Source organism: Elephas maximus, chromosome 14 (genome assembly GCF_024166365.1).
Source record: "Elephas maximus indicus isolate mEleMax1 chromosome 14, mEleMax1 primary haplotype, whole genome shotgun sequence".
Lineage (NCBI taxonomy): Eukaryota > Metazoa > Chordata > Mammalia > Proboscidea > Elephantidae > Elephas > Elephas maximus.
The window spans coordinates 33,218,107-33,624,997 of NC_064832.1; the positions used below are offsets into that span (position 1 = coordinate 33,218,107).

Below are 406,891 nucleotides of genomic sequence, written 5' to 3' on the forward strand. Positions count from 1 at the left end.
AATTATTCCTGAAAGCCCAAAGATTTGGGCAAAGTTGGCAGAGTTCTCAGTCATTTGTGGAGACATACCTCCACCATCCCAAGTGCAAGCCTGGGTTCAGCCCAGTTGCCTGGTAACCTGGAGGCAAGTCCTCTTATTTTAGTTTTCCCCTTACTATTGCAGTTGCTACTATGTTGCTGCTTGGTTATCTTGGTGGGGGCAGTTATCAGAGAATTCCAGACAGGGCCTCTAAAGTCTCTTCAAGGCCGCTCAACACCAGGTATCTGGAAGGGCTTTTTACTCCTTTTTCTTGCTGTTTTAACTCTTGCTTTGCACTGGGTGTTACAGGGTGTTCTTCGCGCCAGGGACCTGCTTAGCCCCTCCAACTATATCTGGTCCCATTGTTGGAGGGTTTTGAGTAATGACTGGTGGGTTGTTCCCCTAGATGTCTCACTCCCACTCACCACTTCCTCGGTCTCCTTGCTGGCTCGCCAATTGTCCAGGCATGGACCAGTAATGTGAAATTTATCTCCAAAAACGGAGGGTGATGAGAGACCAAAGAAGGAGGCATGCAACTCCAATATCACGGCAAAGGAGTTTTATTAGGGGGGCTTACTTACTTACAAGTCCTGGGTTGCTGCAGGACCAAAGCAGATCTCCGTGGCCTGCAGTGGGAAGGCAGAGGTTTTATAGTGGTGATGGACAATAGTGGCTCCATGCCAGCGGCTTGCATAAGAATGCAAACTGTAGTGAACTAGCAGACCACATGGGGGCACCCATGTTTGGCCTTGAAAAGCCTGTTTCCCCTTCACCCTTAATAGCCGTTCCCACACATATTCCCCAGGTCTCTGTTGGTACATATTATAAAATTCAGGCAGTTCTTTTGGAGTGCAGCGTACCTCCTCCTGGGTCAGACTTTGTACTTCACCTTTTGGGGCTCGCTGGTACTTAAGTCTAGTTATAGGTCTAGAAGCAAAAATGTGTGGCGAGAATGTGTTCTAAGAAAGTTCAGCAATGTCTTGTAAGGCATCTGTCTCAGGCGATGCTCAAGGCAATGACCCAAACACCTCCTCAGGCGATGGCTCAGATGCCTCCCAGGTGATATCTCAAAGGCTCTTCAAACACAGCTAGGTTAATTTCATCAGATGGGGGTGAAGAGACTAGTGGTTTTACTGAGGAGGGTGGCTTAGCAGACAAAGATGGAGTAATCTCTTCAGGTGGGAGTAAAGAGGGCTGGTTCTGTCGGGAAGAGTGATTCAATAGAATTTAGGGGGCTCAGTGTCCCCAGCTCCCTGATTATCTGCAAATAGGCCCCCATCCCAAGTTTCAGGATCCCATTTCTTTCCAATCAATGCCTTCACTTTAACTTCAGACACCACTTAAAGTTGGGAATTCAGTTGGCGTTGTAATGCAGCCACACCTACAATAAGACTCTGGTTTGGTTTTTGGCAATATCAGCTCTGTTACTACAAGAAAAAAAGGCTTTTTTTCAGGGCACAAGAGGCAACTTTAAGGTTGTTTATGCAGTGCTTGCGCTTTGACTCCGAACACCTGAGCTCAACTCTTTCTTTCATCACTGTCTAGCGAAAGTAAGACTAACTAACCAGCTTCCTTATACTTCTTATTCTGACAAAATTGTAGAAAGGTGTCAAACATGTGATCACCCAGAGCCTTGCCTGTAACCACTACTTGATCTATTGGTGGTGATATTTTGCGTATTTCTATTGCCACCTCATGCCATAGCTTAGCAGTGCCTTCTTTACTACTAGGAGCAGAGTCATCAACATCTTTAAGATTAATCAGACTTGAGAACCAATTTAGAAATCCCATTCTTACAATGGGGTTTCTCTAGGACCACTCTTAGTACCAAATGTCTTAGGCTGGATTCTCTAGAGAAGCAAAGCCAGTGATATGTGTGTGTGTGTGTGTGTGTGTGTGTGTGTGGGTGTGTGTGTGTATATGTTGTTGTCAGGTGCCATCGAGTCAGTTCCAACTCACAGTGGCCGTATGTGCAACATAACGAAATACTACCTAGTCCTGTGCCATCCTCACAATCATTGTTATGCTTCAGCCCATTGTTGCAGCCACTGTGTCAATCCGTCTCACTCAGGGTTTTCCCCTTTTCCACTGACCCTCTACTTTACCAAACATGACATCCTTCTCAAGAGACATCGTGTCCAAAGTACGTGAGACCAAGTCTCACCATCCTTGCTTCTAAGGAGCATTCTGGCTATTCTTTTTCCAAGCGCTCTCTCTCTCTCTCTATCTATCTATCTAGAGGGAGAGATATTTATATCAAGGAAATGGCTCGCGAGGTTGTAGAAGCTGGAAAGTCCCAAGTCTGTGGGTCAGGCATCAGGCTGAAGACGTCTCCCAACTCATGTCCCTGCAGGAGTTGACAAACCCAAGATTAGCAGGTCAGACAGCAGGTTGGTGGCTCAAATCCCAAAAATCAGAGGTCAGATGATGATGAACCAGATCCAGGATCCAGAGCGAGCAAAAGCCTGGGAGCTTTACCGGACAGTCCATATGTATTGGATACAGGCCGTTCCTCCCCGGCCCCCAAGGAAACTCCCTTTCAACTGATTGGCTGCTCACAGGATATCTCATAATGGAGGTGATAACATCACTACATAACCGCCAAACCCCTGAGAATCACGGCCCAGCCAAGTTGACTCACAGCCTTAACTATCACACCATCATATCATAATCACCATTATATCATCACCACCATTTCATCATCATCACTATCATTTCACCATCATCACTATCATACTATCATCATCACCATCTGAGAGCTACTGTGTGTTCGGAATCTACTGTGCCAGGCACGGGTGTATGTGCTTGACATGCTAGTTCATTTAACTCTCACGATACCCCTATAAAGTATATATTTTGATAATAATAGCTACTATTTATTAGATGCATTCTGTGTACCAGACACTTGCTAAGTGCTTTACATTTATAATCTCAATTAAAACATCAATTTAAAAGGAACCTAATTTATTTGCCTGCAACCTGCCTTCATATCTCCAAACTGTCCAAATCAAAACATAGTGGTCATTTTGATAGAATCTGCTGTTTTGACTTGATGTCAACCTCAAGAAATAGGGAAATCAACCCCTCTGAAGAAAGCAGGAAAAAGCAATTCCAAAGGCCAAATGTTAACTGAGTACACAGAGAGCGAGACAGGAAGTCCTGAACCGAAAGTGCAGAGAGTCTGACTAATGAACAAACCAAGTGCTTGGAATCAATTAACTAAGGACATTGCCACATTGTTCTCTGTACAGGCAATTAGGTCACCCTAGGAAAACAAGCAGCTATTTAAGGATGGAAAAGAGTTTTGTGTAGGGCTTCCAGCTGCTTCCTCGCCTTCTTGCAGGTTCTGAAACAGCCAATGGTGGGTGCTTACAAGTAATTCTGCTTAGGACTTTGCTACTCAAAATGCATCCCTGGACCAGCAGCACTGGCATCACCTAGGAGCTTGTTGCAGCATCCAGGGCCCCACCAGAGATGTACTAAATCAGACTACCTCGGTAGTCTGTCTTACCAAGATTCCTGGTAAGTTCTGTACACATTAAAGTTTGAGAAGCACTCCCTTAAGAAATATTAAATAAGCAAGGAAGGAAAACGTAAACATTAGTAAACTCACAAACTGGTCATGTCCCCCCACTCCCAGTAATTCCCACTGCCCTCGGACTAAGGCTCCAACTTCTTACTGTGCCTTTAGACTCCTGTCTCCAGCCTCCTCTCCTCATCCTTCCCTTCTACACTCCACCCAAGCTCAACTTCAAGCAACTTCACAGGCCAATCAGACTTTCTTTTTGCTCTGTCTGGCACCTGTATTTATGCTTTCTGATATACATTTCATCACCTTAACAAATAGGAATGTTTTAAAGCCAAATAAATACAGTACTAGTTAGGGACAATGAAGAAGACAGCAGCGGTTCAGTGGTAGAACTCTCGCCTTCCATGTGGGAGACCTGGGTTCGATTTCCCACCAATGTACCTCAAGTATCCATACAGCGGAGGCTCGTATGTTGCAATGATACTGAAAAAGAATTTGTGACAATAATACCTAAGTTTCAGGAAAGCTTCCAGACTAAGACTAGGGAGAAAGACCTGGCGATCTACTTCCGAAATCAGCCAGTGAAAAATCTATGGATCACAATGATCTGATCCTGTTGTGCAAGGGTCAGTGAGTATAGCTAGGTCAATGTGCCTGCTCTGCACAAAACCCAGTGCAGGAAGCTCCTTCCCTGGAGTGTTCTTGAGTGGGCAACTTTCAGCTGATGGCGTTTTCAAGGAACCTTTTCATTTACACTTGATTTGACACTGTGGCAGTAGCTCCAGCACCAGAGAATGACAACAGGACTCTTGGGACCACTTTTTAGCTGACCAACTGTTGTAATTATTCATTGATATGCTCTACTTGTCTTTTTTCTTCAAATAGGCTTAGTGTTTAGCGTTGTACGTGATATGGGTGACAGATATGTTGACAAAACCCTCACAAGCCAGACTAGAGGGCTTCCACGTGCCTCTGAATAGAAACAAAGCTTCCCCTTGTATGAGAGACCTTACTAGTGTATGTTAAGACTAGGCATTAGTTTTTAAACTGAATCCAAACATCTTCATTATAAGGAGATAACAGAGCTGGGTATTATTATCACAAGTTCTTTTGTTTCTTGAAGTCCATTTAGTTCAGCTACCAACTTCTTTTTTTAATTGTGGTAAATATATATGTGACAAGACATTTGCCATTTCCACATTTTTTACACATACAATTCAGTGACGTTAATCACGTTTATCTTGTTATTTCACTATCATCACTATCCATTTCCAAATTTTCCCATTGCAGCTACCAACTTCTTGGTGTGAAGGATATTCATTTACAACTAGAAAGAGATGGTAAATCTTTAAAGTTTTCAGACTATCAAACACATAACAGTCACTATTCACAGACTCTATATTGTGCCAACCATCACCCATCTGTCAGTTCGTCGTGTGTTGCTATGATGCTGGAAGCTATGCCACTGGGATTTCAGTGGAGCTTCCAGACTAAGTCAGACTAGCAAGAAAGGCCTGGTGATCTACTTTCAAAAATTAACCAATGAAAACCTTATGGATCACAACCGAACATTGTCCAATATAGTGCTGGAAGAGGAGCCCCCTAGGTTGGAAGGCATTCAAAATACACAGTAGCTGCAACAATAGACTCAAACATACCAATGATGGTAAAGATGGTACAGGGCCAGGCAATGTTTCGTTCAGTTGTTCATGGGGTCACCATGGGTAGGAGCCAACTCAATGGCAACTCTAAACACTATTGTGCCAAAATTCATTTATCCAACATGTTGTAAGGAGGGACCAATCCCTGGAGAAGGACATCATGCTTTTTAAGAAGTAGAGGGTCAATGAAGAAGAGGAAGAACTTCAACGAGATGGATTGACCTAATGGCTGCAACAATGGGCTCAAACATACCTATTATTGTGAGGGTGGTACAGGACTGAATGTCTCATTCTGTTATACATCGGGTTGCTATGAGTTGGAACTGACTCAATGGCACCTAACAACAGATATTATGTTCAAAGGACTTTGAGTGATTAGAGAGAGAGAGAGAAAATGATAGTCTTTGGGAAGGTGAAGAAATCACTTGGCAGAAATATTATAGTCAAGGTCCCCAGCTTTGCAGCTCTAGAAGCTGCAATTTCTTCAGTTAACCAAAATCACTTAGTGTCTTGGGATCTGACATAATCTGATCAAGCCCACTGGAGACTGACAGACAAGCAAGAATGCCAATTTATGACAATTTACTGTGAACAACATAACTTTGGGAGAGTGGGGTGAGTGGGAATGCCCATGTAGCTGGTCCGTGCCTTTTCTTCCTATAGGCAAAATGACACAGAAAATCAATTTTTCAGTAGACGATGATTTAGTAACCATTGAACCAAGTCGAAGGGTTGGTGTCATCAATCCATGAGAGAGAATCCATGCTTGATTCCATCTCCATGACAGGGATCTAACTTCTGCTCAGACTGGAGACCAATATTCATTGGTTGGGATCAAGCCCAATTTGTACTGTGCAATAGAAATTTTGAACCTAATATGGGAGGATAAATTATTGAGAAATTCATTTGTCCTTTTGTTATTGCCGATAATTTGTTGAGAAATTCACTTTGTTCTTGTTATCGTAGAAAAATCAGAAGGAATGAGATTACTTTTCCCTCACCTCCCTGAAGAATGCCAGTAGGGCTATGAGTCCTGAAGCCCTGGAACTTCTTAATCAGTTAACACACTTATTTTTAAAGAGCTTTGTGGCCCTGTGGTATGAAAAGCGGAGAGGCAGAAGTTGCCTGAGATGTAAGGCAGCTTCTTCAAGTAGAAGATAAAGGAAAAGGGTTTTATTTTTTGGTGGGAGGGACAGAATGGTTCTATGAGAGGTGGACAGACTCTCTGAAGAGGTAGAATGTACATGCTGTGTGACTGAACCCTAAAGAGCCTGGTGAAGGGTCCCTGTGCCCATACTTGGCATGAAGAGACAAAACTGACCACCTTAACAAAGTCTTAGCAGATGAGAATCTCCACAGTGGAACAAAGACCAGAAATCTTCCCCGGGGTGTTATATAATCACCTGGGTACTCGAGAACCTCTAGGAGGGGGGAAGGGCTATCCATGACAGATTGAATATCTTGTCATTTTGTCAGGTAGGAACACCAAGTCAACTTAATTTGATTTTGAAAAATTTTAGAAAAATGAGTGTCATGATTTCCAGTGTTGATCTGTTGTCCTCCATTTTGTGATCTGATGCAATTATCCTGTGTGTTGTAAATCCTCACCTCTAGATGTTAAGGAGGCAGGATTACAGGCAGCTGTGTTAACAAGGCAGGACACAATCTACAGGATTAAGTTGTACATTGAGTCAATCTCTTTTGAAATATAAGAGACAAGTGAGCATAGAGACATGGGGGATCTCATACCACCAAGCAGGAAGAGTTAGGCGTGGGGCACATGCTTTGGGCCCAGGGTCCCTATGCTGAGAAGCACCTAGACCGGGAGAAGTTGATGACAAGGACCTTCCCCAGAGCTGACACAGAGAAAGCCTTCCCTTGGAGCTGACACCCTGAATTCGGACTTCTAGCCTCCTAAACGGTGAGAGAATAAACTTCTGTTTGCCAAAACTAACCACTTGTGGTATTCTTGTTATACCGGCACTAAGTAACTAAGACATGAGATGTTGTTGTTGTTCTTGTTGTTAGGTGCCCTCAAGTCGGTTCCGACTCATAGCGACCCTATGCACCACAGAACGAAAAACTGCCTGGTCCTGCGCCATCCTTACAATCTTTGTTATGCTTGAGCTCATTGTTGCAGCCACTGTGTCAATCCACCTCGTTGAGGGTCTTCCTCTTTTCCGCTGACCCTGTACTCTGCCAAGCATGATGTCCTTCTCCAGGGACTGATCTCTCCTGACAACATGTCCAAAGTATGTAAAACGCAGTCTCACCATCCTTGCCTCTAAGGAGCATTCTGGCTGCACTTCTTCCAAGCCAGATTTGTTCGTTCTTTTGGCAGTCCATGGTATATTCAATATTCTTCGCCAACACCACAATTCAAAGGCGTCAATTCTTCTTTGGTCTTCCTTATTCATTGTCCAGCTTTCGCATGCATATGATGTGATTGAAAATACCATGGCTTGGGTCAGGCGCACCTTAGTCTTCAGGGTGACATCTTTGCTCTTCAACACTTTGAAAAGAGGTCCTTTGCAGCAGATTTGCCCAATGCAACGCATCTTTTGATTTCTTGGCTGCTGCTTCCATGGCTGTTGATTGTGGATCCAAGTAAAATGAAATCCTTGACAACTTCAATCTTTTCTCCTTGTATCATGATGTTGGTTATTGGTCCAGTTGTGAGGATTTTTGTTTTCTTTACGCTGAGGTGTAATCCATACTGAAGGCTGTCGCCTTTGATCTTCATTAGTAAGTGCTTCAAGTCCTCTTCACTTTCATCAAGCAAGGTTGTGTCATCTGCATAACACAGGTTGTTAATGAGTCTTCCTCCAATCCTGATGCCCCATTCTTCATATAGTCCAGCTGCTCAGATTATTTGTTCAGCATACAGATTAAATAGATATGGTGAAAGAATACAACCCTGACGCACGCCTGACTTTAAACCAATCGGTATCCCCTTGTTCTGTCAGAACAACTGCCTCTTGATCTATGTAAAGGTTCCTCATGAGCACAATTAAGTGTTCTGGAATTCCCATTCTTTGCAGTGTTATCCAGAGTTTGTTATGATCCACACAGTCGAATGTCTCTGCATAATCAATAAAACACAGGTAAATATCCTTCTGGTATTCTTTGCTTTCAGCCGGGATCCATCTGACATCAGCAATGATATTCCTGGTTGCACATCCTTTTCTGAAACCAGCCTGAATTTCTGGCAGTTCCCTGTTGATATACTGCTGCAGCCGTTTTTGAATGATCTTCAGCAAAATTTTGCTTGCGTGTGATATTAATGATATTGTTCTATAATTTCCACATTCAGTTGGATCACCTTTCTTGGGAATAGGCATAAATATGGATCTCTTCCAGTTGGCCAGGAAGCTGTCTTCCATATTTCTTGGCATAGATGAGTGGGCACCTCCAGTGCTGCATCTGTTTGTTGAAATATCTCAATTGATATTCCATCAATTCCTGGAGCCTTGTTTTTCACCAATGCCTTCAGAGCAGCTTGGACTTCTTCCTTCAGTACCATTGGTTCCTGATCATATGCCACCTGTTGAAATGGTTGAATATTGACTAATTCTTTTCGGTATAATGATTCTGTGTATTCCTTCCATCTTCTTTTGATGCTTCCTGTGTCGTTTAATATTTTCCCCATGGAATCCTTCAGTATTGCAACTCGAGGCTTGAATTTTTTTTTTTTTTTCAGTTCTTTCAGCTTGAGAAATGCCGAGCGTGTTCTTCCCTTTTGGTTTTCCATCTCCAACTCTTTGCACATGTCATTATAATACTTTACTTTGTCTTCTCGAGAGGCCCTTTGAAATCTTCTGTTCAGATCTTTTACTTTATCAATTCTTCCTTTTGCTTTAGCTGCTCGACATTCGAGAGCAAGTTTCAGAGTCTCCTCTGACATCAATCTTGGTCTTTTCTTTCTTTCCTGTCTTTTCAGTGACCTCTTGCTTTCTTCGTGGATGATGTCCTTGATGTCATCCCACAACTCGTCTGGTCTTCGGTCATTAGTGTTCAATGCGTCAAATCTATTCTTGAGATGGTCTCTAAATTCAGGTGGGATATACTCAAGGTCATATGTTGGCTCTCATGGACTTGCTCTGATTTTCTTTAGTTTCAGCTTGAACTCGCATATGAGCAATTGATGGTCTGTTTCACAGTCGGCCCCTGGCCTTGTTCTGACTGATGATATTGGGCTTTTCCATCATCTCTTTCCACAGATATAGTCAATTTGATTTCAGTGTGTTCCATCTGGCAAGGTCCATGTGTATAGTCACCATTTATCTTGGTGAAAGAAGGTATTTGCAATGAAGAAGCCGTTGGTCTTGCAAAATTCTATCATTCGATCTCCGGCATTGTTTCTATCACAAAGGGCATATTTTCCAACTACTGATCCTTCTTTGTTTCTAACGTCCGCATTCCAATCGCCAGTAATTATCAATGCATCTTGATTGCATGTTCGATCAATTTCAGACTGCAGCAGCTGATAAAAATCTTCTATTTCTTCATCTTTGGGCCTAGTGGGCATGTAAATTTGAATAATAGTCGTATTAACTGGTCTTCTTTCTAGGCGTATGGATATTATTCTATCATTGACAGCGTTGTACTTCAGGATAGATCCTGAAACGTTCTTTTTGACGATGCATGCAACACCATTCCTCTTCGAGTTGTCATTTCCAGCATAGTAGACTGTATGATTGATTCAAAATGGCCAATACCAGTCCATTACAGCTCACTAATGACTAGGATATGGATGTTTATGCGTTCCATTTCATTTTTGACGATTTCCGATTTTCCTAGATTCATACTTTGTACATTCCAGGTTCCGATTATTAATGGATGTTTGCAGCTGTTTCTTCTCATTTTGAGTCGTGGCACATCAGCAAATGAAGGTCACGAAAGCTTTACTCCATCCACGTCATTAAGGTCGACTCCACTTTGAGGAGGCAGCTCTTCCTCAGTCACCTTTTGAGTGCCTTCCAACCTGGCGGGCTCATCTTCCAGCACTATATCAGACAGTGTTCTGCTGCTATGCATAAGGTTTTCACTGGCTAATGCTTTTCAGAAGTAGACTGCCGGGTCCTTCTTCCTAGTCTGTCTTAGTCTGGAAGCTCAGCTGAAACCTGTCCTCCATGGGTGACCCTGCTGGTATCTGAATACCAGTGGCATAGCTTCCAGCATCACAGCAACACACAAGCCCCCATAGTATGACAAACTGACAGACATGTGGGGGAAGACATGAGATAATATGGCTTGCTTTTTTGTAGCAGAGTTATGGAGTAATGTTCACACCAGCCACATACAATTTTATCTAAGTGTTTCAGCCACTCTTTGTCAAACAGTTCAGACTGGAAACGACTTGGCGACTTGCCCAACTGGGCTAGAAGGCTTCCACAAAAACTAATGAAATGTCAGGTATGAAACACTGAAGTAAGCATAGTGTCAGCACTGGGAAGGCAGGTGATCATCCCTGTGGACTCTGAGCTGGTTGGCCACACGCGTGGTCCTGGGTCCTGCACTTGGAGAGGGACTCGGACAAGCTGATGTAAAGAAAGAACAGCTGGGATAGTATGCTCATGGGAGGATCCTTCTGAGAAGGATTCCTTCAGGATTCACTTCAGAGAAGATGAAAACACCTGTTCAGCAAGAGACTGTGTGTTGGAGATTCTTGACAGACATTTAAAGACATGTGGTTGGAGTGACCCAATTTTTATAAGTAAAAACTGGCCCTCTCTTCCTCCTCATTTTCACACATTTTATGAGCATCAGCGGTCTGTGAAATGGTAGCGACCTGAAGAATAAAAGATGTGGGCCCTGCCTTCAATGGCTTGAACTACGAAGGTGATAAAATGTCGGTGATAGAATGTTCCCAGAGCAACTGGTGGGGCATTATGACTGGATCTTCGGGTGATAGAGGCTGGAGTGAGAGAAGAGACTGAAGATTAGGTTGAGATCACAGTAAAGAATACTTTAAATGCTAGGCAAAGCAGACTAAACTTCAGACATATTAGCTGTTTCCAAGCGCTAGGTAATCTTAGCTTAATTTCTTCCCCTTTGTGTTGTTTTTACTTGCCATGGAGTCAGCTCTGACTCAAAGCGACCTCAGGTATAACGGAACAAAACGTTGCCTGGTCCTGTGCCATCCTGATGATCGTCCGTATGTTTGAGCCCGTTGTTGTGGATATTGTGTCAATCTACCATTGACAGTTTCCCTCCCTTCTGCTTCACCAACTATGATGTCTTTTTCTAGCAATTCGTCCTTCCTGATGACAGGTCCAAAGACAGTGAGCTGAAGTCTCAACATCCTCGCTTCTAAGGATTTGTAAGGTGGCACAACTCACGCCCCACAGGGCATGTGTGCGGTTAAAAACATTTCCTGGGGGCAGGGCGGGGCACAGGTTGTCCAGGAGGTAACTCAGAAATGAAAAGCGTGCTCCTGGGGCTACAATCCAGTGAGCAAGACAGGTTATAACCAAGTTTATATTTTTAGTTCTAACAGCAGATGACTGTTCCTCACTGCACTCGTGCCAGACCCAACATTTTCGTGTTACCATATTTTTAATTCTAAAAATAGACCACACAACAGGTGCAGCACTTCTGGTTCTACCAGCCCAGCATCTTCAAAGAGGAAAAATGGAAACTATGCAACGAAGGACTAAAGGTCACTGTTTGCCTTCTTGTGTCTGTCAGACAAAGGCCACATGCCCCATACTGATCATCTCTACGGGAACAGGCTGACCCTGAGGCCTAGGGTTTGCCTGAAGCCAGGGGGTTGTTTCTGGTATTCTGGGCTGGCTGGAAGCAAACAGAACTTCCACCTGGGTCCACAATCCTTTTAACTGCCTCTATCTCTTAAAGGTAAAGCACCTCTTTCAGTGCATGATATCTGACTATCCCCCACAAGCCCCAAGCTACCTAGACCTAGCAAAAGCACACAGTGAAACGGCTGGGGGAGCACAGAAGCCCAAAAGCTGAGTTCTGGCCCCCCAATACCAATGCCAGCCGGAGTTGCGTTGACTCCGCCTTGTGGCCATGTCACGTATATCAGCGTGCAGCTGTGCTTCAGAGAGTTTTCAGGCGTTGGTTTTTTTGGAGTAGATTGCCAGGGCTTTCTTCCGAGGCACCTCTGGGTGGACTCCAACCTCCTTTCGGTTAGCAGCTGAGTGTTAACCATTTGTACCACCCAAGGACTCCTATTGTTGTTGTTAGGTGCTGTTGAGTTGATTCCAACTCATAGCAACCCCCATGTACAAAAGAATGAAACACTGCCTGGTGCTGTGCCACCCTCACAATCATTGCTATGTTTGAGTCCATTGTTGCAGCCAGTGTGTCAGTTCATATCCTTGAGGGTCTTCTTTCTCACTGACCCTCTGCTTTACGAAGCATGATGTCTAAAAATGTGTATCCACGTGGCTAGGCCATGATTCCCAGTATTGTGTGATTGTCCACCATTTTGTCATCTGGTGTGATTTTCCTGTGTGTTGTAGATCCTACCTCTATAATGTTAATGAGGTGGGATAGGCAGCAGTTGTGTTAGTGAGGCAGGACTCAATCTACAAGATTGGATTGCGTCCTTAGGCAATCTCTTTTGAGATATAAAAGAGAGAAGCAAGCAGAAAGAAATAGGGGGACCTCACACCACCAAGAAAGCAGCGCCTGGAGCAGAGCGTGTCCTTTGGACCCCAGGTTCTTGCACGGAGAAGCTCCTAGTCCGGGGGAAGGTTGATGAGAAGGACCTTCCTCCAGAGCCAAAAGAGAGAGAAAGCCTTCCCCTGGAGCCGATGCCCTGAATTTGGACTTCTAGCCTACTAGACTGTGAGAGAATAAATTTGTCTTTGTTAAAGCCATTCCCTTGTGGTATATCTGTTATAGCAGCACTAGATAACTAAAGCGCTCCTGAAATGATTGAACATTGACTTACTCTTTTTGGTACAGTGACTCTGTGTATTTCTTCCATTTTCTTTTGATGCTTCCTGTGTTGTTCAACATTTTATGCATCTAAAAAAAAAAAACCAAACCCATTGCCATCCAGTCGTTCCTGTCTCACACCAACCCTATAGGACAGAGTTGCGCCACCAGGACTCCATACACACACACATACATATATGTATGTATGTATATATTTTTATTACCCACAGACACCTTCAAATTTGCAACCTGAGGCTTGTACTTTTTCTTCAGCTCTTTCAGCTCGAGAAATGCCAAGCGTGTTCTTCCCTTTTTGCTTTCTAACTCCAGGTCTTTGCACATTTTATTATAATACTTGGTCTTCTCAAGCCACCCTTTGCAATCTTCTGTTCAGCTCTTTTACTTCATTTCTTTCATTTGTTTTAGCTACTCTATGTTCAAGAGAAGGTTTCAGAGTCTCTTCTGACATCCATTTTGGTCTTTTCTGCCGTTTTAATGACCTTTTGTTTTCTTCATGTATGATGTTCTTATGTCATGCCACAACTTGTCTGGTCTTTGGTCTTTAGCGTTCAAATCTATTCTTGAGGTGGTCTCTAATAGGTGGTGTGATTGCTAAGGTTATGTGTCAACTTGGCTGGGCTATGATTGTCAGTGGTTTGGCAGTTATGATGTAGTTTGGCAATTCTATGATGTTGTGATCACTTCCATGATGAGATTTGATATAATGTGATCACCGCCATGATGGGATCTCCTGGGAGTAGCCAATCAGTTGAAAGGGATTTTCCTTCGGGGTGTGGCCTGCATTGAATATAAGTGGACTTTCTGGCAGCACACGTGAGCTTTTGCCTGCTCTGGATCCTGCAGCTGACTCCAGTTCCTCTGACCTCCAGTTCTTGGGACTTGAGCTAGCAGCTTATCTGCCATCTTGCTTGCTGATTCTTGGGATTCATTGATCTTTGAAGCCTGTGAGCAAAAGCACTGCTGTCTGAGCTGCCAATCTTGGGCTCACCAGCCCCTGTGGCTACGTGAATCAGGAGAAGCCTCCAGCCCGGGGACATTCTAGCCTCTACAACTGCATAAGCCATTTCTTTGATATAAATCTCTCTGTATACATATTTATATGCTTTACTGGTTTTGCTTTTCTAGAGAACCCAGCCTAAGACAGGTGGGATATATTCAAGGTCGTATTTTGGCTCTCATGGGCTTGCTCTAATTTTCTTCAGTTTCAACTTGAACTTGCATATAAGCAATTGATGGTCTGTTCCACTAGTCGACCCCTGTCCTTGTTCTGGCTGATGATATCAAGCTTCTCCATCATCTCTTTCCACAGATGTAGTCGGTTTGATTCCTGTGTATTCCATCTGATGAGGCCCACGTGAATCGTCGCTGTTGATATTGTTGAAAAAACTATTTGCAATGAATAAGTCATTGAAACTTGCAAAGTTTTGTCATGGGATCTCTGGCATCACTTCTATCACAAAGGCCATATTTTATAACTATAGATCCTTCTTTGTTTCCAACTTTTGCATTTCAATCACCGGTAATTATCGATGCATCTTGACTGCATGTTTAGGGCTCCTCCAAAAACCAAAAAACTGAACACATTGCTGTCAAGTCAATTCCAATTCATAGCAACCCTATGAGTTGAACCGCTCCATAGGGTTTCCAAGGAGTGCCTCGTGGATTTGAACTATTAAGCTTTTGGTTAGCAGCCAAACTCATAACCGCTACACCCTAAAAAAAAAAAAAAAACACCCTAGAGCCCCTAAAAAAACAAAACAAAACAAAAACTAGTTGCCTTCTAGTTGATTTCGACTCATGGCACAAATGGTTAAACACCTGACCACTAACCAATAGGTTGGTGATATGAACCCACCCAGAGGTGCCTCGGAAGAAAACCCTGACGATCTACTTTCAAAAGGTCAGTCTTGATGACCCCATGGGGTTCTGCTCTGCATATATGGGGTCGCCATGAAAATAGGGCAACATTTGTTAAAATGCAAGAAAATAATTTCCAGGGGCAGGGACCCTCTCTCAGCGTATTTCTTTAACTCCAAAGAAGTATCGCGTCATGATAATGGATTTTTGAGTCAGGCAGGTGGAAAAGAAACTGAAGCAAGCCAAGCACAGCTTCCCTGAGTTCCTTCACTCCCTGACACATGTTTTGGCTTCCCACCCATGTAGGACCCTCCCTCCTTTTTCCCTGGCCTTCTGTGTGGTGATGATGCCACTTGGCTCCTTCTGGTGCCTTATTATCCAGTTTGCTTCATCTCATTTCCTTCCTTTTTTGTACAGAGACTGACTTCCCTGTTGCTGCTGCTGTCGGCTGAGTTCAAAAACAGGGTCATATCTCTGCTTAGGGCACAACTCACTTTTCGTGAAGTCTGCCTGGTCTTTGGAGGGGAGCTGCCGGACTTCTCATCTCCTGAGGCTGTCCTGACAACAGCGGAGCTGTGACAGCGGTGCTGAGCATCAGCCCCACTAGCGAAAGTGGTGAGTTGTTCCATGACAGTCTCAATTCTCTCAAGCCCTGGGTCTTGGGGCACTGTGACCTGGAAGATCACCTTCCCCATGAAAAACCAAACCCAAACCAGCCTCTTTTTCCCGCATGGTGCTTGGTTTGTAACCTTCAGCGACTTTCTCAGAATAGTCCAGTGAATTAGGCAGTTTCGGAAAGTTCACCACACAGAATGTAGCGTTTGGAAAATTCTAGATGCCCGAGGGGACAGGTCAGATTTTCAGTGACTGTTCCTAATTGAAAGCTCTATCCTTGAACTTTCTTAGTTCTGGAGACAGTCTTCCTGAATGTGGACCTCCTTTATCCTAGCTACATGCTGAAAGTAGATATTCAAATTTAACAGTATGCCCCACACAACACGGGTCAGGCCAGCCAAATGGATCTTCTGCTAAAGTTGATTTCAAATGTGGCTTCAGAGTAACGCTTTGAAGAGGTTCGAACCCCTGCTAAGAATCGGCATTTCTGACAAGCTCTCAGGAAGTTATACAGAAAAAACCATATAACTTCCTGAGAACTTGAGAGAAATGCAAATTCTCACAGTGGTTCAAAGGAGAACAAACCAGCTCGAAGCCCTGCTTTAGAGGGAGCTGACAAAAGTCACCCTTCACCTTGGTCCTAAATCTCCTAGCCTCTTGTCCAGAATGCTTTGCCTGTTTTTCTTCCCTTGCGCTATGCAGTCTGCCACCTAGCACAGTTCTTTGTGGGTAGCAGACTGACTTTGTGTGACTTTTCTCATTTTAAGATTCTCTCTGCTTCCTCCTGACACCTCTTCCCTTTTAAAAATTCCTGAAACAGACTCTTGATTCCTCTGTTTCATTACTCTTCTGTGTCTTGCTCATGACAAGATGGAAATTGGATGTAAGGTTTGATACCTATGTGCCTTAGTCATCTAGTGCTGCTATAACAGAGACAGTACAAATGGATGGCTTTAACAAAGAGAAGTTTATTTTCTCATGGTAAAGTAGGCTAAGAGTCCAAATTCAGGGTGTCAGCTCTGGGGGAAGGCTTTCTCTCTCTGTTGGGTCTGGAGGAAGGTCTTTCTTGTCAATCTTCCCCTGCACTAGGAGCTTCTCTGCACAGGAACCCTGGGTCTAAAGGATTCGCTCTGCTCCTGGTGCTTCTTTCTTGGTGGTATGAGGTCCCCAACTCTCTGCTTGCTTCTCTTTCATCTCTTAAGCGATAAAAGGTGGTGCAGTCCACGCCCCAAGGAAATTCGCTTTACATTGGATCAGGGAGGTGACCTGAGTAAGGGCGGTGTTACAATCCCACCTTAATCCTCTTAACATAAAATTACAATCACAAAATGGAGGACAAACACACAATACTGGGGCTCATGGCCTAACCAAGTCGATACATACATTTTTGGGGGGACATAATTCAATCCATGACACTATGTGACCCAGTATTTGATAGATACACCTGCCTTCAAACCCTGGCTGTGCTACTTACCAGCTGTGTGACCTTAGGCAAGTTACTTAACCTCTCTGTGACACAGTTTCCTCCTCTGGGAAACAGGTATAATGACTTATCATCTTAGGAATGTTGATAGGATCAGTTTAAGATAACTAGGAAGAGTGTCTGGATGGTGCAAACGGTTGACAAGCTCAGTTGCTAACTGAAGAGTTGGAGGTTTGAGTCCACCCAGGGGCACCTTGGAAGAAAGGCCTGGCTATCTACTTCTGAAAAATCAGCCATTGAAAACCCTATGGATACCGGTCTCACCCTGTCTGGAGCAAAGGAGAATGAAGAAAACCAGAGAAACAAGGAAAACAGTACTCCTGAGGACTAATGGGCCACATGAACCACAGCCTCCACTAGCCTGAGCCCAGAAGAACTAGATGGTACTTGGCTACCACCACCAACCATCCTGACATGGATCACAAGAGAGGGTCCCAGAGCAGGAGAAAAATGTAGAACAAAATTCAAATTCACAAAAAAAGACCAGTCTGACAGAGACTGAGGAACCAGCAAGACCATGGCCCCCGGATACCTCACAAAAAAAGACCAGTCTGACAGAGACTGAGGAACCAGCAAGAGTATGGCTCCCAGATACCCTTCTAACTCAAACTAAAGACACTCTTGAAGTTCACCTTTCAGCCAAAGATTAAAAAAAAAAATGCTGTCGAGTTGATTCTGGCTCACAGGGACCCTATAGGACAGAGTAGAACCACCCCATAGGGTTTCCAAGGAGTGGCTGGTGGATTCGAACTGCAGGCTTTTTGGTCAGCAGCCAAGCTCTTAACCACTGCACCACCAGAGCTCCAGCCAAATGTTAGACAGGCCTATAAAACAATAACACACATGATCTTAGATCAATCAAGTATATAAGACCAAAAGGGCAATACCTGCCCAAAAGCAAAGATGAGAAGGCAGGAAGGGACAGGAAAACTGGACAAATGGAAACGGGGAACCCAGGGTGGAAAGGGGAAAGTGCTGACATAGTATGGGGCTTGCAACTAATGTCATGAAATAATCTGTGTATAAATTTTTTAAAGAGAAACTAATTTGTTCTGTAAACTTTCTTTCACTTAAAACTTTCACAATAAAAAACCAAACCACCCCCCCCCCGCCCCCAAAAAAACGACTCTATGGAGCACAGTTCCACTCTGACGCACGGGGTCACCATAAGTCAGAATCAACTCCACCGCAACTGTTTTAGGGAAAGCGCCTAGCACATAGCTGATGCTCAACGAATGTCACACACCCAACACCCTTTTCTGTCTCACTTAGTTTAATGCAAGCTTCACCAGTCTGACCTTCAGCTGACCTGAACTTAGGGCAGAATCCCAAAGGTCCAGAATTCTTTCAGATCTAGACTGGTCTAGCCTCCAGTCAGGCTTCCCTCAATGGAAGTGAGATGACTGGTAACTAGTATTCACCGTGACTGTGTGATATTTCCTCATTTCTCCATCTGAAGAAGACAGTGACTGGTACATGGTGCCACCCCTAACCCTCCGTGCCAAGGAAGGGGATGTTCCTAGAGACACCAGGCAAGTAAAGCCCCAAATAACAGTGGCCTTGGTCTACAACCTGGAAAAGAAAAAGGACAAAGCCAGGGAAGCACGGGGCAGTGTGGTGGGATCTAGTTTAACCAAGCAGAAGGGACTCTTCCAAGAAAGCCAGGACCGGTTCACCTGCCTGCTGTCACTGGTGCTGGTAGCTCTAAGGTTCTTTTTTAGAGACGTTAGGGCACTGCTCAGGCGCGTAGAAGCTCGTTGTGCGCTCAGCCGTCCTAACAGAGTCTGGGTGTCTGTGAAAACCCCGTGTATCCGTGGACAGCGTCTTCCCAAGCACCCACCGGTGTGCGCAGTACTACCGGAAGCACACCCTGTGATGGAATTACAGCTCTTCGCTGCAAGAGAGCAAGGTGAAGACTGGGTCCCACGAAAAGACAGTGCTACCGGTAAGGTCCTCAGAGTCGGGCTCTGCGCACCTCAGCTCGCACTCCGAGTAAGGTGTGGGTCCTCGGTGGGCCCAAGATTTTCAGCGCAGACTTAACTAATTACCCGTCTTATTCACGAGGATCGATCTTCATTTCAGGACTGAAAGTTAAATACTGCTGTTTGAGGACGTTGGGAATTCATTTCTGCTAGGTCTCTTCTGGAGCCCTGGTGACACAAAGGTTAAGAGCTCGGCTGCTAACCAAAAGGTTGGCAGTTCGAATTCACCAGCCGCTCCTTGGAAACCCTATGGGGCAGTTCTATTCTGTCCTGTACAGTCGCTCTGAGTCGTAATTGACTCCACGGCAATGGGTTTAGTTTTTTGGTTGTCTCTTTTACCTTCTTATTTCGACCCTGAAAGTGCGGCTCGGTCAGGACCCTTGGCGAGGGCAGGGCCTGATTCTGGGAGGCAGGATGGTGAGAGGGGCGCACGCTGCTCCTCGCTGTCCCCAGCCGCGTCGCCCAGGGTCGTGCGGGGTTAAGGGACGGGGCAGCGGGGTTTGGGAACGCCCCCCACTTCCTTCCAGCTGCGGTGCTGGGCATCTCCTTCACGCAGCGGGCCAGGAGCGGCGCTTCGCTTCCCTGGTGCGCTTCAGTGAGCGCGGCGGTAGCTCTCGCTGCCTGTAGGGTAGGACCGGCGGCCTTGGTGCCGCGTCTTCTAGTTCCTTCTACCTCCCGCTGGGGGGCGCGGAGAGTGCGGGTCGCTACCCCGAGCCGCGCGGACGAAGTGGGGGACGCGCTGCCCTCACCTGGAGCAGCTCTCCACTGCCCGGGTGAGCAGGGCGCGGGAGGCGAGGGGAGCTGGACTGGGAAGAGAAAGAGGAAGAGGAAGGCGGGAGTAGGGGAAGGGGAGGTCAGAGAAGAGGAGGATGGTGGGAGGAGCGCTGGAGAGGCTTGCAGAGACTGCGCGGGCCTGGCCGGGAATCCCAGGGTAGGTCAGGGCAGTGGCTGGGGGCCTCTGGGAGCGTGTAGGAGGGGGCTCCCCGGCCGAGATGGCCGATTTTTCTGGCGCTGACTTTGCAAGGCGGGGGTGGTCCTGTGCTCGGGGTGGGCCAGGAAGGGCGCAGAAACGAGGACCTTAGGGCACTTTGCTCAGGACGACTCGCAGTGAGCAGAGCCGACGCCCAGCGTGGACCAGTGCGCTGGTTTCCGGACTCGGGTTTTTTTTGGGTTCTGCAAACGCTAGAACGCAGACTGCGAAGGCCGGATGAGGGCCTCCACCCCAACACGCCCAAGCCGGTGAATATCTGGCGGCAGGAAAACAACAGCTCCTGTTACTTAACGGAGCTAGGATGGAGGGTGAAGGCGCGGCGTGTTGTTTGCTCCGAGCGCCCTTCGTTAAGTCCACCTGCTGAGATTGCAGCGGGAAAAGCTGAATTGCTGCCTTCCACCCCCACCCCCGCTCGACAGTGATCGCGCGGTGGGGTTTGCTTCAGACCCCCTCAGAAATAGGTGCTGTCAGCTAGGGGAATTTGGAGAGCCTTCAGAAGAGCGACGATTTAGTCCTAAATGGGGTTGAGACTCAAAGGGTATATTGGAAGAGCAGCCTTTACTGTGTCGTTACAATGGAATTTGGAAGAATCTCTGAATTAAAGAAGTCATGGAAAAGCACCAGGGACTGAGAGTCAGCAAACTTGGGTTTCCTAGAACTTATGCTATAGAGTCGCTATGAGTCGGAATCGACTCCATGGCACTGGGTTTGGTTTTTTGGTTTTATCCTAACGCTAAATAACTGCCAAGCCTTGGCAAGTCATGAAACCTGGTTGAACCTTGGTTTCCTTGTCTGAGAAGAGGGAGAATAACTCCCGCCCTAACTCACTGGGTGGTCGAGAGATAAAATGAACCAGAGGGAGGGAGGTGTTTTCAAAACTATAAAATCAGGTGTTACGGCTTTGCTGCTCCACCCCTCACCCCCATGGGGGCCAACAGAAGCAGGTTTGGAGCATCGGGTTAAGGCAGCAGCTTAACAAGGGTTAAAGACATTGCTGGAGTTGTCATTATTACCTGTCCAAAGCGGCCTCTTTCTCAATCCCTGGTTGTAATTCCTCTTTACTGCACCGTTACTGAAAATGCCCGTTACCGTATGACATAGGAGACAGGAACTTTGCTTTTTCATCAGGTTTCTTAGGGCCCAGTACCAGGAGTGGGGAGGTGCCAGGACCGTTGATGAAAATTCAGGGTCATGGCTTCTGGGGAGTTAGATTTGATTAGATATTTTCCTCATGCAGCCATTTAACTTCCAAAGCACTGTCGGGCTTCTACAGGTAGAGTTCTTGTTGTTAGAAGACAGGACAGTCGGTGACAGGCAACCAAGACTTAGGAGCATTTTCATCTGAATGGCCTTTAAACAAGTTGCTCTTAGTTGATTCTGACTCATGGTGACCCCATGTGTGTCAGAGTAGAACTATGCTCCATAGGGTTTTCAGTGGTCGATTTTACAGAAGTAGATTGCCAGGCCTTTCTTTTGAGGTGCCTCTGGGTGAACTCAAACCACCAACCTTTCCTTAGCAGCTAAGTGTGTTAACGCTTTGCACCACCCAGGGACTCCCTGAACCGTCTTTAGAGGAAGACAACGAGATAAAGCAAGACTGCATTGCTTAGTAATACATTTTTGCCACCCATCTGAAGGCACTCAAATATAGCACTGATAAATATGAATAGTTTCCCTTGTTGTTAAATTTAGATTCACACTTCTAAATGGGAAGGAGAAATTCTTCACATGGTTGGTTATGTTACTGTTAAAATTTAAGCAGTTCTTGGATAAGCATGGTCAACCTTCCAGAGATGGTAAACTTCAGCGGTACTAGTGCCTTGTAAACCTATTGTATCTTTTCATAATACCCAATAAGATCTCTGACTAATGTTTCCGTTTTAATTAAAAGGAGTTGAAGGATGGTGCAGTTAAGAGCTTAGGAAATAAAATTAAAACCAAGCCCCCTGCCGTTGAGTCGACTTCTACTCATAGCATCTCTATAGGACAGAGTAGAACTTCCCCGTAGGGTTTCCAAGGCTGTAATCTTTATGAAGCAGACTGCCTCATCTTTTTACCACGGAGGGGCTGGTGGGTTCAAACCACCCACCTTTCTGTTAGCAGCCGGTTCATTAACCACACTGCATCACCAGGACTCCTTGGGAAATAAAATTTGGACTCCTTAATTGAGCTTTTTTATACTGAACTGTAAGTTGTTAGTAATAGTGATGGTGATAATAAAGCTAACTTTTACAGAATATAGTGTGTCAGGCGGAGATAACACATTACAATTCATTTAGTTCTCACGACAATCCTGTGAAGAAACTGAAGCTCAGAGGGGTTAAGTACCTTGCTTAAGGTCACACAGCCCACAGCTAGTAAGTAATTAATTTCTCCTCAGATTTGCATAAAAATTATTTGACTTGGACTCTTGTTTATTAAAAGAAATATCTGCACCATGTTTTATCCCACATATACAGGCAGCAGAAAGAGTGAGACTAGGGGCTCAAAAGCAAGGTTCTCAGGGTCCGACCCTGAGTGGGCTGCTAGTGGCTATGTGATCGTTGTTTTACTTCCTCTTTCTGGGCCTCGGTTTTCTCATCTGTAAAGCAGTGGTAATAATCTAATATTGAATGAGCTCTTTATTTTGTACTGGAACATCAAGTGTGAACTGTGAAAGTGAAATACATTCCAGGCTATAAGAGGAAGTATCAGATTCACATGTAAGAGTGGGGGCTGGAAAATGCCAGATGAGTAGAAGCTGAGACAAACTACACACCATTACAACAATTACATTGAAAAAGTGATTTTAAAAAGCTTTCGTTCTGTTATTGGATCCTTGGCTTTGCATTTACAACCAGAGATAAATACAGATGTAAATTAGACCTCAAAGTCTTCCACAGGTAATGAAAAGAACCCACTGCTGGCAGGTGGTTTTATCCAGTTGGTTTCAGGTGATGAAAATTGAAGGTGAGATTTTTCTTTTCCCTATGTACACTCTTCTGCATTCTTTTATGCCAACAAGCTATAATGAATCAGAAAACTGGGTGACTTAAAACAACTGAGTCTTGAAAATGTATGTAAGCACTTTCCTATTCCCTTTTAACTTGAAAATCATTCTTAGAAGACAGCTTTTGGGATAGTCAATTTAAACGTAGTAGGGAAGGAGTCTTGTACTTTTATATATTCATGCACATGTATTTTTTAAAAATAATTTTTATTGTGCTTTAAGTAAAAGATTACAAATCAAGTCAGTCTCTCACATAAAACCCATATACACCTTGCTACGCACTCCCAATTTCTCGCCCCCTAATTTTATTTTTTTTAATGAGACAGCCCGCTCTCTCCCTCCACTCTCTGTTTTTGTGTCTATTTCGCCAGCTTCTAACCCCCTCCACCCTCTCATATTCCCTCCAGGCAGGAGATGCCAACACAGTCTCAAGTGTCCACCTGATCCAAGAAGCTCACTCTTCACCAGCATCCCTCTCCAACCCATTGTCCAGTCCAATCCATGTCTGAAGAGCTGGCTTCAGAAATGGTTCCTATCCTGGGCCAAGAGAAGATCTGGAGCCATGACCACCAGGGTCCTTCTAGTCTCAGTCAGACCATTAAGTCTGGTCTTATGAGAATTTGGGGTCTGCATCCCACTGCTCTCCTGCTCCCTCAGGGGTTCTCTGTTGTGTTCCCTGTCAGGGCAGTCACCGGTTGTAGCCGGGCACCATCTAGTTCTTCTGGTCTCAGGATGATGTAGTCTCTGGTTCATGTGGCCCTTTCTGTCTCTTGGGCTCGTAATTGCCTTGTGTCCTTGGTGTTCTTCATTCTCCTTTGATCCAGGTGGGTTGAGACCAATTGATGCTTCTTAGATGGCTGCTTGCTAGCGTTTAAGACCCCAGACGCCACTCTTCAAAGTGGGATGCAGAATGTTTTCTTCATAGATTTTATTATGCCAGTTGACTTAGATGTCGCCTGAAACCATGGTCCCCAGACCCCTGCCCCCACTATGCTGGCCTTCGAAGCATTCATTTGTTCAGGAAACTTCTTTGCTTTTGGTTTAGTCCAATTGTGCTGACCTCCCCTGTATTGTGTGCTTTCCCTTCAACTAAAGTAGTTCTTATCTACTATCTAATTAGTGAATGCCCCTCTCCCACCCTCGCTCCCTCCCCTCTCTCATAACCACAAAAGAATGTTTTCTTCTCAGTTTAAACTATTTCTCAAGTTCTTATAATAATGGTCTTACACAATATTTGTCCTTTTGCAACTGATTTCATTCAGTATAATGCCTTCCAGTTTCCTCCATGTTATGAAATGTTTCACAGATTCCTCACTGTTCTTTATCGATGCATAGTATTCCATTGTGTGAATATACCATAATTTATTTTTCTGTTCATCTGTTGATGGGCACCTTGGTTGCTTCCATGTTTTTGCTATTGTAAACAGTGCTGCAATCAACATGGGTGTGCATATATCTGTTTGTGTAAAGGCTCTTATTTCTCTAGGATATATTCCAAGGAGTGGGATTGCTGGATTGTATGGTAGTTCTATTTCTAGCTTTTTAAGGAAGTGCCAAATTGATTTCCAAAGTGGTTGTACCATTTGACATTCCCACCAGCAGTGTAGAAGTGTTCCAGTATCTCCACAGCCTCTCCAACATTTATTTTGTGTTTTTTGGATTAATGCCAGTCTTGTTGGAGTGAGATGGAATCTCATTGTAGTTTTGATCTGCATTTCTCTAATGGCTAATGATCATGAACATTTCCTCATATATTTGTTAGGTACCTGAATGTCTTCTTTAGTGAGTGTCTATTCATATTTTTTGCCCTTTTTTTATTTGGGTTTTTTGTCTTTTTGCAACTGAGTTTTTGCAGTGTCATGTAGATTTTAGAGATCAGGCGCTGATCAGAAATGCCATAGCTAAGAACTTTTTCCCAGTCCGTAGGTAATCTTTTTACTCTTTTGGTGAAGTGTTTGGATGAGCATAGGTGTTTGATTTTTAGGAGCTCCCAGTTATCTAGTTTTTCTTCTACATTCTTTTTAATGTTTTCTATACTGTTTATGCCATGTATTAGGGCTCCTAACGTAGTTCCTATTTTTTCTTCCATGATCTTTATCATTTCAGGTTTTATATTTAGGTCTTTGATCCATTTTGAGTTAGTTTTTGTGCATGGAGTGAGGTATGGGTCTTGTTTCATTTTTTTGCAGATGGATATCCAGTTATGCCATCACCATTTGTTAAAAAGACTGTCTTTTCCCCATTTAACTGTTTTGGGGCCTTTGTCAAATATCAACTGCTCATATGTGGATGGATTTATGTCTGGATTCTCCATTCTGTTCCATTGGTCCATGCATCTGTCGTTGTACCAGTACCAGGCTGTTTTGACTACTGTGGTGGTGTAACAGGTTCTAAAATCAGGTAAAGTAAGGCCTCCCACTTTGTTCTTCTTTTTCAGTAATGCCTTATTTATCCGGGGCCTCTTTCCCTTCCGTATGAAGTTGATGATTTGTTTCTCCATCTCATTAAAGAATGTCATTGGGATTTGGATCGGAATTGCATTAAATGTATAGATGGCTTTTGGTAGAATAGACATTTTTATAATGTTAAGTCTTCCTATCCACGAGCAAGGTATGTTCTTCCACTTACGTAAGTCTCTTTTGGTTTCTTGCAGAAGTGTACTGTGGTTTTCTTTGTACAAGTCTTTTACATCTCTGGTAAGATTTATTCCTAAGTATTTTATCTTCTTGGGGGCTACTGTAAATGGCATTGACTTGGTGATTTCCTCTTTGATGTTCTCTTGTTGGTGTAGAGGAATCCAACTGATTTTTGTATGTTTATCTTGTATCCTGATACTCTGCTGAACTCTTCTATTAGTTTCAGTAGTTTTCTGGAGGATTCCTTAGGGTTTTCTGTGTATAAGGTCATGTCATCAGAAAACAGAGATACTTTTACTTCTTCCTTGTCAGTCTGGATGCGCTTTATTTCTTTATCTAGCCTAATTGCTCTGGCTAGGACTTCCAGAACAATGTTGAATAAGAGTGGTGATAAAGGGCATCCTTGTCTGGTTCCCGATCTCAGTGGGAATGTTTTCAGGCTCTCTCCATTTAGGGTGATGTTGGCTGTTGGCTTTGTATAAATGCCCTTTATTGTGTTGAGGAATTTTTCTTCTATTCCTATTTTGCTGAGAGTTTTTATCATGAATGAGTGTTGAACTTTGTCAAATGCCTTTTCTGCATCAATTGATAAAATTATGTGATTCTTGTCTTTTGTTTTATTTATGTGGTGGATTACATTAATTGTTTTTCTAATGTTGAACCATCCCTGCATACCTGGTATGAATCCCACTTGGTCATGGTGAATTATTTTTTTGATGTGTTGTTGAATTCTATTGGCTAGAATTTTGTTGAGGATTTTTGCATCTACGTTCATGAGGGAGATAGGTCTATAATTTTCTTTTCTTGTGGTGTCTTTACCTGGTTTTGGCATCTGGGATATGGTGGCTTCATGGAATGAGTTTGAGAGTATTCCGTCCTTTTCTATGCTCTGAAACACCTTTAGTAGTAGTGGTGTTAACTCTTCTCTGAAAGTTTGGCAGAGCTCTGCAGTGAAGCCATCCGGACCAGGGTTTTTTTGTGTGTGTGTGTGAGTTTTTTGATTACCTTTTCAATCTCTTCTTTTGTTATGGGTCTGTTTAGTTGTTCTACCTCTGTTTGTGTTAGTTTAGGTAGGTATTGTGTTTCTAGAAATTCATCCATTTCTTCTAGGTTTTCAAATTTGTTTGAGTATAGTTTTTCATAGTAATCTGATATGATTCTTTTAATTTCAGTTGGGTCTGTTGTAATATCGCCCCTCCCTTTTCTCATTCAGGTTATTTGCTTCCTCTTCTGTTTCTCTTTTGTTAGTTTGGCCAGTGGTTTATCAGTTTTGTTGATTTTTTCAAAAAACCAGCTTTTGGTCTTGTTAATTCTTTCAATTGTTTTTTCTGTTTCCTATTTCATTTAGTTCAGCTCTTATTTTTATTATTTGTTTTCTTCTGGTGCCTGTGGGTTTCTTTTGTTGCTCTCCTTCTATTTGTTCAAGTTGTAGGGATAATTCTTTGATTTTGGCCCTTCTTTTGGATGCGTGCATTTATTGGTATAAATTGGCCTCTGAGTACCGGTTTTGCTGTGTCCCAAAGGTTCTGACAGGAAGTGTTTTCATTCTCATTGGATTCTCTGAATTACTTTATTCCATCCTTAATGTTTTCTATAATCCAGTCATTTTTGAGCAGGGTATTGTTCAGTTTCCAGGTGTTTGATTTATTTTCCCTGCTTTTCCTGTTACTGATTTCCAGTTTTATGGCCTTATGGTTAGAGAAGATGCTTTGTAATATTTCAGTGTTTTGTATTCTTCTAAGACTTGCTTTATGACCTAATATGTGGTGTATTCTAGAGAATGCTCCATGTCACTAGAGAAGAAAGCATACTTGGTTGCTTTTGGGTGGAGTGGTCTGTATATGTCTATGAGGTCAAGTTGGTTGATTGTGGCATTTAGATCTTCCGTGTCTTTATCGAGCTTCCTTCTGGATGTCCTGTCCTTCACCGAAAGTGGTGTGTTGAAATCTCCTACTATTATTGTGGAGCTGTCTATCTCACTTTTCAATGCTGATAGAGTTTGTTTCATGTATCTTGCAGCCCTGTTATTGGGTACATAAATATTTAATATGGTTATATCTTCTTGGTGTATTGTTCCTTTAGTCATTATATAGTGTCCTTCCTTATCCTTTCTGATAGATTTAACTTTAAAGTCCATTTTGTTAGAAATTAATATTGCCACTCCTGCTCTTTTTTGATTGTTGTTTGCTTGATATATTTTTTTCCATCCTTTGAGTTTTAGTTTGTTTGTGTCTCTAAGTCTAAGGTGTGTCTCTTGTAGGCAGCATATAGACAGATCTTGTTTTTTAATCCATTCTGCCACTCCCTGTCTCTTTATTGGTGCATTTAGTCCATTTACATTCAGGGTAATTATGGGTAGGTATGAATTTTTTTTTTTTTTTTATGAATTTAGTGCTATCATTTTGATGCCTTTTTTTGTATGTTGACGGTTTCTTTTTCCTGGTTGATTTTATGTGCTGAGTAGATTTTCTCTATATATTGTCCTTTCCTCATATTTGTTGTTATTGATTTTGTTTCTGCTGAGTCTGTATTTTTCCCTTGTATTTTATTTTGATGAGTAGGATAGTTTGTCTCCTTTGTGGTTACCTTATTATTTACCCCTGTTTTTCTAAATTTAAAACTTTTATTTCTTTGTATCTCCGTATCTTCGTTTCCATATGGAAGGTATATAATTATGTTTCTTAGTCCCTCTTTATTATTTTAATGTTGTCTTCTTTTATATAATAACATCACTGTTACCCTATTTTTGGCTTTTTTTTTTTATATATAACCTTGCTTTGTTTTTTTGCATTTCCCTGTCTGGGTTGACTTCTGGTTGCTCTGCCCAGTGTTCTAGTCTTGGGTTGATACCTGATATTATTGATTTTCTAACCAAAGAACTCCCTTTAGTATTTCTTGTAGTTTTGGTTTGGTTTTTACAAATTCCCTAAACTTCTGTTTATCTGGAAATGTCTTAATTTCACCTTCGTATTCAAGAGACAGTTTTGCTGGATACATGATTCTTGGCAGGCAGTTTTTTTCCTTCAACTTTTTAAATATGTCATACAATTGCCTTCTTGCCTGCATGGTTTCTGCTGAGTAGTCCGAGCTTATTCTTACTGGCTCTCCTTTGTAGGCGACTTTTCGTTTATCCCTTGCTGGTCTTATAATTCTCTCTTTATTTTTGGTTTTGGCAAGTTTGATTATAATATGTCTTGGTGACTTTCTTGTAACATCTACCTTATGTGGACTTTGATGAGCATCCTGGATAGATGTCTTCTCATCTTTCACAATATCAGGGAAGTTTCTGCCAACAAATCTTCAAAAATTTTCTCTGTATTTTCTGTTATCCCTTCCTGTTCTGGTACTCCAATCACTCTTAGGCTATTTCTCTTGATAGAGTCCCACATGATTCTTAAGGTTTCTTTACTTTTTAAATTCTTTTATCTGATTTTTCTTCAAATACATTTGTGCCAGGTGATTTATCTTTGAGTTCAGAAATTCTAGCTTCTACTTGCTCAATTCTGCTCCTCTGACTTTCTATTGAGTTGTCTAATTCTGTAATTTTATTGTTAATCTTCTGAATTTCTGAGTGCTATCTGTCTATGGATTTTTCCAGTTTATTAAACTTTTCGTTATGTTTCTGAATAATCTTTCTAATTTCTTCAGTTGCTTTATCTGTGTGTTCCTTGGTTTGTTCTGCGTATTGCCTCATTTCCTTCCGATGTCTTGAAGGGTTCTGTATATTAAACTTTTGTATTCTGCATCTGGTAATTCCAGGAATGCACGTTCATCTAGAAGATCCCTGGATTCTTTGTTTTGAGAGCCTGTTGAGGTGATCATGGTCTGTTTCTTTGTGTGACTTGGTATTGACTGTTGTCTCTGAGCCATATATAAGTTATTGTATTAGTTTATGCTTGGTTATTGGGTAGTAGCTGCTTGCTTTGTTTTGTTTTGTTATGCCCATATGGGTTGCTTGAGTGAGCTAGCTTGATTATTTTCACCTTTGGAGCTCTGGTGTCCTGTCTCCAGTTGGCTAGAGCTGTTGTCAGGTATATCAGTCTAGGAGTCCATTCAGTTTTCTTGTATGAATTCAGCTCCGGTTTCCAGGTAGCCGATATCAAGTGTGTGTTACAGGCTCTGTCCTACAGTCTTAGAGGGGCAGGGGTGATTGGCATATATACTGGTATCTGATTGCAGCAGGGGGCCACTCTCTGAGCAAGGTAGGTGGCTGAGAACCGACCCCCAAGTGGCTCTGAGGAAAACACATCTCTGTTCCTTAGAGCATACTGGTGGGTGGGTTCTGCAGAGGGACCATAGGCACCCAAAGTTTTTGGTTGTAAGGACTGGGAGGTACCAGTTATCTTTGGACCCCAAAGATAACTTGTGGGTGGCTGGGTGACCTAAGTGGAGCTGCCAGTCCTTAGGTCCTTGATGTGGGTAGGTGAGGAACTTGTTTAATAGGCAAAGCAATGTCAAATGTCAAACACACAGCTGAAATGGTTGGAGTCTGCCAACAAGGGCCTGTTGTCTCAAAATAGGCCCACACAGGTCCATGCAGAAGGGAAAGGTGCTCAAGGTCCACGGACAGTTTATGCCTGGACAGGAGCTGCTTCTGTCCTGAGCTCCCCCTCTTAATGGAGCTAGCAAATTATCTTTTGCCACCAGTTGCAAACTTTTTCCTTCCCCAAGGCCGGGAGGACGGCTCCAGGGGCTCACCAGGGTCTATCTCAGGCCCAGGTATTCAGCCCCTGAAGCCGGCTTGGGGGTGGGGGTGGGGCAGGGTAAAATATACGGAAGTACTTTGCTTTTGCTGGGAGCGTCATTCTCCTCAGGTTCCAGAGGTGAGTGGGCTGTGTGGCTGGCTGCTTCTTCCTGCGGAAACTCTGGCCAAATGCTAGTACCAGCCTGCTGTCACCGCCGCGGCTCCAAGAATGGTGCCTGAGGGCTCCCCACGATTCAGGTCCGGTAACTCCTCTCCACTTCTGAATGGCCTCTTCCTCCCCCTGCTCCTCAGTTCGTTGTCTAAGCTTGCCTTTGATGCTGAGGGCTCCAAGCTTGTCACAAATATACTTGTTTCACTTGTTTTTTCGGGTCTTTGTTGTAAAGAGGGCTTGATGGAAGCATCTGTCTATTCCACCATCTTGGCGCCGCCTCTCTGCACATGTATTTTTTAATAGGCTTTCCCTGAGTGTGCAAACAGTTCAGTGCTTGGCTACTGACCAAAAGGTTGGCTGTTTGAATTTGCCCAGAAGTACCCTGGAAGAAAGTCCTGACGATCCACTTCCAAAAGATCACAGCCATTGAAAACCCCGTGGAGCACTTTTCTACCCCAGCACACATGAGGTCACCACAAGTCAGAATCGACACGATGGTAGCTTTTACTTTTCTTCCCAGAATAGTTTTAGGTTTACAGAAGAATTGTGCAGGAAGTACAGAGCGTTCCCTTTCACCCTCTCCTCCCTGCACACTGTTTCTCCTGTTAGCATATTGGGTTCCTGTGGTACGTTTGTTACAACTGATGAACATACGTTTGTTACAACTGATGAACAAATACTGATACATTATTACTAACTAAGGCCCATAGTTCACACGGTTCACTCTGTGTTGCACAGTTCTATAAACCCATTAGCCGTCAAGTCCCTTTTGACTCATAGCGACCCCGTAGGACAAAGTAGGGCTGCCCCATAAGGTTTCCTTAGCCTTTTGGTTAGCAGCTGTAGCTCTTAACCACTGTGCCACCAGGGCTTTGTACAGTTCTATAGATTTTGATAAATGTTTAAAATCATGTATCCACTATTATAATATCATATAGAATAGTTTCAGTGCCATAAAATGCGTATATATTTTTTAAGGGTATTAAGAATAGGGCTTAAATTGTCAAAGCATTTGAACCATCTTTTTTTTTTTATAATCTATATGAAAGGTCTGTGGTGGCACAGTGGTTAAAGCACACAGCTGCTAACCAAAAGGTTGGTGGTTTGAACTCACCAGCCACTCCATGGTAGAAAGATGCGGCAGTCTGCTTCCATAAAGATTCCAGCCTTGGAAACCCTATGGTGAATTTTTACTCTGTCTTATGGGGTTGTTATGAGTTGAAATTGACTAGATGGCAACGGTTATGACCTATATGGAGCCCCTGGGTATGCAAACAGTTAAGTGCTCAATGAGCTGAAAGTTTGGCAGTTTGAACCCACCTAGAGATGCCTAGGAAGAAACACCTAGCAATCTGCTTCTGAAATTTCGAAGCCTTAGAAACTGTAGGGAGCACAGTTCCACTCTGCAATGCATGGAGACTTGTGTTAGAGCAGAACTGCACCCCACAGAGTTTTCAATGCCTGATATTTCAGAAGTAGATTGCTGGTCCTTCTTCCAAGTCATCTCTTGGTGGACTCAACTGCCAACCTTTCAATGGAATACGTTAACCGTTTTCACTACCCAGGGGCTCCCACTCTCAGAGTGTTGGTTTCTGTGGATATCTGTGCTGAGGGTTGTAAACAGGCCACCCTCAGTGGTAGTGCCGCACCAGGCTTGGTGGATTTTGATATTCTGGGGAGATAATTGGGTCCACAAGATTTAAAAATTGCTCCTTCACTCTTGTGTTTGAGAAATTAGGGCTCAATTCGTTTAGTCTGGGCCTCTTGGGTCTTGGCGTGTTGAAAATAGCCCCTGACGTTTGTGTGTCTTAGTACCAAAGAAATGCTTCATTATTCACTTTAAGTGCCCTTCTTTTATGATACTCTGAAAATAAAGATTGTTGTTTGCTTGCTTCACCTTATTCCAAACAATGCTATTTGCTCACAGATCAACTTTCTGTTTCTTAATCAAGAATAGGTTTCTCCTCCACACCCTTTGGATGTTGCCTGGATTGCCATGGTGGCTGCAACAGTGGGCTCAGACATAGCAACAATTGTGAGACTGGCTCAGGACCAGACAGTATTTTGTTTTGTTGTACACAGGGTCACAATGAGTCGGAACCAACTTGACAGCACCTGAAAGCAATTTAGAAACCAGGAGAGTTGACGTTTGTCAGGGACTGGCAAGCATGGTAATAGATGGAACCACCTTGAAGGAGACTGACTTAGTCGAGGGCCGAGGACACTGAGCTGGAGGGGAGGAGGGTGGTACTTTGGTCTGAGTTCTTTGCCCACTGTAGTTCTCTTGGCATAGCTCCCCTAGCAGCTTCCAGAAGTCACATTTGGATGCCTTAGCTTCTTTGTGACTCTAGGAATTTCTTGTACATCTGTGTGGCACATTTGCATTGGCTCGCGTTCTTGGGCGTTCTTTCTACACCGTTTGACTCGTTTTTGGATCCCTAGAATACGGCACGTAGAAGGTTCAGTCCTTTACTTGGTAGTACTTATCGTGTACCTACTGTAGATGCTGGGATGCAGCAATGAACAGAGCTGACCCAAATTCCTGCCCTCGTGGAGTTGATATGTGAGTATAGGGAGCCGGAGGGTAAACAGAGAATACAGTGCCTAATGCAGGTGCTTACAATGCTGTGGAGACAAGGGTAGATGTAGGAGCCAGACCGCCTGGGTTTGAAACATGCCTCTGCTTCCTATCTGGGCTTCAATGTTTCATAAAATGGGGATAGTATGAAAGCTACCTCAGAGGGTTGTGTGATGGGTTGATTTGCGTGCCCCTAAAAGATGTGTTCAAGTCCTAACCCCCAGGACCTTGTTTGGAAGTAGAGTCTTTGCAGATGTAATTAGTTAAATTAACATGAGGTTATTCTAGAGTCGGGTGCATCCTAATCGAGTATGACTGGTGTCCTTATATAAAGAGAAGAGCCACAGAGATGGACAGACACACATGTGTAGACAGATGCAGAGATTGGAGTTACACCGCCACAAGCCGAGGAATGCCTGGGGTTACCAGGAGCTAGGAAAGAGGAGAAAGCGTCCTCCCCTAGAGCCTTCAGAGATAGCTTGGTCCTCTGACACCCTGAATTCAGACTTCAGCCTCCAGAACTGTGAGATCTTACGTTTCTGTGGTTTTTAGCCACATAACGAATAACCAATTGCTGTCGAGTCAATTCTGACTCACTGTGACCCCGTGTGTGTCAGAGTAGAACTGTACTCCATAGGGTTTTCAAAGACTGAATTTTCAGAAGTAGATCACCAGTCATTTCACCCAAGGCACATGTGGGTGGTCTTGAACCTTCAACCTTTTGGTTAGCAGCTGAGGGCATGAACTGTTTGCATCACTCAGGGACTCCGTAAGCCGCAAAGTTTGTGGTGATTGGTTACGGCAGTCCTAGAAAATCTCAATTACAGGTTGCTGTCAGGATTAAGTGTGCGTGTGTGTGGGGAGTGCATGTGTGTGTGTGCACATATGTGTGCAGACGTGTATAAAATTTAGAACAGTGCCAACACATAGGAAATGCCTTATAAATGTTAGTTACGAAGATGATGATGATGAGATCAGAACATGAATGCTAAGGAGAAAAATAGGGCGGTAAAGGCAGATCATGTAGGACCTATAAGGCTTTGGTTTTTGAAAGGGTCTTGGGAAAGGTCTCAGTCAGAAGGTGACATTAGAATTAAGAAATTAAAGGAGGTGGGTGATGAATCTTATAAATACTGGGAGAAGAGTGTTGTAAGTGAAGGAAGGCCCAGAGGCAGTGAAAGCCAGGTGAGCTGGATGAAGAGGGCAGCAGGGTTGCTGAGGGGGAGAGGAGGGAGGGAAAGGGGAAGGAAGCAAGAGATGAACATCTCTTACTGAAAAATTGGAGTTAACTGTAAAGAGAACAGTGTAACAATGAACTCCTGTGTACCCTTCTCCAAGCTTCAACCGTTACCAACATGTTGTTGTTGTTAGGTGCCTTTGAGTCAGTTCTGACTCATAGTGACCCTATGCACAACAGAAAACAGTGCCTGGTCCTGCGTGATCCTCACAATTATTGTTATGCTTGAGCCCATTGTTGCAGCCACTGTATCAATCCATCTCACTGAGGGTCTTCCTCTGTTTCACTGACCCTCTACTTTACCAAGCATCGTGTTCTTCTCCAGGGACTGGGCCCTCCTGATAACTTGCCCAAAGTTTGTGAGACAAAGACTCACCATCACTGCTTCTAAGAAGCATTCTGGTTGTACTTCTTCCAAATCAGATTTGTTCCTTCTTTTGGTGGTCCATGGTATATTCATTATTCTTTGCCAGCACCATAATTCAAAGGTGTCAATTCTTCTTCGGTCTTCCTTATTCATTGCCCAGCTTTCACATGCATTTGAGGCAACTGAAAACACCATGGCTTGGATCAGGCGCACCATAGCCTGACATCTTTGCTTTTTTTTTTTTTTTTAACACCTTAAAGAGGTCTTTTGTAGCAGATTTACCCAATGGAAATCAACATGGCCAATCATATTTTGTCCATACCCTCACTGGCACTTTCCACTGTATTATTTTAGGTCAAATTTAATAAATTTTATCTTAAATGCTTCTGTATGCATTCCTAAAAGATAGGAACTTAAAAAAAAAAGAAAACTATTATTACCTAGGATATTTTAAAGTAATATCAATAAATCCTTTATATCATAAAAAAATTATTCACAAATTGCATTTGACTAAAAGGACTCTGAAGTCTCTTTTATCTTTAACAGTTTCCCTTTCTTCTTTTTTTTTAAATAATACTTTTTTATGTTTTAGGTGAAAGTTTACACACCAAATTAGGTTCCTCTTTAACAAATTTTATGCAAATTGTTCTATGCCTTTGGTTACAATTTTTACAATGTGTCAGCATTCTCTTTATTTCCCTTCTGTTTGCTCTGTTTCCATTGATCTAGCTTCCCTGTGCCTCCTTGCCATCTCATCTTTGCTTTTGGGTAGCTGTTGACAATTTGGTCTTGTCTAGTTAATTGTTTAAGGGAGCACAGTACTCACTGGGGATGTTGTTTACTTTATAAACCGATCTGTTATTTGGCTGAAAGCTGACCTGCTGAAATAGCTTCAATTCCAAGTGGAAGGGCATAGCAAGGGTGGGGGGATGTTAGAGGGGGCACAAGATGAGACACTGAATGACGTTCCTAGGTGCAACAAATATGAAAGGTGCCTGATGAGGCAGCTGGACAAGAAGGGGGAAGGCGTTTCTGCTGACACATCGCCACTGTCAACGTCTATTCATCTTGAAGTTGGGAGAGGGGTCGCAATTTAGAGATTGCCCTTGGGCACTTGTTACTTTGTTTAGCCTGTATTGGTCCGTTAGTTTTGGCCTTTATTTAGGAATCTGAGTTTTGTTCTACATTTTTCTCCCATTCTATCCAGGACCTTCTATTGTGTCCCTGGTCAGAACTGTAGGTAGCGGTAGCCGTGCACCATCTAGTGCTTTTGGTCTCAGGTTAGAAGAAGCTGTGGTTCACGTGGGTTGTTAGTCCCATGGACTAGTTTTTTCTTTAAGCCTTTTATTTCCTTCATTCTCTTTTGCTCCATATGAGTACAGACCAATAGTTATATCTTAGATGACTACTTGTAAGCTTTCAGATGCTGCTCACCAAACTAGGATATAGAACATTATCTTTGTGAACTATGTTATGCCAATTGACTGAGTTGTCCCCCAAGACTATGGTCGCAAGCCTTTTGACCCAGTAAGCCAATCCTGTGAGTTGTTTGGATATGTCTACGAAGGCTCCATAACTGTGCCCCTTACGTGGTGTGTTATGTATGTGAACATACATGCAGCACACACAAACATGTATATATATATGCCTATAGGTACACCCGTACGTACACGTAGATTTACTCCCATGTGTCTTCCTATACACATATATTCATTCATATCTACTTACGTAGCCACACACATAAGTTTTGGTTGTTTTTACTGTTGTTGCAAAATTGTATATGTGATAGCATTTACTATAATTGTCCCTTTTTTCTTGTGTACTTCTTAGTGTCTTTATTTACCTTGGTCAAGTTGTGCTGTTTTCGCTCATATTTGGGATTGCCTTTTCTGTCACCAAAAGTAACAAGTGTCTACTATCTAGAAAATGATTTCCCCTCCTTCTCCCTCCCATCCCTGGTAACCATCAAAGAACTTTGTTTTCTGTGTGTATATCTATTCTTGACTTTTTGTAATAGCGGGACTATGCAATATTTGTCTTTTTGTGATTGATTTATTTCACTCAGCATAATGTGCTCCAGACTCATCATCCATGTTGTAAGATGTTCTGCAGACTCCTCATCATTCTTGATAGTTGCATAGTATTCCATCGTAGGTATGTACTATGATTTGATACATATATATGTAACAGTCCCTGGAGAAGGACATCATGCTTGGCAAAGTAGAGGACCAGCAAAAAAGAAGAAGACCCTCAGTGAGATGGATTGACACAGTGCCTGCAACAATGGGCTCAAGTGTAGCAATGACTGTGAGGATGGCACAGGACTAGGGAGCATTTCGTTTTGTTGTACATAGGGTCACTATGAATTGGAACTGACTTGATGGCACCTAACAGCAACAACAACATCACAATTTGTTTATCCATTCATCTGTTGGTGGGCACTTAGGTTGTTTGCATCTTTTTCTGTTGCGAATAATACTGCAATGAACATAGGTATGTGTGTGATGCTGTGAATTACTTAAAATGGCCCTTCTAGCCGTAGCTTCTGTGACTGCCACAGGATGATGAAAATAAGGTACATGGAAACCTAACTAGTGGATTGTCAGTTTTGTCATCCCACTAGGCTTAAAATGAGCCGTCCCAGAGGTGAGAAGAGATGATTTCACCACCACTAAGAGAGAAGAGCCAGGAGTGAAGTGTGTCCTTTGGACCTTTGGACCTGGGATCCCTGCACTGAGAAACTCCTGGAATCAGGAGAACGAGAGGGAGAGAGAGCTGTAACACCAAAGACTTTGAGAAGTGGTGGCAGAGAAATGGTGGCAGCAGAAGCAGGAGATGGTACAGTGGGCTTCCTGGCCTATGGAGTGAGAAAGCTGAGCACCTTCATGCAGGAGGCTTGCTGGAGGAGTAGGGTGCCTCTGGGCACTTGGTGGAGCTAGGTTTGCCTAGAGCTGAGTGCCTCCGGGCCAAGGCTTACTGGTGGAGTGAGGTGCCTCTGGGCACTTATTGGCAGAGCTATAAACAGCTTTGTAACACTTGCTGGAGCAAGGCAGAGGCCTAGGGGCTGAGGGCCAAAGAAAGACTCACCTGTGGCATGGCTGAGAAGTTGTTGTCCTGATCAAGGAATTGTATCTTGATCGTTCCTGAATCTGAACTGTAACATGTTACTTCCCTAATAAATCAGCTGTGAGTATGGTCTCTGAGTTCTGTGTGGCCGTTGCAACAAATTATTGAACCCAACAGATGAGTAGAGAATGCTATGGGAGGAATGGTTGGTGTTAGAATTGGTAAAGATGGTGGAGAGAGAGGCATGTCTGACCTCCACCTCATAGGAATCAGCCTTGGGCTGATCTTGATTCTCCTTCCCCCTCATGGAGTTAGAGGACATTGGACCCCCCACCTCAACACACACATCATTTTTACAGTGTACATATGTCTATTTGTGTCATTGCTCTTATATCTCTAGGATATATGCCCAGGAATGGGATTACTGGATCATAAGGTATTTGTTATTTCTAGCTTTTTGAGGAAGCACCACGCTGTTTTCCACAGTGGTTGTACCATTTTACAATGCTACCAGCAATGTAGAAGAGTTTCAGTACCCGCCCCCAATCAGCTTTTGTTGTTTTCTGTTTTTTTGATCATTGCCATTTTTGTAGGGGTGAGATGGTATCTCATTGTAGTTTTGATTTATGTCTTTCTAATGGCTAATGATCGCCAGGGTCTTTCCATGTATTTGTGGGCTGCCTGAATGACTTCTTTGGTGAAGTGTCTGTTCATATCCTTTGCCCGTTTTTTGATTGGATCCCATTCTTCTTTTTGACTTGCCATTCATTCGTTTTGTTGAAGAAACAGGGCCATAAGTTCTAGAGGATTTCCTGCATTTGGACTTCTTTATTGCAACCCATAGTGCCATGTTCCTTGGTCCATTATCTTTTGTAAACTGGTCATTGAAGCTAGAGGCTTCATCAGCCTTAGGTTGGACTTTTTAAGCAAGAATACTTCATAAGTGGTGCCCCACTTCAGGAGACAAATTATATTTGGGTTCTGCTTTGTGATGTTAAGTTTGGGGATTCAAGTGTTGTCAGTTTGGTCCATAATTATAAAGTTCTCCATTAGCCTTTCATCCTGTGGTCTTACCAGTGATTGAGGATCATGGCCTAGATCTGGCGTTAAGTGTTTTGAGCAGAGGAATTGAATGATTTGCTGCTCTGTTGATGAAAGAGCATGGAAGGTGTTGGGGGACAAGGAGAGCATGAGGGGGCTCTCGCACTAATCCAGGCAAGACACCCAGGTGAAATGGTGGGACTCTGGATATATTGTAAAGAGAGATCCAGCAAGGTTTGCTAATTGCATTAGAGATATGAGAAAGAGCATGCACTCAAAATCAAGGGTGATGTTGGTCTGGTTAACTGGAAGATGGTATTGCTATTCATTGTGATGGGGAAAGCTGTGAGAGGACTGGGCTCTGCAGGAAAGATTAGGACTTTGGTTTTGGGTCCATTAACTTTGACCTGCCTTTTAGATACTCAAGTACAGATGCTGAGTAAGAAGTTGATCAGCGGAGTCTGGTGTTCACGGAAGATAAATATTTGAGCTCTTCAATGTTGTTGTTGGGTGCCATCGTCTAGTTGATTCCAACTCATAGCGACCGAATGTGACAGAGTGGAACTTTTCCATATGGTTCCCTAGTTGTAATCTTTATGGAAGCAGATCACCAGGTCTTTCTCCTGTGGAGCTGTTAGGTGCGTTCAAACCACCAACCCTTTGGTTAGCAGCCAAATACGGAGGTGTAGAAATAGTATTTAATTTAAAGTTATGGGTCTGGATGACATCACCAGGAAGTGAGTACAGAGACAGAAAGTCTAAGGAGGGAGCCCAGAGGCACTCCAACATTGAATGCCAGGATCTAAGAACTGACCAAGGAGATGAAAAGGAGTAGTGAGCAAGGTAGGAAGAGGATCAGGAGTGTAGTGTCCTAGAAGTCAAAGGAAGAAAGTGCTTCAAGGAAGAAGGAATGGTTAAGTGCCACTGTCTGTATGAGCCCAGAGGATGGGCCTTGTTCAGAGCACTGGAAGATCTTGGCTCCCTCTTGACATGCTGGCCAATAAATAACATTGTTATGGATAGAATTGTATCCCCCCAAACATGTTGCAATCCTAACTCTTGTACCTGTAAATAAGGTTGCTATGAGTTGGAATTGACTTGATGGCAATGAGTTTTTTTGGTACCTGTAAATGTGATCCTGTTTGTAATGTTAATGAGGTCATGCAGGAGAAAGGTGAGTCCTAAACCTAATCCCTTCTGAGTGATGTCTTATAAAAAGAGGAAATAGACACGGAGAGAGGTGCACACATAGGGTGAAGATAGTCAGGTGTGAAGATCCCTCCACAAGTTATGGAATGCCAAAACACCTGGGGCTGCAGACATGGCCCTTCCCCTAGAGCTAATGCACTGATATGGACTCCTAGGCTTCAGAACTGTGAGACAATAAATCCTTCTTTAAAGCTACCCACTTGTGTATTTTTGTTATGGCAACCATAGCAAACTAAGACAGATAAGCTTTGCCAGAGGTATCCATCCAGACTGTAACAGGGCAAAATATTTTACTTTGCTAACTTCAGCCCCTTGAAATTTGGAGAAGAAAAAAGGGAAAATCTTCATCACTTTCATTCAAAATCATTAATTGTATGGTGAACAAATGTGGTTATTGTATTAGAGAAAGTCTATGCATTTAGGCAAATACAGCTTCTAAATCTCGATTATCCAATTTTAAGAGCAGGCCTGGGGGTGGGAGGATGCTTTTCAAGAATCTTGTAGGCATGCATAGGAGTATTTTGGAAAAAAAAAAAAAGTTCTATATTTTTTATTATGAAAAAAAATGGAGCAGAAATTTACTCCTTTGTAATATAAACAGAAATTAAAGCTCTTTAAATCTTGTCTGGTGGGACACAGCTTTTTTTTTTTTTTTTTCAGTTTTTAACAAATTTTTTATTTTAAAATAAGTATCGATTCACAGGCAATTGTAAAGATAGTACAGAGGGGTGCTGTGAACCCTTTATCCTGTTTCTCCAATGGTTACTTCTTATGTAAGCATAATGCAATAGCAAAACCAGGATATTGACATTGGTAAGATGTGGTGAATACCAGTTTATCCCATGTGTATATCCCTGTAACGAAGTCCACCAACCAGATACAGAACTAGTCCATCATCACAGAGATCTGTCTTGTGCTGCCCCTTTGTGGTCATATCTACCTTCATCCATCCCAACTACCACCCCTAACTCCTGGCAACCACTGGGCAGTTCTCCATCTCTGTAATTTTGTCATTTGAAGAGTGTTATATAAATGGAATCATACAGTATGTGACCTGTTGAGATTGGCTTTCTTCAGTCGGCATAATTCCTTTAAGGTCTATCTACATTGTTGCACGTATCAATCCTTTGTTTCTTTTTATTGCTGAATAGTATTCTGTAGTATGGTTACGTCAGTTTGTTTAACCCTTCACCTATTGTAGGACATTTTGTTTCCAATTTTTGGCTATTGTAAATGAAGTTGGTGGGAACAGTCATGCACAGATCCCTGTGTGAACCTCAGTTTTTATTTCTGTCTTATAAATGCCCAACAATGTGATTGCTGGGCCATGCGGTAAGTGTGTTTTTAAAACACTGAGAAATCCTGTCCTACAGAGAGAAGCTCAGTGAGAAAGGCAATCAAATGCCTGCACATGGGACCCCATCAGGCCTGTCTACCGCATGGTGCTTCTTCAGATAACCTCTGTTTATCGGGTTCAAAGCCTGGGCCTCCTTCCACACCACTGACTTTCTTCTGAGTATGTGTGTGATGGTGGAAGTGTCAATTTGATGGTTGAGGTTATGTGCCAACTTGGCTGGACCAAGTTTGGCCCACTGGTTTGGCAGTCGTGTGATGTTGTGATCACTTCCATGATGAGATGTGATATAATGTGATCACCTCCATGATAGGATCTGCTGTGAGTAGCCAATCAGTTGAAACGGAATTTCCTTGCGAGTGTGGCTTGCATTGAATATAAGTGGACATTTTGGCAAGGCTTGTGGGCTTTTGCTCGCTCTGGATCCTTGGGACTTGAGCTAGCGGTTTACCTGTGGTCTTGCCTGCCAATCTTGGGATTCATCGATCTTTGCAACCTGTGGGTAAGAGCACTGTTCTCTGACCTGCCAGTCTTGGATGTGCTAGCCCCTGCGGCCATGTGAATCAGGAGAAGCCTCTATCTTGACCCACGGACTTTTGACATTCTAGCCTCTACAACTGCATGAGCTATATTCTTGATAGAAATCTCTCTATATATTTGTATACTTTACTAGTTTTGCTTCTCTGGAGAACCCAGCCTAAGACAACCCTATTTTTAGTTTGTTTATGTAGCCTGTGTTGTCTTTCCTGCTGACCTCCTCCTCATCCTTTGATCATACTTGAGTTAAGTGTAGTTTATTTCTTTTCCAGGTGACAGGCAGAAGCAAATACAAACCTGAAAACACATTCCTGTTGCTTGCATCTCGGTATAATTCAGCTCTTTGTTCTCTCAGCTTTAGTATTCACTTGTACTTAAAAACCTAAAAGCCCATTGCCGTTCAGTCGATTCTGACTCACAGTGACCCTATAGGACAGAGTAGAACTGCCCCATAGGGTTTCCAAGGCTGCAATTTTTATGGAAGCAGAGTGATGCATCCTACTCCCAAGGAGCGGCTAATGGGTTTGAACTTTCTACATTTTGATGTTGGTATTTTTATCTACATTTTAAAGATAAAAAGTGGAGGCTTAGAGAAAACCAGTTACTGGCTCAAGGTCACACTACTTCATTATGCTTTGATTTTGGAGTTGAAAAAATTATTACATTTAGATGCGGTTTGGATAAGGCATACCAAAAAAACAAAAAACCAAATCTGTTGCCATTGAGTCAATTCCAACTCATAGCGACCTTATAGGACAGAGTAGGGTATAATCTTTATGGAAACAGATGCCACATCTTTCTCCCCTGGAGTAGCTGGTGGGTTCAAACTGCTGACCTTTTGGTTAGCAACTGAGTGCTTAACCACTGTACCACCAGGGCTTCTTGAATGAGGCATTCTGGGTGATAAAAAGAAAGTCAAGGAGAGCTGTGAAACTTGGGTCTTTGTAGAAAGTTCTAGATTTTTAAAGAAATTTGAATCTATGGTCCCCTTCATTTTTCGTAGAAATATTCATTACTGTTTTAAAGTTTTACTGTTCTGCCTCCCCTCTTTGCAACCCCCTAAATATTTCAGGCACTTTAGAACTGGAAAAGTTTACTTTGAATCCTGGATCTACTACCACCCAGCTGTGTAGGTCTGGGCAAGCCATTGATTTGTTCCCCGTCTGTCCACTGGGGCAGCAGCACAGGGTGGTGGAAGGGTAAGAAAGAGTGCCTCTACACCCCTCACTGTAGGGGAGAATAGGTGCCCAGTTACTGGTTGTCATTGTGCTGATGATGTTGGCTAACTCTTTACCAGCCCTTGATTCTTCTCTTCCTATCTCAGATTGTTCATTTGTGGCACTTTCCCTCCTCCTACTCTCTCTCTCCTCCACACCTATTTTAGGCACATTTTTTCCAGTGGTCCCTTTATCTACTCTTTACGTCTCTTTTTAACTTTTAACTTTTCTCCTCTACTTTCAGTGCCTTTGTTCACGGGATGCCTGGTAGCCTATGTTCTTTTCATTCCTGTGGCTGGCAGAAGTCCAGCTCCCTCTAGTCTTCTAGACCTAGTCTTCTCCCTATTTCATTTCTTTTAAGCAGCTTTATTGAGATTTAATCCATGTACCTTACAGTTTGCCCATTTCAAGTGTGCATACCATTTGGTGGTTTTTAGTGTATTCATAGACATGTGCAACCATTACTGCAGTCAATTTTAGGATGTTTTCGTTCATCATTTCAAAAAAAGACCCTTTAGCTATCACCCCTTTGCCCCCCAATCCCTCCGCAGCCTAAGAAACCACTAATCTACCTTCTGTCTCTATAGATTGGACTTTTCTGGACATTTGATATAAATGGGGTCATATAATATTTGTCCTTTTGCATCTGGCTTCTTTCACTCAGGTAATGATTTCAGGGTTCACCCATGTTGTAGAATATATCAGTACTTCATTCCTTTTTATGGCTGAGTAATATTCCATTGTTTGCATATGTTGTTGTTGTTAGGTGGTATAGAGTGGGTTCTGACTCATAGTGACCCTGTGTACGACAGAATGAAACACTTCATGGTCCTGTGCCATCCTCACAATTGTTATGCTTGAGCCCATTGTTGCAGCCACTGGGTCAATCCATCTTATTGAGGGTCTTCCTCTTTTTCACTGACCCTCTACTTTACTAAGCATGATGTCCTTTTCGGGAACTGGTCTGTCCTGATACCATGTCCAAAGTACCTGAAAGGAAGTCTTGCCATCCTTGCTTCTAAGGAGCATCCTGGCTGTACTTTTCACAAGATAGATTTGTTTGTTCTTCTGGCACTCCGTGGTGTATTCAGTATTCTTTGCCAACACCGTAATTCAAAAGCATCAATTCTTCTTCGGTCTCCCTTATTCATTGCCCAGCTTTCACGTGCATATGAGGCAATTGAAATACCATGGCTTGGGTCAGGTACACCCTACTTCTCAAAGTGACATCTTTTCTTTTTAACACTTTAAAGAGGCCTTTTGCATCAGATTTGCCTAATGCAATACATTGTTTGATTTCTTGACTGCTGCTTCCGTGGGCGTTGATTGTGGATCCAAGTAAAATGAAATCCTTGACAACTTCAATATTTTCTCCATTTATCACGATGTTGCTTATTGGTCTAGTTGTGAGGATTTTTGTTTTCTTTATGTTGAGGTGCAATCCATACTGAAGGCTGTAGTCTTTGATCTTCATTTCAATAAAGATCGTGTGCATATACCAATTTTATTTGTCCGCTTATCAGCTGATGGACATTTGGGTTGTTTCAACCTTATGGCTATTGTTAATGGTGCTGCTGTTACCTTTCTTTTACAAGTTTTGTGTGTGCATATGTTTTTATTTCTCTTGAGTATATACCTAGGACTGAAATTTCTGGGTCATATGGTAAGGTCAGATCCCTGGTGGTGTAGTGGTTAAGAGCTATGTCTGCTAACCAAAAGACTGGCAATTGAGTCCACCAAGTGGTCCTTGGAAACCCTATGGGGCAGCTCTACTCTGTTCTGTAGGGTTGCTATGAGTTGGAATCGACTTGATGGCAACAGGTTTGGTTTGGTTTGGTTTTTGCATGGTAAGGGCAGTGGTTCGAATCTACCAGCAGCTCTGGGGGAGAAAGATGTTGCAGTCTGCTTCCACAGAGATTTATAGCCTCGGATACCCTATGAGGTCACTATTAGTTGGAATCCACTTGACAGCAGTGAGTTTGGTTTGGTTTATGGCAACTGTGTTTAACTGCTTGAGGAACTGCCAGACTGTCTTCCAAAGTGGCTCTGCATTTCATTTTTTCACATGTGAAAATGTAGCCATCCTTCAAATGTAGGTACACTTACTTGGGTAAAAAGAAGACATTACATTTTTGTATTAACATTTTTTTCTAAGTCTTACTCAGTTATCTAAGTTATCATATATATTCACATATATATGCATATAATGGGTATATATATATAATGTATAAGGTTTTAAGTAGAACATTTCTAAAGCAGTGGTGTCCAAAGTGGAGGGGTATGCCTTTAGGGTACAAGATGATTCGTTGGGAAGCAAGAATATAGTGCTACTTTATGTATTGAGTCCCTTGGTAGTGCAAATAGTTAACGTGCTCAACTGCTAACTGAAAGCTTAGAGGTTGGAGTCTACGTGTAGGCACCTTGGAAGAAAGGCCTGGCAGTCTACTTCTGAAAAATCAGCTATTGAAAACTCTATGGAGCACAGTTCTACTCTGACACACACGAGGCCACCACAACTGTTTTTTTTTCCTTTGATTTATAATTACCTAGTGTATTAGAATAGCTGTATATGCATAACCAAAAAACCAAACCCACTGCTGTCTAGTCAATTCCAACTCGTGGCGACCCCACGTGTTAGAGAGCAGAACTTCTCCGTAGGGTTTTCCTGGCTATAATCTTCAAAGAGGCAGGTCATCAGGCCTTTCTTCTGCGGTAGCACTGGGTGAGTTTGAACTGCCAGCCTTCAGAGCCAACCACAGACCATTCACACCACTTGGGGACCTTGTAGATACACATGGTTTATAAATAAATGTCCACATATTGGAGATGCATATGTGTAGTTTTTTTGTTTTTAAACAAATATGAAGGAGTAGTAATACAATTCTGGGGACAACCCTTCCAGGGACACAGAATCAGATGTAGTGGTGTGGTTCTTAATCCTATGTTTTATGACAAATCTGATGGAAAAAGTCTTTAAATTACTTCACTAATGACATTGAAAATAATCCTGCCAGTTTCAGCCCATGTAGAACGGGGGAATATGAGTGGAAAGAGATTTGGATCAGGTGTCAGGTTTTTCTTTTTGTCCTTGTTCTGCTAAGTACTAATGGGGAAACTCTGGGCAAGTCCCTTAACACGCTACATTTCAGTTTTCAAACTGTCATCGTCACACCTGGAATACTGCAAGAAGCATTACGCAGAATGAGAATAGCAGGCCTGACACACGCAGTGACCATAGCAAGTTTGTCATTTATGTGTCTTGGGCAAGCCCCCAGCTTTTAGGTGAAACAACCAGTGTTCCCCAATCTTTGCCTTTGCTGGGTCTTCCCCTTCTCAGCCCCACCCCTGCTGTTTCTCTTATTTTGTTCTTCCTCCACGTTCTTCTGACAGCTGACTTTCAAAATGAAGAGTCATTGCTGGAGACTAAATCCATCAGAGAGGAGCCCATGTGTTGCCACCGGTCACCATTGCAATATGGCCCTACTTCCTTCCTGGTGCTTTTATTATTAGAACATAGCGTTCGGTACGGGCTGTGGTTGAGGTGCAACCCTACAAAAATCACCGTTCGCTCTAATTCCTAGCCACTGTGGCGGAAGCTGCAGAGTCATGTTATTAGGTGTCTTAATGGCTTCTCTTTGGTGTATGATAATTTTAGACATTGTTGACATCTGTGGGGATGTGAATCTTTGAGTAAAGTCAAAGCAAAAAGGGAAGTAGATCTGGAGAGAGATGGTAAGAGGCTCAGGGGGACTGTGCTAACTAAGCAGCTCACATGCTGTGCAGCAAGAGACCTAGTCTTCCCCCAAGTAAGCTGGCCTTTGTGGTTGGCTCTGGAGAAATAACCCTTGGAGTAATTGGGGTGCCTTGGTCTGGGACTTGGAGGCCATACCTGAGGTTTTGCGCTGGCAAGTAGGGCCTGGCCGGACCAGAAAAGACTTGCCTGGGAGGCTGATATCAGCTATCCTTAGCCTATCATTCAGGACTGGCCAATAAAAGCCTGGAACACTAAGGCTCAGAGAGCTTCCTGGTTGGCGAAGGGACCCTCCCAAGACACAGCAGCTCCACATTGGGAACCTTTCTAGACCTCGCCCATTCATTCTTCCTTATCCTGACTTATATCTTTTTACTATAATAAAACTGGGAGTTGTAAGTATCATATCTTCTGTGAGTTCTGTGAGTTATCCCATCAAATTAACAAACCCAAGGATGGTATCCTCCAAACTTGTCAGGTCTGACCTAGCCCCAGGTGACTGGGGACACAGAGAGAGTCCCGTGTGGGCCGCTGGTGTCAGATATGATGGAGAAGTAGGAGAGCAGGGATATGATTGATCCCTGCCTTCTGCGAATCAGCTTTTTGCCGATCCTCATCTGTCAAACTAGCATCGTACATGCCGTGGTTAATGATGTATTCCTTCCCTGTCCACTTGCATTTGTTTATTGCTGGGCACGCTTAGTGTGATGCCATAAAGTTCATAAATGTAAATCATAGCTTTCACCTTCAGCTCTTATCACTTGTGGTTTCTGTTCTCTCATATCTTTTATTTTAAGGAAGTAGTTAGCAGATGCTTTAGGTTGCGATCTCTCATTTCTTCTTTGCGATGGCATACCTTCTTGACCTTCTTTTATGGGCAGCAGAAATAACCAACATAAGCATACTTAGGGGAGCCCTGGGGGTGCAGTGGTTAAGAGCTTGGCTGCTAACCAAAAGTTCAGCAGTTCAAATCCACCAGCTGCTCCTTGGAAACCCTATGGAACAGCTCTACTGTGTCCTGTAGGGTCATTGTGAGTTGGAATGGACTCAACGGCAATGGGTTAAGCATATTTAGGTACTATGTGTTAGTTTGTTCATTCATTCCTTCATTCATACATTCAAAGAATATGTATCGAGCACCTACTATATGCTACCATTTTAGGTTCTGGGGCCAGAGCAGTGTCCAGAATAAACATATTTGCTTTCATAAGTTTATATTCTAGTGGGTGTTTAAACACTGAGATTAAATAAAATGGGGTTAAGGACCAAGGAGATAAATAGAGCTGGGAATGAGGATAAGAAATGTTAGGAGGGGGGACAGTTGCCATTTTTGATAGGGAGACCAAGAAGGGGCCCCCTGAAATGGCTTCAGTCAGATTGGACTCACTTGGGGGTGCAAATGGTTAACACACTCAACTGCTAACTGAAAGGTTGGAGGTTTGAGTCTACCCAGAAGTGCCTCAGAAGGAAGGCCTGGTAAAAATCAACCACTGAAAACCCTATGCAGGATGATTTTACTCTGGAACATGGGGTTGTCATGAGTCAGAATCCAGGTGACAAAAAAACTCAGCCAGCTTACAGATCCAGTTGGTGGGCAGTGTCAGGGCAGAGAAAATCCTATTTTACTGTCAGCTCTGACCTGCTTGTGCCTTTTCATGAAATAACTTTAAGACTGTCAGGACTTTGAGGAACCAGAACTGCTCAACTGCCATCAAGGTGCCAGCTGCTCGTGGTCTGAGACTTTTGTGAGGTCACCATAGAGGTCACGATGGCTCCTGCCCACCTGAGGCAGCCTCCCCTGTGCAGAGGCTGCGGCTTTGCAGGCGATGTCGTGGCCCTAGTGATGAGGTCGTTCCTGGTGTGGCACTGGCTCTGACAGGCAGAGTCCTGTCCAGAATGACCCGGCTGGGTCTCAGCAGCAGTGAGGGGCAGGCAGGCCCTGGAGTCTCTGCTTCGTCTCTGGTCTCTGCTGCTGTGTGTAGTGACTAGTAATCTGGCCTGTGCATAGCCCTTGGTCCCAGTGTGAAGGTCTCATTGGGAATAATGGTAAGCATGGGGATTTGATATCTCTTCCTTTAAAATGGTTTTTTGGGATTGATTTTACCTTTGTACACCACAACCCAAGGGTCTCTGATTCAAAGGACCCATTTATTGTGTAGGGAATATGTTGAGAAGATGCCAAACATCGATTGACCTGTATTGCCTTCTGCCTGTCAGTACCTGAGGGAGCCCTGGTGGCACAGTGGTTAAGAGCTTGGCTGCTAACCGAAAGGTCAGCATTTTAAATCCAGCAGCTGCTACTTGGAAACCCTACGGGGCAGTTCTACTCAGTCCTACAGGGTTGCTGTGAGTCGGAATCGAATCAACGGCAGCACGTTTGGTTTTTTGGGGGTCGGTACCTGATGTGTGTGAATGTATGTGTTTATTCCCTATCCCCCTCCACCAGATTGTATACTACTGGAGGGCAGAAAGCCTACTGTAGTCACCACTGTCATCCCAGTGCTGCTAAAACAGAAACATTGCCTAGCTTGTAGTAGATGCTCAATGAATGAATGAATGAATGTATATAGTAGTTAAGTGCTTTTTTTTTTTTTTGCTGCTAACTAAAAGGTCAGCAGTTCTAATGCACCAGCCGCTTCTTGGAAGCTCTGTGGGGCAGTTCTACTCTGTCCGGCAGTTCTACTCTGTCCTATAGGGTCACTATGAGTCGGAATCGACTCAATGGGAATGGGTTTATACATTAAAAAAAAAAAGTATATATATATATATATTTAAAGAACAGGAATTTATTTTCTCGGTTCTGGAGGCTAGAAGTCCAAATCAGAGTCTCAGTTGTTTCAGTTCCTTCCATGGGCTTCTCTTCCACTCTCTGGTGTCTGCTGGCATTCCTTGGTATCTGTCTTCCCCTGTGCGTCTCTGTCGTCTATTCTGCTCTTTTCATAACTCAGAGGTGATGAGGTTTAGGACCCACCCTACTCTGGTGTGACCTCGTTAGCATAATGGGAGAAAAACCCTGTTTCCAAATAGGATCACCTCCATAGGTACAAGTACCAGGAATTCCACGTATATATTTTTTTTTTTTGCGGGGGTGGGGGGGATACAATTCAATCTCTAACAGACATGTTTGCTTTTAGAATAGGAGGGTACAAAATTAAAGGCAGCAAGCCTTAGGTATAGATTATGTTTCACTGGATTTTTTTTTTTAAGTTGAACTTTAGATGACGGTTTACAGAACAAACTAGCTTCTTGTTGAACAGTTAGTATGTATACTGCTTTATGACATTGGTTAACAACCCCACGACATGTCGACATTCTCCCTTCTCGACCTTGGGTTCTCTACTACCAGCTCTCCTGTCCCCTCCTACCTTCTAGTTCTTGCCCTGGGCTGGTTAAATGGATATTTTTTTAATAGAATAATGAACAGACTACAAGCAATATGGCAATAAGCAGCATGCCCAGGGACTGTATGTTGCATCTCCTGCTTTAACCTGCTCCCCTAAAGAGGCAGAAATGAAGGTGGTGACCTGCTTTCACAAGGGCCTGGGCCTTACTTGTTTCACATCCTCGCTCTGTCCTGTGTGTCCTTCTGCTTCTCAGAGAAACTCATGCTCCTTAATGAGTGTCCACCCTGGGTTTCCAACCTCTCTCTGCCACTATGCAGCTGTGACCTTGAACATGGCATTAACTCTCCATGGGCCTATTGTAGCTCTAAAATCTCCTGATTTTATATCCTGGACAAGCCAGCATCTGCTGGTTATTTGTGTGAAGCAACACCTTTCTAGAAGGAAGTGGAGCAATTGCTTACTTCTGAAGATTGCCTTTTTACAAGGAAGTCTGTTTTTGCTCAACGCAGTTCGGTCAGTTCTGTATCTGGGAGGCTCATAAATAACATCATTCTCTTGGAAGTGTTGACTTTAATCCATGTATAAAAAAACATAGTGATCATATTAGTTACCATTTGTTCGAGGCTGTGTATTTTTCATATGGTTTTATATGCCATGATCATCTCCCTCACGCAAAAAAGATACATGATGTGTCAAAAATTAAGAGTAAAACATGAGTCACTTCTATAGCTTCATCCTGTTGGAAATAATGAGGTTATCATGAGCTGTGGACTCAGAACCGAGAATGGAACTAGCAAGAGAAAAGTCAACAGAAAACGACACAAAGGTGTTCACTGATGTATTTTTTATAATAGTGAACTGAACGTTTCCATCAGTGGGGGTCTGGCTAAGTAAGTGATGGTCCATTTATACTCTAGAAGGTGGTAAGACAGTTCAGAAGAATGACATATATTCTCAAGACAAACTGTTGGGAGAAAAAAAGGTAGGTTATAGGATATGTCCAGTATGACCCTATGTTGTTGAGTCAGGATCAACTCGATGGCAGTGGGTTTGGTTTTTCTGTGTCTAAAGAAGAAAACAAAAAATATGTTTTAATCTGACGTATGTATCTTAATTCATAGAAAAGGGTCTAGAGGGAAAAATATTGGTTACAGTGTTTCTGGGAATAAAGTAGCGTTGGTGGGGCTTAGCGAGTAAGAGCATGTCACGTTTTACTCTGTGTTTTTGGCATTTTGTGGAAATACACTCATGGTTTCCTATTATAATTGTTAGAGAGGAAAAGATGTATGACAAGAGAGATTGGGGGCTGAGGTGGGATTTGGGGTCAGGAAAAGGAGATGAAGCCCTTTGGGGTAGTTCTGGCAGTTCCCTTGGCTGTATCCTGCGACACTTTGTGAGTGGTGGCTTGGGGCTTGTACAGTATTTTCAGGATGCATTTATGTATTTAAAAAAAAAATCAGAAACTTCATCTTGACCCTGCTTAGAACTTTTTTTATTTGAACTAGATTTAAGATGAAACGAGCATTGAAAATCAAGTAGAAATTAAGCAAATGACATAATTCGCTGTATAATAGCTCTCTGGATGAACAGCTTGGAAGGAGATTTTCAAGACAGGAAGTTGAACTAGACTATTGGGAAGCCAGAGTAACTTAAAGGTTTATTCCGGTAGGTTCCTGTTTACGACACAGTAAAACCCTTCAGTCCTTCCCGTTCATCTCTGTGTATAGGATTAAAACTCAAGCGAACCAACAACGTAGTGGGTTTTGTTTTTTTTTTTTCCCTTTATATGCTAATCCAAGGAAGTGAGTAAATTCAAATGGTGGTTCTAATAAAAACAGAATGTAGTTTAGGAAAATCTGTCCCAACCTAGGTCACTTACCAGCAGCCAGGGGTTAAATAACACACGCCGGGTTGATCTCGAGCATCGCAGGGGTCATTTCATCACGTCAAGTCATCGACAGAGAACAAGTGTGGAGGAAACGTCACCGAGAAGATGTGGCCTAGGGCCCCCAAATTAAGAAAACCCAAGGGCATGTAGTCCAGTTTTCATACGTACCTTCTTTTGGCCTATTTGGGTGAGAAGAGTGTCCTGTCTTTAGGAAACATGGATTCACTTCTATCACTGCGTGAATGATTCTGCTCAGTAATAGAACAGTTGCATCTACCACAGAAGCCTTTCCTCTGGCTCTGACGTTATTTTGACTTTATTGAATTTATTCTCCATCCCATAAACATTTATTGAGCCCCTATTGTGTCCCTGGGTGGTGCAAATGGTTAATGCCTTTGTCTGCTAGCCAGAAGGCTAAGGGTTCGCGTTTACCCAGCGGTGCCTCGGAAGAAAGGCCTGGTGATCTGCTTCTGAAAAAGCAGCCTCTGAAAACCCTATGGAGCACAATTCTGCTGTGACACACATGGGGTCGCCCTGAGTCAGAGTCCACACCACGGCAACTGGTTTTTATATACGACACTTCCAGGCCTGGGGGATGTGACCTGTGAGAGAACACTCAAGACCCTTGCTTACCTGAAGGGTTTTATCCTGTTTTAAAAAGGAAGCAACCAGAATAAACCTTTAAGTTACTTTGGCTTCTGTGGTGCGATTAATTGCGTTTGTGTGTGGTCTTTCTAGCCATGGTCTTTAAACTCACATCCAGGTGACTGTGTGATAGGGTAATTGTGGGCTGTTGAGGGAATTGGTCAGTTTTGCCTTAAAAGAGAGCCAATTCCAGAGCAGAGAGGAAGATCCCACCACTACCAAGGAAGAACAGCCAGGAGGCGGCCCTGGGAGGCTGCTGGGACCAGGAGACAGAGACAGCATGAGGTGTAACCCTGAAGACGGTGAGAAGGAGTGGCCGGGGAGACCTGGCAGCAGGAGACGGCATGGTGGGCTTCCCGGCCTACAGAGAGAGAAAGCTGAGCGCCTTTGGGGAGAGGCCTAGAGCCAGGGAGACGTGTGCCTGCAAGCACAGCTGGGGAGAAGCTATCCTAATGAAAGGGCTGTATCCTGAGTGTTCTTGAGCCTGACTTGTAACTGTTACTTCCGGTATAAACCTCATAATTGTGAGTATGGTCTGTGAGTTCTGGGTGGCCACTACAATGGATCATTGAACCCAGTAGAGAGCGCTGTGGGAGGGACGGTTAGTGTCAGAATTAGTGAAGATGGCAGAGAGAGGAGGCTTGTCTGGCCTCCACCTCATGGGAGTCAGCTTTGTGCTGTTGATCTTGGTTTTCCTTTCCTCTTGTAGGGTTGGAGGAGGTCAGACACTACCCCCGCCCCACACACCCCGTGCCATTTTTACAGCTTCCTGATAGTCTAGTTCGACTTTCTTTCTTCATAGTTGGGGCAGAGTGACAGTAAGGAGCTAAAAAACCCAGGAAGCAAAAACTACTGTGATGAAAATTAAACAGGGTGATGTGATGAGGAGTGTCTGAGGAATGACGCTTAAGAGAGTGTAGTGTGAGAGAGGTGGTAAGGAAAGACGTCTGAGGAAGCAGCTCATACACCGAGGTCTGCACATCAGGAAGGAATCAGATGTGTGATAATTTGGGGAAAGAGCATTCCAGGCAGAGGGAACTAGAACAGTCCCCCAAGAGTGGGAAAGAGCTTAGTGGCTCAAGAGCTTGCTGTTGGTTGTTGGAAGGAGAAGCGTTCGAGGGTTGTTTAGGGGCAGGATGGAGTCGGCTTTAAGGACAAAGTAAGGAGTTTGAATTTCATTCAGGACTTATGGGAAGCCATTGCGGGGGTCTCTTTAGGGGAATAGCATTTTTAGAAGATCCCCTGGACACCTCTTGATTGTAGGTGGGTGAGAGCAAACGTGGGGAGACCCATTGGGAAGCCACGGCAGGATGTCCAGGTGGGAGAAGATGGTGACTTAGACTAGGGTGATGACTCTAGACAGAAACTTGCTGCTGGATTAAAGGTGACGATTCAGGGAAAGACAGGATTTAGGGAAAGACTCCTAGGTTTTTGGCTTGAGTGACTGAGAGGTATATTTCCTGAGATGGGGAAAACCAGTAAAGGAGCAGGTTTGGGGGACATCAGTATCTGTTCTGGATAGATCAGGTTTAGGATGCCCACTAAACTAAAAAACCCAGTGCCGTCGAGTCGATTCACATGTGTTAAATGGGCAGTAAGATATGTCAGCCTGGAGTTCAGCAAAGAGGTCAGGAATGGAGATACATGTGTGGGAGTTGTCTACATACAAACCCCTTGTGGTAGAGTCGATTCAGACTCATGCCACCCTATGTGTTACAGAGTAGAACTGCTCCATAGGGTTTTGTTGGCTGTCATATTTACAGAAGCAGATCACCAGGCCTTTCTTCTGTGGTGCCACTGGGTGGGTTTGAACTGCCAACTTTTCGGTTAGCAAGCCATTTGCACCACTTTAACCCGTAGTGGTGGTATTGAAAGCCATGGAACCGATTCCGCCATCTTGAACTCACCACCCTTTGTTAAGCTAAACTTGTCTCAACAGACCACCTCTGTGTCTAGACCTGCCCCTTGCTGGACTTGGCTTTGTCATTGAGGTGGTTTTTAGCTTTGCAGGGCAAAGGACAGGGAGAAGAGTAAAAAGAAACATTTGCTGGGCCTGTCATTACGGTTACAGGAGTGATTCTCATTTGTGTAGCTGTCTACATTTTTTACCCTCTTGGCTTTAAAAGGCAGAAATTTATTTTCTCACAGTTCTGGCTAAAAGTCCAAATCAGGGTAGTGATTGTGTTGATTCCTTCCTTGCCAGAAGCCCTGGGGGTTCCTTGGTTCCTTGTCTTGTAGACAGGTTTAGGTTTAGTTTTTTCTATATCCACCAGTGGCTCCATGGGAGACAAGACAGGCAATCTGCTTCCATGAGGATTGCAGCCCAGGAACCCCTATGGGGCAGTTCTCCTGTGTCATGTGGGGTCTTTATGAGTTGGAGTCGACTTGATGGCACGCCATCACCACACCGACATAGTCACCACAGGAATTCAAAGTCTGCTTTTGGTCTGTTTATCTATAACGAAGTTACTGCTGTGAACGAATTTCAGTGCATCATCTTGCTAATTGTTTTCTGTGTGTCCTTTTGCAACTGGATTCTTTGACTCAGCGTAATTTTTCTGAGATCCATGTTGTTGCATACGTAGTGAAATAACTACTTTTTCTTGTTGAGTAGTAGTCCATTTTATGGCTGTGCCATATTTCGTCTGTCTCATAGCACTCTGCGTTTTAATCATCACCTCACTTAACTAAAGCTACAAACTGAGCTAAAAAGTGGGTGAACCATGTTAAAGTTTACCTAATTATTTAAGAATTATTTATAGCACATAGCTATTTATAATAACTGCTGTTTATAATAAATATTAAATAAAAATTTTAATAAATATGGCAAATGCTTGATGTTTAATATTTAATGTAAATTAAATACTTAGTATTTAAATGTTCAAGTGACAAATATTAAAGTAAATATTTAACATGAAGCTATATATTTTTTGATGAAGCAAAGTGCTGCTGACAATCCCTAATGTTTTACATGTCATTTGTCTACTTCGTTGAAGTACAAAAAAATTTGAATAAGAAAATATGAAACTGTGTCTTTACTTCCAGCTAGTATTCCCCTTTTGGGTTTGACAATTTAATTGGAATAATTTTGATGTGTGAATGTTTTACCTTTTCCTGTGATTTACCAGTCTTATATTTTTTGGCTTCTTCAATTGTTTGTATTCTTCGAAAAACCTTTTCTATACACATTAGTTAAGAGCTCAGCTGCTAACCAAAACCCTGACAGCTTGAATCCACCAGCCACAACTTGGAAACCCTATGGGGCAGTTCTACTGTGTCCTGTAGAGTCACTATAGAGTCGCTACGAGTTGGGTTGGCAATGGGGTTTTTTATACCAATGTCAGTCCTCCTGTGTTTGCTGCCAGTTTTATGGTGTTTTGTTTGTTCGGGCTTGTAAACCTAATTGGAGTTTATTGTGTTCTGTGAGGTGAAGTACAGACTTTTTTTTTTGCCTCCTCGAAATAATTTGGAGTTTAAAATATGATGGAACCCTTCCTTCTCTTGAATGGTGCTTTGTTCATTGCAGGTAAGCTCTCCAGATCTCCAGCTGGCCATGTGGTGACTTCAAGGCGCCAGCAGCCACCAGAGAAGGTCTCCTCTCTTTTGAATGGGGTCACACCAGCCCCGAGCCTGGAAAGATGGAGTTGCAGTCTACCGGGGGGCAGGAGTCGCCTGTGGACCCCTGGGAAGTGATCAGCGATGACTCTGTCGACGTGGATGGTTCGCCCTCCCTCTCGGACTCTGACCACCCGCCTTGCCCGACAGACGTCAGGTTCACCAGGCACAAAGCCACCTGGATTAACCCCCAGGGTGTGCAGCCACAGTTGCAAGATTTGTGCCCCCTGGTGGCAACAGTGGGGAAGAGCGGGAGACACTTTGTGGCTGACACCACCTCTCCCTCGGGCCCTTCCCCGGCATCCCTCGGGGACTCCCAGACAGAGACACCATTGTTGGAGGATCCTCCGCAGCACTCCCTGGACAGTTGCTCTGCCTGTGGCTCCCGTGAAAAGACTAGAGACTTGTCTTTGAGCTCAACGGAAGAGCGGGCTCTGCTCCCGGGAAGCTCTCTTCCGGGGTCTCCGTTCACCAGCTCAAAGATTTTGGCCACTTCCCCATGTCCTGAGGCAGATGGTGCGTTCATCACGCCTTCCCACCCAACAGCTTCCACTGATGAACGTAACTTTAGTCCACGACTTCCCTCATTGCTGTCTGTTCACACACTGGCTTTGCCTTACCGTCTTCACCATGAGAACAAAGTGTCCGTTTTGAGTTTCCAAAATGCGTTTCCATTTTGACTAGAAGCCAGTGCATTAGCTCATTTAATGGTCAAACGGTGAAATCAAGTGTTTTTGTTTTTTTTTCCTCCTTAGACTGTAGGGAAATGCTACCTTTTTTGCTCAACCTAAACCCATTGCCATGGAGTTGAATACAACTCGCAGTGACCCCATGTGTGTCAGAGTAGAACTGTGCTCCACTGGGTTTGTAATGGCTGATTTTTCAGAAGTAGAGTGCCAGGGCTTTCTTCTGAGGTACCTCTGGGTGGGCTCGAACCTCCAGTCTTTGAGTTAGCAGCTGAGTGCGTTAACTGTTTGTATTGCCCGGGAGCTACTTAGCTTAAAGTAGATAACCAAAGCTGAGACTTACCTTTGGGCGGGCGTATTAAATTGCCTGCAAAGGAGAGCTTCAGAAGTTTTCTCAGTTCAGTGTGGTTGGTGGAAGATATTTCCAGAAGATCAGTCAGAGGAGAGCTCTGTTACACACTAGCATTTCCATAGGAATCGACTCAATGGCAATGGGTTTTTTTTCTTCTCTGTCTACCTTCTTTGCCTCCTTAGTTTCCTTCACTCCAATTGTTCTCCATCCCTTCTCTGACGATACCTCACAAATTGCTCCAGTAGCCTTTTTAGAAATGATCATCACTGAGGCAATATCTGCGTGGGGTAGTTGTCTGAACACCTATCGCCAGAGTGGTCTTTCTTCTGTTACCTTGCATTGTTCTACAACTGTGATAAGTTTTTCCTTCTTTTTTTTTTCCTTTCGGTATTTAGATGCTGTTCTTTAGAATTTTTTTTTTTCTCCTCCTCGATAACCTTTGAACTTTCTTTTCTCCATTTTTAAGAACTTGCTGTATTGGCAGGTGCTGATCAAGTCAACAGAAGAGCCATTTCTTTGAATTCCTTCTTACCAGAGGCATTTGTGTTCCCTGTGGATGTAGAAAAGGTGAACGTTATCTTCATATTTTGTTTAACCAAAGAGATTCTTAATCCTTTAGATAGTATTGTTCTGATTTAAATCTAGAAAGTTCCCCTTAAGGAGGCATGCAACCAGGTTTCACTTCATTTCAGGATTTGATTGGTAGTGGCCGCAGGAATACTGGCTGGAAAGGGTTCTAAGGTGGGGTTTCTGCTCAGCTGGAAAGTCTTCCATGCAAGAAGGGTGATGTAAGAAGCAATACCACCTGTTCCTTTTGTTTGTTTAGGATCTACACATTTACATAGCACTCCCAAGTTCCTCATCACCTTCAGAATGCTAATAGCTCTGTGAGGTAATTACCCCAATTTAAGGGATGAGAAAATTTTAATGTACACAAACAGCAAGGGAATGTGTCCCTTGTGATACAAAACCCTAGACTGGGCTACTGCCTGTCTAGGGTTTTATATCACAAGAAATTAACGTGGGTTGTTTGCTGGTTCCATTGAACTAAATCTTAAGTTTCTAGGAGATGTGGACCAAAAGACATATAATGACCTATTTTCGAATAGTTAAATGAAAAAAACAAAAATTATATGTATATATTTATTTATTCTTGATTTTTCAAGCTTATCAATGTAAAAAAGTTAATTATGATTGTATTTTTATTTATCTTTTTTTTCCTGCAGGAAAATGCCCACTTTTATGTTGCAGATATGATTATATCAGTAATGGAGAAAATAAAGTATAATATCCTGAGCCAACAGCAGACAGAGAACTGGAGTGTAGACAAAGCCAACGAGTCACTTGGAAATGATCAGGTTGACCCGGAAGTGACCTTTAATGCCAAAATGAAGCAAGAATCTGTATCTTCCACTTCTCCAGACAGTGGTTATGAAGGTAAGTTGGGCAGATGTGGGAGGGTTTTACGTGTTGTTCCCTACACACATCCCCTTCCCCCGTCAAACCCTGAAATGCGTCTTTAAATCCTTTGTCTAAAGGCCTGTGATGTGGAGGGTCGCCCCTCTGAGGCTGTAGGTTGGGGGAAGGAGCAATTTGTATTTTAGTACACCAGGTTTTCTCTTTGAGTCTTCTTCCTTGTGCTGCAGCCCCATCTCCTGTGTTTCCAATTAGTGGACAAATGAGTCCTGACTCTCAGTGCCAGCCTTTTACCTGGACCACTGTATTAGCCTTCTGGCCAGTCATTGTATAAAAACTGCATGTAAATTTCATATGTATATTTTTTTCATTTTTAAAAACCGTGGTTAAAAAAAATTATAGAACAAAACATTTGCCATTTCAACATCTTTTATGTGTGCAGTTCAGTGACATTAATTATGCTCATCCTGTTGGGCAGCCATTACCACTATCTGTTTCTAAGTTTTTTCATCAGCTGTAACAGGAACTCAGCGCCCCTTAAAACAGTACTCCCCATTTCTCCCTCCCGCCCTCTCCTGGTAACCACTAATAAACTTTGGTTTCTATGCATTTGCCTATTGTAAGTATTTCATGTAAGTGGGATCATACAGTATTTGTCCTTTTATGTTTTCTTCACTCAACATAATGTTCTCAGTGTTCGTCCATGTCGTGGCACATTCTCAGGACTTCATTTTTGTTTATGGCTGAGTAATATTCCATTGTATGTATAGGCCATGTTTTGTTTATCTATTTATCTGTTGATGGAAACTTGGGTTGTTTCCACCTTTTGGTTATTTGAATAATGCCGCAGTGAACACTGATGTACAAGTGTCTGTTTGAGTCCCTACTTTTAAGTCTTTTGGGTACGTGCCTAGGAGTAAAATTGGTGGGTTCAATACATATTTGTTGCCTTTAATTTTTCTCTCTTTAATTCACCTTCTTTCGTCTAGTTGATCCTACACACATCTGTCTTCTTAGAGCACAACTTCTAGTCCTCTCAAATGACCTCCTGAGTTCGTTCCACATTTTATCCTGGAAATTTTAGCCTGTGTGATCCAGCTTCTCCCTGCCTTTCCTACAGGCATCTCCCACCATCTCCAGTGCTGTACTGTGGGTGTCTGTTAAACTCCTGTGTTTACACTTGCTGGTAAACATTTCTCATAAGCTCCTGCCTCCGTTGTCCCATTGCTTGTTCTAGCCTCCCCTAGAATGTAGGTTTCCCACAGTAACTGCACATCTGATCCTTCTCATCCTTTAACAGGCATCTCCTACCACCGGCACTGTGACTGCACCCTGGTTTGTATCACGGGGCAGGGGTGCCATTCATGTGGAATGAAACATAAGCTGTGCCCCAGAATGGTCCATTGTCTTCTCTGCAGATGCTTCCCCTGCAGTTTTGTAACATGGAGCCCTGTCTCTGAACCCTTAGTTCATGGCATGTAACTGGGTTTTCTTGTGGTTAAATGTGTGGGTGCCTCCCTCTTGAGATTTTAAACTCTTTGATGAGTGAGAAACTGTCTTATTCTTATTTACACTTAGCATAGCCCCTTGCCTGAAACAGGTCTTTTACAAATATTTATTGAGTAATTGAGTGGAAACTGATGTTTAGCTGAAACTTTTAAGAACAGATATGTTAATATATTAAACAAAATTTAAAAATATTTCTGCCACCTAAATAAAAGTATTTATCTTTTGTTAAGTGACATTTGTGGTGATAGATCCTACCCCATGGGATAGGTCAGGGTTTTCCAAGCTGCAGGATGGTACTGAGAGTTTTTTTTTTTTTTTTTAATGAAATAAAATAGCGAGTGTCAGAGTGCACAGGCTTAGAGTGAGCGTTGTTTCCTGAAACCTCTGCATCAGTTAAATATATTTTTGTGTTTGTACTGAGTCACAGCGTAAATTGTATGTTACTGTGGATTATGTTCAAAAGAGTATGTGAGAAAAACAGAAGTGGGTGCTGTTACCCCCATTTTACCCATGAGGACACTGAGGTTTGGAGGGTGTGACCCTCTGTAGTCACCCAGCTAAGGTGAGGCAGAATGTTTTTTTAAATCTAGGGACCCCATTTACGTAGCCTCTGTAGAACCTATGTTATTGTTGTTGTTAGTTGTTAGTTGATAGCAACCTTACGTATAAAAGAGCAAAACGTTGTCCCATCCAAGTAACCTATGGGCTGCAATATTTCTTAAACAACTGTGTACATTTCTTTCTGTCTTTCCTGTGCTTATTCAAGTGGATGCATGTTACACAAGATTATATTGATCACAGTTATGTAATTGTATTAGTTAATTGCATTAATAATACAGTTATATATGTGATTATGTTAGTTATTTTTTCATGTTGCTGCAGTTTTTCTGAATTATTATTTTTATCTGAAAAAAAATTTTTTTTTAATGACATCCTTAGGTGAACTTGCCAGACTTGTATGAGAATCAAAAAACGTGAATATATTTATGGCCCCTATACAATTTGTCCCACGGTGAAGCTAAGGTGTTTTTTTTTTCCCCTCCCCTTTCATGTCTTAAACTTTGTACCCTGCATCTGTCAGTCTGTTTCACTTCATTTATAGGCAATCTAAGAATACAAAAAGAGCTCCCTGCATTTTTTAATAATTTTTTTTAGTTTTATTAATTTTGTTGTTAAGAATATACACAGCAAAACACACCAATTCAAGTTTTTACATGTACAATTCAGTGACATTGATTACATCCTTCAACTTGTGTAACTATTCTCATCTTTCTTTTCTGAGTTGTTTCTTCCCCATTAGCATAAACTCCCTGCTCCCTAAGGTTCATATCTAATCTTTGGAGTTGCTGTTGTCAGTTTGGTCCCATATAGATAGACCTTGAGAGAGCGCAATGACTACTTTTCAGAAGTAAATTACCAGGCCTTTCTTCCTAGTCTGTCTCAGTCTGGAAGCTCTGCTGAAACTGTCCACCACGGGTGACCCTGCTGGTATTTGAAATACTGATGACGTAGCTTCCAGCATCACAGCAACACACAAGCCACACAGTACGCAAACTAACAGACGGGTGGTGGAAGTAAACTGTTAGCTGTCTTCGTTTTCTGATTTCTATTTAGTTGGGTGTTGCAGGCTATACAATATTTTTTTTCTTCTTGTCAGCCAACCCTCTCTGCTCTTTTTCTAGGTTGTGGTGAGTTAAAGGTCAGCCCAGTGGTTGAAACACCTCCTGACTGTGATGTGGTGAAGGAGGCCTGCAAATGTGACTTTGATGAATTTGCCATTTTAGGTAAGATTTAGGAGCTCGCCTGATGTAACTGATTACATCTCACCCCGTAACCCACACACACCCAGACATGCATCACACCAATACTTCCTCATAGTGGCCTTGAAAGAAACTCCTCCCGAGATCAGATATGTCTCTGCTATAAAAAAAATAGGATGTTCTAGTTGTTTCACATGTCTTGCTAGCTAATCTTCTCTCACCCGTGTGAAGTGAGTGAGAAAGCAGATATTCACTACGGTCTGGTGTCTGTTTGGCCTCTCAGTTAGACTTTGGTGAAATTTCACAAGAGTGTGTTTTTAAAGGTCATCTTTGGGCATTATCTGTTATCTCCTAGTGGATACCCAGAAGGAGCCGAAGCATGGAGACAGTGAATAATTGGTTCTTTTGGGGGTACCTTGGTGTGTGATGCAGGGAGCTCTTTTTGTGTTCTTATGGTGACTATAATTAAATGGAACAGGCTGAAAAGACCTCTCACTACTCTTTCTTTTCCTCAAGAACTTGGAGAACTTAAGGATACCACAGAAACCTGTGGATGTTCCTACAGCTCCTCCAAGAGGTAACTTACCCTTACACGTAGTCTCCCTGGGATGTCCTCTCCAAGCCCATGTGAACACTAATCCTCTAACGTTGTGCCCAAGTTCAGCCAGTTCCAACAACAGGGATTCTCACCTAGGAATGAAATATTCCCTATCTAAGTTTTTATAGGAAACCCTGGTGGCATTTTTATAAGATTTTAAACCGTATAAAAGACTTCTGTGTTTATTCTCATTTAATATCCGCATGGATAGGCTGGCAGGTTTTATTGTCCCATTTTATAGATTTAGAAATTGAGGCTCAGAAGGATTATGTGATGAGCCTCAGGGCACAATGCTGTTGAATAGCAGAGCTAGGACTTGAACTCAAGTCTTCTGACACTAAGTCCAGTGCTCTTTTCACCACACCTCCAAGTCTTGGTATGCTCAATAAATAAAAGATGTTCTGTTGAGTATAGAGGCATCGTGTTGAGTAAGATGCCTGGTGGTCTTTAATATGGCGGCCTCCTCTGAGTTACTGGGGGTGGGAAGAAGAGTCAAGAACCTGAGGCAGACCCTGAATGTGTTCCTACTTGTGAATATTATTTTCCAATTTTTTTTTTTTACATTTTACATTTCAGTGGCATTTATGAGCCAGACTTTAATTCTGCTGAACGAATAGCCAGAGAGTTGTACCGAGTTTTCCGGAAGTGCTGGTTATTGTCAGAAGTTAATTATCAGCCGGCAAGTTCCTTGAATGCAGCTGGCTCCATAGTAAGTATCAAAATAAATTGACCTTGGAAAACAGTTTGGCGGTTCCTGAAGAAGTTAAATACAGAATTACCACATGATCCAGTAATTCTGCCCCCAGAAGAATTCAAAGCAGGGACTCACACAGATGTGTGTATACAAATGTCATTGCATCTTTAGTCATAACAGCCAAAAGGTGGAAACAACCAAGTGCCCATCAACAGATGAATGGATAAACAGAATGTGGTATATCCATACAATGAAATATTATTCAGCCATAAAGAGAGATGATATATGCCATGATATGGATGAACCTTAAAAACATTAGGCTGAGTAAAATAAGCCATGTACAAAAGGACGAATATTGTGCAATCCCACAAATATCTAGAACAGATAAAAGCACACAGACAAAAGAAGATTTGTGGTCACCATGGGCTGGGGGAGTTATGGCTTAATAGGTACAGAATTTCAGTTTAAGTGATAAAAACATTTTGGAGACAAATAGTGGTAATGGTTATACAACTTTGTAAGTATGATTAATGCCATTGGACAGTACATTTGAAAATGGTTAAAATCACAAATTTTATGTTGTGCGTATTTTACTACAATTAAAAAAATATAATTGAAAGTTCCAAAATTTTCGGAACTGCTCACTTCAGACATTTGTATGGTCCCTGGTACAGTTGCTGAGTGTTGGAGAGACCCAGAATGAATGAGGATACTGACTCTTACTGAGTGGTTATGATGCAGCAGGGAGTATGCTCAGCACTCACGCTTTAATCTAAATTCCCTATTGTGCTGGTTGTTGAATGGATTCCAACTCCTGGCAATCCCACATGTGTCAGAGTAAAACTCTGCTCCCCATGGAACATATTCAGTGGCTGTCATCTATTGGAAGTAGATTGCCAGGCCTCTCTTCTGAAGTACCTTTGAATAGACTAGAACCACCAATCCTGCATCACACAGGGACTAAATACTCTGTTAGGTAGGTACTGGAGCCCTGGTGGCGCAGCGGTTAAATGCTCAGGCTGATAACCAAAAGGTTGGCAGTTTGAATTCACCAGGCACTCCTTGAAAACCCTGTGGGGCAGTTCCATTCTGTCCTAGAGGGTCGCTATGAGTCAGAATTGACTCAATGGCAGTGGGTTTGGCTTTGGTTATTGTTATTTCTACTTTAAAGTGACAGGCTCAGGCTCCCTGATGACAGAGCAAGAACCAGGCCGCAGGCTGGGTCCCCTGTAGGACACAGTGTCCTCGGAGAGCATGCAGTCCACCAGGGGCAGAGAATGTTGTGACAAAAGCTAAAATGAGGGCCTCTGGAAGTACAGGGCAGGAGTGTTAACTTCTGGTAGAGGACTTGGAAGGCTGATTGGAGATCACACAACTTGAGCTAAGTGTCAGGGCGATGGGCAGAACGGAGGCAGGTGGAGATGTGAGGGAGGGCGTTCTTGGCAGAGGGAACAGCTGGGGCGAAGGTCCAGACATGCAGGTGCGTGGTGTGCTTAAAATTTGTTGTGGTTGGATAACACATTTGTGTGTATCTGTAGGGGGGCAGGGGGTGTTGATCTTCACAGGAAACAAGGCATGAAGGGCCGCAGCCAAATTGTGGCGGATGGATGTAGAATGCTAACTTGAGAAGTTCGTATTTTAAATGCCAAAGGGAAGGTGTAGCAGTTCAGTGGGGAGCCAGTGAATGTTTAGGAGGTTGTTATTAGTTGTTGTCAAGTCGACTCCAACTCATGGTGGCCTTGTGTATAACAGAACGAAACTTTTTCCGATCCTATGTCATCTCCATGGTCAAGGTAATGTTTAAGTCTATTGTTTTAGCTACACTTTAGTACCGTCCACTCGAAGGGGCTCATCTTCCAGTACTATATCGGACAATATTCTGTTGTGATCCATAGAGTTTTTATTGGCTGATTTTTCAGAAGTAGATCTCCAGGCCTTTCTTCCTAGTCTGGCTTAGTCTGGAAGCTGAAAACCTGTCCACCGTGGCTGGCCCTGCTGGTATTTGAAATACCAGCAACATAGCTTCCAACATCATAGCAACATGCAGACGACAACAGTACAACAAACTGACAGATGAGTGGTGGTTATGCGCAGAAGAGTGGTCTTAACAGCTGTTTCTTGAGAAGACTGGCAACACCAGGGAGTTCTGGTGGAAGGCTGGGAGACCAATTAGGAGCAAAGGCATGGCTGCAACTGTGGAGAAAGTAGGATTGGCAGGACCTGCCCGCCTACTGAATAAGAGAAATAAGGCTTTTGCTGTTTATTGAAGTATTTCCGTTCAAAATGACCTTCTTAAAGTAAGTTTGAAGTCTGGAAACAAATGAGCTAACTAAAATACTAATGAAAGGCATCTTAGCTGAGTAGTTTTTGAAGCAATTCTGCAGATGGCCTTCAACACATGGAGGGTTCTTGCCATATCCTTCAGTAAAATGTAAAGGACTTTTAAGTTTTCATGGTAAATTTCTCACTTGCAAACACATTAGCATGTTCTTTTTTATTTAAATTCCTGAAATATGCTTAAAAAAAATGCTTAAGTCATTCCTAAATTCTTTGCTGTGTTTCACAGGTCGTAAACGAAGATCGTGTCCGAAAAGAGTTTGAGTCTAGTGTGGAAGTAGTACAGGAAATTAAAGTTAAATCTCGGATCAGAGGGACTGACGACTGGGCCCCGCCTCGATTTCAGATCATATTTAATATCCATCCACCACTCAAGTAAGTCTGGGTAGCTGCTTGGGCCTCCAGACCTTCTAAAGCAAGTTGTGACTGGTCCCACTGGGCTCTCTGTGGAGTAAGTAAAGGAAAAAAATAACATATGAAGGGACACAGGATGATTTATTTTAGGAAAAGGAAGTTGGGTATATTTTTCTGAGTTAGCTTTCGTACCACCTGTTTATCATGGGCTGGGGGCTCTGTAAGTTTGGACAAGTTAGGAGAATTTAATTATGCATCTCTCACTGTGAGCATTCAGAGCAACTGAAAATTAAATAGGCTTAAAAAGGAATTTTTTAAGTGGCTAATACTGAACCTTTGAAATCACACACAATAGTTTCCAAAGACTGGACCACTATGATCCAGTGCAGGGTAAACTAAAAATGAATGAACAAATAAGAAAAAGGAAATTTTGATTTGGAGGTGAGCTCCTGTAGTTAAGAACTGTAACAGAAGGTAAATAAAAATATTTGTTCTCCAAGAAATAACAAAGGTCTTGAAAGACAAAACAACTATGATGATGTAAAAAAAGGAAAAGAAATAAAACCATACATACGTGTGTGTGTGTGTGTGTAATAGACTTTATTTTTTAGAGCAGTATTAGGTTTATTAGGTTTACAGAAAAATTATGCAGGAAGTACATAGTTCCCCTATGCTCCCCACATATACACAGTTTCTCCTGTTAACACCTTGCATTCATATGGTACGTTATTACCACTGAGGAACCAATACTGATACTGATGAACCGATACTGAGACTGATGAACTGATACTGATATATTAAGTAAAATCCATAGTTCACGTTAGGGTTCACTCTGTGTTACACAGCCCTGTGGTTCTGACAGATGCACACTGCCCTGTGTCCAGTCTCACGCAGAATAGGTTCACTGCCCTTAAAATGCCGTCCCTCTGCTCCACCAATTCCTCCCTCTTACCTCCACCTGAATCTCTGGCAACCATTGATCTGTTTACTGTCTCTAAAGAGCCCTGGTGTCAAATGGTTAAGTGCTCAGCTGCTAACAGAAAGGTTGGTGGTTCGAACCCACCCCGCAGCTCTGCAGGAGAAAAGACCTGGCCATCTGTTCCGGTAAAGATTACAGCCTAGAAAACCTTAGGGGGCAGTTCTGCCCTGTCCCATGGGGCTGCTGTGAGTGGGAGTCAACTCAGTGGCCCCTAACAACAACATCATTTTGCCTTTTCCAGAATGTTATATAGTTGGAATCATCTAGTATGTGTATATATTTTAAAGCAGTACTGTAAATGTAATTTGTTCTGAGAGTACGTTATAGATGATAGACAAAGGAACATTTTGTCCAACTACAAGTTTTCCATGCCTCTTGGTTTTGCCTAATCCAGCACACAGACTGCAGAGAGTAAGGAAGAGACATGGGCCTGCTGGCTCTGCTCCGTGACGGTGCCCTGTAAGACTATGTTATTGCCTTTTTCTTCTGAGAGAATGGCAGGAAGGTCTCTGGGTCTGCTTGAGAGGAGTCACAGTCGCTTTCCTTAGCGTGGCTAGCCTTTCTCTAGGGGTTCCCTGGGCCTTCGCCAAGGTACATGAATTCACCGTATGTTTACCTTGGCTTTTTTTTTGCTGACTCTGAACTGTAATGAAATTTTACAAGTTGTTTATATTTCTTAATCACGTGGCTTGAAATCATGGCACCAACAATTCAGTAGAAAATGCTTCAATATAAAATCTTTCGCTAGAAATGTTTGGAATCTTTGTCTTACAAATTACTTCTTTTCTGTCTAAATTTCTTTGGATCCATTTGTGAATTTCCCAAGTACATTGTCTTTTGGTGTCTTGCCCCCCTGAACTGCCTTCCACACATAATGTGCCTCCGGTTCTCTCTGGAGGTGGGATCCTTGGCTTGTACAGGGAGAAGTTCCTTAATGACTCTGGGGCAGAATCATTATTTATGGCAATGTATTCTGCTTTGGTGATAAAATGGGCTTTTAAAGAGTCCTACCTTTAAAAAGACCTGAGATTTCAACTAGAAAACTCTGTGGGATGAATCTCCATTTTCCTAAATGAAAAAAAAAAAGGCCCCAAATCAAGAGAAATAGCATGATGTCAGTTTCTTTTTCCATCTGTGAAAAATGTTCCATTGCCCTTCTCTGAAATATAACCATTATCCTTCTCTGCACACAGGAGGGACCTGGTGGTAGCAGCGCAGAATTTTTTCTGTGCTGGCTGTGGAACTCCAGTACAGCCTAGTAAGTACGGACCCCGGGTGGCCTGTCACTGTGTGATGACAGAGCAAAGAATAACAAAACGGGGCAGTGAGTGGTTTTGGTGAGAGACTTTGATGAGAGGTTTTCATAAGAGCTCCGTGTGCGTTTCCCTCTCATGAACAGACCGTCTGCTCTAACAGACCAGTAGCCCACAAGGCTCTGTGACAGGCCTGCTGCCTCTGTGACTCTGCTTCTGTCCTCGTTGTACGCTCAGCTAAGGCCACAAAGGTGCCAGGCTCACTCCTGCCTCAGGGATTTGCACGTGCAGTTCTCTCTCCTTGGAATGCTCTCCCCACAGACACTCCCATGGCGGGTTCCCTTTCTTCACATCTTCACTCAGAAGTCATGAAGTCCTGCCTGGCTACCCTATCGAAAATGTCCACTCCATGTGCTTGGCCACACATGTACTCACACACACACACTTGTACACACTCACATACTCACACATACACACATACTTACACACATACACACACACACACATCCCTACACTCACATACACACTCATACACATACACTCAAACAACATTAACTCATACACACATGGTCAAACACACCCTTCTTATTACCCTTATTTTTCTTCTTAGCATTTGTCTTTCTAAAATACTGTCTGTATTTATCATCTTATCTGTCTCCCTCATAGATTATAAAATTTTACAAGGGCAGATATTTTGTCTGTTTTGTTCACTACTTTATCCCTGGCTCCTAGAACAGTGCCTGGTCCTTAAAAAATATTTGTGGAATGAACGAATGGTTTACCAAGGAGCTGGCAGAACAGCTCTGAGAGGGTCTGAGGAAGTGGCCTGAGGAGATCATTCCTGGACCTGCTGAGGCTTTACTCCATCAAGAAACCCACTTGAGATGGGAAGCTCTTGTTCTGTTATGAGGGATGTCTATAGGTCTGACCTGAGGAAGGCTCAGAAGAGGAGGAGTTTCAGTAGAAAGGGCTCTCTTGACATTTGGTAGACAGCTTCTGAAGGAAAAGGACTTTGAGGAGCTCAACCTCAAGAAATAAAAATAAGAGGCAGAAATCTACCTTCCACCATGTTGGAAGATAATTCCTGACATGCATCACAGTTGCCAACTTATCCTTTCTTGTAAATAAATCATCTTCCCTAGCTAGTCTAGCAGGGACCCTATCTATTTGTTTCATCACTGTCTCTTGGTGCCTCAGTAAAAATACCGAATGCTTGAATCAGAAACTACGGACACGTGACTACGATTCCACAACTCTAACTTCCCCAAGTCGTTTCACGTGTTTGTGGGGATGTGTGCCTGTGGTGTCGATATAGTGGTGAATCTCCCTGTCCCCATGGAGCCTACCTGCAGTCCTGTAGGGAAGATAGTCAACCAAGTCAATAACAAGGGTGATACGTATAATGAAAGTTGAGGGTACTATGAAACTTCTAGCGAGGGAATTTAATCTGGGCTTGGGAGCTGGGAGTGAGGCAGTTTCTAAGGAAGTGATTGTGCCCAGAAGAGTGGGGAAGGCTCACCATGTGCAAAGGGCCAGAGGCAACTGGAAAGAAATCCCATGTGACTGAAGAGTGCGAGGAAGAGATAGGTGAGCATAGATTTTATGAACCATGTAAATACTTGTGGGCTTTTGTTATAAACTTCCTAGGCTCTTAGAATAATTTTTTTTTAACTTTTTATTCTGAGATAATTTAAGATTTATAGAAGAGTTACAAAAATAGTACAGAGACTTCTCATATCACTTTCACCCAGCTTCCCCTGATGTTGACATCTTATGTAGTCATAATATGTTATCATCATTGCAACTAAACAATGACTGTTGGTACAATACTAATTAGTAAACCACAGACTTTATTCAGATCTCATCAGGTTTTTTTTACTAATTTCCTTTATCTGTTTCAGGAATCCAGAATTCCACACTGAATTTACTTGTCCTGTTTCCTTAGTCTCTTCCAGTCTGTGACAGCTCCTATCTTTGCTTTCATGACCTTGGCACTTTTGAAGAATGTTGGTCAGGTATTTTCTAGAATGTTCCCCAGTTTGGATTATCTGATGTTTTCACATGATTAGATTCAGTTTATATATTTCTGACATAACAAAGTACCACAAATTTGGTGGACTATAAGAACAGCAATTTATTGTCTCACAGTTAAGAAGGCTAGGAGTCTGAAATCAGGGTGTCAGCCAAGTTGATCCCTTCTGAGGACTCTGAGGGAGAATCTGTTCCATGCCTCATTTCTGGCTCCTGGTTGTTCCTTGGTTTGTAGATGCATCACTCCAAATCTCTGCCTCTGTTGTTACACGATCATCTTCCATCTTTCTCTTCTCCTTTTATAAGGACACCACTGATACAGGATTAGGACCACCCTACTCCAGTAGGATTTCATGTTAACTGATAACTTCTTCAAAGACCCTGTTTCCAAACAAGGTCACATTCACAGGTCCCCAGGATGAGGATTTCAACATATCTTTCTGGGGCATGCATTCAGTCCATAACACGTGGTATCCCCTTTTGAGTGTATCATGTCAGGTAACATGATGATGTTAACTGTGATGACTTGGTCAAGGTGATATCTGCCAAAATTCTGCACTGTAAACTTACTATTTTCCTGCTTTATACTTAATAAATATTTGAGGAGGACAATATTTTGAGGCTACAAAAATATCCTGTTTCTCCCAGGGCTTCAAACTGGTTCATTCTGGACCCCTGCTGAGAATTTGCATTTCTAACAAGTTCCCAGGAAGTTATACCTAAGAGTCACCTGGGAATCTTGTTAAAATGTAGGCTCTGATTCAGTATATCTGGGGGTGGAAATGCAAATTCTTAGGGGTTCAAACCAGAACAAGAACCAGCTTGAAGCTCTGGTTTGTCCTTCAATCTATCATTCATCAAGGGCCCCTGACTGCAGCAATGATTACTGTGATGTTCAGATGGTACCTTTCTGTTTCTCTCATTCCTTCTACATTTATTAATTGAAATTCTTCTGTTAAGGAAGTTATCCCTTTTCTTATATTTATTTATTTGGTTATTTATTTATACCACTATGGACTTACGAATGTTTATTTTATTCTTTGGGTTATAATCCATAAATTTTAAGTCAGGGGTTTTAGAAGATTGGCTCTGGCTGCTGGGTAGAAATGATTAGAGTGGGGCAAAATGGATTTGGAGTGACCAGCTGGTGGTCCAGGCTAGAGAGCATTATGGTATGGGGTAGCTAATGGTCCAGGCCAGAGAAGATGATGGCCTGGAGCAGCTAATGGTCCAGTCCAGAGAAGGTGATATTCCGGGGCAGCTGGTGGTCCAGGCCAGAGAAGGTGATGTTCTGGAGCAGCTGGTGGTCCAGGCCAGAGAAGGTGATGTTCCGGGGCAGCTGGTGGTCCAGGCCAGAGAAGGTGATGTTCTGGAGCAGCTAATGGTCCAGTCCAGAGAAGGTGATGTTCTGGATCAGCTAATGGTCCAGTCCAGAGAAGGTGATGTTCTGGAGCAGCTGGTGGTCCGGGCCAGAGAAGGTGATGTTCCGGGGCAGCTGGTGGTCCAGGCTGGAAATGGTTTGGAGCAGAAAAGACAGCAATGCGGCAGCGAGGGGGCAGCAGACAGATGGGTGAATGTTTTAGGAAGTAGGGATTTGGATTTATTGGTGGCAGGGAGGAGGGATGAGAGAAGGAAGAGTTAAGATGACCCTCTGATTTCTTTCATGTAATTAGGCCTTGAAATGGGGGCAGCTAGCAAGTGGAGAACTTAGGAGATCACCTGGACTGGAAGTTGCCCCACCTGGGAAGAAAAGAAGGGGAGTTTTCAGGGCTGAGGCAAAGGAAGAAAGAGAGCCCAGGGAAAAAGGGGGAAGCTGAGCACCAGAACAGCCTCAGACCGAGTCTCTTATACAGAGACACTTGGGAAATAGTGGTGTACCTGGTGGGAAATTCTGGGCCAGGAAGTTGGCTTAGTACCTGGGGTCGGTATTGGAGGCTTTGTTTCCCCTCGGATTAACTATGACCTAAACCAGCTGTTGTTCTTATTTTCAACTTTTGATTTAAAAAAAATGTTCAAATATATACAGAAAAATTGAAAGAATAATAAAATGAATGGCATACTCATCATCTAAATTTGATGAAACAGTTGTTCCTATACCCTGGCTTTTTAGTCTCCTAATGCTGCCATAACACAAATACCACAAGTAGATAGCTTTAAAGAACATAAATTTATTTTCTCACAGTTCTGGTATCTGAAAGTCCAAATCTGGACTGATTGCTTCCTCTGTAGCCACAGGCGTTCCTTGGCTCCTTGGCTTGTAGACATCCTCTCACAGCATCTGTCTTCCTCCGTGTGTGTGCGTGTCTGTGTGTGTGTCTGTGTGTGTGTCTGTGTGTGTGTCTGTGTCTATGTCGCTTCTTGTATCTCAGAATTGATTAGGCTTAGGATACAACCTTACACTATAGGGCTTCATCAATATAACAAAACCTTATTTCCCAATGGGATTACATCCTCAGGTACAGGGGCTAGGAGTCCAGCATGTACTTTTTGGGGCCACAATCCAGTACATAACATGACATTTGCTTTATCTCCTTCTGCATACGTGCATCTATATGTGTATTATTACTTTTTTTAAATTTTAAATTAAAAAAAAATTTTACTGTGGAACAATTTTTGACTTTCAGAGAAGTTGCAAAAATAGTATACAGAGTTTGTGCATACAGCTTCCCTTATGTTAGCATCTTGCATAACCACAATATAATCATCAAAACTAAGAAATGCACATTGGTACAATACTATTAATTATACTACAGACTGTATTTGGATTCTCCCAGTTTTCTACTCATGTCCTGTTCCATTCCAGATCCGAGATTCCACATTGCATTTAGTTGCCATGTCTCCTAAGTCTCCCACACACACGCTGATCTGAAAAATAAGCAAGTGTGGCCTTATACCCTTTAGTGCTTTAGCATGTGTCCCCTAAAAATAAGGACAGTAAGCAATTACCCCACCTAACTCAATTAACAATAATTCCCTCTTCTTATCTGATTCTAGTCAATTTTCATCTGAGCTGTCCTCAAAACATCGTTTATAGCTAATTTTTCCATCCTGGTTCTAATTAAGGGTCATAGATTGCATTTAGTTGTTATGTTCCTTTAGTTACCTTTATTCTAGAACTATGCTTTCCAATATGGTAGCCATGTGGCTATTTAAAATTGTTTTCAATTGATTAAAGAATTCAGTTCCTAAGACCTAGACGGTGCCTGGCTCTCCCCACTGACTGCCCTGACGGGGATCACAATAGAGGGTCCCGGACAGAGCGAGAGAAAAATGTAGAACAAAATTCAAATTCACCAAAAAAAGACCAGACATACTAGCCTGGCAGAGACTGGAAGAACCCTCAGGCTATGGCCCCTGGGAACCCTGCTAGCTCAGAACTGAAGCCACTCCCAAAGTCTACCTTTTAGCCAAAGATTAGACAGGACTGTAAAATAAACAATAACACACATAAGGAATGTGCTTCTTAGTTCAGTCAAGTATATGAGACCAAATGGGCAACACCTGCCGAAAAGCAAAGCTGAGAAGGCAGGGACAGGAAAACTGGATGAATGGACACCAAGAACCCAGGGTGGAAAGGGAAAGGGGGAGAGTGCTGACACATTGTGGGAATGCAACCAATGTCACAAAACAATTTGCACATAAATTTTTGAATGAGAAACTAATTTGCACTGTAAACTTTCACCTAAAACACAATTAAAAAAAAAAATCAGTTCCTCAGTCATACTAGCTACATTCCAAGTGCCCAGTAGGCACATGTGGCTAGTGGCTTCTGTACTGGAAAGCACAGACACTGAACATTTACATCATCACAGAAAGTTCTACTGAACAGTGCTTCTCTGGACTATTCCTCTACCCCGCCTGTTTTGTCCCATGACATTGATTTTTTTTTCTTTTTTTTAATAATACTTTATTGTGTTCCATTTTAACAATTTCTACACAAGTTGTTCAGCGTTGTTGGTTACATTCTTCACAATGTGTAAGCATTCTCATTATTACTGTTCTGGTTGCTCCAATTTCATTAATCTAGTTTCCCTCCCCCTTTATATTCTCGTCTTTGTTTTAAAGGGATTGTTGAATGTTCTATCTAATACGTGTATGTTTGTTTGCTTTTAAGGGAGCACAGCACTTACAGGTAATATTCATTAGTTTTTGAGCCAATTTATTATTTAGCTACAAAGTGACTTCAGGGGTTAGTTTCAGTTCAAGGTTTGAAGAGTATCTCACGGCAATAGTCTTGGGAAGTCCTCCAGTTTCAACTAGTCCAGTAGATCTGGGGTTTTTTTAGGAATTTGAGGTGTTGGTCCACATTTTTCTCCCATTCTATCATGGCCCATCTATTATGGCCCTGGTTAGAATGATTGGTAGTGGTAGTTGGGCACCATCTAGTTCTTCTGATCTCAGGGTAGATGAGGCCATGGTTCATGTAGGTTCTTAGTCCTGTAGACTAGTTTCTTATTTGAGTCTTTAGTTTCCTTTTTTCTCTCTTCCTCTGGATGAGTAGAGACCAACAGTTGTATCTTAGATAAAAACTCCAAAGCTTTTAAGACCCCGAACACTACTCACCAAACTAGGATGTAGAACATAACTTTATGAACTATGTTATGCCAACTGACTGAGATGTTCCACAAGACTGTGGTCCTAACCTACTAAACCCAGAAAACCAATCCCATGAGGTTTTTGGTTATGTCTAAGAAGAGTCGGCAACTGTGTCCCCAGGTGCTTTATTTTATATATATACAGTCACATAGATACATATACATATGCATGGACCTATATATACACTCATATATACATACCTATATACACATGTGCCTACATACATACATATGTACACATACATATTTTTTGGTTGTTCCATGACATTGACTTTTGATGAGGTACGTTGTCTTATAGAATGTCCCCCATTCTGGGTTTGTTGTATTGTTTCCTCTTCTCCCAGATTTTATTGATATGCTTGCTTATATTGCTCCAGGGTGGGCAGAAATAAAGTATAAGGTCATAAAGAAAATCACAACTGGTAGTGTGGAAGGTTATCCTAAGAGGATACAGCTATGAGTCTTGAAGCTCACCATGCTCTATCAAATAAACTCTTCAAGATGGCTCTTGTGTGTTGGTATAGGGCAGGGTTTCTGTAAAAACAGCTTGGGGGCAATGTCTGACCTCCTCCAACCCCACAAGGGGGAAGGAGAACCAAGATCAACAGCACAAGGCTGACTCCCATGAGGTAGAGGCCAGACAAACCTCTCTCCGCCATCTCTGTCAGTTCTGACACTCTGCCAGTTCTGTCCCTCTGTCAGTTCTGTCCCTCCCACAGCATTCTCTACTGGGTTCGATAATTTATTGCAATGGCCACACAACTCACAGACCATACTCACAATTATGGGGTTTATTAGGGAAGTAACAGTTACAATTCAGGCTCAGGAATACTCAGGATACAGTTCTTCCATTAGGATGGCCTCTCCAGCCATGCTCGTAGGCACACCTCTCCCTGGCCCTAGGCCTCTGCCCAAAGACACTCAGCTTTCTCCATGGGTTGGGAAGCCTACCTGCCATCTCCCGTGCTGAGTCTCTCCTTCCTTGGTGGTCGTGGGCTCCTCCCCCTGCTCTGGAATTGGCTCTCTTTTAAGGCAAAACTGACCAATCCCCTTGGTAGGACACAATTACCCTATCATACAGCCAGCAGGGTGGTAGTTACACGACCATGGATAGAAAGGCTACACACAAAAGTAATTAATCACAGCACAGTTTCCCAACCTCGGTACTCTGTTGTGAGAGGCTGTCCTGTGCATTGCAGGATGTTTAGCAGGATTCCTGGCCTCAACCTATATTAGAAGCAGTTCTTATTATGACAAGCAAAGATGTCTCCAGATTTTGCCAGATCTCCCCTGGGGGCAAAGTTGCCCCTGGTTGAGAACCACTGCTTTAGGATACTTTGTTTTGTTTTAATTGAGGACTGAGAAAATCAAAAGAGATGGAAGAGATTTATTCTGTATCAAGAGTAAAATGCCTGGCACTTAGTATTCGTTCATAACGCTTAATACATGGAGACATGAGTGGATGAATATTGAAATATTAGGGTTTTAAAGTCACTCCTGAAGTTCGCCCTTCAGCCAAAGATTAGACAGGCCCATGAAACAAAACAAGACTAAATGGGCACACCAGCCCAGGGGCAAGGATAAGAAGGCAGGAAAGGACAGGAAAGCTGGTAATGGGGAACCCAAAGCGGAGAAGGAGAGCGTGTTGACATGTCATGGGGAAGGTAACCAGTGTCACAAAACAATATATTATTTGTTTAATGAGAAACTAATTTGCTCTGTAAACCTTCATCTAAATTACAATAAAAAAGATTAGGGTTTTGGATGTTAGGGAAAGACAAATTATATCAGGAACACTTATTGGCCTGTTCTGTCCTCCTTTCTCCTCCTATTTTGTGAAGTTTCATCAGAAATCTAGAAAGCAGGGGCCAGGAGATACCTGCCTTTTGGCTTATTTAAAGTAAAATATATTGAGACCCTATCATAAGCAAAGTAATACTCAGTAGGTGCCACGTCAGAGACCTTAATCCAAGGTAGGAAATAGCTACAACAGACTTACCAGAATTTCAAATCTGAGGACTCAGACATAACCATTAGGCATTTAATAAAATTTTCACAAATAATTTACCAACTCTGGAGGGACATCATAATTAATTCAGGGTTTGGTAATGCAGGTACATACATACTTACTCCTGTGTTTTTACACATCAACTCTTTAAGTATGACCGAGGAATAATTTGGGCAAGTGCAAAGCCTTCAGCTCTTCTCGCTTTTCCTCCCAGCTCGCTGCTCCCGCCCCGCACCGGCCTTCCAAATGCAGCAGAGGAAGAGTTGGGTACAATGACTAAAAGCTAGAGCTTTAGCAGCCTAGGCTTGGCTTGGCATCCTACTGCTTTCGTGTCCCTGGGCCTGTTGCTTAGCCTCGCTCTCTTAGTGTTTTCCTCAGTAAAACAGTAAATAATAGTCCTACCTCTGTCTTGTATGTTTGCTATGAGTCAGAATCACTGGACAGCATCGGGTCTCATAGAGTTGCAAGCACAGAGCAAGATACAGTGTATGTAACATTTCACCAGAGCCAGCACAGAGTAATGATCCATGAAGGTTTGCTCCTGCAGCCATTCAACTTGTTTATTTTTAAAGCCATCATAAGCAAACTATGTCTAGAATCAGAGTTCCCCAGTGGTGCAAACAGTTGATGTGCTTGGCCGCTAACTGAAAGGCTCAAGGTTCCTGTTCACCCAGAGGTGCCTTAGAAGAAAGGCCTGGCAAGCAATCTACTAATGAAAAATCAGCTATTGAAAATCCTCTGGAGCACAGTTCTACTCTGATATGCATGGCGTCACTATGAGTCAGAGTTGACTTGATGGCAACTGTTTTTTGTTGTTGTTGTTTAGAATCTATAGTGTGCTAGGTACTGTGGTAGCTGCTTTCCCATCCATTTTTTCATTTAATTCTCACAATATATGTTAATATTTGTATCGTGCCTTATGACACTTTAATTGCAAGGAACATATAAGTCCAGTCCTGGATGATAAATATCAAAGTCGCTCCAGTTAGCCCTAGTGTGATGGGGGGTATGTGGGAGCCTTTAACTGAATTGCTACATTGTCTTTCTTAAACCAGTGGTAGGTACACAGGTATTTGTCACATTATTCTTCTTTGTTAGTCAAAACATTTTATTAGAGATATTTCCAAAAAATCAATTCATGTTCATTTAGCAAATAAAAAAGTGCCCCCACTCTTCATAAGTATCCATTGTTTGCTTTTTGGTGGGGATTCTTCTAGACTTTGTATGTATATGTATAGTTTTAAAACAGAGATAGTATAGTATCTGTACCTGAATGTCCATTTTCGATGCTCTTCCGTATACTGTATAGCCTGTATGGCATTACTTATGTAACCAGTTAACCACTGCCTCTTTATGGACATTTAGGTTGCCCACCCCACCCCCATTACAAACAGGCTGTAATAAACATCTTTCTGTTCTCTATGTGTGTGTATTAGCATTTCTGTCTGATAGAGTCACTGTTGAACATTTGATACTTCAAGTATATCATCAAAATGCCCTCCTACCAGGTGGTTCAGAAAGTTCTCCTATTGGAATATGAGTGACTGGCTACTTTTTTAGCCTGCATCAGCTCTGGGTCTTCTAAATTTCTGACAGAGGCAAAGCATAGTATCTGACTGTTTTAATGTGCATGTTTTTTTTGACTGTTACTGAGATTGGACATTTTTCGTATCTTTAGTGGTTGTATTTCTTCTTTCACATACAGCCTACTCCCATGCTTTGTACATTTTTGTATTTTTTTTCCTCACTGACAAAATATCCAGGAAGTCTTTTGGATGATAATTCCTAACGTTATGTGCATAGTGCTTTCATTTATAATTTACAAGTTGCTTTTCATATTATAATATCATTTAATCCAACTCCTAGTTTTTTTTTAGTGTTCATTTTCATTTTCATCACTTTTTATGGTCCTGGGAAAGTTAGGTTTGAAGACATTCTGAACTGCCCTCAGTCTTCCAGCCAAGGAGAGGTGGAGGTGGGGCCCCCACCCAGGTTTTCAGACCTTAAATCTCACCTTCTTTTTTTGACCCAACTTCTAATGTGCACTTACTAATGAAGATCAAAGACCACAGCCTTCCAAATCCGGTATATTTTGAGAAGGTTCTATTTATCTGCAAGTCCTTGGGTGGCAAATGGTTTACATAGTTGGCTGCTAACCAAGAGGTTGGTGGTTCAAGTCTACTCAGAGGTACCTTGGAAGAAAGGCCTGGTAATCTGTTCCTGAAATTAAATCAGCCATTGAAAACCTTAAGGAGCACAGTTGTACTTGGACAGAACACATGGGGTCTCCATGATGGCAGCTAGTTTCTGTTTATCAGCATCTGTAAAGCTCAGGATCCCCCACAGACTAAGGCCACGTTCAACCAAGCTTCTTCCAGAGTTCTCCCAGCCACCATAAGGCCACATACCGGCTTTAGCAGCATGAAAACCATCATCTGAGTCTTCACACCTTGTGTATGAATTGGGGTGGGACGGGCTCCGGGCAAGGGTGGTTTTCGGGGTCCGGCTGGTGCTCACCCTCCCGTGTGCCCCGCAGAGTTTGTGAAGCGGCTCCGCTACTGCGAGTACCTGGGGAAGTACTTCTGCGACTGTTGCCACACGTATGCAGAGTCCTGCATCCCGGCGCGCATCCTGATGACGTGGGACTTCCGGAAGTACTACGTCAGCAATTTCGCCAAAAGGGTGCTGGACAGCATATGGTACCAGCCCATTTTCAATTTGCAGGCTATCAGCCAGAGCCTCTATTCAAAAGCCAAGGAACTGGACAGAGTGAGGGTGAGTGTCTGTCTCCCCTGAGGAAGCGCCTTCCGCCTGCAGGAAGGGTCCTGCCGCGGGAAACCCAGTACATTAGTGCGGTGGGTGGTGGTGGGAGGGGTCGCAGGTCCCCCCGAGGGGCAGATTTACCGGGAATCAAATGAATTTTAAGCTTCACAGGCTCTTTCCAAGGCCCAATATGGAATTTTATATTGATACATAGTTTTGCATTTATATATTGTTGTCAGTTGCCCTCCACTCCACTGGGACTCATGGCAACCCCATGTGTGCAGAGTAGAACTGCTTCATAGGGTCTTCAAGGCTGCGACCTTACGGAAGCAAGGCCTGTCTTTTGAAATGCCTCTTGGGTGGGTTTAAACTGCTAACGTTTTGACTAGTCATCAAGCGTTTAACCGTATGTGCCACTTAGGGACTCCACATTTACACCTAGTTTGGTTGGCTACTAACCAAAAGGTCGGGAGTTCAAATCCACCAGCCGCTCCTTGGAAACCCTATGGGACGGTTCTACTCTGTTCTATAGGGTCTCTGTGAGTTGGAATCAACTCATGGGCAGTGGGTTTTTATGTTTTTCGTAAAGAAGGCCTCTACAGTTGTCAGCTTCAGATTCAACAAAACCTGAATCTGTCCAGGGCCCCCTCTTGATCTGTGGACCCGGTTATGAATGAATGCCTTCTGTTTCCTTCAAAGTCTTGCTTTATAGAATTGTAGCATTTCAAGGTTAGAAATAACATTGACATTTGGAAGGAGTTTAAATTCGACATATACATTTCCAGTGTTGTTTATAGCATTTAACTCTTTCCCTTTGTTTGGTTTCTCACATTAGGAAATGCAGGAGCAGCTTTTTCATATCAAGAAGTTGTTGTGCACCTGCAGGTTTGCCAGAAGGTACTGTTCTTGGCTGGGATAGTCCCAGGTCTCTGAGCTGGGGGGATTGATGCCTTGAGCCTGCCTTCTCTCCACACTTCTGCTAATCCTCTGAGTGGCTGGTCCGGGATCCCCCATTACACAGGCCTCTTAGCAGAGTAATTTCATCATGCCATCTTCGGGAACACAGACCATCTCTTTAAACTTACCAAGCCTTCTAACTAACTTGTTAAGAAGAATGAACCTCACAAAAGGATGCAGATTGTATGATTCCACTTGTATAAGGTACCTACCAGGAACTAGTTGCTACTGAGTCAACTCCAACTCATGGTGGCTACCCCGTGTGTGTCAGAGTAGAACTGTGCGCCATAGGGTTTTCAATGGCTGATTTTTCAGAAGCAGATTGCCAGGCCTCTGGTGGACTCAACCCGCTAACCTTTGGGTTGGCAGCCAAGTGCGTTAACTGCACCACCCAAGGACTCCATGAAATACCTTAGACTAGGCAAATTCATAGAGGTAGAAAGTAGGTTAGAGGTTGCCAGGGCCTAGGGGAGCTAAGGGGAGTTATGCTTAATGGGTACAGAGTTTCTTTTTGGGGTGATGAAAATTTTTGGAAATCGATAATGGTGATGGTTATACAGCATTGTGAATGTACTTAGTCCACCTAAATTGTACACTTAAAAATGGTTAAAATAGCAAATTTCGTGTTATATGTATTTTACAAAATTAAAAATTAACAAACAATGTAAGTAGAATGGGGCAGTATAAGATGAAACAACTCTAGTTAGTGGCCTTTTCTTACACCCCTTGTGGAACCATGATGAGATCATGGCCTTCAGAAATTCCACTTCTAGAAGTTTATCCTAAAGAGATAACTAAGAATGTGTGCAGAGATTTAGCTAAAGAGTAGTTTTATGATAAGAATGGTATTAAAGATCTAGGTGTTCAGTAATAGGACAATACCTAATAACCGTATCTATAGTATTTTTTTTTTTTTATAGTATAGACACTATACAGCCAATATGTGGGCCTGAATTTATTGGCATAGAAGGGATTTCACAGTATATTACATGGAAAAAGAGTAGCTTGCCCAAGGGGGTAAGATTACCTGTTATGGACAGTGAGATCATAGGGTTTTATTTTTGTTTAGTTTTAGTTTTTTTTTTTTTAAGCTTTTTCTAGTTTCTTATTTTTATGTGATGATGATGATGTATTGCTTTTATAATAATGCACTTTGGGGGAAAGAGCAAGGATTTTGTTGTCATTTGGCCTTGGGCTCACAGCATTTGTGTGACAAATTAATTTCTTCTCAGAGCGTCCGTTTTCTCATCCATAACATAACCGTGCCCACAATTCCTGCCTTCTACAAAAATTTATCAAACACACACTCTGTACATCAGATAAAATCAGTAAGACTCATCTTAGAGTCTAGCAGGACCCTGTGAAGGACACGTGTCCAGGGTGCTGTCAGGGTACAGAAGAGGCAGCAGTTAGTTCATTGAGGGGGTGGGTGGGGAGGAGAGTGGGCAAAGCTTCCTGGAGAAAAAGCCTGAGCTTGAAGTGTAGGTGGAGTGAAGAAGAGGGGTCAGGAATCCTCCAGGCAGAGGAGGCAGCAAATACCCTCTACCTCCCAGGCTGTCTGGAGAATTAGGCAGGGTTTGGCATTACTGGGAATTCTATGAGTAGCACAAATAGTTATGTGCTTGGCTACTAACAAGAAAACTGGCCATTTAAGTCCACCTAGAGGCACCTGGAAGAAAGTCCTGGCCATCTTCTTTCTAAAGGTCACAGACATGGAAACCCTATGGAACAGAGTTCTACTCTGACCCAGATGGGAGTTCTGCCCCCTGGTAACAACTAATAAGCTTTGGTCTCCATGCCTTTGCTGGTTGTAGATATTTTACATAAGTGGAATCATACACGGTCCTTTTGTATCTGACTTATTTCATTCAGCATAATGCTTTTAAGGTTCATGTCACAGCATGAATCAGGATCCATTCTCTTTATAAAAACCAAAAACCCGCTGCTGTGGAGTCGATTCCGACTCCTAGCAACCCTGTAGGACAGAGTAGAACTGCCCCATAGGGTTTCCAAGGCTGTAAATCTTTACAAAAGCAGACTGCCACATCTTTCTCCTGCGGAGTAACAGGTGGGTTTGAGCCACTGATCTTTTGGTTAGCAGGCAGGTGCTTTTGGGTTGTTTCTGCCTTGTCACTGTTGTGAATAATGCTGCAATGAAGACTTGTGTACAAGTGTCTGTTTGAGTCAGTTCTTTCGGGTAGATACCTGGAAATGGAATTGCTGGGTCATATGGTACTTTTATGTTTAACTTTTTGAGGAACCACCAAACTTTTCCACAGTGGCTGCACCATTTTACAATCCTGTAAAAAATGGGTGAGGGTTCCAGTTTCTCCACATTCTCACCAACACTTGTTAACTTCCACTTTTTCTGATAATAGCCATCATAGTGGCAGTGAAGTGGTAGGTTGTGGTTTTGATTTGCATTTCTGTAATTTAAGATGTTGAGCATCTTTTCATGTGCTTGTTGGCCATTTGTATATCTTCTTTGCTGGAATGTATATTCAAGTCCTTTGTCTACTTTTTTTTTCTTTGAATACTTTATTGTGCTTTAGGTGAAAGTTACATACCAAATTAGTTTTCCATTCAGTAATTCATATGCACATTATTCTGTGACATTGGTTGCAGTCTCCACAATCTGTCAGCACTCTCCCCATTTCCACCCTGGGTTCCCCATTTCCATTCAGTTTCCCTACCCCTCCCTGGCTTCTCATCTTTGTTTTTGGGCAAATGTTGCCCTTTTCGTCTCATGTAGTTGGTTGTTCTATGGGGCGTATTCCTCACGGATGTTATTATTTTTCAGACCAGTCTGTAATTTGGCTGAAAGGTGGCCTTTAGGAGTGGCTTCAGTTCCAAGTTGGAAGGGTGTCTTAGGGCAAAAGTCTTGGGGATTTCTCCAGTCTATCAGATCAGTAAGTTTAGTCTTTTTATGAATTTGAATTTTGTTTTACCTTTTCACCCATTCTAACTGGGACCTTCTATTGTGTTTCTGGTCAGAGTGCTTGGTACTAGTAGCCGGGCACCATCCAGTTCTTCTGGTCTCAGGCTAGAGGAAGCTGTGATTCAGGTGGGCCATTTTCCTTTGGACTAATTGGTTCCTTGAGTCTTCGGTTTTCTTCACTGTCCTTTGCTCCAGATGGGACGAGACCAATAGTTGTATCTTAGATGCCCACTTGCAAACTTTTAAGACCCCAGATACTACTTGCCAGCCTAGGATGTGGAACATTATCTTTATGAACTATGTTATATTAATTGACCTAGATGTCCCCCGAGACTATGGTCCTTAGCCTTCAAGCCCAGTAGCTCAGTCCTGCGAGATGTTTGCTTATGTCTAAGAAGTTACCATAACTGTGGCCCCTATGTGCTTCATTATGTATATAAATATACATGTAGCACATACAAATATTTATGTAGAAATAGTCACAGCCATACCTACATATGCACTTAAGTGTATTCCTCTACGACTTCCCACACCTATTTAGCGTACGTACATACTTTTTTATATACCTATGTGTGTGTATTATATATATATGTGTGTGTGTGTGTGTATATATATATATATACCTATGTAGAATGGGAATTCCGGAACACTTAATTGTGCTAATGAGGAACCTTTACATAGATCAAGAGGCAGTTGTTCTGACAGAACAAGGGGATACTGATTGGTTTAAAGTCAGTAAAGGCGTGCGTCAGGGTTGTATTCTTCACCATACCTATTTAATCTGTATGCTGAATGAATTCTGTGAGAAGCTGGACTATATGAAGAAGAACGGGGCAACAGGATTGGAGGAAGACTCATTAACTGCGTTATGCAGATGACATAAGCTTGCTTGCTGAAAGTGAAGAGGACTTGAAGCACTTACTAATGAAGATCAAAGACCACAGCCTTCAGTATGGATTGCACCTCAACATAAAGAAAACAAAAATCCTCACGACTGAACCAATGAGCAACGTCATGATAAATGGAGAAAAGATTGAAGTTGTCAAGGATTTCATTTTACTTGGATCCACAACCAACAGCCATCGAAGCAGCAGTCAAGAAATCAAAAGATGCATTGCGTCTGGTAAATCTGCTGCAAAGGACCTCTTCCAAGTGTTGAGGAGCAAAGATGTCACCCTGAAGACGAAGGTGCGCCTGACCCAGGCCATGGTATTTTCAATCGCATCGTATGTATGTGAAAGCTGGACAGTGAATAAGGAAGACCGAAGAAGAGTTGACGCCTTTGAATTGTGGTGTTGGTGAAGAATATTGAACATACCGTGGACTGCCAAAAGAACGAACAAATGTGTCTTGGAAGAAGTGCGGCCAGAATGCTCCTTAGAGGCAGGGATGGCGAGACTGCGTCTTACATACTTTGGACATGTTGTGAGGAGGGATCAGTCTCTGGAGAAGGACATCATGCTTGGCAAAGTACAGGGTCAACAGAAAAGAGGAAGACCCTCAACGAGGTGGTTTGACACAGTGGCTGCAACAATGAGCTCAAGCATAACAACGACTATAAGGATGGCGCAGTACCGGGCAGTGTTTCATTCTGTTTGTGCATAGGGTCGCTATGAGTCGGAACCGACTCGACCGCACCTAACAACAACATATACCTATGTTTCTACTTACAAATTATTGTTTGTTATTACTGTTGTTACAGGATTGTATATGTTACAGTATTTACCATGGTTGCCCTTTGTTCTTACGTATTTCTCAGTGTCTTCCTTTGCCTTGGTCACTTTGTGCTGACTTCCCCCACACTGTATATTGCCTTTCCCTTCACCAGAGTTAACATGTGCCTATCTATTTAGTGATCCTCCCTCCCCTCCCCCATCCCTGGTAATCATCAAAGGATGTGTGTAAACCTATTCTTGACTTTTTATAATAGTGGTCTCATGCAGCATTTGTCCTTTTGTGATTGACTTACTTCACTCAGCATAATGTTCCACAGTTCATCCATGTTGTGAGATGTTTCAGAGTCATCGTTGTTCTTTTTCATTGTGTAGTATTGCATAGTATGTATGTACCACAATTTGTTTATCCATTAATCCATCGATGGACATTTAGGTTTTTTCCATCTTTTTCCTATTGTGACTAATGCTGCAATGAACATGGATATGCATATGTCTGTTCATTTCACAGCTCTTATTTCTCTAGGGTATATACCGAGGAGTGGGATTGCTGGATCATACGGTATTTCTATTTTTAGCTTTTTAAGGACGTGCTGTATTGTTTTACATGTGGTTCTACCCTTTTACACAACCTCGCCAGCATTTGTTGTTTTCTGATCATTGCCATTCTTGCCAGGGTGAGATGGTATCTTATTGTAGTTTTGATTTGCGTCTCTCTAAAAAAATAAAAAAAAAAAAATTTTTTTTTTTTTTTTTTTTAATGGCTAGTGGTTGCGAGCATCTTTGCCTGTATTTTTTGGCCCCCTGAATGTCTTCTTTGGTGAAGTGTCTATTCATATCCTTTGCCAGTGTTTTGATTGGATCGTTTATCTTTTTTGTTGTTCAGGTGTTGAAGTTTTGTATAAATTTTAGAGATTAGACCCCTGTCAGATATGTCATTGCAAAAAATTTTTCCCAGTCTGTCCATTCTCTTTTTACTCTTTTGGCGAATTCTTTTGATGAGCGCAAGTATTTAATTTTTAGGAGGTCCCAGTTATCTAATTTATTTTCTGCTGTTTGTGCATTTTTGGTTATGTTTGATAGTCTATTTATGCCATAAATTAGGACCCCTAGCTTTGTCCCTATGTTTTCTTCCATGAACTTTATGGTTTTGGGTTTAACATTTAGGTCTTTGATCCATTTCGAGTTAGTTTTTGTGTATGGTGTGAAGTATGGATTCTGTTTCATTTTTCTGCAAATGGATATCGAGTTTTGCCAGAACCATTTGTTAAAGAGAGTGTGTCTTCCCCATTTGATGGACTTTGACTCTTTGTGACGATAGCTGTCCATAGCTGGGTGGATTTATTTCTGGATTCTCAATTCTGTTCCATCGATGTATGTGTCTGTCATTGTACCAGTACCAAATGGTTTTGAGTACTGTGGCTGTATAGTAGGTTTTGAGATTGGGAAGTGTAAGGTCTCCTACTTTGTTCTCCTTCAATAACGCTTTAGCCATATAGAGTCTTTTTCCTTTCCATATAAAGTTAGAAATTACTTTTTTCATTTCACTAAAGAATGTTGTTGGAATTTGGATTGCATTTATCTATAGATCGCTTTGGGTAGTATTGACCTTTTCGCAACGTTAAGTCTTCCTATCCATGGGCATGGTATGTTTTTCCATTTTTGTAGGTCTCTTTTGGATTCTTGCAGTAGTGTTTTGTAGTTTTCCTTTGTATGGTCTTTTATGTACCTAGTTAGATTTATTCCTAAGTATTTTATCTTTGGGGAGGTAAAGTAAATGGCATTGTTTTCCTGATTTCCTTGTCAGATTCGCTTTGTTAGAGTAGAGGAATCCAACTGATTTTTGTATCCTGCTACTTTGCTGAACCCTTCTATTAGTTTCAGTAATTTCTTGCGTGCTCTCAGGACTTTCTATGTATAGGAACACGTCAACTGTGAATAGGAGGTAGTTTTACTTCTTCCTTACCAATTTTTGTGCCTTTTAGTTCCCTTTCTTGCGTTCTTGCTTTAGCTAGGACTTCCAGTACAGTGTTGAATAAGAGTGGTGATGAAGGACATCCTTGTCCGGTTCCTGTTCTGAAGGGAAATGCTTTCAGTCTCTCTCCATTGAAAATTATGTTGGCTGTTGGATTTGTATATTTACCCTTAATTATGTTGAGGGATTTCCCTTCTATTCCTCTTTTGCTGAGAGTTTTTATCAGGAAAGGGTGTTTTATCAAATGCCTTTTCTGCATCGATTGAGATGATCATGGGATTCTTTTCCTTTGTTTTATTTATGTAGTGAGTTACATTGATTGATTTTTTAATGTTGAATCATCCTCGCATCCCTGGTATGAACCCCACTGATCATGATATATTATCATTTTTTTATATGCTGTTGAATTCTATTGGCTAGAATTTTGTTGAAATTTTTTTGTGTCTATATTCATGAGGGATGTTGTGTTATGTAGTTAGGTGCTGTCGAGTTGGTTCCGACTCATAGCAACCCTATAGGACAGAGCAGAGTTGCCCCATGGGGTTTCCAAGATGCTGCTGGTGGATTTGAACTGCCAGCCTTTCAGTTAGCAGCCCACTTGATCATGATGTATTTTTTTTTTTTTTAGGATATGCTGTTGAATTCTATTGGCTAGAATTTTGTTGAAAATTTTTTGTGTCTATATTCATGAGGGATATTGGTCTCTAATTTTCTTTAGTAGTGTCTTTGCCTGGCTTTGGTATCAGGGTTATGCTAGCTTCATGAAATGAGTTAGGGGGTATTCCTTACTTTTGTATGTTCTGGAATAGTTTGAGTAGAATTGGTGTCAACTCTTCTCTGAGTGTTTGGTAGAATTCTCCAGTAAAGCCACCTGGGCCAGGGCTTTTTTTTGGAAGTTTTTTTTTTTATGACCTCTTCAATTTTTTCATTCGTTATGAGTCTGTTTGGATTTTCTACCTCAGTTTGTGTTAGTTTAGGTAGATAGTGTGTTTCTAGAAATGTGTCCATTTCTTCTAGGTTTTCGAATTTGTTGGAGTACAGTTTTTCATAATATTCTGTTATGATCCTTTTTATCTTAGTTGGTTCTGTTGTAATATCACCCATTTCATTTCTTACTTTGTTTACTAACAACTTCTCGTGCTTTCCCTTTGTCATTTATTGACGGATTTATTGTCAAATTTATTTATCCTTTCAAAGAACGAATTTCTGATCTTACTGATTCTTTCCATTGTTTTTTCTGTTTTGTTTTTTCTGCTCTAATCTTTATTATATCCTTTCTTCTGGTGACTGTGGGCTTCTCTTGATGCTCTTTTTCTGTTTGTTCGAGTTGTGGGGTTAAGCTATTGATTTTGATCCTTTTTTTTTTTTTGATGTGTGCATTTACTGCTTTAAATTCTCCTCTGAGCACTGCTTTTGCTGTGACCCAAAGGTATTGGCATCTTGTGTTTTCATTCTCATTTAATTCTAGGAATTTTTAAATTTCATTTTTAATTTCTTCTGTTACTCAGTGGTTTTAAAGGAAGGTGTTATTCAGCTTCCATGTATTTGATTTTTTTCCTTGTTCTTCCTGTTATTGATTTCTAACCTTACAACATTGTGATCAGAGAAGATGCTTTGTATTATTTTGATGTTTTTTAATTTATTGAGGCTTGCTTTGTGGCCTAAAATACTGTCTTTTCTGGAGAATGATCCATGTGCATTGGAGAAGAATGTGCTCTGTGCCGCTCTTGGTTGGCAAGTTCTGTGTGTGTCAGTGAGGTCGGGTTGGTTGATTGCGTTGTTCAGATCTTATGTTTCTTTGCTGAGTTTCTTTCTCATTGTTCTGTCATTTATAAAAAGTGGTGTGTTAAAAAGTCTCTTACTATTATCATGGAACTGTCTATCTCTCTTTTCAATATGGTTTTATGTATTTTGGAACTTTGTCTTTGGGTACGTAAGTAATCATTATGGTTACATCCTCTTGGTGGATTGACCCTTTAATCATTATATAATGCCCTTCCTTGTCTCTTACAATGGATTTTGACTTAAAGCCTGTTTTATCAGAGATTAATATTGCCACTCCTGCTCTTTTTTGGTTGCTGTTTGCTTGATATTTCTTTTTTCTGTCCTCTGATTTTTATCCAGTTTATGTCTTTATGTCTGAGGTATGTCTCTTATAGGCAATATATTGATGGGTCCTATTTTTTTATCCATTCTGCCACTCTCTATCACTTGATACATTTAAGCCACTTAAATTCAGTGTGATTATTGATAGGTATGAATTTACTACTGTCATTTTGTTATGCTTTTTTTGTGTGTGTGTGTTGCTGGTTTCTTTGTTCCTGTCTCCTCATACAAGAAAGCTGCCCACTTTGTCCCAAGATAACCATGCTGTGCTGGGCCCGTTGGCAAAGTGCTGAGTATCCATGTACCTCCAACTCTGCTGTTTTCTTCCTGTTTCTCCTTCTGCTTGGAGTTTGGTCTAATTCTTCATCCTTCCATTTGATGTTCAGGGTTCCGAGGTTGTCATCTGTATCTGTTTCAGTTGGTTTCTCCGTAACGTAGGGGGATGTTCTGGTGCGTCAGCCTAAGTCGCCATCTTGGGCTCAATCCTTTGCCCATTTTTTGATTGGGTTGTTTGTCTTTTTGTTGTTAAGTTTTAGAGGGTCTTTATATATTCTGGATATTAAGCCTAAACCTTTATCAGGTATATGGTTCCCAAATATTTTCTCCCATTCTGTAGATTGTCTCTTAACTTTGTTGATAAAGTCCTTTGATGCACAAAAGCTTTTATTTTGATGACGTTCACAGGCTACACATTTTTAAACCCTGAAAAACAAATATTCAGGGTTTTCCTTTTGCTATATGAGTGCATGGGAAAACTACAAGGGACACGTTTCTCTGCTTTTTCAGCTTTTTGAAGGAAGCATCTATGGAATTTTAATTTCAAGGCCCCCAAGCAAACTTGGAAAAGGTAGCGTGGTGCTGACAAGGTTAAGTCTTTTTCTTGGGAAGATTTCTTTTTTTTTTTTTTTAAATTGAGTTAAAATAAGTGTGAGTGCCAGGAGAAAACAACAGGCCTCGGTTCTCTCCCGGCTGCTATATGGGTGGATCCTGGAATTCCTTTTTGTTTCCTCTCTGGCAGCACATTAAAGGAGTTTGAGCAGGTGCCGAGACACTTGACTGATGAACTCCACCTGTTATCCCTGGACGACCTAGTCAGGATCAAGAGAGGGCTGATGGTGCCCCTGCTGAAGGAGCTTCTGAAGGCTTCCCTTGCACATGTGGCCAGCTGTGAGGTGAGGGTTTGCTGGGGACAGGTGCATCCCTGAACTGTCCCTTATATGCCAGGGCTATGTTGGGGTGTTCTGCACATTGCATGCTTTAACCCTCACAAGTCCCATGGGAAGTGCTGGCAGTACCATTTATGAGTGAGAAAACTGAGGCTCAGAACCAGCATCATCCTGCCGGTAGGTGGCAGTGTGGGAATGCAAGTCTAATCTTGGTCAGCTGACTTCTTAGCCGGGGCGCCTGGCCCTGCCTGGGGCCTCCCTCAATTCCTACTCTGCCCTCTGCTGCCAGGTACAGCTACGTGGACTCAGGAGCAACGAACAGGAGGCTCCATGTCTACATAGATCAAAGAATTGTACTGTAGAAATTAGGAAAAAAAAGACCATTTAAGAATGTATGTTTAAAGTCTGACACAAAAGGAGAAATACTGTCTATGAGCCCACTTACCTGAAATTTCTAGAATAGACAGATGCATAGAGACAGAAGTTTATTAATGGCTGAAAGGGGCTGGGACGGGGAGAGGAGGGGTGAATGGGGAGTTGTTATTTCAGAGGCGCTGAGTTTCCACCTAGGGAGACGGAAGAACATTTGGAAATGGCTGGTGGTGATGTTTGTACAACGTGGTGAAAGTAATTAATGCCACTGAATTGTACACTCGAAAATGGTTAAAATGGCAAATATTATATACCATATATATACTATTATATACCATAATAAAAAAAAAAAAACGAAGAAAAAATGAACACATTTAAAATCATGGTCTTTGGTGCCCCCAGCTGCCTTGGTGTGAGCTTTCTCTGTGCAGAATCGGTGTGCATTTACTGTGCAGGAGACAAGATCCATTTGCTGCTGGAGGCCAGAATCATAGATACTGAAAAACCGATGCTCATGAAGCTCTGTAAGGTGGCAGCTCACTTCTCCATGCAGAGAGACTTTTCCAGTGAGGACTTTAACCTGTTGACTCTTCCCTCCCAGCTCTGTCAAGGAAGGGGCTTCATTTGTGAATTTTGCCGGAGTGCGGCTGTCATCTTCCCCTTTCAGACCACAACGTGTAGAAGATGTTCAGGTATCTTTACGCGCAACGTCCCTTCTTTAAGTATAAGGAGCCTGGTGTATGCTGATATGTTGGATTGGAGGTAATAGAGTTTTGGTGCACACACACACAAATACCAAACCTGTTGCCCTTGAGTCAGTTCTGACTCGTGGCAACCCCATGTGTTACAGTGTAGAGCTGCTCCATGGGGTTTTTTTTTTTTTTTTTTTTTTTTGCCTGTAATCTTAATGGAAGCAGGTTGCTGTGGGTTAGAATCACTAACCTTTAGGTGAGCAGTTGAGCACAAACCATTTGTACCACCTTGTGCGGGGGAGAGATGAAGGATGAAGCCTTATGATACAGGGTTTGCATAGAGGAAGTGGTCCCTTTTTGCTTGTGCCCCAGTTTTTCTATATCAGAGGTGGACAAACCATGGCCTGCTCCATGCTTCTGTAATTGGAACATAGTCACACCCAATTTTTAAGTATTGTCTCTGGCTGCTTTTGTGCTACCACAGCAGAGTTGCATAGTTGTTACAGAAACCATACCACCTATAAGGCCTAAAACACTTACTATCTGGCTCTTTATAGAAAAGGATTGCCGACCCTTGCCTGTGGTGTTAGCACCTGAGGAATGCCGTGCTCTCTAAGCTGTCTCGTGGGAGAGAACTGGGGCCTTAATTCTGCCATTTCTCCGATATGGGCAGGCTTGCCCTGGGGTCCCTCCAGTGTTGTCTCTGTCATGGGTTGCATTATGTCCCCCAAACTATGTGTTGAAGCCCTGACCCCTAAACCTGTGGATGCGATCCCGTTTGGAAGTAGGGTTTTCTCTGTTATGTTAATTAGTCCATAGAGTATGTCCTAAACCTAATTACTTCTGAGTCATAAGGAGCAGCCTAGACACAGAGACAAGCAAGCACAAACTGGGGAATACAGACAGCATACGAGGATCACCAAGGAACTGTGAAACACTGGGGCTACAGAAGCTGATGGAAACAAGGATCATCTCCCAGAGCTGACAGAGACTTCCCCTAGAGCCAGTGCCCTGAATTCAAACTTCTAGCCTTCTAAACTCAGAAAATACATTTCTATTCTCTAAAGCCGTCCACTCGTGGCATTTCTGTTGCAGCAGCACTAGGGGGCTGGCACGTTAGTCATTATTACAGGGCGGGTGTCAGTGTGCAGAGAGTTCACTGGGGTGTGTTCCCAGGCCTCACACTTGTAGGGAGTGAAGGCAGCAGGATCGGGCAGAGGAGGAAGTTGCAGCAAAGGCCTCAACACATCTGGGAGCTCTGGAGCCAGGATGGCCCTTCAGCATCGTCCCAAGTTGGGGCAAGGGGGCCTTTAAACCCCACATTGACCATCACTGGGTGCAGGCTGGCCCCAGGAAGGGGCGGGACTTTGGGTGAGGCAGTTCTTTCCATTCGGGGCTATTTCCAGAGAAGGGAGGTGGCCCCTTGAGAGCCATCAGCCAGCAGCATCTCAGCAGCTGGGGGACGCATGCTTCAGTCCTCTTTGATCAGGGGTGCACCACAGTGTCCACTACATCAGGCTTTCTGACCTCATGTCACAACCCATTTGGGATTGATAATCGCTGTGAGTTTCAACCTGACTGGGGCTTTGTTTTTATAAAACCCTGGAGTCTTAGTCTCCTAGTGCTTCCATAACAAAATACCCCAAAGTGGGGGCTTTAAAGAACAGAAATCTATTTTCTAACAGTTCTGAAGGCTGGAAGTCCAAATCAGGGTCTCGGCCAGGTTAAGTCCTTCTGGGTGCTTTGAGAGAGGAAGTGGTTGGTGCTGCTGTCCTGGATCCTGGTGGCTGCTGGCAGATCTGGATATTCCTTTGCCACTTATAGATGCATCTGCCTCCGCCACCACAGGCCGCCTGTCTTCCTCTTAGGTGACTCCCCTTACCTGCGCTGCTCCCGTTTTATGAGACACCGTTCAGAAGGGCTTAGGGTTAGGATCCACCTGACTCAAGTATGACGAATATAAGTTAACTGATAACAAAGGAAAAACCCTATTTTCAAACAAGGTCACGTTCACAGCTCCAGGGGTTCGGACTTCCACGTGTCTTTCTAGAGTACACGGTTCAGTCAGACTCCCCTCCCACCCCAGGACGGGGATGAGCGTCTGTACAGATGGGAGAAAACAAGGTCGCCCTTGGCTGACCTCTCGCTCTTGCTCGCAGCGTGCAGAGCCTGCTTTCACAAGCAGTGTTTCCGGTCCGAGTGCCCCCGGTGCGCCAGGATGGCAATGAGGAGAAGACTGGAGAGGCTGCCTTCCGCAGCGACGTGATACCCGGAACACGGCGGAAAAGACTGTTGATACAGTTTATGACGGCTCCAGTTTGTGTCTGTTATTGATAACGTTGTTTTAAATCTTGGGTCTTGTATAGTTAGGAAAAAAAAAAAGCTGGCCAGTGTTCTCTTCATTGTATATATTTGATGCTTTAAAAGAATGGGAATTCTTTGTTATTACGTTGTTTACTGGTGGTTGTTTACAAATGCTCAGTGGTTTTGCTGCTATTGGTTGTGGTTCTAGAGTTTTTTGATGCTTCTTAAATTGTATTTGAACAGTTGTATTTAACTAATGTTAGAGCCTGTATTTGATGGATTGTAACTGACAAGATTAATTACCCAGTTTCTCTTCCTTTGAAGCTTGTTTGGTGAAACTGTTGAGTACTTTCAATGAAAAAAATGCAACCCAAAATCTGTTGCTCAGGCTTTTTTTTTTTTCTTTAAGAAAAAGATGTCTCCTGGATGTAGTGTTATTTTTAAATGCCATTTTGTTAATCGTAATCAATCTTACACATTTTATTTATTCCAGGGTTTGTGTAGAGAGGACGCGTTATTTCGGCTGTCATATCTGTTTCAAAGCGAGTTTGAGGTGCTTAGCGGTGCTCTGAGATCCAGTCCAGGTTCCATTCAAAGCAGCTGTCTCTAGATGGTGCTCTTTCTGATGGCACAAATCAGACTTGTATTTGTCAGCTCTGTTGCACACACACAAGTTCCTGGGTGGCACAAACGGTTTGTGCTCAGCTACTAATCGCAAGGTTGTTGGTTCGAACTCATCCAGCAGTGCCATGGAAAAAAAGGTCTGGCAATCTGCTCCCATAAAGATTACGGTCAAGAAAATCCTGTGGAGCTCAGTTCTATTCTGTAACACATGAGGTTGCCATGGGTCCTGATTGACCAGATGGCAACAGGTGTGTTTGTTTATGTGTTTGTTTTCTAATTGTATATACTTTGCTAAGTCAGAGCGGTGAGTAGAATTTCATCCCTGCCCTTTAGGATCTTGCCTTGTACATATAAAACTGAATATAAGGTGTTTGGAGACTTAAAAGAAAACGTAGGAAATACTTTTAATGAACACTGTGGTTCTATTTGTTGTTAGTTGCTGTCAAGTCACCTTCAACTCGTGGTGACCTTACGTACAACAGAACGAAATGCTGCTTGGTCCTGTGTCATCTTCATAATCACCAGCATATCCAAGTCCATCCTTGTGGCTATTGTGGCAACCATTCCCACAGAGGGCCTCCCTCACCCTTGCTGGCCCTCTGCTTCACCAAACAAGATGTCCTTCCCTAGCAGTTGATTGCTGCTGGTGACACATATAAATCAAGCAAGTCAGACAATGTTCTATCATGATCCATAAGATTTGCATTGGCTAATTTTCAGAAATAGATCACCAGACCTTTCTTCCTAGGCTTACTCCCGAAGCTCTGCCGAAACCTGCCCACCACGGGTAACCCTGCTGGTATTTGAAATACTGGTGACATAACTTCTAGCATGCAAGCCACCACAGTACCACGAACTGACGGATGGGTGGTAGGTTTCATCCTTACCCATTGCTTATATTCCCAGTAAGGAATTGTGGTATGTGTCTATTTCTTACAACAGCTCTATGAGCTAAATGTCAGTATCTCCATTTTACAGGTAAGGAAACTGAGGCTTAGAGAAGAGAAATGACTGGCCTAGGTTCCCACAAGTAGTGTGTGGTAGAGCTGAAGTTGGCATTTTAGTCTGTCTGCCTCCAAAGCCCTTGTTCTAAGCTCCTGCTTTCTCTGTAGTATCTGCTGGGGCAAAACCAACTTTCCCTTGTAAGTACTGCTCTAACCTAAGGGCTTCCTTATATCTCGTGTGGGTTTGAGGACCTTGCTGTGGTGTAAGCATTGCTTAAAAGGCCTGTGTTCAGGGCTTCTGTTTTTGTGAGGCACCGCTGAGAGCGCCTGCTACACATTGTTGTTCTTAAGGAAGAGTGCATTGCAGCTGCAAAGGAAGCCACACTCTTGATGCTTGTTTTTGAGGAAGAATGAGGCCGTTGAAATAGCTGTACTACAGGTTTGTCTGAGACTTGGTTCCTCTCCGCTGTGGTGGTGGAGGCTTCTTCCAGTAAGGTCCTGCTAGAATGGGAAGTGACCCCCGGCCCATGCACCACACGCAGGAGGGAAGTTGTAGTTGTGACACATTTGCGCTTTAATGGGATTTACTTGATGCTTGGCTTTTCTATTCAACTCTTCCTTGGCTGCCAGAGGAAGACCAGTGCTTGGTGTTTCTAATTGTCTTAGTTGCCTGGTGCTGCTCTAACAAAAATACCACAAGTGAGTGGCTTTAAAGAACAGAGATTTATTTTCTTACAGTTCCGGGGACTAAAAGTCCATATCAGGGTATCAGTCTTGTCAATTTCTTTCTTGTTGGTAGCCCTGGGTGTTCCTTGGTTCCTTGGCTTGTAGACAGTCCTCACATGGTACCTGTCTTCCTCGTGTGTGTCTCTTTGTGTCTGTCCTGGTCTTTTTATAACCCAGAAGTAGTTAGGTTTAGGATCCTTGATACACTCGCGTGACCTCATTGACATAATGAAAGAAATCTCCTATTTCCAAATAGGGTCACAGCCACAGGTCCAAGGGCCAAGAATTAATTCAGCACATATTATTGGGGGATACAGTTCAGTCAATACCACCCATCATACCATCACCCACCGTGAAGCATCGAGTTACAGGGCCGTGATTCTCAGTGATTAATTTTCTGCCTCTTCCCTGTTCACTTAGCTTGAGTAACATTATTTACCGTCACGATTCTCAGCTGTGGGCAGAGAGTTACACCATCTCGAAGCGTGTGGATGTGGGCTGAGGAGCACCAGCCATCCCATAGGCATCCTGGTGTGTTGACCTGGGGAGAATGTGTAGATGAGGCCACAGGGAGGCTGGAACCCTAGGGAATGTTTATATATGGGGGCTGAAGGAGTGAGTGGTGAAGAAAGGGAGGAGCCCAGTGTCACAGACCCCAAGAGAGTTTCGAGGGCAGGTAAAAATATCAAAGGCTGCAAAAAGATCTGAGAGCTGTTTCTAGTGAAATGTAGTTGTTGTTAGCTGCCACCCAGTGGACCCTGACTCGTGGGGACCCCATGTACAAGGGAACGTAACCCTGCAGGGTCCTGCACCATCCCTGTGATTGGTTGCAGCTCTGACCATTGTGATTCATAAGGGTTTTCATTGGCTGATTTTTGAAGTAGATCACCAGGCCTTTCTTCCTAGTCTTTGTCTGGAAGCTCTGCTGAAATCTGTTCAGGATCATATAACACGCAAGCCTCCTCTGAGAGACAGGTGGTGGCTGCACATAAGGTGCATTGCCAGGAATCAAACCTGGGTCTCCTGCATGGAAGGTGAGAGTTCTACCCCTGAACCACCACTGCCTCGCTCCAGTGGAATGGTGGGGGTAAAAACAGGTGCCAGTTTAAGGGGAAGAGAGTGTGTGTATGTGCATGCGTGTGCGTGACGTATTGCAAAATGAGTGTATATTTGGGTCGTGAGGCAGAAAGGAGGGGAAAGACCCACTATTGACATTTGCAGAGCCTGGGCGGGAGTACAAATGGTAGCCCACATGCTGTATATCTACTTAAAAATTAAACCAAATATGCTTTATCCTTGATGAATTGTTGCTATCGAGTTGATTCCTACTCATGGCAACCCCACGTGTGCACAGTAGAACTGCCCCATAGGGTTTTCATGGCTGTGACCCTTATTCGGATGCAGGTCTTCCGAAACACCTCTGGGTAGGTTCAAACTGCCAACGTTTTAGCTAGTAGTTGAGTGCGTAATCATTTGTGCTACCTAGGGATCCTACATGATAAATATAACTTTGTAATTATCCAGAAGGGGAGGCTTGAACTTCAAAATCTCAGCTCCTGGCTGCCCCACTCTGGAGCACCGTGACCTGGGGACAGCTGGCATCAGCCTGAGACCCGCCTCCTTTCTCTGCCCATCCCTGCTCCATCCCACACACAGCCGCCCTTGGCTGCCCCTTGGTCCTAGTGGGGGCAGCACACTTTATCTTCGAGGGTTGGCCCAAGGGAAGAGTTCTGAGAAGACCCTGAAGGTGAGCTTGGGGCCATATGGGCAGGGAATGCTGGCGTCCCAGGTATCCTGGATGTTGCAGACGGTTAACACACTTGGCTGCTAACCGAAAGGTTGGAGGTTTGAGTCCACCCAGAGGTGCCTCAGAAGAAAGGCCTGGTGAAATACTTTAGAAAAATCAGCCATTGAAAACCCTATGGAGCACAGTTCTGCTCTGACACACATGGCGTTGTCATGAGCTGGAGTTGATGACAAATGGTTAAGAGCTCGGCTGCTACCCAAAAGGTCAGCTGTTCGAACCCATCAGCTGCTCCTTGGAACCCCCCTGGGGCAGTTGCACTCTGTCGTATAGGGTTGCTGTGAGTCGGAATCCACTCGATGGCAACAGGTTTTGTTAGTTTAGAGCATCATCTAGAAGGAGGGGTGTGGACTTTGGGTCCCCTCGGCCTGTGGTCACAGCACCTGTAGTCCTCTCTTTCAAGGCTCTAAAGGCAGGACTGAGCCCAAGCAGAGGAGGCAGGGAGAGTGGGAGCACAGAGGCAGACACAGCAGGATCAGGGGCAGCCTTGGGAAGACATAAGGCCGGAGACATAGACCAAAACCAAACCAAACCCACTGCTGTCAAGTCGATTCCAACTCAGAGCAACCCTGTAGGGCTCCACAGGCTGTAAATCTTTACAGATGCAGACTGCCACACCTTGATCCCATGGAGTGGCTGTGGGGGCTCCGCAGGCTGTAAATCTTTACAGGTGCGGACTGCCACACCTTGATCCCACGGAGTGGCCGTGGGGCCTCCGCAGGCTGTAAATCTTTACAGGTGCGGACTGCCACACCTTGATCCCACGGAGTGGCCGTGGGGGCTCCGCAGGCTGTAAATCTTTACAGGTGCGGACTGCCACACCTTGATCCCACGGAGTGGCCGTGGGGGCTCCGCAGGCTGTAAGTCTTTACAGGTGCGGACTGCCACACCTTGATCCCACGGAGTGGCCGTGGGGGCTCCGCAGGCTGTAAATCTTTACAGGTGCGGACTGCCACAACTTGATCCCACGGAGTGGCCGTGGGGGCTCCGCAGGCTGTAAATCTTTACAGGTGCGGACTGCCACACCTTGATCCCACGGAGTGGCCGTGGGGGCTCCGCAGGCTGTAAATCTTTACAGGTGCGGACTGCCACACCTTGATCCCACGGAGTGGCCGTGGGGGCTCCGCAGGCTGTAAATCTTTACAGGTGCGGACTGCCACACCTTGATCCCACGGAGTGGCCGTGGGGGCTCCGCAGGCTGTAAATCTTTACAGGTGCGGACTGCCACACCTTGATCCCACGGAGTGGCCATGGGGGCTCCGCAGGCTGTAAATCTTTACAGGTGCAGACTGCCACACCTTGATCCCATGGAGTGGCTGTGGGTTAGAACTGCCAGCCTTTCAGTTAGCAGCCGAGCGCTTAACCACTGTACCACCAGGGCTCCTTATAGCCATCCTAGAAGGGGTGAAGTGGTATCTCAGTGGTTTTGATTTGCATTTCCCTAATGATTTATGACACTGAGCATCTTTTTATGTACTTACTGCCATTTGTGTGTCTTTTTTGGAGAAACGTCTGTTCAAGTCTTTTGTACATTTTTAATTGATTTATCTTTTTGTTATTGAGTTGTGGGAATTCTTTATATATTCTGGATATTAAACCCTCAACAGATACACAGTTCCCAAACAATTTCTCCCATTCTGTAAGTTGTCTCTCCACTTTTTTGTTAAAGTCCTTTGATGCACAAAAGTTTTTAATGTTGATGAAGCTCAATTTATCCATTTTGTCTTTTGTTGCTCCTGCTTTTGGTATCATATCTAAGAGCTGGGTCTCAAAACTTTACCCCAATGTTTTCTTCCAAGAGTTTTATGGTTTTAGCTCTTACATTAGGTATTTGATCCATTTTGAGTTAATTTTGATATATGATGGGAGGTGTGGGTCCGGCTTCATTCTTTTGCCTGTAGAGATTCAGTTGTTCTAGCTCCATGTATTAAAGAGACCATTCTTTCTTCATTGAATGGACTTGACACCTTTGCCAAAAATCAATTGGCCAAAGATGTGTAGGTTTATGATTGGAATCTCTGTTCTGTCCCATTGGTCTATATGTCTGTCCTTACACCGGTACCATACTGTTGATGACGGTAGCTTTATAGTACATATTGAAATCAGAAAGTATCAGTCTGCCTACTTTGCTCTTCTTTTTCCAGATTCGTTTGGCTGTTCAGGGCCCCTTGTACTTCCATATGAATTCGAGGCTTGGCTTTTCCATGATGGCAAAAAAAGCTGTTGGAATTTTGATAGGATTGTGTTGAATCTATAAAACGCTTAATGTAGTATGGACATCTTAACAATATTAAGCCTTCTAATCCATGAATTCGGGATGTCTTTCCATTTATTTAGATCTTCTTTAATTTCCACCTGTTTAATTTATTCTTAGGTACTGTATTCTTTTAGATGTTGTTGTAAATTTATATTTTTTAATTTCCTCTAAAAAAAAAATTTCCTCTACGGATTGCTAATTGCTGGTGCTTAGAAACTCAAACCAATTTATGTATGTTGACCTTGTACCCTGCAACTTTGCTGAATTTATTTATTAGCTCTAGTGGTTTCCTTGTGAATATTTTGGGATTTTCTATATGTAGAATTATGTCATTGTGAATACAAATAGTTTTACTTCTTCTTTTCCAATTTAAATTACCTTTTATTTATTTTTCTTGCCTAGTTTTTTTTTTTAGTTACTCTAGTTAGAACTTCCAGTAAATTTTAAGTAGCAGTGGCAGGAGCGTCCTTGTCTTGTTCCTGATCTTAGGGGAAGAACTTTCAGACTTTCCCCATTCAGTGTGATGTTTGCTGTGGGTTTTTCACAAATGCCCTTTGTCATATTGAGGAATTTCCCTTCTATTTCTATTTTGTCGACTTTTTTGTTGTTGTTGTTATCATGAAAAGGTGTTGTATTTTGTCAAAAGTCTTTTCTGCATCAGTTAAGATGATCATGTGGTTCTTTTCCTTTGTTCTATTAATGTGGTATGTTACAATGATTCATTTTCTTATGTTTAGCCGCCCTTGCATCCTGGGAATAAATCCTACTTGGTCATGGTGTGTGTCATGGATTGAATTATGTCCCCCAAAAATATGTGTATCAATTTGGCTAGGCCATGCTTCTCCGTATTGTGTGATTGTCTACCATTTTGTCATCTGATGTGATTTTCCTATGTGTTGTAAATCCTATGTCTATGATGTTGGATGAGTTAGGATTATGGGGAGTGATGTTAATGAGGCAGGACTTTATCTACAAGATTGGATTGTGTCTTGAACCAATCTCTTTTGTGATGTGAAAGAGAGAAGCAAGCAGAGAGACATGGGGACCTCACACCACCAAGAAAGCAGCACCAAGAGCAGAGTGCATCCTTTGGACCTGGGGTTCCTGCACAGAGAAGCTGCTAGACCAAGGGAAGATTGATGACAAGGACCTTTCCCCAGAGCTGCACAGAGAAAAAGCCTTCCCCTGGAACTGGCACCCTAAATTTGGACTTCTAGCCTACTAGACTGTGAGAGAATAAATTTCTCTTTGTTAAAGCCATCCCCTTGTGGTATTTCTGTTATAGCCACACCAGATGACTAAGACCGTGTGTAAACAAATCCTTTATTGTAAACCACTTCTCACATTCAGTAATATTTTTGGATATTTTTCCATGCTGTTATGGGTTGAATTGTGTCCCCCAAAAAATACATATTGTAAATCCTAACCTCTGCCTGTGGCTAGAATTCCATTTGGGAATGGATTTTCTTCATTAACAAGACAGGATTAGTGTAGGGTGTGTCTTAATCTCTTTTGAGATGTAAAATTGATAACACTAGCAAGTGAGAGAAGAGAAATGGGATAAGATAGGTGCCAAGACACATGGAGATCTCCAAGGAACCAAGAAACAAGCTGAAAAGACAAGGACCTTCATCAGAGCTGACAGAAAGAGAAAGCCTTCCCCTAGAGCTGGCACCCTGAATTCAGACTTCTAGCCTTCTAAACTATTAAAAAAAATTTTTTTTAATTTCTGTTAAAGCCGCCCACTTGTGGTTTTTCTGTGAAATCAGCACTAGATAACTAAGACATGCCAATTCACGTTGATCTATATCATTATTTTAATGACCTCATAGTATTTAAGTCTGTGGTTCTCCTATAATTTACTTGACTAATTCTTATCTAACTTTTTTGCTGTTATAAATGCCCTGGGATTAGTCATCCACACACACACAGGCATGTACATATTTGTGTGTATATATATGCCTTTGTTTGCTTGGGGTGGTGGCTTTTCCTCCCTCCCTCTCTTCCTCCCTTCTTCCCTTCATTTCTTCCTTTTCCTCTCTCCCTTCCTCCCTGCCTTCCTCCTTTCCTTCTTTCCTTCCCCTCCTTCTCCCTTTCTCCTTTCCTCCCTCTTCCCTTCCTTCCTTTTAGTTGCTGCTTGGGCAATGGTTTGAAAATTTACCATAAGATAAATTCTAGGAAGTGGAACTACTAGGTCAAAGTGTGAGTACAGTTAACGTTTTTATAAATGTTGCCAAGTTGCCCCCCAGAAATGGTGAATCAATGCAGATGCCCCTGGTAGTATTTGAGTATTCTCATTTTCCTTTAGTTGACCAAACACCACTCTTTTTTTTTTTTACTTTTTACAGCTTTATTGAGGTATAGTTGACACACGAAACCACATATATTTACAATTTTTTTTAATGGTATTTTAGGTGGTTTATAGAACAAAGTAACTTCTCATTAAAACAGTGCGCATATTGTTTTATGACATTGGTTTAACAACCCTGCAATGTCAACACTCTCCCTTCTCGACCTTGGGTTCTCTGTGACCAGCTTCCCTGTCCCCTTCTGCAGTCTAGTACTTGCCCCTGGGCTGGTGTGTCCCTTTAGTCTTGTTTTGTTTTATGGGCTTGTCTAATCTTTGGATGAAGGGTGAACTTCAGGAGTGGCTTCATTACTGAGCTAAAAGGGTGTCTGGGGGCCATATTCTCAGGCTTTCTTCAGTCTCTGTGAGGCTAATAAGTCTGGTCTTTTTTTGTGTGTGAGAGTTAGAATTTTGTTCTTCGTTTTTCTCCAGCTCTGTCCTGGACCCTCTATCGTGATCCCTGTTAGAGCAGTCAGTGGTATTAGCCGGGCACCATCTCGTTGTATTAGACTCATTCTGGTGGAGGCTGTAGTAGATGTGGTCCATTAGTCCTTTGGACTAATCTTTCCCTTGTGTCTTTCTTCATTCTTCCTTGCTCCCGAAGAGGTGAGACCAGTGGAGTATCCTAGATGGCTGCTCACAGGCTTTGAAGACCCCAGACAATACTTACCAAAGTAGAATGTAGAGCATTTTCTTTATAAACTATGTTATGCCAGTTGAGCTAGATGTTCCCTGAGACCATGGTCCCTACAAACTAGTACTCTTTTAAAGCTTTGCTGATCTGTGGAAAGTGATATTTCATTCTTTTAATTTACATTTCTTTAGTTACAAGTGATGAACACTTTACCATGTATTTGTTGAGTGTTATTTTGTGTATCGCCTATTCTTCACCTAATTTTTAGCCTTTTTCTTAAGATTTATGACAACGCCTGTCTTGGTTTCTTAGTGCTGCTATAACAGAAATACCACATATAGGTGACTTTAAGAAACAAATTTATTTTTGCACAGTTTAGGAGACTGAAAGTCTGAATTCAGGGCACCAGCTCTCAGGAAGGCTTTGTCTGCTCTGGGGGGGAAGGTGCTTGTCTCAGCTTCTGTATGTTCTTCTTGGAGATCTCCATGTGACATCTGTCCTTCCCCATTCCTGCTTGCTTCTGTGCCTGATCTGCTCCTTTTATATCTCACAAGGGATTGGTTTATGACACACCCTGCGCTGATACGGCCTCATTAACATAACAAAGAAAACTCTGTTCCCAAATGGGATTACATCCACAAGTATGTTGTTGGTGTTGTTAGGTGGCCTCTAGTCCCTTCCAACTCATAGCAGACCCATGTGACAGAGTAGAACTCCCTCACAGGGTTTTGTAGGCTGTAATCTTTTTTTTTTTTTTTAATCTTTATGGGAGCAGATGGCCAGGTCCTTTCTCCCATGGAGCCACTGGGTGGGTTCCAACCACCAACCTTTTGGTTAGCACCCAAGTGCTTAACCACTGTGCCACCAGGGCTCCTTTCTATAGTTATAGGGGTTAGGATTTACAACACATTTTTGGGGGGTACAATTCAATCCATAACAGCTCCTTAGACAGAAATTTGGGTTTGGATTTTCCATTAAAGCCAAAGTTTGTTAAAATGTTAATTTACACCTCACCTGCTTGGCTGACTTCTGTGGAAGGGCCTTCCCTGTCTGACTCTTTGACATCACTAACCACAAGATGAATGAGGACCCAAGAGGGAAGCATGACATCAGCTGGGTAGGAAAGCTGCTCAGCTGCTCACGATCGCTGTAGCAGACAGGGTTCCACTAGGGGGAAAATTGTATTAAAAAATTATATATATATATAAATCCCTGCTGGGTGGTGAAAACAATTAACACACCCAGCTGCTAACTGAAAGGCTGAAAATTTGGAGTTCAAGTCTACGCAGAGGCACCTCAGAAGAAAGGCCTGCCTATCCGCTTTTGAAAAATCAGCCACTGAAAACTCTGTGGAGCATAGTTCTGCTCTGACACACATGGGGTTGCCATGATGAGGAATCAACCTGCTGGCAATTGGTTTATACATATGTAGTAAGGAATTGGCTTACAAAATTGCAGGGCTGGCCAAACAAGTCCAAAACCTGTAGGGCAGGCTGTTAGGAAGGCAGGCCAGAAACCCTTAAGCAGCAGCTGAAACTGCAGTCCATAGTTGGATTTCTTCCTCCTCAGGGAAACCTCAGTTCTAACCTTACGGCCTTCAACTGATTAGAGCAGGCCCATCCAGATTAATCGAGAGTAATCTCCTTTACTTAAAGTCAACTGATGGTAGATGTTAACTGTATCCACAAAATGCCTTCACAGCAACACCTAGCTTAGTGTTTGATTGAATAACTGGGGATTGGTACAGAAAACTGACATCACAGTCCCCAGTCACCCGTCTTCTGAGAAGGGAAGCGCAGGCTCCTTTGCTGAGCAGGAACCTGGTGGGAGAATGGGAGTCAGGACTGGCTGGTGGGAAGGCTCCAGCCAGGGGTCAGTGATTGAATCCCAAGTACACTGGGCAAATCTTGGTAGTGACTTGATGATGCTAATGGTAGACGTTTTCTGAATCACTTTTTAGCCAGGTGATGAGAAGAGTAAGTTTGTTCTTCACATCAAGTGTTTGGAAAAGAGTTGACTCTTTTCTGAAGTGCAAGGTAGCTTTATTTCTCCCTCCTTTCTACCCTCCCTCGCTCCTTCCCTTTCTGTCCTTCCTTTTTTCTCTAAAACAGTTTAAACTCTTGCAAGGATGATTGGTCATCCATCCAGGGTGCCACCCTAGAAAAAAACAGAAGGAAGCCAGTGGATCCAGTAATTTGAGAATAGATACCACTGTCTTCATCATAAACAATGTTTTCTTGTTTGTATATTGCTAAGTGTCCCCGCCCCCACCAGAAGATAATGATAATAGTAATACATTTTTATCAAATTTTAGATTTTACATGCCATTTTCATATTCACATTTTATGTATTGTATATTTATCTATCTATCCATTTATTTACCTATTTATTTAATAAATGTTTTCCTTTCACAGCGGCCCCACAATGTTTAATTTGATTACTGTTTCTACTTTCCAGCTGTATCGTATTGAGCAGCTTACTTAGCCTCTCTGTGACTCAGTTTTCCCAGCAGAAAAAGGGAAAAATTGATTTATACTTTAATTGTCCTTGTTCTACCACATCCCTTGTTCCTGTGTTTACATGTTCCACAGTTGATTTTTTAAAGGTTTTTAGCTTATGGGGAACAAAGCATCCAGCTCCTTGAATGAAGAGCATTTTAGATATTTTAATATTAAAATAAGTGACTAAGACCCCTGTCCACACATCACATTTTCATCATATATGGAAGCCACGTCACTCTGCCGGGCAAGTGCACTAGGACAGCAGCATGTCTGTGGGAGAACTGCTGGGTGTGTTGGGAACTAGCTAACGGGAATGGAATGATGCCATAGGGTATATCCGTTGAGTTACATAACTCCAGCAATTGTTTCTACTAGGGATTTTTGTGTCTTAAACTAAAAACTGGTTCTTTAGAAACAAGGATTATCTCTCATAAGTGGTGCTGGGGGCCCAAACCAGTAGTACTGGGTTTTTAGGAATGCAAATTAGTTTTACCCTGGGGTGGTGGATATGGTTAGTGTCTTGGTTATCTAGTGCTGCCATAACAGAAATACCACAAGTGGATGGCTTTAACAGAGAGAAATTTATTTCCTCACAGTAAAAAACAAAACAAAACAAAAACCAAACCCGTTGCCGTCGAGTCGATCCCAACTCATAGCGACCTCACAGGACAGAGTAGAACTGCCCCACAGAGTTTCCAAGGAGTACCTGGTGGATTTGAACTGCCTACCTTTTGGTTAGCAGTCGTAGTAATTAACCACTACACCAGCAGAAAGTAGGCTAAAAGTCCAAATTCAGGGCGTTGGCTCCAGGGGAAGGCTTTCTCTCTCTGTTGGCTCTGGAGGAAGGTCCTTATCCTCAATCTTCCCTGGTCAAGGAGCTTCTCAGGCACAGGGACCCCCGGTCCAAAGGACATGCTCTGCTCTTGGTGCTGCTTTCTTGGTGGTATGAGGGCCTCAACTCTGTGCTTGTTTCTCTTTCCTTTTATCTCTTAAGAGATAAAAGGTGGTACAGGCCACACCCCAAGATAACTCCCTTTACATTGGATCAAGGAGGTGACCTGAGTAAGGGTGGTGTTAACAATCCTACCCTAATCCTCTCAACATAAAATTAAAATCACAAAATGGAGGATAGCCACACAATACTGGAAATCATGGCCTAACCAAGTTGATACGCATATTTTCTGGGGGGCATAATTCAATCCATAATAGTTAGTGTCCTTAGCTGCTAAGTGAAAGGTTGGAGGTTTGAGTCCACCCAGAGGTGCCTTGGAAGAAAGGCCTAGTGATCTACTTCTGAAAAATCACCCATTGAAAACTCTGTGGAGCTCATTTCTACTCTGATACACGTGGGGTCACCGTGAGTCGAGTTGACTTGATGGCATCTGGTTAAATTAGTTGGAGTACTCCCTTCCTCACTGAGTGTGGCAATAATTGAGAGACAGACAGAGATGATTGATAGAAATTGGATTGGATGGCTGAGCTGTGTCACTAAAGCCTCAACCTTGCATGAATTTTGCTCTGAGTCCCAGGGAGAGGTGGGCACCTGGTGGTCTCCGCCTCATGCAGAGCCTGCCCTGTGGCTGACAGCAGGTGGAGAAAGGAAGCAGGCCGGCAGACCTCAGAGGGAAAGCCCAGGAGGGGCTCAGCCACACACGCCAAGTTCCTTCTCCCGAACTTGCCACAACGACAGTCGCTCCTCTTCCAGGTAGCAGCGGTGATAGTACTGGAAAACTTCCAAGCAGCCCAAATGTGCATAAAGAGGCCTGAAGCCTTTCTTCCCTTTTGTATCAGGGAGTAATGATTCTCTGCCTGTTATGGAAACCTGAGGTGTAGGGGAAAGTATTTTCCCCAAATTACTTTACTGTCCAACACTCCTGTTCCAAAAATTTAAACTCAGTCATTAGACACTTTTACCTTTATAGTACTGGCTCATTATAGAAACAAACCAGTTGCCTTCGAGTAGATTCTGCCTCATGATGACCCCATGTGTGTCAGAGTAGACCTGTGCTCCGTAGGGTTTTCAAAGGCTGATTTTTCAGAAGTAGATAGCCAGACCTTTCTTCCGAGGCGCCTTGGGGGTAGACTTAAACCTCCAACCTTAATATTAGCAGCTGAGCACATTAGCCATTTGTACCACCCAGGGACTCCAATTATAGAAATACTACTATGTGGCTGGAAACCCTGGTGGCGTAGTGGTTAAGAGCTACAGCTGCTGATCAAAAGGTCTGCAGTTCAAATCCACCGGGTGATCCTTGGAAACCCTATGGGGCAGTTCTACTCTGTCCACAGGGTCACTATGAGTCAGAATCAACTCGATGGCAATGGGTTTTTGGTTTTTATGGGTTTTATTGTTTAATTACAGTTTTTAGTAATCAAACAGAATTTCTGAAAGCATCCTAATCCTTTTAGAGACATGGGAAAGATACCCTGGTCTGTGCGCCTTCTTCTGGAAGTGGGAGAGTTCCTGGAAGAATTGCTACAGCTGTCTGTCTGCTGCACTTTAGGTTGAATTCTTCTTGGCCCAGTCAGAATAGCCCTTCCTGAACCTGCTCCCAGATCCTGGAGGAGCCATCTGTTGGGCCAGCAGCCAGTGGAGGCACCGCAGGGCCTTGATTCTCTCTCCCAATCCAGACCAAAGTGTTGTTGGAAATCTGGCACTTTAGCTCAGCATAATACACATCATGGCAATCCCCATCAGCTTAGCATGACTTCTGTTTTCTTTTTACATTCTGAGTGTTAAAATACCATATGCTGATGGAAAAATTGCATTAAGGGTAGGGTTACACAGCTGATTACTGTAATTGCTGTCCAGTTGTACACCTGTAAAAAGTTGAACTGGCAAAAGTTATATGTTAGATTTACAACAGTGACCAAAAAAAAAAGAGTAGTTGCTTGAGGCTGCTTAAGAACAACCAAAAACTTCATGGAATTTTGTGGTCTAGGGTCTTGGTTTCATGGGACATGCCAGATAACTGGCCTAACATGTTTAGTTCTTCTGTTCTAACTCCTAGTTTGTTGTGCAATGCCTGGGGTTTTAAAAGCTTGTCCAAGGCGTGACAACTGGTCTCTATTCACCTGGAGCAACAGAGGAACATGGAGAGTCAGGAATGGGATCAGGAATATTCCATAGGATATGGACTGTGTGGCTAATTGCCTTCATAAGCAATTGCCTCCTTTGCCATGAAACCAGAAGAACTGAATGGTCCCCGGCTACCATGATTGAACATTTTGATCAAAGAGTTCATAGAAGAATCCTGATCAAAAGGGGAAAAATGCAGAATAGAATTTCAAATTCTCATGGACTTCAGAATTTCTGGAGCCAAGAGGGCTGGACGAACCCCTGAAATTATTGCCCTGAGATAATCTTTTGGTGCAGCAGTTAAAGCACCCAGCTGCTAACCAAAAGGTCGATGGTTCAAATCCACTAGCCACTCTGCAGGAGAAAAATGTGACAGTCTGCTCCTGTAAAGATTACAGCCTTGGAAATCCTATGGGGCAGTTCTACTCTGTCCTATAGAGATGCTATGAGTCAGAATTGACTCGATGGCACTTGGTTGGGTCAGGTTGGAGAATCATCTTTAAAACTTAAACCAAAAATATTCCCTGAAGTCATCTTAAAATGAAACAATAGTTTAGCTTAACTAGTAAAAAAAAGTCTGCCTTGAGCATTATGCTCTTTTAAGAACTACCTATATGGGTTCAAAGTGACAACAGTAACTCAAAAGATAGGAACCTTACAGGGCAGTGAGTTTATGTTAATGAGGGAGGAACAACTCAGAAAAGGAGGGTGAGAATGGTTGCACAGCTCAAAGAATATAATCAATGTCACTGAATTGTACATGTAGAAATGATTGAATTGGTGTATGTTTTGCTGTGTATATTCTTAACAATGACAACAAAATACAGTTAAGAAAAATAAAGCACCATGTGCACCACAATGAAATATCATTACACATACATTAAAGTGTCTAGAATTGAAAAGCTGACGATATCAAATGGTGCTGAGGCTGTGGAGCAACAGGAACCCTCATACATTGCAGAGGGGACGGTAAGATGCTGTAGCTGTTTTGGGAAGTGATGTGGTAGAGACTGAGGTTTTAGACATAGATCAAAATGGTCAGTGAAAGTCTCTCTGCGGTGATGACATTTGGACTGAGCCTTAAGTAACAACTTTGCAGACATGCAAAGTTCTGGGGCCAGAGCATCCATGGCAGAAACAGCAAATGCAAAAGAGCTCAGGTGCAAAGGTGGCTGCTATGTCCAGAAAGCAGAAAGAAGGCCACAGCTGGAGCAAGGTCAGGAATGGACATTATGTAACGATACAAGGAGCACTGGTGGGGCAAATGGTTAAGAACTCGTCTGCTAACCTAAAGGTTGGTGGTTCAAATCCACCCAGTGACTCTGCAGAAGAAAGACCTGGCGATCTGCCCACATAAAGATTACACCCAAGAAAACCCTATGAGGCAGTTCTACTGTGTAACACATGGGATCACCATGAGTTGGAGTTGACTCAGTGGCACCCAACAACAATAACATCAGAGAGCAGACAGGGGCTCGATGTGTAAGGCTCCTGAGGCCACAGTAACGAGTTTGAATTTAATACTATGTGTGGTGGAAACCTGTTAGAGGGTCATAAGAAGGGGAGCAGTGTGATCTTCTCTACATTTGAAAGTGGTTGCTCTAGAATGGAGTGTTTGGGGGAAGAAATAGCGGTGGGGTGATCATTTGGAGGTGGTTCCTGGAGTCCAGGTGAATGATAATGGCGTCTGATACTGTAGTGGTAGCAGTGGAGGTTGGAAGAAGTGAATGGGCTATTGTACAGGGACTAACACTGTGATGAAGAAGACCTTGAAATATACTTACACTCTAATGTGAGGTGAAGAAATGCAGAAAAAATTATGCCCTTGCCATGGTGACAACTGGAAGCCCCGGTGGCATAGTGGTTAACCAAAAGGTCGGCAGTTCGAATCCACCAGGCACTCCTAGGAAACTCTATGGGGCAGCTCTACTCTGTCTTATAGGGTCACTATGAGTCGGAATCAGTTCAACGGCAATGGGTTTTTGTTTGATTTATGATGACAACTAGGTGCCAACTCAGCACATGTGGAAGATTGGTTGAGATTAATACTGTCTCCTCCCCACCCCCCTCCCCATTTCTATGATGGTTACAATGCTTAAAACCAGAAACAGCAGTGGCCATTAAGTTGACTGTGACTTGGGGGAGACCCCGTATCTGTCAGAGTAGAACGGTGCTCCATATGGTTTTCAGGAGCTGATTTTTCAGAATTAGATCTCCAACCTTTCTTCTAAGGTGCCTCTGGGGGGACGCAGCTCTAACCTTTCGGTTAGCAGCCGAATTCATTAGCTGTTTGTTTGCACTGCCCATGGAAAGGGGGAAAAAAATTATCCCTCTCTACAGTAGGTGGCAGCATTGCTTCTAGTTCTATGCATCACGAGCCTCAAGCAGAGAACAGGGCACAGATGAATCAAAAGATAGCATTTCAAGCTCACCTTAGCATCGGGGAGGAGAAAAGCTCATCAGTAGCTGTCGTTGCCTACAAAGTCAGCCCTTGGGAAGGTGATTGAGCAGACTGCGACTTAAACGGACCATTTTCCATAAGGACATAAAGCCACCTTTTTAAAAGGAAGAGTAGCTTTTCAAGTACCACGTGTACCCAGAGTGGTTTCCTGGTAAGTCTGAGGTGTCTTTACCTTGATGGGAGGGTCTCCCATGGCTGTGTCTTCAAGCCTGTTGGGGGGCTGGGTAGCACAGCGGGTAGGAGCCACAGGATCCAGCCCGCTTGGATTTGAATCCTGGCTCATGCACTTACTAGTCCTGTAACTTTGAGCAAGTTATTCCACCTCCTGTGTCTCAGTCTCCTCATCTGTGAAATGGGGATAATAGCAGCACCTGCCATAGGAGGAGGCTGTAAAGATTACACGCGTTGTAATATGAAGCATTTAGAGCAGCTCTGGCTTCGTGATAAGTGCGGCATGAGCGTTAGCTGATAGCATCAGCATTACGTGTGCTATGGGGGTGAGAATGCTTTGCTGACTGCCAAGTACTCATTGCCCCAAATCAGGAGCGACTGGCCATGGAGGACCCCCTCACTTTCCCAGGGTTAGGATGTGGGTAGAAACCCCAAGTTGGAGCAGACTGAGAAAGGCATAGGTGAATCCTTGCTTCTAGAATGGACTGCACCAAGCACATCGAGAGGCAGGGTGGGGCCTAAATTTGCACCTAGCCCAACTTCCTGCTCCCCATCTCAGAATTTAGCCTCTGCTTGAACACTTTCAGAAATCACATCTTACTCTATGGCTGACGCTGCATCTGCCTTTCTATCGTTTCGATCCCTTAATCCTAATTGCTGCCTCCCGTCTGTCAGTTTGTCATATTGTGGTGGCTTGCATATTTCTGTGATGCTGGAAGCTATGCCACTGGTATTTAAAATACCAGCAAGGTCACTCATGGTGGAGAAGTTTCATTGGCGCTTCCAGACTAAGATAGACTATGAATAAAGGCTGGCAATCTACTTGGGAAAATTAGCCAATGAAAACCTTATGGATCACAGCAGAACATTGTCTGACTGGCTTTGGAGGAATCCGTGACTGGAGGAGGACATCATGTTTGGTAAAGTAAAGGGCCAGCAAGGATGTGGGAGACCCTTGGTGAGATGGATTGATACAATAGCCGCAACGATGGACTTGAGCACGCCGGCATTTTTGAGGATGTCGCGGGAGCAGACAACATTTTATTCTGTTGTACATAGGCTGCTATGAGTCAGAGCTGACTAGATGGCAGCTATCTATCTGTCTATCTAATTCTAATTGCACATTGAAATCAGCCTTGTAAATGGGAATCTACTCTCATTCTGGAAGTTCTTCAGGACAAAGAGATGTAGGACCCCTACTTTGACTCCATACACCATCACTGTTGAAGAACTGATAAGGAAGAGGGACTGTTGGAAAGTTAATTGAGGAAATGAGTCTCTGAACTTACCCTCTCCCTGGCTTTTGGTTGAAAAGCAGAAATTCGCTACAGTAGGACCTTCACCACAGGGCCAGCCAGGAGCTGGCCTTGCCTTTGGCGAAGGTCTGAATGTCCCAGGTCTGTGAGCTGCTTCCACAGGAGCAACACAAACAGAATGCAGCATTTGAATGTCTGTGAGGCAGCACCAGCAACAGAGCCGAGGGAGGGCTGTCTCCAGATCCTACTCCCAGCCTACATTGTTAGTGCCGCCCCGGAGAAGCTAAAAGAGGGCTGAAGTCCAAAGGACTAGGGCTTGTCTGGGCAACATGGCTCTTACATGCATCACTCCAGTTGTGAGATGGAAAAAAGCAAGTCCCTTCACCTTTTTGGGCCTTCATTTCCTCACTAGTAAGATGGTAAGTGGAGTTCCTGGGAGGTGCAAATGGTTAAAGCACTTGCCTGCTAACTGAAAGATTGGAAGTTTGAGTTCACTCAGAGGTGCCTCAGAAGAAAGGCCTGGCAATCTGCTTCTGAACAATCAGCCGTTGAAAACCTTGTGGAGCGCAGTTCTACTCTGACACACATGGGGCCGCCGTGAGTTGAAATCGACTCAAAGGCAACTGGTTACTGGTTAAGATGAGAACAAATGAACTAAATGAGGGTTCCCAAAAGTGCTTTCCCTGGAGTATTAATCTTTTGAGTTACACCACGAAGGAAAAAATTCTATGGTCTACAGCAGTGGTTCTTAACTAGGAGAAATTGCTATGAGTTGGAATCGACTCGCCAGCAACAAGTCTGGTTTTTGGTTTTTTCCCAAGGGACATTTGTCAACATGTTTGATTGTCATAACTGTCTGTTTAGTGGATGGAGGCCAAGGATACCACTAAACATAATACAATAAACAGAACAGTCCCCCGCAACAAGGAATTATTCGGCCCAAAGTGTTAATAGTGTTAGGAACTATGGTCTAATAAGAAGCTCTGGTCTAACGAGTTCGAGATATACGGGGCACACTCTGTCACTGCCTTTCTCAATTCACATTAGCATAATGAAGGCACAGAGAAGTCCCGCAGGAAATTTTCTTTACCTTCCCAGGCATGTTTGATCATGGAACACGCCTGCCCCCGCCCAACACACACACACTCATAACTTTACTATCATCACACAGAACTGCCTCTTGATAGTCAGCCACATGGGCAAATCCTGGTTAGATGATCTCTAAAGTTATTTTCTGTTCTGAAAAAAAATGTTGAAAATTTTTCTTTCCTCTGATGAGGTAATATAGTGTCAGGTTTTGAATGAATACGGCTCAGAACCAAACTGCTTGAGTTGAATCCTGCTCCGAGACCTGTTAGCTGGATGACTTTGGACAAGTTATTTAACCCTCTGGTTCCTGAGTTCTAACATGGTAGTGACAGCACCACCTATCACTTAGGGATGTTGTAAGGCTTAAATGGGACCACATACGCGAAGTTTGGAGATTAACACCAGACACCTAGTAAGCCCTTGATTAAATTTTGATTATTATTATATAAGGTTTTTTGGTTGTTCTTGTAATTTCCTGAAGATGCTGTCGCTGTTCTAGGCATCATATCTGCCCACAAGAGGACACTGTTTACACAGGCTTGCCACAAAATGTTTTCAAAGTTCTGTCAGGGACAGGTAGCTTGGCTTGTGTCCTTGGTCTGATTTCTCATGAACTGCTGAGCTACAGATTTCGAGCTAGAAGGGACCCTGCAAATGATATAATTCAATCATCTTATTTTGCAATTATGAGACAAAGGAGGTTAAATACAAACCCAGTGAGTGTGATTTACAAAACCGACAGAGTGGCAGGAAAAATAACTCCAAGTACACTCTCTATGGGAGGTAGGACAGAAACACCACTTTCTGGGAAGAAGAAGAAAAAGACATCAAATATGTTAACAGTAGGGCCAGGCTGAAATAGAAGGAATAAATCCATTGAGTAGTGTGAGTGGGGGGGGGGGGTGTGTGTGAGAGAGAGAAAGATGACATGTTTACCAAAAAAAAAAAAAGAGATGGAAACACCAGATACTGGTTCTTGGCTCCAAATCAGCTCAGGCCCATAAGTACTTACAGTTTATCTGACAAGCTGAGCTTCAGAACGCCGTTCACGCCCACGGCCCCTGTGACTCTATCAGCCATATTGTGGAACTTCTCTATCCCCTCCAAACACAAAGGGCCCAAGGGTGTCCAATCCTTGAACTGGCCTTGGACAGAGAAGCTGAGCTGAGCAGATTCCTATTCTCTGAGATCTAAATTATCAGATGGAGGTGGGGAGCGTGTGAGTTCAAGAAACATCATGAGGTAGAAAGGGGTGACGGCGGCCGTGAAAGTCACACACGGACCAGGGGGTGAGAGGACAGAACTCATGCATCAGTGGAGGAATACGCAGACTGAGAGAAGCAGAACGCGGTGAGGCCGGCTGAGACTGTGTGTCCATGGAAGAGCTGGAGGAGGAGCTGGGCTCCTAGGACAGCCGTCGTCTCCTTGTTTAGAAGCAACTTGTGTAGGTCCCTAGTTTCCTGCAACTAAACTGCTTAACAAAGACAACGTTTCGAAGACATCAGTTTGGCGAAGCTCTGGTGGCACTGTGGTTAAGAACTCAGCTGCTAACCCAAAAGTTGGCAGTTCGACTCCACCAGCTGCTCCTCGGAAACCCTGTGGGGTAGTTCTCCTGTGTCCTATAGGGGTCGTTGTGAGTCGGAATTGCCTCCATGGCAACTTTTTTTTTCTTTACATCAGATTGGAAACGTCATGACAAAGACAACATTGATGGTGAGTGTTTATGGAGTGGAATCTCATTGTAAGAAAGCCTGCGGGTGTGCATGGGATCAGGGAAAAGAGTGGAAGGGGCTGCTTCTCTTTCTTCACTTCTTTCCTTCATCTCCCTCTTGTTCTCCTCCTGCTTATCTCTGACAGCAATTTTAAGCCAACGTAGTTTTTCTTGGTGCTTATGTAAACAGCCTTGTTTTCAGTCTCAAATTCGGATTATTGCTGTTCTGCAGGAAAGCAGTTGACTTTTGTATATTAACTTTGTATCCTTTTACCTCGTTTATTAGTTTTAGGAGTTTTATTGTCAATTTTTTGGTATTTTCTACGTAGACGATCATATCATCCACAAACACAGTTTTATTTCTTCCTTTGCAGTCTCTGTACATTTTATTTCATTTTCTTGTCTAATTGCCTTAGCTAGGATTTCTAGTCCAGTGTTGAGTAGAAGTGGTGAGAAAGTACATCTTTGTCTTGTTCCCGATCTTAGGAGGGAAAGCATCTCTTTCTCATTATTAAGTATGATGTTAGCTGTAGGCTTTTGTAAATGTTCTTTATCAAGTTGAGGAAGTTTTCTTCTATTCCTAGTTTGCTGGGAGTTTTTATCGTGAATTAGTGTTGGATTTTGTCAAAGGATTTTTCATTTAATGATGATTTTAAAAGGCTTTTTATTTTGAAATAGTTTCAGAGTTACAGAAAAGTTATAGAGTACAAAGAATTCCCATACATTGTTTGCTCAGGTTCTCCAAATGTTGACATTTTACTGACATTTCTTTGTGTGTGTGCTTCTGAAATATTGGGGAATAAATTGCAGATGTTGTTGCCTTTTACTTTCAAATATTTTCTGGGGTATTTTCCTAAAAATAAGGACATTCTGTTATGTAATCACGGCTCAAAGATTCAAAGATGAAAACCGGGAAATTAAACATTGATAAGATAGTACAGTATTATCTTTAAAAAAAAAAATCTGTAAACCTATCGCTTCTTAGCCTTTTGGCCAAGGTCAAGTATAAAACATCTAAAGAACTTACTCAAATTTTACTATTCATGGCCTAAACTAGAAGCATACATTGTGTTTGTCATTTCTCTTTAATTTTCCTTAGTCTGGGAGAGTTGCTCGGTTTTTCCGTCTTTCATTACCTTGACATTTTTTAAGAGTCCAAAACCAAAACCCAGTGCTGTTGATTCTGACTCATACAGACTAGTTCTTTTGCAGAACATTCCTCAATCTGGGGTTTTCTGATGTTTCCTCATGATTGTAATCATGTTATGTATCAAAAAAATCAAACCCATTGCTGTCAAGTTAATTTCAACTCATAGCGACCCTGCAGGACAGAGTAGAACTGTCCCACAGGGTTTCCTAGACTGTAATCTTTATGGGACAGATCGCCAGGTCTTTTCTTCTGCAGAGCTGCTGGTGGGTTGAACTGCAGTAATATCATGGAAGTGAGGCTGTTCCCTTTTCAGTGCAGGGGTCACACCTTTTTAAAGTCGCTCACTCACCTCTGCAGGGAAAAAGTGATCCAATACATTACTGGAGTGTAGGGAACCTCCAGCCAACACCTAAGCCTTTGAGAAAAGCTGAGCTTGGAAACCCTGGTGGCATAGTGGCTAAGAGCTCGGGCTGCTAACCAAAAGGTTGGCAGTTTGAATCCACCAGCCACTACTTGGAAACTCTATGGGGCAGTTCTGCTCTGTCCTGAAGAGTCACTATGAGTTGGCCTTGACGGCAGCGGGTATTTTTTTTTTTTTTTTTTTTTGATGGAAGAAGTGACACTTGAAATTAATTTTGAAGAACAACAATAAAAAAGTTATTGAGATAAAGACTGAGGGGAAGGAATTACGAAAGAAGAAACACCTCACTTATTTGGAGGTGAGAGCCTGTTGCTTTGGAGGCCTACTGGTAGCCTTGTGTGGCCATTATAGATGCCTGGACTTATCACGCTCTGTTTGACTCACCCTTGGGCCTTTGCCAATCAGAGGCATCTGGATTCTAGAAGACAAGGAAGCCAGAGGAGACAAAGTCATCGTTCAAATCTTCTGCTTAGGACCCAAAGAAAAAGCTCCAGCCCTGCCCCCAGCCCTTTGATTAGCGGTGATTAACTTTAGAGGTAAAAGGCAGAGACTGTTTGGAACTTTTTTCAGCTCAGCCATCCCTCACATTTCCTGTCAAATTTCACAATGTCGATATTGCGATAGCAGCGAACGGGTGAATATATGTGGAAGAGAGAAGAACAATATCACCCAACATAATTTTAAAGACAAATGGGAAAAAAATATTCCTTCTCTTCTGAAGCAGTGGAAGTAACCTTAATCTATTTCGTGATACCCTTTTTGAAATATACTCTCATGTTACTTCTGTATTTAAAATTCAGTAAGACAAAAATTAAGGAGCCCTGGTGGCACCGTGGTTAAGCGCTTGGCTGCTAACCAAAAAGTCAGCGGTTCAAACCCACCATCTGTTCCGCAGGGGAGAGATGTGGCAGCCTGCTTCTCTAATGATTACAGCCTTAGAAACCCTAATTGGCTTGCATAAAGATTACAGTCATGGAAACCCTATGGGGTAATTCTACTCTGTCCTATAGGGTTGTTATAGGGTTATGAGTCAGAATAGACTTGATGGCAAAGGATTTGGTTTTGGAAGACAAAAATTTTGTTTTCATCATATATTTCAGAAATGTTTTTGAAAAATGATGCTGTGTGATAGCACCTTCCACCTCCCTCCTGTCACATTAAAGTGACTCCAAAGGGAGTAACAAATACAAACGTCCAAGAGGACAAAACAGATTGGATAGGAGACAGCATCACACTGAGTGAGAGTTCAACATAGTTTTGGTTGATGGAGGATTTGTAACTGATGTGGGTATCTGTGGAGGGGGAGCTTGAATGGGAACCTGTCATTCCCCTACAGATCCACAGAAAAGCTGAGAACAGGAGGGTGTGAGGTACCACGTGGCAGAGCCGGGAGCAGTCGGAAATGTTGGAAGTCTCTATCTGCAGTTGTTAGACACCCTCCTCATCCTCATAAAGTTATGCATCTACTGTCTCAGCCCCCAGAGACTGTAAGTTAATTCTCTAGAGAAACTGAATTTGAGAAACTAGGCAGAATCTTAGTGAAGGGGAGTGGGAGAGATGGGATAGAAGGTGAAAACAAAGGAATGAAGTGAAAATCCACACAATGAATAGTAGGCTATCAGCCCCCTGCCCCCACTCTTTGGTTCCAGGAAGCTGGCAGCCAGGCTTACAATCCTCTCCATCTCTGGGAAGAAGATTTAAGAATTCTTTTCTGGAGTGTATGAATGGACTGGAGAAAATAGCCTAGGCATTAATAAGGAAGCTTCCTGGCGCAATGGTTAAACTTGACTGCTAACCAAAAGGTCAGTGGTTCACACCCACCAACCACTCCACGGGAGAAAAGACATGGCAATCTGCTCCCATAAAGATTACAGCCTAGGAAACCCTTTGGGACAGCTCTACGCTGACATATAGGGTCGCTATGAATCCGAATCGACTGGACAGCACACTAATAACAACAACCAATGAAGAAGTGAAGTTGCCAACTGATTTGCCTCAGTGAGTCCCCAGCGGCACTCACAAGCTGAGCTTGCAATTAGCTTCTTAGTGCTTCATGCTTAAATATGAATGAATGATCAAGATCACCCAATACCTGTAGGTAGGTTCCAAAATGAAAGAGAAAGCAAAAAAACAAGCAGGAAAAAAAAAAAAAAAGAATCTGGAGCAAACAGATTATGCTGAGAGCAAACTTTTAAATATTAATATTCTTCTGTAGGTGGGAGGAAGAAGGGGATGACTCTAGAAGGGTAGCATCAGGAGGTCTTTGTGGTGATGAAACAGTTCCGTATCTTCATTACATTGATGGCTACTTAAATCTACACATATGATAAAGCAACATAGGGCTTTACACTCACATTATACCAATATAAACTTCCTGGCTTTAATACTATGCTATAATTATGTAAGATTTAACCATTGGCAGGCGGAGTGAAGGGTACTTGGGACCTGCCTGTTCGATCTGTGTAGCTTCCTGTAAATCTATAATCATTTCAAAACAAAAAGCTAAAGCAATTAATATTCTCAGTGAGTTAAGAGAAGATATTAAATCCTGAACAAGAAGAGGAAACCATGAAAAAAATCAAAGGAAGGAAAATTCTTTGAAGTCAAAAATGGGACATGTCAAAAATTAAAGGGGTGGAAAGATAATATTGAAGAAATCTCATATGAAATAGAAGTGAAGTTGAAGCAATGAAAAAAATGAGAGGAAAACAAGACAGCTTGAGAGGTCCAGTATGAACTACCATATTTTTATGCAAATAACATGCTTATTATACGTTGTTTTGCCAATTGAGGTCTTCCCCCGTGAGGTATTTTCATAAGTGCAAAACGCTAATTTTTTTTTTACAGCAACATGTAAAAATAAGTTTAACACACATGTTATTTGTGTAAAAACATGCCAATAAGGGTTTCATAAAAGGGAATAGAGAAGACGGGAGGAACTCATCAAAGCAATAAAATGAGATAATTTCCCAAAACTGAAGGACTTGACTTCCCTGATAACAGGGCTCACTGAGTTCCCCGCAGAACAAATGAAAAAAGACCCACATCAAAGCTCAATGATTCTAAAAGTTTCTGGAGAGAAAAAGATCAGTCCCCAAAAGAACATGAATCAGACTGGCATTAGATCAATAAATATCAAACAACAGAATTTAGGAGATAATGAAACAAAACCTTTAAGTTTTGAGTGACAATGTCTTCAATTAGGAATTCTGTAACTACACACATTGAGGTTAAAATAAAGGCATTTTCAGATACATTAAAAAAAAGCTGCTGTCAAGTCCATTCCAACTCATAGCAACCCCATAGAATGGAGTAGAACTGCCCCATAGAGTTTCCAAGGAGCACCTGGTGGATTCAAACTGCTGACCTTTTGGTTAGCAGTTGTAGCATTTAACCACTATGCCACCAGGGTTTCCATTTTCAGATATAGAAGCCCTCAGAACAATGATCTTCCTTGTATATTTTTCTTAGAAAACTACTAAAGCATGTGCTCCACCAAAACAAAGGAGTAAACCAAAAAGGGGCCAACATGGGATCTAGGAACCAGAGGGTCTAACACAGGTGAATGGTAAAAGAAAAGTCCTGAGATGACAGTGAAAGAAAATGACAGGATAAAACTTGTGCAATAGGCCTGGGCAGAAAACAGTCTGGTTTGGAGTAGGAGGATAGAAGTCTCCAGGAAACATGTAAAAAATGACTGACACTTTTCAGTGTCTGCAAAGTATTATTGATAGGCACATGACAGAAATGAAGTATTAGGAAAAAATTAGCCATAGATACATAAAATATTTCGCAGATAAAAAACAAAGCAAATATTTATTCTAGGAAAAATGAAGAGTTATACCATAAAGGGACTGGTCATAGTGCACAAGTCACTGAGCAGGGGCAATATTAGACTTCACATACCTGTTGTTGTTAGTTGCCCTCAAGCCGATTCTGACTCATGGCAACCCCAGTTGTGCAGAGTAGAACTGTACTCCATAGGGTTTTCAAGACTGTGACCTTTTGGAAGCAGATTGCCAGGCCTTGCTTTTGAGGCACCTCTGGCTAGATTTGAATTGCCGACTTTTCAATTAATAGTCCAGCAGTTAACTCACCCAGGGATTCCTTTTACATATTTATACCAGGGAAATATTAGACAGGAAAGGGGGATAGGAAATGAATAGGTTAGATTTTTTTCCACTGTAACAAAGTCAATCAATAGTATCTAAAATAGATAAAACAATTTAAGTAGGACCTGGCCATCTAATTCTGAAAATAATTGGCCAGTGAAAACATTATGGATAGCAGTGGAATGTTGTCTGATATAGTGCCAAAAGATGACCCCTCAGGTTGGAAAGCACTCAAAATACAACTGAGGAAGAGCTGCCTCTTCAAAGTAGAGTCAACCTTATTGACATGGATGGAGTAAAGCTTTTAGGACCTTCATTTGCTGATGTGGCATGACTCAAAATGAGACTAAACAGCTACAAATATCCATTAATAATTGGAACATGGAATGTAAAAAGTATGAATCTAGGAAAATTGGGAATTGTCAAAAATGAAATGGAATGCATAAACATTGGTATCCTAGGCATTGGTAAGCTGAAATGGACTGGTATTGGCCATTTTGAAATTGGACAATCATGTGGTCTACTATACCGGCAATGACAACTTGAAGAGGTATGACGTTCCATTCATTCTCAAAAGAACATTTCAAGATCTGTCCTGAAGTACAGCACTATCAGTGATAGGATAATATCCATACACCTACAAGGAAGACTAAGTTAATACGAGTGTTATTCAAATTTACACACCAACCACTAATGCCAAAGATGAAGAAATTGAAGATTTTTACCAACTTATGCAGTCTGAAATTGATGAAACATGCAATCAAGATGCATTGATAATTACTGGTGATTGGAATGTGAAAGTTGGAAACGAAGAAGGATCAGTAATTGGAAAACGTGGCCTTGGTAATAGAAATGATGTGGGAAATCACATGATAGAATTTTCCAAGACTAATGACTTTTTTTAATGACTTAATTCATTGCAAATACCTTTTTCAATAACATAAATGGTTACTATACATGTGGACATCACTAGATGGAATACACTGGAGTCAAATTGACTACATCTAGTGGAAAGAGACGATGGAAAAACTCAATATCATCAATTAGAATAAGGCCAGGAGCTGACTGCAGAACAAACCATCAGTTGGTCATATGAAAGTTCAAGCTAAAGCTGCAGAAAATTAAAACAAGCCCACGAGAGCCTTGAGTATATTCCATCTGAATTTAGAGATCATATCAAAAGTAGATTTGACACATTGAACACTAATGACCAAAGACCAAATGAGTTGTGGGATGACATCAGAGACATCATACACAAAGAGAGCAAAAGGTCATTAAAAAGACAGGAAAGAAATAAAAAACCAAAATGAATGTTAGAAGAGACTCTGAAACTTGCTCTTGAATGTAGAGTAGCAAAAGCAAATGGAAGAAATGAAAAAGTAAAAGAGCTGAATAGAAGATTTCAAAGGGCAGTTCAAGAAGACAAAGTAAAGCATTATAATGAAATGTGCAAAGATGGAATTAGAAAACCAGAAAGGAACAACATGCTTGGCATTTCTCAAGCTGAAAGAACTGAAGGAAAAATTCAAGCCTCGAGTTGCAATAGAAGGTTTCAACGGGCAAAATATTAAACGACGCAGGAAGCATCAAAAAAAGATGGAATGAATACACAGAGTCATTGTACCAAAAAGAATTGATCGATGTTTAGCCATTTCAGGAAATACCATAGGATCAAGAAACCATTGGTACTGAAGGAAGAAGTCCAAGCTGTACTGAAAGGCATTGGTGAAAAACAAATCTCCAGGAATTGATGGAATACCAACTGAGATGTTTCAACAAATGGATGCAACACTGGAAGTGCACACTTGTTTATACCAAGAAATTTGGAAGAAGTTACCTGGCCAACTGACTAGAAGAGATCCATATTTGTGCCCATTCCAAAGAAAGGTGATCCGATGGAATTTGGAAATTATCAATGATATCATTAGTATCCCATGCAGGTTAAATTATGCTGAAGATAATTCAAAAATGGTTGCAGCAGCACATAGACAGGGAACTGCCAGAAATTCAAGCTATATTCTGAACAGAAAGTGGAACAAGGAATATCATTGCTAATGTCAGATGGATCCTGGCTGAAAACAGAGAATGCCAGAAAGATGTTTACCTGTTTTATTGCCTATGCAAAAGCATTTGACTGTGCGGACCATAGCAAATTATGGATAACATTGCAAAGAATGGGAATTTCAGAACACTTAATTATTCTCATAAGGAACCTATACATAGACCAAGAGGCAGTCATTTGGACAGAAAAAGAGAATACTGTCTGTTCAAAGTCAGGCAAAGCGTGTGTCAAGGGTGTATCCTTTCACCGTACTTATTCAATCTGCATATTGAGCAAATAATCTGAGAAGCTGGACTATATAAAGAAGAACGTGGCATCAGAATTGGAAAAAGACTCATTAACAACCTGCGATGTGCAGATGATACAATCTTGTTTGCTGAAAGCGAAGAGAACTTGAAGCACTTACTGATGAAGATCAAAAACTACAACCTTCAATATGGATTGCACCTCAGTGTAAAGAAAACAAAAATCCTCACAACTGGACCAATAAGCAAGTTGTCAAGGATTTCATTTCACTTGGATCCACAATCTGTGCCCATGGAAGCAGCAGTCAGGATATCAAATGACGTATTGCATTGGGCAAATCTGCTGCAAAAGACCTATTTAAAATGTTGAAAAGCAAAGATGTCACTTTGAGCACTAAGGTGTACTTGACCCAAACCATGATATTTGCAGTCGCCTCATGTGTATGTGAAAGCTGGTCAGTGAATGAGGAAGACTGAAGAATTGATGCCTTTGAATTATGGTGTTGGTAAAGAATATTGAAAATACTATGGAATGTCAGAAGAAGGAACAAATGTGTCTTGAAAGAAGTACAGCCAGAATGTTCCTTAGGAGGGAGGATGGGCAGACTTCATCCCACATACTTTGAACGTGTTATCAGGAGGGACCAGTCCCTCGAGAAGGACATCATGGTTGGAAAATTGAGGGTCAGTCAAAAAGAAGAAAACCCTCAATGAGATGGATTGACACAGTAGCCACAACAATGGGGTCAAGCATAACAATGATCATGAGGATGGCGCAGGACCAGGTAGTGTTTTGTTCTGTTGCACATAGGGTAGTTATGAGTTGGAACTGACTCGACGGCGCCTGACAACCCAGCGACAAAATAAATGGTTTTAAACAACAGAGATTTATTGTCTCACGGTTTTGGAGGCTAGGATTCTGAGCTCAGGGTGTTGGCCATGTTGATGCCTTCCGAGGCTTTGAGAGAAAATCTGTTCCATGCCTCTCTCCCAACTTCTGGTAGCTACAGATGGTCCATGGCTTGCAGCTATAGCAGAACTCTGTCATCCGCAAGGCCCTGTGTCTCTCTGTTTCTATTTATAGGACGCCAGTCAGGTGGGATTATGACCCACTCTACTCTGGTATGACCTTGTGTTAATTTAACTAATAGCAACTTCAAAGATCCTATTTCAAACAAGGTGACATTCACAGGTACTAGGGGTTAGGACATCAGCGTATCTTGGTGAACACAATTCAATTCATAATAGATCTTGAGACCCTGAAGTTTTAGCAAATTGCCCAGTCATGCGGTAGTTGCAATGCAACACGAAGTACAGTCACCCCTCCATATCTGTGGGTTCCACATCACGGATTCAACCAACTGAGGATCGAAAATATTTTGAAAAAAATGTTACATTGTTGCTGCTGTGTACTTTGTAGTTAGCCCTACAATGGTTGCGTCTGTACTGAACATGTACAGACTTTTTATTCCTTGTCATTTATTCCCTAAACAATTCAGTATAACAGCTATTTACATAGCACTTACATTGTATTACGTATTATACGTAATCTAGAGATGATTTCAAGTACACGGCAAGATATGTGTAGGTTATATGCAAATACTGTCATTTTATATAAGGGACTTGAGCATCCTCAGATTTTGATATCTGTGAGGGTCCTGGAACCAATCTCCTGTGGATATCAAGGGACAGCTGTAGAGTCCAGCTCTGGCTCTTTCTCATCCCAGCATGACCTACCGTTCCTGAGGGATGATGGTATTCCTGGTGGACATTCTTCATCCTCCATCTGGTACAGGGATTCAGGAGATGGAGCCGGATTGCCTCCGGGGTGGGAACATGGCGTGGAGGATGAGCATAGGCCTTCAAAACAGATCCGGGCCCTGTTCCAGCTCTGCCTCTTGCTAACAGAATATCTTGCTTTCAAAGGCTCAGTTTCTTACTTTCCACCTTGCAAGTTGTTGTGAGGATGAGAGTTAACAAATCTTAAGTTTTGGTGTCTCCACTTGTGGTAGGCAGAATAACACCTCCCTAAAGCAGTTAAGTGCTACGGCTGCTAACCAATGGGTCAGCAGTTCGAATCCGTGAGGCGCTCCTTGGAAACTCTATGGGGCAGTTCTACTCTGTCCTATAGGGTCGCTATGAGTCGGAATCAACTCGATGGCACTGGGTAAAGATGTTTTCAGGTTTATGTTGTGCAAACAGTTTGCAGTCCGACTGCTAACCTAACAGTTGGTGGTTCGAACCCAACCAGTGGCACCATGGGAGAAAATGCTTGACAATCTGCTTCTGTAAAGATTACAGCCAAGAAAACCCTATGGAACAGTTCTACTCTGTAATACACGGGGTCACCATGAGTCGGAATCAACTAGATGACAACTGACAACAACAAAAGAGGTTTTCCTAATTCCTGAAAACAGAGAATGTGATATGTTACTTAGCAATGGTGGAATTAAGGTTGCAGATGGAAATAAGGTTACTAATCAGTTGACCTTGATATTATCCAGGTGGACCCAGTATAATCACAAGAGTCCTTTTATGTGGACAAAGGCCAGAGAGATGATAGCGTGAGAAAACTCATCCTGGCATTGTGGCTTTGAAGATGGAGGGATGACCGTGAGCTAAGGAATGTGGGCAGTCTCTACAACCTGGAGAAGGCAAGAACACAGATTCTTCCCTAGAGCCTTCAGAAGGGAACGCAACCCTGCTGACACCTTGATTTTAGCCCAGTGAGACCCGTTTCAGACTTCTGGCCTTCGGAACTGTAAGAAAATAAATTTAGATTGATTTGTTCTAGCAGCAATATAAAGCTAATAGACTTCTCATCTGAACATTGCTCTTTAAAGTCTTTAAATGAGGAGTCTTTAAATCATCTCTTGGAACATACAGCTTTTTGAGGACACACCTAGTGGTGGTGTTCTTTGGCAGAGAGTCTCTACCCTAACACAAACAGGCCAAAGCCGGGAGGCTGCCTCTCAGTGCCTTTTAGCTGTGCAGGTTAGAGCTGGGTGAAAACAATGGTTTGCATTTGGGAGTCATTGTACTTGAGAATTCAAATGCACTCTAATCTAACTAGTAATCTGATTTTTTCTCTTGCTTGGTAGTAGATTTTAGTTAGAGCTGCAGTCTTTCCAGAAAAGCATTGCCCTCTGTAAGATGTCAGACACTGTTTGCCAGGAAGGGGTTGAGGGAGAGGCCTCAGTGAGGTTCTGTGATGCCTCATGGTGGTAGCAAACGGTTTGTGGTCCCAGCTCCTTGCAACATCCACCCGTCATCCTGTTTGATGCAACACTTTGATGCAGTGTGAAAAGCATTGCAGCAGGAGTGGGCTCCTCCATTTGACCCGCTTCCTTATACTTGAACACAGGTATTGAGGTTTGAATGTTTGATAACTGCATATTCATTAAGTTGCATAAAATTTTTAGGATGTAATATGACAGTCACTAGCATTGAGTTTATGTGTGAAGAGGAGAAAAACACAGAGTGAGGCTCAGGCTCATTTAGACACATACATACTGAGAGGCTGTGACAGTCCACATGGGTCTGTCACTCTGGGTTTCTCTTGCTGACACTGATGCTGACACTCGGGCTGTTGGCAAGAGGAACAGAAGCTAACTGCTTTCTGGTTTCTCAGATTAAAGAAGCTATTCCTTTTCCTGGAGCCAGCAATAAACATGTGGGAAGGGCTGGTACTTTTAGCTTCTCCCTTTTCTACTTTTAAAAACAAATTAGCTAAGGCAGGCTCCAGGCAAAATTTGAAGTATTTAATCTATTTGTGGAGGATTTATACCACATTCATTATTGTATTGTTAGTTGCCATCCAGTCAGCTCTGAGTCATGGCGACCCAACGTACAACAGAATAAAATGCTGCCTGGTTCTGTGCCATCTTCATGATTGTTGGTATGCTCAAGCCAGTTGTTGCTGCCTCTGTATTTTGAGTGCCTTCCCAGCTAGGGGTCTCATCTTCCAGCCCTATTACAAATAGTATTCTGCTGTGATCCGTAAGGTTTTCACTGGCTAATTTTTGGAAGTAGATTGCTAGACCTTTCTTCCTAGTCTGTCTTAGTCTGGAAGCTCTGCTGAAGCCTGTCCACCATGGGTGATCCTGCTGGTATTTGAAACTGATGGCATAGCTTCCAGCATCATAGCAACATGCAAGCCTCCACAGATGCAAGGTGGGTACCATGTTTATTCCCCTTAAAATTCAGAAGGATTACAAAATTAAATGCAGAAAACAGAACGTTAAAAAGAATTAAAAAGAATCACAGTAAAACACCAGTTTCCTCTATCCAATTGTTAAATATTTTAGAAGACAATACTCAGTGTTTTGGTAAGTGTGTGATAGAAAGGATGGCCTTGTAGACAGCTGGGATGTACATATAAGTGTGGTATAAATGGGTATAAACTTTCCAGAAAGCAAATGAGCTTCCGCATCAAGAGCCTTAAAGATATTTATATTGATAACCCTGAAATTATACTATTCAGAATTGATCCTTTCTTAACTCTATGAGCTTCCTTTTCCTTGTTTATGAAATGGAGATATTAATAGCAATTACTTAATAGGGAAATGTGAGAATTAAATATTGCCTAGAAATGGCAGTGCATGTTCAACAATTGTTAGGCAAAATTGTTGATAAAAAGTAAAAATATTTCCAAACAAAACTGATTACAACATTGTAAATGTTCGTAGTGGCCATATCTGTCTTGCTCTGTATTTATGAGGGAGAGAAAATGCTTATACTATTTCTCCATTAAAAGTCATATATTCTTTTTTATATTTTTAATATCTAGATTGCATTTGCTCTTCTATATCCAGCATGTTAGTCTTTTAAATCAATAATGGCTGTTGAATTTTACTAGACGTGTTTTCTACTGCCATTGAGATAATCATATAAAGATTTTAATCATTAAAAATGATAAATTAAATACCTGAATATGTAACATAAAATTAGTGATGCATTTCTGTCATAAAAAAAGTGGTCATGAAAAAATTATTACAATAAAAATTATGACAACATTGTGGCATAGACACTTAGGGCATTGATAGCTCCTTGTGCTTGAGTGAACCTAAACCCGTTTTAGAAAGAGCTTTGGTCAGCTTGTGAGTGTCCCGCCCACCTACTTCCCTTTTAGTCCTTCAAACAGGTCTTATAAGATGTCTGAAAGTTATGTAAACGGGAAATCATGATTTCATTCAGACATACGGTCATCAAAAAGGTGAAGGACTTCTTTGATATAAAAAAAACTCCACATGTTGTTTTTGGGGATTGTTTTGGGGGCAAACAGTGTTTTCCTGATGAAAAATTCTAGTGAATACTTGGTTACCTGGGAGTGTGTGTTTAATGTGGGCTTTTCAGCCTTCCCCGGTGGACAGGATTGTAGGTTGAATCTGGGTCTATTAGAAGGTTTTCAAAGGGCTTTGAAGACGGAGCCTTCTGGACCCTTGAGAAAAAGGGGCCCAGATTTCCTTCTTGCTGGTAGTGATTGGGGTGGTTTAAATGGACAAACCAGGATCTGTTGTGAAAGGAAAGAAGAGAACACGGCTGTTTGGGAAGGGCATAAAGAGGGTGAGCAGTAGAAACTAACAGAGAATAGAGACGAGGGAGAAGCAAGCAATGGTTATGGAATAAGACCCGGTTACCTGGGAGCCAAACAGGAGGGAATTCTCAGAATGGGGAGGGGAGACTGTCAGGAGAGTGTGTGTGTGGGGAGAGGACGTGGGCTGAGAGAGGGCCCAGTGCAGGGTCTTCTCATGTGCCTGGAAGCTGCCTTGAATGGTGTCTTCATCCCAGACCATCCAGTCTTCATGCATTGGAAACTTCCCACCTCCTGCACTCTGGCCCTCCTCCAGGCTGCACACAGGATGAACCTGGGCTCCACCTGTCCCTTGCCTCACCACTGACTGACCAGTAGGGCTAACTTTCAGAAGTGTCACAAGACTTGGTTATGCCCAACTATCCCACACTGACAGCACCTCATTACTGAGGGTATCTACTGTTATGGATTGAGCTGTGTCCCTCTGAAGTATGTGCCAGAGTCCTAACCCTCGTACCTGGTGAATGTCATCCTGTTTGGAAAGAGGGCTTTCTTTGTTATGTTAATCAGATCATACTGAGTAACGTGGTGTCATGGATTGAATTGTATCCCCCCAAAATATCTGTCAACTTGGCTAAGTCATGATTCCCAGTATTGTATGATTGTCTACCATTTTATCATCTGATGTGATTTCCCTCTGTGTTGCAAATCCTATCACTATGATGTAATGAGATGGATCAGTGGCGATTACATTGATGAGATCTACAAGATTAGATAGTGTCTTAAGCCAATCTCTTTTGAGATATAAAAGAGAGAAGTGAGCAGAGAAACATGGGGACCTCATACCACCAAGAAGGCAGCACTGGGAGCACAGTGTGTCCTTTGGACCTGAGGTTTCTGTGCAGAGAAGCTCCCAGACCAAGGGAAGACTGATGCATGACAAGGACCTTCCTCCAGAGCCGACAGAGAAAGCCTTCCCCTGGAGCTGGCACCCTAAATTTGGACTTGTAGCCTACTGGACTGTGAGAGAATAAACTTCTCTTTGTTAAAGCTATCCACTTGTAGTATTTCTATTATAGCAGCCCTAGATGACTAAGGCAGGCGGGTTCTAAATCTGATCATGTGTGAGTTTTATAAAGAGTAGGTTAGACAGACACAAGCACACACGGAGTAAGACAGACCCCATGTGAGGATCTTCTGCAAGCCAAGGAGTCAGGGAGCCCCTGTGGCTGCAAGGAAGGAATCAACACGGCCAAGACTTTCAACCATTTGGATTTTAACCTCCAGAACTGTGAGAAAATTAATTTCTGTTCTTTAAAGCCACCCACTTGTGGTATTTCTGTTACAACAGCACTAGGAAGCTAAGACATCTGTTAACCCAAAAGGAGCCCAAGAGACCCTACTGTGCTGAGAAGAGCACCTCCTCATATCCTAGGGCAGGGGTCCTGCTGAACTGAGCAAAATCTGGGCTCTCCAGCTGGGAAAGTAATATTTTATAAGGTAATACTGTTTCCTACTTCTTTTAAATTTATTTGCCTTTTCTACAGGACATATTATACACTTGCATCCACTAAGGACTACAAATAGCAGTAATTTCATTTGCTCTGTTAAAAGGGGTTGGGGTGGGGACAGGAGACAGTCTAGTAGTTATGATAAGAAACACCATCTATTATCATAATGGAATGGATTCAGGTGGAATCTAAGTACAGGGACATTTGAGGGTTCTTTGAGCTTTACTCAGGGTTACTGTAGATCATTCTGGGTCACTTTCTTGGGGCACTGCCAAACAGAAGGGCAAAATGAAATTGGGAAGTTCCATTAGGCAGTTCTTTCTATGCTGCATGATGTTGCAAAGAAGTGCCCTAGTTTGAATTCTGCTTCAAGGACTGTCTTTTATCATGCTTTCTGGGCTAAGAGAACTGTCAGCTAAGGTCACTTGGAAATTTTGTGTCTGAGCAGATATTTCCTAATTAGATAATGACTTTTTGTAACTGTCTCTATATCTGGCACAGGCCTTATGGAGACTATTGATTGGCTTACTGAGCCAAGTTTTGCATTACTATAAATGACTTGGGTAATACTCACACTTTAGTACCTCTTTCCTTAAATTAAAACCATATGACAAAAGCATAGTAGAGAGAATTTGTACAACCTCTAAGCTCTGTAAGATTGAGCTATTGGAAAGTAAAGGAAGAAAATCAAGCTATTATTCATATGGTTTCAGGTAAGTCCATAGTTCTAACTTAACTTTTTTTTTTTTTAATTTTTATTGTGCTTTAAGCAAAAGTTTACAAATCAAGTCAGTCTCTCACACAAAAACTTATATACACCTTGCTACATACTCCCAATTGCTCTCTGCCTAATGAGACAGTCTGCTCCCTCTGTCCACTCTCTCTTTTTGCGTCCATTTCTCCAGCTTCTTACCCCCTCTACCCTCTCATCTCCCCTCCAGGGAGGAGATGCCAACATAGTCTCAAGTGTCCACCCGATCCAAGAAACTCACTCCTCACCAGCATCCTTCTCCAAACCATTGTCCAGTCTAATCCATATCTGAAGAGTTGGCTTTGGGAATGGTTCCTGTCCTGGGCCAACAGAAGGTCTGGGGGCCATGACCACCGGGGTCCTTCTAGTCTCAGTCAGACCATTAAGTCTGGTCTTTTTATGAGAATTTGGGGTCTGCATTCCACTGCTGTCCTGCTCCCTCAGGGGTTCTCTGTTGTGTTCCCTGTCAGGGCAGTCATTGGTTGTAGCTGGGCACCATCTAGCTCTTCTGGTCTCAGGCTGATGTAGTCTCTGGTTTATGTGGCCATTTCTGTCTCTTGGGCTCGTAATTACCTTGTCCTTGGTGTTCTTCGTTCTCCTTTGATCCAGGTGGGTTGAGACCAATTGATGCATCTTAGATGGCCGCTTGCTAGTGTTTAAGACCCCAGACGCTTCTCTCCAAGTTGGTATGCAGAATGTTTTTTTAATAGATTTTATTATGCCAATTTACTTAGATGTCCCCTGAAACCATGGTCCCCAAACCCCTGCCTCTGCTACGCTGGCCTTCGAAGCATTCAGTTTGTTCTGGAAACTTCTTTGCTTTTGGTTTAGTCCCTACTAAACTTTTGAAAATGATGGTAAGTGACTTGGCTGTGTTCCCAAACAATATGCCAATGAGCCCCATAAAGTTTCAGCTTTAAAGAAATCTATTCATAATAGGTTTCTGTATGCACCTCTTCTGCAGAACTTCCTAACATCAGTTTTCTTTATTTGACACGTAATGAAGATTCAAATGGTTCAGACTTTCCCAGTGACCAAATAAATTCAGTGAGCTGGTTTTTAAATGTAGTTAAGACGACCACCCCTCTGTCAGTTTGTTCTGTGGTGGTTTGCATGTTGCTATGATGCTGGAAACTATGCCACCAGTATTTCAAATACCAGCAGGTTTACCCATGGTGGACATGTTGCGGTGGAACTTCCAGACTAAGACAAAGTAAGAAGAAAGGTCTAGTGATGTACTGTCAATAATTGGCCAGTGAAAAGCTTATGGATAACATACCAATGATCATAAAGATGGCAGAGGACCTGGCAATGTTTTGTTCTACTGTACATAAGCTTGCCATGAGTAGGAGCTGACTTGATGGCAACTAACAACAAGAAGAAGGAGAGGAAGACATTTCAAAATTAATGTGACACTTGGAACAGACCGATGCTTATTCTTCTTCTGTTCCAGGGGTCAGGAGACATCCTTTCCAACTTTCAAGATCTGCCGTAGGAGAAATTATCTTAAAAGGAACAGATGATGACATCCTGCCCCGGGTTCCCACATTGTCTATGGGCCATCAGGGGCACGAAGCAGAAGGCATTGTGGCTGCTTTCTTGACCAAGTTGGACCCAATAGGGATGGAGGGAGTAGGGAGCAGCCCTACGTGGTTCTTTCTCTTATTCCCTCTTTGTACTCCTTCCATGGACTGGTTTTTCTCTGCCCCTGCATAAAATCTTTACTCAATCCCATAGCCCTTCCACCCCTCTTATGTCAGAAGAACATCATTTCAGCAACCTATCTAGTCTTATGTGATAATCACACTCTAAGCTATTAACCAAGTGAGAATTTTTCTCTTCTCCTAGTATTGGGTCTGGAGTCCCTGGGCGGTGCAAATGGTTAATGTGCTCGGCTGCTAACTGAAAGGTTGGAGATTTGAGTCCACCCAGAGGTGCCTCCGAAGAAAGTTCTGGTGATCTGCTTCCAGTAAATCAGCCATTGGAAACCCTGTGGAGCACAGTTCTCCTCTGAAACCCATGAGGTCGCTATGAGTTGACTCTATGGCGACTGGGTAGTATTGAAAGCCACACTGGGGGATGGGGCGCTGATCAGCTGCATCTGCATATTAGTTTCCCGTGGCTGTTCTAACAAATTACTACAAGCTGGGTGGCTTAAAACAACTAGAAATTTATTCTTTCACAATTCTGGAGGACAGAAGTTTGAAACCAAGAAGTCAGCAGGGCCAACCTTCCTCTAAAGGCTCTAGGGGAGAATCCTTCCTTACCTCTTCCAACTCCTGGTGGCCTTAGTCCTTCCTTGGCGCATACCAGCATAACTCCAATCTCTGCCATCTTCATGTGGCCTTCCTTCCTTCACTCTCTGTCTTTCCTCTGTATGTCTCATATAAGGACATTTGTCATTGGATTTAGGGCCTGTGAACTCCAGCAATCTTGCGTGCATTGTAGGCTGGAAGAAAGAGGAAATGCCATAGGGCAAAAAGAATCCTCAGATCAAGCAGCTCTCCTTAAATAGCCTTCCTGGAGTCCAACACAACACTTCCACTCACAACTCATTGGCCATAATTTAGTGACCACATTTAGATTTAAGGGAACCTGGGAAATGCACTATTTTATTCTGGCAGGCAATTATGCCTAATTAAAAATCAGCATTTGGCTCCTAAGGAGGAAGGGGAGAATGAAAATGTTGTGGGTATTCAGCCTCTGTGCCCCACAAATGATACCAGAAACACTCTCTTCCTTTGGTCTATGAGGGTGTTCCATAATATTATAAAATGTTTAGACAATTTTGTAAAATTGTAAAATGATGTATAATAACATGTAAGTATAAAGTGATGCAAAGGCAGTAAATATTTGATGAGCGATTAATTGAGAAAATTAGGAATATATTCAAATTATAGTGTCTTTGTCTCCTGATGAACAACTTAAACATTGTGACCATATGTCTGAATTTTGGTAAAAATGGGAGTATATACAAGGGTAAGTCAAAAAGTATTGATACAAAATCATAGAAACCTTTATTCCACAAAAATATCAAAAAGTGAAGCTATTGCTTCTCAACATATCCTCCATCTAGGCCTATGCACTTCTGAAGGTGGTGTTTCCAACTCTCTCACCCTTCCCTAAAGAATTCTGCACTCTGATTTACACCACTTCATGATAACAGTTTTGGCATCCTCGAAGGACTCAAATCATGCTCCTTTTAAATATTCTTTGAATTTTGGGAACAAAAAGAAGTCTAAAGGGGCAAGATCAGGGCTGTAGGGTGGATGGGGTAAGGTTTCCCAACGAAATTTTCATAGGCAGCCCTTGCTACCGTCAAAGAATGAGTAGATGCGTGGTTGTGAAGGAAAAAAAAAAAAAGCCTAGGCGCCCCTTTCCTGGCCTTTTTCTCACCAATGCAGTTTTCAGTTTTCTTAAAACTTCATAATAAGCCCCTGTGATTGTCCTGCATCTTTGAGAAAATCTATCAAGATTACCCCTTTGGGATCCCAAAAAACAGTCACCTTAACCTTCTGAGCAGTCTTCCCTCTCAGCTCATCTTTGAGGTCTTCCTGACCTTTCTTAAAATGCTTGATTCATCTAAAAACTGTTGTTTTATGTGGGGCAGCATTCTCATAAACTTGTTGGAAAGCTTCAATGATTTGAGGAGATGTCCACTTGAGTTCTGTTAAAAATTTCATATTAGTCCTGATCTCAAAATCTTTTTTTTCCCATGGCACAAAAAGTATCCTTTTTCTTGAAGGAACCCTAATGAGATGAAGACAGGTGTATTACTGAGAGAATTTGCCTACAGCCATCCACTTATTGCAGAGACATGTTTAAATACTTTTTGTTTGGAATAAACCCAGGCATGTGTGAACGGGAACCCTAGTAGCAATACTTTTTGACTTATCCTTGTAGTCTGGCATCTCATCTGAGAGTCTGACAATAGATACCAAAAAACCCACTGCCATTGAGTCGTTTCCGACTCATAGCAACCCTATAGGACAAGAGGACAATAGATAAGGGTATTTAAATATTGGACAACAAAAGAGACCTAATATAGGCATCATGGGGATTTCAGAAGGAGATGAGAGAAAGGGACAGAAAGAATATTTGGAGAAATAATGACAGAAAATTTCCCCAATCTAATGAATCTACAAACCCAAGAAGCTCAAAGAACTCCAAGCAGGATAAACCCAAAGAAATCTACACCAAGACAGATCATACTTAGGCTATCAAAAATTAAAAATGAAGAGAGAATCCTGGAAGCAGTGAGAGAGAAGAAAGCAGTCACTTACAAAAGATCCACAATAAGGTTAAGTACCAGATTTCCAGCCAACGTGGCGCCATAGACAGAAGCACCACACCATCCCTCCACAGCAAAGATCCGAAAAACTAAGTAAAAGAGAGACAAATGTCATTCCTGGAACCTGAAGTGTCCAATGAAGAGATAAAGAACTCAGCCAAGCACTGAATGAAATAAGAAACTGACAGAGGACAAAAAATGAGGAGAGATACGTGCTGAAGGCCCCATCAGCTAATGCAGCATGGATCTGCCATCTTGGACTCCTGTTGCAGATCAGCAGTCAGGGAGCACGGGAAAGTAGCTTCATGGAACTCCGAGCAGGAGACAGAGCACCCAGTAACCAGCGATACACCCTTTCCCACTCCCCATTTTCTCCCCGCTGTTCCACCTCCAAGCTTCCTGGCTGGTGGCAGTGGCTCAGCCAGCCAGTAAGTGCAGCGTCCATGCCGCTTGGATTTGCCCACATCAGAGATCAGTGGATAGGGAGTACAGGAAAGAAGCTTCACAAAGTCCCCAGCAGGAGACAGAGCACCCGGTAATGAGTGATACATACTGTCCTAGCCCCTCTCCCCCCCAGCCTCCTCTGCTTCCCGCCAGTTGCAGTCTCTTGGCCAGGAGGCAACTACTTTGGCCTCAGACTGCTTGGATTTGCCCTACCCACACTGGCTGGGCCCCCTGTGCCTCCTGCCACTCCCCCTCCTTTCTCTGGAACACCTGGCTCCGTGAAAGGCTTCTTCTTGAAAGGCTGTGAAGCCACATTCAACTGGGGAACCATTCCCCTGGCCTGCAACACTACGCTGGTGGGAGCCCTAGGGCTTTTTTTCCCCCTTGTTTTGTTTTGCTTTGTTTGTTTTCTATTTCTTTTCACAGCTTGGGAGCCCCTTTTAGCCAGGCTGCACTGCATGGCTTAGGAGTTACTCCCCCAACCTGCGCATTTGTGTAGGTGGGATCCCTGGGGGCATTTCTTTTTTTCCCCTCTTTTTCCCTTTCTGTCTTTCTCCATTTCACAGTTCTCATCTCTCTACACTTATCTTCTATTCCTGTCTCCTGAATACCTGGTGCTGTGTGACATCTATACCCCCTCTAGCTAGGCTATACTGTGCAGCCTGGGAGCCACTTCCCCAGTTTTAACAACCCGACCAGTGGGACTCTGGGACTCCTCAGGGTTTTTCTTTTCCAAACTTTTATCTAGTTATTTTTTCTTTCTTTTCCCTTTTTCTTTTTTTTTTTTCTTTTCTCCATCACTTGGTTTCTCATCTATCCACTCCAATGGCAAGCTCCCTTAGCACTCTTTTTTTCTTAATTTGCTTGTTTGTTTTTGGCTCCTATTTCTCATTCCTTGCTCTTCTCTTTACCATACCCCTATTAGCTACACACATCACAACCTCCCCTCTCTTCCTTGAGTGTCTGCACCATGCACTGAACATCACACCCTTGAGCAGCACAGGCACAGCCTACTAAAATCTGCCCAGCACTGATTCCTGGCCCACTCTGTTAGCCCTAGTATGTGCCACAAACAACCCATCCCAGCCCTTCCCTTTCAGCTGGATCTGCCCTGCTACACCATCACTGAATGACTGGACCTGCCCATTGGATAAGGAGGTGAAAAGTACTGTGACTACAGATGAGCAAACATCAAAGGACACACAGCCTGCCTGCTCAGACATAACTAAATAAAACAAAAAAGCAGGATGAAACAAATCTACAATCAAGAAACAAAGAAAATAACTACTGAATGTCCTGAAGACAGCAGACAATATCAACACATAAAAAAAGCAGGACAGGCTGGTTCCAGTAGGCATCCAAAATAAAACAACAGATGACTTTCCAGTAGAGGAAAAGGCACTAGAACTACCTGGTAGGGAATTCAAATCTCTAATATTAAGAGCAATCCAAGAATTGAAGCAAAAAACAGACAAAAATGAGGAAAAAATAGACAAATTCATGTAAAATACAGACAAAAAAAAAAGGAACAATTCAGGAGAATAATACAGGAATAAAATGCCAAAATAAATTCACAACTAGAAATCATTCAAAAACAACAATTAGAAATCCAAAAAATAACAAGATTTCAGAAATGGACAGTATCATAGAAGGGCTGAGGAACAGGTTTGAAATGATGGAAGACAGAATCAGTGAAATTGAAGACAAACACTTGGATACAACTGCGCTTGAGGAAAAATGAGAAAAAAGAATGAAGAAACCCTGAGAATTACGTGGGATACAATCAAAAACAAAAATCTGTGAGGGATCGGAGCTCCAGAACAGGGAAAGAAAATGGAAAACACAGGATCATTGAAGAACTGCTGACAGGAAACTTCCCTAACATCATGAATCATGAAAACCTGACCTTCCAAGAAGCTCAACGAACTCCATATAGGATACACCCCAAAAGAAAAACACCAAGGCATATCATAATCACACTCACTAAAACCAGAGACAAAGAAAAAATCCTGCGAACAGCTCGAGAAAAACAAGAAGTCACATACAGAAGAGAAACAGTAAGACTAAGTTCTGATTATTTGGCAGAAGCCATGCAGGCAAGAAGGCAATGGGGATGGCATATATAAAACCTTGAAAGAAAAAAATTGCCAACCAAGAATCATATATCCTGCAAAATTTTTATTCAAATATGATGGTGAAATTAGGACATTTCCAGATAAACAGAAATTCAGGGAATATGTAAAAACCAAACCAAACTTACAAGAATAATTAAAGGGAGTCCTTTGATCTGAGAACAAACAACATCAGACCACAGCCTGAATCTAGGATGCAAGATTGTACTAGCCACATACCAACCTAGGAAATGAACTCTCAAGGACTATCCAGAACCAAAACACTTGCAACAGGGAACCAGAGAGGTCAATCTGTAAATGACAACAATGTCAGAACAATAAAAGAGGGAACAAACGGTATAGGTATAGAACTTTCTAATGGAGAGGAAGGCAAGGCAATACCAAGTAATAATAGACTGGTTCAAACCTAGGAAGATAAGGGAAAATTTCAAGGTACCCACAAAGAAAGTTAACAAAACTACTCATCAAAATAAAGAAGGAAAACATAAAGTCTCAGTAAAAACAAAAGAAATCCACAAACAAAAGGAACTCAGCACAGGAGAGTAAGAGGAGCAAAAAAATGTTAGCACCACAAAAAAAAAAAAAAAAAAACTACAAAATGAAAACAATAGGCTCACACCTATCAACAGTTACACACCTATCAACAGTTACACTGAATGTGTTGTTGTTGTTAGGTGCCGTCAAGTCGGTTCCGACTCATAGTCACCCTACGCACAACAGAACAAAACACCGCCCAGTCCTGAGCCATCCTTACAATCGTTGTTATGCTTGAGCTCGTTGTTGAAGCCACTGTGTCAATCCACCTCGTTGAGGGTCTTCCTTTTTTCCGCTGACCCTGAACTCTGCCAAGCATGATGTCCTTCTCCAGGGACTGACCCCTCCTGACAACATGTCCAAAGTATGTAAGACGCAGTCACACCATCCTTGCCTCTAAGGAGCATTCTGGCTGTACTTCTTCTAAGACAGATTTGTTCATTCTTTTGGCAGTCTATGGTATAGTCAATATTCTTTGCCAACACCACAATTCAAAGGCATCAATTCTTCTTTGGTCTCCCTTATTCATTGTCCAGCTTTCACATGCATGTGATGCGATTGAAAATACCATGGCTTGGGTCAGGCACGCCTTAGTCTTCAAGGTGACACCTTCGCTCGTCAACACTTTAAAGAGGTCCTTTGCAGCAGATTTATCCAATGCAATGCGTCTTTTGATTTCTTGACTGCTGCTTCCATGGCTGTTGATTGTGGATCCAAGTAAAATGAAATCCTTGACAACTTCAATCTTTTTTCCGTTTATCGTGATGTTCCTCATTGGTCCAGTTGTGAGGATTTTTGTTTTCTTTATATTGAGGTGCAATCCACACTGAAGGCTGTGATCTTTGATCTTTATTAATAAGTGCTTCAAGTCCTCTTCACTTTCATCAAGCAAGGTCATGTCATCTGCATAACGCAGGTTGTTAATGAGTCTTCCTCCAATCCTGATGCCCCGTCCTTCTTCATATAGTCTAGCTTCTCGTATTTTTTCAGCATACAGATTAAATAGGTATGGTGAAAGAATACAACCCTGCCACACACCTTTCCTGACTTTAAACCAATCAGTATCCCCTTGTTCTGTCAGAACAACTGCCTCTTGATCTATGTAAAGGTTCCTCACGAGCACAATTAAGTGTCCTGGAATTCCCATTCTTTGCAATGTTATCCATAGTTTGTTATGATCCACATAGTCGAATGCCTTTGCACAGTCAATAAAACACAGGTAAACATCCTTTAAAAAAAAAAAATTTTTTTTTTTTTTTTTAAACATCCTTCTGGTATTCTCTGCTTTCAGCCAGGATCCATCTGACATCAGTAATGATATCCCTGGTTCCACATCCTGTTCTGAAACCGGCCTGAATTTCTGGCAGTTCCCTGTCGATATACTGCTGCAGCTGTTTTTGAATGATCTTCAGCAAAATTTTGCTTGCATGTGATAATCATTCTATAATTCCCACATTTGGTTGGATCACCTTTCTTGGGAATAGGCATAAATATGGATCTCTTCCAGTCGTTTGGCCAGGAAGCTGTCTTCCATATTTCTTGGCATAGACGGGTGAGCACCTCAGGCGCTGCATCTATTTGTTGAAACATCTCAGTTGATATTCTGTCAATTCCTGGAGCCTTGTTTTTCACTGATGCCTTCAGAGCAGCTTGGATTTCTTCCTTCAGTACTATCGGTTCCTGATCATATGCCACCTGAATGTAAATGGCCTAATGCACCCATAAAGAGACCCAGAGTGACAGAATGGATTGAAAAAAAAACCAAAAAGCAGGATCCATCAATATGCTGCCTACAAGAGACACACCTTAGAAATGAAGACGTAAATTTATTAAAAATCAAAGGTTGGAAAAAATATATCAGGCAAATAACTTTCAAAAAAGAGCAGGAGTGGCAATACTAATCTCAGATAAGATAGACTTAAAAAAAAAAAAAACCCACCATGAAAGACAAAGAGGGGCACTATATAATGATTAAAGGGATGATCCGTCATGAAGACTTAACCATAATAAACATCTGTGCACCTAGTGACAGGGCTCCAAAATACATAAAAATAACTCTAACAGCACTGAAAAGAGAAATTGACATTTCCACAATAATAGTAGGAGACTTCAACACACCACTCTCAGTAAAGTACAGAACATCTAGAAAGAAACTCAACAAAGATATAGAAGAGCCAAAGAGCACAGTCAGCCAACTTGATCTCATAGACATGTATAGAACACTCTACCCAACAGCTGCAAAGTACACATTCTTTTCCAATGCACATGGAATGTTCTCTAGAATAGACCACATCTTAGGCCACAGAGCAACCCTCAACAAAATCCAAAACATTGAGATAATACAAAGTATCTTCTCTGACCATGATGCCATCAACGTAGAAATTAACAACAGGAAGAGTAAGGAAAAAAAGTCAATTACATGGAAACTTGAATAACACCCTGCTTAAAAACAACTGGGTAATAGAAAAAATTAAAGATAGAATCAAAAAGTTCCTAGAATCAAATGAGAGTTAAAACACATCATACCAAAACCTTTGGGACACAGCAAAGGCAGTCCTCAGAGGTCAATTTATAGCACTGGATGCACAAATCAAAAAAGAAGAAAGGGACAAAATCAAAACATTTTAGTTACACAACTTGAACAAATAGAGAACAGCAAAAGAAGCCCACACCCACCAGAAGAAAGAAAATAATAAAGATCAGAGCAGAAATAAATGAAACAGAGAATAGAAAAACAATAGAAAGAATCAACAAAACCAAAAGTTGGTTCTTTGAAAGGATCAACAAAATCGACAAACCAGTGGCCAAACTGACAAAAGAAAAACAGGAGAGAACGCCAATAACCCAAATAAGGAATGAAATAGAGGACATTACAACAGACCCAACTGAAATAAAAAGGATCATAACAGAGTACTATGAAAAAGTACACTCCAACAAATTTGAAAACTTAGAGGAAATAGCCAAATTTCTAGAGACACACAACCTACCCAAACTAACACAAAATGATGTCAAAAATCTGAATAGACCCATAACAAGAGAAGAGATTGACAAGGTAATAAAAAAAACTCCCAACAAAAAAATGCCCTGGCCCAGATGACTTTACTGGAGAATTCTACCAAACATTCAGAGAAGAGCTTACCCCAATACTACTCAAGGTATTTCAGAACATAGAAAAGGAAGAAATACTTCCAAATTCTTTCTATGAAGCCAGCATAACCCTGATACCCAAACCAGGCAAAGACACCACAAAAAAAGAAAATTACAGACCAATATCTGTCATGAATACAGATGCAAAAATTTTCAACAAAATTCTAGCCAATAGAATTTAGTATCGTATCAAAAAAATAATACATCATGACCAAGTAAGATTCATACCAGGTATGTAAGAATGGTTCAACATTAGAAAATCAATCAATGTAATCCACCACATAAATAAAAGGAATCACCTGATCATCTCAGTCGATGCAGAAAAGGCATTCAACAAAGTCCAACACCCATTTCTGGTAAAAACTCTCAATAAAATAGGTATAGAAGGTAAATTTCTCAACATAATAAAGGGCATCTATGCAAAACCAATGGCCAACATCGTTCTCAATGGAGAGAAGCTGAAAACATTCCCCTTGAGAACAGAACAAGGCAAGGATGCCCTTTATCACCACTCTTATTTAACACTGTGTTGGAAGTCTTAGCTAGAGCAATAAGGCAAGACACAGAAATAAAGGGCATCCAAATTGGTAATGAAGAAGTTAAACCATCCGTATTTGTGGCTGATATGATACTAAGAAAATCCAAAAGACTCCAGGAGAAAACTACTGGAACTAATAGATTCAGCAGAGCAGCAGGATACAAGATAAACACAAAAATCAGTTGGATTCCTATACACCAATAAATAGAGCAATGAAATGAGGAAAACAATACCATTTATAATAGCCCCTAAAAAAATAAAATACTTGGGAATAAATCTAACTAGGGATGTAAAAGACCTATACAAAAAAATGACAAAACACTACTGCAAGAAACCAAAAGAGATCTACATAAATGGAAAAACATACCATGTTCTTGGATAGATACACTCAACATTGTGAAAATGACAATTCTACCCAAAGTGATTTACAAATACAATGCAACACCAATCCAAATACCAACAACATTCTTTAAGGAGATGGAAAAACTTATCATCAACTTTAAATGGAAAGGGAAGTAGCCACAGATAAGTAAAGCACTATTGAAACATGAAGGATAACACAGTTAGAAATATCAAGTATGAGTACCTTATTATTAGCCCTTATACTGGTTGTTAAGAGTTGGAATTGACTCAATCAATGGCCATCAGAAAAAATGCAAATCAAAACCACAACGAGATACTCTCTCACCCCGGCATTACTGGCACAAATCAGTAAAACAGAAAATAACAAATGTGGGAGAGGATGCAGGGAGATCGGAACTCTTATGGACTGCTGCTGGGAATGCAAAATGATACAACCTTTTTGGAAAATGATACAGCGCTTTCTTTGAAAGCTAGAAATAGAAATACCATTTGACCCAGCAATCCCACTCCTAGGAATATATCCTAGAGAAATAAGAGCCATCACACGAATAGATATATGTATACCCATGTCCATTGCAACATTGTTCACAATAGCATAAAGACGTAAACAGCCTAGATGCCCATCAACAGATGAATGGATAAACAGAGTGTGGTACATACACACAATGGAGTATTATGCAACGCTAAAGAACAACGATGAATCTGTGAAGCATCTCATAGCATGGATGCATCTGGAGGACGTTATGCTGAGTGAAATAAGTCAGTTACAGAAGGATAAATATTGTATGAAACCACTACTGTAAAAACACATGAAAAGGTTTACATACAAAAAGAAACAATATTTGATGGTTATGAGGGAGGGGAGGGGTGGGGATGGAAAACACTTAATAGACAATAGATAAGTGGTAACTTTGGTGAAGGGTAAGACAGTACATAGTACTGGGGAAGCCAGCACAACCTGTACAAGGCAAACCCGTGGTAGCTCCATAGACACATGGACCTGAGGGACCAAATTGCTGGGCTGAGGACTGTGGGGACCATGGTCTCAGGGATCATCTAGCTTAACTGGCATACAGAGTTTATAAAGAATATGTTGTACATTCTGTTTTTGGTGAGTAGTGTCTGGGGTCTTAAAAGCCTGTGAATGGCCATATAGGATACTCCGTTGGTCTCACCCCTTAGTGAGCAAAGAAGAATGAAGAAAACTAAAGACATAAGGGAAAGATTAATCCAAAGGACTAATGGATCACGTCTACCATGGCCTCCACCAGACTGAGTCAAGTACAACTAGATGGTGCCTGGCTACCGCCACTGATTACTCTGACAGAGATCACAATAGAGAGTCCCACACAGACCTGGAGAAAAATGTAGAACAAAATTCCAACTTAAAAACAAAGACCAGACTTGCTGGCCTGACAGATACTGGAGAAACCCTGAGAGTATGGCCCCCGAACACCCTTCTACCTCAGTAATTAGGCCACTCCTGAGGTTTACCCTTCAGCCAAGGATTGAACAGTCCCATGGAACAAAACAAGACTTAAGGAGCACACCAGCTCTGGGGCAGGGACTGAAAGGTAGGAGGGAACAGGAAAGCTGGTAATAGGGAACCCAGGGTTGAGAAGAGAGAGTGTTGACATGTCATGGGCTTGTTAACCAGTGTCATACAACAGTGTGTGTGCTGTTTAATGAGAAACTAGTTTGTTCTGTAAACCTTCATGTAAAGTTCAATTACAGAAAAAAAAGATTAAGTGCCAATTTCTCCTCAGAATCATTGGAGTCCTGAAGGCAATGGAATGATATATTTAAAGTGCTGAAAGGAAAAAAAAAAAAAAAACCAACCAAGACCGCCATACCCACTGAAACTCTTCTTCAAGAATGAGGATGAAATTAAAACGTTCCCATATAACTAGAAGCTGAGAAAAATACTAATGAGAGTTACATAGATGGAAGGGAAGAGACACTAAAAAGTAATTCAAAGGCATACATAAAAATAAAGATCCCTAATAAAGTGAAATGCATGAACAAGTATTAAAATAAACCCCATTGCCATTGATTGAGTCAATTCCAACTCTTAACAACCAGTATAAGGGCTAATAATAAGGTACTCATACTTGATATTTCTAACTGTGTTATCCTTCATGTTTCTTAGTAACAAATATATAAAGAGCAAGGATAAAATTATGTTACAGGGCACATGAAATACAAAGATGTAATTAGTGATAACAATAACAAAAGGAGGAGAGAGGAATGGTATAGATACAGAACTTTATGTTACTAAAGTTAAGTTGGTACCAACTTACCCTAGCATGTTATAAATAAAATACAAGCTATTAAATATAATATTAATGGTAACCACTAAGGAAATACCTAAAAAACTTACACAAAAGGAAAGGAGAAGGGAATTAAAATGGCTCACTACAATAAACCAACAAAACACAAAAGCAAGCAGTAGTAAAGGACAAAGACAAAGAAGGCTAAAAATACACAAAAAACAAATAACAAAATGGCAGAAGTCACTTCTTATCAGTAATTACAGTGAATGTAAATAGGCTAAATGCTGCAATCAAAAGGTAGAGTAGCAGAATGGATTAAAAAAACATGATCCAACTATATGATGTTTACAAGAGACACTTTACACCCAAAGGCACAAATAGGCTGAAAGTGAAAAAAATGCAAAAAAAAAGAAAAAAAAAAATTCCTTGCAAATAACAAAGAGAGCTGGGGTGGCAATATTAATATCAGACAAAGTAGATTTCAAAAAAATCTGTTAGAAGATATAAAAATAAATATTAAATAGTGATAAAAGGGTCAACTAATCAAGAAGATTTAACAATCATATATGCACCCAACATCAGAGCACCTAAATATATAAAGCAAATACTGATAGAATTGAAGGGAAAAATAGATAGCACTACAATAATAGTTGGAGAATTTAGTACACCACTTTCATTATTGGACAGAATAGATAGAAGATCAGCAAAGAGACGGGGGCCTGAATGACACTATAAACCAACTGGACTTGACCGAAATATGTAGAACATTCACCCAATAACAGCACAATTTAAATTCTACTCCAGTGCACAGATCATTCTCCAGGATGGACCACATGCTGGGTCACAAAGCAAGTCCTGATAAATTTTTTAAAAATTGAGATCATACAAAATGTTTTCTCTGACCACAATGGAGTGAAGCCAGAAATCAAAAACAGGAAGAAAAAAAAACTGGAAAATACACAAACATAAGGAAATTAAACAACACACTATTAAATTAACAATGGGTCAAGGATAAAATTAAAAAAGAAATCACAAATTTCTTAGAGTCAAATAAAAATGAAAGCACAACATACCAAGACTTATGGGATGCAGTAAAGGCAGTCCTCAGAGGAAAACTTACAGTAATAAATGCTTACATGAAAAAAGAAGATCTCAAATCAACAGCCTAACTCAACAATCCCAGAAACTTGAAAGAGAAGTGCAAACTAAACCTAAATCTACCAGAAGAAAGGAAATGACAAAGATCAGAGTAGAAATAAAAAACAGAAAAACAATAGAAAAAAATCAATAAAACCAGAAATTGGTTCTTCAAAAAGACCAATAAAACTTACAAACTTTTAGCTAGACTGACAAAGAAAAAAAAGAGAAAAGATGCAAAAAACCAAAATAAGAAATGAAAGAGGGGACACTACAACTGACCCCATAGAAATAAAGAGAATTATGACAGAATGTTATGAGCAACTGTATGGCAACAAACTGGATAAACTAGATGAAATGGACAGATTCTTAGAAGCACACAACCTACACAAACTGACCTGAGAAGAAACAGAAAGTATCAACAGACCCATAACAAGTGAAGAGATTGAATCAGTGATCAAAAGCCTCCCAACAACAACTAAAAAAGCCTTGGACCAGATGGCTTCACTGGGGAGTTATGCCAAACATTTATGGAAGACTTGACACCAATAGTGTTTAAACTCTTCCAAAAGATAGAGAAGGAAGGAATACTCCCTAATTCATTCCAAGAAGCAAACATAACCCTGATTCCCAAACCAATCAAAGATGCCACAAGAAAAAAAAAAAAAAAAAAAAAACTACAGGCCAATATCTCTTATGAATATAGATGCAAATCTTCAATAAAATATTAGCAAACAGAATCCAACAGCATACTAAAAGAGTCATACATTATGACCAAGTGGAATTTATTCCAGGAATGCAGGGATGGTTTAACATGAGAAAATCAATCAATGTAATATACCACATCAATAGAACAAAGGAAAAGAACCACGTGATCATCTCTATGGATGCAGAAAAAGCACTCGATAAAATCCAACACCCTTCTTGATGAAAACCCTAAAGAAGATTGGAATAGAAAGAAAATTATTCAGTATGATTCAGGATATGTAAGAAAAGCCAAGATCCAACATTATACTTAATGGAGAAAGACTGAGAGCTTTCCCTTTGAAACTGGGAACAAGACAAGGGTGCCCACTCTCACCAGTTTTATTTAATATTGTATTAGAAGTCCTAGCCATAGCCATAAGACAAGAAAAGGAAATAAAATGTATCCAGATTGGAAAAGAAGTAAAATTATGTCTATTCACAGAAAATATGGTCCTACATATAGAAAATTCTGAAGAGTATACAAGAAAACTTCTAGAGCTAATAGAGGAATTTAGTGAAGTTGCAGGGTACAAGGTGAACAAACAAAAATCAGTTGGGATTCTATACAACAGCAATGAGGAATCTGAAAAGGAAACAATTCCACATACAATAGCATCTGAGAGAATAAAAAACCTAGGAATAAATCTAACAGGGACATGAAGAACTTGTACAGTGAAAACTACAAAACACCACTGAAAGAGATTAAAGAAGACTGAAATAAATGGAAAGATGTTCAATGTTCATGGATTGGACAACTTAATATGGTTAGATGTCAATACTATCCAAAAAGATGTATAGATTCAACACAATTCCAATCAAAATTCCAACAACCTTCTTTACAGAAATAGAAAAACCAATCCTCAACTTTACATGGAGTGGCAAGAATCCCTGAGTAGTTAAAACAATGTTGAAAGAGAAGAAAAAAGTAGGAAGACTAACAGTTCCTGATTTTAAAACATACTATACAGCTACAGTAATCAAAACAGCCTGGTACTGGTATAACAGTAGACACGCAGGCCAAAGAAATAGAAGTGAGACTCTAGAAATAAACCTACACATCTATGGTCAACTGATTTTTGACAAGGGTGCTAAGTCCATTCGGTGGGAAAAGAAGAATCTCTTCAATAAGTGGTGTTGGGAAAATTGGGTTTCCACAAGCAGAAAAATGAAACAGGACTCATGCCTTACACCATACACAAAAACAAATTCAAAATGGATTAATGGCCACCTAAATGCACAAGCTAAAACCATACAATTCTTAGAAGAAAATGCAGGGGTAATGCTGTCAGGCCAAGTTTTTAACAATAGATTATCTAATATAATGAAAGCAACAAACAGCAAAATCAAAATAAATAAATGGGACCTCATAAAAATTAAAAACTTTCATTCATCAAAAGACTTTACCAAAAAAGTGAAAAGACAGGCTAGTTACTGAGAGAGTATCTTTGGAAATCATGTATCTGATAGGAATCTAATAACCAATATATATATAAAACTGCCACAACTTAAAAACGAAAGGACAAAGAACTCAATCATAAAATGGGCAAAGGAACAGACATTTCACCAAAGAGATTCAAATGGCCACTAAACACATGAAAAGATGTCAGCGTCATTAGCTGTCCAAAGAAACAAACCAAACCTCTTGCGGTCGAGACAATTCCGACTCATAGTGACTCTATAGGACAGAGTAGAACCGCCCCCATACAGTTTCCACAGAGCAGCTGGTGGCTTTGAACTGCCAACCTTTTGGTTTAGCAGCCAAGCCCTTAACCACTGCACAACCAGGGCTCCCTTAGCCATCAGAGAGATGCAAATCAAAACCACAATGAAATGCCATTTCACTCCCACTAGGATGATTTTTTTTTAGGATGGCTAAGATTAAAAAAAAAAAAGGCAAAACATAAGATAACAAATGTCAAGTTTGTGGAGAAATTGGAACCTTTAGTGGGAATGCAAAGTGGCACAGCTGTTGTGGAAAACAGTGTGGTGGTTCCTCAAAAAACTAAAAATAGAACTACCCTTTGGCTCAGCAATTCCATTCCTAGGTATATACCCAAAAGACTTGAAAGTGGCGACTCAGAAAGAAACTTGTATACCAATGTTCATTGCAGCACTATTCAGCATAGCCAAAAGGTGGAAACAATCTAAATGCCCTTCAACTGATGAATGAATAAACAAAATGTGGTACATACATACAATGGAACACTACTCAGTCAGAAGAAATGAAGTCTTGATACATGCTACAGTATGGGTGGAACTTGAAGATATTATGCTGAATGAAATAAGCCATTAATAAAAGCACAAATATTGTGTGACCTCACTTATTTAAAAAGACAAGAAAGGGCAAATGTACAGAGACCAAGTTTATTAGTGGTTACCAGAGGTGGGGGCAGGGAGGAGGGAGAAAGGGAGATTAATGGTGATGGAAAAATTACATTGATTAAGGGTATTGCACAGCCAGTTATTTTAATTGCTGTCAATAAGTTGTAAACTTGTAAAAAGTTGAATTGGCAAAAAATGTTTAATAGATATATTTACAATAACAATGGAAAAAAAAAGAGTAGCTGCTGAGGCTGCTTATGTACAACCAAACACCTCATGGAATTTGGTTTCTTGGTTTGGAGGTTTAGGGTCATGATTTCATGGAAAATCCCAGTTAATTGTCCTAATAATGTGTTTAGTGCTTCTGTTCTAGCTCCTAGTTTGTTGCATAGTGCTTGAGGTCTTAAAACCTTGCAAGTGTACATCCAAGGCCCAACAATTGGTATCTATTCACCTGAAGCAGCAGAGGAAGAAGGAGAGTCAGGAATAGGAGTAGGATATGGAATGTGTGGCTAATTGCCCCCATGAACAATTGCCTCCTTTGCTATGAAACCAGAACTGGATGGTGCCCAGCTACCATTACTGAACATTTTGATCAAAGATTCCACAGAAGAATCCTGATTATAGGAGGAAAATGCACAACAGAATTTCAAATTCTCACGGACTCTAGACTTTAGGGAGCCAGGGAGGGTGAATAAACCCCTGAAATTATTGCCCTGAGATAAACCTTAAACCAAAAATACCCCCTATGAAAAATTATACTCCAACAAATTTGAAAACCTAGAAGAAATGGATAAATTTCTAGAAACAGACTACCTACCTAAACTAACACAAACTGAGGTAGAAAATTTAAACGGACTCATAACAAAAGAAATTGAAGTGGTTGTTTAAAAAAAAAGAAAAAGCTCTTTACTGGAGAATTCTACCAAACACTCAGAGAAGAATTGATCTAGACAGTCCCACTCAAACTATTTCAAGACACAGAAAAGGAAGGAACACTCCCTAACTAATTCTTTGAAGCCAGCATAACCCTGATACCAAAGCCAAGTAAAGATACCACTAAAAAAGAAAATTATAGACCAATATTCCTAAAGAATATAGATGCAAATATTTTCAACAAAATTCTAGCCAATATAATTCAATAGCATATCAAAAAAATAATACATCATGATCAAGTGGAATTCTTACCAGGGTTGCAAGAATGATTTGGCATTAGAAAATAAATCAATGTAATTCACCATACAAATAAATCGAAGGAAAAGAATCTCATGATCATCTCAATTGATGCAGAAAAGGCATTTGATAAAATCTAACACCCTTTCCTGATAAAAATTCTCAGCAAAATAGAAATAGAAGGGAAATTCCTCCACATAATTAAGGGCATATATATAAAACCAATGAGGGCACTGGGCTGGGTTATACAAAACCAACAGCCAACATTCTCAATTGAGAGAGACTGAAAGCATTCTCCCTTGAGAATGGGGACCAGACAAGGATACTACTCTTATTCAATATTGTATTGGAAGTTCTAGCTAGAGAATAAGGCAAGAAAGGGAAATAAAGACCATCCAAACTGGTAAGGAAGACGTAAAACTATCCCTATTCGCAGATGACATTATTCTATATGTAGGAAATCCTAGAGACTACTCCAGATAGTTACTGGAACTAAGAGAAGGGTTCGGTAAAGTAACAAGGTACAAGATCAACATAAAGAAATCTGTTGGATTCTTGTACACTAGCAGAGAACTCCAAAAAGAAAATCAAGAAAACAATACCATTTACAATAGCCCCCCAAAAGATAAAATACTTAGGAATAAATCTAACTCAGGATGAAAAAGGCTTATGCAAGGAAAACTACAAAACACTACTGTAAGAAACCACAAGAAACTTACATAAATGGAAAAACATACCATGCTCATGGATTGGAAGACTTAACATTGGGAAAATGTCAGTACTACACAAAGCAATCTATAGATACAATGCAATCCTGATCCAAATTTCAACAGCATTGGTCTTTGTCATCTAGTGCTGATATAACAGAAATACCACAGGTGGATGGCTTTAACAAAGAGAAATTTATTCTTTCACAGTCTAGGAGATTACAAGTGCAATTTAGGGTGTCATCTCCAGGGAACAGCTTTCTGTCTTTGTTGGCTCTGGAGGGCGATTCCTTGTCATCGGTCTTCCCCTGGTTGAGGAGCTTCTCACGTGCAGGAACCCCAGGTCCAAAGCATGCCTTCTGCTTCTTTCTTGATGGTATGAGGTCCCCAACTCTCTGCTTGCTTCCCTTTCCTTTTATCTCTTGAGAGAGAAAAGGTAGTGCAGGCCACATCCCAGGAAAACTCCATTTACATTGGATCAGGAATGTGACCTGGTAAGGGTATTACAATATCACCCTAATCCTCTCTAACATAAAATTACAGTCACAAAATGGAGGACAACCACAGAATATTGGGAATCATGGCCTAACCAAGTTGATACACATATTTTTGGGGGGATATAATTCAATCTATGACATTCTACTCTTTAAAAAAAAAAAAAAAATTAGGCCCCCCCAAAATCACATCATTGCCACGTGCAAAACATATTCACCCCATCATATAGCAAAGTCCTAACTCCAAGTCCAAAATCCAAAAATTCCTCTTCATCTGTGAAATCTAGAGTATAAGTTATCAGCTTCCAAAATACAATGGCACAACAGGCACAAGCTAGATATTTCTATTACAAATAGGAGAAATTGGAGGGAAAGAAGGCATAAAAGGCACCAAGCAAGTCAGCCAAATATATTACATTAGCCCTCAAGGCATTGAAAATAGCCCTCTGTTCTCTGAGAAAATTTACACAATGGCTGTGCCCTCCAGACTCTGGGTATTGACCACACTCTTCAGATTCTAAGTGGAGGCCCCTCGGTCCTGGACTTCAGCTCTGCTTTCCAGGCGAACTGGGACAGCAACTCTGCTCCCTCGGCTTTAGGCTTACCATTCTCTTAGACCATCTGATTGGTGACTCCATCCTTAGAAACAGCATAGGCCATGGCTCCACCTTTTGAAATCTCAGAGGTCAAGGCCATACCTTTTGAGACTGAGGCAGCTCGGCTTCTTGTGTTCCTTGTCTCTTTAGCTTCTGCTTCCTGGTTTCTTGGCCTCTCAACTCTTGGGTCCCACGCCTACATCTGCTCTGCTGAGGCAAGTGTTCCAAAGCTCTGTAGCTCCACTCGTAAGTGCCCTGAGCCACCCTACTCTGCCAGGAAGCCTCCTGCACATAGGCATTCAGCTCTCTTGCTCTTGCTCTGCTCAGTGGGTCAGCTTCAGCACTGTTTCTCGCTGGTCTCCTGGTTCTGCTGCTGCTGTTCCTCTGTGGCTATGGCTCCTGTATCCATTCACAGTTTCAAAACTGCTTCCACATTTTAGGTATCTGTTAGAGCAGCACCCCACTCTCTCGTGCCAAATTCTGTCTTAGTCATCTAGTGCTGCTATAACAGAAATACCACAGGTGGATGCTTTAACAAAGAGAAATTTATTCTCTCATGGTCTAGGAGGTTACAAGTCCAAATTCAGGGTGTCAGATCCAGGGGACAGCTTTCTGTCTTTGTTGGCTCTGGAGGGAAATTCATTGTCCTCAATCGAGGAGTTTCTCAGGCACAGGGACCTCAGGTCCCAAAGGACGTGCTCTGCTCCCCGTGCTTCTTTCTTGGTGGTATGAGGTCCCCAACTCTCTGCTTTCTTCCCTTTCCTTTTATCTCTTGAGAGATAAAAGGTAGTGCAGGCCACACCCCAGGGAAACTCCCTTTACATTGGATCAGGAATGTGAACTTGTAGGGGTGTTACAATCCCACCCTAATCCTCTCTAACATAAAATTACAGTCACAAAATGGAGGACAACCACAGAATACTGGGAATCATGGCCTAACCAAGTTGATACACATATTTTTGGGGGGACATAATTCAAACCATGACAGCATTGCTTAAGGAAATGGAAAAACTTATCTCCAACTTTATGTGAAAAGGAAAGAAACCTCAGATGAATAAAGCATTACTGAAGAAGAAGACTAAAGTAGGACGCCTCATAGTTCCCAACCTCAGAACTCACTATACAGCCATGGTAGTTAAAACAGCCTGGTACTGCTACAACAACAGACACATAGACTAGTGGAACAGAATTAACAATCCAGAATTAAGTCCATCCAACTATGGACAGCTGATCTTTGACAAAATGCCAAAGTCCACTAATTGAAGAAGAGATAATCTGTTTAACAAATGGTGCTGTCACAACTGGATATCCATTTTTAAAAAAATGAAACAGGATCCATACCTCACACTATATGCAAAAACTAACTCAAGACGGATCAAAGACCTAAATATAAAACCTAAAACTATAAAGTTCATGGAAGTTGATATAACAACAAAGCTAAGGGCCCTAATTTATGGCATAAATAGACTATCAGACATAACTAAAAATACACAAACAGCTGAAGATAAGCTACATAACTGGGACCTCCTAAAATTTAAATACTTATGCTCATAAGAGGAATTCACCAAAAGAATAAAAATAGAACCGACAGACTGGGAAAAAAATGTTTTGCAATGACATATCTGGCAAGGATCTAATCTGTAAAATTTATAGAAAATTTCAACACCTGAAAGACAAACAATCCAATTTAAAAAATGGGCAAAGGACATGAACAGACATTTCATCAAAGCAGACATTCAGGCACTAACAAACACATGAAAAGATGCTCGTGATCATTAGCCATTAAAAAAAAGAGAGAGATGCAAATCAAAACTACAGTGAGATGCCATCTCACCCCAGCAAGAATGGCACTGATCAAAGAAACAGAAAACAACAAATGCTGGTGAGGTTGTGGGGAGATTGGAACTCTTATGTAGTGCTGGGGGGAATGTAAAATGGTACAAACACTGTGGAAAATGGTATGGCACTTTCTTAAAAATTAAAAATAGAAATTCCATATGATCCAGGAATCCCACTCCTAGGAATATATCCTAGAGAAATAGGAACTGTGATGCAAATGGACATATGCACACCCATGTTCATTGCAGCATTATTCACAGTAAAGTGTCCATCAACAGATGAATGGATGAACTATGATACATACACAGAATGGAATACTATACAATGATAAGGAACAATGGTGAATCTGTGAAACATCTCACAACATGGACGAATCTGGAGGGCATTATGCTGAGTGAAATAAATAAATCACAAAAAAACAAATATTGTATGAGACCACTATTATAAAAAATCAGAAAAGGTTTACACACAGAAACATTCTTTGATGGTTACCAGGGATGGGAGGAAGGCGGAGGAAGAATCACTAGGTAGCAGACAGATGATAATTTTGATGAAGGGAAAGGCAATGCACAATATGGGGAAAGTCAGCACACCTGAGCAGTAAGAAAGAATAAAGTGCAACTACAGTAAATACAAACCTGCAACAACAGTAAGAACAAACAGTAATTTACAAGTAGATACATAGACATGTGTGCTAAATAGATGAGGGAGGTTGTAGGAGAATACACCCACGTGCATATACAGGTATGGTTGTGGATATTTTAGCATACTTATTTTGTATGCACTGCAGTATGTAAACTACTTAGTTATTACCAAACACCTTGTGAGACTGAGATACTAAGCATAAAGGCTAAGGACCATAGTATCAGGGGTTATCTAGGTCAATTGGCATAACATAGTTCATAAAGATAATGTTCTGTGTCCTACTGAGGCAAGTAGTATCTAAGGTCTTAAAAGCTTGCAAGGGACCATCTAAGACACAACTGTTGTATTGGTCTCATCCCATCTGAAGCAAAGGAGAGTGAAGAAAACCAAAGACTCAAGGAAACAAAAAGTCCAAAGGACTAATGGCCCACATAAGCCACAGCCTCCACTAGTCTGAGATCAAAAGAACTAGATGGTGCCCGGCTTCCGCTACTGAATACTCTAACCAGGAACACAATAAAAGATCTCAGAGTGGGAGAAAAATGTAGAAAAAAATTCAAATTCACAGAAAAGACCAGACTTACTGGTCTGAAAAAGACCGGAGGAACAATCTGAGACTACGGACCCTAGGCATCCTTCTAACTTTCAACCGAAGCCACTCCCAGAGATCATTTTCAACCAGATAATAGGCCAAAAGGCAGACAATAACACCCACAAGGAATATACTCCTTAGAACAATCAACTGTAGGAGACCAGAGGGGCAGCATTTGCCCAAAAGCAAAGATGAGAAGGTAGGAAGGGGCAGGAAAACTAAACAAATGGAAACAAGGAACCTAAGGTGGAAATGGGAAGAGTGCTGACACATTGTGGGAATTGCGGCCAATGTCACGGAAGAACATGTGTATGAACTCTTGAATGGGAAACTGATATGTAATTTTTCACCTAAAGCACAATTAAAATGTTCAGAAAAAAAATCCCTGAAATCATATTAATCCTGAACAATAACTTAGCTTACTAGTAAAAAAAAAGTCTGCCTCAAGCATAATGTTTTTTAAAGAACTATCTATATGGAATCAAATTGACAACAGCAACTCAAAACATTAGACAGGAACCTTAGGGGGTAGTGAATTTATGTTAATAGGGGAGGAACAACTCAGAAAAGGAGGGAGAGAATGGTTACACAACTCAAAGAATGTAATCAGCGTCACTGAATTGCACATGTAGAAATTGTTGAATTTGTGTATGTTTTACTGTGTATATTCTCAATGACAACAACAAAATAAATAGAATTTAGAAAAAAGAGAATATTTAAATTCCTAAAATGGCAACATCATTTATGTAATATTGGAGTCTCTTTGCTGTTCTTTTACGAATTTATCCAAATAAGTAAGTACAGTGCTTGTTACATGCAAGGCAGTGTGGTAGAAAATATCTTAAAAACTAACAAGAGGATTAATGGCATATTATTTTAAAAAGAAAAAAGAGACAATTTATTAGAGTGTAAACTCTGTGAGGGCAGGGTTTTTTTTTTTCTGTTTGCTGATAAAACTTAAGTGTTTAGAATAGTGTATGGAATAGCATAGGGGATAAATACATATTTGTTAATGAATGAACGAACGCATACCCCAAAAATTGACCTTCCACTTACATTGGAAAAAAAATAACAAGAGTATGTATATGTCTGGTTTTATAAAATACATGTTTCTGAGGAACAGTACATTAAATCACATCGTATTAGAACTGACATTTTAAAGATGTCACATTAAGAACTATTTTATAAATAAAGAATCCTTTTATAAAGGGAATAATCATCCTTATTTCGTTTGACAAATCTCGATTTTTATATGTGACTTTTCTATAAAGTGACCTTAACTCTTAGTACCCAGAGAAGAAGAGAGTATAAATTGAAAGCAATATGGAATTTTGAAAGATCAGTCCAGCAACTTTTTTTTTTTCCATGACAAATTTATAGGCTTGGTGAATTGATGAGTGAAGTAAAGATTTTTTCATATTTCTCCCTCCCATGAAATACAAATCAAGGGAATCATCCTAGAGATTCTCCTCTCTCTCTCATGTTCGACATTCAACCTGTCAATTTTATATTCTAAATATTTACGGAAATTTCCCCTCCCTGCTATGACTGCTGTGCCTGGCTGGGAAACTTAGTACCTTCTCTGAATTTCCTCTATATGTTTACCAGGCTCATCTATTTAAAATAATATGTCATCATGTTATTCTCCTGTTAAAACCTTTCGATGACTTCTTATCAGTTAATAAGTAAATCCAAGCTCCTTAGATTGATATATGAGTCTTGTGATCCAGCCCTGTTTACTTCTCTAGCTCTGTCTTTCATTAATCTCTGCTGTATATTTACAGCTGCATCCCTGGGCGATGCAAATGGTTAAATGCTTGGCTACAAATCGAAAGGTTGGCAGTTCAAATCCACCCAGAGTTGCCTTGCAAGAAAGGCCTTTTGATCTACTTTCAAAGATCATAACCATTGAAAACCCTATGGAGCACAATTCGGCTCAGACACACATGGGGTTGCCATGAGTTGGAATCAATTGCACGACAACTGGTACACTTACAGCAGCGACCTGTCTTTCCCAGCTCAGGCTGTGCTGTTTCATGCTCTGTGTTCAGTTGGATTGCCTGGTTGATACACCCTCAGGAAGCCTTCCCTGAATGCCCAGGGTCGGCTCCGTGCTCCTTCACTGTGCTCCTGTGCCATCTCCGGGCACACCTCTGTCATCAAACATTCCACATTGTGTTTATCCAGATGGCCTGGTGTCATGCCTGGCATCTACTGGGTGCTCAATAAATCACTAGTGAATTGAATTAAGCTGAAAAAGTGTGTTTTCTGGGGAACACTAATTTGAATGTTTTACTCAAATAATATTTAACAGGATTACCACCTATCTTCTTTCTTCCTTTGCAAAGTAATCAGTCTCCAGGTATTCCCAGAGATACGCAGCAGGACACACTGAAGTCTTTGCCCAGCCCCATCATACAAATGTCCTCCAGTATCCATTTCTGACGAAGTGCACAGCATTTCTTCTCGGTGAAAAATAGGAGTTCCTAGCATGTTAGAAAAGAGTGATCACATGGTCAGAATGGATTGGCACTCTTGATTTATGGACTTACGGATTTCTGAGATTAATTGCAGTTGAAACATTTGCATTGCTCGCTAGCCAACAGAATCCTATTTAAAGATTAAAAGTGCTTAACTGAGCACAACTTGGAGAAAATAGAAAGAGGGATCAATTTTTGTCATTTGTCTCTACATCGTCCCCCTACCCAAATGCAAACAACGACGACAAAATCCGAGATCCTCAACTGACATCCAATCAATTAGAAAGGTCATCCGCTTATAATGTAAAAAAAAAGAAGAAATTGGAGAAATACATATTTAAAATCTAATTAAAAAACAATACCCATGATGCCCTTGAAGGCAGCCATCATGGTACAGGGGAAGGGAGAATTGGACTGGGCCTCGGGAGACAGGCATTCCGACATGAAAAGTAACAGCTACCATTTTCTAGGTCCTATTCTGTGCCAGGCACTGCACCAAGTACTTTATCAGTTCTGTAATAAGCTGAGGTGCCAGGCACCACCCCAAGTACTTTATCAGTCCTGTAATAATCTGAGGGAGGGCAGTGGTGGTTCCATGGTAGAATTCCCACCTTCCACGGGGGATACGTGGGCTCAGTTCCTAACCAGTGTGCCTCATGCACAGCCACCACCTGTCACTCAGTGAAGGCTTTCGTGTTGCTTTGATGCTGAGCAAGTTTCACTTGACCTCTGTATATGGGGTGCCATAGGTTGGGGACGACTCAATGGCAGCTAACAGCTATGAGCTGAGGAGGCTTGGGGAAGTCACCTGACCCCTGCTTTTCTTTACCTTATTGGAGGTGAGGACCCTGGGACTGGGTTCTGGGAAGGGAAGGAATCACTCTCACCCTCTTACTTCCCCACCTCATGGTGGCTGCCCAAGCTGAGCTGTCTGTTTACTAGAGGGATTCCACTTACATACATGTTCCTCGCTGAGGCTTTCTAGCTGGGCGCCCACTCCAGTGGTGTCACTAGGGGGGTGCAGACCACACTGGGTGACACTGTCAGAGGGGGTGACACCAAAATGACTGTCTGTAAAATTTTTGTGAAGTGTTTCAGCAGAAATTTATTATTTTTTTATAAAAACATCCCTGTAGTTAAAACAATGAACCAAAAAATTGGTAAGCTCAGTTTACATGTATCAATATACCTACAAGGCTAAAACTCCATGCTAATCTACTTTTTGAACCCTCTAATGCACTCCAGGGCTGTCATTATTACCCAATTACAGTGATGCTTTAAATCACATGGGTTCGTCTACATGCACCGCAAGCACATACTGTTTTCATTGCTGCTGTTGTTTTTACAGTCACCGATTTTGTAAAATTTCTGGTGTTTTAGCTACAATATTGTGGTGATTAGCATGGGTGGGGGGATGACGCCATGAGTTACTGCACTGGGTGACAGTAACCCTAGTGATGCCACTGGCCCACTCACACAGAAGAAGAGAAGTGGGGGGGGCGAGCATTAGTAGAGGAGGGTGGTTGGCCTACGGAGGGCATGCTCATCGCTACAGAAGGGGACACTCCTCTGATCTTCCTGAGCAAGCAAACTCCAGGGCCCCAGGACCTGACCTCGAGCTTGCAGGAAGCAGGGGCCTTGGATGGTACTACTTTGAGTGTCCATTACTGCTGCACTAGCCTGGGCTGGAGAACACTCTGGACTTCCTGGGTTAAGGACCGACCCTTCCCCATGCCCACCCCCTGTAGTCTCTGACAGACAATGACACTGTGTAATATTTGCACGTTTTTGTTCATCGGGCGTTGTGTGAAAGGCAGTTTATGGAAGTCAGATTATCAAGAACAAGATCTCAGGTTGGATGAGAGTCAAATATGACAAAGTAAAGTGCTCTGTGCAGCACTTATGATCAAGCACTGATACCAGTGAGCTACCCCTGGGGTCTGCTGGCCAGGGGACATCTAATATCCCATGGGATGTACAAGGAGATACTTTTCCACCCTTAGATTCCAAGTAGGAAATGACAATCTCCAGCAAAGGGGGTTAGAAGCACTGTCCTCCTGTTCCCTGCCTCTTACCACAGTCATCAGAGAAGGCTGATTCCTCCCCTGTCCCCACCCCCCACCCCAACCCTGAGTTCCAGTGCAGCCGAAAGGACAGAGCAGAGAGCAAGCAGAGCTGGCATCCAGGTTTTCAGAGGAAGGCAGAATCTTCCGTGGAGCAAAATAGACCAAAATTTTGCACTTGAAAACTCTACTTTTTGAGTAAATGCATAAGCAATGAAGCATCCATGATGACAGCTCCCAAATAGGATGCATAGGTTTTATCATAAACATTACTAGTCATACAGAAGCAGATCCCAATGACTGCATCATCATCATCATCTCATTATTATACAAATGAAGTTACATGGTGTGTTCCTGAATGGGGAGATGATAATGTCGTGTGGGTGTCAATTCTCTTCAAATTAAGGTGACTTGAACCAACATCCAAAACAGTTTATTGCGGGGGGGGGGGAGGGTTAAAACAAAACAATCCTAAAGGTTGTAATAATTATTATATAGAAATAAAGGTGCAAGAGTAGTTTAAAAATATTGAATAAGGATAGCAATGAGTGGGAACTTGATAAACCAGATATATTAAGATGTGATTTTGATTAAAAGTCATTAAAACAGTGTGGTATTGGCATCAAATGGACAAATGGAGCAGAATAGAAAGTGAAAAAAAGGCCCAATGTATAAGAATCTAGTGTTTCATAAAGGCAGAAGTTCAAATGGATGGGGCAAAGACTCAGTGATAATGAGGACACAACGACCCAGAATTCTAGAAAGCCTTAAATTTTAACACCATACCTTACTTATTATACTAAAGTCAATTTGAGATGAATCAGGATTAAAATGTTAAATAAATACAACATAGGGCAACATTTCTGTAATTTGGGGGATGAGGAAAGACTTACTAAGCCTAGCAATAAAGAAGAAAAACAATATATTGATAGATTTTTACAAACTAAAATTTAAAATCTTCATGTAAAAAAATTTCAAATAAAATTAAAGGTAAGCAATGCACAGAGAAAAATATTTTTCTCATACTTGACAAAGTATTAATATGTTTAATATCTATGAAATGTTGTGAATCAATAAGATGGACATACCAATAGAAAAAGACATAAAAGGCAAATCAAAAAGATGGTGTAAACATGACTATTTAACATGGAGCCAAAATCAACTTTAATAGTAATAAAATAAGTTAATGGAATCATATACAATTTTTGTCTAATTGACTAAAATCAGTGATGATGTGGGTTTGAGGAAAACGGCATTTCATACTTGGCTGGTGAAAAGGTAAATTGATAGGAAGAGCAATTTCATCATTCACATAAAAGCTCTTAAACCTTTGCATAATCTCTGACCCAGCAATTTTAATGCCAGAAATTAAAATCAAGTAACTCATCAAAGAGCCCCCATTGAAGAGGAAAAAAAAATGAAGAGGAAGCTCTCAAAAATTAAGTGGATCAGATGACCCCTCTATAGATGAGAGGCAGCCTCTTTGCCCAGCCTCTTCAGTCATTACTCAGTGGGCTCATGTTCAAGTGTCATGTATGGAGGTTATCCATGGGCATGGACTTCTTCTTTTCAAGGTTACCACTGCTGAGTGCCCAATCCACCAACACAGTAGGTAACTCTGAGCCCTCAAAATGGTGTCATTTCCTGGATAGATCAAATTGCCATCTGATGGCAGGTTGGTTGCATTTGAATAGCCACCTCAGCAAGGACTTGCCCTTGGGTGAAGTGATCTTTATTATTGAGGCTCCCTGAAGATGCTGACAGCTGGACACCATCTGTTGACCTCCCAAGAGTTGGGGCTACAGGCCCTTCTTTGAAGGGGGATCTGGGAAGCATATCTCTGTGTCAACCACACAGGATGATGGATTCTATCAAGAGAAAAAATGTTCAGTGATACAAAAAGGGCATGTGGTAGCGCCTCTAACATGGCTCCAGTGATCCTTGCCTCCTGTTATTCATTCCCTTGAAAGCTTGACTGCCTGATCAAGCCAGTCAGGACGTCAGTTGAGACCACGGCCCCAGCAGAGAGCTTGACTGCAACCTCACGAGAAATCTGGAGCCACATGCACCCAGCTAAGCTGCTAAACATGGGTTCCTGACCCAGTAAACTTTGAGATAATAAATGTTTGTTGTTTAAAGTCAAAACTAAAATTAAGTAAAAACAAGTATAGATTCTGGTAAATATTTACCGTTAGGAATTTTCATCAAATTTCTGTTTATAGCAGTAAAAAAACTGGATATAATTGATTAAGAAGAAAATACTAGATAAGTAAATTAGGGCGCATCCATAATAACATCTGAAATGATGGAATACTATGTAATCATCAAAAGTAATATTTGCAGAAGAATATTGGATATAATAACATGGGAAGATGTTTGTGATATATGGTTGAAGGAAGAAAGAAGCAAAGTGACACCATTATATGATCCTGTACACATTTTTAAAAACTTATTTTTATGAGTAATAAATAATTTAAAAATTGAAATAATAAGGGCATGTAACAGAAAGTGAAAGACCAGATTCCCAACCTCTAGGTCCCATTCCCCCTTGTTTACCACCCAGATCATTCCTTCCAGCCCTTTTCTGTGTGTATATAGATACACACATACAAAGATACACACATTCGTTGTTACAGGAATGACTTTGAGATTATCTTGTGTATTTTACAGACAGCCTATGTCAATTTGCCCTAATTCAACTACTTGTTTTAATTGAATTAAAACATTCTCTACACCTGGAATGAGAGAGAAAATATTGAAAGGATGAAAGAAAGAAATGAAATGAGGGAGAGAGGGAGAATGAAAGATAAGGAAAGGAAAGAGCCTATTTATTGAAATGTTTTGGACAAGGAACCTCTGGAAATTACATTGGATGTGGGGGTTACAATGGATGCACAATGGCTACACCTAGGCCTGCACAGGTACCCATGTTTCCTATTGGAAAAGAGATAGGGTTGCATCTCCAATTTCATCTGAACTGAATGGGTGTAACCAACCGTACGGGACTGACATTCAAGCTCTTGCCCATCAGAATTTCTTTCTGTTCCTGGCTGAGTCTACTCTACCGAGTTTGTAATGTCAGAGGGATGTGGGGGTAGTAAAACGTAGTCTCATTGACTTATATTCTCCCAAGAGCCAATCAGGAGAAATTCTAATTACCAATTGCTCAATTGTTTTATCTTTTTTTGTGTGTGTACTTTAGGTGAAAGTTGACAGAGCAAATTGGTTTCTCACTGAACAGTTAATACACAAATTGTTTTGTAACATTGGTTGCCAACCCCACGATGTGTCAGTCCTCTCCCCTTCTCCACCCCAGGTTCCCTGTTCCCATTCATCCAAGTTTCCTGTGCCTTCCTGCCTTCTCGTTTTTGCTCTTGGGCTGGTGTGCCCATTGGTTTCGTATAAATGATTGAACTATGAAGCTCATTCCTCATGTGTGGTGTTGTTAGCCCTGTGGAGCTGAAGGTTGAACCTCGGGAGTGACTTTAGTACTGAGTTACAACAGTGTCTGGGGGCTCTACTCTTGGGGTTTCTCCAGTCTCTGTGAGACCTCAATCTTTCCCTTGTGTCTCTGGTTTTCTTCATTTTCCTTTGGTCCATGTATCTTAGAGGACATCTTAGATCGCAGCCTTTTAAGACTCCAGATGCTACTCACCACAATTGGATGTAGAACATTTTCTTTATAAACTATGAGCTAGCTGTCCCCCAAGACCATGGTCCCCAGCCCTCAGCCCAGTAACTTGATCCCTTAGGGAGTTTGGATATGTCTGTGAAGCTTCTATGACTTTGCCTTGGTCGGGTCGTGCGGACTTTCCCAGTATTGTGCACTGTCTTACACTTCACCCAAGTTACGACTTACCTACTATCTAATTAGTGTCCTTCCCTCCCCACCCCACCCCCAACCATTAAAGATTGTTTCTTTCTGTGTGTAAACCATTTCATGAGTTTTTGTAATAGCTGACTCATACAGTATTTGTCCTTTTGTCATTGACCTATTTCACTCTGCATAATGCCCTCTAGATTCATCCATGTTGTGAGATGTTTCCCAGATTCATCATTGTTCTTTATCATTGCATAGTATTCCATTGTCAATTGTTTTTTGCAGGACAAGTTTAATACAGCAGAACATTCTTCTAGCTAACATTTGTTGACTAGTACAAAATTATCTTTTATTTATGGTATATTTTAAGTCAAAGCCTTAATTATGGTTTTGATTTCATCTTTCTTAGACAAACAAAACAGAATAAAATGTGTTAGGTATATACAAATTTTTATGCATTGGCTAATATCTGCATTGTGTTTTTTTAACCCAGATACCAAGATTCAATAATCACATGCACAAAATGAGAAATACATGCATAAACACACTTAAAAAGAAAACCATAAATAATCCTATGCTGTTCTGTATTTTGCTTATTTTACTCAGCAATAATGATAAGAGTTTCTGGGTATAAATGGCATATTAAGTGCACTCATCTAATTGATTTTTCTCTCCAAACTCAAATAAAATTATAAAAGGAATTTCTAAGGGTGTAATTCCAGAAGGACTAGAAGAAGAGAGAAAACAATAGCACCACAGTTTCGGAAGCTGAAAACAGAAGGATAAATGGCGCTGATTTAACAAGGCTTGGACCGCTGGAAGATAAGCTGGCAGTGACGACAGCTGGGAATCAACACAATTTACAGAGCAGAAGCCTCAAAAGACTCAAGACTGAACAGCATCAATTTTCCCTGGAATTGGTGGGCAGGGGAGGGAGGGAAAGGAAAATATGGAAGAAAGAGCAAAAGCTATTTGAGTAGATTGAAATCTCTAGATGCTTCACCACTGCTGAGTACTATGTTGGCAGAAATCTGTAGGTTTGTTGTCTGGAGAGGGTAAATCAAGAAGTCTAGAAGCGGGAGTTACCAGGCACAGTGGAGGGCGAATCCATCATACTGAAATAGGAATTAACTTTCAATATGATGCCAAATGCTGAGACCCAGCTCAGTCCCCTTCTCCACATGGCCACCAGAATACCTTTACATTCTCAGAAGAGATTGGGTGACTTTTCTCCAGGGAAATGACCAAAGTGCAACCATTGGTAGTGTTAGCCCTGTTTGTTTTAGCGATTTTCGGTACTTTGGAATTGTACTGAATCTATAGATCAGTTTGGATAGAATTGACATCTCAACAATATTGTCTTCCAATCCATGAACAAGATATATCTCTCCATTAAAAAAAAAAAAAATTTTTTTTTAGGCCTTTATCTCAGAAATATTTTGTAGTTTTCAGTGAACAGGTCTTTCAAATTGTTTGTCAGATTTATCCCTAAGTATTCATATTTTTATATTATTTTAAGTCATATTGTTTTTATTTCAATTTTCAGTTGTTGCTAACCCATTCCCATCCAGTAGATTCAGACTCACAGCGACCCTATAGGACACAGTAGAGCTGCCCCATGTGATTTCCAAGGAGTAGCTGGTAGATTTGAACTGCTGACCTTTTGGTTAGCAACAGAGCTCTTAACCGTTGCACGACCGGGGCTTTATAGAAATACGATTTATTTTTGTATAATGATCTTGTGTCCTGTGACCTTGTTAAACTCACTAGTAGCTTTTTTGTAAATTTCACCAGATTGTCTATATAGATGATCATATTGTCTGTCAATGGAGAGTTTTGCTTCTTCCTTTCCAGTATGGGTGCCTTTTATTTCTTTTTACTGCCTGATTGCACTGGCTTGAACCTCCACCACAATGTAGAATGGAAGTGGCGAGAGCGGGCAACCATATCTTGTGCCTGATTTTAAAAAGAAAGCACTCAGTCTCTCATCAATCAGTTTGATACCGGACGTGGATTTCTCATATATGCCCTTGATTAACTTGAGGAGGTTCTTTTCTGTCCCGAGTTTACTGAGAGTTTTTATGAAGAACGGCTATTGGGTTTTGTCAGATGCTTTTTCTCAGTCTACTGACGTGATCACATGGTATTCCATTTTTAGTTTGTTAATGTAGTGAGTTACATGGATTGATTTTTGAATGTTAAACCAGCCCTGTATTCCTGAGATAATCCCCATTTGGTCATGATGTAACAATTTTTTAATATGTTGTTATATTTAATTTGCTAAAATTTTGTTTAGAATTTTTTTATTTATACGTGGGAGGTATTGGTTTATAGTTCTTCTGTTGTAATATCTTTGCCTGGATTTAGTATCAGGATAAACTGGACTTACAAAATGAATTGTGAAGTATTTTCTCTTCTTCAATTTTTTGGAAGAGTTTGGACAGAATAGGTATTTCTTTCTTGAAAGTTTGGTAGAATTTCTCGGTGAAGCTATGTCGGCCAGGAGTTTTGTGGGTAGGGTTTTAACTAAAATTTCAATTTAAAAATAGATCTAGGGCTTTTCAGATTGTCTAAAAACTTGGCTGCTAACCAAAAGATCAGCAGTTCGAATCCACCAGCCATTCTTTGGAACCCTATGGGTAGTTCTATTCTGTCCTATAGGGTCACTATGAGTTGGAATCGACTGGATGGCAATGGGTTTTATGTAGTAAATGAGCCTTTAAACTTGCATCTTTCAAGAAAATTACCATCTTATCAGAGTTGTTATATTTACTAACAATGTCGTTCATAATATTCCCTGTTGTCCTTTTAATACTTCTAGAACTGGTGGTGATTGCGCCTCTTCATTCTCATTCAGTTTGATTAGTATTAGCATGGTATAACATTTCCCATATGTAGCAGTCAGTGTTCTCCAGAGAACCTGACCATTCTGAAATCTGCCGAACAGACAGGCAGGCTGGAAACTAAGGAAGGATTTTATGCTGCTGTCTTTTTTTTTTTTTTTAATTATTTTTTTATAATTGTACTTTAGATGAAGGTTTACAGAACAAACTAGCTTCTCATTAAACAATTAGTACACAGATTGGTTTGTGACATTGGTTACCAACCCCATGACATGTCAACACTCTCCTCTTCTCTACCTTGTGTTCCCCATTACCAGCTTTCCTGTGCCCTCCTGCCTTCTAGTCCATGGCCCTGGGCTGGTGTGCCCATTAGTCCAATTTTGTTTTATGGGTCTGTCTAATCTTTGGCTGAAGGGTGAACTTCAGGAGTGACTTCATTACTGGGCTAAAAAGGTGGCCAGGGACCATACTCTTGGGGTTTCTCCAGTCTCTGTCAGGCCAGTAAATCTGGTATTTTTTTGTGAGTTAGAATTTTGTTCTCCATTTTTCTCCAGCTCTGTCCTGGGCCTCTATTGTGATCCCTGTCAGAGCAGTCAGTGCTGGTAGCTGAACACCTGTCTAGTTGCACTGGACTCAGTCTGGTAGAGACTGCAGTAGTTGTGGTCCGTTAGTCCTTTGGACTAGTCTTTCCCTTGTATCTTTGGTTTTCTTCATTCTCTCTTGCTCCAGATAGGATGAAGCCAGTGGAGTATCTTAGATGGCCACTCACAAGATTTTAAGACCCCAGACACTGCACACCAAAGCAGAATGTAGAACATTTTCTTTATAAACTCTGTCATGCCAGTTGAGCTAGATGTTCCCTGAGACCATGGTCCCCATAGTCCTTAGGGCAGTAACTGGTTGGGTTCCTTAGGGAGTTTCAATGTGCCTATGGAGCTTCTATGACCTTGCCTTGTACAAGTTGTTGGCTTTCCCAGTATTGTGTACTGTCTTATCCTTAAACAAAGTTATCACTTATCTATTGTCTATTTAGTAATTTTCCATCCCCACCCTTCCCCTCCTTTGTAACCATCAAATATGGTTTCTTTTTGTGTGTAAACCTTTTCATGAGTTTTTATAGTAGTCGACTCATACAATATTTGTCCTTGTGTGATTGACTTATTTCACTCAGCATAATGCCCTCCAGATTCATCCATGTTGTGAGACAGTTTGCAGATTCACCATTGTTCTTTATTGTTGTGTAGTACTCCATTGTGTCTATGTACCATAGTTTGCTTATCCATTCCTCTGTTGATGAGCATCTGGGTTGTTTCCATCTTTTTGCTATTGTGAACAGTGCTGCAGTGAACATGAACGTTCATATGTCTATTCATGTGATGGCTCTTATTTCTCTAGGATGTATTCCTAGGAGTGGAATTGTTGGATCATATGGTATTTCTATTTCTAGCTTTTAAGGAAGCGCCATATCTTTTTCCAAAATGGTTGTTTGATTTTGCGTTCCCACCGGCAGTGTATAAGAGTTCCAGTCTTCCTACAGCCTCTACAATATGTTATTTTCTTTTTTTTAAGTGTGGTTTGGTTTTTACATATTCCCTTAATTTCTGTTTATCCGGAAATGTCCTAATTTCACCATCATATTTGAGGGAGAGCTTTGCAGGATATATTATTCTTGGTTGGCAGTTTTTTTCTTTCAAGGTTTTATATATGTCATCCCATTGCCTTCTTGCTTTTATGATTTCTGACTGGTAATCAGAGCTTAGTCTTACTGTTTCCCCTCTGTATGTGACTTTTCATTTTTCTTGAGCTGTTCTCAGGATTCTTTTTTTTTTTTGGTCTTTGGTTCTAGCGAATGCAATTATGATATGCCTTGGTGATTTTCTTTGGGGTCTCTCCTATATGGGGTTTGTTGAGCTTCTTGGATGATCAGATTTTCATCTTTCATGATATTAGGGAAGTTTTCTGTCAGCAATTCTTAAATGATCTTGTTTCTTTTTCTGTTTTCCACCCCTGTTCTGGAACTCCAATCACTTGCATATTTTTGCTTCTGATTGTATCCTACATCATTCTCAGGATTTCTTCATTCTTTTCTCTGATTTTTCCTCAAACGAAGTGGTATCCAAGTATTTGTGTTCACTTTCTCTGATCCTGTCTTCCATTGTTTTAAACCTGCTCCTCAAACCTCTATGACATTGACCATTTCTCAAATCTTGTTTATCTTTTGGATTTCTAATTGCTATTTTTGTATGATTTCTAGTTGTGATTTTATTTTGACATTTTATGCCTGTATTATTTTCCTGAATTCTTTTTTTTTTTTTATCTGACTCTTCCATGATTTTGTCTGTCTTTTCCATGATTTTGGCTATTTTTTCCTCATTTTTGTCAGCTTTTTCCTTCAATTCTTAGATAGCTCTGCATATTAAAGATTTGAATTCCTTATCACATAGTTCCAGTGCCTTTTCTTCTACTGGAAGATCATCCAGTGTTTTATTTGAATGCCTACTAGAACCATTCTGTGCCCCCCGCCCCACTTTTTTATGTTTTGATATGGTCTGCTCTCTTCAGGACATTTAGTAGTTTTTTTTTTTCACTAGCTGATTGTAGATTTTTTTGTTTCATCCTGCTTTTTTTTTTTTTTTTTTTTGGTTATGTCTGAGCAAATGGGTGGGTGTTCTTTGTTATTTGCTCATCTGTGGGCACAGTACTTCTCACCACCTTGTCCAATGGCAGAGCCAGTTGTTTAGCTATGGTGCAGCAGGGTAGGTCCAACAGAAGGGGAGGGGCTGGGATGGGTCATTTGTGGCATGTACTGGGGCTGACAGGGCGGGGCCAGGGGTCACAGCAAGGCAGGTTCCAGTAGACTCTAGCTGTGCTATGCAGGAGTGCAATGCATAGCTCACAGTGCTAATAAGCAGGAGGAAGGGAGGGATTGTGATGTGTGGAGCTAAGTGGGTGTGGGAAAGAAGAGAAAGGAGAGAAACAGGAGCCAAAAAAAAAAGTGCTGAGGGAGCCTGCCATTGGAGTGGTGCAGACCTGGGAAGTCGTGTGCCAGTGACTTTCTAGCCAGGTGGTGAGGCACAGCCTGTCAAGAAGAGAAAGGTAGGGCACACACAGCTAGGTGGGCAGGAGAAAGGAAAGGAAGGACGGGACAGAGAGATAAGAAACTAGACTTAAAAATAAAGGAGAGAGAAAGGCACATGCAGTTAGGTCATCAGTAGAAAGGAATGGAGGGAATGTAAAGAGAGACAAGAAACCAAAGGAAAAAAATGCAAAGTGGTTGAGAGGAAGGAAAGTAGAGAGAGACAAAAAATTGAGGAAAAGAAAAAAATGCCGCAAGGGAGCCCACTGGAAGGCAGATCCCCAGCCGAGTGGCACTGCACAGCCTGTCAAGAAGGAACAGAGATGGCACATGGGGCCAGGTGTTCAGGAGACAAGAAGGGAAGGATGGTAGAGAGAGAGAAGAAATGGAGAAAAGAAAAAAAAATCCCCAAAGGAGTCCAGTGACTTGGTGGCAGAGACTGGAAGTGGCTTCGAAGCTGAGTGACACTGCATAGCCCATCTAGAAGGGGCAGAGATGGCACACAGTGCCAGGTATGCAAGAGACAGGAGAAGAAAGTAGAGAGAGAGAAGAAACTGAGAAATGAAGAAAAAGAAAAGAAAAAAAAAATGCCCCCAGCCATCCCACCAGTGTGGTGGTACAGATGGGGAAGTGGTTTCCAACCTGAGCAGCACTTCACAGCCTGTCGAGGAGCAGAAATGGCACACAGAGCCAGGTGTTCAAGAGAAAAGGAGGGAAGGAGGTGAGAAAGAGAGAAGAAACTAAAAGAAGCTGAAAAAAGCAACAACAACAAAAAAGGCACTGAAGGAGCCGACTGGTGTGAGCAGGGCGAATCCAAGTGGCAAGGAGCTGGCACCTCCCTGGCCGAGTGACACTTGGCCTGTCAGGAAACAGTAGAGGCCAAGCAGAGGGAAGAAGGGTGGGAGGTGGGAAAGCATGTATCGCTGGTTACCAGGTGCTCTGTCTCCTGCTGGGAGCTCTTTGATGCTGTCTACCCATACTCCCTGTCCACCGTTCTTGGTGGCCGAGGAGTCCAAGATGGTGAATCCATGCTGTGTTAGGTGACAGGGGACCTCCACGCCATATCTCTCCTCGCTGTCTGTTCTGTCAGTTCCTTATTCTGTTCGGTGCTTGGTTGAGTTATTTATGTCTTCACTTGATGCTTAGGGTTCCAAGATTGACATTTGTCTCTATTTTACTTACCTTTTCAAGTCTTTGCTGTGGAGGGACGATGCGGTGCTTCTATCTATAGTGCCATGTTGGCTCCACCTCCCTTATGCTACAGTCTTGACGTAGAATTTCTTCTTCTCCAGGAAACCTCAGTTTTTGTTCTTAAAGCCTTCAACAGATTTGATTAAGCCCACCCACATTATCAAGTCATCTCCTTTACTTAGGGGCAATTGATTGTAGATGTTAACCACACTTACAAAATAACTTCAGGGCACCTGTGTTAGCATTTGATTAAATAACTAGGTTCTATAGTTTTTTTTTTTTATAGCTTAGCCCATGATCCATCTGTCAGTCTGTGGTAATGTGGTGATTGCATGTTATTATGATGCTGAAAGGTATGTTGCAGGGTCACCCATGGTAAACAGGTTTCAGTTGAGCTTTCAGACTAAGACAGACTAGGAGGAAAGACCTGGATATCTACTTCTGAAAATGAGCCAATGAAAACCTGACAGATCACAACAGAACAGTGTCTCACTCACTTGCTTTGGACATGTCATCAGGAAAGACCAGTTGCTGGAGGGAGATATTGTGTTTGGTGAAGGAGAGGGCCAGCAAAGCAGAGGGAGATCCTTGGTAAGATCACAATAGCAGAAATGATGGACTCAAAAAAAAAAAAAAAAACATGCTGGTAATTGTGAAGATGATGCAGAACTGGGCAATATTTCATTGTTCATAAGGTCATCTGCTCTGCTGTATTATGTATTATGCATCACAAGTCGAGTCGACTTGACAGCAGCTAACAACAACAACACAGCTTCGTCACGTTTACAGATAAGACTAACCACCATACTATCTTTTTGCTTTTAATCCATTAGCATTTTTGTGTTTAACAGGAGTTTCTTTTTTTTTCCCCACATGAGCAAAGCTTTATTGAAGAGGCTTGCAAGCGGAAATGAGGAGGGCCTAGAGCAACACTTACCCTCATCTCACAGAACAAATGACAGGCCTGAGTTTCTAAAAGTTCTTGGGCAGGAAAAGATTTATGTTTATTCATAGACACAGGCGGGGATATGTTAACTAAGGTGTGTGCACAGCAGTTTTCCAAGATGGCCGTTGTCCTGGAGGCCCCTGGGGTTAGTAAAAAAAAAAACAGGACTTATTATGGGATGTTGCCCTGCACAGTCTTTCACTCCCCGGGTTCGATTCCCCAGCTGGGGCTGCAGCCCCTCACTGCCCCTGGTGGAAGGTCACACAGTGGTCACAGGTGGATGTTCTGTGCATGTCCCTGGGCCTGTTTCTCCAACTGCTTCTGAAAGGCAACTTTAAAGAAGTTTGTGAGCTATTATTGTTCTGGGGAATGGCTTTGTTTCTGAGCCCTGGTCCATTGCTTGTTACTTGGTTTGCAGATTTGGGGGCCCCTCTGTTCCTTGTCTTACTAAGTCTCTAGGTTCCACACTCAACCCCCTATTGCCTCCCTGATAGTATAGACTATCTTTTACTTGCTTCTCCTCTAACCACACCAGTCTCTTCGCTATTTCTCAAACAGGTACCCTCCGATCTCAGGGCCTTTGCTCCCTGTCTTAGTAATACCTTCATTTGTGTTGCCTCAAATTCTCATTTCTGCCTTGTGAGAAAAAGAAAACAAGAACAAATGAGTAGGTGGGTGTTAACCTGTTGTCGAGTCCTTCCGACTCATAGCAACCCTATAGGACAGAGTAGAGCTGTCCCATGGAGTTTCCAAGGCTGTAATCTTTACAGAAGCAAACTGCTACATCTTTTCCTGAGGAGCAGCTGGTGGGTTCAAACCGCTGACCTTTTGGTTAGCAGTCAGCCCGTAACCGCTGCGCCACCAGGGCTACTTTAACATGACTTTAACTCAGCCCAAAACAGAGTCACTCATGCTGAGCCCCATATTAGCAATCCGAAACCTCAGTTTCTATTTCTCATAAATGCCTAACCTTCCCAGGAGCCGAAACCCAATTTTTTTTTTTTTTTTGCAGACAACATATACTTGAGAGTTGTTTTTTAATCCAATCTTACAAATTCAGTCCTTCAAACTGGAGTGTTTAGACAATTTACATTAACATGATTATTGATATGGCTGGATTTAAATCCGTCATTGTCCTATTTGTTTTTGATTAGTCCAATCTGTTATTTGTTCTCCTCCCCCTTCTTCATCTTCTTCCTTTTAAACTGAGTATTTTTTAATGATTTCATTTATTTATTTATTTTTGGCTTATTATTTATACCTTTTTTAGGGGGTTGGCTTTAAGGGTTTATAGTATACATTTTTAACTTATCACAGACTATTTTCACATTAACTTTTCTGTGTGGTATGTGGCAGATAATCCCAGTTTTTAAAAAGACTAATATGTTATATAAATGTGTGTGTGCCTACACATATCTACATGTCAAAATTATATCTGGTTTTCATTGGATAGTGAGATTACAGAAACCCTGGTGGAGTAGTGGTTAAGAGCTATGGCTGTTGACCAAAAGGTTGGCAGTTCAAATCCACCAGGCGCTCCTTGGAAACCCTATGGGGCAGTTCTACTCTGTCCCATAGGGTCGCTATGAGTTGGAATCAACTCGACAGCAATGGGTTTGGTTTTTGTTTTTTTTTTTTTAGTGAGATTATGAGGAGTTTTGGATTTTACTTCTTAGGCTTAATTGTATTTTCTACTATTTCTGTAATAAATATGTCTAACCTTCATGTTTAAAAACACACTTTTATTTTTTAAAACTCTGTAAGAAATCACTTAGATTTCAGGGTTTACTCTAACCATGGGAAAATAAAATAATGAGATCGTGATTTTTGTATACCTGAAATTTGCAATGTCTCTAAGATACCGTCATTTCCCTTGAAACCTATTCTTGTTTATTCCTATCTGAATATGACACCACCCAGTTACTCAAACTCAAAGCCAACATTTCCTGAATGAATGAATATATATATTTCTTCCCCCAAGAAGTATGTCAGGGACCAGGGTGATTATTAATAGACTACATGTCTCTAGTATTCAATCTTGTTTTCTAATTGTGGTATATGTTTAATGAATTTATTTGTTATCTTACTATAAATATCCCCTTCTGGATTACACATGTGATATGGCAGTTCTCCTATTGCAAATAATTTTATTCTTTTGCTGGAGAATACAGTGCATACTTCTTAGGCAAAGTTTACCTATTCCTGCTTAAAATCAAACCAAGTCTCAAGGGGAATGTAAGTATCTCAATTTATTGAAATCAGCAGTCAGAAAAATTATTCCGCCTGGTTTATTTAATCTTTGATTTAAATGATATTATTAAATGATACACACAAACCTGATACAGTGTGTATTTTCTGACTTTCTGATGATAAGATAGCATTACATACTTAAATTATTTCACTTCACAAAATCTAATTAGCAACGATGCTTTAGATTTAAGATAACTACGTAAAAGGTATGCTATTATGAAGCAGTTACATGTCATTTTAAAATTGTTTGTTATATCAAAATGCTCTTTCACATTACTCTCACTAAACATTAATTTTTAAAGCCTCAAATTCTCTTGTATTTGCATGAAGCTTTTCAGTGTAATTTTGTAAATTTTGCTTCATTTTCTTGTCATGCTATTACTAAAGGCCTTGGTGAATGCTGGTACCAGCCTGTGGGATCAGGACAATGCCCAGGATCTCAGTTGAATGAGATGAGGGTCAAGGTAGCTGTTGGGGATTGTAGCAGTTTTCTAAGAGCTTGAGTAATGAAGTCAAACAACTAAAATTGGGCCTGAAATCAATCTTTTATTCCCCAAAGCAATTCAAAATTGGGATGGCTGGCCGTGGACAGATTTTCACAGAAATTCACAATCATTGAGAACATGGATGCATGACTTTGTATGAGCCACAAACCCTACAGGTGATATTTACATGTTTATCTCCTCACTTAGAATGGATGCATGGAAAGACTAGTTGTAAGATAAAGTCCTTTTTTGTGAAGAATTCTAACATTTTTCTTTTTATAGTAAAAATGCACTGAAAGAAATTTTCTAGATCTTGATTGAAATCTAAGGACCCTTACAAATCCTTCTTGAGTACTTTTTCTGCAACAATTTGCTAACAATCACAGACTTTCATAAGGTGCTCGGATTATACAGAGGATTCAGATGAGAAGACATTTATGTCTTCCACACAGAACGTGTCTTCTCAAAGAGATGAATTACTAGCTACACAGACGTTATTGGCTTTTACAGTGGGAATAATAGACTCTCATTCTCTTGTCAACTCATAACAATTACTTTTTTTTTTTTTACCAGAATTAGTATCAAAAACTTAACTGCTTTGCTTCACTTGTCCATAGCAAGCAGAAGAACAGACATGAAACATAACAGGAAACTGCGTTATTCCAAAAACATCGAAGGATCGGATAATGCGAAAACCTTCACCAAACATGGGCCCTCGGCACCATTCACAATGGGAAGTGCTGAAATGAAGGAAACATTCAGTCAATATTGAATAAATTTCTACTAAAAGACACTGTGCTTGATGCTGTGCAAGACTCAAAGTAATACAAAATATGACCTTTATCTTGACTGAGTTCTCACCATCCAGAAGAGGAGATAAGACATATACAAGTGAGAAACTAAATGATAAAAAGCTAAACAATAAAGGAAATATATATGTGTGTGGTGCAATAGATTGCTTTTGTGTGGTCTTTCTAGCTATGGTGTTGTACCTCTTACCAAGTGATTGAGTGGAACTGTGCAAATAAGGCAACTGTGACCTGTCTTAGGCTGGGTTCTTTAGAGAAGCAAAACCAGTATAGCGTATAAATATATATAGAGAGAGACTTATATCAAGGAAATGGCTCATATGGTTGCAAAGGCTAGAATGTCCCAAGTCTGTGGGTTAGGAGAGCAGCTTCTCCTCATTCATGTAGCCACAGGGGCTGCTGACCCAAGACTGGCAGGGCAGAGAGCAGGGCTCTTGCTCATAGGCTGCAATCCCAAGATTGGCAGGTAAGACCGCAGGTAAGCTGCTAGCTCAAGTCCCAAGAACTGGAGGTCAGATGAACAGGAGCCAGCTGCAGGATCCAGAGCAAGCAAAAGCCCAGGAGCCTTGCCAAAATGTTCACTCATATTCAGTGCAGGCCACACGCCCAGGGAAACTCCATTTCAACTGACTGGTACTCACATCTGATCCCATCATGGAGGTGATCACATTATATCAAATCTCATCATGGAAGTGATCACATCATACGACTGCCAAACTACATCATAACGGTGAAACCACTGAGAATCATGGCCTACCTAAGTGGACACACAACCTTAACCATCACATGGCCCACCAAGGGGACTGGTCAGTTTTGCCTTAAAAGAGAGCCAATTCCAAAGCAGAGAAAGGATCTCACCACCACCAAGGAAGAACTGCCAGGAACAGAGAGCATGGCTTCTGGACCTGGGATCCCTGCACTGAGAAGCTCTTGGACCCAGGAGACAGAGCTGTAACACCGAAGACAGAGAGAAACGGTGGCAGGAGAGGCAAGCATGAGATGGCACAGTGGGATTCCTGGCCTGTGGAGGAGAAAGCTGAGTACCTTTGAGTTGAAGCTTACAGGTGGAGTGGGGTGCCTCTGCACACTTATTGGTAGAGATAAAAGAGCTCAGAACAGAGCCCTGTCGTAAGTTGGGTACTACCTGTAATTAATATGAAAGATGAGAGAAGTTACTGCATCCATGAAACAAGAAAGGGAGGAGCCCTAACATTACAATTAAAAAGCATTACAATTAGGGTACCTTAATCTCACATTAGACAGCACAAAAAGAAGCAAACAAAAAAGACAGGAGAAAGAAGTTAAGAAATCAGAGAAAAAATTTAGAAGGTCCAATATGAGCTACAGTTCCAGAAAAAGAATGAAAAAAATAGAAGAGACAAAATTTTCAGAATAATAGTATAAAAAAAAAATTCTCAGAATTGAAGGACATGATTTAAAACATTGAATTTAAAAACAAGAGCCTCACAAAAGTATATAATTTGGTGTTTAGAACTGGAAAAAAAAAACCTTTCAAAAAAAAAGCATAGGTTATATGTGAAGGATAAGGAATAAAAAAGTGATGAATCTAAAATGCAAACAGAAAACCATAAGACAATGAAGCATTGCTTTCAAATTCCTGAAGAAAATGATTTAACCTGGAATTCTATACCCAGCCAAATTATCAATAAATTGTGAGGGTAGAATAAAGACATATTCAAGCATACATGGTCTCTAAATGTTACTTTCCGTGATTTTTCTGCAGGAACGTACTGGAGGATGGGCTTCACCAAAATGTGGAGTTAAATTAAGAACAAGGTATCTGATAATGAGAGAGAGGCAAACAAAATTCCAAGATGATGGTGAAAGGAAGTCCCAGCATACTGGCTATTCAGCAGACCTAGAGAACAACCTGTCCAGATTGGAGCTGGAAGACACAAGACTCCAGGAGAAATGTCTTCAAGAAAAGAAAATTATAGAATTGATTTTCTAGTGCAGTCACACTGATAATGATTTAAATGATAGTATTAGAATGTCTGGGGACAGAACAAATGATGAACACATAGAAAACAGTACTTTTTTTTTTAAGTCAATTATGTTCTCTAAGAAAAACAAAAAAAACGTACAAGAAAGGAAATGTACCCACAGATCACTGTGTGGGTTGTTTGCATTTACATTTTATGATAATTTAAATAGTACTTTTATTATAGTTTAAATGTAATTATTAATTATAATTAAGATTATTATTTCATTTGAGAAGTATTAAACATTTACTATGTGCAGGAGATAATATTAATGAATAAAATCATTATGTAACTTGCCTTCATGGAGCTTACATTGTAGAGAAACAGCCAGATATTAAGTAAACTACTCAATGTATGGTAAGTGTATAATTATACATTAAGTGCTATGGAGAAAAATGGAGCCCTGCTGGCACAGTGATTACAAACTTGGCTGCTAACCAAGAGGTTGGCAGTTGGAATCTACCAGCTGCTCCTTGGAAACCCTATGGGGCAGTTATACTCTGTCATGTGGGGTTACTATTAGTCAGAATCGACTCGATGGAAATGGGTTGAGGGAGAAAAACAATGCAAAGAAGAGGGAGGGATAGGGAGGGCCAATACTGTGAGGAATATGGGACTTGCAGTTTTAAACAGGGTGGTCATAACTATTTTGGGAGGTTAGGGGGAAGGGAGATATATGTAAGAGGGTTGATATGAGTCCTGAACACTTATATTGAATAGTAGGAAATCCAGAGATAATAGCTAAAATGGAAAACCCAAGAGGAATAGCTCAGGCATGTCAGTTAAAGATATGGACTCCAACACAAGAAGGGAACTGCTGAAAGAGGTGACTAGGTGAGTCTAGGGGTGAAGGGCAGGGAAGGAAAAAGATGGGATCAGGGATGACTGATTTTCCTTATAATATCAGTAACAACTATTTCATCTGCTGAACTAAACGCTTGTGTTTGATTTAAAAAATAAAAATTATATTGAAGAAGAAGAAAATAAGCTTCTGTTGTTAGCTTGTTCACCTAACCTCTTGGGAATGTCTTCTTCCAAAACAGCAGTTCGCTGGCCTGGGTTATTTCCTAATTCCCTCCGACCAAATTTTTCTATCACTCTCCTCAACTAAGTTAATTGATGTCATTTCAAAAAGCATCTACTAAAAATACACTGTTGTTAATAAAATCACTTGGAAAAATTAAATTGTAATAATGTAATAATTTTAACAAAATCTATTTTTCTATGGGTTATACCTTTGATTTAGTGTGTGCGGGGGGGAGGACTCTTTTACTAATTATCATGACTGCAAATATCTTCTTCTAGTCTACAGTGTCCTGTGTCATATAGAAATATTTTTACTGTCAAATTCATAAAACTATGTTTTGTTTTAAGATACCTTTCCCTACTGTGAAGCCATACAGGTAGCCTCCTATAGTTGCTTCTAAAATCTTTCAAGTGTCACTCTTCATATTTATATCTTTAGGACATCTGGAATTGATTTTTATATGTGATGGTGACATATACATAAAGGATCTAATTTGATTTTTCCTTTGGATGATCAAATGTCTCAGCATCATTTACCAAGAAGTCTATCCTTTCCCTATTGATTCACAATAGTACCTTTGTCAAATACCAAGTTTTCACATATGCACAAGAACATAATACCTGGGTTATATATTCTTCCATAGGTTGATCTGTCTTTCCTTGTACCTAATACCAAACTGTATTACTTTCTCTAACTTTATAAGTCTTGATATCTGGTAGGCAAGCCCCCTTATATTCGGTTTGTCTTGGCTATTTTGGGGCCTCTTCTTTTCCATATATATTTTAGAATTAGCTTATCAAGATTCCCAGAAAGTTCTATTGGGATTTTGATGGGAATTGCATTAAATTTATAGCTCAATTTGGGGGGAACTGATATATTTTTTATACTGAATCTTCCTATCCCTGAATACATTTATTTCTCCTATTTAATTTGGTTTTCTTTACCTTTTCGTGAAGTTTTATTTTTTTCTCCATAAATATCTTACCATATTTCCCTTGATACATTCCCTTGAAAATGGTTGTTATTTCTCTTGCCATCATACTAGTGTCTTTTAAAAAATTACACTTCTATGAAGGGAAAGGCAACACAAAGTACAGGGGAGGTCAGCACCACTGGACTAAACCAAAAGCAAAGAAGTTTCCTGAATACAACCAAATGCTTTGAAGCTCAGAGTAAGAGGGATGGGGGTCTGGGCACTATGGTTTCAGGGGACATCTACGTCAATTGACATAACAAAGTATATTAAAAAAAAGTTCTGCATCCCACTTCAGTGAGTGGTGTTTGGGGTCTTAAACGCTAACAAGCAGCCATCTAAGATGCATCAGTTGGTCTCAACCCACCTGGAGCAAAGAAGAATGAAGAACACCAAAGACACAAGGTAAATATGAGACCAAGAGACAGAAAGGGCTGCCCACATACATAAAGACTACATCAGCCTGAGTCCTTCTGGTCTCAGGTGCCTGGCTACCACTAATGACTGCCCCGACGGAACACAACAGAAAATCACAGATGGAGCAGGAGAACAGTGGGATGCAGACCTCAAATTCTAGTAAAAAGACCAGAGTTAATGGTCTGACTAAAACTAGAGGGACCCTGGAAGTCATGGTCCCTGGGCCCTCTATTAGCCCAAGACTGGAACTATTCCCAAACCCAACTCTTCAGACGGGTTGAACTGGACTATAAGACAGAAAATGATACTAGTGAGGAGTGAGCTTCTTGGCTCAAGTAGACACATGAGACTAGGTGGGCAGCTCTTGTCTGGAGGCAAGATGAGAAGGCAGAGGGGGACAGGAGCTGGTTGAATGGACACAGGGAAGACAGAGTGGAGAAAAGTGTGGTGTCTCATTAGGGGGAGAGTAGCAAGGAGTACATAGCAGGTGTGTATAAGTTTTTGTATGAGAGACTAACTTGATTTGTAAACTTTCTCTTAAAGCACAATAAATAAAAATTAAAAAATTACATTTCTAACCATTTGATGTCTAGTTTTAGATAGATCTTCTTTTTAGTCACACACTGTAGACATTATTATTTCATACAGATCATGTTGTTTACCTATATATTTCCCAGTTTGTCTTCTCGCCATTCTTTCTTACATCTCAGGATGTGCTTAAGTCATTTTCTTTCTTTCTGATGCACATTCTTTGCAAGTTCCTTTAATGAAAATCTATTGGTGGTAAATTCTGTTTTAATTTCTCTGTAAAAGCCATTCTTTTCCCCTTGCTTTTGAAAGTTAGTTTTGCTAGGAAGAATAATATTTTTTTCAGTTATTGTTCCATTGTTGTTGGTAGTCGATTTGTTGTTCTTTATGATTTTCCCCCCTCTGGCTGATTTTATTTGTATTTGTCTTTGGTGTTCTTCAGTTTCAACACAAGGTGTCTTGCTTAGCTTTCAGTGGCTATGAGTTCACATCTTTTAATACTTTCGATAATTTGCGGCCATTATCTTATTGAACAATCACTCCCACCATTCCCTATATTCTCCCATTCTGGAACTCTAATTAAGTGTGTGTGAAATCTTCTCATTTTATTTTCCATATCTGTTTACCTCAGATATCTCACCTGTATATAATCTGCTGTTTAACCCATGCACCAAATTAATTTCAACTATTATATTTTTAGCTTCTACAATTTCATTTCATTTTAAATTTCTTTCTTCCAGGCCTTTTTAAAATTTTTTTATTATGCTTTAAGTGAAAGTTTACAAATCAAGTCAGTCTCTCATACAAAACTTTATATACACCTTGCTATATACTCCTAGTTGCTCTCCGCCTAATGACAGAACACTCCTTCTCTCTACCCTCTATTTCCGTGTCCATTCAGCCAGCTGCTGACCCCCTCTGTCTTCTCATCTCGCCTCCAGACAGGAGCTTCCCACACAGTTTCATGTGTCTACTTGAGCCAAGAAGCTCACTCCTCACCAGTATCTTTTTCTATCTTATAGTACAGTCCAATCCCTGTCTGAAGAGTTGGCTTTGGGAATGGTTCCTGTCTTGGGCTAACAGTAGGTCTGGGGACCATGACCTGTAGGGTCCTTCTAGTCTCAGTCAGACTATTAACTCTGGTCTTTTTATGAGAATTTGAGGTCTGCATCCCACTGCTCTCCTGCTCCCTCAGGGGTTTTCTGTTGTGTTCCTTGTCAGGGCAGTCGTCGGTTGTAGCCACGCACCATCTAATTCTCCTGGTCTCAGGCTGATGTAATCTCTGATTTATGTGGCCCTTTGTGTCTCTTGGATACCCTGGTGGCATAGTGGTTAAGTGCTACGGCTGCTAACCAAAGGGTTAGCAGTTCAGATCAGCCAGGTGCTACTTGGAAACTCTATGGGGCATTTCTACTCTGTCCTATAGGGTCGCTGTGAGTCAGAATCGACTCGATGGCACAGGGTTTGGTTTTTTTTTTCTTTGGTTTTGTGTCTCTTGAGCTCATATTTACCTTGTGTCTTTGTTGTTCTTCGTTCTCCTTTGCTCCAGGTAGGTGGAGACCAACTGATGCATCTTAGATGGCTGCTTGCTAGCATTTAAGACCCCAGATGTGCCAGGCCATATTTGATTGTATCTTATCCCTTAATTATTTTCAAAATTTTATTTTCTTTCTTTAAACACTTGAAAAGTATTTCATGTTCTGTAAATAATACTAGTTATCTAAGATCCTTGGAGACTTTTATCTGTTGATTGTTTTTGCTACTTTTACCCTTGGTGGTTTATTTCCTCCTACATTTGCTATTTCTTTTTAGTTGAAAGCTAATATTCAGGTGAACTTAATCTTCTTTGATCCAGAAAGCCTAGGTTGAGGATATTTCTCTGAAGAGCATTTGCTCTGCTGAGAGAAAGGTAGTTCAGTGCTCTGGGACCACTTAGCCCTTTTCCAGCTCATATTAAATTTAGCAATCTTGGGTTCAACTTTCCTACCTTGTGGTGAGTCCGAATTTCTTGGACCCATGTTTATTTACTACTCACTAGTTATGGAGCCCTGGGGCACAGTGGCTTAAGAGCTCGGCTGCTAATCAAAAGGTCAGCAGCTTGAATCCACCAGCTGCTCATTGGAAACCCTATGGGGCAGTTCTACTCTGTCCTATAGGGGCACTGTGAGTCGGAATCATCTCGATGGCAATGGGTTTGGTTTTTTAGTTAGGTTTTAATTCTTTTTAAAAAGTTTGCCTTTGGAGATTTTTCTTTCCCACGTGCATTAAAATCTCATGAGCACTGACATCTCAATGCATTAAAATAAAAAACTTCTGGGACTGGTTTCTTTTTTGAAGGGTCTATTTTTTTTTCATTTTATGCAATGGTTACTAGCTTATTTAGGTTTTCTACTTTTATTGAGTCAATATTGGTTATTTATATATTCCTAGAAATTCATTTCATTGAGGCATACAGCAAATATTTGTGTTATGGATTGAATTGTTTACCCCCAAAATATGTGTTATAAATCCTAACCCCTATACCTATGGTTATAATCCCATTTGGAAATGGGTTTTGTTATGTTAATGAGGCAGTATTAGTGTATAGGGTGTGTCTTAAATCAATCTCTTTTGAGATATAAAAAGAGCAGATTGAGAAAGCAACCAAGCAATCAGGTAGAGATGGGGAAGATAGATGCCAGGCCACATGAGATCTCCAGGGAACCAAGAAACAGAAACTGAAGAGACAATGACCTTCCCCCAGAGCCAACAGAGAGAGAAAGACTTTCTAGAGCCAGTATCATGAATTCAGACTCCTAGCCCCCTAAACAGAAAATAAATTTCTGTTTCTTAAAGCCACCCACTTGCCATATTTCTGTTATACCAGCACTAGGTAACTAAGGATTTGTAAAATCAGTAATCTAAGTGCTGATGATTAATACTTCTGATCAACAGTTTTACAGTATCTGAAAGAAATGGGAGGCAAGCCTGAGTGAATTGCAAGTGGGTGGAGTTTAAGAGCCCAGTTCTGAGATTAGACAGTGATTCCAACACTGGTCACTGACACCCGAGGGACAGAAGTCACTCTGCGCACATTTGTTCTAATCCTGGTCTCTACCAGGGTGGAGGGTTTATATACAGTAAAGCAGTGCCCTCCACGGCATCACTGATACCAAGAATTTTTTTTTCTCAGGAACCTACTTCTATGTCTGAGTAATTCATAGAAAAAATTTATGTGGCCATATCGACTCATAGCAACGCTATAGGACAGAGTAGAACTGCCCCGTAGGGTTTCCAAGGCTGTAAATCTTTACAGAAGCAGACTGCCACATCTTTCCCCTGTGGAGCGGCTGGTGGGTTCAAACTGCTGACATTTCGGTTAGCAGCCGAGCGCTTTAACTGCCCACCAGGGCTCCTTGATTTATGTGGTAGCTGTAGAGGTATCGTCAGCTACATCTCAGCAATCCTCATTTTACGCTGGATTTTTTTTTTTTTTAAGTACTAGCTTGAGAATATTAGAAAATGAGGCAAATTTTAGACTACACTATTATGCCTGAGAAACCAGAGCAGCAAGTTGGGGGATTATGTGTGTGTGTGTGTGTGTGTGTGTGTTAACAGTAAAACCGCCATCAAGGGCCTGTGATAAAGAACATTTTAAATGCCTAAAGGTACATTTTGCGTAAAAGTTAAAAGGGCTTAGGGTTTGCTCACCATTTTAATAACTTTTTAATTTCTTCTGGGATCACATCATGATATCTATGTAGATGATTTTTGAAAAAGAAGAAAGAAACGAGGTGAGTGAGACGCTGTGGACTATTCAAAGAATTCTCTTTCCAAAGATGAGGATGAGTGTAATTATTCTCAAACTGGATCTTTCTCAGGTTCAGTTTCAAAATTCCAGGTGGGAAAGAAGTCAGGTCATTCCCATCCACATTCAGTTTTTCAAGTGATCTACATATAAAGGAAACTATACTTTAAAATGTATTCATGCAATTTATAATACTGAAGTAAAATTCTGCCCAATGCTCTTGAATACTTACATCAAATTTGGTAGCAATAAAATACAAGTACATATTTAAGTATTTTCTTAAAATTAAGAGATTTTACTTATAAAGCATGTGCACCATATATTATTATGCTATTAGGTGCATTTGTGTGAACAGTGCATTTAAAGCATGTGTTTTGGGTCTTTGCAACATGTCTTATCACTATGGAAAAAGAAATAATATCCATAAATGCAGCAAGGCTAATAAATATTACATAAGGTATAATACAGTATGGTGTTGTTGCTAGTTGCCGTCGAGTTGATTCTGACTCATGGTGACCCCATGTGTGCAAAGTAGAACTGCTCTGTAAGGTTTTCAAGGCTGTGAGCTTTTGAAAGCAGATACCAGGCTTGTCTTCTGAGTTGCATCTCGGTGGGTCTGAACTGTCAACCTTTTGGCTAGTAGTTGAGTGCTTAACTGTTTGTGCCACCCAGTTTCTCACCATAATATAGGTATAAAACCCAAAAACCCAAACCTGTTGCCCTTGAGTCGATTCCTACTCATAGTGAATTCCTACTTATAGCGACCCTATAGGATAGATTAGAACTGCCCCATAAGGTTTCCAAGGAGCAGCTGATGAATTCCAACTGCAGACCTTTTGGTTAGCATCCTAATGCTTAACCACTGCACCACCAGCGCTCCAATATAGGTCTGGTATAGTATAGTAAGGCACACTGGTGGCACACTGGTTAAAAGCTTGGCTGCTAATCAAAAGGTCGGCAGTTCAAATCTACCAGCTGCTCCTTGGAAACTCTATGGGGCAGTTCTACTCTGTCCTGCAGGGTTACTACGAGTCGGGATTGACTCGACGGCAACAGGTTTGGTTTTTTGGTTTTATAGTATAATAAAGTAGGAGCCCTAGTGGTGCTGTGGTTAAGCACTGGGCTGCTAACCAAATAGCTGGTGGTTTGAACCCAACAGCAGCTTCACAGTAGAAAGATGTGGCAATCTCCTTCTGGAAAGATTACAGCCTTGGAAACCCTATGGGGCAGTTCTACCTTGCTCTATAGGGTCGTTAGGTGTCAGAATCAACTCGACAAGAATGGGTTTGGTTTTTTGGTCTATAGTATAATAATACACAGAAAGAATATTATTTTCATAGACATAATATCAATGCATATTTTTTCATACAACTCAATCAAAACAGTGAAATTTACATTATCAAAATGTGTTATGTGTGGGCTGTGCTTTGGCTTTTCATCTTCTGAGTCCCCTTGGCTTTTTTTGTGTCAATAACTCATTTCTTTATTCAAATAAAACCAACACTATTAATTTTCTACTCGTCTTCTCTCAGTGGTTTTTTGAACAGTAACTTATCTACTTTCTAATTTGTGCTGGAAGCAGACAGAAAAATATCTGTTCATGAAGGACATATAAAAATCATGTCGAAGGCCGGTTCCGCTTATCAAATGCATTTGGGGTGAAGAGGCTGAAATATGGACTTTAGGTAAAGGGCATCTGGGAACCTCTAGATTCTCATGTACAGTCTAGTTTCACATCTTTTACTCGTATAGTTTAAGGTCTTTAACTATGACTCCTGCTGACAGTATTGAAATATAGTTAAAACGCATTGCTGTTGAATCGATTCTAACTCATAGAGACCCTACAGGACAAAGCAGAACTGCCCCATAGGGCTTCCAGGGAGCAGCTGGTGGATTCAAACTGCTGACCTTTTGGTTAACGGCTGAACTCTTAACCACTGTGCAACCAGGGCTCCAAAATATGGTTAAACTAGTATTTAAAACAATTAGGTAAGGAAGATGGCATTCCAGGTATCTTCATTTTTCAACCCTAGTTTGACTGGTGGACCACTCATGGTCTTTAAGAGGTTAGTGAGGTCCCAGGCTCTGCTTGGGCCTTGAAGGAGAGAGCGTGTGTGATCACTTTTTTCTTCTGTACCGGACACAAGCCTAGGGACCAGCATTAGAAAACCCTATGTGGACAATCAGAATGAGTGTGGTGGGGGGCTCCGGGCCAATGCTGGTGAAGGTCCCCAGAACACCCCTGGGCTAGGCTGCCCCTGCCTAAATTTGTTTACCTTAGAAGACCTGCCAGTTTGGGTGTTCTCTTATCCACAGTGAGTTTTGGGGGGAACTAAATAGACTAAAGAATATACCTGAATGGTGGAAACGGTTAAACACTCAGCTGTTAACCAGAAGGTTGGAGGTTTGAGTCCACTCAGAAGGACCTCGGAAGAAAGACCTAGTGATATACTTCTGAAAAATCAGCCATTGAAAACCCTATGAAGCACAGTTCTACTCTGACACACATGGGGTCACCATGCATCAGAATCCACTCTACAGCAATTGGTACACAGCCGAAACAACCCTTAAAGCTGGAAGAGCTCCATGTTTAGACATTCTTAGCTGCAGAGCATCCTGGGAGCAGAGAAACCTCCTCCTGGCTCACCACTGACATTCTTGGGGTTCTGAGTGGTCCTCTATGACTACCATGAGACCTGAGCAGAAGACAGAGCAACCAGGAAAGAAAAATAAGCAAAACACAGAACAGTGTTCCTGAAGCAAACAGACTCTGAGGAGAGACAGATGAGATACTGGGGAGGAAAAAAGCCCACTTAAGATTCAAACAGAGCCCAAACACATATAAGACTTTCTGGAACCAAAAAGCATGAGTTGCAGAACTAAAACATTAAGTGGATAAACTGAAGGAGCAGATGGTCTTTGCAGAGATCCAAATTAGAGGCAAAGACAAAGTAGAGGTTGTTGTTATTGCTAGGTGCCATCGAGTCAGCTCTGACTCATAGCAACCCCACGCACAGCAGAACGAAACACTACCCAGTCCTGTGCCATCCTCACCATCGTTATGTTTGAGCCCATTGTTGCAGCCACTGTGTCAATCCATCTTCTTGAGAGTCTTCCTCTTTTTCACTGACCCTCTACTTTACCCAGCATGATGCCTTTTTCCAGGGACTGGTTCCTCCTGATAACACATCCAAAGTACATGAGATGAAGTCTCCCCATCCTTGCTTCTCAGAAGCATTCTGGCTATACTTCTTCCAAGACAGATGTCTTAGTCATCTAGTGCTGCTGTAAAAGAAATACCACAAGTGGATGGCTTTAACAAACAGATATTTATTCTCTCACAGTCTAGTAGGCTAGAAGTTCAAATTTAAGGTGTCAGCTCCAGGGGAAGGCTTTCTCTCTCTGTGGGCTCTGGAGGAAGGTCCTTGTGATCAGTCTTCCCTTGGTCTGGGAGCATCTCAGAACAGGAACCTCAGGTCCAAGCGAAGCTCTCTGCTCCCAGTGCTGCTTTCTTGGTAGTATGAAGTCCTCATGTCTCTCTGCTTGCTTCTCTTTTATATCTCAAAAGAGATTGGCTTAAGACCTATCTTATAAATCTCATCAATATAACTGCCACTAATCCATCTCATTACATCATAATGATAGGATTTACAAAACACAGGGAAATCACATCAGATGACAAAATGGTAGATGATCATACAAAACTGGGCATCATGACCTAGCCAAGTTGACAGATATTTTGAGGGGACACAGTTTAATCCATGACAACAGATTTGTTGCTTCTTCTGTTAGTCCATGGTATATTCAGTATTCTTTGCCAACACCATAATTCCAAGGCGTCAATTCTTCCATCTCCCTTACACATTGCCCAGCTTTCACATGCATATGAGGCAACTGAAAATATCATGGTTTGGGTCAAGCGTACCTTAGTCCTCAAAGTGACATTTTTGCTTTTCAACACTTTAAAAAGGTCATTTGCAGCAGATTTGCCCAATGCAATACATCATTTGATTTCTGGACTGCTGCTTCCATGGGCATTGACTGTGGATCCAAGCAAAATGAAATTCTTGACAACATCAATATTTTCTCCATTTATCATGATGTTACTTATTGGTCCAGTTGTGAGGATTTTTGTTTTCTTTATATTGAGGTGCAATCCATACTGAAGGCTGTGGTCTTTGATCTTCATCAGTAAGTGCTTCAAGTTCTCTTCACTTTCAGTAAGCAAGGTTGTATCATTTGCATACCACAGGTTGTTAACAAGTCTTCCTCCAATCTTGATGCTGTGTTCTTCTTAATATAGTCCAGTTTCTCAGGTTATTTGCTCAGCATACAGACTAAGGATACAACCCTTATGCACGTCTTTCAAGATTTTAAACCACGCAGTGTCCCCTTGTTCTGTTCCAATGACTGCCTTTTGGTCTACGTACAGGTTCCTCATGAGCACATTTAAGTGTTCTGGAATTCCTGTTCTTTGCAGTGTTATCCATAATTTGTTATGATCCACATAGTCGAATGTCTTTGCATAGTCAATGAAACACAGGTAAACATCTTTCTGGCATTCTTTGCTTTCAACCAAGATCTATCTGACATCAGCAATTACATCCCTCATTCAGTGTCCTCTTCTGAATCCGGCTTGAATTTCTGGCAGTTCCCTGTCAATGTACTTCTGCAACTGCTTTTGAATGATCTTCAGCAAAATTTTACTTGTGTGTGATGTTAATGATATTGTTTGATAATTTCCACATTGTCTTAGATCGTTTTTCTTTGCAACGGGCACAAATATGGGTCTCTTCTAGTCAGTTGGCCAGGAAGCTGTCTTCCAAATTTCTTGTCATAGATGAGTGAGCAACTCCAGTGCTGCATCTGTTTTTGTTGAAATATCTCAGTTGGTATTCTGTCAGTTCCTGGAGCTTTGTTTTTCACCATTCCCTTCAGTACAAATTGCACTTCTTCTTTAAGTACTGCCAGTTCTTGATCATATGCTACCTCCTGAAATGGCTGAACACTGACCAATTCTTTTAGGTACAGTGACTCCGTGTATTCTTTCTATCTTCTTTTGATGCCTCCTGCATCATTCGATATTTTGCCTACTGAATCCTTCAAGGCTCGAGTTTTTTCTTCAGTTCTTTCAGCTTGAGAAGTGCCAAGCGTGTTCTTCCCTTTTGGTTTTCTAACTCCGGGTCTTTGCACATGTCATTGTAATACTCTGTCTTCATGAGCTGCCCTTTGAAATCTCCTGTTCAGCTCTTTTACTTCATCATTTTTTCCTATCACTTTATCTACTCTACGTTCAATTTTGGTCTTTTCTTTCTTTCCTGTCTTTTTAATGACTTTTTGCTTTCTTCATGTATGATGTCCTCGATGTCATTTCACAACTCATCTGGTCTTCAGTCATTAGTGTTCAATGTGTCAAACCTATTCTTGAGATGGTCTATAAATTCAGGTGAGATATACTCAAGGTCATATTTTGGCTCTCCTGGACTTGCTCTAATTATCTTCAGCTTCGATGTGAATTTGCATATGAGCAATTGATAGTCTGTTTCACAGTCAGCCCCTGGCCTTGGCCTTGTTCTGACTGATGATATTGGGTTTCTCCACTGTCTCTTTCCACACATGTGGTTGTTTGATTCCTGTGTATTCCATCTGGCAAGGTCCATGTGTATCATTGCTGTTTATGATGTTGAAAAAAGGTATTTGCAATGAAGCAGTCGTTGGTCTTGTAAAAGTCTTTCATGCAATCTCCCAGGTCATTTCTTTTACCAAGGCCATAGTTTCCAACTTCTTTTATTCCAACTTCCGCATTCCAATTGCCAGTAATTATCAATGCATCCTGATTGCATGTTTGATCAATTTCAGACTGCAAAAGTTGGTAAAAATCTTCCGTTTCCTCATCTTTGGCATTAGTGGTTGGTGCATAAGTTTGAATAACAGTCATATTAATTACTCTTCCTTGTAGGCATGTGGATGTTATCCTATTACTGACAGCATTGTACTTCAGGATAGATCTTGAAATGTTCTTTTTGACAATGAATGTGATGTCATTCCTCTTCGATTTGTCATTCCCGGCACTGTAGACCATATGATCGTCTGATTCAAAATGGCCAATATCAGTCCATTTCAGCTTACTAATGCCTAGGCTATCAATGTTTATGTGTTCCATTTCATTTTTATGATTTCCAATTTTCCAAGATTCATACTTTATACATTCCATGTTCTGATTATTAATGGATGTTTGCAGCTCTTTCTTCTCATTTTGAGTCGTGTCACATCAGCAAATGAAGGTCCCAAAATCTTGACTCCATCTATGTCATTAAGGTCTACTCTACTTTGAGGAGGCAGCTCTTCCCCAGTTGCATTTTGAATGCCTTCTAACCTGAGTGGCTCATCTTTCTGCACTATACCAGACAATATTCTGCTGCTATTCATAAGGTTTTCACTGGCCACTTTTTTCAGAAGTAGACCACCAGGCCCGTCTTTCTAGTTTATCTTAGTCTGGAAGCTGCACTGAAACCTGTCCACCATGGGTGACCCTGCTGGTATTTGAAATACCAGTGGCATAGCTTCTAGCATCACAGCAACAGCCAGCCACCACAGGATGACAACCTGACAGATGCATATAGAAGAAATACTTCAAACCAGGGCAAAAATACATTTTTAAAAAATCATGAGAAAAATATAGGTACCATGGAAAGAAGATCAAGGAGAGCTAACATATAAATAATAGGAGTTTCAGGAACAGAAAATGAAACAGAAGAAGGAAAGACATTATAATAACATATTATAGAAGAAAACATCCCTGAACTTAAAAGAAAAGCTTGAATATGCTGATAAGAGTTAACAGAATTCCAGGTAAGATTGTTTTTTTTAAAAAAAAAAAAAGAAGGATGTATTCTTAAGCCTATCCTGATAAAATTCCTGAAGGTCAAGGATTATGAGAATATTTTAGTCTTTCCAGATAAAAATAGGATCTACTTACAAAGAAAAGGGGATCAAACTGGCATCAGGTACCTCATCTACAATGCTGGCAGCCAGAGGAGGAGGTGATGAGGGAGACTACTTGGGAAAAGACTGTCCACCCAATTGAGACATCATTTAAAAATTTCCTCCATCTGAGGAAAATACTTAAGAAAAAATTTTATACAGCCAATAAATTAAAAGAGATATCTCCAGATTTAGGATGAGATGAAAGAGGAGAAAAACAGCAGTAAACAAATCTTAAAATATATAGCTTTGCTATGATGCTGAACGGAAACCCTGGTGGCATACTGCTTAAGCGCTACAGCTGCTAGCCAAAAGGTCGGCAGTTCGAATGCACCCGACGCTCCCTGAAAACTCTCTGGGGCAGTTCTACTCTGTCCTACAGAGTCGCTATGAGTCGGAATCGACTCGACAGCAATGGGTTATGATGCTGAACAGGTTTCAATGGAGCTTCCAGACTATGATGGACTAGGAAAAAAGGCCTGATGACCTATTTCTAAAAATCAGCCAGTAAAAACCCTGTGGATCACAGTAGTTTGATCTGCAACCAGTCATGGGGATGGCATAGGATAAGGCAGCATTCATTCAGTTGTGCATGGGGGTGCCACGAGTCTGGGCTGACTCCACGGCAGCTAACAACAAGACCAACAAATATAAATGAAGAATGATTGGAAATGTGAAACTAAAGTGCTAAGTAGTCTTTAAAAAAAAAAGAGACAATGCAAAGGAAAATAATAATGAGAATCTGAAACGAAATTTCCTGAACTATCTCAGCAAAACCTAAAGTTAGATGAAGGGCAGATAAGTTTGGAGGGAGAGCACAAAAATAAAAGAATTTTAATGGTCCCAGATATTGGTGGAAAGCAGCAGTTGTGGGAGGCCATCATGGTGGGGGTGTAGATTCTATCTTGCTTTAAAAAAAAAAAAAAGAAAAATGTATTTGATTATGAGTCTTGGGAAAGAAAAGATAGTACTGTATTTTTACGCAGATAACGTGCACCTTGTACATTTGTTTGCCAACCGTGCCCTGCCCCTACGAGATATTTTCACAGCAACATGTAAAAAAAATTGGCATAGTGGCAGTTATGAAAATACCTCGGGGGGCGTGGCTGGCAAACAAACATAGAAGGTGTGCGTTATTTGCATCAAAATATGGTAATAGATTGGCAAAGCATAGTAAAACTTCAAAATTAACAATGAGGAGATAAAGGAAACAAATCACAGAAAACAAGGAAATAGAAGGGGAAAGTAAATGAGAAATATAAAATCAAATATATCAGTTGTAACAAAAGTAAACAGATTGAATTCTATTAAAATACAGAGGTTGTCACATGGGAAATAAAATAATTGGTATAAAAATTAGAAAAGCAGAGATAAAATTATCTCATTTTGTGGAAAAGATTATTGTTCCTGAAAAAACAAAGAGAATCCAGTAAGACTCAAGCAGAACCAATTAAGAGAATTTGGTTACTTGTCCTGATTTTAAATCAACAAAAGACATAGATAGCTTTTCTCTATTGTGAACTGGCGATAGTCAGCTAGAAATGGAAATTAGAAAAAAAAAAATTACATTCATAGTAGTAGCACGATTAGGAAATACTCAGGGAAGTTTGGCAAGAGAGATAAAGGACTTCCATGAAGTAAGTCATAAATTCTTATGAAGAACAGAAAACAAGATCTGAACAAATGAAAATATATACTATATTTTAGGATAAAAAGATTTATTATCATTAAAAATATAAATTATTTGAAATTCACATGCAAACTCAAGGCAATTCCATCCAAAATTCCAACTTTTTGTTTATGAGGAGGGGCTGGGAATTATATTTAATGGTCTTAAAGTTCATGATCTAAAGAGAATAATTAAGAGATTATTATTGACAGATAATCCCCCTAGTAGATAACAGAAATTATGGTGATGGTTCCACAATATGGTGAATATAACAGTGTCACTGAATTGTATGCTTAAAAACGGTCAAAATGGCACATTTTTTGTTACATAGATTTTCCCACAATACAATAAAAGAAAATTACTCTAAGGTCATAATTAAAATAATATGGTAATGACATAGGAAGACACAGATGAACTTTGGAGACTTCTTTTTTTATTAATGTGAAAAAGAACAAGAGGTTAGCATTAAATGACACTGTGTTATTAGCATTTTATGTGTATGTATTTCCTTACAAAAAAAATAAATAAAACTGATAAACACTTATACATGTACACACACAGAGAAAAAATGGACAGAAGTAGCTTGTCGTTCCATTAAGTGGTCATTTGTACTGACCTTTAAATAATTACTAAAAATATCATGTCTTAAAAACACTCTGCACCAATCATTTAACATTTTTGGTAAACATAATGCTTCACATAGCGGACTTTATGGCTAATAGGTGAATGAAAGGACTTAATTTTCTCTCTTACATTAGTCACCAAAGATAGCCTTAAAGGGGACATGACTTCGCACGTACTTACTACTTTCAAAATACCTGAGTTTCTTGATTTCATCTGGAATAGAAGAAAGGTCATTGTAGGAAATATCAAGTTCCTCAAGATAGGACAAGGTGAATAACCTTAAATGGGAAGAGAAAATGAATTGTAAAAATGATGTATTATATGTTATTCACTGGAAATTAATAAAGGATTAAACAGTCAAGAAAATAAGTAGAAGTATAGAGAAACTATATTTTTCTAAGATCTTGAAATTTATGTAGACTTCATTATGGACAATGTAATTGCCATGAATGTTCCTAGAAATTATTCATCTGTCCATTCATACTGATTTGAGATGGTTAGCGTGGATAAAGTACCACCTAGAAAAGGCACCTGAGAAATTCTTAACATTTAGAGGCATTTTTTTTCTTGGTTGCAGTAAGATTTTCCTAGTGAAGTATTTTTGGTCTTTTTTTTCTGTTAAGAACTTAGTATGAAGCAAAGAACACAAAGGCTCTGTAACACAGAGAATTCTGGGTTTGCGGGGGGGGTGGGACTGGGGAGGGACATCTGGGGAGGAGCGGAGTTGCTTCTTGATGACTGAGACTGAGGAGCCAAGGTATGACATTCATCAAAATCCCTAGTAAACATCCTCCTCTTCCTACATAAACCAATACCAAAACCCGCTGCCGTCTCCAACTCATATCGACCTTATAGGACAGAGTAGATCTGCCCCCATAGGGTTTCCGAGGGTGTACATTTTTACAGAACCAGACTGCTGCATCTTTCTCCTGAGGAGCCGCTGGTGGGTTTGAACCGCCGATCTTTCAGTTAGCGGCTGAGCGCTTTAACCACTGTGCCACCAGAACACCTTTTAACTGATAAATAAAAAAAAAAAAAGATAAATAGTAGGAGCTAAATGAATCTTGGAAACTCTTGTGGCGCAGTAGTTAAGAGCTATGGCTGCTAATCAAATGGTTGGCAGTTCAAATCCACCAGGCGCTCCTTGGAAACCCTATGGGGCTGTTCTACTCTGTTCTATAGGGTCACTGTAAGTCGGGATTGACTCCACAGCAACGGGTAAATGAATCTTTGTAGGCAGAATTAATTTTCTCTTTTCCTACCCATGTAACTGCACATTTTCCATATCCCCTCTTAGACCTACCTCCAGTCTTAGTGGATGAGGGCCACTCCTGTTCAACACCAGGCTCTCCCCTTGTGCTCATGACCCCTTTCCCTCCCACCTCCTGTGACATTTTGCACCATCAGTCATCCTTCCATATCTTTAATCTATTCCCTGGTGGCTCCTTTCCATCATCCTATGAATATGCCTAAGTCTTTAAAGAACAAAAAATAAAAGTTTCTAAGATCTCCCATTCCCTTTAGCTTTTATCTAATCTCTTCCTTCCCCCGCTGCATCCAAATTTCTCCAAAAAGTGGTCTACGCAGGGTACTAAATACTTCTCTCCTCCCATTCTGCCTCAACCCACGGCAAACTGGCTTTTGCTCTTCCCATCCCACTGAAACCATTCTCAGTTTTAGTCTTACTAAATTCCTCTATTGTATTTGACACTGTTGATCATCTTTCTTTTTTGAAATAATCTACTCACTTGGTTTCCATGATATTCCTGGTTCTCTTTATGCAATTTGAGCATTTTTTTCTAATTTCTTCTTCCTCAGTCTGTACCTGAAATATTGGTGTTTCTGCAGGAATATCAGGAATATCTCCTCAGCAGACTGCTCTACAGATTCTCCTTGGTTTCAACTACTACATACGGGTACCTCAAAACCCTCATCATCAGCACAAAACTCTTCTCTGCGTTTAATATACCTAAATGCAGTTGTTTGATGGACAACACAACTCAAAGCGAACACGTTAACCAAAAATGGAACTCATCATTTTCCTTCCCTGGAACCTGCTTGTGTTTAATCTTGTCATTTTCCTGCAGAAAACCCATCAACCGTTTCTCATTGCACTTAGAACAAAAAGTAAATTTCTTCATATGGCCTCTAAAGCTTTACAGGATGTAGCCCCTGGCTCGCTTTTGAGCCTCATCTTAAGCCACACACTTATTATACCCTAAGCCACCCTGGCTTTCTGTCAACCCCTAAAGCTCTTATCTGCCTCACACATGTTATTCTCACTGCATGAAGTATTCCTTTCCCCATTCTTCACCTGGACTTGTTTCTGCTTAAACACCACTTCCTCAGATAAACCTTTCTTAGCATCTCAATTTAATTCATGTCCCTCTGATATCTTTCTTATTTTTCTTTTCAAGCATATGCTTTAGAATGTTTTATATTTATGTATTTATTGGAGTGTTTGTTAGAATTCCTGTATCCTTCCCTGGATTCTAAACCGCGTGAGGGAAAGGATCGTGCCACTTTCATTTACCATTGTAAACCCAACTCCTATCACAGAGCTTATAATTTAGTAAATAAACCAAAACCAAACCCATTGCCGTCAAGTTGATTCCAACTCATAGCAACCCTATAGGACAGAGCAGAACTGCCCCGTAGAGTTTCCAAGGAGCACCTGGTAGATTCGAACGGCCGAGCTTTTGGTTAGCAGCCGTAGCATTTAACCACTATGCCACCAGGGTTTCCAATTTAGTAAATACCCAATAAATATCTGAGGGCAATGGTGATTCAATGGTAGAACTCTCGCCTTCCATGCAGGAGACCCGGGTTTAATTCCCGGACAACACACCTCATGTGCAGCCACTACCCATCTGTCAGCGTAGGCTTACATGTTGCTATGATGCTGAACAGATTTCAGCAGAGCTTCCAGACTAAGGTGGACTAGGAAGATCTACTTCCGAAAATCAGCCAATGAAAACCCTGTGGATCACAATGGTGCTATCCACAGCCCATTATGGGGATGGCACAGGACCGGGTAGCATTTCATTCAGTGTGCATGGGGTCACCATGAGTTGAGGGGCAACTCGGTAGCAACCAAGAACAACAACAACAATAAATATACTTTACACGATTGAAACCTAGGAGTCACCTTGACTCTTCCTTTCCCTCTATGTCTAATCAACACCAGATCTTGCAGGTTTTACTTTAATTTCTTAACAATCTGTTTCCTCTTTTCTGTGCTTACTACCACTGCCCTGGTTCAAGTTCTTTTCATCTCTTGCCTGGACTACTGTTACAGTCCCCTAGCTGGGCACCTTGAATTCAGTTTCATCCCCTCACACGCATCCTCCACACTGCCACCACCATGTGCTAAAACGTAAGCCTGACTCCACCTCTCCCCTGTGGCTTTCATGGCAAACAGCATAAAGCACCAATTTTTTACCCTGGCTGACAAGGCCCATGGGAGATCTGGTCCCCACTTACCTCACCAGGTTCATTTGTAAACACTGAGCCTGGCCCTCTAAGCTCCCAAAACACCAAATTACCATCCTACATCGCATGTGTTGTTTCACACTTTTCTTTCTAAATATGTTGTGACTCTGCTTGGAGAAATATCCACCCATCACCAGCCCAACTTTCTTCCCTTTAACCTGGCTAATTCATACTCAGTTGTACTTGGATCAACTATCTCTTTCAGAGAGCCATCTCATACTTCCCAGAATGAGTTCCATGCTACTCTTTGGAACTCTCAAATCGTACAATGGGCATCTCCATTATTTTACCTGATTCTATTCAATTGTTTGCTTTCGCCTACGTTCGCTAGGTTGTGTGACTTCCTTAGGAGCGCACAGGAGATACTTTATAAACATCCACTGAATTGATTACAAGAATGAAATAAATATAAGATTCAAAATAAACTACTGCAACTGCTTGTGACAGTCATAACATCCTAACTATTCAGTTTGCATGGAGACAGAATTATCTCAAATATATTACATAACTGTTAGGTTCCCTGGATTTCAGTCAATTTTATCCACCTGCTTCTCCAAGTCCAGCCACTCTGTGTCAGGTCTTTGCATCACAAGCTAGAGTTTGACAACAATTAATTCTTAAATAGAAAGAATTCAGCACTCTCGTCCCTAACTGTATAAGCACTCTTTAGGTGAGTTTTCATTTAACAGGCTCTGCAAATGAACATTTTTACTTATGTCAGAGCTTGCTCTAAGTCTCTAAGGTCCAGGAAGTTAAGTTCTCCCATTACGTTTTTCATTCTTGGCTTCCATATGCTGAACATGTGCATACATATCCTATGTTATTTAATCAAAATATAGTCCTTCATTTTAGAAACACAAATATTAAAAAAAAAAAAAACTCCTTAAAACTCTTTGGCTATACCCAATTGTTCATACTAATTTGTCCAATCCCTACACAATGAAGAAAATGTTAGGCCTTTAGTTAGTATCAAGTTTTTAGTTGCCTTGGGAACTTTTACATTTTGTTTAAATGACAGTTATGGTTATTTAAAGTATGATTATAGATTATCCAGTATGAACAGATCCAGAAACAATTATAGGTATGTGTGCATACATGGATTAGTTAAAAAAATCCATTCCTGTCCAGTCAATTCCAACTCATAGCAACCCTATAGGACAGAGTAGAACTGCCCCATAGAGCTTCCAAGGAGCACCTGGTGAATTCAAACTGCCAACCTTTTGGTTAGCAGCCATAGCTCTTAACCACTACACCACCAGGGTTTCTATGGATAAGTACACACACATATATTACTTAGCTCTGCCCACTGACAGCCTAGAAACAATGATACCCCAATAATAATGCGCATACCCAGCGCCCAGATCTTGGTTTTTAAATACCATTCTCCAATAAAAGAAAAGTTTCTTGGAGAAATGGCTGATTCTAGAATCAACGCAGGAAAAACACAGTTTTTGTTATTGTGGAAAAATACAGATGAGTCAAATAGAAATAAAAATGCCCAAATACAACATTCTTACTTCATTATTTTTATTCTTTTTTTATATATGTGATGTATATATGTGTATTTTTATACAGAAATAGTATAATTTTTTATATACTTCTTTATCTTTTTAAGTGACTGAACAGTTTTACAGTGTCTGAAGGTACAATTCATTGGATAATTATTTACAAACAACACTAGATAAACATCCTTGTAAATGAATTTGGGGGCACTTCCTGCATTACTATGACAATTTTCTTTTCTGAAATATTGTTCAACTATTTAAGAGTCCATATACCTTTGCCCTTAATGTACATTCAATTTGTTAAGCTCTAATTGGAAGAGGCATTTAGTTTGGCATTTGGTTAGGGTTTTGGTTGAAAACTTTCATGAGGAATTAAATAAATACCAGTCCACACTTGGCAAGAAATTCATCTTTTTTACACACAGATGTCAATATGCATACTATAGTTGAAAAGATTTTAGAGACCATACAGGCCAATCCCCTTAGTCTATAGATCAAGAAATTGTGGCAAAGAATGGTTAAGTGACTTTCCCCAGATTAAATAAATAATTACCATCAATTTTGAAGTTAAAAGTGTAGATTTCCTATTTCCAGGTGTAGTGCTATTTCCATAGTCAAGAAGACCATGCCAGGTTCTCATCTGAACTGCTCTATGTGATTTGCGAACACACTGAGGTAACGGATCTTGAGATGTGTGTTTATTTTATTAATTGCCATTTATGTAGCTGTAGGATCATTCTCATTTAACACCATAATAAGAAGCAAATCCGCTAATTATAAGAGTAAGAATTACTAAATGGCTAAAAAGCTGCTAACTACTTTCAAAAGCGAACTTAATCATTTTCCAAATTAGAAACTCTGTTTTCTGTGTTTACGATCTCAGACTATCAACCTTACCCAGGAGGAAGAAAAGTAATCAAAGTAAAGGCCATGATGAAAACTCTAAGGTAGGTAAGTTTTTTAATTTCAGATGGGATTTCTTTGATAGGATTATTTCTCAGGTTTAGTATTTGTAAATTTTTAAGACAAAATATCTGTGGAACAGAAAAGAGAAACAACCATGAGTAGAATAATAAAGTGCGCAAATCTCTTATTTGCTTTATAAAATCTTTAAACTAATGTAGTAAAATCAGTATAGTACAGGCAGTCCCCAGGTTACAAACGAGATCCACTCCTAACTGTGCCTTTAAGTCGAGTTTGTAGGTAAGTTGGAGCAGGTGCATATGGTTCTTATTTATCCTTTTTTTTTAGTGCAAGAAAAGGCTGGAAGCCTTTTCAATAATTTAAAGCTCCACGTGCAGCAAGTGAAGGTGACTGATGAAGAATTTGTTGCTAGTAGGCGTTGGTTCAATTGTTTCCAAGTGAGGGCAAATTTGCATAACGTTAAAGGGCAAGTACGAGTTGTCCATAAACTGGACGTTCATAACCTGGGTACTTACTGTAATGCTAACTGGATGTATCATATGTATCTCAATAAATACCTTTGGTAGGCCTTCGAAATAAGTGACCAGAATTAATATTATGATATGGTGAAATAGTACTACTGTAGATTCATATGCCCTTGACTGAAGAATGGTCCTTCTTTAAATGGGAAAGTCATTCTGTTTGATCAAGTTCATGGTTTCACGTGCCAATTATGCAATGATGAAGAAGGAGGAAGGTATGTGCAGAACCAGGAAGATGAGTGGAATTAATCTTAGGGATCAGTGGGTTGTCAGCATAGTCAGATTGTCCTCATAGTAATTTCCTATACACTGATTTTTCAAATGAAATAAAAAATAGAATATACCATTTAAATTTATGATCTTTGCTTGATTAATACAGTTCTTGCTCACTTACCAGTAATAAGGTGTAGTATTAGCTCTTCTAAACATTAAATTAAACCGTTTTAATCATTATAAAGATACCAAATTGCTGGACTAAAACTAAAACCCACTGCTGTCAAGTCGATTTTGACTCATAGCAACCCTATACTTATTCTTGCATTGAGGAACTGTTAAGTCCTCCAAGTTTGTTTTTCTTTTTCGAGATTGTTTTGGCTATTCTGTATTCCTTGAATTTCCATATAAATTTTAGAATCAGTTTATCAATTTCAACAAAAAAGGCAGTTGGGATTTTCATAGTGATTGCTTTGCATCTGCAGATCAATTTGGGAGTACTGCCATCTAAGCAGTATTCTGGTGCATGAGCAAAGGAGCTCCGGTGGCGCAGTGGTTAAGTGCTTGGCTGCTAACTGAAAAGTCGGTGGTCTGAACCCTACAGCAGCTCCTCTAGAAAAGGATGTGGCAGTCTACTTCTGTAAAGATTACAGCCTAGGAAACCCTATGGGAGCAGTTCTCCTCTGTCCTATAAGATCGTTATGGGTCAGAATTGACTCAACAGCAGTGGGTATAATGGGTGCACAAACATGGGATATTTTTCCATGTATTTATGTCTTCTGTAATAGATATCTCTCAGTAATGGTATGTAGTTTTTAGAGCATATGTTTTGTACTTTTGTTAAACTTAACTCCTAAATATTTTATCTTTTTTGATGCTATTGTAAATAGAACTATCGTTTTCTTCATTTTATTACTGGGATCATTTGTTGCTAGCATGTAGAAATACAATTTATTTTTGTATATTGATTATGTGTGCTGCAACCCTGCTGAACTCATTTATTTGCTCTAACAGTGTTTTAGTGGGTTCCTTAACTATCCTCAAATAGGTATGTACAAGACCATGTCACCTGCAAATGGAGATAGTTTTACTCCTTTCGTTTTAATCTGGAAGTCCTTTATTTCTTTTTCTTGTCTAATTTCCGTGGCTAGAAACTCCAGCACAATGTTGACTAGAAGTGCCAAGAACAAACATCCTCATCTCGTTCCTGATCTTAGGGGGAAAATGTTCATTCTTTTACAATTAAGAATGGTGTTAGAAAGGGCCACATAAACCAGAGACTACATTAGTCTGAGACCAGAAGAACTAGATGGTGCCCAGCTATAACCGATGACTGCCCTGACAGGGAACACAACAGAGAACCCCTGAGAGAGCAGGAGATCAGCGGATGCAGACCCCAAATTCTCATAAAAAGACCAGACTTAATGGTCTGACTGAGACTACAAGGACCCCAGAGATCATGATCCCCAGACCTTCTGTTAGCCCAAAACAGGAACCATTCCCAAAGCCAACGCTTCAGACAGGGATTGGACTGGACTATGGGATAGAAAATGATAGTGGTGAAGAATGAGCTTCTTGGATCAAGTAGACACATGAGACTATGTTGGCATCTCCTGTCTGGAAGGGAGATGAGAGGGCAGAGGGGGTCAGAAGCTGTCCGAATGGACATGAAAATAGAGAGTAGAGGGAAAGAGTGTGCTGTCTCATTAGGTGGAGAGCAACTAGGAGTATATGTTGTTGTTAGGTGCTGTCGAGTCGGTTCCGACTCATAGCGACCCTATGCACAACAGAACGAAACACTGCCCAGTCCTGCAGCATCCTTACAATCGTTATGCTTGAGCTCACTGTTGCAGCCACTGTGTCAATACACCTTGTTGAGGGTCTTCCTCTTTTCCGCTGACCCTGTACTCTGCCAAGCATGATGTTCTTCTCCAGGGACTGATCCCTCCTGACAACATGTCCAAAGTATGTAAGTCTCACCATCCTTGCCTCTAAGGAGCATTCTGGCCGCACTTTTTGCAAGACAGATTTGTTCGTTCTTTTGGCAGTCCATGGTATATTCAATATTCTTTGCCAACACCACAATTCAAAGGCGTCAACTCTTCTTCGGTCTTCCTTAATCATTGTCCAGCTTTCACATGCATATGATGCGATTGAAAATACCATGGCTTGGGTCAGGTGCACCTTAGTCTTCAAGGTGACATCTTTGCTCTTCAACACTTTGAACAGGTCCTTTACAGCAGATTTACCCAATGCAATACGTCGTTTGATTTCTTGACTGCTGCTTCCATGGCTGTTGATTGTGGATCCAAGTAAAATGAAATCCTTGACAACTTCAGTCTTTTCTCCATTTATCATGATGTTGCTCACTGATCCAGTTGTGAGGATTTTTGTTTTCTTTATGTTGAGGTGTAATCCATACTGAAGGCTGTGGTCTTCGATCTTCATTAGTAAGTGCTTCAAGTCCTCTTCACTTTCAGCAAGCAAGCTTGTGTCACCTGCATAACACAGGTTGTTAATGAGTCTTCCTCCAATCCTCATGCCCCGTTCTTCTTCATATAGTCTAGCTTCTCGGATTATTTGTTCAGCATACAGATTAAATAGGTATGGTGAAAGAATACAACCCTGAAGCACACCTTTCCTGACTTTAAACCAATCAGTATCCCCTTGTTCTCTCTGAACAACTGCCTCTTGATCTATGTAAAGGATCCTCATGAGCACAATTAAGTGTTCTGGAATTCCCATTCTTCACAGTGTTATCCATAGTTTGTTATGATCCACACAGTTGAATGCCTTTGCATAGTCAATAAAACACAGGTAAACATCCTTCTTGTATTCTCTGCTTTCAGCCAGGATCCATCTGACATCAGCAATGATATCCCTGGTTCCACGTCCTCTTCTGAAACCGGCCTGAATTTCTGGCAGTTCCCTGTTGATATATTGCTGCAGCCACTTTTGAATGATCTTCAGCAAAATTTTGCTTGCATGTGATATTAATGATATTGTTCTATAATTTCCACATTCAGTTGGATCACCTTTCTTGGGAATAGGCATAAATATGGATCTCTTCCAGTCAGTTGGCCAGGAAGCTGTCTTCCATATTTCTTGGCACAGATGAGTGGGCACCTCCAGCACTGCATCTGTTTGTTGAAACATCTCAATTGATATTCCATCAATTCCTGGAGCCTTGTTTTTCGCCAGTGCCTTCAGAGCAGCTTGGACTTCTTCCTTCAGTACCATCGGTTCCTGATTATATGCCACCTCTTAAAATGGTTGAATATCAACCAATTCTTTGTGGTATGATGACTCTGTGTAATCCTTCCATCTTCCTTGTAGGCATATGGATATTATCCTATCACTGACAGCATTGTACTTCAGGATAGATCTTGAAACATTCTTTTTGACGATGAATGCAACACCATTCCTCTTTGAGTTGTCATTCCCAGCATAGTAGACTATATGATTGTCCAATTCAAAATGGCCAATACCAGTCCATTTCAGCTCACTAATGCCTAGCATATAGATGTTTATGTGGTCCATTTCATTTTTGACGATTTCCAATTTTCCTAGATTCATACTTCGTACATTCCAGGTTCTGATTATTAATGGATGTTTGCAGCTGTTTCTTCTCATTTTGAGTCGTGCCACATCAGCAAATGAAGGTCCCGAAAGCTTTACTCCATCCACGTCATTAAGGTCAACTCTACTTTGAGGAGGCAGCTCTTCCTCGGCCATCTTTAGAGTGCCTTCCAACCTGGGGGGTTCATCTTCCAGCACTACATCAGACAATGTTCCGCTGCTATTCATAAGGTTTTCACTGGCTAATGCTTTTCAGAAGTAGACTGCAGGGTCTTTCCTCCTAGTCTGTGTTAGTCTGGAAGCTCAGCTGAAACCTGTCCTCCATGGGTGACCCTGCTGGTATCTGAATACCAGTGGCATAGCTTCCGGCATCACAGCAACACACAAGCCCCCACAGTACGACAAACTGACAGACACGTGGTGGGGAGGAGTATATAGCAAGGTGTATATAAAGTTTTGTATGAAAGACTGACTTGATTTGTAAACTTTTACTTAAAGCACAATAAAAATTAAAAAAAAAAAAGATGTTAGCTGTGGATTTTTTATAGATGCTGTTTATGAGGTTGAAGAAGTCTATTTATATATGTCGGGTGTTTTTGTCATGAAAGGGTGTTGGATTTTGTCAAATGTTTTTTTCTGAATGTATTAATTGTGCAACCTCTTTTCAATGGTCTTCAGCAAAATTTTACTTGCATGTGGTAGTATCATTGATAATTTCCACATTCTGTTGTATCACCTTTCTTTGGAATGGGCATAAATATGGATCTCTTCCAGTGGCTCATTTATTTGGATGACACTGAATTAAAATGATAGCCATATCTAACTATCCTGGATATGTTTTATTAAACAGTATATCCATTCCAGCCTATGGTGGTTAAAACTTTTTGTAACATATTACCTCATCACTAACTGTTTTTTTAAAGCTTCAATTACCACATAGTAGGAGTTTATCTTGGTTTTATTCACCACTTGGAAATTAATGAGAACATATTTGATAGCCTGGCTATAACAGTCTTTGAGGATTATGTCATGGGATTTCCTAAGAAAGATATACTGTATTTTTGGTACTTCTAAAAATAAGCCTTTGTGGATGCACAATATATTTTCTTTTTAGTAACTCCAGAGTATCATAAGGTGTCTATTTTGTTATGATTATTATTCATAATAAGAATTTTATAACAATATATACAATAATAAAAATGAACTCACTTCTGAGGGAAAGTAGCGGATATCATTATATGACAAATTGAGATAAATCAATTGGAAAGCCAAAGGCGTTAAGTCTGGACAATTGAGGATAAAAAAGCCCTAAAAGAAATTGACAAGGAATAAGATGTTAATTTTTAATGTGCAAAATATTTGTACAAGAGTAAAAAACATAAGCACATGATCTGAATGACAATGCTTGACATAGTACATAAGAAGTCTATGCTTATCTTCCAATCATTTCTTGTAGCCCGTCATAATAATTTGTTCTTAAATATCTCAAGGATAGAAACAAATAGAAATACTGGTAAGTATTTATGTGATAAGTAATTGTATTACATGAGTGATAGGCATTATTTCAATTAATAACAAGCAAACATTTATTGAATACCCACTGCATGTTGGCATATAAATAAATATATCTATTTTATATTTAATTATGTCTTTTACTCCCTTTTTTTCAGGTCTCTACCTCTATTTCTCTGTCATATATCTATTACTCTAACATATACTTAGAACTTCTTGCACAGATATGCCAATTTCAGATTGAGGGAAACTTTTGGTGGTCCCCCCACTACCTACAATGCTCCAAGGAAGTGGGCACCTTTGTTTCTTAAGGATTATGGAATCAGTAGTGATTGACTGAGTGAAGCAAGCACCTCTCATGCTAGAGAATCAACCCTCAGCATGTAATGAAGGGAGTTACTGCTGCCAGTATGGTATGCTGTGGCAGGCACTACATGGAAATAAAAAGTTTCACAGCGCAAGACCTCAGAACTGATAGTACTGGGTTCAAGACTGGCCTGTTATTAAAGCATTAATATTTGTAAATGTCTGCATGTTGGTAGTGCTCTTTTTTCTTGTCATTAAACATTTTTCTTTTCTCTGCAGAACTGGGGTATACTAAATTATGTAGAGGAAATTTGTTTGTCACAGCAGCTAATCATCCCACTTAGTGAGCCTGGACAACAAGTGCCTTTACATTTCCTTTTGCCGGGAAAACTCTTCCCCCATCATTTCCATCAATTATTGTCACTGGAGCCCTGGTGGCGCACCGGTTAACTGCTTGGCTGCTAACCAAAAGGTTGGCAGTTCAAATCTACCAGCTGCTCCTTGGAAACCCTATGGGGCAGTTCTACCCTTCCCTACAGGGTTGCTGTGAGTTGGAATTGACTCGATGGCAATGGGCTTGGATTTTTTTTTTTTTTTTTTTTTGCCCTTCAGGTGACACTCACAATTATTGTGACACTCAGGTATCTGCTTACAGCCAGCTGTCTACTCATAAGTCATCTGACAAGAAAAGGCCTTCCCTGACCAGCCTCTTGAAAATGGTAACCTCTCAAAGCAGTGCTGGCCTATGTCTCTCTGTCCCTTCTACTTGCTTCATTTTCCTTCACAGCTCTTATCACCACAGAACATATGATGATGTATGCATGTATGTGTGCATGCATGTGTATGATCACCTCCCTCATCCCACTCAAGTATAAGCTCCACGAAATAGACATTTTGTCTATTTTTCTCACTGATATATCATGGGATATATCATTTACCCACTGGTATACAGTGGGTTCTTAATCAATATTGTCTGAATGAGTGAATATCTAGGACCTTCATATTGTCTCATGGAATCCCAGCAACCTTTGCTGTGGACACACCATGAGGCCTACTCATCTCAGGTACCATGGATCTCTCTATTCCTATCCCATCAAAAAACCTATTTGCTGTTGGTTATTAAAAAAAAAACAAACCAAACCCGTTGCTATTGAGTCGATTCCAACTCATAGAGACCCTGTAGGACAGAGTAGAACTACCCCACAGGGTTTCCAAAGAGCAGCTGGTGGATTCAAACTGCTGATCTTTTGGTTAATAGCCTGAGCTATTAACCACTACACCACCAGGGCTCCTCTGGGTTATTATAGAAGGAATATGGAGAACTAAATAGCGTGAAGAATGTAGAGGCTTCCTCAGTCTCTTGGACACTAGTCATCTCTAAGCACATATGCAGTAAGTCTGTATTATATTAATCAATACATTTGTTTTGTGTAAAAGCTGTGCTCGTATAAATTGTTTCTTTAATAAGCTCCTGAGGTAGACCAGGATTTACGACTTTTAATTCTTTTATGATTAAGTAAAATGATGAAGTAAGAGTTGAACATAATATTTCAAAGGGCAGCTCAAGAAGGCAAAGTATTATAATGAGATGTTCAAAGACCTGGAATTAGAAAACCAAAAGAGAAGAACACAATTGGCATTTCTCAAGCTGAAAGAAATGAAGAGAAAATTCAAGCCTTATGTTGCAATAGTAAAGAATTCCACGGACAATATAAATTGAATGATGCAGAAAGCATCACAAGAAGACAGAAGAAACACACACAGTCTCCATCTCAAGAAGAACTGGTTGACATTTAACCATTTCAGGAGGTAGCATATGATTGAGAACCACTGGTAATGAATGAAGAAGTACAAGCCATGCTGAAGGCATAAGCAAAAAACAAGGCTCCAAGAATTGATGGAAAACCAGTTAGGATGCTTCAACAAACAGATGCAATGCTGGAAGCACTGACTCGTCTATGCTAAGAAATTTGGAAGGCAGCTACCTTGCCAACCAACTGGAAGATATCCATATTATTCAAGTTCATTCCAAAGAAAGGCAATCAAACAGGATGCAGATATTATCTAATAATATCAGTAGTAGCACAAGCTAGCAAAATTTTGCTGAAAATAATTTTAAAATGGCTGCAGCATGGGGGACATCTAGCTCAATTGGCATAACATAGTCTATAAAGAAAAAGTTCTACACCCAACTGTGGTGAGTAGTGACTGGGGTCTTAAAAGCCTGCAAGTGGCAATCTAAGATACATCTACTGGTCCCATCCCGGCTGAAGCAAAAGACAGTGAGGAAGACCAAAGACAAAAAGAAAGATTAGACCAAAGGACTAACGGAACACAACTTCCACCAGACTAAGCCCAGAACAACTAGATGGTGCCTGGTTACCACCACCAACAGCTATGGCAGGAATCACAATAGAGGGTCCCAGAGTGGGTAGAACAAAATTCAAATTCACACACACACACACACAAAAAGACCAGCCTTGCTGGTATGACAGAGACTGGAGAAACCCCAAGAATATGGCCCCCTAGACACCCTTTTAACTCAGTACTGAACTCACTCCTGAGGTTCACCCTTCAGCTAAAGATTAGACAGGTCTATAGGGCCAACAATAACACACGTGAGGGACGTGCTTTATAGTTCAATCGTGTATATGAGACTAATGGGCACACCAGCCCAAAAGCGAAGACAAGAAGGCAGGAAGGGACAGGAAAACTGGACAAATGGAAACAGGGAACCTGGGGTAGAGAAGGGGGGAGTGTTGACACATTGCAGGGTTGGCAAATGATGTCACAAAATAATTTGTATATTAACTGTTTAATGACAAACTAATTTTCTCTGTAAACTTTCTCCTAAATCACAATTGAAAAAAAAAACAATGGTTGCAGCCATTCATCAGCAGGGAACTGCCAGAAGTTCAAGCCAGATTTAGGACAGAACATGGAACCAGGGATATCATTGTTGATGCCAGATGGATCTTGGCTTAAAGCAGAGATACTGGAAGGATGTTTACTTGTGTTTTATCATCTACACAAAGGCATTCGACTGTGTGGATCATACCAAATTATGGATAACATTGTGAAGACTGGGAATTCCAGAACACTTAATTGTGCTCATGTGGAACCTGCACCTGGATCAAGAGACAGCTGTTCAAACAGGACAAGGAGATACTGCATGGCTTAATACTGGAAAAGGTGTGCCACAGGGCTGTATTCTTTCACCTTACTTATTCAGTCTATAAACGCTGAACAAATAATCTGAAAAACTGGGCTGTATGAAGAAAAATGCAGCATCAAGATTGGAGGAAGGCTCATTAACAACCTGAGATAATCAGATGACACAACTTTGCTTACCGAAAGTGAAGACAACTTGAAGCACTTATTGGTGAAGGTCAAAGGCTATAGTCTTCAGTATGGATTACACTTTAACATAGAGAAAACAGAAACCCTTACAACTGGACCAATAAACAAAATAGCAATGGATGGCAATGAAATTGAAGTCGTAGAGGATTTAATTTTTCTTGAATCAATAATCAATACCCATGAAAGCGGCAGTCAGGAAATCAAATGATGTATTGCACTGGACAAGTCTGGTGCAAAAGATCTCTTTAAAGTGTTAAAAAGTAAAGATGTCACTTTGATGACTAAGGTACACCTGACTCAAGCAATGGTACTTTCGATCACCTCATATGCACGTGAAAGCTGGACAATGGAAAAGAAGACTGAAGAACTGCCACATTTGAATTAAAGTTTTGGTGAAAAATATTGAATATACTATGGACTGATTTTATTTTACTTGGATCCACAATCAACAGCCGTGGAAGTGGCAGTCAAGAAATCAAACGACGCATTGCATTGAGCAAATCTGCTGCAAGGGACCTCTTTAAAGTGTTGAAAAGCAAAGATGTCACCCTGAAGACTAAGGTACGCCTGACCCAAGCCATGGTATTTTCAGTTGCATCATAAGCATGTGAAAGCTGGACATTGAATAAGGAAGACCGAATTGATGCCTTTGAATTGTGGTATAGGCAAGGAATACTGAATATACCATGGACTGCCAGAAGAACAAACAAATCTGTCTTGGAAGAAGTACAACCAGAATGCTCCTTAGAAGCAAGGATGGCAAGACTGCGCCTTACATACTTTGGACATGTTGTCAGGAGTGATCAGTCCTTGAAGAAGGACATCATGCTTGGCAAAGTACAGGATCAGCAGAAAAGAAGAAGACCCTCAACGAGGTGGATTGACACAGTGTCTGCAACAATGAGCTGAAACATAACAACGATTATGAGGATGGCACAGGACTGGGCAGGGTTTTGTTCTGTTGTGCACAGGGTCGCTATGAGTCAGAACCGACACGACAGCACCTAACAACAGCGTGGACTGCCAGAAGAACAAAAAACTCTGTATTAGAGGAAGTACAGCCAGAATGCTCCTTAGAAGCGATGATGGAGAGACTTCAACTCACTTACTTTGGACATGTATTCAGGAGGGACCAGTTGCTGGAGAATGACACCACGCTTCATAAAGCAGAGGGTCAGCAAAAAAAGAGGAAGACCCTCCATGAGATTTTCTTGACACAGTGGCTGAATGACAGGCTCAAATATAGCAACAATTGTGAGGATGTTGCAGGACAAGGAAGTGTTTTGTTCTGTTGTTCACAGGGTCTCTGTGAGTTAGAGCCAACTCAATGACACCTAACAAAAACAACAACAATTCTTTTTTTATCACCCCTACAGAGCTCAGGATTCTGCTCTGGAGTCAAATGCTTTTAGAAATAATATTAATGGCTATGGAAATAAACTGTTTTTCTGGACTAGATTCACCTAATTCACTAAAAGCTGTATTCTTCCTCCATTTATTTCCAATAAAAATAAAATTTTATTTGAACATAGTCATGCGCATATAGCTGCTTTTGCACTGTACAACAGAGTTGAGTAGTTGTGATAGAGACTCTGTGGCCCTCATAGCCAAAACTTTCTATATCTAGCCCTTTTCAGAAAAAGTTTGTAAACCTCTGATTTAAAGTAATTCACTCCAAAACCAGATAATCTTATTCTTCTCACTTCTACTAATGGTCATTGGGTTTGTTTGAGACCAAACCTCTCACGAAAGACAAAAAGAATAACAACCAACAGCAACAAAGGCGTGCGGAATTACCAAGTAGCAATTTAACAAGTCAAAATTATAGAGAAAAGGTAATCCCATTTGACACTTTTTCCCCTCAAGGCATCTGCCTAATCTGAAATTGTGGTTGATTGGCTGAGCAGAACTGTAGTGTTTCACATGCCTGGAAAGACAAAAGTGGAGTTCAGGGATTGCCAAGGAGGAGAGGTCTCAGACTATCTAAGGCGTGGTTGAAAGGCTACAGCCCTAGGAGAAAAGATGAACCTTTAGCGCTCTTACAAAGCTTGAAGTCTATCCTTAAATCAGTTGATTCTCTGACTGAATTAAGATGAGCCTCGCCTATGCTCTCTGCCTGCCGGAAACAAAAATAAAAATTCTCTGAAAGAAGATAACATCATCCAGAACCTCAAATTATCTCTGCACAGTATCAATCTTGCAGTAAAAAATACATAGGCTTACAAAGGGCCAAAAACTGAAAAAAAAAAAACTAAGAGAAATTATAGACTATAGAGATAAACTCACAGAGAATTCACATATGGGTTTGTCAAATGTGTTTTTAAAAAACAAACAAAAAAAGCCGTCCCCCAAGACTATGGGCTCCCCTCCCTGCTCCCCGCCCTGCCTCCGGCACTCTGCTAACTCAGAAAGAAAACAACTCCTGAAGCCCACTTTTCAGACAAAGATCAGACAGGACCATAAAACAAAAAATTACACATCTCAGGAATGTGCTTCTTAGTTCAATGAAATATTTGAGACCAAATGGGCAACTCCTGTCCAAAAGTAAGACGAGAAGGCAGGAAGGGACAGGAACTGGATGAATGGACATAGGAAACCTGGGATGGAAAGGAGAAGCATGCTGTCACATTGAGGGGATTGCAACCAATGTCACAAAACAATATGTGTATAAATTTATGAATGACAAATTAACTTGATCTGTAAACTTTCACCTAAAGCACAATTTAAAAATAAGAAATTAAAAAAGAACTTGAAAAAATAACTGATTAATATCTCAAGATATTAAATGACAGAATTAAGAATTTAAAGTAGAAAAATGAAAACAATAAACATTTAAATAAAAATGAGTGATTATAAACAGGAAATAACCAAAATTAAGAACTTGGTAAAAAGTTTAACAGCAGGTTAGACTAAGCTAAAGGGAAAATTACTGGACTAAAAGTTAGGTAAGAAGAAAATACCCAGAATCAAGTACAGAGAGTGAAAGGGATAGAAAATTTAGAAAAGAGAGTGACAGACATAGGGGACAGAATAAAAATGTCTAAGATACATGTAACAAGCCCTGTGGTGCAAATGCTTAAGAACTCAACTGCTGATGGTTCGAACCGATCAGCCGCTCTGCAGGAGAAAGATGCGGTATCTGCTTCTGTAAAGATCACAGCCTTGGAAACCGTATGAGGCAGTTCCACTCTGTCCTATAGGGTTGCTGTGAGTTGACGACAGGTTTCCTTTGGTTTGGTCAGAGTTTTAAATTTTAGCCATTTAATGGGTGTGCTATGGTATCTCATTGTGGTTTTAATTTGTATTTCCTTGAACAATGATGTTTATTATATTTTCATGTGCTTACTGGCCATTAGTATGTCTTCCTTTGTGAGGTGTCTGTTCAAGTCTTCTGGCCTGAATCACAGGCAGAATTCTGGATGGACCCTATAACTTTGCACCCTGGTGTTACTCCTGTATTGACTTTTTCCATATTGACTTTGTTATTGACAACCATGCTAACTGTATTTATTAGTTCCGGTAGGCTTTTTTTAGTGTGGATTCCTTAATATTTTCTACATATACAATCATGTTGTCTGTTAGTAAATAGTTTTGTTTCTTCCTTTCTAACCTTTATTAAAACACCCCTGCATTTTTAGAATGAACCAAGGGGAGGATGATGATTTTATTACAATTATTGAACACCTGCTATATCTGTTATTGGGTATTTGTTTTATGTAACAATAATAAATAAATATGTTTCAACATTTTTACATTATAGTTACAAGTGAGAATAGCCTGGAGTTTTCTTTTTATGTAATCCTTGTTAGCTTTCACTGTCAATGTCAATATATCATAAAAAGTTTTTAGAATTTTTCTTTTGAGAATAATTCAGGAAGCATTGTAATGATCAAATCTTTAAAGTTTTTGTAGAATTACCTTTTAAAATACCTGTAGTATTTTGTGGGGATTTCTTTCATAAATGTATTTCTATTTGGAAATTTGTCTGTTTAGACTTCCATCACTATAGGAATCAATTTTATGAAGTACTTTTTCCTAGAAATTTATCCATTTTCACCTAGGTTTTCAAATTTATTTGCAGAGTTGTACAAACTGATCCCTTATGCATTTTTTTTTTAATTTCTTCTGTCTGTATGGTTATTTTCCTTTTAGTCATTTCTCATTTTGTAAACTTGTACTTAAAATTATTTAGCTAGTGGTTTCTGTATCTTTTTTAAACAAAATTTTTAAATAAAAAATTATTAGTTATACTATTTTTCTATTTTTAACATTAATTTAGGTTTTTATCTTTATCAATTACTTCTTTGTGCTTTCTTTTTCATTTACCTTGCTATTTTTTCCTAGCTTTTTGAGTTGAATATTTAATACATTAAAAAATTTTATTTACCTAGGTAGGTGCTTCATGCTTTCATCTTTCCAGCTAATGTTTGCTTTAGTTGTATTCTATAGATTGATGTGCTGTTTTGTTATTATCATTATTTTTAATACATTCTGTAGTTTTAGTTTGTCTTGGCATGTTTTTCCCCTTTGGCCTGAGAAAACTTCAATAAAAAATCTGAATCTCTTACTCTCCTCCTTAAAATTCTTCAATGGATTTTAATAAAACTTGCTATTGAAACATAGCACACTTTTTAAAAGTGCACAAATCATAAGTGTGAAGGCTGATAGTTTCCACAAACTGAGCTCACTTGTGTAATTAGCCTGAATTTCAACAAAACATTACCATCATCTTAAAAGCCTTCCCTCCTGCTCCTCCGTTTTGGTTGGGTTTTGTTCAAAATCAGCTGAAAATATGTAACTGAATATTCAAAGAATGGAGGGCCTAAAACTTCAGATTTTGCTTGTTTTAAGTAAATAAACTAGTGAAAACAAAATTTGCGAATAGGGAGATATAGACAAGGCAGAACCACTAAGAAACTAAACAATAAGCGCACTAATGTAGTATAAGATTTAATTTAGGAATTCTATAACTAAGCTTTGGAATATATTGATGTATGAGAACAATTAGAATTTAGAACATATTCCATTTAGTAAAATTTGCTCTGAATCTCACCAGGTACAAAACAGAGATAATTTTAATCATTAAGAAACATGATCTAAAGAGAAAGATCACTCAGAAATGTCAATGATTTCATATTTATTAACCATAAAATGCAAATTTGAAAACATCATGCAAACTTATAAAATTTTCAAAAATAAGATCATTTTGTAAAAAGAAAAAACCAGTTTGCCAAAAAAACAAAACAAAACAAAAAACCAGTGACATGGTTTTGAAGAGATACAGATGGAAAAAAAAAAAAAGATGAAAGACAATATATAACAATAATTATATTTCCTATTTAAGATTCATAATTATATAAAGAAGTGTTTAAAGAATAGTTTTGCTTAAATGTACACACACATACACACACACAAAAACAAACCCACTGGCATCGAGTCAATTCCGACTCATAGTGACCTTACTAGACAAAAAAGAACTGCCCCATAGAGTTTCCAAAGCTGTAATCTTTATGGAAGCAGACTGCCACATCTTTCTCCCACAGAGCAGGGGGAGGGTCCAAACCACTGACCTTTTGGTTAGCAGCCGAGTGCTTAACCACTGTGCCACCACAGCTCCAAATGTACACAGAAAATATTTTTATATTTAGAAATAATTTTATTTTTGAAAATAATTTTGAATAGAATCATTCATAACTTCATCAACAAAATAAAACCAATTTGTTGGTCAATAAGTATTTCAAAAATATTTTTGAAACTCCATGAACAAATACAAACTCCCTTAGGGGCTGAATTACTGGGCTGAGGGCTGTGGGGACCATGGTCTCAGGGAATATCTAGCTTAATTGGCATAACAGAGTTTATAAAGAAAATGTTCTGCATTCTACTTTGGTGAATAGCATCTGGGGTCTTAAAAGCCTGTGAGCAGCCATCTAAGATACTCCACTGGTATCACCCCTTCAGGAGCAAAGGAAAATGAAAAAAACTAAAGACACAAGGGAAAGATTAGTCCAAAGGACTAATACTCCACAACTACCATGGCCTCCATCAGACTGAGTTCAGTACAACTAGATGGTGCCCGGCTACCACCACTGACTGCTCTGACAGGGATCAAAATAGAGGGTCCCAGACAAAGCTGGAGAAAAATGTAGAACAAAATTCTAACTGGAAAAAAAAGACCAGACTTACTGGCCTGACAGAGACTGGAGAAACCCCTGAGTATGGCCCCTGGACACCCTTTTAGCTTGGTAATGAAGTCATTCCGGAAGTTCACCTTTCAGGCAAAGATTAGACAGATGCATAGGACAAAACGAGACTAAAGGGGCACACCAGCCCAGGGGCAAAGACTAGAAGGCAGGAGGGGACAGGAAAGCTGGTAATAGGGAACCCAAGGTTGAAAAGGGAGAGTATTGACATGTTATGGGGTTGTTAACCAATGTCATGAAACAATATATGCACTAACTTTAATGAGAAGCTAGTTTGTTCTGTAAACCTTCATCTAAAGTACAATAAAAAATTTTTTTGAACATTTAATTTAAATATAATACTTAAATTTAAATTTGACATGTAGTTATTTTAGTGCTCCCTTGAATTCTCAGTTTCCTGATTTGGACAATAAAGTATGTCAATATCCTACTTCAATAACATTGATTTTGCCTTGAGTTTCAATACAAAATTTTTTTTTAAAGTCTTGTAGTTTTATTAGGAGTCCCCAAGTGGCACAGTTATGTGCTCAACTACTAGCCCTTAAAGCCTGGTGATTCCAACCCACTCAGAGATGCCTCGAAAGATAGACCTGGTGATCTGCTTCTGAAGAGTCAGACTTGAAAACCCTATGGAGCACAGTTCTACTCTGACACATGTGGGGTTGCAATGAGTTGGAATCAACAGCAAGTAACAACAACAGTCAAGTTTTACTAGAATATGCTTCAATGTTGATCATTCTGGGTGAATTTTCCTAAGCAAATGATTTGCTCTCTGAATATGTAGGTTCTGGGTTTGTTTTTGTTTTCCAAGCACTTTTTCTTGAATTATGGTTTAAAATATTTGTTTGTTCCATTTCTTTTTTTTTGCTCGATGTCTTTAGGGATTGCTATTATAAGTATGTTGGATATTCTTTTCCTGTGTTCTATATGCAACGCTTTCTCTTGAATCCTTTTTATCTTTATTTCTGTTAAATTTTTCATTCTCTCCTTGCCATCCTCTATTTCTCTTGCTACATTTTCTGTGGTGTGTATATATTTTCATGTTCCTTCTAATTTGTTTCATTTCTGATTTTTTTCCTAAGTATTTATTTTTCTCTTCATATACTTTCTAAATTCTTCCATTTGTAATTTATGCTGTTCTTTCATAGCTTATATCACTTTCTTATTTTTAGCTCATTTTGAAATATTGCTTTACAATTTTCTTATGTATGGCCATATTTCTCTGGAGATTCTTTGTTGTTTGTTAATGTGTTATTCAAATTATTGCCCTCTTTTTAATCTTAATTTTTTTTTTTTGCATGTGATTCAACTGTTTATCTTTTCTGTATGTTAAAATAAGATGGCTTTTCTTGTATTTTTAGGAGGGGATTTCTTCATATAGGGTGAGAATAGCTAGAATAATTTGTTTTCTTGGCTCTCAAGCTCCTTGCTCTAGTATCAAAAAACAAACCCACTGCCGTCGAGTCAATCTAACTCATAGCAATCCTATAGGACAGAGTAGCCCCACGGTGTTTCCAAGGCTGTAAATCTTTACAGAAGCAGACTGCTACATCTTTCTCCCTTGGAGCAGCTGGTAGGTTCAAATCTCTGACCTTTCAGTTAGCAGATGAGCGCTTTAACCACTGCGCCACCAGAGCTCCATTTGTTCTAGTACAAGTATTTAAAAATGAGAAAAATGTCTTCTCTGTGTAGCCACATCCACAGTGCTTTTCAAGATCTTTTCCTCTGACCCTCCCCACCCCCAACTCTACCACTCCCACTCACTTTTCCTTTCCTTTATCTCCAGAGCTCTTACCCTACTCAATTTGGATTCTACCCCCAGTAGTTTTCCTCTGTATATGGTTCAGTCCTTCTGGAACAGTGTTTCTGTTATTTCTGAGAGTTTTGAGGGCTTTGGTTGTCCTACTGCCCTCTCATCTGCCCAGTCACTCGGGTTGTTCCCTGAACAATATGATAACTCTGAATTCCACTTCTCTTATTATGCTCTGTAAAGAAAAATGCACTGTAATTGTAAGGCAAACTAAGGCAGATAGGTTTAGAGATGCAATTTGAATGTGTTGCTGGGACATCTCAACATCACGGAAATGGACCTAAGTTAGGAAACCTGAATTAAGCATAATTAATAATACAGTAGGGCATTTTCATTAAAAAAGATCTAGCATACCTTAAGATTAAGCGCATTTCTTCCATATATTTGACAGTTTAATATGGCCAAATTGGTCATGGCCATTATTGTTTCATATTGGGTTGCTGAAATAGTCTTAAAGCCCTCACCACGTACAACATTCGTCAATACATCTTTCTTTTTAGTCTTAATAGGACCTTAATAAACAAAAGAAAACATGAAAGTTACATGTAGTATCACTTAGAGTGAAAGTTAGAAAGTATTTATGCTACAAGAGACTAAGTCACCATAAATAGATTGGCTGAGTACATTCTCTGGAAAGGATTCTCCATAACCTGTACCCACCCAATCTCAGTTGGTTATTTTTGTCAGTCTGGGTTTTTTATATTAGACAGCACAATGCTCTTTCATTAAAAAAAAAAAAAAAAGTACATTCATTGATTTCTACATGGATAACTTTTAAAGAGTCCATCAATCTCAGTCTTGTAATAAATGTAAAAACATTTTAAAAAATATTACTATGAAACCAACTTTTTGACTCACAAAACTCATAAAGGACATCACATAAGCAAAACTCAGATAAAGATCACTTCCCAAGTGGCAGCTTCACTTTTCCTTAATATCACCTTGATGCATGATTCAAAATTTCTATGTAATTCAGCCCTTCCTTCTTTTTGTAGACCCCACACAGGAAAGGAAAAAAAAAAAAGCTCCAGAGTTAGCCAAGGAGAGACCATCTAAAGTTACTTTACCCTCGTGGGTTTCATCTTCCATCAAAAATGATCTATGTAAGTGTACCCCTAACATTGAAGGATAACATTTTGGAATTTTATACAATCTATTTTTCATTCTCATCCATTCTTGCTGCATTGCTTGCAGCAACATATTTTACATTCTCAGTAATTCTTATGCCATTGCTTCAATGAGAGAAAATAATGCAGCCTAGAACAAAGAAGACAATGTTCAGTTTTTAATTTCTAAAATAGGTCCTGCATGCCCATTTCAGACCAACAGATGTGGAAATTAACTATAGGATAGAAAAAGACATATGATATTGTAGTTCCTTACTTGGGAGAGGGAATGGAGCAAGAAGGAAAGCAAAGTGAATTAAGACAGCTTATGGCCTGCTCTCTGCCCACCCAACCTCAGGGTCTAAACACAAGCAGTTGTATGAGGCCCTGGTGGTGCAGTGGTTAAGAGTTATGTGGTTCAAATCCACCAGCTGCTCCTTGGAGACGCTATGGGGCAGTTCTACTCTGTCCTATAGGGTCACTATGAGTCAAAATCGACTCAGTGGCAACAGGTTTGGTTTTTTGTTGTTTTTGCATCACCCTTTTTTTTTTTTACGACACCACCCTTGCTTGATATTGACTGTTATCTCTGAGCCATCTATAAGTTACTGTATTAGTTTATTTTATGTTTGCTTACTGTATCCTAGCTTCTTTGTTTTGTTTTGATATGCCCAAATGGGTTGCTTCAGTGAGCTAGCTTGATTATTTTCACCTTTGAAGCTCTGACATCCTGTCACTAGATGGCTAGAGCTATTATCAGGTATATCAGTCTAGGAGTCCATTCACTTTTCTTGTATTGATTCAGTGTTGGTGTCCAGGTAGCTGTTCATCAAGTGTGTGGTAAAGGCTCTGTCCTACAGTCTTAGAGGGGCAAGGGTGATTGGTGTAGGTATCAGTATCTGGTTGCAGCAGGGGGTCATACTCTGAACAAGGCAGGGGGCTAAGAATCGTCCCCCAGGTGTCTGTGAGAAAAGCGTGTCCTTCTTCCCTAGAGCACACAGGTGGGTGGGTTCTGCAGATGGACCATGGGCACCCAATGTTTTTGGTTGTAGGGACTGGGAGGTGCCAGTTATCCTTGTATCCCTGTCGCGGGTGGCTGGGTGACCTGAGTGGAGCCACCTGTCCTTGGGCCCCTGATGTGGGTAGGTGAGGACCCTGTTTAATAGGCAAAGCAGTGTCAAACATCAAACACCCACCTCTCCACTGCACAGCTGAAACAGTTGCAGTCTTCTAACAAGGGCCTATTTTCCTGAAATAGGCCCACATAGGTCCATGCAGTGGGGAAAGGTACTCAAAGTCCATGGACCATTTGTGCCTGGACAAGAGCCGCTTCTGTCCTGAGCTCCTCTGGTTAGTGGAGCTGGCAAATTATCTTTTCCTGCAATTGTGAATTTATTCCTTCTCCATGGCCGGGAGGATGGCTCTAGGCACTCAACAGGGCCTATCTCAGGCCCAGGGAAATCAACAGCCGCTGAAGCCGGCTTGGGTGCAGAAGGCATGGTAAGATATATGCAAGTGCTTAGCTTTTGCTGAGAACGCCATTATTCTCTGGTTCCAGACGTGTGAGTAGGCTGTGTGGCTGGCTGCGTCTCCCTGAGGAAACTGCAGCCAAATGCTAGTACCAGCCTGCTGCTGTCGCTCTGGGAATGGTGCCTGAAGGCTCCCCGCAATTCAGGTCTGGTAACTCCTTTCCGCCTCTGAAACATCTCTTCCGCCCCCGCCCCTCTGTTCATTTTCCAAGCTTGCCTTTGATGCTCAGGGCTCCTGGCTTGTCATAAATATACTCGCTTCACTTGTTTTTTTGGGTCTTTGTTGTAAGATGGCTCGCCGGAAGTGTCTGTCTACTCCACCATCTTGGCCCCACCCTCCACTACCCTTGCTTGAGTCGCACCTTTTATCTTACAAGAGACAAAACAAAATAGAAGCGAGCAGAGAGGGAAGGACCTCATTACCCCCAAGAAAGAAGAGCTGGGAAGCACAGCATGTCCTTTGGACCTGGGGTCCCTAGGCTGAGAACCTCCTAGACCCAGGGGAAGATTGATGCCAAGACACATGGAGATCCCCATGGAACGTCAGGCCCACAGATGTTGAACAGAGACAAAGACATTCTCCTGGAGCTGACAGAGAGAGAGATGGCCTTCCCTCAGAGCTGGCACCCTGAATTCAGACTTCTAGCATCCTAAACTGTGAGAGAATAAATTTCTGTTCATTAAAGCCATCCACTTGTGGTATTTCTGTTATAGCAGCACTAAATAACTAAGACAAATCCCTTTATAATAAAGTTCTATGTTTTTATATACTAGTCTTTAGTAGACTCAGTTATTTCACAGATCATTACAAATTTATAAATAGTTTTGAGAGACATAAGGTTATTAACTTTTAATCTTGCCAGCCATGGATATTTATGAAACAACCTCTATTTCCACCATTTTTTTCCCATAAAATACAGTTTAATGCCACCAAAAAATCTGCAGACAAAAGGGTAGTTTCTTAAATTGAATACACTTAAGTTTATGGAAAACTCACTCCCATTGTTCTCATTTTGCTCCAGTGCAACTTACTGAGAATAATATCCCACACTGGCACAGGTCCTATGTTCTCAATTCCCATGAAATCTTTAACTCATCACAATAGGATTTCTGACTCTATGCAGGTAACTCACAAATCTTATTTCCAGCCCAGAACTCTCTCTTCAGCTCCAGACGCGTATTCCTAACTGCCTATTTTAACATCTCCACTTGGATTTCTCACAGGCACTTCAAGTTTACAGTGTTCAAAACTGAACTCATCATCTTTTACCTGAAAGTTAATCTGTCCCCTGTTCTCTTGACCTTTGATAATAATGTCATTATTTTCCAGTATCCCAAGCTAAGAGCTGTGAGGCAATAGAAGCCCTTTCATCTAGAGCAGTTAAAACTTATACCTGATTAATTAACAGAAATAAATTAAAGATCAGAATAACAAGAGAATATTGTTAAAATTTTATTTTAATTAAAAAATAAGCGTACATGTGTTTAACAATCCTTTAGTATAGGATTGTTCTTTGAGTTTATATGTGGTGGCTAGAATGTCAAGTCATCTTTCTTGTATAAAACTTTAATCATAATGGACTAACTATAATTTCCAGTCTGATTGTTTTAAGTGCAGCAAGGTTTTAAAAAAAAAAATGGCAGATTCTAGTGCATAACCCTTCTATATATTTATTGTTTTCTCAAATCTATTAGCATTATCTTACCCACATCCACTTTGTCAGCAATTTTTTTTAGCAATTTTCCTTTATTTCAATTTTCCAAAATATTTGAATTAGTTTTCATAAAACAACTCTTTTTTTTTTTTTTTAATCATAAAAACACCTTTCTTTCATTAGTCTGAATTGGGCAGGGGAATGCCTGGAAAGTGCAGTTTACCACTAGAAACAGAACTAAACTTTGGTGCACAAGAAGATGCCCGACTGCCTGAAAATAATTAGAAGAGGGCTTGTGCTTCCAGGGAAATATAGTAGACGTACTTTTCTATTCCCCCACTAAGTACAACTAAAACCCTGGACATTATACATAAAATAAACCTAAGAACACTCTGAAAGGTGGAGAGAGAAAAGAAGGCAGGCTAGCTAAAGATCTCAGGATCTGAGGAAGAACATGGTGGTGAGTTCCTTGTGTTTTCTTTTTGGGTCATACATACAGGGTCACTATGAGTTGGAGTCAACTCTACGGCAAGGGATTTGATGTTTTTTTGTACCAGACTTGGAGACAAAGAAGCCAGCAATTTGGAAACACCAACAGGCACAGATTAAATAAATAAATGCCCCAATAAAAGCCTGTTATCTCTAGGCAGACAACCAGGAAAGGGACAGCCTAGCAAGAAAGAAAACTCTTAGACAATAACCACTCCACCTAAATACCACACAAAAAACTGCAGCTCCACCCCATCCATGCCAGGCTGAGTGGGGAGTCTAGACATCTACATTCTCAAGGCTGTAACCAGGTGCCCCAAATTCCCACTGAGATGCTCTCTGAACAGGCAGAGTAGGGAGCCAGAACTTTCATCCCTGCTGGATAGTCATGATTCCCCAATATGATGTCAGTGAAAAGCACATGGGTAACCTGGGTTTCCATCCCTACTTAGAAGTAATGAGGTACACCTTCCATCCCCACTGTGGTGCTATCAGATGAGACTTAGGGGAGAATGAGGACTTGCACCTCTGCTCAACAGTAGCAAGGCTGCTACCCCTGACTCCATGTTGTCAGTGAAGATCATGTGGGAAGCCAGAATTCACATCCCCATCCAGCAGTAACAAGAAATTCCCCACCTTGGGTGTCAACACAAGCAAAGTAGGGAACCTGAATTTCCACCTCTACCTGACAGTAAACAAGATGGCACCCCCTCTCCCCATGCTTGAGTTGTATAAGAAAAAGCCAGCTAAAACAGAATGTTAAATAACATCTTAAGTCATATAACATCAAATGAAAATGTCCAGGTTTCAATTAAAAATCATTTGTCATACCAAGAGCCAGAAAGATCTCAAACTGAATGATAAAAAGAGAGTCAACAGATGCCAACACCAAGATGACAGACGTTAGAATTCTTTCACAAAGCAGTTATAATAAAAATGCTTCAGTGAGCAATTACAAGCATGCTTAAAAAAAATGGAAAAATAGAAAACCTCAGCAAAGAAATACAAAGTCTCAGCAAAAAAAATAAATAAATAAAAATGCAATAACCAAAATTTTAAAACCTTAGCATATGGGTTCAACAGTAGAATCAAAGGGGACAGAGGAAAGAATAAATAAACTGGAAGACAGAACAATAGAAATTAACCAATATGAGCAACAGACAAAAAAAAAAAAAAAAAAAAATTTAAAAAAAGCTTCAGGGACCAGTGAGACTAAGAAAAAGCCTAACATTCATGTAATAAAAGCGCTGCAAGGAGAGAAGAAAAACGGGGGAGGGGTAGGGAGGGCTGAAAAACTACTCAAACAAATAATAACTGAAAACCTCCCAAATTTGGCAAGAGATACAAATCTTTAGATTCAAGAAGCTAAGCAGACCTCAAATAGTATTAACCCAAAGAAACGCATGCCAAGGCATACTGTAATTAAACTTTTAAAAACTTAAGACAAAAAAATCTTGAAACCTGCCAGAGAAAAACATCTTATCTATAGAGGAAAAACAATTATGACAATTTCTCATCAGAAACCATGGAAGCCAAAGGCACAATATTTTTCAAATGCTGAAAGAAAAGGACTGTCCACCCAGAACCCTATTCCTATCAAAAAATTCTGCAGGAAAGAAGAGGAAATCAAGACATTATCAGGTGAAGGAAAAGACAGAATCTGTTATCAGCAGAAACACCCTAGAAGAATGACTAAAGAAAATTCTCTAAATACAAGGGAAAGAAAAACCCTGGAACATCAGAAAGGAAGAAAACATAAGCAAAAATCTGGGTACATAACATAGGATTTCCTTCTACTGAGGTTCCTACATTATGTTTGATAGTTGAAGGAAAAGTTATACCGCTGTCTGATGTGGTTCTAAATATATGCAGGGAAATAGTTAAGACTATAATATTGTATACTATAATATTGTAATGAGGAAGGGTAAGTGACATAAAGGGAGGTAAGATTTACATATTTCACTTGAACTGGTAAAATGATAACACCAGTAGATTGTGCTAATGTAACACCTAAAGCAACACCTAAGAAAGCTATAAAAAGAGATACATTCAAAAATACTATAGATAGGTGATGCCAGCAAAATAGTACAGTAAGGACATCTGATAACTGGCTCCTCCGTAAAAGCAATGAAAAAACTGAAACAAATTGTAAGGATCAACTTTTGGGAACTCTAGAAGTTAACCAAAGGATTGCAGTAACTCAGAGAACATTTACTGAAGAAAAAATGATTAAATCTTGGTAAGAACAGGAAGCTTCATGACATTGTAACTTGCTCTGGTTCCATCTCCACTCACCAGTTCAGCAGTAGCTTGAAAAATAATAGCTTGCATTCCTACTACTAGATGAAGTATAATGAAGCTGGAGCTCTTTCAAAGTTTCATTCCCAAAGAACTGTCATTATTCTTGGGACATCTGTCATTACTCTTATCACCATTCTCGGAAATGTTGGTTCCCTGATTCCATTTGCAAGCCTGACTCAGAGCTCACCTTCTCTCCAAGGGGAGAAAGGCATTTGCAGAAAACAACTATGAGCTAATTGGATGCCTGAGGTGATGAATACAGAACAAAAAACAGACTAGCCAAAAAGCTTAAAATGAAAAGCTGAAGAATGATGAGATGTCCATGTTGTTGTTGTTGCGTGCTGTTGAGTCGACTATAATTCACAGTGATCCTACAGGACAGAGCAGAATTTCTGCAAGGGTTTTCTATGCTGTAATCTTTACAGGAGCAGAATGCAAGCTCTTTTTTTCCCACAGAGCCACTGGTGGGTTCAAACTGCTGACCTTTTAGTTAGCAGCTGAGCACTATAACCATTGTACCACCAGGCTCCTTGAGATGTCCATAGGGGTATTGAGAAGCTCTGACATATTCCTGAGACTCTAGAGGGCCACACACACATGTAGGGTTGTATGTATGCTGAGGAAAGACCTGATAAGGCCCTAAGCTTTTAACTCTGACTGACCTTGAGGCATAGTGAAAGCAGTAAATGAAAGCTAAGGCAGAGTAATAAACTGTCAGATTGGTGAATTCCACCAAACACACAGAAAGCCCCTCAGCAAACACTGGGAGATTTATTGGTTCCAAGCATTTAAGAAAATCTCTGTCCAATCATTAGCTGACCAATAGGTGTCAGGGCCACACATGACAAAGAATTACAGAATTAGTTCAGAAAAGTCACTAATCAAACAACTCCAATAAGCAACAATAATAAACCCTACGGAGAATCTGATTTCCAGAGTTGCTATATTGTATTATTTAAAGTGCCCACTATTCAACAAAAATTATGAGACATCCAAAGAAACAAGAAAGTATGGCCCACAAATAGGATAAAAAGCCATCAATAGAAACTTTCCCTGATGAAGCCCAGATGTTGAACTTACTTAAAAAAAAAAAGACTTTAAATCAGCTATTTTATATATGCTCAAGGAATTAAGAAAGCCATGTCTAAAGATCTAAAAGAAAGTATGAGAATGATGTCCCACCAAATAGAGAATATCAATAAAGAGACAGAATTTTTTAAAAGAACCAAATAGAAATTCTGAGAAGTACAATAAATGAAATGAAAAAATCATCAGAGGGGTTTGGCAGCAGCTTTGAGCAGGCAGAAGAAAGAATCAGCAAACTTGAAGACAGGTCAATTGAGATTATTCAATGTATGAAAAAAAAAAAAGAATGATGAAAAATAAACAAAGCCTCAAAGATTGGTGGGATATCATGAAGTGTACCATCACATACATAATGAGTGAGGAAGAGGGCCATAAATATTATATGATGAAATAATGGTAAAAAAAAAAAAAAAAATTCCCAAATTTGATGAAAAGCATTAATCTACGTATCCAAGAAGCTCAATGAACTCCAAGGATAAACTCAAAAATATCCACACCCAGAACAATAATCACTGTCTAAAACCAAAGACAAAGAGAGAATTTTGGAAGCAACAAGAGAGAAGTGCCTCATTATGTACAAAGAATCCTCCATAAGATTAGCAGCCAAATTCTTATCAGAAATCATGTGGCCAGAAGAAAGGGAGATGGCATATTCAGAGTGCTGAAAGCATATATGGTCAACCCAGAATTCTATATCAAGCAAAACTATTCTTCAAAAATGAAGAAATTAGGATATTCCCAGATAAAATAAAAATGAGAGAGTTTATGATGTGCAGACCAGTTCTACATGAAAAAACTAAAGAGAGTCTGAAGGCTAAAATGAAAGGACACTAAACAGTGACTTGAATTTACATGAAGAAATAAAGAGCACCAGTAAAGGTAGATAAATAGTAGAAATACATTTTTGTCTGTAACTCCCTTTTTTTCCTTCTATCTGATTTCAAAGGCAACTGCATAAAGCAAAAATTTTAAATCTAGATTGAAGGCATACAATATATAAAGATGTAATTTAGGACAATAACAGCATAAAAGAGGAAGGGAATGGAGTAAAGCTTTTGTATACTATTGACATTAATTTAATATTAATCTGAACATGATTATTATAAACTAAGGTGTTGTTATTCCCAGGGCAACCACTAATAACTCAAAAATGTATGATAACAAGGGAATTACAAATGGTGTATTAGAAAATATCTATTTAACCCAAAAGAAGGAATAAAAATAGAGGAACAGAGGACAGAGAGACATAAAACATAGGAAACAAATAGCAAAATGTTGTTGTTGTTAGGTGCCATGGAGTCAGTACCAACTCATAGTGACCCTATGCACAACAGAATAAAACACTGTCTGGTCCTGCACCATCCTCACAATCATTGTTATGCTTGAGCCCATTGTTGTGGCCACCATGTCAATACATCTCCTTGAGGGTCTTCTGCATTTTTGCTGACCCACTACTTTACCAGGTATGATATCCTTCTCCAGGGAGGCCTGATAACATGTACAAAGTATGTGAACAAAATATCAAAATGGCATATGTAAATTCTACCTTATCAGGCATTCCATTAAATGTAAATGGATTAAACTCTATAATAAAAAAGCAGAGATTGGCAGAATGGATAGAAACACATTCCAACTATATGTTGTCTACAAGAGACTTTGGACTCAAAGACACAAACAGATTGAAAATAAAAGAATGAAAAAAGATATAGCATGCAAACAATAATCAAAGGCAAGCTGGCAAGGCTATACTAATATTAGACAAAATAGACTTTAAGACAAAAATTATTATTAGAGACAAAGGACATTTTATATTGATAAAAGTGTCAACCTATCAATAAGATATAACAATTATAACACAACAGAGCTTCAAAATTAGATGAAGCAAAACTGACAGAATTGAAGGGAGAAATGGACAATTAACAGTAATCATTAGAGATTTCAATACTCTACTCTCAAGAATGTATAGAACAACTAGACATACACCACAAGGAAAGAGAAGACTTAGAAAGCCCTGGTGGCACAGTAGTTAAAGCACTTGGCTGTTAACCAGAAGGCTGGTGGTTCAAACCTACCAGCTGCTTTGTGTGAGAAAGATGTGACAATATGCTTCCATAAAGATTTACTGCCTTGGAAACCCTATGGCAGTTCTACTCTGTCCTACAGGATTGTTATGAGTCGGAATTGACTCAATGGCTATGGGTTTTTAACAGTTTATAAGCCAACTAGATATAACAGCATATATAGAATACTCCCTCCAACAACAGAGTACACATTCTTCTCAAGTGCACAAGGAACATTCTCCAGGATAGACTATATATTAGACTACAAAAGAAGTCTCAACAAGTGTGAAAAGAATGAAATCATACAAAGCATCTTCTCCAACCACAGTAGGATGAAGCTAGAAATCAGTAACAGAAAGAAAGCTGAAAATTTCAAAAGTTTATGGAAATTGAGCAAAACATTCTTAAACAATATGTCAAAGAAGAAATCAGATGAGAGAAATCAGATTTAGAGATAAATGAAAACACATACACACACCCAACATACCAAAACTCAAGAGATGAAGAGAAGGCAGTGCTCAGAGGCAAATTTATAGCTGTAAATGCCTATATCAAAAGAGAAGAATCGATATCCTAACCTTAAACCTTGAGGAACTAAAAATAGAAGAGAAAACTAGACCCAAAGGTAGCAGAAGGAAGGAAGTAATAAAGATTGGAGAAGAGATAAATGAAACAGAGAATTAAAGAACAATAGAATCAATCAACAAATCTTTAACTAGACAAATAAAAAAAAGAGAAAAGATGCAAGTAACTAAAATCAGAAAAGACAGTGGGTGCATTACTACTGACCTTACAGAAATAAAGAAGATTTATAACAGAATACAACAAATAATTGCATGCCAACATTTCAGACAATGTAGATGAGATGGACAAATCAATAGAAACATAAAAACTACATAAACAGATTCAATAAGAAATAAAAAAATCTCAACAGATCTGTAACAAGTAAAAAGATTGAATTAGTAATCAAAAACCTCCCAACAAAGAAACATTCAGGGCCAGATGGCTTCATGGTTGCATTCTTCTGAACATTTTAAAGATTTAACACCAATATTTCTCAAATTCTTCCAAAAGATCACAAGAGGAAGGAACATTTTCTAACTTTTTCTGTGAGGCTAGCATTACCCTCATATACAGCTAGACAAAGACATCACAAGAAAAGAAACCTACAGAACAATATCCCTTATGAATATAAATGTAAATATTCTCACGAATAAATGTAAGTCTCATGAGAATACTAGCAAACCAAATTCTGAAGCATGTTAAAAGGATTATATTTGATGAGCAAGTGGGATTTATTCCAAGAATGCAAAGGTATTTCAACATAAGAAAATCAATCAATGTAATAAACCACATAAGCAGAAAGAAGAATTTGCACACTGAAAACTAACAAAGCCTGATGAAATAAATCAAAGAATACCTAAATGGAGAGACATATCATGTTCATAGATTGGAAGACTCAATATAATTAAGATATTAATTCTCTCCAAAATGATATATACAGGTTTAACACAATTACTATCAAAATCTCAGCAGGAATTTATGTAGATACAGACAAGATTTTTTTTTTAATTATATGAAAAGGCAAACGATAGAATAGCAAAAACAATTTTGAAAAAGAATAATAAAGTATGAGGAATTAGTCTATCCGATTTCAAAACTTATGTAGCTAAAGTAATCAGAACTGTGTGGTATTTGTGGAAAGATTTGTGTCAAAGGAACAGAACAAAGAACACAGAAATAGGCACACACAAACATGCTCAACTAATTTTTTTCATTGTGCTTTAAGTGAAAGTTTACAATTCAAGTCACTTTCTCATACAAAAACTTATACACACATTGTTATGTGACCCTAGTTGCTCTCCCTACAATGTGACAGCACGTTCTTTCTCTCCACCCCTGTATATCCCATGTCTATTCAACCAGCTCCTGTCCCCCTGTGCCTTCTTATCTCGCCTCCAGACAGGGGCTGCCCACACAGTCTCATGTGTTACTTGAGCTAAGAAACACACTACTCACCAGTATTATTTTATGTCTTATAATCCAGTCTAGTCTTTATCTGAAGAGTTGGCTTTAGGAATGGTTTTAGTTTTGGGCTAACAGAGAGTCCATTGGCCATGACCTCTGGGGTCCCTCCAGTCTCGGTCAGACCATTGTCTGGTCTTTTTACTAGAATTTGAGTTCTGCATCTCACTTTTCTCCTGCTTCATCAGGGATTCTCTATTATGTTCCCTGTCAGGGCAGTCATTGGTGGTAGCGGGGCACCATCTGGTTCTTCCGGTTTCAGGCTAATGTAGTCTCTGGTTTATGTGGCTCTTTCTGTCTCTCGGGCTCATATTTTCCTTGTGTCTTTGGTGTTCTTCATTCTCCTTTGCTCCAGGTGGGCTGAGACCAGTTGATGCATCTTAGATGGCTGCTTGCTAGTTTTTCAGACCCCAAATGCCACTCACCAAAGTGGGATGCAGAATGTTTTCTTAATACACTTTGTTATACCAATTGACACAGATGTCCCCTGAAACCATGGTCCCCAGACCCCCACCCCTCAAAGTGTTTGGTTGTATTCAGGAAACTCCTTAGCTTTTGGTTTAGTCCAGTTGTGCTCACTTCCCCTCTATTGTGTGTTGTCCTTCCCTTTCCCTTCACCTAAAATAACTCGTCTACTATCTAGTGAATACCCCTCTCCCTTCCTCCCCACCCTCGTAACCATCAAAGAATTTTTTCTTCCATGTTTAAACTTATGCTTGAGTTCTTATAATAGTGGTCTCATAGAATATTTGTCCTTTTGCAACTGACTAATTTCACTCAGCATAATGCCTTCCAGATTCCTCCATGTTATGAGATGTTTCACAGATTCATCATTGTTCTTTATCCTGCTCAACTACTTTTTGATAATGATTCAAAAGTAATTCAATGGAGAAAACACAACCTTTTCAACAAATGGTGCTGAAGCAATTGGACATCAATAAGCAAAAAACAAAAAAAGAACTTGAGCTAAGTCTCAGACATTATACAAAAATTACCAGTATGGATCACGGACTTAACGTAAACTATAAAACTTTCAGAAAAAAACACAAGGAAAAATCTTCAGGATTTAGGGCTAGGCAAAGAGTTCTTAGCTGTGAAACCAAAAGCATGATTCATAAAGGGAAAAATTGGTAACGTGGACCTTATCAAAACTGGAAATTTTTGCTTTACAAAAAACCCTATTAAGAGGATAGGGAGACAATGTACAGGATGGGAGAGAATATTTGCAAACTGCATATCTGACAAAAAACTACAGAGAATATATAAGTATCTGGAACATATAGTTTTTAATATATTCTAGGTAAAACTCAGCAGTAAAAAAAAGAAATAATTCAATTAGACATGGGCAAAAGACATGAAGAAGCATTTCACCAAAGAAAATTTACAGATCAAAAGATGTTCGGCATCATTAGTCATTGGGGAATACAAATTAAAATTACAGTGTGATATCTCTACATACCTATCAAATGGCTAAAATAAAAAAACAGTGACAACACTGGTGAGAATGCTGACAAACTAGATTGCCCATACACTGCAAAACCTCCATTGCCCTCAAGTCGATTCCAACTCATAGTGACCCTGTATGGTAGGATTGAAGTGCCCCATTGGGGTTTCCTAGGCTGTAATCTTTATGGAAGCAGATTGCCAGGTCTTTCCTCCCTTGAAACAGCTGGTGGGTTTGAATCACTGACCTCTTGGTTAGCAGCCGAGCACTTAACCCCTACACCACCAGGGCTCTGTCATACACTGCTAAACCAAAAACCACTCATTGCTATCCAGTCGATTGCAACTTATAGTGACCCCACAGGACAGAGTAGAACTGTTCCATAGAGTTTCCAAAGCTGTAATCTCTATGGAAGCAGACTGCCACATCTTTCTCCCATGGAACTGCCAACTGGGTTCAAACTACCAATCTTTCAGTTAGCAGCCAAGTGCTTTAACCACTGTGCCATGTAAAATGCTCTCCAGCACTCTGCAAAACAATGTGGCAGTTTCTTTAAAAAAAAAAAAAAAACTAGACATCCAACCTACCACCCATTACTGTCAAGTCCATTCCGACTCACAGCGACCTTACAGGACAGAGTAGAACTGCCCCCATAGAGTTTTCAAGGCTGTAATCTTTACATAAGCAGACCACCAGGTCTTTTTTTCCCTCGGAGCGGCTGGTGGGTTCCAACCACCAACCTTTTAGTTAACAGGTGAGTGTTTAACCACTGTACCACCAAGTCTCCTTCCAACCACCACACAACCCGACAACTGAACTCCTGGGCATTCATCCCAGAGAAATATATTTATGTTCACACAAAAGCCTGTACCTGATATGTTTACAGCAGCTTTATTCCTAATAGGCCCAAAGTGGAAACAATCCATATGTCCTTCAACAGGTGACTGGGTAACCAAACTGTAGTACATTCAAACCATTACATACTACTTAGCAATCCAAAGGTACAGACTATTGACACAGCAACATCCTGGATGAATCTCCTGAGAACTATGCTGGAGGGAGGGAGTAAGGCCAGTCCAGAAAGGTTGCACACTATAATGTATGTAACATTTTTGAAATGACAAAACTATAGAAATGGAGAACAGATCAGTGCTTGCCAAGTACTAAGAAGAACGTGGGAGTGGGAGTGGCATGGGTGTGACTATAAAAGGTTAACACGAGAGATTCTGTAATGATGGAAATGCTGTGTATCTTGACTGTATCACTATTGATATCCTGGTTGTGATGTTACACTACAGTTTTACAAGACGTTACTGCTGGGAGAAACTCGATGAAAGGTATACAGGATCTCTCTGTATTATTTCTTACAACTGCCAATGAATCTACAAGGATCACAAAATAAAAGGTTTAGTAATAATAACGAAAATACTTCTCCCATGTGTGGTCAGTTTTTTGTACTGTGGGGGCTTGCGTGTTGCTGTGATGCTGGAAGATATGCCACCAGTAAGCAGATACAAGCAGGGCCACCCATGGAGGACAGGTTTCAGCTGAGCTTCCAGACTAACACAGACTAGGAAGAAGGACCCAGCAGTCTACTTCTGAAAACCATTAGCCAGTGAAAACCTTATGAATAGCAGTGGAACATTGTCTGATATAGTGCTGAAAGATGAGCCACCCAGGTTGGAAGGCACTCAAAAGATAACTGGGGAAGAGCTGCCTCCTCAAAGTAGAGTCGACCTTAATGACGTGGATGAAGTAAAGCTTTCAGGGCCTTCATTTGCTGATGTGGCACAACTCAAAATGAGAAGAAACAGCTGCAAACATCCATTAATAATCAGAACCTGGGATGTATGAAGTATGAATCTAGGAAAATTGGAAATCATAAAAAGTGAAATGGAACACAAAAACATCGATATCCTAGGCATTAAAAGGCATTAGTGAGCTGAAATGGACTGGTACTGGCCATTTTGAATCAGACAGTCATATAGTCTGCTATGCTGGGAATGACAACTCAGAGAGGAATGGTGTTGCATTCATCATCAAAAAGAATGTTTCAAGATCTATCCTGAAGTACAACGCTGTCAGTGATAGGATAATATCCATATGCCTACAAGGAAAACCAGTTAATAATGACTATTATTCCAATTTATGCACCAACCACTAGGGCCAAAGAAGAAGAAATAGAAGATTTTTATCAACAACTGCAGTCTGAAATTGATAGAACACGCAATCAAGATGCATTGATAATTACTGGCGATGGGAATGCGAACGTTGGGAACAGAGAAGAAGGATCAGTAGTTGGAAAATATGGCCTTGCTGACAGAAACAACACCAGAGATCGAATGATAGAATTTTGCAAGACCAACGACTTCTTCATTGCAAATACCTTCTTTCACCAACATAAACAGCGGCTATACACAGGGACCTTGCCAGATGGAACACACAGAAATCAATTTGACTACATCTGTGGAAAGAGACGATGGAAAAGCTCAATATTATCAGTCAGAACAAGGCCAGGGGCCAACTGTGGAACATACCATCAATTGCTCATATGCAAGTTCAAGGTGAAACTGAAGAAAATCAGAGCAAGTCCATGAGAGCCAAAATATGACATTGAGTACATCCCACCTGAATTTAGAGACCATCTGAAGAATAGATTTGACGCAATGAACACTAGTGACCGAAGACCAGATGAGTTGTGGAATAACATCAAGGATATCATACATGAAGAAAGCAAGAGGTCATTGAAAAGACAGGAAAGAAAGAAAAGACCAAGATGGATGTCAGAGGAGACTCTGAAACTTGCTCTCGAACGTCAAGCAGCTAAAACAAAAGGAAGAATTGATGAAGCAAAAGAGCTGAACAGAAGATTTCAAAGGGTGGCTCGAGAAGGCAAAGTAAAGCATTATAATGACATGTGCAAAAAGCTGGAGATGGAAAACCAAAAGGGAAGAACACACTTGGCGTTTCTCAAGCTGAAAAAACTGAAGAAAAAAATCAAGTGTCGAGTTGCAATAGTGAAGGATTCTATTGGGAAAATATTAAACAATGCAGGAAGCGTCAAAAGAAGATGGAAGGAATACACAGAGTCATTATACCAAAAAGAATTAGTTGATGTTCAACCCTTTAAAGAGGTGGCATATGATCAGGAACCGATGGTACTGAAGGAAGAAGTCCAAGCTGCTCTGAAGGCATTGGCGAAAAACAAGGCTCCAGGAATTGATGGAATATCAATTGAGATGTTCCAACAAACAGATGCAGCGCTAGAGGTGCTCATTCGTCTATGCCAAGAAATATGGAAGACAGCTTCCTGGCCAAATGACTGGAAGAGATCCATATTTATGCCTATTCCCAAGAAAGGTGATCCAACCGAATGTGGAAATTATAGAACAATATCATTAATATCACACACAAGCAAAATTTTGCTGAAGATCATTCAAAAACGGCTGCAGCAGTGTATCAACAGGGAACTGCCAGAAATTCAGGCCAGTTTCAGAAGAGGATGTGGAACCAGGGATATCATTACTGATGTCAGATGGATCCTGGCTGAAAGCAGAGAATACCAGAAGGATGTTTACCTGTGTTTTATTGACTATGCAAAGGCATTCAACTGTGCGGATCATAACAAATTATGGATAACCTTGTGAAGAATGGGAATTCTAGAACACTTAATTGTGCTCATGAGGAACCTTTACATAGATCAAGAGGCAGTTGTTCAGAGAGAACAAGGGGATACTGATTGGTTTAAAGTCAGGAAAGGTGTGCTTCAGGGTTGTATTCTTTCACCATACTTATTCAATCTGTATGGTGAGCAAATAATCTGAGAAGCTGGACTATATGAAGAAGAACGGGACATCAGGATTGGAGGAAGACTCATTAACAACCTGTATTATGCAGATGACACAACCTTGCTTGCTGAAAGTGAAGAGGACTTGAAGCACTTACTAATGAAGATCAAAGACCACAGCCTTCAGTATGGATTGCACCTCAACATAAAGAAAACAAAAATCCTCACAACTGGACCAATGAGCAACATCAGGATAAACGGAGAAAAGACTGAAGTTGTCAAGGATTTCATTTTACTTGGATCCACAATCAACAGCCATGGAAGCAGCAGTCAAGAAATCAAAAGACGCATTGCATTGGGTAAATCTGCTGCAAAGGACCTCTTTAAAGTGGTGAAGAGCAAAGATGTCACCTTGAAGACTAAGGTGCGCCTGACCCAAGCCATGGTATTTTCAATCGCATCATATGCATGTGAAAGCTGGACACTGAATGAGGAAGATCGAAGAATTGACGCCTTTGAATTGCGGTGTTGGTGACGAATATTGAATATACCATGGACTGCCAAAAGAATGAACAAATCTGTCTTAGAAGAAGTACAGCCAGAATGCTCCTTAGAAGCAAGGATGGAGAGACTGCGTCTTACATATTTTGGACATGTTGTCAGGAGGGTTCAGTCCCTGGAGAAGGACATCACGCTTGGCAGAGTACAGGGTCAGCGGAAAAGAGGAAGACCCTCAGTGAGGTGCGCTGACACAGCAGCTACAACAATGAGCTCAAGCGTAACAAGGATTGTGAGGATGGCGCAGGACCAGGCAGTGTTTTCTTCTGTTGTGCATGGGGTCGCTGTGAGTCAGAACCAACTCAACGGCACCTACCAACAACAACAAAATACTTAGAAATGGCAATAGCCTTCACGGTGAGTTTCCTGCTACTAGTTTCTCTGTATGCTACTCTATCTTCCCTACTGATGATAGGAAATAACGCTTGCCATGTTCCTCTCCGTCCTGGAGACTTCTGTGGTGTACGGTACTGAGACACTAATATATTAGATTGGGACATTAGATACTAGTATATTAGCATCACACACTGGCCTCGGGTTCTCTCTCCAGCTTCACCTTCCACAATTCTCACCCAGAGATCCTGAGTGTAAGGTCATTTTATCCTTTGAAAACTATTGCCATAACACTTAGGGGCTATAAGTTTTAGAAGGACCTGGGCAAATATTTAACACATCCTGGTGACGCAGTGGTTAAGCACTTGGCTGCTAACCAAAAGGTCGGCGGTCCCTAAGCCTGCTTCTAAGATTACAGCCTTAGAAACCCTATGGGGTAGTTCTACTCTATCCAATAGGGTCACCATGGGTCAGAATCAACTCAACAGCAACGAGTTTTTCAATATTTGATACTTCAAAATAAATTCCCTGGATCAAAAATATGAAAATACAACTAGAAATTAAAAATTAATAAATGTTAAATTTTTAGAAAAATTGTCATGTTATGTCAACTTCATTATTAAATTTAGTATTTATAAAATATTCATTATTTTTGAAAATTTGTAGGTCAGATTTTCTTCCCTCAGGAGAATTCCCAGGTATGCATGATAGTTGCAGAAAAATCACAGCCAATTAAGTCACAGTAAATTATATCAACTACTTGGAGCCAAATAATTTTAAAATAAAGTTATAAAATACACTTTAAATTCTTTTTAGCAAGAAAATCATGTTTTATGTGGGAAGCAGGTGCCTTTTAACATATTTGATGTGATGGTGTCTGTGCGTGTGTGCGCATGCATGTGTGTGCACAATGTTGTGCTCCAAAACTAAGAGGGCCTAACGGTTTACGGTATTAAAAATGGCTTTGCTGAGCACCTATATAATACTTAGCTACCTGACCCTTTGTCCGTGCTGTTCTCTATGCCTGGAATACTTTCCCTCTTTTATTCTTCCAGCAAATTCCTATTCTCATTTCAAGACTCTGTTCAAATTCTACTTCTCTCCTGAAGCCTACATATGCATGTGAAAGCTGGACAAGCACTTTGTTTACACCGCCCTAATATCACTTAGGGATGAAGCCTGGTCACATAGTGGATAAGCACTCAGCTGCTAACCAAAAGGTAAGAGGTTTGAATCCACCAGCTGCTCCACAGAACAAAGATGTGGTAGTCTGCTCCCATAAAGATTACAGCCTTGGAAACCCTATAGGGCAGTTCTACTCTGTCTTATAGGGTCACTATGAGTCAGAATTGATTCAATGGCAACAGGTAATACCACTTATAAGGAGCCTGGGTGGTGCAAGCAGTTTGCAATTCACTATTAACCATTGGCTCCACAGAAGAAAGGCCTGGCAAATGGCTTCTGTAAAAACAAATATAGCCAAGAAAACCCTAAGGAGCAGTTCTACTCCATAACACACAAGTCACCATGAGTCAGGGGCCAAATCAACAGCAGGCTAATCACAACAACAACATCACTTATATTTAAGTTAATTCAACAGAGGTATAGAAAGCTATTAAAAGTATATCTTCTAAATACTAAAGGAAATTGGTCAGAAAACCAATAATATCAGATACCAGCACAACACAAGGTCACAGAACAGAACATCCTGATATCAACTCAAATAGGGAAATCACAAAAACAAATTAAGATTAATTAAAAAAAAAAATGCTCAAAACAGGAAATCATTGAAGTCTGTATGTAAAAGATCGCAATAATCAAAAAGAGGGACTAAATACAGGTGGCATAGAACTGCCATATGGAGAGGGATACAAGGCGATATAGGAGAATACAAATTAGGTTTTTACTTAGAAAAATAGGGGCAAATATTAAGGTAACCACAAAGAGGAATAACAACTCCATAACTCAAAATAAAAACCAAGAAAAACATAACGACTCAGCAAACATAAAGTCAAGTACTACGAAAATGAGGATCTCACAATTTACAAAGAAAAACGTCTCAGCACAAAAAAGTAAGTGGAAAAATGAAATTGCCAACAACACACATAAAAAGGCATCAAAATGACAACACTAAACACTTACTTATCTATAATTATGCTGAATGTAAATGGACTAAATGCACCAATAAAGAGACAGAGAGTCTCGGACTGGATAAAGAAACATGATCCGTCTATATGCTGCCTACAAGAGACACACCTTAGACTTAGAGACACAAACTAAAACTCAAAGGATGGAAAAAAATATATCAAGCAAACAATAAGCAAAAAAGAAGAGGACTAGCAATATTAATTTCTGACAAAATAGACTTTATACTTAAATCCACCACAAAGGATAAAGAAGGACACTACATAATGATAAAAAGGACAATTGATCAGGAAGATATAACCATATTAAATATTTATGCACCCAATGACAGGGCTGCAAGATACATAAATCAAATCTTAACAGAACTGAAAAGTGAGATAGACACCTCCACAATTATAGTAGGAGACTTCAACACACCACTTTTGGAGAAGGACAGGACATCCAGTAAGAAGCTCGATAGAAACACAGAAGACATACTTACAACAATCAACCAACTCGACCTCATTGACTTATACAGAACTCTCCACCCAACTGCTGCAAAATATACTTTTTTTTCTAGCGCACATGGAACATTCTCTAGAATAGACCACATATTAGGTCATAAAACAAACCTTTGCAGGGTCCAAAACATCAAAATATTACAAAGCATCTTCTCAGACCACAAGGCAACAAAACTAGAAATCAATAACAGAAACTCTAGGGAAAAGAAATCAAATACTTGGAAACTGAACAATACCCTCCTGAAAAAAGACTGGGTTACAGAAGACATCAAGGAGGGAATAAGGAAATTCATAGAATGCAACGAGAATGAAAATACTTCCTATCAAAACCTCTGGGACACAGCAAAAGCAGTGCTCAGAGGCCAATTTATATCGATAAATGCACACATACAAAAAGAAGAAAGAGCCAAAATCAGAGAACTGTCCCTACAACTTGAACAAATACAAAGTGAGCAACAAAAGAATCCATCAGGCACCAGAAGAAAACAAATAATAAAAATTAGAGCTGAACTAAATGAATTAGAGAACAAAAAAACAATTGAAAGAATTAACAAAGCCAAAAGCTAGTTCTTTGAAAAAATTAACAAAATTGATAAACCATTGGCTAGACTGACTAAAGAAATACAGGAAAGGAAACAAATAACCCGAATAAGAAATGAGAAGGGCCACATCACAACAGACCCAACTGAAATTAAAAGAATCATACCAGATTATTAAGAAAAATTGTACTCTAACAAATTTGCAAACCTAGAAGAAATGGATGAATTCCTGGAAAAACACTACCTACCTAAACTAACACAATCAGAAGTAGAACAACTAAATAGACCCATAACAAAAAAAAGAGATTGAAACAGTAATCAAAAAACTCCCAACAAAAAAAAGCCCTGGCCCGGATGGCTATACTGCAGAGTTCTACCAAACCTTCAGAGAAGAGTTAACACCACTACTACTAAAGGTATTTCAAAGCATAGAAAATGACGGAATACTACCCAACTCATTCTATGAAGCCACCATATCCCTGATACCAAAACCAGGTAAAGACATCACAAAAAAAGAAAATTACAGACCTATATCCCTCATGAACATAGATGCAAAAATCCTCAACAAAATTCTAGCCAATAGAATTCAACAACATATCAAAAAAATAATTCACCACGACCAAGTGGGATTTATACCAGGTATGCAAGGCTGGTTTAATATTAGAAAAACCATTAATGTAATCCACCATATAAATAAAACAAAAGACAAAAACCACATGATCTTATCAATTGATGCAGAAAAGGCATTTGACAAAGTCCAACACCCATTTATGATAAAAACTCTCACCAAAATAGGAATTGAAGGAAAATTCCTCAACATAATAAAGGACATCTATGCAAAGCCAACAGCCAACATCACTCTAAATGGAGAGAGCCTGAAAGCATTTCCCTTGAGAACGGGAACCAGACAAGGATGCCCTTTATCACTGCTCTTATTCAACATTGTGCTAGAAGTCCTAGCCAGAGCAATTAGGCTAGACAAAGAAATAAACCGCATCCGGACTGGCAAAGAGGAAGTAAAATTACCTCTATTTGCAGATGACATGATCTTATACACAGAAAACCCTAAGGAATCCTCCACAAAACTACTGAAACTAGTAGGAGAGTTTGGCAGAGTCTCAGGTTATAAGATAAACATACAAAAATCACATGGATTCCTCTACATCAACAAAAAGAACATCGAAGAGGAAATCACCAAATCAATACCATTCACAGTAGCCCCCAAGAAGATAAAATACTTAGGAATAAATCTTACCAAGGATGTAAAAGACCTATACAAAGAAAACTACAAAGCTCTACTATAAGAAATTAAAAAGGACCTACTTAAGTGGAAAAACATACCTTGCTCATGGATAGGAAGACTTAACATAGTAAAAATGTCTATTCTACCAAAAGCCATCTATACATACAATGCACTTCCGATCCAAATTCCAATGTCATTTTTTAATGTGATAGAGAAACAAATCACCAACTTCATATGGAAGGGAAAGAAGCCTCGGATAAGCAAAGCATTACTGAAAAAGAAGAAGAAAGTGGGAGGCCTCACTCTACCTGATTTCAGAACCTATTATACAGCCACAGTAGTCAGAACAGCCTGGTACTGGTACAACAACAGGCACATAGACCAATGGAACAGAATTGAGAACCCAGATATAAATCCATCCACATATGAGCAGCTGATATTTGACAAAGGCCCAGTGTCAGTTAATTAGGGAAAAGATAGTCTTTTTAACAAATGGTGCTGGCATAACTGGATATCCATGTGCAAAAAAATGAAACAGGACCCATACCTCACACCACGCACAAAAACTAACTCCAAGTGGATCAAAGACCTAAACATAAAGACTAAAACGATAAAGATCATGGAAGAAAAAATAGGGACAAGGTTAGGAGCCCTAATACAAGGCATAAACAGAATACAAAACATTACCAAAAATGACAAAGAGAAAGCAAATAACTGGGAGCTCCTAAAAATCAAACACTTATGCTCATCTAAAGACTTCACCAAAAGAGTAAAAAGACCACCTACAGACTGGGAAAGAATTTTCAGCTATGACATCTCCGACCAACGCCTGATCTCTAAAATCTGTATGATTCTCTCAAAACTCAACCACAAAAAGACAAACAACCCAATCAAGAAGTGGGCAAAGGATATGAACACACACTTCACTAAAGAAGATATTGAGGCAGCTAACAGATACATGACAAAATGCTCTCGATCATTAGCCATTAGAGAAATGCAAATTAAAACTACGATGAGATTCCATCTCACTCCAACAAGGCTGGCATTAATCCAAAAAACACAAAATAATAAATGTTGGAGAGCCTGCAGAGAGATTGGAACTCTTATACACTGCTGGCGGGAATGTAAAATGGTACAACCAGTTTGGAAATCTACCTACGAATGTAAAATGGTACAACCACTTTGGAAATCTATCTGGCATTATCTTAAACAGTTAGAAATAGAACTACCATACAACCCAGAAATCCCACTCCTCGGAATATACACTAGAGAAACAAGAGCCTTCACACAAACAGATATATGCACACCCATGTTTAGTGCAGCTCTGTTTACAATAGCAAAAACCTGGAAGCAACCAAGGTGTCCATCAACGGATGAATGGTTAAATAAATTGTGGTATATTCACACAATGGAATACTAGGCATCGATAAAGAACAGTGACAAATCTGTGAAACATTTCATAATATGGAGGAACCTGGAAGGCATTATGCTGAGCGAAATTAGTCAGAGGCAAAAGGACAAATATTGTATAAGACCACTATTATAAGATCTTGAGAAATAGTATAAACTGAGAAGAACACATACTTTTGTGGTTATGCGGGGGGGAGGGAGGGAGGGTGGGACAGGTTTTTTACTGATTAATTAGTAGATAAGAACTGCTTTAGGTGAAGGGAAGGACAGTACTCAATACATGGAAGGTCAGGTCAACTGGACTGGACCAAAAGCAAAGAAGTTTCTGGGATAAACTGAATGCTTCAAAGGTCAGCGGAGCAAGGGCGGGGGTTTGGGGACCATGGTTTAAAGGGACTTCTAAGTCAATTGGCAAAATAATTCTATTATGAAAACATTCTGCATCCCACTTTGAAATGTGGCATCTGGGGTCTTAATTGCTGACAAGCGGCCATCTAAGATGCATCAATTGGTCTCAACCCACCTGGATCAAAGGAGAATGAAGAACACCAAGGTCACACGATAACTAAGAGCCCAAGAGACAGAAAGGGCCACATGAACCAGAGACCTACACCATCCTGAGACCAGAAGAACTAGATGGTGCCCGGCCACAACCAATGACTGCCCTGACAGGGAGCACAACAGAGAACCCCTGAGGGAGCAGGAGATCAGTGGGATGCAGACTCCAAATTCTCACAAAAAGACCATACTTAATGGTCTGACTGAGACTAGAGGAATCCCGGCAGTCATGGTCCCCAGACCTTCTGTTGGCCCAGGACAGGAACCATTCCCGAAGACAACTCATCAGATATGAAAGGGACTGGACAGTGGGTAGGAGAGAGATGCTGATGAAGAGTGAGGTAATTATATCAGGTGGACACTTGAGACTGTGTTGGCATCTCCTGTCTGGAGAGGGGATGGGAGGATAGAGAGAGTTGGAAGCTGGCAAAATTGTCACGAAAGGAGAGACTGGAAGGGCTGACTCATTAGGGGGAGAGCAAGTGGGAGTATGGAGTAAGGTGGATATAAACTTATATGTGACAGTCTGACTTGATTTGTAAACGTTCACTTGAAGCTCAATAAAAGTTAATAAAAAAAAAAGTATATCTTCTGGAGGAGGACAGGTTGGGTCTGCCACCCAAATTAAGAATACTTCTGTTTTTATATTCCCAGCATCAGCACAAAGTCTAGTTCATAGTCAATACTTAAACAATAGTTGCTAAGTAAGTAAATTGCTTAAAGAACTGGAAATGAGTTGTGCCATATGTGATGTCACACACACACACAATCACAAATAATTTTATAGAAAGATAAGCTTATATACAGCCTTCAAAAGAGTGGTATAAACTCAGCATTTACCTTGAGGTATGCTTGGTGCTCTTTGCCTTGGGACAGCTTCTACATATTCATTTTCTGCTGCAAGATTTTCTAAAAAAAGAAAAAAATGGAGAAAACTTTTGGATACTTGTGAAAATTCATGTGGAGGGTGCTATGACTCCATTATAATTGTCCATCCATTAATGAACAGGAAGTATCCATGGGAATGTACCCACAAAGACATCTATCAGCATTGGCATTCTGCTCCTAGAGCTCATCTAGACCACCTTCTGAATGATTGCTCAGTCCCACTGCTTCTTTATATTAGCTTTCCTGCTTCTTTAAACTCACTGTCTGGTTCCCCGCTACCATCATCTTAATGGAGTAGCCAGTTTGGCCTTGGCAGACCTGCAAGGTCAAGACTTCTGTTATTGTCCTCTGACCCATGTATTAAATAAAGGTACAGGCAAAAAGCTCCAAAACCAAGGGGCCACCATTTGCATGCATTCCTCCTCTCCCTTTTGCTGTATTTGACCCCCACCTTTATAGGCCCTATTCAGATTATTTACCTATACTGGACTGTCTTCGAGGTTTTCTTGGTAAAACTGGTATTGGTAGGCTAATGGGACCAGGAAATTCACTAATAGTTAATACTGCAGGAGTATTTCTTTGTAAGTGGTCAGACCATTGTCTTTCTGGTTTAGGAGATGTAATACTAGGTAGTGGGCTTAGCATTACTGTACTTAAATCTATCAGAGGGCTCTCAGAAGGATAGCCCATACTCTTTGGTGGACACTCAATGTGAACATTGACTTTGGTAGTGACAAGTGGGCGAGGGGCCCTTAAGGGTTTGGAGAAATCTGAAGTAAGAATTAAGATGTCTTTAAGTTCTTTGTCAATATAAATCCTTTCTAACTTGGATGACTGTCTCTTTGACGTTTGTAAATTTTCCACTTGACTTGTTTCTTTTCCAAAAACTCGCGCTGAAGCCAAATGACAACTTGGAAAAAATACGGAACCACAAGCAGTATCTGGAATCTGCAAACGAACATCCTGAGAATATTTTTTAGGTGTTGTAAGAGGTTTTAGAACAGTCACTTTTTCTTGTATATGATGATCAAGAAAGAGGGTTTGGACACCGATAGGGGTTTGTGATTGATTTCTTGAAGAAGTATCAGGAATAATAGCTGCATCTTCTTTAATTGGAGTGGTTTCATCTTGAGCAACCTCTACTTCTGGTGGTTCAGTTTCAACGGTCTTGGCTAATCCAGAAAAGGCAAAAAAAAAGCAAAATTAGATTTTATTTATCAAAGTATCACGGACAAGACTATTAATATTTTAGTATTCATAGCTTTCCTTTACCTACCCAGCCCTCTCTCACCTTCTAAAGAGGTTTCTGTCTATACTTACTCAGCTGACCAGGACTTTTGTTGAGCTAATTGGGATAAAGTTTGAACAAACAGTTGGAGAAGTGAAAAAAGCTAAATTGTGTTATATTTAGAAAGGGCAGGGAGCTACTCTTCGAAAGAGAATTGATGGAAAAAAAAAAAGGAGTTGTAAATAAAGGGAGATTTCACTAAAACTCTGGGGATATGCGTGGGTTAAAGAGTGACTTCAATGTTCTACATGCCACTTTGTAAGTAGCATCTGCAGTCTTAAAAGCTTGTGAACAGCTATCTAAGATACTCCACTGGCCTCACCCCATCTGGAGCAAGGGAGAATGAAGAAAACCAAAGACACAAGGGAAAGATTAGTCCAAACGACTAATGGACCACAACTACCACAGCCTCCACCAGACTGAGTCCAGGACAACTAGATGGTGTCCAGCTACCACCACTGACTGCTCTGATAGGGATCACAATAGAGAGTCCTGGTCAGAGCTGGAGAAAAATGTAGGATAAAATTCCAACTCAGAAAAAAAAAAAAGACCAGATTTACTGGTCTGGCAGAGACTAGAGAAAACCTGAGAGTATGGCCCTGGACATCCTTTTAATTCAGTAGTGAAGTCTAGTGAAGTCACTCCTGAGGTTCACCCTTCAGCCAAAGATCAGACAGGCCCATAAAGTAAAATGAGACTAAATGGGCCCACCAGCTCAGGGACAAGGACGAGAAGCCAGGAGGGGATAGGAAAGCTGGTAATGCAGAACCCAAGGTCAAGAAGAATGTCGACATGCCGTGGGGCTGGCAACCAATGTCACAAAACAATATGTGTATTAATTGCTTAATGGAGAAACTAATTTGCCCTGTAAACCTTCATCTAAAGTATAATTTAAAAAAAGAGAGAGATTTTACAAAATAAACGTAAAAAATCAGTTGGATTCCTTATACCAACAAAGAGAACGTCGAAGAGAAAATCACCAAATCAATACCATTTACAATAGCCCCTGAGAAGATAATATACTTAGGAATAAATATAACCAGAGACGTAAAAGACCTATACAAAGAAAACTACAAGACACTACTGCAAGAAACCAAAAGAGACCTATATAAGTGGAAAAACATACCTTACTCATGGATAGGAAGACTTAACATTGTGAAAATATCTATTCTACCCAAAGCAATCTATACATACAATACAGTCCCAATCCAAATTCCAATGGCATTTTTTAATGAGATGGAGAAACAAATCACCAACTTCATATGGAAATGGAAGAGGCCCCAGACAAGTAAAGCATCACTGAAAAAGAAGAACAAAGTGAGAGGCCTCATGCTACCTGATTTTAGAGCCTATTATACTGCCACAGTAGTCAAAACAGCCTGGTACTGGTACAACAACAGATACATAGACCAATGGAACAGAATTGAGAATCCAGATGTAAATTCATCCACTTATTAGCAGCTGATGTTTGACAAAGGCCCAAAGTTCATTAACTCGGGAAAAGACAGTCTCTTTAACAAAAGGTGCTGGCATAACTGGATATCCATCTGCAAAAAAAATTAAACAAGACCCATACCTCACACCATGCACAAAAACTAACTCAAAATGAATCAAAGACCTAAATATAAAATCTAAAACAATAAAGATCACAGAAATAAAAAGAGGGACAATGCTAAGGCCCCTAATACATGGCATAAACAGTATATAAAACATTAGTGACAATGCACAAACACCAGAAAAGAAACTGGATAACTGGGAGCTCCTAAAAATCAAACACTTAACGCTCATCCAAAGGCTTCACCAAAAGAGTAAAAAGACAACTTAAAGACTGGGAAAAAATTTTTGGCTACGACAAATCCGATCAGCATCTAATCTCTAAAATCTACAAGATACTGTAAAACCTCAACAACAAAAAGACAAATAACCCAATTAAAAAAATGGGCAAAGGATATGAACAGGTACTTCAACAAAGAAGACATTCAGGTGGCTAACAGATACATGAGGAAATGCTCACATCATTAGCCTTTAGAGAAATACAAATCAAAACTACAATGAGACAACATCTCATCCCAAGAAGGCTGGCATTAATCTAAAAAACACAAAATAATAAATGTTGGGATGGTTGTGGAGAGACTGGAACACTTATACACTGCTGGTGGTAATGTAAAATGGTACAACCACTTTGGAAATCAATTTGGTGCTTCCTTAAAAGCTAGAAATAGAACCACCATACAACCCAGCAATTCCACTCCTTGAAATATATCCTAGAGAAATAGGAGCCCCCACACGAATAGATATATGCACACCCATATTCATTGCAGCACTGTTTACAATAGCAAAAACATGGAAGCAACCTAGGTGCCCATCAATGGATGAATGGATAATCAAATTGTGGTATATTCACACAATGGAATACTACACAATGATAAAGAACAACGAAGACACCATGAAACATCTCATAACATGGATGAATCTGGAAGGCATTATGCTGAGTAAAATTAGTCAGTCGCAAAAGGACAAATGTTGTATGAGACCACTATTATAAGAACTCAAGAAAACGTTTAAACACAGAAGAAAACATTCTTTGATGGTTATGAGGGTGGGGAGGGCGGTAGAGGGGTGTTCACTACCTAGATAGTAGACAACAATTGTTTTAGGTGAAGGGAAGGACAACACACAATAGAGGGGAAGTCAGCACAACTGCACTAAACCAAAAGCTAAGAAGTTTCCTAAATACAGACACTTTGAGGGATGGAGTAGCAGGTGTGAGGTTCTGGGGACCATGGTTTCAGGGGACACCTAGGTCAACTGGCATAACAACGTATATTAAGAAAACATTCTGCATCCCACTTTGGTGAGTGGCATCTAGGGTCTGAAAAGCTAGCAAGCAGCCATCTAAGACGCATCAATTGATCTCCACTTACCTGGAGCACAGGAGAATGAAGAACACCAAAGACACAAGGAAAATGAGAGCTGAAGAGACAGAAAGGGGCACATAAACCAGAGACTCCATCAGCCTGAGACTGGAAGAACTAGATGGTGCCCTGCTACCACCAATGACTGCCCTGACAGGGAACCAACAGAGAATTCCTGATGGATGCAGCACTCAAATTCTAGGAATAAGACCAGACTAAAAATCTGACTGAGCCTTAAGGGACCCCAGAGGCCATGGCCCCCAGACTTTGTGTTAGCCCAAAACTAAAACCATTCCTGAAGCCAACTCTTCAGACAAAGATTAGACTGGACTATGAGACATAAAATGATACTGGAGAGGAGTGTGCTTCTTAGCTCAAGTAGACACATGATAATATGTGGCCTGCTCCTGACTGGAGGTGAGATGAGAAGGCAGAGGGGACAGGAGCTGGTTGAATGGACACGGGAAATACAGGGTGGAGAAAAGGAGTGTGCTGACACATTGTGGGGAGAGTAACTACAGTCACATAACAATGTGTGTGTAAGTTTTTGTATGAGACAGTGACGTCAATTGTAAATTTTCACTTAAAGCACAATAAAAAAATTGTCCCTCCCTCCCCAAAAAAGTGATTCCAATACAGTTTTGCTATTTATCATGCATCATTATTCTCCCTTATTTGATTTTTTAAGCGAAGATTTACTTTGTTTTCAATGCTTCTGTGGATGTCAGACCATTGTGTCTTTTGAACATGCTGGCATTCTGACACTGGTTTCATGAATATTCTTTTCTTTCGTAAGTCCAGAAAATGCAGTGTGTCTACATTCGTAGGTACCGCACCATACCAAGCATGCCTTCTCTTTCCTATGTGAGAGAATACTGAATGACACTTTTTCTCTTGTCTCAACTGAGTACAATAAATGGCAAGTATCTCTATATTCTAATGAGGAGAGAATGGATTCATCAAGGCAGAACTTGCAAAGAGATGGCCAAAACGAGTCCTTCAACCCTTAGCCTGTCATCCAGCTGTTGTCCATATATACGAGATGGCTAGAGATTGATCCAATTGAGCGTTTGCTACTAATTGAAAGGTTGGTGGTTTGAACCCACCCAGAGGTGCCTGTGAAGAAAGGCCTAATGGTCTGCTTCTGAAGGATCACAGCCATTGAAAGCCCTGTGTGAAGTTTAACTCTGAGACACATGGGGCTGCCAGGACTTAGAACCGACGCCAGCGCAACTGGTTTGATTTTTTTGGTTAGAGGTTGATCTGGGTTCAGAGGGAGGATTTCTCCTGAAAAGAGCTCTTTAAGGGCTATGTGTTTCCTCGCTCCAACCCTTCTGTGGTGGGTGAAGGAGGATTTCCCCCACTGCAAACCAAGTGAGGGGGGCTCGCTGAAAACCACTTGTAGAGCAGAGGGGTGTCTGCCACAAGGAGACAATAACATCTCACCACAACCCTACTCGCCTCCCCACTGATACATGCAGAACACCAAAAATGTATTGGCCAGTGCTATTTCCTAACTGGAGTAAGGTAAGAAAAACCAGTTGCTGGCGAGTCTATTCTGACTCATGGCAACCTCATGTGTGTCAGAGTAGAACTGTGCTCCATAAGGTTTTTGTCTTAGTTATCTAGTGCTGCTGTAACAGAATTACCACAAGTGGACACCTTTAACAAAGCGAAATTTATTCTCTCACAGTCTAGTAGGCTACAAGTCCAAATTCAGGGCGCCCGCTCCAGGGGAAGTTTTTCTCTCTGTCAGCTCTGAAGGAAGGTCCTTGTCATCAGTCTTCCCGTCATCTGGGAGCATCTCAGCACAGGAACCTCAGGTCCAAGGGACGCACTCTGCTCCGGGCACTGCTTTCTTGGTTGTATGAGGTCCCCCCGTCTCTCTGTGCTTTTCTCTCTTTTGTATCTCAAAAGAGATTGGCTTAAGACACTATCTAATCTTGTAGATTTCATCAATATAACCGCCGTTAATCCATTTTACTACATCAAAATGATAGGATTTACAACACACAGGGAAATCACATCAGATGACAAAATGGTAAACAATCATACGATACTGGGAATCACAACCTAGACAAACTGACAGATATTTTGGGGGGACACCATCATTCCTTGACAGTTTCCAATGGCTGATTTTTCGGAAGTAGCTCACCAGGCCTTTCATCCAAGGCGCCTCTGAGTGGACTCAAACCTCCAATCTTTCAGTTAGCACCTAAGCACGTTAACCATTTGCACCAGACAGGGACTCCAAAAGTAGGAGACAGCAGAAACAAAATAGGCACAAGATATGCCAAAAGCAGCAGGATTAATCAGGGTGCATGCTGAGGAGAAGTCTCCTGAGGCTACGCATCTCAGTAAGAACCCACACAGAACCCTCACGTGGGTGACAAGAGAGGCAGGATCTGTTTTCACTATTATATCCTAACACAGTGCTCAGTAATACTCATAGAATTGAATTGGATATTACCATCTTATAACAAACATTTGCAAGTTAATGGTTATTAGTGAGTGTTTTTAACTATTGCAGTTTTGAACTGTACAGGTGAAGAAATTTCTATGAATAGCACCTAGAAGTTAATACACACATCTGATGAGTACACATACCTGTACGGGCTTTCTTCTTACATAACGGCAGCTTAGGGAGTTTGGGAGGTAAGGGTCTTCGAAGAAGTGTTGGATGCTTTTGCATCTTAATAAACAGTAAGCGCTCTTCTTCTAACTACTGGCTAAGCGAGAATTTTAAAAAATTTTAATGTGTTTGAAGAATTGTTGCTGAAAAATAATTCATCAGAATCTAGGTTACATCTTGACGAAAATCTTTTTGAGCTAATTCCCTACTGAATCCAAGCAGAATCCTCTATAAGAAAAAGAGAATAAAAATATAACTCTTAAAAAAAAATTCTAGAAAGAATTCAGATAAAATTTAGGTTCATAATTAGTACAGAATTTTAAAATAAGTATAACTATCCAAGACCATTCTAAAATTTCCCATGTTACTAAGAAATTCAATCTGTCAGTGCTATTTTAGCTAGTAGATACTCATTTTCCAGAACAGTAGTAATGACGATTATTTTTTTCCTGCCTCCAAAATGTTTAAATTTGGAAAAGTGCTTGGTCAAAAAGATGGAGAAGGAAAGAACTCCATTATCTGAAGTTTCACCATTAACAAATAAGTTGTTTTCATTCCATGATAATAACTTGTTTTAAATTTCAACCATCATAGTTGGACTATAACTTCATCTAAAACAAGGTGGGCTTCAATACCATGAAATTTCCCACGATCGCTCCCCCAACGAGCACTGTTTAGAACTGGAGCCAGAAGATGGACCCAAGCTGCGAGCTGAGTTTGCGGGGCAACATAAAGTGCCTGGCCCGTCACCGTTCCGTTGATAGCTAGAAGGGAACGCTCTGGCGCTCGCTAACGGGACGTTTACCCCCAAATGACAACTTTGCACACATGTGCTCGATTTTTTTCTCACTTAACCACTTCACTCATTTTTAACAACTTGATGCCGGTAATTTTCCTTCCGTACTATCCGAAGGGACGCTTGCGAAGCTTTGGAGCCCTATTCTTCCCTTAGGGTAATCAGCCGTTTCTCCAACCAACCGGTTTTTCTTCTTCCCTCTCCTTTTCCTCGGACTCTTAGGCAGCGAGGTAGAGGTCAAGGGAGGTCGCGGAGTGTTCCAGGCATGCAGTCCTGGCCACCCAAACCCCCTGGCAAGCTGTGGCTAGAGGCCTGGAGACAGGCTCAAGCAACCTGAGGCCGTAAACGCGCCTTTTGGGGGCGCACCCTCTCGCCCGCCCACAGGATGCGCAGGCACTGGCGGGGGGCGGGGCTGGAGGGGTAGGCGGGGCCGGAGAGGGGCGGGGCCGGCGAGGAGGCGGGGGCGGGCGGGAGGGCCGGGCGCGTGCCCGTGGAGCCTCGCGGAGCCGACCCCGCCCGCCCGAGAACGCGGCGCGCGCCACGCCCGCTCGTCTTCTTATGCAGCTGTGTGGGGCTGTTGGTGAGGCTGCGGGCAGAAGCCAGCTCCACACGCACCTGCTGTACGGAACCCCGTGGTGACAATCGTTATTACTATTCTTATTCTTAATGACAATGACCACTATTATTTATTTAGTCTTCTCGATTACCCGCTACTTAACTCTTACCTAGGGTCTGGGCTGGCGTTCCTTAATACTGCACTTTTGCGCAGCAGAGTCCCGTTGCTAGTTTTGCAGTGTCCCCGAAAAGCGCACGTTCTGTTTTCCTTCTCTTCCTTTAATCCAACCGATTTTGTCTTTCTGTTGCTTTAAAGTTCCTGGTTGAAGAGGAACTGGGTAGAAATAAGGGGACTAGGGGGTCCAGGTGGCTTTAGAAACCCATTTTTCATTGACGTAGTCATTTGTTCTGATTATCGTATTGTAGCTTGTCTCCTCTGTCATGGTGTTGACAAACCTGTATGTACAGTGTACCTATGCACAGTGATCGTTTGTGGCTGCACGCATGTGTATGTTTCTCTGGAGATTTGAGGGAGAAGGCGAATTTATTAGGTAGATGTGTAAATCCCAACTCGGAAAGTAAAATATATGGACGTTCCTTCCTTTTTTAAAAAAAATGTTAAGTGCAGGTGCAGGAACTTAACAGGTCTTGGAAGATGAGAGACTAGTTCTAGTTTGGGGCATCTTTCAAGATTGATTTCCTAACTCAGCCTTCCTTTTTCTGCTTAAGAGCAAGTATATATTTTTTAAATAACAATGAAAGAAGTGGAAAAGTAAAAGTTGTATCTCTGTTTCGTCAGACTCTGGGAAATATTATGCAATTTGTTTTCCTTTAGGGTATTAAATGTAGGTTTTCCTCCCTTGTTACTTTGTCCTAGTTAGACTCCTGCCCCAAACCATAGATTTGTCTTATTTTTACCCACATCTACTTCGTGGATCACCTTCTCAGACAGACAAAAAAGCTGACCGTGAATGGCGGATCCAAGTGTTACGGTTTTGTGTTAAGTAATAATATATTTTGTATCTGATGCTGCAGCAATGTTAGGAAGTTCTGTGTGTGAACTCGATGCTTATATTTTTAGTTCACTTAGCATATTTGTGCATATTTTGTAAGTGTGAAAAATGTTTACGTTCTTAAGCATATAAGTGTGTATGTAAGTTGAGTCAGGTTCCTATGCTCTTAAAAACTTTTGTACCATGAAAACTACTGGGATTCAGTTTTACTGACCAATGCCTGCCGTTGAAAATTTGTGCTTAGTATCACAAAGTCAAAATCTAGGCAAGGTGCTTATCGAAATATATTTTTAAAATGCTTTGTCATACATGGAGTTAGGCATCAGACTTCATTCCCTGAAGACTTCTTCAGGCAAGTACCAGGCCAGATCCTCGTCCAAATTCCACTTGGATAATTTTATTACATATATTTTGAAAATTAATATTAATACATCAGTTTTCTTCTTTTTAAAATATGTCTCTTTGAAATAACGTAGCTCCCGCTTTGACTTGAAGGGTCTCCTTTATCTGTTGTACAGTACTGTCAGCCTACTTATTTGTCTCATCAGCTCTGCACTTTGGCACAACCACGTGAAGCTTGTCAAAGAGAACCACAACCACTTTTGCTCTATTAGCAGATTGTATTAGGCCAGGGTAACGGTGAGCGCCAAAGTTATATATCCTGTTTTTTTTTTTTTTTTTAATGTTGCTAAAATAAGATAAAAGCCTTATACAAAGGGAACCCTAGGCACCCAGCAGGTAATGTTATTGATTTTCTTCTGAGTAGGGGATGCTTGGGGAACTTAAGATTTGCTGTTGGCAAAGGACACAACCAGCTCTGTTGGAATGACGTAGAAATTGTTGCCTGAATCTTCACTTTTTTGTATATACCTCCCTTATCCTACTTAAATTAAAAAAAAAACTTAAATAAATAGGAGAAAATATTATTAAAATGTAGAGTTAAAATATACAGTATTTAAAATATGTTACACATTAAAATAAGGAACCCTGATGGCGCAGTTGGTCTTCTAACCAAAAGGTCAGCAATTTCAATCCACCAGCTGCCACTCCTTGGAAACCCTGCAGGGCAGTACTACCCTGTCCTTATAGAGTCACTATGAGTTGGAATCGACTTGACGGCAACTTTTTTTTTTTTAACATATTAAAATATAAAAATAAAAATCTCTTTCCTTTTAAACAGATCAGAGCTTTTCAAAACAATTAGGTAAATGTAGATTTAATTCAGCGTTTTACCTTATGGGACTAACTAGAGTAATTTGTGCTTTTATGCTCATATTAGTTTTTAAAAATTCTTTCAAAAAATTAGTAGTTACTTTTGAGTGCACATTGGATAAACTGGTAATTTCCCAGGGTAAGCCCAGGACACGAAAATGCTTTTGAGAAACAGGTATTATCTTGTTCTGAATTTACCAGACTGCCTGATTATATTAATTATGTTTACTGGGAAACGTCCTTAGACTTCACTAGTCACAAAGGCTTAAATGTATACATTTATTTCATGGGTTTTTGTGTTATAACTTAGAGAACAGTTTTATGTTTCCTTAAATGTTAATAAAGATATTTTGAAGAAGAGGTTTTTCTTTTTACCCCTCATTATCTCACTGTAAAGACAAAAACTTCAACCCTGTTCTCAAAGATTTTTTGGCCAGTTATTTTTTTTTGTCTTTCAAGATAATATTTATTTTCCTTTGTGTGAACTAAAGGTCCTGGGATTACTTTCAATGAAAACATTACTAATAAGTAAATGTCAGGCAACCTACATCATAGAATTAAAGGAAATATTCCCAGACATAATGAAAGGACAATGGCTATTTGTTTTAAAAAGTGTATTACTTTGGCAAAAGTGTGATAGATATATTTACAACAATGACAAAAAAAAAAAACAGTAGCTGCTGAAGCTGCTTATGTACAACCAAATACCTCCTGGGATTTGTTTCCTTGCTTTGGAGGTTTAGGGTCATGATTTCATGGGACATCCCAGTTCATTGGCCTAATAACGTGTTTAGTGCTTCTGTGCTACTTCCTAGTGCGTTGCATCTTGCCTGGGTAATTAAAAGCTTGCAATCAGCTGTTCGAGGCACAATAATTGGTCTCTATTCATCTGGAGCAAGAGAGGAAGGAGAGTCAGGAATAGGAGGGTATGGAATGTGTGGCTAACTGCACCCCTGAACAACTGCTTCCTCTGCCATGAGATCAGAACTGAATGCTGCTCAGCTACTATTACTGAACATTTTGATTAAAGATGCCATAGAAGAATCCTGATCAAAATGAGGAAAATTCAGAACAAAATTCTAATTCTCATGAACTCTAGACTTTCTAGAGCCTTGGAGGGTGGATAAACCTCAAACTATTGCCCTGAGATAATCTTTAAACCTTAAATCAAAAATATCCCCTGAAAACATCTTAAAATTGAGCAATACTTTGGCTTAACTAGTAAAAAAAAAAGGTCTGCCTTGAGGTTTATGCTATTTTAAGAACTATCTATATAGGGTCAAATTGACAACAGCAACTCAAAAGATTAGATAGGAACCTTAGGGGACAGTGAATTTATGTTAATGAGGGAGGAACAACTCAAAAAAGGAGGATGAGAACGGTTGTACAACTCGAAGAATGTAATCAGTCTCACTAAATTGTACACGTAGAAACTGTTGAATTGGTGTACGTTCTGCTGTGTATATTCTCAACAATAACAAAATAAATAAAATTTAGGAGAAAAAGTGTATTAATGAATTCAGTCATTCATTCTAGAATGATCTATTGGAAACCTGCTATGCATAAGGTACTCTGCTAGGTGCTAAACTTTAAACAATGATCCCTGGTGTTGCAATAGTTAAATGCTTGGCTGCTGACCAAAAGGTCAGAGGCTCAAACCCATGGTAGAAGAGACCTGGTGATCTGCTCCTGTAAAGATCACCACCTAGGAAACCCTATGGGGCAGTTCTGCTCTGTCCTGTAGGCTCACTATGAGTCAGATTGACTCGACAGCACACAGCAACAAGCTTTAAACTGTATTAATACAGCTTACAATTATTAGTTGGAGGCTTTATGATCTTAGGCTTTGAACTGAAATTCTAAATCATTTCCAAAGGCTTTACTTATCTCTAATTATAGCTGCTAGAAGCTTTAAAAGAAATTTAAAAATTTTTTACGTTGCTTAGATAAAAACCAATTTCCATCAAGTGGATTCTGACTCAGGGTGACCGCGTGTGTCAGAGTAGAAGTCTTTAATGGCTGATTTTTTGGGAAGTAGACCGCTAAGCTTTCTTTCAAGGCGCCTCTGAGTAGACTCAAACCGCCAGCCTTTTGGTTAGCATCCAGCACATTAACTGTGTGTACCGCCCAGAGACTCCTTATTGCTTGGATAGAATAGTGTTTGTTATTCACACTACCCCAAATACTCAGAAACAATTTCATATTTCCTTAGCTGCAGTGGTCATTTTAGATTGTTTGTCTCTCTGGACTTAGCTGATATTAGATACTATATATTTGTGTCCTTTCACCAAGCAAAATTAAATAATTTTTGTTTCCTTGGGCTTAGTTTGACTAAACAACATTGCTTTTCGTGCAGCGAGTTATGAAATTTCTCATCTTTAAGTGCAGGCAATGTCAATGTTGGTCACTTACTGTGTGGAAGACACTGGTCTACATTTACATTTCTAAATTTTGCATTTTATCTCACTCCGCAATTATCACATTAATTGAAAATTCCAATCAAAGGCAGCATGGCAAAGTTTAGCTTGTCTGGGCTCAAATCCAGCTGCTGCCACTCGTTAGCTCTGTGCCCTTGGACCCGACATTCAACCTTTTTAAGCCACAATAGTTTCCTTACCTGTAAAACTAGGTTAAAATGATACTAATTCATACAGTGGAGTCCCTGGTGGTGCAAACGGTTAACGGGCTTGACTGCTAACCAAATGGAGTTTTGAGTCCACCTAGAGGCACCTCGGAAGAAAGGCATGGCAACCTACTTCTGAAAAATCAGCCACTGAAAACCCCATGGAGCACAATTCTACTCTGACACACATGGGGCAGCCATGAGTTGAAATTGACTCCATGGCGATTGGTATGAGGACCTCATAAGGTAGTGTGGGAATTTAAAGAGATAATCTGTGTAAAGGGCTTAGTACTGTGCCTGGCACAAAGTAAGCACTCAGTAGATGTTCTTAGAAAACTAAAATAAGAAAATAAATGACTCAGGTTTCCTGTCTCCCTTGTCCTGCTTTATGTGATGATTCTTGATATGAACAAGAATACGTGGAGTATTAGAGAGTGAATCCTGGCCATGTTTCCATCGAATATCACTCTGAGTTTGCTGATGGCCCTGTTATGTCGGTGAGTTGAGTTCACAGCTTTCTGAGTGTGAAATAGGTGCTGCGTTCTAGACAGCATCCTGCATTCTGTCACAGGTCCTTATACTCCTGTGGGCTTCAGAGAAACTGCAGGACAGCTCGTGCCTGAAAAGGTCCGAGAACAGTGATGTAATTAAGGCCTGGACTCTTCCCTCAAGTGAATTGAGTTCATGAGGTCCTGTCAGCACTGATAGAGCTGGGCTGCATCCATGATGCATTTCCACCAGCAATCCGAGGCAGAAAGCCGCCTTGTACTCTGTGTCCCCTGGGCCAGCTGTGAACCTAGCAAAGGTGTACAGCGTTAAAGGGCACAACGTGAAGCTCGTTTGGATGGCTGGAGGGAAAGGTTATAAAAGCACACAGTCTTCCTCAAGTCTTTTTCTGCTCTGTGCTCCAGACTTTGGAAGATTAGTTGAATATTTGGAACCTGCAGGAATTTAGTTCTAAACTTACAAGGAATATGTGCATGCCCGTAAGCTACTTGAGCTGCAAGACCTCTGTTCAGCCCTTAAAAACCACCTGTAGCATTTAGACCCATAAACCAAGCCAGTTGATTCCAACTCTTGGCAACTCCATGTGTTTCAGAGTAGAACTGCTTCAGAGGGTTTTCATGCTGTGACCTTTCAGAAGCCAGGCCTTTCTTCTGGGGCACCTCTGGATGGGTTCAAACCATCAAGCTTTGGGTTAGTGATCAAGTGTTAACAACTTGCACTACCCAGGGATGTGCTTTTAGACTCGTGTTGTTGTTGTTGTTGTGTGCCATCGAGTCAATTCTACTCATAGCAACTCTATAGGACAGAGTAGAACTGCCCTGTAGGGTTTCCAAGGAGCAGCTGATGGATCTGAACTGTCGACCTTTTGGTTAGCAGCCTGAGCTCTTAACCACTCCGCCACCAGGGCTCCACCAATCTGGTAATGCCCATAGAATTTCCAACTCTGATGAACTCTGGGCTTTCTGGAGCCATGGAGGGCGGTTAAACCCCTGAAACTATTGCCTTGAGGTAATCTTTAAACCTTAAATCAAAAATATCCCCTGAAGTCATCTTAAAATCTAACAATAGTTTAGCTTCACTAGTAAAAAAGGTCTGCCTTGAGCTTTGTGCTATTTTAAGAACTATGTATATGGGGTCAAATTGACATCAGCAACTCAAAAGACTAGATAGGAACCTTAGTGGGCAGTGAGTTTACATTAACGAGGGAGGGACAACTCAGAGAAGGAGGGTGAGAATGGTTACACAACTCGAAGAATGTAATCGGTGTCACTAAATTGTACATGTAGAAACTTTTAAGCTGGTGTATGTTTGGCTGTGTATATTCTCAACAACAACAACAAAATAAATAAAATTCAGGGGGAAAAGCGTATTAATGAATTCAGTCATTCATTCCAGAATGACTTATTAGGAACCTACTAGTATATGGTAGCTATGAGTTGGAATCAATTCAACGGCAACAGGTTTTTGGTTTGGTTTACTCTGTATTAGGCATTTTGCTAGGTACTAAACCTTAAACAATGATCCCTGGTGTTGGAATTGTTAAATGCTTGGCTGCTAACCAAAAGGTTGGAGGCTCGAACCCATTAGCCACCCCATGGGAGAAAAGACCTGGTGGTCTGCTCCTGTAAAGATTACAGCCTAGGAAACCCTATGGAGCAGTTCTACTCTGTCCTATTGGGTCACTATGAATTGGAATTGACTCAACAGCACACAACAACAAGCTTTAACCTTTATTAATACAACTTACAATTGTTAGTTTGAGCCTTTATAATTTTAGACATTGAAATGAAATTTTAAATCATTTCCAAAGGTTTTACTCCTCTATACTTATAGCTACTTGACCCCTGGGTGTGCAGAAATGCTTTGTAATGATTTATTCTTCATCCTAACACAAATAACAGTTTCTGAGCTGAAACCACGCATGAGATGGATTTGCTTTTCAAACTTCTCATTCTGCTTTGTGCTCACCGTCCGATTACTCACAGGTGAGGAGAGGCTACTGCTGTGTGGCTGAGGGAGGGTGGGGGAAAAACACAGACTGCTTGGGCATGTGCTGGGACTTTATATTCCCCATGCTGATGGAGGGCTTCCATTTCTTAACCATAACTGGACAAATAGAACCATAACTTACGTTTCAGTCTCACACAGTTTCGTGTGCTTTTGACAGTTGTACCTCATTTCCAACAATCACAATCCCCCACCCTAATAATTTGTTTTGATGTCAGACATTTTATCAGGGTTGAAGTTAATGAATTTCAGGACCTAGATTCTCCTTCCACCTTGCCCCAGGTAGTCACATGCCTTGATGATATGGAGAAAGTTCCTTTATTCCCGGTGAGGTAATACCCTCTGAGGGAGACAATATGGTATCTAGCCCTATTCAGGAGCCACGTGGAAGACAGGTTAGGGCTTCACTCTTCTCTCCACTGCAGTTCCAAGCAGAACTATTTGACATAATGCCAGCTGCTGTCCAGCCAGTTCCTACTCATGACTACCCCATGTGTGTCAGAGTAGAACTGTGCTCTATAGGGTTTTCAATGGCTGGTTTTTCAGAAGCAGATAACGAGGACTTTCTTTCAAGGCACTTTTGGGTAGATTCACACCTCCAGTCTTTCAGTTAGCAGCCAAATCACTAACCATTGTGCCACCCAGGGGCTCCATTTAACATGATAGGCTCTGCTTAAGGTTATAAGAGATTTGTATGCAAACTACCAAACTAGTTGCTTTTTAGTTGCTTTCGACTTGACACTTAGTCTGTGCCCCTGTTTCTCACTAGATGTTACGTTGTCCTGAGTCATGAAAGCTTACGTGGCCACTGCTAGTGGGGTGCCTTCCTTGTGCCCAGGAGCACCCCGCACACATCATTACTTCCCACCCCACCCAGAATCAGACCACCATCAGGAGACACTTCTGAGTCACCGCTTCTCTCAGCAGGAGCTAAGGAAACCAGAACTTTTCCATCTTCCCTACCCCCACCCCATACCCAGCTCACAGCATTGAAAGAACTGTGTCCAGAGGATTTGTAACTTGGTCTATCACTTTACCCAGGTGTTGCTACTTGGGAGAAGGAAAAACAGCTCATCCTCCACACTCACTCCATGGAGATTATCAGTGCATAGTTGTGAGACATTTTATGTCCCCAGTGGAGGTAAAATGAAGATTACGCTAATGAGGTCAGTGATGTACATATGTACTAAAAGGAGCTAAAGTGATAGACCACAGTGACTGAAAGCGGAAACACGAGTCTACCAAATCTGGCTTGGCACCATTTGCTTAGTAGAAATCAATTCGGAATCAGAAGGGCCGGTTTTGCTAATCTTGTACTGTAAGCCGTAAGATGAGCTGCGGTGATTTGTAGACCCACTCCTAAGGACTAGACATGGCCCAGGGTGTCTCTGAATACATGCATTTCACTGATTTATACTTACTATAATGGGGAAAATGTTATTTTCAATGAGAAGTGTTTTTTTTTCTTAGGTGTAGAAGTATTAGAGCCTTGAATGCTTCAAGAACTTCCCACCATAGTGGAGGTGTGGATTTTAAGAGGTCAAAATCTTTCGAATGCATTGTTGGCATCTTCCAGTGAAGGATAACCAAACCAAACTTGTTGCCGTCGAGTCGATTCCAACTCATAGCAACCCTGTAGGACAGAATAGAATTGCTCCATAGGGTTTCCAAGAAGCAGACCTTTTAGTCAGCAGCCAGGCTGTTAACCATTGTACCACCAGGCCTCCACAGAGGCAAAGGGCTTTAGTAAAACAGAAGAGAGAACCTATCTTCTGCTTGACCTCTAGATGTCCCCAGAGTGACCTCCACTGTCCAGAATATCTGTATAAAGACTAACAAGCAACTAAGAAACCCTGGTGGTGTAGTGGTTAAGTGCTATGGCTACTGACCAAAAGGATGGCACTTTGAATCCACTGGCCACTCCTTGGAAACTCTATGGGACAGTTGTACTCTGTCTTATAGGGTCACTGTGAGTCAGACTCAACAGTAATGGTTTTCTTGGTTTTTTTTTTTTTTTTTTTTTGCTCTTCCTGGTTGGAGACCTAGTGGCACAGTGGGTAAGAGCTCAGCTGCTAACCAAAGGGTCCACAGTTCGAATCCACCAGCTGCTCTTTGAAAAGCCTGTGGGGCAGTTCTACTCTGTCCTATAGGTCGCTATGAGTCAGAATCGACTTCACGGCAATGGGTTTACTTCTTTTGGTACCTATGAACATGGAACATCTCTCCATTTATTTAGTCCTTTTTAAATTTCTTACATCAGTGTTTTTTAGTTTTCCTCATATAGATCTTGTACGTATTTTGTTAGATTTGTACCTACATATTTAAATTTATTTGCATCATGTATTTGTTTCTAAGGGCCACCATAGAAAAGCACCACAAACTGGGTGGCTAAAAACAACAGAAATTTTATTCTCTCACACGTCTGGAGGCTAAAAGTTCAAAATTGAGGAGTCGGCAGGGTCATACTCTCTCCAAATGCTCTAGGGAAGATCCTTCCTTGTCTCTTCCAGCTTTTGGTAGTCCCACTCATTCCCTGGCTTGTGGCAGGATAACTCTAATCTCTGCCTCCATCTTCACATGGCCATCTTCCCTGTGTGCCTGTCTGTGTACTCTCCCATGGCATCTTCCCTGTATGTCTCTCTTTCTCTTTGTCTCTTCTCCTCTTCTTATAGGGGTACCAGCCATATTAGATTAGGGCACAACCTACTCATGTTAACTAGTAATATCTGAAAAGACCCTGTTTCTAAATAAGATCGCATTCAAAGGCACCAGAGGTTAAGACTTGAACATATCTTTTTGGGGAAACAATTCAACCCGTAGCAGGTGCTAATATAATTTTTAATTTCAATTGTTCATTGCTGGTATGTAGGAAACAGTTTGTTTTTTTTTTTTTTTGCGTATTAACCTTGTATCCTGCAATCTTGCTATAACTGAACATTTTAATTCAATATTTAACACATCTTTTTTTTTTGTAATATATTTTTTTATTGTACTTTAGATGAAGGTGTACAGAGCAAATTAGTTTCTCATTAAACAATTAATACACATATTGTTTTGTGACATTGGCTGCCAACCCCACGATGTGTCAACATTCTCCCGTTCTCCACCTTGGTTTCCCCATTTCCTTTCATCCAGCTTTCCTGTCCCCTCCTGCCTCCTGGTCATTGCCTCTTGGCTGGTATGCCCATTTAGTCTCATATGCGTGGTTGAGGTACGTGCATTGTTTGTTTTATGGGCCTGTCTAATCTTTGGCTGAAGGGTGAACCTTAGGAGAGACCTCAGTACTGAGTTACAAGGGTGTCTAGGGGCCATACTCTCAGGGTTTCTCCAGTCTCTGTCAGATCAGTAAGTCTGGTCCTTTTTTGTAAGTTTGAATTTTGTTCTACATTTTTCTCCAGTTCTGTCCAGAACCCTCTATTGTGATTCCTGTCAGAGCAGTCAGTGGTGGTAGCTGGGTACCATCTCATTGTGCTGGACTTAGTCTGGTGGAGGCTGTGGTAGTTGTGGTCTATTGATTCTTTGGACTAATCTTTTCCTGTGTCTTTGGTTCTCTTCATTCTCCCTTGCTCCAAATGGAGTGGGACCAGTGGAGTATCTTAGGTGGCTGCTTACAAACTTTTAAGACCCCAGACACTACTCACCAAGGTAGGATATAGAATATTTTCTTTATAAGCTCTGTTATGCCAAGTCAGCTAGATGTTCCCTGAGACCATGGTCCCCAGCCCTCTATGCAGCAATCTGATCCCTTGGGGAGTTTGGATATGCCTATGAAGCTTCCATAACTTTGCCTTGCTCAAAATGTGCTGCCTTCCCCAGTATTGTATACTATCTTACATTTCACCAAAAGTTACCACTTATCTATTGTCCAGTTGTAACCATCAAAGATTGTCCCTTGTATAAACCTTTTCATGAGTTTTTACAGTAGTGGTCTCATACAATATTTGTATTTTTGTGATTGGCTTTAACTCAGCATTAACACGTCTTTTATTTTCTCCATTTATCAACTGTAGCCCACCCCAGATATTCAAGCATTGGACGAGGAATTGGTCCAATGAATATTTGTTGGGTGAATGAATGAAAATCTAGAATATCCTTTCTACTTATGAACAGGTTAGATTTCAAAAGACTATTTTCAAATTCATTTATATTTAAATCTATAGTGATTAAAAGAAGCAGTAGTGGTGCAACAGTTAAGCACTTGGCTGTTAACCAAAATGTTGGTGATTTGGACCCACTTAGCGGCTCAATGGGAGAAAGACCCGGTGATCTACTTCCAAAGAGATTACAGCTTAGGAAACTCAATGGGGCAGTTCTACTCTGTCACGTGGGGTTGCTGTAGTTGAAAACCGACCCGACAGCACCTGACAACAACATAGTGATTAAACAACAACATCATAATTAAAATGGATTTAAGAAGTATTTCCTGGAAGTTTAGCATTTCCACTAAAGATGAAATCTTTAAAATCAGGTCTATTTTGTTCCTTTGTGATGATATACAATCTATAAGACACTGTTTCCTATAGTTGATTGTTCTGATCTACATTGAAACTCTATGGAGGCAGTTAACTCTCCTCTATACCCTAGGCAATTGTGAGCTGAAATGGACTGGTATTGGCCATTTTGAATCAGACAGTCATATGGTCTACTATGCCAGGAGTGACAAATTGAAGAGGAATGGCATTGCATTCAGCATCAAAAAGAATATTTCAGGATCTACCCTGAAGTACAATGCTGATAGGATAATATCCATGTGCCTACAAGGAAGATGAGTTAATATGACTATTATTCAAAATTTACGCACCAACCACTAAGGCCAAAGATGAAGAAATTGAAAATTTTTACCAACTTCTGCAGTCTGAAATTGATCAAACATGCAATCAGGATGCATTGATAATTACTGGTGATTGGAACGCGAATGTTGGAAACCAAGAGGAAGGATCAGGAGTTGGAAAACTTGGCCTTGGTGATAGAAACATTCCTGGAGATTGCATGATAGAATTTTGCAAGACCAACGACTTCTTCATTGCAAATATCTTTTTTCACCAACACAAACGGCGACGATACATGGGAATCTCACCAGATAGAACACATGGGAATCAAATTGATCACATCCGTGGAAAGAGATGATGGAAAGGCTCAATATCATCAGTGAGAACAAGGCCAGGTCAAGTTGAAGCTGAAGAAAATTAGAACAAGTCCACAAGAGCCAAAGTGTGACCTTGAGTATATCTCACCTGAATTTAGAGACCATCTTAAGAATAGATTTGACATATTAAACTCTAATGACCAAAGACTAGACAAGGACATCACACATGAAAAATGCAAAAGGTCATTAAAAAGACAGGAAAGAAAGAAAAGACTAAAATGGATGTCAGGAAAGACTCTGAAAGTTGCTCCTGAATGTACAGTAGCTAAAGCAAATGGAAGAAATGATGAAGAGAAAGAGCTGAACAGAAGATTTCAAAGGGAAGTTCAAGAAGACAAAGTAGAGTATCATAATGACATGTGCAAAGGCCTGGAGTTAGAAAACCAAAAGAGAAGAACACGCTCAGCATTTCTCAAGCTGAAAGAGCTGAAGAAAATATTCAAGCCTTGAGTTGCAATACTGAAGGATTCCATGGGCAAAATACTAAATAACGCAGGAAGCATCAAAAGAAGATGGAAGGAATACACAGAGTCACTATACCAAAAAGAATTGGTTGATGTTCACCCGTTTCAGGAGGTAACATATGATCAGGAACTGATGGTACTGAAGGAAGAAGTCCAAGCTGCACTGAAGGCAATGGCAAAAAACAAGGCTCCAAGAACTGATAGAATATCAAATGAGATATTTCAACAAACAAATACAGCACTGGAAGTGCTCACTGGTTTATGCCAAGAAGTTTGGAAGACAATTCCCTGGCCAACCGACTGGAAGAGATCCATATTTATGCCTATTCTCAAGAAAGGTGATCCAAACGAATGTAGAAATTATCGACCAATATCATTAATATCACACAGAAGTAAAATTTTGCTGAAGATCATTCAAAAGCAGCTGCACCAGTGTATCAACAGGGAGCTGCCAGAAATTCAAGCCAGATTCAGAAGAGAATGTGGAACCAGGGATATCATTGCTGATGTCAAATGGATCCTGGCTGAAAGCAGAGAATACCAGAAAGATGTTTACCTGTGTTTTATTGACTATGCAAAGGCATTCAACTGTGTGGATCATAACAAGTTATGGATAACATTGTGAAGAACGAGAATTTCAGAACACTTAATTATGTTCATGAGGAACCTGTACATAGATTAAGAGGCAGCTGTTCAAACAGAACAAGGGGATACTGCATGGATCAAAGTCAGGAAAGGTGTGCATCAGGGTTGTATCCCTTCACCATACCTATTCACTCTGTTTGCTGAGCAAATAGTCCAAGAAGCTGAACTATATAAAGAAGAACAGGGCATCAGGATTGGAGGAAGACTCATTAACAACCTGCCTTATACAGATGACACAACCTTGCTTGCTGAAAGTGAAGAGACTTGAAACACTGATGAGAATCAAAGATCACAGCCTTCAGTATGGATTACACCTCAACATAAACATAACATAAAACATAAAAACAATCAACATAAAACAATTGCCTCCTATGCATGCTAAAGTTAGACAATGAATGAGGAAGACTGAAGAAGAATTGACGCCTTTGAACTATGGTGTTGGTGACGAATATTGAATATACCGTGGACTGCCAAAAGAATGAACAAATCTGTCTTGGAAGAAGTACATCCAGAATGCTCCTTAGAGGCAAGGATGGGGAGACTTTGTCTCACATACTTTGGACATGTTATCAGGAGGGAACAGTCCCTGGAGAAGGACATCATGCTTGGTAAAGTAGAAGGTCAGCGAAAAAGAGGAAGACCCTCAAGGAGATGGATTGACACAGTGGCTGCAACAATGGGCTCAAGCAAAGCAACGATCATGAGGGTGGCGCAGGACTATGCAGTATTTCCTTCTGTTGTACGTAGGGTCTAGGGTTGCTGTAAGTCTGAAAAAACTCTCCAGCACCTAACAACAACACATTGAAAATCTATGGAGGGAGTTAACTCTCCTCTTTAATGGTGTCTGCAACTATTTCAGGTTAGTCCTTAGCTGAGGTACTCACTGGATAACCACATGAATTAAATTCAACTCTTCACCTAGTCAGTATCTGCAAACACCAGTGTAGCTGCACGAAGTGGAGAGAAACCATGCTGAATGCTTGTATTTTAAATTCATGATTGCCAATGTACTAATTGCAAAGGGGAAAATAGTACCTTTACAGCAGAGGAGACTGCAGGCATCATTTGCCCATGACAGGATGCTCCAGGAAGGACACAGCATCACTTATGTGGTATTGTCACCAACAATGCATACCATGATTAAATTGTGAGGAAACAGACAAACGCACATTGAATGACATTGTATAACCTGACAGTACTTTTCAAAAGTGTCAAGGTGATGAGAGAAAGACTGAAGAACTGTCCTAGATTAAAGGAGACTAAGGAGACATGATGACTAAATGCAATGTGGGATAATGAATCCTGATCCAGAAATAGGACATTAGTGGGACAGTCTGCTAAACTTGAGTAAGGCCTATAACTAAAAAACGAAACCAAACCCACTGCTGTCGAGTCGATTCCGACTCACAGCAACCCTATAGGACAGAGTAGAACTGCCCCATAGAGTTTCCAAGGAGCGCCTGGCGGATTCAAACTGCCAGCCTCTTGGTTAGCAGCCGTAGCACTTAACCACTACGCCACCAGGGTTTCCTGAGTAAGGCCTATAGAATAGTGAATAGTGGTGGGCCAATGGTAGTTTCCTGGTATTGACAATTGTACTATGATTGTGTAAGATGTTAACATTTGGGGAAACTGGATAAAGAAAAAAAAATGTATGGAAATTCTTTGAACCTTTATGCAACATTTTGTAAGTCTGAAATTATTTCAAAATGAAAAGTTGAATAATTAAGGGAAAATAATGTAAAGTTTGTGGTTACTAGCCTAAAATGTTACTCAGCTACCACTTCATATTGTCCCAAAACATTGATTCTTTCAAACTCAGAGGCAATTCTTTTATATACTTTCCTTTCTCTACAACTCTTCTATACCGCCTTCCCCAACCTCATTTGTTATGAAAATAGAAGCAAACAGAACAGTTTCCCAGGCCCACCTCCCAACATCTGGGACCATTCCCTTTGCTTGCTCTCTTATTACAATGGATGTGCTTTCCTTGGTCCTAGACAAGGCCAAGCCCTCCACTTGTGTACTGAATCTCATCTTCTTTCTTATCTTTTCAAGAAAATTGCTCTGGAAAATCTTCCCTCTGTCTTTTGCATTTTTTTTTTCCTCTCCCTGTTGGATCATTCCTGGAATCATAGAAACATCCTATTATTTCTCCTCCATTAAAAAAAAAATTCTTAAGAGAGACTGGAAGGAAGGAGTGGGCTGTCTCATTAGGGGGAGAGTAATTGGGAGTATGTAGTAAGGTATATATAAGTGAGAGAGTGACTTGATTTATAAACTTTAACTTAAAGTACAATAAAAATTATAAAAAAAAAAAAAATTCTTGAGCCTACTTCCCCCTTTAGTCAGCTCCCACATCACTTCTCTTCTTCTGTTTTCAATAAAACTTTTGAAATTAGTTTACAGTTACTATCTCCAGTTTTGGAGCCCTGGTGGCACGGTGGTTAAGACCTTGGCTGCTAACCAAAAGGTCAGCAGTTCAAATCCACCAGCCACTCCTTGGAAACCCCATGGGGCAGTTCTGCTCTGTCCTATAGGGTCACTATGAGTCAAAATCGACTCGACAGCAATGGGTTTAGTTTTCTTGGTTTGTTTCCAATTTCTACCCTCCCATTCTTTTGGAGGTATGCCTGGGTGGTACAAATGGTTAATCCATTCAGCTGCTAATCAAAAGTTTAGAGGCTTGAGTCCACCCAGAGGTGCCTTGGATAAAAGGCTTGGCAACCTACTTTCCCCAAAATTATTCCCCAAAATTAGCCATTAAAAACCCTATGAAGCAGGTGGGGCCAAGACGGTGGAGTAGTCAGATGCTTCCAGTGGTCCCTCTTACAACAAAGACCCCAAGAAACAAGTGAATCTATTATATATGACAATCTAGGAACCCTGAACATCAATGGCAAAGTGGAGGAATCGGACCGAGCAGCTTAGGAAAGGAGAGATGGTTTAGAAGCAGTGAGGAGTAGCCAAACCTGACCTGGCAGGAACTGGCACCCTGCAGGCCAGGATCAGCTGGCACCAGCTGTGAGGCAAGCAGTGGCATTCAGGACACGTTTTCCACATCGAGAGAGATTGAGCGGTGGAGACTTGACTCATGCCTCCAGAATCAGTGAAAAGCAGCTTTAAATCGACAAAAGATAATTACATGTGCCCAACTTATCACGCAGATCAAAAAATACCCCTTTGGGAAAAATCTCTCTCCCACTTACCTGCTCCCTTCCCTCTCTGCACTGGGTCTAAGCCAGCTTCAGAGAGTGCTGCATCCCCTGGTCCGGAAGTAGGACCCTACATGCACCCTGAGCCATTCTCCCAACCTTGGAGAGGGAATAAATTAACAAAAAGGGAAAAAATAATCTGCTGGGTCCCCTAAGCCAGGAACTCAGGGCAGACACAGCTCCTTTGCCTAGGCACCGGCATAAAGGGTCCATGGACTTTGAATGCTTTTTACCCCTGCATAGACCTGGTGTGGGCCCATTTCAAGAGAATAGGCCCTCATTAGTACAGTACAACAGGGTATATACCTGAAGTCTAACTTCAGCTGTTTCAGTTATATGGTGGAGAGGCAGGTTCGTGATATTTGACACAGCGCTGCTTATTAAGCAGGGTCCTCAACTACCCACATTGGAGGCCTGAGGACTGGTGCTCCACCCATGCCACCTAGCCCCCATGACAGGGGTCCAAGAATAAGTGGTACCCCCCAAGTCTTTACACCAAACAGCATTGGGTGCATATAGTCCAGCTGCAAAACCTACCCACCTATGCACTCTAGGGAACAGGGACATGATTTCCTCACAGACACTCGGGCAGCTGTCATCCCCTGCCTTGCTCAGCATGTAACCTTCTACTGAAGTCAGATACCTGTGCCTGCACCAATCACCCCTACTCATCTAGGACTGTAAGTGAGAGCCTACACCCCACACTTGGTGATCAACTACCTGGGCACCTGAGCTGAATCCATATAAGAAAAGTAAAAGGATCCCTGGGCTCACATACCTAGTAACAGCTCTAACCACCTGGTGACAGGACGTTAGAGCTTCAAAGGCACCAATAATCAAATTAGCTCACTAGAGCAGCCTATTTGAGCATATCAAAACAAAACAAGAAGCCAGGACACAGTAAGCAAACATAAATGAATACAGTAACTTATTGATGGCTTGGAGACAACAATCGATATCGAATCACATAAAGATGCAGACCATGATGGCTTCAGCAAGCTCCCAAAACAAAGAATCAAGGTATCTTCTGGATGAAGAGAATTCTTGAATTACTGCAGATAGAATACAAAAGATTAATATAAAGAATTCTTCAAGAGATCAGAGAAAATGCAGAACAAGCCAAGCAGCATACAGACAAAGCAATAGAAGAACTTAAGAAGATTAGGGAAGAGCATAATGACAAATTTAACAGGCTACAGGAATCCATACAGAGATAGCAAACAGAAATCCAGAAGATTAACTGTAAAATTTCAGAGTTAAACAACTCAATAGAAAGTCATAGGAGCAGAATTGAGGCAATCGAAGTCAGAATTAGTGAGAATGAAGATAAAGCACTTGACACCAACATATTTGAGGAGAAATCAGATAAAATAATTAAAAAAATGAAGAAACCCTAAGAATTATGTGGGACTCTATGAGTCAGAATTGACTCGATGGCACTGGGTGGGGTATCAAGAGGAATAACCTATGAATGACTGGAGTACCAGAACGGGGGATAACAGAAAATACAGATCAAATTGTTGAAGATTTGTTGGCAGAAAAGTTCCCTCATATTATGAAAGATGAGAAGATAGCTATCTAAGATGCTCATTAAACCCCACACAAGGTAAATTCCAAAAGAAAGTCACCAAGACATAATCAAACTCACCAAAACCAAAGATAGAGAATTTTAAGAGTGGCTAGGGACCCAGGGATAAATGAAAAGTCACCTACAAAGGAGATTCAAGAAGACTAAGCTTGGACAACTCAGCAGAAACCATGCAGGCAAGAAGGCAATAGAATAACAAATATTAAGCCTTGAAGGAAAAAAATTGCCAGCCAAGAATTGTATATTCAGCAAAACTGTCTCTCAACTATGATGGCAAAATTAGGACATTTCCAGATAAACGGAAGTTTAGGGAATTTGGAAAAACCAAACCAAAATTACAAGAAATACTAAAGGGAGTCCTCTGGTTAGAAAATCAATTACATCAGATAAGAACCCAAGACTAGAACACAGGACAGAGCAACCAGGTATCAACCCAGATAGGGAAATCACAAAAATAAATCAAAGCTAAAATGCCAAAAACAGGGAAACAGAGACATCATTATGTAAAATGTGACAACATTAAAACAAAAAAGAGGGACTAAAAAAGGTAGTCACAGATTTTTCATATTGAGAGGAAGTCTAAGCAATATAAAGAAATAAAAGATTGGTTTAAACTTAGGAAAATAGGTGTAAATATCAAGGTAAAAACAAAGAAAACTAATATTGCTACACATCAAAATGAAAAACATAAAAACTCAGCAAATACAAAATCAACAACAATGAAAAAGAGGAAAAGAAACTACAGAAGGAAAAATGACTCAGCACAGAAAATTGAGTGGAACAAAGAAACTGTCAACAACGCACACACAAAAAAGACATCAGAATGACAGCACTAAACTCATACCTATCAATAATTACACTGAATGTAAATGGACTAAATGAACCAATAAAGAGTCAGAGAGTGGCAGAATGCCTACAAGAGACACATATTAGACTTAAAGACACAAACAAACTAAAACCCAAAGAATGGAAAAAAATATATCAAGCAAACAACAATCAAAAAAGAGCAGGAGTGGCAATATTAATTTCTGTAAAATAGCCTTTAAAGTAAATCCACCACAAAAAATAAGGAAGGACACTATATAATGATTTAAGGGTCAATACACCAGGAGGACATCACCATAATAAATATTTGCCCACCCAACAACAGGGCTCCAAAATACATAAAACAAACTCTAACAGCATTGAAAAGAGAAACGGCTCCACAATAATAGTAGGAGACTTCAACACACCACTTTTGGTGAAGGACAGAACATCCAGAAAAAAAATCTCAATAAAGACATGAAAGCATCTTTTCTGATCATAAAGCCATGAAAGTAGAAATCAGTAACAGAAAAGCAAGGAAAAAAATCAAACACATGTAAACCGAACAACACCTTACTCAAAAACTACTAAGTTATAGAAGAAATTAAGGATGGAATAAAGAAATTCACAGACTCAAATGAGAATAAAAACACATCCTTTCAGAACCTTTGAGACACAGCAAAAGCAGTGCTCAGAGGTCAATTTATATCAATAAATGCACACATCCAAAAAGAAGAAAGGGCCAAAATCAAAACATTAACCCTACAACTCGAGCAAATACAAAGACAGCAGCAAAAGAAGCCCTTGGGCATCAGAAGAAAGCAAATAATAAAAATTAGAGCAGAATTAAATGAAATAGAGAATAGAAACACAACTGAAAGAGTTAACAAGACCAAAAGCTGGTTCTTTGAAAAGATCAACAAAATTGATGAACCACTGGCCAAACTGACAAAGAAAAACAGGAGAGGAAGCAAATAACCTGAATAAGAAATGAGATGGGTGACATCACAACAGAACCAACTGAAATTAAAATAATCATAACAAAATACTGTGAAAAATTTAACTAACTCTAACAAATTTGAAAACCTAGAGGAAATGGACAAATTTCTAGAAACACACTACCCACCTAAACTAACACAAACAGAGGTAGAATAAATAAACCTATAACTAAAGAAGAGATTGAAAAGGTAATTAAAAAAAAAAAAAAAAACTTCCAACAACAACAAAAAAGCCCTGGCCCTGACAGCTTCACTGAGAATTCTACCAAACTTTCATAGAAGAGTTAACACCACTACTGCTAAAGGTATTTCAGAATATAGAAAAGAATATACCTCATGAACTTAGACACAAAAATCCTCAACAAAATTCTAGCCGATAGAATTCAACAATATATCAAAAAAATAATTCACCATGACCAAGTGGGATTCATACCAGATATTCAGGGATGGTTCACCATTAGAAAAACAATCAATATAATCCATCACAGAAATAAAACAAAAGACAAGAACCACGTGATCTTATCAGTTGATGCAGAAAATGCATTTGACAAAGTCCAACATCCCTTCATTATAAAAACTCTCAACAAAATAGAGGAATAGAAGGGCAATTCCTCGGCATAATAAAGGGCATTTATACAAAGCCAACAGCCAGCATAATCCTAATGGAGACAGTCTGATAGCATTCCCCTTGAGAACCGGAACCAGGCAAGGATGCTGTTTATCACCACTCTTATTCAACATTGTGCTGGAGGTCCTAGACAGAGCGATTAGGCTAGAAAAAGAAATAAAGGACATCCAAATTGGTAAGGAAGTAGTAAAAGTATCTCTATTTGCAGACGATATGATCTTATACACATAAAACCCTAAAGAATCCACAAGAAAACTACTGGAACTAATAGAAGAGTTCAGCAAAGTATCCTGATACAGGATAAACATACAAAAATTAGCTGGATTTCTCTACACCAATAAAGAGAACGTCAAAGAGGAAATCGCCAAATCAATACCATTTACAATAACCCCCAAGAAGATAAAATAGGAATAAATCTAACCAGAGACATAAAAGACCTATACAAAGAAAACTATAAGACACTACTACGAGAAACCAAGAGACCTACATAAGTGGAAAAACATACCTTGCTCATGCATAGGAAGACTCAACATTGTGAAAATATCTTTTCTACCCAAAGTGATCTACAGATACAATGCAATCCCGATCCAAATTCCGATGGCATTTTTTAATGAGATGGAGAAACAAATCACCAACTTTCTGTGGAAATGGAAGAGGCCCTGGATAAGTAAAGCATTACTGAAAAAGAAGAACAAAGTGGGAGGCCTCACTCTACCTGATTTTAGAACCCATTATTACCACCACAGTAGTCAAAACAGCCTGGTACTGGTACAACAACAGATACATAGACCAATGGAACAGAATTGAGAATCCAGACAAAAATTCATCCACCTGTGAGCAGCTGATATTTGACAAAGACAGTCTCTTTAACAAATTGTGCTGGCATAACTGGATATCCATCTGCAAAAAAGTGAAATAGACCCATACCTCACACCATGCACAAAAACTAACTCAAAATGACCAAAGATCTAAATATAAAATCTAAAACAATAAAGATCATGGAAGGAAAAATAGGGACAATGCTAAAAGCCCAAATACATGGCATAAAATGTATACAAAACATTACCAAGAATGCACAAACACCAGAAGAGAAACTAGATAACTAAAAAAAAACTAGATGCTCCTAAAAATCAAACACTTACGTGCATCCAAAGACTTCACCAAAAGAGTAAAAAGACTACCTACAGACTGAGAAAAAAAATTTGGTTATGACAAATCCAATAAGTGTCTAATCTCTAAAATCTACAGGATACTGCAAAACCTTAACAACAAAAAGACAAATAACCCAATTAAAAAATGGGCAAAGGATATGAACAGGCACTTCAAAGAAGACATTCAAATGGCTGACAGATACATGAGGAAATGCTCACAATCATTAGCCATTAGAGAAATGCAAATCAAAACTACAATGAGATACCATCTCACCCCAACAAGGTTTGCATTAATCCAAAAAACACAAAATAATAAATGTTGGAGAGGTTGTGGAGAGATTGGAACACTTACACACTGGTGATGGGAATGTAAAATGGTACAACCACTTTGGAAACCGATTTGGTGCTTCGTTATAAAGCTAGAAATAGAACTGCTATACAATCCAGCAATCCCACTTCTTGGAATATAGCCTAGATAAATAAGAGCCTTCATACAAATAGATATATGCACACCCATGTTCATTGCAGCACTGTTTACAATAGCAAAAAGATGGAAACAACCTAGGTGCCCATCAACAGATGAAGGTATAAACAAATTATGGTATATTCGCACAATGGAATATTATGCAACGGTACAGAACAAAGATGAATCCATGAAACATCTCCTAACGTGGAAGAATCTGGAAGGCATTATGCTGAGTGAAATTAGTCAAAAAAGGACAAATATTGCATGAGACCGCTATTATAACAACTCAAGAAAACACACAGGAAAACATTCTTTGATGGTTATGAGGGTGGGGAGGGAGGGAGAGGGATATTCACTAACTAGGTAATAAGACGGGAATTATTTTAGGTGAAGGGAAGGACAACACACAATACAGGGGAACTCAGCACAACTGGACTAAACCAAAAGCTAAGAAGTTTCCTGAACACAACCAAACTCTTCGAGGGATGGAGTAGCAGGGGCAGGAGTCTAGGGACCATGGTTTTGGGAGACATCTACATCAAATGGCATAACAAAATGTGTTAAGAAAACGTTCTGCATCCCACTTTGGTGAGTGGCATCTGGGGTCTTTAAAAGGTCGCAAGTGGCCATCTCAGACACATCAGTTGGTCTCGACCCACCTGGAGCAAAGGAGAATGAAGGACACCAAAGACATGAGGAAAATATGAGCCCAAGAAACAGGACCACATAAACCAGAGACTACACTAGCCTGAGACAGGAAGAACTAGATGGTTCCCTGCTACCATCAATGGCTGCCCTGAAGGGAACACAACAGAGAGTCCCTGGTGGAGCAGGAGAAAAGTGGAGTGCAGAACTCAAATTCTTGTAAAAAAAACCAGACTTAATGGCCTAAGACTGGAGGGACCCAGAGTACATGGCCCCCGGACTCTCTGTAAGCCCAAAACTAAAACGTTCCTGAAGCCAACGCTTCAGATAAAGATTAGACTAGACTATAGGACCTAAAATGATACTGGTGAGGAGTGTGCTTCTTGGCTCAAGTAGACACATGATACTAAGTGGGCAGGAGGCGAGATGAGAAGGCAGAGGGGGACAGGAGCTAGTTGAATGGAGACAGGAAATACAGGGTGGAGAGGAGGAGGGTGCTGTCACATTCTAGGGAGAGCAACTAGGGTCACATAACAATGTGTGTGTAAGTTTTTGTACGAGAAACTGATTTGAATTGTAAACTTTCACTTAAAAAAAGGGTGGAGAGAGGCTAATAAAAAAAAAAATAATAACACCACTTCTGCACACAGTTCAACTCTAACACACATAGGATCGCCCTGCGTATGAATCGACTTGACGGCAACTGATATTATTCTTTTGGGAAACCACTCTGATGGGACTTCTGCCCCACCCCTCCAGCAAACTACTCCTAAAGAAGACTACTGATGACCTCCTCCATGTTTCTGTACTCGGTGCTAGGCTTCCACACCATCCACATTGCCTGGTTTATCCTGTACATCTCTGGGAGCTCCTCCTTAGTTTCCTTTGCTGGTTGCTCCCTCTTCATTTTCCTAACTTGTTATGTTGTGATACCCCAAAACTCAGAGCTTGAGCCTCTTCTCTTTTCTCTATACTCACTCACTAAGTGATCTCCTCTAATCTCGTAGCTTTAAATACTTCTATATGTTGATGACTCCAAGTTTATGCCTATAGCGTGGACCCCCAGACATCTATCCAATTGCCTACTCCACATCTCCTAACTGGAAATCTAATAGGCATCTCAAACTAACAGGTCTAGAGTTGAGCTCCTGCAGTTTCCTACCCCACGCCTGACCTCCAGCTAGTCTCCTCCACCTCAGTTAATGATAACTGCATCTTTCCAATGGCTCAAGCCAAAGGCCTTGGATTCACCTTTGACTCTTCAGTTTCTTTTACTTCGCAAAGAATCTGCCTGCAAATTCTCTCAGCTCTGCTATCAAAATATACACAGAATCAGATGACTTCTTGCCACCTCCACTGCTAAGACCTTGCTCCAAACCACCATCATTTCTCATCTAGATTATTACAACAGCCTCCCATCCGGCTTTGCTCTCCTTTGGTTTAATTAGGGCATAGCAATCAGAAGGATCCTTTTAAAGTGTACATCAGATCCTTTTAACTCCTTTGATTAAACTGCCGTTACTGCAATAGCTTCTCATATGACTTATTTTAAAAGCAAATACCCTGCATGACCAGGCCTTTCTGACCTGAGCTCCTCCTTCTCTACCTCTTTCACTTTATTTTAGCACATTAGCCTTGAAAATAGCAGGCACTTTCCCCTCAAGGTCTTTGCACTTGTTTTCCTTCTGCCTCGAATTCTCTTTCCCCAGACATCGTATGGCTTGCTCCACTTTCACTTCCCGGCTGTCAGTTTTCCTCCTGTTTCTACTTTCTTTCTAAGTAAGGCCTTTCTTGTTTGCTAAATTTAAATTTTCAATTCCACATCACCACCCCTCCTCCCTTAAATGCACATGAACACGCATGTGTACGCCCATACACAGATACACAGACTTTCTCTTCCTCTTCTCTGCAGTAATTTTTTTCCCCCTGGTGGTGTAGTGGTTAAGAGCTACGGCTGCTAACCAAAAGGTCAACTGCTAAAATCCACCAGGCACTTCTTGGAAATTCTTTGGGGCAGTTCTACTCTGTCCTACAGGGTCGCCTTGAATCAGAATTTACTCGATGGCTACGGGTTTGTTTTTTTTGGAAGACTTATTTCTATCTAATATGTATCTTATTGTGTTTATTGTCTGTCTCAACTGGAATGTGAACTCTATAAGATCATGGACACTTGCCTGATTTGTATGCTATTGTGTCTTATGAAGATATCTGGCGCGTAGTAAGCCCTCGACGGCAGTGGGGTTTTTTTTAGTGGAGTAAGCACTCGATAAATATTTGTGGATGAATGGATGGATGTAGGAGTGTACACTGGAACCTCAACACAAACTTTGGTGAAATAGGCTTTGAGCCAATGTAATCATCCATGTTTTGAACCACTTTCAGCAGTATTTCACCATGATATGTTAATTTCTCAAATACCTACCCTTATTCTGAAATAACATTAAAACCAAAAGGCCAAATCCATTGCCATAAAGTCAATTCTGACTCATGGTGACCCTACGTGTTACAGAGTAGAACTGCTCTATAGGGGTTTTTGTTTTGTTTTTACTGTAATTTTTACTGAAACAGATCAATAGGCCTTTCTTCCACCGTGCCACTGGGTAGGTTTGAACTGCCAACCCTTAGGTTAGTAGTTGAGTGCAAATGTTAGTGCCACCCTGGGACCTGAAATAACATTAGGCATTCAATATTTTCCACACCAAAGATTTTCTCCTAGTTCTAGCTGCTGATGGTGATTATGATTGTGTAGGTGAAGTCCATTTCAATATTTTGCATGATTTATTATTGGCCTTGTAGATTCTTTTAATGTTCTCCAGTCTTTTGCACTTATTGCACAAAAAAAGGTTAATAATGTTTGTAAAGCACAAGCGAATTTACCATGGAGCAGAGGTTGTGTATTAGTGACATCCAGATGAATCTGGGTCCCAGATTAGCCAACATGATGTTTAATGTTTTAAAATTCATTGTCAATATTTTAAAAATCAAGTGATTTCTCATAAAAATCCAGATTTCTGGTTTCTGTCGAACAATCAAGTTTGCATTCCTTCTGCTACTACCTTTAGAAAGACATGCATTTCCAGCGTATGGCAGTCCCCGCCACTTACACTCAACCCACTTCACTCAATTTCCTTACCCCTCTGGGTCTGGAGGCATTTGAGATTGACTCAAGCCATAGGCAGGGAAATGGTTTAGAGACTAAAACAACACTGAGCACTTACTAATGCCACCCCCTGGGGAGCACAGAGTTGGCATACTTATTCTGAAGCGTTTCTTCCTACCTGTGAACATTTATAAAATAAGTGTTTCTAAGTAGAGTAGCTTCAGTATATCTACTACCAAATGCAGTTTTGGAGAGTCCATGCTTCATTCGTGCTAGTGCTTTTTTCTTTCTTCCTCTCTTTTAAGTAAAAAACATATATTTTATCTTTCATTTGCCTTCATTTATCTTGATTTGGACAGGAGAAAGTGATGGGAAGGAAGTTGAGGTGGAAAGGGACCCTTCTCCTTTCCATGTTCGCATTTCTTTGACTGGAGTTCATAAAGAATTAGGAGGCCTTTGTAAGGTTGAAGCCCTCTGCCTTAGTTGTCTAGTGCTGCTGTAACAGAAATACCACAAGTGGATGTCTTTAACAAACAGAAATTTTGTTAAAGACATCCACTTGTGGTATTTCCTCCTTTCTAGGAGGCTAGAAGTCCGAATTCAGGGCGTCACCTCCAGGGAAGACTTTCTCTGTTGGCTGTAGGGGAAGATCCTAGTCATCAATCTACCCCTGGTTTAGGAGCTTCTCAGGGCAGGGACCTTGAGTCCAAAGAATGCACTGTGCTCTCTACTCTTCTTTCTTGTTGGTATGAGATCCCTCCCCTCTCTGCTGGCTCGCTTCTCTCTTTTATATGTCAAAAGAGATTGACTCAAGATACAACCTAATTCTGTAGATTGTGTCCTGCTTCATTAATACAACTGCCACTAATCCTGCCTCATTAATATAGAGGTTAGAATTTACTACACATCAGTTCACAAAATGAAGGACAACCACAAAACACTGGGAATCCATGGCCTAGCCAAGTTGATACACATTTTGGGTAGACACAGTTGAATCCGTAACACCCTCCAATGTGTAGAAAACTGACACAGGCCTTTGGAGTTGTGACAGGAAATACTCAATCACCCAGGTTAAAATGTGTGACCACTTATATATTTATCATGTTTCCTGGCTACTATATCATTCATCAAAAAGAGGATCTCCGTCTACTTGTTAACAAGCACTCAGCCTTCAGCTATGGAAAGTAGGTGGCCAAAGGACAATGGGAAGGAGAAGCAGAACTAGTTAAATACCACTGAGGTTTTGGAAGAGAAGTTAGGTTTTTGTTATTGTGAATTGCCATTCAGTCAGTTCTGATTCATGGCAACCTCATTTACAACAGACCAGCCCTGCACCATCTTCACAATTTTTGGTATGCTTGAGTCCATTGTTGCAGCCACTGTGTATTTTGAGTGTCTTCCAACCTAGGGAGCTCATCTTCCAGCACTGTAACGGACAATATCCTGGAAGAGTAGAAAAACTAATTAAATGTCACTGAGGTTCATGCCTGGTTACTTTGGATTGGAAGGAAGAGGTATGATATAAATTGTCATGGGCTAGACTAAGCATTCCACAAGGGCAGAGAGTATGTCCCTCTTACTCTGTGTTCTCAATGTCTACCTGAGTACCTTCTGAACAGTAGGAAGAATGAATAAATGAATGACAGAATTTGGTGTTGTGGTCATTGTAGGCTGAAGAAAGTTTTCTGATTTCCTGGGCACATACACCCTAGGGTCTCATTGACAGAAACAGTGCTCGCACATTGGTGTATATGGAAATGGATTGTAAATATTCCTGTTTGGTTCAAGGGGTGTCATTTTTAGTCATGATTTCCTGCCCCTGCGTAGGTTTCTTCTCAAAATGACCAGAAGCTAAATGGCACATGCCTTCTTTATTGAGACTTAACCTTTACTGGGCACAGAGAAGCAGGAATAAAATGTTCTTTCACGCCAAAAAATTGATCAAAGCTGCCTGTCATTTTTCTTCCTCTTAATTTTAGATGTCAGTCCTTGAACTTCTTCTCATTTGCTTCTAAGTGCTCCCTCTTAGAGAGCTGCCCCATTCCATAGTGTTAGTTGTCATCTCCCTGCTGATGAGGCTCACCTTTATCTTCTGCCCTGACTGAGTCCTCGAGCTCTGGTTACATAGCTTCCATCATCCATAGGCTAGTGCTCTGGAGCTATCATCAGTGTTGCCTCAACCTCATTGTTGTCCAAAAGGATTTCATTGTTATCTCCCTTAAATGCTGTGTTCTGTCAACAGCATCAACTCTTCCTGAATTTCTCTAGGTGATTAACCTCGAAGTCATCTTTGATCCATCCTTCTAATTTATCCCCTATGAACAGTCGGTCTCTGAGCTATCTCCTGTTTGTCTCTCGCTTCTCTGGCCCACTGCCATGGTCCCAAGCTTGGGAGTGATCACCTCATGCCTCATCCATAGCCACAGTTTCCTAATCCTTATTTCTAGTCTCTTCCCATCACCTTCCATTTCCCTGTCACCAAATGGACCTTCTAATATCATTGATTTTGTCATATCACTCCCTACCACATAAGCTTCCCTTGGTTTTCTTTATCTTTGTTTCTTTTGTGTCTTCTTTAGCACTTCATTGTACACAATAAGTACTTGCTTTGCAAAACTCACTGCCCTCCAGTTGATTCTGACTCATAGTGACTATATAGGACAGAGTAGAACTGCCCCACAGAATTTCCAAGGCTGTAAATCTTTACGGAAGCAGACTTCCACATCTTTCTCCTGCGGAGTGCCCGGTGGGTTCAAACCAGTGGTAGAAATACGGAAGCTGTGTCATATGAATTCACCAAAGCAACATTGACTGTCCTTTGGCCTCGTTAGTGCAGAGTAAACAGCTGATTCATATCTCCATGTAAGGAATGGAGAACTTGACAAGAAATATTTTCATATTGTAGCTGCAAATAAACACTAAGGTCAAAGACGTTTCATCTGGGCCTCATCGTCCCCACCTTAAAATAGAGAAAATGCCACATGTATCATAGACTTGCTGGGAGTATTAAATGGGATATGAGAAGCTAAGCAGCATGGGACATTTAGTAGATACAAAAGAAGTTTTAGGTGAATTTTAATACAAAATAATTGTTGTTGGGTGCAGTCGAGTAGATTTTTAACTTATAGTGACCCCTTGTGACAGAATAGAACTGCCCCATAGGGTTTTCTAAGCTGTAATCTTTACAAGAGCAAATCGCCAGGTCTTTCTCCTGTGGAGATGCTAAACAAACAAACAAACAAACAAACAAACAAACAAACAAACAAACAAACAAACAAACCCTTTGCTGCCGAGTCTGATTCATAGAGACCCTATAGGACAGAGCAGAACTGCCCCCATAGGGCTTCCAAGGAGCGGCTGGTGGACTTGAACTACCAACCTTTTGGTTAGCAGCCATAGCGCTTAACCACTGCACCGCCAGGGCTCCATGGAGACACTAGGTGGGTATAAACCACCGACCTTTTGGTTTGCAGCTGAGCACTTAACCGTTATACCACCAGGGCTCCTCGATTGAGTGAATGGATGAATTCTAACTGACATAATGAACTATTTAAGTATTTTATATAAATCACATGTTCAGATTCAACTAAAATTTGGCGCTAACTAGGTGTCAAACACATGGCACTAACATAACCCCTGTGTTAGGTATGTTAACACCTCTAACTCATTCAGTCTTCAAAGTCACCCTGTGATACAGGTGGTGTTTTTTTCCAATTTACATATAAGTTTAGCTGAGAAGGGGGAAAATGTAATATGAAAATATGTTGCAAGATGAAAGTATTTCTGGTCAAGTTCTCTATTTTTTAAATGGAGATCTGAATCAGCTGTTTATTCTGTACAAACCAGGCCAAAGGATTATCGGTGTTGCTTCGGTGAATTCATGTAACACAGCTGCATGTATAAATCCTTACCCAAGGTCTGTTATACACTCTGCAATCAGGATCTGTCTCTAACATTTTCGATTTTAGATCTTTTGCTTTTCCCACGTACCATGTTCCTCAAATGTTTTTTGTATCAGTTTCTTTCTTTCTTTTTTTTAGGTTTGCATTGTCAAAAGGCTCATGCTTTCACATTTTTATCTTCCATTGTATTTGACTCACGCTTTTTCTCTTATTGCTTTCTATATCCTTATTTTAAAATCTTTGACCCTGTGTTTGTATTCTTGGTGGCTGGGAGTGTTTCAAACATTGTCTCAGCAGCAGCCTATCTGTTTATAGAAGCTGCAGAAATTCTGTACTTCCAGCTTGGGAAACTGAAGGTAAGTGACAAACATTGGTTTCAGCCTGCATTGGTTTTAATGGCTCTGTTAGTGAAATGCAAGTCCCGGGGCGGGGGGTGGGGGGTGCAAACAGTTAACACGCTCCACTGCTAACCAAAATGTTGGAGGTTTGAGTCCACTCAGAAGTGCCTCTAAAGAAAAGGCCTAGTGATCTACTGAAAACTCAGCCACTGAAAACCCTATGGAGCGCAGAATCCGCTTGACGGTAACTGCTTGGTGCAGATGGATTGTACAAAGTCAGTGAACACCTAGGGAGCTGTTATAAGCTAGGAGTGTGGGGATTCTTTACTTTTGAAATGGTTATAGCCTCCACAGTTAGCTGAAGTCTGCTTTTTAATACTTAGAAATGTTATAGGAATAACATTTTTATATGCCTGACATTTCTTGAAAATAAAATTTGCGGATATGAACAGCCCTCTATTTTACAATCTAACTGGCAGTAATAGCTGTTATTAACTTTCATTGTGATGTTATCAGAAAAGGTTGGTAAAATTAGCCTTTAGCAGATGTAAAGTCAACTTTTATGCTGTAAGTCTTATAGGGCAGCTGCCTATGTAAAATCTCTGGAAGACCTCTCTTGCTAAGAGAGTGAATTTTTGATGTATATTTAAAACATCTAATTACTTTTGCTCTTTGGTTTAATTTGTAAATACCATGCTATTTATGGAAACAATTTGCTTTCTCAGTTAATTGCATATTGACTGACTTTGGGCTGTGTGCAGTGCACTGTGTTAGGTGCTGTGGGAGCGTGCAAGTCCTGTGCTCCAGAAGCTGACATTCCCTTTGGGGATGTCTGGAACATCCCACACTGTTTGTAGGGGCTGGCCCCTGTGTCCACAGTGCCCTTCCTCCCTCTCTCCCTCCTCTGCCTGGCTAGCTTCTGCACATTTTTCAAGGATCAGCTGCACATCTGCTAACAAGTGTCCTTACTTCTGCCCAGCCCCATGTCTTTTTTGTACACTAGGCATCTCTCAATCACAATGTTTGTCACAGGAATTGTAATTGTTAGCATATTCGCTAACCTCCTGATTGTGAACTCCTTGAGGGTAAAAGACTGAGTCTTTTTGTTTTGCTTTCTGAGCATCTGGCACATAGGATGTTCCTCATAAGAGTTTGATGAATGAATAAGGACACTACAAACACATATAGCTATATAAAGATTGTCAAAGAAAAGTGGTAGGCAATAAACGTCAAGAATGGCTTATAAACAAGTACAATACATTTTTAGGTCCCTGGGTGGTTGGGTGGTACAAAGAGTTAACATGTTTGGCTCTAACCAAAAGGTTGGAGGTTTGAGTCCACCCAGAGGCACCTAGGAAGAAAGGCCTGGCAATTTACTTCCCATAAATCAGCCATTGAAAACCTTCTGGGGTGTAGTTCTACTCTGATGTACATGGGACTACAAACAGTCGGAGTCAACTTGATGGCAACTGATGGGTTTTTACCACTCTCATTCCCTTATACCTAGCTGACGGTAAAATCTTCCTGAATGGTCTAGTCTCTATCCTACCTACCCCCACTCCAGCTGTTGGATTTCATTTCTCCTCATTGGAGTTAGAGGGATTGATCTAAACCACAGGTCTGACTGTGTCACTTTCCAATTGTGACCCTCAAATAGCTCCCAATTGCTTGAAGTATAACGCCCAAGCTCCTTAACACAGCTTAATACACCCACCTAGTGTGGTGAAATGAGTTCCTTTATGTGGCCTTTTGCCTTGGTTCTTATGGCCCCAACTTGAAAGATTTTTCCCCTCAAGCCCTGAGGAGTTACCTTTGCCCTAGTTTTTATCCCAGAGGGTTTGTTACATTTCCTGGGTGAACTGTGAACAACTTGGTTTGATACTTTTTGTCTGGTCCTGTGCTGCAGCCTGCCTTGCAATTTGTATGTACCTTGCAGGGACTGGTCAATATACGCATGCAAATGAAATGAGTGTGGACTATGCAAATGAGGTGACTGTAGCCTACTATGCAAATGAAGTGTCTGTGGTCTACTGAGGGGTGATTGGTCAGTTTGTGGCCCTGCTAGAAGGGGCCATGCCTTGAAATTGACAAGAAGTTGTGTATACATGCGCTCAACTTCACAGAGGTTTTTGAGACAAAGAAGCAGGAAAGAAGCAGAGAGAAGCAGAGAGAGAGAAGAGGCAAGGAACCTCCTAAAAGAGCTGTAACACAGGTCAAGGGGCTATAACACTGAAGACAGTGAGAAACCCAGAAGGGCCCCAGCAGAAGAGCTGGCATCAGGGATTTGAATCAATTCATTCTGGTTCGAACCCCTGCTGAGAATTTGCATTTCCACTCCAGATATAGCCACTGCCACTGAGTGGATTCCAGCTCATAGCAACCGTATGAGACAGGGTGGAAATGTCCAGTAGGGTTTCCAAGGCTGTAAATCTATATGGAAGCAGACTGCCACATCCTTCTCGTGAGGAGCAGCTGGTGGGTTCGAACCCGGACCTTCTGGTTAGCTGCAGTGTGTTTAACTACTGTGCCACCAGGACTCTTACCATAGATATACTGAATAAGAATCTACATTTTAACAAGATCCCCAGGTGATTCTTATGTACAATAAATTTTGAGGACCACCACTCTACTATTGGTTCTCAGAATTGGTCCCTAACCAGCAGTCTTAGTATCATCTAGGAACTTGTTAAAAATGCTAATTCTCAGCCGGGGTTCGAACAAGAACCAACCGGTTCAAAGTCCTTGCTGCCACTGATAGTCCCACAAGGGTTCTAGTGGCAGAGACGGTAGTGACAGACGGCAGGACCAAGAGGAGCCTGTCCTCAGAGGGCTGAGAGAAGCTGAGAGAGCTGTCTTGCACTGAAGAAGGGAGGCTTTGCCTACATCTTCCTGATCCTGTTTCCGAGTTGTAGCCTGTTGATCCTAATCCCGAATTGTACCCTGTTAATGAACAAATCTTCCTTGGAAGAAGTGCAGCTAGAATGCTCCTTAGAAGGGAGGATGGCAAGACTTTGTCCTACATACTTTGGCCATGTTATCAGGAGGAAACAGTCCCTGGAGAAAGACATCATGCTTGGTAAGGTAGAAAGTCAGCAAAAAAGAGAAAAACCCTCAACAAGATGGATCGACATAGTGGCTGCAACAATGGGCTCAAACATAGCAATGATTGTGAGGATGGCACAGGACTGGGCAGCGTTTCGTTCTGTTGTACATAGGGTTGTTATGAGCTGTAACCAACTCAATGGCGCCTAACAACAACAACACTTCCTTAATAAACCACATAACTGTAAGTATGGTCTGCGAGTTCTGTGAAGCCTTTATAACAGATTATCGAACCCAGAAGTAGAGAGTGCCGTGGGAGGGATAGCTGGTGTCAGAATTGGTTAATAAGGTTGGAGAGTGGAGGTGTGTCTGCTCTCCACCTCATAGGGATCAGCCTTGGACTGATCTTAATTTGCATTATCCTCCCTGAAGTTAGAGAGGTTCTGACGCTACTACTGTCACTACTACCGCCACCCTTTTACATCTAGTCTCTGGTAAATTCTCCAGCCTTTTCCCTCTCTTTGCACCCCTTCCCCTGCCCAACCTTTGCAGTCTTGACTGCAGTAGTACTCAGCTTTTGTCAGGTTCTTGATCTGCCTTACTGTCTCTCATCGATGACCTTTTGCATATGCCATTCCCTTGAGTTTACAATGTACTTCCCCTTTCTTTTTCATCCCATCCGTCAAGTCTCAGTTTAGTCCATGTCATGGATTGAATTACGTCCCCCCAAAAATGTGTGTATCAATTGGGTTGGGCCAGGATTCCCACTACTGTGTGATTTTCCTATATGTTGTAAATCCTGCCTCTATGGTGTTAATGAGAGAGGATGGGTGGGAGTTGTGTTAGTGGGGCAGGACTCAATCTACATGATTGGATTGTGCCTTGAGGCAATCTCTTGAGATATAAAAGAGAGAAGTGAGCAGAGAAAAGGGACCTCATACCACCAAGAAAGGAGTGCTGGGAGCGGAGTGCATCCTTTGGACCCCAGGTACCTCTTTGGAAAAGCTCCTATTCTGGGGCAAGATCAAAAAGAAGGCCGCCAGAGAGAGAAAGCCTTCCGCTGGAGCTGACACCCTAAATCTGGACTTAAAGCCTACTTTACTGTGAAGAAATAAATTTCTCTTTATTAAAGCCATCCACTTGTGGTATTTCTGTTATAGCATCACTATATAACTAAGACAGTCCACTTCATTAATTTATTCAACAAATACTTTAGAAACACATGGCACAGTGTTTAGATGCTGACAAAACACAGTCCCTGGTCTCATGGAATTCCCAGTCTACTAGGAGAAACCTGTGGAAAATAGCACAGTAGTAGACAAGATTGAATTGTGTGCACCAAAAAGATACATTGAAGCCCAAAACGATGTGTTTGTTTAGAAATAGAGTCTTTAAAGAGGTTGTCAATTAACATGAGATCATACTGGAGTAGGTGGGTCATAATCCAACCTGGGTGGAGTCTTATAAAAGAGAAGAGAGAGCAGATGGCCATGTGACCACAAAGGTATGCTGTAGCTGCAAGCCAAGGAATGCCTGAAGCTACCAGAGGCTGAGAGAGACAAAGGATCTTCCCCTAGAGTCTTCAGAGAGCATAAGGCCCTGCTGACACTATATTTGGACAAGCCCTCAGAAGAAGGTCCTTGGGAGGTGCAAATGGTTTGCCCTTAGCTAGTAACTGAAAGGAGCCCTGGAGGTACAGTTAAGAGCTCAGCTACTAACCAAAAGGTCAGCAGTTCAAATCCAACAGCCACTCCTTGAAAACCCTATGAGGAGGTTCTATTCCATCCTATAGAGTCATTATGAGTTAGAATCGACTTGATAGCAACAGGTAATGAGTGGTAACTGAAAAGGTATCCCTGGGTTGTGCATATGATTAAGTTTTGACTACTAGCTGAAAGGTTGATGGTTTGGACTCACCCAGAGACTCCTTGGAAGTAAGGCCTGGTAATTGCTTCCAAAAGGTCACAGCCTTGAAAACCCTATGGAGCAGTTCTACTCTGCCACATGGGGTAGGAATCGACTCTACAGCAACTAATGACAACAAAAACAGTAACTGAAGGGTTGAAGGTTCAAACCCACCAGGGGCACCAAGAAAACAAAGGCCCAGCAATTTGCTTCCATAAAGATTACAGCCAAGAAAGCAGTTTTACCCTGTAACACGTGGGGTCATCATGAGTCAGAGTAGACTTGACAGCATAAAACAAAAACAACACGTCTTCATAATAATAAATTTCTGTTCTTATAAGCCACTCAAGGAGCCCTGGTGGTACAGTGGTTAAATGTTCAGCTGCTCACCAAAAGGTCTGCAGTTCAAATCCACCAGCTGGTCTGTGGGAGATAGATGTAGCAGTCTGCTTCCGTAAAGATTTACAGTCTTGGAAACCCTGTGGGACAGTTCTACTATGTCCTATAGGGTCGCTGTAAGTGGGAATTGAGTCTATGGAAGTGGGTTTGGTTTTTTGTTTGTTTATAAGCCACTCAATTTGTGATACTTTGTTATGGCAGCCCTGAGAAATTAACAGAAGAGATGGTAGCAAACTATTGGAGTCCATAAAATCGATGGACTTGTGGCAAGTGCCCTAGCAAACAAGACAAAGCTGAACCTCAAGCCTGTATTGAGAGAACCCAACCAGAAGCAAGTCAAATCATACCACCAAACCCCAGCAAAGCTCAGGACTCAGAGGTGCCATATAACTGAAGGCAGGGGTATGTGTAATACGTGAAGCAAAAGTGTTTTTCCCTTTGTACAAATCCTGCCGATGCATGGAGGGGAAGTGGGGGCGTATAAGAGATTAAAATGGTAGAAAAACATGAGATAATTGATGGAGCAAGGCAGCTGAGGAAGTAGAAAGAGATGAGATTAAATTGTAATGGGGAACTATCGACCTTTTCCCCACACATTTGTAAGTCTGTCTTACTGTTGGGGGCTTGTGTGTTGCTGTGATGCTGGAAGCTATGCCACCAGTATTTAAATACCAGCAGGGTCACCCATGGTAGACAGGTTTCAGCTGAGTTTCCAGAGTAAGACAGACTAGGAAGAAGCACCCAGCAGTCTTCTTCTGAAAAGAATTAGCCAGTGAAAACCTTATGAATAACAGTAGAACATTGATATAGTGGTGCCAGAAAATGAGCCCCTCAGGTTGGAAGGCATTCAAAAGACGACTGGGGAAGAGCTGCCACCTCAAAGTAGAGTGAACCTTAATGACGTGGATGGAGTAAGCTTTCGGGACCTTCATTTGCTGATGTATCACAACTCAAAATGAGAAGAAACAGCTGTGAACATCCATTAATAATCAGAACATGGAATGTACGAAGTAGGAATCTAGGAAAATTGGAAATCATCAAAAATAAAATGGAATGCATAAACATTAATATCCTGGGCATGAGTGAGCTGAAATGGACTGGTATTGGCCATTTTGAATCCATCAATCATATAGTCTACTATGATAACTGGAAGAGGAATGGTGTCACTTTCATCATCAAAAAGAACATTTCAAGATCTATTCTAAAGTGCAATGCTGTCCGTGATAGGATAATATCCATACACACCTACAAGGAAGACCAGTTAATACGACTATTATTTAAGTTTACGCATCAATCATTAAGGCCAAAGATGAAGAAATAGGAAGATTTTTACCAACTTCGGCAATCTGAAATTGATCGAACATGCAATCAGAAGGCATTGATAATTACTGGTGATTGGAATACAAAAGTTGGAAACAAAGAAGAAGGATTCATAGTTGGAAAATATGACCTTGGTGGTAGAAACAATGCCGGAGATCACATGACAGAATTTTGCAAGACCAACACCTTCTTCATTGCAAATACCTTTTTTTGACGACATAAATGGTGACTATACATGTGGACCTCACCAGATGGAATACACAGGAATCAAATGGACTACATCTGTGTGAAGAGACAATGGAAAACCTCAGTGTCATCAGTCAGAACAAGGCTAAGGGCTGACTGTGGAACAGGCCACCAATTGCTCATATACAAGTTCAAGTTGAAACTGAGTAAAATTAGGACAAGTCCAGGAGAGACAAAGTATGACCTTGAGTATTTCCCACCTGAATTTAGAGACCATCATAAGAATAGATTTGACACGTAGAACACTAATGACTGAAGACCAGACAAATTGTGGAATGACATCAAGGACATCATACATGAAGAAAGCAAGAGATCATTAAAAAGACAGGAAGGAAAGAAAAGACCAAAATGGATGTCAGAAGAGATTCTGAAACTTGTCCTTGGACACAGAGTAGCTAAAGCAATGAGAAATGATGAAGTTAAAGAGCTGAACAGAAGATTTCAAAGGGTGGCTCCAGAAGACAAAGTATTATAATGACACTTGCAAAGACCTGGAGATAGAAAATCAAAAAGGGAGAACATGTTCAGCATTTCTCAAGCTGAGAGAACTGGAGAAAAAATTGAAGACTCGAGTTGCAACACTGAAGGGTTCTACAGGCAAAATACTGAACAATGCAGGAAGCATCAAAAGAAGATGGAAGGAATACACAGAGTCACTGTACCAAAAAGAATTGGTAGACATTCAACCATTTCAGGAGGTAGCATATGATCAGGAATCCATGGTACTGAAGGAAGAAGTCCAAGCTGCACCAAAGGCATTGGTGAAAAACAAATCTCCAGGAATTGACAGAATACAAATTGAGATGTTGCAACAAACAGATGTAGCACTGGAAGTGCTCACGCATCTATGCCAAGAAATTTGGAAGATAGCTACCTGGCCAACTTACTGGAAGAGATCCATATTTATGGCTAGTCCCCAAGAAAGGTGATCCAACCGAATGTGGAAATTATCAAACAATATCATTAATCACACTCAAGTAAAATTTTGCTGAAGATCTCTCAAAAGTGGCTGCAGCAGCATATCAACAGGGAAATGCCAGAATTTTAAGCTGGATTCAGAATAGAGTGTGGAACCAGGCATATCATTGCTGATGTCAGAAGGATCCTGGTTAAAAGCAGAGAACACCAGAAGGATATTTACCTGTGTTTTATTGACTATGCAAAGGCATTCAACTGTGTGGATCATAACAAACTAGGGATAACACTGCGAAGAAGGGGAATTCCTGAACCCTTAGTTGTGCTCATGAGGAGACTGTACATAGATAAAGAAGCAGTTGTTCAAACATAACAAGGGGATACTGCGAGGTTTAAAGTCAGGAAAAGTGTGTGCCAAGGTTGTATCCTTTCACCATGCTTATTCAATCTGTATGCTGAGCAAATAATCCAAGAAGCTGGACTGTATGAAAAAGAATGCAGCATCAGGATTGGAGGAGGACTCATTAACAACCTGTGATATGCAGACGACACAACCTCCCTTGCTGAAAGTGAAGAGGATTTGAAACACTTACTGATGAAGATCAAAGATCACAGCCTTCAGTATGGATTACACCTCAACATAAAGAAAACGGAAATCCTCACAACTGGCCCAGTAAGGAACGTCATGGTAAATGGAGAAAAGATTGAAGTTGTCAAGGATTTCATTTGCTTTGGATCCACAATCAACACCCGCAGAAGCAGCAGTCAAGAAATCAAAAGACTCATTGCATTGGGCAAATGTGCTGCAAAAGACCTCTTTAAAGTTTTAAAAAACAAAGATGTCAACTTGAAGACTAAGGTACGCCTGACCCAAGTCATGGTGTTTTCAATCGCCTTGTATGCATGCGAAAGCTGGATGATGAACAAGGAAGACCAAAGAAGAACTGACACCTTTGAATTGTGATGTCAGAGAATATTGAATATACCATGAACTGCCAAAAGAAGGAACAAATCTGTCTTGGAAGAAGTACAACCAGAATGTTCCTTAGAAGCAAGGATGGCAAGACTACGTCTCACACACTTTGGACATGTTATCAGGAGGAATCAGTCCCCTGGAGAAGGCCGTCACACTTGTTAAAGTAGAGGGTCAGCAACAAAGAGGAAGCCCCTCAAGGAAATAGATTGACACAGTGGCTGCAACAATGGGCTCACCAATTGCAATGATTGTGAGAATAGCACAGGACTGGGCACTATTTTGTTCTGCTGTACATGGGGTCACTGTGAGTCGGAACTGACTGAATGGCCTAACAACACAACAACATAACAAGCAGTTCTAAACAATGATTGATAAAATACTCCTCCTGAAAAGGTTTCATTGGTCTGTCTTGGTTATCTAGTGCTGCTGTAACAGAAATACCACAAAGAGGATGGCTTTAACAAAGAGAAATTTATTCTCACAGTCTAGTAGGCTAGAAGTCCAAATTCAGGGAGCCACCTCCAGGGCAAGGCTGTCTCTCTCTCGGTTCAGAGGGAAGGTCCTTGTCATCAGTCTTCCTCTGGTCAAGGAGCTTTTCCATGCAGGGACACTTGGTCCAAAAGACACATGCTCCTGCTCTTCTTTCTTGGTGGTATGAGGTCCCTGTCTCTCTGCTCATTTCTCTCTTTTGTATCTCAAAAGATATTGGCTTAAGACACAGCCTAATCTTGTACGTTGAGTCCTGCCTCATTAACACAATTTTCCCTAATCCTACCTCATCAACATCATGGAAATAGAATTTACAACACACCAGAAAATCACATCAGATGACAAAATGGTAGACAATCACACAATGCTGGGAACCATGGCCTAGCCAAGTTGACATTTTTGGGGGACACAATTCAAACCATGATAAAGTCTAAGACCTAAAACTGCCTGCACTAAGTAGACCTGCCCCACAGGGAGGCAGATGAAGGGGTTAAGATTGAGAGAGTAGGCGGAGGCTCACAAGGACCAAGTCCAGGATGTGGGTGAGGTGGTAGTGGGTGGCTGTTGTGGTGAAGAGCGGACGTGGTGCTCGGGTTGAAGAGGACTCCTTCAGCTGGGTGGTTATAAGAGCACCCATTTCAACTGCTTTCAGCTTTTAGAATCTAAACATCATCTGGAATCCTACACTCCTTAATTTTAACTTGAACCAACTGCTAGTCATAATTACATATGCTTTACCATCTTCAAAGGTCATCTCTGCATCTGCATCAATGTCTCACTGTGTCTTTTCACCACTTTCGTAATTGATGGTGTTATGAGTTGAATTGTGTTGAAGCCCTAACTCCTGGTACCTATGAATGTGACCTTGTTTGGAGACAGGGTCTTTGAAGATGTTATCAGTCAACATGAGGTTATACTGGAGTAAGGTGGGTCTACTCCCATCTGAGTGGTGCCCTATAAAAGAGGAGAAGAGACACAGAGGAAAGACAAGTTCCTTGCTGAGAATTTGCATTTCCACCCCCAGATACACTGAATCAGAATCTACATTTTTAATAAGATCCGCCAGATGATTCTTATGTCTAACTTCCTGGGAACTTGTTAGAAATGCAAATTCTCAGCAGAGGTTTGAACCAGAACAAACCAGTTTGAAGCCCTGCTTTATCGATTCTTCAGATCTCAGACGACCAGGCATCAGTAGATTCAGAAAGGTACTGTTTTGTCTTCTTTCAGGTAAATGAAATGTGTATATGTTCCCCTTTAGGAAGTGTTACTGTTGGATCTTCATTCCAGCACGAAACCACAGGGATGTGGCACCTGATGAGGGAGGTCCACAGTACAGCCAGAATGTTCCTTAGAAGCAAGGATGGCAAGACTTGGTCTCAAGTATTTTGGACATGTTATGAGGAGGGACCAGTCCCTGGAGAAGGACATCATGCTTGGTGAAGCAGAGGGTCAGTGAAAGAGAGGAAGACCCTCAACAAGGTGCATTGACATAGTGGGTACAACAATGGGCTCAAACATAGCAATGACTGTAAGGATGGCACAGGACTGGGCAGTGTTTTGTTCTGTTGTACATAGGGTCGCTATGAGTTGGAAGTGTTGGTGTGCTCAAATCCATTATTGCAGCCACTGTATATTTGAGTGCCTCTTGATATAGGGGGCTCATCTTCTAGCATTATATCAGACAGTGTCCTATTGTGATCCATAACATTTTCATTGGCTAGTTTTTAGAAGTAGATCACCAGGCCTTTCATTCTAGTCTTAGTCTGGAAGCTCCACTGAAACTTGTCTGCCATGGGTGACTCTGCTGATAGCTGAAATCCTGGTGACCTAGCTTCTGGCACCATAGCAACATGAAAGCCACCACAGTGTGTTGACTATGCTTAATATTTAGTCAGCATTACTCAGGGTGCTACAGTGTAAGTAGAGAAAACTTCACCCTCTGTTAGGCTATCAGCACTTGAAATGTGTTTAAACACTGGAATTCACCCTCAAACAAGCATTTGGGGCTTGGACATAGAATATAACTTTTTTCCCCCTGCTAATTTTATAAAATGTGTATTCAGAAAAAAAATATATCTGGTCTGTATGAAAGAACTTGGCTACCTGTTTAACTCTAGCAAGTTGCCTGTGTAATGTATTGTTGCTCTTGATAGGAAACTTCTCAATAATTTAAGTCATGAATTGGGTTAAAGAGATCCTTAGCACATAAGTGTTCTATAAATAAAAGAATGAGTGAAGAATATAGTAACCCTCCTTTCCAAACCCTGCCCTTAAAGAGATCCTTTTGTTTTGTTTGTACCAATAAGATCACTGCTAGGGGACTCTTAAGGGAGGTTTAGCTTCACCTGGGTGGGACTTTTCCAAGGGAGTCCCTTTTAGCTTGTTTCAGGTGTTCGGCCACCTTTTCCCTTGGCTCTGTCACTAAAAATGAATAGTTTGTTGATTTCTGATGTAAGTAGCTTAGCACCAGGGCTTTGCGTTGCCATCCTGGTCAGAAAAAGAAGTGAAGGCGGAGCGCTGAGCGTGCCTTGCTGTCTGAAATCAGAATGGTTGAAGCAGTCCAGTGCCTACTAGGAGAAAGCTAGAGGAGAAAGAAAGGGAAGGAGAGAGAAAAATGCTTGTGAAGAGGAAGTGGTAAGAGGCTTCAGCATTTCAGTGTGACCTGTTCTGTCAGGTGATTTCTGTGGGGGAGGGGACATGAAAAAAAAAAAGTTCAGTAAAATGTCCTTATAAAGACAAAATCTATTTCTTTCCTGGCTGATGATTTGTCATTCTAGTCACTTCCTGCCTTGTGACCACACACCCAGGGTTGACAAAGTTGTTCTCCAGATCAGAAAGAAGGGGGTTTCTGATCACACGCCAGTCCTACCGAGGACAGTTTCTCTACAAGGTAAATTTTCCTCCTGGCTTTTTGTTGTCTCCAAGTGTTTATGGTGTAGTTGCTGGTTATTCGGCTCTGTTTCTTTGACTGTAGACTTTGGCTTCAGGGGACTGGAGATAGCACCTGTCGTCTGAGTCCTCTGTGAGCCCCACTACCCTTTAACTGCCCATGAAACCTGCAGCCACCTTGCGCTGCCGTCATGATGGGACCCCTCAGCTCATTGGTTTGGGTTCTCCTCAAGTTCTCCACAGTTCTCACCATGGGGGGGGCGGAGAAAAAAACTCATATTTTTCCTTTTTAAATGAAGCCAAGTTCTAATTTATTTTTATTGCTTTATTTTAGAGAGGTTATATTTACTGTGATTTTATCTCCTTTAAAATGTTTTCAGCAAGTCCATATCGATCATTTAGATTGTGCTGCTCGGTGGACTAATGGGGTGGTTTAATTTTAGCTCCTGTCGGTCTGTTGGTCTAACATTTTTCTAAGGTACTTTTATGGATGGGTTAGCATCTTGAGTCAGGCATGACTGAGTGTGCTGCTGGTTATTTGAGTCATTTTGGCGCCAAGGTTTTTTAATGGGTGCGCTTAATAACCACATGGAATTAGAGGCCTCTTCTTCTCCATTTATTCTCTGAAAATAAAAGCAAATTGGGTTGCTTAATTGTACTGTGTTTGTAAGATTGTCCGGACTATCCATTATGTTTATGCATAGACAGATGAATACCCAGTTAAATCTTGGGAAAAGGCTTCTGTCTAAAATAGAAATTCTTTTAAAGTTGATGTAGGGTATTTATTCCAGAAACTTTGCTGAAATATAGAGACTTTGGGTCTTGTAGTATCAGCCCTGTTGGCGCAGTGGTTAAAGTGCTAGGCTGCTAACTGAAAGGTTGGCAGTTCGAATCCACTAGCTGCTCCATGGGAGAAAGATGTGATAGTCTCTTCCTGTAAAAATTACAGCCTAGGAAACCCTATGGGGCAGTTCTACTCTGCCCTGTATGGTTGCTATGAATGGGAATCGACGTGATGGCAATGGGTTTGGTTTCTTTGGTTTTCAGTATCAGCTTTTATTTAATGATCATTATCAAATAATGTTAAGAACCAGAGACAGAAGATAAGCATAAAAGCCATTAAAATTGGAAACAGATTCATTCATCAGCACAATTTTTCCTAATCAAGTATGGCAGCTTGTTTTCCAAAATTACTCCTTCAGGACAACATAAAAACAATGACAACAACTTACCATTAAGCAAATAAAGGCAGCTTGTTTTTGAATTTGTATAAATTTATCTTAATTTCTTTCTATGAAATGAAATTTTTTAAAAGAACATCTGTGGAGGCAAATTTAAATGGAATTAACCCTTTACCTGTAAGTGTGAATTTCTGGAAGTTGCAAAATGTGACCACCAATATTATTTTTATAACTCACCTGAATATTTTTAAACTAGCAAAAATGTGGAGTTGGGATAGGAGCTTGAACCCCAGAAAGGAAGAGATTTTAAAAAATATGCTGTGTCTTATTGTGTAGGAAAAATATTAATGAGAATAAAATTGATTTAGATATAAAGTCATGATTGTATTTTCCATGCATTGGGAGGGGATAAAAAGGAATATGAAAAAGTTAATTCAAAGAAAAAAAAAGTCTTTTGATTGAAATCAAATTTAGATTGTGAAAGGATCATAACAAAATATCCATTCACCTTGATTCTATCTACTCTCTAGTAAAGTCAGGACATAGTCTTCTGGACCTTGTAATTTGAACAAGCACTGCTATGGTGGTGGAGATGTGCTTAGGAAGACATTTCAGTAGCAATTCCAGAGATTCTTTCCTTTGTAGCATTTTGTCTCCTCTGTGAACTATGTGTCTTAGGGTTCTTTAGAGAAACAGAAATGTATATAGAGAGAAAAAAAAAAAAGGGAGAGGGAAAGGTATTTACTTCAAGGGATTGGCTCATGTGATTGGTGCGGGGGGGGCGGGGGCAAGTCCAAAACCCATAGGTCAGGTGGCAAGCTGGAGACTCCTGAAGGCTTGTGTCCCAAGATCTGTGGGTCAGGCAACAGGAAGAGTGAAGTGAGAGGAAGAGTTTTGCCAAAATATCTGTTTATACTTTGGAGACAGAACATACCCAAAGGGAACTCCCTTTTCAACTGATTGATTAGATTAGATTATGGACGATGATTCCATAACATTATATTACGTTACATTACAATACAGAACAGCAACTAGACTAGTGTTTGGCCAAACCACTGAGAACCATAGCCTAGCCAAACTGACACAAAATTAACCCTCATACTACGCCTGGAAATAATCAGTAATTTGGGGAACAATTTCAGTGTTTTAACTTCACTTATAATTTTATCTCTGAACCCTTTGGGGAAGGGGAAGGCCAACAAGCAAAATCTCATTCAAATGTATCTATTTAAATTAGAGAAGAGGGAAACAGTAATAATAACACTGCATATTGGTAAGCACATATTCTACCCAGCCACTCTATGTGCATTATCTCACTTAATATCTCAGCTACCTTTAGAGATGAGGAATGGGTTTAGATCCTTGATGGAGCTGGCCTAAGGCCACTGGGCAGTTAAGCAGTAGAGAGCAGCCAAGATTCCAGGCTCCGTACTGCCTCATCTGTCTATTACCGGATCTTCCCTTCCATGTCAACATACTTTTCCCAGATATAGATGATTATAGGCTTTTATTACTGATGCTGACTAAAGAGATTTTGGGACTCACAGTTTTGGGAGAGAGAGAAGAAATTTCCAAGAAATCCAAAATTGGTTTTATTTTGATAAATGAGAGGTACCATCACAGGTTTCAAATAATAATAGAATGAAAAAGTATTTTAACTAATGCATAATTTTACTAAAGAATTTTGTAAAATTCTTTACAAATTTGCCTGAACCTACTTCTCCAACCTTATTTCTTGTTACTTCCTCCTGCTCAACCCCCACCATCTCACCCCCTTGCTTCCCCACATTGTGGATATACCAGACCACAAGCCACCAGAATGTTCTTTCACTCCACGTGCTTTGCTCTAACGGTTTCTGCAATTGCTTTCTTCTTTACTTGTAAAAAAACTCTGGTCACTGTTCAAGGTTCACTTTAAGGGACATGTCTTTTCTGAGGCCTTTCCTGACCGTTCTTTTCCCCCACCAACTATTTTGTGTCTGTGTGTGTGTTTGCTTAATACTTTGATCTTTGAGCACATATAGCATAAGCCATATTGTTTGAGTTTCACAGTCTATCTGCAAAGAGACCTGACTCTTCTCCATCTCTCCTGGCACACAGTAGGTGCTAATGATATTTATTGAATTGAAAATTTGTCACAAATATTTTTTCTCGGCTCCTTAAATATGCATGGATGTCTTTGCTTTGATTTCTCTTACTAAATACTTTCTGACTTCCTATAGTGACTGCTATGAGGGAAAATACAACCAATAAGATAATATTTTGCATTTTGCCACACTACATCTTTGTCAAAGCACTATTCTTCATCGAAGCCTCAAAACACTATAGGGCCTCTGACCCTGAGGAATTTGGGAAATTTTGCAGTGACAGTGGCAACCAGGCAAAATAATAATTTCATTATTTTAGTCTAAATACATTCACTGGGTTGAAACTTAGCTTCCCTCACCAAAACTATGTACCCAGTAATGGACTTCTTTGGTGGCAAAGAATGTAAGAACAGATATCATTAACTTCGGCTTAGTTACTTTGGATTATTCTCAGAAAATTCTCAAGTCAACTTCTTGTTGCTGAAAAAGCTCAGGCCCATCTGTGTATATAGGAGAAATGGCAAATTAAATTTTGAAATCAGGTTAGATAAAATAAAATTGAGAAATTTTTTCTTAAGATTACATTTACAAAGAGCCAAATATTCACTTTACAAGGTAGGATTATAAAGGCATTGGACTTTATGAATAATAGCAGATATTATACCAGAGTGACCTTGGATGAATCCAGTTGCCTTCCTAGGGTTTTCGTTTGTTTGTTTTTGTCTGCTAGTGTCCAGGAATTGAGGTTTCTGAAAACCTCCCCAGCTCATAGATATCATCGAATGAAGCAGTACTATTCTGTCTGCGTATTGAACGTTGCAGAAATAAAAAGCAGCATCAGAACCCGATGAAATAGAAAACTCATCAGTGTCAGCAGAGTTGTCCCTGTTCTGCCAGAATAGCAACGCACATCTTGAATCAGAGGAGCTCATGTTTCACATCGTGTTCACTTGGAAGTTCTAAGAAGTCCCCTCCTGCTTAGATGTTCGTCTTCTAGGGGCATCTCCCCACAGCTGCTGTAGCCTCTGGGCGCCCCAGATGGCATCTCCCGGGTGCTTTCCTCAGTTCCCTTCTGATTCAACTTCCCTTCTTGTACTACTGACTCTCCCTGATGTTTTGGTTTGTCAATTTCAATCATTGCATCAGTCTTCCCAGCAATTTCATAGTCACTCCACCTTGTAACATATGGCAGCTGCAGAGGAAAGAAAAAAATTTCATCTTAGCTCATAAATCGCTTACTTTGAATTGGCTGTTTTTCTAAGTACTTTGGCCACATTGGAAACCCTGGTGGCGTAGTGGTTAAGTGCTATGGCTGCTAACCAAAGGGTCAGCAGTTTGAATCCGCCAGGTGCGCCTTGGAAACTCTATGGGACAGTTCTACTCTGTCCTACAGGGTTGCTATGAGTCGGAATCAACTCGACGGCACTGGGTTTGGTTTGGTTTGGCTTTGGCCACATTAATGCATCCTGGGAGGTAGTTACTGGTGTCATCTTCACATTCAAAGGCTGGTTCATTCAATTGTGTGTTTTGATACTTAAATTTTTTTGCAATGGAACCATTTTATATTAACTACCAAACTCCAAGGCAACCTCCTAGAATAACAGGCAGCAGCTTAATTGTACCTAAGCCCTCGAGTTGAGCTCAGATAGTGAGACCAGTTTACCAGTTGCCATCAAGCCAACTCCAATTCTTGGCAACCCCATGTGTGTGTCCGAGCAGAACTGTGCTCCACAGGGTTTTCAATGACTGATTTTTCAGAATTTGTCAGTCCTTCCTTACCAGGCATCTCTGGGTAGACTTGAACCTCTAATCTTTCAGTTAGCATCTGAGTGTGTTAACCAACCATTTGCATCACCCAGGGATCCCTCCATATAATCATAATTTTCCCCAAATAAATGTATCCATATTATAATTGTTTTTATTAAACAGACTCTTCTTTATTCTCCTCGTCGTCATCATCATTTATGTTTGCTCAGCTCCTCTGTGCATTTAACAACTTAGTTTATAGCAACTTACTGGTCTCTGCATAGAACACAAAACATGCTACCCATCCTCCAAAGATTTACAAAGTTCTTTGTCTTACAAGTTTAAAATAATTTTAGCCAACTTGCATTTCCAGGGTCTTGTGACTGCTAGGACATGAATAAATAAAGCAATTTAGTATTATGCCCAAGCACACATATTTATAATTGTATAGTAAAGGCCAAACATAACCCCTCCCAAAAAAATCAAACCTGTTGCCTCTGACTCACAGCGACCGTATAGGACAGAGTAGAGCTGCCCCACAGGGTTTCCAAGGAGCACCTGGTGGATTCCAACTGCCGACCTTTTGGTTAGCAGCCATAGCTCTTAACCACTGCGCCACCAGTGCTCCTTGGGCCAAATACAGGTGTCCTAAAAACTATGAAGGAATAAAAGGTTGTTTTAATTGTGAGTGGAAGAAGAAAGAGCAAAAATGACCCACTTACTGAGTTAAAATAAGTTTTGCTCAACTTCAGAACTGTGGCTGTCAGCCCCACTTACTAGTTACAAGGAGGCTATTTCTTAAATATGGTCGGTTGTTTTTTCTGGCGGAAGGAAAAGCTAAGATGTTAAATTGGGGAACAAGCAAAGCCACAGTTCTGTGGTTGCAGCATTGATTCTTGTTTTAGTCCAGCACCAGTTACACGGGTGGGCACCCTCTTTCTCTCTCTGCCTCTTTCTTGCTCTCTTGCACACGTGCACAGGCACGCATGTACACGTACATACACGTACAGACAAACGCACATGCAAGCATGTACTTCTTGACTGGCTGAGCTAAGTTAAAATGAAAAAAGGGATTATGTTCTCCATAGACAGAAAAACCAAGACACCAAAGTCAGCAGGCAAATTAATTCAGCATGTGAGCTGCCATCTCCCAGATAATTTGTTTTTTTTCCCCTCTGGTTGCACTTTTAAGACAGAAGTGAGTTAATGACATACTTACCTTAATTTTAAACAATACCCTGCATTTTGACCCTCAGTTTGGTAATCCTCACTAAAATTTACCTGAGCTGTGTATCCAAATGTATGAGGTAAGGAGATACACAAGTGTATTTGCCTAAAATTTGCATCTTTTTCCTCTTCGTTATTTCCCAGGCAAAATTTAGAATTAGAATTGCATCATTGTTAACTGTTGATGAAACATTTTAAATGTAAGCCCTTTGTACATCCTGGGCGTCATCAGCTCAGGTTGCCTTCACCAGGGTTAGGAAAGAGGAGAAGGATATGTTTCTTATGGAGAAAGCTGGGTAACAGGGATAAAATGAGGTTCATGGAAACATGAAGAACATTTGTGCAGTGTTTCATGGTTGAGTAACTCTTTCTTCATGTTAAAAACATGTCATCACCTCCCCCTGACAGCCTCAATGCTTCAAAACATTTTGAAAGTTTCTCCTGTGGAAAGATTGAATGTTGTGTGCGCCTTGGAGGACTTTCGGATCCCTCCTTTCCCTCGGTGTCTTTCAAGTTGAGACTTTTCATGAAAATACCACCGAGTCCCTGTTTCTTCCCTGTGACCACAGAGAAGGACAGCTGTGACTCTTAAGCTATCTGGTGATGGTCACACCATCTTTCTCCTCTCTCCACACCTATCCTGCTTGTTCATTGCATTTTCAGGGCCTCAGTTCTTCCTCCAATATCACATATGTTGTTAGGTGCCATCAAGTTGATTTTGACTCATAGCAACCTCATGTGACAGAGTAAAACTGCTCCATAGGGTTTTCTAGGCTGTAATCTTTACAGAAGCACATTGCCAGGTCTTTTTCCTGCAGAGCTACTGGGTGGGTTTGAACCACCAACTTTTTGGTTAGCAGCCCAGCACTTAACGTTGTGCCACCAGGACTCCTTATATCATATGTAGTGTCAGCTTTGTTAAGCTTATGAGCCTGAGGGTCTGCTGTTCTAGTGTGTGAAAGAGGCAGGTTTGGTAAAGAAAAAGGAGCAAATCTGGAGGCAGATTTGGATTCAGATTCTAGACTTTTACTAAATGTGGAGTCTGAGCAAGTCTCTTAACCCTTCTGAGGCTCATCTTCCTCATTAATAAAATAGGGAAAGAACGATCTACTTCCTACATCTGTTCTTGGGTCTTATTTTCTCCTTCTCTTTCCCCATTTTATCAATCTCTATGCATGTTTCACGCTGCTGTCACTACTGACTTTATTGAGGCCTTACTGTTTCCTAGGCACCCTGTTACGCACTTGATATATATTTGCTCTTTTATTTCCATACCGTAGCTATGTGTAGCTGATACTATTATCTCCTTGTAACATATGACAAAACTGAGGTTCAAGAAGGTTTAAGTGCCTTGGCCAATATTAAGTGGCAGAGCCAGGATTCACAGCTTGGCTCTTGTCCATTTTATACTGGCAGTTTTTTAAAGGTGCTGATTGTTTCTTGTTTAAACTGTATTGCATCTTCTGCCCTTGTTTAAACTGCATTGCATCTTCTACCATTATTCACTAATTGCTTCCTAAGGACAAGTCTAAATATTCCCTTCTGTGATTAAGTATTGAGTGACTATTCCTAATGCCATGCTTTCCATCAGGAAAAGATCCTGGCTCTGCTTTGAGTAGGTCTGCTGGTATACCCAATGTATTTGAAAAACAAACAAATCAATGCTTGAGGATTATATGGTACGAAGTCCTTAAAATGATGGCTGTGAAGGTAGATTAGGCTGTTACCCACTTAAAGTGTTGACAAAGGGATGTTATAGCATATCCTGTAGTAAATTGTTGCTGGTAAATATCTGCCAACCAAACTGTAACTTCCAACAAACGAAGATAAGTATAGCTCATCAAATTAATACAGATTGCTTGATTCCATTAATCTAGACCTCCTTATTTTGCCTTTTTCGGAGAGCAAGCTTGTCACCAGATACTCTAAAACAACAGCCTCGAGGAGCTTATTGAAAACAAGGTCAAGTTATTAAAGACCCATAGAAGCTTCTGTTCTCATTGCTAATATGCAAATGTCTGCTGTATATAGTCTCAGGGTTTTTCAGCTCAAACTAATGGAGAAAATGCCTGGAGAATTAGGGAATGGAAGAGAAGATGGAAGGTAGAGTACAGCTAACAGAATTGTGTCTTGGTACACCTGAGAGTGAGGAAGCACTGCCCAGTGGTCCTCATCACAGATACACAGAGATCACTTAGCTTTTCTTGACTCATGATGGATGTGGTTAGGCTCACTATCTTAAAATTGCTGTACACCTTCCCACTCTGGCCATACTTCCTCAACAGTTAGAAGGTGCTTTCCACTGTCAGTATCTCAGGCAAGGCTAAGCCTAAGCCTTAGCCCTTGACCACTCAACACAAAATCAGTCAATACCAAGGCTGTTGACTTCTGGCTGGCATCACTTACAAATTTTGCCGTACCACCCGAAGTTATGGCTTCATAGACTGCGGATGAGAAATATGGTACAAGAACCAAAACAGCCAGGCTAAGGACATCTAGACGTAGAACACGCATGTGAAATCTAGGTTTACACCCACACAGATACACAGTTAAGTGTGGTTATAGGTGATGACTCTATATAGTATTTCATACAATTTATAGCGGAAATTTGGGTTTGTTTCCCTAGATGATCTTGTAAAAGTTCTAGTTCTTTTTTATTTTGCTTTTCCTTCCTTCCTTCTTCCCTCCCTCCCTTTCTTTCTTCCTTCCTTTCCCTGTCATTGCAGTATAAACTTTAAACACGTTGTCTCACTAAATCCTAACATAATCTTGTCAGCATTGTGGTTGTATTATTATTATTTTTGCTTTTATTTATTTTGTTGTTGTTGAGAATATACACGGCAAAACATAGACCAATTCAGCTGTTTCTGCATGTACAATTCATTGACATTGATTATTTTCTTTGAGTTGTGCAGCCATTCTACTCCTCCTTGGCTTATGGTTGCATTATCAATATTCCCTTTTTACAGAAGAAGAAACTGAGGCTCAGAAAATTTAGGTAACAGTTACTGTACAAAAACTCACAGCAAGAAGTGGTTGAGTCAGAAAATCCAGCATCTCTTCACCATACCGGGTTGCTTCCTAGTTCATTCTTTTTTTTTACATAGGAAGCCCAATTTTAAAAAGGAAGATATGATCATTAGTGCTAGGATGAGGTATGTGGGGTGCTTGAAACTCCTTAACGTTGGCTTAGACTGGAGAAAAGTGGGTTGTGTTCTAGCATAGCTGAGGCTGTGAACTAAGGAACCTGCGCCAGTCTTGAAACACGTGGAAGAAGAAAGTCCTTCCCAGATTCCCCTCTCCATCCACGTATAAGGCGTAACCTATGTTTCAGGGACTGTGTATCTCAAGGGTTTTTCAACTTCAAGTTGCTTAAATGCTCATGGACTGGTGTTTTTCCCACACCTTGGCTAGCCCAAACCAAGGTTCCAGAGACCCTACTTCTCTTTTTGGATTAATCACTGACTCACTCTGAGACTTTGGGGAGTAACTTCACTTTTCAGGATCCCCATTTTTCCCTCTCTAACATGACCAGTTCCCTCCTCAGTTTGCAGAACTATATTTTCTACATGGGAGATTGTGATATGAAGAGTTAGCTATCTGTGTACATACAAATAGGACATAAGGGGTTCCAGGCATGGTCATTTTGTTGGTTGGGGAGGGTAAGGAACATTCTTATTACCTGAAGTGAGTACAGTAAGCGTTTTGACTTGAGATAGCAAGGAGAACCAAAGTTACCAAAGTTTTCCTTCTAGAAACAAGAGCTAGTGAGGAAGAGAACCACGCTGCTACCTCCTCAGCCTCTTCTCCTGTTGTTCCACCTCATACTTCCCTGGCTTCAGCCACACCAAACCTCCCACAGCCTCCTCACAGCACGCTTTCTTGTCTCCCTGTTTTGAAGGCCTGTTTTCTCTCCTTAAAATGCCCTTATCCATTTTGAAAGCTCCCACTTGTTCCTTAAGACTCTTAGCTCAATGTCAATATTGCCTTCTCCGGAAAGCCTTCCCTTCCCTTCCCAGGCAGAGTTAAGTGCTTCTTTCTCTGGGCTCCCATAGCATCATGATAACAATAACTTTAAGGTGTTCATGTCAATGTAGTCATTAATTTGGACAACCATTTCCCTTCACTACACTGTATGCTCCTCAAGAGCAAGGATTACTCACTATTCATCTTTGTATCTCCAGTACCTAGGTTGTGGTAAGTGCTTTATTAACAGTCAATGAATGAATGAATGACAGGGGTGTGGAGGCTACTGCTCGGGAGAATCCCTTTCTTCACCAGAGGCAGGGAGACACAAGCAGGAGGGGCAAGATCAAGTCTGGTGGTGTTCTACTTCCCCCCTTAACTCTCCTCAAGATGTTGAGTAACTAAAGAGAAGAGACATTTAGACTTCTCAAAAAAAAAAAAAAAAAAAAAAAGCCCAGGAAGGGAGGGCCCCAGTCTGAAATAAAATGTTGCAGAAGAGTGTTTATCATCATGAGGTCAGAGGTGAGAAACCCCAAAGAAGGGCAGAGATCCTTGAGTTACAGGAACCAGACTGCCAAATGTGCTAGAAAAGGAGCCCTTGGGTGAGGCCTGCATCCACATTGTCCTGTGGTGTTGAGGGTACTGCCCTGCACCAGCTCAGCATCAGCAGAAGGCTTCTCATAGCTATGTGACCTGGAGCTGGCTATTTCAATCTTAATCCCCTCATATCGAAAGTGGGAATCATAATAACACTGTATAGGGTTGTAGAGTCGGAATCGACTCGACAGCAGTGGGTTTGGTTTTGGGGTTTGGTATACGGTTGTAGCAAGAATCAAATGCAATAATGCATAGAAAAGATTGAACACTGATTTTTTTAACCGCTCAATAAACATTAGCTATTATACCTTCTCCTCACTTATCAACTATCTCATTATCCGACGTTTCACATTTACAACAATAGTAAAAAATCTCCTATCCGACTATTTTGCACATTAATGTATTACATCTAGCACTAATGAATGCCAAGGTGCGAGACAAGGGTAATGCTGGCTTTGATGGTTAAAGTTTGTGTCAACTTGGCTGAGCCATAATACTCAGTGGTTTGGCAGTTATATAATAAAGTGATTTGGAAGTTATGTAATGATGTAATTTGGCAGTTTCATGATGTAATTTGCCAGTTATATAATGATGTGATTTGGCAGTTATGTAATGATGTAGTCATCATCCACTTTGTCATCTGATGTGATCATCCTCCATTTCCACGTAGTGTCAGTTTCGCAGAATGACCTGGTCTTTGGAATTTAACCATGTCGATAAGTGAGGAGAGGGTGTATTATAGAAGTCCCTGGGTGATGTGCTCAGTTACTAACTGAAAGGTTGGAGGTTGGAGTCTACCCATGTATGCCTCGGAAAAAAGGCCTGGTGATCTTGATAAGTCCAGATAAGTCAGTACGGAAATCACATTCAGGTGGATACCAGTAGCCCATTCTGAAAAATCAGCCATTGAAAACCCTACGGAGCATGATTCTACTCTGACACACATGGGTTTGCCATGAGTCTGAATCAACTCAATGGCAACTGGGTTTTTTTTTTTTTAATTATTATTATTGTCCAACTAGTCTTCTCATTTCTCCATTAGCTATTGCTTTCTTTGATTCCAACATAGATGGATTTTCTATGGAGAATATAGATTAAAAATCCCACATGAATAAGGAAAAAGACTAACTGATCTTCAAGTAATCTACTCATCTATCAAAATCCAGTTCCAATGTCACTTCCTCTGGGAGGCCATCTTTGACTCTTCAAGGAAGAGGAATTTCTTCCTTTCTGTGCCTCTAAAAAGTCCCCCTAGGTACCCAACTAAAGCACCCTGTATCCTAGTTACCTGTGTCTCTCCCCTACCAAACTGGATACGGTCACATCTTATCTTTGTGTTCCCAGCAGCTAGCAGCTAGCACAGGACTTGGCATATAGAAGATATTTAAAAAAAAAAAGAACAGTCGTCGTTGACTGGACTCTGAGTCATGGCAACCCCACATGTGTCAGATTAGAACTGAGGTTTTCAATGACTGATTTTCAGGAGTGGATGGATTTCCAGGCCTTTCTTCTAAGGTGCCTCTGGGTGGACGCAAACCTCCAACCTTTTGGTTAGCAGCCAGAAATGTTAACCGTGTGCACCATAGATGTTCACTGAAAGGAGAAATGTAGATATAAATAAACAAATTTGCTTAGTGGCAACAGTTAGAATGGCCTAAGGATGAATTTCATAGCCCAGATAAGTTAATATGAAAATTACACGCAAGCAGATACCAGTAGCACATTCCTAATTACTTCCAGAATGGTCCTTGGTAAACTTAGTTCATCCCAGGAGATTTTACCAGGTAACATCAGCACAGGCTAGCTCACAGACTGCCCAGAGACCCACCAGCTGCCATCGAGCTAAATCCAACTCATGGGGCCTGTGTTTGTATCAGAGAAGAACCGTAGTCTGCAAAGCTTTCAATGACTGATTTTTCACAAGCAGATCACCGGGCCTTTCTTCTGAGGTGCCTCTGGGTAGGCTGAACCTCCAGCCTTTCAGCTAGCAGCTGAGTGTGTTAACCATTTGCACTGCCCGGGGACTCCTGCCTGGGGACTCTTACTGCTTTTTAGTCACCAAAGTAGTTTTTCCAGCAAAGTAGTTTCATGTAAGCTTGAAACATTCACTTCCCTTATTTTTAGGTGCTTCTACCTTCCAGCAGGAGGGACATTATAAGTGTATACGTAAGAGTTGTTGTTGTGTGCTGCCGAGTCAATTCCTATCCATAGTGACCCTATAGGACAGAACAGAACTGCCCCATAGGGTTTCCTGGGCTGTAATCTTCACAGGAGCAGATCACCAGGCCTTCTCTCCTGCAGAGCAGCTGGTGGGTTCGAACATCAACCTTTCAGTTAACAGCAGAGGGCTTAACCATGGTGCCACCAGGGCTCTTTATAAACAAGAGTATTATGATTAAACTCCTCAAAGAAGGTGATATTAGACTTTAAAAGCCCTGTGTATTATTAGTTTATGAGTTTGTTCATTTATAGAACCATTTACTGAGTACCTACTATGTGCAAGACCTGAGTGTGTGCTGTGACATAACACGTAGTCTGCGAGCCATGGTCTGCTGAGGGAGACAGATGTGGAAACAAGGAGCCACACTGCAGACGAGGAAGCGACTCACCGACTTCCACACAACAGCCAGAAGAATGGAATGTCTGAAATCATGCTGCTTTTCTTTTCTAAATAAATCTTAGGGTATACAGTATTCATCGATGAATTTGAGCCTTTGAACATTTTGCCTCAGGATGAGCTGTTTTAATTCAGTTCGCTTTTTGGTTGCTAAGGAAAATGACAGCCTTAATGCCAAGTCAAGAATCAATGTACAGAGGAATACAGGGGCACTTACCCTACCTGGGTCAGCGTCACCCAGAAGGGGCACACAGTGTTTGCACATGTTACTCTCAGCCTAGACTAGACAGTGCCTTCTCAACACTTAGATTAAGTTCTTCCTCGTATGCAGGAGAGAGGCAGTGGTGGTTCAGGGGTAGAACTCTCACCTGCTAGGTGGGAGACCCAGGTTTGATTCCCAGCCAGTGCACCTCATGAGCAGCCACCACCCATCTGTCAGTGGAGGCTTGCGTGTTGCTGTGATGCTGAACAGGTTTCAGTGGAGCTTCTGGACTAAGATGGACTAGGAAGAAAGGCCTGGTGATCTACTTCCAAAAAGTCAGCCAACAAAAATCTTATGGATCACAGTGGTCCAGTCCCATTGTGCATGGGGTTGCCATGAGTCAGGAGCCAACTTGACAGCAGCTACCAACAACAACATGTGCAGGAAACATACATGTAATTATATTCGAAATTGAAATCATGCGGAAACAATACTTACTATTTGAGTAGGTCTTACTTAAAGAGCAGAGTTCTATCTTAAGTTTAAAAATTCTTTATAAAGGAAAGAGGAAGAACAAGGAGGCTGGACTCAGGCCCAACCACACCCGCCAATGAGCCTCGTGATATTGGGCACATCTTTTGACTTGGTGTCATTTTACTCACCTGTGACAGGAAGGAGGGTGGCCAGATAGGTCATCTCTAAGGCTCCCTACACCTCTGCATTCTAAGATTCTGTTCGTCTTAAGTTCACCATTGAACAAACTTGGCATAGACCCAGAAGATAGCAAAACCCAAAAAGCTCTGAAAGATTTGAAAAATAAGCCCTGAAAAATCAATCAGATTAAAAGCATACAAGAGACCTGTTGGCCGGCATGGCGGCATGGGATGGAAGCTTTATGAGTCCAGCAGTATCTGTTAATTCCCACTGCGAATAGCACAAGAAAGAGGGAGCTTTAGTTGTATCAGAAAAGATTTAGGTTACCAGGTAGGGAGATGAGACACCAGAGAGGTTGTCGGGTTTCCTTATTTGGAAATTTTTAAGAAAAGAGTCAGTGGCTCTCTTTCTGGGACAGTTTGTGTACAGTCTTGCCTAGAAGCCGGGAGTGAACTGGATCAGCCTGTTTTCAACTGTATGTGGTGACAGATAAGAAAACAGACCCACCTGATGCTCTGCTGAGTTCCCTGTGCACAGCAAAGCCGTGGGTCTCCTGAGCCACTGGGAGTCTGCCTTGGTGGTGAGGAGAATGCTCCTGTACAGAGCTTTCTATGCTGCTGAGGTAAGAGCAGGAACAGAGGCCCCCGCCCTGGGAGCCAGGCTGGGCTGGGCGATGCTTGCTTCCCTGCTGGGTCTCTTTCAGAGGTGGCTGTTCCAGGAGAAGCCACATCAGGGCCAAGCCACAGCTGCTGAGGGCGCCTAAATCTATTTCTAGGCTCATTTGAAATATTACTTGACCTGAATCTAGTTCGTATATACACTTGTCAGTTACTGAATAGAGGAGTCTCTAGGTGGTGCAAACAGTTAACGTGCTAACTGAAAGGTTGGTTGTTCAAGTCCACCCAGAGGTGACTTGGAAGAAGGGGCTGGAGATCTACTTCTGAAATATCAGCCATTGAAAACCCTGAGGAGATTCTCATGGACTCCAGACTTTATGGAGCCGAGGGGGATGAATGAACCCCTGAAACTATGGCCTTGAGATAATCTTTCAAACTTAAACCGAAAATATCCCCTGAAATCTTCCTCAAACCAAATGATAGTTAAAAAAGAAAAAAAAGCCTGCCTTGAGCATTATGCTCTTTTAAAAACTATCTATATGGGATCAAAATGACAACAGCAACTCAAAATATTAGATAGGAACCTTAGGGGGCAGTGAGTTCATGTTGATGGTGGAGGAACAGCTCAGAAACAGAAGGTGAGAATGGCTGCACAGCTCGAAGAATGTAATCAATGTCACTGAATTGTACATGTTGAAACAGTTGAATTGGTGTATGTTTCACTGTGTATATTCTCAACAACAAAATTTAAAAAAAAAAAGAATATGAAATAACTGGGAAAAAAAAAAAGAAAGAAAGCCATGTGGAGCACAGTACTATTCCGACACACATGGGGTCACCATGAGTTGGAATTGACTCGATGACAACTGACTTACCGGTACTGAATAGAACTTTGGAATTTTTAAAATGGAAGAGACTTCATTTCTCAGTATACAGATGAGGAAACTGAGGCACAGAGAGGCAAAATGCAGTCTGAAGTTTTACAGACGGGCAGTAGGCTGGGTCTCCTGCCTACCAGGGTAGGTACTTTCTTCCACTTCTGCCACTTATTTAGTAATGGTTTCTTTGGGGAAACCCTGGTGGCACAGTGGTTAAGAGCTACGGCTGCTCACCAAAAGGTCAGCAGTTTGAATCCACCAAGTGCTCTTTGGAAATTCCATGAGGCAGTTCTACTCTGTCTTATAGGGTCACTATGAGTTGGAATTGACTTGACAGCAGTGGGTTTGGTTTTTTTTTTTTTTTTGGAGATACACAAATTAATTACCTGAACAACTTTATTGCATGGGCTGGTTTAGGTGTTCGCCATTTTTATTTTTTGATAGGCTTCCGTGCCAATTCCTTCCTCTTACCTGGTCTTTCTTTTTCCCCTTGCAGTTCTGTGTTTAACCTTTTCACTTGTTCGTATCTGATCTTCAGAACTTTTCATTGTATGAACCGTGCCAGAGCAGAACTGCCCTGTAGGGTTTCTAAGGAGTGGCTGAATGAATCCACCAGCTGCTCTTTGGAAACCCTATGGGGCAGTTCTGCTCTGTCTTTTGGGGCCGCTATGAGTATGGACTGGGCAGCAAAGAGCTTTGTTTAGTTTGTTGTTTTGGTTTGGAAAAAGGCATTGTCTTTTGTTTTGTTAATGAGGTTATATAAGGAGTAGGGTGTGTTCCAAACTTAACCTCTTCTGAGTGTTGTCTTATGAGAAGGGAAAACACAGTTGAAGAGATACACATGGAGGGGTAAGAGAAAGTGTGAGGAGCTGTCTACAAGCCAAGGGACACCCAGAAATGCCTGGGGCTACCAACAAGGAAGGGGCCTCCCCCTCAGGCATTGCCCTGATTTGGACTTCTAGCCTCCAACACTGAGACAATAAAGCCACTCACTTTGTGGTATCTTGTTACAGCCGTCCTAGGAAACTAAGACACATATACAGTCATTTACCCAGAACAAGACCCATACGTCGTCTACTTAGGAAAACGTAGAGGGCAGGATTAAATGAAAGCAAAGCTCCTTCCTTGCCTGAGGTAATTATCTTGATGGCTTTAAATATTTAAATATATATATATAGGTATTTTATATTGCTTCAGTGTCCTAAGTAGGTTGTCTAATTTCTGTAGACATCATCATCTTACACTAAAGATCACAATATTAGTGTTGTTCTAGACTTCACATTGTTTTGGATTACTCATTGCTCATGGCGATGCTCGGAAGTTGCGGAGTTTCCCCCGGATATGTACTGAAATCATTGAAGTAGAGCTGGGAATTTGAGTCCTGAGTTCCCAGTTTTATCTTACTCCCTGAGTCCAATTGCAAGAAAAGTAGGGCACGTTCAGAAGAGTCTCTGGGTGATGTGATACCAGGTGACAGATGCTCCCTGGTCCTGGCAGGCCATGTAACTGGACATCAGGGTATTGAGTTAAAATACTGACCTGCCCAGCACTAATGCTTTGAACAAGAGATCCTAGCCCGAGCTCATCTCACTCTGGACGAGCCACCATTTTCCAAACTTTCTGCTGTTTCCTATAGAAACGCGGGCACTGAAACATTCGGTCTTCTTTTCACTATCAGTGTCTTAGGCTCCTGGCGTTGCCGTAACAGAAATACCACAAGTGAGTGGCTTTGAAGAACTGAAATTTATTTTCTTACATTTCTGGGAGCTAAAAGCCCAAATCAGAGCCTGAGCGGTATCGATTCCTTCTGTGGGCCTCGCTTCTAGTTTCTGGCGTCTGCCCGTAACCCTTGTCACCCCTTTGCTTGTGGACCCTCGTCACATGGCACCTGTCTTCCCCCTGTGTGTGTCTGTGTCTGTTCTGCCTTTTTATAACTCACCTACCTTACTCTGGTATGACCTCGTTAACAGGACTCAATGTATATATTCATAAAGAATTATGAAACTTCTCAGAGAAAATTCAGCTTACATTTTCACTTTCTTCAGTAAGTTCCACAGCACTTGTGTTTTGTAATAAACTCCTTCATATAGTTTCTGTTCAGATTTCAGGAAACTTTAGTCAGGTACTTTTCTTGTAAGAGCTCATTCTCAGAAATTCCCTTTTACTACTGATCTGGGAAATATTAGACTCCTTTAAACAGAGGCTCAAAACTCACCAGCTTATAGGAATGAACAGGTATTATAGCTTTTGCAGTTTTGGGGATTAACTTTGTTATAATTTTTAAAATAATCTTATTTTAAAAAAAAAAGAGAGAGCGAGCAACCAGCACATTCTCTGGCCAAATGTCTTGGGATTCTATAACTATCGATTTAATAAATTTAAGTGCTCACAGAAAAACCAGCAACTAGCCAAGACTTAGATGAATGATTTGCGATTTGTCTTCATAGATTTATGACTTGGCCAGAAACTGGGTTCTAAAACTCACCTTGGATTTGCAAGAGATCTTAAAATGGTTCCTGGCAGGACGCAGATGTTGCAGTCATGAAAAAGGGGCATGCTCCGTGCGCCCAGTGTCTTTATAGTTGACTGTCAGCGTGGAGCCAGCAGTTTGCAAACTGAAACCCCTACCAATTATCCTTATCAATCTCTCTCACATAGCCCATACCTCCAAATATGCATAATTATAGTGGGTGCATTTTCCCTCAGGCAAACACATTAATAGACTATGTAAAGTACCTAACATTTGATTCTAAACTCCTCAGCATTCTTCTTAGCGATGGTCTGATCTGCATGTTAATTGTCTCCCTTCCTGCTTCTCTGCAAATGCTGCCATTTGCACACACAGTTCAATTAGTGTGGGAGTCACTTCTCAGTTATGGACTTTAATGGCCCTTTTACTGGTAACTCCACCCTTTTTCTGCTTTGCTCTTCAGCAAGGCATTTACATACTCTAGGCTGGCATTGCCTTGAGAATGTGTTCATGCGCAAAGCATTTTGCCTCATTGGACCTTCAGTTTTGTTGTCTATAAGATGAGGGAGCTGTAATAAATTATTTCTAAGGTTCTGTATTACAGGGTGCAGTGGTAATTTGGTGGTAGCATTCTCACCTTCCATGCTGGAGACCCAGGTTTAATTCCCACACAAGGCACCTCATTCACAGCCACCACCCATCTGTCAGTGGAGGCTTGCACGCTGCTATTTTACTGAACAGGTTTCAGTGGAGCTTCCAGACTAAGACAAACGAGGAAGAAAGGCCTGGTGATCTACTCAAAAATCAGCCAATGAAAACCTATGGATCAAAATGGTCCGATCCACAGCCCAATACGGGGATGGTGTAGGAGCGGGCAGTGTTTCATTTTGTTGTGTGTGGGGTCTCCATGAGTCAAGCAAGGGCTGACTCAATGACAGCCAACAACAGCGAGGTTCTGTACTAGTTTTCCAGGGCTGCCTAAACAAAGTGCCATAAATTGGGTGGCTTATAAGAATGGAAATGTACTGTCTCACACTTCTGGAAGCTGTTGGTGTTATTAGGTGCTGTTGAGTCAGTTCCAACTCATAGCCGCCATATGTGCAACAGAACAACACACTGCCTAGTCCTGTGCCATCCTCACAATCGTTGCTATGCTTGAGCTCATTGTTGCAGCTACTGTGTCAATCCATCTCATTGAAAGTCATCTATCTCATTGAGAGCCTTCCTCTTTTTCGCTGACCCTCTATTTTAGCAAGCATGATATCCTTCTTCAGGGGCTGGTCCCTCCTGATAATATATCCAAGGTACGTGAGACAAAGTCTTGCCATCCCCACTTGTAAGGAGCATTTTGGCTGTACTTCTTCCAAGGCAGATTTGTTCACTCTTCTGGCAGTCCGTGGTATATTCAATATTCTTCGCTGACGCCGTAATTCAAAGGCATCAATTCTTCTTTGGTCTTCCTTATTCATTATCCAGCTTTCACATGCATATGAGGCTATCGAAAATACCATGGCTTGAGTTAAAAACCCTATGAGTTAGGTGTACCTTAGTCCTCAAAGTGACATCTTTGTTCAAAATCATGGTGTTGACTGAGTTGATTCGTCCTTACAAATCTCTTAGAAAAATACTGTTACCCAGTTGCTCAGGGTTTTTCGTTTTGACCTAGTTGATATGGCTTAAAATTACATGGTTTTAAAATAACCTTTTCCTCCTTCCCATGTGTTATTTGAATGGGTCATGTAATTTTTTTCAAAGTCTTTCTTTTTTATTATTTATTTTGTTGTTGTTGAGGCTATACACAGCAAAACGTACACCAATTTAGCTGTTTCTACATGTACAGTTCAGTGACATTGATTATGTTCTTTGAATTGTGTGTCCATTCTCCCGTTCCTTTTCTGAGTTGTTCCTCCCTCATTAACATAACACTCACTGCCCTTCAGGATTCTTATCTAATCTTTTCAGTTGGTGTTGTCACTTTGATCCTATATAGATAATTCTTAAAAGAGCACAATACTCAAAGCAGACAGTTTTTACTGGTTAAGCTAAATTATTTTTTGGTTTTTGAGGATGGCGAGACTTCGTCTCACCTGCTTTGGACATGTATCTGGGGGACCAATCCCTGGAAAAGGATATCATGCTTGGTAAAGTAGAGAGTCAGCGAAAAAAGAGGAAGACTGTCAACGAGATGATTTGACACAGTGGTGCAACAATGTCCTCAAACATAGCCTCAGACATTGTGAGTACAGCTCAGGACTGGGCCGTGTTTTGTTCTGTTGTGCGTGGGGTCACTATGAATCGGGACCGGCTCTATGGTACCTAACAACAACAACATTGTTTGGTTTTAAGAAGACTCCGGGGGATATCTTGGTTTTGGTTTTAAAGATTACCTCAGGGCAATAGCTTTAAGGGTTCATCCAGCTTCCGTGGGTCCAGGAAGTCTGGAAAGGTCATGTAATTTTTATGCTAAAATATTTTCTCTGCTTTTCTGCTGTGTCATGATCTTTAGATTCTCTTTTTTTTTCATTTCTTCCTTGGCTCTCCTCTTGAATTTTAAAACGCCATCGCATTCACCAGTCTCTTAGAGCCTTTAACGTCTGGAACTCCTGTGTCAAAGGTTAGGTCCAGGTTTGGATTCAGAAATCCCACTGATCCTCTTTACCTATAATATTGTTTCAGTTCTTCCCTTGTCCCTTGTACTTCCAGGATGGCTCACTAGGTCCATGTAGACATGCCTCATCTGAAATGGAGAACAGTGCCTGGCTCATTCACAGAATATTTGCTAAATAAATGAATTTGTTCCCTAACCCATGAGTAGCCATAAACAAGAGGTGTTAAGACACTTAAAAACAACAAGGGCCAACCAGGTATAGGGCTTTAGACCAGATGTTACCACCAGGCTGTGCTACAATATGATGAGGGAGAACCTTCTGTAATAAGCATTATTGAGTATCGGTGGAGAGTATGAAAAAGAGCCAAGTCAAATTAGTCACAAGAATTTAGTTAAGTGCGTAAAGTTATGTGACTTATTTCTTACAACAGAACCTGTTTCTTAACACATGAAAGCAAAAGCTTCCTAAGTGGGACCATCTAGACAGTAAGAGATTGTAGTTTTGTTATTGAATTGTAGTAGCTTTTTAAATCTCTCGTGGGGCTGTGCATATTATAGATACTTAATGGATAATTGCTGAGCGAATGAGTGAGTGGATGAAATGAGCATCTGTCTTAGGCATCTAGTGCTGCTGTAACAGAAATACCACAAGTGGATAGCTTTATCAAAGAGAAATTTATCCTCTCACAGTCTAGTAGGCTACAAGTCCAAATTCGGGGGGTCATCTCCAGGGGAAGGCTTTCTATTTCTGTTGGCTCTGGAGGAAGGTCCTTGTCATCAATCTTTCCCTGGACTAGGAGCTTCTCCACACAGGAACCCCAGGTCCAAAGAACACACTCTGCTTCCAGCTTTGCTTTCTTGGTGGTATGAGGTCACCCACTCTCTGTTTGCTTCCCCTTCCTTTTATCTCTTGTAAATAAAAGGTGGTACGTGCCACACCCCAGGGAAACTCCCCCTTATATTGGATCAGGGATATGACCTAAGCAATGGTTGTTACATCCCACCCTAATCCTCTTTAACCACAGACAGAGATTATGATTTATAACACATAGGAAAATCACAAAATGGAGGAAAACTGCACAATACTGTGGATCATGGCCTGACCAAGTTAACACATATTTTGGGGGGACACAATTTAATCCATGACAGCATCTGAAAGAAATATGAAGGCATTGAACCTGGGCAGATAGGTGGTGGAGGAGAAAAGGCTTGAGAATTGGAGTCTTGGCTTCTCCTTACCTAGCTGTGTGATCTAAGCTGTTTCTTAACTTCTCTGAACTTCTGTTTCCTGCTGTATAAGATGAGAATATAGGTACATATACCATCAGCTCAGAGGAGCTTGGCTGCTAACCAAAAGGTAGTCCTACTCTGTCCTATAGGATCGCTATGCATGGAAATTCTACTCAACAGCAACAGGTTTTATGCCATCAGCTCACATATAAAGGCTACCTCTCACAAGGGGCTACTACATCTCACAAGTGTCCTCTTCTTGAGGACTGGGTGAATACATTACTATCAGACCCCAGTTCCACTGCCCTAAGACGATTAGAAGACAAATTGGTTTGTGTGACTCATAAAGATAGAGTGAGTTGTGTAACTGGTGATATTTCCCTTCTGCATTGGAACTAGAGAACTTGGAGCTAGGTTTTCAGCCTAATTCTGACAAGATGCATGTATTTAAACTCTTAAAGTTCTTCCCTGCCATCATCCTATTTCACCTTATACCTACTTCTCTTTCTCACACTGTGTATCATATCATTGGTTTTACTCTTAGGTTTGGATGTATCTTTGTAACCTGGTTCAAACTGCTTCTGGAACAAGGCATGGTGGAAAGAATGGAAGGGGAGGGAAAGAAATGAAACAGGAGGGAAAGAAGGGAAGGGGAAAAGAGTAGAGGGAAGGAAAGGGAAGAAAGTCAGAGCGCCGGTACCAGTAACCATCTCTGTGGGCAATTGTGAACCATGAATGAGATTGTGTTTGCTTTTGCAGTTAGTCCTCGTTTTCACCTTCTTTTAGAGAACCCAATGGACCAATATCTTTTTAGAGCTCTAAAACAAATAATAATAAGATTTTTATTAGTAGCAAAAATGTATTTTTAAAGTAATCTTAATGATAATAGCGTATACAGTTCCCTAAGGTTCAAATCGTGCCCCCTGGAGTTCCCACAGATGTGTAAGATGACAAGAAGCTAGGATAATAGGGACAGGGGGTACCTCTTGGTTTCTTCAACCAAAGGCTCTCCCAGTTGTTACTTTTATTTGTTCACCCTTATTCACATGTAAGATTTTGGCTAATAAAGTGTTGCCTGGGGAAACAGTTTGAAACCACTGAAATATGTAAGTGGCAGGACAGTAAGCTGCGGAATACCGGATGTGAATTTGCAAAATAGAACGTGTAGAATGTCATGCATTTTGAATTACAGGGTTAACAGTTAAAACTGCTTCCTTTTTTTTGTGGTTGTTGCTTGCCATTGAGAACAAGTACAGCGCTACAGAATGAAGTGAAAATATAGAATAGGAAGTAGATTTACAACAGCATCCTGTCAGGAATTTAAAGTATTTTCAGAAATCGGTAATTTCACTATTATATTTAAAAAAACAAAAACCATTGCCATTGAGTCAATTCCGACCCATAGAGATCCTATAATTATGCTTAGGAAATACCCCATTTCCAGGTTCCCACCCCACCTATCCTCTCCCCAGGAGGAAATCTATCACGTTTCAGTGGAACTCCTATTTGAAACTTTAGGGAATAGATTAGCTAGAAGCAGGGAGAATATAATGTCTTCTGTTTCACTCTCTTCCTACCCACTAGAGGGCAGCAATAACAGCAGGAAAGGGAAATTGCTCAAGCAGTGGCATTTTCTCAGCAAGACCGAATCCTATGTGGGAACACCGAAAAATCCCCCTGTGCCCTACGTATGAGTTATTACAGGGCCAGCTTCCCTTCCTCCTTCTCTAAATAGTTAGACAACTTGGGTAACTCCCTTTGAAGTCACAAAATTTATCCATTGGCTTGGCAAAATATTAGTTTTAAAAATGAACATTAAAGGCATCGCTCTAAAAAAGACATTTATGTAAAAATTTAGAGTGTTTTAGTTGTCTACTGCTGTGTAGTTTACTACTCTAAAACTTCGTAATTTAAAACAGCAGTCATTTTATCATCTCTCTTGATTCTATTGGTTGATTGACTGACTGGGCACAGCTGGGCAATACTTCTGCTCCATGTGATGTTGACTAAGGCTGTAGTCCCCTGGGAGCTCAATAGGGCTGGAAAGTCCACAATGGCCCAGCTGATGCTATTTGTCATCTGGGGGCTCAGTAGTCACTGTGAACCAGAGCACCCAGTTTTCCTTCATTAGTCTCTTCATGTGACTTGGGTGTCTCACAGCATGGCAGATGGGTTCTAAGAGGGAACGTTCCAAAAGGAAGGAGCGAACGTTTCCCATCCTGCGCATCACTTCCACCATCTGCTAAGGGTGAAAGCAGTCATAGGATCAGCCCAGATTCAAGGGGGAAGAGAAGTAATGTGAGGAGCAGGGTGTATTAACCGGTCGGGGAGGAGTTATTGAGGGCCGTCTTTGGAGACTATGAGATGGTGGGTTAAGAAAAAGCTATTTCTTATTTTGGGGAAGGTAGTTATACATCATGGGGGATGCAGAGAAGAATTTCTTTGTTTGATAAACAGGAATTGCTTCTTTATGTGGTACTTTAAGAATAAAGTTGCACAAAAATCATTCTTTGTGTCCCCCTCCCCCAGATCTGTCACCTAAAGCAATAAAAAATGGCCAGAGGATCAGTGTCCGATGAAGAAATGATGGAGCTTAGGGAAGCTTTTGCCAAAGTTGGTGAGTAGAGCTGGTATCTCATGTTGCACAGTTCTCTCTTTATTGAGTAGCTTTGGGACAGCCCCGGTGAAATGGTAACATGAGCAAAATAGTGGAGCCAACAAGAATCCAGTGGTATTGGTTACAGGTGCTGGTGGAACTTGATGAAAGACGTAATTCAAGAAAATTAACTTCTCTCCTTGTCCAATGATGGAATACGGACCTTTCCCACCTGTAGCTTTTTCCTGGAAATGGCCCCTAATTCTCATCTTTTGTATCTTTTCTGTTTTCTTTGGGTTCCTTTGTTTTCCTACTATTAAATGCTATTTCTTACTCTAAACCTGTGATTTATTTTTCCCTTCTGTTTTTCTAATAGTTCGTTTAGATTCTGTTGCCCAGACCTCTGTTTTGAAATAATGACTCATTTACTCTGGATGTTGGAAGTAATGCTAATACCCATACCCAATCACAACAGGCCTCTTATGAGACCCTGACTTTTTCATGGGATCAAGCTATGACCCCTACATGATCAAGCCATGACCCCTTGCCTCCTCACCTCCATCTCGTCTTCTCTCACCTCTCCAATGCTGATATCTGAAACTTGTATGTCCTTTGCATCGCAGATATCGATGGCAACGGGTACATCAGCTGCAATGAGTTGAATGACTTGTTCAAGGCTGCCTGCTTGCCTCTGCCTGGTTATAGAGTGAGAGAAATTACAGAAAACCTGATTGCTACAGGTGATCTGGACAAAGATGGGAGGATCGGCTTTGACGAGTTTATGAAGGTAAGTATGATGCAGAATGATACAAGAAGACACATTTGAAACTTGGAACTTGTATGCAGTTTCAAAAAAATATTCATAAAAAAAATTCCCACCTGCTACCTATGGGTGCTTCTACGTTACGTGGTCTTTCCTTGAGGGTTTTCGTGATCACACCTTGGGTTTCTAAGGATGCATGATACCTTTTGCAGATTTTTCGTGGGCTAAAAAGCACGGAGGTTGCCAAGACCTTTAGAAAAGCAATCAATAAGAAGGAAGGAATTTGTGCGATTGGTGGCACCTCGGAGCAGTCCAGTGTTGGCACCCAGCATTCCTATTCAGGTAGGTCGGACTAAAGGGAGGAAAGCAGAGATGGAGACGGTGTTGGGATGAAGAGATAGCTGAGGGAGAGCGAAAAGAAAAGGAATAGAAAAAAACCACGCCTTCTGGGGTTACAGAACTACACTTGATACTCAAACCTAAGGAGGATCAGCAAAGAGAGCCACAAACTCAAGTTTATAGACTACTACCTGTTTTCTTGTACATAAGTGGGCCAATTCCAGGTACATAAGATGGGAGCAGTCCTAGCTCCAGGTGAGGTCTAATACCAAATAATACCACCACACACACACACCACACATACCTGTTGCTGTCGAGTTGATTTTGACTCATGTTGACTCTACAGGACAGAGTAGAGCTGCTCTATAGGGTTTTCAGGGAGCAGCTGGTGGATTTAAACTGCTAACCTTTTAGTTAGCAGCCATGGCTCTTAACCACTGTGCCACCAGTAGTACCTCCACCATTTTTTTTTAAATACATTAAAGACTGCCAAAATTCCTTTGTAAATCTTATGGACAGAATTAGCTACTCAGGCTTTTACCTCCAATTTCATGATTATTCTCAATGCCTACTGAATAGCCAAAAAAAATTGTTTTTATATCAGGTAATAATTTTCTGTATGATTTTTTAAAAATTATGTATTTGTTTAGAAGGGTGCCATCCAACAGCCTTAGTGGAACCTTCTAATAGCAAACAGTACAGTAAACCAACATTTCCCAAACTGAGTTGTTCAAAATATTAATTGACCTTAAAGATGAGTTACATGGTTAAATACTGTCTATAATTGCTAAGACAGAGTTAAGCCTTTTATTTTTAAATATATGACTTTCAGAACTTTTGCTATGTAAACGTGCATTTTGAATCTTCAAGACACTAATACGCTGTGTAATGTTTTCCCAACTCTTGTGACCCGGGATTCTTTTGAAGAGATAAAATGAGTTTTCCGTAACACACAATTTGGGAAACACAGTGCTTGTCTGTAAAGCATAGCTTGAGGTTTTATTAAAACTTCTAAAATCAACTTCTGGCAGCTTCAATGATAGGAAAGAAAGAGTACATCATAAATAATTTCATTTCATAGCAATTTCATTATAACTGTAAGAAGAAGCTCAGTGATATTGCAGAGATTACCTATGGTCAGCCAACATTTAAATCAGCAGGCTTTCAGAGCTAAAGACTCTGAGCCCCCTCCTCTCTCCAACCAGAGCGATTCTGCTTTTGCTATTTTAGATGAAGCTCTGAGTTTCATCCTGTAAACATTAGACCACATTCATATTTAAAATTTCCGTGTGTGTATGTGTGTATGTATAAACAGAGAGATTAAAATATCCTTCTAAATCTGCTTCCTGTATGTTTTATATATTGAAGTACACGTAGATTCTGTACCTATTTTCCCAACTATCTGAGATTTATATATATGTTGTGTGTGTGTGTGTGTGTGTGTGCAAAACAACAACAAACAACCCGTTGCCGTCAAGTTGATTCCAACTCAAAGCGACCCTATAGGACAGAGTAGACCTGCCCATAGGGTTTCCAAGGAGTGGCTAGTGGTTTGAACTGCCAACATTTTGGTTAGCAACCAAGCTCTTAACCACTGTGCCACCAGGGCTCCACATATATGTATTTATTTTGTTGTCATTGTTGAGGATATACACAGCAAAATATACACCAAGTCAACAGTTTCCTTATGTACCATTTATTGACATTAATTACATTTGAGTCGTGCAACCATTTTCACCTTCCTTTTCTGAGTCGTTCCCCCCTCTTTAACATAAGCTCACTGCCCCCTAAGGTTCCTGTGTAATCTTTCGAGTTACTGTTAAATGATCTGAGATGTTTAAATGTCAATAAACATGAGATGATGGGATAATGACCAGATAACCTCACAGTGTCTCTCCTGGGCAAGAGATTGTAAGATGGATGTGTTTAATTTTGTTCATACCAGATTTTCTCTTTGCAAGTGAGTTATTCTAATCATTTGCTTGCAGAGGAAGAAAAGTATGCCTTTGTCAACTGGATAAACAAAGCCCTGGAAAATGATCCCGATTGTAGGCACGTCATCCCGATGAATCCCAACACAGATGACCTCTTTAACTCCGTTGGGGATGGCATTGTTCTCTGGTGAGTAATACTTCCTCCTTGGTGTACAAAGGCTCCCACCCATAGACTTATCCTGGGCCAACTTCCCCTGGCACTCAGCAGGAACCTGAAATGCATTCCTGGCCTTTCACTTGTGAGGTCGGCAACTGTAAACATATTACAAAGGCAACTCACAAAGAGAAATGTAAACCTGCTTTTGTGGAGAGACACATTGTAGAGATAAGCATAGACATAGATATAGTCATACAAGGTCAATAGCGATTACTTTGGGAATATATACTGGTTTGCATCATCTGAGCTTGACCTACCATGAAAGCACATGTTGTTAACTACCATTGAGTAGGCTCTGACTCATGGCAACCCATGTACAGCAGAACCATCCTGCATCATCTTCATGATTATTGTTACGTTTGAGTCCATTGTTGTGGTCACTGTGCATTTTGAGTGCCTCCCAACCTAGGAGGCTCATCTTCCAGCACTATATTGAACAGTGTTCTGTTGTGATTTATAAGGTTTTCATTGGCTGAATTTCGGAAGTAGAACACTGGACCTTTCTTTCTAGTCTATCTTAGTCTGGAAGCTCTGCTGAAACCTTTCCACCATGGGTGACCTGGCTGATATTTGATATACCAGTAGCATAGCTTCCAGCATCACACAAGCCACCACGATATGGCAAATGGACAGAAGAAGGTGGTGAGAGTACATAGGGGTCATAAGAGCAGCACGATAACTGAAGTGATCCAATGCAAGCTGTAATCCTTCAGTAAAGGGACTTTGTTGCACACAAAGATACAACTGCAATACTGAGGGCACCAGGACAAGGAAGAATGTGTACCCTACGTAAAACCAAACTAAACCCGTTGCTGTCAAGTTGATTCCAACTCATAACGACCCTATAGGACAGAGTAGAACTGTTTCCAAGGAGCAGCTGGTGGATTCGAACTGCCAGCCTTTTGGTTAGCAGCCATAGCTCTTAACCACTGCACCACCAGGGCTCTGTATCCTTCATCCTCTAAACACAGTGCTGGTCAGTTCAGAATGCTGTCTTCGAAACTGCCTCTGGAGCTCTTGCCTTAGCAGCTTCTCTGCCACTGCAGAACATGATCCTGGTGAGGAGGCTTGACGTGTCCAACCTGAGGTGGGCTCAGGAGGTGAAGGGAACTCCCCCTCCTCTGCTCTGACCACAGCAACTCTGCTTTTGGTATTTTGTTTATTAGAGCTCAGCATGAGATTGTATTCTGAAAAGGTTCAACTACTAAAAAAAGAAAAAAAGCATTGAACAAACTAGCCTACAGGTTTGTGTTAATGGTGGTGGAATGATTTGGAAGAAGATAGCAGGAATGGTTGCACAACTTGAAGAATGTCATCCGTGTCCCAAGTTGTACATGTAGAAATCCTTGAGTTGCTGTATGCTTTACTGTATGTGTTTTCACCTAAAAATAACTAAAAACAAACAACCTAGCCTACAGAATAAGTCCTGACTCCTTAGCTTGGTACCCAACACACTCCATGGTCCTCCTTCAATCTCCTGGTCTAACCTCCCAAAACCCAGATGACTCAGTGGGACCCAGCCCAGGGAGCAGCATGAAGGATCGCGTGAATCTCTGCAGGCTTCAGAGAATCTTCTCTCTCCCCCGTGCATACCCTGCTGGGAACTTAGAACTGTGGCTTCGCCTTTTATTTTCATTTTTAGAAGGTCCTTCCCCATCTTCTTCTCCTATATGAATCCTTTCACCATGAAATTTTTCTGGTTTATTCAAACCCCCAGAAATCTGTCCCTTCACTGAATTCTTAGAGGACACATTGTTTATAACACCTTGGGAGCTATTAGAATGTACTGCTGTAGGCTGTTAAGGTAGCTTTTTATAGGCTTGTATTTTGTCTCTATACCTTGACTGTAAGCTTTTCAAAGGCAGGGAGAAGGTCAGACCCTCCCTTTCAGTCTTCCAGAGCTTCTAATTAACTACTAGTCTCATGTCTTTCAAATGATGATTAAGGAGTTTACTTTGTGTAAATTCAAATAAAATGCCTTTTATTTTAACATACACGTACACACACACACACACATACACGTGCACATGGAAAAGCTATGGAAGTATATCTTTAAGGAACAACAATAAAAAGGTAGTTGCTTAAAAAATATTAGGGAACAAAGTGAATGCTCATTTTTCTTCTTAAAAAAGGTATAGTCACAGCTGAGTTCACCATTCTTTGTTTTTGTTATTTCTTTTGAAATTTTTTATTTCAATTTCTTTTCTTTAAATAAAATGGAGGTGACTTAAGGAAACATCATTTTTTATTTCCCATTGAAAGTTAAACAGATACTAACTTGGGTAAAATCAGTTGTTCATTTAAACAACAACTGCTTGTTTTAGATGTCTAATCAATGTATTAGGTGATCTAGTGGATGAAATTTGTAAAAAACAGGTAAAATAATAGCTAAACAAACAGAAAACCCCAAACCAGTTGCCACTGAGTCAATTGCAACTTACTGAGTCCCTGGGTGGTGCAAACAGTTAAGCACTGGGCTACTAACTAAAGGTTGGTAGTTCAAACCCAACCATGGGTACCTCGGAAGAAAGGCCTGGTAATCTATTTCCAAAAGGTCACAGCCATGAAAATTCTACGGAGTACAGTTCTACTGTGCAACACATGAGATTACCATGAAAATAATGGCTATAAAACCAAAAAACAAACCCACTACCATCAAGTCAATTCCGACTCACAGGGACCGTGTAGGACCTAGTAGAACTGCCTCGTTGGGTTTCCAAGGAGCGGCTGGTAGATTTGAACTGCCAAGCTTCTGGTTACCAGCCAGGCTCTTAACCACTGCACCACCAGGGCTAATGGAATACAAAAAAGGTTGTCATATGATTGGTTGAAGGTACAGAATTCCACCAGGTAACAAAAACAAATGTTGGCATTATATAAGCTCAAAAGTATACAGATAGTCTTTTATATAACGGGAACAATTTTCTTGGCCAAGAAAGTGAAGTATTCTTGAGGGATTTGCTTTGACTCTCCACCCAGAAATTCCTAATGTGCTTAGGGAACCAGGATTAGTCTGCAGTTTTCAGGTGAGTGAATGGCATGAGGTCCTCGTTTCCTGTCTCCATGTACGGCTTCAGAAACACTAGCCTTTTCCTAAGTAGTTTGGAATTTTCATAATTGAATTTATATTGAAACACTGGATGAAAAAAACCAAACTGGTTGCTGTTGAGTCGATTCTGACTCATAGCAACCTTATAGGACAGAGTAGAACTGACCCATAGGGTTTTCAAGGGGTGGCTGGTGGATTCGAACTGCTGATGTTGTGATAAGCAGCTGAGCTCTTAACCACTGCGCCCCTAGGGATAAAAAAAAAATATCGCTGAAACTTAAATCCAATGTTACTGGTTCTGTAATTCAGAATTCTTTAATTAAATCCTTTAATCCCTTCTCTTTCAGTAAAATGATCAATTTATCAGTGCCAGACACAATAGATGAGAGAACAATCAACAAAAAGAAACTCACTCCTTTCACCATTCAGGTATGTCTTTCCACGATTACTAACAGAGCGTTGTGCTTAGAATGAGCACAGTAGCTACTGAGTGCTCAGACACTATTCCCCAAACCCGGGCTTTGGGCCGATGATTTGTCATGACTAGTGGACATTGAAGGAGCCCTGGTGGCACAATGGTTAAGCACTCAGCTGCTAACTGGAAGGTTGGCAGTTAGAATCCACCCAGCTGCTCCGTAGGAGAAAGGCCTGGAGACCTGCTTCTGTAAAGATTATAGCTTAGAAAACCCTACAAGGCAGTCCTGCTCTTGTCACATGGGGTCACTGTGGGTTGATATTGACTCAATGGCACCTAACAGCAACAACAACAGTGGGGATTGAGGGACACATATTATTAGTATAACAAGGGGGAATGAAGGTGGGTGGGGTGTTAGTAGTTGCAGGATTAGGTGTTTGTTTTGGCCGTTTGTGAATAAAATTCGCATTGGCTGAAGTTTTAACTCAGACTTTTCCCTGACATATTATCTTTGAGCTGACGCCAAATACATAGCATTTTAGCTGAAAAGATAAGCCTTTCTACGAAGTGAGGGTGAAAAACGGGAAGTGCTCTGGCAGCGTTTGCTGTGGTACTGGCCGCAGCCAGGAGTGTGATAAATATGACCTGCTTTTACGCCTTCAGTTTGGTGGTTAGCTGGGGCAGTAACCAGCAGCAAGTGAGCTGTCTCTCTGGGTTCCATTCCAGTGTTTTAACATGAGTGCTATCCTCTTGCTCAGAAGCTCTTCCTCACTTCTTAAGTTAGCTTCAACGTATAATTTTCTGTTTGGATTTAAGCAGGCCTGTGTACTTCTCAAACTGAAGTGGTGATCAAACTGAGAACAATGATTAGACGTATAAATGCACGTAATGTCAAATTTACTCGTAACCTTGGCCGTAAATAGAAATAGTATTTCTTACTCATCACTTCAGCTGCACACTAAAGGAGAGCTCGCTTTTCTTCTGACAATTCCCCTTCCGAATTTGCTGGTGGCCTGGGTTTTTCGTTGTTGTTGCTTTGGGTTTGTTTTTTTTTTAATTTGCTTGTTTTTAATTGGTCATTAAAATAATTCCCATACACCAGACACACCGACTGCCCGTGAGTTACATTCTATGCACTGCTGTTAACCAAAGAACCTATTATATATATGTGTGTGTATGCATAGGTCCCTGGGTGGCATAAGTAGGTTCTCTTGGCTACTAACCAAAAGGTGCCGTGGAAGAAAGTCCTGGCAGTCTGCTTCCATAAAGATTACAGCCAAGAAAGCCCTATGGAGCTCAGTTCTACTCTCACACACATGGGGTTGCCATGATTCAAAATCAACTTGACAGCAATGGGTTTAAAATATATATATATATATAATTGTTTGAGTTTCCTAGATATTATGGATACTCAATATTAATTGTCCTAGTTAAAAGCATCCCATCTTTTCCAAGAACTTGATTGGTACCTTTTTTATTCCCTTAATACCCAATGTGCAAGTCAAACAGCTATTCTGTTACTCTGTTTTATGACCTTTATTTACATCAACAATTGTGTTATTAATGGCAGCCAGTGACAAGACAATGACTTCCCCCAAGTCTAATGGGGATGTTGAGTGTGCAGCCTCCATCACAGAGTAAGAGAAAAATAAGACTCACTGGTTTCATCTTGACCAGGATGATCTTCAACTTTGGGTGCCGGTTTGATTGAGTGCCCCCTGTGTCAACCCAGTGTCTGGGTTACTGGATTTTCACTTCTAGTTGTTTGCCACCACATTTTCTCAGTATTAACATCTAGTGAACACAATGCCTTAGACCTGTGAACTTTCCAGAAGGAAAACATTGTTACTCTTGCCAGTAATCATCATCACTTGGCATCTGTGAAGTCAAAGAACAAAACTGGCTTACCTTTTCTGCCTCAGGAAAACTTGAACCTGGCTCTGAACTCTGCCTCAGCCATCGGGTGCCACGTGGTCAACATAGGAGCTGAGGACTTAAAGGAGGGGAAGCCTTACCTGGTCCTGGGGCTCCTGTGGCAAGTCATCAAGATTGGGTTGTTTGCTGACATCGAACTCAGCAGAAATGAAGGTACAAAAAAAGTCTCACATTATTCATGTTGTAGCTTTCTATTAATATGTGTGTTGGTAGGAGGAGGGTATCAGGAATGGTCGAGCTCAGAATTTTCAAGTTTTGGAAATTATACAAAGGTATATTGAATCCATTGTATTAATGTAACAGATTCTATCCATGCTGACCTTCTTTTAAAACAAGGGAGCAAAAGCTGTTTATGATCACTGACTAATAGCTTTCTCACAACATACACCTCATGCTAGCTGTCTGGGACTCCAACGGCAAAAGCTTTTCTTGGAGAGCTCATTTGTCTTTAGATACTTCATAACAGACAAGAGTCCTCGTAACTTGTATTTTATGAACTATTCCACCTTTATATACTGGAGCAATTGCTTCGGATTAGGACTTGGTGTGTTATATTTCTTATCAAGGCTGTAGAAAATGACATGCAGAGTTTCAAAGTTCTCGACTAAATGTGTAGCTACTAATTTTATTCTCTCTGCTCCCGCCATCCTATCTGTATGCAAACAGTTGCCCAGTTGATTAGACAGACGTAGTAGACCTTGATAAACCCAAACCTGTTGCCATGGAGTCGATTCCGACTCATAGTGACCCTATAGGACACAACAGAACTGCCCCATAGGGTTTCCAAGCAGTGGCTGGTGGAGTTGAACTGCTGACCTTTTGGTTAACAGCCCAGCTCTTAGCCACTCCCCTACCAGGGCTCCATCACACAAAAGACATTGTTACCCTTGACTTCAGAAAGAGACGCTACCGCTATGAAATCTGTAGCTGAAGTCCAATCTTTAGTTATATCTAGTCCTTACTTATATGTCCAAATCCCAATAACCAGGGAAGAATCCTAGGGTAGAACTTTAAAATCAGCATACTAAACAGAATTTAAAGTTAAAAAAAAAAGGGGGGGGGGCATATAGAGATCTTAGAACCCAGGAGAAACAATATTGATTTGCACATAATGACCTCAGCTAAATTTAAACCCTTTAGCTGAGCAAAAAATATTCTTCAAAGGAAACAGAGAAAAGAGTTGCTTACATTTTTAGAGGCTGTAATTATGCAGGTAAGCATTTGAAATATAAAACACCTACGGGAACAGGCAAAAGAACATTGTCGTTATTACAGAATTGATCTTTTAAAAGCAAAAACGTCCTCTCATGAAATGTGGTCTGAGGGATCCAGCGAGGAATTCTAAGCTAATTGTCCTGGCTGTTGTCATGGCTCTGCTGCAGTGTTCTTAGGCGTAGCGTTGAGATTCATTGGTGTCTTGTCTTCTCCATCTGAAAAACGGAGATAATAAATAATATCACAACACTTTACACCTTCTTTTAGGGAATAATACCCCCAGGTGGCACAAACAGTTAAGTGCTCAGCTACTAATGGGAAAGTTGGAGATACAAGCCCACCCAGAGGTACCACTGAGGAAAAGCCTGGTGATCTACTTCTGAAAAGTCAGCCATTGCAAACCCTATGGAGCACGTTTCCACTCTGACACACATGGGGTCCCCATGAGTCAGAATTGACTCAATGGCAATTTTTGATGTTTTAGGGAATCCTAATAAACCTGTTGCCATTGAGTTGATTCCAACTCATAACGAACCCTATAGGACAGAGTAGAACCGCCCAAAGGGTTTCCAAGGCCGTGATCTTTACAGAAGCAGACTGCCATATCTTTCTTCTGCAGAGTGGCTGGTGGCTATGAACCCCCGACCTTTCAGGAAGCAGCACAGCACTTAACCATTGGGCCACCAGGGCTCCCTGGGGTACTAATGAAGCCTTTATTCCGTGGACAAGGCTATAAGTACTTTTACCCCAGGGAGATAATTTTGCTGTCTTCAGCTTTCCAACAGAGCTGAATGAAAGCTGGTACTAATCCTCCATTGCCCCCTTATATTTACTTGTCTTCTGCTTTTGCACTTCTCAGCTCTGGTTGCTCTTTTGAGAGAGGGAGAGAGCCTGGAGAATCTGATGAAGCTGTCCCCTGAGGAGCTCCTGCTGAGATGGGCAAACTACCATCTGGAAAACGCAGGCTGTGGCAAAATCAGCAACTTCAGTTCTGACATCAAGGTAGGAGGCGTGTACCGTGGACGCCTAAAGGGGAATCGGGGTGTTAATGGCAAAAAGACAAAGATCTGGGGCCTTGTCTTCTGATAACCCCGGCTCAGTTAGTGAGCCCCTGGTGCTGTTTTGGCTGCTCCTTGTTTTCTAATCAGTCTGTCTGTAGCCCTAGTACTGAGCCAGCCACACAGACCTGCCCAAAGTCCTGGCAGCTGGGCAGCATCAAGGGAAGATGAGTTTCCCTTGGAGTTTCAATATCAGGAAGTGGGGGGACCAGAGGGAGGACAGGCACAGGGCCAGGGATAAGACCCTGTTTTCTCAAGGACAGAGAGTATGTTGAGGACTGTAAAGCCTTCCTGGTTTTACAAACAGAAGCACCAGATGGGGATTCCTTTAAAACAAATTAAATGAGGATGGATTTCCTAATTATACTAAAATAGCAAATGCAGGGCCTACTATGTACCAGGTGCTGTTCTGACTTCTATTTACAAGTATTAACTCACTTAGCGCTCACAATGAGGGATGAGACAAGGATAATTACCTTCCCATTTTGCAGATAAGGAAACCGAGGTAAAGAGAATTTAAGTAACTTGTTCAAGTTTACGTACTGTAACACAGGGCCATGATTTACATCCACGCAGTCAGATTCCATGGTCCATGTACTTGACACCAAAATGACCCAAGAATTTCTTGAATGCTTTTCATTTGTGGAAATCAGAGTGATTTCTAAAAGATAATGATTGCAAAACTATACAGACAATAAAAAGACCAGTGGTCCCCAGGGATTGAGTTGGGGTGGGGAGAGGAGAAAGCAATGAATAGGAGGAACGCAAGGGATCGGCGCCTTTGTTGTCATTGATGAACCAACGTGGATACATTATCCTTAAGTGAAGTCCTAGTTACATTAGGATTCACTGTGTGTTGTACAGTCCTACAGGTTTTAGCAAATGGATCATGTCATGTATCCGCCATTACAGTGTCATGCAGAGCAGTCGTAGCACACTAATGCAGGGTGTTAATAACAAAGGAAACTGTGTAGGAGGAGAAGGGGGCATATGGGAATCTCTACTTTTTCTGCTTAATTTTTCTGTAAACTTCAACTGCTCTAAAAAAGAAAAGTCTAATAGTTAAAAAAAAAAAAAAACTAGTACAAAGCAGAAGGAAAAAGAAAAAAATGATAATGATTGTGGAACCCTCTGCAATGAGAATTTATCCCAGAGCATGTAGAAGACACAATCGATCCTAAAAAAGAGATCCAGAAGGGAAGACGTTGAGGGAGGCATACACTGTGGCTGTCAAGTTTATGAAAAGTTCCATGTTGAGGTGAAAGGAAACAGCTGTTTGCGTTGACAATAGGTGGACCAAGATAGAAAGGGCTTAAGGAGCAGGAAAGAACGTCAGAAAGCAGTTCCTAGCAGCCCATGGCGTGAGATTCTAGGAAAACATTTTGGTCTCTTCTTTCCTAAAAGTTAAAGAAATGTTTTCTAAAGAGTAAGAGTCAGAAGAAAGGCATGTGAGCCACCAAAGCCGACCTAGGTTTATCGTTCTGTGAGTGACACCTTCCCCTGGAGTGCAACATGGACTCAGGGCCCGCTATGCACAATGCCAGTTAAGAGCTAAGCTTGTAGATGGAAGAGCCCCCTTTGCTTAGGACCTATGCTAACAATTCCAGAGTCATTCAGCTTCAACTTTCACTGGTTATGAACACTCTTCTAGCACTGCCCAGCAAGCACGGGCTTAGCAGGAGCTGGACGTGATGGTCTCTGGTTGTGCTCACCAGATAAGCTCTGCAGTTTCAAAACTGTTCTGCTAAAATTAGGCTGCCTGATCTCAGCTGTAAACTTGCCTGATTTCCCATCGCTAAAAGGCTATGTTTTCTAGGGCAATTGTTTTGGACTTTGGAAAGTATCTGTATGAGGTAGAAAAGGGCAAGCTGAGCACTTACCTGGTGGTGGTTCTGTTCTCAGGGTGCAGCCCCTCCTGGTTGAGGTCTGTGCTGTCACATGTGGGTCTGAGTGCCAGCACTCTGGAACAACAATAAACACCACCCGGTTGCCCTCTAGGCAATTCTGACTCATGTAACCTCATGTGGGTCTGGGTAGAACTGTGCCCCATGGCAGCATTACCCAGGGACAGCACCTCTGGAGGGGCCCTTAAACACAGAGCTGATGTCTTAAGCCGGGTTAGAGAGAGAGAGATTTATCTCAACAAAATGCTCACATGCTTGTAGAGCCTGGCAAGTCCTAAGTCCACAGGTCAGGTGTCAGGCTGGAGGTTTGTCCTGACTCACACAGAGCTGGGGCTGATGAACTCAAGATCAGCAGATAAGACGGCAGGCTGCTGGCTCCCTGGTTGCAGAGGCCGACAAATCTGAAGACTGGGAGACAATGTGGCAGGCCACTGGCTCAAGTCCCAAAAACCGTAGGTCAGAGGATGATGGACCAGATATAGGATCCAGAGTGGGCAAAAGCCAGTGAGGTTTGCCAGAATGTCCATACATACTGTATGCAGGTCACACCCCTGAGGAAATTCCCCTTCAACTGATTGGCTGATCACATCAGATCACATCATGGAGGTGATTACATTATATCACAAAATGGAAGATAACTGCATCATAACATAACTGCCAAACCACTGAGAATCATGGCCCAGCCAAGTTGATACACAACATTAACTATCACAGTGGGCAAACGTGGGGAGACTGATTATAAGTTGGCAAGAGGAGGAAGAGCGCCATGTAAGAATGGGTGAGAAAGGTTTATTAGGGGTCAGGCGAAATGAGGTGGGCAGATTTTATATGTGCCTAGCATCTGCACGGAACTTTCACGGAGTTCACAATAGTGACAACAACAACAAAACAAGTAAGGGGTGGGGGCGTAGAAAGAAAAGAGATGAAAATCAGTTTCCCCGGGGGCACAGCATCAATGGCTCACAGCCACGGCCGCTGTCCCTCATCTCTCTAATGTCACAGGGGTGAGCAGTGCTCTACCTCCCCTGGTACCTGCCTGGTTTTAGAAACAAACAAAGCAACAGCTGATGTGTCAGTCTTTAAGAGAAATTAAGATGCCTTTAAATGATTTAAATAAATTACCTGAAATGTTGTGTTGTTTCATTGCACGAGAATAAGTTTATAGTTCTGAGATGATGATTCTGAGAATTCTTTTTGTCAATAAGCTTATTTCCAGAATCTAGAAAACCTGAGAATTCAATACCTAAATTCAATCTTCTATAACTAAATTTAACCTTTTTTTCTAGCCTCTAGATAAACACTAAACGCACTTACCATCTTAATCTCTCTCCTTTTATGCAAAGACTGCCTGTTAACGCTTCAGCCTTCCGTCTTTGAAATCTTTTCTTTTGCTGATTGTCCACTTAAATGCATTTTTAAAATGTGCTTTAAACTTCTCCTTTCTTTTTCTGTCACTTCTTTTTTTTTTTTAAACCTTAGCTGACTGACTTCTACAGCAATATAAAGGTATATATTTTTCCTGTCTACAATTTAATACGCATAAATTAATTGTTTTTCTCCCCTAAGGACAACAGAATAGAATCTGTTTCTATGGGCTGCATTTTGTGTATGTCCCGTACTTTTAATTGTTTCCTTTTAAAAAGAGAACCCAAAATGTTATGCCAGCAGACAAATAGAAAATGCAAATCAGTGAATGTGTTTCTAGCTTTGTTAATTAAGTTATATTCTTGAATGATAGTCAAATGAGAAATAAAGTATGTTTGCTTTTGAGAAATTACTGCCACGCTAAGTATGTAATTAGCTGCACTGTTTTGAAATTGTGATTTCTTAATTTCTCACAGGACTCAAAAGCTTATTACCACCTGCTTGAACAGGTGGCCCCAAAAGGAGATGAGGAAGGTATTCCTGCTGTTGTCATTGACATGTCAGGACTGAGGGTAAGTATGCGTCCCAGGGTGTGTGTAGAGAACGCAGGCTGCCCTCCGTAGTTAACCGTTCCTTCACTCTGAGTGGCACAGACTCTGGAATTCCATGAGTGGGCATTTCTTTTTTTTTTTGTACTTTCGATGAAGGTTTACAGAACAAACTAGTTTCTCATTAAACAGTTAGTACACATATCATTTTATGACGTTGGTTAACAACCCCATGACATGTCAACACTCTACCTTCTCGAAGTTGGGTTCCCTATTACCAGCTTTCCTGTTCCCTCCTACCTTCTAGTCCTTGCCCCTGGGCTGGTGCACCCCTTTAGTCTCATTTTCTTTTATACTGTCCAATCTTTGGCTGAAGGGTGAACCTCAGGAGTGACTTCATTACTGAGCTGAAAGGGTGTCCAGGGGCCATACTCTCACAGTTTCTCCAGTCTCTGTCAGACCGGCAAGTCTGGTCTTTCTTTCTGAGTTAGAATTTTGTTCTACATTTTTCTCCAGCTCTGTTCTGGGCCCTCTATTGTGATTCCTGTCAGAACAGTCAGTGGTGCTAGCCAGGCACCATCTAGTTGTGCTGGACTCGGTGTGGTGGAGGCTATAGTAGTTGTGGTCCATTAGTCCTTTGGACTAATCCTTTCCTTGTGTCTTTGGTTTTCTTCATTATTCCTTGCTCCAGATGGTGTAGGACCAGTGGAGTATCTTAGATGGCTGCTCACAGGCTTTTAAGACCCCAGACAATCATGAGTTGGGGCATTCTGTTTCAAGCTAAGTGTGCCTGGTAAAACCTACAGTTTTAGATAATAATTGTGGGAAATTGAATCTGAGGGGGGAAAAAAAACCTTAAGGAAGGAAAGAAACTAATACTAATTACGTGCCATCCACCACACTACCAGTTCTGTATGTGTCTCATCATTTAATAGTCTCTACAGCACCAAGAAGACCTCTGGGTGATTTGTGATTAGCTGCTAACCTAAAGGTTGGTGGTTCAAACCCACCCAGTGGTACTGCAGAAGAAAGGCCCAGCAATCTGATTCCATAAAGATCACAGCCGAGAAAACCCTACGGAGTAGTTTTACTCTGTAACACATGGGGTCGCCATGAGTCAAAATCGACTTGACGACAACAGATTTTGTTTTGTTTTTGTGGTATAGTTCCAAGAAGTAGTATTTTTTTCCTTTTTTAGGTATTGGAATCTTATTTCTGGAGAGAGATGGGATATTTATACAAATAAATAAATTCCCTTTTTAGAGAGGGAAAAAACTGTGACCCAAATGAAGGGTTCGTTAATATATTCAGGATAACGTGATTGGTAGTTAATGTGATTCCAGGCTGGGGCTCTTTTCTCTTAGTCACAGCAGTCCACGTCACTTCCGCTTGCTGAGTTCTGCTCTGTGCCAAGTGCCATGCTATGCATATCACACACACTACCTCTAATCCCACAAATATCACTGAAGTAGGCATTATTAACTCTGTTTTATAGTTGAGAAAACAGAAGGTCAGAGAAGCTAATAGTTAGTTCATGGCCCCAGAGCTAGTGCGTGGTATCTGGCTCCAAAATTTACCCAGCCACCACGCTGCCTCACTACACCATTGAGGGTAATGGGGGAAAGGAACTGGACAGGATCTTGTGAGTTCTCAGAAGAGTCTGGTTTGAGGACCCTTAAAATCACAGTGGGCACAGCAAGCGTCTGAATGTTAAAACATCAGTTTTTCCACTTTAAAATTGATCTTATCAAGTCACCTTACCCATTTCTGTGCCTGATTTAATGTCATTGGTGTTAAATCCAATGAGTTGATAGTGGAGTTAACTTACCCCTAAATGAGAAGGGAAGCTCATGAAATGTATAGTGTTATTTAGTAAAGCATCACATTGAGAAGTAATTCTCGTTTAAAGTTCTGTTTTCAGAACATTGGTAATTTCGTAGACTCTTAAGATCTTTCAGAACAGGGGATCATATTTCAACAAAATTTACTCTTCTTGTTTACAAATGACTGGGGATTTTCTAGAACTATTTGAATAGACTCAATCTGAAGTCTGCAAAAGCCTAAGTGATATTATATATTTATCAATAATATTTTATAGGCTAACTAAATAATCAAGTTCATTTTTTTCTTTTTTTGTGCTTTAGATGAAGGTTTGCAGGGCAAATTAGTTTCTCTTTAAATAATTAATACACATTGTTTTGCGACATTGGTTGCCCACCCTGCGATGTGTCAACATTCTCCCCTTCTCCCCTTGGGTTCCTCGTTTCCATTCATCCAATTTTCCTGTCCCCTCCTCCCTTCTTGCCCTTGCCTGTGGGCTGGTGGGCCCATTTAGTCTCGTATACATGGCTGAGCTACCTGTATCATTGTTTTATGGGTCTGTCCAATCTTTGGCTGAAGGGTGAACCTCAGGAGCAACTTCGGTACTGAGTTAAAAGGGTGTCGGGGGCCATATTCCTGGGGTTTCTCCAGTTTCTGTCAGACCAGCAAGTCTGGCCTTTTTGTGAGTTAGGATTTTGTTCTCAATTTTTCTCCAGCTCTGTCCTGGGCCCTCTGTTGTGATCTCTGTCAGAGCAGTCAGTGGTAGTAGCCAGGCACCATCTAGTTGTGCTGGACTCGGTGTGGTGGAGGCTGTGGTAGTTGTGGTCCATCAGTCCTTTGGACTAATCTTTTCCTTGTGTCTTTGGTTTTCTTCATTATTCCTTGCTCCAGATAGGGTGGGACCAGTGGAGCATCTTAGATGGCTGCTCACAGGCTTTTAAGACCCCAGACACTACTGACCAAAGTAGGATGTAGAACATTTTCTTGATAAACTATGTTATACTACTTGAGCTAGGTGTCCCCCGAGACCATGGTCCCCAACCCTCAGCCCAGTAATAATCAAGTGTGTTTTGCTTGGGCTGCAAGTATACCAACTCGGAGTGGGAAAGGTGGTTATCTCATACTGACAGACCTTACTGGCAGGTATAGGTTATCTTTGAACTAATGTAAATGATTACTTAATAAATAAATATTTTGGCGGACAAAATCTCATGAAGTCTGTTTAAGAAAGTAATAAAGAGGGAACCTAATAGTTGAAAATAAGACCAATGTAAATGATAAGATTATGGAATCCACTGAATCGCTTTAAAAACAGGGCAGCCAACCATTTATCTGAAATGATCTCGTAAAGAGCTGGGAGGACTCAGTGCCTTAACTTCTAAGATTCCTTTTACGTGTGATTTTCTGATTTTGACTTCAGGCAAATTTAAGTAATAGCGTGCTGTGATTAAAAGTCTGTGGGGGCAACATGTTGTGTTAATGAGGCCGTGGGGGTTCAGTGTAGAATTCTCATCTCCCAGGGAAGAGACCCAGGTTTGAGTCCCCACCAGTGCACCTCATGAGCAGCCACCCCCCATCTGTCGGTGGAGGTTGCGTGTTGCTGTGATGCTGAACAGGTTTCAGCAGAGCTTCCAGACTCAAACGGACTAGGAAGAAGGGCCTGCAAATTTACTTCTGAAAGTGAGCCAGTGAAAACCGTATGGTTCACAGTGGAACACTGTCTGATCTGCACCCAATACTGGGAATGGGTGCAGGACCAGGCAGTGTTTTGTTCCATTGTGCATGGGATTGCCATGAGTCAGGGCCATCTCTACGGCAGAAAACATTAAGTGGCTACCTTAGATAAACTCTAAGGGTTTTGGTAAGATGCTTGCTTCTTTTTCACGGTCTACGTGGCGACCTTGACCCAGCCTTGCGCCCTCCTTGTTCACTGCAGGAGAAGGATGACATCCAGCGAGCAGAGTGTATGCTGCAGCAGGCAGAGAGGCTGGGCTGCCGGCAGTTTGTCACAGCCACTGATGTGGTCCGAGGGAATCCCAAGCTGAACCTGGCCTTCATTGCCAACCTCTTCAACAGATACCCTGCCCTGCACAAACCAGAGAACCAGGACATCGACTGGGGGGCTCTTGAAGGTAACAGGTTGCTTAAGATGTTAGGACAAGCACTCACAATTCTAATTCAATGGCAGTTCAAAATCACCTCCCAAGCAAATGCAGACCCTTCACACAGCTGGGAAAGACTTGCAAACAGGTCATCAATTCTCTAGTAACAAAGAGAATAACAAAGAGAATAAACAGATTAATCAAGTCAATTACAGCCAAGCAGGAATAATTAAATACCATTATATCACATCCATTATACATAGGCTGCATCCATTATCAGAACTAAATGATTTAGGGGAGACAATATATTAATTATCGGATGAAATAAACCCTGAGTCCCCAAAACCTAATTTATACACTTAATGGACTGAGTGTTAATTCCTGGAGGCAAGAAATTGCAACCAGTTATCACTAAAAATATTTGACTTAGATAAGCTAACAGATACTGAGTTTTTTGGTTTTGTTTTATTCATTCGGTTTTGGATTATGGGGGCACAGAATGCTATTTTGAGGCAAAATCCCTGACATTTGTGGTTTTGGGGTTAATGCCCAGACACTGGGGGAAAAGCATATAGATAACAGTGCCAGAGATGTTTACTTCTATTTCATTTTTTCCCATCATGAACTAATCCTAGTATTGAAATAAGAATTAATATCACCAAAGCAAGGAAATACAGATCTCAAGTACTGGCTGATCCTTTTCCAGCAGTGCTTTCCTCCAGCTGGACATGCAGTGTCAATCCCTGTCCCAGCACTGCTGTGTTCGTGCCGTTTGATAAATCACGGCCAGGGATCTGTATATTTTGGTGACTTCCATTAAGCCCTCTAATCACCCATTTCCAGATGCTTCTAGGGCCCTTCACTATCACTTGAAATTCAACATATACAAAATGGAATTAGTGGTGCAACAGTTAGGCGCTCAGCTCCTAACAGAAAGGCTGGCGGTTTAAACCCAGCCAGTGACTCTGTGGGGGAAAGACCTGGCAATCTGCTTCTGTAAAGATTACAGTGTAGGAAACCCTATGGGGCAGCCCTACTCTGTCAGATGGGATCGCTATAAGTTGAAAGTCAACCACCAGACGGCACGCGCCTGCAAGCTCCCCCATTGCCTTTCCAGAGTCCCTTGGTGGTATGAATGTTTAACACACTCTATGTTAACAGAAAGGTTAGGGGTTGGAGTCCACCCAGAGGTCCCACAGAAGAAAGGCCTGGTGATCTACTTCCAAAAACCAGCCATTGAAAATCCTGTGGAGCACTACTCCGATACACGTGGGGTCACCATGAGTCGTCATCAACTCATTTTTACTGCCTTTTCCCCTCCAGCCCTTACTCCACCCCCCTCCCATCAGCTCCCCTTTAGAAATTCTCCATTTCCATCCATCAGACCATTTTTCTTTTAGTTACTAAAACCCTAGACCTTGAGTTCCACTTCAATTCCTACTTCACCCTTCTATCTAGTAAACCCAGAAATACTAATAATTCTTCCTCTGCTATGTCTTTGAGATTATTGTTTTCCCTTTCTGCTCTCCTGGACGCTTATTACCTCATATGCCGATTATTTCAGTTGGTCTCAGGGACTTGTTCCTCCATTTGTCAAGCCTTTGAGTGGGCCCCAGTGCCAAGCACTAGCCCTTCTGTGTGTTTAGTTTATATTCATCCCACCTTCCAATCAGTCTGCACACTGCCACAGGCACATCGCAATTCGGCTTGCCTTGTATCTATGCCCTGCTCAAGAATTTATTATAGTATTAAAAAAAAAAAATCTATCATGAAGGACGTTGTCTAATACATCAAGTGCAAAATCTGCTACCTGGCCTTCAGACGGCCCTGACCCCGGTTTCAGGCTCTGGACGCCGTATCTCCGTGTCCTGTATAGCATGGATCCCTGGCCCGTCTGTTCCTAACGTGATTGATGGAGGCCTTGCCTGCCGCCCCTTTGTGTTCATATCTGCACCACTTCCTACCCCACCCCGCTCCATCCCCCCAAATTCTCTCCTCTCTCCTAGCCAGATTTACTAGCCCTTTAAGGTGAAGCTCAAAGCACATTCCCTCCAGATTTAATCCACACTGTTTTCCCCCTGGTGGCACAACAGTTATGTGCTCGGCTGCTGACTGAGAGGTTGGAGGTTCAAACCTACCCAGCTGCTGTGCAGAAGAAAGACCTGGCAATCTGTTCCCACAAAGATGATAGCCTAGGAAGCCCTGTGGGCCAGTTCTGCTCTATCACATGGGGTTGCTGTGAGTCAGAATTGATTCAGTGGCACCCAACAACAATAACATTATTTCCCCAGAGTTCCTGGGAGGTACAAACAGTTAGCACACTCAGCTGCTAACCAAAAAGTTGAAGGTTTGAGTCCATCCAGAGGTACCTCGGAAGAAGGGCCTGGTGATCTACTTCTGAAAATTCAGCCATTTAAAACCCTGTGGAGCACAGCTCTACTCTGACACACATGGGGTCACCATACGTTGGAGTTGACTCGAGGGCAACTGGTTTTACTGGTATTTTTTCCCCTGTTTCAACTTAGATATCGAATGTGGCTGCCTCATATCTTAGGCCTCTAGCTTGCATGATCTCCAGTAGCTTGGTGTCTTATATTTCTTGTTTACCCAGAAAAAATGGAAGCCTGTGAAGACAAATTTCGAACAGTTTCCCCACAGGGTATCTCGTGCAATACTACTAGGCATCTTAGAAATACATGTTAAATTGAATTGAAAAAATAAGCATAGAATAGCAGCCCTTAACCAAACTCATTAAGGTTTATTTTGTTATTGTTGTGTGCCCTCGAGACAATTCCGACTCCTAGCAAACCTATAGGATAGAGTAGAACTGCCCCAGAGGGTTCCCAAGGCTGTAGTCTGTATAGGAACAGATCGCCGTGTCTTTTCTCCTGCGGAGCAGCTGATGGGTTCCCACTGCCAACCTTTCCGTTAGTAGCCAAGCACTTAACCATTGTGCCACCAGGTTTATTTTATTTACCTTTTTTTTTCATTCTACTTTCAGTTTTTAATGACCTCTTTAGTTGAACTTAGGCAGTCCTGTTGTGCAAATGGTTCAGCACTGAGCTGCTAACCGAAAGGTTGGAAGTTTGAGTTCATCCAGACGTGCCTCGGAAGAAAGACCTGGCAATCTACTTTTGAAAAATCATCCATTGAAAATTCCACGGAGCACAATTCTACTCTGTCACCCATAGGGTCACCATGATTCAGAATAAACTCAGCAGCAACTAGTTGGGTTTGAAAGATCCCTGGTCTTTGTTCATTTAGGTGAGACGAGGGAGGAGCGGACATTTAGGAACTGGATGAACTCCTTGGGAGTGAACCCTCGAGTCAATCATTTGTACAGGTAAGAATATTTGGATTCTCATCTTTAATATGAGACGCAGAGACCTTAGAACATCCTCAGAGTTCCAAATAGCTTTGTGGTGCATAATTCTCGTCACAAAAATGTGTGTACTTTGACGAGAAGGGAAAACAGTGCCCAATTGAGCTGTGTATGCTGGGCATTCAGCTGAGAAACCCACTTCCATACACCAGCCTCGCTGGGGGTCTAACACAAAGGCATGCTTCAGCCAAATGATGTGCTTACTACATGTCACAAGCCTATAACTTTAACTTACGAGCAGTTAAAACAATAAATGTTAAATTTGCAGTTGTTAAGTATCTTCTAGTCCCCGTAATGCACTTGGCTGCTAACTGATAGGTTGAAGGGTCGAGTCTACCCAAAGGCACCTCAGAAGAAATGCGTGGCAATCAACTTCTGAAAAATCATCCCTTGAAAACTTTATGGAGCGCGGCTTTACTCTGACACACGTGGGGTTGCCACGAGTTGGAATCAGCTTGAAGGCAACTGTTTTATTGTTTGTGCCATTTGTTAGAGCCACATTCCTTTTCCTGGAGGCAGCATGTCTTGGTGACAGGGCATAGGTAGTCACACCTGGGGAGCCCTTGGTATATGCCTGGATTTCCCTGAGTTGTACTTTCTTCACCTCTAAAGATGGAACAACTAATGCCAGTTTTGCAGGGTTGTGTGAATGTGCCTCGAGCTAATACGTAAAGAAGTACCTCGAGCCCTGGTGGCATGGTGTTGGGCTGCTAACCAAAAAGTTGGCAGTTTACATCCACCAGCCACTCCTTGGAAACCCTATGGGACAGTTCTGCTCTGTCCTATGGGGTCGCTGTGAGTTGGAATTGACTCGACAACAACGTGGGTTTGTTTTTGTTTGTTTGTTTTCGTTTTTGGCCCACTGTAGGCCCATCCTAAAAATTGGGTATCTGAGCATTCTTTTTGTGTTTGTTTTTGTTCAGTGACTTATCAGATGCCCTGGTCATCTTCCAACTCTATGAAAAGATTAAAGTCCCTGTTGACTGGAACAGAGTGAACAAACCACCATACCCCAAACTGGGGGGCAATATGAAGAAGGTAAACAGTGGCTATTCTGATGTCCCAATGGGCAGGTGAAGTCATCAGCCTGCAAGGGCACTATGTAATTCTTTATCAGGAGGCCAGACCTAGATAAATAATGTTTATCCAGGGATTAAATTACAGTGCAGCAATCAGAAACCTGGCTAGTTTCATTAGAGAAATTCCATTATTCTAGCTGATTCCCTATTTATACTTCTATGCTGGATGTCTGTAAACTTCATGATGTAAAAATTCTAATTAAGATAATTACAGCAGGCAGAACCACCGTGCTGTTTTTCCCTCAGCAGGATCCTCAATGTAATTTTCCAAAGAACTGAAGCTTTTACCGACAGTGTGACTTGTACAAATAGTTTGTCTACTGTCAACACGGCGGGAACACACTGTTTTGTCAAAGCAGCAATAGGGTTGGGCTGGCACAACCGTTTCTCACCAATTCTCACCTCTGCAATTCGTAATGACCTCTGCATAGCCACAGGAATACCTGCCCGCCTGTCAGCCCACTAGGTGCATATAGGATGGAGAATAGACATTTTCCATGTGGTGATCTGTGAATTCAGCTATTTTTAGCAATATTATGGACAGGTAACTGAGGAGGGTTCTCTATTTGCATAGTGTGGTATAGCCATGAAAATGTTTATAATAAGAGTCCGTGGGCGTCGCAAATGGATAAGCGCTCGACCAGAAGGTTGGCATGTTTGAACACACCCAAAGGCGCTTTAGAAGACAGGCCTGGCGATCTGCTTCCAAAAGCCTTGAAAACCCTATGGAGTGCAGTTGTATTCAGCACACATGGTGTCACAGTGCTGGGTAGCCATGAACATGTTTATAATAATGAATTCATTTTGGTTTTGCACTTAGAGCATGCTCCGAATATTTTTGGTGAAAGTGAGGGGTTCTATTGAAGAAAAGATGGAAAATCTTTGAACGAGTTTGGAATCCTAGAATTGCAGAGGCAGGAGAAACTTGAGAGATCGCTCAGTCTGACCGTCCATGGTTCCTTCTGTGTCTTTATTTTGACTATCTTATTTTACATGGCATTTATCATCATAGAGACGATGACCTGAAATTGTTTTACTTCATGCTCATTAAACAGCTTGAGAACTGTAACTACGCAGTGGAATTGGGGAAGAATCAAGCTAAGTTCTCCCTGGTTGGCATTGCTGGACAAGATCTCAATGAAGGAAACCGCACTCTGACATTGGCCTTGATTTGGCAGCTAATGAGAAGGTAGGGAAACTCATGGAAATGGCTTCTTCTTGAATGTACTGTTGGCCTAGAAAAATGCTGGCAAGTTTTCAGGAATGTGGTTTAATCCCAGAAAGCTATTTTTTAAGTTAAACTTAATAACCCAAGAAGTGTTTTGTTTTGTTTTTTTCCTGTTTTGTTTTTGTTTTCCTCCTTTAATTTCATTCAGTTTTTGTTTCAGGTATTTTGAAGCTCTGTCATTAGGCTCATAGACATTTTCCATTGCTACATCCTCTTAATGAATCCCCCCTTGATCTTTATGGGATGGCCCTCTCTCTGCCTGGTAATATTCTTTTCTCTGAAATCTACTTTTTCTTTTTTTTCCCCCCTAGTGGCTTAAAACAACACAAATTTATTATCCTACATTTCTGGAAGTCAGAAATCCAGAATGGGTCTCATGGGGCTAAAATCAAGGTGTCAGTAAGGCTGTGTTTTTTTCCTGAAAGCTGTAGGGATATGTTTGTTTCTAGAGGCTGCCCACGTTCCTTGGTTTGTGGCCCCCTTCCATCTTCACGGAAACCCTGGTGGCACAGTGGTTCAGAGCTTGGTTAGTGAAAGCTTGTCTGCTAACCAAAAGGTCAGCAGTTCAAATCCACCAGGCACTCTTGGAAACCCTGTGAGGCAGTTCTACTCCATCCTACAGGGTCACGATGAGTTGGAATTGACTTGAGGGCAATGGGTTTGGTCCATCTTCAAAGCCAGCGATGACACCACTCTGACATCAGCTTTCATTGTCACATCTTTCTCTTGCTTCCCTCTTTCACTTCAGAGGACCTTCGTGATTGCATTAGGACCGCCTGGATCATCCAGAATAATTTCCGCATCTCAAAATCCTTGTAAATCTTTATAAGGATTTTGAAATCTATTTTTTCTGATATTAATATAGCAGCTTCCCTTTGATTTGTGTTAGCACAGCATCTTTTTCCCTCCTTTTACATTTAACTGGTTTTTGTCAATAATAGTTAATTACCCTTTTAAAAGATTTTTAAAATAAGGGGAAAAGTATGCTAAATTTGCCCATATGTTTACCATTTCTGGCACTCTTCATTTGTGTCGATCCAGGTTTCTGTCTGGTATTATTTTCCTTCTACCTGAAAGATTTCTGTTGGCAGATTCTTTCAGCTTTCGTATGTCTGAAAAAGTCTTTATTTCATTTTTGGTTTTGAAAGATGTTTTCTCTCAGCGCAGAATTCTAGGATGACAGTTTTTTTCTTTCAGTGCTTTAAAGATATTGTTTCACTGCCCTTTGGAGTGCATTGTTTCCAACGAAAAACCAGCTGTCATTGTTATCTTTGTTTTTCTGAATGTAATATATCTTTTCTCCTCTGGCTGCTTTTAAGATTTTCTCTTTATCACTGGTTTTAAGCAATTTGATTATGAAGTACCTTGGCGTTTCTTTTGCTTGTGATTTGTTGAGCTTCTTGGATCTGCAAATTTATAATTCTTATCAAATTTGGAAAAATTTTCGGGCATTATTTCTTCAAATATGTCTTCTGTACCCTTCCCATCTCCACTGGGGACTCCTGGTACATTTGAAGGAGCCCTGGTGGCACAGTAGTTAAAACACTTGGCTGCTAACCAAAAGGTCGACGATTTGAACCCACCAGCTGCTCCATGGCAGAAAGGTGTGGCAGTCTGCTCCCATAAATATTTACAGCCTTGGAAACCCTATGTGGCTGTTCTACTGTGTCCTATAGGGTCACTTTTGGTATAAAAGCACAGGTCTTGGGAGAAACTTAGTTAGCAAATCCATAAGTATGAAGTAGTTCACTTTTAAACGCTTTGCTCATTCCCCCTATACTGACGGTTCTGACCAGACAGAAATCTTACGTCCTTAAATAGAGCTGATATTACTAGGACTTAATTCATTTTTCTATCTGGAAGGGAGCCCCAGAAACCATTTGTCGCATTACGTTATGTCTAATAAGGTAATGGCAAAGACAGGCTTTGTGGTGTTTCTAGGCACTTCTCCTTTATTCCCAGGCCACTGTCTGCAGACCCTGATACTCGTGACAAGTCTTCAGTGTAACTGTGTCAGTGTTTCCAGATGATACAGGGTCATCAGAAGTGATCACAATAAATTTCACTGCCTGATTCCCATTTTCTTTACCAAATATAAAGCTCCACTACCCTTCTCTCAGCTAGGCTGTCTTTAATCATGGAAGACAGAGGCCACAAGGTTTCTCTGGCACAAAGATCCCCAGAACTATATAGCTTTCCACACATCTTCTATTTTACTATATATATCTAGAACCTATCTGAAGGTTCCTTAGGGCCCATTCTCCCCAGCGTATTTTGAGAAATGATTTCTAAACTATTTGTTATTATTTTTCATATGTGTTCTTAATTTTTAACGGACTGACTTTTGGCACTGGTTGCTTGAAAAACAAAGCAAAAGTCATTTTAGTCGCAATAGTCAAATTGAGTCATGTGTTTCAGATATAAAACACTTTGAAATATTCTGTTTTAGTGATAAGAAACTCTGGCCAGCTCTATTCTGTTTTGAATTTCATAATATCTGAAAAAAAAAAAAAAAAGCACCTTGTAATACGATCTTTATTCAGAAATTTTAAAAAAGTGTGGTCAGAAGACATACTTTATATGAATAAGTATCATTTACACATGTATGTATGTATATATATTTGCTAAGTTCTATACATATATACATGGAACCCTGGTGGCACAGTGGTTAAGAGCTATGGCTGCTAACCAAAGGGTCAGCAGTTTGCAGCTACCAGCCGCTCCTTGGAAACCCTATGGGGCAGTTCTAGTCTGTCCTATAGTTCGCTATGAACATGATAAGTCCTAATCCACTGCTGCCTCCATCTGGTTAATAAGCCATATTTTTTGTGACCCTTTTCTACACAAGAATTGTACATATAAGAAAGGGTGCAGACAACTGCATTACTGTTGAAGGGGAAGAAATGACTGATCGTTTTTTAAATGCCACCAGAAGGGACTTTTTGTTTGTTTGCTTGGGCACATTAACAGATCTATTAAATTTACAGCCAGCTCTAGCTGGAATTTACCTCAGTGGATTGCACAGATGTGCTAATTTGGTCATTTATCTGCACAATAAATAGCATGTCATTCTCCCCCCCAAGAACAAATGAGAGATGTGTGCTTAAACGTCCCTTTCCTTCAGTAGTTTGGAAGTTGTTCTCAGATTGGAAAGCTGACAAATTGTGTGTGAATAAATTTGGAGACAAAGGCCTGAAACAAGTAGGCTGATGGCAGGCAGCAATGATAGTTAGACTCAAGGGAATGAGCAGACTCTGAGGCAGGCAAATGAGTGGACACCCCAAAATTAAAACAAGCTTGGGATGGAGGGAGCCTTAGTGACGCAGTGGTTAAGAGCTCAGCTGCTAACTGAAAGGTCAGCACTTGGGATCTACCAGCCCCTCCTTGGAAGCCCTATGGAGCAGTTCTGCTCTGTCCTATAGGGCTGCTAGGAGTTAGAATCGACTCGACGGCAGTAGGTTTGGTTTTTTTATGGTTCTGGGATGGAGAGGTTGGAATAGTCCTTGAAAAACAAAAAATGTTTTATTAGTTTTGTCTCTCGGCACCAAATGTTAAATAAATAAGACAAGTATTGGAAGGCAGGAAGGCAAGCAAAAATTGTACCCCCTCTCTTGCCAGCACGTCCACACCTCCCCAGTCCTGTTTTGTGGAATGAAGAGCTGGATAAAACTGGGGCTCGTGCGGCTGTTTTGTTTTGACTGAGAGCTTTTCAACACAGTGCATTTTGCAAACACCAGTGATGCTGGGATCCCATCTAGAGGGCTCCATTTAATTACAGTTACCCCAAAACATGCTTGACAATATGGAATGATTGTCTCAAAAGGAAAATTCTAATAGACGCACACCAAATTAATTTCTTTTAAAATGTTGATTCTACATGTAGATGAGTAATTGCCAAGTGCACTGTCTCAAGTCGAGGATCCAGAAAAATTCTGTCCTTTATTTTTATCATTGTATTTACAACTGGGTATCTCATTCATTTTAAAACTCTTTTTTTTTTTTTATCTTACTTGAGGTGACAGAAAGGCTACTTTGTGCTCCCCAAAACTCTGTGTCCTACTGTGAGGGGCGATTCTGAAACCCCAGAATGCAGTAAGCCACCAGCACAATTTTCTTCATCTCTATAAGGACCCCTGTTCCTTAAGCCCATTGCCATCGAGTCAATTTCAACTCATAGCGACCCTACAGAACAGAGTAGAACTGCCTCGTAGGGTTTTCAGGGAGCATTTGGTGGATTTGAACTGCCGACCTTTTGGTTAACAGCCATTGCTCTTAACCATTACACCATCAGGGTTTCCAAGTGGTTTTTTTTTTCCCCCCCCAGGGGTAGATTTTTGTATAAAGGTAAGCCTCTCCTCTGTACCATTTACTTCCGTAGCTCAGAAGGTGGGTCGAAAGTACTGCTTCTGGCCACTTGAGTTTGTCAGTAAAGCAGGGCTGTAACTTCTGACAAAAGGAAGTAAGAATTAAGTCCTAAAATGAGTGGAGCTGCTAGAAGATAAAAAAAAATTCATTTGTTTCCTCAGGCGAGGAGCCCTGGTGGGACAGTGGTTGAGCACTTGGCTGTTAACCCAAAGGTTGGCAATTCAAACCCACCAGCTACTCCGCAGAGAAAATACGTGGCAGTCTGCGTCAGTAAAGATTACAGCCTTGGAAACCCTATGGGGCAGTTCTACTCTGTCCTATTGGGTTGCGACGAGTTGGAATTGACTCGACAGCAATGGGTTTTTTCCTCAGGTTGTACATAGACATGACATGATGAGGCAAGCATTAACCCACCATTTCTCAATGAGAAGGCTGTTAGGCAGAACTTCTTAAGTGTTATAGCAAATGCTAATAACATAATACACATGCTAACTATTGGGAAACAAGAAACCAATTATATCGTAGACGTAATCTTTACGAACAGGTCAAAACTAAGACCTTTTCCAAATGAGGAAGGTTTTGAAAATCCACCTGGGACTTCTCCCATTTGTAATTAATTATTCCTTAGCATTTTGGTCCCATCTCTAGGCCCAGGCTAATTATTTCTCACCTGTACTTCCTCCAGATTGTTTCGTTCCTTGATTTCCCTGGGAAAAAGCCACTCTTTTCATTTATTTCACCCACCACTCTACTCTTTCATTTACTAGATGTTGTTAATATGTACTAGGGAGTCCCTGGGTACTGCAAATGGTTAATGCACTTGGCTGCTCACTGAAAGCTTGGAGTCTACTCAGAGGCACCTTGGAAGAAAGGCCTGGCAATCTACTTCTGAAAAATCAGCCATTAAAAGCCCTGTGGAGCGAAGTTCTACTCTGACACGCATGGGGTCCCCATGAGTTGGAATCAAGTGGGCAGCAAGTAGTTAATATGTACTAGGCACTCTGCTGACCTCTGCAAAGACAGGATGACCCGAGGCCTTGAACATGTGGGAGGGGGGTATGGTGGACAGAGGGATATACACATCAGTTATATCAAAAGTTCTGGGAGACAGGTTTGAGCCAAGTGTAACAAGAATGATGAATATACTACAGGGCTAATTGGAAAAGTGACACTTGAGCTGGGTCTTGCTCAAGGAGATTAGAAATTTACTTGAGGGAAAGGGCCTCTCAGGTAGAGAGCAGGGCTGAGTCATGGAGGCAGGATACATGGTGTGAGCAGGGAGCTGAGGACTGCTCTGTGTGCTTGAAATGCAAGTGTCTGTGGAAGGGACAGCTACGGGGCGGGACAGAGAGAAGGGAAGTAGGAAATCGGAGATGCACTGAAAGGGTCACGTGGGGTCCCTGGGCGGTACAAACAGTTAACACACTCGGTTGCTAACCCGATATTTGGAGGCTCGCCCAGAGGTGCCACGGAAAAAAGGCCTGGTGATCTACTTCTGAAAAATCAAAGATTGAAAATCCTATTGAGCACAGTTCTACTCTAACACTCATGGGGTTGCCATGAGTCGGAATCAACACAGCAGCAGCTGGTTTGGTTTGGTTTGGTTTGGTTTGGTATACCCTACTAAGGAGTTTGACCTCCATTCTCTGAGCGACGGGGAGTTACTTTGAATGATGTGACCTGGACTGTACTTTAGAAAGGTACTATTGGAGCTACTGTGAGGGAAAGTGACAGAGTGAGGGGGAACCAGTTATTTGAGAGAGATTCAGAAGGCATAACCGAGAGGACTTTGCTGCCAGTTTGGTCAACAGGATTTTTTTGGCAGAGAAAGGTTGCAGAAGCCATTTCACTACCACCTACAATGACACGAAGGTGCTTTGACCGAGAGGAAGAGTGGTGCTGCTCCTATTTCAGGGCATAGACATGACCACCGTGTGGAAAATCGTGGAGAGTTATACTCCCACGGAAGTATTAACTGGAGGAAGGTACCCAAGGGATTATGTGAGCAACATCCTGGGGCACCCAAGTAGAGAGTGACCTCATTTAGGTCGGCCCTTGCAGGAGAGATTTAATCGCAGGACACTTGAGTTTCAGTTTGAGAAACTCACACTGCAATCCAAGCCTTGCAGGTCTTTCTTGTGTCATTTGACCCCTCTGGCAAACTGAACCATGAAGTCAACACACCTGCTTGTTGTCCAGTGGCTTGGCTTTCCCTTTTCAGAACGCAGTAGCTCTGGGGGAGTGTTGCTTCTTCTCTGTTCCATGGAATTTTAGGGTCTTGAAGCATCTCCTTAATAAGTGTTTCCCCCCAAACCTCAATCCTCATCATACTACGGATCTAAGGTGATTCCTACCTTCAGACCAGAGGTTACCTTTTCTCCGTCTTTGCCTAACATTTCTGCTTAAAATTGACATAAAGAAGAAACTCTTTCAGATTTTCCCTGTGTTCTTTTTGGCTACTTGCGGTTTCTTAACGTTGAATTGTTCTTTGATTTTTATGGGTTCCTTTAAGAAAAATGTCACTGGTTCAAATTCTTTGCTTCCTTTTCCTTTCCTTCTCTTCTGTTCTCTCCTCCTGCACAGAGCAGTGACAGTACTAAGAGGTGTTTCCTGTACATTTCCTTGTAACAACCATAAAGTTACCTTTTAAGTTATTGTTTGAAACTAATGCTGTGATATATTCTTTTTTTCCTCGGATGTAGTGGTGTCTACACTATCTTCTGTGGTGTGCCTAGAAAGAAAAGACAACTCTGACCGTAGTTACTTCCTGTTACGTTGAATTCTTTAGCAACTTTGTTCCAGATATCATTCATGATTTTGTCCAGGTACACACTGAATATCCTCGAAGATATTGGCGGTGGGCAGAAGGTCAATGATGACACTATTGTCAACTGGGTGAATGAAACATTGAAGGAAGCAGGGAAAAGTTCATCTATCTCCAGTTTCAAGGTAAAATCCCTAGTCTGCTGCAAGGGCCACCTGACTCTATGCTTGCCTTTATGGTCTGCACTGCATTTTAAAGTGGCCTTCAGTGTTGGCTACTTGAGGCCTCCCCTCCCATGTTGATTTTCCTCGGATCACTCATTATTGTTTTGATGTTTATAGGCCATTTCACTGACAGATTTCTTGTATTTCACTTTCTGCCATAAAAATCAATAATAATCAAGCCATCGTTTTTAATACCCCATTGAAGGCATTGTTCTTTCCGAGTAACGTAAAATATGATAGTCTTATTTAAATGTGCACAGTTCCATGATTCTATTTTTTAACATTTTAATGATTTTAACATTTAACATTATAATGGTGAAATGTTTAATGTTTAATGTTCTCCCACATGGTGCTTTTTGAGGAAAAAACTGTTGTATAACTGTATCCAAACCTTATTTTTATTAATAACCACATTATATTTATTCAGTTTCTTAACTCGGCTGTCTTACGTTACTCACAGAGTCTGCCGTAAACACACGTGATTCATACCATAATGCGTGTGCGGCCTTAACTACGCTTTCCCAGCTCAAAGGCCAGGCTCTCGGGGAGGGGAAAACGCCTTCGGAGGCATATTACCACGGTTAGCGATGTAACTCCTTGTGATATTCATCCCCGGCTTCAAAATCACATCTCTCCCCACCAGTAAGGGCAGACAAAGGGAGTCCCTTGCGCAAAAGATTAAGCACTCAACTACTAACCGAAAAGGTTGTCAGCTCAAACCTACCCAGAGGTGCCTTGCAAGAAAGGCCTGGTGATCGGCTTCTGAAAAGTCACAGTCTTGAAAACCCTACGGAACACAGTTCTACTCTGTACACATGGGGTCAGCATGAGTCAGAGACTTGACAGCAACTGGCTTTGTTTTTTTTTTAAGGGCAGACGATGTCTCTGGGCAGGGCTATACCAGGTGTGCCACTCCTTGTAAGCCACCACAGATAAGGGTCACCTTAGCCGTACCTCCAGCTGACTGTTCAGTCTGGAGAGCTGAGCAAGTGTGGGAACAGAAATGGCACTATGGTGTCGAGTGACAGAAGTGAGCCAATTCTTCCAGAAAGATTTGGAAAGGCAGCGGAGAAGGGCAAAGGGCACTCCCAATACTGAGTGCACACTGAGTGCCAAGTACTCCTTGTTCATGTTCTCTCATTTCATCCCCACAGACATTGGGAAGGAAGCTTTATGTCTTCCTCATTCCATAGGTGAGGAAATCAAAGCTCATTTCCTGAGGTCCCGGCTAGTAATTGCTAGTGATGGTCCATAAGTGGGATGAGGTTGTAGAGCAGAGTGTATCATAGGTCATTTAACCGCTCCTTAGGAAGTGACTGACACATTGGTGGTTCAGTAGTAGAATTCTTGCCTCCCATGAGGAGACTCAGGTTCAGTTCCTGGCCCACACACCTCACGCACAGCCACCAGCTGTCTGTCAGCAGAGGCTTGTGTGTTGCTGTGATGTTGAACAGGTTTCAGCAGAGCTTCCAAACTAAGACAGACTAGGAAGAAAGCCTGGGGATCTAATTCCAAAAAATCACAATGGAACAGAGTTTGATTCCCAACCAATCATGGGGATGGGGTCACCATGAGTTGGACCTGACTCAATGACAAATAACAACAGAACGAAGTGACTAGTGAAATAGCCCAAGAAGCTTCTATTCCTATTATTCAGTTAGCAGCCAAGCTCCAGCCCATTACATTGCCCGTGGCTCCCGGGGTGTCTGGGGAGGAGGTTTGGCAAGCTCTGCTGGGGTTCACTCTTGGGAATGTGTGACAATTCTTTTGTTCCTTGTGATACTCTGGGGTAACTCTCCTCTGTCTTTCCAGTAAGACATTACAGAATTAGGTCAATAAAAAGGGCCACACCGTGTACCAAGGGAAAATGTCGCATTAGCTAGCACACTTCTTTTAGGTGCACAAAACCCTTAACAGCAATGAACATAGCCTACCCTTGATTAACCGCTTTGGAAACAATCCTGGTTCCCTCCTCAGCTACTTCTGCCATCAGTTGCTGGCCCATTTCTCTGCCTGTCAACACCTTCACAGGACTGTGGACGGAAAGTTAGGATAAAGATGAAGCACAAATCTTCCCATTTTGCTTCCTCTGTGCTTCTTCACCAAATATTTCTGTGAGGGCAGAAGCTAAAGCTATTGGCGAAAAGCTAGATTATGATTACTGAGTTTAATTTCATGATAGCCATTTTATTAACCAGGAATAAATAAAAACGGACCCATTAAATATATTAAATATATCATTCCTAAGTAGCAGACTGATACTACAGACCTAGCATCTTGCAAGCGTCCTGGGTCCTATCTCTTCCTTAGAATCTGTTCTGATGTGAGCCCTCAAAGTACCAGAGTCCTTGGACTTCACTGTGCTTGGACAGTGGCTTGCAGTTGGACCTCCTGTCTGCATCGCACGGTTCCCCAGGACTGAGGTTTCCTGGTGGAAGAGGAGAGAGAGTCGGGTGGGAGTAGCAGATGCTGCACAGATTTGCACATTCACACCTTAGGAGCCATCACAACTCTGCATGTGAACATCAAACTGTTTACAAATGCCGAAGAAGGAGCCCAGGGTTTCATGTCAGAATAAAAAAAAAAACTAGTTGCCATCAAGTCATCTCCGACTCATGGTGACCTTATGTGTGTCAGAGTAGAACTGTGCTCCATAGGGTTTTCCAAGGCTGATTTTTTGGAAGTAGATTGCCAGGCCTTTCTTCCAAGGTGCCTCTGGGTGGACTTAAACCTCCAACCTTTCAGTTAGCAGCCAAGCACTTTAACCAGCATCTCCTATGTCAGAATGCCTAGGTCCAAATCCCAGCTCCACCGCTTATCAGCAACTCACTTGACATCAGAAACTCTGTAAATTAAGAGTAGCCCTACACCTAGGGCACCTGGTGATAATCAAGTGAGACAACCTATGAGAAAGTGCTGGGAGCCATGGTCGCACAGTGGTTAAAGTGTTTGGCTGCTAAACGAAAAGTTGGCAGTTCAAACCCACCAGCCATTCCATGGAAGAAAGATGTGACAGTCTGCTTCCGTAAAGGTGTACAGCCTTGGAAGCCCCCGTGCGGCAGTTCTACTCTGTCCTATAGGGTGCTAGGAGTCAGAATTGACTTGACGGCAACGGTTTGGTGATTGCAGTTAATCACAAAATTGTCCTCACCGTCTCCATGGGCCCACGGACTGTTCTCTTTTCCTGAGGTCTCCAAGAAAGGAGCAGTCACTGAAGCTTATGTCCTTCTGCACCCTCGTCACTCTCCCTGCCAGTCCCCTCGGGGATGTCCTCTCAAAATGAAGCAAAAGTTTCTCTAGACACCTATAGCCTCTCCTTTCTTGTGGTTTCTTTTTCAAGCATTCCTTCTCTCCTTCTGTCACTACATTGCCCATAGTTAAGTTAGAATTATATTTTAACCTCTGCTCTTTTCTTGGGAGCACCAGTGGCACAGTGGTTAAGCTGCTAACCAAAAGGTTGGCAGTTGGAACACACCAGCAGCTCAGTGAGAGAAAAGACCTAGCAATCTGCTTCCACTAAGTATACAGCCTAGGAAACCCAGCCTAGTTCTACTCCGTCACATGGGGTTGCTATGAGTCGGAATTGACCTGACAGCACCTAACAACAGCAACGTGCTTTCCTCTAGTTGTACTAACGCTCTTCAGTTCACTATTTGAGGATAAGTTCATCCCTGTTGGCAGACAGGAGTCCCTGAATGGTGCAAACCATTAACGCACTCAGCTGCCAACCAAGAGTTTGGAGGTTCAAGTCCATCCAGAGACACGTGAAAACAATGGCCTGGCGACCTGCTTCCGAAAGCCCACAGCCCTGAAAACCATATGGAGTGCAGTTGTACTCTGCAACACATGAGGTTGCCATGTGTTGGGATTGACCTGACCACAGCTGGCTTCTGGTTGGCAGACAGTGGGTTTCTCTGCTTAGTAAACCACCAGGAACTTACTGATCCTCCTAAAGAAACTACAGTTGATTTGAAACACTGTGTAGAATACTGTGGCATTTTCCATACCAGGTTGTATAAATTTTATGTCAAAGAGGAAAGAAACATCTATTTCCCTTGAGTCAAATTGATGTAACTTTTGGACATGTTGAAAAATCCTCCCTTTCTCTCTGTGCAGGACCCGAAGATTAGCACAAGCCTGCCTGTTCTGGATCTCATTGATGCCATTCAACCGGGTTCCATTAACTATGACCTTCTGAAGACTGAGAACCTGGATGATGAGGAGAAGCTCAACAATGCAAAGTACGTAAATGAACCTGAGATCTGGAGCAAAGGACCAGACTGGCAATGAAATAGCTGGAAAGCCTATTGCTAGTGCCTTCGTTTGTTTTTAGTACCGATGCTTTTTTTTCGTTTTCGTTATTCATTGTAGTCTCGTCATCATTTTAGATGTGGTACGATAGCAGTTTAAGGCTTCTGTATTAGAATGGGAACAAGAAAAAAGCAAGAGTAGTCTTGCAACTGATAAGCAAGCCTGTACAGGTAGTCCCCAATTTATGACAGGGTTCTGTCCCAACAACTCTCTCGCAAGTCGCTGATGTAAGTCAAGGACCTCATTTTTCTTTTTTTAGTTTTCATTATTATTGCCTTTTATTATCAGTATCTTTATAAAGCCAATCTTCATTTGTCTTTGGGAGTTAGAAACATTACATACAAACTTATAGATATATTTTAATACATATGTACATAAAAGAATACACAAATCATAAAAATTTACTCTGACAATGAAGAAGAGTTGGATGGCATTGGATTTTGTCAGCTGTGGTAATAACTCCATTTGTGGAAGGTTCTGGATCATCTGGAATATCCCTGGGAATGGGAGCGGTGTTTCTAGTCAGAAAATTAGTGAGAGTTGCCTGTATGCTCCTTTTCTTTTTTTATTTGTATATTTCGTGGTGACATCTCACGGCTTCCTGAATCTGCCTGTTGACTTGAGCAAAGTGATCAGCATTTGGGTCCATGTTTTCAAGCCACTGAAGGCCCTGATTTAGTGTAGAAAACTAACTCTCCACGGCAGTGTTTTGAACAGTAAATCATAAAACTGAACGTCTGGGAATGATAACATCGGCAAGTTATGAGCTGCAACATTGTACATAGTCCATGTCACCAACAATAAGACGTCCCAAACAAAAAACCGATGGCCGTAAGTGTGGTTCGTCATAACTGAGTATGTCGTGAATCAGGGACCACCTTTAGTCTCATAAAACCAATTTTTCCTAACCACACTCTGCAGAAGACTTCCTCCCTAACGCTTGTGTATGGCTGGCCCCAAATGCGATCACCCCATTTGTCAATATCCATGGATATGCATGGGCAGTGGTGGGGTTCAAAGCCAGAGTCTTTACCACATGGGGAGCACCTGCCATTTGTTTTACAATCAGGCCACCTGCCAAATGATTACTACAGGGCCCAGGGTTGGCAAACTACAGTCTATGAGCCAAACCTGGCCTGTTGTCTGTCTTTATAGATACAGATTTATTAGAACACAGCCACGCCTGTTCACTTGCTTTCTGTGGCTGCTTCCCTACTACAGGCAGAGTTGAGTAGTTGCAACAAAGCCCACAAAGCTTAAAATCCTTACTGTCTGGTCTTTACAGAAGCATTGGCTAACCCCTGCTCTAGAGATGCACCTTGCTCAGAGCAGGAATAAACCTCACAATAGACTTACGCCCAGCAGACCTGCCTTCTAACCCATCAGTGCCCTTCCCCCTGTCCCCTGTGTGGGAAAGTGGGGACCTGCGTCCTGGCATGCATTTAGTAAGCACAGTCTAATGGAGTCAAGATGAATGATAAACCAGCAGTTATGACGGGGTGTGATGGGTGCTATGGAGTATACAGAAGGGCCCAGGAAAGGGACTGAACCCATCAGAAGGCCTTGGAAGGCTCTGCAGAGAAAATAACCTTTAAGATGAGATGGAAAGGATGAGTAAGAAGGATGTATTCAGGTGAAGGAGACAGGAAGAATATCCCAGGCAGAGGGAAAAACACATATGAAGACTCAGAGATTTTAAACAAAAAAAAAAAAGAAAGCCTCGAGTCCAGATGTTCAAGGGGGATTGAATTAGATTTAAGAAACTTGCTCAGGGTCACACAATTATTAAATGGTGCAGCTGAGATTCAAAGTCTGACTTCAGATTCCTAGGCAGTCCTGTAGGGGTGAGATACAAAGTTACTTAGAAAAACAGACAAAGGAACTCATAAAATGCTAAGAATGGTCATGCCACAGTGACAAGATTCTGCATGAATTTTTTTAAAGCTTCTTTTCTAACTTTTAAGCATTTTTCTCTAGATTTTACTGTAAAAAAAAAAAAGTTACTTAAAAAGAATTAACAATTAAGATGTCCTTGTTGTGTGCTGTTGAGTAGATTTTGATTCTTGGTGATCCCACGGGATGGAGTAAAGCTGCCCCACAGGGTTTTCTTAGCTATAATCTTTACAGAAGCAGATCGCCAGGTCTTTCTCCTGTGGAGCTACTGGGTGGGTTCAAATCACCAAGCTTTTGGTTAGCAGTTGAGTGCTTAACTGTTTCCACCACCAGGGCTCCTTAATAATTAAGACAGAAGAAAAAGGATGGGACTACTCCTGCCTGATGCTCTTAATTTAATTTGATCAATAAAGTAAGAGTTAAAGTTATTTAGGAGAGCAGAAGGGAGGATAGGGCCTTGGGTAAAGTAGAGGGACTGCAGTAGCCATTTGTGTGAGGCTACCAGATTATAAATGAGGTGAATAAAAGAACTGCCAGGGAGTAGTGTGGGTTCATTGGGAAATAAATTACAACTAGTAAAAGTTATCCTTATATAACTATAAATAGAGCAAAAATGTTCTGATACAGCTACGATAATCTTATGTGAAAATGTATAAGACTCTGGCTATTCTCATAGTAACAGAAATAAATACACGTGTATGTGAGCAAGGATGAGAATGCAACCAGGAAAAAAGAATTGATGTGTAAAGTTTAGGTATTATAGGTTCATTTTTCCTCTTTTCTTCCTTGTAGAAATGTTTCTGTAGTTAAAATATAGTCTGCAAACTTTTCATAGCACAAATTCTTGTTCAGTTCTATGGCATTACGCTGCATAACCAAACCAGTCGCATCGAGTCAATTCTCACAGCAACCCTGTGTGTGTGTCAGAGTAGAACTGTGCCACATAGGGTTTTTAATGAATGATTTTTCAGAAGTAGGTCACAGGCCTGTGTCCCAAGACACACCTCCAACCTTTCGGTTAGTAACCAAGCTCATTAACCACTTGCACACTCGGGGACTCCGTATGCTGTATAGCCCAAGAGAATACTCATGGTTCCAGGCATCGAAGGAAGTGAGGACTAGGAAGTCTTCAAGGACAAATAATAAATATGTAATTATCACGAGGCTAGACAGCAAGTCTGATGGAGTCAGGAACTTTGTCCAGCCAAGAGAAGCCCAGAAAAATGGGAGGAAGCCAGTGGCTGGCTCCAGACATACCAGGAGTGAATTCTCTTCTGAAAGTTGATCAACAGTAACCAGGATCCTGGGGGTCCCCTGCCTCCTTTGGGGTTCAACTCTCCTCATCTTTTCTTCTTTTCTCCCTTTCAGATATGCCATCTCCATGGCCCGGAAAATTGGAGCACGGGTGTATGCCCTTCCAGAAGACCTGGTTGAAGTCAATCCCAAAATGGTCATGACAGTGTTCGCCTGCCTCATGGGGAAAGGAATGAAGAGGGTGTGAAGCCCAGTGGGTGGGATGGGGCCAGCACCACCCCCCTACATACCCCTCCAGCTGCTTGGCCCAGAACCCTCCCAGGAAGCCTGGGGATCTGTTACAAGCCTCTCCTCTTTCCCCCTTCCACACTCTGTCTCCCCATGACGTTGCTCTCCACCCTCCCAGAACGACGCCCCTCTGTGGCCCATCTCTGCTGGCCATCCTTGGCTCTGGGCCCTTTGGAGCATCTGACAAGCCAGTCAGCCTGTTTTAGTCCCACAAGTTTTGGGTGGCCTGCAAAAGTAAGCCTGATCACCAGAACCTTTCCCCAGAACTGGGGTCCCAAATGTCATCAATTTTTTTTTTTTTTCTGCCAGGAAGAAGCTCTCTGTTTTTAACTATAGGATCTAGGGTTGGACCAGAGCTAACACATCTTGAATACCTGTGCTAGCAGGTAGAGTCTTAGCTATTGGCCAAAGGTTGAATCCAAGGAAGGTGTAATGGAACAGAAAACCACTAGGCGACAGCGTGGAGCCATAACTAAGATCTGTGCTTTAGGGTGCTGCCTCTCCATATGTTTAACCCTGCCTATTAGACCTTTTTTTTTTTTTATTAGACCTAGTTATTGTGGATGTTTAAATAAATATCTGGTGACATTTGGAAGCAATCCTATTCTGCCTTCATTTTCTCGCAGATTGTAGAGTATCTGATTACTGCCATGCCATATTTTCAGTGTTTACTTTTTTGGTAGTACAGAAGCCTTTTGCCACCCCCCACACCTCAGGGGACTACTTGTGCCAATGAACACACACACACACACACATCTAGCCAGATGTCAAGGGTAAAATGAGTATCAGCTGGATGCGACCTGGCTGACTTGCTTTACAAAGAGCTTTTTACTGGACTTTTAAGCAATTCCAAAACAAAACCAGAACAGTGTAAACTTAGCAGCCCTAGTAGATTAAGCAATTTCCACCAAACCAACTGAAAGCAAAAAAGCAGCACAGCTTTGTGAACCAACACCAGACCTCCCTCTCAGGGCGAAAGGGCTCATCGATGAGGCTTCTTCTGTAGGGAGGGAATGGAATGGGACCTAGCCATCTTCCTAAGCCATTGAAATATACCACCCTGGGTCTCTTCCTTGGCAGTGGGCTCCAGAAGCCGATATGTGGCTTATCTGGGCCCATGACCTGTATTTCTTCTGTACCTGAATGCAAAGTGGTTGGCTTTGTCTTCGTCTGAATTTAATGTAGTCTCAGATGATTCTTCCCCATCTGCTTCCGGGGAGGAAGACTGTTACTGCCTTAGTGGAAAATGAAGATAAAATAATGCTTGAGATCTCTCCAAATAAAATGTTGCTGTATTTTGGGTGTCTGTAGATGTTTCCTTTTGAAGATTTAATAAGAGTGTACTATAAGCCATTAATTCATTCATTGGCCATGGTGGGGGTATTTACACCACAGGAATGATCAAACCCTAAAAATCAGGGCTTTTTTTTTCTCTCGGAGCACTAATTTACCATCCCACCATTGCCTCTGTGCCAGGCCTTCAGGTCCCCTCCTGGGCAGCAGCCACATTACCAATGATATGTGTGTCCCTCCAGAAATATTTATACACACACACACATCCCTTTTTTATAACATATTAGCATACCACATACATCATTCTGCATCTCACCTTTTTCACTTAATACCCTATCTTGGAGATTGCTCTATGTTTGTACAAGTAAATCTGCCTCAATCTTCCGTATAGGTGCGTGGTAGTTCCAGTTGCCATCAAATCGATTCCAACCCGTGGTGACTCCATGTGTGTCAGAGTAGAACTGTGCTCCACAGGGTTTTCAATGCCTGATTTTTCAGAAGTACATCACCAGGCCTTTCTTCCAAGGCACCTCTGGGTGGACTTGAACCTCCAGCCTTTTGATTAGCAGCCAAAAGCATTAACCGTTTGTACCGCTCGAGGACACATTCTGTTGTATGGATGTGCCAGTGGCCTATACATGGATATTTAGATGTTTCAGTCTTTGCCACAGCAAATAAGTCCACAACGAATAATCCTATACCTACTTTGCAAGGAAGATTAATTTTAATTCCACAGGTAATTACTTAGTTTCTGTTCTAGCAAAGGTATTGATCATTGAGGAATAAAACACGATCCTTCTCTTAAGCTGCTCCAAGTTATTTTGCAAAGAATCACTAAACCAGGATGGATCCCTGTGCCTATCTATTCCAACCTTTGTGTTATGGCCGATGAAGCAGGCAACACAGCAGGGAGATAGTGTGCACACACTCACGCACACACAATATGCAATAAAAAGCAAAATGTGATAAATGCTCTAAGGAATTTGTAAACAAAGTATTTTGGGAGCTTGGGGGGAAATGAGTTCTGAATAAAGGGTCTGCTAAGCTTTGCAGAAGAGCTGAGATCTGACAAATGAGAAGTGAGCAGCAGGCACGATTGTTAGTTGCCATCGAGTTGATGCTGGCTCATGGCAACCTTATATACAACAGAACATCGCCCAGCCCTCCGCCATCTCCATGAGCCATACCTTACAGACACACGTCCAAAGAGTAGAGCGCATTTCTAGATTTTTAATAAGGGTCAGTAACTTAAAAAAATTAATTTACATTAGACAACAGTTTCCTGACTGAGTAGGAGTGTTAAATAGATGTCGTTATGAGAAAAATTGTAAAGTTTTCTTACTTGCAGAGTTTTTGGAATAAAATGGATTCCCATATGTCTGGAAATTAGGACACTTTAGAACCTGTCTGGAAACCCTGGTGGCATAGTGCTACGACTGCTAACCAAAAGGTCAGCAGTTTGAACCCACCAGGTGCTCCTTGGCAACTCTATGGGGCAGTTTCTACTCTGTCCAATAGGGTCACTATGAGTCAGAATCGACTTGATGGCAATGGGTTTTTTTGTTTTGTTTTAGAGCCTGTCTGATGTAATGATGTGTTCGACTAGTTAGACTAGGTTAGATGGCCTCAAAGTCTCAGCCAGCCTAGTGAGCTCATCCACTGGGACACTCACAAACACAAACACACTCGCACCCACACACCTAGCCTCTACTTTGGAGCACAGTTGTGGCCTCTTAATTACAAAGACTGTAAACTCTTAGCCCAACTTGGACCAGCCTATCTCAGGCAGATGCTTAATGTATGAGAAGCATTTCCACGTGCTTCCCTGTGTCCCTGGCATGGCTCTTGAGCCCACCCTTCTTTTATTTTTATGTATTTGTTCTGAAATAAATATAGCAAAACATTTGCCATTTCAACCATTTTTACATGTACAATTCAGTGGCATTAATTACATTCATCTTGTTATGCAGCCATCACCACTGTGCTATTTCAAATGTTTTCATCACCTAATATGGACTGAATTGTGTCCCCCTAAATTATCTGTTATGCAGTCCCAGTGGCACAGTAGTTAAAGTACTCATCTGCCAACCGGAAGGTCTAGCAGTTTGAACCCACGAGCAGCTCCACGGGAGAAAGATGCGGCAGCCTGCTTCCGTAAAGATTACAGCCTATGGGGCGGTTCTACTCTATCCTATAGGGTTGCTATGAGTCTGAATCCACTCTGTGGCAGTGGGTTTAAAATATCTCTTGGAATCTTAACCCCTGTATGGGTGAATGTAATCCTGTTTGGGAATAGGGTTTTCCTTATTATGTTAGGCGCCCTGGTGGTACACTGGTTAACCACTAAGCTGCTAATCAAAAGGTTAGTGGTTCGAATCCACCAGCCGCTCTGCAGGAGAAACAGGTGGCAGCCTGCTTCCATAAAGATTTACAGCCTTGAAAGCCCTATGGGGCAGTTCTACTCCGTCCTATAGGGTTGCTATGAGTCAGAATGGACTCTAGGGCAGTGGATTTGTTCTGTTATGCTAATGGGGCCATATCAGTGTAGGGTATGTCCTAAACCTAATCAGTTCTGAGTTATAAGAAGCAGCCTAGACACAGAGACAAGTAAGTACAAACAGGGGGATGACAGATGCCATGTGAGGATCACCAAAAAAAAAAAAGTGAAGAACAGAAGCTGAAAGAAACAGAGACAGAGAACTTCTTTCCCTGTAGCCACTGCTCTGAATTTGGATTTCCAGCCTCTTGAACTGTGAGGAAATAAATTCCTCTCTTTAAAGCCACTCACTGTGGTATTTCTGTTACAGCAGCACTAGGAGACTAAGACGCCATCCTTAGTGGGGACTAGTACCCTGTAAGCAGCACCTCCCCGCGAGCCCAGCTTTCTTACAGTTACTGTACCTGTTGTCAGACAGCAGCTGCTGAGGTATCATAGACCTTTGTTCTTTGTCCGACCCAGACATGCCAACAGGCTCAGATTAAATGCCTGCATTGCACTCTGGGTGAACTTGACATTGTTTTGCCCAGCCCTTCTCTTCCAAGCTTATGATCTGGAAAGGAGAGCTGTAGTTCAGAACAACTTAGCAATATTGCCTGACCACCTTGTGAAATCTAGACACGTTGACAGTTTCTTAATAAAATTCTGGAAATTAAACTCTGGACTGCCAAAGACTGCTTTTTACCCTGGGTCGTTTCACTCCTATTTCTCAAAGACAGAATTTACCAATTCAATGTGTGACAAAAAGAAAATTGTATGTTTTTTCATGTCTAAAACCAAATCAAATTCATTGGATTCCAACTCACAGAGACACTATAGGACAAGATAGAACTGCCCATAGGGTTTCCAAGGCTGTAATCTTTATGGAAGCCGACTGCCACATCTTTCTCCCGTGAAGCAACTGGTGAGTTCAAGCTGCTTCCCTTTTGGTTAGCAGCTAAGTGCTTAACCACGGCACCACCAGGGCTCCTTTTTTCATGTCTAAAGTCTATAAACACTTAATAATCCATCTTACATCAGGCACAAAAACGTAGATGATCTAGTCAATGCCCGCTACCTCAAAATTAACAATTCAGGGATGGGTTAACAAAATGGTGTTACCACATCCAGGAAGGAGGTTCCTTGTCCTGCGTGCTCAGACTTGCCAATTATCTGGACTCTGGTCTTTGAAAAAGAGAAAGTAACTTTATTGCAACGCACAGAGCAAAGAGCCAGGAAAAAGTTCTTCAGATCTGGCACCCAAGCTATGGGGAAGCAGGGCTTATATGTGATTTGGGCAGCAAGATGGAGGCCACGCAGGTGTACTGGGGAGGGAAAATGCTAGAAGGCAGCCAAGAAACAGGAGGTGTTGTGCTTCGTGTTGGACCTCTCGCATCAGAATAGGGTCTAGGTGATGATTTTCCTTCTGATTCATTCCCCCTGTTGCTGCATTCTCTGTTGAGATCAATTAGCAGTCATAGCTGCCCCTTGTGCATATGCGGGGTGGGCCAAATCTGACTTGGGCTAAAGACTAATGGAAATTTACTGGCATTCATAGGGTCAGGTTACAATGGCAATGATTTATATGGTATCAAAAATAGGAGTTCTATTTTAACAAGTATTTTGGTTAATAGTTATATAATTTTTGAAATAGCAACTTTTAGAAAATTAGAATGCAAGCAAACTTTTAATTCTAAAGCTATGTGGGATCTAATGTAACAAGTGATGACTCCATAGGCATTTCTGGACTCAACTATACCACGAATCTACCATCGTGAGCCCCAACTCTTCAAACCAGGGACACCTGGGAGCTGGCTAGAGATGCAGAATCTCAGCTCCACTTCAGACCTACCAATCACAGTCTACATTTTAATAAGATCCCCAGTATGCACATTAAAGTTTAAGAAGTACAGTCCTAAAATAGAGGAGTCCTGGCAGTGCAGTGGTTAAGAGCTCAGCTGCTAACCAAATCCACCTTCCGCTCCTTGGAAATCCTATGGGTAGGTTCTACTCTCTACTATACGGTCACTATGAGTCAGAATCGGCTCAACGGGAATAAGCCCTAAAATAATTGTTGCCGTTGGATGCTATCAAGTCGATTCCAACTCACGGAGACCTCATATGACAGAGTAGAACTGCCCCATAGGGTTTTCTTGGCTGCAAGTGTTAAGGAAGCAGATCACCAGGTCTTCATCCTGGAGAGCTTCTGGGTGGGTTCAAACTGTCAACCATTCAGTTAGCAGTGGAGCGCTTAGCTGTTGCGCCACCAGCACTCCCTTTCCTAGAAGAATAGAGGTCTCATTTAAAGATCTATAGAAAGTGAAGAGACAACCTACAGACTGGGAGAAAATTTTTAGAAACCATATATCAGATAAGAGTTCAATATCCAGAATATATAAAGAACTCTTACAACTTAACAAAACAAAAAGACAAACAATCCAACTGAAAAATGGCCCAAAGACTTGAATAGACATTTCATCAAAGAGGATATCTGAAAGGCCAAGAAGCACATGAAAAGATGTTCAACGACATTAGCCATTAGGGGAATGCAAATCAAAGCCACGATGAGATAGCACTTTACCCCTGCTAGGATGGCTAAGATAAAAAAGGAAAATAACAAATATTGGTGAGGATGTGGAGAAATTGGAATATTGGAACTCCCATCCATTGCTGGTGGGAATGCAAAATGGTTCAGCTAACTACGGAAAAAAACTGGTTCTTCAAAAAGTTAGACATAGAGCTACCATTTGACCAGGCAATTTCACTGTTAGGCATATAACCAAGAGACTTGAAAACAGACACATGTACACCAGTGTTCATTGCAGCACTATTCCCAACAGCCAAAGGGTGTAAACAACCCAGATATCCATCAACAGATGCATGGATAAACAAAATGTGGTACGTACATACCATAGAATACTACCCAGCCGTAAAGAGGAAAGAAGTTCTGATGTGTGTCCCAGCATGGATTCAAACTGCTGACCTTTTGGTTGTTAGGCAAGCTCTTAACCACCGCACCACCAGGGTTTCTTAAAACATTATGCTGAGTGAAATAAGTCAGTCACAAAGGGACAAAAATTAAATAATCTCACTTAAATGAAATACCTGGAAACCCTGGTGGCGTAGTGGTTAAATGCTACAGATTCTAGCCAAAAGGCCGGCAGTTCAAATCCACTAGGTGCTCCTTGGAAACTTGATGGGGCAGTTCTACTCTGTCCTGCAGGGTCGCTATGGGTCGGAATTGACTCGATGGCAACGGGTTTCAACGGGGTATATGAAATACCTAGAATAAACAAATGTATAGAGATCAAAGTTTAATAGTGATTAACAGGAGCAGGAGGAAGGTGGAAAGGGGGATTTATTGGCATTTGAGTTTCTGTTTATGATGATGGAAAATTTGGCAACAGATTTTAGTGATGGTTGCACACCATAATCATGTAATTAGTGTCACTAAATTGTACACATTAAAGATGTTGCTGAATTGGCAGATGTCTTATCTGTATTTTTACAACAATAAAGAAAAAAGATATATAGAAAGATTAAATCAACCAACTTTAAATTACACTTTCCTGGTTATACGGGATTTGAGAGATTACAATGGGTTTCTACTAACATTTTCACATCACTAGTATTAATTTGAGGTCTCCAAGGTGGCTCTGTCCTCCATTTGTGTGCATCTCCCACCACCCAGCATTGCCCTTTGGTGTCCCCTCTCCCTGGGTCTTTCTCTTCCCTGTGGCCCCCACTCCCAGGCACATACCCCAAGAGCAGTGTCTCCCTGGCCCTGCTGGGCACATTTGAGGTGTCTCCTGGCACAACCTCTCTGTCAGGGATTGAATTACGCCCCCCCCCCCCCCCAAAATGTGTGTAACGATTTGGCTGGGCCATTATTCCCGGTATTGTGTGATTTTCCTATATGTTGAAAATCCTGCCTCTATGATGTTAATGAGGGAGGATGAGCAGCAGTTGTGTTAGTGAGGCAGGACTCAGCCTACATGATTGGATTGTGTCTTGAGACAATCTCTTGATATATAAAAGAAAGAAGCAAGCAGAGATACAGGGGGATCTCATACCACCAAGAAAGCAGTGCCAGGAGCAGAGCGCATTCTTTGCACCTGGGTTCCTGTGCAGAGAAGCTCCTAGTCGGGGGAAAGATAGATGAGAGAGCCAGCACCGCCAGAGGGAGAAAGCCCTCCCTGGAGCTGACACACTGAATTTGGATTTTTAGCCTACTTTACTGTGAAGAAATAAATTTCTCTTTGTTAAAGCCATCCACTTGCGGTATTTCTGTTACAGCAGCTCTAGATGACTAAGAGACTCTTCTGTGCCAGCTGCCCAGGGAAGCCACTTGTAGGGATCCCACCTGATCAATGCCACCTTAAAAGTCTTCCTTCCTGCCCCTCGCCCACTTACGTTGGACCTACTCAACTTTTCTCCCATTGTCTCAGGGCAATGTCTCTATGACTTCCAGCCAACAGCCTGGTACAGTTCACCAAAATGTCCCAAGGGAAGGGGATCACGATCCCTCCAGTGCCTATGCTTTTCTTCCCCCCAAATTCCTCACTGTTATCTCTGCCAAATTCCTGATGGCAAAGAGAGAAAGAAAAGAGTCTTTTTAGTAGAAGTACTACCATACAAAGGTCTTGAGATGGAAGCTTCATATCTTTGAGGAATAAGACCAGTATGGTGGATGGGGAGACAGAAATACCACACCTTGGCAGTAGTTTTCAGACTTCAGTGTGCTTCAGAATCACCCAGGGAGCTTGTTAAACACACATTTCCCAGACCTCACCTTGATATTAGGGGCCTATAGGGCTGGTGGGCTGAGGACTCTACATTTCCCACAAACGCTGTCAGACACACAGACCAGACTTGGAGGAGCAGTCATCCAGATCAGCCATTCTCAAGCTTGGCCGCACACTGGAATCGCCTTAGGGGTGTTAAAAAATGCTGATGCCTACCCCCCACCCCCAAGATTCTGATAGAATAGATCTGGCATGTAGCTGGTCCCCAGATGACTCTACTACACAGTCAAGTTTGAGGACCACTGATCTAAAGCTGGAGACCTTGGGTGGTGCAAAAGATTAACAAATTTGGTGGTTTGGGTCCACCCAGAGGCACCTTGGAAGAAAGGCTGTCAGTCTCCTTCTGAAAAATCAGCCATTGAAACTCTCTGGAGTGCAGTTATATTCTGACACATATGGGGCCGCCATGAGTCAAAATCGCCTCTATAGCGATTGGTTTGGCTTGATTTTTTTTTTTTTTTAATAGTGTGGGGATTCTATTCCAAAACGCAGGCCTGCGTGGGGCATCTTAACAGGAGGCCTGGTGGGTAGGGAAGTGGCAACACCAAAAGAGGGGATGAAGGGATGGAAATGTTCCATAGGTAAACTTTGCTTTCTTTACAGTTTAACCATCTAGTCAACAAGTATTTGCTCAGTGCCTGTTGGGTGGCAGTAATCCTCTGGGTGCTACTAGTCCATGTCAGCTCAGTCCTACGCTCCAAAGCAAGGGAATCAGAACCTGGAATAGAGTGTTCTGCGTTGAAGCCTTAACCCTCCCTCTTTAATGGCTTCTGAGATGGCCTGACAGGGCGCCAGATACACAAAGCCTTTGTGCAGATTATAAGACTGCTTCATTTTCCGTGAATAAAGATGAGAGAGAGTGTGAAGGGAAGAACCGTCTATCAAGTATGCGTCTTCAAACCTCTCCCCATGTTATGCTGCTTCAATGGCTGAATGATTTTGAAAGGAAAACGTGTCAATTGTGCTTCACCTGAACTCATAATGAAAAGCCATTAAGTTAATTGACTGTCTCAGCACCTACCTAAAAATGCTGCTGAAATGTGTATCCCAGTTGCACTAACCAAAATCGCAATGGGGTTTGCCCTTATTCTCAGGCAAGACAGACCATTTGTCACTTGGGGAAGGTTATCTTCACAGAGCAGTCTTCATGAAGATAGAGGGTCAGGGTTCTTGAAGAGATACTTGCCATGTTATTTTTGCCACCTAATGTTCCAGATTGGCTGGAGAACAAATGCACAGACGAGCTAGGTTCCAGGGGAATGCCTCAGTCAGATAGACCTGATCGGACTAGATTAGCTCCTGGGGTGGTAACTCATCACCTACCTCTTCAGGAAGCAGCAGAGGAAGAGGACAAGCCTTCCTCAAGGTCATGAAGACCTGGATAAGGCTGGGGCAGAAAACACACTGGTCCCTGCCTGCTCCCTTTCTGGTTTGTCATTTTTATATGAATGAGACATATTAAACGACTGTTGTGCCAGTTACTTTTAAATGTTATCTCACTGAATCCTCACAGCAGTCCTCTGGGGTAGTTATTACTAACTTCATTTTTCAGAAGAAGAAAATGAACCTCAGAGAGGCTAAGAGATTTGCCTGTTATGAGTCGGAACCTACTCCATGGCACACAGCAACAACACACAGCTGCAAACATTTAAGTACTCTACTGTTGGCTGAAAGTTTGATGGCTCAAACCCACCTACAGGCCCTTGGAAGTCCAGCCTGGTGATCTGCTTCCAAAAAGTAACAACCTTGAAAACTCTTTAGAGCAGTTCTACTCTGCACCCATGGGATTGCCATGAGTCGGGATTAACTTGACAAGAAGTAACAGCAATAACACAGCTGGGGTGGAGTTTGTCTGACCCAACTTCTATGTTCTTTTCACACCTCCCAAAAAGGTCCCAGAATCACAGAGGGGAATCTCAAAGAGAGACGAAGAGGAAGGAAATAAACTAGTCTCCATTCCTTTCTTTCTTTTCTTTTTTTTTTTTTACATCAAATAAAATTCAACTTTCAAGTATCAAGTCTGAGGAATTTTGATGGGATACAATTGTGTAACTACCACTACAATCAAAATATAAAGATTTCCCTCGCCCCTCAAAATTCTCCTGTATCCCTTTATCATCAATCCCTCCCCTCAGGCCCAGTCCCTGGCAACAACTCATCTGTTTTCTGTCCCTATAGTTTTGTCTTTTATAGGATATCATTGTTGTTGTTGTTGTTGTTGTTAGGTGCCGTCAAGTTGGTTCCGACTCATAGCAACCCTATGCACAACAGAACGAAACACCGCCCGGTCCTGCCCCGTCCTTGCAATCGTTGTTATGCTTGAGCTCATTGCTGAAGCCACTGTGTCAATGCACCTCATTGAGGGTCTTCCTCTTTTCCGCTGACCCTGTACTCTGCCAAGCATGATGTCCTTCTCCAGGGACTGATCCCTCCTGACAACATGTCCAAAGTATGTAAGACGCATTCTCGCCATCCTTGCTTTTAAGGAACATTGTGGTTGTACTTCTTCCAGGACAGATTTATTCCTTCTTCTGGCAGTCCAAGGTATATTCAATATTCTTCACAAACACCACAATTCAAAGACATCAATTCTTCTTCGGTCTTCCTTACTCGTTGTCCAGCTTTCACATGCATATGATGTGATTGAAAATACCATGGCCTGGGTCAGGTTCACCTTACTCTTCGAGTTGACATCTTTGCTCTTCACCACTTTAAAGAGGTCCTTTGCAGCAGATTTACCCAATGCAATGCGTTGTTTGATTTCTTGACTGCTGCGTCCATGGCTGTTGATTGTGGATCCAAGTAAAATGAAATCCTTGACAACTTCAATCTTTTCTCTGTTTATCATGATGTTGCTCATTGGTCCACTTGTGAGGATTTTTGTTTTCTTTATGTCGAGGTGTAATCCATACTGAAGGCTGTGGTCTTCGATCTTCATTAGTAAGTGCTTCAAGTCCTCTTCTCTTTCATCAAGCAAGGTTGTGTCATCTGCATAACACAGGTTGTTAATGAGTCTTCCTCCAACCCTGAAGCCCTGTTCTTCTTCATATAGTTCTGCTTCTGGATTATTTGCTCAGCATACAGATTGAATAGGTGTGGTGAAAGAATACAACCCTGACGTACACCTTTCCTGATTTTAAACCAATCAGTATCCCCTTGTTCTGTCCGAATGACTTCCTTTTGATCTATGTAAAGTTTCCTCATGAGCACAATTAAGTGTTCTGGAATTCCCATTCTTCGCAAGGTTATCCATAATTTGTTATGATCCACACAGTCGAATGTCTTTGCATAATCAATAAAACACAGGTAAACATCCTTCTGGTATTCTCTGCTTTCAGCCAGGATCAATCTGACATCAGCAGTGATATCCCTGGTTCCACGTTCTCTTCTGAAACTGGCCTGAATTTCTGGCAGTTCCCTGTCGATATACTGCTGCAGCCGTTTTTGAATGATCTTCAGCAGAATTTTGCTTTCGTGCAATATTAATGATATTGTTCTATAATTTCCACATTCAGTTGGATCACCTTTCTCGGGAATAGGCGTAAATATGGATCTCTTCCAGTCAGTTGGCCAGGAAGCTGTCTTCCATATTTCCTGGCATAGATGAGTGAGCACCTCCAGCACTGCATCTGTTTGTTGAAACATCTCAGTTGATATTCCATCAATTCCTGGAGCCTTGTTTTTCTTCAATGCCTTCAGAGCAGCTTGCACTTCTTCCTTCAGTATCATCGGTTCCTGATCATACGCCATCTCTTGAAATGGTTGAATATGGACTAATTCTTCTTGGTATAATGACTCTGTGTATTCCTTCCATCTTCTTTTGATGCTTCCTGCATTGTTTAATATTTTCCCCATGGAATCCTTCACTATTGCAACTTGAGGCTTGAATTTTTTCTTCAGTTCTTTCAGCTTGAGAAACACCGAGTGCATTCTTCTGTTTTGGTTTTCCATCTCCAGCTCTTTGCACATGTCATTACAATACTTTACTTTGTCTTCTTGAGACACCCTTTGAAATCTTCTGTTCAGTTCTTTTACTTCATCAATTCTTCCTTTTGCTTTAGCTGCTCAACGCTCAAGAGCAAGTTTCAGAATCTCCTCTGACATCCATCTTGGTCTTTTCTTTCTTTCCTGTCTTTTCAATGACCTCTTGCTTTCTTCGTGGATGATGTCCTTGATGTCATTCCACAACTCATCTGGTCTTCAGTCACTAGTGTTCAATGTATCAAATCTATTCTTCACATGGTCTCTAAATTCAGGTGAGGTATACTCAAGGTCATATTTTGGCTCTCGTGGACTTGCCCTGATTTTCTTCAATTTTAGCTTGAACTTGCATATGAGCAATTGATGGTCTGTTCAGTAGTCGGCCCCTGGCCTTGTTCTGACTGATGATATTGAGCTTTTCCATCATCTCTTTCCACAGATGTAGTTCATTTGATTTCTGTGTGTTCCATCTGGTGAGGTCTGTGTGTATAGTCACCATTTACGTTGGTGAAAAAAGGTATTTGCAATGAAGAAGTCGTTGGTCTTGCAAAATTCTATCATTCGATCTCCAGCATTGTTTCTATCACCAAGGCCATATTTTCCAACTACTGATCCTTCTTCTTTGTTTCCAACTTTTGCATTCCAATCGCCAGTAATTATCAATGCATCTTGATTGCATGTTCGATCAATTTCAGACTGCAGCAGCTGATAAAAATCTTCTGTTTCTTCATCTTCAGCCCTGGTGGTTGGTGAATAAATTTGAATAATCGTCATATTAACTGGTCTTCCTTGTAGGCATATGGATATTATCCTATCACTGACAGCATTGTACTTCAGCATAGATCTTGAAACGTTCTTTTTGATGATGAGTGCAACATCATTCCACTTTGAGTTGTCATTCCCAGCATAGTAGACTATATGATCGTCCAATTCAAAATGCCCAATACCAGTCCATTTCAGCTCACTAATGCCTGGGATATCGATGTTTATGCGTTCCATTTCATTTTTGACAATTTCCAATTTTCCTAGATTCATACTTCGTACATTCCAGGTTCCGATTATTAATGGATGTTTGCAGTGCTTACTTCTCATTTTGAGTGGTGCCACATCAGCAAATGAAGGTTCCGAAAGCTTTACTCCATTCACGTCATTAAGGTCGACTCTACTTTGAGGAGACAGCTCTTCCCCACGTATCTTTTGAGTGCCTTCCAACCTGGGGGGCTCATCTTCCAGCCTATATCAGACAGTGTTCCGCTGCTATTCATAAGGTTTTCACTGGCTAATGCTTTTCAGAAGTAGACTGCGAGGTCCTTCTTCCTAGTCCATCTTAGTCTGGAAGCTCAGCTCAAACCTGTCCTCCATGGGTGACCCTGCTGGTATCTGAATATCGGTGGCATAGCTTCCAGCATCAGAACAACACGCAAGCCCCCACAGTACAACAAACTGACAGACATGTGGGGGCAAGAATAATACATACTTTAGATATTATATTTACTTATATTTATACTTTTTTAAAGTATATATTATTCTTTTTTTCATGAATAACACATACTTTAAAAAGTATATGCCAAACTACCACTCTACCACTTTGCCTTCTTGTTTTGTAATATACTTTAGTTCTGCATATGCTACAAATGCCACATCACATCGTTCTTATTTTTACTTTAAATGGTCCACAGTGGCCAGATTGAGAGAGTTTTCTTTGATGTTGTTTTTGTTTGTTTGTTTTATCTTTATTGACATTGTTACCCATTTTGGTGTTCTTTATTCTTTTGTGTGTTTCAATCTGGTATCATTTTCCTTCAGCCTAAGGAACTTCTTTTGGCATTTCTGTGGTGCAGGTCTTCTGGAGAGAAGTTCATTCAGCTTTTATCTATTGGAAAATATTTTTATTTCACCTAATTCTAAAATTTATGTAGTAATGCAAAGGGCCTACAGTAGCCAAAGCTTTAAAAAATTGAAGAACTTAATTTCAAGTTTTTAACTATAACGCTACTAGTAATTTAGAAGTGTAGTATTGGCATATGATGGTCTTGATAATGCCAACTATTGTGAGGCGTTATATGACCGGACAGTATTTTGTTCTGTTGTATATAAGGTCGACTCAATGAAAGCTAGCTATCTATCTATCTATCATCTATCTATCTATCATCTACCTATCTCTCTCTATCTATCATTTATCTATCTATCTATTATCTCTCTCTACCTACCTACCTACCTACCTACCTACCTACCTACCTACCTACCTACCTACCTACCTATCTACCTACCTACCTACCTACCTACCTATCTACCTATCTACCTATCTACCTATCTACCTATCTATCTATCTATCTATCTATCTATCTATCTATCTATCTATCTATCTATCTATCTATCTATCTATCTATCTATCTATCTATCTATCTATCTATCTATCTATCTATCTATCTATCTATCTATCTATCTATCTATCTATCATCTATCTATCATCTACCTATCTACCTATCTATCTATTATTGGTATAAGAATAGAAATATTGATCAATGAAACAGACTAGCTTGTCCAGAAATAGACTTACACTTAAGTCAATTGTTTTTCACAAAGTTGACAAAGCAATTCAATGGGGAAAGGAAACTCTTTTCAGCAAATGATGCTGGAACAATTGGATATCCATCCACCTGAAAAATTCGAGAACCTCAACCTCTTCCTCATACTACTCACAAAAATGAATTCCAGCTAGACTGTAAGAGTAAAAAGCTTCAAGAAGAATGTGTTTTCATGTCTAAAATTCCTTCGACAAGACCCAGAAAGCACTAACCATTAAAGAAGAAATGATAAATTGAACTCAGCAAAATAAAAATCTTCTGTGTTTCCTAAGACACTAACAAAAAATAAATAGGGCTAAAAAAAATTAGGCAAACCACAAAGTGACATAAAATATTTACAAAATATGTCCGGAATATATAATTGATAATAAAAAGACAAACAGCCAAATTTTTCAAAACAGTGAAAAGGCTTTAGTAGGCACTGCCCGCAGAAAAACGTATTTACAATACATATATGTTCTCACCAAAAGAGAATATATTCAGTACACAAACCAAACCCACTTCCATTGAGCTGATTCTTGTTCATAGCAACCCCATAGGACAGGGTAGAACTGCCCCATAGGGTTTCTAATACTGTAACTCTTTACTCAAGCAGACTGCTGTATCTTTCTCCTTTGGAGTGGCCGGTGGATTTGAACTGCCAACTTTCTGGTTAGCAGCCAAGTGCTTTAACCACTGTGTCACCAGGGCTCCATATATATGTATATATACCTGCTGAAGGATTGATCGGTAATAGGACGAACCATCTGAGATATATATACATGGAACCCTGGTGGAATAGTGGATAAAGCACTTGACCAGAAGTTCAGCAGTTTGAACTCACCAGCAGCTCTGCAGGAGAAAGATGTGGCTGCCTGCTTCCATAAAGATTTACAGCCTTGGAAATTCAAGGAGCGGTTGGTAGATTCAAACTGCTGATCTTTTGGTTGACACTCAAGTTCTTAACAACTATATCACCAGGGCTCCAGGTTATATGTATGTATGTATGTGTAGATATACATATATACACACACATACACATATATGTACATATATGCACATACACGTATATGTGTGTGTGTATACATATGTACACAGATTCCTGCCTGAATAAATAAGTATATACACTCTTGCCTGAGTTTCCAGCCTTCCCTACAAATTTTGGACTTGACAGCCCCCAAAATCATGTGAGAAAATTCCTGAAAATAAATCTCGTCGTATATATAGCCAATAAGCACATAAATTTTTTCACTGTCATTAAAAAAAAAACCACTATCATTATTAGTCACTAGGAAATATAAATTGAGACCAAAATTAAACACACTTACGAGAATGACTAAGATGAAAAAAGATTGGCTGCATCAAAAATAATGGCAAGGATGTGGACAACTGTAATTGCTGGTAGGAGTGTAAAATGGTATATCGAAAAACCAAAAACATTGCTGTCGAGTCAATTCCAACTCATAGCAACCCTATGTGGCCACCTTAAAAAAAGGTACATGTAGTGGGTAAAATTGCCTTCCACAAAAGGTGTGTTCAAGTACTAACCCCCAGAACTTGTGAATGGACCCTATTTACTAGACTCATAGATGTAATCAAGTTAAGATGAGGCCATATTAGGGTGGACTCAAAATCCAATGACTGGTGTCTACGTAAGATAAAGGAGTGGGAGACTTGGATACAGGGACACAGAGAAGACACAGGGAAGCTGGCCATGGGAAGATGGGGGCAGAGAAATTTTCTATACCTTGATAAGCACGTGGGTTACTCAATTACAGGTATTTTTCAAAACTGATCTAGCTGTACATTTAAGGTCTGTGCGTTTCACTATATGTACCTCAATTTTTTTAAACTGCTGCCCAGGACTGGCTTATAAGGAGCTGCTGGTCTGCAGAAGACAGAACCCAGGACAGTCGAGTCGATTTCGACTTATAGCAACCCTATAGGACAGAGTAGAACTACCCTTGCGGCAGACAGAACAGTAACCAAATCAGGAGTAATTAACCCAGTAACTAAATGAAGCCATTTGTGTCAGGTGACTGGATCTTTGAAATCCACAATGTAGGCAGCCCCCGGGTTACAAATGTCTGATTTAAGTACAACCCATAGTTACGAACCAACCCCCATAAAGCCTTTTGTATTAAAAATCCCAGGTGCATACAATGGTTCATAATAACAAATGGATGCTGCTTTGCCATGTACCTCAAAACATTATTATTATTATTATTACTGTATTATTATGTTTAAAATGTTTTAGTGTATCTGGAAGTGTTCCTTTAATGTTTTTTACAAATAGAAAGGTACACTGTATACTATATACTACAGACAAACATTTGACTAACTGGCATTAGATATGAAGCGTACCAAACTTACTTACGTTCCAACTTATGTACAAATTCAACTTAAAGGCACATTTAGGAACGGAACTGGTTTGTAATCCGGGGACTGCTTATATTAACATGGTGCAGAAACTCCAAGAAATCAGTGTAAGACAAGGTTCTGGATTGGAAGCATGTGCGAAACAGAAGCAAGCATAGAGGGAGAGAAAGACTTGTTGTTGTTAGTTGCCGTAGCCTCAGCTCCGACTCAAGGGGGCCTTACGTGTAACCGAATGAAACATTGCTCAGTTGTGTGCCATCTTCGTGGATGTTATGTTTAAGATCACAAAAGTCTTCCTATTCAACAAGAGCCTGCAAACCAAGCTTCCAGTCAGAGAAGAAATCAAATGCTAAGAAAGTTAGCTAACAAAACAGTCTGAACATGAAGTCATCCCAAACGTAATTAACCTTATCTCACAGTCTGACACAGACTTTGAAATAAATATTCTGAGGGTTCTCAAAGACAGATCTGAAGGAACCATACCTTTAAAAAAGGAACAATAAATTATAAAAAATAAAATAAACTGATACAAAACAAGTATTGGGAAAATATGAAAAATAACCTTTACTAAAAGTTAGGAAAGATTTATATCATCATAGGAAAAGCCTGAATCGGTTATGTAGACTAAACTAGGCACAAAGAGAATTAGTGAATTTGAAGACAGTGCTGAGAAACTCACCAGAATACAGCATACAGAGACAAAGATTAAGATTTTTTAAAACATGAAAAACAGTTAAGAGACACAGGAGTAGATCAAGGCACTCCAATGAGAACCCCTACATGGGACTAAAAAAAAAAGCCTAGCCCATTGCCGTGGAGTTAATTCTGACTCATGGTGACCCTATAGGACAGAGGAGAACTGCTCCACAGGGTTTCCAAGGAGCAGCTGGTATATTCGAACTGCTGACCTTTTGGTTAACAGCTGAGCTCTTACCACAGCACCACCAGGGCTCCTACAAGGGACTAGCAGCGATATAATAGTTGAAGAAATAATAAAATGATTTTCCAAAATTGAAGAAATATATAAATCCTGAGACCAAAAGTCTATTCTGTGTAGTGGGCAAGATAATGAAAATTAAATCCACAGCTAGGTCAGGATAATAGATCTGAGGAGGATCAAGGATAAAGATAATCCCTCAAAAATCAACACGTACAAAGTACCACAAGCCTGCAAGGGAACTAAAACCAAGCCAACAGCAGATTCCTACCTCACAACAGGAGATGTCAGAAGACCACGGAGGACCTGTCAAATTCAGCTAAGCCTGTATGTGAAAGCGAGGGCAGAAAAACGTTATTGTTAGATAAACACGTGTAATAGAACTTACCACCAACAGATCTTCACTAAAAGACGTTTTAAAAGATAACTTCAGCAAAAAGAAATGTTAACCCAGAGAACAAATGTAGGATACAAGGAGAAAAATAGAGCGCACAAACAATCTGTCAATAAATTTTGTAAACTATCCACAGTCTCACTAAGCTACTTCTTCTGTTTAAAAACAGTTATGTTTCTCTCCCCATCACTGTGGTTATGCTATTCATTTGAAACACAGTTAGGTTCATTTGTTTATGTTTGTATTCCTTTTATTTGTTTGTTTGTTTTTAAGTATGTAAAAAAATTAACATGGTTCTGAAATTCTGAACTATTCGTAAAGGTATAATCAAAGGATGTCCCGCCTCTCATTTCTTTCTACCATGTTCTTATCCTCCATCTTTTCACCCTCTTCCCACCTCCTACTGTGGGTAAACAATCTCACTGATTTCTGGTTTATCCTTCCTGTGTTTCTTTTCCACTTATAGCAGATACATGTGATAGTGATTTGTGTGTGCGTGTAGCAATTGTATTATGTTGTTGTTGTCATTAGGTGCCATTGAGTAAGTTCCAACTCATAGCGACCCTATGTATAACAGAATGCAACACTGCCTGGTCCTGCACCATCCTCACAACCTTTGCTATGCTTGAGCCCATTGTTGTAGCCACTGTGTCAATCCATCTCATTGAGAGTCTTTTTTGCTAACGCTCTACTTTACTAAGCCATGATATCCTCCTCCAGGGACAGGCCTCTCCTGGTAACATGTTGGAAGTATGTGAGATGAAGTATCACCATCCTGCCTTCTAAAAAGCATTCTGGCTGTGCTTTTTCTAAGACAGATCTGTTTGTACTTCTGGCAGTATAGTCAATGCTCTTCACCAACACCATAAATCCAAAGCGTCAGTTCTTCTTTGGTCTTCCTTATTCGTTGTCTAGCTTTCAGATGCATATGAGGCAAGTGAAAATAGCATGGGTTGGGTCAGGTGCACCTTAGTCCTCAAAGTGACATCTTTGCTTTTTAACACTTTGAACATTTTTTACACATGCAATTCAGTGACATTAATTACATTCGTTATGTTGTGTAACCATCACTACTTTTTATTTCCAAATTTCTCCATCGCCTGTAATGGAGGCTCAGTGTCCCCTAGGCCATAGCTCCCTCTCTCCCTCTCCCTCTCACCCCACATGTCTGTACTCTTACTTCTCCTTGTTACACAAAAGGTAGCTTGACTGGAAGTCACTTCAGTACATTAAATGTGTTTCAGGAGCTTTGAACCTCAGAAAAGTTTTAAAATCTCAACATTTCTCAGAAGTTCCTTGTAGGAGTTGATTTCTTCTGCACATTTGCCTACCTGTCCCCAAGAACATTCAAGTGCATTTGCCAGGGAGGAGTGCCATGCACTAGACACATTGTCTCACAGTGCTATCTCCAGAACGATGGGTGGTGGGCCTTGATTAACCCAAAACCAAACCCACTGCCGTTGAGTCAATGCCAACTCATAATGACCCTGTAGGACAGAGTAGAACTTCCCCATAGGGTTTCCAAGGAGTGGCTGGTGGAATAGAACTGCCTACCTTTTGGTTAGCACCCTGAGCTCCTAACCACTGTATCACCAGGGCTCTGCTATTACAGTGACCTTCCCTAAGTAAAGGTGATTCGAAGTAAATGAGTGTCTTTATTGCTCTAAAGAGCTCCCCACTACGTGTTATTCCTGTTCTCTTCCAAATAGACCGAACATTCCATATGGTCAAGTCAGAATCCTTTGAATGTGCCTTGTGTAATCCTCCATACAGCTGAACTTTGTATCATCCAGAAATATGGGAAATTCACCTTCTATGTCTTCATCTAAGTTAAACAAGACAGAAGTTAGTACTCCACTGGGATCTCCCCCATTGTGGACTGTCAGCCACATTAGTCAGTATTTTATGGCTATGGTTCTTCAACAAACCAGACAAGTTCCTGCTATGTTACTATCCTTTTATTCTTGGCCTCATCTTTCTCAAGGAGTTAAATGTTTTGTAGTCTCAACTAAGAAAAGCGACTATCCTCATACTTTCTTTTTGACGATTCAGGTTTCAAAAAACAACCTAACAAATTAAATGTGTATTTCCCTTTTTGGGAGTGGAAATGAAGCCAAGTTGATTGATCCACAAACACGAGAGGGAACACACCATTATAGTTTAACCAGTGTTTAAAGAAGGCTCTTATGCAATCAGTTATCTAGGCTCTTCTCTTGACAGTTTTGCGTTAGAGCGAACCACTGTTGAGATGAAGCTTTATAGCCTCGGCGTCCTTTTAGCCGTCATCTTCTTCTGTGAGCAGCATGTCTCCGCATTTCAGAGGTAATTCACTGGAACCCTGGACCACGGAGGGCCATTTTCCTCACTTACTTGCTCCATGTTGAATCAAGTCAGTGCACTGGCCTGGGCAGCAAAAAGTTAAGGTCTGAAGGCCAACTCTTTCAGAAACTTGCCTTGTTGCCCTGACAAACGAATAGATTTCTGTGCAATATGGATCTTTCTAGATTTATGATCTGCCTTTTCTCTTTTCTGGCTCTAATCCTGATTCTGGGAGAAGTCTGTATAATATGTATGTTCAGTGACTATGGAGATGAAAGAAATAGAACCTTTTATAAAAGTAATTATTTACACCCTAGCATTATTTACACCTAGCATATCATAGAACAAGTTTCATCTTGTTCTCCTATATAAAATATATTAACCAAAACCAAAATATATTAGAGGTAGATAATTTGTTTTCCTTTTATTCATAGAACATAGGAGGGGGAGAGGGCAAAGGTGTCAAATAGGAGATTTGGATCATACATGGGTATTCAGTGTTAAATGCAAAGGAAGCAGAATTTTGTTATAAAGAACACATCGATGAACGTATCTAATTCCTCATTGTTTAGTGCAGTGATTTCTAGAGTGAATGCTCTGCCATCAACCTTTTCTACTGCAGATCACATAGAGAACACAAATGAATGCGAGCTCTAGCTTAGATAATACCTGGAGTGAATAGTTCCAGGCTCTCTGCAATATTATGATTTATTAACTTGTCAATTTGTAAGCTGTTTTTAATTGATATTGTTTCTTTTGGAATTGATTTTCCCCCTTTCTTTTGCTTCCATGATCCTTCCTTTCTATAATCAGTCTGAAACTAGTCGCTCTCTCTGTTTCAGTGATTGGCAAAGGGAGAAGGACATAGAGCAAATGAACTTGCCCAGGAAGGAGGAAGCTCTACCAAAAAACACCTTTTCTAATTCACAAATAGCTACAGGACAGTGGTTTGGAAAACAGAGCTCGACTCATGAGGTTGAAAATGTGTTGGTACATCATCGCTGAACTGACCATAGCTGGTTGACTCTTTAGTGTTCAGTACGACTGTTGAGTGTTAAGGAACAAATTCCATCACCAGGTAATGGTTATTACTGAACTGACATGGAGTCAAAATAGTTAGAATAATTTGTGACTTCAATTTTATCAATACATCTGATGGCTGTGGTTTGTAAAGTCCTTGCCAGCTCTAAAATTCTGCATCTTTACCCTGTCTCTTTAAAATGAGTAAGCACATAGCAGTTTAGTGGGACTGAAGGTAATGTAAATGAAGGAAAAAGACACAGAGAAAAATAGTGAAGAAATGAGTGAGGCAGTTCCCACACGTGTGACTTTTCTTGGTGTCTTTTACTTCAGCGCGTACTCTGAGATCTGACGGATTCCCATGCTGAAGAGAGTAATGAGAACAGAGGATAGTTTAACCACTGAAGACGCTATTGAAAATTTTTAATACCTCGCATATACAAGAGATGGTTCCTGTGTATGTTGGGGTAGGGAGTTTGAGGGCGGCAGCTTGGGGGGCAGACGCATTTCTGATTCTTGGTTCCAATCCTCCCACTAGAAATGAAATTGCAAACTTGTCTTTCTGTGAGTAAAAATGCCTTGTTCTTTAACCAAATGTTTCTGCCTGCTGCTTTTCCAGGAATGGTCTGTTACTGAAGTGCAAAGGGAAATCAATTTCATTCAGGGCAACGGACTTTGATGAATTACTTCAGGGGTTAAAAATATAAACCTTTCTTAAAAGAGCTAACAGTCTGGCTTTTTCCTAAAGCCGTTCTTTGTTATGGTTTTCTTGATATGATCATTTTGCTAAGAACAGTTTGTTTCCAGGCGGTCTCTTTGTGGCTGATTTGTAGGTGTATTTTTGATAAATCATGGTAGTTAAATGCCCTGGAACAACAACAAAAAAAGTTTTAGAAGCATAAATACCGTATACCAAAGATAAAGACAGCCAAAACAGCACATTTCAGTATTCACTTGCTTTAAAAGGTTAAACATCATGAAGGGTAAAAATAAAATATTGGCAAGAATCTTGTAAACGGTCATTAACTTGCACTGTGCAATGATTACCTGAGTGCAGTCTGTCAGCTGAGGCTTTTTATTTGGAAAAAGGAAGACAGAAAAAGCAGGAAGAAAAGAAGGAAAGGAATTAGAGAAAGGAGAAGGTCGAGGATGAAGGGCTTCTGATTTTTTTTTTTTCTTGTAACAAATCTTCAACATATTTAAAGCAATTTAGTTATAAAAACTTTAAGTTACAGCAGCCACAGAAAAAAATAGGGAACAGAACCATAGAATAGTTGGGAGTACTGCCTTTGTTTGTTTGTTTTCCAGCACCGTCATGGCTTTATTCAAAACACAGTTGCACAAAAGTAGTGACTTCAGAGTTTTTTAAGGAGAGATTCTGGAGGAACTTAACACATATATACATTAGCACACTATATACATTAACACACCGTATACATTAACACACTGTATACAAAGAGCATTAAAATAGGACCAGAACCCAACCTCTGCAAAATATAACACGTACCTTTAATGATTCGTGTGAAAATACCACCCACAAAGCTAAATACGTTTAAAAAGTTATCTGGAGGCTCTAAGTGTTGTTTTGAAAGCAAAAAATTCTATTTCTGATTGCACAATATGATGATTGATGAGGAAGTCAATATATAGATTTAATTTAAAAACAAGTATTTTATATCTAACATAGTATGTGATGAGAATTCTTAGGGACTAAAACAGGGCGTTTCGATTGTTAAAAAGGTGATATGTTAGTCTTTTGGAGACTCCAAGATCACCATTAAATTGATCCCGAGAATTTCATTTCAGTCAGTTGTGCAACTTTTTAGTTTCTGTACAAATAACTTCATAATTTTTACTGTAAAACTAAAAACTCACACATTTTAAACCAAAGAAGTATTATACTCCATAATTGAAATGTGCCCCAGTATAGGAGTGCAACTTCAACTAATTTGTTGGCATTAACTTTAAAAAATTTTACAGTGAGTGTTGACATGTCCTGGGGCTCTTAACCAATGTCATAAAACAATATGTGTACTAACTGTTTAATGAGAAACTAGTTTGTTCTGTAAATGTTCATCTAAAGTACAATAAAAAAGTAAAAAAAAAAATTTTTACAAATATTAAAACAAAAAAAATTAGATAGCCAACATTAAAGAAGCAAGAGCGCCCATGACAGAGAGGTAGATGTACTTGTCTACTCATTGTATTTTTTAATAGCCATGCAAGGAAACACATACAGGCACACTCACACCTATCCTAAATATTTTCCTATGTCTAATGGCCATCAGTTGTAATATTAAGTCCCAAATATTTTGCCAACTGCCTAGTATATCCCGATTAAATGCTCTAATATGTGATAATCCTTTATAGCTCCAGGAAGAATAAAGGTTCTACTCAGGAAAACTATAAAATATCTTGTAGGGCAGTACCCAAATCATTGAGGAAGCCAACTTAAAAATATTGAGGTGAGTGTCTAATTGATTATCAACAGGCAGTTGTTCAGAGTTTTGAAGAACACTGATGCTGCTTCTCAAAGCCTCCCTTGCTTCTTTTCTTTCTTCATCTACTAATACTGTCTCTACGTGTTGTCGGTCAAGAGAGATTTATAGTAAGCAAAGCCTCTGTTGCATAAAACTATATGGATAATAACATCTGTAACTGAGAAAATACTTGATTTCTCTCACTTAGCTTATTTAAAACCAGCTCAGGTCTGAAAAGGTGGTTGAGATACAAGACTAAAGTTTTTCCTGGATAGTCACAATTTCCCAACTTTTTTTTCTGAGACAGAGGGAGGGAAGTGAAACAAGAAAGGAAGGGGATCATAAAGGAATTGCTGAGAGGAAAAAGAACAAAGAAAAAGAACACATACCTAAAAACAAACGACCCCTGGCATGTCACGATCTACACCCTAAAGAAGAAAGTGTTGCCCTGCGTGTTTCTGAACTTAGTATAAGCAATTTTTCTTTCAAAAAATAAACTCTTGCCAGTCGTCTGGCTTAAAAGAGGTTTCAGAAGCCTCCACAAAATCTGTGAACTCTCTTGCTGGATAGAGCCTTTATTATTCTGCTTCTCTTTTCCAAGGAACTTTTGTGACAAAGAAGCACCCAAAAATCCACAGCCAAAAAGTTACTGCTTTCAAACTAAAGATCTCTGGCTCACCTCTAAAAAAACAATCAACTTATCATTCGAGAGACTATTGTCATTTCATATTGCAGCTGTGATTTCAGTTAGTTTATAAATAACATTAAAACCTTATTAATGAAATACATTATACCATACCTGTGTAAAAGCTATCATGTTTGAATTACGGGCTAAAAATGACTAGTGCAGTGAGCTTGAATTAGAAAATTAATATTCCAAATACATTTCTAGGGAGTTCCACAATGGAGGGGGGGAGGTCAATGAAAAATATTCTTTACGGTAAAATCACACTTTTCCTATATAAAATACATGTTATTTTCTGTAAGGATAGTTATAGTACATGAAGAAACAAAGCAGACACAATCAGTCTATTGCAAACCCAAGAATATTAGGAAATCTCATCTTAGAATGATCTAGTCACCTTCTTCTCCATCATTTTCAGCATCTCGTTTCATTCTCCCCTTGAAGACCTTCTTCTTTTTCTTCCTCTTCCTCCCCTTCTTCATCACAGTCACCATCATCTTCTTCACACTGAATTTCTTCTTTCATTAAATATGAGAGGCCCACTTCCTCTGCTCCCTCTCTGAAATCTGAGCCTGCTTCATTGTCATCGCCACCCTCATCCTCCTCTACTTCCTTCCCCTTCCTCATAGCCTTCAGGTGGACTAGCTTCATCTTCTTCATCCTCTTCGTCTTCACCTCCATTCTCATTATCGTCCTCTTGAAGTGTTTCAGGTGCTTCATTATCCTCTTAATCAAATTCATCTAAGTATGTAACTGTCTGCAGCAGTTCAAAAGTACTTCCTCTATAATCCTTAAGGTTTGCTATCTCACGGTTGAACAAGTCAAGACATAACAAAGTTTTAGGATTTTGCAGAGCTTCTACTGTGCTGAGGTAGACGTCTTAGGCTAGGTAAGATTTGGACATTTCTCTGCCAGGACTTCCAAGCCTCTGGAAATGCCTTTGTTACTAAATTCGAACTTTCAAAGTTTATTTAAGCTGGGAAGTCAGGCCAGTGAACTTAGTTCCACATCAGCCATACTCAGAGACTCTAGTTCTCAAAAAGTACCGTTCAGGCCCTCAGTTTCCCCACTGACACACTGACCATTATTAAGGACTAACTCTGTCACCTCCTCTGCAGTTTTTTTCCTTAGCTCCAGGTTAATCCTCTTTTTCACCTCTGTATCTGCCACCTCCTCTTCCACCAATAGTCTCCTGCCTTCCCCTTTCCTGCCTTTCCCCACCACCCCCAACCCTAACATTTAAAACGGTTTGAAAATGAACGAAAAGAAATCCAAATGTAATGCCCACCATCACCAGATAGGTGTGTGGGGGGGAGGGGGAAGAGAACAACAAATGGAGTTCAAAGAGTTTGGATTCTAACTCGGGTGCCCTCACCTCCTCGTCTACACACTCCCTTGAGCGTGTGTGTACACAGATACACACTCACGCACCCAAAGTTTCTTTCCCTTCAATGACTGCTCAGAGACTCACTTCTGAATTACTAAGTGTTGTTCCTAGCTGCCGTGGAGTCGGTTCTGACTCATAGCAACCCTACGTACAACAGAACGAAACACTTCCCGGTCCTGTGCCATCCTAATCTTTGCTATATTTGAACTCATTGTTGCAGCCCCTGTGTCAATCCATTTCATCTAGGGTCTTCCTCTTTTTCAGTGACCCTCTACTTTACCAGGGACTGGTCCCTCATGATAACTTGTCCAAAGTACTTGAGTTGAGGCTTCACCATCCTCGCTTATAAGTAGCATACTGGTTGTAATTCCTCCAAGATAGACCTGTTCATTCTTCCGACAGTCCATGGTATATTCAATATTTCTTTGCTAACAGGTAATTCAAAGGCATCAATTCTTCTTCAGGCTTCCTTATTTATCATCCAGCTTTCACATGCATATGAAGTGCTTGAAAATACCATGGCTTGGGTCAGGTGCACCTTAGTCCTCAAAGTGACATCTTTGTTTTCAATGCTTTAAAGAGGTCTTTTGCAGCAGATTCACCCAACACAATGCATCCTTTGATTATTTTCCTTTTTTTTTAATTGCTATTTAGGTGAAAAATCTACAGAGGAAATTAGTTTCTCACTAAACAGTTAATATACAAATTGTTTTGTGACATTGGTTGCATAACCTGAGATGTCAACATGCTCCCCTTCCCCATCCAAGTTTCCCTGTTTCCATTTGTCCAGTTTTCTGTCCCTTCCTGCATTCTAGTCTTTGCTTTTGGGCTGTTGTGCCCACTAGTGTCATATACATGATTGAACTATGAAGTACATCTCTCACGTGTGTTTTTGTTGGTCCTATAGACCTGTTTAATCCTTGGCTGAAGGTGAACTTCAGGAGTGACTTCAGTACTGAGTTAAAAGGGTGTCTGGGTGCCACATAATCTTGGGATTTCTCCAGTCTCTAATCAGCAAGCCTGGTCTTTTAGTTTTGTTTTGTTTTGTTTCTGTGAATTTGAATTTTGTTCTACATTTTTCTCCCACTCTGTCTGGGACCCACTATCGTGATCCCTGACAGAGTAGTCGGTGATGGTAACAGGGTACCACCAGCTCTGTCTGGTGGAGGTTGTGGTAGTTGTGGTATCCTTTAGATTAATCTTTCCCTTGTATCTTTGGTCTTCTTCATTCTACATTGCTCTAGCCAGGATGGGATGAATAGATGTATCTTAGATGGCTGCTCGCAGGCTTTTAAGATGCCATTTGCTACTCACCCACAGTCAGATATAGAGCTAGATGTCCCCTGAGACCATGGTCCCCAGCCCTCAGCACAGTAGCTTGGTCTTGCAGGGCATTTGGCTGTGTCTATGAAGATTTTATGACTTTGCCTAGTCAAGTTGTGCTGACTTCCCCAGTACTGTGTACCGTCTTACCCTTCACCAAATTTATTCCTTATCTACTGTCTAGTTAGTGTTTTTTCCTCCCCTCCCTCATAGCCATCAAAGATCATTTCTTTCTGTGTGAAAACCATTTCATGAGTTTTTATCACAGTGGTCTCATACGATATTTGTCCTTCTGTGATTGACTTATTTCACTCAGCATAATGCCCTCCAGATTCATCCATGTCGTGAGATGTTTCTCAGATTCACCACTGTTCTTTATTGTTGTGTAGTATTCCACTGTGTGTATGTACCGTAGTTTGTTTATCTATTCTTCTGTTGATGGGCACTTAGGCTGCTTCCATCTTTTTGCTGTTGTCAAGAATGCAGCAGTGAATATAGGTATGCATATGTCTCTTCTGGTGAGGGCTCTTTATTTCTCTAGGATATATTCCTAGGAGTGAGATAGGTGGATCATACGATATTTCTATTTCTAGCTTTTTAAGGAAGTACCATAACATTTTCCATAGTAGTTGTACCATTTTGCATTCCCACCAGCAGTGCATAAGAGTTCTAATCTCCCAACAGCCTCTCCAACATTTGTTATTTTCTGTTTTTTTAATTTGTGCCAGTGACATCCGGGTGAGATGCTATCTCATTGTAGTTTAGATTTGTGTTTCTCCAGTGGCTAGTAATCACAAGGATTTCTTCATATGTCTGTTACCTGCCTGAATGTCTTCTTTGGTGAAGTGTTTGTTCATTTCATTTGCCCATTTTTTAGTAGGATTATTTGTTTGTTTCTTTCTTTTGTAGAAATGGTGGATTTTCTCTAGATTTTAAAGATTAGAACTTTGTCAAATTTGTCATCGCCCAAAATTTTTTCCCAATCTGTAGGTTCTCTTTTTGCTGTCTTGGTGAAGTCTTCTGATGAGCATAATATTTAATTTTTGGGAGAGTTGTTTGATTTCTTGACTGCAGCTTCCATGGGCATTGATTACAGATCCAAAGAAAACAAAATCCTTGACAACTTCAACATTTTCTCCATTTATCATGATGATGTTGCTTATTAATCCAGCTGCAAGGATTTTTTTCTTTATGTCGAGGTATAATACATACTGAAGGCTCTAGTCTTTGATCTTCATTGGCAAGTGTTTCAAGTCCACTTTACTTTCAGCAAGAAAAGTTATGTCACCTGCATGGCAAGGTTGGTAATGAGTCTTCCTCCAACCCTGATGTCAAATTCTTCTTCATATACTCCAGTTTCTTTGATTATTTCCTCGGCATACAGATTAAATAAATATGGTGAAAAGATACAACTCTGACACACACCTTTCCTGACTTTAAACCATGCAGTATCTGCTTGTTCTGTTTGAAACACTGCCTCTTGATCTATGTACAGGTTCTGGAAGAACACAATTAACAATTCTTCACAATGTTATTCATAGCTTGTTATGATCACACGGTCAAATGCCTTTGCATAGTCTATAAAACACAGAGAAACATCTTTCAGGTATTCTCCGCTTTCAGCCAAGATCCATCTGACATGAGCGAGGATATCCCTTGTTCCACATTCTCTTGTGAACCCACTTGAATTTCTGGCACTTCCCTGTCAATATACTGCTGCAGCCACTTTTGAATGATCTTCAGCAAAATTTTACTTACATGCGATAGTAACGATACTGTTGGAAAATTTCGGCATTCTGTTGGGCCACCTTTCTTTGGAATGAGCACAAATATGGATTTCTTCCAGTCATTTGGCCAGGTGGCTGTCTTCCAAACTTCTTAGCATAGAGAAGTGAGCATTTTCAGTGCTGCATCCATTTGTTGAAACATCTCAATTGGTATTTCATCAGTTCCTGGAGCTTTGTTTTTCACCAATGCCTTTGGTTTACCTTGGACTTCTTTCAGTACCATCAGTTCCTGATCATATGCGACCTCCTGAAATGGTTGAAGTCTACCAGTTCTTTTTCTATAGTGATTCTGTGTATTCCTTCCATCTTCTTTAACCATATTGCAACTTGAGACTTGAATTTTTTTTTCAGTTTTTTCAGCTTGAGAAGTGTCGAACGTGTTCTTCCCTTTTGGTTTTCTATCTCCAGGTCTTTGCATATTTCATTGTTGCTGTTGTTGTTAGGTGCCGTCGAGTTGGTTCTGACTCATAGGGCCCCTATGCACAACAGAACGAAACACTGCCGGGTCCTGCGCCATCCTTACGATCGTTGTTATGCTTGAGCTCATTGTTGCAGCCACTGTGTCAATCCACCTCATTGAAGGTCTTCCTCTTTTCCACTGACCCTGTACTCTGCCAAGTGTGATGTCCTTCTCCAGGGACTGATCCCTCCTGACAACATATCCAAAGTCTAAGGAGCATTCTGGCTTCACTTCTTCCAAGACAGATTTGTTTGTTCTTTTGGTAGTCCATGGTATACTCAATATTCTTTGCTAACACCACAATTCAATGGCATCAACTCTTCTTCGGTTTTCCTTATTCATTGCCCAGCTTTCACATGCATATGATGTGATTGAAAATACCATGGCTTCGGTCAGGCGCACCTTAGTCTTCAGGGTGACATCTTTGCTCTTCAACATTTTGAAGAGGTCCTTTGCAGCAGATTTACCCAATGCAATGCGTGGTTTGATTTCTTGACTGCTGCTTCCATGGCTGTTGATTGTGGATCCAAGTAAAATGAAACCCTGGACAACTTCAATCTTTTCTCTGTTTATCATGATGTTGCTCATTGGTCCACTTGTGAGGATTTTTGTTTTCTTTATGTTGAGGTGTAATCCATACTGAAGGCTGTGGTCTTTGATCTTCATCAGTAAGTGCTTCAAATCCTCTTCACTTTCAGCAAGCAAGGTTGTGTCATCTGCATAATGCAGGTTGTTAATGAGTCTTCCTCCAATCCTGATGCCCCGTTCTTCTTCATATAGTCCAGCTTCTTGGATTATTTGTTCAGCGTACAGATTAAATAGGTATGGCGAAAGAATACAACCCTGACACACACCTTTCCTGACTTTAAACCAATCAGTATCCCCTTGTTCTGTCCAAACAACGGCCTCTTGATCTATGTAAAGGCTCCTCATGAGCACAATTAAGTGTTCTGGAATTCCCATTCTTCCCAGGGTTATCCATAGTTTGTTATGATCCACACAGTCGAATGCCTTTGTGTAGTCAATAAAACACAGGTAAACATCCTTCTGGTATTCTCTGTTTTTAGCCAGGATCAATCTGACATCAGCAATGATATCCCTGGTTCCACGTCCTCTTCTGAAACCGGCCTGAATTTCTGGCAGTTCCCTGTCGATATACTGCTGCAGCCGTTTTTGAATGATTTTCAGTAGAATTTTGCTTGGGTGTGATATTGATATTGTTCTATAATTTCCACATTCAGTTGGATCACTTTTCTTGGGAATAGGCATAAATATGGATCTCTTCCAGTCAGTTGGCCAGGAAGCTGTCTTCCATATTTCCTGGCATAGATGAGTGAGCACCTCCAGCACTGCATCTGTTTGTTGAAACATCTCAGTTGATATTCCATCAATTCCTGGAGCCTTGTTTTTCTTCAATGCCTTCAGAGCAGCTTGCACTTCTTCCTTCAGTATCATCGGTTCCTGATCATACGCCATCTCTTGAAATGGTTGAATATGGACTAATTCTTTTTGGTATAATGACTCTGTGTATTCCTTCCATCTTCTTTTGATGCTTTCTGTGTTGTTTAATATTTTCCCCATAGAATCCCTCACTATTGCAACTCTAGGCTTGAATTTGCAACTCAAGGCTTGAAACAATGCCGGAGATCGAATGATAGAATTTTGCAAGACCAACAACTTCTTCATTGCAAATACCTTCTTTCACTAACATAAACAGCGACTATACACATGGATCTCACCGGATGGAACACACAGAAATCAAATGGACTACATCTGTGGAAAGAGACAATGGAAAAGCTCAATATCATCAGTCAGAACAAGGCCGGGGGCTGACTGTGGAACAGACTATCAATTGCTCATATGCAAGTTCAAGCTGAAACTGAAGAAAATCAGAGCAAGTCCACGAGAGCCAAAATCTGACCTTGAGTATATCCCACCTGAATTTAGAGACCATGTGAAGAATAGATTTGATGCATTGAACACTAGTGACTGAAGACCAGATGAGTTGTGGAATGACATCAAGGACATCATCCATGAAGAAAGCAAGAGGTCACTGAAAAGACAGGAAAGAAAGAAAAGACCAAGATGGATGTCAGAGGAGACTCTGAAACTTGCTCTTGAGCATCGAGCAGCTAAAGCAAAAGGAAGAATTGATGAAGTAAAAGAACTGAACAGAAGATTTCAAAGGGTGTCTCAAGAAGACAAAGTAAAGTATTGTAATGACATGTGCAAAGGGCTGGAGATGGAAAACCAAAAGGGAAGAACACTCTCAGTGTTTCTCATATTTCATTATAATACTTTAATTTGTCTTTTTGAGGCACCATTTGAAATTCTCTGTTTAGTTCTTTTACTTCATCGTTTTTTCCTTTCATTTTAGGTATTCTACATTCAACAGCAATTTTCAGAGTCTCTTCTGACATTCTGTTTGGTCTTTTCTTTCTCTCCTGCCTTTTTAACGACCCTTTGCTTTCTTCATGTATGATGTCCTTGGTGTCATTCCACAACTCATCTGGTCTTCGACCATTAGTGTACAAGCTGTCAAATCTATTTTTCAGATGGCCTCTAAATTCAAGTTTGGATATACTCAAGGTCACACCTTGGCTCTTATGGACTTGTTCTAATTTTCTTCAGCTTCGACATGAACTTGCATATGAGTAATTGATGGTCTCTTCCACAATTAGCCTCTTGCCTTGTTCAGACTAATGATACTGACCCTTTCCATCATCTCTTTCCACGGATATGGTCGATTTGATTCTTGTGTATTCCATCTGGTGAGGTCCATGTGTAGTCATTGTTTATGTTGGTGAAAAAATGTATTTGCAATGAAGAAGGCGTTGGTCTTGCGAAATTGTATCATGCTACTTCCATCATCATTTCTATCACAGAGGCCATATTTTCAAACTACTAATCATTCTTCTTTGTTTCTAACTTTTACATTCCAATCGCCAATAATTATCCATGTGTCTTGATTGTATGGTTGATCAACTTCAGACTGCAGAAGTTAGTAAAAGTCTTCAGTTAATTCATCTTTGGCCTTAGCAGTTTGTGGGTAAATTTGAATAATAATTACATTAACAGGTCTTCCTTGTAGGTGTATGGATATTATCCTATCACTGACAGTGTTGTACTTTAGGACAGATCTTGAAATGTTCTTTCTGATGATGAATGTGAAGCCATTCCTTTTATTTTTTTTCCATTTTATCTGTGCTTTAATATTAATAAGTGAAGCCATTCCTTTTAAATTTGTCATTCCCAGCATAGTAGACCATATGATTGTCTGATTCAGAATGGCCAATACCAGTCCATTTCAGCTCACTAATGTCTAGGATATTCATCTTTATGCATTCCATTTCACTTTTGATGACTTCCAATTTTCCTAGAGTCGTACATTGTACTTTCCACATTCCAATTACTGATGAATATTTGCAGCTGTTTCCTCTCATCTTGAGTCGTGTCACATCAGCAAATGGAGGTACCAAAAGCTTGACTCCATTCATGTGATTAAGGTTGACCCTACTTTGAGAAGGTAGCTCTTCCACAGTTGTATTTGGAGTGCATTCCAACCTGAGGGGCTCATCTTCTGGCATTATATCAGACAATGTTCCGCTGCTACTCATCAGGTTTTCACTGGCCAATTTTTTCAGAAGTAGACTGCCAGGTTCTTCATCCTAGTATGTGTTAGCCTGGAAGCTCCACTGAAACCTGTCCACCAAGGGTGACCCCACTGGTATTTGAAATACCGATGGCAAAGCTTTCAGTATCACAGAAAAATGTAAGCCACCACAGGATGACAAACTGACAGAAGAGACGTGTCTCAGGGTTTCAGAATGGAGTAGTACCCCACAACTCCATCCCCCTTTGGGAGGGTTGGGACTTACAGAGCTGCAACACCTTGCTCCTAAGAAATATCTTCACAAATCCTCTCCCTCCCTCCACACTACAAAATCAGTTACCATTGACTGAGCCGACTCTGACTCATGGCAATTCCATGTGCATCAGAGTAGAACTGCACCATAGAGTTTGCAATGACTGATTTTTTGGAAGTAGATCACCAGACTCTTTTTCTGAGGTGCTTCTGGGTGGACTCAAACCTCCAATCTTTGGATTAGCTGCCAAGAACGTTAACCATTTGCACCACCCAGGCACTCCTCTCTATACTCAAACCCCTTTTTATAGCCTCTATCTGACTAAGTAAGAGGACACAGAGTTGTGAAATCCATTTTCAAAAATTATAAATTCTTCATATGGTGATCTGGCTGACCCTCAACCAGTTTCCTGATTCTATTTTGTTGGCACTTTGGTCAAAATTGATACAGAAAAATACAGAAAACCACAATTTGAACTTGAATATATTACTATATTTTATGGCCAATTGTACCCTCATAATTTTACTCTCCAACATTTCCTGATTTATTTTTTGTATTTCCTCCATTTTTCCTCCTTCAGAAAGGAAGCCCATTTTGATAACATATTTTTTACCTTTACTGCTTTTTGGAAGGTACATAACTCTCTGCAGCAGATGCCATCGCCTTGTTCTGGAACCTAGCTAGGTGTCTACATTTTGATTCTCTCATTGGAACTGGCCATTATCTCCAAATGACATCTTTTCCCACCACAGATGCCTCTAATGCTATATGGTCAGCCTGGCCATGTGACCCAAGTGACAGGACTGCTCTGGGTCCCTAATGAAGTTGGCAGTCTTTTGTGTCACCCAATATATGGGATAAAACAGTATTTCTAAGTGAGGCATATGTTGCTGCCGAAATCCAAGAGAACTACCTTCTTTTTCACAGGCGATATGAGAAGCGATAATTTGTCCTGTATTTTGGAAAAGATGTCCCAGAATGCCCAAGACCAACAGACTCCTAAAACTTCACTGATGTGGCAGGCTTCTTAGTCTGTGTAGGATTTATCTCATACCCTCCGGAGTACATGTGTCTTACCAAGACCCCCAGCATACTTGTCATTTCTTACTCATCCAGGTTTAGACTATTATGATGTCATGATATGGTGGATCAGGATACCCATACAAGGCAGTTCCTTTTGAATTATATTATGACAGAGAGTTGGAAAGTTTATTTAAACTGAAGCCAGACTGTAAATATATACTGATGGCTGTCACTAGAGGAAGTGAACTGCTTGTGATGATTTTTTTCTGATAGAGATGGCCAGCTCAATGGCTGAATAGCGTGTGCCAGAGGGTTGTTAACCTACCCAGCAAAGATACCATACCTAGCACAGTGGTAGCAATTGGAGCCAGTACTTGGTTAAGCCTGTGGGTGTCTCCTGTCCTCCTCCAGGGTCCATCTGGATTTTGTAGGAGCCAGATTGGTGAATTAAACATGAGTGTGATGGGAACCAGTATCCCTGCATTCTTTAAGTCTTTAATGATTGTACTAATATCTGCCATTTCCCTCCAGGATGAGATTTCTAATTTACTATCTTGGCAACTGGTGGGCAGTTTCAGAGGTAACCTCTTGGCTTTCCCCACTATGATAGCTCTTATTGGACAGGTAAGGAACCAATGTGGGAGTTCTACCAACTATGTATGTCCATTTCAAGTATGCATTTTGGGACCAGGGAAATGGCCCATGGATGAAACCATGGACCTTGTGCCTCCACCATGAGCTGAACCTAAGCTAGGACATCATGTCCCCAAGTGTCAATGTCAGCTTGGACCCTGTGTCCAACAGACCTTAAAATGTTTGGGTATTTCCATCTACCCAGTGTGCAGTTACCTCAGTACTTGACCATTGGCCCCTCTGGGGAAAGAGTGAAGGAGTCATGATCATATACCCTTTCTGTGTTTTGTTCTGTTATACAGTGTTGTGATGAATGGGAAATGACTCAGTGGCGCTTAACAACAACAATATGTTATGGCAAGGTCTTTCCTCCTGGGAATCTGGCCTTTCCTCAGGCAATAGGTTCTGGGTCTAAGAACTGGCGTGGTTCAAACACTAGGTAAGAGATTGTGACCTCTTATTCGGATAGTTGTTCTCAGTCTCTTTCATTGTCTACCCTTGACTTCTTTTGATAGTATAGATTGAGCAATACTCTTGGCTGCCCATCTATCTTGCTTCTAAGAACACTGTGTGATAGTAACTACGTCCGTGGTATTCTGTGAGTCATGTCATGGTTGTCCCTCTGACATCATTGCTCATTATAACAATTGTGCCCAACTTCGTGATTAAGCACTGCCACCTGGTTTCTATTATAGAGAGATCCCGTGGTCCCCATTGTTATCAGGGGTCCTAGTTCTGAAATGGCATCTCCTACTGTATGTCCTCAGATTTCACATCCCCTCCTGGCCTCCACAAATGAATAACTAGAATTAAATCACAACATAATCTGGCTGTGGAAGTGTTGTGTATGTTAATAAAGGAAGTGGCTATATCCTTAATGTTTAAGTCACCTAGTGCTGCTATTGGAAACCCTGGTGGTGTAGTGGCTAAGTGCTACAGCTGTTAACCCAAGGGTCGGCAGTTCAAATCCGCCAGACACTCCTTGGAAACTCTACGGAGCAGTTCTACTCTGTCCTATAGGGTCGCTATGAGTCGGAATCAACTCCACGGCACTGGGTTTTTTAGTCCTGCTGTAACAGAAATAGTTTTTTTTTTTTTTTGTATAACAGAAATACCATAAGTGGATGGCTTTAAAAAAGAGAAATTTATTTTCTCATAGTCTAGTAGGCTAAAAGTCCAGATTAAGGACATCAGCTCCAGAGGAAGCCTTTCTCTCTCTGTCAGCTCTGGAGGAAGGTTCTTGTCCTCAATCTTCCCCTGGTCAAGGAGCTTCTCAGGCACAGGGACCCTGTGACCAAAGGATGTACTTTGCTCCTGGTGCCGCTTTCTTGGTAGTATGAGGTCCCTAACTCTCTGCTTACTTCCCTTTTCTTTTATCTCTTGAGAGATAAAAGGTGGTGCAGGCCACACCCCAGGGAAACTCCCTTTACATTGGGTCAGGGATGTGACCTGGTAAGGGTGTTACAATCCCACCCTAATCTCCGTTAACAAAAAATTACAATCACAAAATGGAAGACAACCACAGAATTCTGGGAATCAAGGCCTAGCAAAGTTGATACACACATTTTTGGGGGGACATAATTAAATCCGTGACACCTAAGGAAGTGCTTTATTGTTGTTGTTACTTGTCAAGTCTATTCTGGCTGGTAGTATCCCCATGTGACAGACTAGAACTGCCCCACAGGTTTTCCTACGCTTTAACTTTAAAGGAACAAATCACTAGACCTTTCTTCTGCAAAGCGGCTGGATGAGTTTGAACCACCAACGTTTCTGTTACAGCCAAGTAGTTAATCATTTGCACCACCAGGGCTCCTTTTAAGGAGCTGCAAAACCAGAAACCAAACCCACTGCTGTGGAGTAGATTCCAACTGACAGCAAACTTATAGATGCGTTTGGCATAAATCACATGCAGGGTTTAACATTCTAGGTAGATCCTTGGGAAAAGATGATAACGTGCTGCTATGATAGCAAACAACAGCAACAGCAATGATGATTTTGGGAAGCTTGGAAAGAGCAATGGCCTGCACTAAGTGAACTAAAAATGTCAGAACTAATATGGTAGATGGTGCAAGAAGGGATCAAAAGATTTATAGAATGAGGTATATAAGAATGAAAGTAATTTTGGATAAAGGATAGCAATAGTGATGTAATGAATGTCATTGAGTTGTAAATGTGGCAGTTTGTGTTGGCACATGTTTTGGTATGTACATTTTTATCACAGTTAAAAAAAAAAAATGAATGAAAATACCATGTAAGGCCAGAAAACCCCTTAAGTGACTAGGCTTCACTGGTAAACCCAAAGGATGCTCTGTTTATTAAAACAATAAAGAAGGTGCCGGTGAGAGGGCCACCAGCAGCTCTGAGAAGCATGGAAATGGCTTTTTCACAGACAGTAATATTTTAATAGGCTTTCCTCCTCCAATTAAATAAAAGAATGAGAGTTCTTTTAGCAAAAAAAAAAAAGAAAGAAAATTATATTGAAAAAGTATAAAATCAAGGAGGAAAGCCACTGCAATTTCATCACCTTGAAAAGCAACATTCACATTTTGATGGTAATCCTTCCCTGCATTTCTCTGTGCATTTGTATATACCCATTGGACCCTATAGGACAGAGTAGAACTGTCCCATAGAGTTTCCAAGGCTGCAATCTTTGGGGAAGCTGACTGCCACATTTTTCTCCCTTTGAGGGACTAGTGGGTTTTGAATAGCCAACCTTTCAGTTAGCAGCCAGGTGCTTAACCCCAGTGCCACCAGGGCTCCTTAGGCATTTGCATATACTCTTGTGTGATATCACATCTCTTATCATTATTATGGAGACCATTCTTTTTATTAAAAACAATCTTATTTGCTCCCCCCTCCCTTCACCCAGCTAATCCTTCACTTGCCAGTCCCCACCTTCCAACCAATGGTAACAATGTGGTTCTCATTTATTCACAACTTTCTCCTGCTTTTAACACAAAAACACAATTGTTCTTTTTCTAATTTTCTTTTCACAAAAATAGCATCATGTTTCATACAGTTCTCCACAGCTTGTCTCTCTTCCTTAATAGAACATATCAATCCCTCCAAGTTAACTAATATAAATCTAACTCATTTTTTACATTGGCTGTAAAACATTCCAGAATGTGCAGACCACCAGTCTTCAACCATTCTCCTGCCGATAAGCATTACTTTGTTTTCAATTATCGTCACTATGAATAATGTTGCAATAAATATCCTTGAACACATAGCCTTAAGTACTGGTTGAATGTTGTTGTAGATAGGTGCCGTCTGGTCGATGTTTGACTCATAGCAACCCCTTGTGACGAGTTTGCTAGGCTGCAATCTTTACAGGAGCAGATGATCAGATCTTTCTCCCACAGAGCTGCTGAATAGGTTCGAACCACCAGCCTTTCAGTTCGCAGCTGGGCACCTAACCACTGCATCACCAGGGCTGCTTAAAGTTGTACCAGGGATGTTGCTGTTGTTGTTAGGTACTGTCGAGTCGGTTCCGACTCATTGCGACCCTCTGCACAACAGAACGAAACACTGCCCGGTCCTGCGCCATCCTAACAATCGTTGTTATGCTTGAGACCTTTGTTGCAGCCACTGCATCAATCTACCTCATTGAGGGTCTTCCCCTTTTCCGCTGACCCTGTACTCTGCCAAGCATGATGTCCTTCTCCAGGGACTCATCCCTCCTGACAACATGTCCAAAGTATATAAGACGCAGTCTCACCACACTTGCTTCTAAGGAGCATTCTGGTTGTACTTCTAAGACAGATTTGTTCGTTCTTTTGGCAGTATATGGTATATTCAATATTCTTCACCAACACCACAATTCAAAGGCATCAACTCTTCTTTGGTCTTCCTTATTCACTGCCCAATTTCACATGCATATGATGTGATTGAAAATACCATGGCTTGGGTCAGGCGCATCTTAGTCTTCAGGGTGACATCTTTGCTCTTCAACATTTTGAAGAGGTCCTTTGCAGCAGGTTTACCCAATGCAATGCATCGTTTGATTTCTTGACTGCTGCTTCCATGGCTGTTGATTGTGGATCCAAGTAAAATGAAACCTTGGACAACTTTAATCTTTTCTCTGTTTATCATGATGTTGCTCATTGGTCCACTTGTGAGGATTTTTGTTTTCTTTATGTTGAGGTGCAATCCATACTGAAGGCTGTGGTCTTTGATCTTCATTAGTAAGTGCTTCAAGTCCTCTTCACTTTCAGCAAGCAAGGTTGTGTCATCTGCATAATGCAGGTTGTTAATGAGTCTTCCTCCAATCCTGATGCCCCGTTCTTCTTCATATAGTCCAGCTTCTCGGATTATCTGTTCAGCATACAGATTAAATAGGTGTGATGAAAGAATACAACCCTGACACACACCTTTCCTGACTTTAAACCAATCAGTATCCTCTTGTTCTGTCCAAACAACGGCCTCTTGATCTATGTAAAGGTTCCTCATGAGCACAATTAAGTGTTCTGGAATTCCCATTCTTTCCAGTGTTATCCATAGTTCGTTATGATCCACACAGTCGAATGTCTTTGCGTAGTCAATGAAAACAGGTAAACATCCTTCTGGTATTCTCTGTTTTTAGCCAGGATCAATCTGACATCAGCAATGATATCCCTGGTTCCACGTCCTCTTCTGAAACCGGCCTGAATTTCTGGCAGTTCCCTGTCGATATACTGCTGCAGCTGTTTTTGAATGATCTTCAGCAGAATTTTGCTTGGGTGGCATATTAATGATATTGTTCTATAATTTCCACATTCAGTTGGATCACCAGGGAGAGACATAACATTTCCCAGTCTGTGGTTTCTGTGAGCTGCTCTTTCCTTCTTCTGATAATCAAGAGCCTTATTTCCAGAATTTAGAACCTTTCAAACTAGGCTTCCCAAAATAAAACACTATCATCCACTGTCCTGTCAAAGTTATTTTTATAAATCACAAGTCAAATGATATCACTCCCTTAACTCCTAATTGCCTACAAACTAAAGTTCAAATTTCTCAGGATACAGAGGCAGGGCCAAGATGGCTGACTAGGTAGAAGCTACCTCGGATCCCTCTTGCAACAAAGACTCGGAAAAACAAGTGAATTGATCACATACATGACAATCTACGAACCCTGACCATCAAACACAGATCTAAAGAGTTGACCTGAGTGACAGAGACTGAGAACAAACAACCACGAGGAAGCAATGACTGCTTTCGGAGCCTGGAGCCAGCATCCCAGTCAGGAAACCTTGGCGCTGGGCTTTGGACTGGGCTCAGGGGAGCTGAGCACGGCATCCTGAGACGGCGCAAACACTGGACGCAGCCCTAGCCCCCAGAAGTGACCTTGGGGGAAGCCCAGCCAGTGCACGCAGGCAGTGCAGTGACGCCGCTGACAGGAGGAGAAGTCACCGGGAGGCAGCGACTGGTTTTGGAGCCTGGAGTGTGGCGTCCCAGCTGGGGAACCTTGGTGCTGGGCTTTGGACTGGGAGCGGAGGAACTGACCACGGCTTCTGAGACAGCACAAGTACGGGACGCGGGTCTGACCTTCGGGGGAAATCTTGACCCAGACAATGCACACAGGCTACACACCCCTTGGGAATCCCAGATAAAACAGTCGTCAACAAACAAGATAAGTAACTTTGTCTGTATTCCGGGTTGCTACTCTCTCCTATTTATCTGAACCCTCTCCCCTCCCCTTCCCAGGCAGCTTCATTAACATTGAAATTTCCTGAGCCAGAGAGTGAACTGCACTGCAGGTTTTCTTTTTCTTTCTTTTTTTTTTTTTGGTCTTTTCCTAACCCATTCTCCTGGCCTGAGAGAAGAAGCTACAAAAAACCCAGGGACCAAAAATTCTTCCCTAATTGGACTAAAAATACAGAACCAGCTCCAGCCAAGCATATGTGATCCACAGTCTTGGGCTTTCATCCCTACAGGGAACATGGTGGCTATTATAATGCAAAGGCAATTCTAATAGGGATCTGACTGTAACTGTTTTAGTGGATTACTGGAAAGACAAGTTTCCAGGTCTGATATCTCTGCATATTCAACAGAGCTCTCACTGACCCACAACAGGGAGCTGAGGGCTGAAGCTCCCCCCAGACCACCTAGTCTCCTACCTTAGGGGTCTAAGGAAGGCGACACCTACCAATCTGTAGAGGTACTTGCATTGGGGGCCTAAGGTACAGCTGCAGAGCCCACCCCCCAAGGTGCTTTAGGAATAGAGACACACCTACCTCACTGGCACTTGGGGGAAGCCTGTCAGCATCCTGCACCCCCCTGGAGTGTGAACCCCTGCTGCTACTAGAATCTGGTGCACACATCTATCACCACTACTTCTCTAGGTGGATAGGTGACAGTCTGCACCACACACTTGATGACCCAAAATCAGATTCTACTCAAGAATAGTGAATGGACTCTTAGGTTTATATATCTGGTAACAGTCCAAACCAGCTGGTAATAGGACATAAGTGATTCAAGGGCTACAACAATCAAGACAGCACAATCTAGTAGCCCATCTACATATACTGAAGAAAAAAAAAAAACAAGATAAGACTCAGTGAGCAAATATAGAATAAATCACTACAATATCTTAGTGATGGCTCGGAGACAGCAGTTGATATCAAACCACATAAAGAAGCAGACCATGATTGCTTCTACAACTCCCCAAACTAAAGAATCAAAATCTTTCCCAAATGAAGATACAATCCTGGAATTGCCAGATACAGAATATAAAAAGCTAATTTACAGAATGCTTCAAGACATCAAGGATGACCTCAGAAATGAAATAAGGCAATCTACAGAAAAAGCCAAGGAACACACTGATAAAGCAGTTGAAGAAATCAAAAAGATTATTCAAGAACATGGTGGAAAAATTAATAAACTACAAGAATCCATAGAGAGACAGCATTCAGAAATTCAAAAGATTAACAGTAAAATTACAGAATTAGACAACTCAACAGGAAGTCAGAGGAGCAGACTCAAGCAATTGGAATGCAGGGTGGGGGATCTGGAGGATAAGGGAATTGACACCAATATAGCTGGAAAAAAAATCAGATAAAAGAATTAAAAAAAAATGAAGAAACCCTAAGAATCATGTGGGACTCTATCAAGAAGAATAACTTGCATGTGATTGGAGTTCCAGAACAGCGAGGGATAACAGAAAATACAGAAAGAATAGTTGAAGATCTGTTGGCAGAAAACTTCCCTGACATCATGAAAGACGAAAGGATATCTATCTAAGATGCTCATCGAACCCCATTTAAGATTGATCCAAAAAGAAAATCACCAAGACATATTATCATCAAACTTGCCAAAACCAAAGATAAAGAGAAAATTTTAAAAGCAGCCAGGGATAAAAGAAAGGTCTCCTACAAAGGAGAATCAATATGAATAAGTTCAGACTACTCAGCAGAAACCATGCAGTCAAGAAGGCAATGGGATGACACATTTCTCAGGATACATTCAAAACATTCTCTGGAGGAAGACTGATATAACTTTCGAATCTGATTTCTGTCTAGCCACAAGTCTTCTCTTGCCCTGAACAGCTATGTCTTATACTTGGCAACGATGAATAGCTTACCAGTTCCCAAGCTCTTCTCTCACCATTGTGCCTTTATACATACTCACTCACTTGATAACCCGTTGCTGTAGAGTCCATTCCAACTCACGGCGACCTATAGGACAGAGTAGAACCACCCCATAGGTTTTCCAGGGAGTGGCTGGTAGATTCGAACTGCTGACCTTTTGGTTTGCGGCCATAGCTCTTAACCACGAGGGCTCCTACTTGATTAACACTCCTGTTAATACTGACGAGCAGAAGTTATCTTGACCTCTTGTGCTTCCATAGGTCTTGGCATGTTTTTTTATTTTTATTTTTATTTGGAATAGTTTTAGATTTACAGAAAAGTTTCAAGATAATACAGAGCGTTTCTGTACCCCCTTAGCCAGGTTTCCCTGATGTTAACGTCTTACGTTACCAAGGTATGTTAGTCCAAACTCAGAAATCAGCATTGGTACATTACTATTAGCCAAACTCCAGACTTCATTTGGGATTCACTGGTTTTCCCACTAACGTCCTTTTTCTGTTCCTGTATCCAGTCCAGAATACCATGTCACATGTAGTCATCATGTTGCCTGACGTCCAATGTCTTGACTTTCATTGTTTCATATATTTTGTCTGTCTGTCTGTTTGTTTTTAGTTGTTTCAGGTGGCAGGTAAATCTGATTCCTTTTTCTCTATCTTAACTGGAACCAAAAGTCTAAAATTAGTTTAAAATAAACCCATGGCAAAATATATTTTTTTTTATTTTAAAGATATTTGTCCTTGTATTTCAAGGGCAGCATTTGCCCAAAAATAAAAGAAAAACTTCTTTCCATTTCCCTCTGGCAAATGCCCCCAATATAGTTCAATTTTAATTAAAAATAGTCTTGCACAGTTACTCAGAGATATTGGAATGCCGACAATGCCATGCCACAGAGTGTGTATCTGCAGTCCCTCACCCCACTGCTTCTTATTTCGCCGTATCCCAAATCTTCCCACCTCAGAAGTGGATGGAGAGTGGCAGGTATGAGAAAAGTTACTAAGAAATTCTTCCCTTGCTGCTTGAATGGTATGTGAAAGGAAAGCAGATCCATACTGACAATTCAAACTAACCTATTGCTTCGGCTGTGTGAGATTCACAAAGAATTCCTCATAGCCCCAACAACCATGTCAAGGCAGAAAGAAACATGACAAGGTACGGGGAAGAAAATAAATTGTACCAAGTGTCAGCTTTGAAAACCCTATTAATGTAACTTACCACATTAAGAGGTTAAAGCCGAAAACTCATACGCTCATCTCATTGGAAACATATGATTAAGCTACACCGATTCATGATAAAAATCATTAGCAAAGAGAAGGAAAATTCTTTAACCTCATAAAAAAAAACCTACACCAAATATCCTAATGGTGAAATATTTCCTTAAAAATTATGAATCATGCCTTTTATCTGCACTTCTATTCAACATTGTACTGGAGGTCCTAGCCAACCTAATAAGACAGGGGGAATAAAAAGCTCTATAAGCATTAAAATGAAAGAAACAAAATTCTTAATATGTGCAGATGTTATAATTGCTTGCAAGAAAAGACAAAAACATCTACATAAAAATTATGAAAATTACCAAGGTAGCTGCGATGGAAATTCAGCATCCAAAAATCTATTTCATTTGTAACAAAGAACTAAGAAACAGAATACTAAAAGTTACCATTTATAAAAGAAAAAATAAAATTGTTAGAATAAATATAATAAAATGTGCAATATTTTTGTGCAACATTTTTATGGATAAAATTATAAAACTTTTTTGAAGGCTATTCAAGAAGGTTTTAAAAATAGAAATACTGAATTTGCAGGTAAGGAGACACAGAATCAAGGATGTCAGTACCCCCCAATTATTAATTTATAAATTCAATACAGTTCTACTTAATATCCATATTGTATGCAACTGAGAGGTATTTTACGGAATACTACAAGCTGATTTTTCTTTATTTACACGAGAAAAAGCAAAGGACGAAGCTGAGAGTCTCTGCAAAAAGAACTGGGCTGGAGTGAGGGGAGCAGGAGCTTGTCCTAAAGGATGTTACGATTTAATACAAAGGTACAATAGTTAAGAGGAGTGGTATTGATGTAAGGATAGACAGATAAACCCTTGGATCCTAATAGAGTGCCCAGAAACAGACCACATGGCGTTAGTCGGGGTAATTCTTGATTATGCTACAACAAATAAACCCTTATTCTGAGAACTTCCTTTGATGGAGCGTTCCTCCATCCTGAATAGTATAAGATGGCTGAACACATGACATTGGACAGATGAGATTGGCAGCAGCTTATTAGTCACATATACTCACAACCTAAGAGAGGAGGACACTGCACACCTTGCAGGGCCACACGGAGTATGTGCTTGGGAATAGAGTGACCCAGCAAGGGCTGTGGGAGGCAGACTTTGTAGTAACAATAGGGTAAGGTCCCCCTAGTTCCCACTGGAGGATGTGACGGGCTTGTTTGAATACAACCACACACCACTTAACACCATTGGGGCAATGGTCCAACTGCATATATGTCCGACTTCATGTATGTCAAAGCAGCCATCCTTTTGTTTATTATTTCTCCCTAATAGTTTTAAAGACCTCAAACCCAGACTCTTGCAGCAGTGCATCACGGGTGGGATATAGACAGGTGAGGCAGAGGATATGGCTGTGGGAGTGGGTTCTCAGGCTTTGCCTGTTGGGTAGGTGGCAGGGGTGGGGGGGTGGGGACAGTGGCACCTCTCCTCCGGCAAGTGAAAGAGCTGGTGGGCCTGGGCATGCTCCACTTCCTCCTTTCTCATTTCCTCTCACCCCGCTCCTGCCACCTCCCTCTCGGCTACCGCTGCCACTGCCACCACCACCACTGCCCATTTCTCAGCCTCCACCGGCAGCTCCAGACGCAACAGTGAGGAGGACAACCAGTGGCGGGCTCCCCTAAGATTTTAATATAATAGGCTTTACGGGGGTTAGTTCACAACTATGGGCTGTGTGTAAGTCAGAAGTTCCTAACCTGGGTACTGGCTGTATACAATGTGGTGTTCACACAACATCCAAACCACATAACACCCTATTTTCACAGAATGTATCATGGACATTAAGCGACACAAGACTATAACTCATTGGGCTGACAGGGAAGTGCGATGTGTTAGGCTGAGGACCAGGTAGAGTGCAACTGGTCTGGTTGATAGGGAGGCTAGCCGGTGGACAGCCTTTTCCACTGGGTGGGGGGCTATCTACATATGGCGAGAACAAGGGAACAAATGTTAGGTCTTTGGGGCTCTGTGAGATACCAAGGCAGCACTTGAAATTTTAGGCCTTACAATACAACCCTGAAAAATAAAGTTTTACTTTTCACTCATATCACTGGTTAAGGAAGGTCACGGGTCTCTCCCTGGTGCTCTCCTCCAACCTGAAGATCTGGGCTGCCTTCATTTCGCAACTCCACCATCTCAAGGGTCTTTGCTTCCAGCTACGAGGATGAGAGAGAGTGCACACCTGCTTGTAATTGCCTCATATCACTCCCACTCACATTCCCACTGGCAAGAATTCAAATTTATCTTTTCAACCACGAGGAAGGCTCTGTGGCCAGGAAGAGGAAGTGGTGTGATGAACCAGCCTCGTCTCTCCCAAACTGTATGGAAACTTGCCGTATAAAAGAATAGGCATAGCCGATCCCTGCAAAAAGTATCAAAGATCCAGTAAATGATGCTAAGGAGAAAAAAAGAAACTATATTTCTTCTTCACATTGGACACAATTTCCAAATGGGTTAAAAATGTAAAGAGAGCTGGCGGAGCCAAGATGGCGGACTAGGCAGACGCTACCTCGGATCCCTCTTACAACAAAGACACGGAAAAACAAGTGAATCGATCACATACATAACAATCTACGAACCCTGAACAACAAACACAGATTTAGAGACGGAGAACGAACTAATATGGGGAAGCAGTGATTGTTTCCAGAGCCTGGAGCCAGCGTACCAGTTAGGTACGGCACAAGCACAGAGAGCTGCTCCACCCCCCTGAACTAACCTCGGGAGGGAGACCAGCCGGTTCCGCGGGCGGCGTGGGACACAGCCGGTAGGAGAAGTCCCCGGGAGGCAGTGACTGGTCTTGGAGCAGGAAGAGCAGCATCCCAGCCGGGGAACCGTCTCACCGGGATTTGGATTGGACGCAGTGGATTTTCTGGAAAAACTAGTTTCCCAGTGATGGCTCGGAGACAACAATCCATATCAAACCACTTAAAGAAGCAGACCATGACACCTTCTACAACCCCCCAAACAAAAGAATCAAAATCTTTCCCAAATGAAGATACAATCCTGGAATTATCAGATACAGAATATAAAAAACTAATTTACAGAATGCTTAAAGATATCACAAATGAAATTAGGATAACTGCAGAAAAAGCCAAGGAACACACCGATAAAACTGTTGAAGAACTCAAAAAGATTATTCAAGAACATAGTGGAAAAATTAATAAATTGCAAGAATCCATAGAGAGACAACATGTAGAAATCCAAAAGATTAACAATAAAATTACAGAATTAGACAATGCAATAGGAAGTCAGAGGAGCAGACTCGAGCAATTAGAATGCAGACTGGGACATCTGGAGGACCAGGGAATCAACACCAATATAGCTGAAAAAAAGATCAGATAAAAGAATTAAAAAAAAAGAAGAAACCCTAAGAATTATGTGGGACTCTATCAAGAAGGATAACCTGCGGATGATTGGAGTCCCAGAACAGGGAAAGGGGACAGAAAACACAGAGAAAATAGTTGAAGAACTCCTGACAGAAAACTTCCCTGACATCATGAAAGACGAAAGGATATCTATCCAAGATGCTCATCCAACCCCATTTAAGATTGATCCAAAAAGAAAAACACCAAGACATATTATCATCAAACTCACCAAAACCAAAGATAAACAGAAAATTTTAAAAGCAGCCAGGGAGAAAAGAAAGGTTTCCTTCAAGGGAGAATCAATAAGAATAAGTTCAGACTACTCAGCTGAAACCATGCAGGCAAGAAGGGAATGGGACGACATATACAGAACACTGAATGAGAAGAACTGCCAGCCAAGGATCATATATCCAGCAAAACTCTCTCTGAAATATGAAGGCGAAATTAAGATATTTACAGACAAACACAAGTTTAGAGAATTTGCAAAAACCAAACCAAAGCTACAAGAAATACTAAAGGATATTGTTTGGTCTGAGAACCAATAATATCAGATATCAGCACAACACAAGGTCACAAAACAGAACGTCCTGATATCAACTCAAATAGGGAAATCACAAAAACAAACAAATTAAGATTAATTAAAAAAAAAAATACACATAACAGGGAATCACGGAAGTCAATAGGTAAAAGATCACAATAATCAAAAAGAGGGACTAAATACAGGAGGCATTGAACTGCCATATGGAGAGATACAAGGCAATATAGAACAATACAAGTTAGGTTTTTACTTAGAAAAATAGGGGTAAATAATAAGGTAACCACAAAAAGGTATAACAACTCTATAACTCAAGATAAAAGCCAAGAAAAACGTAATGACTCAACTAACATAAAGTCAAACACTATGAAAATGAGCATCTCACAATTTACTAAGAAAAATGCCTCAGCACAAAAAAGTATGCGGAAAAATGAAATCGTCAACAACACACATAAAAAGGCATCAAAATGACAGCATTAAAAACTTATTTATCTATAATTACCCTGAATGTAAATGGACTAAATGCACCAATAAAGAGACAGAGAGTCACAGACTGGATAAAGAAACACGATCCATCTATATGCTGCCTACAAGAGACACACCTTAGACTTAGAGACACAAACAAACTAAAACTCAAAGGATGGAAAAAAGTATATCAAGCAAACAATAAGCAAAAAAGAAGAGGACTAGCAATATTAATTTCTGACAAAATAGACTTTAGACTTAAATCCACCACAAAGGATAAAGAAGGACACTATATAATGATAAGAGGGACAATTGATCAGGAAGACATAACCATATTAAATATTTATGCACCCAATGACAGGGCTGCAAGATACATAAATCAAATTTTAACAGAATTGAAAAGTGAGATAGATACCTCCACAATTATAGTAGGAGACTTCAACACACCACTTTCGGAGAAGGACAGGACATCCAGTAAGAAGCTCAATAGAGACACGGAAGACCTACTTACAACAATCAACCAACTTGACCTCATTGACTTATACAGAACTCTTCACCCAACTGCTGCAAAATAT

General features: G+C 41.1%; 3 protein-coding genes, 1 long non-coding RNA gene and 1 pseudogene across 17 annotated transcripts; 3 read left to right on the top strand and 2 right to left on the bottom strand.

Moving 5' to 3' along the window:
- The first annotated feature begins 15,447 nt into the window (after nucleotides 1–15,447).
- RUBCNL (rubicon like autophagy enhancer) lies at nucleotides 15,448–178,379 on the top strand. Of its 12 annotated transcripts, none has more exons than XR_007513175.1 (15): nucleotides 18,176–19,847; nucleotides 56,307–56,911; nucleotides 57,900–58,000; nucleotides 58,660–58,870; nucleotides 62,041–62,142; nucleotides 62,635–62,695; nucleotides 63,293–63,425; nucleotides 65,977–66,122; nucleotides 68,274–68,338; nucleotides 79,504–79,742; nucleotides 80,566–80,627; nucleotides 90,398–90,551; nucleotides 91,519–91,609; nucleotides 95,286–95,407; nucleotides 118,425–118,491. XR_007513175.1 is itself a non-coding variant. In XM_049853343.1 (14 exons), the coding sequence occupies exons 2-14, from the start codon at nucleotides 56,419–56,421 to the stop codon at nucleotides 93,873–93,875; spliced, it is 1,965 nt and encodes a 654-aa protein (XP_049709300.1). In that variant the 5' UTR covers nucleotides 15,448–15,609; nucleotides 56,307–56,418; the 3' UTR covers nucleotides 93,876–95,279. The 12 variants fall into 12 exon arrangements, 9 of the variants coding, with proteins under 9 accessions (XP_049709300.1, XP_049709305.1, XP_049709304.1 ...); XR_007513174.1 differs by lacking the exon at nucleotides 118,425–118,491 and adding an exon at nucleotides 101,287–101,368; XM_049853343.1 differs by lacking the exons at nucleotides 18,176–19,847; nucleotides 95,286–95,407; nucleotides 118,425–118,491 and adding exons at nucleotides 15,448–15,609; nucleotides 93,769–95,279.
- LOC126058300 (uncharacterized) lies at nucleotides 98,636–101,278 on the top strand. Of its 2 annotated transcripts, none has more exons than XR_007513177.1 (3): nucleotides 98,636–98,817; nucleotides 98,886–98,953; nucleotides 99,022–101,278. It is a non-coding gene; the product is annotated as an uncharacterized LOC126058300 (long non-coding RNA). The 2 variants fall into 2 exon arrangements; XR_007513178.1 differs by having other exon boundaries at nucleotides 98,653–98,681.
- On the bottom strand, nucleotides 175,020–249,227 carry LRRC63 (leucine rich repeat containing 63). Its single transcript, XM_049853353.1, has 9 exons — nucleotides 249,143–249,227; nucleotides 242,812–243,504; nucleotides 242,285–242,353; nucleotides 217,031–217,188; nucleotides 204,695–204,793; nucleotides 199,146–199,282; nucleotides 193,446–193,529; nucleotides 183,878–184,117; nucleotides 175,020–175,170 (listed from the first exon to the last, which is right to left on the bottom strand). Exons 1-9 carry the CDS (start codon nucleotides 249,225–249,227, stop codon nucleotides 175,020–175,022), a joined length of 1,716 nt encoding a protein of 571 aa, XP_049709310.1.
- A 1,278-nt stretch (nucleotides 249,228–250,505) lies between these two features.
- LCP1 (lymphocyte cytosolic protein 1) lies at nucleotides 250,506–358,583 on the top strand. Of its 2 annotated transcripts, none has more exons than XM_049853352.1 (16): nucleotides 250,506–250,583; nucleotides 317,764–317,851; nucleotides 318,454–318,617; nucleotides 318,806–318,935; nucleotides 320,921–321,053; nucleotides 324,480–324,561; nucleotides 326,470–326,635; nucleotides 328,557–328,699; nucleotides 332,501–332,596; nucleotides 336,330–336,525; nucleotides 339,760–339,838; nucleotides 340,801–340,915; nucleotides 342,012–342,145; nucleotides 349,375–349,498; nucleotides 353,654–353,778; nucleotides 357,110–358,583. In XM_049853352.1, exons 2-16 carry the CDS (start codon nucleotides 317,788–317,790, stop codon nucleotides 357,240–357,242), a joined length of 1,884 nt encoding a protein of 627 aa, XP_049709309.1. In that variant the 5' UTR covers nucleotides 250,506–250,583; nucleotides 317,764–317,787; the 3' UTR covers nucleotides 357,243–358,583. The 2 variants fall into 2 exon arrangements, with proteins under 2 accessions (XP_049709309.1, XP_049709308.1); XM_049853351.1 differs by lacking the exon at nucleotides 250,506–250,583 and adding an exon at nucleotides 293,034–293,155.
- A 24,425-nt stretch (nucleotides 358,584–383,008) lies between these two features.
- Nucleotides 383,009–383,771, bottom strand: LOC126057988 (acidic leucine-rich nuclear phosphoprotein 32 family member E-like; annotated as a pseudogene).
- Between the last annotated feature and the right edge of the window lie 23,120 nt (nucleotides 383,772–406,891).

Excerpts from the sequence above, each read along its gene's own strand:
- RUBCNL (XM_049853350.1), top strand. The coding sequence starts at position 56,419 with ATGGAGTTGCAGTCTACCGGGGGGCAGGAGTCGCCTGTGGACCCCTGG. Across the intron at positions 56,957-57,917 it reads AACAGCTTCCACTGATGAAC|GTGCTGATCAAGTCAACAGA; the intron begins GTAACTTTAGTC and ends CTGTATTGGCAG. Across the intron at positions 58,871-62,040 it reads TCCAGACAGTGGTTATGAAG|GTTGTGGTGAGTTAAAGGTC; the intron begins GTAAGTTGGGCA and ends CTCTTTTTCTAG.
- LRRC63 (XM_049853353.1), bottom strand. The coding sequence starts at position 249,227 with ATGCAAAAGCATCCAACACTTCTTCGAAGACCCTTACCTCCCAAACTC. Across the intron at positions 184,118-193,445 it reads GATGAAATCAAGAAACTCAG|ATCACTTGAAAAACTGAATG; the intron begins GTATTTTGAAAG and ends CTTTATATGTAG. Across the intron at positions 175,171-183,877 it reads ATTAAAAAGTTATTAAAATG|CACTTCCCATTGTGAATGGT; the intron begins GTGAGCAAACCC and ends CCTTCATTTCAG.
- LCP1 (XM_049853352.1), top strand. The coding sequence starts at position 317,788 with ATGGCCAGAGGATCAGTGTCCGATGAAGAAATGATGGAGCTTAGGGAA. Across the intron at positions 326,636-328,556 it reads CGAACTCAGCAGAAATGAAG|CTCTGGTTGCTCTTTTGAGA; the intron begins GTACAAAAAAAG and ends TGCACTTCTCAG. Across the intron at positions 340,916-342,011 it reads TGGGGGGCAATATGAAGAAG|CTTGAGAACTGTAACTACGC; the intron begins GTAAACAGTGGC and ends CTCATTAAACAG.